The sequence below is a fragment of the Canis lupus genome, chromosome 7 (assembly GCF_003254725.2).
Source record: "Canis lupus dingo isolate Sandy chromosome 7, ASM325472v2, whole genome shotgun sequence".
Taxonomy (NCBI): Eukaryota; Metazoa; Chordata; class Mammalia; order Carnivora; family Canidae; genus Canis; species Canis lupus.
In genome coordinates, this window is record NC_064249.1 from 50,925,558 (window position 1) to 51,483,488 (window position 557,931).

Genomic DNA, 557,931 nt, shown 5'->3' on the forward strand with positions numbered 1-557,931 from the left:
AAAATGGCTACCAGAACCCTCCACACTTCTGTCTGTCTCCCACCCCTGACAAGACAGGTTCACTTAGGTGTCCAGGCTCTCAATTGTTCTTCAATGTGCAGGAATTTTGTTGGGCTGCCCTACCCAGCTTTTTCTCCCAGTATACCAATCCTAGCTCTGTATTTCCTGTATCTTTTTCTACCTTACCAAACTTAACTATCCTTTCTACTACCTCTGCTTACTTGACCTACTAATATAACTAACACATTTAGAATAGCCTATTAGTAGTAGATACTATCTCAATTGCTTTGTGAATTATTACAGGTATAGATAAATGGATATGCAGATGGATGAAAAAAAAAGACTCCAAGACATTGTTTTATTTGCCATCATTTCCAGAGAATATATGCCTTTCAAGTTTTGGCTACCTGGAGGCACAATAACTTTGCTGTAATTAATGAATCACCAGGGGCTCCTCGGTGGCACAGTCAGCTAAGTGTCCGACTCTTGGTGTCAGTTTAGGTCATCATCTCAGGGTCCTGAGATCAAACCCCTGGACTCTGTGCTCAGTGAAGAGTCTACTTGGGATTCTCTCTCCATCTGCCTCCACCTCTCCTGCTCGTGCTCTCTCTTTCAAATAAATAAATAAATATTAAAAAAATAAAATACATGAATCATCAATAGTCTCTTTCATAGCTGGTAGCAAGTAGATGTGGGGTATTATTTGTGCAGGTAATCAAATGTGTTCTTAAAGAGCTGGCCTGGCTACAGCCATGTTGATAATGTGGCAATCTGTTTACTAAGGCAATGGAAGCCACATCTGTAATTTCTGCATATTGGGCAATCTTTTTTTTTTTTTTTTGTATTGATAATCAAAATGTTTTCTGAACTCCCATAGTGCATATATCCTATACCATACAATTGAATTCCTAATTAACAACTGAGATTTATTTTGCTTTAGTAGTTTGTATATATAAATATTTCATATGTTCTTTTAAAAAGCATCTTTTGAATTCCTCACAAGTGTCCAGCACAGGGCTGAGCATGGGACAAGCCATTAATAAATACTCATTATAAATACTCTTGGTTAAAGTCCGTTGTATTGTGTAGACCACTGCCGACAAGCCTAACATGGCTCTGTAATTGCACATTTGCGTCATCCCAGGGAATCCATTTAAGTGAACTCTTCTGCATCTTAAAATAAAACTGTGCCAGCTTCTTTATTGATGAAGCTAAATCATAACTCACAAACTTCAACAAAATGGAATCTTTTCAAGGTCAGAAAAATCTGGGAATGCTTCATCCCCCACCTCCTGAACTCCCTCCCTGGACCTGGAATGGCCATCTGTTGCTCTGGCAGATTTACAGTTCATTCACACTGTGAGTGATAGGAGGAGGAAGTGAGCAGAGCTAATCAGAGCTAAGTAGTTAACGAGCAGAGGGCTAACGAGCTGGTGAGTTAACGAGCTAAGCAGAGAGCTAATGAGCTGCTGTTTTCCACTACATGCAAGCAAATATATCTTTCAGGTGATTGTTTACCTTTAGCATTCTTAGCAGATGTCCATAATAACATAGCTAAGATTTTGCGGTTCCCCAAACATCTCAATTTGACACAAATTCAGCCATACCTTCAGTCTTAGGTATATATACTTTCCTTGTCACCACTGTGACCTTGAAATGGAGTCATCTTATTTTTTTGACTCAGGCCAGTAGCTATTCCATCAGATTATTTTGCATAAATATTATAGTCACTTATATAAAATTAATAAAGACTATATACTAGGCACCTATTTTGTACTAATTAATGGGTATACTACTAATGATGTAGGAGAATCATAAAATTTTAAAATTAGTGTCAAGAATAGGGCATCTAATTGGGAGGAGACCAGCAGAACAATTGAAGAAATGGAGAAAATAAAGTATTAGGTATTGGTAACAATTGTTATTAGGGATTCAGAGAGCAGGGATTCCACTGTATGGTGGAATTGAGAATGGATCTCTGTGTGTGCTTTATCCATCTCAAGTCTTGGCCTTGCAACTGAGGTCATAAATCAAGGGATATAGTCTAGAGATAATACTCTAAAAGAAGTAGAATAAAAACATGGCCTGACTCAAATGGTTAATATGCTACAATTACCCCAAATCCAATTTTGTCTCAAGTGGATGTGAAATGCTCCTTGCTGCCACTTGTGTTTAAGTCTAACTGGCAGAGTAAGTTGCAGATGTGGGGCTCAAAGGAGTTTATGGGATAGCCGACCAACTTAGATGGGGTCCTTAGGTGAGTCACCTTGCCATGAGTATGAAAAGACATATATTTCGAGGAGCAAGATGGCGGAAGAGTAGGGTCCCCAAATCACCAGTCTCCACCAAACTACCTAGAAAACCTTCAAATTATCCTGAAAATCTATGAATTCGGCCTGAGATTTAAAGAGAGACCAGCTGGAATGCAACAGTGAGAAGAGTTCGCGCTTCTATCAAGGTAGGAAGACGGGGAAAAAGAAATAAAGAAACAAAGGCCTCCAAGGGGGAGGGGCCCCGCGAGGAGCCGGGCTGAGGCCGGGGCGAGTGTCCCCAGGACAGGAGAGCCCCGTCCCGGAGAAGCAGGAGCTGCACCGACCTTCCCGGGCGGAAAGGGGCTCGCAGGGAGCTGGAGCAGGACCCAGGAGGGCGGGGATGCCCTCGGGCTCCCGGGGACAGTAACAGCAACTGCGCACCCAGGAGAGTGCGCCGAGCTCCCTAAGGGCTGCAGCGCGCACGGCGGGACCCGGCGGGACCCGGAGCAGCTGAAGGGGCTCGGGCGGCGGCTCCGCGGAGGGGGCTGCGGGGCGGGAGCAGCTCGGAGGGGCTCGGGCAGAGGAAGAGGCTCCGTGCGGAGGGGGCTGCGCGGTTCCAGGAGCAGCTCGGAGGGGCTCGGGCGGCGGCTCCGCGGAGGGGGCTGCGCGGCCCCGGGAGCAGCTCGGAGGGGCTCGGGCAGAGGAAGAGGCTCCGTGCGGAGGGGGCTGCGCGGTTCCAGGAGCAGCTCGGAGGGGCTCGGGCGGCGGCTCCGCGGAGGGGGCTGCGGCCCGGGAGCGCGAATCCAACAGCGCAGGCTCCGGAGCACAGGGCGCCGGGACAGCCCAGGATCCCGCCTGCCCCGGGACAGGCAGAGGCCGGGAGGGCCCAGGACAGCGAGGACGCTCCTGCCCCAGCTGAGCACATCAGCGGCCCCGCCCCGGAGCCTCCAGGCCCTGCAGACGGAGTTCCTGCCGGAGCTGACTCCAGGTTTCCAGAGCTGCCCCGCCACTGGGGCTGTTCCTCCTGCGGCCTCACGGGGTAAACAACCCCCACCGAGCCCTGCACCAGGCAGGGGCACAGCAGCTCCCCCAACTGCTAACACCTGAAAATCAGCACAACAGGCCCCTCCCCCAGAAGACCAGCTAGACGGACAACTTCCAGGAGAAGCCAAGGGACTTAAAGTACACAGAATCAGAAGATACTCCCCGGTGGTTCTTTTTTTGTTTGTTTGTTTTTGTTTTTGTTTTTGTTTTGTTTTGCTTTTTGATTTGTTTCCTTCCCCCACCCCCTTTTTTTCTCCTTTCTTTTTCTTTCTCTTTTTCTTCTTCTTTTTTTTTTTTTTTTTTCGTTTTTGTTTTTTTCTTTTTCTTCCCTTTTTTTTTCTCTTTCTCTTTTCTTTCCTTCTTTCTCTCCTCTCTTTTTCTCTTTTTCCCAATACAACTTGCTTTTGGCCACTCTGCACTGAGCAAAATGACTAGAAGGAAAACCTCACCTCAAAAGAAAGAATCAGAAACAGTCCTCTCTCCCACAGAGTTACAAAATCTGGATTACAATTCAATGTCAGAAAGCCAATTCAGAAGCACTATTATACAGCTACTGGTGGCTCTAGAAAAAAGTATAAAGGACTCAAGAGACTTCATGACTGCAGAATTTAGAGCTAATCAGGCAGAAATTAAAAATCAATTGAATGAGATGCAATCCAAACTAGAAGTCCTGACGACGAGGGTTAACGAGGTGGAAGAACGAGTGAGTGACCTAGAAGACAAGTTGATAGCAAAGAGGGAAACTGAGGAAAAAAGAGACAAACAATTAAAAGACCATGAAGATAGATTAAGGGAAATAAACGACAGCCTGAGGAAGAAAAACCTACGTTTAATTGGGGTTCCCGAGGGCGCCGAAAGGGACAGAGGGCCAGAATATGTATTTGAACAAATTCTAGCTGAAAACTTTCCTAATCTGGGAAGGGAAACAGGCATTCAGATCCAGGAAATAGAGAGATCCCCCCCTAAAATCAATAAAAACCGTTCAACACCTCGACATTTAATTGTGAAGCTTGCAAATTCCAAAGATAAAGAGAAGATCCTTAAAGCAGCAAGAGACAAGAAATCCCTGACTTTTATGGGGAGGAGTATTAGGGTAACAGCAGACCTCTCCACAGAGACCTGGCAGGCCAGAAAGGGCTGGCAGGATATATTCAGGGTCCTAAATGAGAAGAACATGCAACCAAGAATACTTTATCCAGCAAGGCTCTCATTCAAAATGGAAGGAGAGATAAAGAGCTTCCAAGACAGGCAGCAACTAAAAGAATATGTGACCTCCAAACCAGCTCTGCAAGAAATTTTAAGGGGGCCTCTTAAAATTCCCCTTTAAGAAGAAGTTCAGTGGAACAGTCCACAAAAACAAAGACTGAATAGATATCATGATGACACTAAACTCATATCTCTCAATAGTAACTCTGAATGTGAACGGGCTTAATGACCCCATCAAAAGGCGCAGGGTTTCAGACTGGATAAAAAAGCAGGACCCATCTATTTGCTGTCTACAAGAGACTCATTTTAGACAGAAGGACACCTACAGCCTGAAAATAAAAGGTTGGAGAACCATTTACCATTCGAATGGTCCTCAAAAGAAAGCAGGGGTAGCCATCCTTATATCAGATAAACTAAAATTTACCCCAAAGACTGTAGTGAGAGATGAAGAGGGACACTATATCATACTTAAAGGATCTATTCAACAAGAAGACCTAACAATCCTCAATATATATGCTCCGAATGTGGGAGCTGCCAAATATATAAATCAATTATTAACCAAAGTGAAGAAATACTTAGATAATAATACACTTATACTTGGTGACTTCAATCTAGCTCTTTCTATACTCGATAGGTCTTCTAAGCAAAACATCTCCAAAGAAACGAGAGCTTTAAATGATACACTGGACCAGATGGATTTCACAGATATCTACAGAACTTTACATCCAAACTCAACTGAATACACATTCTTCTCAAGCGCACATGGAACTTTCTCCAGAATAGACCACATATTGGGTCACAAATCGGGTCTGAACCGATACCAAAAGATTGGGATTGTCCCCTGCATATTCTCGGACCATAATGCCTTGAAATTAGAACTAAATCACAACAAGAAGTTTGGAAGGACCTCAAACACATGGAGGTTAAGGACCATCCTGCTAAAAGATAAAAGGGTCAACCAGGAAATTAAGGAAGAATTAAAAAGATTCATGGAAACTAATGAGAATGAAGATACAACCGTTCAAAATCTTTGGGATGCAGCAAAAGCAGTCCTAAGGGGGAAATACATTGCAATACAAGCATCCATTCAAAAACTGGAAAGAACTCAAATACAAAAGCTAACCTTACACATAAAGGAGCTAGAGAAAAAACAGCAAATAGATCCTACACCCAAGAGAAGAAGGGAGTTAATAAAGATTCGAGCAGAACTCAACGAAATCGAGACCAGAAGAACTGTGGAACAGATCAACAGAACCAGGAGTTGGTTCTTTGAAAGAATTAATAAGATAGATAAACCATTAGCCAGCCTTATTAAAAAGAAGAGAGAGAAGACTCAAATTAATAAAATCATGAATGAGAAAGGAGAGATCACTACCAACACCAAGGAAATACAAACGATTTTAAAAACATATTATGAACAGCTATACGCCAATAAATTAGGCAATCTAGAAGAAATGGACGCATTCCTGGAAAGCCACAAACTACCAAAACTGGAACAGGAAGAAATAGAAAACCTGAACAGGCCAATAACCAGGGAGGAAATTGAAGCAGTCATCAAAAACCTCCCAAGACACAAGAGTCCAGGGCCAGATGGCTTCCCAGGAGAATTTTATCAAACGTTTAAAGAAGAAATCATACCTATTCTCCTAAAGCTGTTTGGAAAGATAGAAAGAGATGGAGTACTTCCAAATTCGTTCTATGAAGCCAGCATCACCTTAATTCCAAAGCCAGACAAAGACCCCGCCAAAAAGGAGAATTACAGACCAATATCCCTGATGAACATGGATGCAAAAATTCTCAACAAGATACTGGCCAATAGGATCCAACAATACATTAAGAAAATTATTCACCATGACCAAGTAGGATTTATCCCTGGGACACAAGGCTGGTTCAACACCCGTAAAACAATCAATGTGATTCATCATATCAGCAAGAGAAAAACCAAGAACCATATGATCCTCTCATTGGATGCAGAGAAAGCATTTGACAAAATACAGCATCCATTCCTGATCAAAACTCTTCAGAGTGTAGGGATAGAGGGAACATTCCTCGACATCTTAAAAGCCATCTATGAAAAGCCTACAGCAAATATCATTCTCAATGGGGAAGCACTGGGAGCCTTTCCCCTAAGATCAGGAACAAGACAGGGATGTCCACTCTCACCACTGCTATTCAACATAGTACTGGAAGTCCTAGCCTCAGCAATCAGACAACAAAAAGACATTAAAGGCATTCAAATTGGCAAAGAAGAAGTCAAACTCTCCCTCTTCGCCGATGACATGATACTCTACATAGAAAACCCAAAAGTCTCCACCCCAAGATTGCTAGAACTCATACAGCAATTCGGTAGCGTGGCAGGATACAAAATCAATGCCCAGAAGTCAGTGGCATTTCTATACACAAACAATGAGACTGAAGAAAGAGAAATTAAGGAGTCAATCCCATTTACAATTGCACCCAAAAGCATAAGATACCTAGGAATAAACCTCACCAAAGATGTAAAGGATCTATACCCTCAAAACTATAGAACACTTCTGAAAGAAATTGAGGAAGACACAAAGAGATGGAAAAATATTCCATGCTCATGGATTGGCAGAATTAATATTGTGAAAATGTCAATGTTACCCAGGGCAATATACACGTTTAATGCAATCCCTATCAAAATACCATGGACTTTCTTCAGAGAGTTAGAACAAATTATTTTAAGATTTGTGTGGAATCAGAAAAGACCCCGAATAGCCAGGGGAATTTTAAAAAAGAAAACCATATCTGGGGGCATCACAATGCCAGATTTCAGGTTGTACTACAAAGCTGTGGTCATCAAGACAGTGTGGTACTGGCACAAAAACAGACACATAGATCAGTGGAACAGAATAGAGAATCCAGAAGTGGACCCTGAACTTTATGGGCAACTAATATTCGATAAAGGAGGAAAGACTATCCATTGGAAGAAAGACAGTCTCTTCAATAAATGGTGCTGGGAAAATTGGACATCCACATGCAGAAGAATGAAACTAGACCACTCTCTTTCACCATACACAAAGCTAAACTCAAAATGGATGAAAGATCTAAATGTGAGACAAGATTCCATCAAAATCCTAGAGAAGAACACAGGCAACACCCTTTTTGAACTCGGCCATAGTAACTTCTTGCAAGATACATCCACAAAGGCAAAAGAAACAAAAGCAAAAATGAACTATTGGGACTTCATCAAGATAAGAAGCTTTTGCACAGCAAAGGATACAGTCAACAAAACTCAAAGACAACCTACAGAATGGGAGAAGATATTTGCAAATGACATATCAGATAAAGGGCTAGTTTCCAAGATCTATAAAGAACTTCTTAAACTCAACACCAAAGAAACAAACAATCCAATCATGAAATGGGCAAAAGACATGAACAGAAATCTCACAGAGGAAGACATAGACATGGCCAACATGCATATGAGAAAATGCTCTGCATCACTTGCCATCAGGGAAATACAAATCAAAACTACAATGAGATACCACCTCACACCAGTGAGAATGGGGAAAATTAACAAGGCAGGAAACAACAAATGTTGGAGAGGATGCGGAGAAAAGGGAACCCTCTTACACTGTTGGTGGGAATGTGAACTGGTGCAGCCACTCTGGAAAACTGTGTGGAGGTTCCTCAAACAGTTAAAAATATACCTGCCCTACGACCCAGCAATTGCACTGTTGGGGATTTACCCCAAAGATACAAATGCAATGAAACGCCGGGACACCTGCACCCCGATGTTTCTAGCAGCAATGGCCACTATAGCCAAACTGTGGAAGGAGCCTCGGTGTCCAACGAAAGATGAATGGATAAAGAAGATGTGGTTTATGTATACAATGGAATATTACTCAGCTATTAGAAATGACAAATACCCACCATTTGCTTCAACGTGGATGGAACTGGAGGGTATTATGCTGAGTGAAGTAAGTCAGTCGGAGAAGGACAAACATTATATGTTCTCATTCATTTGGGGAATATAAATAATAGTGAAAGGGAAAATAAGGGAAGGGAGAAGAAATGTGTGGGAAATATCAGAAAGGGAGACAGAACGTAAAGACTGCTAACTCTGGGAAATGAACTAGGGGTGGTAGAAGGGGAGGAGGGCGGGGGGTGGGAGTGAATGGGTGACGGGCACTGGGTGTTATTCTGTATGTTAGTAAATTGAACACCAATAAAAATAAATAAAAAAAAAAAAAAAAAAAAAAAAAAGAAAAGACATATATTTCACTAAAAATAAGCTGACCAAAAAAAAAAAAAAAAAAAAATTAAGCTGACCTAGGCTAATGGGCTACACGTAGCTGAGCTCTACAAGTCTTTCATCCTCTCCTTAGATCAATGGGCTATCCTGAGCAAGCATTTCTCATGGCACTGGTAGGGATGAAAGGGAGCAAGCTGAAACAATGAGGCCTCCTGAGGTCTGGCCTGGGCCCTGAAACACCATCACTTCTGTCTCATCTCATTTACCAAAGTAAGTCATATTTATTTCCAGTGATATGAAGTTAGTAAATATTGCAAATTCTTCCTCAACCATGTGCTTGGCAACAAGGAGCCATGTGCCATTGCTGCTTATTGTCAAACAGAACACTATGCACCCATAACCAATGTCAGAAGAGAACTTCAACTACATGGAGGATAACAAAAATCATCACAATACCAGCTATTAGAGATTGTTTTGCCCATAGCACTTTGGTATTGGAGTCACTGGTAAAAATACACTACCATCTAACACCAGAAGGAAAATGCTTTTAGTAATAAAGAGGAGAGAGAGCAAGATCAGTTTCAATGGTGTGCACTGGCCCCTTATGACAAGCAGATTATCCCCAACAGTTGATGTAGGTCCCTTGTCCTATGTGCACCACTCTGGTGCTGTGGCAGAAGGACTCACTTCTTTCCCATAGAGTCTGAAATACTGAAAGTTGAGGGTGTGCCTGAGGGTCATTGGATGGCACAATTGATCAGAACAAAGAAACACTCAGAGTCTGAAATAGGGAAAGACATTCCCACACAAAATGAAATAGCCTGACCAAGGTGAAAAGCCTGGCACAGGCTGTGTGGACTCTATCTCTTATTAAAGGAAGGGTTCAGGTTCAAGGGCCATTCTTACATGACCTAGCAGAGTTCTAAATAGCACATTCATAAGACTGCCTTTCTCAACAGTTATTACAAAAGTCAGTGGTTTTCAACTAGAAATGATTTTTGCCTGCTAGGATTGCATTCAAAAATACCTAGAAGCATCTTTGATTGCTACAAATGAGGGAGAAGGCTATTAGCCCTACCCACAACTAAGAATGATCTGGTCCCTAGCATCAATAGTACTAAAGCTAGAAGATTCTGTTCTTTGCCAAATAACTTTCTATTTCTCACATAATTCAATTCTAGCAACTGTTTCTTTGTCCCTTTAGATGTTTCTGCTCCTCTTTTGTATGCTACTTCCTCCACATCCTCCAAATTTGTCTTTGTATCCAATTTTTAATCACTGATTTATTCAATAAATATTTCTTGTGCCCAGAGGAGTATAAGCCTCATATTTAAAGTTATCAAGAAGAAAAAGATATTGGGCGTGCTTGTCCTAGAGCTGAAGATATTTGATCTGCACACATACAGATCAAAATAACAAGTTAAAAAAAAAGAACAAGTTAATTACTAATGATAATACAGAAAAAGTCACAAAATGCTATTTATATAATTAATTAATAAAAAGCTATTATTTTTAGATGTAACAGTTAAAAGAGTATTAACAAGAGTCTCCTAAATAATCTGTTCTATAATCTCATTCATTTACTCATTCATTCAGCCAGTCAGCAAGTCAGTCATGTAAAAAGAAGAGTGTTAATTGAACCCTATTCGGTGGCAGTGACTGTTCTTGGCATATACCAAAAATAAAGTGGTAAACCATGAAAGTTGCTCCTCTCATGGAGGTAGAAGGAATAAAGAGTATTATTTCTTTTAATAAATGCTAGATCAAAAGTCAGAGCAAGATCAAAAAACAGAATGAGAGGAAAGAAAGTAATAATGGGGTAGAGGACAGGTTTCTTTAGCAAGAGTGGTCAGGGAAGGCCTCACTGAGGAGGTGACATTTAAGTAAAGACTTGAGAGAGGCTAAAAAGGAAGGCTTAAAAAAAATCTGAGAGAAAATGATTCTAGGTAAGGAAACCTCAAGGATAAAGCTTTAGACAGGATAAAAAAGCAGGATTAAGCTGCTTACCAATACCAGGAAGGCCAGTGTGAGTGAGTCGTTGTGACTGAGGGATAAGGGGAAAGAGTGAACAGAAGTCACCATGGAGGACCTTGTAGGTCAAAGAAAGGAGTTAATATTCTATGCAAAATGTAATAGCCAGTTATTGAAGGATTTTAGACAGAGAAGTACCATTAAATGATTTACACTTTAGAACATTTACTCCAGGTGATCTATGTTTAAAATGTGCGAAAATCACACATACAATCATTGATTGAGATGAAGGAGAATGAGGGGAAGTGCAGATCTCTTGGATGGTGAAGTAAGGGATGGGTTCTCAGAAGGATTTTTTTCTAGACAAAAAATTTGTCTAAAGATTTGTGGGGCAGCCCGGGTGGCTCATCAATTTAGCGCCACCTTCCGCCCAGGGCATGATCTTGAAGACGTGGGATCGAGTCCCACATCGGGCTCCCTGCATGGAGCCTGCTTCTCCTCTCTCTACCTATGCCTCTGCCTCTCTCTCAATCTGTGTCTCTCATGAATAAATAAATAAAATCTTTAAAAATAAATACATAAAAAATAAAGATTTGTGAAAAAGAGAAGGAACTGTTGGAGCAAATGGTAGCATATCATATGAGCTGTTGAAGTGAGGATGTAGAGTGAAAAGGTAGCTAAGAGAAGGTAAAGGTCAGAAAGTGCTGTGCTCGAAATCAGTTTCTAGGGTAGCTGTAGTTGATAATGGCAAAATCCAGACTATAACCATGGGAGTGCAAGGCTAACATGGAGTAGAAGAAGTCAAGGAGTTGACAGGAAAGTATCCAATATAGATATTGAATTGCCAAGAATGATGGCTAGAGAAATAATGGAGAAGCCAGGAAAACATAGTGATTAATGGTGTAGGAGGGAGTGGTGATCTATAAGGTCTGTAGAAGACAGTAATGAGAAAGAGTTGTGAGTAATAAAGTATGGTGGCTCATACTTCAAAGGATTGGGGATTTAGAGAATGTACAAAACAAAAATAATATGGAACTGGCAAGAGGATTAAAAAAAGACACCTGAGATATGCAGTGTGTGTGAGAAGAAAAACAAAACAAAATAAAACAAAGCCAAACAAAACACCATTTGAGATTCCAACAGTGTAAGTAATATTCTCAGAAGATAGTAAAATTTTACTAAGGTCAAAAAAGTTCAAATTTTATAATATGGGAATTTTGGGGGAAGATACTAATAATAGTAAGTACCACTCATTGGGCATTCACTCAATCGCAGGGGGATGTTATTATAATTTTATGTTGTTGCTATTATTGTTCCAAATGTGTTATGTGTACAATTTGAATACTTACAGCAGACATGTTATCTTGTATGTTGATTTTTTTTCATAGATGAAGAAACTGAGGCACAGAGATGTTAAGTAACATGCTTAAGATCACACAACATTTAAGTGGTGCAGCCAGGTAAGATCCAATACCAGGCAGCATGCACTCTCCAAAGAACGTATTAGAATGATCTAGAGGGTCAGAAAGAGATGGGAGATGGAGAAAAGAGTTACATTGTATAGTAAAATATATTAGGCAAACCATATGTGAGCCTGAGTGATGATGGAGGACCTGGGAGGCTCATACTTCAGCTGGTATTGAAGAAAGAGATGTGAGACCTGTCACACTCAATGGTACTGTCTTTCAATACCTGAAACCTCAAGGGAATGTTTCTTCTTTATGATCTCCCTCAGAATTAAATCCTTATGCAGGTTTCAGGAATGACATAGACTATGGGTGTCTTAGCTGTAAGGGTAATCTTGTTAGGAGAGTTGGCGAGCCTTAGATACTCTTTATAACCTGAAGCTAGATTACTGTTTATTCCATTCTGTTCTCATTTTTCACTCAAAGCACCGCTCCTTTTATATCATCCCATTTATTTTAAAGTAGGTGTTTCCTCACTGCTTCCTCATGTCTCCAGAACAAAATTCAAGTTCTTTAGAATGGCATTAATGTTCCTCCATTAACTACTTCTAGTTAACCTGTCTAACCTTTTGACTGACACTTTCTCAGAATTCTTTAAAGGACTAGTCAAATCAAATGAATTGCAGTCCCTCAAATTCTGCTTTGATTTTTTTCATAAAGTCTGTTCCATCTGATATGACCTTCAGATATCTGCGTAATCAAGAACATTTTCTTTCTTCACAACTCTACTCAAAGATGGTTTCTAATGTCAAGAATTAAGCAACTCCCCTTCCTTTGAATTCCCTACAGTTCTGAATCTGTGTGGTTCCTCTCACTTTTTTACACTTGCCCTAGGGCTCTAAGCTTCTTGAAAATTAAGATTGTGCCTGCTTTACCACTGCTACTTGTGAGAGTTTATCTTGGTACATTGGAAGTACCTATTTAATAGGGAAAAAAAAAAAAGGCAAATGAAATTTCCTAATCAGGAAAATTACTGTAGAGGAAGGAGGTATTGGAGTGACATTAAGAGATAAGGCAGGATTTGGATGAGTACGGGCAAAAGGGAAACACAATTACTGTGGAAAATAAGAAGAAACTCAGATTATTGAAATTGGAGAGTGCTTGCAGAATGGTCAGGGAAGACACTGTTAGAAGATAGTTCTAGATTAAACTGAATAGGATACTGAGTACTATTCTAAAGAGCACTGCATTTTTATTCTTTTAATTTTCTACCTTCTTGTACTTCAAAATAGACTACCATAAAACATCACCTTGAAGCCAAATGGAAGCTGAAACTGAAGATCTTCAAGAAGACAAACAGTTGTCATTCAGGATGGTATCAAAGAGCATGGATTCCAAACTCCTATGTGCAAGGAGATTCTACAGGGCTTAAAGTGATCTACAGCTAGTGAGGATGACATTGTTAGATGAAAACCCGGAATGTACTCTGCTATGAAAAGGCAGGTTGAATCATGACTTGAATATATGAGTTGGCATAGAGGCATATGTTAGCTAGGATTATGTGGATAAGAGAGAGAGTTTAGACTGAATATGCAACTGACTACCATGTACTGGATGTTTATTTCCCTAAAATTCAAATGAAAATGAAAACACAATCCAAAACCTCTGGGATGCAGCTAAAGCAGTCCTAAGGGGGAAGTATATGCAACTTGAGGCCTAACTCAAGAAGCAAGAAAAATCTCAAATAAACAACCTAAACTTGCACTTAATGGAGCTAGAAAAAGAAAAAAACAAAGCCTAAAGCCAACAGAAGACAGGAAATAATAAAGATTAGAGCAGAAATAAATGACATAGAAACTTAAAAAAAAAATGGATCAATGAAACCAGGAGCTGAATTTTTGAAAAAATTAATAATTGATAAAAGCCTAGCCAGACTTACATAAATTTTAATGTCCAATGTGATGGTACATGGAATTGGTGCCTTTGAGAGATGACTAGGTCAAAGAGATAGATCTTTCATGAATGGGATTAATGTCCTTATAAAAGAGACTTCAGAGAGCTCCCTTGCCCCTTCTGCCATGTGACTTTTCAGTGAGAAAATGGTTGTATGGACTAGGAAGTAGACCTTCACCAGATACTGAGTCTGCTGGAACGTGATCCTGGAGTTTCCAGCCTCCAGAACTGTAAGAAAGAAATACCTGTTAAGTCACCCAGTCTATGGTATTTTTATTAAAGCAGCCCAAATGGGCTAAGACACTGACCCAAAGAGGATGAAAGTCAACTATTTAAATTATAATATTCTGGGAAGACAGTAAATATCCATTTAATCTATGATACATAAATTAGCTCATTTAAAAAATATATATTAAGTATTTTCCATGTGTCAGGCACTGTTATGAACATTGAGGATATAGAAATTGAGAGAGAGAGAGAGAGAGAGAGAGGTTAATACAGAAGTCTTTGGTGTCCATGGCACTTATTTTCTGCACAAATGGATGTAATCTCATAAAATAATTTCTATCAACAGACAACAAGACTCCAAATTTTTCTTACTAGGGGTCAGTAGGAATAGAGTCCAGTCTCTAGGAAAAGAAGCCTGGGTTCAACCTTCATTGGGGAACTGGAATATTCTCAAAGAATGCAATCAGAGTAACATTTAAATCTACGGGGTATGTACCCAAATGAGGAGGGGAGAATGGTTATTGAGGCCCCAAATTGGATCTACAACAGTCATTTTAATTATACATCCCATCTTCTTCTGGAAATGAATATTCCATTCTGATAAACATTTTTATAGGGAGGAAAATGAGCTGACATGAAGGTTGATGGGACCCTGGTTTTCGTTAATAGTAACATGTGGAATGGTAGCACAGAATAACAGTCTCATACATGGATTTTGGCAGTAGCTAGACCTCACTTTAATTACTTACTATTTGTTAGATGTGGAGAAATTTACTTAAAACTCTCTAAACTTCAATTCCCTTTTTTGCACATTATACCTGCTTCATAGGTATATTGTATAGGTACGTTCATACACATGTGTGTGACAGTGTATGTACGTGTCAGAGAATGACATGAGAGGATGCATTTCAAACTTACAGTATGATATATAACACAGGCACTAGAATCCTAGAATTTGGCAGCTATTAATTCATTTTAATAGTGACAATTGATAATAACAATAGAAACACAACCAGAATATAACAGAGTTGGTTTGAAGGAGAGGGTGATAGGAAAGATGGAAAGATGTGTGGAGAGAAGAAGGATGGTAGCTTCCAGACACACACAATCTCATTTTTCCTGATGGGATGTGAAGGTGTTTAATTCTTGTGCCATGACATAGAATTTCATTCACAGAAATTCATAAAAATAGAGTCTCCCAGGAGTTGTAACCTGGATATTGATTTGCACATAATCAATTAAACCAACTGAGTTTCAATTTTCTTATCTGTAAAATAAAGATAATATTAAAGTTTTTCCCACAAGATTGGCTTATGCATCAATAAAATCATGAGTGTTAAAGTACCTGCCCCAGCACTTAATGCATGATAAGTGCTCAAAAAAATGTTTATTCACCTGAATCTGTTTGGAGTTGGAAAAAAAAAAAAAAAAAGAAAAAAAAAAGAAAAAAAAAAAAACACAATTAAGAGGAGTGGCAGTTCCTGTGGTGAAGTGACCATAGTGGTTAATCTTATGTGTTGATTTACCTGGGCCACAGTGCTCAGGTAATTGGCCAAACATTCTTCTGGATGGTTTCAGTGGAAGTGTTTCTTAGATGAAATTAGCATTTAAATGAGTGGACTTTGAGTAAAACAGATTACCCTCCCTAGTGTGAATGGGCCTCATTCAATCAGTTGAAGGCCTTAGTAGAACAAAAACTGACCTCCCCAGAGCAAAAAGTAATTTTGCTAGTAGACTGTCTTTGGATTTGAACTGTAACTCTTCCCTGAGTCACATACAAATATATATATATATATATATATATATATATATATATATATATATATATATAAATATATATTTATCTTCCCAGCAGCCTTTCTTAGTGGAATACAGAAGTATCATGTGAAGTATAGTCCTGGGAGGCAGTAAGGTGGCAAAAGAATGACAAAAGCAAAAATAGACACCAACCAGTACTGGGATAATGATGTCTATTTGCCATAGGGATTCCCTGAAGAGGTGCTGGAAAACAGCACCTGGCAAGATCTCACTGTAAGAACAAAGCTACATATTATTTCAAATATGCTGAATACTTTTTGTTACTAATAGTGAAATATTTGTTCATTTCATACTTAAGTTTAGCTCTTCCTGCTTAAAGCTCACCTTAAGAAAATTATTTCAAATATATTTTTAAAATGGAAATGTCCTAATTGGCTAGATTTCAGCAGCACTTTAAAACTATTTCTATTTTGGGGGCGCCTGGGTGGTTCAGTTGGTGAAGCATCTGCCTTGGGCTAAGGTCATGATCTCCAGGTCTTGGGATCAAGCCCCATGTAGGGCACTCTCTCAGTGGGGAGTGTGCTTCTCCCTCTGCCTCTTCCCCAACCAGTATACATTCTCTCTCTCTCTGTCTCTCTGTCTCTCTCTCTTTCTGCCATGTGAGAACACGGTGAAAATGTGGTCCTTATGAAAGCCAGGAAAGGGCTCTTATCAGAACCCACCCATGCTGGCACCCTGTTCTTGGACTTCCAGCCTCTAGAATTTATGTTGTTTAAGCCCCTCAGTCTGGTATTTTGTTATGGCAGCCCAAAGTGACTAAGATAAATATATTGTCATTAAAAACGACATATTAAACTAGAGTAACAAAAAATTCTAATACAATCACTTTCTTCATACTTTCGTATTATAGTACAGTATTTGTTTATACCCATGGATATTTTTAACATAGATGCTCATCATAAAGGTGCCCACACTTAAAGGCATTTTCCTTGTACTAGCACTGGGTAAATCAAGTAAGTGCATGCCTTACAATTGCAACAAGCTCTTTTTAAGTATAATTTTATGAACATGTAGAACCCAAAGATATATGGTAACCTATAAATTTAATTTATCTTAACCCAGTAAAATTTTATGATCACAGAAAATAATATGATGAATAAAAAAATCCATATATGCCCTGGATGGTATCATATGCTAACATTTGCATAAATGGTATATGTCAGCTCCATTTACATAAATGGTTTAGATAAATTGTGACTATTACTACCATTAAGTGTATTAATAGTTTGTCTTGTGGCAATTTTAATGAAGTGTGTTTGCAGTTGGTGCCTTCAAATCATGGCTCTTATTACTATTCTTTCAAAGCATGTTTAAGTATCTCTCTACCCTTAAAACAGAACCCAATTGACACAGTAAGTTTCAAAACCCTTTTAAAAGTATGTATTAGTAGAAGTTCCCCTTTGATGGCAGAGACATAGAATTGGAAATTCTAGCAACTTGTTTCCCACAGGTTTTAGGCAAATAAGGAATAACAGTTTCTGAAAGTCTTTGTGTACCAACTGAGCTGGGAGCCCTTCCTGACAAGTTACTGCTATCATGCCCAGCCAAGTTTATGCTGCAGAGAGGTACGTGGCAATTAGGTGTGGGCTGGTCTCTCATTAAGCTTGGCTAAGGTTACAGTTCTTGGCCACACTGCTTGTTCTACCCTTAGCTTTGACCTAAGGTCACCAACTCCCTGTTATTCCACATTTGCATAATGAGTGACATACCCATCAGTAATAGACTTGAGACTGTGAAACAGACAGATTGCACAGGGAACATCCATTCTTGTAAATATTACATCTTAGTGTTAAAAGGGCTACAGACTGGTGTTTGTGAGAAGATACAGGAAGAAAGGGGTTTGATTCAGAAATTAGTCTTCAAATTAAAGAGTTGAAACAGTGTGTGTGTCTGTGTGTGAAAGAGAGGGTAACAGAAAGGGTTTTTTATTTATTCTAATTTTCTGTTTCTGGATAGGAGGGGAAGATAGCAGCAAATCATGAATAGTGAATAGGTATTTACCTCATCTCTTAGGTCTTCCAAGAAAGATATCACAGTCTTTCTATACGACACATACATTATATTAATCTCCAACTGACCCCATGCATTTTGACAACTGCTAACAACCCATAAAACTCTTGACTAAAAATTGTCATGTTTTGCAACTTTATTACGAAGCTACACAATATTGGAACATAGCTAGAAACTCACAACTAGGTATTCTTTTGAGAGCATCTTCTACTTCACCCTGCTATATCCGGACAAGTGGGGAACTTTTTCTACCATATTTCTGTATATTTTCTATATATTTTTATCTAATCTTCTCAATATGCTACTTTTTAAAAAGATTTTATTTATTTTTTCATGAAAGACACAGAGAGAGAGAGAGGCAGAGACATAGGCAGAGGGAGAAGCAGGCTCCATGCAGAAAGCCCAACGTTGAGACTCGATCCCCAGACTCCAAGATCATGCCCTGAGCCAAAGGCAGACACTCAACTGTTGAGCCAACCAGGCATCCCAATATTCTTCTTAGTTTCTAGTTTAAAATGGAGAGCACTTTCTGAACACTAGGCAAAAAAGGAAATATATATATGTATAATATACATATAATATGTAATAATTAGGGAACAAAACACAGTACAATTCACCCTTGCCTTATGCAGCAGAGAACCTTACAGAATTATGCTGGAAGACGTCGATAATTGTATACTATAGACTATACATGTAAGAGGGAGTAGGGGAGTAAATGCAGTATAGAGGTGCTACAGGTTCAATGTGGTTTCATTTATTTCAAAACGGATTGCAGTAATAATAATAGTGTTTTAGAGCTTTTAAAAGCTTTCTTGCACATCATTCCACTTGATTATTTTAACCAAAGTGTAATTTAGGTGCAACGGGTTCTTTTTTTGTCTTGCTTTGGTTTGTTTTTTACAGATGAAGACATTGATTCTCAGGACAGTTTGGTGATCTCTATGAGACACATAAATAACTAGGAGATCTAACTGGAATAAGAGTCCTCTTAGTAAGTCATGTCCTGTTTGTTCCTACTACTGCTCTATGGAATTCGATGGGAAGTGACCAAACATTTCTGACTGGTTCACATTATTCTATCTATAGGAAGAGGTTACCTTTGGTGGTTTATTATCAAATATGGGGTTTGCTTTAGGAGATAAATTGCTTACTGGATTAAATAATTCTACAGTTTTAGAGATACTTTCAAGAATTTAAAATGATATTTAATTATTCTATGCTTCAGGTCCATTAGTAAAAACCTAAAGAATGGGAGAAACTTCAAAAAACAAAGGGAGTAAAATGGTAGTAATAAATCATAATTACATAGAGAACATGAATACATACACAGATAGTCTACTAGTTTATGTAAGTTGGGATTTTTTCTCTCTCCTTCTGTATGCTGTTCTTTCTCCCAGATCCTGGTCGAATGCCTTATTTTTAAAGGTTTCAGAATAATTACAGAGGCTTTCTCGTGACTTGAAGAATACAGTTGGCAGCACTTGCTGGAACACCTGTTCAGAGCACATCCAGGTTCTCAGAGCCACTCTCCTGGGAACTGATTTCAGTCTTTGCTTGTTGGGGGAGGCTTCCTGCTGTGAACTCTGAGAAAATCTCTGACATTCAATTGCAGGGCACTTGTTCCTTGATGATATTGTTGTTATTGTTTTCTGTTTTAGTAACATCTTCCTCCATTAGTGTTTCATAAAGTCAAAACCGGAATCATATTCAGATGCCCGTGTCTTCAGCTCAATCCAACTGAAGCAGCTTCAAGTCATTCCCAAGACTCTGAAACTGCTTAGGAAGAAAAGACAAAGGAATATATGGGCATTTTATTTCTAATTCACCTTCTTAAAAGAAACATTTCTTTCTTTCCTTCCTTTCTTCCCTTCTTCTCTTCTTTCCTTCCTTCCTTACATCTTTCCTTTTCTCTCTCTCTCTCTCTCTCTCTCTCTCTCTCTCTCTCTCTCTTTCTTTCTTTCTTCCAAAAGAATAGTACTTTAACTAAATAATACTTATAAGGTACTACTTTGGACTTCATATGTTTTTCTGAAGACGGTCACCTCCTCCTATTCCCACAGATGAGCCTATAACTCATCTCTAGTTTGCTGAGTACTCACAGAGTCTGTCCTGTATGAGGTCTGTGGTTTGTGTCGCTCTTCCTGTCTTTTCATTTGGAAGCTATTATTGTGAATCCCTCTCAGTCTCCATTTGACACAAAAGTTTTTCTCCTTCATTTCAAAGCCCCTTATGAAAATATGGTGAGAAAGAATGTTTCTTTCCCCTCTGGTTGATGCGGGTGCTGATGAGGTTGCTACTGCTGATACTTCTAAACTTTCAGTGGCATGTGACAGGCACTGTATCAACATCATATTTAATTTAAGATAATCCTGTGAAATAGAGGTCATTGTGACCACACTGTAGGTGAAGAAACTGATAGGGAACCAATTTTCCATGGTCACCCAGGCAATAAGTGGCAGAAACAGGTATTAAAAACCAAAATTCTCTGGAACCAAAACTGTGTTCTTTATATTTACATTATTTCAACTAGGAAACCCTGCTCCATCAAGGCAAGTTTCTGAATGCTCACCAGATGAGTCAGAACCAGCTAAGCTCTACTATCACGTCACTCAAAGACTTAAGTTGACAGAGGCTCCTTCACAGCACATAACTTTTCCATGACTAAGGCAGGGAAAAGAGGTGGCAAGGTATATATTACCTCTGAGAGCTTCCACCTAGATCTGCTTTATGTTACTATATTTAATGGGGAGAAGCAAGTCCCATGGCCACTCTTGTCTTCCTTCAGGGGTATGGAGAATTGTAAATTGACATATACCTAGAGGGAAAGCAGAGCTAGAATATTTGTTTAAAAAAATTCTTTATGATACCCATCAGGCTTTGTTTAAGTGTTTTGTCAAAAAGCAACTTGTTTCTGAAACTCTTACAATACTTGCCAGAAAAGTTCTTTTATTTCATTTAGTAAGTTCCTAATGTTTACTATATTTGGGAAATCTTTTCAGACTAATCGGGTAAGTGGAGGCTGGTTTATGGATTTCTACATTAGTCATGTTGGGTCCTACCTGTAATATGCACAACTCTGACAATTTCCTTATTTGAATAATGAAAACCTTAGGACTTAACTTGTAGCTAGAAGGTAAGAATAATCTGAAAAACATAAAAGTGGCTAATGTGGGGCCAGGCACACAGTAGGCAAATGGTGAATATCAGAATAGATCCCTAATTCGATTCTTCTTTTCTTTCTTTCTTTTTCTATGTTTTATCTTGCAAAAGGTTAAAGATCATGAGAATTTTTCTTGAATTCCAGTTTGATGACTTTTATTACATGAACAGCTGATCTTCTCTGAATGTCACTTTCTAAAGTCCCCTCTAGGCTCCAACATTTTTTGTGAATTTAAGAAAATTTACATCACTGAAGAAAAATAACCAAATTGTGATCTTTATTGAAGTCCTTTCAACTGCAATAAATCTCTACAGAAATGAAAACAGGGCATTATAATGCATAGAATCTAATGTGGGTCTTCTATTTACTGAGTGGTCACCTCTTCTTGGACAAGCCATTGAGCCCCACTAACAGCACAGTTTTCCCATCCCATGAGGCATGAAGTAGAAAAAAGTTTCAATACCAGTTGTAAAAAGTCAATTAAATGTCTTCAATTTCTGGGAAATAAAGTGTGAAATTAATGCTTCAGCATGAGGTTGAGCAGTCAAATGCTACTGGATTTTACTTATATACATACAGAGGAAGAGACATTCTCTCATATACTCCTTCATCCAAGATCTTCATATTTCACTTTGTTCAAAAGTTTCCATGTCATCCACACCCACATCAGAAAACAGGGTGGAATATATATGAGCATGATACAAATTGTGCTACCTATAGGTATGGAAGGATGTTTCCATATATCTATTATTTACACACCTATTTAGTAAAATGTCAGAATCATTCTAATTACATTTAGTAACTTTGCAGGTGGTCATTACTAGAAAGCTGTTCTTTTACAATGAGGATTCAGGACTCTTTGTGGTGGGACTCTTCACTAAGTCTAAAGCTCTACAAATTGAATATTCTGCATTTGGTAAACAATCAGCGAATTAGCCAATGGTTTGATAGTTGCTTCCAGTATACCTACTAAGGGCAAAATACTGAGTTACTATCTATAGAAAATGGTCTAATTGAGAATATAAAGGGGATACATGGAGGAAAAGAAAAATCTAATAATTATTTTTCACATGATACAAAATTTTAAATAACTTATTTTCAAGGGACAGGAAAATGAATGATTCCAACAAAATAAGCTGTTAATATCCAGAGTAACAGAGGAGCATTTGATGGTTTGGAACACCAAAAGGAGTTAGTGACCTCTGAACCAGGTTTTTGAGAATGTGGATGGTGGTGTAAATGGTGAGAGATTAACCAATGAATGATGGCAGCAACCATAACAGCTTCTATCAGTTCTCCCTAACATAACACTGAGTAACATTCCTTTTGTTTTTAGTTCAGCTAAGACACGTATTTTAGAAGTTATTTTTACTAAGTAATTTAAAAGAGAGAGTAAAATAAAACTAAGAAGTGTAGAAACTGGTTCTCAATGGCAAATCTGGCTTTAGGTTCCACTAGTACCTAATTGAAGTCCCTGTAAGCTCTGCCACTCAGCAATCAGATTTTCTCCAGCTCCATTTGTGCAAAGATAATGAGTTGCTACATGTGAGTTGGTTCCAATGCTAGGATGACAGAGTCCTTAGTCCTTCCTAGAAGTTGTTTCTGGCTGTGGTTGAGGATGTCGGTCATTCTTTCTGCTTTTGGTGTCCTCAGGTTCTCTTTGATATATATTGGTTCACATGTGGTCTCAGGACACAATTTGTTGACTGGGCAATTTGTTGACTGGGCTCTCAATTGAAATGTCTCGCATATACTTTTCAGAGTTTTTGTTTTGTTTTGTTTGATGTGTTCCCATCAGCATTTTGTTAAGGGTAGTTCCACACTTCAGCAGAGCTAGAATTCGAAGTTTCCATTAGCCTTTGTTCTTTCATTTTTGCAAAACAGGTGGTTGTTATCTTACCTCATGCAGATCTGCATTCCTTCAGGGCATTTATAACACTTGATGCAAAGTTTGTGCTTAATCAATGTTTGTTGAATAATTGATAAGAAAAAAATTGACTGATATGTCTTGACTCTAGGAATCATCTAGTCTTCTGTCCTATAAGTAACCAGTCCTACTCCTTGCCCAGATTTTGTTTTGAGGAGTTATTTTTTTCAGATTCTTCTCATGGGATCTTTTTTGTTTAGAATATTATCACTACCACCTCCAGTTTATAAAAAATACTTGTAAAATATAGGAAATATAGAAAGCAATTTCTGCAAGGAAGAGAAGATAAATGGCATAGTAAATAAAGCCTTGCCAATCTTCAAAACTGAACCGCAATGGTAGATGTAGATCCGTCAGAGGACAGGATCCCTTTCTGCAGCCCTACTGGAGGACATAACAATTTCCCCAACTGTAGCATAGAAGTCAATCAATTCAGACCCACTAGTTGCAAACTTATAGGGGCAGGGAATATATCACCTTCTTCTGTCATTCTTAGCAGTGTATCACAAAGGATAATAAACACAATATGAGAGATCAGAAAAAAATGTGCAGGATAGGCAGGATTATTATTATTATACAGTATATCATTATACATAATTTCTAAAATTCATCTTCAATAGGCAAGTTAGGGGACAAGGCAGAGGAAGGTGCTTTCAGTACAACCCCCTTTAACACCCCCCCCACCCTCAACAGCCTCCTCTTTATCTTTCTCTCCTTTTGTTCAATCACCAAGAAAACAGGCCAATCAATGCTGGGTAAATCAGTGGCTATGTTATTGATTTTCTTCCCGTTTGCCATAAACTACTGGTGCCACATGACATAGCATTGTGATAGAAAATGTATATAAATACATAGTGGGAAAAAGAATCAGCTATAAATACTAAAATGTATACATGGTTATTTAATATAGTCTGATCTATTTAATGGCATTTTCTTTAGTGTTTTTTTTGTGTGTGTGGCGGGGGAGGGGGTAGAAAATAACAAATAGTTTCAGAAACTTGAACACTCAAATGTCAAAATTTTCCAAATGGCTGTTCACTCATATCTGGGTACACGAAGATACTATAGTATAAAAAAAAATACAACTCTCTTGTACTTATTAGAAAATGAAAAAAGGAATTATGTGATATCCAGGATATGAGAGATTCCCAGAGAGATGTCCCTGCTCTTAATGAGAAATCACAGAGAAGGCTGCCATCGCTTGCCTGGACGCCTGGGCTTATCAGCAGGTCTCAGAGTTTAGGCCTCTGCGATATTGAGTGAAGATTATAAGCCAGATGGGCCACAAATTCTGTCAAGCCTTCTTGGCAGCTGCTCTCATTACAAAAGCCAGCCAGCCTTTTCCAAAAATAAGAATGTGAAGCAAATTGGGCTTATAGACCCTTATAATGCAATTGCACGCAGAGATAGGGGCCTGAGCGGGCAGGCAGAAATATTATTGATGGCTGGTGAAAACAGGGAATAAGATGTTATTAAGGCAACTCAGAGATAGATATCGATAGCTAATATAAAGCCTTTATTGGTTTACAGGCTCTAGGAAAAAGGGTTCACAGCTTCGACCCTTTACTTTGCTTTTAATTTCACTGGAGGTACAAAGTTTATGAATAAAACATATCTTCACTCATGATTCTGATATTAGTCACTACTTTCTTTGTCCCTTGTTCACCAGAAGCAAGCAACATACACTAACGACATGAACCTTAAAGGCTTTTACTGAGGAAGAGAATTTTGGGTGTGTGTGTTGGAATGAGAAGAGACCATTTTCTAGACACCCTGAAGTTCAAAGAAAATAATGAATTGCATTTAAAAGAAAATTCCTAGAACAAAAATGTTATAACATCCAAAACAGCCTGTGTGATAAAAGATAAAGGAACCTGCATGACAGTAACTCAAGTGAGGAGGGTCATGTTCTCTATGTGTCCGACTTAATAATTGGGGAAATACGGTTCTAAAATGATACTGACTTGAAAATCAGGGATCAGATGAAAGAATTATTACTTTCTTCAGATTTTGCATATTACAAGTGGGACTGATCCTTGGTACCCAACTGCAAAGCATCACCATGATGGTGACAGTTTTGCTCAGTTTCTTCCATTCTAATAGAAAATAATAGCTAAACTGCATATAAAACTGACTGAACTAATCAACCACCCATTTGATGGGCTATTATGCAATCACTACACTTTATTTCAAAGTATTTATAAAATCAAGGGTGATACAACCCAGTTTGTATTACAATTAGTTAGCAATAGAACTCGATTTGCACAATTCCTCTGCCTTTAGCCTCCTCCACTCCCATGAATGCAGAAAGCACAGGATGGCATGTTTTGCTTATGTCTCTAACCCACTTAATGTACTGAATTAGAATCTATATAATCTGAAAGGGTGTTTTTTTCCCTGGAGCATGCATCTTGTGAGGTCATGAATACATTTTTCAATCAAAAAGCTACTTGCTCATTTCACAGACCAACCAGCACTACAGTGGTGTCACTGAGGACCTATTCTTCACACACTTTTAAGTTTAAATCCAGACCATTTGTGGGCTTATGAGCGGCTGCCTGATATATCACATATCAACTCTAAGAATATCTAATAGCATGTTATATTATGTGAAGAACACACAAGAACTTTAAGAAATTATTTAGGTAATAACAAGCACTGGGTTGGCTAGACTGACAGAGCTAAAATCTATTTCTAGAACAGGTCATTTTTTAAAACTTTTCAAACAAGTCATTAGACTCATGTAAGCAGAGATTTGTGATATCTAAATGACTGTTCTTTAAAGAATATTTCAATTATCTTGGGTTACTGTGGTTATCAAATGGACCCTTCAGAAATCTTGGGTTCTCTGATTATATAATAATGGTTATTAAAACTGTAAAAAAATAGAGGCAAATGCAATGCATCTGTCAAGCTTATATCAATAACCATTTCATTTTTATTCTGTATGCTTGAGAATCAAATAATTCTGAGTAGCTACCCAATATTGTTTGTAATAATTTTGCATACTTAATCTAGACTCTACTGATAGTTTGAAAACTCTTTGAAGAAGAGAGTTATAACTTCAAATTTTTTTAATTTTTAAAATTTTTGTCTTTTTAGCATGACTTGATGCTATTGCATATATTTAACAGGTAGAGAACAGGTGTCCTAGTGTTTGTTCATTGTCACATACATTTCTTTAATGGAAGTCTCCACATGGAAGATATTTTAAGATATTGACCATAAGCCCATTTAGCATCATCTGGTGTTAGAATGATTTGTATTTCTTTTTCTCCCATCTACTGATTCTGCTCACCCAGCCTCAGTCTTTAGTAAAATAAACCCACAAAAATAATTATAACACCATATGCATCTTCTAAAAGGGTGCAAGGCTGTAGTGGAAGAAAAGGAGGGTATCAGATAAAAAAAAAAAAAAAGATCACATATACTAGGAGAAGGTAGTTCAACATTTTTTTCTTTGCAATACAGACTTAGGAATGGCAAAAAATTACAATCAAAATTGCCATGGCATCACATACAAGCCAATAGAGAAAGACCTTTTGTTCTGACAGTTGCTCTATTTCAACTCCTACAGGCCCCAGGGACACTGAAATGATGCCTTCTTGCTCTATGGCCTCATTTCTACGTCTTATAGTGTCTATGTCCACAGGGCCACTCAAGGGCATAAGATTATTTTGGTGCCTTTCTGCTCTCTGCTGTCAGGTCTTCTTAGCATCAACCCTAACATTGCCTGTGAATTGGCAATTGGCATACAAGAGTGAGAGCTCAGAGGTTCACAGCAAACAGATTACTGAAGTACTGAGTAAGAAGAAACAAGGAATATTCTTCTGTGCTCCCTGTTCTTACTAGTGTTGCCTAATTCTTTAATCATGTTGAAATTTGATCATATATCCTAGGACAGAATCACCCAATTCTGGCATTCTTCTTCTTCTTCTTTTTTTTTTTTTCCCCACCAAAGACAAAGGTTAAGCTTCACCAAATAGGGAAAGGAATTAGCTTGTCTTGATCAAATACTATTAAATTAGACACTATTCTAGTTACTTTTCATATGTAATTGCTTAGCAAATATAACCTAAATTTCTTAAACCACACATCTAATCCTTTATTTTCAAAGTGAGTATCCAAATTTTCTAACAAATGTTTCTTGAAGTCTCCATTGCTCATATTCAGAAGACATCACTGCATCCAAATCCAGTATAATAGTTCTGAGGTTTTCTTAACTTATTACTGTTATTTTAAACTAAAAAAAAGTGCTTGAAGTGCTTTTCACATTTGACTAAAATGGAACCTACCTTTCTCAATGTACAAAATAAGGTTGTTTCTTCATTTCTTTAGAAAGATATCAATGATGAAAATAAGAATCTTAGACAAGAACAAAAGGGTATGAAAGAAATAGACATTCTAAGTTACTTTAGATACATAGTAATATTTTAAAAGGAAAAAGAAAAGAACTTCCAAAACACTATAATATTTTCTCATTAGCTGTTGCAAAATGAATGAGAAGATCGAGTGATTACCTCTATGTACTCTTGAAAAAAATTAATGAAGGAGAAGATAGGTTTCTCTATGAATTTTGATCCAGAGCAGAGTCTTTTGGTTATTCCCCAAAAATATTCCATCGAGAATTCTGGCTTTATTTTGGGACAGTAAGAATATGTCTGCTCCCTCTCCTTCTACACCCTCAAAACAAATGAAAACCACAGGAAAAATGAGCATCTTTGTAATGAATTTAAGAGTTATCTGTAATTCCAAATCAGTGTAGGAGAAAGGGCTACCACAAGCCTTGCACTGCCTGGATTGGTGGGGCAAGATGCTATGAGAGGCTACCTATAACTGTGTATCCCCAAAAGAGCTGACGAAAAGAACATTCTTTTCAGAAAACAGTAAAATGCAGTGACTGGAAGAACATCTCTGTCTTGGAAATAAGGGATTTAGGGGTACACAGGCTGATTGCTGAAAATTCTTGGGGCCTCACTTGGCACTATAGAAGAGCTGAGGAAGAAAGACACAACATAACAATATGATATTCTTGAATACCTTGCCGTTTTTACAGGGGGGTTTTGTGAGGACCCTTCCAGCTGCCACACTTGGTTATTGAAGAGAAGTTGTAAACCTATTCTCTCTTTCTGCCTCTGTCTCTGCCAGTCTCCAATCTTCTCATACATGCAGTCAGACACATGCATAGACAGACCTGGCTCAGAGGCTCACTGTTCCCTCACCAGACATCAGGCCCAGGAAGAATGACCTTTATGCCAAGAGTTGTGAATACTTACAGGACCTCTACAAAGGACAGGAATTCAATCCATTGAAAACAAATGAGAACAAGAATTGAAACATTTCCACAGAGCAGATAAATTTGTGAAGACATATTTTGAAAAAAACTGGAAGATTTTTAACAAAACAAATACCCTCTGTGAAACAAACTCTTGAAGAAGATACAAATGATTTTAAGAACAAAATACTAAGACAGTATAAATAGATTTAATAACTAGAAAGGTATGGGAAAAAATAAAATTAAGAATATATTAGAAGCTACAATATAGGAGAATGACTACTATTAAAAAACACAGCCAAGGGCATGAAAGTAAGCTGGAAAAGGGGATTAAAAGTAAATCAAATTTTTAAAAAAGGTTGAAAGAATTTGTGATATAAAGCTAGATATGAATACAGGAAAAATAAAGGATTATATATATAATTGATGTCCTGGTAGAAGGGCAACCAATGAATGAGAAAAAAAAAAGATATAATTCAAGAAAATTTTAAGAAGAAAAGTAAAGACTAAAAATATGCCAGTTGAAAAGGAAAATTATATCCCAGGGAAACCTGGTACGTATCACCCTGGAAATATATATATATATATATTATATATATATATATATATATATATTTTATATATATATTAGTAATATAACTGGACTTTAATGGTAAAGAAAGAAACCTAAGGGCATATAAGACAAAACAATTTAAAAAATCAATTTAATCTGTAAAGACAGAAACAGTTGCCTGGCTGCAACTGGCTGCAAACCTCTCCTTACATTCAAAGGTAGAGCTAGGGATCCCTGGGTGGCGCAGCGGTTTGGCGCCTGCCTTTGGCCCAGGGCGCGATCCTGGAGACTCGGGATCGAATCCCACGTCGGGCTCCCGGTGCATGGAGCCTGCTTCTCCCTCTGCCTATGTCTCTGACTCTCTCTCTCTCTCTCTGTGACCATCATAAATAAATAAAAATTAAAAAACAAAACAAAACAAAACAAAACAAAAAAAACAAAAAAAAAAACAAAGGTAGAGCTATTATTATCTATATTATCTATATTTTCTTTTCAGAAATCACATTGTTTGTGCTTTCTTTTCAGCCAGAACTATCACATAGGTTCAGTCAACTGATAGATATTTTCAAACTTTAGTCATTAAATCTTATTAAAGAACAACTAAAAAATAAATGTTTATCCAACCAAGAAGTAAACAGCAAAACACGTAAAAGGACAGATGGTGAACAGAGAATTCATTTAAAAGTAACAAGAAAGTGGGAACAACTGCCTGCTCCTGATTCAGGACCTCTTACTTGTTCATGAATTTTCCAAGGCCAAGTACATGTATTTTGGGGTCAGAGCTTTCTAGTCTTGTATTCACATGTGGTCATGGATTTTAAATTTTGCAATCAAACGACATTTTGGCTACAATAGACAGGACACTTTGGTCTCTACTTCAGTTTCCCTTTCTATTATATTTCCCCTTCCATTGGAAAAGCCATGGACATTATTTGGACCAGCTAAAGGAAAACTGATCTTCGAATATTTTTAGTTGGAGTTTAATGTGATATATTCATGTGATTCATTGTCATTTCCACAGACTATGGTAGAACTGTCTTACTCCCACCACTCAGTGTCAAGTTAAAATGTTGTAAAGCTAAAGGTCTTTTGTCAAGGTAAGTGCTTAAGCACCCAGAAGTGTGTGAGTAGCAAAAGAGGACAAGTTTTGAAAAAGATGGGGGCTGGGCCTAGTTCCTGAAAAATCTTTTCAATCATCAAACATTTTTTCACCATCACCTAGTCAAAAAACTGCATGTTTTCTCATAAAGCATACACAACTATAAATGCACTATGTTCATTTTTAACATTTTTTATGGGAATTATGTGAAAGAGAAACCCTGTTCATATAGAGCATTATCTATATCAATGCTAAATTGGTAAACCTGTTTGTGTGGGAACTCAGATGCTGGACTGTGTCCTAGTGTACACAGTGACATATATTGCCCTTATCACTAAGGGCTCCAGATGAAATTGTGTGGAAAATGGCCACTGGTGCAGCACATAAAACACAAACAAAACATGGATTAATAAGAGACTTTATTATTTCAGAGTGCTTAATCACAGCGCAAGAAAATGTAAATGCTCTAAAATCGTACAGCTTATTATGAAAGATAACCTGATAAAGATCATCCTAAATTTTATAAGTATATAATATAAATTTGCATACCATTACCAAAAACAAATTATGAAGCTGCCAAAAACTTTTTTAGCTATAAAAATATCATTTGATCATTCTAGAAAAGAGATGAATTATATTTTGGTTGATATTATAGAAAATACTATAAAATCAATGTCACATGAAAAGGTGGTCAAAATACGTAGCCAAAAAATAAAAGAACAAATGTATTATGAAGATTTGTCTGACTGTTAATAAAAATATACAATGTCCCTAGATTTTGGGAAGCTAAGTTGTTCAAGCTCTGGGACCTATGAAACTGAGATCTGTCCCTGGCTTAGAGAAAAATATATCTTACATAATATAAATGAAAGCAATGTAGAAATAAAAATATAACTAATGAAGAAAGAGGTGTGAAATGGTCAGATTCTGTGTAAGTAGGCTGACTCCTTTGTAATTTTTGATAACTGACAGTCAATAGACATATAGACAAAACCACAATGAGATACCACCTCACACCAGTGAGAATGGGGAAAATTAACAAGGCAGGAAACAACAAATGTTGGAGAGGATGTGGAGAAAAGGGAACCCTCATACACTGTTGGTGGGAATGTGAACTGGTGCAGCCACTCTGGAAAACTGTGTGGAGGTTCCTCAAAGAGTTAAAAATAGACCTGCCCTACGACCCAGCAATTGCACTGTTGGGGATTTACCCCAAAGATACAAATGCAATGAAACGCTGGGACACCTGCACCCCGATGTTTCTAGCAGCAATGGCCACGATAGCCAAACTGTGGAAGGAGCCTCGGTGTCCAACGAAAGATGAATGGATAAAGAAGATGTGGTTTATGTATACAATGGAATATTACTCAGCTATTAGACATTTTAAAAAATTTATAACTAAGTAATATGGGTATATTATTGAAAGTTACAGGTAAAAAGACTCAAATATTTACAAAACCATATATATGTATATAACTATAACTACATAACTATATATATGCATATACATATAACTAAAGTTTTAGATGAAGGAAGAAAAAAAGAGTTGTAAGAATGAAAAGAATGGTTTGTTTTCCTCTGTTCTATGGTACAGGGGTCTCAATAATTATTTATAAAGTTAAAAATACCAAGACAGAGGCATAAGAATATTTTCTAATGGCATACTATAAAATTCTTAACATTACTTTCATATAAATTCATTAAGCTTCATGTAATCCATCACAATACTAATTTTGGAGGGTGGACAAAAGAATGTGAAAGTAATTGGAAATTGTAATTACTTGTCATTCATATTTGGGTGCTAAAAACATTCCTTCATAAAAAGAAATATTAAAGTTAAAAATGAAAAGAAACAGATTGAAAACTCACAAATATAAAATAAAACACATATGATATAGTGACATTAATATGTTAAGAAACACTGAAAACTGAAAGTGTAATAAAAATTAAATTTTATCAGAAAATTCCTTTAGAAAATAAGAATTTAATTTATTAGACCCTCTTAATCTAATTATAAAAATCCAGGTTTTCACAAACAATGAAACAATGTTTGTTCACAAACAATGTTTGAGATCTTTCCAAATTTATGTGACAGACCTGACATAATAATCCCAGCGCCATCTTTTGCAAACCTTTTTATAAACTTAAAGTATAGCAATCCCTCAAAATGAGTATCCTGTTGCATATTTTGTATATGCCTCTAGAAAGATGCTACTCTTAACTGGCCTTCTCAGGGCAAAAAAAAAAATCAGATTCTGTTTATAGTTAGAGAATAAATAAGTAATTGCAACTCTTTGCAAGTCTATCTATTGAGTAAAACAGAAGAAGGCTCACCACTCTTGGGATGTTGGTTTCAGGGCTGACTGAACAGCCAGCCATCTTGGAACCAGTGTTAGCCTCTGACAACAACTGAGCAGAAGTGTGATGAGATTTGCGTGTAGAGAGAAATGGAAGGATGAACAGATGACCCTCCCCACCACCAGCAATCTGAGTCTCAAGAAACACTCATTTTTGCACCCATGACATACCTTCACAATGACTGTCCTATCACACCCACTTTGAAAAATCCACATCAAAGTCAATGCAAACAGACAGAAACATTCACCTTCAAAACTCTTGAACTAAATCACAATCTGCAGGGCGATGTGTGGGGGCAGTCGTCTATTTATTTCCAATTACCTGAGAATAGCAAGAAAAATTTGCTTCCAATATTCTTGCACCCCAGCTGCTCGTCAGCTTTCTGAGACGTGACATGGAGGGTCATTAATGCCAGAAGCACTTCTTTTCCAGGAGAACTGACTAAATGTTTCGCTGTGCTGGCTGCTGTTGGCTCAGCTGCTACTTGCTTTGGTTGTACTTCAATTTCTCTTTTCATTTTAGATTTTGGTCTCCCTTTTTTCCATTATACTGAGTAATATATGACTCTGAATGATGTGTGTAATAGGAAACTGATGTTATATGTGTACTTTATTGACACAGCTGCTGAAAAAAACGGCTTAGCCTATATCTCTAAGTAGTGCAATTTATTGTTCACTATCCCCCACTCACCTACATATAATGGTAAATGAGAGAAGAGAGTGAAGAATTGTAATTTCGACTTTTTCCCCAAACACTTAAAAAGAACTGAACTTCCAATCATTAAACTTGAAGCAGGCTGTTTCTTCCCCAGGACATTGGGTCTTGAAATAAATATTTCACTGCAACACAATTGTCCATTGGCCCTAGAATCCCTGGCTCACTCAGAAAGAGGACAACTCTGAGCTGTTATCATCACCACATCACTCAAAAGCTAGAGGCTGCCCTCTGAGAATATCCCTATCCTCTTTACTAAGAGAGTAGAGTGATCCATCCTTCCTTCCACTTAATATAGAAACTTTTTAAACGTTCCAAATTGGCCTATGGTAATGTTGAAACTCTAGGAGAGGAAATTCTTCAGATTAATGTTAGAGAAAATTGCCATTTTGCACTTTTCGTTTGCAGTTATGAATTATGGTTGATGTGCATCAATCGGCTAATACCCATCAGTATCCCCCTGGCATAGGGAATATGAACCTCTATTTTCAAATTAATTATATTTTATATAAATAGTGGTTTGTTTATGTACTTAAATATTTGTGTGAGAATAGTCAACTGACTTATTTAATTAAAATACATATATTCATACATTGCCATTATAAAAAATGTTTGATAAAAAATGTAAGGGCAAGAATTGTTTAACATTTTTCCAGAGATTAAAAAAAATGTATTTTTGTGTGTATCAGAGAACTGGGAAGAAAGGGTCCAAGAACTTTTAATGAGGACAAGAACTACCAATAAAAGGAAATATTCATGTAGACTAAAACACCAACCTAGCATTCTACTGGCTACTGATAGATGGTATATAACATATGTATTTGTGAATGTGTATATTTGTGTATGTATTTTGTTTGCATGCAAATGTATTTATGCAAGAATGTGTATTTTGAAGTGCCAGAATGAGAATACAGTATTCTTTGAGAAAGAAATTTAATCGGAAACATATCCTGCTTAGTAATGAGATGATGGAAATAAAAATGCTATGTGAACTGTAACATATCACACATAAGCTAATTATTGTTATTTGAATTGTACTTGTTATTGTAATTATTAAAGCATAGTAAAATGATCACTTTCACTGGAATGGTGAGGCACTTCTTTAAGTAGTTTGCTCAAGATATCAATTGTTCTACTTTCAAGTGTTACATTTTAGAATATGAGTGCATGGCTCCAATGCAGTACAAGTCTTTAATTGTGAAAATTAAATTTTTCTGGTACAGTGTGATCTTTGCTAAACTACCTTGGCTATTGCCCAGTAGCTTTTGTTTTAGGTAAATACAGATAAATTATTTTTTTATTTGTTTGTTTGCCTTCCCAGTTATGTGGCATGCTTGTAATCACCAATGCACAATCAAGATAGAGCTTGGTTGGCTTCTGTAAGTCACAATTATCTAAATGGAGAATCTAGCTTTTCCAATCTGTAATAAAATCACTGATTCCTCTATGCTAATGCATTTATTTAATGAATATTTATTATGTGTTAATACTCTGTGCCAGGCACTCTTCTAACACTGCTAATATAGCTGTGAACAATAGAAACAGTCTGTCTCCCTGACACACTGGTTCCAGTGGAGAAACAGTTAAATAACCAAATAAATATTTAAACTCTTATCATTATAAGTACTGCTAGGAAAGACTAAAAGGTTGGGTGAGACAAGGAAAACTGAATGTCTGGTAAAATTTGAGTGAAAGAGAGAGAGAGAGAGAGAGAGAGAGAGAGAGAGAGAGAGAAGGGAGAGGATTGGTGAGAAAAGGCCCCTCTGAGAAAGGGAAATTTACCAAAAGGAGGGATCAGTCACATGGGAGTGGTAAAACAGCAGGTGTGAAAGGTTTGAGCAGACAGGGTCTTGGAATGCTCAAGGTTAGCCCTGGAAGGTAAGGAGAGGCTGCTTTAATGAAATCATACCAAGAGCTTTGGATTTTGCCTTTGGTGAAATAAAAATCTATAGGGATTAAGAAGAAGAAAATTGTATTAAATAAACTTATGTAGTCTGGAGATAGAAGGTGGTAGTGGGGAGGGGAAAAGTTGTCTTATCTGGCAAGGAATATTTTATAGAAGTTTAGGTAAGAGCTAATGAAGGCATTTTCATCAATAAAATGACAGAATATTTATGTAGACTAAAATGCCAGTCTACTTTCTGAGTCTGCTGGAAGAGATGGAGAAGTGTCAAATCAGACCAGATATATTTGAGCACAAGAAAACATAGTATTGACTATAGATTGACTATGAAGAGTGACAGACATATTTCAATATGATCTTCTAGTAGCAAAATATATGGAAATAAGGAGACACCAGAGGAATAAAACTGTGGAGCCAGCTCAACAGTTCATTTTTATACCTCTATTTAGTTTGAGATGCCTCTATTTAGTTTGAGTTATCTTTTTGGTGCTGGAAATGCACATCTGAGAGGTTCTGGCATAGAGATGGAAAGTAGATATAAATAGCACTTGTTGAAAATATTATAAAACCTGTATTATTACCCTTATTTTATAGATGACAGATTGAGTTTTGGAAATGTTGAAAAATTTGACCAAGAGCAAAGGGTAAGTGATAAGCAATTGTTCTGAGTCCAAAGCCAATCTCCTCATCCCATTAGAACTTCCACAGCTCCTAGTGCAATGTTTTGTACCTAGAAGTTTTTGATAAATATCTATCAATAATTGATGTCATCACTCAACTTTTTACCTTTGCTTCAATCCTGTCACTCCAACAAGTACATTTCATGAAGAAAGGGACCACTTAATAACAACAAATGATGTTCTGCATAGAAGAGTGAAAAATAATAGGTACTCACTAAATACATATTGACTGACATCCTGAAATTAAGTTTATTTTACATTTTTCTCATCAATGGAATTGCACAAGAAACAGTCAGGATGTACTCTATTCCATGAAAGATTTCATAGTTTTTGATATTTCACCAATATCACGCAATGTTAAGATCATCTTCTATGATTCTTTATGATAAGATTACTTTAATTCTAGAGTTCTAAATCACTGTTTTATTTTGAGTTGAGTTTGTTAGTGTTCCATGTCAGATAACAGGTATATATATATATATCCAAAGTCAATTTCTTTAGGTCAGATTATTCTTCAGACCTTCAGATCAAAATTAATTCATTCAACATTTACTCAATATCTACTATGTCTGGGGATACTGCAAGATGTGATCGAGACAAAAATAAAAACTAGTCATGAGAAACTCAGAATTCAATAGGAAGAATAGATAAATACATAAATACACAATAGAAGCATAGAATGGGGGAGCAGATACTGTTAGTTTCATTAAAGGTCAAATGTATATATCATTTAACTAAGGCAATGGGATGCCCTGATATTTGGTCAAATGTTAATCTGGGTGTGTCTGTGAGAGTGTCTCTAGATGAGATCAACATTGGAATCAGGAGACTCTGTAAGGCAGATTTCCCTTACTAATGTGGGTAGGCCTCTCCAGATTCATTGAAGACCTGAAGAGAATAAAAAAGGCTGAAAAGAAGGAACTTCTTCTGCCTGACTGCCCTGAACTGGGACATCAGTCTTTTCCTGCCTTTGGACTCACCACTGGCTCTTCTTAGGTTTCAAATCTGCCAGGCCTACAGACTGGAACTTTCACCATTGGCTCTCCTGGTTCTCAAGCCTTTGGGTTAAGACTGGAACTACACCATTAATCTTTGGGTTTTGCCTTTTGGAAGCTACAGATCTTGGTACTTCTCAGCCTCTATAATCACACAAACCAATTCCTTGCAATAAATCTCTTCATATATTCTTTATATATGTATCCTATTATATAAACTGCATATATGTGTTATATTGTATATATAATATGTACATGTACATATGTATATGTATGTGTGTATGTATCCTCTTGTATATATATGTATATTTGTTTCTGTCTATCTATCCATCTATACATATATTGTTTATTTTGTTTCTCTGGAGAACCCTGACTAAATGCAGTACATAACCCCAAATCCAACTAAATTTGGCTAATCCCTCATGCTCTAATCTGCCATGTGTTTCATTGAGCCATTCACAGTAATCTCATCCTCCTTTCTAACGATTTTTTTAAAAGGATATGATTTATAACTCTGGATAATGCAGGTGAGTCTACTTGGTATTTTCTTTTTTTTTTTTTTTTTTTTTTTTTTTTAAATTTTATTTATTTATGATAGGCACACAGTGAGAGAGAGAGAGGCAGAGACACAGGCAGAGGGAGAAGCAGGCTCCATGCACCGGAAGCCCGACGTGGGATTCGATCCCGGATCTCCAGGATCGCGCCCTGGGCCAAAGGCAGGCGCTAAACTGCTGCGCCACCCAGGGATGAAAACATTCTCTTTGTTCTAAAAAGGGAAAACATGTTCTCTTCTTCTAGATTTTACATGTTTGGATTTGATGCCTGAACCCATGTCAATCATCTGGTGACACAACGAAGATGGGAGAAAAATAAGATTGAAATGACCAGTGTTCTTGATACCATTACTGACCTGCTGAATTAACTAACTGTGGAGCTCCCAACCTTTAGTTACTTGTTCTGAGGGATAATACATTTCCTTTTGTTTAAGCCATGCTGACTTGCATTTTCTTCTTATGTGTGCCATAAACTGTAAATCTGGTAAATGTTATAATAAAATGCTACTGTAAATCTGGTAAATGCTGCAATAAAAATCACATGGTATAATGAGGGTACAAAAAGGAAGGTAATTCTTTCCAGAATTGTGGCAAGAACTTGAGATTTCAATATCAGTCTTAGAAGTTCTAAGTTTGAAGTTGCTACAGATATCCAGGTATAAATGTTCTACAAGTCATTTGTTATTTAAGTCTAGAGTTAAGAAAAAAGCACTGGACCAGAAACACAAAGATTTGTAAGTTTGAGATATGTATTTTGTAGTAAAAGTCTTGATGTAGATGTCATTCTTCAGGTAAAATTGCAGGGAATAAAAAGTTAAATGACACCTTATAGAAAAAAGAGAAGTGCCAACCAATATACAATACATGGTCAGAAGAAGAGGAACCTAGAATAGAGACTAAGAAAGTCGTCACAGGAAGATGGAAGGAAAGATCTAGGAAAGAGTTGTAACACAAAAATCAGATGTATAAATGGATTCAAGTGGGATAAAACATAATTAGCAGCAACAAATACCTTAATGCTTCAGAAATATAAAAGCAAACATTGGCTAGGACACTTGGTTATTGGGATTGTGTATCAGTTATAGATTATGCTTCGATGCATATGACAGAAACCTGTTGTTCATGTAACAAAGTCTAGAAATAGAAAGTTCCAGGACTCCTGCAGGGGCTTCGCAACCTCATCAATGTCTCAGGTGTCTTCATTTTTTTCTTTTCAACCCAGAGTTTTTCATCTTTAGGTCATATTATGATCACAGCATGGCTGGTCTATCTCTAGCCTCACATCTACATTACAAATAGAAAGGAAGAAGGAACAACAACAAGAGGAAAAGTGTAATACTTTTTTTTAAAAAAATATAAATCAGCAAAACACATCTTTCCCAGAAATCTTCTGTAGACTGCCTATTATAGCTTCAAAGCTGACAAGTAATGTGGGTAATGTAGTTTTTTTAAATTAAGCTGGCTCAATATTGTAAAGATTCTCTCTCTCTTAGTAAAAAAGAAAATGGAAATGGGTATTAGAAAGACAACTATCGGAATCTGCCACAGATATCATTTACAATCTGAGTGAGAATAGTTTGAGAGGTGGTGTTAAGACAAAAGCCGAAATTAAGCCAAAAGAGGGCCAACTGGAAGAAGAAGATATGGTAAAAGCAGACATGGGCAGGAAGTATACTTGAGAAGGAAAGGAAAGATGGGGCCATACAAATGAACGCTGTATAAATTTCTATTAATGTTTACATCTATGGGAACAGACCCCTGGATCTTTCCACTTTGTACTCCTTTTTGCACCTATAACTTGAGTGAGCATTCAACAAATGCCTGTAGAATTAATGAGCAATATGGAGATTGTTGATTTTGGGGTCAGTCACTAGTCTCTCTTTACCTATAAGCACAAAGTACGTGAAAGAGAATGGTTGAAATGTGACTGAAATGTGGGGAGGTACCAGACCATGTAAGCCCTATTAAGGCTTCTGTATTGCAACACAGGAATCTTGAAAATCACTGAATGACCTAAACTTACAAAGGCACAATCAAATTTACAGTTTAAAAAGGATCTGCTTTGGGCCAGAGGTAGGGCTGAAGGTGGGGAGTCAAACTAGAAGTCAAGAGCAGAAGTCTAGGCAACAGATGTGATTGCTTGGACTGGACTGGTGGGGGTGGTAATTGTCATACTCCATGTTCTTTATTATTATCTAATAGAAATATTAATAAATAACCCATTTTATTACTGCCCCTGTGCCAAACATAATTCTAAGTGCTTTGCCTTATCTGTATTGTGCATTTATATCCTCCCTCCAACCCTCTGAATTATAAGGCACACAGCGCTTCACTGAGCCACCACCAAGGACTCAGTGGCCTCTTTCTTGTGCCCCCTCACTTCCTGGCCCTCTGTTCCCTCTGTGCCACTCACTGACCCCTTCCTACCTTCTCCAGCTCCTGCTTTCTTCAGGCCACTTCTACCAAGGAAAAGGAATCGTATAGTATATCTTGCTATCCAGAAATCTCCACTCTTTCAAGTCCTTGGCTGATGCAAGTCAGGGTGATGATCTGCTTCTTGTTGACACTGAGGATCATATTCATATAAGAATTCACCAGGGAAACAGCAGGAAGACCCTTATTACTGTCCAAGGGATCACTGATGATTACAATAAAAAGAAACTAGTGAAGGTATTTAAGAAGAAATTTGCCTGCAATGGTACTGTAATTGAGCATCCAGAATATCGAGAAGTAATTTAGCTACAGGGTGACCAGCACAAGAACATATGCCAAAAAAAAAAAAAAGAAGAAGAACATATGCCAGTTCCTCGTAGAGACTGGAGTGGCTAAGGATGACCAAACCCAGTTCATGGGTTTTAAGTGCTTTTGGCTCACTGAAGCTTAAGTGAGGATTTCCTTGCAATGAGTAGAATTTCCCTTCTGTCCTTGGTCACAAGTTTAAAAACCTCACAGCTTGTATAATGTAACCATTTGGGGTCTGCTTTTAACTTGGATTAGTTTAACTCCTTCATGCAATAAACTGAAAAGATCCATGCTGTCTAGTCTTAAAGACCTCATTTAAACACAGGTCAAGCAGTAGGCACTTGGCCGTGTCCCACCTCAAACCAAGCAGTAATGTGATGTTTTTTTTGGTCAAGCCCCAAGATCATAGATGGCCATGTCTGGCTAGCAGTTCCTCAGCACTCCCTCTTCAGAGTTTCCTGGCCTAAGAGAATGTCACCACCTGAACAACCCACAGTGAAAGTGAGAGGACAGGATGGGCTGAGACAGCAACAGCAGCTTTGCTGCTTGCTACAGGGAGTCAAAAAAGATCCCTGGTGTCTCCAAACTAACCAGGCAGGTAGAGTTTAGAGAAACTACCTTCCCTCTAGTGAGGTGTGACAGGACATCTGGCTAGCACCAAGGTCTTTTTGACCAGACATATCCTAGCTAATCAATGTCCAAACACCAGAATGTGAGAACAAACTTCTATCCAAGTTAAACTTTGACAAGGGAACAGACTTCAGACTGATGTATCACTCATGTAGCTAGCTGTAGAGCTTGCAACTTATTCACTACAGCTGTCCAATGCCATGTGAAGTAACTGGTTTTTGGTTTATTTTTTCCATCAGTTTTAACTTTACATTATGTACTTAAACCCTTATTCAAATAAAACTTGTTTTCAGGAAAAAGAAATGGCATATACATAATGGAGCAGTGCAGGTACTTGCCCAAGGTCATAGAGCCGTTGTGTGGCTGAGCCAGGATTTTAAACACATGCCTGTCTGGCTTCAGAGCCCAGCTCAGCACATACTCTATTAGGCAGCAATGCCAAGACTGTGGCTGAGAGGCTGGTCTTTTCGTAGCTTAGTGCACAAGTGAAAGTCTGCATATCTGAGCTGGACTATCTGTGTTCAAGTCAAGCCTCCATGCTTCCCTCACTGTGTGAACTTTGGGAATTACTTAACATTTATTGCTTTGGTTTCCTATTTTGTAAAATGGGGATAGTAATGATAATACCAAAATCATTTGGTTGGTATAAAGATCAAATGAGTTAACATTTATCAATCCTCGTCTCAAAATAAGAATGCTTCATACATAGAATGATCTACACGTTTCTTAATAAAAATGTTGAGGTATACTAGATACTGAAACCTCTGTGCACATGTTACTTTGATGTGCTCATCCATTCAGATATTTTATTTTCAAATAGACATGAAAAATTAATTGCTCATTTGACTGTGTCCTCTCACTGGTTTTCTATATCAATTTTGACTCCAGTTACTTAAATCACTAAGTAGTCCCCCCAAAATGTAAAATATTCAGTGCTCATCTACAAAATTGTTATTATTGCTAAAGTAAGGTAAATACACATGCTTTTATTTTAATTGCTCATACATTTGAGGAAAACAGTTTTTCTATCTTGGATAATTCTGGTGTGTAACTAATATATGTGTAACTCACTTCATCTTAATCCCTTTGTTGGCAGACATGATGTCACTTAAATCAGATTATGATCTTGTGAAAAGATTCAGAGAGGAAATAAGTGTAAGAAAAACAAACCTGCTTCTTTGCTTGGCTTTTACTTCTAACAAACAGCAAAAGAAGTCATCCCTTTCCAGGCTGAAGTTGTTATAGTTGTGCTCTGAAAATTGCACTTTAATGTCAGCTTATTGCCACTATTGAAAAGTTCATCATTGTTTTTTTCATGTGCCAAGAACAATGTACTTGCTAAACCAATCATGAGTCTGACTGCAAGCAAATGGTAAAGGTACATAGGACTACATGAGAGGCAGCCGGAAAGCACTGGTATGGATGGAAAGGCAGCAATCTGGCTAGGACTGCATTTCAACACATGTAGCTTCACTGTGATGACTTGCGATTTTATCAGTTACTTGGAACTACTATTGTGCAGGCTGTTGGGCAGTTATCATCTCCGATGCTACAAGTGCCCAAGAAAACAAAGTTTCCCCAAAGACTCAAAAGGATTCTTACTCCCAATCGTGCTGCCTATCTGCAGAGTGATGCCTCCATGGGTCTGGGGGAATGGTGGAAGGTATGGCTGAGATGCTTTTTGGATGCTTTTTGGAGATAATTTTGTGTAGTCAAGGTCTTGAATCACTCTATATCTCGGTCTGTATATACTGGTATCTTGGATTACTGTCACCATGGTGATAGCCATGCAAATAACAACACTGAAGAGAAATTTAAGCTTTGCTAACTTGACAAGAAGGGAAGATGGAGAAAGAAAGTAGATGTAATGATTTGGGCATTTCCTGGTGATAAAGCATTGAAGACTAGTGCCCAAAGCTCAGAAGAAAAGATTGTCAAGTGGACCAAGGACTTAAAGAAACTATAAAGCACAAAATGGAAATACTTGAATGCTTGCTTTTAAAATAAGAATTTTTTTCCTTGCATGCAGACTAGATGAGATTATAACTGGGAGACAGAGAAGTGATACGGTAGAAAAATAGCAAGTTTAAATGACCCCAAGATCATGACCTTAACTGAAACCAAGAGTCAGATGCTTAACCAACTGTGCCATCCAGGTACCCAGAGATGGCTGCTCTTAAAGAAGAATGATATGTTCAAAGTGGAAAAGATTCACCTGGTTTACCTTTTCCTCTCAGATACCAGTGAGACTTCAAAAGCACCCATCCTATAAAATAGGGTTTACTTTGTTTACTTTAAGAATGTATCCCTAGGCAACAGACTTGAGAGCTGCCCCTGTGTCTAAAAGAACAGAGGAGACAATTGGAAAGAAATGGCAGAGCCAGGAGAGAAAGTAGTCTCTTCACCATGCAATAATGGGAAGTTTCACCACGCAAGTATATACTTGAAAAGGTATCCAGGATTGAGTCATACAAACACCTCAGCAACAGAACAGGCTGAGGGCTATCAGAGCCATACCATACATTTGCCTCCTCTACTCTTTGAGTCTAGATCCTCAGCTCAAGATCATACTGGAGGGAGGGAAAGAAATGGGATGTAAATTGACTTTAAGATTAAAGTTTTGATGAAGTGGGATTTATTCCTGGGCCGCAAGGGTGTTTCAATATTTACAAGTCAATCAATGTGTTACATCACATTAATAAAAGAAAGGATAAGAACCATATGATCATTTCAATAGATGTAGAAAAGGCACTTGACAAAGTACAACATTCACTCACAATAAAAACCCTCAACAAAGTAGGCTTAGAGGGAACATACATAGGCCATGTATGAAAAATGCACAACTAATATTATCCTAAATGGGGAAACACTGAGAGTTTTTCCTCTATGGTCAGGAACAAAACAGGGATGTCTACTCTTATCACTTTTATTCAGCATAGTACTGGAAGTTCTAGCCACAGCAATCAGATAACAAAAAGAAATAAAAGGTATTCAAGTTGGCAAGGAAGAAATAAAATTTTCACATGATAGTATATATAGAAAACCTGAAGGCTCCACCAAAAAACTGCTAGAACTGCTAGGATTCAGTAGTCACAGGATAAAAAATCAACATACAGAACCTGTGGCATTTCTATACAGCAATAATGAGGCAGAAGAAAGAGAAACTACGGAATCAGTTCCATTTACAATTGCACTGAAACAATGAGACCTAGGAATAAACCTAAACAAAGAGCTGAAAGACCTGTACTCTGAAAACTGTGAAACACTGATGAAGGAAATGGAAGATAACACAAAGAAATGGAAAGACATTCTATGCTCATAGATTGTAAGAATAAATTGTCAAAATGTTTATACTACCCAAAGTAATCTACACATTTAATGCAATCCTTATCAAAATACTACCAGCATTTTTCACATAGCTAGAACAATCCTAAAATTTATGTGGAACCACAAAAGACCCCAAATAGCCACAACAGCCTTGAAAAAGAAAAACAGAGTTGGAGACATCACAATTACAGACTTCAAAGCTACAGTGACCAAGACAGTATGGTACTGGTATACCGTAAATAGACACAGAGATCAACAGAATAGAATAGAAAATCCAGAAATGAACCCACAATTATATGGTGAATTATCTTCAATAAAGCAGTAAAGAATATCCAATGGGAAAAACGTCTCTTCAACAAACGGTGTTGGGAAAACTGAACAGCAACACACAACAGAATGAAACTGAACCACTTTTTTACACCATACACAAAAATAAATTCAAAATGGATGAAATACCTAAATGTGAGACATGAAACCATTAAAATCCTAGAAGAGGGGCACCTGGGTGGCACAGTTGGTTAAGTTCTGGATTCTTGGTTTCAGCAAGGGTCCTGAGATAGAGCCCCATGTCAGGCTCTGCACCTAGCACAGTCTTTTTGGGATTCTCTCTCCCTCTGTTCTCCCATTTGTGTTTTCCCTCTTTCAAATAAATAAATAAATCATTAAAAAAATTCCTAGAAGAGAACACAGGCAGTTATCCGCTTTGACATCAGCTGTAGCAACATTTTTCCAGACATGTCTCCTGAGGCAAGGTAAATAAAATAAAAAATAAACTATTGAGACTACATTAAAAAAAAAAAAAGGAAGAAAAAAAAAAAAAAAACCTTCTGCACAGGCCAGGAAACAATCAACAAAACTGAGAGGCAACCTATAGAATTAGAGAAGATATTTACAAATGACATATCCGATAAAGGGTTAGTATCCAAAATACATAAAGAATTTATAAAACTACCAAACAACCCAAAAACAAATAATTCAATTAATAATGGGCAGAAGACATGAATAGACATTTCTCTAAAAGAAGACCTACAGATGGCCAGCAGACACAAGAAAGCTGCTCATCACTCATCATCAAGGAAATGAAAATCAAAACTACAATAAGATATAACTCTATGTATGTCAGAAAGGCTAAAATCAGCAACACAAGAAACAACAAATGTTGGCAAGGATGTGGAGAAAGGGGAACTCTCTTACACTGTTAGTGGAAATATAAATTGGTACAGCCATTCTGGAAACAGTTCCTCAAAAAGTTAAAAACAGAACTACCCTATGATCCAGCAATTATACTACTAGGAAAACAAAAATACAAATTCAGAGGTATATATGCACCCTGATGTTTATAGCAGAATTATTTACAATAGCCAAATTATGGAACCAGACCAAATATCTATCAACTGATGAATGGATAAAGAAGATGTGGGATATATCTTTATCTACCTCTATTTCTATATTGGAATACTACTCAGCCATAAAAAGAATGAAATCTTGCCATTTGTAATGACATGGATGGAGCTAGAGTGTATTATGCTAAGTAAAATAAGTCAGTCCGAGAAAGATAAATACCATATGATTTCAGTCATATGTGGAAATAAAACAAATAAGCAAAGGGGAAACAAAGACAGAAAGAGAGGAAAGAGAGAGGGGAAACAACTATGGAGGACAAACTGCAGGTTACCAGAGGGGAAATGGGTGGGGGGATGGGTGAAATAAGTGATGGGTATTAAGGAGGGCACTTGTTATGAGCACAGGCTGAATCACTATATTGTATACCTAAAATTAATATTATACTGTATGTTAACTGAAATTTAAATAAAAACTTAAAAAACAGATTAATGTTTTTAAATGGCTTGAGTTTTTATAGCTAGATCAACCAGAAAGTTGTGGTTTCTGCCCGATGTCGTTAGAGAGCAGGAAAGGGAGTTTTAGCAGAGCAGCATTGAAACCAGTAGTTGGGGAACAGATTCCTATTGAAATGTTACTGCATAATTTAGAATCATCAATAAACTGATAATATCAATAAACTGGTAATATATTAATGATATATAGTTTACATGTTATAAACTGGTAATATAAAACATGTATTATATATTTAACAAAAATTAGTGATAATCATCTTATTTGGGTGTTTACTTGTTTATTCTCTCTCCCTCCACTAGATTACAAACTCCATTAAAATTCCAGCACAAGGGCAGCCCCGGTGGCCCAGCGGTTTAGTGAGTGCTGCCTTCAACCCAAGGTGTGATTCTGGAGACCTGGGATCGAGTCCCAAGTCAGGCTCCCTGCATGGAGTCTGCTTCTCCCTCTGCCTGTCTCTCTCTCTCTCTGTGTGTGTGTGTGTGTGTGTGTGATGAATAAATAAATAAAATCTTAAAAAAAAATCCAGCACAAATAAGTGAATTTATGCTGCAATAAATCAGGCTAGCAATTATAAAATACAAAAAGCAAATTTTCTCAATACATCAATGTTTATTATTAGACATCTAAATTTTCAAGAATCTCTGAGTCCTCTGCTCTCCTGAGACTCAGTAATTCCCCCGTGTATCTGTGCTCAATATATTCAACTTTATACCCATTCCAGAATGGTGGCTGGTGTAGGGACTGCAAACATACGTTAGAAACAGCTCTTCCAGAGAACATAAAATTAGAGCTGGGGAGGCAAGATAGAATTCAATAAATTAGTTGAGAAGAAGGTGTAAATGAGAGCACAAAGTTGTATTTACAGATGGTGGTAGCTTTACAGAAGACCAGGGGTTGATCGGGTGTGTTGTCATCAGGAAAGTGGTCACAGAAGTGTTGAATGTGAGGAGGCTATAGGGAGTTGACTGATTTGATTGGAGGAAGGGAATATGTAGAAGAAGTAAATAGGGCCGATAATGAAATCTGAGGGTATCTGAATGAAAATCATTAGGTATTTTTGTAGGGTCTGATGGAGAACCTAGAATGCAATGCTGAGGAGTTTGACTTAACCTGAGAGGAAACTGTGTACCACCTTCTAAATAAAGACATAAAATGTAAGATTGGGATAGAGAGAATAGGCAGAGACTGCTAGTGGTCTACTGGACCACTAGCAGCCAGCTTAGATTTTTGTTGTTGTTGTTGTTGCTTTAATTGAAGTACAGTTGACATATGTATACTAGTTTCAGGTGGAAAATAAAGTGATTCGACAATTATATACATTACAGAATGCTCACCATGATAAATGTGGTCACCATCTGTCACCATACAATGTTATTATAATATTACGGACTATATTCTCTATGCTTTACTTTTCATCCCCATGACTTAAATTACTTTATTAACTGGAAGTCTGTACCTCTTTAACCCCATCATCTATTTTGTTTATCCCCCAACCCCTTCCCTTTGGCAACCACCAGTTTTTTTTTTTCTCTATTTATGATCTCACTTCTATGCGGAATCTTAAAAAGCAAATGAACAAATACACAAAAACAATCTAGGTATCTTTAAGATTGAGGTTGGGGCTAAAGATTAGGGTGAGTTGCAGGATTCGGGTGGAGTCAAGGTGCAGAGAGTGGTAGTAAATAGAGGCAGAGTAACAGGGGGTTTTGTTCTTCCTTCTCCCAATCACTATTATAAGTCTGAATTTATAATCCTAGATGTAATATTTGCAGTGTGATTAACGTTTAGAATTGTATTGGGGCTAATAAATGGAGAGCTGTGATTCTAACCCAAAATTCCTTAGCTAACTGGTTTGAACTAAGAAATTTAGAGAACTATGGAGAGCAGTTTTTCTCCCCCTGGTATAATCCAGAAAACTTATTAATATAAGATTATTACATTTGATGTAAACAGTAGAGGCCGGAATTTGTGAAGCTAGCTACTTGTATGGTCTTGTGGCTCAGCCTTTGGAACCTCCACTATGTGAACAAACTAAGTTTAAGTTATCTTTAGGTTGTTTTCATCCTTAAGAAAAGCCCTATAACTGCTGATCAATATGCTGTGCAAAGCTCCTCCTTGAAACTGCTGGATAATTTTTACTGCAGTTATAATTATAACATTTACTCATTTTTTGGTGTAATTACTGATGCTCACAGTAGCTCAACTTGAATATTTCAAAATCATTTGAATATTAATTTAAAATACATTTCTTCTGTTTATTCTTCTTTTATTTTTAGCTGCTACAGTTGCTGGCTTTCTAAGAGGAGTCAAAAGGAATGCCACTTCCCCAAAGACTGCCCTGACCTTTGCCACTAAATAATGAAGATGGAGCCCATGTATTCTGTATTCTTCATTTGTCATTAATTATGGAGTGACATGTGCAAATATCTTACACTCTCTTTAACTCTTTCATTAGCTTTTAACTCTGTGTATGCTTGTGAATTCAGCTAAGTTTTAAATTCCTTGAGAGAAAAGGTGGTAGATCATAAATTGCTATAGTCATAAAGCAAGGTTGTTATTTCTTTTTAATAACTATTATGTCTGAATGAAATGAAATATGATCACATTCCCTTGAATCATTTTCATTTGCCTTTTAGAACCAGAAATGGGCTGGTACTTTTCTTTTTATAAATTCCAATGCCCTCGTACAGTCTGAGTTGTCAGTGACCTCTCTTTCCTTCTCTCACAATATTTCATTCACCTATTGGTATCTTCCTGATTCCTTTCTCAGATCCTTTCACTTTCTTGCACCTTCTACTCTGCCTGAAAACAGAGAAACGAATTTTGGCAATACATGAAATAAGTTGCCGTCCTTTCTAGGAAATAGAGTGACTTAGCCACTCAATCAGAGAATTTATGGTAGGAATTTTAGACAGATGTTGTTTTAATTGGGACACTTTTTGTTACAACAGAAATCCAATTGCATAGGAAGCTATCTACCCAATAGCTTGGGCAGCCTAAACTTTTGGTGATCCTAGGATCCTTTAGAGTGTTAATTCACAGCTCTTTGGACTGGTTTTCAGTTCTTTTGGAGATAATTTCATTTTATTTACACTGATCCACCTTCTGACGAATAGAGAAGAGCACACAATTGCAAAGAGATCCACAGTAAGGAAATCTCGGGAGTTCCGTCTTGAAGAAGCAAGTATGGATTGCAGCTTATATTAAAATATGTTTGGTTCAAAGTAGATCCATGTAGCATAAAATGACAGTCTCTAAGTATTATGATAGAGGAAAATGACCTCATACAATTTAAAAGAAAGCCATTTTCTTTCTTACAGCTCTAACGATCTTATTTATTATGAAAGCACAGGGCAGCCATTTACACTATACCTGTTCTTTCTGTGATATATTCTGTTGGAATGGGAAACAGGTTTATATGGAGGCTCACCGTATGTTGCACTAAGCAGTGCTTGGAATTAGTAAAAACTCTATCTCCTTATCTCTCTTAAAGAACATTTTCCATTCCGTAACAATTTGGTGTTTATTTTTCAAACAGAGATCTGAATTGGATGCTCCAGGAAGAATTGTTGGAATTTCAAAATGCAGCACCCTATGATATTAAAATAGCTTTCTAATTTAAAACAATTTATAGTTAAATCTAAAAGATTTCTGAAAATTTCTTCAAACTTTTCTGTGACATCCAAGGTTTTTTTTTTCAACCTTACACCAAATCCAGATGGACCTAAAATAACTTGGTATTTTGATAATCAATTAATACCTGTGTTGCAGCCAAAATAGTTTGCCTACAGTTTTAAAAGCAAACTTATGCTCATTACACATAATTTGTTGAAATATTTAATAAGACAATTTAAAGAACAGTCTCAGGTTCACAGAAAAATTGAAGAAGACAGGTATTTCCCATATATCTCCAGTTTCACACATGTAAAACATCCTCATTATCAAGATCCCCCACCAGAGTCATATATTTATTTCAACCAATGAACTTGCATTGACACATCATAATACCCAAAGTCCATAGTTTACATTATGGTCTACTCTAGGTGTTGTACATTCTATGGGTATGGACAAATGTAGAATGACAAGCACCAGCATTATAGTTTTATACAGAGTATTTTCAAGCTCTAAAAATCCTCCACGCTCAAAAAACATAAAAAAATAAATAAAATAAAATCCTCCATGCTCCACCTATTCATCACTACCAACCATTGGTAATGACTAATCTTTTTACTATCTCCGAAGTTTGCATTTTCCAGAATATCAGGTAGTTGAATAATACAGCATGTAACAGTTTCAGATTAGCTTCTTTCACATAGTAATATTCATTCAAGTTTCCTCATGTCTTTTTTGTGGCTCAACAGCTCATTTCTTTTTAGTGCTGAGTAATATTTCTTTGTCTAGATGTACTAGAGTTTATCTATTAGTCTATTGAAGAACATATTGGTTGCTTCCAAGTTTTGGCATTCGTGAATAAAGCTGTGAAAAACATCCATGTGCAGGTTTTTATGTAGATATCAATTTTCAGCTCCCTTGGGTAAATACCAAGGAGTGCAATTGCTAAATTGTACAATAAGTATGCGCTTAGTTTTATAACAAAATGTTACTTACACTTTCAAAGTGGCTGTACCTTTCTGCATTCTAACCAGTAATGAGTAAGAGTTTTTATTGTTCCACAAACAGGCCTGCATTTGGTGTTGCCAGCGTTCCAGATTTCAGGCATTTTAATGGATGAGCAGTGTTATCGCACTGTTTAATATGCATTTCCCTGATGACATATGATCTGGGGCATCTTTCACACATATTTCTGTCATTTGTAGATATTCTTTGGTCAGGTGTTTGTTATTTGGCCAACTTTTTTTAACTGGGTTGTATGTGTTCTTATTGTTGTATGTTTTTAATCTCCCTGTATTGGGGAATTTTCCACTTATCTTTCTGTTACTGAATTTTAGCTTAATTCTATTGAGATCTTAGAATAGGTATGGTATGATTTCTATTCTTTTAAAATCGGTTAAGGTGTGTTTTATTTTTTGATCCGTTTGAACAACCTTTGCCTTTTTACTAGTGCATTTAGACCATTGATGTTCAAATTAATTATTGATGTAGTTGGGTTAATATCTACCATATTTATACAAAATAAGATTCTTATGAACAAAGAATTCAATTGTATTTTAAAGGAATAATAATAGTATACTGGGAAATATTTAACAGGTCTTCAAAATGGAAAGAGAACCTCTTATTTCTGCGGTATAAATACCACTGCTGTGACGGATTTCAAGCTACTAACAAGACATCATTCACTGAACACAAGGTTGGGAAGATAAGAGCCAGCTCCAGCATACACCATAGCCAAATCTGGATTATCTTGACTGACTGGAAAAGATTCTCATTTTATCACAAAGTATTTTTCTAGTACAGTTGTAAACCAATTAATTACCTAATAATTTATTTTCTTAAAAAAAGAGGAGGGGGGATGCCTGGGTGGCTCAGCAATTGAGCGCCTGCCTCTGGCCAGGGCATGATCTCAAAAGTCCCGGGATTGAGTCCCACATCGGGCTTCCTGCATGGAGCCTGCTTCTCCCTCTGCCTATGTCTACCTCTCTCTCTCTCTCTCTCTCTCTCTCTCTCTCTGTCTCATGAAAAAATAAATAAATAAGATCTTTTAAAACAACAACAACAACAAAAAAAACTGTTACTGGGCAGCCCCGGTGGCGCAGCGGTTTGGTGCCGCCTGCAGCCCAGGGCGTGATTCTGGAGATCCGGGATCGAGTCCCACATCGGGCTCCCTGCATGGAGCCTGCTTCTCCCTCTGCCTGTGTCTCTGCCTCTCTCTCTCTAGCTGTGTCTCTATGAATAAATAAGTAAAATATTTAAAAAAAACTGTTACTGTTTTCTGTTTGTTATCCTGGTTACTTGGTTTTATTTTTTTCTTTCTCTCTTTTTCTGCCTTCTGTGGATTTAATTGAACATTTTTTTTATGATTTCTTTTTCTATCCTTTCTTAGCATATCATTTACCCTTCTTTTTCAACATTTTTCAGTGGTTTCTCTAGAGTTTGTCATAGACATTTACAGCTAATCCAAGTTCACTTTCAAAGAAACCTATATTACTTCACAGGTAGTATGAATACTTTATCAAAACAAAATTACCCTAATTCCTCCCTCTTATCCCTTATATCATTGTTGTTACGCATTTCACTTATATAAGCATAAGATCTAATATACTGTTGGCATTATTATTTTGAATAAACTATTATGAGATAGATCAATTAAGAATAAGAAAAATAAAAGGTTTTTTTGAACTTTCATTTCTTCTTCCTATGCTCTTCCTTATTTTATATAGATCTTTGTTTTTGAGCTTTATAATTTTCCTTCCTTCTAAAGATCTTTTAATATTTCTTGTGAGGAAGGTATACTGGCAACAAATTCCCTCAATTTTTGTTTGTCTAAGAAAGTCTATTTCTCTTTTATTTTTGAAAGAATATTTTGCAAAGTTCAGGATTCTAGATTGGTGTTTACTCCTTCTCAACACTTCAAATATTCCACTCCAATCTCTTCTTGCTCACATGGTTTCTGAAAAGTCAGATATAATTTTTATCTTTGCTCTGCCATAGGTAAGGTATTTTTCCCTCTGGTTTCTTTCAGGATTTTTTTCCTTTTCCTCAAATGTCTGTAGCTTGGAAGTGATGTGCCAGTTATGGGATTTTGTTTATTTGCTTTTAGTTTTTGCTTTCATCTACCTTAGTGTTCTCTTAGTTTCCTGGATCTAGCTTGGTGTCTGACATTAATTTAGGGAAATTATCAGTCATTCTTGTTTCAAATATTTTTTTTTTGTTCCTTTTTCTCTTTCTTCTCCTCTGGCTTCCCTGTTTACACATATGTCACAACTTTTGCAGTTGTCCCATAGTCCTTGGATATTATCCTGTATTTTTCAGTCTTTGTTCTCTTTGTTTTTCAGTTTTCAAGAATTCTACTGATATATCTTCTATCTCAGAGATTACTTCTTCAGCTGTATTCTTGCTAATAAGTTCATTAAAATCATACTTCATTTCTGTTACTGTGTTGTTGTTGTTGTTGTTTTATCTCTAGCATTTCTTTTTTGTTTTCTTTTCTTAGGATTTCCAGCTATCTGCTTACACTGCCCATCTGTTCTTGCATGCTGTCTACTTTATCCATTAGAGCCCTTAGCATACCTGGCTGATAATTCTAATATCCCTGAATGTCTGGTTCTGATGTTTGTTCTGTCTTTTCTAATTGTGTTTTTTGCCTTTTGGCATGACTTGTAATTTTTCTTGATAGCTAGACATAGTGTCCCTGTTAAACATAACTGTTGTAAATAGTCCTTTAGTAATGTGGTGGTTACAGTTGGTCTCAATATTTTAATGAGCCTATCCCTCTGGACTGCAATGTTCACAACGGAGGTTTTTTGTTTTTTTTTTTAAGATTTATTTATTTATTTATTCATGAGATACAGAGAGAGGCAGAAACACAGGCAGAAGGAGAAGCAAGCTCCTTGTGGGGAGCCCGACGTGGGACTCAATCCCAGGACCCCTGGATCGTGACCTGAGCCGAAGGCAGATGCTCAACCACTGAGCCATCCAGGTGTCCCTCACAATTGCTTATCAGGTTATTTTTTTCCTCCCCCCCTTAGGTGTAACAGAATTACTGGAATAGGCTCAAATTCAGTATTTCCCTCCTTCCATGTGGGAGGCTAGAGCTGGTTAGAGTTGGGTATTTCCCTTCCCCCATATCAGTTAGGTTCTGATAACACCCAGGCAAGTTAGGCTCTGGTTAACTAGTTTCCTCTGAAGGCAGGCCTTGTTAAGAAGAACACAATGTTCTGGAGAATTTCAAAATGGTTCTCTTCTTCCTCCCTCTGCCAGAAGAATCAAGAGACTTTTCTCCAATATTTACCAGGGAAACTGGTTGAGATTCTGGAAACAAATCTCACAAGATTGTGGGGACCTCCCTATGACTGGGTTTTCCTGGTGTTTTTAAATCTTAGTTGTGTCCACACTGACCCTCCAGCAATTCATCAATTATATTTTAGGTTTTCCCATGCTGGCGCTGGTCCCTATGGCAGTTTCCACTGTGAGTCTCTGCTCTGGGACGCTATGATGACCTGTATTTGCCCGTCTGTCTCCCCAAGCTCTGGAGTAGCAGTTGGCTCTATGTCCTCTTCTCTCTTACAGATCCAAGAAAAGTGGTTGATTTTCCCATCTGTTCAGCTTTTTATTTGTTGTTAGAACAGAACGGTGACATTCAAGGTCCTTACATGCAGAACCAAAAACTGGAAGTATTTCAAAATTGTTGTTTTTATTCCTTCAACCATAGACATATAAAAGATAAAAACACAATGTTGAGGGTATATGAGAGTTCAGTATACCTTATTATACAAAAGTTGACCACTAATGACTATATCAGCATTAAATGGTTCATGTAATTTACTTGTGTAAAATTGCCAAGTCTTATTATTTCAGACATTAAAATAAGCAAAACAGATTGAGCACTAAGCAGTTGGTGACTAATTCAATCTGTAAATGTTTAACGTGGTGCTGTTGTCTTTACTGGTACAACTAGTGAAGAATGTGGGCAGGAAGAAAGGTGGTAATAAATGTTATTGATGATCCCTAATTTATTTACAATAATCTCAGAAATATATGAATTTGCTATTATTATCCTGATGATACATATGAGGGAACATGCTGCTTAGACAATTCTGTAATTAGCTGCACACTATTCAAAGATAAACCACTAAATCCCCTATTTGTTAATAAATGTGATACTTATTGACAGATCTTAAATGTCTCCAACTTTGTTAGCCATTTATACATATATCACCTTATTTACTTCTCCAAGCAGACTTGAAGTTTGGTGTCTTATTTTCATGTTATATTTGATATAACAGGATCTTAGAAAAATTCTGAAAATTAATCAGAAATTTGATCAGAATAGTAAATGGTGGGTTGAACTTGAAGTCAAATCTATCAGAATTCATTGTGACACTATGTCACACAATATGCTACACCAAACGAATGAGAAGGAAAGGCTATTTCCTAAGTTTTTGAGAACTGTAGTGGGACAGATGTTTTAGATTCATAATGTTAGGTGCAGCTCCCATACCAAACCAAGGAAAAGAACATGATCTTCGAAATAAAAAAATGTGATCTTTGGATTTCCAAAAGAGGTTGTGCAAGAGTACAGAAATACTTATATAGTATTTTAGGCTTTACAGATCTTTTGCAGATAAGGTATCTTGTATTGTTTGTCCTATGTTATCACATTTGATGAATAAATATTTATTAACTTTCATAAGTCCCCAGTGGAGCAATAGGGATATGTAGTTAATTCAAGAGTGCTTCTGCTCAGTTTTATAGTTCTTCTGGATCCAGGGCTTTTATTTCTACCAAGAACATATCAAAGCAATTAATGACTTGATATAAAACATGACTCTTCTCCATTGACTTTCATGCCAAAGAGAGAAGTCTGTATCACTAGCAACTCAAATACAGAGTTAGACATATTTGTGTACACCTCTATATTTTAAGCTTTCTTTACAATTTACATTTTTTTCTCCTTTTTCAAGAGATGGGAACAATAAGTTTTTTTTTTTTTTTTGAACAATAAGTTTCAAGAGATGGGAACTAACTTGGTAAAATGGCACTTCCATTTATTTACACTGAAAGTTCCTCAATCAAACTTCAAGTCTTCACAGGATAGAAATAGCCTTCTTTCCCTTCAGTTATATGTATTCCCTGCAATTCTGTTGCCTATTTTGAAATATAGTCCTATTTTTGCGTACTAAGTTCTATTATCCTCTATTTTTCCCTGCCTCCTTCACAAATAGGGTGCCACTGTGCTTTCTCTGAAACTTCCTTACATTTGTCATTTCATTGATGTAAACGTACTATTAGTCAATTCAACATTCAAGGTGAGTTCATAACGCTGACTTACAGAAGAGCATTATAGTATTTTCTATATCATTCTCAATCATATCCTCATTTTTTCCAACATTGTACATTGAAATACTCACAATGATGCATAGATCCTTTTCCTGAGAGGTTACAATGCAGAGTGAAATAAGAATACTTTCTGGTAATATATTACTTGTCACACAGTGATTTCAAAGCACTTTGTTAACAAAGAAAGATTATTACCATCAATTTAATGGGAACTGAAACACATAAGTTAAATTACTTTTTCAAAGTTGAACAGAAAGTAAGTTACTACCTTATGAACATAATTCATGTTCCTGTCATTACAGTGTTTAATTCTATCTAGTGGAACACACTTCCTTTCAGGCTGTCTTCTACATAACAATTTACTGCCCACTTGGCAGAGCGGAGGCTCAAATTCATGGATATGAGAATCCACTGTATCTAGGCAGAATTTGGTTTTATCTAATCATATAGCATCATGACTGGCTAGGTGGAGCCAAAGTGGAACTGCTTCACAACGTGTGGAACAGCTCACACTCTCTAATGTCCATAGTTTTCAGAAAACAGACTGAATACAGGGCCATTTGAGAAATTTGGGGTAAAGAGAATAGTCAAAAACTACATAAGAAACTAAACAAAGTCAAAAACTAAATTAGAATGAGTGCTTGCTAAAGCACTCATTCCATTGCCTGCAAATCAACACTAAACTAATTTTGATATTACTTTCTTCTGTTATGTGTATAAATATATGCATGTGGATTTTAAACATTAGGATTATAGCTGATTTACAATATATATCTTTTACATTTTTATTTAGTATTATTTTTTGAACATTTAAAAAATATTGAGCCAAACAAAACAAAACAAAAATAAATAAATAAAATAAAAAATATTGAGCCTTTTTCACAATGTACAAAGGGCTCTTAATTTTCCTATGTATGTGTATATGTGCATATGTATACATGCAAATATATACATAATTTACTTAAGCATTCTGCTATTATTGGCCATTTTTGTCAATTTTTTTTTTACCATTTATAAAAAAAACTTTAAAAATCCTCATATATATGTCAAATTATCTCTTCTTTTGGATTGTTCCATTTTTAAAATATTGCTTAAAATGCAAGCTATTTTGAGATAATGGAGACATTTTCCTAAATTTTTTTTTCTAAAAAAAGAGAGTAAGAGAAAGAAAGAAGGAGAGAGAAAAGTTTATACTTTTAAAATTTATTTTACTTGGATTTTATTTTTATTGATGTACAGTTACATGAATCCAAATCTCTAGAATTGGAAACCAGGTGTTAACATTTCTTACATATTTTCTTTTCAGGTATTAACATTTTTCAAAACATTCTGAGTTGATTCTAGTATGCAAGCAGCATTGAGCACAAATACTTTATATAAAACCATAAAATAAAGTTACATATACACAAAAAAGTAGCTGTGTAATTTATTTTCATTTTTAAAACATTATTGATATTAGTATATAAATTTTCTTCTGTTGTATACTTTTTTGGGCCAGTATCATTGTGTATAAATAGGTTTTCTTTTTCAGTTTTTATTTCCCCATTGGCATAAGTCTTGTTTAAGAGAAGGCTCCTTTCTCACTGGTAGTTTTTGTAATTGATTTCTGATTGTGTAATCGATTATCTGTACCTCCACTCTGGTAACCATTAGTCTTTTTTATAGTTCATAGTCTGTTTCTTGGTTTGTCTCTCACAATTTTTTTTTAACTTTTTCCCATATGGGTGAAATTATATGGTATTTATCTTTCTCTCACTGACTTATTTCACTGAGCATTATACTCTCTAGCTCTATCCATGTCATTGCAAATAGGAAGATTTCATTTCTTTTTATGGCTAAATAATATTCCATTCTGTATATACACCACATCTTCTTTATCCATTAATCTATCAATGGACACTTGGGTTGCTTCTATAATTTGGCTATCACAAGCAATGCTGGTATAAACATAGGGGTACATGTATCCATGTGAATTAGTGTTTTTGTATTTTTTGATAAATACTTAGTGTGGTTACTGGATCATAGGGTAGTATTGTTAAATTGTCTATATTACCCAAAGAAATCTACACATTTAATGCAATCTCTGTCAAAATACCAACAGCATTTTTCACAGAATTAGAACAAAAAAATCTTAAAATTTATATAAAACCTCAAAAACCTCAAATAGTCAAAGCATTCTGAAAAGAAAAGCAAAGGTATTTTTAGAGGTATTATTATACCAGACTTCAAGTTATACAATTTTAGAGGTATTATTATACCAGACTTCAAGTTATACAGTCAAAATAGTATGATACTGGTACAAAAATAGACATATAGACCAATGGAACAAAATAGAAAGCCCAGAATAAACCCACAATTAAATAGTGAATTAATCTTTGATAAAGCAGGGAAAAATATCCAATGGGAAAAACAATGTCTCTTCAACAAAGTGTTGGGAAAACTGGATAGCAACATGCAAAAGAATGAAACTAGATCGCTTTCTTATACCATACGCAAAAATAAATTCAAAATAGGTTAAAGACCTAAATATGTGAGTTTTTAAACCATAAAAATCCTAGAAGAAAGCATAGGCAGTAATATCTATGACATCAGCTGTAGCAACATTTTTTCTAGTTATGTCTCCTGAGGCAAGGAAATTAAAGGCAAAAATATACTACTAGGACTACATCAAAATAAGGACAGGAGAGGAAACAAACAACAGAACGAAAAGGTAGAAGATATTCACAATGACATATCTAAGATATTCACAAATGACATATCTAATAAAGGGTTAGTATCCACAATATATAAAGAATTTATAAAATTCAACACCTAAGAACCAAATAATCCAATTAAAAACAGGCAAAAGAAATGAACAGACATTTCTCCAGAGAAGACATCCATACGGCCAAAAAACACATGAAAAGATGTTCAACATCACTCATCATCAGGGAAATGCAAATCAAAACTACAATGAGATATCATCTCACACTTGTTGTAATGGCTAAAGTCAACAAAACAGGAAACAATAGGTGTTGGTGAGGATGTGGGGGAAAAGGAACCCTCTTGCATTGATGTTGGGAATTCTAGCTGGTGCAGCCACTGTGGAAAATAGTATGGAGTTTCCTCAAAAAGTTAAAAACAGAACTATGCTTTCATATTCTTAATTATTATTTTTATTTTCTTTATAATTTTACTTTAAGAATGACTCTTATTCTACAATGCCAACTGGCATTTTGCTTAGTGATTCAATAAAAAAAATCTTTAAAAGAGATACGGTATAAGAACAAAAATATATATATCTATTTTCATGTATTGATAAGACAAAAGTTCTTTCCTCTTACATTTATTATTAAAGATATTTAATATCTTTATTATTAAATACATTAAATTAAAGATATTTAATTCTATCATTGTGAGTCTGTAATTTATTTTGAAATTTAGAGAGATCTGTCTAGCGGTGACTATAATATAATGCCCTTAGCTTTCTCTTTCTTTAGACACTACCCTTTGGTTCCTTAGAATAAATAATGCAAAATGTGCTTTATTCTCTTCACACTCTAATTCTCTCCTTTTCAACTCAATCTTAGTAAATAAAATATTTTTCTTAGTCTTTAACTCTGTATTTTTAAATAGGCTTAAAAGTCTACTACTTATCAGCTTCTACTGGTATTTTTGACTTTCAGCTATTATAAATGAGGCAATGGAAAATCTTAATTCTACTTTCCATTTTTCCTACTCTTTCCCTCATTTTATTACCTGTGTAATTTCTACTGGCTGTTTCTGACATGACCCCAATCAAAAACTTCTTCCTTTCTTCCCTTGTCTCCATATAGATGTAACTTTCTGCCTAAATCCACCTATCTTTTTTTTTTTAAGATTTTATTTATTTATTCATGAGAGGCACAGAGAGAGAGAAAGAGAGGCAGAGACACAGGCAGAGGGAGAAGCAGGCTCCATGCAGGGAGCCCGACGTGGGACTTGATCCCCAGTCTCCAGGATCAGGCCCTGGGCTGAAGGTGGCACTAACCGGCTGAGCCACCCGGGCTGCCCTAAATCCAGCTATCTAGAGTTATTTTTGACCCTAAATATACACAATTAGTAGAACATGCTTAGTTTCTTTGTTTTTACTTTCTGTCATCTAGATTTAAACCTAGGTTAAAAGTCAAATTGGCACATTTAGCATATTGTTGTGTATTAGCACAAATTATTTTTTTAACTAACTCAAATGTACTGGCAACAAATACAGAATGAAAGTAATATGCTGAAATTTCTCACACAATGAGTGTCTTTGTTGTTGTTTTGTTTTCTTAAGTGGGATAAGATCTATTTGGCAATAAAATATTACCAACTCCTCAATATACGGGAGGTAGTAGAATTTTACAAAATCTTTCTGTATTTTGAAACAAAAGAGAATCATTCTAAAGAGAAATTAATTATCTTCTTTTGAAGTTTATTTAGGACCTTAAATTTATCATTAAAATTAAGCAAATAAAATTAAAATATAACAATAAAATGTATTTATAACATCACTAAAATTGATTGTTACATCACACATGAAGGAGAGACTCATTTCTGAAGTAACTCTAATGTACTGACATTAAAATGTTTGTTACATAGGCTACTTTGATAATATTATTAATAGGATAGTCTGACAATACAATTCAGCACAGAATCAAGTATGTACATGCAACTATTTGTGAACTAGCAAAAGGCAGGGATTATGGGAGATCTCTACATCCTGCTCGGAGAGACTAACGCTAAGAATGTTTACATTTTGCTTTACTTTTATTTGGTATGCACATGTGGGAAAATCAAGGAAAACCCATAGTTAAGAAAGAATCTGACACATACGCCAGGAAAAAAAAATGTTACGCATTTAGATTTGTTTTCATGTTATCATGAAATACATCAACAAAGATAAGTTTATATTGACACTTAAAGCTGAAAGCTATGACAGAAACACACACACGTACACACACACTCATACAGAAATGATGGCTCCTGCAGAAGCTTTTGCCAGTCTCACATTCCTGATAACAGGAAAAAATCATGAGTTGCTGGCTTCCTCTAAAATCAACCTTGAGGGGCAGCCTGGGTGGCTCAGCGGTTTAGTGCCACCTTCAGCCCAGGGTGTGATCCTGTTGACCAGGGATGGAGTCCCATGTCAGGCTCCCTGCATGGAGCCTGCTTCTCCCTCTGCCTGTGTCTGTGTCTCTCTCTCTTTCCCTCTCTCTCTCTGTGTCTCTCTTGAATAAATAAATAAAATCTTAAAAAAAATAAATAAAATCAACCTTGAAATTGCACAGAAGAAAGTTGATTTTGAGATATGAGAAGGGAAATATGAAATTTGTGTGTAGGGTAAGGTGGTTGCTTGCCACTGAGAGATGGAAGGAAAGGAGGTGACAAATGTGAAGTCCATCAATGAAAACTTTGGTCAAAGAATAAGAAAAGGAAGAGCTTTATAGCTGTGCTTATGTCTTCCCCCCAGGCTGCTGTTAGTGTGTCACCACTTGCCTCAATAGCCTAGAAAGAGGAGCATCAACTTGGATCAGGTCAGGGATGTCCTCAGAGCCTGGTTGGATTAGGGTACAGATTTCCATAGATTCAGAAATGCATTCTAGTTCTTGAGAGTTATCTTGTCCCCAGATAACAATTCTTGCAAGGCAGGAATTTTTGCTTATTTTTACTTTTATTTTTTGGAAAAATGAGTACTCTTAACTTCCTAAAGGCCAGCATTATGTGGTATGTTAGGAGAAGGAGACTAGAGTGTGTTGCTAAATGTGTAATGGTAAACCTCACACTCTAGAACCCAAGAGATGTATTTCCAGCCACTGGAGTTGATATATTCAGGGAACATGTTAAGATAGCTGAAAGATGCAATTGCTGGGTAAGAATAACATCAAATTGAATAACTATGCCATTTAAAGTACAATTAATGGGATGAATAAATAAAAATTTGAATAGTCGTTATCTATAAGAAGATAGAGAAGGCTACACAAATATGAATTAAGCCAAGAAGCAAGGTAGAAAGAAAAATCTACTGGAGATACTGGATACTCATAAAATTAAAAGAAACAAACAACTGAAGCAAACTCACAGAAGCTTTGAACATTGAATAGTTACTCTCAAGAAATGAATTTGGTTTGTTCAGTGAAAAAAAAAATAGAAGAAAGAAGCATATTTAATATTTATCATAAATAAGAAGGTAGAAATAAGTCCTAGTATAACAATAATGCCATTAAATAAAAATAATGTCTGGGTCCCAAATAAAAGCTAGAGAACTATATTTGCATTAATAGGAAAAATCTGAAAGTTTGAGAATTACTGAGAAATATTTGAAATAAAAAATACTATAGAAAACCAAAAATTATATATTGGAATAAAATACAAAAAGCAAACAACAAAGTACACTAATTTGTATTAAAAATGAAAAAGATTTGATTAAAAATATAACCATGAAAGGGTACTATATAGAGTAATATGAAAAATATAATCAGAATGACATCATCATTATGAACATATAAACATCTAACAAAATAACTTAAAAATGTAAAAAAAAATCTGACAGAGTTATAGAGGAAACAGACAAATCAGCAATTCTAGTTTGTTATTTTGTCATAAAATTTTTAGAACCTGATAGATTAAAGAGAAAACATTAAGTACACATTATTGGAATAATATGTTAAGAAGCACATACATTCTGCATATGTGTTGGGAACAAAGTAATATAATTTTACCGAACTGTATTTATGTAGGTATGTTTTATACATATATAATTTTTACCTAAGAGATTGCTCATTATGCCCAAGAATACATTGATCATTTATGAACATCAATCATGTCTTCAGTCATAAATGATACAGCAAATATACCAAAAATTAAAGTATGTTCTCTAACCAGCATGCAATGGCATTATTAGTTAGTAAGCATAATCTACCATTTAATATGTAAATGAACTTAAACTGAAATGTCACTACTAAATAATATGTGAGTGAAAGAAGAATTTAAAACTAAATTGTGAGGAACGCTTGCTTGGATGGCTCAGTCAACTGAGCATCAGACTCTTGATTTTAGCTTAGGTCATGATCCCTGGATCTTGGGATTCATGCATCCCCACCCCTCCACCCCTGCAACCCTTCGGGCTCCAGGCTCAGAGGGAGTCTGATTGAGGATTCTCTCCCTTTTCCTCTGCTTGCATATGCTCATACTCTGTCTCTCAAATAAATAAAGGAATCTTTTAAAAAAATAAAAAGTAAATTATGAAAATCTTAGAGTCAATGACAAAATTGGTAATGGTTAAAATCTATGAAAACATAGCTAAACCAGTAGTACTTATAGGGACACCTCAAATTTAGTTACAGATAAACAAAAAAGATTTAAAAATAAGCTAAAATTAAAAAAAAAAAACTAAAATACTTAGGAAGAGAGAATGTAAATAAAACCGAATAGGAAGAAAGGAGATCATAAAGATAAAGGCAGAAATCAACAAAGAAGAAAACAAAAGGCTGATAATTTCCAAAGCCAAACTAGTCATTAAAAATAATTTAGAAAATCTAAAGGCAATGCTGCCAAGTATAAAGAGGAAAAAAAAAAAGAAATGATGCAAATGAAACTAATTCAAAATAAAATGCGAAATAACTTCTTCATATGCCATCAATAACAGATAATTGAAATACTATAATGACAATACATTTTCATACTGAGAAAAATTAGATAAATTTGTCAGAAAGTATAAAATGTTAACTTTAAAGAAGGAGGAACAATAAAACTTAGATATATCAAAAATTAAAGAAACTAAAATTTTAATCTATTACATTTCTTCAGTAAAAGCCATGCCCCAGGATTGAAGTCTACCAATTTAAGGAATAATAATTTTTTCCTCAGACAAGTTGTTCCCAAAGAAGCAAAGGGTTGTTCATCCTTTTGGTGAGGCTAATATAACTTTGTTTACAAAATTAGATAACAATAATTCAGAGAAAGAAGATTAAAAACTTGTTTTACTCCTGTATGTCAAAAATTCCTAAATAATATATTCCCTAAAATAATGCAATTTTGTACTAAAAATAATATACCAAGATGAAATGCATTATAGTCTAAAAACATGTATATAATAAAATAATAAAAAATCAATATTTATTTAGCTTTATAAAGATGTATATTTATTTATCTCTATGTACATGTGTATATACATGCATGAATCTATATTTCTATCTATATAAATCCATGTATATACTTATATCTCTTTCTCTTAATAGATAAATATTGATTCAGATATAGCTATCTACAGATCTATCTCTCTCTATATAAGTATTTATCTATCTATATGCATATATATTACACATACAGAAACATATATAGGATGGATAGAATGGATAAATTTACGATCTTTTTAAAATAGTGAGGTGTATTTATATACATTTTTGGTGTATATACATACACTGTTTATATATTTATATATATATCCATTAATGATTGTAAAAGAAAAAAATACATTATTTTTAAATGATATCATCATTTACTTATAAGATATGGTGAAATAAAAAACCTATTAGAACTAAGAAAAACCTATATTAAGGTAGTTGATTTCAAGATCAATTTGCAAAAGGGTATAGAATGTATCTACACAAGGAATAGCTAACTAGATAGATAATATAATAGAAAATAAAGTTGCTGAAAATAGTTAACAAATAATGCATAGACTTTTTATGGGGAACATATTAAAATACATTAAAGGATGTAAAAGACATGAATAAATAAGACTTAGAAATGATAACTTAAGATCATAAAGATATTAATGTATAAATTTAATACTTCTCAAAAGAAATTACAACTGACTTTTGAAGAATTTGAGAAACTTATACTAACTTTATGTGAAAGAAAAAGGTCCGTGAATAGCTAAGCCAATTTTAAAATAGATGAGAATGAAAGTAGACTTTATTCTATCCTATCAATATTAAGATAATATACAAAGCTACTGTAAAAAAGCAGACAGTGCAAAAATGATTCATCAGTTATAGAATCAAAGAGAAAATGTGGTATGTGTGTATGTATGTGTATATGTACGCACTGGGATGTTTAATGGGTGTCGTTGGAATTACTGTCATGATGTATGTGTAAAAATCAATATGGATTTCTCCTTTTTTATTAAGCTCAAATTCAGTTTAATTAAGTCCTATATGTAAAAGATAAAATTCAAAATATAATTAAAAAATGGTATAGTATCTCTAATTCGGGGGTAGATAAAGACATAAATCAGATCATAAACCATGAGTGAAAAATTCAATGGATTTAACTATATTAGACATATTGGATTTAGTGGATAAAATATTCAGAATCAACATACAATTGGTAGACTGAAAGAAGGTATTTCCAATGCATAAACTCAACAAAGCATCCATATGTGAAAAATAAAATGAACAGCTGCAAATGAATCAGAAAAAAGAAGGGAAAACAAACAAAATCAAAAAACTATTTGACATCCTTCAGATTGTTCTACATTGGGTCCCCAGATGATATCAATTTGGCCTTCTTCTAGAGCGAAAGGGAATCTCATGTGCTGCTGGTAGGAGAATAACATGCTTCCATTTAAGTTAGTCAACCAGCCATGCTTAGTGAAATATAGATTGCGGGTACTCAGCATTCTGCTTTTCATTTCCTGGAAGTATGCCCTAGAAAATCCCCTGCAGGGAGGCTATATATGAATTTATTACAACACAACTTGTGGTTACATGGAGTTGGTTACAATTGGAGTGACTATTATTATTAGAGCAGAAGAGGAGATATGAGTACCATTAGATAGGTGTTTGTGTATATATATATACGTAGAATCCATACATATAATGAAATATCACATGTTTCTATTTCCTAGAGCTGCCACAACAAAACATCACACACTGAGTGGCTTAAACAGAACTTTACTGTCTCACAATTCTGGAACCTAGAAGTTCAAAGTGCCAGCAGGGTTGGTTTCTCCAAGGTCTCTCTCCTTGGATTGCAAACAGCCACCCTCTTGCTGCTTCTTCATGTAGCTCTGTGTCTACATGCCCCTGGTATTTCTTCCTCTTCTTATAAGATCACTAGTCATACTGGATAAGGACTCCATCCTAACGGTCTCATTTTAACTTACTAATCACTTTAGAGACTTTTAATGACCATAATTAATAATTCTGTATTGTATAATTGAAAGTTACTAAGGGAATAGATCTTAAAAGTTCTTATCACAAGAAGAAAAAGAAATTGTAACCATGTATGGTGATGTTTGTTACTTAGACTTATTGTGGTGATCATCTCACAATACGTACATATATTGATTCATTACACTGTACAACTGAAACTAATATACATGCCAATTATATCACAATTAAAAATACCCTCTCCAAATATGGTTACATTCTGAGATACTAGGGGTGGAGACTTCAAAAGATACATGTTTATTTGGGGACACAATTCAGTCCATAATACATTAGAACAGTTAACATTAAATCCCTAAAAATATATTTGGCAACCTGGACAGAATTTGAATAGTGTTGAATAGTAAAAAAGTAAGAAACATAGGAAACATAATTCTATCAATAGTTAAATAAAAATTTTTATGAATTAAATATATACATAAAGAATTAGTATATATTTGGAAGGTATATTATATATATTAGTATATAGTTGGAAGGCATATATATATATACATGCATACATATATACATATATGCATACACACATATAAAACAGTGAGAGAGAATAGAATGAAAATGAAGATTAGGTAAAAAGACAATGGAAGTAAAACGTAGACCAATAGTGACTGCGTATCATAAAAAAGGAAGTTGATAAAATCAGCTCTCAAACTGGAGATGAAAAGTTGAAAGCTAACGATCAAAGGTGTACAGACATTTCTATTATGTTGTAGAGACATGCATTCGATTTAAAGGCTTGCACTTTTTAAAACTGAGTTGACATTGTCATAAACATTGTTAATTTTATTACTACAGGATCATTAGGCTGAACACAAAATTATTGGCATTATGTGAGGGGACAAAAACAGGAAGAACATAAGTTTTTTAAAAAGAATACTGAACTGAAGGAATGAAATACAGCCCACAGTAAATGCTAGAGTACTAGATTAAAAAGGTGGCTCTAGAAAAGCTAAGTTGACGTTAAATTCTATCAATTCAGGGATAAAAATTCTTGCAAGAAGCATAGGAACAGAACTTGGAGCTGGACATGTTTTCATCTGAGGGCTGGGACTGGGCGGTAAGGCAGAGTGTTACTTACAGGTAATATCAAGAACAGTGATATTCTCACCTGAATTGTTTTCTGATATCCTGGCCAAACTAAACGCATTAAATGGACCCAGGGGATGATCCTGAGCAATGTTAGACATGGTTTCATATCTGTTCTCTCCTGATGGATACTTACAGGTTGTAAATAAGGATAAATCCACACAAGCCTTTACCTTAAAGTGACCTTATTTTTAAGACAGATTTCTTTTCTATCCCTTTTCTTTCTACAATTAGACACAGAAAATATACCCATTGAGAGTCTCACCTAAACATCTGATTCTTTATGACCATGTGGAACAGTAAAACATATATAATAATATTTACTATTTACTCATTTATGAAATAAATATTTACTGATTACCCACTACATCCTTGGCAGTATACTAAGAACAAAGTTTAAAGACAAATAAAACTAGAATCCTGCCTTTGGTTTGGCTCATACTCTTTTAGAAATCTAAACAAACATAACGTTACACAAGTGTGAGAAACAAATAATGATGATTACCTAAATTATGGAATCACAAAAGAAGGAAACCTAACTCACAGTCGACAGAAGGGATGAACAGGGAAATCTGATGACATGGATGCAGGATTGTGTTTTGAAAGTCAAGTAAACATTTGTCCACAAAACAGAAAGAAAATGCCTGTGTATTCATAGAAGGGCAGCACATGGGAGTCACATCATAAACACATTTAATGTATATGCAATCAAAATACATGTGCAGCAAAAGTCAACAAAAGATTTGTTTCAACTATTGAGGGAAATCTGGCTGCACTGGATTTGTGGAGATAAATACAGTGTACATAAAATATGAATGTTGTACTTCATGGCAATTTTCAGAGGAGATTTTGGCAATGCATCAATTGTTGCTAAGTGTGCTGCATTTTGAGTGTCATATTTTGCGTAACGCCTATCTACACTGTATTTCAAAATGCCGAGAGCATGATGGGCAAGTGTATTGATGGAATTTAAGGAACAAAATTCAAGAGAGGCATATTCAGGGGTTTCATGGGCCCTGCTAATTGCTTAAGTTTCTTTGCTAATATTCAATGACAATTTTAATCGGTGTAGTGACAGAATCATAGGCATTGAAGAGAAACAAGCATGGATCTGTAAGTGGACAACAGATCACACAAAGGAAGGCATAAAGAAGGCATGAGGAGCAGTTAGATTTCAGTAACTCAGGAGGAAATCAGGAGGAGTTGAAACTAGGAAGGAGCCAAGGGGTTGGGCAAAGGAGACAGATTCAATAGGGGAATTTGAAAACACAATGACCAAGCATAAGGGGAGGGCAAGGCAGGCCAGGGAGGGTGAGTTTTTGGTGGCTGGCTTAGGAAATTCTGAATGTAGTATCATTCACAGCACTGAGGAGGATGCATTTTATTTGGGATATTGGTGGGAATCTAACTGGAGAAGTATCAGGATCTTAAAGTTTAGCCAAAATATAAATTTTAAGCTGTTTCATCTATACAGTGGTTGAAGCCACAAAAGCAAATGATATTGCCTAGAGAGAGTTTGCAGAATACTACATTTACATTAATTCTTATTTGATTTGAGAATAACTTGGTTATAGATAATCAATTTTATAATGTATTGTTCATGAAACAATCTTATCTCTCCATGACTCAAACATCTATGAAGTGTACTTTTTGTTTGTACTTTCTTATTATTCTAATTAGAAGCAGTATTGTGCAATAGAAATAGCTGTCTTTCCAGACATGTAGACGGGGGTTGAAATCTAGTCTGACACTTGATCTTTGGATGGGTAAAATGAGGTTAACATTATAAAACACACAGTACACAGTCTGATTAAAGTGAACACTCTATTAAATAGCAGCACACTTTGTTCTGGGTATTTTTGCCAATGCTATGGCCATGGGCCAATAACTGATACAGAATCAATAGTTATAGATTATTGAAGGATGCTGACTGCCTTAACAGGATGCAAGGACTTTAATGAATTCCAATATAAAGGAAAGACCAAGGGGTAAAAAAGGCAAATAAGGAAGAGAGTTGCAAATTTCCACTTACATGAAGCATTATTGTTTCTTCTTTTTCTTTGAACTTTGGGTTATTACTCAGAAGCAAAGTCAAAAAGCCTCTGATTAAAGCTTTCAGTGCCTCTGGAGTCTAGTAGGAAAAAATTATGCCAGGTTCAGTGGAAAGAAAATGGGTTTAGGAATCAAATCCTACTTCAGATTCTAAACTCATGTTAATACACTATAAACTAAGTGTCATAATTTCATTTTGGGGAGCCTCAGTTTCACTATCTGTGAAAGGGGTAATATACACTTCCTCTGCATATATAATTGGGTCCTGATGAGAATAAAAAATAAATTAATGCAAAAATGTTGAAAATTATAATATTATAAGTATATTTATATTTAAAGGACATATTAGCATGTGATGCTTAGTATCTTAAGGCAAAGTAAGAATGTCAACCTCTCATTTTATTTCATGCTATTAAATGTATTGAATCGTACTGTACTTGCCAAGAAATGAGACTGGCTGTACTTACATGTTATGTGCTCATTTCAATTTTTTTTTTTTTTGGCTTCTTATCCTATGGTTTCTAAATAGGAATACTTTTTCATTCAGTTTTTATACACTTCTTTCATGAGAAACTGCACATTGAAATACCAGAATTCGTAAGAAATATATCTTTTTAAAGATTTTATTAGTAATTTATTTAGAGGGCATGCTCCTGTATGGACAAGTAGGGGTAGGGGCCAAGGAAAAGGGAGGGAGAGTCTTAAGCAGACTCTGTGCTGAGCTCTGAGCCCAACTTGGGGCTCAGTCCACGACCCTGAGATCATGACCTGAGCCAAAACCAACAGTCAGACACTTAATCAATTAAGCCACTCATGTGACCCTAATAAATACATATTCTTTTCAATGATTCAAAGATACTACTAATTGCAAGGTGCATTATTATTTCACGCTATACCAAGAAGAGGGGTGGGAAGCACTGCTACTTAAACTCCAATACATCTTAATCTTAACTTCAGAGTTCCTGCAATGTTAAGAAATATATACATAGGGTCTGTGATAAATAATAATAGTGTCTTGAACTTGTTCAATCATTATTATTTAAAAATTACTATTTTACATGCATTATCTCATTTCATCATCACAAGATATTGGTATTTCCCTTAATACCGAGGAGTGGAACTATAGTTTACCAAAAAAATGATTTTTTTTTGCATACTGTCACAGGGTATAGGATATTTTGAGAACAGAAACCCAAGCTTCTCCTAAGGAACTTTGTTTTTCTCTTGTACCATGCCATATAAAGGAAAAGAGAAAAAAATAAAATTTGAGAAATTATATAAACTTGGAGGTCGCAGAAATAGAATTTCTAATCCAACCTCTCCAATAATACAGAGGTCCATTCTACTTAATAGTTTATTTGCTGGCTTAGATTCAGCACTTCTACCAAAATCTATTTGACTTGGAAAATTGATATGACTCAGTGAATAGAGAGATTTAGGATCCCATAAGCCATGATGAGATCAGAATGCTAATAGAAACACACACACACACATGCACATATATCAATGTCTTTGTTCAGATGCATTTAATCATACTTTCTACACCTAACCATTAAAAGAAAAAGAAGTTGAAATGATGACAACATGTGACTCAAGAAATTAAGACCTAAAGGCATCATACAAATAAGACAAACTCAAATTATTTATATTTTGCTCACAGAAGAATTTTAGTCCTACCTCATAGTTTCTTTCGATACCTAGCTTGACCCTTCCTTCATTTAATAGAATATTAAAATTCCCATTGTTTCAATTTCAGAGGAAGAATGAAGTTAATAGATACCATGTTTCTAATTTAGTTTGTAGTAGTGGTAGATCTTCCCTGGGTAGTCAATGATGAGCTGGAACATCAAAGAGAACTGTCCCCTTGTAAAGTCTCTGTGAATACAAAATACATCAGGAGACCATGGTCTCTATTCTGCAGTATAACTCACGGTGTATCATGGTGGGTCTGACTCAAGTAAACCTCCAGGAATGCCTGGAGAGACTCATATCATACTTGTAAGTTTTTCTTACAAATAGCACTAATGTAGTATTTATGGTTTTATACTCACTGCATGGATAATCAATATAGATCACAATGTAGAACTTCCAAAAACAAGTAGGAGGTCCAATAAGATCAGTGCTTTTCAAAATTTAATGTGGATGATAGGGTTATTGCACTAATGGGTCTCATTCTTGTACCTCTCAGTATGCACATCCTTTGGTAGTACCCTCCTACTCTGATTCTGTGATTTGGTGTAGGGATTTTTTTGGTCAAAGCATCAGTACAAAAACTGATGCAAAAAAGACACTTGAACGTTTCTTCTCTCCCTGTTTTCTTCAACATTTACCATTAGATAAGCATCCTTGTCTTTTAGAGAATGAGATACCATGTTAAGCAAGGAAGTTTTATAGATTTTTGGTTTGTGAGACTGGGTGGCACAAATAGGCATCATGTAAGTAATAAGGAAACTGAGGGAAGAAAAATTGTAGATAACAAAGTGTGGTTGAATCATGTAAGGTTGAGATACTTATAGTATATCAAAGTACAGTCCTATAAAAAGTTGGTGACACAGATTTCCAGTTTCAGTTAGAAATGTAAAGAGCTGGAAAAAGCAGTACTTCTATTTTGTAAGCAAAAATAAAGACTGGACAACTTGCACATTCATAAGTTTTTTTTTAGCCTATCAAGAACTGAGATTACAGGATAACTAAGTAAACTGAAATTTGGAGTAAGAGGGACTCTTACCAGGTGAAAAAGACCTGTTCATTCACTGGGTTGGGAAAAAACATTAGATGATATAAAAATAGGTAACAAGTTATAGTTAATAGTAAAAAAAAATTGCTAAAGGCTGAATGTGAGCTAGTATGAAAGTATAAAGTAATGGGCACCAAAGATATAGGTAGAAGGTAAGTTGCACTATTTTGCACACTTTTTTTTTTCCCATAAATCCAACGAGGTCTCACAGAGAATATAGGGAAAATGCTAAGTAGAAGCTCCTGCAGGGCAGGCACAGTTAGGAGGACAGTAACCACTGTCAACTAAACTCATCCACTCTGCCTCTCCTAAAGAACAAATATCTTAATAAACACAGTAGAGCAACAAAATCTCCTGTCTTAGGGTATATTTCTCATTGTAGTAGTTACAGAAAGTTACAGTTTTCTGTAGTTACAGAAAAAGAAAAGAAAAACAAACAAGCAAACAAAACAAGCACAATCTCTAGAGGAGGTTCAAGGGTAATTGTGAAGTCTTTAGTATCTCTATGATCCAGGGCAGAGTGACTTAGTAAGACCAAAACATAATCAGGACATCAGAAAAGGTCTTCTTTCTAGCTTTCTAGCTTTCCTAGGCAAGCTAACATGCATAACAACAGTTGAATATAGTTCAAGAAAACTACAAGAGACAGATTCTTTCTGGAGCATAGCTAAGACAAAAACCAAAGGAAAAGAGGGCAGATACTGAGGAAATAATGTTGGGAAAACAAACCCACAGCCTAAACACAAGTTCTTATCAGTGCAAGGTTTCTCACCCTCAGCACTACTGGTATTTTGAGCTGAATAATTCTTTGCTGTGTGTATGTGGGAGGGGGGATGTCTTGTGGATTACAGGATGTTGAACAGCATTCCTGGCCTCCTCTTACTAGATGTTAATAGCACCCGCAAACCCAGAGTAAAATCAAAAGTGTCTCCACACATTGCCAATGTACCCTGGGCATGTGTGTGGGGTTGGGGTTGGAGGGGGGGTGGACAGAATTCTTCCCCAGTTGAGATTCACTGCACTAGAGGACTTGGAAATATGTAATAGACTGAAGACAATCACAGCAACATTAAATATAAAATCCAACCAAGTTTCTAACTTGATTAACACAAAGATTTACATTGAACGGCTAGCAGAAGGAAAAGTGTGTTCTCCTCCAAATACCTATGATCCTAATAAGATGTCCAGCTTTCAACAAACCAGGAAGCACAGAAATAAGGTCATAACAAATTCACTCAAAACATGAAACAATTAGAAGAAGACGACTCATCTTGGAACTAAAGCATGAGTTCATCTTGTTCATCTTGTTAAAACAACAGGAGAAGACATTTAAACCTAACATTGATATTATAACACTGAAAAAATTTCTTCAATGTGATTATCACTAGATTCATCCGTTAAGGAAAGAATTAGTGAACTTGAAGGTAGGTCAATAAAAATAACCCAAATTATATCACAATGAGATAGAAGACTTAAGATACTATAATAACATAGCCCCCAAGAGGTATGGGACAATGCCAGATGTTAAAACAGATGTATAGTAACAGCCAGAAAGTGGGGCAAGAAAGAGAATGAGGAAAATTAATTGCTGAAAAATAACATCCAAAGATTTACCAAAATTAATTATAATCAGTAAACCAGAAATTGAACTAGCTTAGAGAATATCAAGAAGATAAAAACCAAAATGAAACAAAGGTGAGCAAACTATCACACTGAAAAAAAAATATTAGCTGTATCAAATTCAAACTGCTGGAAGTCACAAACAGAAAATCTTGAGAACTGATAGAGTAAAAATACTTATTGCAAAAGGAACAAAGATAAGAATTATAACAAATTCTCATGAAAACCCATGCAAGCTGGGGATGATGGAGGTACATCTTTAATGTGTTAAAGGAAAAATAAACAAAGAAACCAAACCAAAACAAAACAAAACAGAACAACAAATAACTTGTTAATCCAGAATTCTATAATCAAAAAACTATCCTTAAAATAATGATAAATACTTGCTTTTTTATTGATCTACTCTTATGTCAAGGTTAAAGGATACTTATTATGACACTGATCAGAAATTTAGTCCATAATTTAAAACAATGAGCATTGAGAAAAGAATAAGTTAATGTAAAATGAGTATAAAATTCATTCTTCTATTTTTAATTGATTTAATAGAGAAATGGGCTTTTCTGCATACTGTAAGCAATACTCTAAGAAGGTATTGTGTGAATTTTATAACATAGATGAAAGTTAAAAAAAATAACAACTGCACCAAGGTAGACAGAATTATGAATATACAGTGTAAAGTCCTTACATTACCTGTGAAGTGGTATAATGTTAGTTTAAAGTGGATATGTTAATTAAAATGTATGCTATAATCCCTAAGTGAACAATGAAAGAGTTTATTTTAAATAGATGTATAATAAATAAGGAAAGAAAGGAGATGAATTGTAATAAAAAAAAGTATTCAAATAACCCAGGATGAAGTAGAAAGAAAAAACAACAAATTCTTTTTGAACCTAAGATTTAATTCAAACATATTAATAATGACTTTGAATGTGAACTGTCTAAACATACAAGTTAAGAGATAGCTATTGTCATCTTAAAAAAATAAACCAAGCCCCAATATACACAGTCTGTGGAAACATGCATTATATATAAAATACCTATTTCATTTCATATCCATTTCATATATACTTTAACACTCCTCTCAAAATATAAAAGAAGTAGTTACAATCACTAAGCATATGGTGGTAAGAATAATTCTAAAATGGCCATGAATATCTCAATCTTTAAGTGTACAAATTCTGCATAGTCCCCAAGAATATGAATATGATAGATTTTGATTCCAAGGTTCAGTTATTTTATAAGGAACAGTAGACTTTAAGAAATGTAAATAGGCAGCCCTACTTAATAAAAGAAGTCCTTTAAATTTGAGAGTACCAGTCAGAAACAGAAAAGGTTAGACATGAGAATCATAAGCATGATTTGATGCAAGAGATGTTCTCCATTGCTGGCTTTAAAAATAGCAGGGAGATGGAAAAACATTCCATGCTCATGGATTTGAAGAATAAATACTGTGGAAATGTCTATGCTACCCAGAGCAATCTACATATTCAATGCAATCCCTATCAAAATACTATGGACATTTTTCACAGAGTTGGAACAAATAATCCTAAGATTTGTATGGAACCAGAAGAAACTCTGAATAGCCAGAGGAATGTTGAAAAAGAAAACCAAAGCTGAGTGCATCGCAATGCTTTTCAAGCTATATTACAAAGCTATGATCCACAAGACAGCATGGTACTGGCACAAAAACAGGCATAGATAAGTGGAACATAATAGAGAACCCTGAAATGGATTCTCAACTCTGTGGTCAACTAATCTTTGACAAAACAGGAAAGAGTATCCAATGGAAAAAAGATAGTCTTTTCAATAAAGGTCTTGGGAAAACTGGACAGCAAAGTGCAGAAGAATGAAACTAGACCATTCTCTTATACCATACACAAAAATTAACTCAAAATGGATGAAAGACCTAAATGTAAGATAAGAATCCATCAAAATCCTAGGCACAGGCAGCAACCTTTTTGACCTCTGCCATAGCAACTTTTTGTAAGACATTTCATCTCTAAAGGAAAGGGAAACAAAAGCAAAAATGATCTATTGGAATTTTGTTAAGATAAAAAGAAAGCTTCTGCACAACAAAACAAAAACAAAAAACAAACAAACCAAACAGTCATAAAAACTAAAAGGCAACCTACAGAATGGGAGAAGACATTTGCAAATTACATATCAGATAAAGGGCTAGTATCCAAGATCAATAAATAACTTATCAAACCGAACACCCAGAAAAACAAACAACTCAAGAAATGGGCAGAAGACATGAAAGACATTTCTCCCAAAGAAGACCTACACATGGCCAATAGGCATGTGAAAAAATGTTTCACATCACTTGTCATTAGGGAAATACAAATCCAAACCACAATGAGACACGCTTTACACTGGTGAGAATGGCTAAAATTAACAAGATGGGAAACAACAAATGTTGGCGAGGATGTGAAGAAAGGGTAACCCTCTTACAGTGTTGGTGGGAATGTAAGCTGATGCAACCACTCTGAAAAATGGTATGGAGGTTCTTCAAGAAGTTGAAAAAATAGAGTTACCCTATGACCCAATAATTGCACTCCTGGGTATTTACCTCAAAGATACAGATGTAATGGAAACAATGGGTCACAGTACCCCAATGTTCATAGCAGCAATGTCCATAATAGCCAAACTGTGGAAGGAGCTGAGATGTCCTTTGAACAGATGAATGGATAAAGAACAGATGAATGGATAATACCTCTTCTTTATATATTTGTATATATATATATATATATATATATATATATATATATATATATATACACACACACACAATGGAATATTACTCAGCCATCAGAAAGGATGAATACCTACCATTTACATCAATGTAATGGAACTGGAGGGTATTATGTTAAATGAAATCAGTCAGTTGGAAAAGACAATTTTCATATGGTTTCATTCATATGTGGAATATAAGAAATAGTGTTAAGAGATCATAAGAGAAGGAGAAAGACAAACCATGAGAGACTCTTAACTCTGGGAAAGAAACCAAGGATTGCTGAAGGGGAGATGGTAGGGGGATGGGGTAATGGGGTGACAGGCCTTAAGAAGAGCACATGATGGGAGAAGAATGGGTGTATATGTTGGCAAATTGAATTTAAGCTTAAAAAATGGTAGGGAGTATATGGCAAGGTATGTGGGTGGCCCTGTGATCTGAAAGTGGTCCTTAGCTGGCAGCCAACAATGAAATAGGGACTTCAGTTCAACAAGTACAAGTACCTAAATTCTGCTAACAACCTGAAAGAACATGTAAGTAGGTTTTTCCCCAGAGAGAGATAGAAAAATTACTCCAAGGAATAGTAACCAAAACTTCTATAATTTGATGAAAAACATTAGTCTAATACAAAAGAAGTTTAATGGATTCCAAGTAGGGTAAACACAAAGATACTCACACATAGATACATCATAATTAAAGCATTGAAAGACAAAGACAAAGAGAAAATATTGCAACCAGCCACAGCAAAATGGCTTATATACAAGGAAGAACCATAATAATATTAACATCTGATTTCTCATCAAAACTAGTGATCAATGCAAAGGTAAAGACCAAGTATTGAAAGAAAGGAAAAATAAAGTTAATCGACAATTCTATTACAGAAAAAAAACTATATTTCAAAAATGAAGGCAAAGGCAACCTAGGTGGCTTAGTCTGTTAAGCATCTGACTCTTGACTTCAGCTCAGGTCATAATCTCGGCTGTGAGACTGAGCTCTGTGTCTGGCTCTGAGCTGGGCATGGAGCCTGTTTAAGATTCTCTAACTCTCCCTCTGCCCTTTCCCAATCTTCCCTCTCTAAAGAACAAAACAAGACAGAAGGCAAAATAACATTTCCATATAAAAAAGATTTAGAGAATTTGTTACTAGAAGCCAAATACTAGATGTAGTTCTCTAAGGAAAAGTTATATAGTAATTAATACTAGATAATAACTTAAATCTGTAAAGAATATAAAACATTAGGAAAAGTGACTATTTAGACAATTATAAAGGATACATCCATATAGTTTTTTCTGTTTTCTTATTTTATTTAAATAACTTTGTATAAAACAACATATTTTTTTTAATTTTTACTGCAGGATTTATATAAAGATTTAATGAACATACATGTCTTAACTTGGATTAGTTTCAAATTAAGGCAAAGTAAAAAGATTACATACTGTAGGATCCATCTATATAACATTCTTATAGAGATAGATAATAAGTACTAGAGGACCATCATTCATTCCCAGGGTCCAGGGTAAGAGAGACAGTGACTATAAGGTGATCCTATGATGGAGTTTTTTTGGGCAGTTGAACTCTTTTGCATCTTAATTGTGATGGTAATGTGTGAATCTATACATGTGTAAATATTCTTAGAAGCATCCTAAGAGTAAATTTTATGGTATAATATAGAATATAAATTTTAAATTAACAAAAATATCTTCCAATAAGCATTATGCAGAGATGAATGTTATGGGTGCATATCTGAAAGGCCATCATCTGACACAAGTGAACAAAAGAATAGCAGTTTACTTCTAACGGGTAAACAAAGTCATCCAATTGAATCGTCAAGGATGGGGAGGGAAAGGAAAGATAGTCTTGACTTAAATAGCTTCATGCATGTGAAAGGCATGAAATAAAGATCTTAGGATATCCATGGAACTGTGAGTAGCTGGAAGGAGATGACAATGAATAAATAGGAGAGCAGCAAACAAGTGACAGCAAGCAAAGGTCAACTCAGAACATGAAAGGTCATTCAAAAGATCTCGTTTTATCATGAAAGCAATGTAGAAGTACTGAAAGGTTTGAAAGTCAGGGAGGAGCCTGAGGAAATCAATGTTACAAAATGACCAATTTGGTAAGAAACGAGAGTAATGAGGCATCAAATGGAGGGGGAAGATGTCAAGACAGAACTTTTTGTGATGATGTGAATGTTCTGTATCTTGAGGAGGGTGGAGATCACATGAGAGCATACATATGTCGAAACTCAAACTGTATGTTTAAAAATAGGTGCATTTCATTGTAAACTATACAATTTTTTTAAATTTTTATTTATTTATTTATTTATGATAGTCACAGAGAGAGAGAGAGAGAGGCAGAGACATAGGCAGAGGGAGAAGCAGGCTCCATGCACCGGGAGCCCTACGTGGGATTCGATCCCGGGTCTCCAGGATCGCGCCCTGGGCCAAAGGCAGGCGCCAAACCACTGCGCCACCCAGGGATCCCTCATTGTGAACTATATCTCAATAAAATTGATTAAAGAATACTATAGGGAAACTAAAAAGAACTAGCTACTCAAACGCATCACAGCATGAATGGATTATATAAATATAATACTGAGAAAAAAAAGAAATGTACAGCATATTCAAAAACACACAAAGCTCTCTTGCTATCTTTGTCACTATCTCTCTCAAATAAATAAATCAAAAATATTTTATTTATTTTTAAAGACTATTTATTCATGAGAGACACAAAGAGAGAGGCAAAGACATAGGCAGAGGGAGAAGGAGGTTCCTTGTGGGGAGCCTGATGTGGGACTCAATCCCAGGACCCTGGGATCACAACCAAGGCAGGTGCTCAACCACTGAGCCACACAGGTATCCCTCAAAATTTTTTTTAAAAGGGGTGGGCATAATCAGTCAAGCACCTGCCTCAGGTCATGATCTCAAGGTTTTAGGATTGAAGACTGCATTTGGTTCCCTGCTTAGCAGAGAGTCTGCTTCTCCCTCTCCTCCACATTTATGCTCTCTCTTGCTGTCTGTGTCACTATATCTGCCTCTCTCTCTCTCAAATAAATACGAAATCTTCACATACACACACACACACACACACATACATACACACACACAAAGCTAACCCATGGTTACAGAAGTGGAAAAAAAAAATTACTTTTGTTAAGTAGTGACTGGAAGAGTCCTACAGGGGACTGTGTGTGTGTGCCAGTGATATTTTATATCTCGAACTGACTGAAATTATATCTATGTATACAGTGTAAAAAAGTCATTGAGATGTACTCATAATTTATACATTTTATATAAATCTGCTATACATAAATCTTTTAAAAAATAGAAAGGCTAAAACAACAAGGATGGTAGGAGAACTCAAGAGGAAATATACAGATTGTGAAGAAGGAATCTAACTATATTACAGCTTTATAACATATGCACACCAAAAAAGATGGGAAAGGAATAATCTAACCTAAAAAATTTGTAAAACAGTGTTTTGACTAAATACTGTTATGCTAAAAAGAAAAAAAAAAGAAAACTGTACACAAGCAATTTACTCTGATTGGTACATTTTTTTTCCACAGAAGTCCAAGTCAGCAATTCTGACTACTTTATATGTATAAAAGTTTGGACAAGCAAATATGTTATAGATAATGAGAGCCAGGTTTCTCCTTGTAAAGAAAAAAGTTAAATATAAGTGAAGTAGAAAAGGCTAGAATCCATACTGAAGTGGTATGTCAGAGTGAGAGATATCAGAATGAACTCATATTTATCTTGATTGATAGACTAGATAGATGATAGATAACGTAAATACAGATTTATGTATGTACATGGTTAGTATGAATAAGTTTCCTAGCATGTCTAAAATCAGTATAACTTCAGTAGCAATGAGTATATCTCTTATACTCTAAATACCATTTACCAAGAAGAATCTAGGGCTCCTTGAAGAAATATTTAAATCTTGAATTTGAGCAGGCTCTAGAGAATCTTATGTGGCTAGAAAGTAGAGAAAAAGAAAGGATGGATACATGTTGAAAAGACACCAGGAAACAACAATGGAAGAACCCCCAATGGCCAAAGCTGAAACAATTTGAGCAATAGAATGATCACAGCATTAAATTATTACCTAAACTATATATCTACAAAACTACCTCAATATACACAACTGAAAATTGAATGAATAAATGAGTGAATAAATAACTAAAATATGATAATTCTTCCTCACAGAATTACAGTTAGTTAATAAAAAAAAGGTGGGAAGTAATTATTATTTAAAAAATAATCATTACAACACTACAGTAATAATTGTTGCAGGCAAGATCCACTGTGAAAGCTAAAATTAGTGGGTAAAACTTAAAAGACAAAACAGAATATCTTCATAGCTTCAGAGTATCTTCCCCCAAGTATTTTTAATTACTGTGGTGCTTTTAACATACATTCAGGGATGCCTGGGCAGCTCAGTGGGTGAGTGTCTGCCTTGGGCTCAGGGCATGATCTTGGGGTCCCAGGATTGATTCTCACATTGGGCTCCTTGTGTGGAGCCTACTTATCCCTCTGCCTGTGTCTCTGCCTCTCTCTCTCTCTCTCCTTCTCTCTCTCACGAATAAATAAGTAAAATCTTAAAAAAAAAAAGAAACATATATTCAAAACTTCTTTCAGAGTTCTCCCTTCAGGAATTGAAGCTTAATTCCTCTCCCCTTAAGTGGTCTGAGGAACTCACTTCTGAAAAACAATACATGGAAAGAGAAAAATAGTAACTTCATAGTGGAGAAAGCTGAAAGACACTCCCTTCATCAAGTGATCAAGGTGAACTTCATGAATAATAAGACATAAAATGAGACAAGAAAGGCACTTCATTTCCATGCTATTTTTTCCAAATGTCCATAAGCCCCTTTCAACCATGAGAAAATACCAGGCAAAAAAAAAAAACAAAAACAAAAACAAAACAAAACAAAAAACCCAAAAAAACAAAAAACAGGCATTCTATACAATAATGATCAAAAGTATGGAGGTTATGATAAGCAAATAGAGGTTGAGTAACTGGTCTAGAGTGTTGTGTCCTCAATTAGATTCTTATAGAGAAAGGACACTAGTGAGAACCTGCTGAAATACAAATAAAATCAGTGTTGAATTACCAATGCTTATTTCTCAATTGTGGTCATTTAACTACAGATCCATACAATGCCAACATCAAGGAAAACTGGGTAAGTGGTACCTGGGGCCTCTTTGTGCTATCTTTAAAACTCTTCTGTAAGTTTAATTTCAAAATAAAAAAAAAAGTTTAAAAAACCCAAAAGATAAAAATAAAATTGGCAACATAATTCTGGAAGGCAGAAGAAAGATCAGAGCTAGAAATATAAATTTGGGAGTTGCAATTGAAAGACAGAAGTTGAAGCTTGAAGGAGAAAGTAGACCACCTGGGGAAAGGATGCATGGTTTTGAGAAAGAAGAATTAGAAGTCTACTCTCCTGGAACTGTCAGGTCCTTTTAAGATTTTAGCACACTGGTGTTACACTATATGTTGGCAAATTGAACCTCAATAAAAAAATATATATTAAAAGTAAAAAAAAAAAAGAAATAAAAGTGCTAAAAAAAAGAAAAATAAATTCCAAAAAACTATATGTTTGAGAACATCACAGTCATGGTGCAGCTTTAAAGACTGCAGATACATTAACTAAATTTGACCTCAATTTCAGATCCAGAGAGTAACTTAAACTGTCATACTTAATTTATTTATATTTAAAATAAAGTGATTATTTTCCTATTTTAAGGGACTTTTGCCAAGGATATTGTAAATAAAGTGCTTAGCAGAGTGCCTAGACCTAATAGTCACAGAATAAATAATAGCCATTTTTAATATTCATTTTAAAAGACAGAAGTGTAGAGAAAGTAAAAGATATTTGACTTTGATTCCTTTGATAACTACTCTTGATTAATTTTGATGATAAAAATTGAGTAGGTTAATTTGAAGAATTCCAGGGGAACCAGAATCAGCATTCAAGGGTCATTAAAATAGATGTCTGTTGAGATGCCTCCTATCTCCTTAGCCATTTCTACTTGAGTTCTGTAGACTCTGTTCTTAGAGATACAAATCCTATGATGTGGTTATGAGGAAGCAAAGCAATGAGGCCCTAAATATGAGTCAATGTCTCTCAAGGAATTTTGTTCTATTTGGACCCATTGCCTGATCGCTCCACTTATCTCACCTCTGAAATTACTACTTTGAGCAAGCACAGTTTAATGTTGGAGTGTCTCCAAATCACCAAAGCTTCAAGCCTCAAATAACATATTTGCCCTTCTTTAATTATAGATTTTTAAATTAAAGGTTTATAATAGCAATAGGGCCTCTGTGTAGTTGTCTTGAACCTGACAGATGTAGTATATATAATGACAAGATTTATTGCCTAAATAAACAGTCAAGAAAGCCTATAATGAACTGCAGCAATCTAGCCAAGATATAATGGGGACATGAATTAGTGCCTCATTCTCCCCCTGAAGGCAGCATTGGTTTTGTGCTCCACAGAAGAAGGTGGTGAGAATTATTATTGTTATTTAAAATGGAGTAGTAATGACTATTGATAGAACTAGAATTTGACACTGAAATTTTTAATGAAAATTCTTTTTAAGTATTTATTTCAAGTTTAGTGAGTAGCTGAAAATACATTCATCTGTGTACTAAAGTTACTTAGAAGATGGGTAAAAGGAAAAAAAAATCTTCCCTACTTTCAATGTCATGTTCTAATAATTTAACTGTAAGACATTCAGACACTCAAGACTGAGTGTCAATTGACTGGAAAGAGCTTCCTTTTGGTCAGGGAAAATAATTCATACATCAATGTTATCTTAAGTGATTCCTTTGAGTGATGATATGTAACCACCTGGGAACAAAGATGTGAACCCTATCCGACTATGCTGCACATTTATAACTATTAGGAGAGCTGAGCCATGATTGCATATTGTGTGCCCTGCATAAAATAAGTCCCCAAACTTTTCTGAAAGTGGCCTAATTCAGTAACATAAAGTTCCACATACCTTAAAAGTCCTCAAGAATCACAATGGCAGAAAATAATACTTTTTGATTATAATTCATTCTATTATAAATTTGTAAGTTTCTACCAGGTACAAGTATGAAGACCAAACAGACTGCAGTTCTCCTATTCCCCTGAGTTCTCTACCACAGTATCTCCTATATCAGAACTGTGCAGAAATTTACTCACAGATTGACTGGATAGAAGCTAGGGCAGCAAACACTAGAATTTTTAAGTTCTAAAGTTTCATATTCCATTCATAGGCAAACTATGTTATTGTGGAATCTTTGAATACAATCAGAAGAAAATTATTCTCTCTTCTTGCCACCATGGACTTCTTCCATTTCACTTTAGTTTCCACTAGCCTATCTCTGTTTTAAGGTCAATTTCCATTTTTCATTCAGTCTCTCTTTTCCTGGTTTCCACATTCTCACAAAGAAGGCATGATGGAGGCAAAGCTGGCACAGTTAAAACTAATCAAAATGCTCCTGAATTTCATTTACCTATATAAATATTCTTGCCCCTTGAGTATAGGTTGTTTAGAGTTTTGCCATTAAAAAAAACCTCCTAAACAGAACCTTTATTGCATAATACAAAGTATGGTTTCTGTTGGCAGACTGTAATTGAATACTGGCTCCTCCCTTCACTAATTGTGTGACTTGGAGCAATTGCATCTGGAATCTTTCATCTTTAATCTGAGAATACACATAGTATCTATCTCAGCTATACTGTATAAGAGGATCACATTTATAAAGATATAAAAGTCTTATGCGAATGTCTAAAAATACACAGGAACACTCAAAAGATTAGCTTTTCAAAAAAACTATATTTTGTTTCTGTATTTGTGTTACGTTGTTTGCAAATGACAGAATAGCATTAAAATTGACTTAGAGGAAGGAAGGATATTTATAGGGTCATATAACTGAAGAGTTATATAGGATAGGGAGTCACAGCTTGACATAGGGTTTTAAATAATCTCATCAAAATCTGCTTTTGTCTCCTGTATGCCAGGTCTGCATCCTCTGTGAAGACTTTATTCTCAGTGTATTGTATATAGTCACAAGATGGCTGCTGGCGGTTCTCAGGGCTCAATCCAGGACTCGATCCTTCCCAGTAGAGATCAAGTGAAAAAAAAAGAGTAGGAGACTGTGTTCCAATACTTCCAGCTAAACCTGTCCCTAAGGCCAACCTCTGAATCAATATTGGAAGCCAAATAAATGCACGCTTATACATACACTTCATGTAATCTGCCCCGAAGGTAGAGTTTAGGCCTTTGGAAACATATGGGGAAGAAAAGCATGGTCCTAGACAGAAATTAGGGAGGGATTACCCAGAGGAGGATGAAAGCTGCTAGGGTGCAGAAAGAGTTGATGTCCATGACAGCCTGGAAGTAAGAACATAACCACCTAGATATAAGATCATAGTCTCAGTATATGTGTGTAGTTCATTAGCACAAGATAACAGAAATTTAAAACACTATAAAAATGATGACCAAAATAATAACACAATAAATGCTGACTATATTTTGCTTTTACATTCAAAAGTGCTTCACTTTTCTAAGAATTCCACACATGTGACCTCATCTTTTCTGTGTAATATCCTGTAAAATACCTGTGGGTTCATCTTCAGCTTTGTACTTTGCAAGAAACTGAGGCTCAGTTTCATTAAGCAATTTTCCCTAAGGCTATGCAAACAGCTTGAAGCAAAACTATGATTAGAATCAGCGTCTACCAGCTTTTAATCTTGTATCACTTTAATGACATCACATGACTGTATCCCAGAGATCTAACCAGTGGTTCATGTCCTGGGCAAACATCAGGAGGAAGGGGTACCATGTTAGGGGTCAGTATCTTTACAAGATATATGAAGAGGGTAGCAACTGGTAAGCACTGCCCATCTGATGCTTTCAAATTCTGCATGATCCTGCTATAAAAATTGTACCACTCTCTCTAGAGTGGGCAAAAAACTTAGTTAATGGAAAAAATGATTAGAGGTAGAAGCTGCTCAGCAGCTCTAATGGTCTCAATTTTGTTCACAAAATAACTTCTAAACCATTCATAGTATTCTACCGGTACCTCCTTCTCTTGATTTATAATCTCTTTTTTATGGGTTCAGAATGGAATCAATGGTCTGGAAGAGCACAGGAGGGTAATGTTTCCCAGAAGAGATGATATTAGGGAAAAAAATGTGCTGCCTTTGCAGCTTTTGATGCACTTTCTCATTGGTCTACAGGTTGTTTTCTTTCTCAACTGTGATCTGGAAATGTACAACTAGAGGATCTCAATAAATGCTTCAATGTGTGACCGGCTAATTTTATTAACATCAGTTCTCTCTGAAATGATGCTGCATTTACTTGGTAACAGAAAGAAGTGGCGTGAGTGAAGAAGCTGTGGGTACAACCTGGTGAGTGAGAGAAAAGAGCTGCTGCCCATAAGAACTGGGCATCTAGGCTCCATATTTCTCTCTAAGTGGCAGTTTCAATAGGACTAAATATTAATTCATCTATCTTCCCCTAAAGGTACCACCTTCATGAAGAAAACACCCTCAATATTTGTGATTTGTCTTGTGTTTGTCAGGGACCATCATTTCCTCTGCCTTGCTAATGAGAAAATAATTTTCTGTCATTCATGGCCTCTGTTCTAGTCTTCCTTTGAAGTAGTAAAATGTATTTTAAAAAAAATTTGGAATTAAAAGTGCCCTTGTAGTCCTTGACAAAGAAAAACTAACCTTTACCTCATGAACATTTAATAGATTAGTATCCAGCTATCCCAAAGAGCCACTCACCCATCCATTGAGCCCATAATTTTCAAGCCTTAAGAAACATAATTACTTAGAATTTGAAAGATCATGTCCCCACTGCTCCTACCAAAGTCTAGCACCTCAGATTTCACTTGGCAGGTTACTGTCTCCCTTACTTGAGAGAGCTATTTGTCATGAAAAAGAAGTGCATCCCCACTCTATTCCAGAGAGTCCAACTGTTTGTCAAAATCCATCATATATTTGTCACTCCTTCTATGGGACACGGCAATGTAAAACAATCATAAGTGTTGTTTCAAATATGTGATTTCTATCAGCTTTTGCCTAAGGGTAATTTAAATAATTTATGGTAAAACAGCTAATTTTCTCCTTGACTTTTGTCTGGTGGCTATAAAAAAAGTTTAAAAAAAAAAGTTTAAAAATATGAATTAATTATCAGGTAGTAAGCTATTTTATGGTGCTATGATTGTGTTCTAAGGATTAAGAATTTACACCATTTAGTGAATTCTAAACGCAAAGATAAAGCTTAATGCTTATGATGACATTTGAGGTAATGATATATAAGATGGTCAGAATTTTTGGTTATGGTGCTGAATCATAGTTAATTAAGGGATTAAGGGATGGTAAAAAGAAGACCTCCGAAAAACTTTACTTTTAGACAGCAATGCCCTAACTGCCATAGAAGTCTATGATGGCCAAGGGGAAACATACTCTCTACGGATTGAAACTAATCCCTGCCATGCTTCAGGAATGACCATCAAATGAAGTCAGAGGTATCTATTGTATTATTGTAGGAAGAAGAACAAAAATTCATGCTTGACTAAGCAAAGGCACAACAAAATCTATAAATCAATGTGAGTTGGGTCTCTGTTCTTCCAGAATATGAACACGGGTTGCTGGAAACTCTTATGGTTTTTGGAAGCTATCCTTTTGCTCTACCCATTAGTGTAGGAAAACAGATTTTCATTAACTGCATGGGGACGTGAACATCTCTTTTTCTGCCTGTACCCCTGCAGTCCTCTCCATGGCATCTGAAGTAATAGACATTAAGGCTGGCTGCCTTCCAGTCCAAAAGTTCTGATCTATCTGAGGCTGCATGCAAAATGATTGTGAATTTGTGCTTATGCATTTTTTCCTGTAGGAAGGATCCATTTTTCACTGCATTCTCACAATCCTCACCAAAAAAGACTGGTCAAATCCAAGACTATTGTATTGCAAAGAGAAGGAGAGAGAAAAAGAGAGAGGGGGGTGGAAATAGGTCTCAACAGATACTTTAGGTGTCCACTGATGATTACAGGCAGAGGCAGAACTATAGCCCAACTAACTGCTCCTCCTACAAGAGGACTGGTCTTTCCTGAATACTGTGCAAGTAGCACCTGGCACCCACCCGACCCCCCAAAAAAGAAGAAAAGGAAAGAGAAAGAGAAAGAGAAAGAGAAAGAGAAAGAGAAAGAAAGGGAAAGGAGAGAGAAAGGGCTGGAAAGAAATACAAGAGACTCAATGCTTCCAATTCTTCAAAAGTCTGCATCCTTTATTATTAATAAAATTGTTTATCATTTGCAAATTTTGTGTTTAGAATTATTATTTAAGTTAAATCCCTCCTTTCTTTACAGAGGCAAATATTACAAATTAGCTTTTTTGAAGTTAGTTCTAAAGCAAATCCAATATTAAGTTATATAATAAAAACCTAGTTCTATTGAAAATCTATAGATAAAAATGTATCTATTTATATTGGCTGACTAGAGAGAAATATGATGATCTTTTTTAAATTCACCTTCTAATTTTTAGAACCCATCACTGTGAAATGCGAGATGATTTGCAAAGAATTAACATAATCCTATTTAATAAGAGCTTAAGTAACAAAAATTGCTAAAATTCGGACTGCCTACTCATTCCTTTTTATTACAAAGACATAAAGGTTTACACAATTTGGTAGAAAAGGCAAAAACTGTTACTTTCCCTCATTCACTTAGCATTTGTAAGCATGTTTCACATTGTTTACTTCTTCCTCAATTAAAATATAGTTGCTTGGGAAAATTTATAAGGTCATCCCACTGGTGCTAAACACATGAAACATATCATCTGTTTAAAACCACTTTAATGGGTGGGCAGTCTCTGTAAAAGTCTGTAAAATTATAACCCTAGTCATGAATATATAGCACAAAGTAGTGTAAGTCAACTGGTTCAATTATCAACCACATAAGGACCTAGTATTTGATTATTTCACGACTAGGGTCATGAGCAAGCACTACAGTTTAGAATCATGGATAATTTGTTTTGTGTGCATATGTGTAAATGCATACATGTGCATTTTGTATAAGCATCTACTTGTCAAGTCCCAACGTCAGTTTTCAGTCTTATTTTATTTGACTTCTCAGTGTCATTTTACATATTTAACTATACTTTTATGCCTGAAATATTTTTTCCAGGAGCTGTGAGAGCATACTCATCTAGTGCTCCTCCTAATTTATTGGTGATTTTGACTTAGTCAACTTAACTTGCTGCATTTTCTCATTCTCATCTCTACATGCCCTTTATTTACATACATTTCCTAGGTGAGCTCACCCAATCTCATATTATTTAGCCTCCAAAATATGTTCTGAATACAAATTTCTATTGCTGATGTTTAGCTCTCCCCTGAACTCTAATCATTTCTAGTCAGCTATATAAGAACCTCAAATTTCACATGTAAGTAAATAATAAACAAAAAGATATTTTCTTCAAATACACTTTCTCTTCTTCAGACTTCCGTTTCAAGTAGTCGCTCAGGCCAAAAACCTAAGTGCTATCCTTAATTCTTCTCTTTCCTCACACTTCCCTCATTATCTTAGCCATCAGGAAAATCTGGTTAATACTGGCTTCAGAATTGTCATTATATTCACAAAACTTTTCCATTTTCACCACTATCACTTCTGAATAATACACTAGCACTGCTCAGGGACTATGTGATAGCCTTCTCTTTAATTTATAGAGTCTATATTTGCACCTGAGTGGTCTATTTTACACCCAACAGCCAGACTGATTTCTTTTTACTTAAGGTCATGCTATTTTCATGCTCAAAATTCGTCTATGGCTTCCATTCATGCTTAGAATAAATCTAAACTTCTTGCCATGGCCTTAGTGGCTATATAGGATTTTATCCTTGCCCACTTCTCCAACATAATTTCCTAAGGCTATGTTCCTTATTGGCAATGTTCTAGTTCAGAGACATCTGTACTGACTCTTACTTTGTACATGTGTAACATTATCATTTACATATCCTGGGCTCTCTGTCTGGAATCCTCCTCCCTAGATCTCCGCCCCCATCATTAGAGTTTAATACAAATTGCACCTGTATTGGCTGTAGGGGCAAATCATTCATTATCACCCCATATCACTTACTATTTTATTCTACTCTATTATTTTCTGACTTCATTGCTCTCTAAACCCACAGCATTTATTTTTGATCAACCTCCACAACCCAACTTTAACAGTGCCCACCATGAGAACAGAGACTTTTCTTTTGTTCAACATTGAATCGCCATCACCCAGATTAGTGCCTGTATACAACAGGTGCTCAATAAATAATTACTGAATATATATATGGTTTTGCATATTGAGATATCATATTTACATATTAATAATTCAGTAACTTACTGAATAAGGAATTTCCTTGGTGAACCAGTTATAACAAAACCTGACTTAATTAAAACTCTGAATTAAGTAAAAACATAGATGAATTAAGAAAATAATTTAATTCTATGTGTTTGGTTTAGTTGATTTATCTATATATTCTCCATCTCTTCCTGTTAAAATCTAGAAATGTCCACAATGATGACCCTGATCCTTTGTGAAATTCAAAATGAGGAAACACTTTTGCTTTGATCTTTTGGTCTCTCTGATATAAAGAAATGTATTTAGGAACTTAGAAATGGTTTTGATGGTCAAAAGTAAAACAAATATACTTACAATAATTTTATGATTTTACTGTAGTAAGCTTACCAATTATTAATTGTTCTCTAAATGATTTTAATAATTGTTTAAAGTAACTATAACTAACATGTAAGGTCATTTTTTTACCTTCTAAACTGAAAAAATAAATCCAGGAACCCCAGCAGCAATAAAAATGGACTTGAAGGAGGTGTCTCTGGCAAATTTACCCCACACTTATTTGGAATCAATATCAGGTTTATCAATATTAGGTTTATCGGACAGGTAGGTGGTCAGAGACTTAGAAAAATCAGAATTCAGCCAGCTATAGGATAGCTATAATGGACTGGAACCACTTCAAGATCCAATTCTTGACCAATATGTAAAGTACCTTTATTTTTATGGGGGGGAAGTAACTCAAATAAATAAAAATTGCTTTTTCCACTTACTTTGCTAACCTTACTCAAAGATGATTTTCAAAATAGCGAAAGAATATGTCTTTGTCTTCTAAACAAACATTTCCAAAAATTTGGTATAAGAAGTTAAGGTTACAGGGTCATTCAAGGTCTCATTCTGAGAGGATATAAAAGTATGGGGGGAGGAGAACTTTGTAAATCATGTTGATTATAGAAGTGAAAAGAAAATCCTTTGAAGAATAGGTCATTGGTTTTGATATTAGGGAATAAGGTATGAGATGCACTTTGAGGAACTGTAACCTAACCAAGCAGCTCACACATAGTGGTTTTCATTAAAAAAGTTGCCATTTATCTTATCATGGCAAGTTTATCTTACCATGAGCTGTCATTGAAAGGATAGGGAAATACTGTGACTTACTGCAGCACAGCAGATATCAAAAAAAGACAGATGGCAACTTTTTAATGACAGACACTGTTCTCCAGGACTTATGCATGTCTTCAGATTTAGGAGCAGCCACCATCAATACCAACCTCTGGGGCTGAGCTGAAAGAAGACATTAATAGAGTAAATTCTACATTAGTATTAAAATGCTGATATAAAAAAAATAAAAAAATAAAAAAAAAAATAAAATAAAATGCTGATATATTTGGGAAAATTTTATTTCTTATGGAATCTCCTGTTCATACTGGAAAAAGAGTACATGATGATAAGAGACAAATTTTTACTTTAATATTTTAATCTTAGCTTTTTAAGCAATGTATATTATTTATAATATTTGCAAATTTTCTGAATCGAATCTAATAGTTAAAAACCTGTGGTTTTGAGTCACACATTCTTGGAATCTATCTGCTTTTCTCTCTTTCTCTCATCCATAGTGTGTGTTTAGGAAAAACTGTTCCCAACTCACAAGGCTGTATTACATAGTCAAGAAGATAAAGAACAGAATAATAGTGTTATGCTTACTGTTCTTACTATTAACTAATGATGTCCACTGTATTTGATGTTCTATTCAATAAATCAAAATCAAACTCTTTAAATAAGGAAAGCAGCTCTAGTGATTGCTCGCCAAAAGACAATTTAAAAAATATTCTACATTTAAAACAATTAGTTAAACATACCCATAAATCCCAATTCTGTAACCAATGGCAGACATCCTTGTGTCCTTTTGTATCATCAAGTGCTGACTGGCCATGAAGAGAAAACTGTCCTTCCTACTGAATCATCTCAGTTGGGCTACGCCCAAGCCACCTCTCTTTCTCTCTCTCTCTCTCTCTCTCTCTCTCTGGGCTATTGAGAACACTTATCACCCACACCACATGTTTTGGTACTTCTTCATATAATGCATACTATCATTTTGTTTATGTACCATTCTCTCCCAACTAAATACAAATTCCTTCAGTGAGAACATATGCTGCACATTTTTTCATAGGCTTCTAAAGCAACCTAGTCCAGTGTGAAGCAAGAAATTAAAACTCGTTTATGATATTTTACTTTAAAACAATATAAATTAATTTACATAGGCTAAATTTACAATATCATCATTCTATTTGTCTTACCTACACCCTTAAATTTAACAGTGTGATGGAATGGAAATATACTAAGCTCAAAAAAATCTTCAAACTTGCAATTTAGAATGAACTTCTAGAAAAAACATTTATTCTCTCTGGACCTTAGTTTCATCACCTGTTAAATAATAAAATTTAACAGGTGATTTTAAAATCCATTCCAAACTGAGTGTTATTGATTATTATTTTATTAAATTTGACAATGTTTGTAACGTATTCACTAATTTCAATATACATTTCAAAATACTGGCCTAGCATATGTTCTAACCACATATAATGACACTGGTCATAGTCTTCACAATTTTAAACAAAGAAACGAAAACAGCAAATGAAATCTGATCACTAGGTATTTGGTATTTTACATTCAAACACAGAATTATGCTAAAATATATAAAACCCGGAAGTCATTTCTTTTTAGACTGCTTTTAATTCCCTTCAGTGCTTCACTTGAAGTATTTTGCTTTATTTTGTCATTTATCAGATGCTTAAAAACTCTGAAGAATGAAGTTAACTAATTGTCCATTAGATGCCATGGATCTTTCATCTATTTAAGAATGTCTCCTTGATGCAGTTCCTCTCATTAGACAAAGCTATGAGCTTTGCTGTGCACTCACAGATGGTATCCTGGCTTCTGCAGCAATGGGCACTTAAGCTCCAGGAAGCCCTGTTTAGACGGGGATGCTTTAATAGAGCAGTCCACATCCAACCTCTCACTCTTGTCTAAGTACCTGCTGGTGATGATCACTTTGCTTCCTGCTGCTCTAAGTGGAGTCATTAAAAGAAATGCAACTTTCAGCACTATTGGGAAAGGGTGGAAACTTCATCTGAAGGTCAGCTCCACCAAACATTTTCCCTGTCTACTTCCATCAATTTAATCATTATGAAGAAATCCAGTAATTCTTATCGTTAAAGAGTCCTAAGAGACCATTAAATATTATTTTTTCCTCCCAACACTTGGGGAAGGGGAAATAATAAACTAAATTTTAGAAAATTAACAGCTGTTCCTACCTTTTTTTAGATATACTAAGAGTATATAGTATTTCCCAGAATGTACTTTGGTACTTACTATAATTAAATATTGGGGACCAGTTTCTCCAGTACCTCCTTAACCTTCTGTTTTGTGGTAACAGAGGAGATAGTGATAAATTATCAGTTTGAGATTATCTTTATTAGAACAAAAATACAAGAAATAAAACTTGGGCAAAATGTGGCAAAGAGGTTGAAGTGAGGATAGAAGACTGACCATTATCTATGCTAATGACCAGGTTACTGAAGAATAAGAAACATGAATTTAATGGTGAATGAATAACTTAAGTTTTTAAAAAATATATTATGTTTATTCACTGGTTTGCTGTTAATCCCATAGGTGTTTATCAAAGTTACAGGAATTGGGTTATATCACTTCCTGGGGAATGTATCAAAGATGCATCTGATATGACATCTCAGGAAATCTGTTCTGAAATCTATTTGGATAAAAGGAGACAATACATATAAAGAATAAAATATATACTGGATTGTGAAACAGAGGAACTATAAGCCAGCATAAAGGCAGGTACTACCTTTAATATAGTGAAGTACAAAAATAAAGTATAAAGTTTGTATTTGCAATATATAGTCAAGATATTCAAGAGGTTACTACTACTATTCATATTAATGCCCCATATGTAATTTTAGATTTGAAATGATTGTTGAAGAAGCAGGAGAAAGAAATTTTAGATGAAAAAGTACAATGAACAAAAGGTAAACCTACTTCTTTAACTCAGGGAGTCCTAGGTAAAAACATTTATCTGGGAAGAACCCTACCTCTTTATCTAGCTCCTGAAGAACTTTATCACTTTATTACCCACTTGGTCTCCATGCCCATCTGTTTTATTTTTCCTTATTTCAATTGTATATTTATAAAATTGCACCCTCCACTTTCAATAGCCTCAGGGTACAAGTACCAATAAAATTCCCATTGATTAAAGTATTAAAATACATGAAAAGGAACAATAGCCAGCAGCAATAATGATTAAACACGTAAGTATCAAACAAAACAAAATTGTATTAAAAACAACAGCCTCCTCAAATCTATCCCTTAAAATGTAGCAGGCCAGCTCAGAATGTAGGAAAAAATTGGGTGAGTTGTAAGCATACACAACAATCTTGCCTATGAAATAGAGTAAAACTTTCATATTACTGTTTGGCTCAGCTTCTTCATAGTCTCAGTATAATTTTCTTTCCCTTCTGTGTGCCTCTGTTTCTCTAGCTGTCAAATAGGAAGGATATGCTCATCATAGAAAAAAGAGTGCTGGCTCCTAGGAATATTGTGATAAAGAATGAAATAAAATTCAAATTACCTAAATATGTATAAATACTAATTGTTCTTAACATTATTTAGCATTCTAACATTTTAAAAATATTTAATACCTGACTATGTCCTTACTCTAATAATAGAATCTGCATTTTTAGAGGTAAAGTCTGTGGTTGGAGATGCTAAATATCAAATACTGAAATAACACATAAATATTGTACTTATTGCTTTATTAGTTTGTTAATACAGCTGATGACAGTGTAAGAGGTAAAATGACCCTGTCTTCTATGGTACATTTTAGACATTACTAGGCACACTTCTAAAGACCTTATTGAAATAAAAGAGACTAAAGGAGGGCACCTGGGTGGCTCAGTGGTTGAGTGTCTGCCTTTGGCTCAGGTCATGATCCCAGGGTTCTGGGATCAAATCCCACATCAGCTTCCCCACAGGGAGCCTGCTTCTCCCTCTGCATGTGTCTCTGCCCCTCTCTGTGTGTCTCTCATGAATAAATAAATACGAATCTTTAAAAGAAGAGAGAGAGAGACAGAGACTAAAGGATACCAATTTTGTGTTAAGACTTCAGAAGCCACAAGTGTGTCTGCACGGCTACTTTTCTACCTACACCAGTAAATACAACATTACAAGATAAATTTATCCCCCAAGAAGAACAGTCTTATTTTCTTTTAAGCCTTCATTTACAAGTTAAACTCTAGAAAACTATCTTTACCATAATATTCACAAAGTCTATTCCAAACATATTTAGCAGACACTCTGTGCACACATATACACATAGCATCTGCCATTCTGACTGCTCTGGATGCCATGTTATCCTTATTCTCATTTTCTTGAAAAGAGCAGACACCATTGGTCCTTATCCTCATTTCAAAAATATAGGGATCCCTGGGTGGCGCAGTGGTTTGGCGCCTGCCTTTGGCCCAGGGCGCGATCCTGGAGACCCGGGATCGAATCCCACATCAGGCTCCCGGTGCATGGAGCCTGCTTCTCCCTCTGCCTATGTCTCTGCCTCTCTCTCTCTCTCTGTATGACTATCATAAATAAATTAATTAATTAATTAATTAATTAATTAATTAATTAATTAAAAAAATATGTTGGGTAATAATTTAATAAAAATCAAACCACCTATGCACACTACCCAAAACAACAATAATGATAACAAGAACAATTGATAGGCATGCATTGTTCCCATGCTTCATTGTGTTCTTTGGAAATTACTTAATACCTAACTTTAGGTAAGATCTTTACTTGCCTGCCTTGTTAGGCCATTCATGTCAGAAATGGAAAGAAAAATCACAGTATCTCTTTCTTTCCTAAATTTGAACAAATAGTTGACCTCCCTATTTTCTCCCACATTGCAAACTATCAAAAAGAAACTCAGTGAAATTCTTTAAGAAGCGAAAATATACACAGTGGTGTTTTTACACAAAGTTTCCAGTTCTACAGATACAATAATGCTAAACAAGACAAAGAAAGTTTAGTGACCGAGCACAAAGATTAATGATACATAACTCATTCACCATAAGAGCAATGGTTTGAGTTCTCTTTCTTATCTGGGCACTGGTGAGATGGTACTGACAACCACAGAACAATATGAGAATATGATGCCATAAGAATGGCTTATATACTGAAAGTACTATAAACTCACACATATCTCTACTAATGCTTATGACTTACCTTCTGGTTGAAACAAATATATAATTGGATATGCATGACTCTTTTAGCAGCTACTCTCTATATGGTAAATTTTCCTTAGACATTTCACAGATCTTTCTCAAACTGTGAGTTCTTCTGGAAGGAACATAAGTATGCATTGCTACTAAAGGAAAGAGGTCAAACATCTATGGATCTAAGGCAACCCTGCATGTTGCCGGAGCAAGCACTTTGCTAAAGAATGTTTGTAGGCTCCAATGGGCATAAAACTAGATTTTCTTCCACAGTAATAAAACTAAAATTTTAATTTTTGTACTACAGTGACCCTTTTGGATTATCATTACTTTTTGTTATACTATGAATGTATCATTATATATTTTATCTACTAGATATATTTGTTAAATGTTTATTAATGAAATTCATTATTATAGACAAAGATGTAGGGCAATAATAAACAAAAATCAAGTTTGGGAGACTAAATGTAGAAACACAGGTAATATAATACATCATCATCTGAATGATGGAAAATAAAGGAAGGAAAATAAAGCATGACAAGTGAATGGAGTGTAGCGAATATAGGAAAAACTTAGATATAAGTTGGGACAACTTTGTGCAGAGACCTAGAGAAAGCAAGTAGATATCTGCGAAGAGTATTTTGTATTTTGTAAAAAAAAAAGGAAAAAAATAAAATAACAAAAAATGAACAAACAACACTCCTCAGGACTCTAACAGTATTCTTGGGACTTGTGTAAAATAGGAAGATGGTGAGCAAAATTTATTATTTCAGGCAAATTCTTATAACTCATTACATATTATGAAGAATTTTCATCTCATTTGATTTGTTTATTATAATCTAGTGTCATACATATCATAGATACTGTCCTCCATTTTCAGATGTAAAAACCTGGATTCAGATATTTAGTTCTGTTGTCCAAGCTATTGGTGGGGAATTGGTAAAGCTCAAAGTGAAGTTTACTTAGTACTTTTCCCCATACTCTACGTACTCTGTTCAGAAGGTCATTTTAGCATTATTACTTGATAGATTCCTCCCAACTTTTGAAGACCATATCTTTAAGAATTTATTTTCAAACAATATACATAAAATACACATATATGTTCGTGAAAATAGTCACACATTAACACATAAATGCAGAAAAAAATCTTAGATATTTAAAAGAGCCCTCAAAAGCAGGGCTTTCATAGAATAATATATGGAAAAAATAAAAATAAATAAAAAAAAAGAATAATATATGGATTGGAAAGAACTCAAAGAAAAGAAAAGTCCTAATGAAAACAAATAAGTTTTAAGGAAAAGATGACTTCAGTTTATTTATTTATCACTTCAAATGGTACAAAACAAAGAGTCCTACAAAAGAAGCTTGATGGGGTAGAGAGCCAAGGACCAATGGATACTTTGGAAGGACTGCATTACAAAATGTCTAGGACTTCTGGTGAAAACATTTACTCCAGAGAGACCATTTGTAGCAATATAACAGCTCTTACATAGTGAGAGGATTCACATTCAGAAGATGTCCTGAAACAGAGGAAAGGACAATGCAATAAAAAGTACAATTAGTTACTACATTCTGTGTTGTTAGGAATTAGTTACTACATTCTGTATTCTTGAGAAGGTGGCAGCCCAATCAATCACTCCACTAGCACATCACTGGTGACAGTAAATACTATCTGCACTCCTCATCATGGTCTGCCATGCCCACTCCTTGGTAAACTGAGCCAATTCACAGCAAAATGTAAAACTCGTCATATTTGTCTGTATCAACTTCAGCTTTATATATGACTTTTTTAACATATATGTGGGCACACACACACTTGCACACACATTTATCTCTGTAATGCATTTTAGATTATATATTCTTTGTTATCTGTTCACTTGTCTTTCTCAATGTAATTTCAGAATAAAAGTAATAATGGCTAATGGGTTAAAAACATACACTTTTACATATAAATATGTCTTTCAAATGTGAAGTTGCTTTGTTCCCAAGTAACTTAAATTGGGATCTAGCAGTGAGGAGATGATGGGTCTGTGTATTTGTATGTGTCTGAGTGTTTTTTTATGACCCTTAATAATAAATATATTGTTTATAAAGCAACGACTTGTTGCTTTTTTGGAAAGATGTAGGTTTGTTCTTTTAGGCAATCCTCTAAAAGGCGGGGCGAGGGGAACTTTTTTTCCTGATGAAATATGCTGCACTAAACAAATCCAAGAAACTTCAGAGAAGATTATATACTCCTGACAGCCCAAATGTGATAAGTATATCAAGATTTAGTGTCCCTTTATTAGTTTCTCTTACAAGAGACCACAGCTGCCAAATCTGAATCATTACCCTCATTTTTCCTGATATAATCAGTATGAAAATGGTGACTACCTGGATATTGCCTCAACGTGAGCTTTTCTAACTAAATAAGGTGAGATCAACCTTATTGTATCCCTCACTGATTAGAGTTCTGATTAATGCTTCTTCTTTTATTTCCATTCCCCAGGTGGAGATAATGCATATGCTCTTGAGTTACTGGGCCTGGCACCTGTTTCTGAATCAGATCCGTTCTAATATGTTTGCTGAGAGTTTGAGGAACCCACAGGCTTCTGGGAAAGTTTAATTACTGCCAGAGTCTGCCCTTTCCTCTCTCTTTTATTTTCCATAACTTCAGACTAAAAACTATGCCCCAAAGCTGTATAGTGTGTTTATTTCAGTATATTGAACAACATCCTGGTCCAAAACAGCACTGGACCAGCAACTCTAACTACAGATACTTTACATTTCCTGCTAAAACACTTTTGAAGTTAGAAGACAGAAAAGCATTAAAAACTCACCACCCCCAAAAATTCAACTGACAGAAAATCTTTTGCTATTATCTGAAGAGATTTGACATTAAGTATAAAGACAATGGAGCTGGGTTGAGAAAATAATAGGTGGCTCTCCTGCTGTTCACTTCCTTGAGGAGAGCAGCCTATTCCCCTGGCAACAAAATGGGGAGACAGTATCTTTTCCCAAACACCAGGAAATGTAACAGTAAGAGAACAAAGCAGCTTCTGTCCACTGCCAGGGCACTGCTTTTTTTAATGGACATATTTAAATGTCCCCTTCCCAGACCATAATATCACTTTCATCTTCTGCCCATTTTAATACTGCTACATGTATTTGAAAAAGAGTAGGAAGTAGGGCAGAAAAGGCAGAGTGAGTGCCTGGGAAGGATACATCACGGGACGTACACTTTCCACAAAGACACTGAAAGTTTTTCTCTAAGTCAAACATCTTATGGAGGCAAATGGAATATGTCCAATCCTCACTAAAGAAAAAGACAATTTATTATTTTATAGCAAGGATCAGCAAACTACGGCCTACAGTCACTATTTTTATAAATGAAGTTTTACTGGCACAAAGTCACAATCATTCCTTTATGTATTGACTGTTAGTGTTTTTACACTATAATAGCTGAACTCAGGATTTGAGAAGGCACTATCTGGCTCTCAATACCTAAAATATTTACTATCTGGTCATTTATAGAAATGCCACCCCGACCCCCTCCACCTGACAGAATTAATTTATCCAGAGACGATTCTAACTTCCAGGATGTTTATTGTTTAGGGTCTCTCTCTCTTTCTGGCCCACTTCTCTCTCTCAGAATTACAGTCCAGTATGTTCATTTCATTCCCATGCAGGCTTTCTCTAAATGCAGGCTTTCTCTAAAGAATGTCACTGGTAGTTTCAAGGTCATATTATCATGTTGACAACATCTGAGAAAGCATAATATTTTTCAAGTAGGTGGAGCACAAGCCTGTGGAGGCTTCTGTCCTGAATGGTTAGTGTTCTCATCCTTGAAACTATTCAGCTAGATTGGGCAGGACTGTGTTTCTCTGGTAGGGACAGGAGCATGGTGAGGCTAACTCAAATCCATGTAGAAGACATGGCTGCTACTGATTTATGGAAGATGGGCAGATTAATGAGTAGGCAGACATAAAACATGGCCACTTCAATGGCAATGAAGAGGGAAGGAAGAGTGCTCATAGCCCAGCATAATTAGATCTGTAGTTTTTGCTTACTATACAAAGGGTTAAAGCATGAGGCCATGTATTTAAGTCCCTCAAACCATCAGATACTCCAGTTGAATGGACGTTTGATACTATCAATTTGACCTACTATGACTCTAAGAGAAAGTTTAAGCAGAAACAAAATGGACAACGTGACATTAAAAAAAAAAAAAAAGGCGTTCACACATTCTATATATTGACAGACATAAGATGTGTATTTTTTCTAATTTTGTATATTTATCCAAAAAAATACTGAGTCCTAAATATGTCCTAATTATGTTTCTAGCTATTGTTTTTAGATATTGGGTATAAGGTGAGAAGACACTAAGAAACAAATTACTAGACTATAAATAAATTCTTAGAGAACTTATCATGACTTATACCTCTTTAAAGTTCCCTACAAATAGCTCTCTGTTAAGGAGAAAAATATCCATTCTGAAACCTCAAAATAAAAGCATATTTATATTTTTTTAAATTATCAAAGAAAATTTTTGAGGTTTGTTTCCGTAACAGCACATATTATATAAAGATATTAATTAGAGAATAAAATCTCATGGACAGAATGGATTAAGGTACAGAAACCTATATGGAAAGAAAATGAAATGAATGCAAAGATGATCAATAAAAATGAGACAGGAGACCACTGACAAGAAAGTTTAATATACTGCTTAAGAGAATGGGCTTTGGGATTTAATAAACCTCATATCATTTCCAGGTTTTTGTGTTATTTAAATCCATAAAGCTTTAGTAAATTAATATGTTAGTAGTATCTACTTTATCATTTTTAATGGCTAAGAATTAATTTAAAAAATACATAAATATATATAGAGAATGTAAAAGCTGACCAAATATCGCAAAAGAGTAATAGATTATAAATAAACAGAATATTTAGGAATATAATCACAAAAAAAGATCAAATAGACTAATTATCAAAATAAATGTAAATTAATTAAAATCTACTTATAAAAATACCAAGTATGAAATTGGAGGAAAAATTAACACTAAGAAGAAACATTTTTAAAGAGATGACAGAATGAATAAAAATAAATTAAATGAATAATATTCATTGGGCAGTACTGAAGAAGATTATAAGGATAAAGTGGGAACGTTATTTTTTAGACAAAGTAAAATTAAGGCAAGTTCCTTCAAAGAGTAATAAAGTTTATTCACAGTATATATACCTTTCATACAGAATAATCACACAATTTTCCATACCAATTTATTTATCAACTATATATATTTAACTGTCTAAAGTGGAAGAAGACTGAGAAACTCACAATGTTTATGAAGCCTCCAAAATACATCTATCGACATTGGACATATAAAGTAAGTGCAATCAATATTCAGTGTAGAAATAATTTAATATGTAATTAAAAAAGAATGAAAAGATTTATAGACATGACAGTCAGAAGTACTAGCCTTGACTACTCAAATATAAACAACTGGAGAAATGGACAAAATGTATGAAATTATTTTAAGTACTGGACAGTATACAACATAGCACTGAGATCATGGATGGAGGAAAAAAAATGTGGTGAGCTCAGTAGTCACCTCGGCTTTCTCTGTGGAGGAAATTTTCAAACCATGGAGGAACTCCCATTTCCAAAAGGAAGAAGGACTCACAATGAACCTTGTGACTGCTGAGTTGAGGAGATGGATTCGGAGTTCAAGGAGGCTAAGGCAGTTGCAAGTTGTGGAGAAGAAATACAGAAAGGATGGACTACTCAAAGAAAGACCTCCAAAAATCACTACGTGGTACCCTTGAGTCTTTGCTAAGTACAAGGACATGAATAAATAAAGTGAAACTCCACAAAGTTGGTTAAATAATATCCAAGGGTAATATACTTGGTAAAAGAATGAATATTTTCCATTTAAAACTGAAGGAAGCAATTTCTACACAACACTGTATTTGAATCCTATTAAGGGAAATAGGGCAAAAATTTTTAAAAAAATTATATATATATATATATATATATAAATCATTTGAGCAATGCAGCTAAAGCAGTTATAAGAAATTTCTATTTTAAAATGCTTTTATTAGGAAGTTCTACAATTAATGATCTAAGCTTCCAACTTGAAAAACTAGAAAATTAAAAAAAAAAAGAAAAACTAGAAAATTTTGCACAATAAACCTAAAGTAGAAAATGATAAATAATAAAAATAAGAGAAAAAATCCATGTAACCAAAAATGGAAAGACAATAGGAAAAGCAACAAAAGCCAAGTAATTTTCATATATATTAAGAAAGTTGATAAAACCAGGAAGGATGATAAAGAATAGAAGAGAGAAAATAAAGACTTTCAAAATTAGAAATGAAAGTGGAAGTATTAGCAAAAATCTGTTAAGTATAAGAAAATTATATTTAACACCAATAAGCTTCATGAATACAATTAATCTCAACAAACATTTGCAAACTAATCCATGTCTTTATTTGACTAAGCTTTGTTAATTTTTTAACAAAGGTATCAAGGCAAGTACCTGGAGAGAAAAACAAAGTTTTAACACAGGATGCTGGAAAAACGGAGTATCTGATTGAAAGGAAAAAAGCAAAAACAAAAACAAAAAACAAATCCCCTCAACATTCTGGCTGACATACACAAATAAAAGCTAAAGTATAAGAAATAGGGGCACCTGGTGACTTAATGGTTGAGCATCTGCCTTTGGCTCAAGTCACAATCCTGGGGTCCTCGGATCAAGTCCTGCATCAGGCTCCCTTTGGGGAGCCTGCTTCTCCCTCTGACTATGTCTCTGTCTCTCTCTGTGTGTCTCTCATGAATGAATAAATAAAATCTTTAAGAAATGAAATGAAACAAATTAAAATTAAAAATTAAAAAAAATTAAAATTTTAAAAAAGAAATAAAGTAGAGGAAAATATTAAGTAACTCTGGATTAAATGGATTTTTTAAATAAGACAAAAAATGACAAGAAAAAACAATAGACTAAACTATATTATAACTAAATACAACTGGTCTTCCGAATAAATCATTAAAGAAAAAAAAATCTATAAGCCAGATTGAGGAAAAAATACCTCCCTAAATATATCCGATGAACTTTATCAAAATATATTGATAACCTCTACAAATTAATAAAAAGGTAACAATCCAAACACACAAAACACTTATGACTTCACAAACTAAAACAAAATAATAACCAACAAGGCAATCTAAAAGTGATTGCCGTCATTAGATATTGGAAAATAGCAAATTCAAAATATGAAATACCACTTCACAACCACTAATATGAATACTGAAATTTCATTACCAAATACTGTTGAAGAACAACAACTGAAATCTCATAATTTTTCGGTGCAAGTTACAAGTACAGCAATCACTTTGGAAATCAGGTATTTTTATAAAGTTAAAAACAGACCTGTAATGTAGCAATTTTGCTCTTAGATAGTTACCCCCCAAAAATAAAAACTTATGTCCTAAAACAGAATGCTTTTAGCTGAAGTTCAGAAGTTAAAAATAAAGAACTGCAGCTAAATGCAACCAAATGTAGGAATGTCAGTTTTTAAGTTCGGCTAAGGAAGCCAGGCATATAAAAAATACTCAGTTATGTGAAGTCTTAGAACAGATAAAATTCTATGCTGATAAAAATCAGCACAGTGTTTGAGGGGTGTGAATTGCCAGAAAAGTGTCCAAGTGTTCCATCTGGGTTGACAGAAACTTCTGTATTTCCATCATGGTTGGTTGGGTCTGTGGTTACACTTATTTATGCATTTGTCGGAACTCATCAAACAGCATGCTTAAAATGCATTCATTTTAAATTCTGTTTAATTTGCAATAAACAAACAAATAACTAATGGACAAACAAATAAACAAAGTAACAATTACTTCTGGGTGACTGGTCTTTTTCTAAAAGAGAGAATTCTGGGTAAGTACATGTAAACTGCTTAGTTTAAAATTCCAGGAATATCACTTGGCAGAGTTATGCAACTTTTCTTCATCTAAATTCTCTTATCATCTCTAAAATGGGATTATTGACTGATTAAAATACATTGAGCACACACAACAAAACCTAGAACATAATCCAAATAAAATGCATAATAAATATTACTAATTTTTAAATGTTAAACAAAACTGAAGATAAACATAGATCAAAATGTATAGGGTTTTGCCAAAGTACATTTATAGCTTCACATGTTTTCATTATTAAAAACAGAAAAAGTACTGAAATATATCTTTACACCAGGCAGCTTGGAAAATAATAGCCACATAAGGAAAACCATTCACAGGAAAAATAAAATAGCGAATGATTATGTAAAGTTAAAACAAAGACTATGTAAATTAAATTTTAAAAACCTCTTATTTAAAATAAAAATATACAAAATTATACTTTAATGTGAGACAAAAGAAAAATATCTAAGACACGGAGTTTAAAAGGGTTCTCCAAAACTTTATAATGCACTTACTGAAAATTTGATGTTTTTTTAAATACATAAATTTTCCGGAAAATATAAAAATAAATTACCACATGAACAAGAAAGGTGAATAGCAAATAATTTCCAGAAGCTATAATTTGTTTAAGAAGGTAAGAAAATCTTAAACTTTCCAAATAATTTTTGAAAATTATATTAAAATGATCATTTTTGTTTTCATTTTTTCTGTAATATACTAAAAATCTTAAATAAAATATTTATTTAGTAATTTTAAGAATATATCAGTTGAATAATTCTAAAGAAAGAATCTTTATCTCAGAATTGTGATTTAATATTAGAAAATGTATACTTTAATTATGAGAAATTTTGTAAGCATATTGCACAAAAAGGGTCAATAAGAGAAATATGATACAATAGATTTCAAAGACATATTAGTATTCTAAATAGTATTTAAATACTTGTAAATAAAAATGGAAGCATGCTTCACAATGCAATAAAATACATATAAATCATTCCAGACTTAAAAGTAACTTTACAATATTAGAACTCTCAGTAAATTTGTGATAGCTATTTATTGTAAATTCTCTTTCAAGAAATTTTGATAAATTCAATAAGACATAAAAATATTTATTAAAGGTAGTAATTAGTGAAAGGAGACAGATCATAATTGCAAATATTTCTAAATTATATTTATAGAAAATAAAATATAATATACAGAAACAAGTATAAAATTAATAATATAGTGTCTTAATGGGCTGGTCTATGTACCATAAACAGCTAAAATATTTAACAATGCTGTGAAACAAATGTTTTGCAAAACCCTTAGTATAATTTATACTGTAATTAAGTCCGTCTCTCAAAATAAATGTATAGATCATCACGAAAATTATAGGATTAATATGTTTTAGAGTCAGTTATCTCAGGCAACAGAACAAGAATGGCAGTGGTAAATGTTGGATTTATTTTGATGAATTGATTTTATAATTTTCTAAAAACTAAATACAAAAATATTTTTAAGCACTAATAATGTGAGTATTTAGGACACCAAATGGGTCATAATTATTGCAATAAAATAAAATAAAATAAAAATTAGACCTGAAAATTCCCTAAGCAGACAAAACCAGTTAAGTCCCATAAAGCAAAACTTATTCTAGTTTATTTCATGAATATAAGCAAAACATAACTTAGTTATGTCTTGCAAATGGTTCTGATAATCATAATTGAAATTTAAGTCATCTTCCTAAAATGGCATAAGAATATCACTTATTCCCTGCCATCTGGAAGACCTCATGCAACAAGTAATGATTATAAAGGTTAAACACTTCCTCATTTTCACTTTATACGCCATCCTGTGACATCATGCCTTTTAGCTTCTTACCTGTTTCAAGTGTAAAGTATCCCTATTTGTGCACAGTTTCTTTCCTGTTCAATAAAATATCTGCATCAAGTAAAGCCCTCTGAATTTTCTTTTGACATAATAAATGAAATGTCAATAATAAAAAAATTAATGTAGAATAAAAGTGTTTTTTCCTAAAACATACATGTGTGTATTTATGTGTGTGTAGCATAATATACAATAAAGGTAACATTCCCTATGATTGAGAAACAGAATTTAAAAGTCAAGAAAAGTGTTCAGTTAAAAAGTCAAGTTAGAGTCTTAGCTTATATTATATTAGAAAATAAATCTGCAGTAGATTAATGAGTAAAAAACATCACAAAATCATATGGAAAATAAACACTTGAATTACAGGTAAAAACTGATTTTAAGATTGACAAATGTTAAGAACAAAAAGATAATTAAAGAAAATATTAATGTTTTACCACCTCATATTTTGTACTTTAAATTTGACAAAATAATTGAAGCATAAGTGAAACAATCTGGAAATATTTTAATATAATTGAGAAAAGGTTAATATCTTTCATAAGAGATTTTAAGAATTAGTGAGAAATTCTTAAGTTTAAGAAAGAAAAAAAATAGTAAATAGTGTAGATGTTTCAGGAACAAATGGAAATGCTTAATACAATATGAAAAATGTCTGCCAATGCTATTTAATCCCCTTCCAATGGAAGAGTAAATTAATACACTATTTCAAGATATCTATTTGTCAGGATGAATCAAGAAACTTAGAGATGATGATATCCTTTAAATTAGTTATTCCTTATCAGTATTATCTAAAAATAACAGAAACACATATAGGCAAAGATTAATGTACAGAAATAGCAAATTTGGTATTTATTAAAAATCGAAAAAGGAAACAAATGATGAACAATATTGAAGTGTTGATTAAATTGATATTTAAATCAGGGATTGCTGAACAGCCAATTAAAATCACACATGAGAACCATTTACAAACAAAAAACATGTTCAAAATATATTATGGGAAATCAATATATGAAAATTTAAATAGATTAAAGCCATTTGAAATTGTCAATATCTGTCTAGTTTTGATCTAAAAATGGTAATATAAAATTCAATTTAATAATAGCATGAAAAAAAAATAATAGCATGATTTACAGATCCATGAAGAAATTCCAAATTATTTAGAGCTATTTAAAATATAATTATTAGGATATTTCTATATTTCAAATTGTTCAAAAATACATTTATTATATTTACACTAGAAAAATAATTTAAAATATATACCCTGTTTCAAAAATGAACTCATTAACATTTCGACATCTGCCCTCTCTCTCTCCCTCCCTCACACATACACAACTCTCCCACACACACACATACACTATGCAAAAAACTCAGAATTCACTGAACAACTCCTATGTGTTCTAAGTTAGGTTAGATTTTTTAGGAAATTCAAAGAGGAACCCTAAAACAGAAGTTACAATTGTAATAATTTACTAGAAAAAAATGAAGCATATTAAATTAATAATTTAAACTTTACATAGTTTCACATCAAAATGAGACATAAAGGTATCATCATAGAAAGGTTTTACTGAACTTTAGACTTAAGTTTGTCTCTGAAAAATAGGATTTGGATAAGTAGAGATTCTAAAGACTTTCTAAAACAAGTACTTGGTTAGTTCCCTTAAGAAACTAAGAAAGAGGGGATCCCTAGGTGGCTCAGCGGTTTAGAGCCTGCCTTTGGCCCAGGGCGCGATCCTGGAGTCCCGGGATCGAGTCCTGTGTCGGGCTCCTGGCATGGAGCCTGCTTCTCCCTCTGCCTGTGTCTCTGCCTCTCTCTCTCTCTCTCTCTCTCTGTTTCTCTCATGAATAAATAAATAAAATCTTAAAAAAAAAAAAAAGAAACTAAGCAAGATAATTTGGACACCGACATAAAACCCATTCTCTAGTCCATATGCGTTGCCAATGGAGGGTCAACAGAATCATGGTTTGCTGTGAAAGATGGCATAGTAATTGTGGGCCCTTCAATAAGTAACATAAAATGCAATCATGAAGCAGCCTCCAGAACCACTCAGCCAGGAAATGTTGAGATGCATTCTGCACCAGAAAATAGCAGCTGTCTTAAAAACAGTTTCTTATTGATTAGAGAGTAAGGCAGGCCATTTTTAAGACTCACTCCCTGGAAACTTTACCATGTTGTTTGTCACCATGAAAATATGTGTAGTTTGTTCCAGAAAAATACATGTAACAATGGAAGAAAAGTTAAGACTAAGAATCCAGACACTTGCTTTTGTTCTAGCCTCATATCAACAATAAACTTATTGCATAACACCCATCAGGTCTCTGTAAGATAAATTCTCTCCTATGGCTGAAAACCATATCTATATGGTGAAGACTCCGAAATCTGTATGTACATGCTCAGTGACCTCCTGAATCAGGAAGCAGCATCTATTCGATTTATCTTTAATGACCTCTAATATACCTATCATACATACTCAAAAGACAGCTCTAGGTTTATATACTATAAGCTTGTACCCCACATATATCTTCCCCCATCTCAGTAAATAGACATCATGTCATTGCCCAAGACAAAAATCTAAACATTATCCTTCTTTCCACAACCAATCCATCAGGAGATTGTGTCAATTTTACCTCTTAAACATTACAAATGAATTCACTTCTCTCAACCTTTACTATTCCTTTTGAAAACAACCCATCTCCTAAAAGATTTCAATTGCCTCCTGCTGGCTTCCTCCTTTTTTTTTTTTTTTCTTACCTAATACTCATTTTCCATATCCCATACATACTGATCCTTTAAAGATGAAAATCAGATCATGTGACCATTGTAAAGCATGCAATAGCATCCAATTGCACCTTGAATAAAATCCAAACAACTTACTGTTGGCTTAGAAAATCCTTTAAAAACCCGGACCTCTATTTCTAACCTCATCTCACAAGACTTTCTCCTTATTTCTACATTCTGGCACTGTACACTTTACTGTGTTCTGCACATTTTGCAAGCTGTTTCCTACCTGGGAGCGATAGAATAGTCTCCCCCTATCTGAAGGGGATACATTCCAAGATTCCCAGTGGAAGCCTGAAACTAGATAGTATGGAAACCTATGTATACTATATTTTTTCTACACATGTTATACCTACGATTAAGTTTAATTTATAAGTTAGGCACAGTAAGAGACTAACAACATAATAATAAAATGGAATGATTAAAACAGCATACTGTAATAAAAGTTACATGAGTATGGTCTCTCCCTCTTTCTCAAAATATTTTATTACACTGTATGGACCCTTCTTCTTGTGATGATAAAATGCCTAAGTGATGAGATGAAGAGAGGTGAATGATGTAAGCACTCAGTGCACCATTAGGCTACTATAGACCTTCTGACAACTCTTCAGAAGGAGGATCATCTACTACCAGACAGAATGATCACAGGTAACTGAAACCACAGAAGGCAAGGCTATAGATAAGAGGGGACTACTATATTAGCAGTTCTCTGACTCTAATCATGGGAAGTTTCACATCTATGGCCCTTCTTTCAATTGAGCAGGATGTTTGATAAGATCTGGTCAATACAGTGTAAGCATGAGAGGCATGTCACTTGCAGGCTAAGTTAGTGAAAAGCCTATATACAATCCTCTAGTCTTTCTTTCCTTGTCTTACCAACCATAAAAGTCTGGTTGTGTTGTGCATGGCTTAGCCAAAATATGGTGGGATCTCACTCAGGTGAAGCTTAAGCTTGAGATCCTAATAGGCCTGATGAAGCAGAAAAGTTGCCAACCCCTGCTGAATAAGGACCTTGAGAAGTAATTTTCTATATGTTAAATAATGGTAAAATTAGCCTTTCCTAACTAATGAATCACTTTAGGGTCTTTGAATGTACTATTATATTTGTCTACCAAAAAAAAAAAACAAAAAACAAAAAACAAAAAACAAAAAAACTCTTCTTTTATCATTCTATACTTCACTTCTGGTGATTTAGTTTTTATTTTAAATAACGTATCATCAGAAATATATACAATGATAAGACAATTGAAATTAGACCCAGCATTCTACATAATGTCACTCTTTCAAAAATTCTCTATATATCTTTGTCTGATATTTTTCAGGTTAGTTTAATTATCTGCTTACTCTGTCTCCCATGAGTTCTACTAAAATGATCTCAAGGTTTTTTTTTTTTTTTAAGATTTTATTTACTTATTCATGAGAGACACAAAGAGAGAGAGGCAGAGATATATGCAGAAGGAGAAGCAGGCTCCCTGCAGGGAGCCTGATGAGGAACTTGATCCCAGGACCCAGGGTCATGACCTGAGCAGATGCTTAATCACTGAGCCACCCAGGTGCCCCTGATCTCAAGTTTTGTTGGCTGCTTTATCCCTCAGATTTTTATTACAGCTTGGGTCATAGCAACTGATCAAAAATATTTCCTAGAATATCTGTCAAATTAGCAATTGTTGCTTTTCTTATATTGTAGTAAAGATTTTAAATTTAGGACTTTATTTTTATGGTACCAAAGTAACAAAGTCAAAAGGTCAACAATTACCTGCAGAGTCAGGTCAGCTAGTTCCTAAAAATCTTACACAACTGTATCAAGGCTTTTGGAAGAGTTACTGCAGTATCTTTCATGTGGAAGACTTAAACTTTATTTTTCATAGAAGAAACATGTATTCTCCCAGAGGTGCTTACATAAGTAACACAGTATAATCATTTTGATATTTGAATAATAATATGAAAAACAGCTTCCTACAAGCCCTAGCAAGTGTCCCCATAAATAAAGCCATATTATGCATGTAGCTTATGTGCATGATGCCTGAAGGTACCTTAAAGGGGTACTACAAAAAGCATGAAATTGTTGAAAGCTTTCTATTCCTGAAAGCATCCAAGGCAAACATCAGAGATAAAGATCACTTGAGCTATGTTTGTCTGCCTTATGGTGTTAATTAAACGCCAATATTTTTTTCTCTTGAGAAGCTCAGAATTAGATTCATATTCTCCTCTGAGAAAGACAAGATCATAAAGTATGCTTGTCACATGGTATAAGGCCTCCCATCCTTTTGTGAAATCCCCAGGAGGTATTTTTCATTTACATATTTCTGAAATATTATTTAAGGTTGTAATTTTTTTAAAGTATTGTATATATTTTATCAGAGTGACAAATCTTGCAATTTCATAGAATTTAAAATTGAAGCAAGAAGAATCACCCTTATGTCATTTGGTCTAATGATAAATCTTAATCTTTATTTTTCATTGACAATAAATAAACTGTTTATTTACAGAGCATATACTATGTACATATAAAATGAGCTAGGTGCTATGAATGATAGAAAAGTATAACATATAATGTCAATATTAAAGAAACATTAAGACCATAAAATCAAATTTAATTATATAAAGTCATAGGGTTCCCATATAAGCCAGCATATACCTAAGGATCTGGGAATAGTTCCATGGATGCCTTTAACAATTATCAGGTATTAAGGATTATATATCTCCAAGTGACAAAAGCATCCTAAGTACATAAAAAACAAAAGCCATGTTCCTAAAAGGTGGCTTTAATATGTCCCAAAATAAGTTAAACATTGTACTGATGATCCAAAAGTATTATGTCAGTTAGAAACTATTAAAATAGTCCAGTTATCTGCGTTTCTGCTTCTGGCCAACATGGAGAAACAATAATTAAATTACCTTGCCACCAGAGCTTTTCTTTCTCTCCCCCTACCAAAACAAAACAAAACAGAAAACAAACATTTAGGGAGAAAAAAACAGTTTTTAAGACACTAGACATCAAGAAATAGAAGACAGAGATTCCTGAGAGACAAGAAGAAAAACAAAGTGATACCTGTGATTATCCCAGATTACTGCCTTGAGAGAATGCGTAGGCTGTAGCACAGCAAGGTGGAATCCAGACAAATCCAGGCAAATTGTCAGTGAAAATCCAGGAAAATGAAAGCAACTATATTTTGCAAGACAGAGTACCTGAGAACTGAGGGTGCCCAGTGAGAGAATTTCAACAATATCTGCAGATGGTCAAGAACAATATATACATTCCAGGAAAGACAAAAAGAACTAGAAGACCAGTAACATTAACACAAAGCTTGATATAGTGCCTATTCTCACCAGCCTGACTACAAAACTTCGTAATTCATGTGACCCTGGAATAATTCATGTTATGTAGGGTAAACAGGATGGTCTGACCTCAGTGGCAGGAAGTAATTAACTATGAATTAAACACAACTCTGGTCCCACTTAACATTCTAAAAGTACGACCAGAAATAACTAAAACTAAACAGTGTACAACTAACTTAACTGTGTGCTAAAAGAAAGCTCCAAAATAGAGGAATTCAAAAATATCCACCATCCAGAAAAGTAAAATTAATAGTAACTAGCATCTAATAAAAAAGTACCAGGCATATAAGGAAACATGACTCATGGTGAGAAGAAATATCAATCAAAATTCACCTGAATTAAAATTAGCAGAAACGCTGAAACAGCCAACATAATTGTATTGTATATGTTTAAAAATTAAGCAGAAATAGGTAAGATATCTTTTTGAAAAAGATTCAAATTAGGCTCCTAGAGATAAAAACTATAATGTCTGAGATAATATATGTATGTGTATATAATGTATGTGTGTATATATATGTATATATAGATATATATGAAGAGATTAATGGAAGGTAAATACTGTAGATAAAAGGCTAAGTGAACTTGAAGACATTACAATAGAAACTATAAAAAATGGAAAATAGGGGGAAAATGAATAAAGATAAACAAAGTATCAGTGAGCTGGGAAAGAACTTCCAATGTACTACTATATGCATAATTGGAGTCCACAAATGAGAGGAGAGGAGGAAGAGAGAGAAAATTACCTGTATATGGTCAAATTTATCCAGACATAATGAAAACTATACACCTGCATATTTAATAAACTCAATGAAACCAAGCACAAAATTACACGTCACACACACACACACACACACACACACACAAAACTATGCTGAAAGTCAAATTCCTCAAAATCAGTAACAAAGAGAAAATCTTAAAAGAATTAAGAAGAAAAAAGAAGTATTACATACATAGAAACAAAGTATAGGATGTTTGAACAATACCAAATAACAAGCTTGACCTAACTGACATATATAGATATTACATCCAACAAGGATAAAATAAGCTTGTGCTTCAAGTGTGTCTAGAGTTTTCAGAAAAATTTACCACATATTGTTTTCTAAAGCAAAGCTCAATATATATATTTTTTAATTGCATATATTCATCATTTGATATACTACAATGGATTTAGGCTAGAAATCAATTTAAAAAAAGGTAACTGCCATTGATCTATTGCTTAGAAAGTAAGCAACACACTTATAGAATACCTATGATTCAAAGAAAAAAAGAAAAATATTTTATATTATTTATATATAAATTTATAATAAATATATACTATATATGTTATAAATAGTACAATATACTTATTTATAAATATATGAATAGTATGAATATATTTTTATTTTTTTACTTATTTTAATTTTAGAAAAAATCAAAACAAATTGTTTCCCAAAGTTTATTAGATCAGCTCCTTTCTTATGTACTTCAGTACATTTATTTTACTAATTTGTAGTACTATCAGAGTTGTCACAATCTGCATTCCATCTTGAATTCTTCCAAAATCTTGATCTTTTCTTTTGACTTTAATACTGTAAAATTTATCATTTGTTGGGGTGTATCGGTGGCACAGCTGGTTAAGCATCTAACTCTTGATTTCAGATCTAGTCATGATCTTAGGGTCGTGAGATAGAGCCTTGAATTGGTTGTTCAGGACAAAATATGCTTAAGTTTCTCTCTCCCCCTCCCCCTCCTACTCTCTCTCTCTCCCTAAAATAAAGAAGTAATCTTTAAAAATATATAAAATTTATCATTTGTGGTGTACAGTTCTATAGATTTATGCAAATACATATAGTCATTCATATACTATCACAGTACTACAGAAATTGATTCCTTTATCCCCAAAATGTCCTCATGGTGTCCCTTGTAGACAATAAATTCTCCTGCCCCAAATCACTGGCAACAGATGATACAGTTCTTATAGTTTCATCCTTTACAGAATGCTACTTAAGCTAGAAACAAAAACACATGATACGTAGCTTATTTTTTCATCTGACTTCTTTCAATTAGCAAAATGCAAAATGTGCTTAAGATTCATGCATGCTACGTGAGTCTTAGTACATTTCTTTTTATCACTGAGTGGTACTCCACTGCAAAGATGTACACAAAATGTTTATGCATTTACCTGTTGAAGGACGTTCAGATTGTTTCCAGTTTTTCTGTGATGATAAATAGAGTTTCTATAAACTTCAAAGTACATACTTTTTCAATTCAGTTAGATAAATATCTAAAAATGGATTGCTGAGTTATGTGATAAATGCATGTTTAACTTTAAATGGATTTCTAATGTGTCTGTAAAATTTTGTTCCAACAGGAGTATATGAGAGTTAGACTCTACATCCTCATCACCACTTGATATTGACAATCATCTTTAAGCCGTTATTTTTTAGACTGGTTGATAGGTTCACAGCAAAATTGAGAGGAAGGTAGAGATTTCCCATATCAACCATGCTCCCAAACATGAACAGCCTCCCTCACTACAACATCCCCCAGCACAGTGGTACATTTACTACAGCTAATGAATCTACACTTGTACCTAATGAATCTACACTGGTACATCGTAACTACCCAAAGTCCATAGTTTACTTTACAGTTCACTCTTGGTGTTACACATTCTGTGGGTTTGCACAAATGTATGATGACATGTATCCACCATTACAGTATCTACAAGGTAGAGTATTCTAAGAGATAGATATTTTTATTCAAATTTTACAGATGAGTAAACTGAGAAATGAAATAGGAAAGACAGGCAAAGCATATATTCATTAAAGTGGTGTGTGTGTGTATAGTGTCATTAACTGTTGTATGTAATATAATGCTAGGGATAGTCCTGAAGACATCCAGACCTATAGATGTCTTTCACTCACAATGTAAGCCCTGAAATTTCACTTTCAGAGTGTGATATATTTCCACTTAGAACCTGATCATAAGGAAAATTAAAATCTTCCTGATACAAGTGATGTTCCAGCTCCCTAAGAAGAATATGTATAAAATACTTTTTATAACACAACTGAAAACAACAACAACAAACAACAAGATATCAGAATTAGTTGTGTAGGGGTGAAGTAATGAACACAACAAACTTCTAGACTTCATTTTTGCCTGTGGCCAAAAATAATTATAATGATATTATGAATTTTTCTGTATGCAATGAATAAATCTAATTTATTCCAGTAGTCAAGGATTTAAATTAATTGTTGATGTAGTTTATATAATTACTGGGTAAACACAAATATAGAAAACATAAGTCTCATTTTATGTGAACATGAGCTACAAATAAAAGGCTTTGGTTCAATATTCTTCATATTTTAAATTATTCATCAAAGACATTAAAAACAGTAGAAACCTTATCAAATAGATTGAGAAATAGATTTTAATTATACACAAAATAAAATAGAATGTAAATTTCATGAGGGAAGGGGATTATGACTGACTTGCTTACATCTGTTTATTCCAGTATTTCTTGTGTTTAGAACAGTATCAAGTATATGTAACCATGAGATGAACTATGCATTAATATGGCCCTAGATACCGTGGTTATACTCCGACATGCAAGTTATGTGGTCTTTGTTGAGTCTGATGGTAATACTGATCTCACTGGAATGTGACAAAAACTAAGGGATGTATACTAAATAATCACTATAGGATCTGACACAGTATAAGCACAGTTTCTCTTAATTTAAGAAGTTTTTAAAAATTAAAATTTGTGTCATTAAGAAGCATGTATTTAATCTTCAAATGCTTTGATTTTTTGCATTACTGCTTCAGATTGTTGAGAAGAATTCTCAACATTAATCTGCTTTTACATAGAAGAATAAGTAAATATTTATTAATCTCTATGTGCAAGGAACTATCCTTAGCCAATATGATCTTGATAAACTCTTTCTCAGTCAAAATCAAGTATACAAATTCTAAATCAAACTAGGTTAAAAAAATTTAATATAGGGGACTGAAGACTCTCCCCTAGCCCATTAGAATTTTATCACTGCTAGCCTAATTCAATGAAATAGTATGTACAGAAAAACTTGAGAAAAAAATAACCCAACTTGTTATGAAATATTATAACCATTAATAACAATCTTAAGAAATCAGACAAAATAATTCAGTGGTTACAGATCTCAAAATGTCTGATGCTGTGCTAGGAGTTAGAAATTTTCCATATTCCTTGCTGCATTTGACATCACGTAGCCCAAACCTTCTGGCCTTTTCCTTATGGTCCTATAAGGAAGTAAGGTTTTATACTATGCCCTGATGAAGTTTCATTTCAAATCCAGGCAGCAGGCAGGATGGAGTTGCTACATGACTCTCTTCTCCTTAAAAACATATTATCCCCTAATGGGTATATCCTCACCTTCCAACCCTTCCCTAGGAGAGAACAGTCCATGGCATTTTAGAAATATGTGCTGCAAATTGGCAGGCACAAGCACCCTAAAAGACTATAAAATAAACATGAATCCCCTTTGAAAAAAACTTTATATTTTCATCACATCCCCTGTAAGCTAACACACTGCACTGTTTACAGTCTTCCACTACAATATATTTTGAAACGATTACCTTCTTCTGAGTCATTTGTGTCATAATGCTCTCCATAGGTACCCATAAAATGAAAATGTAAGCCGTTTTTATTGGCCACACTACATCTTAATTGAAAATATTAAAGGGGATTGCTCTCCTACTGATTTTTTTCCTCCATTTAATTGGCTAATCATATGATATTTTTAATGGAATAATCGTGAAGGAAAATATGAATCTAATTTAAATTCAAACTGGATTTGGGATATTTAAGAGATTATCCCAGAGTAGCAGAGGGTGCATGAGGCAATAAACATCTGTTCATTCCTGACCACTAGCCTTGGTGTTTATGAGCTTGGGGGATATTTATTTTCAGGAGACATGATTCTCTCTACATTTGAGCTTCAGCTGTTTTACTGCTGTGTTTTTAGTGAAAAATTTTAAATTTATCAGCAGATTTTTGTCCATTTTTTTTACCTCCCTTTTTGTACTTTTATCAAAATGCAATTCTGACAAATGAGAAATTGTCCCAGGGAATCTCTACACCCTACTGAGAGGAAGAATTCAACCATTTATTTATTATTGGCTACAATATACTGTAAATAGATGAACCAAACCATGTAACAACAACTGGGCATGTCCTTCTATAAGACTATCATAGCCTTAGTGATGGAAAATTAAACATTTCATTCATGCATTCATTCAAGTACTTTTGAGTATCTACCACTGCTAAAATACAGTAGAAACTACTCTAAGCTAAATAAAAAAGTCCCAGCAATCTCAGTGTGTGCAGTCTAGAGAGGTAGATAGAGCCCATTCCTGTGAAAACTAAAAGACTATCTCTGCAGTTTTAGGCATTCAGGATAATATGGAAATAACACAAGTGAATTCATAATTGTGTTTACAAATGTCAACTATACTTCAACTAAAAAAATAATCAATTTTTAAAAATCATCACTAAACAAATGGTACAGGTGAAAATTAAAATGCAAACTCGGTAATATCAGAATCAGATCATAGCAGACTCATGTAGCCAAGAAAGCATTCACTTTAGAATACTGGCTTTGACTTTCAGGGATATAAAATCTGGAATTTTCATAAAAAGTAATTCAAACAGATTCCCACAGGATGTGTAAATACCCATGGCTGGCTAGGTAATAGTAAAAGACAAAGCTTACAAGTATGTCACCTGAAGTTTTCTGGTCCTATCAACCTATAAGCATAATAGAGCTCTCATCAATAGCAATAATGCCTAAATAATAGGTTTCTTTCTTCTAATTCAAGTTGAAGTCTCCTCCAAATTTTCCTAGAGCACATCTAAGAATCTATAGATGTCATTTCACCAATATTTATAATCAACACTGTATCAGGCATTATAGAACATCCTTTTAGCACAATTGTTGCTTCTCTAAGTCTTGCTACTCTCTCTCTCCAGGCTCCAAAGTCTCATTTTTGGCATTCTCTTTGCAATACTGGGCAATGTGGCCTCAGTCACACCTCTGCTGGATACCATCATATCCTGGAATGTTTCAATGTATACAGCTGGTAAAACTCTAAACTCATAGAAGCTGAAGATGTTCAACCTACACATATCTCCAAGGTAAAGTGGGGCCCACCTCTCTCAACTTTGCATTCATTTAAGGCAATCTCAAGAATTTAACACTTACACTCCAAAACTCCTAAAAGTTTTTGGTGTAATCACTCTTCCTTGTTTTTTGGGCTTCTGCCATAAGGCTCCTGAGGTCTCAGACTTTAAGCCTTTGGGTCCTAGTCCATCAGTTTAGTTGAAGCCAAAGTTTTGTTCTTGGGTAAGCTAATCACGTTGGACTTCTTCCCTTCAGATGATCTCCAATAAGGTGGATTTTTTCAATTCTATAAAAAACACGTTTCTGTGGAATCTCCCAACAGGCCACCAATCCTATGTAGTCAAGCCCTAGACCTTGCAACAATAATTAGTACCTGGACTTGAGGTCATGTACAAAATTTAGTATCTCTCAGAGGACAGAAGACATTAACACATACCAGTTATTAATTATCATTCTGCTGAACTTATATTTTGCTAACTAAAATATTCTCACAAAGTGTCTTTAATATAGGAATTCAGTTAAAACCTAAGGAATCCACGTGGGGCCCCTTTGGGCATTTCCAAGTAAATTGTGAGATTACAAAACAGCTTCAAAGACTGGCCTACAGATTAACATTTGGTTTGAGAATAGTTACAAAGAAATGCATGGGATTTTAAATGGTTTTAGAGAGCTTGCAAGGAATAACAGAAATTGCATTTTTTGAAGTTGTACATTGTTAAATAACATACACTCCATCTTTGAGTTAGATCTTTCACTGCAAAAAAGAAATACATGGGACAGGAATTTAAGCAACCAAACTGTTATTGATTATCAGTGGTATAAGTGGTGATCTTAATTCATTGCAGTTCAGAGTAAAATTTCTTCCCAAGGTGAATGCCTCATCAAATGACCATTCGTCTTAATTTGGAGCCAAAATTTCAATGGTATCTTTGCTCAGAAAACAGAAAGAACCTTTAGAAATAAATAATATACTGGGTGAGGGATCAAAGTTAAGTGAATCATGAGGCATAAATGAGTAAGCGAATATGGTCTATGACCTCATAATATTGCTCCTGTTGTTGTATATCTAAGTTCCATAATTTAATGTCCTCTGTACAACCAAAGTCCTGAGAACAGTAAATAGTATAAATCTCCTAAAATAGGTTTATACATATATGCACATTTTTAAAGGTTTTATTTATTCATGAGAGACACAGAGAGAGGTAGACATAGGTAGAAGGAGAAGCAGGCTCCCTTCTGGGAGCCCAATGCAGGATTCAATCCCAAGACCTGAGCCAAAGGCTGATGCTCAACCACTGAGACACCCAGATGCTCAACCACTGAGTCACCCAGTGCACATTTAATATTAGCACTTTGGGTTCTATCACCATAAATTTCACATGACAGATAATTAGGGCTAGAAATTAGATGGTGTGGTTTTGTTCCAACTGTGACTCTAACATTTTACGTTTATCAAGGCACATGTTTTTCCTTGTCAGGGACTCAGGTTCACTCTGTATAAAATGAAGATTGTTGACTCTGGTGTTCTTGGAGGTCTTCTATTCTAGTATTTCATGGTGCTTTGATTCTCTTTGTCTATTCCCATGTGTTGGCTAGGAACAAGTTCTGTCTAGTAAGGTTGGTTTCTGCCCCATAAGAACTATGTAAAAGACTAGGGGATGAACTTTCTTGAACAAAGACCCTCGATCCTATTCCTTTATGTTGCGTATCTATATTCTTCTTGGCCTGCAATTACTTATATAAGTGTTTGGGTTGACCTTGTAATTAAACCACCCCAAGAAAGTGTCTTCCTGATTTCTTTTAGTTTTCCTTTCTATTTTCTGATTCTCTTGGAAATCTAGACCTCTCCTGACTTCCTGGTATACATGTTGGTCCTTCAGATATTTATGCACTCCATTCCTGATATGTGATACATATTGAAGGCTAGATAATCTTTGGTACTCAAGTCTCAGTGATGATTACATCTTCCTTCTTTGAATGTAGCTTATCTAAATATTGCCTAAATGTAAAGATCCATATTTCAAAATCCTGTGGTATAAAAATCATAACCACAGGGGATAGACTATTTATTTATTCTTATGAATTTTAAGATTTTATCTTCAGATAATTGGGAAGATAATATGAAAAGTTATTTATAAAGCTTCCTGGTGACTCTTAAACCTCAAAAATTTGAGATCCTGAGGCTGTCATTTCATGCTTGCCCATGTAATTAAAGTAGTCCACCATTTTCACTATGGCATACATTTATACATTGAGGAAAATGAGTGTCCTTCTTTCTTTAAAGCACAGTGAACTTGGAAACAGAAGACATAAACAGCCTTCTAGATCACAGCCAGGGTAAAAATTCAGAAAAATAAGTTCTTATACCAACAAGTAGGCATTCTACAGCAGAAACTGAAAGTATGCATTTCCAAATAGTTCATGTTCTGCTAATTCATAACTTCACAAATTACTGGGCATGGTGCAGGATATAAAAGAGTAGAATTATTTGTTTATTTTTATTAAGTTTTATTTTGTTGCTACTTTATTAAACACAAGTGCAGAAGTAGTCATGACCTTATATTAAACACGGCTGTTACCTTATTAAATACTAGAGTAGAGGAAATTTTGCTCAAATATAACATGGGGCTGGGACAAAATATGACATGTCCTCCGTATTCTAGTAACACATTTTATTCTCTGGCTCTCCAATATACTTTTTAAAAATCCTGGGTCCCTGCTCAGAGGGGAGTCTGCTTCTCACTCTCTCTCTGCCTCTCCATCCTGCTGGTGCTCTCTCTTTCTCTTTCTCTCTCTCTCTCTCTCTCTCTCTCAGATAAATAAATAAAATCTTTTTTTAAAAAAATCTTCTGTTTGTAGTGATAGTTCAAGTTGTATAAATACATGAGGTAACTAAAGAAACAATAAAGAGGCAGAGAAGGTCAAGATCATAACCCAGGGGGTTCCTTATACTGAGGTATTATATTAATGAGGAACAAAGAACAAGAGTAATGTCAGCGTTATAAATGGAGGACAAGAATACTTTAATAAAGTTAAAGACTGACAAGAAGAAAAATTTAAGAAGGAGAAGAGACAAATAGTCAATAGTCTGAAATGTTACAGATGGTAAATAGGATATAAAGGCAGGAAAAGGACAGTAAATCCAAGAACATGGCAGAAATTGTTTCTGTATGTATTGTAGGAAGATATGGTATAGGGCAGCCCTAGTGGCGCAGCGGTCTGGTGCCGCCTGCAGCCTGAGGTGTGATCCTGGAGACCCGGGATTGAGTCCCACGTCCCTCTCTCTCTCTCTGTGTCTATGAATAAATAAATAAAATCTTAAAAAAAAATAAAAATAAAAAAATAAAATATTTTTTAAAAAAAGGAAGATATGGTATATATCCCTTACTTATCCCCACCCCCAACTCCACCTACCCAAAGTATTATAGGGCAATATCTTATAGAATTCATAACCACCTGCTTAAAGGAAAATTTGATTAGTCAATGATATATCTAGTTAACACATTCTCTCCTCAATGGAGACATGGTGCAAATAAATATTAAGTTAATTCTCAGAATTTAGCTCTGAGATGTAAATCTATAAATACTAAAACTTAGTATACACCATATGTCTTTCTCAGCCAATATCTTTGCATAACCTCTTTTTAATGGTGGACACTGCCTTTAAGCTTCTCAAACTCTCACATGCAAATGACTCATCTACTATTGAAGCTCATTACTTTATTGAAACTTTATAGGACATGAAGTGACATGGAAAATTTAGAGTCCACCGCTGTCATTATGATCACATTAATTAAGCAATAAGACCCAGCAGTGCAGGAACTACATTGTACTAATTCATATCTTGGGATGAATGTTCAAAGTGATACTTGGGAATAAAGCCACAGGACTCCCATTAATGTCATGAGGCTATGTGGATTAATGCTGGACACCTGCTCCCCAATTCTGCCATTGCTGTTAAGTCTTGACTTAATCTTTGTGGAAATGTGATTATGCCTCCCTTCTCTTCTTCATATCTCTTTTTAAAACCATTTTATTTGCCAATATTTTTCCTTACATTAAGTGTATGACTCAAAAATTTTAGGTAAATTCAGATGTATAATTAGAAAATCAGGGATGTTTGGAAGGACACTTTACTGATTTCAAGACAATTTAATAACATCATGTTAACATGTAACTGGAAACAAAGGACTAATGGAGTAAAACCCCACCTAAGGATACATTTGGAAGATACTACTTTCACCGCTCAAACTAGGAGGTATAGCAGGTAGCCTCAATATACACAATCAAGTTTCAGAACTTGAATCTAGTAAAGTTTCAGACTTCTCAAAACCCATGACGGAATCTCATATTTGGGGTTTTCTCTGCAGTGTTTTTTACTCCCTGTTTAGTGTTGGTGATTTTGGATCAATTCTTATTAGTAACAGTTCAAAAAAGTTTTACTCTGATTCAAGGATTCTCAAATTGTGACTTCTGACCTACATTATCAATATCACCTGGAATTTGTTAGAAATGCAAATTATCAGGCCTCCCCATAGATACTCTGGAGGTGGGGCCAGAAACCTGTGCTTTAACAAGCTCTCTGGGTAATTCTGAAAAATGTTGATCAAAGATTGAAAAACAAAGCTATAATTGAAGTACTAATAGAAATGCTGTCATTATTTCTGTCTAGCCTGTCTTTTGCTATCTGTCAGATAGAATCTTGGTTATGGGCCTGCTAGAAAACTCTTCTAGGTATTTACATTAAATTTTAATATGGCTTTAATTTCAATAGGATTCAATAAGTCAGTGTGGTTCTCGCTACAAAATATATCCATCTGGTTTTACTTATTTTTCCTCAAAAGTCTACAGTGATAGAGACATACCGAATATAATTTCAGCCCCACCAAAAACTTGGCTTTATAATGCAAATAGTTCAATTGGATCAGCATCAAGTCAACAGTGGTTCTAAATCATCTTTGACCTTGCATCTCTTTCTAGCACACAAGATGTCTGTCTGGATCCTGAGATACAAGAGGCAACTTCTTTCACTTTTGTGGTTACTAGATCCCTGCCTTATACTTTCAACCTCTGACCCTGTCTTGATATATAGTTCCTCTAGGACCAGAAATATACCTTCTCCTAATAAGTTCCTCTGAGAGAAAGAGTCATAGATCAGCCATAGAACTGAACTTCAAATACTATCTTATTGGATTTTTGCATATGGTTCTATTTCTGAAACATGTTCATGCCAGCTAAGATACTCCCCTTTCTCCTTGTTGGATCTGCCTGATAGTGGCTATTTGGACACAATGTCTGAAACTCTTCTTTCAATCTTCCTTCCTAGCTGTCTCCTATTGTAAAGCCTGTCTCCACCACTAGGCCTCCACAGTGTTTATGTCTGGATCTAGCCTTTCCCAGCTCACACTGCTCTGTTTTGGTTAGATCTTTCGTCATTAACCCTCCAATGTGAAAACGCTATGCTAACTTCCCTATAGGACTCTCTCCGTTGCCTAGTTAAGAAAAGCAGGTTTATTACTACAGAAATAGCAAAATAAATCTCCATTGCCAAAGGCTAGATTCAGGTCAAGACCACGACATTTTTTTTTTAAGATTTTATTTATTAATTCATGAGAGACACAGAGAGAGAGAGGCAGAGACACAGGCAAAGAGAGAAGCAGGCTCCATGCAGGGAGCCCGATGTGGGACTCGATGCCAGGTCTCCAGGATCAGACCCTGGGCCGAAGGCGGCACTACACTGCTGAGCCACCAGGGCTGCCCTCGACATTTATAATACAAAGATTAAGAGATGGGTTTTGGAATTAGACAATCTTGTTTCAAAACCTAGCTCAAGTTCTCAGTAGCTATGCGACTTCAGCAAGTTGCTGAACCTGCCTACACACCAGAGCTTATTGTTGCTGTTTTTGTTTTTCCTACAAACTAGTAATAATACTACTACCTTTGACATACAATTATTGAGAATAAAAGAGCCAGAGTACCTGACACCTATCAGTCCTCAATATCCACGAATTATTATTACCCTATTCATTTCCCGAGGATACACAGATGAATTGCACTGTAGTCCCTGTTCTCAAGAAGTTGACAATGAAGCAGAGGAAATTAAATACATGTTTAGATAGTGATAAATATTAACAGAGAGGTACAAATACAGTTATGCATTAAATTTAGGAATCAAAACTTTCAAATAGGGGAATCATGAAAAGGATTTTGGAGGTGTTAGCATTTAACTGTATCTTGGCATCTGGGAGTGATTATTTTTTTTAGCAAAGCTAGCAATAATGGGTGACATGAGGGAGGCAGATTATAATGAATTCCAGATGCTGAACTAAGTATTATAAAGATATTATGTAATTTAATCCTATGGCAAAAGAATGAGATAGGTTTGATTCTATACATTTTACAGATGAGGAAACTGAAAGTCTAAAAGTCAGTGGGAGTAGTAAGAGGCTAGGACTGTATGGCTGAGAACAGGACTCTTGAAGTGTCTAAACCCTGGTCTAAATCACAATATCTCTTCCAGCAGCCTGGAAAGAACAAGCAGGTCACTCCCATCTCTCTTTGAATGTCTTCACCAACAGGGCACTCATGAGGTGATTTATTCTATAACTGAAGAGTTCTGGTTTTTTTAAAATGATAGTTTTAGAAATAATATTTCTCCAATTTAGGTTCTTTCTCTGATTTTTTCCATATTATGTTACAAAAAAAACCCTGACAGTTCAGGGGTGAATTCTTGTGACTGGACTGGTAGAGGCTATCATGTGATTCATATAGTGCAGGACACATTGAAGGTTTTTAAAGTGAAATAAATTTATTTGGATAATGTGGGTAGCATTTATTTTTGAATGAATACAGATACTGAGTGTGGCATTACGGATGGAATAAATGCAGCTGGGCAGCCCCGGTGGCCCAGCAGTTTAGCGCCACCTTCAGCCTGGGGCCTGATCCTGGAGACCCGGGATCGAGTCCCATGTCGGGTTCCGTGCATGGAGCCTGCTTCTCCCTCTGCCTGTGTCTCTGCCTCTCCCTCTCTCTCTGTCTGTCATGAATAAATAAATAAAATCTGAAAAAAAAAGGAATAAATGCAGGCAAAATACTTATTTTCAAAAAGAATGAACATAATAACTGCCTATATGAAGTAAGAGAGAGAAAAGCAGAATGGCAACTTTTGGATTTATAGAAATATGCTTAGACATTTTATGTATTAGACTATCAGATGAATTGTATGTGCTAAGAAAGATGTTCAGATACAGGAGATAAAAGAGCTAGAATGTAGTTAAACTGTGTTTTTTATCTCCTGACTGAATCTTATAATAGCATTCATAAACACTATGACCACTTCCATTATCCAATTTAAATGTGTTTTACCTAGCCAGGGATATTTTCCTGCCTTCTTACCTCTTCCAGGTATTCCTCAAGATTCATTTCATGCCCAATCTCTCCTTTGTTAAATATTCCACACCCTATCTGACTCTCCTCTTTCTGACACTTTTTGTCTCTTCCACAAAATTTAGCAGTGGATTAAACAAAGTTGAATTTTTCTCTACTACTTGTGTTTGATTTTCTTCCTTAGATGATTATAAAATCATCTCAAGTAAAAGTTACATCTTACGCTTTTTCACTTGTTTCGGTAAATATTTGATTGAATGATTGAATTGATGGATTGAAATTGTGTATATGTGTGTGTTTAATCTCTCAGTATATAAACTAAAAAAATACAGGGCAAAGAAGAAGTCTTCTAAAATCTATTACAGTAGAGAGATAGGGTTGTGATAGTATACACTATGTAAAAATGTGGATATTGCTAGGTTTTATTTTTAAAATGATTTTATCTTTAAGATTTAAGTAGTTAAAAATCTCCCTTATCATATTGTTCTATTAATATTTCTGGATTTTGTTTAATTTTTTCTGATAGGAATGACATTAGCATGTATTTCAACCCATGTGCACATGACAATAATTAGAATTATGGTAGTCCTTTATGGTAGTAAATGGGCAGGAGTCTGGTTCCCAATAGAGGGAGTGGTGAAAAAATGGAACTCCAGCTCTGTGTAATATAATTTTTCCAACTACAGAGGAATACTGTAAGTTGGTTAATTTTATGTATCAACTTAACTAGGCCATGAGTGTCCCCAAAGGAGGATAGTGGGAGAAATCCTCCCATTAGGCAGAACTTTGAGCAGTGCACCTGGTTGTTTACTTTACGTGAAAGAAAAGATCAGCCATGTAACTGTATACTGATTTATGAGCTGTGACAAATGTATGGTCAGGGCTTTGGAAGGAACAGGATTGGAAAATCAGTGACAAGGAAATTTGGGGAAGAGGTATATGGAGAGACATATCTAGGAAATTTGGGGAAGAGGTATGTGGAGAGACATCTCTGAAAGGGCACAACATATGAATATACTTGTGTCCCATGTTGATGATCACCAAAGAAGAGATTTGAATAATCAAGTGGATAGGACGACCCATTCTGTGGATATCAGCCAGCCTCTCGCTAGCCACCTCTGCCATTGTCCAATGGGCTCATAAAAAAAGAGGCCAAGGTGACAGGGATGGGTATTATATGTGGACTCAACAACACAGACTTCCATTCACCAAAATCAACCTGGGTACAACCACTTCTGAGTGCCCAATTTGCCTGCACCAGAAACCAACACCGTGTCTCTAATGCGACATCACTACTTGAGGTGATCAACCAACTACCTGGAGGCAAATGGATTACACTGGACTCTTCCATTACAGAACAGATGGACAGCAGTTTGTTATTGCTATGAGGAGGTTGCTTGATGAAATTAACACTTAAATCAGTAGATTGAATAAAACAGATTGCCCTCTCCCCCCCCCCCCCAAGTCAGGCCTCATTCAATCTGTGGAAGGCCTGAATAGAATAAAAGGCTGAGTAAGAAAGAATTATCTCTGTGTGACTGTCTTTTAGCTGAGATTCTGGTCTTCTCCTGCCTTTAAATTTGGACTGGAACTTACATTATTGGCTCTCCTGGTTCTCAGGCATTTGGATTTGGACTGAAATTATACCATTAGCTCTCCTGGGTCTACACCATGCCAACTGCAGATCTTGGAATTTCCTAACCTCCACAATTGTATAGGCCAATTTCTTAAAATAAAACTCCATCTCTCCATCTCTCTCTTTCTCCCTTTCTCTCTCACTAGACATAAATACAAATGCAGATATCTCTCTATATTTTTCATTTGTTCTGTTTCTTGGAGAATCCAGACTAATACCTAATGCATACTGATTCCAACTAAATCTGAGTAAGTCCAAGCTAACTTCCCTGGAGCCAGAGGCAAACTACCCCAGGGATTGGTACTTACCAGAGAATATGTCTGTGGATCAAGAGAGAAAGCCTTGTGCTCTTCTGCCTTCTTAGTAGTACTTCAATCAGAAAAAGTCATTTTCTAGCCCCAAATTCTGAATAAATTTCCTTTTTTTCTTTCTTGGTGTCTTAACTTTTCACTGGTCTTTAATTTCCATTGTTTCCTTAGCTGATGATTTTCTCAATAAAATTTATTATCTTACATTTTTAAATTAGGATAAAATATTAGAGAGATATCTTGCTTCAAGTAGCTTAAAAGTATAGAAAGTTTTCATGTGGGAATGAGAGAGAGAGAGAGAGAGAGAGAGAAAGTGTGTGTGTGTGTGTGTGTGTGTGTGTGTTGTGTTAGACCATAAAAGTAGGTCCAGTTGATGATGGGCATCCAAAAACATGATGTACACATATGTATTAATATATTATCCCATACATAAACAGACTTAGATTAAAATATTGTTGAGTTTCACCTTTTAATTTTTTAAATTTTCACCTTTTTAATTTGTTAAGTTTCACCTTTTTAAATTTTTTTAAATTTGTTTTTAAAGGAAGTCTTATAAATGCTTTTAAACATACTTTTTATTTATATAATAGATTAGGTAGACCCAGAGAAATAAAGGTCTTTTCCAAGAGTGCACTGTTAGATCTGGGCTCGAACTAAAAGTTTTTGAAATCTAATCTGTTTTCTTTCTAAAGTACATTGTCTCAAGCAAGAAATAACTGAACACCTGGTAAGTATTAGATGTTATTCTATGCAAAGACAAAAGTGTGACCGTTGCTTTCAGGGTCTTAGAATCTGGTTGAGTAGATAACGTAACTAATATTTTGTCATCCTTATTACATGTCCACTAACACACATGTATTTTAAAACGTAATCATTCAATTAAACTACAAAGTAGATCCCATATAAATGGGAAGATTCTCAAGTTCAGTCACTCAAGTAAATGATGGATTCCAGGTGAAGCATTCAAGACTGAACCCAGGTCCTTTTCCTCTCACTTCACCAAGGTCTCTCAACTGAATAAGAGTGAATTCCACATGAGGGAGCTATCTTCAGTGTTCAGAGAAAATAATCACCAAGCTTTGTTCTTGAGTTGAGATTTTTGAAATCAGTAGAAAGAACAAATGCAGACATCCTCATATAAAGGAAAGAGCCCTGTTGTCTGTCTCTCTAAATCAAAGCCACACAAATTCTCAAAGCTAGACTATGTCCCAAGCACCTTGCAAAAAGTACATTATTGTTTAGCATCATGTACCTCCCAATGGCCAAGTAATGCATGCTAATATAACTCACAGACCCTTGAAGGGATAGTGACATTGTTGTTAATTCAGAACAAACCATACAGTCTCAGCATTGGGTAATGTCAATTGACCTATTACAAAGTAGAAACACTTGATTGCAAACATGCTGTTTCCCATATATAAATGCATACAATACTTTTCATTTAGGCAAATGTAATGAAACTAAGTCTTCCAGGAATTTTCTCAAGCCAAAAATCATCCTGGGGTTGGAGATAATCAATTTATAATTTGAAGAGCAATTATTTGGGCCTCTAGACTTCCAAAAGAGTGAAGTGGAACAAACATTCACAGCAAGAAAAATGAAGCATTTCACCTCTCTTCGCATCTAAGCTTGAACCTCAGCTCTGGGGCATAACTCAAGATTTGATATTAAAGTGTTTCATTTGCAGCCAATTAGACCTAGGATTAGATTTCGCAGCCTCCTTGCATATGAGGACAATAGTGCGATTTCCAGCAACCTTATATCCACTCCCTTACTCCCTCACACATCCCTTCAGAACCATCACCGCCTTCATCAAAACAATTTCATTTGTACTTATGAAAGCGTTACAGCCGGTAAGCGGAAGGTACAGAACAAGCTTAACCACTGTAGCTTTTTTCCCATCTGAATATCACGAATCTTGTATCTCACTGTGGTGTAAGGTCTCTGATTACATCAACCTCTCCAAATTATGCTGAAATGAAGGCCATTCAATTTGCTACAATCAGTAACTTTCGAAAGAGCCCACATAATTGATTTCACAGTAATATAGGCATAGGTGACTGAGAGCCTCAGCTTCATTTAGACAATGTTTTCTTTCATTCCAAAGTGCAGTATTCAATAGAAATCAAATTTTTTTTCCCAACAGTTGGCAGCTAAGCTTTGGCACATACAAAGTTTTTTTTCATCCTTTTTTTTATGGTGCAGAAACATGAAAATTGAAATTAATGCCCAGGGTGATCTAATAGAAGTCGACAGGCGTTAGGTGAAATAACTTCTTTTTGGAGCTTGCCCTGATGAGGATTTCAGCCAGCAGGCAATGAGCCATTCTGAATGCCATTCAGACCTCCAGCGACATTTGTTACTGAGGTAGTTTCTCAGCACCCAGCTGACGGAGAGCTGTGATGTGAATGTGGCTATTATTTCAAATGTTGCTCTCCCATTGTTTGCTTATTTATAGTGCGATCTGATTTTGACTCCATTTTTGACCTATAACTGCTGATGATCTCCACTATTTCCAGATGCACACATGACTTTGAATCAGCTGAGCTTCCTCCTTTGACCTTCAGTTGGATAACAATGCACGTGGAATGCTTACTTTTACTGCCCAAATTGGGAACTATCTGAATGTTGTGAAGAAGAAGCAGGTTCTGAACCTAGAAAGTGTATAGTCAAATACTCCTGAAATTTTCATTGGGGAGTTAGGCAGATAATGAACTATTAAATTCATGACTTTATCAGGCAGACATTTAGTTGGGGGTGGGAGAAAGCATGACTTAACTCAAGAGCCTGAAAGCCTTGGATTCAATTCTCAGCTTTAACTTTGGCATCTACATGGCCTGAAGAAAGTCACTTATCTTCACTGAATTTAGTTTACTCATTAATGTGACACTTATTTTATAAAATTATTGTGAAAATTATGTCCTTAATAATGGATATACATTATGACTATGGAGTACATACTGGGTACTAGCTGGATGATCCTGGGTAACTTACACGATATTATGAACCTCAGTTTCCTTAGCTGTAAAATTAGAATAATAATGCCCCTTACAGTTTTTAAAAGAATCAAATTAAGTAATGTCTGTTAAGTGTTAATTGGAGTATCTGGCATTAATTATGAAAGACTTAATGATTATTATTATAAAATTGTATTTTATCACTCCAAATCCCCTTCCTTGATACCTATTAGTGAACACAAGTTAAGCACTAAGTACAGTTTCATGTTTAAATTATACATTTCTAAATCATAGCATATATTGTGTTTTTAAGGCAACCATAGCAGAAAACAAAGCACATTCATTTAACTTACTAGAGTATTAGTGTACAATTTCCAAAGGTAATTTCCTGTGGAAAATAAGGTACTGAACAAACAGTTCTGATATTGGGGCACTTGTAAAGGTCATGGTTGACTCTGATCCATTGGGACTGGGAGGGTGATCGCATCAGAATGAGCAAGGTGGTAAAACTGCGATAAGATTTAGAATACAAGCAATGCTGTGATCTGTCTATAGTGTCTTCCATGAAGAGGGACATATGTGACAGCTTAGATGCCATGCCTCTTCTATCTCTGTTTTGACCTTGTTTTGTCTGTATCATCAGACTTTCACCACACAAACTACCTAAAAACAAATCATGGTTTCTCATTTTATTTGTTCTTTATCTTTAGCTCCTCTCTAGTGGCCCTTGATATATATACTACATTAGGAAGACATTGGTTTCTATAAGTGACAAAGATAATTTTCATCATTAAAAACCTTTATATGATTATGTGGTATCAACAAAATCAGAGCTACATGCTAAAAGAGAGAGATTTAGTGAATATATTAGATAAACAGTATTAGGAAACAAATGCAGAAGGAGTGATTTTTAAAAAGACAAAATTTAATATGACCTACAAAAATGGTTTCTGCTAGTACATGATTAGTATCAACTTGCTAGACTGAAAAAAGAATATCAATTTTCTCTGCAATAAATGACCATGGCAAATATTTAATGAGTTATTTATAAATGATAAAATAGTAATTCTAAATAAAAATCAGCTATGCTACATCGTTAGAAAATACTCTTTCTGCCCAATAGCTTTAATGTAAAACTTAGCATGAGCCTCAAGGCACATTTTTTTAGGGAAAAACAAGACTGATCTCCTTAGATGTTGCCAGTGGAGACTACTGTGGTGAACCCAAAACAGCAAAACCCAGTCAAGGATGTCACCGATGGTCGAGAATTTTCCTAGCGAATTCCACTATTCATTCTCTCATTCATATATTCATATAACAAAACTGTTCAAATGGATTATTAGTGAGGCAACTCATAAATAAAAAAAACTGGTCAAAATATATTTGACTAAACTAAATGATTCATATGGTTCAAAATGCATTTAACTTCAAAGTGAAATCAAAGAGATATTTCACAGTAAAGATTCATACCATATTTTCAACATCATTATTTTTAAATTTAATGACAATTTTTTTTCATTTAGAAATATATAATTTCCTAGAGTGAAAAATTTGTTAATCTTTCTAAAGTTGTCTCATGGTCTCAGCTACTCACTGAATTGTTTTGGCTATTTCTTGTTTCTCTGTACATCCTTCTTACTTTACCCTTTTCCATCATGCTTTATGCCCCAAGAGATCAATCTCCAGAAACTCAAAGGGCACCCTTTTTTGACTTCCTATTGGGTTTGGCCAATGGAAGGTACCTGTAGAAGACTAAAGGACAGGAATGTTGAATTGGGGTATTTGGTCTTCTTGCTTTTGTCTAGCCAAGATGCCACACATTTGTTGTGTGCCTCTAACAAAGGCCACAATTTCTGTTTGATAGATCTCCCCTACAACTCCCCTTTCCACTTACTCCTCTTGACCTTTCAGGGGTGGTGATATCCCTTCAATGTCATTAGCCTTAGATTAAAGCATCATTTTTTATTGGTTTCTCTTAATCCTGCCTGTGTTTTTCTGAACAGTCTCCTTTATAATCTTTCCTCAATTACTCCATTTGAGTGTACCACCTATTTCTTGATGAGACTCAAACAATACCTTGAAAGAGAAGGTGCTGGTTTTCCCTTGGTATAGCCTCCCCACTCAGGTTGTTCTATTGACTAGCCTACATTAACAGTCTCAGATACACAATGAGGGACAGACTAGAAGAAACTTCCAATGGCAAAGTGAATTAATCTATTCTCTAGAAGGTCCCAGGCTAGGAAGGATGGCCAAGAGGAAAAGCAGTGACAGATTGTCTTTCCATATGCTTATACCAGGCATCATTAGAATAACAATTTTATAACTTGCTTTTTAATTTAATGTATGATTTAATCATTTTGTCATATTCTTAAGGCTTCATTGTAAAATCACTTTGGCTACATATTATGCCAAATTAAAGGCTGGGTTTCTAGTAGTCATAAATTACGGAAGTATAAGAAACATCTTTCAAGTATTTGCTATCCTCCTTCTCCCAATCCTACCATGCAGGGTCCAGTTGCAAATTTTATAGATCCCCAAAGGAACTCAATGGCTGAATGAATATAGAAACTAAGGTTTTCTCCAAAGATGCCTTATTATAGTTCCTCTACCTACGATGCAAGTAAGTATCTTCTTCATTTAGTTTAATACAGTTGAGTCAATAGCTTCGTGAAGGATACAATCTAGATTAAGTCATATATTTTAAAAGAGACTCCTGTGACTTACACCGTAAGGAGTTACACACATATGGCAGCTAGAAGTGAATAGACACTTCGGGAGCTTTCATAGCATACTGGAAGGTTGTCAGATCCAATGAAAAATGGTTTCTGGGTAAAATGTGACTGATTTCATTTAACTTGCACCTAGCACACAGTGGAACTCTATAGTCCACTGCATCAGACGCTGGTGAGAGACAAGGGATGCAGGCAATACAACATTTACACCAAACCGTTAAAAAAAGATAAGTGCAATAAACAGTAAAAAATTCTAAGGGATATTTTAGTTTTGTTAGTAGAAAACCTAGAACTCCCCTACTCCCTTCAAAAAAAATTTTTAAAAAGGATGTAAAGAATAGAAAATAGTACTCCACATTCTTTTAAGGGACCAAATCTATCTTTGAATATCCATAATGGCTTGTGTAGAACTGAGCAAAGTGTAGCTCCCCTTTACTTTGTCCTCTCTTCATAGGCCTGGGCCAGGCATACAAGGGTGTGAAATCCTGGTAAAACTGGTCTTTGGGTGCCTGGATCTGAAATGCAGAGATATCACCACTTTGTCATTCTGCCACACAGCCATTCTCCCAACAGGGGATCTTTCTGAGTATGCAAAGCTACTTAGACCAATCAACCTTTTCTCACATCAACCCCACTTCCAGATACATTTGAGAGCTGTTTAAATAAAGAGGTCACTTTCTATTCTGGAGGTTTTGACTTTAGAAGAGTCAATTTAAAAAATGTATCTTTCTGTGGAAAGTACTGCCTCATCCCACTTGGGTACAGAAAATCTGGCCTTTACTGTAAATTAGTCTATATATACATATATTTTTTAAATTGAGTTATTTGTTGTGATTTTGTGTGTGTATGCACATTGTGCATATTTGTTTGTTTGTTTGAATATGGGAGTTCAATTATAAACTACCCATGAAATATATTTCTACACAGCAAATTTGAGCAGCATTAAAGTTTATGCTGCTTAAATCACTTCAAATTGTGGGATATTCAGATCTCTGAATTTTATGATAATGTCAAGAGAGCTTCTGGTGAGTTCCATTAATTTTTTTGGTATTGTTTAATTTTACATGAGTAAATATAATTACTCCTTTTGTCATGAAGAGCAAGTTCTAATACCAATTTATAATTCATGGAGCTAATTATGTTAACGAGAAGGCAATCTTTCCTCAGCTATCTCCCCTGTAATTTTAAAGGATTTTGATTTTTCCCCTTTCCTCTACAATTTCTCTTCCAGCTATGAAAAGGAAGTGTACACAATTCATCTGTGATATAATTATTTACCATGGCAACAGTTTGTGAATGGGATTGGGAAGTTGCACAGAAGGAGAAAGCAGCTTAAGGGAAACAGCCGAAAAAATCCTTTCAAGACAAGTGAAGAGGCCTTTCAGGTGGGGATGGTTTTTGTTTTCCTGACATTTTAAGGAGGGGCTCAGGTTTGCCTAACATTGTAAAAACTGTTGTTGATCCTAAAATAAAAGAGTCTATTTTCTACAGTTGCATTTCAGAAAATCACTTTGATTAAGAGAGTGGCACAAAAGGCAAACCCACATTTCCCTCTGCATTTGAATTAACAGCCCTCAGGAAGGTAAAGGAAAAGTATTTGCTGCTAAATTATCAGATGGCATTGCCAGGGAACATTTGGAGGAAAAAAAGAGACTTGATTCCTCATATTCTTAAAATGAATAATAAGCTCCAACCATGCTCAGCAACAAAAATCTTCCTTCTTGGGTGACAGAGTCTGAGAAAAGTAAAGAAAATCTATCCGAATCCACTGGTCCAATCTCTGGGCCTCACCTGAGGCTTCACAAATTCTCTCTTCATCTCCCCTGTTCAATGGGATATTGATGATATTATTCCCAATTGTGCAATGCCAATGAATGTAATCAATATTCTTCAAAAGAACACTAGCATGCATGTTAAAATAATAATAATATATCAAAATATAAGCCACCTTTTCCTGAGTGTTTGCAGGCTTATGTTCTTTTTACCTGTGAGCAATGCTACTTCTCATATTCTTCCTTTCTTCCAGTGTTCAGCAATAACTAACATCTAGCTTTAGCTGAAGTATTCTTGATTGCATGATAAAATTACTTCTGTTCAATATTCCAGGATGCTAATTGCATCAAGAGCTGTGGGAGAAGCTCACAACTGGGAGCTGTAGGAGTAGAAAACTCCAGAGAGCTTGATTTTCTCAGAAACATACATAAACAGGATAAGGCTGGAAAGAGTCCGGCCATACACCACTTTAAAATTAAACATTAAATACACACACACAACTTGATTCTACAAAACACTGAGTTCCTATGTTCTAGTTGCAGAATCAGCAGAGTTGGTTCATGAGATGTTTTACTGATCTGAGCTCTTGCTGATGTTGCTGCATTTGGGCTGCCATTTGTATGTGCCCATGGTGTGCCTAGAGTCTAGTACCAAGCATTGCTTTTCTGGTGTTCTGCTTAAACTAGATTGAACATACCGTTGTGCAAACTAAACAAAGATAATATATATTTCCCTTCAGGGAGAAGGACAAGGGAAGCACAACATAGTTTCACAGGATAATAGAACTGGAACTGACCTTTGAGATCCATATTCCTATTTCTTCATCTTAATAGATAAAAAAATTGAGTTTCTAGAAGGCTATATGACTAACTTTAGGTCTCTCAAACTTCTTACGTCCAGGCTATAATTGCTCATTCAAGCAAGATGTACAAATAGGAAACAGAAAAAACTTCAAAATCAAGCACAGGTAGTACACTTCTACAAGGACTCCACAGAAATTTAGAAAAGAAAAGATTAACTGTGCTGGTTAGTCAAGGCAGACTTCATGGAAGAGGGAGCCTTCACATGAACCACACATGATACGTGAGATTTCATTTAGGAGAGAAAAGGAGGTCCTTCCCAACCTTCAGAACATAAAGCCTGCCCTCAAGTTTGCCAGGAGCAATACTGTTGATGCAACCCCTAACAGTTGCAGCTTTAACTCTTTGCCCTGCAGCCTAGACAAGGAATAATGGAGGTTATTTTCCTGAAGTAGAGGCAACTGATATCCCTAGGAATAGGGAAACTACCCTTAATTCAGTCTCTACAATTAGGATTAGTTCAATTGTGATATTACCAATAAGTTGACTCCTTTAACCACAACCCATCTAACTAACCCAGATAGATACTGCCTCTTCACTACTGATAAGATTATCATTTCAGCAACCACAGCCTTCAAGTGACTCCTCACTCTATCTCCACTATGAGGCTCTATGCGTAATTTAGCCCTCTTGCCAGACCTGGTTTTTTTTCTTTCTTTCTTTTCCTTTTCTTTTTTTCCCCTTCAGTTGCTCATGTCCTTCCCCCAGGTATTCTTACTCTGTTACATTATTGCCAAGTTTCTGAAAACTCACTTACTTCCCTAGACTTTTCCCGGTTTAGAAATTCCCGCTTTCAGGGCAGCCCAGGTGGCGCAGCAGTTTAGCGCCGCCTTCAGCCCAGGGCCTGATCCTGGAGACTGGGGATCGAGTCCCGTGTCGTCGAGTCCCGTGTCGAGCTCCCTGCATGGAGCCTGCTTCTCCCTCTGCCTGTGTCTCTGCCTCTCTCTCTCTCTGTTTCTCTCATGAATAAATTAATAAAATCTTAAAAAAAAAAAAAAAGAAATTCTCGCTTTGGACAAAAACGCCCTCTTGTTAAGGTCCCCTGTTCTAGGAGTGTATTTTCTAATGGGATGAGAGCAAATAATAAATTTATTCACATGAAGTTGTTTATGTCTGAAAGTGACTTAAAAAGCCAGAAAATATGAGACTGCCTTCAGAAAACTGAGCTCTGTGAGCCACATGATCTCTCTGGTATGAAGTGGAAGGTGGGCGGAGAGGATAGTGTTAGTGTTTACTATTGAAGACTGAACAAAGGCAAAGAGAAGAAGCAATGGTTGGCAGTGCCCATCCCAGCACTATTCAAGAGAAAAGGAGCTTTACTCTAAGGATGCTGACGATCTCAGCTTCTTAAGGCAGTCCTGGATTTGGTGAAGACAGCCTTGTCTATACCTACTCTACCATATCAGTTAGAGACTGAAGAGTTGAATTCATCTGCTTTTTCAGGGCCCAGCTAACCCCTATGACACAGGCAATACTTACTTATTCTGTCTATAAAGATATCCCCGGTGATCATCTCACCCTTCTATGTACATGTGGCTTGTGGCTCCTCAAAATGTTACATTAAACGTGTTAAGCCAGACATTGGGGATCCTTCTGCACTTAATGAGGTAAATATACAGTCTGTGCTTCTGCAACAACTAGATGCTTCTGTGCCTTGGGGTAGGAGTGAGGGGAAAGAATATTCTGATTGGAATCACAGCATGCCTGTATGCAAATCAACAGTTAAAGGCGACTCTATAATTATGCTAAAATGACCCACTGTTAAACATTTCTCTTGTACTTTTCCTGACCCCCAGGTAAAGAAGAAGTGGTTGTTAAATGGCATTGACCATCTATGTCCTCATCTATGAGGCAGCTCAGGCTATAGCTGTTGCAAAATGGTATGTCCCAGCCCTGTCCACGTCCAGATGGCTGGTTTAAAGCATCATGAAGTGAAATAAAAAAAAAAAAAAAAAAAAAAGAGGAAAACATTAGCAGATAGAATTGTAGCTTGTTCATGGAAAATTAGAAGACACACTCTTTGATTCTTTTGTGGCTCCCCACCCCCACCCCCAAGTGGTTTAGAATTAAAATAGGGACAAAAAACATCTCTAGATTTATTTGGCTCTGCCATATTAACCATAAAAAAGATCTAGCCTGTTCCAATCTTACCCAGCAGTAAACTATAAATCCAACTTCCCCTCTCTGCTGGGGAAATAAAATCCAAATACAGTAACATCCAAATAATTATCAAGAGTTGAGCTCTGCTGGCAGAGTGCAATGTACAAGATTCAATTTTAACTAGTGATTACAGACCGGCAACCTTCGAGCCCTGAATGTCAAACGGCCATGTCACTTTCTCCTGTCACAGTAGAAGTATGTCAGGACTCACCGCAGCCTGGTGACTTTTCATCAGAGGTAATGAATCTTGTACTCCTGAGATGGGAAATGTCACTGTGCCTCCCCGCCCCTCCCTCTCCCCCCACCTCACCCCTCATTCCCTTCCTGCCACCTGTCCAGGTCCCAATAATTAGGAAAAGAATGTTGCATGTGACACTGCTTCTCACATCCCCACCAGGGCCCTGCTACTGTCGATTTAAATTGTGTGGTCAGTACTCAATCCACAACCATACATGATGAAATGGCTACCTCAGTAGACAGTTTACGGGGCTGGAGTCTCATGTATCAAGTTCTCTTGTCCTTGAGCAATAAAATGGAAAAACAGTTAAGCTCTGACCTTATAGCCTGTATGGTTTGGGGCTCCAGTCCAACTCCTGATAACTTGCCTTTAAATCTTTCAAACTTGGGAGTTTTTTGTTTCTGACCTTTCTGCTGCTCAATGCCATTTGGGACATTAATGAGGGTGGAGCCTAGTATGTCTGTGTGGGTGGTGACAGAGAAGGAGAGTACATGGTTTGTGATGTCATCTGTTAACTCCAGAGTTCAGTGTCCAACATGGACAAGCATTTTACATTTTTTTTGACATAGTGAAAACATAGATGACATACACACACGTAGTCACTGGTTTCTGAAAATCTATTTCTTAAATTTCTTAAATTCTTAATATAAATCCATGAATCTTAGAGGTGTAGAGGTAGTACATATGAATTGAATTAGAAAGAAATATTTCCATTAGTGATAAGAAAATTCCCTTTATTTTTTATGTATTTCATCATTTTTAAAAATATCAAACTCCTAATATGGTCAATACAACATTGCTACTTATTAAGAAATATAATAAAGCAATATATGGCATGATCCCTGCCTCAGTTAATATGAACAATAAGACACTTGCAGGATAGGTATAAAATAAGGAAATAGGTAGTAAAGACGGTCTTCTCAGTACAAATAACAATGCCCATAAGATATAAGTGAGTTAAAGTTATCTCAGATGAGAGAAAAGACATAAAACCAAATATGGTCTGTAGTCAACCAAGGGAAAGGTATTAAGGTAACAGTGCACACAAATACAGGATTACACTGTTTGTTAGTGCTAGGAACACCTCTATATCTGGTTGTAGTGATTAGGTATCCCACGGAACACAGCAGTAAATTATAGTTGGAGGTCAGTTAATCCACTGTCATCCAATATAAGTCAGACAGATGGGAAGGCAAAATCAAGGCTAATCATAGTGTCAAAAATGGTTCCAAAGGAACTGTGGGCCAGCTAGTTTCCCTCGCTAAGTAGGCATTTTGTTTTTCTTGAAAAGCTCAGGGCATTTTTTATGAATCAAGATTCTAGGAGAAACACTTAAACCTTAGTGTACCAGGACTTGTTAGAGAAAGTTTATTTCTAGATACAAGACTTGCCTACCTTCCTTCTTTTTTTTTTCCCCTTCCTCTTCTCCCACCTTCCGCCCTTCCCTCTGTTTCTCCCTCCCTCTCATACTATGTTCCAGATATTGAGCCAGGCATAAGCAATGAAACACTAAGCAAGGCTAACAGACTTCTTGTCATAATGTAGCCTAAAGCCTGGTGGAGAAAATGGGCAAGTATCCAGGCAATTACAATCCAATATGAGAGGAAAATGAGAGAGGCTGCAATATGCTAATGGGGCCCTAATAGGGGCACTTGGTCCAGACATAGGAAGGTAACAGGAAGGGCTTTCCAGAGGGGCCCCAAAGGTAAACAGGAAGTCTTTACCATTGATCTTCTAGGAAGCCATGAACCTCGGGTAGATTTCAAGTTCTTTGAGAGGAGTCTGAAATGTCTTCTATTAGCCACTAGAATGGGTCTCCTCACTGGGGTGATGGAAAATTATCCTTATTGTCATCAGTGTCTTTATCCTGCTATTTAACAGGACATTTAGAGGAGATCTTTAAGGACAGAAAAGGGCTGAATTTGAGGCCCACATAGTATGATTAGGGATTTGTGTCATAATATTGCAAAGCATAAGCATACCTTCTCCTTTTCATGTTCTCTGTGCCATTACAAATTCATTACAAGTAAATACTGGGTAGTAAAGTCAGAAATTGTTTCAAACCATCTCCTTGAAGCATGACAGAAAGTTGGTTTTCTAGTATCTATTCTCCTTATATCTATTTTTTAAGTTTATTTTTATTTTCGTTTTAAATTCATTCAAAAATTGAGAGTACCATGTAGCTGGCCAAGTTCAAATTATTGAGGGACCCAAGAATAAATAAAAGCAATAGTTTTTTTCCATTATGTAACTTGTGGTCTAGAAGGGGAGACAGACGTAGTAGACAAATAATCACAAAGCAATGTAGTACCTGTGATGATATGTGAAGACTTACCCTGTATACTAAGTGGGGAATTGTGGTTCGGCTAAAGTTCATGGACATTTAAAAAAAAAAAGGCATAAGCCAGTATATCTGTTTTTGTTAAATAAGCAGCAACTGCCTTTCCAAAATATAGAGGCAATTCTCTACTGAAAATTAGTAGAGGGGAATCCCTGGGTGGCTTAGTGGTTTGGTGTCTGCCTTCGGCCCAGGGCATGATTCTGGAGACCCGGGATTGAGTCCCACATCAGGCTCCCTGCATGGAGCCTGCTTCTCCCTCTGCATGTGTCTCTGCCTTTCTCTCTCTTTCTCTCTGTGTGTGTCTCATGAATAAATAAATAAAATCAGAAAGAAAAAAGAAAGAAAGAAAGAAAGAAAGAAAGAAAGAAAGAAAGAAGAAAGAAAGAAAGAAAGAAAGAAGAAAGAAAGAAAGAAAGAAAGAAAGAAAGAAAGAAAGAAAGAGGGAGGAAGGAAATTAGTAGAGCCACCTGTAGCTTCACAGATAGGGTAGGTGCTATTCTGGATCCTGTGATGATCCTGAACAGTGCAGAAGTGAGGGAGGTGATAAGTGTGGCAAACAAAAAGAATGTGCCAGAATGCTCCCTAATTGCACAAGATGCATGACAGACATACATTTCAGGAAGCTTCTTATAAGTCAAACAATTAAATTGCAAATGTCCTCCTTTCATCACCAACACTTAGGTCCTGGTCATTCTTATCTTCAAGTCAGAATAAATGAAATATATTTCTTTGGGGACAAAGAGACTCCCTGCTCATTGGAGCTAAGAAAACTGATGTCTTAGTGTTTGTACAAGCAGTCACCAAAGGGACACAACCTCCTTGAAATGCAGGTGTGTCTGGGACAAAGGTAAATGATCACAGGGAAGTCAAATTCATTAACTGGCACACAAGAACATATAACAAGAGAAAACTATTTTGTGTGATACTGTAATGGTGGATACACATCATTATACATTTGTCAAAACACACAGGATATACAGTGTAAAGAGTGAAACCTAATGGAAACCGTGGACTTTAGTTAATAATGATCTATCAATATTGGCTCATCAATTCTAACAAATGTTCCACACTAGTGCAAGATGTTAATAATTGAGGAAATGGAGTGAGTGTTAAGGAAGTATATGAGAACCCTCTATACTTTTCCCTCAATTTTTTCATTAACATAAAACTGCTCAAAAGTATATTTTTAAAAAATAGTTGTTATACTGTATAGTGGTTATTCATATAATCTTGGTCTTCTAGTTAGTCTATAAGCTATGAGATGCTTATATTTTTAAAATTCTTCTATTTGGTAACTTAATAAAAATTATTGCATGATATAAAAAAATCTAGGGTTTAGGAAATACTTCTCCATTATAAAATATAAAACTGAGATGCTTAGGAATTAGCTGGCAAAAGAAGAATGGCAGCAGTCTGAGTGGCAGTTCCAGGCAGAGATGACACATTGTACAAAGGTCTGGGTGCAAAAGCAGGTTCATTTAACAATCTCAAAGTACCTCTTCTCATGAAAGGCCTTTGGGGAAACTAAATCATGACCTTGGTCCACTGCTGTGGGAATATGCAAATCAAGATCCTCATGACTCCATATTCAATGTCCTGAGATAGTCTTTCCTGGAATGTCTATTTAGCTACATTCATCCTACTGTCTTTGATTCTGGAAAAAAAAATTAAATTCTGATAATCGGGGGAAAAATGCTCTTTTACTTGAAGCCAAAAAACAGCATCATGAATATCCTATTTAAATGCAAACTTCAGAAATTATATTTCTAAGAGGACTAATTAATAATTGTAAAGTGCTTTGAAGATGGAAAGTGCTAAATTAACGTCAATATTTATTTATTAATAATCAGAGGAAGTGATGCTGCCATCTTGAAGTTGCCTCTTTCACAATCAAGTACTGACTGCTACCATGATTTCACCCTCTTAATTGCCTTCTCCAGCCACTATTGCCATGTGGGAATTCCAGACTTTATGCTTGTGTTTAGTATCTTATTATTTAAAAATATCACTAGTTCTATACACACGATTGGAAAGAATTTCTACACATTGTGTGCAGTGAAGCTATGCATTACAATGAAAATTCAGGCATCAGATAAAAAGAAGCTATACTTAATAGTTAATACCAAGCACAGGATCCATAGAGTAGGAGCTAAGTAACAAAATTTTGAATGAATAAATGAATGAAAAACAAATTAACCCAGTTTCTTTTTATATAAAGTATAAATAAATGTTTCCTTTAGCCTTCACCTTATATCTATTTGTATCACTTGGGAACCTACTTCATATATTAACTACTCAAAAATATGCTTTTTTATTTCTTGAATGCTAGGTTGCAATCTTCACTGTCATATATATTGTTTAGCATTCCACATGCATATTCTGTTACTTCCAATTATGTCTGAAGATATGCCAATGGAAAGGGAAGTTTTTTAAAAAAATTCAACAAATAATTACAATATTTAAAATGAGGGAAGGGAGAAAAAATGGGTAGAAAATATCAGAAAGGGAGATAGAACATGAAGACTCCTAACTCTGAGAAATGAACTAGGGGTGGTAGAAGGGGAGGAGGGCGGGGGGTGGGGGTGAATGGGTGACAGGCACTGAGGGGGGCACTTGACAGGATGAGCACTGGGTGTTATTCTGTATGTTGGCAAATTGAACACCGATAAAAAATAAATTTATTATAAAATAATAAAAAGATAAAATATTTAAAATGCCCAAATAGCTGGCATAACTGAGATCAAATCTCAAGAGGGCTTCTTAGCTTTCTAATTTTAGAGTTAGGTATTTTGCACTATCCACAATGAATACTGTTGCAAGAAAGGTTGACACAGCCTGGAGTCCATGGCTCAGTTTCTACCTTAAAATCCCCTACTAGCTATAGTCAGGACCTGGTGTGAGACATACCCATCTAAAGCAGTGTTGGTTACTAGTCAGAAATCACAACCCTTTCTTAGGAACAGCACATATCTTTAGTCAACTAGACATAGGGACCAGAAGAACGGACTGTCAAAAGAACAGTAGATAGTAAAAATTCACTTATAATTTCAAACTGTGGTCTTCAAAACCAAGATTCAGATGAATAAATAAGGGGAAGATTACAAGTGAACATGCGGACCAAGAGAGAAACACCAGTGTGAATCTGGCATATCAGGTCCTCTCTGATTTGGAAGGCTGAGAGAAGGCCCATTTTTTGACTAAATAAATGCATTTTATTTTATTTTATTTTATTTTAATTTTATTTTTTATTTTTTTAAGATTTTATTTATTTATTCATGAGAGACAAACAGAGAGAGAGAGAGAGAGAGAGAGAGGCAGAGACACAGGCAGAGGGAGAGAAGCAGGCTCCATGCAAGGAGCCCGATGTGGGACTTGATCCCTGGTCCCCAGGATCACACCCTGGGCCGCAGGCGGCGCTAAACCACATGCGCCACTGGGGCTGCCCTTTATTTTTTTAATATTTATTTATTTATTTATTTATTTATTTATTTATTTATTTGAGAGGAAGTGGGGGCAGAGGGAGATAATCTGAAGCAGAGTCCCTGCTGAGTATGGAGCCCAATATGGGGCTCGATCTCATGACCTTGAGATCATGAGTTGGAAAATCAAGAGTTGGCTGCTCAACAGACTGATCCACCCAGGCGCCCCCTAAATAAATGTATTTTAAACACCATGCACCCAAAACCTTAAATTAGACTATAATTTAAGATACTTATATAGAACTTTGAAGATTCAAAATTCTGATTGTTCTTAAGGAACCTCTACAAATAGTACTTAGGCTAAAACACTCAGCAAATGAGTAAAAACTCAACCACTTGTCCAGCCTTGCCATCTCCATGGGACTTTGCTCAATTCTTTACCATATACTCAATTACTTCCAGACAATTATACATAGCATTATACATCATATATATGTATATATATATATATATTACATACAATATAATGTTATATTATATATTTAGTTAAAAAGCTTTCACACATAGGGACACCTGGGTGGCTTAGCAGTTAAGCGTCTGCCTTTTGGCTCAGGGCGTGATCCTGGAGTCCCAGGATCAAGTGACACATCAGGCTTCCTGCAGGGAGCCGGCTTCCTCCTCTGCCTATGTCTCTGCCTCTGTGTGTGTGTGTGTGTCTCTCATGAATAAAAAAATAAAATCTTAAAAAAAAAAAAAGCTTTCACACATAAAAGAAAAAAAGTAGCTGAAAATTTTAAAGATAGTTATATAGAAAGTACATGCCTCTTGATAAAAAACTGATTCTGAAGGAAGCAAGAAACCTGTACAGATATTTCCATATAGGCAATTTAGAGAGTTTGCCAAGAGCTAAGCATACCACCTTTGTGACCAACAATATTTTGTGGTCTAAGACACCATTCATTTATTACCATGTGACAGACAATGCAAATACACAAATGTATTGTGTTGGGAATACAACTACAATGAGATAATCATGTTTTTTTCATATTTGTAAATTTAATCTCATCTACGAGATAACTAGTTGCTTAAAGAAGGGGTCAGTTCTTGCTTAAGACTTCTGTATATTGCCAGATATACACTCAGAATGGACTATAGTTGACTGATCAATATAAAGCAGACAGAAAACAATAAAAGGCACTCTATAGCAAAATTCTAACATTAGTGCAACAGATGCATAGGAACCCAGAAGGAGAATTCCTAGCTTTACTATTTTGAACTATCTGAAAGCCCCAATATTTAGAATTATGGAATGAAGTTTATTTAAATAAAACAAGTTAAGTCCTAAGGCCAACTCAAATAACTGTACATGATGAAAACAATACCATTCAGCTTATTTTCCTGTCTTTACCTATCTTGTTATAATGTTCAGTACAACTGCCCATGCTAGCTGGGTGGTTTCAATGGCTACCTTCCCACTCCTCCAAACATTCATTGCAAATATCATTTAGGAAAGGCTTGGCATCTCTTCACTGTCTCCCACTTCAATTTCCCTGCTTTTCTTTGGTTTCCCACATATTTACCTGTTTATTAAAAAGTGAATTTCTCTAAAATAAGCCTTCATTTTTTTAAAGATTTTATTTACTCATTTGAGACAGAGAGAGCACAGCCAGAGGGAGGAGCAGACTCCCCACTGAGCAGGGAACCTGATGCAGGGCTTGATCTCAGGACCCTGGGATCATGACCCAAGCCTAAGGCAGATGCTTAACTGAGTAAGCCCCAGTTGCCCTGATAATAAGCATTTAAATAAATATTCATTTCTTTTTGGTTTGGTGTCTCCCTATAAGGGCTTTTCAGATACCCTCTTCCTCCACATATTCACAAGCTATACACCATGGTCACCCAGCAAGGCCCAGCATCATAGTACAGCCACTTTGGGGAACCCATTTGTGGGGTAACGAGGGACAGTTGAAGAGGATGGGGGAAGCTACCTCAAAATGCCATCCAAGAAATTACCTGTAAAAGATAAAATTATATCTCTACTACTGAGAAATTATTTTGAAATAAAGTTATTAAGAGATTCTCTGGAATTTTATTTTTGAGCTAAACACTGTTCCAGTCTGAGGCAAATTTTAGACTACTTTAATAGCTACCTTCTTTTGCTCTACATTTTTCCTCCTCTTCCTCAACTCATTATCACAACACTTGTGCTTCATACTAAATAAGATCTTCCACCTATATTCTGACACCCATTTCACAATTTTGTGGTGAGGATGCTTCCACCCAGAGGGAAATCAACAATACTGAACTGCTGGATATTTCATTTCCCACATCTTTTATGTAGTGTCCTAAATTATATCCTCTTTTTTTCAATTCTTAAAGCACTTCTGGTCATTGTCACATTGTTATTTGAAAGATGTGTGTCCTAGTAAATACTTTGGATTTTCCAAGAAGGTAAATGACAATTTTGGAAAATTTTCTTGAGGACAGGAACTATGTTGTATGCTTTCAAATTTTCTGTCATTACTGGCACAGAACTAGGTATATTAGAGATGATAAGATTTTACTTGATATTTGATTGACAGATTTATTGATTGGCTGAATCTTTATGGTAGAGACTGTAGCAGAGACCATTGTTCTTTCAATTTGTTGTGCGCTGTGCTTTGTAGATAGCTGGTCTAAACACAGAATTTGTTGAATTCTATTACAACAGAATTCTGAATAGAGGGAGAGACTTCTAAGGAATAATATTGGAATGTTATATGATATGATTTATAATTATAATTAAAATAGATTCTATCATATTTTACAACTTCATATAGGTTAATATAAATTTGTGTTTTTCTTTTACTTTTACAATAAAACAATAAAAAAATTCTTTCATTGCAAAGACACAGGAAAATTGTACAGTCTCCTATACACATACATTTGGACACACACATATACACATACACACACACACACACACACACACACACACAAACTCCTCTATATATCAAATAAATACCACATGAAACACCAAGCATCTTCGTTGGGTCTTTGACAGCTAAATTAGATTAATTTAAGTTAAGTTAAATCAAATACCTTGCTTTGTATATTTAAGTTGCCATTCAAATAGTACAGATTTTTCTGCCTGTCATTTAGAATGAATTCAGTACCACAAGTTTTCCATTGAATGAACAGAGCTAACTGAGGGCATCCAAGAAGAAACCTTCATAGATAATTGGCTCGCTCGGGGAGCTAGTGTAGCGGAACATGATTCCAGATTGAATCAAATTCTGGAGCTCTCCTGAAAAGAAGACTAAAGAATGGGGGGAAAGCAAGGTTATATGCCAATTAAAGAATGATTTGTACTTTTGTTTTTATTAAAATGTATTTCTTCTCCTCTAATACAAATTTCTTTATGAAAATATATAAGAAAACTTGATCTCTATATTTTTTTTACATATTATGAAGTGGAATAAGAGAAAATATCTGTTAACTGGAAGAATAATGAGCACACAAATTAATGAGGATTCTATTTTCTCTTTTTTTTAATTTTGGAAAAAAAGTTAGTTTAAAGGAAACGTTGGTAGAATTGTCACCATCATTAGGCACATGGAAGTTCTATAAGGAAATTTATCTCCTATGAAATTTAATACATCACTGACAACATCAGAGGTTAAAATGGGCTTTGGGTCCAAACAAATATAATTATCCTTGATATTAAAAGTTGAAATAAAATTACATTTAGTCAATCAATTTTGCTTCATATTTGTGAATACAACCCTAAGATTAAAATTGGTCCTTTATAATTTACCCCAGCTAATTCTCTATTATCTATCTACCTATCTATCCAATGTCCATCTAACCATCATTTATTTTTCATCATAATATATTCACATTTCTAATAACCTACTGTTTTATCATTCATATTTACATATTTTAAATATATATTTTGGTGTCTATTATCTATCTAAAGCCACACAATATCATCTCTAAAGACACAAAGACTTATCCATGCAAAGATACCTAAATATTTTGTGAGAAACAAAGATATTTGTCATAAATTATGTTGCTGGTCTGTATCCTATGTGGTCTACATAGTAATCATAAAAACTGTTTCTGTTTTATAATCCTGAGACTAGATGCCTCTGTGAGTTGAGACTAGTTACCTCTTTTTTCATCACTCCATCAATTGTGTATTTTTCTTACTCATCTGCAAGATCCTTGGTTCCTCTAAGGGCACTGCTTTATTCATCACTGAATTTTCTATAACATTAGCAGAATTAATTGTATATAACATGTGTCTATTGTATCTTCAATAAATTAATGAATCATCCATTTCTGGTTTCAATGGATGGGAGGAGACTGAAATTTCAATTTGAAACATTCTTTTCTATTTTTCCTATAGGCATACTAAGGTTACTAATATGGTATAGCCTGAATATCTGATACTACTCTCTGTTTTAAGTAATAATGGGATGTTACCTTTCTCTAAACAAACTGAGCATTTAGTTTTACTGTTTTAGACCAAAGAATGGATGGTGTAAGGCTTCCACCTGATTGCAAAGTCCTGTTCACTGCCATCTTTCAAGTGCCACCCCTAAAAGTTGTGCAGTGCTCAGACTGACAGCCCTGGCTGTAGTATCTTCCCTTTCCTCACAATTCGAAGACCAAGCAGGTTCCAGTTGACCTAATCTGTGTTATGAGCATTGTAACTTATGTTGCATACTATTGTTATAGGAAGATATTTCCTTCTCTCACTCTGTGCACTTGGAAGCTAGAAACACAGGGATTTAACAGATTCTTAGAATACTGAAGGTGATGATAATTGATAATGAAAACAAAAACAAAAACACAGCTCTGCTGAGTATAATAACTAAGCCATATATAGCAATGGTTTGGGGTACTCTCTAGTAACATTAGTGACTTTAGCCACAGAATGACCTCTCCTTTGGCAAAATGGCTAAATGGGAGACTTTATTATAAATGCAATATAGTGTAGGTGTATAAACAAACACATTAGTGAACAAAATGCTTTAAAAGGTATAGTTATCTAAAGAAACATCCAGCAATGAACTGAAGGATCAGTGGTGATTCATATTTTTTGTTACTTTTGAAAGAGGATTGGAAGAGTAGAAAAATACCCTCAAGTTCTCCTGTGAGAAAATCAATGGAAAGATTTGAAACTGTAATTAGGCAAGATGACTTGCCAGATGGCATAATTTAAAATATTTTTATTAAGAAAGTATTTGCATTTTATAGGCAAAAAAAAAGTGATTAACAGGAACTTTTGGCCACCTCCAGCATACTTTCAATAAATGGATACTATGCCCTGCCATAGGCCATGACAGAACTGGCTGGCAAGCTGTCATTATTTCCCATCCTAACATGTGCTCTCCAGTGAGGGTAAGTGTTGCCTTGATTTTGTGGGTCCAAGGGATAAGATGAAAAAAAAATTAACTGCAGCCATAAATACCCTGTATCTTTTTAGTTCTAAACAATTTATACTGGCACTTACAAAATATTGTCATTCCTTTCCTCCTTCCCATCACTGCATGTACTTATTTCTCTCCTGCCATATAACAGGTCTCTTTGAGGGTAATGCCTTAGCCACTATCAAATTTTCCATAATTTTTACTAGTTTTGCATAGTTTTACTAGTTTTGCATAGTTTTGCATAGTTTATATCTATTAGATCTTTGATAAGCACATAAATCATTCATGTTTGGTTATCAATGGATAGCATGTAGGACGAGACTCAGTTTTTAATTTCATATATTCTATGTTATAAAGTATATTGTGCACAAAAGCAGAGCTGGGAACTTTAGCCTTTAACTCTAATAATCACATAGGCCACTTTCCGTTGACTTATCCCCATCTATTCCTCCCTGCTCCAGTATTCTCCAGTACTTCATGCACCTTGCCCTACAAGTACTTTAGCTTTGACCAACAGCTTTTCTTTCTCCTTAGATGCAATCTAGTATTTGACTCTAGCCTGATACACAGCATAGAGCTCAAATTGGAGAAACCTTTTGTTCCTTCTTCTCTTCATCTACACTGGACGGTACCCAACAGTCCACTCTTCAAAAAAAAGAAAAAAAGAAAAAGAAAAAGAAGAAAGAAAGAAAGAAAGAAAGAAAAGAAAGAAAGAAGAAAGAAAGAAAGAAAGAAAGAAAGAAAGAAAGAAAGAAAGAAGAAAGGAAAGAAAGAAAGAAAGAAAGAAAGAAAGAAAGAAAGAAAGAAAAAAGAAAGAAGAAAGAAAGAAAGAAAGAAAGAAAGAAAGAAAGAAAGAAAGAAAGAAAGAAAGAAGGAACATTAAGAAATATGGGGTCAAAAGAGGCTTGGGTATGCGATTGTGAGTAAGACAGATTGGTATAAATGACAAGAAGATTCAAATGAGTTATCAGAGAGGGAGGATGCAGAGGCATATAACAGACACGAGACTACATCATAAAAAGTCTGGAAGTTTAGGGAGGGCAAAAGCAGGGTGAGTTAATAAAAGCAGGTGGACAGAAGGGAGGTTTGGATGGATTATGAAAACCATGCTGCTGTCGGCACCGGACATTTGGAGTAGGCACGATTTTATATACCCAGCAAAGGATAGATGTAAGCACCGATAAATCACCCAACAGCACTTGTGAAAATATTTTTCAGAAGTACCAGATGTATTCTTACAAGAACTGAGGAAAACGACTTTGGGGATAATTATAGATGCAGGAAACTACAAGAATAAAACCTGAATTCAAGATTCTTTGAGATACAACATCTTCTAAAATGCAAACAGAAAACCTACTAAAATATTTTAGCTTTTCTGATAATTACTACTTTTATTGTTTTTTAGTTTCTTTTAAATTAGGCCATTGTAACAAGGTACACTCAAAACCACAACTTCTGGGGATCCCTGGGTGGCTCAGCGATTTAGCACCTGCTTTCAGCCCAGGGCATGATCCTGGAGTCCCAGGATGGAGTTCCACGTCAGGCTCCCTGCATAGAGCCTGCTCCTCCTTCTGCCTGTGTCTCTGCCCCTCTGTGTGTGTGTGTGTGTGTGTGTGTCTCATGAATAAATAAATAAATAAAATCTTTAAAAAAAAAACAGAACTTCTAGTTTAATAATGGAATTTTGCATTGGTGATATCCACCTTTTTCCAAGACCCTGTTTTTTTTTTTTTTAAAAGAGATATGGCAAGAGAAAGGGCCATTGATTCAAATCCTGACTTTCATTTGCCTTCTAATTTCCTATAACATTATTTTCAAACAGCTTAAAACCATGAAAAGATGTCAATGTGCCTTGTGTCCAGGAAACAATAAAAATATCTACCTGTGTTCACATTATCCAAACTCAGCACATATGGCCCTCAATGAGAACATACTGGATGGCACCACAGAAGTGCAAAGTGCAATGCAGTTCTTGGTTTTCTGCAAGTGCACAGGGTGATTTCTAGTTTAACATGGTGATCAAGTGCCTGCATTTGCCTCTCTTCTCATTAAAATAAGTGAGAATAAAAACAGAACTAAACCCCTAAAGCCTAATAGGAAAGGGACTGGAAGATGGGCCATCATTCAACATTAGATGTCACAGCATTTCTGGAAGATGAAAAATGGATGAGAATCATACAATTGAACAACGAAGACTGAGGAATCCGCAGCCCGAAATTAACACAGGAAAGGATGGTAGAGAAAGAAATAGCTAATTTTCTAGGCAGAACCCCTAAAACTTCTGGAATAAAATTAGAAAGAATGGAGGGTAGGATTAGGAAAACAAGCCAAAGCTGGTAGAAAGAAATAGAAAGTCTGACTGAAATTCTGTTTCTAGAACACGAAGCCAATCACTTCCCTACTCCTCTCCTCTCTCTCCCACATTTCTATCTGGATATAACAACAGTACAGGAAACCTCACACTGCTTCAAGGCAAAAGAAAACAAAGCAAAATGATAATCACCATAACAAAAACAATGACCCATACGTTAAGAAATGTACTGCATTGAGTGGGGAGAATTAGGACTACTAGCTGGGTGATAGCCCCACAGAATAAACTTCTCCCCATTTTAGTAATCCCTTATCAAAAACCTGGCTCCTCAATGATTTAAGTACAGACCTGGCCAGGTTAGCCTCCTCACTGAAGGAAAAACCTTGTAAGGAAAACAAGCATGCAAATACAGTGCAGAGAAGATCCAATCCACTCCCTGGAAAAGCCAACTGAGTATTTCCTGTCTTAAAAATGCACAAATAACTTATAATCACTCACGCATATAAAGAAAATTAGCAGCATTAAAATGGCAAATAAACAAAACAATCCCAGTGGAAACAGAAATAACTCACTGAAGAGAAGAAACTTGAAAAAACCTAATTAGTATTCTCAGAGAGATTTGAAAGATTATACCGAAAAACAGAAACAAAAACAAACACAGTAACACAATAAGATAAAGTCAAAGAACTCTACATAAGTATAGAGCAAAAAGGACAGAGACAGAAAATATGTGATAAAATATAAAAGGACTAAGAGGATAATCATTAATACCAGACATCCCACAAATATGATCTCTAAAAGAAGAAAACAGAAAAGAGAAGGGAAGAAATACACAAAATAAAACACAGGAAAAATTTTGTAGGACGTGAATCTATTTAAAGGGTACCCTGCTTACATACAAGAATGGATGAAAACATATACCTATTCTAAACATAACATCAGGGGATCCCTGAGTGGTGCAGCGGTTTGGCGCCTGCCTTTGGCCCAGGGCGCGATCCTGGAGACCCGGGATCGAGTCCCACGTCGGGCTCCCGGTGCATGGAGCCTGCTTCTCCCTCTGCCTGTGTCTCTGCCTCTCTCTCTCTGTGACTATCATAAATAAATAAAAATTAAAAAAAAAATAAACATAACATCAGAAAATCTGAGAACTTAGGAGAAAAAAAAAGTCATCTCAAATTTTGCCAGTTGCTGTATCAGAGGACTGACAGCTATACAGTTAGATGCCTAGATCTGAGAACAACTTGCTTCCCTGCTGCTCAATTAATTGGCCAAAGCTAGTCCCTTGGCTTCACGGCCACAAGTGGTACAAAGTTCAATAATTCCATGTGCATAGAAGGCAGAGAGGAGGAAAAGTTATTTGTGAACAGCACTAATAGAACAACAATTGCTTCTACATACCTTTATGAATAGCTTGTATATGATATTACTCCAGTACAATGAGGGTGAAAACTGAGATGTGAAGAAACATATTAATTTTATATGGAAGTCAAGAGATATGAAAAGTTGAATAGGAGATAGTTTATATTTTTTTATTGTGATAAAATATGCATACTAAAATTTACCATTTTAGGGGATCCCTGGGTGGCTCAGCAGTTTTGTGCCTGCCTTTGGCCCAGGGCACGATCCTGGAGTCCCGGGATTGAGTCCCACGTCAGGCTCCCAGGATGGAGCCTGCTTCTCCCTCCTCCTGTGTCTCTGCCTCTCTCTCTCTCTCTCTCTCTCTCTCTCTATGTCTATCATAAATAAACAAATATTTTTTAAAAATAATAATAAAATAAAATTTACCATTTTAAGAATTTTTAAGAATATACGGTTTAGTGATATTAAGTATATCCACATTGTTGCACAGACATCATCACCATTCATCTCCAGAACTTTTTCATCACTCCAAACTAAATCTCCATATCCATTAAACAACAAGTCCTATTTTCCCCACTTCCCAGCCCCTGACAACCACCATTCTGCTTTCTGTCTCAATGATTTGATTACTTTAGGTATCTCACAAGAGTAGAATCATAAAATATTTGTCCTTTTGTTTCTTGCTTATTTCACTTAGCCTCATGTTTCCATGAGTCTTCCCTTAAAGTACAATCTTTTTTAAGGCTGAACAATATTCCATAAAAATATGCAATGCATCATTAATTTACATGTCATCCTTGAGCAGGGGTTATGATCATATCTGCTATCATTCCAATTTTAACATATGTGCTGCTGAAGCAAGTACTGAAGACTTAACCTACTGGAAAACTAAAATATTAGCTAAGAGTTAAGTAGAAGACAGGAAATTGAGGTCATGGAAGTTAGCTAAGTCTTCATCTTTAATAGCAGTAAATGATAATGCCTATGTTTCATAAATCAAGAAAAAGTTACACCAACACCTTGCTTACAGCTATGGATATAACCTCCACAAGAACAAGAATTTTTAAAACTAACAAGAATAAGGGCAAGGTAATTGGAGAGGTAGAGTGAGGGAGAGGTGTTATTTTAAGCATTATTTCATTATTGTTATTGTTGTTGTTCTTAAATCTTTACATATAATAATCTAATAATAAAAAATACCTCCAACAACAGTACTACTTGACCAGAACTGTAAACCAAAACTCCTGATATTTAATAATGTTTACTTTTCATTGCAACAGGCTACCTTTCTCAAGACACTTTCTTGAAGACTTATTGCCAGAGACATCATTAAGTCACATGGAAAAGGACACGGAAAGGCATAGCAATGGCCTAATTCCAAAGGCCTTCTTTTCTCCTTATTTCCATGTTTTACTTCCTTTATTACTGATATTATTATATTTTACATAATATTTTATTACTATAACTATCACTTTTACTACTACTTTTCTTCTTTTAATAAGGTCTATCTGCTTCTTTTGGCACTGGTTTTTGCTACTTGCCTGGAATGTGTAAAAGTTCCTTGAAAGCACACTATCTTACTTCTACACACCCCAGAAATTTTCTCAAAGACCCCTTCTTTTCAGCACAATTTCTACATCAGCATCCAAACTTTGAGGGTTCCAGGCCAAGGCATCACCAGTCAGTATCTTCTGTAGTAGCCCCAACTTCCACTATCCCTATGGGAATAATGCTTCTTCTCTTTGATTCTCCTTAACTAACCAAAGCCAGTCTAACCAACTTAACACTTCTTTTCCTGACTAATCTGAAAGCCTGAGCTCTGTTAGCAACATTAGCATAACCATAAGATTACAGTGAGGCTCTTAAATTTGCAAGAATGATGCACCCCCTGTGTGGTTGCACCCAAGGTGGCTGAGAATAAAGGATATTCACCCCAAATTTCAGCTGATGGGGGACGATCTGGTTCCATGTCCTCAAAATTAAGGAAGAAATCATTTAAACTAAGTTGTTGTTGTTTTAAGATTCTATTACTTATTTGAGAGAGAGTGCAAGTGCAGGGGTTAGGGGAGCAGAGAGAGGAACAAAAAGACTCCCTGCTGAGCAGGGAGCCCAACCTGGGGCTCCATCCCAGGATCCTGAGATCATGATCTGAGCCAAAGTGAGATGCTTAACCAACTGAGCCACTCAGGCTCCCCTAAACTAAGTTGTGTACTACTCACTTTTATAGAGAAAACGGTGATGTTTCAAATAAATACAAAGAATCCTTCTGATCTGAAAATAGGGTCTTCTCAATTGTCAATATTTTCTATCTTCTTTAAGTTCTGTATTTTGGTGTGTTTATGATGTAAGCTATCACCTTTATTTTAATAACTTTTGCAGATGCAGAAATTTGATTTGAAAAAGTGATGAAGAAGGGTGGCCATCGAATCTTCTATATGCTGCATTTGTCAAACATTTCCGTATTATTTCCAGTTCAAAGTTCCATACATTAAGAAAGCTAGAAACCTTTAAAATAAAATCAGTTATGATCATGTGGTGACTAAAAGTCATATCAATTAAGGAATTCTTTTTTTTTTTTTTAAAGATTTTATTTATTCATGATAGAGAGAGAGAGAGAGAGAGAGAGAAGCAGAGACACAGGCAGAGGGAGAAGCAGGCTCCATGCACCGGGAGCCCGATGTGGGATTCGATCCCGGGTCTCCAGGATCGTGCCCTGGGCCAAAGACAGGCACTAAACCACTGCGCCACCTAGGATCCCTCAATTAAGGAATTCTTAAGGAAGCAGAGATGTGCAAACCAGAAAAAAAATGAATAAGGAGATAACGTGTAAAATGAGAAGGTAGAAGCTGTTTGTGTGTCCAGGATGCAAAGTGCCTAAGAGCTTGAGCTCTGTGATTTAACAGACTTGGCCACAAGATCTAACTCCTTATTAATTGGTAGTGTGACTCTGAGCAAGGTCACTCTAGTACTCTAGGTCTTGATTCCTTCTTCTGTAAAAGGGGAGCAAATATTAATGCCTATAACATAAAATGTTTGTGATAACAAATGAGCATAATCACATGCAATTTTATTACATGCCTACTATATAGGAAAAAATTTTCTGAGCCATCATTATCATAATTATCATTATTTCTCTTTTTATCACACATTATTTTTATTATTCCAAACAGGAAAGTAAATACTAATGGTAAAATGTCCTAGATCAATAAAAGGGTGACTTTCTTAACAAATGAACAACTAACCATGGGATGGAAAGTTCAATGAAATAATGAGCTTCCAATGGCCATCTCACAGGAATTCTGTAATTAACAGGAGTTCCTGCATTAAAAAGGAGGTTATACCTGATTATCATTAAGGTCCCTCTTACTTTTTAGATATAATGTAATGATTAAGTTTATGCAGCTCATTAGTGCCAGCAAGTTTGGGGTGTCATGTGGTCCCAAACTGTCCTTACTTTTAGTTAATAAGGAGAGAGGCTGACTGGGGAGTTTCCAGTTACTATTTCCACACGGTGCTGCCAAGTAAAGTTGTTTCTTATACCCCACAAGCTGGCAGGCCTCACTCTCCTCTTCTGTTTTCATCATGAAAGCCTTAGGAAGCAGAGACCGCCTGTTTTTCCCATCCACTCCCCCAAGAAAATGACAAAATGACATTCTTTCCCACTCTCTGTGAAATGATTTCTGTTAACAGCTCTGGAAAGAGGCTGCAAAGATGTGAGAGAAATGGTGGCAGGATTTGTTGACAAGAAGGTAAAATGAGGGAATTCAGAAAAAAATCACCCACATTAGAGACTGAGGGGCCTGTGGGTTCCATCTGCTCCTCTCTCCCCTGGCCTGGGGTAGTCTCAGAATCATCTCAGGGGATCGTCAATCTTCTTTTAAATGACTCAATCAATGGGGCTTCTAATAAAGTCTAATGGATCTCACTATCAGCAGATTTTTTTCTTAATATTCAGTCTAAAATTTTCCTTTGATTAGTTTAACCTATTCCTCTTCATTAGATGATGGCAGTAATTTTGAAACAAAGGAAAGCATGCAAATCTGAAAAAAGTCATTGTGGAAATTTCTGCTTAAAATATCCTAATTTTACAGAAAAACAGGGCATAATTACTGTTCAAACAACCTCTAAAGAAGTGAAATTTCTGAAACAGGAAGTATACTTGGAGCCACCTTGCCCTAATGTACATATTTCTATTCTTGAGACTATGATTAGAGAAATACAAGGAGAGGTTACCTGCTGACCCAAATCAGGCCAATGTGCCTGATATTATATGCAGAAATTCACTCTACATCTTTCTAGACTCTTTTTTTTTTTTTTTAAACTAGAATATCTTTGAAAGTCGTTATGTAAACTAGTAAGAGGATGAATGAAAAAAAAAAAAAAATACCACTCTGAAGGCAACGATCACTGTCCTGGGAGATAAACACAGGCTCTGGGGACAGTGACTTATGGGTCCTGGCTATGCCACTAGCATTGTCTTAGACAATGTATTCATCTTTTGAAGCCTCAATTTTTGTCCTATAAGATGGTCATAATAACCCATACTTCACAGAACAGTCACAAGGCAATTTTGGAGAAGACCTTAGCATAATATAAAGGCAGAAGTCTAACGCTCAATAAAGATTATAAATAATAATTCCCTTTTTGGTGTAAGATTATTTTAAGTATGAAGTTTGGGAAAGATTTATCAAAAATATTTCAAGATGACTGGAAGCAGATGATAACAGACAAATGTAATTAATTGTGAATTTGCATGAAACTAAGTGAAGGGAGCTCATTTAGGAGCAAAATGATTGGGGGGGGGGAGTGTTTCCAGAAAATCTCAATCTTGGTATTCAATGGTGGGAGAATAACGGAGGTGGCGTTTCAGGCAAGGGAACACACGGTATGTTAAGCTGAGCACAGAGTATTCAAGGAGCAATGAACAAACAACCTGCTTTAAACAAAGATGAATCCTGGAGCATGAATGGACAGAGAGATGTAAGGAATAGGTGGGGAAAGGCCAGAATAGGAAGAATATGAGAAGCCAGGCAGCTGTCATTGTGAGCTGAGTTCCTCTTTGGAAAGTGCTCCTATCCTCTGTAAAGACTTTGGTGTGCATCAAATATCAAAAATTACCCTGTGTCACAGGCATAAATGGCAGTATGTGTAACATAAAAGCTCTATACCTGAATCAGGAAATCCGAGTTATGATCTTTGCTCAGCCAGAAAATCCTGGGCAAGTTACTTAACTTAAACAAATCACCTGATCTCTGTCCCAATGTATTCATATGTGAAATGAATGATTTCATTGCTGTGCACTAGCAATGATCAGGTGAGATTGTTTTGCACATGCAAAGCGTTTTTGTACAGCTCTGGGTACAAAGGAAGCACTCAATAAGTGTTCATTTAAAAATAATTCAAACAAACCAAAACCCTCATTCAGTGGATTGGGCCATTTAAATGGGATCACCTTTCACAGAACTCCAGCCCATAAAACATGGCTTGTGAAATCCTCTAACACAGTGATTGTGTTGCTTGTAGTAGGAATGGGACAAATGATAGGGGGATCAACTTCACAGCACTGCCCTGTGAAACTGGAATACCCAATCTCAGTACACAATGAAGAACAAAGTACCAGAAACACAGCATTCTGTAGATGCTGTATGGTACTACTATGGTCATTGAGAGTTTTTATTAAATGCTATTTGAACAAAAAGAATTGTAACTGCCTTTTCCCCACCACCCTTCTGGTTCTTGTACTTTCTGATAATAATCTAGCCACCTTCTTGCAGACCTAGACAGAACACACCTTTCCCATCACATTTTTCTTCCTCCTCATTCACCAAACATTTCTTAATCCATGAAGATGATTGGTTGGGTTTGTTAATTCACCACACAAGTGTTTTGCTGAAGATAAGATCCCAAGATCTGTTGTAAAACAGAGGGGACCCCTATGTTTTATGTAATAAAACCACTGATCACCAGTAGAGAGTAAACCATGTTTATCTGAAGACCCCCACTCCTAAGGATTTATTCATAGCAATAATACTTACCTATAGGAAACTAGCCGCTTCTCTGCTTTGCCAACTCTGGCCAGTAATGTCCCGTGCAAATGAATTTAGAGATTTTCTCAGCTTGTGTTCATATGCTACAAAAGGGAAATGGTCCAAATTGCACCTACTTGGGCCTGAATTATCGACTTCAGCTTTGAAGTGCAAATGAGCTGAATGAAAACATACTTAGGCTGCAACACAAAAACTATTCCTACTAGCTGATTGATGGTGCATTAACTCTCTTGTAAGGAAAGCCTTGTATTGCTATGGATTTGTAGTCCCCTGGTCCAATTATCCCACAGATGAAGGCAAATGCCACCCACCATATGAACCAGTCAATAGTGGTCATTTCTTAAAATTCTTTACTTTCTCTTTTTTTCTCATAATTTGAATTACTGGATCACCCATAAAATAGTTCTTTTGTGGTTTATCGGCCCTGCTGCTTCTAAAGCTAGACTTATGGACTCGGGCTAAGAAAACAAACTGCTATAAACAACTTCTCAGTAGGCTAAAATCATCAGTATTTATTGTGAATGCAAACTCCTTTGGAAACTTCTAATCACCATAATCCATCTGTATAAAAATAATCCTTGACTAAATGAATATGTCTGGAAGGAAAAATGAACACAGTATTTATATGACCACACAAATGCCATGTGCAAATTATTAAAGGGTTTTCAATATTTTGCAGCTTCAAAAAAACCCCAAATGAACCTTCCATAGAGCCTGACCATATTGCCCTGCGAATGAATGAATAAATATTGACTTCAGAAAATAATGTTAGGTCTTTTGGTAAGTCCTAGATTTAATCATAGATATTTAAATGAACAAATATAGTCTTTGTTCATTACTTCCCACTGGTACCAATTTAAATCATGTATCAGGTATAACTGAGAGACTGTGCACCAAGATGTCTCCAGGCAATCTTTTGGTTAGGTTGGCATATTAGAATTGGCTTCTAAGAGGGTCCCCTTCTTTGTTGAAAATAGTAGCAAATAGGTAATATTTAACATCTTATGTTAAGGTATCATAAATATCTCTTTCATAAGATGATGATTTTTAACAACTCATTCATTCACCTTTACTAGTTGCCCAAGAGAACTTTCTGTATCATAGAATAATACTTAGACCTTTTAAGAAGGTGAGAAAGAAACCAGGTTGAAAAGGGAACAAACAAGGCTAAATACATTTTCCTTTTTACAGACTCATGTGTTAGGAAAAGTATTTTAAGAGTCACATGAATATTTTAACACTGAAGTGTATCCACCTTTTTTTACATAGAGATTCTTTCTCCAGAAATGACAATGGCCCCAGGGAGTGTTTGGGTATAGGTTCTAACGTTGTGTTCCCCACTAATAAGACAAGGAGGAGGTCTGGAAGTAATAAAATGTGGAGACAATCTTCCAAGTTCATTGTACTTTACCTTGCAATACCTTTAACCAGTTCTCTCACAGCATTTTCAAGCATACATGTGAGAGAAGAGCAGAATTCATTGAATTGAAATTCCTATTGCTCATAAAAAAAAAAAAAGGACAGAACAAAGGGGTCTTGCTAGCCAACAAATGAACTAATCAGACTCCAAATAATTAGCAGGTATCAGTTCAGTGGTGCTGAAGTTTGAATTCCTTAATAAAGGGGTAAAATTATCATGCAATGGGAACCAAATGAGAAAGAAGCAAAGAAGATGAACCCATTTGACTATAAAATTGTACCTGAGCCATTTCCCCAGATTAGATAGACCTAAAGTCCCACTTTTTGCAGCTTCAAAATGGTTTCAGAAAAGTTTTTATTATTATCATTGTTCAATTTCATGCGTCTCTGCACTTGAACTTCCAGCCAGGAGCAGGAGTCGAACTGCCAGAAACGCTGTGAGGAAACCGTGTTTTTCATGGCTTTTCCAGCCAACATTTTCAGGCCCAGGAGATTTGAAGACACATCCAAACTTTTGAGTGCTAATATGATTTGAACCTCTGAATCTTCTGAGATTTTTTTTTTTTCTTTCTCAATCAGAACCCAATTATGAACTAAGGAAGCAGAAGAACGGAATACAATTTCAGGAGTTATTGTCTGTACTGGATGCAATATCTGCAGGCCTCCAGATTTCTAGTATGTTCCTTCTCTACTCTAAACATTAAGTGCAGTATCTATAAAACTAATTATGATGCATATTATCAAGAGTGACCAATGTTTCTTGTGAATAGCCTCTTTATGAAATTCCAATCTCTATTTGAATGAGTATTCAGTTTAACAAGAAAATGTATATGCTGAGCGATCACCATAGAACATCTGTGTTCTATACAGAATATATTAAATTATCATTTAATTTATCTGGCATTATAAAGGGATGGGTATTTTCCAGATAACCAGACCTTAGTTTTGCAAGTCAAAACGAAGCTTATTTTAACATAGTATGATGGAGATCTTTCTAAGTAGTCTGATCACAGAAAACACTTAACATCATTTAAACATTTCTTGATAAATCACCATTGTGATTACTTCTATGCTATCTGAAAATATACACTTTATCCTTCGTATGACTTTTTTAAATAACACTTTATTGTTCTTAACTATAATTTCTTAGAAATGCTAATCTGCCTGATTCAAACAAAACCTCTGTCTCTTCCCTAATTTGAAACTGAAAATATGCTTTGCTATGAATAAGCAGATAATCAAGTGCAGTATGTTAAATTGAAGTTGTTAGGTATTGAAAGAAGAGCAAAAGTACTTGCCTTTTACAGTGTGGTTTTTATGACAATTTGTGTTGTCAGAGAATTTTTTTCTGTTTATTTCTAGAAATGAGTTTATATTCACATGAGACAGGATTACTACAAGAGTAATCTCTGCACACAATTCATCAGTTTTGGTCATCTTAGTTGGTGATACAAAAGACATATGCCTACACTTTAAAAAAAGGAATTCAACTCATGTTCACAAAGACAAAAAGACAACTCTGCAGAATGTAAATAGAGGTATATTGGCATGATGATAACTGCTCCTGAATATCCTGCATATCTTTTGGTCATAAGACTATTTTCAAAATAACCTCAGTTTATTATGTATAACATTAGGCCTTTTTCATATACAGTAAAACATTGTCTTCAAATTAAAATTATCATAAAAAGACTACAGTTTCTAAAGACAGCCTGAGTTCAAGGGCTGACTCAAACACTTCCTAGTTTTTTATCACATGCAAGCAATTTAATGCCTATCATTAGGATTGTTTGTGATTAAAATACTTAATTTGTACGCCAATATCAGTAAGCCCAATATGCACTGTGCACTTACATCAAGCATTGCTATAAGTCCCTTATACTTTGAGAAATTGATCCCTATAATGTCCCTATAAAGTACTACTGGCACTTACATTTTACAGCTAGGGGAACTGAGGCAGAGAAGTTAACTAATCTGTCTAATGCCATATGGCTAGGAAGTGGAGATTTGAACTCGAATCTCAAGATTTGGTCTAGATTTGAACTCAAGTAGTGTGATTCCAGAATCTATACTTAACCAGCTGTCTATACTATAATTAGGAGAATGCTGAGTAATTTTTTAAAAATTGATTAATGTTATATTACTTGGGGAGGAAAAGGTATGTTCTATCATGCTACCTTCACCTCTCCTGTGACTTGCTAGAAGTTTTTGTCATGCTGGTCAGCTGTTTCCTTGAAGAGTCTAAGACTCTAGTCAAAGGGGATTGGACACCATCTAATAAAGATTCCAGGCCTGCCCTTGGATAACATGTTGTGAGGAACAGGAGACAGACAAGTTGAAAGTGGAAAAAAAAAAAAAAAAAAAGAAAAGAAAAGAAAAGAAAGCTAAAAGAAAAAGAAATAGGTTTATAATCTGAAGACAGGGAGGCAGGGACACTCTGGAGCGGTCCTCAGACAGAAAGGTGAGCTAAACAGATTAAATGGGCATGGGGGGAAGGTGAGAAAGTGAAGGATTTCCCAGGATTTAAGGTTCTCCATTAGTCACCATTCTCTGTCTTACTATTATCCTGAGTCATTGTAAATTGACCTTTACAACCCTTCACTCTTCCCCACCTACGTCATATTACAAAAAATGATCAATAAACTTTATGCTTCATGGACACCTAATTCTTCCTTCTAGTGATATCCCTTAGTATAAATGATGTCTGGTTTGGGTTTTGAAAAAAAGGGGGGACTGGGGAATCCCTGGGTAGCTCAGTGGTTTAGTGCCTGCCTTTGGCCCAGGGTGTGATCGTGGAGTCCTGGGATCAAGTCTCACATCAGGCTCCCTCCATGGAGCCTGCTTCTCCCTCTGACTGTGTCTCTGCCTCTCTCTCTCTCTCTCTCTCTCTCTGTCTCTCATGAATAAATAAAAAATCTTTAAAAAAAAAAGGGGGAGGATTAATTTAATTAATTAATGACTGCACTCTATATTTACAATGAATTTAAATTTTGTTTTTGAGGAAAAAGGGCATAATGAAGAACTTCAACTATTACTTTAAGCTTATGTCTTATTTTAAGCAATTGTAAAGCATCTTACTTTAAGCAATTATTATAAGTTGAAGTAAAATAATTTAAAAGAATATGTTTTTCAAAATATAAATAATACTGCACAATTGGTATTACCACAGCAGGACTCTCATGGTCCGGACGATACACTCTATGTGGAGAGTGAATCCATGTGAGCTTTTAAGAAAGCATATCACTATCTGAAACTAACATCCAGAACTTCACCTAACTCCATGGACATAAATCATGCTGTCGTCACTCTAGGGAATAAAAATTGCATTTTGTAAATGCAGTGAAACATGCTCCTTCCTTCTTCATCATCATCTTGATCAAATAACTGTGAAGAACATGACAGTATAATCATGGTCACATGATTGAGCGATCAGAAAAAAGATATATTTTCAGTTCTTCGCCTTACTTTTGTCTTCAAATCTTATTTATTTGATAATAGTTTTTCAATGTACAGTGGGACTTCAAGTAGCTAAAAATGGGCAAACACAAAAATTAGAGGCCCACAACAGAAGAATCCATATGTCTAATTTCTGGAATAGTTTGTATCTGAAAGAAATGCAAACGGTGCCTCTCATTTGAAACACATTTTTAAGTATTCTTTAAATATCAGATTCACAGGAAAAGGGTCAGGGAAGTAGTTCTTAAAAAGGAATTAGTCATATGAGAGCTTAAATTTTATTTACGGGAAAGCTCTCTTCAATTTTTGACATGTGACATAGATCTTCCTTTGTCTGATACATGTTAAATGATTTATTGTATGTAGGGCATCCATTTTGATTTTGTGGCCCTCAAAACAAATGTAAAAAGTGAAAAATATAGCAGTTCGATTGGAGTACACTGGGCAAAATGTAGAGGCTACTAGGTTCTAGACTTCAGTTCACTCATATGATACTGATAAGCATGTTCTCTGTGACAGCCATTGTGAGCATGGGCTAAATATTCATGGATCCATTTTGTAATCCACTAGGCATGACAAAAGTAGTAATCTCTAATTGCTGTTGTCCTTAATTCCTAGAAACCAGCACAGTTACTGGCGTACAGAAACTGCCAATAAGTCTGTGTTTAACTGAATAGAATGAAACTATATAAACAAAAATTCAAATTATTTAGAAAGCAGCACATTCATTTAAACCATTTAGATGAAATAACAGTTTAAATTGTGAAGTGTAATAATGAGGAAGTTTTAAAAGAAATACAGACTTTCTGACACATTCAATAATAGATTTAACATAGTATTATCAAGTGTTGATTCTAGAGAAACCATCTTAAGAATAAATAACATTTCTAAATAAATAAATCAAGCCAATATAATGAAAATTGGTGTATCTAAAACATTTCTAAAGGATTCTCTGAACTTTTTCAGACATTCTTCTCAGAACTTAGACCATGAATATACTGAGCAAGTCTTTTTTATCACATGCTTTAGGTGAATCTCCGATTCAGAATATCACTACATCAATTCCAAAATATTGAAGGTATCAGTGAAGGAGATATTTAGCAGACTTCATAGAGTTCTGCTTGTTTGATATTTTCATCAGAATTGTGGTGCCTTACAGCAAGGTGAAGATACTAGAGATCAGTGGATGATGTAGTGGTGAAGTGACTTTGTGGATGATGAGGAAAACTGTTCCTGACTCCTCTTTTTTTTCCCTATATTCTCACAAAAGATTCCTCCATCCTATGCAGGAACATTCTGTGTCTCATTTGAGTCTCTAGAGACTCAAATCTACAATCCACCTGTGGACCAAACCAGGTCAGCAGACAGCTGTGAAATGGCTATTTACCACATTGACCCCATGCAGAATGGCTTAAATGAAATAAACAGTGGGACTAATAGTTGAGTCTGATGTCCACAACAGCCATAGAAATATGAGTTGGTCAATGAAAACTAAGGGTTAATATAAAATTGCCTCCTGATGATGTATTAGTGCACTCGGTAGAAGAGTTTTATGTGTTAAAGTGTTTAGACTTTTTTTTTAATGTATTTTATTATACTTAGTTTGATCTGGCAGCCTGAGCAATCTCAGGGTTGGTGTATATTGGCTCCAACTGAACATGTACTTGTGAACAGAGTCTGTGAAGCAAGTGAAAGAGAGCTCCAAAGCTGTACTTCTGGCATAGAAGTGTGTAAATAGCTGTGGGGTAAAATACTACAGGAAATACAGGCAATGGGGTTGCCTTTGGTTATTCCAAGGGCTCTCAAACCAAGAGAAGTACATTGCAATAAGCATGTTACAGAAGGCCAAAGCCTTCTGTCAAAACTAAACTACTCATTCCAGAAGGACTGATTTTTTGAAGAACCTAAGATCATAAGTAGGCTCATTTCTTAATATCAGAAATATTATTTACTTGGTCAAAAACAGACAACATAATTGAATGTCTTTCTGACCTTGAAATCTGATAATCCTTATATCCCTCTGAAATAGAGGTTGGTAAAAAGAATTGCAAACCACTGCTTGGAAAACTAAAAGGCTAACAATATTGAAACTATTCTGCTCCTAAATAAGCTTGCCTAATGTTATATTTATGGCTGAATTCATAACTGAACCTTATACAATGCAATTGCCTAACTTCAAAGTTCAGATGTTACTTTGTAATGGCAGAATTAATTTCCTTGATTGCTAATCCATCACGCCTAAGTGTGATGCATGCGGTATCAAACATGGGTATTTCTGCTATCATTAATTGTGGCATATTGTCACAACCGATAAGGAAATGCAGTAAGAGAAAAAGAAGAGAGGCCTTGGTATTGGCAGTTTAGTCTTGTTTTCCCATAAACCACGGCAGGTATAGCCAGACCCCTCAAAATAAAGGGAGGGGGACCTTGTGATTCTCACAAGAAGAAAAGACAGGCATCCAGAAGCATCAATCACTGGGTGAGCCTTGCTCTCCATTTGCAAAGCTGTTGTTTATTGTGAGATAATGATTGATAGGGTCTAAACAAATGCTGGGAGAAATCACCAAAGGTGCAGGCGCTTAGGTGTGACATTTTGCCACAGGAAATCTGCAGGGAACAGGCCAGCTGGCAATGAGGACATTCTGAGGAAATTAACACAGATGCATTTAAAAGAAGAGCAAATAATGAACTGTGGGTTAAATGACAGCAAGGTAAAATGGCAATTATGGATACCAGGTAGACTATGTGCCAGAGAGGAAAGAAAATGGGAAGACAGAGGGCAATAAAAAATTAGTTGGGTGGATTTCATTGCGAAAAGGGCATTTTTTAAAGCAGTCACTCTTAACAAAAACAGAACATTCAGTGAGGAGGGCAGAAGATTCAAGAGATAAAGCACAGATAAAAGAAGTGGTCTTGGAAAATTTTGTTATGAACATAGGCACAATTGGGCCAGAAAAAGAGTGTGAATTATTGATATACATGTTTTTCTCCATTAAAATTCAATGACGGGAGGCTGAAGAGACACAGCAAGCTTGTTTGCCAGCATCAGAACCACAGGCTCTTCTTAATGCAATCCTAGCACTTAAGTACCGAGAAATGTCTATATCCTGAGGAAGCATAAACAAGCATCCATATAGTTGACTTCATTTTCCCCTTTACCATGGGAGAGGAACACTGTGCAGACCAAACCTAAGGTCATGACTTTAACACAAGGTCTGCCTTAACACTGATTAAAGAAGATCTTTCCCCATTGCAAGCCCTGTTTTGTTATTATTGTTGTTTCCAAATACCAACTTTTCATTTAGCCATCAATGACTTTCACCAATACCTACAATTAGCTCAGTTCTTCCCGCCAGTCTCATTTCATTTCTTCCTTAAACGTGCCATCTTTCTTAAGGATCTATTCTCCCCGCTATCTTTGTCACTTATTCCTGGTCTCCTCCTTTACTGGGCCTTGGTCCATGCCTCTCTCAAAAGGTGATACCAGGATTATTTAACCTCTCCTATTCTTGGCTTTATCTTTTTTTTTTTATTTTTATTTTATTATTTATGATAGTCACACACACAGAGAGAGAGAGAGAGAGGCAGAGACACAGGCAGAGGGAGAAGCAGGCTCCATGCCCCGGGAGCCCGACGTGGGATTCGATCCCGGGTCTCCAGGATCGCGCCCTGGGCCAAAGGCAGGCGCCAAACCGCTGCTCCACCCAGGGATCCCCTTGGCTTTATCTTTTCTAAATGAGAAAGTACAAAACCTTCACAAAGACTTATGATTCAACTCACATTGAATGAGTTAAGCTGTATATTGCTTGATACATGGTTTCTGGCTCAAAAAATACACTTGTTTTTGTTATATATTTCTTAAGATGTTGTGGTAAGGCATAGTAACGAGGCTATCAGACAGTCCATTATACTGACATACAATTAATGTTTTCTTTTTTTATGTAATAAGAGAGATAGAGGTCAATTCTATTTCATTTCAAATCTCTTTTCTAGCACTATTATTACTATGCTTAATTTGTTGTTGGCCTCAATATATCTATAATAGCACATGGATCTCATGTCTACACTTACTTATCTGTTCCTTCAGTGTGTAAGGTCTCTATCTGTGTTGTGTTGGTGGGTAGTTGATGGGCTATCTTGAGAACTATCTTTCTCCCTTTTTTATTAATTTGTTAATTTTTTCTAACTTTATGAGAGAGGAAGCTTTCCTTAGTAAGAGCCATGGGATAGAAGCCATCTTCTTTTCTGAATTTGACAATGAAGCTCACTCATCAAATGGTGGTGAGAACAATCAAATGGGCTTTAGGAGGCAAAGTGCCTCGTCAAGCCTAATAGAAATCTCCTGAGGGGATCCCTGGGTGGCTCGGTGGTTTGGTGCCTGCCTTTGGCCCGGGGCGCGATCCTGGAGTCCCGGGATCAAGTCCCATGTCGGGCTCCCTGCATGGAGCCTGTTTCTCCCTCTGCCTGTGTCTCTGCCTCTCTCTCTCTCTCTCTGTGTGTGTGTCTATCATGAATAAATAAATAAACCTTTAAAAAAAAAAAAAAGAAATCTCCTGAAAGTAACAGGGTTAGTATTCCTGCTTAATAAATTGCACTTCTGATACTGGTCTCTCTTGTTTTTTTTTTCCTCTGGTCTTAATTTAGAGGGGAAAATGCCTACAAACTCATACCCTACTAGAAAAGAGTTGAAGGGAAGTCATAATCAGGTAGGCAAGATTCAGATTTTTTTTTTGCATGAATTTCAACTTTCTTCCTGTGTTAAACTGGGGAAAAATTACTTAAGCATTTTGAGTGCTCTTCCAAATCCAGCTAAACAACTAAAACAAGCAAAGAAAAGCAAATAGGAAGAGGATATGATAACAACTGCTGAACGTTTCAACAGATCCCTTTTTCCCAATTTTCCTGTATGTTGTCCTAGATTCTACCATCCAGCCTTCCAGTTAGATATGGCTGTGTTCTTGTATTCTAGCTTACGGAATGAGGGTAAAAGAGATGTGTATTGATTCCAGGCTGAGAGTTGAAAAATCCTCCCTAAGAATGATGAAGTTACCAAAGAACTGATAACTACCTCTTACAATGACAAAACACTGAATGTGCTCACAGTGCATTCATGACTCCATCATTAACAATTCTTAGAGAATAAAGTACATAGTGAGGAGAAATCTGGCCTAGTGCTATGACCATGTTGAGTGGTGGAAGAAAGAGAAAGTACAAGCATGAAGCATGGAAGAGTGCTGAATCCTCCACCTCCAGTCACAGAGGGCCAATCATCACAGCAAGAAATGTCATCAAAATTCAGCAGTATAAGCAGATGATTTAGAAGTACGTGAGTTAAGGAAAGTATCGCTAAAAGGGAGGAATCTGCTGCTGTTGGATGTGAGAAGTGCAAACAAAGCAATCTTAACATTTCACATTATGAATCTTGTCCTATGATTTGACTTTAAAAAGCTATCTAAATACATTAGTTGTTTAAAAATATTCTGTTAAAGAAAGGCAAAATAAGACATAGAAAAATATTACAGCATAAAATTCTAAGGCATTACAGTTGAGGAGAGGGTAGTGATGACCACTTTGGGGTTGCAGGATATATGCTAGCCTTGCCAAAATTAGCAAGGTAGAAAATGTAAATATTCATACAATTGTCTCATTAATGCCAAACTTCACCTTTCAGATCCTGAGTATTAACTCTGGCTCTGTGATGGGCTTGAATATAACCCACGTTTCATTTCTTTCTTGGATCCGTATAAAAATAATAATAAAAATTAAAATAATAATAATAATACAGGCGGAGTGATGATGAGCTATGAATTTTGAAAACTGAAAAATGGTTTGGTCCATCCAAACTCAATGACAGCATTCCTACTGATTGCCCATATCCAATGGCAAAATACTTGCAGAATTTACTCCCAAGAAGGCTTGCCAGGGAGTTTTATTTTATAGTGACTAAGGAGCCTCATGAATTCCAGAAAACTCTTAACCACATGCAATCTTCTCAGGCCCCCTTTCATTCAGTTCATGGATGTTGGCACCAATTGAACAATATTCTGACCTTTTTTAAAGGGCAAATATAATACTACATCAGCTTGGTTAGCTGAACTTTAGACTCCTCTGAATTGGAGAGTATTTGGGAGCTCCTGGGTAGATTTCATATATAATGTCATAGCAGAATTAATGATTCATTTCTTGTAGGAATTACAAAGCTTTCCTTTAAAAACAAGTTAAAATATATATCATTCAAACTTGAGTATTTAAACCTATTGTTGAATCAGCAGCCCTCAGGATAAGTAGAAGTATACTGAAAAGAAAACAATGATTGGATCAAGAAAAATATGTAAGATTAAAAGGCATATTGCTCACAATTTTAGAGAAAGAACAAGAGTGGCTCTAGGCAGAAATGAAATGTGGTTAGCACTTACCAGCAATCTGAAATACATTTTGGGACCCTTCACTGGTTTTGCTCTTCCTCTCTGGCCAATATCTGTGTCTGATCCCTAGTACCCCTGACTTCTTCCTGAAGTTTATTTCCCCCCATTGAAAATTATTCTTTTAAGTATCTTATCCCATAGGTCTTTCAGCATTCCAAAGTGAAATCCAGCTATTCTGATAAACTGACTCATCATTACAACCCATATCTCAATCACGTTTTACTGTTCACAGGATATTATGTCATTCAGTCCTCCCAATAAACCAGTGAAACCACAATAAATCTGTTCATCTTAAAGTTGATGTTGGTAATGTAGATACTATTCTAATTATATTATCTGACATACTTTAAGTACTTAATATATAGTAGCTAATTCAATTTAATTTTCTCATCTTCCATAATACAGCAGGGAGAAAGGAACTGGGTATTTAAGACAAAAAAAATTGGTCCCTCTTTGTATGCAAAGAAAATAATATGTAGCCTAAGATATGTCAAAAGAAGTACTGCGTGTTCAAATCAGATGCAAAATAGTTGCAATGATCATTAGCTAAGACTTATTTATTAACACTCTTGTATAAGGTACCTTAAGATGAATAGAATAAATAAGTAATAGTATCTCTAGCTCCAGTAAGCTTATAGTCTAGTCAGGAAGTCAACACAATGTAAAAAACAGAAGATAAAAAACATATCCCTTAGTTACTACTTGCTTGATAAATGAGTAGAAGAGGAAATAACAGTGAGTTTAAGAGAAGCTAGGATAAACTCAAGTGGCGGCAGGAGAGGTGTGTATAAAGACAGAGAGGCTTAGCAGGAACTTACAGCAGCTCTATGCTCCACAAGCTCTCAGGAGTTGGAGTGTTGTTTCAACTGGAATGGGGCAAGGAACTTACCTATGTTGGTTCCACCTCTGCTGCTGGGGAGTCCCTCCTTTGAACTGTGTCACCAAAGCCAACTTCCTTTATCCTTGCTCTCCAGCATTTGAATGACACGGTGAGCAATAGCTTTGTTCCAGAAGCTGAGATGTTTCTGGCCATATTGCCAACTGCGGCATGGCTGGGCAAAGAAGTTGTGGAAGTGATGGAGGCTGCTGACCTGTATTTGTGAAAATCCGACTTACTTGTCTTATAGTTGGTGGAGCGAAAGCAATCCTCAAAGCATCTGCTATAACACTACAAAGGTAGTTTCACACTAAGGCTCATCTCCAAAGGAGAAGAGTTGGCCTCTTTTCTCTACAGAGAGCTTCCATGTTAGGCTAATAGCACTAAGACCCAAGGGAAAGATTAAAAAATATTGCTACAAAGTAGGGATAAAATCAGACCTTGTTCTGTCACCAAGTAGGGTTTGACATTGAATAAGACCCTTCTCCTCTGTTTACTCATTTCTAAAGTGAGGGGCTGAGTTAGGTTGTCCTGAGCATCTTTAATTATCTTAAAGTATTTTAATAAACCAAATTGTGAGACAGAATAGAACAAGGAATATTTGGCAACAAGAGTTAAAGAACATAGAAATATAAACATTGTAACTAGAATATTTAAGTCCCTAGGGCTTTCTGCTATAAAAAGTGTTCAGTCTCATTTCTCTTGAAGGTAACTAGTGAATGGGATACAGAGAGCTGGAAAGCCGTGATTATATTTATTAACTGCCTTGGGAATTAATTTCCATAATTCTGGCTATTGCCTAAATTCATCCCGATTGACTAGTATAAACTGCAACCACACTCACCCTCTAGGAGATCTTTGCATCTTGTACCCTATTCATATGTGTGTACAAGAGAGTCTCAGAGGCTGGATCCCTGAGCTGCAAGGAGCAGTGACATGCTGGAGGTCACTGAGACTAACTTCCAAGTCTTATCAGTTGGTCCACAGTTTACCTAGCTTCCCAAACTCAAACCTTAAATTCCATTAATGTCTAAAATTACTGACTGAAAGAAATCACAACCCAGGAAAACTTCATAGAAGGGACGGGGAAGGAAAGGAATTGCCATTTGTTGGACGGAGCAACCAACCACCACTTTCTCCTAGTTATGAAACTGAAGCGAATGACAAGGTAATGAAATATGGACTATAGGCTTCAAGAAAAACAAGAGCAAAACTATATTTTATTGACTAGGTATAACTTACACTAACCCACCTGCTCTCCCAGGATTTTATTTTGCTCCTTCATCTCTGATGACTTAGTATGCAGTCAGTGCTTCTCTGATGTTCCTCTCTCCCACTTTCATCCTGGCCTCAACCTGAAGCCTCCAGTAGCCTTGGTGGCTGGACCAAGTGCAACATAAAGTGGAAGGAGCAAGCCACCATGGCGGGAGCAAGCCCACATACCAGGTGGTTCTGAGTTATTCACCTTGGCACAGTCCTGCCTGATGATGTCCTTTTAAGACTCATGGTACAGGGGATGCAGGAGAGAAAGAATCAATGCATCTGAGAATCTACAAAGTGCCAAGTACTATCCAGGTACTTTCGAAATTTTATTTGATTTTTATCTTTATAATTACCCTGGTTTTCTAAATTATTGCTGGGTTTTCCTCCTCCTAAAAAAAGATGCTCAGAAAAGTTCAGTAATACTGACAGAATGCAAATACTACCACACAGGTGTATTATGTTATATCTATGTTACAGCTTGCTGCCTTTATGATCACCAGATGTTTCTATAATAGGGACATGCTGACCTACTACCCTGGCTTAGGGTATCAGTTCCCAAACCCTGGTATTATTGTACGGATTTCCCTTTCTTCTACCTACCTTTTCACGTGTGTTCAGGGTTATGCTTTCTTTGGCCTGTATTAATAGAGAAGTCTGCCAGAAAATTAGCAAAGTCTGAGTCTACATAGGGGAAAAAAAATGGATGGGCACCAACTAAGATCTTGGGGCAGAGATGGCACTAATGGTGGCCAAATGGCACAATCCTGGACATCCTTGAAAGGAATTCCAAAAGAGAAACCGTGGGAAGGAATTCACTGGTAATCTCTTGTGGATAAAGCTAGAGCCACCCCACTTGGCTTCTGAGTACTTCAGTAATGTGCCTCATCTATACAACTTTGTGTCTAGCCCTTTCCTTAAAACTCCTCCATCTCTCTTTTATCTACATTTCTTTCCACAGAACCATCTCTTTAAAATCTATTCAATCTATAAGTAAATATGTACTCTGTGCCAAAACCCATTGTAGGTGAGCCAAGAAAAGCCAAAGAAATTCATTTTCAAGATATTTCGGTTATCATTGGGTTAATAAAGGCATAATACCATGAAGTTAGAAGAGGCTAAAGAAGATATTGTGAATCAAGAACAGGTCATAAATGATATGCTCAAGATTCTAAGTAACCTAATCTACTGATTTGCTAATGCTATCCTGGGTTGCACCCTGTGGAAGGCAGGGTCCCAGAGCTCAAAGTTTGTTAGTAATATTTGTATTTATATTTGTTGTATATTTTTATGAAATCTGAACAACCAGTGGATATAAACTTATTATATATATATATGTGTATATATACACATATATATACACACACATATATACACACATATACACACACATATACATATATAATATCTTGCTATTAGCAGAGATATAGTAGTGATCTGAATTATTAATGCTTTTATTTCCCCATGGGATTGTACCAACAGATGATCATTTATCCATTTATAAAAATAATATCTAGAACAGATAACCAGGAAGGTCAGATAAAGGAAAGATTTAGGATTAGGCTGTCTTGCCAATATATAAAAGATTCTTTCCCATGTGTTTCTGGCCTTGACTTTTCTAAGGGTAGTCCTTACTAAGAACCTTTCTAAACTGTTGATATGAGTGTACACAGCACAGAGAACAGAAATTGGCACAGAGTGTCCAATATATCCAAGTTTATGGAATGACTGAATAAATATCAGTCATGAAAACTGTTTCCCTATAATCAGGTCATTCCATTACATCACCACAAATATATTCATATATTCTTATATTCTTATCTCTGTATTGAGTACCTTTATTTATTTATTTTTAAAATATTTTATTTATTTATTCATGAGAGACAGAGAGAGAGAGAGGGGCAGAGACACAGACAGAGGGAGAAGCAGGCTCCATGCAGGGAGCCTGACATGGGACTTGATCCTGGGTCTCCAGGATCACACCCTGGGCTGAAGGTGGCGCTAAACCACTGAGCCACCGGGGCTGCCCAGTATTGAGTACCTTTAGATACTTCTAGACATTGACCAGATACTTCTAGACATTGACCAATCTTCCTTTACCTTCTTTCAAATGGACTCATTATTCATGATACTTTTCATGCATTTATGTATTGATTGGTTCATTCATTTATGTTTATACTGCCATTTAGTGTATGTTAACCTGTGATGCAAAAGGTCTATATTTTCACTGCATATTTAAGCTGCAGAGTTGGGTCATACCTCCTGCACCAAACTTAATCATACACTTATTCCCTTAGTGTTTATTTCAGTCCCTCATGCTTCCTTCTTTCAGTCTCTCAACATATTATTTTTCTTCATTACCTCCATTGTCCTAGACCCTAAAATAAAATGTGCTGCTTCCTTGTTCAATTCAGTTTATTTCAACAGATATTTTGGTCATCTAATATTGCTTTGTAGTGTGGTAGGCACCGGGGATATAAAAGTTCCTATGACACTGAACATAAGCATTTCAGTTTGGTAGAGAAATATAAACAAGTAAACAGATTATTTCAATACAGCCACTCTGGATAATAGAATAGATGTTCCTCAAAAGGTTAAAAATAGAACTACCCTATGACATAGCAATTGCAGCACTAGGTATTTATCCAAAGGATACAAAAATAGTGAGTTGAAAGGGCACGTGCACCCTAATGTTTATAGCAGCAATGTCCACAATAACCAAACTATAGAAAGAGCTGTGATGCCTACTGACAGATGAACGAATTAAGAAGATATGGTATATATATGCAATGGAATATTACTCAGCCATAAAAGAATGAAATATTGTCATTTGCAATGACGTGGATGGAACTAGAGGGTATTAGGCTAAGCGAAACAAGTCAGTCAGAGAGAGACAAATACCATATGATTTCAGTCATATGTGGAATTTAAGAAACAAGAGAGATGAACATAGGAGAAGGGAAAGAAAATAAGATAAAAACAGAGAGGTAGACAAAGCATAAGAGTTGCCAAATTGTAGGAAACAAACTGAGGGTTGCTGGAGGGGAGGTGGGGGGGATGGGGTAACTGGGGGATGAGCATTAAGGAGGGCACTTGATGGAATGAGCACCAGTTGTTATATGCAACTGATGAATCGCTAAATTCTACCCCCAAATTAATAATACACTATATGTTAACTTGAATTTAAATAAAACCAATAAATAGGTACATGGAATGATCCATAAATATGATTAAAATGAGCATAGGAGTAAGAGAGCTACATAAATCAAATAGAGGCTACTAGAAGGGTTGCACTCAAACTATGTTTTGAAGAATGAGGAAGAGTTAACTAGGTAAAGAGGCAAGACAGGAGGGGAAACAGCTATTCTAGATAAAGGGGATAAGGAAAACAGCATGTTGTTGTAAAGCCACATGTGGAGAGAGAAGCATGTTGGGACAGAAGTAGGAAGAAATTAAGTTGGTTCTATCTATATACCTTCTCAACAAAGAGGTTCACTATTCACTATTTCTCCTCCCATTGCTCTAAGCAACTAGAGGGTAATAATAGCAGACTAACACTCTATAGCACTAAATAAATGTCAGATATTATTTTATATGCTTTACATATATGTTGTCTATATTAACCCATATAAACTTCTTCACAACAACCCTAAGAAATTAGGTAGCATTATTACTTCAACTTTACAGATGAGAAAGCTGAGGAATAGACACTTTATATAACTTGCTGTAACTGTGATTTGAAACAGCAACCTAGTCAGGAATTCATGCTTTAAACCTGTACACCATACACACACCATTCTCACTCAAAACAATTTTACGCAATGTGAAATTAATCAGCAGAAGTATGTGGAAACCTAGTCTGGTCAGTTTCTTCAGTAGTTGTGTGACTGAGGGAAGAAACACTTTTGTAACATTTTCTCCATTTATAAAATAAGGAATTTGGTATAGAAGATACCGCAGTCCTTGGGGCACCCGGGTGGCTCAGTTGGTTAAACTTCTGCCTTTGGCTCAGGTCATGATCCCAGGGTCCCTGGGATGGAGCCCAACATTAGTCTCCCTATTCAGCAGGGAGCCTGTTTCTCCCTCTGCCCCTCTCCACCACTCAAACTCTCTCTTTCTCTCTCCCTGGCAAATAAATAATACCTGAAAAAAAAAAAAAAAAGACACCAAAGTCCTTCCAAACAAAACATTCCATATTAGCTCCATGCAGCTTTCATAGTCAGGTTCCTATACACAATTTTCATACTTTGATAATTGACAATATCCTTAGGAAATTCAATAAAACAAAAATAATCTAAATCAGTAAAGAAGATCAGATCACAAAGTTAAACATATTTCATTCTTGAGATAAAATTCAATCTAGGTATGTCACAAACACTTATTCAAGTATATGTAAATAAATTTACATATTTATTTTAAGAATATAAGTATTATTATGTTTATATTCTCAAAATCTAGGGATCATAGTAAGAGAAAATTGGTAACCATAAGTAATCTTAAGTCAAGGACTCTTTACATTCTATCTCAGTATCATAGTGACTATATCTCATCTGCCCATAGCTCTTCCAGAATAATACCTGCAATAGTAAAGATGGGGCACTTTCTATCCAAAGAGATGCAAACTAGAGATAAAGAGACCTAGACCAGTAATTTGGCCAATCTCAACAGCCCAATAGTGTCATGCTACTTGCAAGCTTCTTTCTCCTCTTTTGCATACAAGGCAGGCTACGAGGCAGAATGTGTGTACTTGAAGAGCTCTTCCCCACATGGTGTAACTGAAGAGGATTTCTCCTACAGTTGCTCCTCAACACAATCATAAATACTCTCATGTGGCAAAAACCACCTCTTAATAAACTTGCTGAACGTATTTTCTAGAAATATGAAAAAGATACTATGAAGAATGGCCCCTCTCTCCAAAGAATCAGAAAAAGACAGTAAAGCTTACATGGAACCATTAGATATAGTTTGATTTTCATTTAAATCTTTTGGTTAAAATATACTGTAGACATAATACAGTATTGTACCCTCTGATGTTTTTGCAAAAAAAAAAAAAAAATGCCCTTCACAGGGCCATGTTTGAAACATCCCAAATCTATCTTTCTAACCATGTCCAGAATGTGTCATGTCTGCCAACCTGGCATCTAACGGTGATTCATTGAAATGTGTTGGAAATGTGATTTGTGTGGGAGTCAAATAGAAATCAGATTGGTCCCATCCCTTATATCTATATCTCTCTATATACATTTGGCTTTGACATTCATCAAATTACTCTGTCCTAACAAAGCTTTCTTGCACAAAGTAATCTCAAGCGACAGTGCATAGCAATGTGTATAATATGAAAGGAGTTGAATGGCTAAGTAGTCAGCTTGACAGTATCGCTGAAATCTTTTATTGCATATATTAGAGAGTTAAACATTGCAATCTGCTTTTCCTGTGAGACCCAATAAGTAAGGAAAAAGCCAGGTTTACTCAGGATTAGACTGGTTTTCCTTTGTTTTCTTTCCAAAATAGAAAAAGTCTTGATTAGCTTATAGAAGGCAAAATTTGCATCTCTATGCTTAGTGGGGTGAGATTTTCCTGCTAGAAATCCATTTTCAGAAGGAGCCTCTTGAGCTAGATATTTCATCCCACTCTTCGGTCTCCTAAATTAAAAACAACTTTATTTTCATTTCTGACTTTGTAAATGGGAATTTTATCCACTTCACGAGAATGACTCATATATGAATCACACACTTCAGGGAACTGCTGAATCGAAAAGTCTTTTTGTTTGTTGTTTGTTTATCTCACTCCAAAAGGAGCTCTTGTGCTCAGCCCAGCTCTCTTGGACATGTCGGCCTCGACACACTCTGATAATCAGATGAATATAAATTATAACAATGCCAATAACAATGACAATGGAGAATGAAGAGCTGAAAAGAGCTGCCAGTTCACAAATGGCCACTGACAGTCTGTGACCAGAACATCAGTGCAATGGAAAAAAAAATGTGTATATATACACATATGCATACACATTCATACATACATACAAATGAAATCTTCATGATTATGCCATTTCCTCATATCTGGGTGGAGTCTGTTCTTTGGGGAAGCTATGTTAACTCTTCTTGTGTTTCTATAATTGTCTAGAAACTTTACTAATTTCCTAAAAGTAACAGTTTTAAGCAAATCCTGATTTAAGGTACTCTGACTTCTCCATTGTTGCTGTTTTTCTTTTCTAAGAGTAAAAATGAATGGCATTCTTACATTATCATATGAACCATTATAGCTAAATGAATCCATGTGTTTTAGTTAACAAACCTTGCTCAATACTTATATGAGATACCAGAACACCATGTGGTCTAAGTCTTTATCAACTATGACTCATTTGATCCTCATGAAGCCACTACAGGAGAAGTGATGACTATCTTCCTGCAAGGAAATTAAGCTAAGAGGGTTAAGAAGCTTGCTCATGTTCACATAGGTAGGAAGTCCCAGAGTCTCACTTGAACACAGATACTTGGTTCTAGAGTCAATTTTAATCACCTCTGCTATGCTTGGAAATTAGAAGCTATATTAAGAAATTAAATATAAAGGATAAACATAAATTAGCCAGAAATACAGTATCAGAGACTTATTAATGAGCCTCCTGAAGAGTATGTCCTCCACCCATCTTTCCTATTAATTGAAATTATATTGTTAAAGATTCATTGTGGCATTATAACATTTTAGAGTTGAAAGAAAGACAGGTAAGAATTTACCCGTTATATTGGCAGATAAATTGAGAACTATAGCAGTTGAGCAAGATGACATGGCAAATGAATTGTAGAACTGGAACCCTATTCCTGTGCTTTCCATTCCTAGGAGAAATGTCCCAAAGGAAGCAGGAGGAAATAAATTAAATCTTAATAATCATACATTTAAGTGGAACTAATAACTTTATGTGTGCTAAGATTCTTTCTACCTAAATCATTCATAAATACTGCATACTGCCAAAGCTAGTTAATCACATATTTCAAGTTAACAATAAAAATTTATTAAGACATATTTGATATGCTCTAGAATAAATGGTTCATAAGCAGAATAAAGAAATATTTCAAAAGACAATTCTACTTCTAGATAGGAGCACTGGGAATTTTTGGAAGATTTTCTAATTTTATTTCATTCATTTTGTGTTTTAGATTTTTGTAAGCATTTAACTCTTATAATTAAAACAAAGCACTGTAAATGACAAGTTAGTAGGAAAAATATTCTGAAGAGGTAGAAAAAGAAAAGGGAGAAGCTTATAAATCAAAAAAATATGACCCAGAGGTGCCAGAGGTGAAAATAATTAGTTTCTTTTCTTTTCATTTTCAAATGACTTTAGATTCATAGAAAAGTTGCAATAAAATAAAACAGCACTTGGATATACTCCATCCCGCTTTCTCTAATGTTAATACCCTGTGTAAATATAGAAGTATCAAAACCAGGAATTAACACTGGCACTATACTATTAGTAAAACTATACCCCTCATTCAAATTTCATAATTTTTTCAGGTTCATATTTGTGTTCTTTGCATTTAAAAGTTATTTCTTATTGGTCACCTCTAGTCTATAACATTTCTTCAGTATTTCCTTTTCTTTCATGTTATTGACATTGAAGAATATCTGTCACTTGTTGTGTAGGATATCCCTAAATTCAGGTCTAACATTTTCTCATGTTTAGACTGAAGTTAAGCATTTTTTGCAAGAAAACCACTGAAATGATACTGTGTTCTTCTCAGTTCATCAACCAAGGGGTTCATGATAGCATTTTGTCTTACTTTTGGTGACATTAACTTCAATCACTTGATTTCTCCTGAGTTTCTGCATTATAAAGATACAAACTTTTCCTTTCTAGTTAATAAATATTTAAGGGTAGATACTTTGAGAATATACAAGTGCTTTGAGAATATACAAGAAGTATATATATTTCTCCTCAAGCTCTCACGCACTAATATGAGCATCCATCAAGGGAGCTTGTCTGCAAACACCCATTGCTCTGCTATTTACTTAATGCTGATTTGTCTTCTACATTTACTAACAGAAAAATTTAATTAATGGGATTAACAGAATAACAGGAATTTTATAAGAAGGAATGATCTCTTTTCTCCTGCTTATTTAATTATCTGTATCAAAACAGATTCATTACTATTATTTTATTCTACAGGTTAAAAGTCAGTTCTTATTTGTTGTTCAAATTGTTCCAGCTTTGGCCATCAGCACCTCCTCCAGACTGGTTCCTATATTGTTTAAACAAGTGCCTATTCTTTCTTAAGAACTTCCTTACTTTCAGTACTACAAGATACTCCAGGCTCACCTTGTATTGCTCTACCCAAGAGCTAGAATCAATCACTTCTCCAAAGAGAACTCGTTGCTTTTTATTAGAGACTGGTGTTTCGCAAGCAAGATGTATGCTAGGTATGTTCATTGCTATAAGAGTATAATTGACTCTAAGCCTTGTCAGGAGACAAATGGTGTAAAAAAAAAAAAAAAAAGTGTATACTAAACTGCATGCATATGTACACATTGCTCTCTCTCTTTCTCTCTCTCTCTCTCTGTATACACACATGCATACATACACAAGGACACCCCACAGGCAGATATATCTGTATCTGTATACACAGATATATCTGTATTTATATGCATATCTATCTACATAAATATATCTATATTGATAGAAATAAATATACATGTATATCTATGTCTATATCTATACTGGTATCTGTCTCTGTATCTATCACTATGCATTCATGCTTATACCTTGGATTCTAATCCAGTGTCACAGGATTACCTTTAGCCTCTTTGTTCCTTCTTTATAACTTCTTTCTCTTTTTTTTTTTTTTCAAAGATTTTATTTATTTATTCATGATAGTCACAGAGAGAGAGAGAGAGGCAGAGACACAGGCAGAGGGAGAAGCGGGCTCCATGCAGGGAGCCCGATGTGGGATTCGATCCCGGGTCTCCAGGATCGCGCCCTGGGCCAAAGGCAGGCGCCAAACCGCTGTGCCACCCAGGGATCCCTATAACTTCTTTCTCTAAACTAATTCTTATTATCTTTGATATATTTATTTGTTCAATTCTACTGTACCCATTAGTGCCATGACTGTTAATCTGTATTCCCAAGAGAAACACAGTTAGTGACTAAATACCTACCTTTATGTACAGTACATCATGCCTTTATCCTTATAGTATCCAATTGTAGTTTATACTGCCTTTACCTGAAGCACTAACACCATATTCTGGTTAGATTTATTTATTTGGAGATATATAAAATAGAGGTAATTTCACTTCTAAGAGTAACTGCTATAAAAAAGACTTTTTAATCTGATTTTTTTACTTGCTGATGGTATCTCTTGTCATTCATAGTTTTGTTTTATAAATTCAAGTTTATCAACTTTTTATTATCTTTGATTTCCAGTTATAGAAAGCATTTCCCTGAACACAATTAAAAAGGAATGTACTCACATTTTATGATGCTACTTTAATGCTTTCCTTTGATACATTAGATTTCCAATCAACTTGGAACTTAACTTCACAGAAAGTATAAGATTGGCACCTAAATTTAACTTTTTCCAATTGGCTACTCAATTGTCCCAGCATTGTTATTAGAAAGTTCCCTTTATCTGAATGATTTGAAGTGACATTTTTGTCACACAATACATCTCCATATGCAGTTGGGTCTTCTATTAAACTTTTCATTTTATTTACTGGTCTGTATGTCTATTTATGTACCAGCATCATGTGATTTAATTAGAAGCTTAATAATATGTCTAACTGTCCAAAAAGGCTATTCAAACCTTGTAGTTAGCCGAATGGTGGCCCCCCAAAAAGATATGACCCCATCCTAACCCTCAGAACCTGTGAATACTACCTTACGTGTGAAAAGATGCAATTAAATTAAAGATATTGAGGGGAGGAGCTTACACTGGGTTATCTGAGTGGCCTAAATGATATTACAGTATTTTTATAAGAAAGCAACAGAGGGATTTGTAAGGCAGACACAGAGGAGAAGGCAATATGAAGAAAAACCAGAGGGAGATGCTACCAAAAGCCAAAGAATTTTGACAGCCAACAGATGATAGGAGTCAAGAATCTGATTTTCTCTTGAAACATCCTGATGAGTACAGTTCTGTTAGTTCACTGATTTTATTCTTCTGGCCTCCAGAACTGTGAAATAATAAATTTCTATTGTTCTAAGCCATCCAGTTTTAGGTAATTTTTTTAATAATAGTTATAAGAAACTAATATACCCCTCATAGTTTTCAGTGCTTTCCTAGCTATTCTTGTATATCTGTTTCTACAATAAAAACTAGTATCAGTTTTTCCATAAGATGGCTTATTGGTATTTTTAATTGAAATTGCATTGAATTTTGTAAATTAATTGGAAAGAACTGACATCTTTATAATGCTGAGTCATCCTATCCTAAAACAAGGCATGTTTTTCCATTTGTTCAAGTCTCCTTTTGTATTTTAGAACTTTATTCCTTGTATCAATTGTGCATTTTCACTAATTTCATTCTAAGTGTTTAATCTCCTTTGTTTCTATTGTAAAAATGGGTTTACATCTGACTTGTACATAACAAAAAAATTGCAAAGGCTTCATATATTAAATTTTTATTCAAGGAATTATAAAACAATTAAAATTATTATGTTCAAACATAAATTATAAGCTTGAAAATATTTTCAGTAAAGAAGAATACTCTAAGGAATGATAAAGCAAAAAAAAGCAAATATAATTTCTAAAAACATTATATGTGATAAGTAAAATGATATATTTAACAGACTGATTTAATAGCATATTAAATACAGATGAAGAAAGAATTAGTGTAAAGTCATGAAATGCAGTAAAGACTTGGAGAAGTTTTTCAGAATGTAGCACAGAGACATAAAAGAAAGCCTAAGTGATAATGAGCATGAATGTCTAAAATGTGTGTAACTCCTGGATTAAATAAGAAATAAAATCTCTAAGTATACAGATTTTAATAGGCTTAGTCTAAAGTAGATTTTATTTATCTACATAAATATTCATATACGCATATATGTCATAAATGCAGGTACATATACATTTGTGCATGTACACATATATATGTACATGTGTGTATGGATGTAAAATTATTTCTAGTTGTTGAGGTGAAGTGTCATTATACAACATTTATGTATATATGACATGTATATATTATTATATGACATATATATGACATTTTACCTTACAGCTAGAGAGTAATTAATTTTAACCTGCATATATGGAAATTTTACCAAAAAAAAATCAAGCACTCTAACAAAGGCAAATTTCAACATACTCTAAGCACAATGAAGCTAAGTTTAAACCACACACTAATAATAAAAAGAAAAAATCACATATGTATAATTATGAAATATATGTTCAGATTTTGAGCTTTTTTTTTAAGATTTTATTTATTCATGAGAGAGAGGGAGAGAGGCAGAGACAAAGGCAGAGGGAGAAGCAGGCTCCATGCTGGGAGCCCGACATGGGCCTCGATCCCAGGTCTCCAGGATCACACCCTGGGCCGAAGGCGGCACTAAACTGCTGAGCCACCGGGCTGCCCAGATTTTCAGTTTCTGATTCAACATTTAAAGCTCCTGGGAGCCATCATTTCTATTCTTAAAATGAGAAAAAGCTGGACAAACTGAGTATTAGAACTTTCTCAGACTCCTCAGAGAACTGAGGCTACAGGAAAAACTACCATCTTACAATCTAGAGAAATATAAAATCTGAGGATTTCCTCACCTAGAGTAAAAATGGCCAGATGTCATTAGCTGGAAGACACTTAAGGAGAAATTTGGGTGAATCATTGGAGCCTGAGTGTGAACTAGCATGACAGAAACTCCTGGGGACTATACCATCATAGTGGCCCCACACTTTTGCTGGCTTCTTCTCCTAAAAACCCATCAAACTGCTTAGGAAGGATCCAAAAACTGTGACCCTAACACAAGAAGAAAAAGAGAAGCTATTGCAAAACAATTTCTACCCCCAGACTCTTCTCCCTGACAAAGATTTCATCTCCAGAAGGAAAGACTTCACCAGAGGGCAATACTAAAATCTCACCAGGAGAAGGAAACACTGCTATGTTCCAGTCATGAACTACCTTCTTATCGTGGACATATCTCTTTAAATCTTATAAAAATTATTTGGTATAGGATAAAGGCTTCTCTCCTCAACTCATTTTATGATGCTAATATTTTTTACATATTGACCTCATATATAGCCATTTTACCAAATACATAGGATTTTTAATTTGCTATGCTGTTGTGTTTTCTATTTAAACAATTATATGATATAAAAAATGAGAGTATTATTTCCACCTTTTTAAAATCTATGGGTTTTTTGTTTCTTGTCTTATTGTGCTGGCTAGTATCCCCATAAAATATCAAAGTAATGATAGATGCTATTTTTATATTCTTCCTTATTCTAAAGTAAAGATTTACAAGGTTTCCTCATTTAAGATGATTGGAGTTTTTACAGGTAAACTTTTTTTTTTAAAAACAAACTTAAGGAAATTTCCATCTAAGAATACTTTTCTAAAAGTTTCTAATCATGAATTTATGCTGGACCTACTGAATGATTTTCTTCAGTATTTATTGTAACAATTTTATATCCCCCTAGTGGTTTAAAAGAAAAAAAAAAAAAAAAGGGTTTCGACTTTCTTGTAAGCAAACCGCCTTAAGAAACCATATTTTCTAGAAGACTCCTTAGAGTTTAGGAAGCCCCAAAATGTCTTCTTGAATCTGTTTGGCCAGTTTACCAGACATGCCTAGAAAAGTCGAATCCCTGCAGAGGACAGATAGAGCTTATGCTCAAACTGGGACTGAACCCGATACACTAGATTTAATGCAATTTTTAGGTGGGGGGCACTCTGTTTTCAAATAATAAGTACATTAGATTTCTTGGATTCTCTGTGGCTTAGCATATGTAGGAAATAGCATTATTTAGGATTGAGAAAACCTGGGTGTCAGTCTTGACTCCACTGCTGGCTTGATCCCATTTAACCTCATCGTATCCCAGTTTATTCTAACTCAATTAAAAGGAAGTAATCATAGTCGTCCTATTCATAGTATCACTCAACTGATTAACCCCAATAATGATTATGACAGTTCTAAATGTATAACATGCAGCAGTAATTTAAATAATTTGTTTGGACAATGGGGAGAGGAAACACTGGTGGACCTGAGAAAACAGGTGAGGTGGGGGATAACATGGGATTAGAGGAAGTGCAAACTGAAGGGCAGAAAATAACCACAAATCCAGGGCCAGCCGTGACTTAGTCTACCTAGGATACCTAATTTTTAAATTGCTCGTGGTGAAATTACTGTTTCAGAAGAATTTGAGTCATACTCCTTCCTTTATTCATGATCAATGTCTTCCCTCAATCATTCTGCAGATGTTCGATTAAGCCATAGGAAGAAGGGACTCCAGCCAAGGTGTTTCCCAGATATGAAATACAAAGGCAACCCCAGTCTTCTAAAAAATTAAATCACTGAGAACTCCTGAAAGTCAGGAGTTTCAATAAACTCACAGGCAGCTCAAGCAATTTCAGTGATGGAGGTACCGTTTTGGAGATTGACATGTAGCTTATAAGTATTAGGTGAAAGGAACAAGAAAAAAATCTTTATTAAAAAAAAAGGAATTAATGAAAAACTAATTAAAGTTTTATAGGAAACTTTCCTCTCAGCTGAAGCTGCCAGTATTCAGACCTAGAGACAAAATAGTATGAAGGGGCTTTCAGGAAGCAATAAAAAAAGTGATCAAGGGACAGATCAATAGGATACAGGATCAGGCCTCTGATTCCAGCTGCAGCCCCTGGTAACTGTGAGGAGCATATGTCCTTAGTTTGTGGGGACACAGGGAGGGCATGAACTGGATTAGTTTGCATGGTTTATTCAGTCTATCTCTGATCTCCCTTCCATGACAGTTTGTACCACCTCATCCACTAAAAAGGAAAAGTGTTCCCTCTGTTTAACATTTTCAGCTACCAGTTTTTTTACATGCCCATCATCTATTCCTCTTTGCTTGAAAGTCACATACAATACACCTATAGGTACTAGTGGAGAAACGGTGTTGGTTAATTTACTGACTCATGAATTAATTCATTCAATAAATATATTCAGAAGCATTAGGCTAGCTGCTAAACAATGCTAAACAAAGGCAGAGATGATGTCCACTACAAGGAAAGTCTGTTTCTGAAAATGAAGTCAGTTAACAAAGAACAACTTGAAAAAAGTGAAACCTTTTTGAAATAACTCTATGCTTAAGTAGACACTTTTCTTTGGTCAGCACCATTTCCAATCTCCGGGCCCTTCTCCCTTGCTCACCTCCCTCATTTTGGAATAAAAAGTCATATACCTCGTCTTCCAACCTCTTTGCACCTAAGAGAGATGTGAGACCCCACTCCTTGTAAGAATGTAAAAGAATAAATGTGGGAGGGTCTTTAATTTCTTGATAAGAAGAAAAGAAGCAAAAGGAAGCTCCTTGGTCCTACCTCTTTCACCCTTCCTCCACTTTAATATGAAGTTATACTGAAGGTGAGTCTACCACTATATGGCCTTGGGCCAACTAATATGAGTCAAAGTAATTGTAATCTGGATAGCAGAACAACAACAACAACAACAACTAAAAACAGACTTTGTTTTTATTGTCATAGAACAGGTAACCAAATGACAGATTTTCTGTTATGAAACAAAACCTATTTCCTGAAAGGATTATTTATTTGTTGTTAACAGCTGAAAATTGGGAATCTACTTTTTTTTTTTTTTTTAATGATAGTCACAGAGAGAGAGAGAGAGAGAGAGAGGCAGAGACATAGGCAGAGGGAGAAGCAGGCTCCATGCACCAGAAGCCCGACGTGGGATTCGATCCCGGGTCTCCAGGATCGCACCCTGGGCCAAAGGCAGGCGCTAAATCGCTGCGCCACCCAGGGATCCCGGGAATCTACTCTTAATTGAAAAACAGATTTTCATGTTGGCTACTTTGAAGAGGACTTGTGTTCTTTGAATGAATATATTCTACTATATTTGCTTAAAACAATCAATCTCATTATATTATAAACTTACCTCAAATATCAACATCCTTTTTACCAACACAGTGCCATGTTTGCAATCACTGACTCCATATGAGTGAACAAAAACTCTCTGCTCTCCAAAATAAATATTATTGTAAGTTGTATTAAAATCATAGCAAATAAGACAAGTCTTTATTTTTGTCTTTTCTTTTGGTGGTCCATGGAAATTTGAAATTGACTTTTTTTTCCATTTCTTAGAAATGCCCTAGAGGTACATTTCTCCATGGCACTGTTCCTAATGAGTCAAAAGGCTAAATTCTGTTTAGAACTGTAAGGCAGCTAATTGTGAATAAAACTAACCCCTCTCTTTGTGTATAGAAGAGAAAAAGAAGAGAGGGGAAAAAAAAAAAAAAAACAACAACTCCACCCAGTACTCAGCCTTGTACTTATTAGTATTAGTTCCAGACCCAGTGGTAAGTCAAGTATTTTGAGATGCTAGTCCATGAATAATAATGTCATCGAAGCACAATAATTAATAAAACAGGAGAATGCTCCCTGAAGAGGAGACACAGTATTGCAAGGGGAGAGAAGACCTCGCCTTTCAAATGCGTCTGATACGGACGCTTGAACTTTGATTTCTAAAGGTGGGGGCGAGGTAAAATGAATTATCCTTCATTAGCAATGTGGAAGGAGACACGGCCTCTAGCCTCTAGAGAAGCAGCCTTTAATTGTTTAACTCCCAGCATTCTCTGGTGGATGGCAAGCCCCATTCTCTGTCCTGATTTTGCTGAACACAGGTAGCATTTTTTCCATGATTGGTTATAATTTTCTTCTCCTGTCATCATTATTGATACTATTTATTAGATTATGCAGCACTGCTCATACATAGAACAAAGGGCTTTGTGGACAAGTTAGCAGCTTATAAGCATATGCCCATCTGTTCCCTGCTAGAACTCAGCTTCAATTCTGGTTAGGCAGCATCCTCCCCATCAGGTTACCTCATCGATGCCTCAATGCCTCAACTAAAAAATGGAGAGGCACAGTATCTTATTTGCTTATGCTTAGTGTACTGTGAGGAACTGCATTCTCTATGATCGTACTTATCACATTTCATTACCAAATAAATATTAGGTAGGCTATAAAATACATGATAAAATAAGTATTGCATTTAGGAACAATAAAATAAAAATAAACATCTAAAGAAGACAAGGTGAAAAGTAACAACAGGAAAAAAGATACAATGTATAAAATTGGAATTTTAAAATATGTATGGTAAGAATTTGCAAAATTTCTGGAAAAGCATGATAAATTTCTCTCTGCACTACTAGTAGAAAAGCAGGGAAAGCAAAGAGTAATATTCTACTGGATGGAGAATCTGAAAATCAAATAAGACAGTCTACTTCTTATGAACCTAGGTAGAATCTAGAGGAGCATCTGTGATTCCCTCATAAGATACTACTGTGCTAACTTCAATACATAAAAACAATAAAAATTAAAAATAAAAGTATGATACAGACCATAAAATAAAAGCAATAGTAAGTGATCACAAGAATTCTAGAATGAAAAAAAAAATTTCCAAGTAAACTGATTTGGACCTAGAATAATCTCAAGCATGTACCCAGAAAATCTGTATTTTTAAGGAAATAACTTCTTGGCGAATCCTTGGTAAATTTCATGCAAACTTTATCCCTCAGTAATTAAATGAATAAATTAGTCTGTGCTATGTAGATCTGAGACATAAGCCTAATACATTTTGGAGGAAATTTAACAGAAAGTTTGATTTGGGTGTTTCAGTATTTAATCTCAAGCTGTTCTTTCAGGACAGGAAACTGGTATTAGAAGGAATCATTCTTCCAGATGATTTTGAGTTGATGACAGTAATGCCACATCATCAGTTTTGACTGGAACAATTAACTCAATGCTTTCTACAGCTTGATAAAAAGAAGGAGGGAAAACAGAGGCTCAGGATGTATGCAGTAGATACATTACACATCAAGACAGTCACTTTAATGATGCCATTTTGATGCAGAAAACTTTGATATTTATAAAATGTCATTGCTCCAAAAATACAGCAACTGTTATTATCATTACTGAACAACAGTCATAATATAAACTTCAATCCAATTCTGACTCATTCTCCATCCCAGAGCCTCACCCCATTTTTGATCCCACCCCACACTGACCTACCACATAGCCTTTAAATTCTCTTTCACAGAGCTGCTAAATCCATTTATACCTATTCACTCTTATTTGAACATGTCAGGATCTCTCACACCTCCTTTTCACATGCTATTCATATGACTGTCATCAGTGCTTTTCTTGTCAAGTTGGCCACCTTTGCTAACCTTCTCAAGTGCATCTGTTACTTTCGCAGTGAAGTCTCTGGCATTTCCTTGTGCTCTCATAGCACTTTGTATAGCTTAGAAGGCTCTAGAATCTTATATTGTAATCATTTGTACACTGTATCCCCAGTATGGATCATTCTCTTTAATGTTAATGACACTAAGTAATTTATTTTTGAATTTGCAGAACCAGAGAGAAACCATAAAGTGTGAATTTTGCTCCAAGATTTTTATAAAAATAAAAGAATGAATCAATCAACAAAATCAGTAATATATTTCCAAGGCATGCCAAGAATCAATTCTCCCAGTAAGAAAGAGATGCAGGTGGGATTGAAGAGACTTGTTGGGTGAGATCCAGGAGAGGCCTGTTGGATCTCCTAAAAAATCCCATAGCTTACACACTGTACTTCTGCCTCTTTTAGGCCCTGACCAGGGGCACTGTCTCTTTCAATGAAGGATAGCACATTTCATGTATTTAAACCACTGGACACCTAATGAGTAATAAGGATTTTCATTTAAAAACCAACACTTCTCTTACTTCAGTATAAGAAACCTGAAGCATCACTGGCATTGGACAGGTATAACTACAGGGGAAATGATAGCCTTCTAATGAGAATGAGTGTATATGATTGAACATAATGAAATGTTTTTAGGTGCAGTCAGTAAAAAGACATTGTAGAAAATACAGTTCAATGACATGGTACAATAAAACATCCTGGTTCCAAACATTAACCAACTTCCCTCGAAGTGAAGACATCTCCACTGGATGACTGGCCTTGAATTAGGCCATCCGTATAATGCACAGTGACATAAATTGCCATTACAAGCAAATGAACATTTACAAAGTGGGACATGGGGGAATAGTCACAAAGCTGGAAGGCTAGGCCTGGGAACTTTATCTCATGGAGATGCTTTTCATAAAAAGACAGCAGGACTATCAGGGATCATCGACATTTCTAAAAATGGATGTTAATAGTAACAACGTATTTATGTGTGCTACTATTGATTTTAACATATTTATATCCTCAGAAGAAACCATGCTATTAAAAATAATTAAATCACAGTACTTGACATTTTGGGGGAATTTACATTATTCAAAATAACAGATATGTATTATCATCTTCATTATTAATAATTTAGATTTTCATTTTAATGTCCGAAAATCATTTCATGTTGATAACAAAATTTACTTAATCATTTGGGAGGATGCTTTTGGATGAGCTATCTTTTTGTGGGAAAGATATTCCAAAATAAATCCAGCCTACTCCATAAAATGGAGGTCTGTCACCACCACGTAAATCAAAGTGGAGGCGAGATGCAGAGGAATTTTTTCAAATCCCTTACATTTGTGAAATATTTATCATGTAATCATTATTATACTTCGTTAATTTATGTTAGCTTATGTAATCATGATAACCTGATGAGGTATCTTTTCAGATGAGGAAACCTGAACTCAGAGAGGTTAAAAAACCAGCCCAAGATCAGAGAGCTGCTGTGTAGCTAATCCAACCTCCACCCACTGGTTCTTCTGGCTTCAAATCTGATGTTCTTTCCATTATTACATTCTGTACCTACATGTTCCAGTGAGATTAAAACTGTTTTCCTGTGTGAAAACAACGGAACATGCATGTCATTCCTCACATCTATTCCCTCCACCACCAGACAAGTCTCAGAACATAAAACACAGGACAAAGAAGAGAACAAATATCAAGCCAGGTGTCTCCAATTCCTATAACAATGTCTGGAGGCAACACAGATTTTCTTCCCAGATTAATGTCTGTGTCAATCCTCTTCCTAGCACTTCCTGTAGGAGGCACTGCTTGAAAGCTCACCTGCAAAACTTGGGTAAAATCTCAAGTCCCTTTACTGTCATAATTCCAGGGAGGTAACAACAATTAGTCTCGTTGGTGAGGTACAGGCTGCCTACCTCTAAGGGTAGTCAAGTGTCCACTCTTTCCTTTTCTTTTTTTTTTTTTTTCTCCAGTTTCTTTTTTAATCACCAAGATATCAAGTGGGGACTATGGCCTCTGGTTAGTCATTCAAGGTCCTTTATTACCGTTTATGTCTTTGTATCTTATTTCTCTAAACAAACATTTTTGTCTAAGTATATCGATTTCATAATTGTCGTCACATAAATCTTACACTTTTCCACCCTTTTGCTTTTTTCAAGGATTTTATCTCTACCTAGCCAAATTCTATCCACCTTCTAACTCCAAGATAACATCCCACCCATCTTTGAGATTATAGACTGCTCAGGCCACATTCAGTTCTAATTTTTTATTCTGTCTTCCTGGTATATAGTACTTTCCTGGAAAATATTATAATTTTTTCTATATATTGATGGCATATTAATCTGTTCAAGTTGCCATAACAAAAAACTATAAACTGGGTGGCTTAAACAACAAAAATTAATTTTCTCACCATTTTGCAGGCTGGAGATTGGAGATAAGGGTGCTAGCATGGTCAGGTTCTGGTGAGAGCAATCTTCCTGGCTTATAGATAGATGGCTGCTTTCATGCTGTATCCTGGACAGAGAGAGTGAGAGCTTTGGTATCTCTTACTTTTAAGTCAACTAATTCTATCCTCTGACCTCACCTAACCTAAATCACCTCCTTAAAGGCCCTATCTCCAGGAGTCACATGAAGGGCTTAAGACTTCAACATATAAATGAGGACTTATGGCTTCAACATATAAATGGTGGTGGTGGGGAATCGAGTACACAATGCAGTTCATAGCAGACAGTTAATATTTCATGCATGCTTGTGTGGAAATTCTGTGGCAGAACTTCTTTGAATCCTCCTAAACAGTAAGCACACCAATCAACACTCTTTAATTGGTTATATAGGTATGCAAATTCAGGCTAATAATGTAGCTTCAAAATATCACATTGTACAAGTAAATTTTCATAATAGTGGGTATTGGTGCTAATCACAGCTCACATTCAATGAATGTCTTTCAGTGTTTGATATTGTTAATTTTTAAAGTAGACACATGGGTGCTTATTCATTTCCAGCTCTGCTCTGGCATTTTTACCATTTTGGGGCCCATTGACAGGAGGATAGGAAGCACAGGAGGAGAGAATCTGTGTTTGTGTGTTACACAATCACACATCCCTGCCTGAACAGTGTAACATAAATGCAAATAAACTGACTGACTGACAAAACGAGTCCTTGATTAAATACTACAGGGAAGTGAAACTATAATATAAACTCCTATTTTTTGAAACAACAGCTGATAATTCAAATAATGCTTTTCTAACCAAAATACATGAAATGAATCCAAATTGTAATTCTGATAACCTCTATAACTTCAATCTAACCAAGAAGATGGGGGCAGGGAGGGGAATAAATTCCATTAGGCTGCAAAGGAAATTATTCACTGAGAATAAGAGAAGAAAGCTGGCTTTCAAGAACAGCACCACAAAATATTATGAAGTCAAATAGACCAGGCAAATATAAGATAGGTAGCGTTCAACACCAGTTCTTATTCATATTTAAAGGGCAACTAAGTTGAAGCTAAGATCTCTGGCTCTAAGATAAAGGATTTCAATTTTCAGAAAGTGTTCTGCAAAGAAATTAAAAAGGAAGAAGATAATGTTATGAAAGATTCTGGTATCTTGGTTGGGCCCTAAAGACAAAGTCTCTAAATCTCCATCGTGTTTTGCACTAGGGGGGACTTTGATGCCATATGACCAGATCACCAGATCTGCTTCACCTGCTTCACCAAAAGCAACAGGATCAGATCCATGTGAGAAGAGGAGGGAACTAGTTTATTAAGGCAGAAAATAAAGGAAATCTGAGAGATTTCAGCTATCATAAAGGTGAAATGATTAACCCTCTATCTCAGACTCAATTTTATTTTCTTATTTTTCCACCAAAGAAAAAGTGCCCAGCAGGTGGGAGACATATTCCAGAAAAGATAACAATAAGTTATAAAAAAGCTGCTCAATCAAATGGATTCATGAATTTCACAACTGAATAGGCAAACAAATTTACTTTTATTTTAAAATAAAATGAACCCCTACTCTGGGTCCTTTAGTGACTTGAAGGCTTTGACAATATTTTTTAATTATAATTTTCTAAGGAAAATGTAAATGTATAATGGTCCCTAATAGCAAGAGGTAAACCGATCTAACCAGCATGGCCCTTCTGAGTACTAATTTATGGTTCCTCCTGGCCAAGTCTGCATGACAACACCAAGAACAGAAGAAGGAAGTAGCTGCTACCCTCAGGGTGCTTATTATACAACTATAGGTGAAGCTCTGAACTGGTCAAAGTATAGCTACTGTCACCTTGCAAAAGGAATGAGTATCTAGACCAACATACCCTTAGAAGACAATGATAAAAAGAAAATCATGACTTGTGAGCCATAAAGATATGAAGGAGAGTTTAATAATGTATAAAGAAGAGGTTTTGTTTGGACATTGGATCATGTCTTGATCCTGCCAGGAAGATAGGGATAACTCTTGGATATGGAGCACAATATAAGGTAACTTTGCTTGGAGTATAGGATTAGCCCACCCTGGAAGAGCAGATTATGTTATATAGGTGAAGAGCAAGATTTATAGTTGGCATCTTTTGCCAGTGTGAAGAACATTTTAAGGCTCTGAGTAAAAATTCAAAATTCAATGTTATAATTGAGAATTACTTGCTTTTGAGAGAAGGAGACTGTCATTATCAGTAAGTATTTACAAGAAGGATGGGTTAATTTTATCTCACAGTGGGGATGGTAAAGTGAAGGGATTAAGAACAGATTCTGGAGTTAGACATACCTTCATTTTAACCTCAATTCTACCTCTTCTCACAGTGAAATCCTTAAAGTTATTTAATCTTTGTAAACCTCAATTTCCTAATATGTAATCTGGGACTAATAGCCACAGTATTTTTTAGAGGGTAGGGTGAAAATGTATCTACAGAGACAGATCTGCTGTGAAGATCATAAAGCTAATGCTTCAGGATCCCTCATTTTCTCCATGACCCTGGGAGAAGCCCTAGAAATTTTATATCTGTAATGTTCCATCTACTTTCTCAAAGCAGGCTCCCCAATCTGTGTAAGCTTCAGGCCTTACAAAATGTGGATCTACCTCTATGTATATAAACTATCTAGCATATAAATTTATCCAGAAAGTAATAATTACATTTTAAAATTACAGTGTTCTTCTCTGTATCACTTTACTATTTCTATCCTCTCCCTAAGAAACCCAGAGTAATTCCTAGCAGTAGATAATACAGCTAAATTCTTCTGTTGTCCTGGAAAATCAAATAACCAATTCTTTGTGAGATATCACATTAAGTTACCTATTCTCTAGTATTTTCTTTTAAACAGACTGAGAATAAATTTAGGAAAAAAAGGGAATCATCAAAAGATTTGTGATTTAAAACACACACACACACACACACACGAATTTTAATCACTGTCTTCCTAGATGTAAGAAGACATTGTAATAGGATACTATTGCTTAATTCAGACAAGCAGAGGTCTAAGAGACTAGGAGAAAGGAGATTTCCTCACTTATAAGTTAAAATCAATAAGATATCTTGAGGACTGAATAAAAGAGGAAGGTACAATGTTAGGAAAAAAGTAAACAAGAATGGATCTTGGGATACTAGTTCAAATTGCCCAGCAATCTGGGGTTTAATAAAACTACTGGGTGATTTTCATGTACACTAAAGTTTGATATCATTAAACTAAAGGAATGGTGCCCAACCAGTTAGGTTGGCTGTAGAGAAAAAGAGAATTTGGAGATGTAGCCTCAAAGCTGAAGGAAAACAAACTGAAAAAAGGCAGAAGGCCACCATAAAATGGTGCCACACAGCCTAAGAGATCAAAGATCAAATAAGGAGGTTGTGTTTGAACAAGTGTCAAATGGACTAAAAGGTCAGAACTTACACACTGAAAAAATGTCCCTTTGTTTAGCACTTTGGGGAACACTGTTGATCTCAAGAGGAAACATTTAATGAAGTGTTTGGAATACAAGCTAGTAGGCTGAGAGCAATGACATAGAGACCATAAATATCTAGATCTTTAAACACATGGCTTAAAAAGAAATAGGAAGATGATAATGAAAGGGAAGTATCAAGTCAAAGAAGATGAGTTTTCTTCCCCTTTAAACTAGAAAAAAATTAAGTAAATTAATATACTGAGAGAAGAAACTGAAGAAAGAAAGAAGGGCTTTAGACTCCATGAAAGAAGACTATTGTAGTTTAAAAGAGGTAATGTAGGAGAGATTTTAGGAAGTTTGTCCAATACACTGGAGGTCGAATGACTAAGAAGGGACATATAAAACAATTATATACCTATATATGTATCACAAACATATGCACATACACACACATTTATGTATGTAGCTATAAAAGTTTTCTTAACTGATGGAGAAATACCAGCCTTTCCCATCAAGTGATATTCATGACTGCTTTGTCCTCTGGTCCTGGCTCACAGTTCCCACACAAACTCTACTGATTTTTCCATTTCTCAAAGAGTACACATGGAATGCATATGATATAGCGGATGCTGAGATGCGTGCTGGGATTAAAAGGTGAAAATACCATAGTCCAGTCCAGGTCATCAATAAGATCAAATCAATATATGTCTATGTTCATAGCTTCTATCTCTTCTAAATCCTGCAGCAAGTATCAAGATTAAGTTTAATCTACTAATTTGAATAATTACATAGCACTCTTTGAAGATTCTCTGAAATCATTTGTATGTCCCAACAAGATCATCTCCCCTACTCATCCAAATGCCAGGTAAAAGTCCTCTAAATTCAAATAATTTCTGAGATAACATACTAAGGAATAGAAACCACTTATCACTTTCATGAACAGTTTTCATTTCTGCTTCTCTCCCTGCCTCTCTTGTGCTCTCTCTCCCCTCACTCTCTCTCCCTACCTCTCTTTCTCTCTTCAGTGGCCCAAATCATTGGACTGGAATAGGATGGCGGGGATGAGGTGTAAATAACTAAGGCTTAGGTTTTATTTCTAGCTTAAGTTTATGAAGACATCACTTCAGAAGTACTGCCACATAGGCAAAAGGTGGGACTTTTTTCCAGCCACTTGTGACTCCATTCCTTTATTCAAGTCCTCTTTTCACAGCCCCATCGGCCCCAGGTGCCATCCATCTTCAGCTAGAAAGATTGCTTTATTACCACATTCATCAATTTGCACTCTGGGCTGGAGTTAAAAGTGACTTGGAAAGACAAAACTGTTACCTTAGTAATTAAATATGAAAGTCTTATTAGGATCCACTTTTGCTAATCTGATATGAAAGTCACTAATGCAATATGACTTTAACACTGTATAAGCAACAATAAATTCTGATATGATATGAATATTAATACAATGCAATGGGATACTGCTAATATGTTAATGTGGTGAGATATTGCTAACAAAATACAAGGATCTTGATTGAAAAAATTAATATTATTTCACCATAATTCTTTGGAACTGCAGTCACCATGTTCCAAGATAGCTCTTGTCTAGATTTTAGGAATAAATCATTTGCTTTTTGTGTAACAGACAAAGTAAAAGTTAAGATTATTTTCATGTTTCAAGTTAAGAAATTTTTGTAAATATGGTTAACAATTGCTGTTTGCACTGTTCTTATTCTAATTACTTACATCTATGACTGAGTTACATAAATTATATAAAATGCAAGTTAGACAACAGGTCAGACATTAATGTGCACTTAGCTATACTCTGGAAGGAAAAGAAAAGAAAAAGTGGGAAGACATGCATATCATCATAAATCAGGGTATATGAATGACCTTCATTTTGCTGTAAGTTTTGACAAGTTTTAGTGCTTTAATTCTGTTACTAACAACATGTCTCAGAACTCATAATGACAAATGTCAGGATATCAGGGCTGAAAGTGGCTGGTATAGATATTCAGAAAGTGGCCAAAATCTCTACTATTCAGCTCAATCTTTTGGGATTATGCAAAGTTAACCACAGATCTCACCTCTAAAGTCTAGTAAATCAAGATATACATTAGTATATCTTATTATAAATATATAAACAAGTAAAGGGCTTTTGTTTATGATGTCTAACACTCAAATTGTGTAAAACTTGCCAATCCAAGTCTCTATAAAATTTCACAATTTAGGATAGCGAGGACCAATCATTCCCACTTCTAAATTAGTTCATTCAACTTGTACACTTTTGTAACCAAACAAAACAAAAAGATAATCATAAATTCAGATAAATAACTCAATGGAGGGCTGAGAGTGAGGTGACTGGTACATAGTAAGTATATTTGGAAGTTACTGATGTTATTTAATAAATGATGAGTAACAGGTAAAGGAAGTCAGTTTTAAACCCAAAGGCAAAGTGGGCTGATAACGAAATCAGGTATTCTGGTTGGTTGTGACATTTATCGCACAAGGTAGAAATTAAATTGATTTCATATATAATTTTGTGAATTCTCTGGCAAATCAAAAATGCGAACAACACAAGTTTTCTCCATGTAGCTCTGTATAAAAAAATTTGGACCTCCAAAGTTAGGCTACAATAACAAATGATTTCCTTTCATGCATGCATCATCTGGATAGATATAGGTAATAACTACATGACGAAAACAAATATCTACATTTCATTAGCAATGGAAAAAATAGTAATAATGGGGGAAAATCTCTAACCATTTTAATTGGAAAAAGGATTGAGGGGTTTAGAGGACTAAGTTAACTGATTACTTGATCAATTACTACTATGGTGCTATCAATTTCAGAGTGTTTAGAACTGATTAGCAGTGATGGCAAATTCTACCATATCAACTCTTACCATATTATTTTTCTAAAACAGTTATCAAAAGTAAAATGTTAATACCATGTTCCATCTGGACTATAGAATACTTCTTCTTCAAAAGCTAACTGCTGGGATCCCTGGGTGGCGCAGTGGTTTAGCGCCTGCCTTTGGCCCGGGGCGCGATCCTGGAGACCCGGGATTGAATCCCACGTCGGGCTCCCGGTGCATGAAGCCTGCTTCTCCCTCTGCCTATGTCTCTCTCTCTCTCTCTCTCTCTGTGACTATCATAAATAAATAAAAAATTAAAAAAAAAAAACAAAAACAAACAAAAAAAACAAAAGCTAACTGTTTTTGTTAGTGAATATAAATATTAAAAATAGAAATCTTCTCCCTCAGAAAATAGGACCTATCTCTCGCTATTACCTTTAACATCAGTAACTAAATAGAACAAGAGATTCTGATGCGATGTGATGTTAAACCTCTGGAAGTTGTTCCCATTCTAGAGAAATACAGACAAACCAAAATCAAAACCAAATGTCCTGAAAATTTTCATGTATACATCTTAATCTGAACAGAAACAAACAGAGAAAGCACAAGTGTGTATATATATATATATATATATATATATATATATATATATTATTTTTAGTTTTAAACATTGTAGAGGGTACTTAATGATATCTTACTATGGTTTTCATTGCATTTCCTTTATTACTAATGAATTTGAGCATCATTTCATATGTTCATTACTATTACCATTCACATGTTCACTTACCATTTTAATATTCTCTTTTATAAAGTAGGTAATTCAAGTCTCTTGCCATTTTCTATTAGCAGTATATATATTTTCTTTATTTTCTTAATAGCTTTTGGAATTATGTCTATGTATATATATAATTTTTTCAGGTTTTGTGCTTCCAATATCTTTTCCCACAGTACAACTTGAATCCTACTTATTTAGTGTTTCATAAATAGATATTCTTAATGTCACTATAGGCCAAAAAGTTAATCTTTTCATTTATATTTCTGATCTTTGAATCCTTTTACTTTGTATTCTGCCCCAAGGTTACAAAGATATTCCTCTATATCTATATTGTGTTTTTTCTTCAATACTTGATATCTTACACCCTGACTGGTGCATATGGGATGAGATAGCTGTCAAGTTTACATTTTGTTTCTATATAAATATCCAACTAACTCTGTACCATTTATTGAAATGACTTTCCATTCCGCATTCCTCTATAGTGCCACTTCTATTATTAAATGAGTGTCTGTATTAAATGAATCACACATGAGTGCCTAGGTGGTTCAGGTGGTTAAGCATCTGACTTCGGCTCAGGTCATGATCTCAGGATCCTGGGATTGAGTCCTGTGTCAGACTCCCCACTAAGCAGGGAATCTTCTTGTCCCTTTTCCTCTACCCTTCCTCCCACTCATGCTCTCTCAAATAAATAAAATCTTTAAAAAATTAAATTAAAAAAAATGAATGGTACACTTTCATTGTACCATTCATGAAAGCTCTAAGCTCTCCTTTCTGTTTCATTAGAATATATGTTTATACTTATACTAAATCATACTCGCCTTAATTATTTCAGTATTATAGTTAGCTATATTTAAGCCCTCTCAAATCATCCTTCATTTTGAGGATTATTCTGGCACTTCTTGGCTATTTGAATTTATATATATATTATAATATATATATATATTAGAACCAAACTCTCAATTTCTCTTCAAAATCTATGAAAATTTATTGAGATTAATTTGGGGGGTAATTTGATATTTTCACAATATAAACAATTTCTGGTACATGAAAAATGGTGTTCTCTTTTTTTTTTTAAGGTATTATTTATTTATTCATGAAAGACACGGTGGGGGTTGAGGGCAGAGACACAGAGAGAGGGAGAAGCAGGCTCCATGCAGGGAGCCTGATGTGGGACTTGATCCCGGGACTCCAGGATCACACCTTGGGCTGAAGGCAGGTGCTAAACTGCTGAGACACCCAGGGATCCCCAAGGGTGTTCTCTGTATTCACTTATGGTCTCTAATTTTTCTTACTAGTGTCTTACAGTTCTCTGGGTAGAGCCTTGCATATTTTTGTTAGACTACTTTTCAGCCATTTATTATTTTTTAATGTTGTTAAAACTGGTATGCTATTAACTTTATTATCTGTGTTGCTCAGTATGTAGAAATACAATTATATTTTGTATATTAGCCTTGTATCCAGCAACCTTGTTAAACTCATTTCTAATTCCAGTAGATGAGCAGTAGATGAGCTATAGAATTTATCTTATTTTTTTAGCTTATATAATAATACTGTTCAACTTCACTAATCATCAGGGAAATGCAAATCCAAACCACAGTTAGATATCCCTTCTAGTAGGGAGGCTCCTCTAAAAGTTAAAAATAGAACTACTATATATGATCCAACAATCCCACTTCTGGATATATATCCAAAAGAAATTAATTAATGATGTTGAAGAGATCTCTGCATTCTTATGTTCACTGCAACATTTCTGTTGCATTAATGTTCATATAACATTACTCACATATGGAAAAAACCTAAATGTCCATCAACAGATAAAGTAAAGAAGATGTAGGATATATATATATCTATATATATATATATATAGATATATATATATCCATAATGAAATATTATTCAGCCATGAGAAAGAGGAAATACAATCTTTTGGAACAATATGGATGAACCTCAAGGGTACTACACTAAGTGAAATAAATCAGACAAAGATAGATCACTATCATTACATGTGGAATCTAATAAAGCCAAATTATAGTTACTAGAGGCAGAGAGGTGGGGGAAATGGGAAGGTGTTGATCAAAGGGTACAAACTTTCAGTTACAAGATGAGTATGTTTTTGGAAGCTAACACACAACATGATGATTATACCTAATACTTTATACTTAACAATATGTATTATATACTTTAAAGTTGCTAAGAAAGTAGATCTTAAATGTTCTTACCACGTAAAAGAAATGGTATGGGTGCCTGAGTGGTTCAATCAGTTAAATCTGCAACTCTTGATTTCAGCTCAGGTCATGATCTCAGGGTCCTGAGATCAAGCCCCACCTCAGGCTCCACTCTGCAGGACTCTGCTTATCTTCCTCTCCCTCTGTTCCTCCCTCTGCTCACACTTTCTCTTTCTCTCTAAATAGATCTTTAAGAAAAAAGAAATGGTAATTTATGTGATGTGATGAAGATGCTAGCTAACTCTATGGCAGTAATCATTTTGCAGTATATTAAGTATAGCAAATCAAAACACTGTACATCTTAAACTTACATAATGTTATACGTCAATTATATCTCAATAAAGCTGGGAAGGGGAAATCTTAAAAATATATGCATTTGATTCTATAAAACTTCTCTTGATCATTGATTTAACGGTATCCCACAAATTCCAATACATAATATTTTATTATCATTCAGCTTAAAATGCTTTCTGGTATTCATTCTTAGTTATCACTGACATTGTGGACACTTCAATGTATATGCCTTATTTTCTAAATACATCTAATGATCTTTGATGTTGATTTCCAGCTTAATTTTATTATGACAGAAAACATATTATGTATGATTTTAGCACCTTAGATTATGTTGATATTTGGTTTATGAATAATTTAATGTATTGGGATTTTACCTGGAATTCTACCCATGATGAACTTTACATGCCAACTGTTAATGTTTTGATCATATAGCCTCCCATGAATGTCAAAAACACTTCTCAAACTCTCTGCTACTTCTCCTAAAATTAGCAAGCATTTTCTCTAGTGGAAAATGGTGGTCCAAAAGCCTGAGTAATCTTCTTTCTCTAGTTCTTGGTCTAGAGATATTTTCCTACTTTGTTATTTAACTATATCACAAATATAAAATCTATATAATTATATATTTAAATAACAAGATAGTAAAGAATCTCCCTCTACATTATTATAATATATAATATGTATACCTATATATAAGATACACATGTAAAATTTCTAGATTTTTATTTTTTCTAAATGTAATAGCCCATATTACTAGCCTAATGATAATGGTTCCTTTATAGTTCTTGATGCTCTTATTTTTACACTTTAACTTTATGTGAAATTTTCTTGAAAAATTACTCAGCAAGATCTTCCATATTATTAATTTTCTTGTCTGCTGTGCCCATTTTTTATATCATGACATCTACTGACTACTTAATTTTTATTTTTTTATAAATTTTATTTTTTTGTACAAGCTCTCTAATTAGTTCTATTTTCTTGAACCTGACCTCCCCCCCATTTTTAGATGAAATATTATCCCTGATCCCTGCCAAAATGTAGTATCTAGTATCCATCTGACTTTTTCCTTGGCTATACTCTATTTCATTTATGGCAGTGTGTTGCATTCTTTCACGAATTATGGTAAGCCTTGATTTTGTCACCACTTTTGTAGCTGAGATACCTTGCACATCTATTTACTTACACCTTTGGATCAGGCTGCCTTCTTGGGAAGATGGTTCAGAGGTCCACCCTCCCCCTTTGCCTTGCATTCTATAATGTATTCAGAGAGAGACAGAAAGGGAAAGAACATATTAAACTCAATATTAATGGTGTGGGCGTTTGTTAATTTCCCACAAAACATCACCAGTGCCTGGAGATCTGCTTTGTCATCAAAGATCCTGGACTGTATACTGCCTCTAGCAGGCAATCAGTCCAGTTACTACTCATAACACTTGGAGCAGTAGAAGTGATCAGTGACCAACATGTCTGACTACTATCACTTTGGCACCTACACTAATCACACTTCTTGCTGCTTTGGTCCCTCTCTTGCTCCAAGCTCCACCACTCAGGAAATAGATCACTTCATGTCTCCTATTTATGTTTCCCCTGCTGGCCAAGGGCTGTGGCTTCCCCTTAGTCTTATCCTCTGCTTTTTTACATTCAAAAATCCTACCTACATAATTTCTACCCCTCTAAAATTACTATACCAATTCTAGTGTGTTTTAAATATATTTTTCTTTTTTATTAACCTTTTCTACTATTTTTATAAGTGTCGCATGAGGAAAAGACTCTTTGGGATAGATACAGCATGTTATATCTTGAAATGAAAACATTCTCCAGACAAGAATGATTTAAAGAGGTGACAACAGTACGGTACTTTAAAGTGGACCAGAATGCCCGTGAAGCATAACCCTAGACAGTCACAACAATGGGAGACACACAAGGTCAATGTATGGAATCAAAACACCAGGGGAATGGAGAGAAAATGCTGAGAGGAAGTGCAGAGTGAAGAAGGTAGCAAACTTATACTAGCAGGATTTTTTCTGACCAGAACAGACCTGACCTGACCAAACCTGTTTATCCCTGAATGTGAAAAATAGGTTAACATGACAACATGGTATAGTTCACTTAAGTCTTTTTTTTTCTTTTAACATAGTTTCACTTCACCTGTAGATGATAGCCCAGCTTGAGGATCCTGAGATTGATAACATTTGTTTATATATTAGCAGAAGGACTGGGTCAGGAAAAATGAGATGAGAGATGACTCACCAAAGCTTAAACAGCCTAGTCTAAAGACAGGCAGCAATTCTCAAAGCATTTACTGACCCTCATCTCTGTCTGCCATGACTACAGGTTCCCATGAACTCTCAAACATTAAAGCCTCATTGCCTTAGTTAGCAATTAATTAGCGAGTTGTGAATTTTTATCACATGGAAAGCAGTAAGTTAGGCATTTCTAACGATAAAAGTGAACAAATTGTAGTCTCTATATTCAAGAAGCTTGCAACAAATAAACTAAAAAACAAAAACAAAGGAAGCTTGCAATCTACTGGGAAAGATGAGTTATGTGATTACACTACAGAATAACAGCAGTAAATCTGATAAAAATGAGAAAGAATTTACAATACTATAGTTCAGAAGACATGGGGATTATGTCTAAGAAACCAGTTTAGAAGTGGAACATTATAAGGACAAATACCTTAAATAAAGGTATTTACGGCAAAATACAAGGAAAGCACTGGATGTCTTCTACTCCGATAATAGTTTGTTTAAACAATAGTTTGTTTACTTAAACACAATATTCTTTAAAGAGCACAGTGTGCTAGATTTTAATGTAGTTCAAGGTCATTGCATGGAGATTTTTAAATATCAGGATGAATACTCCTAGCCTATTCCTTGCTCAGTTTTAAGTTTAGATTTTGGGATCATTTTAGTGAGGACAGTGAATATGTGGAGCAAACACTGACTCCATACCAACACTTCTGCTCTACCCCTGCCCCTGCAAAGTGAGAAGCTAAGGTGAACATCAATCTATTAATGTCTTACTTCTGCTCACTAGATGTCGGAGTTTCTTACTTTTACTCTGCTGAGGAAAGCTGAGTGATATGAGGGATACAGAAGATGTCTTCTCAATACTTACAATAGGGAGAAAGTTTTTGTGTATGGATTGTTCCAATAATGAAATGATGGGAAGAAAACAGCTACCTCTTCAGCAATGAATTCTAGTGCTATAGGGCAGGCAAGAACTTTGATGGTGAGATCAGAATGAGGGAGTACGGTAGCTTGTGGAGGTAGCAGAGCAGGAGTTTTGTTGTTGTTGTTTTTAGATCATAGGTAAGAGTTAAGCAGGTACATAAATTAAGAAAAAAAATGACACAGTCAAAGAACTAAGCAAATAGAATCAAAAAGAGAGAATTTAATGAAGCAAGATCCCATGCCTGGCCAAAAGTACAAATCATTATGGTCACAGAAATAGATGGAGCTCTTGTACTCTTCTCTAGCAATCTCCACTAACCCTGGCACAACAGGCACTTTGCAAAACTTTTATGTACACCCAGGGATGCTCTCTTCCATGAGAACCATCGCCAAGCAGGAAATTCGTTCACTCCCACATATCAGCCTTCTTACGTCTTTCTGTGAAACTGATCCAAGGATATGGTCTTGGTACCCAAATTAAATCTACCAGAAACTACATAAAAATAAATAAATAAATAAATAAATAAATAAATAAATAAATAAATAAATTACCAGAAACTATGATTTTCAATGTAAAATAAATCTGAAGTGAAACACTTCTCAACTTTTGTCTTTGAAAGCATTTTTAAATTAAGCCTAATTAATCATGTAAGCCTTCTAAGGTTTTTTTTAATTACAACAAAATAATTTTATTTTTTAATCTGAATAAGATAAGAAACATAATCATAGTCATAGAGACTTACATTTAGAGCAGTAGAAACCTTAGGTATGTTCTACTAAGGATCTAATTCAACTCCTTCAAAAACAGATGAGAAAATCAAGGTCAGGAAAATATCAGGATTTTTGTCAGTGTGTCTATTTGCTCAATCCCAAGTTCTGTAAAATACCTGTTGCCCCTTGCACACAGGAAGAAGGCAAAAATACTGAGCCAGATGAGCATTTCAGCATTTCTGATTGTTATTTCCATGTAGTCTATAAATGTACCATAATTAGCATCACCTTCTAGAGAGGAAAGATCCATTTCAATAGTAGACAATTGTGTGAAAAACTTGATTACTGTTTAATAAGCAAATAAAATTAAATGTTATCAAATGTCAAACATTTATAGCTTTGAAAGAACCATGAGAAAGTACAGTAGAAAGAACCTTGTGGTTAACAGGCAAGCTCAAAGTGTAGCCTCTATTCAAAATAAATTATTATTTCAAACTAAATTAAGAGCTGTATACATTGTATCCTCTCCACAATCTATGAAGTAGATGCTATTAGTATCCCCTATTAACAAATGAGGAAACTAAGGTCCTAGATGAGGCAATGTGCAAAGTCATGAATGTAGCATATGGTAGAACTAGAATTTGGGGGCAGATTCTTAGATTCCAGAACCCATAGTTTAAACTCAGTACCTCAGTACACAGCCTCCAAAAGTTGGTTAAACACTCAGAGGGAAAATGTTTGCCAATGACCACTGGGTGCTGAGAACATAGGAATTCTGAAACTAGATAATAAGATAGAGGAAGGAATACTAGGGTCTGAAAGTAAAATGTCCTTAATAAAATCCCCAACATATCTCTGTCGCCTACCAACCACAGTTATGGAAAACTTATTTATAGAGCAGGATGCCATCAGTTCAATTGGGTCAAGTGCTTACTCTTCATATTTTCAGTCTGATAACAAGTGATTCATGCAAACTAGGGCAGTTCCTATTAAGAGTCAGGATGCTGCACAGTAAGTATGCTGTGCCCACTCCAGATTCATGTGTTGGAGCCCTAACTCCAATGTGATAGTACTGGGAGGGTCCTTTGGGAGGTAATTAAGGTTTCAAAAGGTTTTGAGTGTAGAGCCCCCATAATGAGGTTAATAACCTTATGAGAAGAGTGGCCATCTGCAAATCAGAATGAAGGCCCTCACCAAGAGCCAAATCTGCTGTCACCTTGATCTTGGACTGCCCAGCCTCTAAAACTATGAGAATTAAATGCATGTTGCTTAAGCCATCTACTTTATGGTATTTTGTTATAGCAGTCAAGCTTACTAAGACAGTGGTCTAATTTCCAAGGAGTCAAATGAAATAATTGTATTTGGGGATTTATTGGTAAGCCATGAGCAAGTTGCTTAAGTTACAAAATATGAATAGTTATTATCTACTATGATAGATTTTATAAAGATTAAATGAGATAAAATTTTTGAAAGCACACAATACAGAGTCTGTCTAAGGCTGTATCCAAAGCACTTGTTTAAATTTTTATTCTGACAGTGTTTTTATTTGTTTGTTTGGTTTTATGTGAAATTCATATTCCACTTCTTAGATACATGGAAAGGGCAAAGGGACTCACAACCATTGAAATCTGAGGAGAATACAGGAAAGAGTGTGAGCATGAGTTGGGTTGGCATCTTCTAGGCACAGCCTTGCAAAGTCATTTGGCAGGAGAAACTGCAAGTTTTATACTTAGAGAAGCCAAGAAGAAAATAGACATGGAAGTGAAGGAGTCATTGTTACATGTGACCATATGAGAGGAAGATGAAAGCGAGATCACAGGAAATGTAGCAGGCAGTAGTTTGTTAAATATGAAAAGTAACTAATTTTAGTTAGAAACTTTCTTTGGCTGCAATTACATTCATCTGAAACTGGTTGTTGATTCAAAGTCAAACGTCTGTAGTGTTAAAATTATTCATGATCTGAAAAAAAATCATCCGAGTCTCCTGCCTATATAAATATGTATGGAGGGATGTAGGCTGTTTGTATGCACAATAGGATGGCAATGGCTAAAGCTTTTCTCCTAGAGATCTCCCATAACCACCCACTGCTAAGTCATTTTGTAATAACATGATAGATGAAAAAGTATCAGAGCCAAAATACCAACTTTCTCTGCTAGAGATGTTGTTTTAGATAGTAAAATTAAGGAAAGGAATAAGTTATAAAGGTTAGTGCCATATACCCTCTGCACAGCACTTCTTCCCTTCTTCTAGAAAGAGATCATAACGAAGGGCAGTAGGTAATACGGGATCTGAACACAGTAGTATAAGTCTGTTGAAAAGTAGGTTCAAAAAAACACTAAAGGCCATAGCTTCATACATTGGAAAAGAGGTCACATGTAATATTTAACCTTGTTTTTCCCCAGAAAGTATGATGAGAACTCCAAAACAAAGAAGACAGATAATCTGTTAGAAAAATACATTTCTAACAATGTATTCAAGACTGAGCAGATGCTATGTGAATGGTGGGTCCCCTGTTAGTGAAGTTTTCTAATGGCTCCCTGATATGATCTCTTGACATAGAGGCTCTGGAATGATCTTTACTTCAGGTAGAGAAGACCATGGTCCAGCATTTTGCAGTGTAACTCTCTGAAGAACCCCAATGGTATCCAAGCTACTGGTCATTCTGAGGATCATTCTTCAGGATGAGGAAAACAAAAATAAACTCAGTCATTATTGAATTCTTCATTGTAGGACATGCAAAAAAATTTCAGGGTCCAATCTCAAATTTCCCTTCTTAATTTTAATAGGAAAAACAAAGCAAGTGCAGCTACCGATCCCTTTCATTTATGCTTCTCTGTTCTCCGAAGTTAATCACTATTCTGAAGTTAATATCTGTCTCTCTACATATTTCATCATGCATGGGTTTTCTTTTTGTTTTTTTGTTTTTAAAGATTTTATTTATTTATTCATGACAGACACAGAGAGAGAGAGAGGGAGAGGTACAGACACAGGCGTAAGGAGAAGCAGGCTCCATGCAGGGAGCCCGACATGGGACTCAATCCCAGGTCTCCAGGATCACAACCTGGGCTGAAGGCAGTGCTAAACTGCTGGGCCACCCGAGGCTGCCCATCATGCATGTTTTTATAGTTTTCCTTCATATATATATATTTCCATAAACAATATATAGTATTAATTTATTCGGTTTAAAACTAGATGAAAATTTTCAGCTTATTTTACTAAATATTTTGTTTTTCAGGTTTATTTATTTTGATACAAGTTGATCTAGATCACTCATATATTGCTTCATTATAATACTACTAGAAGAAAAAAAATAATACTAGATATTTTTCCCTTACCAGATTAATAAACAAAGTACTACCTCATTTTTGTTCATTATTACATACTGTTACAGTAAACCTTTTGTGTGAATCTCCTTGTGTACTATCTCAATAAATATTTTCTTAGGTAAGAAACCAGGCAGTGGGATGTATATATCATAAAGTATAGGCAGTTTTGACTTTTCTGCATTTTATTCAGTTACTTTCTAAAACGGTGGTACCAAATTATACTTGCATTTGCAATGTATAATAATTTATATTCCTACTATTTTCACCCAAATATGGCTATCATATTTATCTAATTTTGCTCATCTGGTAGGTAAGAAATTTTAAATTTCATTTGATTTGAATCTCCTTTATTATTAGTGAAGCTGAGTGAGTTTTTTTCCCTATTCTTTTCAGATACTTGTTTTTATGAATTGCCTATTTAAATTCCTTATTCACTTATAAAACACCCTTCTTAGGGATTTTGGAATACTTTTAGGTATTCTGGGTACTAATATCACATCAATTAATTGGACAGTCGTGGGAAGATTGTGTTATTGCAACATAGACAAAAACATCAATCTGTACTTTTGCAACATAAGATTTTTAAGATTTTATTTAAAATATTACCAAACATGGATATCATTTAAAAAAAAAAAAATGTCCTCCTAGGTTTTCTCTTTAAAAAGGGCTTTTTTTTTTTTTTTTTTTTTTGTATTTTAATCCATCAGGATGGGATTAAATTTTTCAATTAGGAAAGTCAATTTTTACAATACAATTACTGAATTAATCTATCATTTCCCTACTGATTGACATTTCCCTGCTGACTTGTAATGCCTCCTTTGTCACATAACGAGTTTCCATTCTATATGCAGTTATGCTTTGGCACTCTTTATTATGTTCTATCTAATTGTCTACCAAACACTTTTAATAACTTTTGCTTTGTAATAAGTCTTTGTGGAGTAAGCCCCAACCTTATTTTTATTTTTTTCAAGATAATCTTGGCTGTATTTTGTCCTTTCCCTTTTCAAGTAAATTCTATGATCAGCTTGTCAGATTACATTGAAAGAATGTTTTGGACTTTTGATAAAAAATATCTGTGCTACTAATGATTACTTTATGGGAGAATCTCCATCTTTACAATATTAAAAATTTCCATGTATGAACAAGGCATATCTCTCTGGTGATTTTAGTACTCTTTGATCTTCTTCAATAACTTTTCAAAATTGTTGTTATAAATTTCTTAAATATATATCTTACTAGAGTTATTTCTAGGTACTTCATAGAATCAATTACAGATTGTTACCTTCATAGAAAAAAAAGTACTAATCGTCACTGGTACACACAGAAGCATCACCAATTTTTTCTTATATTAATGTTTTTAGTTTCAATAATTATGCTGAAATCTCCTATTAGTTATTACAGATTGCTAATATTTTCTTATCTGTTGAACATTCTATGCTAATAATTATAGTATCTTTGATTAATAAATATATTGTCACCTTCAAACTATTTACATAACTTTTAGTTTACAAGTAACTCTTTTTGCAATACCCAGTTCTTCCAGTTAAAATTAACAGAAGCACTGCATACTTCAGTTACTTATATCAACTCAAAACTGCTTGATATAAATCATCTATATATTTACTTTATTTTCAATCTGATGACCTATTAATTTTTTTCTTAGATTTTATTTATTTATATATGAGAGACACACAACACAGAGAGAGGCAGAGACACAGGCAGAGGGAGAAGCAGGCTCCATGCAGGAAGCCCGATGCAGGACTCGATCCAGGAACTCCTGGGTCACGCACTGGGCCGAAGGCAGGTGCTAAACTGCTGAACCACCCAGGGATCCCCAATAACCTATAAATTTTTAAAAGAATTATGTTTAAAATCTCCAACTTTAATTTTGGATTTGTCTGCTTTTCCTTATATTTCTATCAATTTTTGAATAATAGATTTTGAGGCTATGTTGTTCAGGACTGTAATTGTTATGACATGAATATTTTGGAAGTCTATATAATGAATTTCTTTAACCTACTAATGCTTTTAATGCTTTTAAATTTTTTTTCTTACAAAGTGTTTTGGCTGATATTAAGGAAGTTATACCAGATTACTTTTGGCTTGTATTTACCAATAAATATATTTTGGATTATTTTACTTTGAAATTTTATCTTGCTTATTTATGTTTTACATCTTATTCATATAAATAACATGAAAAATTTTCTTCCTTGGGTTGTAGCAGGCAGGTCCTAGTTTTGTATTAGGAAATTTCAATTCTTATTCCCCAAAGCCCATGACATTGTCTCCTCTTTCTGTTGATAGATTAAAATCCAAGACTTGAGCTGTTACTAGCCCTGTTATTATCACTGCTTTTCCTTTGTTTTGGGAAAGTAGTTCTCTTTCTTTCTTAAAACTCAGCCACATATTAAGTGTGTCGGTCATGTTTCACTTTACTCCATTGGACAATCTTGTAATGGTAGGATATCAACACTATTTTAGTCCACTATTTTTCTAGAAACTGACTGCTCCAGATCTAGTTCCATTTTGAAATTACCCACAGTCTCCTAAATCATACTGACCATCTATAGTTAGATGTACTGGCTGAAAATTAGTCACTGGATTAACAATGAACAATTAAAAGCCTGAGATTATTTTATCTTATGGCACTTTTATGTTTTAAGGCTCTTTTTTTGAACATACTCTACTTGATGCAGGGAAGCAAAGTAGCTATCATTTGCCTTTTTTTTTAAGATTTAATTTTTCATTTATTTGAGAAAGAGATAAAGCAAGAGGATGGGGAAAGGGAGAAGCAGACTGTGCAAAGAGGGGAGCCCAACATGGCACTCAATCCCAGCACCCTGGGATCATGACCTGAGCTGAAGGCAGACATTTAACCAATTGAGCCATCCAGGCACCCCTATCTGTCTTATGAAAGAAAAAAAAAAGAAATAGATAGATAGATAGATAGATAGATAGATAGATAGATAGATAGATAGCATCTTAGAGAAGTAGAGCAATAAAATTCAGAAGAGAAGCTCCAGCTTCCTCATTTCTTAGCCACAGATCTTATCACTACAGAGTACTGCTAGCATACTACACATTTCATTGCACATAAGATAGAGCCAAACATCTGTCCATACTCTCTGTACCAACTCTGGAGGCCATGATGCAATGGCAGGCTGGCCTGGAGGTTGAAAACAACATCTCAATCCAGTGAGATACCCCCCAATTTAGGAGAAATGTCTTGAAATTTTACATTTACAGTGTACTTAGTTAAGGCTTAATATTTATTGAACTTAACTGAACTGATTTTATTTTATTGTCAGCTATTTTGAAGATTCTCAATTAAAATGTAGGGAATATACAAATGAAATGAAATTTAACTTTTTTTTAACCTATTCACACCTAATAGTGTACCTCATTCTAGTCATTAACCAGTCTTAGAAACTTGTAGTATGAAAAATAAAATTAATATTTATCATTGGTACATGCTTTTAATTTCTTTCAAGACTTTAGTTTGAATTATTTCATGGTATCATACCAATACCCTTATCTAACAAGGATGGCAACCAGTCATAAAAGTCATTCCACCATAGTCTGTTCAGGTTTACTGGGCTAAATATCAAGGCTAAATATCATCATAAAGCATGATTTCTGCCTTCCAGACTCATAAGATCCATCAACATAAGTTATATTATATATATAATATATGTAAACATATTATCACTTAAGTTTCTAGTTAAAAATCTACTTTAGGACAAAGACAAAATATCATAAATGTCTAATGAAAAGAAAAAGTAATGCTATCCAGGTGGAAATGAGAAGTTTTAGATGAGAGGCTATAATTGAACCACTGTTCTCTTTCCTTAAATGATGAGTAAGTTGGTAATACCCTGATATTAAATGGGTTACCCAAGGATACAGAATACATTAATGATGGCTGAGACAAAATATAAGGTCTTCTGACTCCTAGAATAATACATCTACTAACATTCTTGTTAACACACTAGAAAAGAATAAAATATATAAATATTTAAAGAATTTCTTTGGAAACATGTACATTTCATTTAAGATAATATGGCTTAGCCATTGTATTTCTGAGTTCTCAACCCAGGCATGAGAATCACCTTAAAATGCCTTTGACTACAAAACATGAATATAGTCCCCACATATAAATCATTGAAATCACACTTAAATGGGCTTAACAACCAGTATCCATCTTAATTGTAATGTGAAGATGCTGAGGTATGTGTTCTCAATGGCAGAAATGTGACTGAGACTTTTCATTGTGTGCAGGAACCACATGCACCAGCTCTTGAGACTGGGCTTAATTCATTTCTTTCCAATTCCATATTCAATTATGTCATATTGAAATTAGCCAAGGTTGGAGTATTTACACCATGGAAATCAGTAAAAGATACGAATTCAAGATATTTTTTTTTTTTATTTTTTATAGAACTGCTTGCTAAGCATTTATCAGCATATGACTAGGCTTTCTATCCCTTCAATTAAAAAAAAAAAAAAGATCAAATCAAGTTACTCTTTAAGAGAAGATTATAGTTTGAAGATATATTTTCTCTGCCTTGTGCTACCACAGATAGACCAAATCACCGACATAATCAAAAGCAGCAAACAAACACCATGAGAGGTTTTCCCATACCCAGCCAGGGCGAAAATGTAATTAGTAAAAAATGCTAGGCGAGAGCATTGTGTGACCAGAACTATTCAATCAGAAAGTGCTGATTGAACATATATAAGCACAATCAAAGCCTTTATTTAAATAGGGGTTACAGTCCTAATAAAACACAAAGGGAAGTAGGGGCATAGGCCTCCTCGACAGGTAATGAAAGAAAAAATTAAACTCATCCAATTACATCTGGGGAAAAATCCATTACCTATAACAGAGAGAGGACTGCCCCAGGAAAATTCAGATGCAAAACTAATAATGAAGGCACACTGTCCTTTCAACAGATTCTAAATGAGCTCTAATTTTCTTATATCCACCATTCCCAAACTATATAAATTTCAACTAAGCAGAAAAAAGTGACATGCTAGCACAATTGTTATTCCAAACAGGCCCAGCTGCTTGCTCACCTTAATTAGACCTAATCCCAAAAGGGAGCCAATCTTTCCTTATTTTCTTCTATGAGCTCACCTGATTTCCCTCAACTTTTCTTTTCTAATAGATTTTGCTGTAACCTTTCAGCAACTGTCGTTTTAGATACTCTCCCAGGGATCACAATCGTGTGGGTTCCTTTGCCAAACAAAACTTAAGCCCATGAGACACAGAGAAGGAAAAAACTGGGGTGCTGAAAGACAGGGTGTCAGTAAGGAAAAGTGGAACTCAGTCACCTTTCATTGAATCCAATCTGTTTGTGTATATGAATGTGTATGTATGTTGCTATCTAGAATTCTAGAATGATAGTGCCTAGAAAAGTACCGACATCGTCTTGTCATGCCCTCTACTGAATGGCTTTTGAAATGGCTTTTAAAAAAAATAACAACAACAACAACAAAAAATCTTAAAGCCTCAATCTTCTCAAAGAGCTGAAGTGGTCTTACAAGTTGGAAAAGCAGGTAACCCTTCTAAAAGTATATATACTCTGTGGCAGTTCTGCTGCTGTCAGCACTGCCCACTTCTATTTGGCAATTAAACTCCATGAGAACTTGTCTTCACCCCTAATGTGATCATTCCAAATAAGGAAATGTCCCTCAAATATTTGTAAAAATGACTTGGCTTCAAGTCACAGAAACAAAGCCACATTGGATATTAGATCTGGAAGAGATCTGAGATATGTCAAAGAGAGGAATTTGTTCAAGGTCTCTAGGCTATAAATCAACTCAGTAAATACTTACTGAAAAACAGCATATATCAGATGATGTGTTTGGTGCTATGAGCTCTATATGAAGCACAAAATGAAGCCCTTTACTCAAAACAACAGAAATGTTGAGAGAAAAGGTGAGACTAAATTTAGACACACAAAACAAAGGAAGAATTAGATAATATGTTGTCCACTGGTTAGTATGTGGTAGCATGTGCTAATGTAGAGGAGTTCAGAAAAAGAGGAGATGCTGGTGAGATGCAAAGACTACAGATTTCCTCATTGAGAAGATAAAGTTTAATCAAAACTTTGAGGGCTGAGTAGTATTTGGGAACCATTTGTAAGATAAACAGGCAAGGCATTATACAGTAACTAACCTGATAAAACCGGAAAGTGTGTGTCAGCATTGTGTGTTCCAGAACAGTAAAGAACTTAACAAAGCTTTTTCAGATCATCCAGTCTGCACTGATCCCCCAACTAAGAGCTGATAGTACTTACTGCTCATCTGATTTATATTCCTATATTGCCATTCAAATCTTGAATCTATATTCAACATTTCATGCATATATATCATGTCTTCCCAAATAGCAGCAAACTCCTGAGGGCAAGATGCGGCATATAATATTCTTTACGTTCCCCACAAATGCATTATGCATTCCCCATATCCCCCAATGCCTTAAATAAGTAGAAATATAAATATAAGCTGCATTGATTAAAGGGTAAACACAAGAAGATAAAGGAAAAAAGGGAGATAAATGAAGAGAAGAGATGGAAAGGAAGAAAAGAATGCAGTCATCCAGTGAATGACAGGAAATTGGAATATACAGTCCAGAAAAATGAGAGCCTGCTTTCTTCTCCATCCACAAATGCCCTCACCTCCTCTCCTCAAATAGTGCGGCAATAACTTTAGCTATCACCCAATACAGCGTTGAGTTCAGTTGCACATCTATTTTGAAAAAAAAAAAAAGGTGACAAAATAGATACAAATAATCATACAATAAGTGAAAAAGATAAAATTTAAGAATAAATTTGGCAGTAGAAACTACCTCCCTCTCCCAGCTCCCCCACACCAAAATCTTTAGCAAAGACCCCTATATTTGCTTTTTTTTTTTTTCTGTATTTGAGAACAGTCTTTATTAAGGAAAACAATGAAATTCAGTCAATTTCAGATGCCTTCCAGATAGCTAGTTTTTACAAAAGCAGAGTCACACTTAGGCAAACACCTCTATTCTAGTCCCATTAACAAAGATTCTCAAAAACACAACCACATGTACTTCAGTTTCATGTCTTTTTTTCTTTTTTCCTTCTCCTAGTATCTCTGTTCTAAGTGTGCAGTAATAGCATGCCGTCAGTGTCACCTCTACAAAGGCAGAACTTCAGTTTGGGCAAGTGTAACTATTCCAAGAGTAAGTTGCCAGACAGGCATTCGCTCAAATTAGCTTTAAAAAAAAAAAAAAAAAGAAAGAAAAGAAAAAAAAAGTTGTCACATCTGTGTATGTGGGATGTCTTTGGAGTATAGAAAGAAAAGAAGCAGAGACATGTATTCTTTCAAAAATCTGCCACTGCAAATTCCTGCCTCCCGTTCTCATATTTTTGCTTTTTTAAAAAAAGAGAAGAGAGGCAGTCTGTGCTTATACAAGGGTGGGGAGAGGAGTTGAAAAAAAAGGGGGAAAGGCAGACAGACAGAAAGAAAAAGACTGCTATTTTCCTAAGATTCATTAGAAAAATATATCCTACCTGAAAATGCAAAACAACACAGCACTCCCTCCCTCTCCCTATCTACTCCACAAAAGGCTTTAGAAGGCAGATGTAGTACTCTCAGAAGGAGTCATCCACCAGGCAGGAAGGGAGGAAGGAGCAACAGTTGGACCACTCATACATATTCATGACATTTGCAACTGAGAGCTTCCTGATTTTAAACTAGCAAATGAACATCCAGGACACATACAGCTCCATCATTTTCAGGATTGTTACAAAGACATAGCAACCTACTGATAATTCATTTCTTATCTTATGTGATCAAGAAAAAGAAAGTAGTGTAAAAACCGAGAAACAAGACTCAACTATCATATATAGGTCACCTCCTTGGCATCCCCACACCTACACATTAAAATATGTGTAAATAGTTGGTCCTGTGTTGAATGCAATGATGGTAGATCTGATCCCTGAACTTGAAAGACAGGTAGTCTAGTTGGAGAGACCAAATACATATGGAGCAATCATAGATGTATATAACAAAATAACCTACAGCACATAATAAATTATCAAACCTAGATGAATGAAATAATAATCATCTTCCAAAGAGGATTTAACACATTCCACCATCTCTACTACCAACGTTTAAAACAATACGAATGACATGAATTCCTATTCTCATGTTTCTTAGAACTCTAACATTCTTGTTTTGTATGATTTAGAAGACAGGCTTATCCAAAGTCTGTAGGAAGACTCATTCACTCAACAGCCATTAACTGAGCATCTTTTATATTCAAGGCTCTGAAACAAATATGTGCAGGAGAATATGATGTGCAGAATACAGTTCTACCATCAAGGAGCAGAAAGCCTGATGAATTATGAAATATACAACAATCTTTCTCCCTCTTCTCTTCTGAGCTGAGTGGAAGCATCTGGGAGAAGATCTGGGAAAGCAGTTTGCAAGGACTTTCCCCCTACTGCCACCATCCCCCACCTCCCACTACCTACAATAAAGTAACAATGCCTCTTGCAAGGCTAGCAGAGAATAACACAACTGCTTTTGAAAGGACCTCCCATGAAGAGCTGAGTTCTACTGCTCTGCTTTATTACAACTTCCTTAAGAAGCTATCTCTAACCCTCATACTTTATCGTACCCCTCTATTATTCATTTTCATAACTCTACATTTTCTATTTATTATCCCAACTATAATTAACTAATCAATAAAGTAATTATTTGTTAAAAGGCCATGAGCCCTATCATTATGCAAACTAACTGAGGACAGACTGCTTTCTGTCACTACCACTAAGTAGGGTGCTTTGAGCAGTCTACTTTCTCAACAATTATTTACTAATTGAATAGAAAAGCTAAAAAGGACAGGTACATGTACATGGTAAAAATTATTTACCAATTTTTGATAAAGCAGTAATTCAAAAATGCCCCTTAAAATGTTTACCATTCAATTAACTTGGATTCTTAGTTATACTAACATTAGAGAAAAAATAAACTCAATATCTCCTTGAGGTATTCTTAAATAGCACAACTTAGAAATGAAGGGTTCCCAATTTCTATAATACAGATTTGTCCAAATAGGCTGTGATCACATGCACTGGTGCCAGATTCTACTTCTACAGCTGCATTTATTCTATTGAATAATTTGGACACTATTTTTAGAAGGAAATTTAGTTTCTTTTCTAAATCCTACATTTACAAATAGGAAAATGAAGATTCCAAGATTATGAAACTATTTCCTGAAGAGACAAATAATGGATGATTACCTACATTTGTCAGGCTGGTTAATGAACAAGTTGAAACCAAAACATAAGTTTAGGAGAAACTTACTGGTCTGAGTTCTCAGGTGCATGGTGTTGCCCAGTAACTTATTTTAAGAGCAAAAGAGATCAGAAAATGAAGAAAATCTTTGAGATATCTTCCCTAAGAGCTAGCTTTTCACTGCCTCAGGTTATTTGTTTTCCTTCTAGTCCAAGTTAATCTGAAAATTTATAGGTCACCCTCCCTAAAATTTTAATGATCCAGGAAAGAAAGGCTGTTATAATACATCAGAAAAATGGGGTGATCACCTTCAAATAAGCTCTTCCTAACCACACAGAAATATTAGCTCTTTGAAATTTCCTTGATAGATCAATTCAATCAAAATATTCCATCCATTTGAGAATTAGGACACAATCAGTAAAAAAAAAATCTATTTGAAACTTATATTGGTTATAATGTTTAATTTTTAAATTGCTTATTTTACTTTCTAAAAACATTTTTTAAATGTATTTTAAGAAGATAGATTTTTAGGTACCTAACTAAATACTTGGATTTCTGAGTCTTTGATTTTAGCTACTTGTCTCATTTGTTAATGCAACAAATGGCCTTTATAGATGCAGTACTGTAACTCAGTATTCCATTCAGAACTTAATGAGGACATACCCAGGAATGCACCATCTTTGACACGTTCAAACACCATGCAAAACTACTTGATCCAATGCGCTTACTTTTGTTATAACATTGCAAATATTTCAACCAAAATTCATGAATCAGCAATTCCATCAAGTCAACAAACAATAGGTCTCCATCATATATACTGTGCCTATGTCTCTTTGCTTGAACTGCAAGGAAGCTTACAGCCGAATCTGACCGTCTTCTCTACAAATGTTAGAAGGTCATGTTTTACTTCATTTTCCTTTCACTCTAAGTACCTTTTTTCTTTTTACTCACTAATGCTTCTTAGTTTTTTTAGCTGCCTCAAAATCCTTAGTGGAATTAGGTGAATATTCACTTTTGGATACATAAAATTAGTGACTAACCAACTCAAATTTACTTTGGCCAATCCCAGTTTAAAATATTCTGTCACATTTTCTCCTACAATGTATCAAAATACCTATGGAAGATCACTATGTTATAAATATGAATTCATTTAATATGAATCATGACACTAAGCATTATAATTAAAATTTATACTTGTTTCTAAAGTATAGCACAAAAAGCAGAAGCATATTTACCTAATGCTGGATCCAAGATCCCTTCAGGTATATTTTGGGATGCTCCTGCCATCAGAGCCTAAACATGGCTTCCCCATCCACAAAACTGAAGAAACACTTACCTTACAGGAGTGCATTTTTATTTCTTCCAATATATGTAACTGATTAAAAGTCTAACTCTCAATGTTTATATGCCTGAGGGAATTTTAATGTCAACAGATTCACAAATATGAAAAATAAATCCATAGGTAGACCACATGATTTGGTTTGTGGTCCCTAAAACATGGTCATTTTCTTTGTTCATAAAATTCCAAAGATACACCCACTTTTGCACTGCATGTTCTAAGGAAAATATATAAAGTTTTCTAGAAAACAGAAAGTATAACAACAAGAGAGAGAAATATAGAGACAGGGACAGAAATGGAGAGATACATATACATTTACCTCTTTCTCTACACCAACTGCCAAGGGGAAAATAGGGTTATTTTCTTGTTTTCTACTTAAAAGAAAATATGACAGCAATATCCAGTGAGCAAGATATTCAAGTGATCCAAGAAAACTTGAATAAAGTTCTACATTGCTCTTCTACTTCATTTATGTTGTGCTTGTAGAGTTTTATTCTTTTTTGTCTTCATTTTAGTGGCTATAGGTTTTGGTGTTGTTTGCTTTGTTTTTTGTATTTTTGTTTTCCAGATATGACATTCCACAGAACTTACATCTGAAGTTTCACTATAAAACAAGCCAATTTTATAAAGTTTACAACTACAGAGAGACCAGTTTAATCAAAATGCCAAAAAATTAAGAAAATAAATCACTTGATAAACTATGAAATAAAGACTAAGAGGATATTAAATCAATTCTTTAACCAAATGCTGTCCTTTTCTTTCTGAAATGCGCAATTTTTAATAAACTGCCAAGCTAAGTATAGGAGGAAAAAAATTGGAAAACACACACACACACACACACACACACACACCAGCATTTGTGCCTGCCTGCCTTTTGAAAAAGGAAGTCTGCAGTTTTTCATTTATATAAATTTCCAAACCTCAGTACTAGATGCAGCAGAAGCCAAGGCAGCAATATGTCCAATGTACCCAAGATGAAATGCATTAGAAATCCATAAAACCAGCACAGTGTCAATTTTGTTTAAATTATTGCCCTTCAGCATCCAAAGTATCAGCTGTACTTAGTAGCGCAAAATAGGGTAAGATTTTTATTTCCTTGTGACTCAATGCAACTTTTATTTTGTGCTATGTTCTCTCATATAAGTAAATTGTGTTAGCCATAGGGGGAAATTCTGAGAATCAAAGAGAAATGTATGTTTCATAATCATTACTGGAGAATGGAAGGAAGTATTATGAAGTTGAAGAGCTCTGCTTTGTCTGAGACTTCATAAAATCAAGGTTTTAATTCTAGTTCTCTAATAAACTAGGTGCTAGGCTGGCCTTGAGCAAACTCTTCACTCCTTGGAGGCATCAGGATCCTTATTTAAAAAAAAAAAAAAAAAACGTTGGGGGTAAATTAGTTACCACATGGGAACTTTCAATTCTAATCATCTGTGATGTAAATGCCTATTAACTAGGGGAAGGGGAGAACTCATCTGGGAAATGTTTTTTTTTCCTTTTTCCCACTTTCCTGATCCAAAAATGCTTTCTAACAAACCAACATTTTAGATTATTGTTTACATTATTTATGATATTTGGCTCTGATTCTCCTCCACAGTGTGAAATATACATGTTTTGAGAACTGCCATTTAACCTTATTTCATCATTTATAGTTTGATGCATTAACAATCACAGCACTTACTGATGCAACTAATTAAATAAAAGTAAACTTGTATAAAGTTTCACTATTAGTATAATTGATTTGTAACAGAAAAATAGTCATATCTATTATTTTGTTGACAAATTAAGTTAAAATGTTTCTTAATTTTATTGCATTCTTTACAGATAATTTCTCACTTCTAGGAAAAATCATCCCGCATTTCTTTTGGCTTTTTGCATGGAGAAGGATTTTAAATTAATGCACTTAGGTTCTTCTTTGTTTCTGTTGTGGTTAAATATTTAATTGAAAAAGAATAATTTATAGTGCCTAATTGCCTTTTCCAAGATCAATTATATCAAATTAATATTGGAAACCAACTACAGAGTCCTTCCACAGTGGGTCACTGGATTCAAAGAGTGCCTAGAAGAACATTTGAGTTTGGGGAAGGCTATGTTAATAGGCAGGTCAGGGGAGTTAGGACAAAAATGATAGCTTTTCTGTCAGTCACAGGGATGAGCACTGCCTGAAGCACATTAGCTAATGAAATCAGGTAAGCATCTCTATTCAGTAAGCATACATAGTGGGAAAGAAAGGAAGATGGGACAACTACCCTTGCCTTCATGGTCACAGACTCAGCCATCTCTCACCGGCCATAATGAACATTCAAATCCCAAGACATCAGGAAATCTGGGAAACTTGTGATGGGGGGCGGGGAGGAGGATGGTGGTAGGGGCGGTGGTCCCTAGAGGCAATGTGCATAAAAACATTAATTACAAAATCTGAAATTCACATTCTATTCTTGATATTGCCTCCTTGTACGATTTTGGGAAATAGCATGATTTAGAGCTAAATAGAAACTTACATTTAGAATATATCTTACTTATTTTTCAAATTAGAAAATGAATCATCAGATGCTCAATACATGTTTATGTTTGATGAATTAATTAATGAAGTCCAAGTTGTTGATTCTTGCTCAATGTATTACGAAAAAAAAAAGTAATCTCTTTTTTGTTTTTCTTCACTGTACTATGGCAGGTAAATCTAGGAGTCAGTTGCAATCCATGGGAACAGGGCTAGAAGACAAAGCTCAAAAAGGGAGACCTTGATATTCTTCAAATTCAGTCCCCAAATAGTAGTCTATTATACTTGATTCAAACTAAACGTGTTTTGTAGAAATAACCAGACTTGAGTAAATCTTAAGATGAATCCTTTTGTATAAGGAGAAGGCCTTCCTATAAATGGTCATTGCTGGTTCAAATCATCTTAGGGAATGAAGAATAATCATTTTCACTTTCCAATTCTGTTTGTCCAGGCTTATATAAAAAAGGTTTGCTTATATATAGGCAAAGTAAATTTGCACTTATATAGGTTTTAGTGTTAATATAATTTTGAAGGCACTATTTGTTATCCTTCAAAAAAAAGTTAATAGTTCTACCATTCAATATTTACTGAGAAAACAAATTATATATAAGTTTACTATGCAATCAATCTGTGTTTAGTGGAGGCTTATTTAAAAACTATATGAAATGAAAAAGACATGGTCTCCTCCTTTAGAAGTCAAATCTTACAATAAAATGTGAAATGCAAGGCTTAGAACACACACAAAGATTAAGGAAATGGTAAGCAACAGGAACGTCAGTTTGATTATGTCATAAGATAGTATATAATTAATTAATTAATTAGTTTCAACAAGACTGTGTGGGTCATAGGAACATGAGATCACTAAGGACAGATTCTAAGGAAGAGATAATTTAACCAGGTCTTGGAGGATATGTAGAACTTCAGTAAGTAGGTGGGTTACAGAAAGTCATCTCTGGCAGAGGCAACATATAAACATGAAGGTATAGAAAGTGTACTCAAGGAACAGTAAAGAAATGAATTGAGTGTTAATTTATGAATGTGTAATTCTACAGGCAAATAAGAGAACTTTGGAGAAAAAAAAGTAAAAATTATTACTACAATCATCTGATTTTCCACAGCCCAGAATTTAGGCTCTATACCAGTGGAGTAGACCCATAGACTCAGCATCCATGACCTCATCTCCTATATCAACCTAATGCCCAATAATGTTTGATCACCCACATAGCCCATCAGTTCAGGGGAGACTGACCACAATACCATCCCTCAATAATGGGTTCAGGCATTCAGGCTTGAGCTAATTAGTGCATGGTGTCCTCCCCATGCATGATACAGAAAGAAGAATGCTGACCAAAATTATACTAATTAGACTAAGGGAGAGATTCTAATCCAAAATTTAGGGGCAGCATTTTTTTCTTCTTTTCAATTTCATATAAGAAACATTGCCCTAGTCCTTATTTAATGCCATTTAAAAAAATAAACATGATGAAAGCAAGTTTCAGCCCAGAACATATACACAAATGCAGCAGAACTGAAAGCATGAAAGAAAAACAAATATGGACCCTACCTGATTCTAGTTTCTCAGCCATATAAAATTATATACTACCTTAATTTTAATGCTGTGTTGAATTGAGCTTTTTGTTACTTGCGGACTAAATTATACCGTCTACAAATACCCCAGTCTCTCCAAGAATTTCAATGGAACTACCACTGTCAACAGTAAATAAGGCTGAAATGTAAAGCTTCTTATCACTGTGGTTGAATCAAAGTGGCAGGGGAGTGGGTAATGCTTTTCTAAAGCAACTTTGCTAAGAAGCTATGTATACAACAGATTATACCAATCAAGAAATCAACTGAGAAATAAGAAAAATTGACAAATTTTCATAGCATACTGCATAGTCTCCTCACCCAATAATAATCAAACCCTAACTACAAACTTCCTGGATGACAGGATTAACACAGGTCCTATTCCTTTTCTTGCTTTCTGTGTGAAAACCTACTCTGCATTCTAATCCCAGGGAAGTAAACTGGTTCTTGATGTTGGGTTATAATCTTTGCTCACTCAGGTAAGAAAGACCCTCTCTTGAATTTGCTGCAAGTAGATGTCTATTGAACTGCTTAATCAGTTTCATAAAATATATCACAGATTGATACAACTTTGATTAAGCTAATAAGCATTCAACTGGTAATACAATTCACTTGCCGATTCAATTGATGACTGAAGTATATTCATCAGCTCTGTAAAATACTTTCAACAGCAAAGATCTATACCCTGCTCAAGTTACATACCAGTACAGCAGTTCTCTTGCTTCAGGCTGCTTGGGATCTTGTTTGACTCTGAGGGCTTCCTTCCAGAATCAACAGAGTTAGTGAAACCCCACAGTGTCTTTCAGAGCTTCTGCTCAGCCATGATTCATGTCATGTCTGTCCACATTCTATTGGTCAAAGCTAGATTTATGGCAAGTCCCAGCATTAAAAATGCAGTGAAAGAACTGCAAGCAGAAATGCATAATCTTCTTCCTTGAGGGCCACAGGAAGAGTTGGAAACAATAATACAGTTATTCTTTTCATTATCGTTGAAAAACACTGATGCTTCAGTCAATGTGTTGGAGTTAGAGGTAAAACTATGCAAAAGATTTGCCTCCTTTCCTCAAGGCGCTCTAAATTTAGTATTAAGATTATGTAAATACTTATAGAAAAAATGAAAAAAGAGTTATTTTAATGAATCACTGAACTTTAGCCATCAATGTTCCAAGTGTACAATATCTGATTATCACTCAAAAGTATATAAACTATCATTATGGAAAATTGAAGTTAGACACCTTGATTGCTATAATTAAGAAATAAAGGAAAAAAGACAACAATAAAACAAAATAAAAAGCCCTCTGGTTTCTCCCCCAGTCAAGTTCCCCTTGTTTTTAATTACTGATGACTAATAGCTCAACAAGTGATTGACTAGTATGGCAAACCTCAACAAGGTATAGCTTTTTCAAAAATATATATGGTTTTTTAAACATAGTAGTTAATCTTAAGTATCCTTGGGAATATACAATTTACTCCAAGATTAATAATAAATGGAAATATAAATAACTGTAAATGGTTCCAACCATTGAGTTCTTCTAGCATTGAAGGTATTTTAGTTAGTGCTCTGAAGTTGAGTTAAACTGAATCAGTGATATCAGTGACATATATAGACATCATCTGAGACTTATGAGATGGTTCAACAGTACTGGTTGATAACTTAATCTAGCCCCACAAAGGTCAGTGCATTCAAGTCAATCAATTGGAGTTGCATACAACCAGTAAACAAAAAAGCAGACCAACCTCTGGGAGATACTTTTAATCTACTGTATTAACTCTGCATGGAGATAGAGAAAAGACTTTTTTCCTCAGTGTTTGCTCCCAACTGTTCCTGCTTTCCTTGCCAAGTCTGTCTATTGAAAGCCTACCATCTACTGACTGAGCTTTGCTCAATCCGCAAACTAATTAGAAGAACTCAGTCTGGCTATATTTGATAAATGTTTCTTCCCTGTTAGTGGGGATGGTATTCTGCTATTTCCACTCCTGGGTTCTGTAAAGTATCAGGTAAACTCCCTCCCATGGATCCCAAATGACCATTTGGCTAAACATTGTTATCTTCTCAGGAGCTTCTACTCTGACCATCAAAACCATACTAGCAACTTGCTACCATCAGAGCTTATCTCTCTGAAGCTAACACATCTTGACCTTAAAATAACCTGTGTTATTTCTCTTAATTTCTTTTCTTTGGGAATGGACCTTGACTTTGGTGCATTTCCCTGAAACAGGGCTAAGAAGCCTTTTTGATAATGAGAACTACCCAAACTGGGCCTGTGCTTTCCACTACTGCCAAACAATGTTGCCCTTGGCTTTTGACACTGGACTGGAATGACTACTATTTCCTACCTTCCCACATCTAAGCTAGATCCACTTGATTATTTAGATTAAATGGGGTCTCTGTCCAAATCAGTTCTCTTCTTCCTTTCCCCATATTACCCAATGACCTATATTATTACTTCTTTAAAATCAGAGCTCTAAGAATGTCTCAGTCTAGGACTGTGCAGACACTGACACACATCCCTGAAAGACATACACCATAAATTCTAACTTCTCTTTGAATACCTAGAAATATACCTAGAAATGGGTAAGGATACCTAAAAGTACAAATATATAAAAATAAAACATACCTAGAAATGGGATACAAGGAGGCATGCATTTAGCTTTGGTAGATATTACCAATCTTCCAAAGTGTGTGTTTAATTGATACACTAGCAATGTCAACAATTTTCATTTGCTTCATATCTTTGTCAACCCTTGATGTTGTCACTCTTTAATTTTAGTCCTTTCATAAATACGGCTTTAAAATGGACTTCCCTATTGATTTATTTCATATACTTATTGGATTTTTTATTACTATATTTATTTAGTCAAATGCTTCTTCATGTCTTTGCATAATTTTAATTGGGTTGTTTGATAAACTGAAGATCTCTCTCTGTGTGTATATAGATAGATAGATAGATAGATAGATAGATAGATAGATAGATATAGATACACATACAATGTATTATAATATTTTATATATACATACATATATATATTCTGAATAGGAGTCCTTTTTTAGATATTTATATTATGAGGATCCCCATCCAGTTTGCTGCTTGCAGAATTTACTCTTTTGCAATGGGACTAAAGCTAAAAAAAAGAAAAAAAAAAAAAAAAAGAAGAGGAAGACAATGACCACACATCCTTCTGAATAATACAAGGGAAACATTATACTAAATCTGGCAATGCAAAGTATTTCATATTTGTTAAGATCATGAGGCTTGACAAAGACAGTTTTGGTGCCTCATGTACCTTTATGGCTTTACAGAAAGAAAAACTTTCTGTAAATAAATGCTTGACAATTAGGGCTAAAGTCCATGGAAGAAAAGAGAGATAGCACAGGAGTTTGAAAAATCCCCTGTGTCCTCTGCATAAGTAATGAACTGAGAACAACTCCACAATAAAAACAGGTGTCATAAGGGGTTCTGGCTGCATGACCAGTGGGCAACTGAAAGATTTAGGATTTCATTCTGTGAATTATTAAATATATACCCCCTACAGACAGTGAAGAAAATTCTAAAGCTTGATTATCTGCTTCTCAGGAGCTACAACTTGGGGAGTATATGCATGTTTCTTAAGCCTACGAAGCTTTCTGATAGAGACACCCAGTGCTCATTATATTCTCTAGTGGGGTGTTCTTCGCATGCCATCCTCTAGTTCTTCTTGAAAACAGAACACAAAGAAGAGGAAGATTTAAGGCAGGCATAACAAATACCCTTTGGGTTTGTGATTTTAGGAAGGCAAGTTCTCTGGCTGAAGACCACACAAAGAACAGCAATATGACCAGATGAAAAGGCTTTGTTGAAGCACATTAAATGACACGATTGTCACTAAACTCTCACAAAGAAAACAAATAGGGCAGGCATGCTACTGACTTGGATTTACTTTCAACATCAGACTAGCAAGTATGTTTCAAGTTGAAAAGATTCCAACTTGGCCATAAAAGCTTTCTTTCTATCACGTGAGCCATCCATGTTGCTAACTTAAGGTCCAGCACTTTTACATCCGAGCATGCTCACACGAAGTTCAAGTGGATGAGGCGGGAAAGGAAAGCAAACAACAAAACTTGTTTATCGGATTCAAGTTGAACCATCTGTTGTTAATGATTAGATCTTCAGCTTCCAATTTTCGTTTGAATGTTATTGCTCATTTCTAGCGGGGCACTGAGCCGCTGCTTTCCCCTGTGTGTGGATGCTAAGTAAAATACAGCCTAGATTGAAAGACTGTTAGAAGAAGAAATCATGCTTCATGAGTCTGGCAGACTCTCCATTTACCCTGAAGGAAAAGTCAAGGGCCTAGGTCAAGAAGGAGGTCAATTCTTGGCTCAACATGGCATTACAATAATGGGTGTACTCTGTGGGGCCCAGTTGGCCCAGCTGAAAACTGTCATTATAATTTTGACTTCCCAGGAGCTAAAGTTAAATAAGGATTAACTACTGTTTTCCTTTCACTTTATATAGGAGACTCAATTTTGATGCAAAGTTTATGAAACTCAATTCAGGTTTCCTCTGTGGTAATAAACAGGTTGTTGGGATAAATGTTTCTTTCCTGAAGGGTTTTATGTCTCTGTAATTGTGGTTTGTGGGAGTATCTTAAATCACCATTTTTCATAGATTGTATTCACCATTTGGAATTGGTTGTATTGATTGCAGGTAATTATAATTGTATTTGCTGTGCTGCATCATCTATATATGGGGGACATGTGAAATTGCATAATCTAAGAATTTCAACATAGTGAGAGAATGTGTGTATGTCTGTGTAAGATATTGTGTGCATATTTGACTTAAAGTCCCCTAAGTAATGCATCTCTTTCTCTACATATCTATATGTGTATATACACATATATGCTCATATATATACACATACCTATATATATTTAATATGAAAATAATGCTCTAAATTTGCCCCATCCTTGTATGTGTGCATGTTTGTATGTGTGTCTAATAGGACTCAGTCCTAATTATTTATATATACATATCTAAATACACATACACATATATGCTCATTATGTGTTAAATTCAGAAAGCTCAGAATTCAGAGAACTATTAATTACTATTACTAGTTTGAGTATTTTGAGAATAACATATTTTCAAAATAACTAGCCAACAATGACATTATCCTGGTCCATTTTGGAGGTGACGTGTTACAGAGGATGACCTTAACTTTTGACACCAAATTCTAAGATTACATACATCATTGTAATACTTCTATAATTCATATATTTTTGCTTCTGTGTTGGGGGTATCTGTGAAATTTGCAATGATAGTAATAAAATACTGAGACATCGACTTTTAAGTATTTGCTGTCTCATTGAGCAGACAATAACAAGTAACTCTCAAACAAAACACCAAATGATAGCAGAAAACAATAATGGAAATGTTATGACATGGCTAGAATTCCCAGCCTAATGGCAGAAATGTGCAATAACAACTGCAGATATTTGAGATTGTAATCAGACCAAACTGGGAAAATTAGGGACTATTTCTTAGAGGAAGTGAGAAGGAAGCTAAGTTTTGAATATCAAATGGAATGGGCCACAGGAGGAGACATGCTTTGTACTATCTCTTAGTTTTGAAAACCCACTCTAGTGCAATTTTGAGAGATGGACTATGTCACCTACACATCACTGGGTTGCAAACTCAGGATGGTATCCATACACCTCTCTGCTCCCACTTTCCTTAATTGCCATTGATAATTTCTTTAAGTCCTTCAATCTTTTATCCTCTTTCTCCTGTTCTTATTCTAAATGAATTACATTGTCTCCAATTCTTTCATGTTTCTTTGTTCCTATAGTTCAATTCAGACTTTATGTCAAAATATTCTTTCTTAGGGTGAAATGTTAGGAATAAGACATTATTTATTTGGACATAGTCTTATCATCTATTACTATGCAGTAAAAATTCCAACAGTGGAATCATGAGAAAGTCCTAAGGAATTTTGAAGAAAATTCATGAACATCACAGAGTTCCCCTATCACAAATAACCAATTAAAAAAATTAAAATTAAAATTAAAAAGAAACCAACAGATACCTTGTCCACAGGTTTCTATACATCAGTTAACAATTCTTGTATATTCTAATTTATGAGTTAAGTATGTCCTGGGATGATATATTATTAACTATGTTCATTGAAAAATAACGAGATTAAGGTTGATTAAGCAAAAAGTAGAGTTCCTTTTTAAATGCACAGAAGGCACCATGGGACACAAGGGCAGGCACAGAGTTGGGTCCCAAAAATGTACTAGGCCGAGGGCCTGAGACTTTATCACTACTCTCTGGCCCTCTCTCATATCTGCTCTGCTATAATTTGCCTTCCTTACCTTTCTTACCCTAGACTGTCTGGTTTGTATCCCAGTCCACCTAACAGAAAATGGCTGATAATAGCTCTATGGTTTTATCTTCTCTGCTCAAAATAGAGTCACATGGACACAGAAGTGTCACAGGCTAATTTTAGATCCTCTCAGAACAAAAAGATTATTCAACTCTAGCTTTAACCAGATGTTCACTCCTGGACCAATCAAGTATGTTCATGGGTATGATGTCCTTTGTTACAAAAAGAGCCACCAGGAGACCTTCTGCTATAACCTTGTGGATTAGGGTTGATGGATGAAGTCCTAAGGGAAAAATAAGCCTACAGAAACAAATCTATTCTGAACATAACTTACAGAGGGCTAACAAAACACAAACCCTATCCCACTACTTGAGCCGTTTGCCTACTTCACCTCTGATGTGCCTTAGCAAAATGAGACAATGATTGGGAGCATCACCAAACCAGAGTGTGAAGAGTAAATTAAAATCTCCAGACTCTGCCTAGCAATGAGGCACAGGCATATCCCTAATGTCTGCCTATAACTAAAAGCTGCAGCTAACTGCATTCTAGAAAAGCGATTCTCAACAGGAATCCCTGGACAGGCAGGATCAGGATCTCTTGCATCATCTGAAATGCAAATTCTTAGACCCTAACCTCAAATTACAGAATGAGAATCTCTGGTGCTGGACCCAGCGACCTGTGCTTTATTTATATAGCAAGCTTTTTAGGAGACTCTGATACACGCAGAACTTTGATCACCACTCCTCTAGAGTCTAGAATCTAGAGTATTGTTTATTTGTTTCTTTGCTTTTTCAACTTGGTCCTGAAATGCAAGTTAACTAAAGAAATGTGAATAGTACCAAGAAAAGAGCAGGGTTTAAATGGATGTCCTGAACTTGGGGGAAGAGGGCAACTTTGGTCACAGGGCATTTGCAAATGTATGTATTCTTTACTGATTTCATGGAATTCCTGAAATAATTCTGAACTTCATCATTTCTCTCTGCAGACATTTGTCTCTACTGTGTACCAGGAATTCAGAGAGGCTGGAGCTAAAAGGATAAAATATTGGAGGCCTAGCCTCAAAGAGCTCCTAAGTTTGGTGTTGTGAGACAAATGATAAAGAGACGGAACAAGAGACCTAGATAATAACAACTAAATTACAGCATAATTCTGGCAATATTAGAAATGCTTATAACAAAGAAGTAGTTCAGAAAGTCTTCCCATAAGAGTTGGCATCTGAGCAGTAGAGAGCAGTGAGCAGAGGTCAAAATGATGTCAGGGAGAGAGCTGCATGTTGGAAAACCGAACAGAGTGAACAGAGGAATACAAGTTTTAAAATGGCATTTGAGAGCTAGGGCAAATAATGTTTCAAGAGAGGAAACTGCTGACATTCTTGGGCTCAAATGACAAAGGGCTTGCCCCCATCACCCTTAGATGATTATGCTAAGCATGCTTTTGCTTTTCTCTTGGACAGGATGCCCTGCACTGCCATACCAGTCATACTTCTTAAAGTATTTACTCGGCACCATTCTTAACAGAGATTAGTAGTGCAACTGCAGGAGAAGGGACTGTTCTTGGCCCTGAGGGTATTTAGAACTCAATGGAACAATGAGTAAATGTGTGCTTCCACTTAGCATAAACTCAGTAACTTCTATTCCCTTGGGTGAATTATGATTTAAGAGAGAGGAGGCAAGTACTGAACTCTTATATTTCTGGAAAAGCTTTCTGCAGGCATCCCCTGCAGGCAGTATTGCAGATGGAGTCTGAATGTGGAGGTGGACTCAGGCTTACCGATGTCTTTATAGAGAGAAATGGGTGAAGAACAAATCAGCACAGAGGTGACTACCTAGAAAAGCACCATGGGCGAATAGAACATATGAGATTTTTTCAAGTAGTTAGGTTTCAAATTTTATCTTTGGCATGATATGAGATCACAACCTTGAGAAAAGGTAACAGTGTATTTTACAAATAAGACTCCCTCCAACTACCAAGGCAGACAAGGAAGAAATGGAATATAAAAGACACAATGTATCAGGAAGAATTGATGGAAAAATAAATGAGGGAAGAAAAGAACAGTATTCTCTCTTACACACACATACACACACATACACACACGTACACATGCACACATATCCCTAATACATACTTGAAACAATATAGTTGAAAATAAATATAGGTTAACCTAGAGAGAAAAGTGAACTTGCTACCTAAAAATTAATTGGCTTGGCTCATATTTCTCTATTAAAATATTCATTAATGACAATTGCAATCAATTGATTTATTGCTTTGCATACACAATCATCTGATTACCCATAGAAATTAATTGTAATTGTGAATTTCACAATCCTCCCCCCTTCTTAAGATACTATGGACACCCTTGTTTATCAGCGTGTATATATTCATAGTGCATTTCTCCCCTTGTTTCTACTTCCAAGCTACACAGACTGGGAAAAAGAAGAGGGAACTGAGACAAAAGAGTAGAAACCATCCTGCCCTTTCCTTGGCTTTGGAGAGAAAAATCTGGACTTTCAGCAAACCTAGGGTTACATCTCCCTCCCTCCTAGTGCCCCTACATCCACCCCAGAAGGGCAATTCAGTTTACTTATTTTCTGAGATTTAACATCAGGCTGGTGAGATTCAAAATGTTTATGCTCCAAGCAAGAGAACCTTTTTCATTGTTTGCCAATCTGTGTCAGATTTAATCTAGATCTGTAAACACCAGTACATTTTCGATTCTGATGCAATTTCCTTAAATTTACCCTACAAAAGAGGCTTTTTTGTTGTTGTTTCCTTCTTTCCTTTTCTTTCTTTTCTTTTTTTTTTTTCTTTTTGGTAATCTAAGAGTAAAAAAAAATCTCTGAACCAATTGGTCAATCGATTAACAAATTAACTGCTAAATAATAGATTGGACCCTGTCGACATGGTGACAGGGTGCCCAGAATAAAATATGTCTCTACAATACTCCTTTGAACACATGCCTAACAAAGCAACACTTGCTTTTCCTAACTAGTTTACACAAATGCCTAGAAACCAAATAGAAAAACATGGGCTGATAATATTTTATCATTCATACAAGCTGAACAGAAATGGGCATTACATTGAGAAATGAACAAAACTCGTTTTCTTTCGAATTAAATTTTAATGTAGCAGAACTTTACATGATCCTTTGAACATAAATAAATGCAGGAAGACAACAAAATATTTTCCACCACTAATTATACCATTTATACTGAACATGGTGTAAAAGTACACAAAAAATAATGTTACTAAGTAGACAAAAAAGAAAAAAAAAAGAGAGTAAAAGGGATTGGAGGAGGGAGGGGAGGATGACAGAACCACATAATGAAGTTGGTGTTATGTAAGAATTATCCTCTACAATGTTTCAAGTCTTGGTTATTTACTTAAAGGCTTTTAGTCTGGAATAATGATGATATGAATAATCATCAGAAGCCAAAGCTGTAGCTTAGAAACCTAGTCAGAAAGGATGTAATATGGGGGTAAAAAAGGAACTGTTTATTAAAAGGAGGACATTTAGGACTGCTCTTAACTGATAATATTCACACAACTTTTGCAAAGAATGTTACAGAGCAGAATGGGGCTCTCTCCCAATCTGCATTTTCCATTCATTCGGGGTTGTTCAGACTGATGTTTGGGGGGGATGCTGTGGATTTAGGCTAGACGCAATTTTCAAATGTCCAATGTAAAGGATTTCCTCAGACTCTGGATTTGAAGCAGTGTTCACACAGTAAAAATCAGTTGACTATTGGAGGCCCAGGCTATGAAACAGTTGAATGGCTTCCTAAACTAGAAAAAAAAATCTTTAAAATATTTCCTTCTTTATTAAGTTTGATCCATTTTTATTCAGTAAGGGCTACTGACTACTATGTGCAGCTCTGCATCAGTGTCTGTTGGTTTGAGCTCAAGGGTTTGGGAGTGGTCCTACAAAATAAGACTGACATCACCCACAGGATTACAAGGAACACATTGGGAGATAAAATAATAACATAAATAATAAAATAAAATAAATATTGATTTTTTCTTGGCATTGGTTGAGTGTGTGGGGTAGAGGATAGAAAGTGAACAAGTTTTGGAATAAACAAATTTAGAATTAAATATTTGCTCTCAATAGTTGTTCTGGGAAGCACAAGAATAACTATATTACTTCAACTGTGTGTGTGTGTGTGTTTGAAAGTAGTGGGATGTGAATAAGAAATTGCAGAATTACCAGACAGAATAAGGAGTGTGCTAGTCCTGGCATTTAGATACCTTCTTCCAGTAAAGCCATTTTCCAGTTCTGGAAGGAATGACAAAAAGGTTGAGAAGTAAAGCTAAACTTCTGACAACTTCTCAGGAGAGCAAAAAGCAGGACTATCTATATGCGTGTGTGTAAAGGACAAAACTAACCTAAAAATATCTTGAGAATTTGATCAAGGAAAAAAAAGAGGGAAAAAATCAATAATCAATATCAGAAATAAAAGAGACCACTAATATAGATTCCAAAAATATTAAAATATTACAAATACATTTATGACAATATATTTTAAAATTTAGACGAAATAGAAAAAAAATCAGAAAAATACAACTGATCCAATGGATACAAGAAGTACTTTAAGAAAACTCAAAATTCAGGGCAGCCCGGTGGCTCAGCAGTTTAGCACTGCTTTGGCCCAGGGCCTGATTCTGGAGACCTGGGATCAAGTCCCACATCAGACCCCCTGCATGGAACCTGCTTCTCCCTCTGCCTGTTTCTCTGCCTCTCTCTTTGCCTGGTCTCTCATGAATAAATAAATAAAATATTTTAAAAAAAAGAAAGAAAACTCAAAATTCAGATTGCCTCATAATTTAATTCTACCAAACACTTAATAAAGAAATAATGTCTGACTTCTTAACAGGATTCAAAAAGCTCTACCCTAAAGGAAACTATCGATAAATTTGATTAAAAGACATTATTAAAAGTTTAAAAGGCAAGTTGCTGCATGGAAGATGTTAACTGAAGATCTTGACTTTTAGAATATATTAAAAAATCCAAAATATATTCTACAGATCAGTAAGAAAAATACTAATATATTCAAAAATCCAAAATATATTCTACAAATCAGTAAGAAAAATACTAACAACCTAAAAGAAAGGTTACTAGGGATTTAAATTGATATTTCAGAAAAGAGAATATAGAATTTTTTTTAAAAAGGGCTGAACTCATTAATGTCAGGAAAATAAGCATTAAAATCAAAATGAAATACTACCATGCTCTTACATAATATCTAAAATGAAAAAGAGATCTAATGCACATAGAATTCTCCTATAGCACTAGTGGGAGAGTGTAAATTAGTACAAATCCTTTGTCAAATTTTCTGGCATCATTTAGTAAAACTGAAAATGCACATTCCCTGCAACTTGGCAATTCCACTACTAGCTATTAGCCCAGCAGAAATCAGTTCATGCTTGCAACAAAATACATGTATAAAACATGTTTGGAGGAGCATTTTCACAATAGTTGAAAACAGGAAAGAACCCAAACATTCTTTAATGGTTAATGGACAATTATCTGGTGATAAAGTCACACAATGGAATAATAGGCAGCACAGAAGATAAACGGACCATAGCTACATCCAACAACATGAGTGAACCTAACAAATATAATGCTGAAGCACAGACACCAGACACAAAAGAGTTCATATTGTAAGATATGATCCATGGAAATATTAAAACATAAACATACAGAACTTAGCTTTAGTGTTTACTGGTCTAAGCTCGTGTGATTAAAATGATAAAGATAAAATGACTATGTGATATCAGACTAACGGTAACCTCAGAAGAGGAAAGGCAAGGTGACTGGGAGGGATATAGGGGCTCTGGGGTACAAGTACTGTTTTATTTCTTGACTTGATCTGTGCGGTAGTCCCATGGATGTTTACATCATGATAAATCTATCATTGTGATAAAACTATTCATGTTTTGAGTGACTTTCTGTGTATCTATTATAATTTACACAAACACAAGAAGAAGAAAAAATCTAAAACCTCTATATGGTAGAAGGCTCTGTAAACCTTGGATTTCTCCTACATAATACGGTGGTAATAAGGACTACTACTATGGTTTTTAGGAGATGCGAATGAGATAAATTACCTGACACATGGCAAATACTCCATGCTTTTGAGTATTTCATATTTGTGAAAATAAAAGGGGAAAAGAGGTGAGTTAAGGTACCAGCTAAAAGATGGGTAAAATCTAGACTTCCTTCATTAATTATTAAACCTGCTGTTGTAGTCAAAGACATGCTTGGATGAACATCTATCAGGAGTGTGTGAATGAGGATTCCTGTGTTGGGTAGAAATGTATTCAAAAGATCATCAAGATATTTCATAAGGAAAACAATGCTCACATAGAACATGAAAAGTTACCTATATGCCGATTCTAAAACAACAGCCTAACAGGAGGAAGTTTTGATCTATTATTGTTTATTTAGCAGTTGAGGCAGGAAAAATAAAGGCAAAAATTTGAGAGTTATCCAATTACTCTTGTCTTCTCTTTTTATCTCATATCTTCAATCTAATCTATCAGAAAATCTTTTGGCATTATCCTTAAAATATGTCCAAAACCCATCCATGCTCCCTACCTCCACTCTTCTCCAATACCAGTATTTTATTTTAATGCTTTCTCTAATTGCCCTGTGCATGTTTTTCTTTGACCCCTAAAACTGTCCTTCGCACAACAGCAAAGTGGCCTTCCAAAAACAAAACTCAGAATTGGTCCATTTTCCTCTCAAAACTGCCTAAAGGGACAATGCCAAGGTACTTACAGTAGTCTATCAGGGCCTAGGAGATTCCCTCCCAATCTTTTCACCCTCCCACCCCCAACACACATGCACACACATACTTTTCTCTACCCTAAGCTGGGCCTTCTTGCTTTTCCTCAAGAAAAGAGTATAATACATTCTTCCTCCAGGGCTACTCCCTTACAGCTTTTTCTCCAGGAATTTTCTTCCTCAGATAAGTGCATCACTTATTATCTCACTTTCTTAGGTCTCTCTCAGAATTCCCTGATCAGGTATCCACCTTGACCACCCTGTCTAAAGTACCCAAGTCACCTTTGTCTCATTCTATCCCCCTTTATTCAACACATGGTCATGCCTTGGTACTCTATGCACTTACTGTCTCACCTCTTTAACGTCTGCCTCTAAGACAACAGAGATTGTTTTCTTTTGTTTTCTGCATTATTGTACCAATATCTAAAATAGTACTTGGAATATGGTGTGTGATCCCCAAAATGTGTTGAACAGAGTGAATGTGGGGTAGATTTTAAACTCTCCACAAGGATGCCATTAACAATTTATCTAAAAACCTACCTTACCCTCAAATCAAACCCTCCTACATTCTTACATAAGCTGGATGATTCCAGATTTACTTATTTCAGCTCGTCACCACATTTATACACTTCACACACACACGCACACGCACACAACCTGTCTTTCATTAACCATGATGCAGATTTCTACTCAAAAGCAATAAATACCTAGGTAAGGTCTCAAAATGTTAATAGTTGTTCAAGCAGATATTGCTGTCTCAAGAAGTGACCACTTAATGAATCACTACTACCAAAGGGGTCAATGAGGCCAGTCCCATATGTGTCATATTATTTCAACACACCCACAAATGAGCACATTAATATTAACTAGTGGATTTCATATCTTTATGTAAAATTGGTTTGGGGAAACTACACAAGTGAGAGGTGTTAGAAAAGTTTCCATGGTTTGCCATCTTACAATTCAGGCTGCTTTGCACTCATTACTTACATAATAGCAGAAAATCTGATTTTTGACTTTTATCTCCCTAATTTTTTTTTAATGAATAAAGCAATACTGATGTGGTACTTCAAAAAATTTAGTTGATAAGCAGCTGCCAGGCTTAATTCATAATCATTTCAGTAAATGGAAGGTACATTTCTAGCTAACAACTGCTCAGTCATACCAACCTATGTATTTCTTAAGCTTTGCCTTATCTGGAATTAGTAGCTATCGCAATTGATTGGAATGCTTACTCTAGAGAAATCTGAGCATGCCTGTTCAATAAACATTATGAAAAACTGTGTTGGTAATTTCATAACTTAGAACATGAAAGATCCTCTGACCCCATATTCTGCAGTTCTCATCCATGAAGCTCCTTTCATTTTCCCAAAAATGACTTGTCCCTTTCCTTCCAAACAGATGTGTTTCCAAATTCACTGGAGCACCAGGCTTAGAGGAATTTCTCTTCAAATGAGTTTACCTATCTATTTCTTCTTCCTCTTCTATCTTCCTCTCCTCTTTCCTTCTCCCTCTCCTTTTTGAATGCATCTTTCACTTCATGCATTGCCCTTACGCCTTTTCTTCTTCCTTTTCTCCCCCACGTTTGTCACTAAGGCAACAAAGAAATATATAGTAAAATGTAAATGTGAAATAATAATATCCTAATAACAAATCAGTCTCAAAGATGAAAGACAAAATATGAAGCCAAACTTTTCTATATAGTTGCCATGGCTGAGGTCAAATTTGACTTTGAGATACTAACGTACATATGAAAAAAAATTACATCACTCATAATACCAATGAAACGCAGTTTTAAAATACTGGTGTCTGTTTTTTAACTATATAATGTCTAACTCTGTATAGTAGATAGGGTAATAGTTAAAGTTACAGTGAATGCTTGGTAACATAGTCTTGAATTTTAAAAGAATCTTCACTGTGCCTTTACAGAGCAAAGTGATAAAATATCGATGATGACAAATGTTTGGAGAACTGATCACACTAATCCTCTCTTGCTTTAGGATGTGATTCTCATCTGAGGAGCACTTAAGAACTGCATGGAGAGGGGCACCTCAGTGGCTTAGTTGGTTAAGTGTTCAACTCTCAATCTCAGTTCAGGTCTTGATCTCAGGGTCCTGAGTTCAAGCCCCATGTTGTGCTCCTTGCTGAGTGTGGAGTCTATACTTAAAAAAATAAAATAAAAAGAGAAAACTTGAATGGGGAGATCTTTGTAAATTCAGGGCTCTAGTCTAGACCCCACTGAATCACAACTTTTAGTAAGGGTCATGCTTCTGCAACTTCATGAATCTTTCTAGGCATTTCTGAAGACCCGCTTTCCAATAAAGTAGTTATAAAAGTACATATTTCTCTCCAGCTGCCATTGAGTGTGAACATATAAACTTTGTATGTGTGTTACGGTATGATGCTCTATTTGCTTATCAAAGACCTTGGTTTCCAAATATAGATATTTTTTTGTGGACACTCCTATCAGTAAGACAACTTCACATGCATGACCACATTATATGTATTGTTAAAACCTCAGTGGCAACTCTGGTATGCATGGTGAGTGAGGCATACATAATCCTTGACCCAATCTGTGTCATGAACCAGGCTTGCTCTGAGACATCCTACTCTCACTCAAATACCTCATTTCACAACTGAAAAAACCTGAGTCCTACTATATATACCATAACATACTCGAAAGTCAAAAGAGTCATAGATAATCAGGCCAGGACAAAACCCCAGGAGATCAGATTCTCAGCACTTTGTCCTTGTCACTGCTCCACATGGTCCCCATGAGCACCTGAGCACCCTTCCTATGCCTGCTCCCTTCTCTTACATTTCAACAGGAGCCCTGCTGTCTCTGGAGGTGCCATATTAGCCGCCTTCTATGGCCATCTCCCTTTGTTTCTTTTATTCTCCTTGCTCTTTGAACACACTGAGAGAAAATATGTATTTGTTCTCTTCATTTTGCATTTGTTTCTCTACTTCCTTCAACTCTACCAGTGTGATTCCTGCTGCTATCTGTAAGGGGCTTTCTTCTTCCCAACATTTAAAATATCTTTGTATAACTCAGAGAGCCATGCAAAATTTCTCTATTGAAATTCAAAACCCAACCAGGCTGACCTCATTTCAAAATAAGACCAAATCTCAAGCCATCTAGTTTTTATGCAAACCATTCTTTTACATATTTTTATTTATTTATATGAAAATATTTTTCCTGTGGATATTTTGTAGCCGCATGAGGGATTTTAGAGTGTTAATGAGAAAGGGGCATGATAATGCCCTGTATTTGCATACTCCTTCACAGCTTCAAAATCCTTCTACAAGTTTCATTTCTCCTATAAGAGTCCAGTGAGGGTACTAGATAAATCCTGTGACCTTTCCCTCCCCATTTGGCCACTGAGTCTTTCAAAAGGGATAAAGTGAGCTTCCCAAGGTCTCCCGGTTGTTAAATAAGTACATGCACTTATGCATACACAAATTCACACACACTCCCAAAAAGTACTATTTACTATGAATCTAGTTATGAATCTATTTACTAGAATATTAGCTAAATATTAGGAAGCTTGGGCTATCTCTTATTGGGCCAGCTTTCCATAGCTGTCAGTCCACTTGAGGAATTCAAGTAGTATTTTGTGTTAAGTCCTAGGAAGAGGGCAGCCTGGGTGGCTCATCAATTTAGCGCTGCCTTCAGCCCAGGGGGTGATCCTGGAGACCGGGGATTGAGGCCCACGTCGTGCTCCCTGCATGGAGCCTGCTTCTGCCTCTGCCTGTGTCTCTGCCTCTCTCCGTCTCTCTCTGTGTCTCTCATGAATAAGTAAATAAAATCTTAAAAAAAAAAAAAAAGTCCTAGAAAGAGAAAAGCTGATAGTAAAATAACATAGTGAAGATGCACTAGATTTACTTTAACCTGTGTATTCTTTTTTTTTTTTTTTTAAAGATTTTATTTATTTATTCATGATAGTCACACAGAGAGAGAGAGAGGCAGAGACACAGGCAGAGGGAGAAGCAGGCTCCATGCAGGGAGCCCGATGTGGGATTCGATCCCGGGTCTCCAGGATCGTGCCCTGGGCCAAAGGCAGACGCCAAACCGCTGCGCCACCCAGGGATCCCTAACCTGTGTATTCTAACAGCATTCCACTACTATTTATATCCATCCCTTCCTAAAGTAACAAGGGGAATGGAACCTCTTTGTCAGCCCAAGAACATACACACTGACTTGTTATTTGGCAACTTAACTGATATTTTCATATCAGTGGTCAGGGGGAAAATGTGCTTCTGACCCACCTCTGGTCAATGACACATGAGAGGAAATCCAATGACCCCCGGACAAGAAATTGGCAAAGTTGTCCTTGCTCCTAAAATAGAGTTATATAAAAAAACATAATCTCTCTCCTTATTGGTTCTAGCTTTAAAGGCTGGATAAGCCATTTTGCTATGTGCCTAAGGGCATAGCTAATTTGCCACTAGTCTTTTTGTTATTTGCAGTCTAAGCATCCTAGTTGACTCCTGTTAATTCTCCTCCCATCATTCTCTGGGAGAATTCCTGCTCAGAGCTCCCCAGCCATCATCAGTGGTCATATATATATGGCACCATCCTCAGTGATGGTGAACAGAATTTTAAAAAATGTGTTCTTCCAACCAAATTCCTCTAGGAACTTAGAATTGGGAAAATCAGGATGTTGGGCTATGAGTTTCAGCTGAAATGTCATGCAAATTTGGGGTTAAGAGAGTGAAATGGCCTTCATTCACACTAAAGTTACATGAAATTATAGACTGAAAAATCAATGGTGGCTAGCCAATAGAGGGAGAGAGAGTAAAATAGAGGGAACACACAGGGAGAGAAACATATGACATAGAAAAAGTGCCTGGCACATTGTAGGTACTCAACAGATGTGTTGATTTTTAATGTCGAATGTCACTGGTTTACCCCTTTTTTCACAGTCCATGATATGTATATTACAAAAGTGAACTCTGGAATCTTAAGACAGCTGTTTCAATGATTTGATTCCTATTTTGCCTTACCAAGTATTTTTAAAAGTAGTCCCCAGATTAGCAGTAGTCTTCTTGATCCTCCTTAGGTAATCATGACCAGTTCAATCTGAGTGTAGGAGTTACAGGGCTACATTTCTGTCCACTCAGGTTCTACATTAGAAACACAAACAATCCTTGAAGGACAATGGTCAGAAATTATTTTTTGAAAATAGACTGCAATAACATGGTAAAAAATTTAGACCTCACAATACCAAAAAAAAAAAAAATAATAATAATAGATAACATTAGAGATGAAGTGTACAGTGAATGGGTATCAAGCATCCATAAAATGACTAAGAATAAATTATAAAGTAGCATCAAATGTAGACAAAAATGAGGTGTTTTATGATGAGACTTATTAATGAAACAGTATCACACTCACTATAAAATGGGTTAAAATATTGACATTTAAAGTGTAAAAATTACATCTGATAGTCTGAATTGATGTGTATTTTGGTTTAAATTATTCCTCTGTCTGGGTAAAACCATTACCTCTGTCCCTACATATGCAGCAATAATTATATCTTTATATTGCTCTTAAAGGATATCCGAAGCAAAGACAAATAGAAAAAAAGCTATAAAAACGGCATGACAATGTCCTTTTAAATTATGTAAACCTCATTTTATGTAATAGTGTCACTGAACAAATAATCAGTTGGTTGAGGAAGATAAGTGGCTGTAATTATTTATTCATTTTAATGTTTGTTATTAAGCCTTCCTTTTGCTATTTGTGGCCATTATATGATGAAAGATCAATACAAAGAAGATGAGAAAGTGCAGAGATGATGGTTAATTATCAGAAAGGAGAAAGGTAGGCAGATGCCTGGCTTCCTGCTGATAATCCCACTCTTCATCTCACAAATGTTTCTCTAGTTAACATTTTCCTTGGCTTGAAACAATACAGAAAGATAAGCAGCTGTCCAATTCCCTTTTCTGTAGGTCAGGCATCTTTCTTACCACTAGAGTGGGTTTCATGAGGCAGTCCGTCTGTCTTGTATCATGCTGTACCCCAAAGCACAGAGTGGCACGTAGCGTGTAATGGGCATTCCACATGTCTGCTGAATGAATAATAACAGAACAAGAAGCACATTGAAAAGCATCATATCCTTTGTAGAAGACTTGAAATTCACATTAGCATTTTAAATGCCCTGAGAAGGCCTGCAGTAAAGGAGCCTACTTAGTTTGCCTAAACTTGGTATGACCAAATGAATTTTTTCTGATTGTACTTCAGGGAAGCACACTGGAAAAAATCTTAAGAGTATTTTTTCAGTTGTGGTATGATATTATTTTGGTTTCCTGAAAAAATTGCTTCTATTCACTTGGAATATTTATATATAGATTTACATATATAATTTTTTTCCAATAAGAAAAGTTATAGTCCAAATTGGCATGTTTAGGATATCATGAGTTATCTAGTTGGTGATTCCTCAGAACTAGGCCCTTTGCAAATGCTTTAGATATTGCCTTCACTATTCATATGGCTTTCTCCCTCTATTGACACTAGAAGCAGTACTTTAATAAAGCCCTGTTCCTAGGAAAGGGTACACCTACGGACAGATTTTCATAGTCTGAAATATCTTTGGACACATAATACACAAACACACACATACTAAAGAAGAAATTTACTTATCTTATGATCATTTGAAACACAATGCTTATATCAATCACAAAGTTGAAAGTGTCGATTATAGTTGTTTGCCCATGTGGCTTTCTATTAGCCCCATGATCCATTTACTACCGAATGTCTCTCCTTAAAGGAAGAGACACTTGCTCTCTATAGCTCCAATAATGGTCATCTCCATACAAGGCTTATAAAAGTAGTTTTTATTGTTTTACATGTTTTTGTTTTATTCTCCACAATTAATATACACTTTTTTAAAATCATTAAACACCAAGTGAGTATCTTCTACCTTTATGTATATAATAAATTAAGGCTGTGGATTTAGAGTTATCCATACACATTATATGGCATACAAAAGAGTAGAATGACTCCAATCCTAGAAGGATGGTGCTACATAGCTTTTTCCCGTGCCTTGTATCCATCTCTCTTGAATAACCCTGCTCACAATCCCTAACATTGATACAAAGAGATATCAGCACATAGCAAATGATTACCCCTTTGGCAAACCAACTGGTCAGATCTTTTCAAGTTCTGCAGGGCAGAAAATTTTTAAAAAACGTTAAACGCTACATATCAGTTTTAAAAAAAGATAGTATTTTTCTAAGGATTATAAAGTTATTCAGAAAAAAAAAGAAATAGGACTTTCTGGCAGCATTGAAAGCCTGGATGAGGTTCCATGAGCACAAATTTATAATGGTATCAATCTACCTTGATGTGTTATTTTGATTTTTTTTTTAAGATTTTATTTATTCATGAGAGACAAGAGAGAGGCAGAGACATAGGCAAACAGAGGAGTAGGCTCCCTGCAGGGAGCCTGATGCAGGACTCAATCCCAGGACCCCAGGGTCATGACCTGAACCAAAGGCAGATGCTCAACCACTGAGCCATCCAGGCATCCCTGTTATTTTTGTCTTAATTGGTAGCATCAGTTGCCTCAAAATTAAGGAAACAAGATAAGCCACATATTGTGAGCAAGTTCCACAGGCATACATCTTAGGAAAAAGCAAAATGATATCTCCATTTTAATGATCTGCTCTTAAACAATGGAATTCAAAAAGATCTATTCAATTAGACAACAAAACAAGTAAATCTATCATTCTAACCGTGATCTTAAGGAGTCACTTAAATTTTCAGGGCTTCAGTTTCTTTCAGTATGACATGGGAACAATAGTACTAATCTCATATGATTTCTGTGAGCATTAAATAACATAAACTCTGTAAACGTCTGACTGTGGTACCTCTTATATATTAAGCATGTATCATTACCACTTTTCAGAAGAAATTTTTTTATTTACACACAGACCACTGGCTGTTTTATTTCTCAGAGATACAATGAAGATTATCAAACTGGTTAAACACTAAAAGATGAGAGTGCCAGTTTAAATAACTGGGTCAGAAGCATGTTCAAAATATCCATTGCAAAATATTCATTGTACTAGGAATATATAGCTGATTTACTGAGTTTTGACATTTCTTTGCTAAACTCAGTTAAGTCAGTCTTTTAAGTTTCCGGGTCATATTTCACTCTGACTTCTTATCATTTTGACCATCCCTTACTTTACCTAAGTCCAACTGATAACTATATCCTAGCTATCACAGCATATATACATGTTTGTTTCTTGTGTCCTGTAATGTATATTCTGATTTGAAAAATGGGATCAACTTTTTATTTGGAGTTTTCTCCTTCTATCTCTGGGGGATCCCATTTGAACTCCTCACTGTAGAGATCTCTGCTATAAATGAGCCAGGGTGATGTAATATCACCAGACCTCCTCTGTCTTTTTTTAAAGATTTTATTTATTTACTTAAGAGAGAAAGAGACAGAGAGACAGAGCATGAGAGGAAAAGGAGGCAGAGGGAGGAGAAGGGAGCCCAAAGCAGGGCTGGATCCCAGGACCCTGAGATCATGACCTGAGCCTAAGGCAGCCACTTAACTGACTGAGCCACCCAGGTGCCCCTCACCAGACCTCTCTTGTATAAGCCATGTAAGTCTACCGCACAGCCTCTTGCTGCTAGAACCCCCCTGCCCAGTGGTCAGCTCTTTTACTGGCAGAATAGCTGAAATATAAGTAGCTTTCATTCCTCCAGTTTTGCCAAGGTAAACTTCTATACCTTTGTCAAGTCAAACAGTAGGACGAGAGATAGAGACTGTTCACTGAGGCCCTTTTCTCCTTTCTGTCCTCTCCAATTCTATTTTTCCTTGTTAAAATAGTCATAGAAGACCCAGCTCACACATATGTCCAACAAGTTAAAAAGAAAGGGCAGTCTTTTCCCATTGTGTGCCACTGGAAGCAATTCCCTTTGAGCTACTGAGCTTCATACTAAAATTCCATTGGGGCAGATGCATGTCCTCCCCATTTCCCTTGATTTCAGGTAAAAACAGAAGAATGACGGCACTCTCTTCCTTATGTCTGAGATAATCCCCATGTCTTCCTCTCATAGGCTAAGGGAGGAGAGGGGAGGCAGCATGATGGGGGTAGCTGAACTTGTTCTGCTTCTAAACAGATCTAAAAAATTTTCCAGCCACATAATTGTTACATGGTGACTGTGTCAGTCCTCTTTAAACTGCCTGCCAATTCTAAAATCATAGAAAGTCTTACTCAACATTCTGATGCTCACTAAATAAACAAGTAAACATTACATCATATATATATATATATATATATATATATATATACACACCTATACTTAGGCATATACATTTTTTTTGCAAGTTCTCTTTTGAGCTGTTCAAACTATTGAGCTGTCCTTATAACTTTCAAATGTGAAGAGCTAATGAAATAAAAAAGCCATGGTTAGCATTTAGAATTGATAGAACACTTGTATTTGCAAAATGCTTTAGAAAAATTCAACCCCTAATCTCCATAACAGCCCTAGTAGGAGGACCCAGTTATCATCCCCTTCATGAAAGAGGAAGCAGAAACCTGGAAAGGTTGCATGGCATCGTATGCAACTGATTGGTGGCAGCCACTGCTTAGAGCACAGAGGTCGTGACTTGCAGGAATGTTGTTCATCCTTTGGGCCCTAAAGAATGAGATTTCTTAATAAGCCCATGAGTCATGGAGAAGAGGCACAGACTGACTATGATTTTACTAGGCTGTTTCCACTGCATCTCATTGATGGCTTAAATCATCTTAGTGCTGCTGAACCCTTTTCAGCAATAAAATAAAAAGTGTATTAAGTGCTAAATTCTGCCCATAACTGGTATTTCTCATTGACTGCAAGTTTATGGAAGTTGTCAACTTCAGAGACCAACTTATATGAAGGCAATCCAGCCTCTGTAGGTAGATGAATTGATGTAGTCAGAAATGATGGGGATAAAATTAACAAATTTACCAATCTTTTGGAGCTGAGGCTACATTTGCCAGTTTTTATACTTCAGCACCATCTCCCTACAAAACTCCAGAGTTGAAGCATTCATCATTCTCACCTTCAGACACTGTTACCTAGATACCTCAGTTTTAGTTACAAGCTTGAGATCACCATAGCAACCAATTAGTATTTATGTTGCTAAGACAGGATGCAGAGAAAGGGGAAAGTAGGATGTGCTTACTCATTTTTATGTGATCTCAATGGAGAAAGGATAAAATGCTGATTCCAGTTTCCAAATTCCCATTGACTTCTCCTATCCTAATTTATATTCACATTTGTCTTTTCCACAAGTAATCCACTTAATGGCCAAGCACTTATGGTATGTACGATAAATTCTACAATTGCTAATCATGCCCAAAAAAGTGAGAAGAGACAAAAAATTACATTTTCTGGTATTCTTGCCTATTGTAGGATCTGGTTTAAAAATCTAAGCCTTCATCACACACTTAAACACCTCTGTATCAAATTATATACCCTTCTCTTGCTTTTTAACAGACTAAGTCATGACATGATTTATTGTTATTTGTATTTTGATTGCATTTAACCTCCTCACTTTAATTCTAAGTAATCTGAGAAATATAGAAAGAGTACGGATCAGTTAGGTCCAAACTTCAAATCTAATACTAAGATGCTAAGATGCTAGTTAGTTCTTGGCTGAGTCTAAAACAAGCATGGAAATTTATCTCCAGAGCCAGAGTTAGTATCTTAGAATCACCATAAGGTAAATGCTCATTAAAACTTACATCTGGGGCACCTGGGTGCCTTGGTAGGTTAAGCATTTGCCTTTGGCTCAGGTTATGACCCCAGGGTGCTAGAATCAAGTCCGGAATTGGGCTCCCTGCTCAGCAGGGAATCTGCTTCTCCCTCTCCCTCTGCCCCTTCCCCCTCCTCATGCTCTCTCACTCTCTCTCTCAAAAAAATAAATGATACCTTTAAAGAAGAAAAAAAAAAAACTTGTATCTGGGGGCACTTGGGTGTCTCATTTGGTTAAGTGTCTGACTCTTGGTTTCAGCTCAGGTCATGATCTCAGGGTTGTGAAATCAAGCCCCATCTCAGGCTCTGCACTGGGCATGGAGCCTGCTTAAGAATTCTCTCTCTCCTGCTCCCTCTGGCCCAATGTAACCCCACCCCACCCCTAACCCCCACACCCAAGTATGTTCTCTCTAAAAATATATATGTATTTTTTTAATTTTTTTGAGATTTTTTTTAAGATTTTATTTATTCATGAAAGACACACAGAGAGAGGCAGAGACATAGGCAGAAGGAGAAGCAGGTTCCCTGTAGGGAGCCTGATGTGGGATTCAATCCTAGGACCCCAGGATCACAACCTAAGCCAAAGAGAGACATTCAACCACTGAGCCACCCAGGTTCCCCTATTTTTTAAGATTTTTAAAATATATTAGAGAGAAAGAGAGCAACACAGAGTGCATAAGCAGGATGGAGGGGCAGAGGTAGAGCAGAAGCTGAGCAGAGATCCTAACATGGGGCTTGATCCCAGGACTCAGGATCACAAACTAAGCTAAAGGCAGACACTTAACACACTGAGCCACCCAAGTGTCTCAAAAAGTGTAATTTTAAATAAATCATCTTTTGCATATTTGCGTACATGGATGCATTCTCTACGATTGAATATGTTGTTCCCATTCAAAACACTAATTCTTGGAAAACTTTCCTTACTAACAGAGTGGGAAATATCTAAACCCTTTGTAGTATGATTATGTATAGCAAAGACACTAGAACCCTTGCCACAAAGCACTTTCACTAGCATGGACCTGTGGTATCTCTGATATCATCAATCACCATTGAGTTTGGTCCCTCTTGTGTATTCTGTTTACAGAACAACAGAAAATCCCCATAAGCAGCACAATTTCTCCCCAGGTTTATCCTGAAACAGTTCAGCACCCTTTGGAATTAATGAAATAGACTAAGAAACTATTACTCTGAAAAGCTAAGTGTCTATATAGTTTGGATAAATTAGGTAAAGAATTAAAATTTCCTTTCTATCCAATTTGTTGTAGGCTGTGTTAATGGCAAATAAATGGCAAAAGCTCTGCCCATGGACTATATAGGAAATGGAGCAATCTTTTGGTCTGGTTTGTTTGATTTCAGTCTCTTTTGACAAATCAAGTAAAGAAATTAGTCAAACAAGCTGACAAATTATTTAGTGAAGCTCAGTTTATGTTTTAGCTGTTCTAAGTAGATATTCCAATAAACCACTGCTTGCTTAATCCACACCAGCACTATTTCCTCATCAATCATAAGCATACATGGCTCTATCCCAAAAGTCACCTTTCCGATATGCCTGTAAACTCAAGAGTCAGTTCAGGGTTCCATGTCTCCTATAGCTACTCTCTGCCACTCTCCACTTCACTGTCTTTGATAGAGTTATTATAGATATTAATGATGAAAAATATTTGTTAAATGATTGCTAACGCCAAAATAATACTAGTTATAAAAACAATAAAATAAAACTAAGTTTATCTGGGCTTAACTGATAGAGATGAGCAGTCTGCACTATTATCTTGCTGGCTAATTTCTTTTTCATTGTTTCTTCCTTATAGAGACAGAGCCTCAAGACTTTTCCATTCAATATATAAACATACTGATATGCTTTTTCTCCCAGAACAGCCAATTTCAAAGGTTTAATGGTGAACAAAGCATAAAACATTTACTTCTACCACTGATTTTATATAAGAAGTTTTAAGTCTTCAAAATTAGGGACACCTGGGTGGCTCAGTCAGCTAAGCACCTGCCTCTTGATTTCAGCTCAGGCCATGATCTCATGGGTCATGAGATGGAGGAAAGCATCAGGCTCTGCACTCAGCAGAGAGTCTGAAGATTCTCTCTCTGTCCCTCCACTGCATGCACGCACTCACTCTCTAATAAATAAATCTTAAAAAAAAAAAAAATGCTTAAAAACGGTTTCTCTTAATAGTATCTTACGCTATTTTAGAGAAAAAGTAAAGATTTTTAAATGTTAGATTTTTCTAAGTTTTTTTTTCTTTTTCTTTTAGTAGTAAGTAATCACCTATGTTAAGTTGCACATTTCTATTTTAAAGGGCAGCTCATCCATTCTAGAACAATTCGCTCCCTCTAAATCTCCATTGGGAAAATTATGATGGAATTGTATAATTATATTCATAAAAGAATGAAGGCATTATCTGCCTATGAAAATCCTCCTAGATCTATTATAAAATCAAATTCAGGCAAATTAATTAAATAGAAAAAAGTAACAAATATATTTTTAGTACCTACAATGTGCAGTGCCATGTAATAAACATTGTAAAATATACAAAATATGAATTTACAGTCCTTTTCATTGGGAATGAATAAATCACTTGGGAGACTGGACCTAAATTGGTTAACAGTTAAATAGTATCAAAAGATTACCTATAAAAGATAAGTTACAAAGCACAATATGACTCTAAGGCGTAGAGAACAAGACACTATGGGCACTAAACAGATGCAAGTGTAGAGGTTTGAAAAATCATTTCAGATGGAGAATGTTCAATCCATTCACCCTTTGCAAGTATTTCTTAAAATTATTCCATGTACTCCCTGGGGGAAAACTTTATGGAAGAGAGAGGATTAGAGCTCAGATCCCTAGAACATGTACTGTACAAACCACCAGCTTGCAATTTATCATAGAATGCCTTGTGCTATTGCTTATATTTTTAGAAGTGTAAATAATACAACAGCAACAATAATAGCTAATAATAGCTATAGTTTATAAAAGCCGGACATTATGCAAAAGGTTCTTTATATATCATCTCATTTAATCTTGCATCAATATTTTGAGGTTTGTTTTTCTCAAACCTTAAAAGAAATTTGGCTTAGTAAGACTGAGTGGCTCAGTCACTTAAAAGCCCCAACTCTTGGTTTCAGCTCAGGTCATGAACTCAGGGTTGTGGGATTGAGCTCTGTGCTCAGTGAGGAGTCTGCTTGAGATTCTCTGTCCCTCCCTCCCCCTTAAAATAAATAAATAAATCTTAAAAAGCCAAAACAAAAAAACCTGGCTTAATAAGTAAAAGGAATGGGCTCAACAAGCTTAAAGGTAATATATCCATGAGTTCAAAAGTATGTGTTCGGAACTACTGAGCTCTGGAGCCTCCACAGCTAGATTGTGAATCCTTTGATGTTAGAGTCAATGCCTCTTATATGTTGGTACTCCTCAGAGTGACTGAGTTTGAATTTGACAACTGAATCTTATAATGAATAACTCTATCATTAGTCCACCCAGAAGTAACTGGGACTTTAAGAAACCATACTTCAAACACATCTGAGCTAGGTTAGTGGCTTCTTAAACTAGAGATGTTCTTTTAGTGAATCAGAGAGTACTCTCTGGCTCTAAACGCTGACAATCTGAGTCCAACTCTGACTCTATCCCATTGCAATTATAAGACTTTGGGTAAGGGATTTACATGTTCCATGCCTCAGATTTTCATCTATAAAATGGATAAAATAATAATGCCTATTATTTTTGTTATGAGGATTAAATGGGAAGATTTATGTGAAGCACCTAGAACCGTGACTGACAGATAAGTGATCAAAAATATTAACTATTATCATCATTCTCTGGCCTTTGGAGACATTCCCATTCTTTATGCAATGGAGAAATTTAATAGGCCATCATCTATCCCTCAATAACTTTTCTATAAGGAAGAAATGTCATAAAGTGGCATGGCAGTGTTTGCTGGAGGATCTGAGAGTGAAAGACCCAGGCATAGAAAACAAAAATTTAAAAACTACTGAACAACACCTCAGAGTCTATATCTGTGTTCAACTCCCACCCCTAGTGAATCTGACAAAAAGACTGGAGATGAAAATGGATTCCCTTTTTGCTGAACTTCCAAAGAGCATTTGAGATTGGAGTTCTATATAAAGTTTTCTCTTACGCATTTCAGAAAGGATATGCGCATACGCATGTGTATGGTGTATGCACGTGTGTCAGCATTTCTTTTGCTTCCTAGAATCTTAAAACATGGCTTAGTGTTTTCTCCTTGTTTTATTTGTTTTGAATTGTTTTCTTAATCATTCTGTATTACTTAAGGTGTAGCAGGAGGAAGTTTGAGTTGGCTTCTGTTCCAAATGCCTTATCATTTAATCTACACAAACACCTTTGACATGAAAATCTCCAAATGAAGAATCAAGATCTATTCAGCTTTCTATATCTTACCAAGACTGTTTTTAACTCACCCCCAAAAAAGTGAGACTTCCAGAAAAGACTAAAAAAAATTTATCAAACTACTTTGACACAAAATAACCAACCAAAATTCCAGACTAAGAAAATTCATCACTTTTTTTAAGCCATAGAAGCATAGATTCATTTCTGTCTCTAAATCAACCAATGAATCATAAATCAAAACAATCTATTGACTGTCTATTGAAATTTTAGCCTTGAACTTTGTTTCTTGAGGTAAGGAGTGGGAAGAGAGGAAAGAGGCTAACAGTTATTAAACACTTACACCAGAAAGTTTACTTTTGGTTAACTGTCCTATGGGCCATTCTAGAAGAGGGTTAAGATAAGGCCATGATAACACACATCAATTTTCTCTGGCCCTACCTCAGTACATAAGCAGAAGAACTCAAATCTCTTCCCTTAAATTGTACTCCCAGGTAGTTTTGAGAATTTCTCATAGTGACTTGTCTCCTGGGCAATCACCTTTCACTTTGCCTATCACCCCACTTTGGCCCCACAAACCAGAAGGTCACAGCCTTCTGTCTTCTCAGTTTCTTTTCTACTTTTAAATGCCTCTTCACAATAAGACTTCTGATTATTTTAAGCTCTTTATCTACAATCACTCTCTTGACATTACTTCCCTCTTTATCTGGTTTATACTCTTAGTCCATCATTCCACGTCTTATCTTCTCAATAACCTTATCTAAGAGGTCAATTCCATCTTCAGTATCTTCTTTGACTCCTAGCTTCCCTTCATACTCTGCATCCAATGGATCAACCAATCTTACTATGACTTTAAAATATATACATAACTATCTCCTCAAAACCTCACTACCACAACTGTGCCCCACATCACCATTTTCTATGTTCTGAATCACAGCTAAGGCTTCCTAAATGGGCATCTCTCAATTTGATGACTAGAGCAGTTCCTAATATATAGTTTTCCAATCTATTTTAGCCACATGATATTAGTACTAATTTTTAAAAAACATAAATCTGATTATGCCTTGCTTTCCCTTAAAGCTTTTTAGTGATGCCCTGGTTTTTCTCAGAATAGAGTTCAAAAATTTGCCCTTGACTATTCTAGCCTTATCTTTCATCATACCACCATTTGCTAAGCATACTATGCTTCCTTAAGTTATCTACAGATGCTATATTCTATTTTTTTTTTTTTTGCATCAGTATACATTTCTTTCCTCCATCAGAATAGCCTTCCCTATGGACTGTCTCCAACCATCCTAAGGTTCACCTTCAATGAGGTTATTTCACCTCACTGAAGATGCTCTACCCTTATAGCCCACTCCCAAGCCTATAAGATGGGCCTCCATGGCACCTGGTACATCCATTACCAGTACCTGCACTGCACCATCAGCAACTGCTTACTTGGCTCTGTGTACCTCACATAAAATAATGAGGCAGAAGTCATCATTAATATCTTGAGAGTGCCTGGCCTATAAAGGATACTCAGTTGATTTCAGAAGAATGAATGAGCGATATAAAGTAGTGGTATCTGTGACCAAGGCTGCCAGTGCCTCTACCAATGGAAATGATGTTTCTATAGAGGGCAATAATGCCACAACATTAGTTCCTAATGGCACTAGGAACACTGATACCCAAAGTTGAATGTGCATCACTTGCAAGAGCAGCTGATGTCCTCACCACCACTGTGGTGAACACTGAGCTGGGAATCTGCTCACATTGCCTAGCACACCCCAGACCTGCCTCAGAAGAACTTTAAACAGAACTTTTAAATTTTATTTCTTTTTCCCCTTCTCCTTATCATTCAGAAATGGGTCAATGGAAGGTGGAATAGAGAACAGCAGAGTGACAGATATAAAATAATTAATTTGCAGATCATTTCTCTTCTTGGTAATACTTGTATCTCTCTTGAAGGCCTCATCTTTTTCTTCCAAAAATGAGTTTTTACTTTGAAGATACCAGATTTATTACCAAGTGGAAATAAATTCTCACTCCTATCAGGAGTGCCTAGGTGGCTCAGTTGGTTAAGCATCTGACTCTCCCTCTCAGTTTAGGTCTTGATCTCACAGTCCTGAGTTCAAGCTCTGTGTTGGGCTCCATACTGGGTGTGGAGCCTACTTTAAAAAGAAAAAAAAAAAAATTCTCACTCCTTTTAAAGCAACTGTGTCCCTTTCCAAACCTCTAGAAAAGTCTTAAGGGCAAATATGTATTAGGCTCAAAATAAGCTCACGACACAATCATAACAAATCTCAGGAGTCATATACTATAGTCTTCATCTTACAAATAGGGATAATTAAGTCTCTGAATATATCTCCACAGCTTAAGATCATTCTTATACTGTATACTGCCTTTCTTCTAAAGTAAAACAGAAAAGTTGCAGGTTATCAACTGATATTTTACAGTAGAAAGTACCCACTACAGAAGCTTTCAGGATATCTATATATTAGTTTCTGGTCTGCCTTTAATTAGCTGTGTGGCATTCAGCAAATTAGCAAATGAGCCCATTTTCCTCATTTGTAAAACAATCCAGTTCTATTAGACAACTGCTAAATTCCTCTTTTTTAGTAAAATTCCATGAATTAGTGATCTCTCTCCTCAAAGATGCAATGAACTATTAAGAGATGGATGGCTTAGCAAAGATAGCAAAGAAATAACAATAACAATTTACTATATAAAAAAGGGCTAATAAGAGCTTTTGAAACTAAAAAAAAAAAAAAAAAAAAGAGCTTTTGAAACTAAAATCACAGAGAGATCTAGGATAAGTGAAGTGATTTGAAAAATAAAAATGAAGGGTGCCTGTGTGGCTCAGTGGGTTGGGCGTCTGATTCTTGATTCCGGCTCAGGTCATGATCTCAGGGCCATGCAATGGAGCCCTGAGTCAGACTTTGCGCTCACTGGGGCATCTGCTTGAGATTCTCTCTCACCCTCTCCCTCTGCAACCCACCCCCCCAATCATGCTCTCACTCTCTTTAAATAAGTAGAATCTTTTTTAAAATGCCATAAAAAAAAGAAGAAAAATAAAAATGAGAACAGAAGAGTCTTGAGTTAGCATTGAATGAAAGATAAAACAAAAAGGCACAGAATCTACAGCAATATAGTGAGCGTCTAAAACAGACCTACATATTAGGGGTCTACTTTGGGGTCTAATTTGGCCAGGGCCCGAAGAAAAGTGATTAGTATAAGTAACCAGAAAGTACCGTGTAATCTATTAAAAACAAAGGATCAGTTTAAAGATTTAACATAAAGTCTCAGTCCTTAAATTGATGAACATTCATCTATCAGGAAACTCAGCTATACAGAATGACACATGTCTGTGGACTTTGAATAGTGACAGCTTTACTGAAATAATAATAACCACAGTGCTGGCAAAGGAAAAGACAGATGGACCCAACTTCTAGGCCTTACCATCACTCCTCCTGATTACTCTTGCTTATTTTGAACATCGACAAAACGGTGGGGCTGTTATCATAGATCTTTGCATAGCATTGATTCAAGTGTGTGTTGAAACAAGGCTGCTACTGTGTAATTCATTTATATCACTGGCTCATACCTGCCTCTTCTTCCCTTCCTTCGATCTTACATATCTCCAAGATGAGCATTTATCTTACTTTGCTCTCCTGTTCCTCTTCTGTTGTCAGTCTAGCAGGTGTTCTTTTCAGATTGCTTTCATTCTTCATTATTCATTTTGGGTCCCTTTCTACTTTTGTGTCCATTTTTATCCTTCCCTTCCCTTCCTGTGTACCTCAGGCGCCAGAGCCATCCATTTGTCAGAAATGCTTGGTGCTATTTGTTTGTGGTTATTTCCCCCCTTAAACTAGGGCTTAGAAAATCCACCTGGTGAGCTGTTTCTTGTTTCTAAAGGGAGAAATTCAGCTCTCTAAGCTTAGGAGTTAGAAATCAGAACTGTCATTTTTTCTTCACACCTGCTCCAGGCCTGCTCCAACCATTCTTCTTCAGTGGCCTTGTTTGGTTCTGAATGACATCACCACTTATTTTTTCCAGCAATAAATTTAGTTGAAGTGCTTCTGAAACTGTGTGATCCCTGATTTTCCTGTTCCCAAAGGTCAGAGGTTCCAGTCACTATAGGCTAATTTAGCATCTGGCAAGTAGTTAGTGTTGAGACTCAAACAAAAGTATTTAAATATGTATACAAATTCATTTGTTAATGTGTTTTAAGTTTCTGCTCTTGGAAAGACTGTCATAGAGAGTCACCCCTACCCTTTCAAAGTGATTCAAAGCCCACCATCTGCCTCTGGCTCACTAGATGATCTCACAAAACATGCAGTTCCAGCATCATTAGAGCAGGAAGACAGGACCCATCAGCATCAGAGAATGACTAGTGACACTAACACTATCCAGGCATGGAGGGACCACAGCCTCACAATCAGTAAAAAGCTCTCAATTCAACTTTAATCAATATAGCAAAAAAGATACACAAGTAAAATTAAAACAAACAGAGAAATCAAAACTTTATAAAAAGAAACATAGAGTAGGTCAAAATAAATGACCTCTTACTGGGAGCTACACAGGGAGCCTTAAAACAGTGGCTGCTTGGACCCAATCCTATTAACAGTCTGCATGCTGCAGCATTTCTGAAATCTTTCCTGACATCCAATTCTAACTGAGCACTTTATTTTTCAGTTTAGTCAAATACTGTAATAGTGCCCCTAGCTCGTAGACTTTTTTTGCTTTCTGATCTGAATATATGCAGCAGCATGAACTGACTGACAACAAAATTCTTTCTATTTTAAAGTAAAGATTTCCAATTTATTTTCTTCTGTAGTTGTAAGTAAACATTCTGAGGGGGGAGAAAGAGTTTATATATTGTCTGAACCAGAACTTGGCTTTTCATTATTGGGGATTTCTGTAGGGTATGTATAATGTTATCTAAAACTCTGGACATTTTTCATTTCTTTTGTTAACAATCAATTCTGTAGATTTTTTAAAAATAAATTTTCAAAAGACATCACTCCATCCTATCCAGTATTTCTATAGTTTCAACTTCACTATCCTTAGTTTCTGTCTGCTTCTTTAAAGTAGCAGCTTCAATACTAGATGCCTTGCTTTTTAACTTTCCTGCAACTCCTTGAAAAGGTGTCTAATGGAATATCACAAAGAAGTACTTGTAAACTCTTTTTTCGTAAAAGCACACAGACATTTATTATTATCTATGAGAGTTCTTTCATGCTTCTTTGCCTGAGTTAGTCAGCAAAACAAATGTTTTATCACTATCACTATTCAATAAAACACCAGATATTTTGATGAAAATATATCAGATGTTGGAGCAGAATTTCATTACAACATTACAGAATTTTCACTCTCTCCTGAGTCAATTTTTCTGTTAAAACCTCAGGGGACATTTATCCCAGGTTATAATTTTTTTTCACTGGACATCTGTTCATCCATCCTTAAAGAGTATAGGATGCAGTACTGTACTGTGTTTCTCGTGCAGATTCCTTAACCTATTCATATTTTGTATCTAAAAGAGCATGACGTACAGTGTGTCTGCTAGAAAATGGTAAGAATGCTCATAGAGTTATAGAAACTTGTTTAGTTTATAACTCAGTTATTTATTGGGATATTCCAAAACCTACAGTACTCCAAGAGCTGTATGAGTTTTTTATTTTCATCTTCAGGTATCATATTTTCTCTATACGAAAATAATGAGAGATCTACCAAGAGCATATTGGATGATATCTGAGCATTGGAGAGTGTTGACTGAGTAGATATTTGTGCTGCTAAAATAAAAGCAGTTTTAGAAAGAGATATCTGGATTTAAGAACAATGGAGTTAGTAATTTGGATTTTTTTTCACAGTAGTTTACATATCCCTGAGAAAAGAGAAGTTTAATAGTGTTTTTTTTAAATTACAAATGTAGTAGGGACTCAAGAAAACATTCAAACGATAAAGAAAAAGTAATCTCCCATCACCCTGCAGAAATTCCCATTTACAACCCTGATTATTTGAAAAGACAGATACACTTATTCACTCATAGTTTTCCAAAAGAAAGAGCTCATATAATGCATACTATTGAGAAAAATGTCTTTTTAACCTTCAGAATTGGCAGAATATAATGAAAATCTTTCACTATGGCACATGGAACTGTCCTCCTTTTGTTAGGTGGCTCTAGACCATCTAGCACATCTAGAGATGTGCTCTAATGCAGCTTTCCTTTCCCATACTGATGGACAAATAGGTTGTCTCTAATTGTGCATTATTTCAAAGAATGTGAAGTTGAAAAATCTTACCCATTTCTACAGATAATTTATATAAGACAGGCATCTGAAAGTACTATTATATGGCCAATTTTTACATGTATTTAAGACTTTTACAGACACTACAAATGGCTTTCAAAAAAAGTTTGACAACTTACTGTCCTGCCGATAATGGAAAAGAGGTTTATTTGGTGAGATTAAATATTATTGTTCTTTTAATTTTTGCCAATATAAGATTTAAAATCCTATCTTATTATTTTTGTTTTGTGATTATCTTAGCCATGCACTTAATGCACGTTGGTACTTCTATCTCTTCATATTACTTTTATTCCTTAAGTTTTTTCCTTTTTTATAATTCATTTGTGTAAGCTTGTGCATATTAGAGATATTCATCATTTAAAACTATTGAAAACTGTTGCATGCATTTTTTCCAAATCTGTCATTTGTTGTTGAACTTTGCTTTTACTGTTGCCATTCTAAAGTTTCTATTTGTATTTGTCAATCTTTTCCTTTATGGCTTCTGTAGACAACTTAGAAATAGAGGTCATCCTAGCAATAGTTAAAAATATACATTTCAATAGGCAGGATTTTGAGAATTGCTTTTTTTTTTTTCTTTTCCACGATAACTTGAAGTCTACAAGAATGTATTTCTATACACTAAAAACTGAAAATAACTTGTAACTGAAATACTGCTTGACCCAGCAACAATTCCACTATTTTGCTGATAGGAGGAGAGAAAAGGGAAACCTGGTTCAGTGGCTGGCTGGAATATAAACATTAGGCTATGAGATGAACACATTTAGTGTTGGCTACTCTTCAGGGTTAACTGTCCACCACACTGCATCCCAGCAGGCAACTGATTTTGTCACAAAACCTTATATTAGTAAGAATTCAATTATAGTTTACAAAGGCTATGTGAAAAAAAAAATGTGAATGTTTGTGTTTTACATCCTCAATTCAGATAAATGTAAATGTAGCTGGGGGTCCGGGCTTATAGACACAATGGCCTATGGTCAACTAGTGTGTATTTTGACATCTGTTTCTGATCACAGGGCCATGAGGTAGCACCCAATTCATCTTTAAATGCTCAATTCTTTAAACTCATTCTTATCCTTTTTTAGTCCTCCTTTAGGCCTATTAAATAAATAGGCCAATCCTCCCCTTGTTTTTAATCTCTGTAGGAATAAGCCACTTCTGCCAGAGCCTTTCCAATTCCAACTCCTAAAAGTTTAGTCAGAAGGACAAGACTAGATCGAAAGTCAAGAACATGAAGTTCACTACAAAGAATATACTGAAACCCTTGTTCTCATTTTTGTACAAAAAAAAAAAAAAATTAGATAGCTAGGTAGCTACCTAGCTAGACAGATAGATATAGACAGTGCTCCCCTAAGGCCAAAATTTATTTGATTTTGTGTTTAAAAACTGCATGCAACTAAAATACTCTTAGCAAGCATTTCTGGGAAGCTACTACTTTTGTGGTGCCAGATCTATGGAATTTAAATAATTTAATAAATTGGTCTTTTAAGATAATGGCACTTAAAATCATTTTCAGAAAGCATGAAGCAATAAATTTGTAATATTTCATGTGTCATAAAATTTAAGGAAGTGAAAAACAAAACAAAAAAGTACAAGAAATCAGAAAAGATCTTATTTAGTTACTTTTTAGGGGTTGGGAGGAGGCGGGTCATGTTTTTAGAAGCAATTTTTAAAAGTACATAGATTTCCCCCATCCCAATATAAGCATTTCTAATACAATATAAACATTTGTAAACTCTAGTACAAATGTTTCCTGACTAATGTACATCATACTTCTATTTTAACTCCCATATTTTACCTATTTTACCATACATTTCTTTCTTTCTTGGTAAGGCCTCAATTTTTCTTTGAATAAAATGTGAACACCAAGAAAAGTACCCATAAGCTTTTCCTTTTAACTTTTTAGGTGTTGGAGGCAGATGAACTGCAGACCTATATATTAGTTGGAACTCAGGCCAGCCGGCTTTACTTTAAGAGGAAAGAAATCAACTTAGAACCTTCTAGATGGAAACTTTGCCCTTTTGCTGCTGCCTTTCCTCTTAGAAAACAAGTTAAAAGGTACCATTGGCCAGGTTAATTGACTTACAAGTGTGTCTTTTTAATAAGTGTCATAAAGTATGTCAGGCTGCTGAAACTTGCTTTCAGTGCGTTTTTTAAAAAACTGTTGTCAACCAGATTAAAGTTTATTGTTCGCATGTGCATTCGGTTTTCAGGTGGTAATGAAAGACACTGAATTGATTTGCCATGCGTAAAGAAAAAGGGGTTGTGTCCTTTGCTCTCTCTCAATGTGCCTTTCCTTCTGGTGTCTCTTCTGAAAGGTGTTGCCAGTAGACCTTGTCCAGCTCTGGACTTCTGCACTTGCAGAACAGCTCTCACTGGCTCTGTTGTGTCCACACTAAGACTTTCTAGAGGACGAAGAGAGTGACTGAGAAGTGTTATCTCACAGTGTCTATTAATTTTGAAATTGAGTATTTTGAATGAAATGACTTTAAATGAATCTCCTTTTCCCCTAAGGACTTAGATCATTTTAGAAAGAAATATTTTCTTTTGGTTTTAGTTGGCAGATGTTCAGTGTTCATGTAGAGCCAGCGCGGCCTCCTTGTCCTTCAAGTCTCAAACTGACCTTTACAGTTCCATGTTCTCCTGCATGACTGCCTCATAAAAGGACCTAGAACAAGAATTTGGTAAGCAGACTCAAAATATTTGACTTGCCAAACACCCTATTATTTTCTAAATTTCAGAAACATGGGAAGGACGTAAAGGGAACCCTCTAAGCAGTCACTGACTAGACAACTTTACCCTGTACCTGACCAGTTCTACATACAGTCATTCTAGAATTCATAATCTCAAAGCACCTTTTTACTGCGATTTGACATACACATTTTATGCTGAAGCTTTAGCTTTCTCTCAGGGCTCAATTTGACATAAAACACATCTATAAACGAGTAACCAGCAGAACTGGGTAAGGAGCAAGAAGATGATGGTGTAATTTATGTTCTCAATCTCAGAAAAGTTCCTTGCCCAATAATCCCTTCACTTTCTCACTCAACCTTGCCCATGCGAAGAATGCTATAACCAAACAAAAAGGATTTCTACCCAAGCTAGAAATATTTGATTTCTGCCCTGATGTCACAAATACCATCATTTGAGAACTGATATATTTGTCATTTTACTGTCTGTCTTCTCATACTAGAATCTAAACACCAGGAAAATGTGAGCTTTGCAACATTTCCGTGTCCCTATTGCCTGGCATAATTTAGACTTCAGTGAGTACTGGAGGGAAAAAAATTTAGGTTCTTTTTTCATATGTTAATTATTCCTGAACAACACTCATTTGTACCAAATATTCTAATGTGAAAAGGTGTGTTCCATATCTTTCATTTCTGCAGGTAAAACCAGGGCTGTTGCCACAGGATAAAGTTGGATGCTGGGAAAAGGGCTATGGGTCACAAGCAAGTGACAGATTGCAGAGATAGAGTGACCAGCTTCTCAGTGTTACTAAGGAAGGCAGTAGCTTTTGAGTAGTATTTGGGTCACATAAAGGGTTAGGGGTTAAAAAGCAGGTAGCCCAATTGAAATGTTATACATAGGAAGTAACAGAGCAAGTATAACCAAGAACTAAGTGGGGAAAGAGTGAGAGGAGACAAAATGGAAACAGGAGGAAGAAACACAGGGCTTGGCAGTATTGGAAGAAACTACAGTCTCTCTAAAGCAGTTGTTCTATAGAGTAGCTGAAAATAAAGCTGGAAATTTTTAGAACTAGCACCTAGTAAGCACTGAAAATGTCATTTTTAAACTGACCTTGTGTTCTCCAAAGCCCTGTCTCCAGGTTTCCTTTCACTCTATGGAGCTATCTCTATTCAGTGTGTGTATGTGCATGTGCATGTGCTTGTGGAGAGTTAGGGAGACCACACTCAGGGAAAATGGCTCTCTCTGTACTGTGATCTTCATGGAACTGCACTGATGGAGGGCCTGGCTTTGCCCCATGGTCATTCTGCAGCCCATACATTATAGAACTACCCCACTTATACGGCTTTGCTCCCATCTAAAACCAACCCTCCTCCTAGCTTGGTAGAATATCTGAGGAGCCCTAAATTATCAGGATGCTCAACTCAGCACCAAACCAGCCTTACCTGCTTTATGTTAGTCCTGATAAGAAGATTTCTCCTAGTCCCCCAGCCAAGGGCTCTTCCAATTTACTCTACCTAGATCCTTGTTTTTTTGTTCTTACTCAAACCCTATACTCAGAAGCTTCTCTGAAGAGTCACCTGTAGCTTCCCAACAGTCTTGAAACTCATCACTGCATCTCCTGTTAACTGCCAGTCTCTCAGCAAAACCAATCTCCCATGCTAGCCCCCACCTCTGCTCTTTCCCTCACAGCCTTCCCCTTGTCTAGAATATCTTCACAGCCCTTCATTCTTCCAAAGCCAGCAGAACTATTAGGGTCTTTGATGACACAATCTAACTTCTAGATCTCCCTGTTATTTATTTTCTATTTCTCATAGCAAAGGGTCATAATTGTATAAAATGTACATAATGGTTTGTAGTTCCTATAGTCCTTTCTCAATGTAATCTCATTTGCCCCTAATAACAATGTTGGGAAGCAGACTGGGTAGTCCTGATTCATGGATTATAGCCTCATAGTGGGGAAGAGACTTAGTCAACTTTAACACATGGGTTTTCTGATCCTGCTCTACTCTATCTCTTCTGATTCAAGAAGGGTCACAGCATGAGATGAGGTTACTTAGGGAAGGAACATGGGAGAGGTGACTTTCAAGCAGGTCCTTGAAGGAATCAATAGAACAGCAGGATTGCAGCACAGAAAGAAAAGGGAGTAATTAGCATGATACAGGGTCTAAGAATAACATGTATGAGGGCAGGGCAACCTTTTAGGAGTTTGGGATTGTAAGAGAAGTGAGAAGAGATGAAGATGGATAAATTTAACCTCTAAGTGCATTTGTGCATGTGTGTGTGCACATGTATAGGAAGTGGGGGAGAATTTAGTGAGGAATGACATTGGGAAGTGTCCCAAAACAGCATTCTTTCCACAAACTCTTCAATTGGCAGCAAAGAGGACAGAGCTATCATGGAAATAGCACTAGCATTGGAACCAAAGATCTAGTTGCTTTTCAGAGTAGCCTCTTAGAAGCTATGCAGCATTTGGCCATACCACTGTCTTGACAGACTGTATGATCTATGATATAAATATTGAAAAAATAGTTATTTCGGCAGTGCATATAATTTAAGGGGGTTCAATATGAAAATGAGATAGTATGTTTTGAAAGCATACTATAAGTTAGAAAGAACACTATAAAAACAAGATTTTATTCTCATATTCAGAACCATCAACAGAAAACCACAGAGGAAAAACTAGCACACATGCATATACATGAGTATACACATGTGGACACATCTCCAGAAGGGACACTGTTGAAGTTCATTGTCCCTTTCCCATAGGCTGAGAAGTTGATCCAAAAATCCCCTTGACCACCATGAGGTCTCTTCCTCATCTCACCCCAGGAGGCCCTTCCAGTGAAGCCCTTCAGGATACCCATACTCTTCTTGCATCCCCCTATAACCCTCCCCACCAGCCTTCATGGAAAACAAAGAGTCCTGCTTGTTGGTCCTTTCAGAACACAATCAACATAGCCAATTGGAAGCCACATGAATAATTTAACCTCCCGGCAGGGACTGGACAGGATCAGAAGATACAGCAGCTTCCCAAAATTAATAAAGGCTTTTATAGAGCCATAAAAAGCCATAATTCAATCATTTTAAAAAGCGCACCAAACACAATGCTTATTAAAGGCTGGGTGTTGCAGAGGTATACACAGAAAAGTCAAGAATGCTCACTCAGCAACAATGGCCCCAATGCACGCCCACCCCTTCCACTTGACATGCAGACAATCTGACCCAAGCATTTAATAAGCAATATTTAGTTATGATTCTTCCCTGAGTCAGTTAGGGAAGAGTACTAATAAAGAGGATGACAGAAACAAGGGAGGAATGTTTTTTTCTAATAACATTAAATGATTGTGGTTAGAGTGGGAAAGCCACCTTATTCCTGGACACACTTTTTTTTTCTTTAGCTAAGCACTTTCGAGGTGAATTTGTTTTGTTCAGGCTACCCTATTCCTCTTTGAATAACTTAAATGGGGCAATTGCTTTCTCTAAGACTGTTTCCCCCCAAGACTGTTGCCTCAAACAGCAGGGATGGCACCAAATGTCTGCTTCCAGATGAAATATTCCAGTTTCAAGACACTATGTTTCCATAGTCACTGTCTACAGTGGATCAGCATGCCCTGCCATTCATTCAGATGGGGAACTCTAAGTTCCCCAGGATAAGATTGGACCAGGCACACTGTGCTCAGAACTCAGAACTCAAGACCACGGTTGCACAGTCTATGCAATGCACAAAGCTGCTCCACAAAATAGTGCAAATGGGGCAGACCAATGAGTTGCTTCAGTCTAGAGAAAGGAGTATCTTTTTACAGATCTTCCAGATGGAGGAAGAAGGATTTCCTTTTTATAATTCATACAATGGCACTGTAGGTGCTAGCAGTGGCTCTGATATCTGGTCAGTCAGAGACCTCTATGCTACTCCTCCTGTTCCATAGTCCTCAGAGGTCTCATGTGTTAAGTGATTTCTCTCACCAGCCCATGGTGGCAAGGTTGCTTTTCTGAGGGGCAGAGAACAGGAGCAGGAAAAGGGCAGGTTAGAACATGCTTTTTTTTATTGAAGAGAATAAAAGTCTCAGACCTCAAGGAAATCATCAGGATTGGTCCAAGCATGCCTCTTTCTGCCCCAATTCTAACTTTGCTATTTACTGGGACAAGTGTCCCAGGACTACCAGAGCAGATGCATTTTCAGCCAACAAAACATAAATAAATAACTAGCTTCACAGCCAGGATGGGCTCTCAGTGACTTCTCTGACCCACATAGCTTCAGTGTGCTTTGCTCTCCTAGCTGCTTTCCCAAAGCATGAGGGCATATGTCTTTGGGTACCACTGGTAGTAAGTGATCTTCCCGTTTGCCTAACCTCAAGTGACAAAGTGCTGGTCCTCATATATCACAGTCTTTCCCAGCAAGGATTAGGTCACACTGGGCCGAGGTTTTACTAATGAGATCATGCATAATCAATAAGGGTCGGCTGACATCTTGTCAACTCTATCACTGTCACCAGGGGGGCTGAGGTAAGGCAATCAGGAAGGGAGACCTGTCAGCCACCTGGAATCTGAACAGATGGGCAGCACTGGATGGAGCTGCTATCCCTCTAAACAGGCCCAAGTCTTACTAGCAGAGGAGATAGGTCATACATTCATTCATTTATTCACCGCTTCCTTTGTCTCTTCCACAGATAGCCAAGTGTCAGGTCCTAACCATACAACAGAGGATGAGACAGAAAAGGAATCCATGCATTAGGAGCTTCCCTTGCGGGATCCCTGGGTGGCGCAGCGGTTTGGCGCCTGCCTTTGGCCCAGGGCGCGATCCTGGAGACCCGGGATCGAATCCCGCGTCGGGCTCCCGGTGCATGGAGCCTGCTTCTCCCTTTGCCTGTGTCTCTGCCTCTCTCTCTCTCTCTCTGTGTGTGACTATCATAAATAAATAAAAATTAAAAAAAAAAAATAAATAAATAGGAGCTTCCCTTGCAACACCCCCATTCTACTGGGTTTGATAAGAAATGCTGAGGAAAGAGAAAAAAAAAAGAGCAAATAAGAAAAAAATGAAACAGGAAAAGAAAAGAAAGGGAAGGGAAAGGAAGGAAAGATGCACAAATAATCTTAGATAATGTTACATAGTTAGAGAATTAACACAGGGCAATGTGAAGTAGAAAGACCCAAAATTTCAGTTTGAGGGGTCAGGAAAGAACATACACATCTCTCTCTTTAACTAGCTAGGGCTCTTATCAGTCCTAGTCTAAATTTTCATGATTCTGAACATCAGGATAAAGCCCAACTGGCTCACATTAATGACCTCATTAATTTGTCACTGGATCCATGAAGCTTGTAATGGGCCATACCATTTCTTAATTCAAAGTTTAAATCAGACTCTCATCAACTACATAGAATTCTCAGAATGTTTTATTGGGTCATGGAGGTATTATATTAATGAATATAATTTAATAATCTATATGTGTTTCCATTCAATAATCTGGAATACAAAATAAAGTCAGAATTCTTAGTAAGTCTTAAGTAATAACATCAAATCCAATTTTATTTATCAGGAAAAATCCCTATTTTTTTTTCTCCATGAATCAGCTTCACTTACACTCTCATATTCAGGTGACTCATTTTATCTAAATACAAAGATCTTATGCAAAAAATTCCAATGTGGGAGAGAAAGGATCAGTGATGTTTGTTTTCCCAGCATTAGTACCTGACTCTCATAGGCCTGAGCTCCTACTATTATCACTCATTCTGGTTGTTGGCAAGATTAAGTTACTTATAGCTAGAGGACTGAGAATCCCAATTTCTTGCTGACTAGTGGCTAGGACTCACTCTTAGCTCTTTGATACCATTCTCAGTTCCTAGGTACTAGCAACAGTATGGCAGCTACAGCTACTTCTTCAAAGTCTGCTGAAGAATCTTTCTCCAATCAGATACAACAAAGTCTTATATAAGGAAACACAATCATGAGATTAACTATCCCATCATCTTTGTCAGGTATCTTAACCTAGCTTAACCCAAACAAGTGAATGACTATCTTTTCATAATCACAGGTCCCACGAAACTCAAGGGGAGAAAGTTATACAGGGTGTGTGCAACAAGGGTCTGGAATCTTGGGAAACATCTTAGAATTCTTCCTGTGACAAATACACACAGTACTGTGCATATATCATAAGGGCACAAATCAATAAATTTTACAAACTAAACACACATGTACTGACATCCACTTCAAAAAAGGAGCAGCACCCCCAGAAACTTGTCTCTTGTTTCCTTTTGTTCTCTAGCAGCACTACCCTCCTTCCAAGGTAAGTAACTGCCATCCTGACCTCTAATAAAAGAAACTGGCTTTGCCTTTTCCCTCTCTCTTGCTTTTTTTTTTTTTTTTAGATTTATACATATAAATACATATATAATTTGAATCATTCAATATGGGCTCTGTTTCTAGCTTCTTCTCTTCAAAATAAGCTCATCACTGTTATAGTATTCTATTGTATGAATATTTTCACTCTACTGTTGATAAGCACTTGAATATCCAGTTTGGAGTTACTACAAATATCATCATTATGAGCATTCTAGAATATGTATGTTGGCAAACATGTAAGTACAATTTCTAAGTTAGACTTTCCTGGCTTCAATCTCAATTCACCCCCTTGTGATCTGAGGCCAGTTATTTATATTCTAGGTCGCCTTTCTTAATCTGTGAAAAGCAGGTTATACCACCTTCTTACAATGTTGTATGTGTGTATGAGCAGGGAGATGGGTTTAACTAACTCAATGAATATGTACTCATCTAGGCAGTGGAGATACATAGTCAGCACAGTAGACAAAAATGCATGTCATTATGGAGGTGCATTCTAGTGGCACAAAGGGGAAAGGGTGGGTGAGAGAAGATAAGAAAAGAGAATAAGCAAAAAATAAACTACAACTATATATAAGAAACATATATGGAATATTAGGTAAGAGCTAAGGAGAGAGATGAGGCAACAAAGCCAGAGTTAGAGTGTTGGGAGAAAGAATACATTAAATTATTTTGTCAGGAATGCTATCACTGAGAAGGTGACATTTGAACAAAGACCTAAAAAAAAGAGAAGAAAATTTGTAAATATCTGGGAAAAGAGTGCTACTGGCAGAAGCTGAGACAAGTACATGTCTAGGACATTTGACAAATACAAAGGCCAGAGTAGGAAACAGAGAAGATCAGAAAGGATAAGGGGACACAGAATGATAAGTGTGAAGATTGAATAGGGTGTTGTGAGTCACTGGAAGAGTTTTCCTCTGAGTGAAATGAGAAACCACTGGAGGGGTTATGTGGAAAAAATTATGTTTTAACGATGTCAGCAGAAGTTCTCATGAGAATGCATTATTACATGAGGCATGAAAAATGAACAGTAAGTGAATGATGGGGATGAGAAACACATAAGGAGTATACTTATTAGTATGTGTGGATGCATTGTATTGTATACACACATATGTCTATGAACATAAACCACAAGAGTTATATTAGGAAGGCTTTTCAAAGGAAGTAAAGTTTTGGATGTGTATTTGAATTATAATTTGAATAGAGGGATAAGACAAGGCAAGATAACAGACTCATTGTTAAACATAAATCCTTAATGTCATTCTCTTTCTTTCCCATTTAATATGAAACACATCATAGTCAAGAAATTTAGTCACTCCATGTTTCCGTGATGTGATTCCTCTGGAAGAGACCAAACTTCTACCAAAGGAGAATATATTTAGGTAATAAACCATAATCTATCTGCATTACCATTGAAACCATAGAGAATATACATCATGTTCATTATCAACTTCATCATATGATTTTCAATTGTGTAAAGACATCAAGAAGTGTGGTAATGGGAGAATTATTTTTTAAGTAATTTCATTCCATTTATTTCTGCAAGCATTAGATACTTTTCTTGTATTTCCAGCCCACCCACATCCTTTGAACTTTTCAAGTACTTGAGAGTACCCCTTCTTCGCACTCTGCCATCTCCTGTCTTTGTGTGATTTTGAATTCTGTAATTTTAATAGGATGATTTTAGTTAGCATGCATTTCTCACAGCTGCAATATTTTCTAGTTTTTCATGGTAGTAGGTTTTCATGACTGTTGCTATTGTTCTACTTGCTTCAACTTATGGCATATTTTGCATTCTTAAAACTAAACTTTTTAAGAAGTGCACTAACTTTTTGAGATGCCGTTTATCCACATATACCTTAAATGACATTTCTTATCTGAATATATTATGATCAACCCATCTTTGACATTTGCCAGTTTCTTTCGCACACGTTAAGACTTAGATCCATCCCCAACAAGGTCTGGAATAATTTCTGCCTTCTGTGATTATTAAGAATTAGATGTAGGGATGCCTCGGGGGCTCAATGGTTGAGCAATTTGCTTCTGGCTCAAGGTGTGATCCTGGGGCCCGGGATCAAGGCCATATTGGGATCCCCATGGGGAGCGTACTTCTCTCTCTGCCTATGTCTCTGCCTCTCTCTGTCTCAGTGTCTCTCATGAATTAAAAAAATAAAATCTTAAAAAAAAAAAAAAAGAGCCAGATATAAAAGCAGGTATTCTTTCACATGTGTGTACTGTGCCCCAGTGATTCCATATGTGGTGCGCTGTCCTTATGAAGGCAATTTACATTTCTTTTTTAATTAATGTTCTCTGCTTTGATTAATTCATCTTGGCTGGGGAAAAAACTAAAAAGGTTTTCATCTCATCTAAATCTCAGGTACACAGCCTCATGTCAATGGTCTATGATCACTTATCATTTCCATACCTATCATTTACTTTAATCAAGGCCATCTTTGGGGGAGGGGTAGAACTGCATTTTTGCTTTACAGACATCATGCCCTTTCTCATCCATTTGATTCTAATCAATCAGCACACATTTGTGTACCGTATGTATCTTCCTTTTAGTAACATGACCTGTCAGTCACCTGTCAAAAGGTTTGGTTGCTGAGTGGACCCTCTAACAGTGTCTAGGTTTCCCTAAGGGCCTTTTTTGTGCCCAAGATTGCGAATCCGAGAAACCACCGAGGAGTCGACACCGATGCAAACACACAAGGGTTTATTTACAAGCTCGAGCTTGGGTCCAAGTATACCTGACACAGCAGAGCAGGGACTTGGACCCCGAAGTGGGTTACAGCTGGGTTTTTTATAGGCTGGTCTAGGGGATTTCCAGAAGGGATGGAAGAATTAGGCTGGTCTAGGGGATTTTCTACCATGGGCGTGGGCTCTGTTGTCTTCCTGATATGGGATTCTCTGCCGAGGACAATTCTGAGCTTTGTTGTCTTTCTGATATGGGATTACCTGCCGAGGACATTGAGGACATTCTGCAGTTTTTCCCTTTAAAGTTCAGCTCTTATTCACAGGGACTTAAGATGGCTGTACTTGTGCTAATGCTAAACTTTAGGTGGGATGGCCTTAATTTTTCTCAGCCTCCACACCTTTACTCCACAGAATCTTCAAATATTTACACTAACCCCACCAAGCCTGTCCTGGATCCTCATGCAGATACTGCTTTGTTGAAGTATGTTAGTGATAAATACAGCACATTGCAATGAGGAGTAAAAGACTGATATATGTGAATAGGTATCTATATATAAGGCCTTCCTCCTCACAGAGTCAGAGGTAAAACCTTTACAGCAAACAGGCTCTAGTCAGCATTTGGAGGCAATTAAACAATTTCTAAAAAATTACAATAATAATCATGTAGAATTAATAAACAATGGATTCAAAAATTAGTTAACAATTTCAATTTTTAATCCAGGTGATGATTACTCTGGCATACAACTGATTTTTTTTTTTTTTTTAAGATTTTATTTACTTGGGATCCCTGGGTGGCGCAGCAGTTTGGCGCCTGCCTTTGGCCCAGGTCGTGATCCTGGAGACCCGGGATCGAATCCCACGTCGGGCTCCCGGTGCATGGAGCCTGCTTCTCCCTATGCCTGTGTCTCTGCCTCTCTCTCCCTCTCTCTCTCTCTCTCTCTGTGACTATCATAAAAAAAAAAAAAAGATTTTATTTATTTATTCATGAGACACAGAGAGAGAGAGAGAGAGAGAGAGGCAGAGACACAGGCAGAGGGAGAAGCAGGCTTCATGCAGGGAGCCCAAGGCGGGACTCAATACCGGGGACTCCAGGACCATGCCCTGGGCCGAAGGCAGGCACTAAACTGCTGAGCCACCAAGGGATCCCCACAACTGATTTTTTTAAGTCACTTTGCCAAACTCTGATCAGTTCTAAAATGGTTATGTCATACCTGCTGTGTTCAGTTTGAAGAGCCACTCTTTGAGGGGGCATGAGAAATGTGGAGTGAATCTTCAGACAAGAATGCCTGAAAACCAACTCATATGAAGAATAAGGGAGAAGAGAGAAGTGCTTAGACAGTGATAAGTCTATGATGCCTTCTTTAGAATCCATAAATTGTCATTTGGAAGAGAGTAGAAATTTATTTTAATTTATTCCAAAGAAAGAACCCATTCATTCATTCATTTGAAATTCGTGATCACCTAATATGCACCAAGCAAAATCTAGGCACTTGGATTATAGTAGGAAAAAAAATAAAATAAAAATTCCTTCCTTGTGGGTATTTACCTTTTAGCATGAGGAAACACTTAATGATGAGAAAGAAAAGCTGGAAATGGGGTCAATGATATAAGGCCTTCTAAGCCAATGATTGGGCTTTGAACCTAAGGGACTTGAGGAGACACTGAAGGATTTTGAGCAGAGAGGTATCTGACATATTTTTCTGACATATTTCATTTGATCATTCCTAATGAATGATGCTGAGTTGAGACTAGACTATACAGAGACAATAGGAGACCAGTTTGGAAGCTCTGGGAGGATGGTGGTAATAAATTGTACCAGACGGTGATAGAGGCCATGATGGACTGACCGAGTATGGTAAGACCAAGAAAGGTAAAGATGGCTACAGATGGTTAAGGGTAAAATGTAGGGCAAAAGTTTCAGAATAAGTTCGGAAGAAAACTCAGAGCTCTCTTACACCATTACAAAAACAACTCTTGGGAAAAATCCAAAATGTTATACTATATTCTAAATACATGAGTAACAGTAAAACATAAATAGTTTCCTTAAGGAGATCATATCTATTAGGGGAGAATAAAAATGCAATGACAGTAGAATGAAAAAAAGATGCCACATAGCCCCAAATGAGCAAATACTATTTATCCACTCTAGGTAGGAGGAGCCTAGACATTTTAATAAACTTCTGAGTCTCAGTTTTCTCATTTGTAAAATGTAAAAAATAACATTTAAAAAAAAAATCTTACATGCTTATAACACCCATCACTCATCCTCTCACTTCTGCCTATTCTCAGAAATGCATTTTTTCCTCACCCCTCCATACCCTTTCCATCTCCCACACCTATCTGGAGCAGTACCCCCAATCTCTATGCTTTGCTTACCCACTTCTAAGTTCTGCATGCAGACTCTCTCTCTGCTTCCCTGCTACATGTGAAACCAGGCCTGCCTCTGATACTGCCACTTCTCTAGAGCCATTCTGTAATCCACATCACTCTTTTGCAGTCCCCCAAACAAAAGGGATTCAGTCTATCACTTATTCTGAAGTAATCATCATTTCTTAAGAATTTACTTCAGGGGACGCCTGGGTGGCTCAAGGGTTGAGCATCTGCCTTTGACTCAGGTCATGACCCCGGGGTCCTGGGATGGAGTCCCGCATCGGGCTCCCTGCATGGAACCTGCTTCTCCTTCTGTGTCTCTGCCTCTCTGCCTCTCTCTCTCTCTGTGTCTCTCATGAATAAATAAATAAAATCTTAAAAAAAAAAAAAAAAAAAAAAAAAAGAATTTACTTCAGGACACCTCACATTCCCAACATTCTTTGCTGCTGGCCAGCAACCCCCAGAAGCCACTACCACTTTCATTAATGCCTTCATTCAGCACATTAAATCTTTATCCCTAAGTAGAGTGACTCTAGATGTTATCAATTGCCCCCCTTCATTTTTCCTCACAGGCTTTGCACTAGCAGGCGGTCACTACACATTTGCTGAATAAATGGATCTTAATATTATTTAAAGTCTTTGAGTTCATTTTGGGTGGTATCAGAATTTATATTAGGGACTCCTCTTTACTCCTTAGCTATATTATTTGATTTCACTGGCTTTTAAAGGCCATCACTTCCAGTCTATTTCTACCTCACATATCTCAAAGGGCACTGGTCCAACTAAACATCCTGAATTTTAAAATGCTCTGAAGGTATGTAACATTTGTCCTCAAATTTAAGGGAAAACAAAGTAAAATTAAAATAACATGAGCATTTCTCATCACCTCATGTACTTCAATTCTGAGACTACTTTTTAGCATGTTAGACTCGACTGGACAGCAGTCCCACTCTAGAACCCCAACAAAAGCAATCTGTAAGGGGAGAGCTGTCTAGGACACAGCACCAAAAGGGGCCTGTTTTCCATCTGACAGGTTAGGAATGAGTTGCTTCTGACTGTGAATAAAATCATCTCCACAGACTGTCAGAACACACAAAACCAACAAAATGAGAATAAACAATGATGATTTTTAATGTTGAGACTAAAATTTTCTGATGTTAAATATCACCCTTCACAATGAAGCTTTCTTTCTCTATTCTCTAAACTCCAGCATCCCATTCTGCTCTAAGACTCACTGTTTTTGATCTGTTCTACTCATGCCTATACCTGTCTATGTTATTGGAGTCACCTGTTTGAGGAAGGCACAGGGTCTGTGAGGGCAGGCAGTACCTTCACTGCGTAGGCACCTCCCCTTGTCCTGACAGCACATTAGTTTTCTTTTTTTTTTTTTAATTTTTATTTATTATTTATGATAGTCACACAGAGAGAGAGAGAGGCAGAGACACAGGCAGAGGGAGAGGCAGGCTCCATGTACCAGGAGCCCGACGTGGGATTCGATCCCGGGTCTCCAGGATCGCGCCCTGGGCCAAAGGCAGGCGCCAAACCGCTGCGCCATCCAGGGATCCCGCACATTAGTTTTCTTAAGGAATCACCATTTTGCTTTCATGTGAACACTCAGCACATGTGTCCATCCAAAGGCTACCTTTCAGCTATAAAAGCTGATATTCCTACTGCACCCTTCCACCAGATCCCACCCTGCTCATTGTCCAGGTTTAGTCAAGGAGTAAAGACATTGAAGCTTTTAGTTGGTCTCTTTTATTCATGATCTTAGATCTTAAAAAGAATACCACAAAAATGGAGGCAGGCCATGGTTGTGACATGTTTGTTCATTCCAATAGGATCTGGATGCAAATGGAGAGCAACTACTAGACTTGACTTCCAGATTCTCATCTGTTTTACACACATTCTGTATCCTCTCTAAAATCTAGAGTTTCCTTATAGTCTTTAAGCAAATTCTAGAACTTTCGTGTAGCCTAACAGCAAGTTCTCTTCTTGTGTAAGTTAGCTGGGTTGTGTTCCTTATTTTTGTTTGCTCACAACAAAGAGACTCTAACTGATACAAAGCGAGAAGTATGCCTTTTTAATTATGACCTCTACAGGCCTTGGGCCTACGGAGCATTGTATAAATGTTTATTTAATGAGTGAATGAATAAAAGTGATTTTAGTAGAAGAGGACAGATAAGATAACATAAATGAGCATTCAGATTGAGCTGAAAATGGACCCTGCTTTGTCCTTGTTTCCTTTGAAAACACTTCTCTCCTTCCTGTCAGTTTTTTCCTGCCCTGGTTTCTGGTTTTCAGCTGTAATTTGCTCTAAAGATAATACTGCCATGTTTCTTTGAACTGAAACTATCTGGCAATTTATGGCCAAATTTAAGTTTGGCATAACAGGCTTAATGTTCAGCTTTCCATCTGTATTCTGTGCTTGGCAAAAACCCAGGGAAACTTGGGATTTTATGCTCCTGAATTTTATAAACCAGTAAACACAAAGGTATTGGAATTGTATATCTTAGCATGAAACATTTTATCTTGTGCATAAGAAATATCAAATTGGACTGTGGCATAGGCAGCTAAGGGATTTGTGCTGTTTCCTCCCTTTAGAAATGTTCTTATTTAAGAACCAATGTCTGTGGAAAGTGATGATAAAACAAAAACAGTGATTTACTTTGTTTAGTGTCCCGATTGTCCAGCCAACTAGCTATGGATTCTATCATGGATTCTATCATGTTATCTTTCCAGTGGTCCACAGTGGTCAAGGTTTGTGTTAGATATCATATTATAGAGAGGTACAAAAGAGTTCCCACAGAACTGAAGCGATTCCAAAGGTCATGCAGCTGGTTAATAGGAAGCCATAACCAGAATTTAGGTTTCGTTCATGCTGATCACCAGATGTAAAGTTATTTCATTACTTGATTCTTTCATACACTTATGCAACAGTTTTGTTTGTGGTATACTTTCTCATCTGTACGTGCCAGATATGTTATAGGTTGTGGGAATAGCGCTATGAACGAAATAAACGAATTCCTGCCCTCATCTCAATATGGAGACAGCTTAGCATGGGACTGAGTAATTCCAAATATCTGAGAACTTGTTCCATCTTTTAGAATCCTCAACCAGGCCTGTCCAAAATATGGATAAAACTGGCCTTGATTACGATGCTGATATTGACTGTAATAATGAAAATCATGGTGGAGGCCAATTTCCAATTCTGTATATTTCTTCATTGAACATTAAATATCATTATCCTCTAAAAGAATGCTCTCTAACTGCCGCGTCCCTAAAAACATGTTGACTCCTGAAGCTGTTTCAGTGATACTGTCAATAATATCACTCTTCTCCATCAACACTCCTACCAAATCCAAGTCTATACCATGGAATGCCATCCTGCTATGGTCCAAGAGGTGACCTTACCCTTTCTTAACCTCTGATACCTGATTATGACAGTCCAGTGCAAGGCTAAGGACACAAACTCAATTGGAGAAATATTAAATCAGAAGCAAAATATAGTAAATATGCAAAACTCTCCTTTCAGAAGCCTTATTCCAGGCCATCTAATAATGTCCCTATATTTTTTCATGTTATTATTCTCCCTGCTGCAGTGGGAGGAGGCTGCTTTTGCAGCAGTGTTTTTTTGCCTTCCCACCTGTTTACATTTACTATATGGCTGCCTAGGGAACCCTGCAGAAAATAATGCTTGTGTGAGCCATTTAGTTGACTACATGTCAAAAAGTAATTTGAATCAAAGAGTCACTAACTTAATTGATGGTGATGGCTCCATCCAAAAACAACCAAAGAAATTGATGTTGTGCAAATTGCACATATATTGCTCTTGAATTTGTGAGCATATTCTTGTTTGCCTTGACAGGATTCAAATTATCTTTCGGACAGCTCGACACATTACTTAAGATGTGCCTGTATGTGAATTTTAGCTGCTAAAGGGGGCAATAACAACCTTCCTATAAAATTAATTCCCATGACTTCAACTTCATCTTGTTCTTTCTTTTACTCATTCCCTGTATATACCCCTCTATCCCTTTACAATTTGCGTTTTAACTTCCATTCTAGTCACCAAGACAAACAGACCTATTGTCTTTGCAGACTCCATAGAGACCTAAGGTCTTAAGGAGCAGAAGATGATGCATTAGAGTCAATGAAAGAATTTTAAATTATCTGGACACATTCCTTTCAATGTCATTGGGCTCTATTTTTGAACTGTCACTGGTTCCTTTTTTGAGGGGTAGAGATACTCAGCAGTTCAGAGTAAGTTGATTTCCAATAAGCCTATATCCCTGGGAGAACCAGAATTTAGATCCTGGGCGAAGGGGGTCAGCCAAGCAGTCACACACTTAGAATGGTGGTGGTATGGGTCAGAGGACTGGGTCAGAATAAGGAACATAGTCAGCTTGCAACATGTGGAGTTATCTATATGAAGATGTAAGACTCTCAAGAATAGCTCTGAAAAATGGTGGTGTCCTAGGCATTTCCAACAGGAGCCAAGTCTAGCAAAGAGTAAAGTAAGGAGAGCACTGGCTAAAGGGGAGAGAAACACAGCTATTGGGTACACTTCTGACACTTAAGAACTATCAGCCATGGGTGAACACACTATCTTCAAACAAGCTAGTACTTATGGAAGATTAGAAGTTTTCCAGTATTAGGAAGTAGAGTTATTATAAGATTTGAGGAAGAAGATTGGGCAGCATCCCAATTGTTTGGCCTACCTCTTTGCTTACGGTGATCATCCCATGGAGCTCTAAATGTCCATGAACATAGCTTGAAAATCAAAAGATTACAGAGTGTTCAAGAGGTCTGTGATGGCTAATTTTATGTGTCAACTTTACTGGGTTAAGGGATGCCCCACTATCTGAGAAAACATTATTTCTGAGTATGTCTGTGAGGGTATTTCTGGAAGAGATTAGCATTTGATTCAGTAGACTGACTAAAGAGATCTGCTCTCACCAATGTGGGTAGGCATCCTTCAGTGTATCTAGGGCCCAAATGGGAAAAAAAAGAAAAATACAGAGAAAGGGCAAATTCTCTTTTCTCTTGAGTTAGAATGTCCCTTTTTTCCTGGTCTGACATAGTGGAGCTCTTGGTTTATAGGACTTTGCACTTAGACTGAATTTTACTACCAGATTTCCTGGTTCTCCAGATTGTAGATGGCAGATTGTGGGATTTTTTGTCCTCCATAAGCACATGAGCCAATTTCTATAATAAAATCTTCTCATGTATTATATCAGTTCTGTTTTTCTGGAGAACCTCACTAATATAGAATTGTAATAACTTTTATATCCCCAAAATACACTTGTAGCAGGCTCAATACATATACATATATATATAGTAATAAAAGTCATTGGTATAAAAATTAAAATTTATTTATTTCTCTACAATCAACACTAATTTTGCTCTTGAGCCTCATCCATGAAAATGGTGGAAATTTTCATTTTCCAGCTCAATTTTGCTTATTCCTTCACTTCCCTTTTTCTTAGATTGGAGGGTAGGTGTTTTACGGGGAGGGCCATGTACCTCTGATCACTGCTATACTGGTTGGTACTGCTAAGAGTCCTATGCATATGCACTGGTTTTTCAGCATGTGTCATACCTGGGAATTTCTTAAGAGTGAAGCTTGGGGCAGCTGATTTATCCATATAGTTTGTCTCTTGCTGCTCATCTTCTGAGGCCTGGCTTCTTCCTTCAGTCCATTCTAAGAAGCCCTCTCCCCATATATCATGGCAGAGACTCAGGTCTCAGCTTCCTTAAACTCTCATGATAGGTTCACTGATACTTCCGTACATATTCTCCATGCTCTCAAGTGCCAAAGATGACTCAGCTTTGATAACCAAATCTGTATCTCCCTCTCTCTCTTTGTCTCTCTCTCACCTTCCTCCTCTTTCCTCTTTCCTTCTCTCTCTCCCAAGACAGCCCACATGCCCTTCCAATCTGTTTGCCTGTTTCATTTTTAATGTAAGGCTCTTCCCTGATGCTTTCTCCTTGATAGTCTCAGAAAGAAGGGTTAATCCCTCAGTATTAATCCCATGGTTCTCTAAACTCTCCCTCTTATTTTCCACTTCATTCTAAGCCTCACCAACTTTTACAGCCCATCCCAGGAAGAGTTCTTAACTCCCTACTATTCTTCTGTTTCCCGCAACCTTGTCATTCTGGGTTTTTTGGTATAAACAGTGAGACCTAGAAAGGCTTTACTGTGTAAATTTCTACCATAATAAATTCTACCTCAAAACTCTAGTTCTGGAATAAGCAATTTGGTCTCCAAATAAATTTTCTACCACAGACTTTGCAGCATGAACTTTAGATTCAGCTTTGAATCACAAAGCTGGACAATATTATTTGTTGACCTGAATCACAAATGTTACTTATTCTTATCCCACAGACATAGAACACAGCATCCATAGATGGGAATTAGACAACTGTCTGATGATCTTGGATCTATCTATTTGGCCACATTCTGGAACCAGTCTTTTACCAGTAAAGACCCCACCATGTGTCTGGATTTCAAAGATGAGCATAGCAACCTAGACTAAATTTATCCACCCTAAACTTCATGTTAATTCTAGGATCCCCCTGAATAATCAACTGTACAACTACCACCTACTGCATTCCTGAACCCCTCCATTTTAGCCTGTGATTTGCTTAGTACTACTGACCACCAATCTAAAATTCTTTTTTTTTTTTAATATAGTCATTGTTTATCATGATACTATGAACAGCTTTTCAGACAATCCCTTCCCCATGTCATCACTACCCCAACTCCCAGTGGCACTGTCTATCCTTAACACTTTATCCAGGGTGGATCTATACATAGCTCTCTAACCTCAGGGACATAATGCAGCTAGAATAGAGTCATAATAAAATTCTCTTATTAAAAAAGACCAAATAACTTTATCACCTCAGCATTTCTTTGATTCACTTGGCCATTTAGACAAATGCTTCTTAAGCTTTAATGTGCATATGCATGAGTTGGGATCTTGTTAAAATGCAGATTCCTATTCACTGAGTCTGAAGTGAAGCCAAAGATTCTAAGAAGTTCCCAAATTATGTCAATGCTGCTAGTCCATGAACTACAAGTTATATAAACTATCCATTATTTATTTCAATTTCCCTTGGCTGCATCTCCCTTATTATTTTATTCTCACTTTATAACAAGTCCCTCTAATTATGCAGACATTATGATTGCGAGGTAATCCAAAATAAATGGTATTTTTCTTGCATATAAAAATTGCTTAGATGTGTGTATTTTTTATTAAGTTTTGTTTGTTCATATCCAATTATGCCTGCAGAGTTATCATAAACAATTGTCCACCTCATTGCATAATACAATACACTTCATACAACATACTAAAGAAAATATTTTAAAACTCTTTCTTTAGCAAAGCCATTTTCATATGCATTTACAGATGTTTAAATGTATGAAAACTGAAAGGATCAGAATAGGTGACCTCAAAATATACCACCTTAGCATGTGCATTATTTTGAGCTTAAGGTAAACAAAACCCAGTAGACAAAAAAAAAAAAAAAAAAAAAATTACCTCTCCCTAAATTACCTAAAAGAATTTAGGTAGGTGGCCAGGGCTAGAAAAAGAACTATTACTAGAATGACCTATTTGTATGGCAGGACAAACATCTAATTACCAACATCTACTCTTCTTATTGTCCTATAAATTAACACCACCACCACCACCCAAACTTTGAATCCCCCAGTTAAGCTATTCCTTAATTCAAAATGGCATATAACCCTCAAATGCCTGACTTGCCCCTGGGTCTCATATTTTCAAACATATGAAATTAAATTTTTCTCCTATTAATCTGTCTTATGTCAATTTAATTATTAGATCAGCCAAAGAACCTATAAGGGTAGACAAAAAATTTTTCCTCCCCTGCTAAGCAATCTAATGAAAAAAAGCACCTGTGTTCTAGATGAAAAGCCACATGATTGTGAGCAACTGAATCACCTCTGCATTATTTAATTTTGTCCATTACACTGGCTCAAGCTTATCTGTATGAGTCATTCAGCCCTACCTGTACTCTAATATAAAGCAGATAAATCAGAGTACGGGTACCTGCATGACTCCATCAGTTAAGCATCTGACCCTTGGTTTCAGCTCAGGTAATGATCTCAGGGTCTTGAGATTGAGCCCCACATTGGGCTCCATGCTCAGTGTGGAGTCTGCCTGAGGTTCTCTCCCTCTGACCCTCACCCTCCCCCATCCCATGAGCACTCTCTCTCTCTCTAAAATAAAATAAAAGCTTTAAAGCAGATAAATCAGAACTCCCATCAGTTTCATTTCCACAAGGGTGTTGAGATCCTGCTGCTTGCTGGCACCCTTCTTCCTGTTCTGACCTTATGTGTATGTGACCTCCTCAGTTACTGCCTCAGTACTCAGATCCTCCCTCCTTTCTGTCCTATTCCCCAAAACTGCATTATTCATCCTGCCCTGCTAGCTCTCTTTCTTCATCCCCTCTTGATTATACACCTGTGCAGAATGGAATGGGGTAGGTTAGGGTTGGAGAGAGATGACTGACAAGCAAAGGAGCTTAAAAAGAAATGACCAAATGTCCAATAAGTACGAAGCCATATGCTCAGTGTGACTTCACACTAAGCAGTCTCACCGTTACCCAAAACAAACTGGATCTGTCTCTAAAAACTCGGCTTTCATTTCCAAGGGAATTTTGATAGGAAAAGTTAAACCTATTGTGCCTTTTCTCTTTCAAGTGACATCTCCCAAGCATGATCTGCTGTTTTGCTGGCAATGAAAAATGCCACGCACAGATCTAGTCTGTGCAATTTTGAGGCATAAGACCTTTTGCTGGGCTGGAACAACACCACCACAAAGCAAAACCCATCTTTTGTACCACTGTCAGCAGGCAAGGACTGCAAAAACAGGAAAGGTTTACATAAGAAAGCACTCAAATGTTAATCCATTTTTATAACTATGCTTGACCCCAAACTTTTTATAAGCTTCTGAAATACTGAGATAACTCTTTGCTTATTTGTTCCACCTTCCTTTACAAAACAAAGGTAGCCGAGAAGCAGAGAATTAGCTGAAGTCACAATGAAAAGTGATACTCTTCCTTCACCAGGCCACTTTCTCCAGGGCAGAAAAGTAGTGTACAGAATGGAAGCCCAGGAGTCTGGAAAAAGGAGACCTCGTTAGAGTGATATGTGACCTTGGTGGGGTGGGCGGTGGGGACGTGCTTTGGGGTCTCAGGCTCATTATCACTTGTGAAATTCAGTTAAATTTTAAGGCTCCTTCTAGTCTAACTATCCTTTTCTTCTAGGAATGAAGTCTGAAATTTTGTCTTTTAGTTGAGGACAGAACAAAAGCAAATAGTACAGAAATAGAAGTTTTTCAGAAATTCCTAATGATGATCATACACTTGAGTCCATGTTTACCATTCCTTACATGGAAATGAGAAAATGTTTATTTCTCAGTCTCTTGAAAGTCTTTCTAAACTTCTACATTAATGGAAAGGGTCCACTCATAACAAAGACTCTAATTTATAAATTGATCTTAAAAATCGTTAAGGATTGTAAATTACAAAATCAAAAATAGTTATTTTTAAAGATTTTGTTTATTTATTCATGAGAGACACACAGAGAGCAGCAGAGACATAGGCAAAGGGAGAAGCAGGATCCCTGTGGGGAGCCCAATGCAGGACAATTCCAGAACCTTGGGGGCACCACCTGAGCTAAAGGCAGATGCTCAACAACTTAGCTACCCCAGCTACCCCTAAAATCACTTTTTATTTCATCTTAGCAATATATAGAAAGAATATAAGCTCCTGCAGGATGAAAATATCAAAAGATACAGTTTTTTGAATACTTCCTAATACCTTAGTATTTTGTGGTTTTTAAGAGCAAAAATTCTTAGCTGAGAGCAGTGGCTCGCCGAGAGGACGATAAACATGTACACATGGAAATATTAGAACCTGTGGTGTTAGGGGTTTGGGAAAAAGAACTTTCCCCTCTGAAACTCTGAAACATGAGAAAGACAAGAAATACTCCCTAGGAGAAGACATTAAGCACGCATGAGGAGTGGGGCTGAAAAAAAAAAGTGTGGAAGAGGGGAAGGTCTCAGAGTACACTTATTAAAAAACAAGACAATAGATTCATCTGACTCACTCACAAGTCTTAGAGATTGCAAATAACCACAAGGACAAAGAGAAAGCTGTCAAAGATTTTTATTTCTCAAATTATCTTTGTCAAGATTCCATAGAGCATGCTTTTTAATATCACAGATTATATTTGGTCATAGGTGAAGAAGTTGTCAAGGCTTAAAGTGAGTCCAACTCCAATTTCACTTAACAAACCCTCCATGCTCGTGAGCCAGAAAGCAGTAAACAAGTCCCCTACTTCTGGCAGCCTGAGGGAGTCTGAGACCCAGGGAACTTCCTTAATCCAGAAGTGGGCAGGTGAATATATGTTGGATTAAAACTGTGTGTCTGCTCCTATAATGTTATGTGCAGTGCCCTTTAGATGGAATGAAATAGAGACAGAGAGGGGCTAAAAAAAAACAAAAAAACAAAAAAAACAAAAAACGAAAGAGACAGTGAGAAACAGAAAGAAAGGGTGGGAAGCAAAATTGGAAAAAGGAGTAGAATCTAAAATTAAAATCTAAAATATCAGAAAAGGGGCAGAAGATTAAGCACAGGCTTGTTCAACAAATCTCTAATACTAGGTCTCAGAGGAACCTGTTGAAATGTGAAAGAAGTAGTTTTTTTTGTTTTGTTTTTTTTGTTTTTTTGTCAAATCAAATGAAGATCTACGTTAAAAACTCAAGGGGCACTAAACTCCAACACTGGGGAAAGGCAGGCAAAGGAAAATACACTTAGTTCCTAGAAAGATTCATACAAAATCAGTCATGATGGCCACTCTCCGGGTTGATAATGGAAGATGTACCTTTGGAGGTTTGGGCCTTAATCATTTTATGTTGATATCTAAGAGGACAAAGTTGTAAAAGCTGATCACATCAATTTATAAACAAATTCCGGACTAGAATGAAGATGAGAATGCTCTGGAAGTCTTTGTCTTTTTTTTTTTTTTGGAAGTCTTTGTCTTATATGAAATTTTCTACCCAAGTTGACAAGCCCCTTTGCTGCTGCTGAAACAATCTATAAAAAAACATGTAGGGGTGCAAAAGTTCTTTCTTCTTTCCTTGGAGGGTTCTATGGCTGATCTAATACTTAAATTAATAGAAGACAGATTAACAGAAGAAAACCAAACAAAAGTCTAATAATATGTATATATACTGTATACAAGAAAGAATCCCGGGAAAACTGAGTCACTTTCCAAAATGGCTAAGTCATTGCCTTAAATACCACTTTCAGCTAAAGACAAAATATGTTGGGGGTAGAAGGTTAGTTGAGGGAGGTTACTAAGAAAAGACAGTAAACATGGATAAGGTTGTTATGCAGATTTAAGCTATTATCTTTTCCTTTGATAAGAATTTCTGGAGATTCAGAGTCACCCTCTTCCCTCTTCCTGGTATAGCTAAGGAACCACCCTTACAAAGATTGCCCTTATACTTGTAAATGTCTCTTACAAAAGAATAATTTCTTGTTTTTTGAGTTTATTCTATGCTTGCAGTTTCTTAGAAATAATCAGTCTAACATAATCTTATGCCAAAAAGATATATTTTGGGGTGGCAAATTTTGCTCCCCTATACATGCAAAACAAACCAGCTAGGAAACATACTTCACTAAAAAATAAAAAACCATTTTCAAATCTTCTAACCACTGTCACTCTGGACCTTGACCATCATACCAGGAACGAGAGGTCCTTTCCAAGTAGAAGTGAATTTTTGTAGAGTTGTTTATTAATGATTCTGGGGCAGGGAACAAAAGGAGAGGCTTCTTAGAAGGGAGGTAAGTAAGCACAGTACCAACCTTTTCCTTTTAGACCCAATCAAGCCAGAACAGGGCTAGCTAAGGGACAAAGCACAAGCTGATAAACCACAAAGGACCCCTGCCCAGGGTGGGATATGTGTGACATTCCTCAGGAAGTTTCCAATTGTCTTAATGTTGGGTGCATTGCAGAGGGAGAAACAATCTTTAACTTGACAATGGCAAGGCCTCCAATATCTTGTAGGTCCTCCTTACCATATGAAAATCCTTTTGAAATCTCCCTTTTCCTTATCTCCCCCAACTCTGCAGGTATATACTCAGCCACCCCTCATAAGCCTGGGGCAGCAGCTCTTTCTGCCTGCAGTTCCTGTCCCCCTGTGCTTTAATAAAACCACCATTTTGCACCAAAGAATTCTTTCTTGGTTGTTGGCTCTGACCTCACCTATATTCTAAAACTTCAATAGTGTGGTTCAGTCCTGGACATACTGTTTTGAAAGATAACTGAAGGACTGAAGGTTCCTCAAACTTGAATGGTAATGTGACTAGCTAGACCTCAAGAGCTGACTTGCACTGCTCACCTGCTTGTACCCAATGACCTCAGTCCCACATTTTTCTCTAAGTTCCTTAACTCAGGCAAAAGACCCTGTGAGCATAACATCCCATAATGGAAATCAAAACTACCCCTAAAGCAATAATGACTGCCCAAAGGAAGAGCTCCTGCAGCCCAGACAACCCAGTTTAAGCTCAACCCTCAACTTGCACTTGTACAGATGTACCATAGAGTAACCTCTGGAATAATCTTACTGAGATTAAAAAAAAAAAAAAAAAAAAGGTAAATAATTACCTTTACCTCATTATCATCTAAAATGTCTACCCAAGGAGGAGCACAAGCCTTATTTACATAATATGCAATATATGCATAAACATGTTTCCTTAAGACCATGAGCAATCTTATCCCATCCCCCCTGTTTGATGACTAGGCTTCTCTATCTAAACATTCCCCTTAATCCTAAATAAAAGGAACCCGTTCACCCTTGCTTGGTGAGCTATTCTCCATGACCTCCTTATTTGTTGCAAATAATGTTTACTTTGTGTGATTCAACTTGGTTTAGCTTCTATCTGTGACTCAACAAGGGGCAAACTCACATTAGTTTGGTTACAGTAGGAATCATAAAAAGACATGGAACTATATTAACCCAAGGATGGGGAGAAGTTTCTGCAAAACTGTTAAACCACTTACAAGCTGAATTTTACTATGAATCATCTCTGTAAACTTCTCGGCCATATTGCTAAGCCTTCTTTAGGTCATTCTTCCAATCTCCTATATTATACTGTAGCATCTAAGGGCAGGCTGCTCCGAGATGGGCCATTTTGGCATGTGGATTATTTTGAACTGAAGGCAACTGAGACCCTGCTGGCTCAACAGAAACTTTTGTCCCTCCCTTAACTACACGAAAGGATCTAAATTGGAGGGTCTTTCCAAAATAAGGCTTATGACAAGAGATAAAATTGATCTGAGTAAGCCATCTATATGGCAGAGCAAACATTTGTTTACCAACATTACTTTTTTAATCTTCCTGTGAATTGCAATCCTTCCTTTTGAAGTCCCAGATCCCTATTACCTTTTCCTTAGTTCAGAATGACATATATACCTCGGTTTGCCTGATTGTCTGGAATTTCCACATCTGTATGGGTTCCCTGTATGAACACTATTAAATTTGACTTTTGCCTATTAATCAGTGCCATGTCAATCTTATTTTTAGCCCAGTTAGAAGGACCTTGAAGGAGACAGGGATTCTTGCTCTGCAAAAAAGGGACAGGATATTCTGGCTCCCTGACAATGTTATAGATCAACCTATCAGAACCATAGTCACTAACTACAGAAAGGAACAGGTCAGGCAGTGTGCTACCACAGCCAACTGCTCCGTCCCAGGGAATCCCCAGGGGGATGGGCAAATTGAAAGCATACCTCATAGCTGGGTTTGCTCAAGCTGTTGCTGAACAACCTGGGACAAACTCATCACAAGAGAAGCCAGTAACTCAGTAAGATGAGGGTTTGGAAAAGAGAAAGAGAAATTTATTTAAGGTGACAGCAGATGGGGAAGGTGGCAGGCTCAAGCCTTAACAACCAACCTGTCCACACACAAGATGGACACCTAAGAGTTTTATAAGGAGAGGTTCAGAGGGGGAAGCAAGAGAGCACATGATCTAGAGTAGGAGTTGCTGGTATGTGCTCAGCCCAAGATCTTGGGCAAGGAAGGCGATATGTGGGGTATGGTCTTCTAGGAATTCTGTTATCAGGACTCTTCTGTTCTGCTGGTTGGAATGTTCCAGTCATTCTAAACAGTCTTTAACACCTCAAGAAAGTGTGATAAATAAGCATAATAGGTTTTAGAGCAAGAATTAAGTGGTCTTGCCTTTCTGGTTTACTGTTGGGGTCTATAGTTGAGTAAGAAGACTTGCTGACAATAATACACATTATGGAACAACCTGGAATTTCAAGCTCTGACCTAGCTGCTCCCTTTAGAAACTTGCTGTATTAAGATTAGGAAGAAACAAACATGCAATTTAACTTCATTTACAAAATACAAGGCAAAGAGCATCTATAAAATGAATAACTGGGCCTTGGTAGTCTCTAAGGTTTCATCTAATGGGAAAAGCTAGGAGTCTAAAATATTGAGTTTTCGAAGCAAAGCAATATTGATAAGAATTAGAAAAGGCAAAGTACAATTTGTGACATATACTTAAATTTATCTAGATGGGAATAAACAATAAAACAATTCATAAACTCTTCTGCCAATATCATAATATATCAGTTTGGGCACTGTGATGTCTGTTATGATATGGGTTTCCATAATTCCCCATCTGTGCTAAAATATACCAGAAAGATACCAGAGCATGACCCATTTCAAGAATAAAGGCAATTGTAAGACTCCAATGCCTATTCTACATATCCAAAGTCCCTACTAGATTTCTGGGCAAAACGACTCTCAAGCTGTTTCCTTCCAGATGTCTCAGCATATAGATACATTTGTTTATATGATTTAAAGATGTCTCCTCCTTTGGCAAGAACCACAAGAAGCATATAATTTTTCAATGAAACCAGGCAATCTTTTGTTCAAAAGAAAAATTTTAAGTATATAATCATAATGTGTTATATATATATAAATGGGTAATCCCTTTATAATCTACCTATAGATTGATGTTGAAGTTTTATAATCCTAAATGAAAACTTGAAAACCAAATCAATGAACTTTGATTTAGTGATCAGTTTGCTCTCCAGGTGTACAACACATACTAGGAAATACAGTTTAGGTTTTATGTTTGTTCTGATGATACTACTTGGAACCTAGAAATGCCTGTATTCAGTTTCAATCACCATTAACCCAATCAAGTTTCCTGAACAATGATGGGTAGAAGAATGGGAATCACAACACTACTCTGAGCACTGGTCTCTATGGGCAATGGTTACTTTGGACCTCAAGGTTTACATTTAAGAACTAAGATGGACCTTTTCCACCTCACTCCATTTCTCACACCCCCAAAAACTGAGGAAAAATTAATTTGAGACTGGCACACTCAAGCATACCAGCCAAGAAAACTCCTGTTGCCTTACCTGCTAATTGCTCATTATTTTCCCAACTTTATCCTCCACTTCTCTTGTGTTCAAGTCACAGCCACCCAAAAAGAGTGAGAGTATGGAAGGGTAGGAGGGACGCATTACAAAGGGGAAAGAAGAAATTTTGGGGAGATGGATAAATTCATTATCTTGACTGTGGTATAAGTTTCACAGGTGTGTGTGTGTGTGTGTGTGTATGTGTGTGTGTGTATAAAAACTCAGCAGATTGTGCATTCTGATTAACAATACCACCCTGAGCACTGATCAGTTAATGCTACATTCCCAGTATTTTGTACACATTCTTTATTTTGTTCTATTAACTCAAAATTGAACACACAGTTGCCAGGGAAAAGTCCAACAAGTGACTGATCAAGCCTAAATTGATATTTTAAAATGCTTAATGATTTCCATTTCTGTTTGGATTTATTAAGTTTTGGATTTACTATTTGAATGTAAAAATATGATAACATATAATTTCTCCCAAAATCCTAAAATATCAGGTACTAATACAAAGTTCCAGATCAAAACACAAACTTTTAGAAATGTAGACCAGAGCCAGTTAAAAGGCTCATCAACTTTTCACACCTATCAAGGTTTTAAATGTGTCTGGGTTTGGAGACTGAAGGCAATTTGCTTTAAAAAAAATTTTTTTTAGGGCAGCCCGCTTGGCTCAGCGGTTTAGCACCACCTTCAGCCCAGGGCCTGATCCTGGAAACCCAGGATCGAGTCCCACGTCAGGATCCCTGCGTGGAGCCTGCTTCTCCACTCTGCCTCTCTCTCTCTCTCTGTGTCTCTCATGAATAAATAAATAAAATATTTAAAAAAAAATTTTTTTAAGATAATTTCAAACTAACTGAAATTTGCAAGTAGAGTACAAAGAACTTTCTTCCCGAACCATTTCAAAATGGGTTGCCAAACAGACGATACATCAGCCCCAAATATGTCGGTATTTATTTCCTCCAACAAGGAAATTCTCCTACATAACCAAAACACAGCAATTAAAATCAGAGAATTAACATTGATACAATGCTATTTCATATTGACCTCATTCAACTTTCATGAATCGCCCTAATGTCCTTCATAGCTAAAAGATCTAGTCCAGAATCACACTGCATTAGTTTTCATGTCTCTTTAACTACTTGTGTCTGAAATAGTTCCTTACTTTAGCCCAGACATTTGTGAACTTCACAATTTTAAGACTATAGGAGCAGGTATTTTATAGTATATTCCTCAGAGTAGATGTGAGGCTTCCTCATGTCATGATTAGATGAGGTTATGTATCATTGACTGGACTAAAAGAAAGTGATGCAGTGTTCTCTTAGCAACCTATCAGGTAGCATACTTTGTACCAATAATGATGATATTCATGTTGACCCCTTAATTAGACTAGGCCAAGCTTTTCCACTATGAAGATAATATTCTCCCATTGTAAATAAGTATTTTGAAGGGAGATTATTTGAAACTATACTAGTATCGCATCCTACACTAATCTTTTTATTAATTAATTTATACCACTACAGACTCATGGTCATCGGTTTTACTTAAGAGATTATAATCTCTTACTATCACTTATTTTGATACTTAACTTGCCCCAGATTGCCCAGTGGATGCTCACTGGAGTTGGCTTCTCTACCTTTTTCACCTGTCATCATTCTTTGAGGACATCTTCTCCTTGTGCAAGAAGATTGTTCAGCCTCCTTCTGTACTTCCCTTGCCCCAGTCCTAGAATCAGGCATTTCTACAAAGATTCCTGATTCTTTTGGTTGGAGAATAGTAGTTAGAAGCCAAGATACTGGCTCTCCATGATACTGGCATTATTGCTTTTCCCAGGTCATTTCACTGGATACAGCCAGGAAATTCACATACATCTCCCCTACACACACTTGTGTGCACACATCTCCACTCCCCCTAACTGTATCTCTCTCTCATCTCCTTTATATTGCACTGTTACCTCCAAGTCTAGTAACTAGAATTCATATGTCTTCTCTATTTCAATAATTAGAACTTCTCCAATATCAAGATACTTGGCCCTGAACTGTCTCATTTGATCAAATTTTCCAGCATTATCACCCCAATGAATAATATGTCTCATGTCTCATGTATCACCCATGTCTCATGTATCAGTTTATTTACTCATTAATCTAGTGAAGGATATTTTGGTTACTTGGCTTATTTTGACTAGTATGCTTCCTTAATATTTTCAAAAAGGAATATTCCTTAAAATGATGATTTTTGGCATTATAAATTACAAATTTGTATAATTTGAGGTTTTTGGTGTTGATAATCATGAATGTGCTATGCTTCCTCTGTCCTAGAGAAATTACATGGCATGGGAATGGATAATATGAATATGTGGAGTTAGGTTGACTTGCATTTGAATACTTCTCTGCCACCTACCAGCTCTAGGACCTTGAAAACTCACTTAACTTTGTCAGCTGTGCCCTTTAGACTCATCCTGATCTGAGAATAATACATTTACTGAGCCTTGCCACAGTATTTTGAAAGTCACTGTAACACCACTTTTGGGGACTACTGGGCTTAACCTTGAATTCCAATTCTGATTTTGCCTTTATGCCCAGCTTTATTTTCCAGTCCTCTTCAGTTAGTTTCCTCTGTCCATCCTCCCACCCCCTCATCCACCCATCTACTCATGTATCTCATTCTTTAAAAGTTAAGTGGCACTGTGTGCTAGACACTGTGTTAGGTCCTGGGATGCAGAGGGGGGAGATATAGTCAAGTGAAAAAGACAAAATAAAGTGGTACATTTACAAGATGTTATGAGGCCACAGAAAAGAGGCCTTGAGTCAGCCTGGCAGATGCTCTGAGAAACTTCTTGGACAATGATTTGGGCAGGGCGGAAGTAGAAGGTCAACAACAGTGTGGCAGATAGTAGAGAAAATAGCACAAGAAAAGGCACAGAATGAGACTTTAATCTGAAAGGCAAAAAGTTCACTCTAACTTATCCCCTGGCCTGGGTCCAGATGACCTGCCTGGCACCTTGGCTCTTCCAGCTTTTGGGCCTGCCTTGCCTGGTGGAGTTTCCTAATGATAGACATTGATTCTACCCACTGTACCAAACTGCTATTCCATTTGACTCTCAAAATGTTGAGAAAAATCTGCCAGAATGTCCAATATGGTTCTCTACTAACTTATTTGGGTATGCCCATGCCTTCTAACAGACCATTCAGATGTTGAGTATAGAATATCTTTTTTGGCAGAACCTCTCTAACCTCAGGGGCACATTTATTTCAGATCTTGATCTTTTCCAATCTACTCCATAGCGCTAAAGTTCACTCTGGTATGATCCAAAGTCTGGCAGTAATATTTGTGAGTATATTTTATAAAACTCAAAATTACGTTTTAGATTCCAGGTTCTGGTAAAGGCTTTTTTATAATAATCATTTACTGATCAGAAAAATTCACGTTGCCTGAATAGTCTTTGAGATCTATGGATTTAAAAAAAAAAAAGGAAACTGAGAAAAATACAACTGGAATTCAAGTAAATTATTAAATTGAATTATGTATTATATATTGTTATATAGAATATGCATTAAATATAATTATATATTAATTAAACTAAATCTAAATTAAATTGGAAATATTTGGTATTTAAATATAAGCAGGATGAAATGAGAAGTTCAAATGTGCACATCCTCAAATTTTCACCCCTCTGGTCAAACTTAGACTAACTATCTCATTTAGTGTAATGATTTCCTTCTCTCTGTAAACTCCTTGAGGCCAAATGATGCTTGGTTCATCAGCATGTTTGTTAGCACCCAGCAATAAACTGAAACCATATAAAGTTATTTGTTGATTGTTTTCTGATACCTAAGAATCATCACCATAACCTTCGTTAAATTAAATGTACCATTTCAGGACAATTCTGTGATGGGAATTACAGCTTAAAATGTCTTTCTTCCTCTTCTTTACGGACATAGTAAACATTTGTATTTTCAGAAATTCTTCCTAAATATTGTTGCTTCAAAGAGCTTTTCATTTCTAAAGCTTCCCAGCTTGGACAACCCCTAGTTTAGACCCTTAGTACTTAGCAAAACAGCAGCAAATATAAGATCTTACTTTCACATTACTTGTAATAGTTCAAAAACTATTCTTGCATCAAATTCTGTCAACCCTATGTGTTTGTAAAGGAGGTTAATAACATTTCTGTTTCAGAACTAAGGAAACTGAGCTCAGGAAAGGTCATTGGTTCTTCTAAGGCCTCCCAGTAAGTTCAAGGCAGAACATAATTTAGACTCTTGATTCTAGAGCATAGAACTGTGGGCTCCCATTTCAGTTCTCTATAAAATCTGTCTCATACTTCTCTATATGTATTGACAAGTGTTTTTTGTTTGTTTTAAATGTAGAAGATATTTCTTCCCTCCAGATCTTCCCCCATCCCTATTGTCTAGCATACAGCCCTACATATACACTATCTGGGACATATATTGGTCTACTGAATATCTCAGCACATAAAAAAATTATGTAATTCATGTAAAAGTCTAAAACGATAGTAACGAAAAGAAAAAAAAAATCTGAGATTTTAGCCACGACTTTCCCACACCCTTTTCTTATTTTCTGTTACAGAATACAGACAACAGCATACTTTCCTATCAGTATGGAGACCACCGAGACGCTCCTACATTATTCAATCTAGCGGCAGTGGCTTCCAAGGGGAAAATAAATACCTTGACTGAGGCTTCACTGGTCTGCATCGCATGCACAAGCATGAAGGATTTCTTTGCTGTCAAGCTTTCAGTTGGGAACAAAATCCCCCTGCTGAGCCCTGTTGCTCACTGCAACACTTAAGATATGATTCGGCACATGGAGTCTTAGGCATCTCTGAGCTGGTACCTCTTCTTCCATGTCCCTAAAGCGCAGGCAGGCACAAGAAATGGGATTCCTGACTATCAGTTGGTAACAGATGTGGCAGGTCCAGAGAGCTGACCACCTGTCAGCACATCCAAAGATAAAATCATTTTCTTGTCACCAGTGGGCCATGCATTTTCAATGATGTTTCTGGGAATGTGTCTTACTGAATCATGAGCTATAAAAAGGGGGAGGGGGTAAGAAAAGGGGACCCTATTAAATGAGTAAAATTATGCTGAGCTAAAAAAAGTTATGAAGCAGAATCCCCAAGGCAGGTGCTTATAAATTAGTTGAGGCACCATAATTCAGAATTTTAAAGATACATGGCAGTGGAAGATAAGGTGTAAAATATGCCACATCAGCAGTGCAACTGTAAACACTACAGAAGTTCTAAAGGAAAGTGATCACAAAGTACTGAGAACTGGAAGTGGAAAAGATCTAATGGAGAAGAGAGATGAGTGAGAGATGAAATTTATAGAAAGTTTAGGATTTTAAACAGGGATGGGAAAGGTAAATTTGCTTTAGAAGCAATGTGTGAACAATTGTATAGTTAGTAGTGTAGTTTGAGTCCGATGTTTACAGGGCATATAAAGATTATCCTAAAGACCATTTCCTGTAGGCAAATAGGAGTCATTGATGTTTATGCAAAATTCTATGAGAAGTAAAAAGTTGGGCTTTGTGAAAGTCAAAAAAGTTATGAAGCAGAGTCCCCAAGGCAGTTGTGAAAGTCATTGATGTTTATGCAAAATTGTATGAGAAGTAAAAAAGTTGGGCTTTGTGAAAGTCAACTCCAGAATGAATAGCTCAAAACGGGGAAAAAAATGGAAAAATGGAATGAGGGGCATTTCTAGGAAATTATCAAGTCATGCAGATAAAAAATAATATGGTATTGGACATAAGGGAATTCAGGTATCAATAATGCAGATGCTAATAATGTAATGTTACAGATGCTGCAAAACATTGTTTTTAGTCAGAAGTGTTTACAATTTCATGTAAGCTTGGTGGCAGCAAAATCACAGAGTGAGGGAAGTGTATCTTCAGAGTTATACTTTTTTCTGACTTACTCACTCAGCAAACATTGAGGATCTATACCATGTGCCAATGCCAGTATCAGACATCACCCTCATTATTTTTGGCAATGCACTGGCTCTTCTGACCAAGCCTCAAAATGTACTCAGTTTTCTTTCAAGTTTTTTTTTTTTTTTTAAGATTTTATTTATTTATTCATGAGAGACAGAGAGAGAGAGAGAGGCAGAGACATAAGCAGAGGGAGAAGCAGGCTCCCCGCAGGGAGATCGATATGGGACTTGATACCAGGGCTCAGGATCACACCCTGAGCAGAAGGCAGATGCTCAACCGCTGAGCCACCCGGGTGTCCCTCAATTTCTTTACCATCAATGCCTTCTACCCGCTAGATAATAAATTAATGCAGAAGTTTTAGTTTAATAAAAAAATTGCTACTTCCAGGTAAAGGCTTTTCTACTCAGTTAAAAATATACTCCATAAGGTCAATACCACAGAGGTAATGAGGATAGAAGATTTGCTCCTTGTGGCCAGCTAGCAAAGTGAAGAGAGAAACATGTTTCTATTCACTTTCTGTTTCTTTGCAGGCACATACTATAGGATCTGGTCATCCTGCTATAAATTTTTCATAATAGCCACGGTACAGAACAGCACAAAGTGTTCACAACTCTCACCGGTCCCCTGCTTCACAAGTTCTATGAGGCTCCTTTGTACACCTCTGTAACAATGTGCACTATGTTATCGCCCACTCTTCATTATTTGTGTGACTCAAATATGAGAAGGTACAATGCACTGTCATTCTATTCTTTGCAGACGGTTCATTTTGATTCAAGTTTATTATGAAAATTTTACGCAAGCAATAGCTCAAAGAAAAGAAAGTTGCTTTTACAAAAGAAAGGCCCAGCTGAATAGATAGGAGAGATACCCAATGCACAGAGTACTCAGAAGACTCGGTAGTGTCAAAGATATCTGATAAACCAAGGTCTCATTCTGATGATGTCTACATGACATTTTGTGCCTTGCACTTCTGGGAGGGCAGGAATACTCCAACCACCTCCAACATGAACAGCAGCTGAAGATGCCTCTGCATTCATTCCCACATGTGCCTTAGCACTCTCTGGTAAGACGTACTTGCTCCATTTCTCAAAGTAAAAGCCATTGCTGTAGGGCCTTCAAGGGGCTGGCTGCCCTCAACTATACCGTTTCTAGAATTCCCAGACTGCAAGGATAGGTTTGTGATCAGGAGACCTCTGTGCAAACAGCTAGAAAATGAGTTTAGATGACTCATCTTCCAGAATGCTAGGGTCAAGCTAAAGTTCTGAAAGAGATTTACAAACAATTGGGGAAAGAGAAAACTCTTGGAATATTAAAGCAGGAATATATAATTCATAAGGCACAAGCTGGAATAAAACAGAAATTATTATTTTTTTAACCCAGCTTTTACTTCAATTCTACATTCTGCTGGCATATACAGTAGTGCTTTAGAGAATTATTAGGAAGAAACAAAATAAAAAATGACCAAGAAGTCTGTGCACGAAATAATTTAATAATTTAATATTAAAAATTAAATTATACATACTACGATATAAAAGTATGGAACATATAAATCTATAAAATATATACATTATAATATAAATATATAATAATTTTAAAAGAAATGCTTTCGCACAAACCTACACGGGTATCGCACTTTTCTGTGAAGAAATGTCACAAAAAGAGTATTTATTAGGTATGTGCTCTAACTCACATACTCCAGTCTCAAAACAGATATTGCGTTTAGGTGAAACTAAACAACTCAGCTAAACACACCCTATTTGTCTGTTGTACCCTGGACATGTCCACGTTTTCACTTCTTAACATACCATGGTCTCCATGCCACTGAAACACTGAACAGATTTCTTCTGCCCCAAGGATGCCAGAGAAAATATAGAGTTCCCAGTTAAATTTAAATTTCAGATAAACAATATACTTTTATTAAAAGTATGTTCCATACAATTTTCATTTTCAATTGGACACCCTATATTTTTAATCAGACATTTCTTTAGATATAAGAAAGAGTAAAAAATGATACAGCAAGAGCTCTTGTGCTCTTTACTCAGTTTCCTTTAATGATAACATCCTGCAAAATTATTATAATATCACAACCAGGATATTAACCACACAATCAAGAAACAGAACATTTCCATCACAGTGAGTGTCTATTATGTTGCCTTCTTATAGTCACACTCACTTTCTCCCACCCCACCCCCTTCCTTGATTCCTAAAAACCTATCACCAGTTCTTTTATAATTATGTCATTTCATGAAAGTTCAATAAATGAATGTTCACACAGCATGTTATTTTATGCAACTTTTTTTTTTTTTTTTTTTTCAAACAGCAAAATTCTCTGGAGATTCATTCAGGTTGCTTTGTGTATGAGTAGCTCATTCCTTTTCATTGCTGAATAGTATTCTGTAATATGTAACTGTTCTTTCCTTGAAAGACACTTGGGTTCGCTTCAGTTTTAAGACATTACAAATAAACATGTTAAAAACATTTCCACATAAGTTTTTATACGGAAATACTCATTTCTCTTAGATAAATGTCGATGAACGCAATTACAATTGCTTAGTCTTAAGGTAGTCAGGTTTTTTTTTTAGAAAGTATCAAACTGTTTTTCAGAGCAGCTATACCATTTTACATTCTCATCAGGTAATGTTTGAATGATCCAGTGTCTCTGCATATTTCCCAACATTCCTTGTTGTGATTTTTTTTTTCATTCTGACAGGTGTGTAGTGATATCTTTGTGTGTGTGTGTGTGTGTGTGTGTGTGTGTGTGTGTAGTGATATCTCATGGGGGTTTTCAGTTGCATTTCTCTAATGCTGAAATTATTTTGATGTGCTTATTTGCCATCTTCATGTCCTCTTTATGAAATATCTGTTTCTTTGTCCATTTTCTGATGGATTCTTTATTCACTGTTGAAATTTGAGGGTTCTTTATATATTCCAGATAGTAGGTAGCTCTTTATCAGATTATTTGGTTTACAAATATTTTCTCCAATCTACAACCTGTCTTTTTCATCCTTTTAATAGGATCTTACATAGAACAAAGGATTTCAATTTTGATGAAGTAAAATTAATAAATGTTTCTTTTTACAATTTATGCTTTTAGTGTCAAGTCTAAGAACTCTTTGCCTAGCTCTAAATCATGCAGATGCATTCTTTTTTGAAAAATTTTTTTAGTTCTACAACTTATATTTAAGTCTGTGATCCATTTTTAGTTAATTTTTGTATGAAGTATGAGACCTCAATTGAGATTTACTATTTTTTTGCCTATGGATGTCCAGTTTCTCCAGTACCATTTTTTTCTTCACTTGACTGTTTTGCTATGTTTATCTCTCTAATAATACCATGTAATATTGATTATTGTAGCTATGGAAGACTTGTACTTGAGTAAATTGATTCCTCCTACTTTGTACTTCATTATCAAAAATTTTTAACTATTTCAACTTCTTGGCCATTCCATAGAAATCTTAGAATAATCTTGTGTGTATCTACAAAAAAAAAAAAATCTTGCTGGAATTTTGAAAGCAATTTTGCTAAACCTGTATATATATTTGAGAAGAAGTGAAATCTTTAGTATGCTGAGTCCTTCTTTCAATTCATGAACACAGCATGTCTCCCTATTTGGATCTTTCTGTTCATCAACACTGTATAGTTTTCAACATACAAATTCTGTACACATTTTGTTAGATTTACACTTAGGGAATTCATTTTTTAAAGATTTAATTATTTATTTGAGAGAGAGAATCCCAGGCAGACTCTCCTCTGAGAACAGAGCCCAACGTGGGCTGAGATCACCATTTGAGCCAAAATAAAGAGTTGGACACTCAATCAACTGAGCCGCCCAGACACCCCAAAAAATTCATTTTTGAGTAATTTGAAATGGTATCAAATTCTAAATTTTGTTTCCACAGGTTTATTGCTAGGATATAGAAATATAGTTGATTTTCATGTTTCTTATATCCTGTTACCTTACTGAACTCACTTTAATAATTCTAAGATCTTTTTTTTTCTTTTGCTTTCTTTAATTTTTAAAAAATCTTTTAATGATTTAATTCTTTGAGAGTGAGAGAGTGAGAGAGAGAGAGCAGGAAGAGGAGAGAGACAAGTAGATGCCATTCTGAGTGCAGAGCCCAACACAGGGCTTGATCCCATGACCCTGGGATCATGACCTGAGCAGAAATCAAGAGCCAGATGCTCCACTGACTGAGCCACCCAGGCTCCCCCTCTTTTGCTGTTTGTTTTTTTTTTTTTTCTTTTTTTTAAAGCTTTGACATTTTCTATATAATCATGTTGTATGCAAAAATGGACAGTTTTTTTTTTTTGTCTTTTAAAAAATATGTTTGCTTTAATTGACTGCCTAAAACTTATAGCATTATGTTAAGAATGGGAAAAGGAGATATCCTTGCCTTGTTCTTGATCTTAGGACGTTTCCAATCTTTTTCCAATAATTGTAAGTTAACTACAGATATCCTGTAAATGTTATTTATTAAGCTGCGGAAATTCATTTCCATTCCTACTCTTCTGTGAGGTTTTTATCATAAATGGGTGTTGAATGCTGTCAAATGCTTTTCATGCACAAATTGATATGAACATGAATATTTCTTCTTCAGACTGTCAAAAATGGTGGGTTACATTTATTTATTTTTGAACACTGAACCAGCCTTGTATCCATGGTATGAACTGCACTTGCTCATAGTGGATAATTATTTTTACACACTGCTGGGTTTAATTTGCTAATGTTTTTGAGGATTTTTGCATCAATGTTCATGAGAGATACTGGTCTATAGTTTTCTCTACTATCATTACCTGTTTTTTTGTGTCAGAGTAATGTGGGCCTTATACACTGACTTAGGAAGTGTTGATACTACAAAGTTCTTATCATTTCATCCTTAAACATCTGGCAGAATTCTCCAGTGGAAACCATATGAACCAGGGGAGTTCTTTTTGGAAAGTTGTAAAATTCTGAAGTCAATTTCAATAGTAGGTATAGGGTCATTCAAATGATCTATTACATATTGGGTGAGTTGTGGTACTTTGTGTTTTTCAAAGTAAATGTCTATTTAAGTTGCCTAACATAAATGTGTAGAGTTGTTTTTAGTTTTCCCATTTATCTTTTGATGTCTGCATAGTCAGTAATGATGTATCAGTCCATTCTCAACACTGGTAATTTGTGTCTTCTCTTTGTCCTTTGTCAGTTTTATCAGGGGTTTAACAATTTTATTGATTTCTTTTTTTTCAACCATTTCATTGGTTTTTCTGTATTATTTTTCTGTTTTCATTTACCGTAACTCTTAAATTTATTATTTATTTGCCTTGCCTTGCTTATTTTGTTCTTCTTTTTCTAAGTTTCTGAACTAGGTGCTTAAGTTACTGATTTGCTACTTTCCCTCTTTCCCAATGTGTGCATTTAGTTCTATAAATTTTCCTCATAGGAGTGCTTTAGTTGTATTCTACAAGTTTAGATATGTAATTTCATTTTCATTCAATTCATTTTTTTTTCATTTACCTTGAGATTTCCTGGAACTTCAGGCTATCTAATTAAAAATATTTGGAGATTTTTCCAGTTATCTTCCTCTTATTAATTTCCACTTTGATTCCATTGTAATCAGAGAATCACATATTTTTTACTTTTGTTGAGGTTTGTTTTATGACTCAAGAAATAGTCTGTGTTGATATATATTCCACGGACACTTGAATAAGTTTTCTGCTATTGTTCCATGTTCTATAAATGTCAAATAGACCCTGTGGTTAATGCAATTGTTGAATTCTTCTATATCCTTACTCATTTTCTATCTAGTTGTTTTATCAATTGTTCAGAAAATATTGTTGAGATCTCGAAGTATAATTATCAGTTGGTCTATTTTTTCAATTCTATCAGTTTCTGTTTCACATATTTGGCATCTCTGTTGTTTGGTGCATACACAGAGTTGCTATACTTTCTTGACAGACTGACCTTTTATCATTATATGATGTTTCTCTCTCTCAATTTATGTTGCTCTGAATTCTATTTTATCTGATAGGAAAATAGCCACTCCTGTTTTTTTAAATTAAATTCTTCATTTTATATCTTTGTCTACTCTTCTAATTTTAACCTCCCTCTATCCTTATATTTGAAGGATTTTTGTGTAGACAGCATACAGTTGCATCATATTTTGAATTGACTGTTAATCTCTACCTTTTAATGTATTATTTAATTCATTTACATTTAATATAATTGTATGCAGTCTGACATTATATTTTTGTGTTTTATTTGTCCTCTGTTTCTTGTTCTCTGATTTCTTTTGTCCTGCTTTTTGTGTAGGTTGCTCAAACATTTAGATTTCACTTTGTAGTGTTTTTGAGTATATCTTGAGTCAGGTTTAAGTTTGCTCCAGTTATTAAGTTATACACATGAAACTTATTATATAGTCTTTTGGTGTTATTTTCCCAGTTTGATGGAGAAGGGAAATATTACCCCGTTTATACCCCTTACCCTTCACTATTTATGTAGCCTTAAACATTTCCTCCATATATATTCAGAACATCATACAGCATTTTTTTTGTGGTTGTTTGCTTCAACAATCAAACATAATTTACAAAACTCAAGAAGAGAAAGAAAGCTTAATGCATTCACCCATATTTTTCCTTATCATGATCCATCTTCATCCCAGATGTTCAAGTGCTATGTCTTTTATTGTTTCCTTCCTCTATAGAGAACTTCCTTTATACATTTTCTTAGGGTATGTCTGTTGCAGTTTTCTTGGTTTTCCTTCATCTACCTTGAATTTACCCTGAATTACCCTTCCATTCCTGGAAGATATTTTGCTAGGTAGTTTATCCTGGGTAGATAGTTCCTTCCTGGTTTCTTGGTTTCCTGGTAGGAGAAATAAATACAATCATTCCAATTGTTTTTATCCTATAGTAAAGTCATTTTTACCTGGGTAATTTCAAGTTTTTAACTTTTTTCCCTTAGTTTTCAGTTTAATAATCACATGTCTTTCCATGGGTTTCTTTGTTGTTTCATTTTTATTATTTATCTTCCAGGTCATTATTTTTTTCCACTCTGTCTCCTGGATTCTGCTATTAAGCCCATTCACTGAGGATTATCTATCAGTTATTGTATCAATTCTAAAATTTCCATTTGATTTTTTTATTTTCTTTTTTTTGATGAGTCATTTTTTTACTGAGATATTCTATTTTTCCATTTGTTTTGTGTTCATGATTACTCATTAAAGCCTTTTTATCACAGCTGTTTTAAAAATCTTTATTAGGTAACCCTAACTCCATCTTCTTAAGAGCTTGCATCTATTGATTGTCTTTTTCACTCACTTTGAAATCTTCCTGGTTCTTAGTATGACAAATAATTTTCAAATGAAACTTGGACTTTTTTTTTTTATGAGACTCAGGATTATATTTAAACTTTTTTTTTTTTTTTTTTTTTTTGTTATTTTTTAACTGACTTCTGTGACACTGTACCAGCACGGGAAGAAGAACTGTTACTTTATTACCTCCCAATACAGACAGAAGTCCACTCTCTCTTCACTGCTATCAAAGATACATGGCTGAGCAAAGGAGTGCTTCCTTATTACTGTGGTAATTTTTACTTCTTTTCTTCTTTTTTTAAGATTATTTATTTATTCATGAGAGACACAGAGAGAGAGGCAGAGACATAGGCAAAGGGAGAAGCAGACTCCCTGTGGGGAACCTGATGTGGGACTCAATCCCGGGACCCAGGGATCATGACCTGAGCCAAAGGCAGGTGCCCCTCAACCACTGATCCAAGGTGCCCCTAATTTTTAATTCTTATGTGGCCTCCACTGACACCATAGTGAGAAGTGGCCTTGATACTGCTGGGTGATGTGATGAAATCTCTAACTCTCTAATAGGCCTCACCTGACACTACCCCAGTAGGAGGTGTACTTTGTTACTGGTGGGTTAAGGTAAAGGTCCAGGCTTTCCACATCATCTCTATTGATACTACGGAATGATGGGGAGTGACCTATCATTAATAAGGAGTGACCTTATTACCAGTCATCAGGGGTGGAAATCCCAGATCCATATTTGGCCATCCCTGACACCACCTTGGCAAAGATGTTAAACTATCTCATTAGAGCCTCTTGCAATTAAAAATCGAGTAGAAGTCTAGGCTCCTTACTCAGCTTTCTCTTGTTAGAATGAATGGGAATGGAACCACAAATTTTTTTGCAGTATTCAGCTATCGTAGAACAATTATTTCCTAGGAGTTTTCCCCTTCCTGGTCAGTGTCTTCCCTGATCTTTTGGCTAGTAAGAATAGGCTTTCCTTGAGTTTTCATTGTTTGTGCCATTGTCATTTCCCAGGTTTCTCATTCTTCAGCTCCAAATATAGAATGTATGAGGGAAAAAAACAACTCCAGAGAACTAACCACCATGCTGTTTTTTGGGTCCTAAGGTCCCTATCCAGTCTGCCTTCTACTTTTCAGAGTCTCCTTATATTTGTTTTATATGTAATTATCAAGGTTTTTAGCTGTGTTTGGCAGAAAGAATAGGGAAAAGTATGTCTATTTCATCTTTACAGAGCAAAATTACACTCTATATTTTTATTTGATAAATTTGGCTATACTATTCAACAAAGGGATTCAGAATGGTAATATGGGTGACTGGGAAATATGAAAAGTGATTGCCAGTGGGGAGGAAAATTATTTCCATCGATGTGATAGAACAAAGAAAGGTCTTACGTGGGCCTTGCTCAGCAACATGGCATAACAACTCTTGTCAGAGGATGAGATTATATGGTCATTCCATTCTTAATATCTCAATATTTATTCCTTATTCACACCAGTAAACAACACCTGGACTAGTAAATTGTTATGAGTTCAGTGACTGGGAAATTCTATGGTTGAATTGGTTATCATTTTAGTTTCCCTGTTAGCAAAGAAAAGAGACTCACTAGCCAAGGCATTGCTTGGCTGCAGCAATCTGTGAACTCAGCACAGCTATACCTCTTAAAGCAAGGTCAGATAAATTAACCAAAGTTAATTTCTTGAAATTACTTTGTCATCAAACTTATATGTCTCTTCTCCTGTCATGAGTAAACCTTCAAAGTGATTTTGCCTCTTTCTCCATATGTAGGCTGAAGGGGGGGAAGATGGACAAAATTTTCATTTTCATTTCTGTAAATGACACCTTCACTGGTTTTCAAATCTCTGAGAGGAAATGGTAGAGGTAGGAAGATAATACCATAGCATAAGCCAACACTTTAAAATGATAGAATTTGCTTTTAATTGTTGGAATCATCATTACTGATCACTTCTTAAACAAAATAATACAAATTTGCTTTTATTTTCTCCAGAAAATTTTGCATTCTTACTAGTATTTCCTTTTAATTCCTTCATTAGATTTTTTTTTAATTTTTAAAATTTATTTATGATAGTCACAGAGAGAGAGAGAGAGGCAGAGACATAGGCAGAGGGAGAAGCAGGCTCCATGCACCAGGAGCCCGATGTGGGATTCGATCTCGGGTCTCCAGGATCGCGCCCTGGGCCAAAGGCAGGCGCCAAACCACTGTGCCACCCAGGGATCCCCTTCATTAGATTTAGATAATATAAATGTATTATTACCCATATTAGAATAGAGACACATTGAGTGCCACATTACAGAGAAGAGAGCCTAAAATGCAATGATTAGAGGTGGAAACTGGTTGGAGGTTGCCCATTTTCTAAAGATGTACCATAAGGGGAATAAAACAGCCACAGTTAAGGGCAAGTTGATAAAGTATTAGTAATAGTTTTATTTTTGGGAGAGTACACCAATCACTTTCCCTTTTCAATCACTCATGCATTTTCTTCCTAGGGTGAACCTGAAGTTGTAAATAGTTGAGAAACTTGAACTCTCCCCTCCCTAGCACTCAACCAATCTCCTTCTCCAGTCCTGCCCCCATCATATTCCCTACAACTTCAGTAGGATCAGGAGTTGCCAAGAATGAGAAATGGTGGAGGGTATGACCTATCAAGTTCAACTATTCAGGAACATGTGAATTTGAAGTTTCTTTTTTTTTTTTTTTGAATTTGAAGTTTCAAAGCAAAACTAAGCCTTTCCAGTTTGGAGTTTGGTTAATAATATGGAAGATTTAAGTGGGATTTTTCTTGGAGGTAGATCAAAGAATTTCATTTCTTAGTCTGTCTTTTTCTTAAATGAGCGAAACAGGGAAGAAGTTGCAGAAATTGTCAGCTTATTTCACAAGGCAGAAAATTTGTTGTGATTTTCCTAAATGGCAATGGGATAGAGGAGTGATGTGAACAGCACTTCACCCACAGACTACTGTGGTTTGAGACCCATGTCAAGATGATTCCAATTACCAAAAACTGGGATAGAGAGGTCATAAATCTGAATGAAGTCTTATTATTAACACATTAACGATATCCTTCTCATGTGTAAACCACAGTTAAGGAAGAGACAGAAAAGATTAGGGCTCAGTTACCCCTCTAAAGGCCCAGGCAACCTATTTGTTGAGCAGAATATAATTCAAAGTTTTGAGCAGAATAAATTCAGGAATTCAGAGCAGAGATTTATAGTTGTCAGATAAAATACTCAGAGGAAGCTTTGTATAAGAGGAAGGGTTGAGCTCATCTTCAAAACAGAAACATAATTTATGTAATGTGAAAAACTGGAAATTGCATTTGAATGTGTTTGTTCTTCAGGTTTAGGTAATCTGGGTGAGCTGCAAGAATTTCAAATTCAAATCACAAGGAATCTTCCTTTGAATAGAACTAAAACAATTATTGTGAAAACAGGTTGCCCTTAGCTCTTTCACCCAACCTCATTTGGGTGAATCTGCAGGGTATTACTTTATGATTTCACTGGTTGAGTTACCACAGTATTTTAGAAACAAGATACAACCCAGGTTATGTTCTGTTATCCAGAACATGGGAGCATTAAATCAGCTTGAAAAAAACACACTACACAGAGAGCAGGAGAAGTACTAAGGACAGAAAAGAAGTTGAAGATAATGAGGACTTATAGGCAGATTGGCTCACAGACCAGAAAAAGGAAATAGCTCACAGGACAGACTTATACTCCCCTTTCCAAATTTTTTGCTTTAAAATGAGATAGTTATGCTGACCTGCTTAGTATTTATGGTTCTCCAACACCTAACCCAAATTTACACATTCCAATAAATCTCTCTGAATATACTTTTATTGTATTGCTTGATGGCCCCTCCCTACTTTCTAAATTGATCCATTTTCTAGATATCCTGTAATATGTAGTTCAAGTCCATTACTTATTTTCCATTAACAACTAAAGCATGTATATTTTATCATCCAACCTAGCATGTTTTATAGGTAAATATATTCACAGACATCATTCACATATCTGGTATCTGCCAGCAAGACTTCTCCTCAGATAAATCCTCCTGCTTGAAATTTCTAGTCCCAATTCATTGAAATGCTTTACTTTCTAGAAAGATACTTCTAAAGCAGCTTATACTTCAAATAGTCTTCCCAAGCTCATAGCTAATCTTTGATACTTTCCCTCAAACTGAAGTTCTTCCCTTCTTCATCACTGAATTAAATTCCCTTACCTTTTTGCTTGCACATAATTTAAACACATAAGTAATGTAAGGTCTCTAATGCGTTCCCTGAAGATATATTTCTGCATCATAATGTTCTACTTAGATCATAAACTACTCAAGGTCAGTGCGAGTGCCTATTTAACTCTCTTCATGTTCTTCTTACAGCAGCATGTTACTAAGAGATCCTGAATAATTGTCCTCATGAAAAAGTAGTTGAAGGTGTTTTTCTCCTTAGCATTGGAAAGAAAATCAAGGTTAAGTTGAAAAGTTATTAGAAACATTGAAGTTCAATGAAAAAAAAAACTATATTGTACCTAGGTATTTGTATTTCTTTATATCTTGACTCAAGATGAGCTTTCTTTAAAAAAAAAAGTTAGTAAAGGCTAATAACCACTAAGTAGATTTGTGCCATATATTAAGAAAGAAGTACATTTTAATAAAAAATTAGGATTCAAGGTATGGATGGGATCATTGCCTTGGAATTTTTCAAAAATCAGAAAAATGAGGATACTGAGTTCACAGGTGGGGTTACTGAGGGCTGAGCACTGCAAGGTTGACACCTCACCTTGGCAACCAGATGTACGGAAGCATAAGGTCCTTTTCTGAGTAAGAGCACATTAGCCTTGACATACCAAAGTCAGGCAGTCCTCATGTATTTTCCCACTAGCTTGCAATATATATCCCAAAAGCTGAGAGTTCAACTGAATCTTGACACTCAGACTGATTGACCAGTTGGCTGTACAGTGCCTACCACCCAAGTCAAGTCATTCCAGACTGGATCATTTGAAGCCTTCCTAAAGAACTCATCTAGTAACTCTGCTAGTTCCTTATTCCTCAAGTAGAAATGACACACAAAATATGATATTATGTTTGTCCATGTTGCTCTCTTTTAGGATATTCAAAAGCATGCTTATACTTATCAATAACATATTCATGATTTCAAAGAAAAGGTCTGAGACCAAATCAAACTTAAATACACATTCACTTAAGACGCTTCCAGTCAAAGACTGCATGGATTAGCCCAGGTTCACAAAGTGAGCTTATTCTAGATCATCTATTTGTGTCTTCTGGGTCTCATTCACAAAAGTACCTTTCTGGGACTTGAGTACTGAAACAGAGAAGAGAGAACACACACACATAAAAAAATCTTGACATCAGCCTTGCCAACTTTCTCTGAGGATTATCATTTTTTTTAGAGTAAATTTGATCAAGCATGTTGTGTTCAATATTGCCTACACTGGAGCACCTGGGTGCACAGTGCTTGGCTGCCTGCCTTTGGCTCAGGTTGTGATCCCAGGGTCTTAGGATTGAGTCCTGCACCAGGCTACCTTTGGGGAGCCTGCTTCTCCCTCTGCCTGAGTCTGCTTCTCTGTGTCTCTCACGAATAAATACAATCTTTTAAAAAAATTGCCTACACAAATTAGAATACATAGAATATGTCCTTCAAGATCACAATTCTTTCTTTATCCTAAATTACTGTCACCCTCATCTTTGTTCCAGAAACGCTAGAAACAGGGTCTCTCTTTTACTTCTGGAAAATGCCACATTCATTTCCAGCCCAGAGGATTTTCCCCTGATGATCTTCACCTAAAACATACCCTGTCTCTCTCTATCTGCATCCTACTTAGCTCATGAAGATCACTTTCTCACCTATGCTTTTGCTTTTGTTTACCATCCTAATCCTGTATGAACAACATTTCTCTTATTACTTTCTCCCAAAGCACATTTTTCACCTTTATGATATTCATCAAAATTGTTTCTTGAATTTTATGTTTCAGTGTGCTGACTGGCTTCTAGTAACTTTTCACACTGTGTTGGAAATTCCTAGAACTTGCAATAGGTAAGCCCTCAATAAATATTCACACATAATGATCATGTAGTCTGTTGATGAACCTGTCACACTAGAACGTCCTGCCTCAGACATCTAACTATGTGAAGTGATACAGGGAGGGAGGGTACACTGTAGAAGACCACTTCCTTCTGGTAAAAGAATAATCTGAGATCCAGGCTATTGCTAGATTTAAGAACAGAGGAAAACATTTTGTCTATACTCCTGGTCTAATCCTTAGGACTACATCTCAATTCTTACAAAGAGGTAAGTTACAGGCAGATAAAAACTGAAATAACTGTATTGATAATGGGGTTTTTGATACTCAAGACCAGAGACATAAAGGCAAGGTGGGTTCTCTCCTCACACCCTTGAGGAGCTGTGGGGTGCAGTAGTAACCTTGGCACTAACTGTGGCCCAGTGGTTGACCTAGCTATGCTTAATGGAGCAGACAGAAAGGAGGATACAGCCAGTTCTGGGAGGAGAAGAATATGAGTAACTGAGTTTCTGATCATAAGATAAACATAGAAGTTCCCAGAAATAATTGAGACAATTCTAAGACAGATTTGGTATCTCCTAAGTCATACATACCAAAATTCCCCCAGTTAATAGGTATAGACTAGGAGGATATGGGAACACTTAGGTTAATATTAATAATGTGAACATTTCCTTGATCTACCATTTTTTTCAATCTGTGACACCTACTTCTGCTTTATTTTTTACATCATAATTTATTTTTATTTTATTTTTATTTTTATTTTTTATGATAGTCACACAGAGAGAGAGAGAGAGGCAGAGACACAGGCAAAGGGAGAAGCAGGCTCCATGCACTGGAAGCCGGACGTGGGACTCGATCCCGGGTCTCCAGGACCACGCCCTGGGCCAAAGGCAGGCGCTAAACCGCTGCGCCACCCAGGGATCCCCCATAATTTCTTTTTAAATCACAATGCTTCTTATAATCTGTATCAAAACACTCTTGCCAGCTGCTGGAGGGGGAGCAATTTAAGATAAATTCATCATTGCCTGGGATTTTACCAACTTAGCCTAGCTTTATGGTATCCACCCATCTATTGCAAGGTTAGCCAAGTCACTGACATTGGTAACTACTTATAATTGCCTAAATGTCAGTCTGTTTTCAAAAGACATATAGTGGATGTAGCTCTGAAACAGTAATTTATTATGTAAGTATGTAATAGAACAGAGCATAATCTCTCATACACCAAACAAAACAATTCAGGGTGTAGAAACTACAAAATCTCAGGAATATATCATCATGTTTCCATTAAACCAAAGGCAATGGGTATGCCTGAACAATACTTCATGAAGGACCACTACTTAGGTACCAAACAACATGTTTCATGAGGTTTGGGATAAGATATTAAGGTTTCCCCACCCCCACTACTGATAAGTATTCTAATTACTTGGGGGGGGTGGAGTTGACAATGAGTTTAATCAAAAAGGAAATGCAAATAAAGCACTAGTTTCTATGTTCCTCAAAATTATGTCCATCATAAACCTGCCAAACACAAATCTTGTGAGTTATGAGAAGCTGTATGTCCCTGTGATACTGTACATAAATGTCAACCTCCCAAGTCACTTTAGTCTTTTGATGTCAAGAGGCTTCTACTAAAATTGAGATTGTTACATGGAACTCATATGCTATTTTATAGATAAATCTTTGCTAAAGCTTCTTTACAGGGTGGAAAGAGTATATTTAATAAACAAAATTATATTTTTCATGCAGCCCCTAAAAATAATATTGAAGAAATACAATGTATGTGTGTAGAACTTCCTGCTATGTTAAATGCAGTTGTCAAAGATTGTGGGGTTCAACCATACAGCCAGGGTCTTAGAAAAGCAAGGTAACAAGGCAGGCTTGATACACAAACAAGGTAAGAATGTAGTTTTTGGAGAGGGGGCTCAATCTGGATAATTTCAAACAGGACTCACAACAAAGCAGCAAAAAGCCTTGGAGTTAAATCTCAGCATAAGAGCTGTCAGGATGACAAAATGTTCTAAGATGAAGAGTTTGCAAAAGGTGGATGGGAATAGGTGCTGACAATGTGTGGAAAAAACTTCCAGGCATTAGGTCAGAATAGAACCTGGGATCCAGGCAAATATTTGGGCTGGGCTAACAGACACCTAATGAATTCTTTCCACTGAAATAGCACAGAATTACTCTCAACATTATCTGCTACCTTTAAGGATCTGGGGGTCCTAATTGAAACACTCCTTTTTCTTTCAACCACAAGACGTCTCTTCGGAGCATGTCAGTACAGTAATCCATTAACTGCTTAATTCATCCATTTATTTGGCAAGCATATATTATATGGCTATTTAGAATGACCATGTTAACAAAAGAAAGTCCATGGCTTCAAGAAACTTAGGAGTTTAGTGACAAAGACCAGTGTGAAAATAATATAAATGGAGTATTCCACTTCCATATCCAGAGGTCAACCAAGTAAAAGTGGTTTTTGACTGCTTAATTATATGCTTGTTCTGTTTTGTTTTTTTCCAAAATTTTCAGGATTTTCTTCACTAGATTATTCCTCCAGAGCTAACTGTAAAAACATGTTTGTGTATGTGTGTGCATCATATAAACAGTATACGTATATACATGTTTGATTATATTCTATTTGTTTGATTTAACTGGAACTTGGCAAAACGACATTGAAGATGCATGGAATAAGGGAGGAGCAAAGACTGACAGAGGCAGAAGAGATCTGGTCCTCTCAATAACACTGAAGCCTGTCATACTACAAATATGCAAGGAAGCCTGATGAGAAATGTCTTCACAGATGTAGAAGCCAAGCTCCCAGGTATAGAAGAGAATGCTTTCCTACCATCTGTCACCTGGGCTAAGAGATAATTGCCGACTGCTGTGTGAGAAGCTGCTTCTAACTGCAGCTGGATGGCCACTTCTCTTAAATTACCAGGCCCAGATGAGCATGACTTTCTGTTGTTTCCAGGGAACCCCTAAGGTCCTGCCTTAGATTAAGATTCCTGTTCGGTGAATGTGCACTGAAAATGCCATTATCTTTCTTGACAGACAGATGTCCTAGAAAGTCTAATTGCATTCCCAAAAGGCAGAAATCCTTTAAAAAGTTAAATCAAATTAAAGATTAAAAGGCAGCATTTCATCCAGGGATCAAACTTAGGAGCTAAGACCAAAGGATGTATGGCATCCTATAAGTCTTGTAGAATATAGGGAGTGGTTAAAAATAAATTCATATTTTCCCTCACTCCATCTCACCTTCCACTTCAACTGCCTCTGTCATTCCAAAAGAAAATCAAAAAGTTAGAACTTCTAATCATTTGGATTACTGTCTTTTATGGTCCATGTGGATTATTCCTCCTCCATGAAATCTTCATTTACATTTTAAGTGCACACTAATGTCCATGGGGAATAAAGAAAAAACTTATAGGCTAGTTCTAAAGACAATTTAGCCTTTCCTCAGTTTATGAAAAAATGGTATGTGTTCAACTTAATTGAAGATATATAAGGACATAAGATCTTTCAAAGTTAAGCAATCAGAAATAACTTGAGTCAAAGAATTCCTTGCTATAGGAGTCTTAGGAAAAGTGTTGAAAGCCAGAAGAATTCAGTCAAGAGAGGAGGAAAGAGCAGATTTCAGAGTAGTAACCGGAGCTTGAGCAATGATCCAAATATGGAAATATTCCAAGCACCCTTAAGAGACCACAAACAGACAGGCCTAGTAGTGCATGGTAATGTTTTAGAAAGCACAATCTGCAATTCATTGAATATCCATTCCTCATCTGATCCCTGCAACATTATGTTGTTTTACTGGAGCAAAAGGTAGAAGCTCAAGGAAAAATGATTCCAAATATAGAAGGATAGCATTACAATAAACATGAAGCTTCTCCTTCTTTGTAATAATTTTAAGTTAAACAGAATGTCACATGGCAAAGTTTAAATAAATTCATGGCCACAGGAAGTGAAGGTAATGCTCAGACTCTGTTAAGACTTTTCTGTTATTTGTGACAGAATCAAACACAAACCCATCAAGCAAGAAGCAGAATTAGCTGGCCCATTCACCAAACCACAAATGCACTCACACACACACACACACAATGGAAGGAGAGCCAGCAGTAAGGTCAACCAAATAAGGTTTACCAATTGTTCTATATATGTATGTCTGTGTATATGAGCACCTGCAAGACAGAGGGAGAAGGAAAATGATATAGATTATATATACTCATCTTTCCATATTCTGCATGTGTGTCAGCCTCAGTCATTCTGGGCTACACATGACAAGGAACATAGTCACCAACCGCTCCCAGGTCATAGCTTTACAGCTTGTTATTCAAGGGAAAAATAATTTCTTTCTTCCAGGGACTGTATAAAAGATTCCCAGGAGATGTCTGATTAACCTGGCATATATCCTTTGCCATCCCTGAGCCACTAAATGGCCACAGACATGGTCTATTCTGACTTGTCTGGTTCTTGCATTCATTCTTTTGGCCAAAGAATCATGTCACTGTGATCAGAAGCCCCAGCAGTCTCATCTGGGACAAGAGGTCTCTTTCAAAGACAGTAAATATATAGTTCATCACTAGAGAAAGACAGAAAGGGAACTGGGCAGACAGAAGCAAATTTCCTCCATTCTCCTATATAAGACTGAGTTGCCACCTGCAAAGAAGAGTCTGGTTCCACAAAATGTACTTCTAAGTAATAGTTTCAGGCCAATATAAATGGCCCTGATATGTCCAGTCTTTATGTTTCTTTCTGACTATGTGGATTCCCTTTAACTTTTATTCTCAACTTGATTTTCTCCTAATTCCTTTCTTCCTAGTCTCATTTTGTGACTCCTGCTGTTACTTATCCTCCATGATTTTAAGTCATAATTTTTCCCTGAATCAGCCCAGTGTCTTTGAAAAACAGACATAGATATTTATATATTCATCATTGCTGGCCAATTACTTTATTTTCCAACAAGAGCAGTTAGTGGCATTTTCTTTTTCACTAACTGACCTCCTTGAATTTCAATATATAAGTTATAAAATAGTCTGCCAGACTCACTAAATTCCGCAAGCTGTAGTTGAACAGACACTGGGTTACATAACATTTATTTTGAATAGTGTTCTGTGTCAATAGCATGTGGCTTTAATTATCAAGACTAAAGGGTTCCTCTGCTACCAAGGTCAAGTTTTAAATTTACAAATGAAATCCATGCTTTATTTATTTTAACCTCTCTAACAAAATAGACATAGTGTTATGTGATTATTTTAACATTTCGTTATGGGAAAACACATGACCATATTTATATACATACACATACAAATATAAATTAGCTTGTTTAGAAAATATTAAAAAGTTTCTGATGCAATATTGTATAAAATAGAGATGCAGAGATGATCCCTAGCAGGCCATTATAAAATAGCCTTCCCTTCAGAAGAAGGTTTATCAAAGTTTCAAGTTCAATTGTAGAGAAACTATCCATGGAACATATTCTGGTCTGCCCAGTTTGGTTTATAGGTGTAGGCTGTTTTTACATTGAGCTGATTAGCTGTTTTTAGTCACCTTAAATTAGTGACCCATTAGTCTGGGTGAGTCCCCAAGAATTGATATTTTTCTTAAACTTGGTGGTTTAGAAACCACCAAGTAATCAATGGCAGTTAGACTTTCCATTTTTAATTAAACTATCATTTCTGAATAGTTAAAATGACTGTGGGCTGTGATAGCTGCTATAGTATAAACATAGTAAGCAAAAGTGGTGAAAATTTCCATTGGGGCCTGCTCACATGGACTTCTCTGGCCACTGCAACCACCACCAAAATAATTTTTATCTTTTGTGATCCAGTTCAAATGGAACTTCCTCTGTAAAGACTTCATCTCTCATAGGTTGGGTTGCCAGACTGAACAAATAAAATTTAGGATACCCAGCTAAATTTGAATTTAATATAAAGTTTTTTGTTTTCTTTTGTCTGTAGTATAAGAATGTCCCAAATACTGCATGGGACATAATATTTCAGACAAACAAAAAACACTAAAATTCAAATTTAATTAGACATCCTATATTTTATCTTGTAATACTATCTTAGGTATTGTATTTACTTGCTAAGGCTGCCATTAAAAAAATAATGCAGGCTGGGTGGATTACACAACAGAAATTTATTTTTCCACAGTTCTGGAGGCTTGAAGTCTAAGGTGTCAGCAGGTTTGGTTTCTCAGGAGACCTCTTCTCCTTTGCTTACAGATGACCACTTTATGTGACCTCATATGGTCTTTCCTGTGTGTGCACACATGGTTGTAACCTAATCTCCTCTTCTTATAAGGACACTAGTCATGCTGCTATAGGGCTTCACTCTTATGATCTCATTTACCTTTTAGGATTTTTTTTAGAGAGAGACAGCAGGCACTCACATGGACACAAGTAGGGGGAAGAAGCACTGAGTGGGGGAGAAGGAGGGAGAGGGAGAGAATGGAAGAGAAAGAGAGAGAAAGGGAAAGAGAGGGAGAGAGAGAAAGAGAGAGAAAGAACCCTGAAGGAGATTCCCCACATGGTCTATGTATGAACCAATTAAATATTAACTTCAATTATTTGTCTTTAGAAACAGGTGTCATGGGTACTAAGTCTCCAAATTTATTGGACATGACTCTTCATTTTCTGTGTACACTCAACTAGGTTCCTTTGTAAATGAAGCTGCAATTGCAAAGTCATTTCAAAAATAAACTCTGCAAAAAATAAAAAAATAAATAAATAAATAAACTCTGCTCTCTGCTTAGTGTCACTGTAAAATACTGTCCATTTGTTCTTTTAACATCTGAGAACCCAGGTTCCTCCAGGAAGGAAGAGAAATGCATAGAGAGTGTTGCTGGGGGAGAAAGTCATTCAATCTTATGTTTTCAAATATTTCTTTATGAGTTTGTTTTTTCTGAAAGATAGCATAATTTAGACTCAACGAAATCAGGCTTAAGGGGAAAAATGTAAATTTAATTGGGGCGGGGACAAAGACTTGATTCCAGGAAGTGAAAATAAAATTCTACAAAACAACGCTGCAAAGCATTGCCACAAACATGGTATTAAGAGGCTGCCCATTAATGGGCGGGAGGTCAGGGGCTTGAATGAAAGAGGATCCTCTACATTTCAGCTTTGTGTTTGGAGAGGTCCTCTTCACGTTTACAGTCAGTGAGCAGCTATTAAACTTACTAGAGATTTGGTTGCTGCTATTATTTTCTTTTCTTTTAGCAGCCTTCAGTCACCAGGAACTGCAAGTGAGCTCAAAATAGGAGATATTTCTCTTAAATGCTTCCCATTTTCTGGTTCCTCAGCTCCTAGGCAAATGTCTCATTGTATTCAACTAACATTTACAATATTTTGCAATACAGGTATTTTATATTACTTTAAAGTTACATTCTCCTGCCTTGCTTTGAAAACTCCTTAAAAATACAGATAATCTAGATTTATGCAAATAAGACCTGTCTTAGGTTCGAAGACTCATAAAGAGGAGACTTGGGGTATTTTCCTCTTCTACCAAAGTTCTCCAGATCTCATAAGGTTGAGATAAATCTGTGACCTCCCTACCACATGAAGGCCGCCCATATTTAGAAGACAAGATATTTTCTCATACACCTAAAGCAACATGATATAGTGAACCTTTTCAGCAGGAAGAGGATGGGGCAGCAACATTAAATTTGTGAACTATATACAAAATTATTATAATATATCCTCCCACTGGGTGTTTCCACAAAAATCTCACTGTTGTAAATATGAGTGTAATTAAGGTTATAGACTACAGTTTCAGCAATGAAACCATTGAGTACAAAATTAAATGCATACAGAAAAGTGTTCTGAAGAAAGGCTTGTGGTTGGGAAGGCTAGGAGCTGAAGAATAGCAAGCTGAAAAAAAGCCAGGCAATTTCATTATTTGCTAACATGGCTTCTAGTCAGTGGTTCAGTTTCTCAGGGAGATTTGGGCTAATTTAGACAGATAACAATAATAGTCTGTGTCAAAAGAAACCCACAATCACAATATGTTGGACAACCTTGAAATAAATTTGTAGATAAGCAGAGAGTCTAGTACTTAAAGACAAGAGCAAAGAGGCATTAAGAAGTATTCCTAAGGGTACCAGTGGAGTTTCTCCTTGTACGTAGGCCATTTGCTATTATGTAGACTTAAGCTTGAAAAAAATAGTGAACTCCCCCCCTCATATCTCATGCTCAACATAATCATATGCTATCACAGGTGGATAATCTTATATGTCCTCCTACTTGGGGCTTGAGGAACAAGAGATATCTCTGTATCATATCTAATTAACAACAAACAGTTAAGGACAAGTTCTTTAGGGCCTATAAGACCCTACAGAAACAAAGGTGTTAATGGACAGTAACAGTATGAAAGATTATTGATGTAATACATTAGCAAGATACATTTGCTACCATTAATCACCCAATACTGATATATTATTTGAAGTCCATACATGTTTTCTGAGTTTCTTATTTTTTACCTAATATCTTTTCCTTTCCAGGCAACATTTATCCATGCTTCTTGGCTGTGAATAGTTTCTTAGACTTTCTATGTTTTCATGACTTTGATATTTTTGAAGAGTAATAGCTAGTTATTTTGTAGAAGGCCCCTCGTTTGACATTTTTCTGGTATTCTTATTAGATTGAGATTATGTGCTTTTGTAAGACATAGAAGTGCCATTTTCATCACATCAGATATACATACATACCATCAATGCTAGTTATTGCTGTCAATACTGATCTTGATCACAAGGTTGATGTAGTGATTACCAGATTTCTCCACTGTAAACCTTTTTCTCTACCTTTACATTCTTTACTCTTTGGAAAAAAGTCATTATGCACACCCCACACTTAAGGACTGAGGATTTATGCTCCCTTCATTTAAGGTGTAGTAGTTACATAAATTATTTGGGATTCTTAGGCAAGAGAGATTTATATCATCTCCCCCATTAATAATTTACGCATTTATTCAATCATTTATTTATATAATTATGAACTGCAGATATTTATTTTATACTTTGAATATACATACATTATACTTTGAGTTATAATAAAATAATACCTAATTTTCTCAAATTTTTTCAGGTATGGCAACTAGGAGGTCTTTCAATTTGGTCCTGAACTCCTTGGAGATAATGTCATTTTTCCCCCACTTTCTTTCTGGTACTACAAGATGCTCCAGGCTCTGTCCCATTCCTAGAATCAACCATTCTCTTGAGTCCTGGTTCCTTTTAACAGATAGAAACCAAGATCTGGACATTAGCTGTGCTTGTTGCTACCAGGGTATTGCTGCTTCTAGGCCCTTTCATCTGAAATAGCAAAAAATATATACATATAAACATTTCTATAAAGGTATCTATATGTATCCACCTATATAAACATGAGTTCATACTGATGTCTCAGAGTCTAATCTATTACCACAGGCTCTTCTTGTATTAATTGGTATGTACACCTGAATTTTCTGCTTTAGCCTATTGGTTTGGATTAATTCAAATGGTGTCCACAGAATAAATCCAACTATAGATACTATAGATACATATATAGATATATCTCACACAGTAAATATATATATATAAGTATATGTAGATATATCTCACACAACAAATATATATTACATATATATTTTTTAATACATTAATGAATTTAATTTGCAATACTTTTGAGAACTTTTGCATTTTAATTTTTAAGAAATAATGGTCTGCAGTTTCCCTTGTAATGTCATTGTATAGCTTTGCTGTTGGGTAATGCTGACCACATAGAATGAGTTAGGAAGCATTCCCTTTGCCTCTGTTTTCTGAAAGAGACTGTTAATAAGGTATTATTTCTTCCTTAAGCATGTGTTAGAATCCACCACTGAAACTATCTAGGCATGGTGCTTTCTGATTTGGAAGGTTCCTAATTATTGATGCAATATCTTTAATAGATGTGTGACTACTCAGATTATTTCTCAAGTTTTGGTAGCTTGTGCCTTACAAAAAATGGGTCCATTTCATATAAGCCATCAGATTTGTGGGCATAAGGTTGTTTCTAATATTACTTTATCATCCTTTATTATTTAGGACATCAGTATTGACTATGTCTCTTTCTTTTATTACTAATTTGCAACTTCTCTCTTTTTAAAATTTTGTTAGTCTGACTAGAGATTTACTCAATGTTTTATCTTTAAAATGAATCCGGCTTTGGTTTCACTGATTTCCTGTACCGTTTTCCTGATTTTAATTTTGTTGCTTTCTGTCCATGCCACATTATTTGTTTTCTTCTGCTGGCTATATGCTTACATTTTTCTGCTTTCTCTAGATTCCTAAGGTAGAAGAATCTTAATGAATTTGAGTCTTCCTTATGTTCTAATATGTGCATTTAATGTTATCAATTTCCCTCTAAACACTGCTTCCTCTGAATTCCACAAATTTTGATAAGTTGTATTCTCATTTAGTTCAAAAAACTATGTGATTTCTGCAGAGACTCCTTTATCCACATGGATTGTTTAGAATTGTGTTGTTCAATCTTCAATTATTTCGGAACTTCCCAGACATCTTTCTGTTATTGATTTCTAGTTTACTACCATTGGGGTCTGAGAACATGATCTATTCTTTTTAAAGTTAAGGTGTGTTTTTTGACACAGGATATGCTCTCTATCGGTGAATGTTCCATGTGAGTTTGAGAAGAATGTTCTGCTGTTGTTGTATGGAGTATTCTTAAATGTCGATCAGATAAATTGATTAACACTGCTGTTTAGATAAATTATATCCTTACTGATGTTTTTGCTTGGTTTATCGATTACTAAACAAGAAATATAGATGTCTCCAGCTAAAGTAGTGAGTTTATTCCTCCTTATAGTAATAACATTTTTTGCCTCATGTATTTTAAAGTTATGTTATTACATGCATACATATTAAGGATTACTTAATATTCTTAGATACCTGACTCTTATCTATTTGTAATGCCCATTGCTAACTCTGACACTTTCCCTTGTTCTGGAGAGTGCTTTGTCTGACTTCTGTACTTTTTGCTTAGACAGTAAATATGTGTCTTTACATTCAAAGTGAGTTTCTTATAGACTTAGAGTTAAGGCTTGTTTCCTCAGTCCACTCTAACAATCTCCAATTTTTTTAGTTGATGGATTTAGACTATTCACAATGAAAGTGTTTGTTGATGTATTTGAATTTAAATCTACCAAGTATGTAACTCTTTCTCTTCACTGCACTTGTTTTGGTGGGTTTTTTCCTCTTCTTGTTTCCCTTTTCTGGTTTTGAGAAATATATTTTCTCTTCTCCCTTGGCATACCAGTTGTGTTTATTTTATATACTTTTTTTTTTTTTTTTTTAGTGGCTGCCCTGTATTTTGAAATATACATTTGCAACCAATCTAAGTCTACCTACAAATAATACTATACTTCTTATGGGTAGTGCTGGTATTTTAGAATGAAGAATTCCTATCCTTTATAAAATACTAGTCATTTATTTCATTTATCCTTATATTTGAAAGCACTATTAGGTAAAGTACTATTATTACTTTAAACAAGCATTTTTAAGGGAGTAAACTTAAATGTTCTCACAAATAAAAATATATGTAAGATGATGGATGTGTTAATTAACTAAGATATGTTAATTAACTAAGATGATAGAATGATGGAATTAACTAAGATGATAGATCAATTATTAGTAAAAATAAAGATTTTATTCCTTCTCTAATGATTTTTCTTTCCTTTTATTTCTTTTTTAAAATGTAGATTCAAGTGTCTCATTTCTATAATTTTCTTTATCTCTGGAGATCTTATTATTTCTTTTAAGGCACATCTGATAGGAATTAATCCTTTCAGTTTTTGAGAAAATATTTATTTTCCTTCACTTCTGAAGGATATTTTTCTGGATACAGAAATCTAGATTTGTTTGAGTGCTTTTTAAAACTTTAAATATTTTATTCCACTCTCTTCTTGTATGCATGATTTGGGAAAAAAAACAAAACTGTAAATTTTATCCTTTTTCCTCTATACATAAGGTAGTTTTTCCCTCTGGCCTCTTTCAATATCTTCTCTTTGTCTTTGATCTTCTACAGTTTGAGTATTACATGCCCAGTTGTACATTTTTTGGTATTTATCTTGATGGTCTATGAACATGCTGATTGGTAACCTGGTTTCTGTCAGTTTTAGAAAGTTCTCAGCAATTATTGCTTTAAATATTTCTATCACTTTGTTTCTTCTTCTTGTATACCAGTTATACTGATGTCATGTTTTTGAAATCTTGTCAGTTATACAATCTTTTCTTTTTATTTATTTTAATTCATTTCAGTTTGGGAAGTTTCTATTGACATACCTTTAAGTTCTTTAATTCTTTACCTAAGAACTACTTACATGACTATTGATATGCCCACCAAAGGTATTCTTTATTTCTGTTGTAGTGTTTTTGATTTTCAGCATTTCCTTTTCTTTCTGTTTCAGTCTCTCTGCATATATTACCCATTTGTTGTCTGTGTTGTCTCCCTTTCTAATTAGTGTCCTTAACTATCATTTAGAGATATTTTAAATTCCCTGTCTGCTAATTCCAGCATCTCTGTCAAAGCTGAAATTGTTTCTGATCTTTTCTGGTCTTTTCAGATAGTATACCTTTACCGTCTATAACATCCCTGGTACATTTTTGTTGAAAGATATATATAATATACAATATTTTGGATAACAGGAATTGAAATAAATAGGTATTAAAGTATAAGCTTTTATGTCATCTGGCTAGAAACTGAACTATCTTTAATTTTAACTACAGTTGTACATGTCAAAGTCCTCAAATTCATTTAGTATTCTCACTTTTGGTTCCCTTGTTTCCTTTATATATTCATGAGTCATGAGACTCATCTTAGTTGAGTCTGAGTTTTGCAGTCACATCAGCTCTAGTTCACTGTTTTATACTGAAGTCCTGTTAATATGGTAAAAAGGAATGAGGGAGGGAGGCTTTCTATATTATGATTAAATCTTTTAGTGTACCTATGTCCCTTGTCATAAGTTTTTCTTTTTCTTACCCTTAGGTGTAACAGGAAAACTATATGGAGCTGGAGTTGGATAACTGGACTCTCCACTTATTTTAAATAGGCTCCGATCGAGTATTTTTCACTAGAAAGTATGTATAGTTATAAAAAACATAATGAGTATATTTCAAAGCGATTACTTTTCCTCTTCCCTTGCAAAAAACATGAGATGATTTTTCTTGACTTTTCACCATGATAACATAGTGAGCTACCTGGGAGGTAAAACCCACAAAAGTGTAAGTCCTTCCTATGTCTGTAGCCCCCAGAAGTTTCACTCTTAAGCTATTTACACATTCAGCCTCCAGTAGTTCCTCAAAATTACCTTTTAAGTGTTTCTTCTACAGTTTATGTCTCCAGTGGTTTCTGCACTGAGGTAAGCTGATCTCAACTATTTCTCTGTATTTGCTTGTCTCTTCAGGTTTTGGTGTAGCAGTTTGCCTTGCAACCTCAATTCTCTTTAGGTTGAATGCATCCAAGAAAAGTCATTGATTTCAGTTTTTTTCAGCTTTTTTCTTGTTGTAAGGATGACTTCTAAGCTCTTTATATGCCAGAGATTAAATAATACTAGACTTTTAATCTTGCCCCTTGGCAGAATATGATTATAGGCCAAAAGTGTTGCTCCACAAATAATGTGGACTAAGCAAATGTTCTAAATAAACCATGATTCCTTAAAAAGAAAAAAAAATAGACACTCAAATAGTTGGTTTAATCTCATTAGAAATTTTTATCATATTATAATTTAGTATGGGTGGCAATTTTGTGTGAATATTTTTGTATAAGCCTGAACCAAAATAAGGTTAAGAATAATCTTTAAATTAAAGATACTTGAATTTTTAATAAAAAAAAAACTCTCCTGAAGCTAAATATATCCTAAATCTGGTATAAAACTTTAGGGAAAGAGAAAATTTCATTTGCATACACTGGACAAAATACAAAAAAGGAACATGATTATAATTTAATGATATCCACATATGCACTGATTATTTTCTAGTTAACAAATTGGCTGTAGTGGAAAGGTGCAATAGGAAGTTCTAGAAATGTCTTGAATGAGCTTAAATTATTGTAATAAGTATTCAATTCCCACAGAAACTGAAAGCGCTTATCTGAATGTAGAGGTCTCTTTCATTCATACCTTTAAAGTATCCTCTGTCCATGGGATGCAAAACAACATCACTTGAGAAGTTAAATAGCTTAATTCATCCTTTATCAGTTTACATTTAGTGTCAAGTAGTTATTTTAATTATTAATTTTACTTAATTTGTTTTTTTTCCTCCAGGCATCATCAGCACTTTTATAAAAATTGATTATTTGGGTGCCATTTTTCTTTTTCTTTTATACCTGAAATAAGCCTTAACAATTCCTTGCTGTTATCAGTAATCTCAATTATTCAACTAATACATTGATGCAAATATGCTATCCCTACCTCAACAAACTCTGTTATTTTGTCATTCTTCAAGATCTGAAGTTATAGCCATTGATCATATCCTCTCCCTTTACAAGGAAAATGTGTGTCACCTTCCCAAAGCTATACAAAGTCCAATCTGCAACACATATCTTCAGATGTATTTTATAGAGCATAATATTTATCTTTTTTGAAAACCAAGTTGGCATACTGAAATTAGAATAAAATGAGTGACATTTTTCCAAAATATTCTCTCAGGAACATTAAATTGTTCCAAACTGGCTATGAGAAACTCAAAACCATCAAACACGAAAGTAGAGTAGAATTGCCAAGAGAGATCACATCACCCAATTTCCTTTTTCTACCACGTGGAGAATTCAATACTTTGCTAATATTTTCGAGTAGCAAAGCTCGATTTTATTAAGAAATTGAATATATCTCTAGAGTCGTTGACAGAGGAGAACATTGAACTAAGAATCTAAAATTATGTAAATATGATGAAATTACAAGCAATAAAGTCAAAACCCAGGACACAAATATCATCCTCTAGGACATGTACCTTTTCTACTTAGCATGGACTATCTCTATAAATCCTGTAAATATCTAAATAAAATGTTTTCCTTGTTTGAACATGCTAGGTAGGCTGCTATTCTATCTAGCTCCATGTTGTTGCAAATGGCAAGATTTCATTCTTTTTTATGGCTGAATAACATTCCTCTGTGTGTGTGTGTGTGTGTGTGTGTGTGTGTATGTGTGTATCACACCTTTATCCATTCATCTGTCAACAGACACTTGGGCTGCTTCCACAATTTGGCTATGGTAAATAATGCTGCTATAAACACAGAGGTGCATGTATCCCTTTGAGTTAGTGCTTGGTATGTTTTGGGTAAATACCTGTAGTGTGATTACTGGATCATAGGATAGTTCAATGTCTTACTTTATGAGGAATCGCTATATTGTTTTCCATAGTAGCTGCACTAGTTTGCATTTCCACCAACAGTGCACAAGGGTTTCTTTTTCTCTACATCCTCACCAACATTTCTTCTTTGTGTTTTTTATTTTAGTCATTCTGACAGTTGTGAGGTGATATCTCATTGAAGTTTGATTTGTATTTCCCTGATAGTGATATTGAGAATCTTTGCAAGTGTTGATTGGCCATCTGTATGGAGAAATGTCTGTTCATATCTTCTGCCCATTTTTTAAAAAAAGATTTATTTATTTATTTATTTATTTATTTATTATTTATTTTAGAGAGAGAGAGAGAGAGAGAGAGAAAGGCAGAGACACAGGAGGAGGGAGAAACAGGCTCTATGCCGGGAGCCCGACGTGGGACTCGATCCCGGGTCTCCAGGATCGCGCCCTGGGCCAAAGGCAGGCGCTAAACCGCTGAGCCATCCAGGGATCCCCCCCCATTTTTAAATTGGATTGTTTTTTTGCTATTGAGATGCCTGTATTTCTTTCATCATCAGTATTTTCTTTGTTGCTTCAACAGAGTAACACATGTAAACAGCTGCAAATGTCACATGTACAAGATGTTTACATGGATATAAAAAGTTGTGTAAAACACACATATTGCAGTTTTCCCAAAACAAAATAGGTTTGGCCTGGAACAATCACCCAATGAAGATGGAGTTATTTGGGCACCCAAAGCTTACATAAAAGGATGGCAAGTAAAGGATAAAGGCAGACAAGTCTAAGTGCAATCAACGATTCAGTGTCTGAAAGATCACCTAAGAATTCTAAAAATTCTAAAAGCACACAGTAATGAAAGTGCACAAAGAGGCAGTAGAACAGAGCCTCACAGACTAAAGAGACTTTAAAGTGCTCCTCACACTTTACCACCTTCCACCTTCATAACTACCCAAAGACTTTGCTGCTACCAAAATTATTCTTGTTTAAAAGATGATAAACAGGGGTGCCTGGGTGGCTCAGCTGGTTAAGTATCTGCCTTCAGCTCAGGTCATGATCCCAGTGTCCTGGGATCAAGCCCACACCAAACTCCCTATTCAGTGGGGAGTGGGAGTCTGCTTCTCCCCCTCTCTCTCCTCCTCACTCATGTGTACTCGCTTGCTCTCTTTCAAATACAAATACATACATACACACATACATACATAAAAGATGAGAAATGTCAGACAGATAAAAAACAATTCCTTAGTTTGCTACAAGGTTTGGCCTCAAGGTCTCCTTACTTCTAGCTCAATGTTCCTATAAGAGACCGGAACAGGAATCTATTTGATGGAATCTAATAGTTGACTCTGGATATTTGTTATGGTCACTGTTGACTGCCCACCAGTATGCTTTCCCTCCTTTATGTTTCTTATCAGAAACCTGATGGCATTCAAGAATCTTTCCTTTTCCCTACTACTCAAGTTGATTGAGAGGTTGCGGATTTCATCCTAGCTCCAGGGATAGGCTATTTGTCGAAGTACAGCATACTAATACTGTACTCTATGCTATTTTTTGGTGTAGAAATGGGCATGCGAACCACTTGCTCTCTAAAAAAATAAGGTTTCTGGGTACTTCTAAGAATATATTTCCTTTAATTCAAGAGATAACTGGGAAGTAAGGTTCTCTCTTACACTAGGAGCTTTTGGCTTCATCTTTGAAAGCATGAAAGAAGACTAAGTGAAGGCACAGAATGGGGCATTTCTGAAACAGAGAAACAGAGTTGGAGTCCTGACTGTATGAGATCTGAAAACTCTCCACTTCCTAAATTTGTTAGGTAAGAATGTACTATTCCTTATACCTTAAGTCCTTTTTAAACAGATTTCTGTAACTTGTATTTAAAAACTTTCTCTAAGTTCAGAGGGTTTGTGGTGGTGGAAAATAGGTATTATATCAGAAAGACTTTTTAATATAAGTTACAGAAACCTGACATAATAATATAGTATTTTGTTTCTAAGAGCATATGTCCAACTTTACAAAGTATAAGGCAATGTCTGATTAAATACACACACATTTTATCAACCAGCATAATTCCTCTGAACTTTCAGTCTTTAATCCAGCCTTTGAATTCACCATTCTCTTCCCATCAAATTATACCCCTTCCCCTTGGTACTTCAAAATCTTCATCAAAATCTTCATCTGTGCAAAAGTTTTACACACCAACATATTCATCCCACTTTAGACATACTCATATCCCAAAGGATTATACCATTACAGTTCCATAAAGCTGTCACCAGTTACACATTAATTATCAGAGTATTTTTTATCTGTGGTGTTTCCTCTTCTACTACATTGTCAACTTCCATGAAAAGCTAGGCTTAAGCCTTTCTTTTCATTTCACGGGGCACCTAACACTAGACTTTAATGCAAGGAGCTTTTAAACAATTTCTCCTGATAATGAATGATAGAAAACATTCTTATCGTTACCTGGGTTAAGCAGTTATGAAGTCCTTGGTTTTCTGCTTCATAGATTAATTTATTCATTATCATAAAATCTGAAAGGAGTAAACCCAAAAGAAACTTAGGCCCAACAGTCCCAAAATATGAATGGAATGGAAATCAAAGGCTAACAGGTGTGGCTATTTGTCATAAATCTATGCCTAACTTTAATTTTACATCATTTTTATTTTTTTTCCTAGTATTACTCTTACTACTGCCCAGGCTGGTCCAGCCTCATTTTTGTGTCCTTGGGCCTGATGTCTCTCCTGAAAGACAGTTCACCTTTGCTATCCAATTTGAGACCATCATCTTCTGACATAGTGCTGTCCTATGAAGACTCACCTTGCTCCCTGTGGAACCACATCCTGTTAATCATCACCAACCTAATAACAGTGATGTTAATGCTGCAGCCATAATACTCTCATCTCCCTCCCCAGGCCTTCTGGGCTGTTCAGACGGCTAATGTCTTGTTAAAACTTTTTTACTTATTAATTTTATCTGTGACAGAGGCTGATTAGCTTCTGAATTACTCCATGCCTATTTTTAGTCTGCCATGCTTCTATCCTTCACAGACAGTTTAATCCCAAAGTATTAATTCGTCTCTATATAATGCTGACTTGTCTTTCTGCAGGTATCCTAAATCTTCCTGTTTTCACTCAAGGTCCATCCACCTTGCTTTAAACTTCCGTTCCTTGCGCATTGCTTTCAATGATTCACTTCTCTCAGGAGGGAGAGAACTCCTTGTTTGGAAGCCATAAGAAAGCTTGAAGCCCATCACTAACCTATTATCAACCCAGATGTGAAAGAATATGAGATTGCAAATATCTATAATTAACTGGGACTCTGTAAATATCTAGCCCTACTGTTATGTGAGACACTGTTGAGATGTTTCTTCTGTACTTGAGGTGCTCATAAATCCTGTTGTAGAAGGAAACTAATATGCATGAATTCAACTGAAACCAATGCCAAGATAGTTTGTAATAAACAGCCTTTGGAATAAAATGAAAAACAAAAATACAAAATGTATGGCCCAAATACTCAGTGCTAGGAATAAACAGAAAGAAGATGGAGGGAGATGACAGTTAGAAGGTTTGTAGAAGGCATTGACAAAGGGTTCAGACCAGTGTTATGCTTTAAATAAAAACTAGGACAGCAAAAAGAAATAAACAGTAAGAAAAGTAACCAGGATAGGGAGAACATTATGAGAGAGCAATTTGAGAATGAATTGAAATATCATGGAACTTAGATTAGTAAATATAGTGGAAGGAGACCAACCAGTTGAATGGAAGCATAGAGTAATAATTTCTATATGTGTTCTGGGTTACACTGAATTTTAAGTTGAAAGTCTGGATACATTCTAATAGAATGGGGCAAATTGTAGGTTGAAGTCAAAATCAATTAACCATAAATGTGGGGCATCCAGACCATTTAGATGCTTCTATGAAGCCTCATGGAATCTTCTCTACCCAAGGCTTGACCCAGAAGTATATGGAAGACTATATATATAAAAAAAATGCATTATATTTCTTGACCAGTATTTGTGGACTTAATTTCATAAGTTTTTCAATCAATTCCATTCTATACATCTTTTTTTATTCTATTATTTTCATTCTTCTATTTTTTTCCATTAACTGATCAATCTCCCACATACTACTTCATCCTGATTCCAGCTCTAACCTTGGTTCTACTCCTGGCCTCATTTCTGTCACTTGGTGACAACTGCATTCATGACAACTGCATTCCCGCAAGGTATCATCCTCACTCTTCAGGATCTCTGGGATCTCCAGCCCTTCATCCTATGAACTGCTTCTGAGGATGACCTTCCATCTGTTCTAAACTGCATACACAGGCAAGATTTGACAGGCAATGGACAATATTTGGTGAATGTAAAAAATCATTTCTATTCTAGAATCAGAACCAGAGAGCAAGTGTCTTAAGAAGTGGGGTAGCCACTATTCATCTCTGCATACTTTCAATCTCTGCAGTGACTTGCATGAGGTACGTACTCAGCATATTCATTTCTGAATTTGGTTTTATATAAGAGAATAAATGTTATCAGCACTTAAGACTAAACCATATTTTTCATTAAATAAATATTTCTTTGATGAATGTGGTGATGATCTTGATTGTAGTGATGGTTTCACGGAAGTATACATCAGAACCCACTGAAGTATACACTTTAAATATGCACAGTTTATTATATACTCATTATTCCTAATAAAGCAATTAAATGTATGTACTGATCACCTGCTATGTGGCATCAGCTTTACAATAAACTGCTCATTGTACAAGCATATTTGATATGCTGAAGGCATGAATATGATGAAAATGCTTATTTCCTGTGCTGAAGAAACATAGAGTTGAGGAATAGTACTAATGGCAGGAGGATAAAATAGTACTAATGGCAGGCTCAGATGAGTCTGAGGAGAATTCACAGAAGCACATAAGACAAGAGATAAACAGAAATTTTCCAAGTAGACAGACAGGAAGCCTTCCAAACCAGGAAGTGGGTTATGTGCAGAGTTACTGAGAAATAAAAATGCTACATGTTTTCAACATGGGTAGAGTATTAAAAAAAATGAAAGATAACCAATTTAATATTTATCACATGATATTATAAATGATAGGATATTGACCTGGGGAGTCCAGATACACATAAAAAGTCAAACTGAAGCAATGAAAGATTTAGATTTTAGATTTTTTTTAAAAAGGGTGGAATATGAGAACTATTTTGAAGGAGGAACAGAAATTTGATAATGAAAAAGGGCAAGGCATTCCAAAGACAAAAAAGTTGTATGAATGAGCATTCTTCTCTACCTTATGAGTGCTGTCTTTCATTCTTACTTGAAGATCTACTATCAGCAAATTGTATGGGAGAGTTATCTCTCCTTTTTTTTTTTTTTTTTTTTGGTATATATATATATATATATATATATATATATATATATATATATATTTTTTTTTTTACTGGAGTTCGATTTGCCAACATATAGCATAACACCCAGTGCTCATCCCATCAAGTGCCCCCCTCAGTGTTCATCTGAAATGTAGTAGATATACAGAGTCACTCTTATACCTTCTAAATTAAGTAGATAGTGTAGGTTTATACCTAGAAACAAGGCTCAAGCTTGAATGAATTGGTCACTACACGCAAATCAAGATCAAGTTTTCTCTATGTCTTTTTTGTTGTGCTATTGTGCATAATTAGTGTAATTTAATCCTTAAACATTTCCACATAAATTCCAAATGACTTTTATAGTTATCTAAAGTTATCTATATCCATTATTTTATAACTGGAAGATATGTTTTGACATGGGTTATTTCTAGTTCAAAGATAATGAAACAGGTGCAGATAAAATGACCAGTGACCAAAAATAAATAAATAAAATATAAAAATAATAAAAGAAAATAAAATCAAAGTCAAGACTGAAACCCTACCCTAATGACAGTTTTTCCTGTGCCATTTCAGTGTTTATGCTGAAAAAATCTTGAAGCATTCACAGAATCCTACGTCTCTCAATTTTGGCTATATCAAGATTCAGGATAAGGTGTTTATGCTTTCTAAAGTCTCCAGCTATCACAAAATAGAGAGAAAGAAAGGAGTATTTAAGTAAAAATGTTTGCTACATTACATGTTTACTGGAAAGTATGATAAGCTCTATAATTAGCATGGATGCACAACACACTTAAGGAGCCTCTAAATGGTTTCAACAGACTACCTCTTGAAACATTCTTGTCATACATGGAGAAAATAGGAATATAAAAATGTGATGGTTTTCTATTTAATGCTTTTTGTATTACTCCTGAAAACTTAAAACTTATCCTGTAAATTGCATGTGACTAAAGAAATGACTGAAGACTTATGTGCAGTGGTCTAAGGAAGTACCCACTTGGAGAAGTAAGTCTAGGGGAGTTTAATTCAGCCTTAGCCAAATACAGTCTTAATCAAAGTGGTTCTGAATTAATCTTCCCCTTCCTTCCTCTTTTCCAAATCAGTAAGAGTAATTTTGTATAACCATCAGCCACTTTACATTTATTTTTGTCAATTGTTTTGTACTGTAATTTTTAAAAGCCTTGACTGACCTTGGCCCTTAATCTAAGAACTTCCAAGGAAAGGGAAGGTTCTTGAGTCTTACTGCAAGGGCAGTTATAGGAAGGGAAACTGCAGGCCCATCATTCCTCTGGCCAGTGGACTGAAAAAGGTGATTCCAGTATGCACAAAGTATTTGGATGATTGGAGAGAACACAGATGTCAGTAATGTAATTCCTTAAGTGCTTTGATGACTTAGGCTCACTTTTGAGTGGTACACGTTTGTCTTTAAACACACACAAGGGGCAGCCCCAGAGGCTTAGCAGTTTAGCGCTTCCTTCAGCCCAGGACGTGATCCTGGAGACCGGGGATCGAGTCCCATGTCAGGCTTCCTGCATGGAACCTGCTTCTCCCTCTGCCTGTCTCTCTCTCTCTCTCCTCTCTCTCTCTCTCTCTCTCTCTCTCTGTGTCTCTCATAAATAAATAAGTAAATATAAATACACACACACACACACACAAGAACACTATGATTAAGCTACTAATTAGTGGGGGAAAAAAGTTTTTTTGATGCTATAGACCAATATCTTCCATGAGTATACATATACAAATTCTAAAAAAACTTAGTAAATTATACCCAGTAATATACAAAATATTAATACACCCCAATTGGGTTTTATCATATGAGTCTGAATTAACATTAAAAAAATCAGTAGGTAAAATCCACCACAATAAAAGACTAAAGAAGAAAAACAAGATGTATATTAACTGAAGCAATTTATAAAATTCAACATCAAATCATGATAAAAACTTCCAACTAGGGGATCCCTGGGTGGCTCAGCAGTTTAGCGCCTGCCTTTGGCCCAGGGCGCAATCCTGGAGTCCCAGGATTGAGTCCCACGTCAGGCTCCTGGCATGGAGCCTGCTTCTCCCTCTGCCTGTGTCTCTGCCTCTCTCTCTATGTCTATTATGAATAAATAAATAAAATCTTAAAAAAAAAAAAAACCTCCCAACTAGGATGGAAGAGAACTTCCTGACAAATGATCATCTACAAAAATCTATAGCTAACATATTATACTTAGAGGTAAAAGACTGAATATTTTCCCCTAAGACTGGGGTCAAAGCAAAGATGTCAACTCTCATCAATCCTATTCAGATTCCTATGGGAACCTATCCAGTGTAATAAGACAAGAAAAAGAAATTTAAAAATGACAGATTAGATAGGGACATGATGACATGATCATTGTAGAAAAACTCATGGAATCCACTCACACACACACATATACATTCATATACACATACAAGAATGCCTAGACTTTGAAAGGATCTCAAAGGTACTATATTGAATGAAGGAAACAGGTATCAATTAGTTGCATGTTATATGATTTCACTGAATCACACTCTGGGGGAAAAATGATGAGAACAAATCAGGGCTCTAGGGATTGGGGTTATGGAGAGTATTTCCTATAAAGGGGCAGCATAAAAGAGTTTTGTAGCATCACCTCATCCAGTACCTAGATACTGATTGTGGTGGCTACTAAAGGAATCTATATATATGTCCCAGCTCATGCTATTGTGCAGTAAAATCAAATTTTTAAATGAAAATGTGACAAAAAGTACTCAAGTGAAAAGTGTCAAATACTGAGAAAGATGACTGAGCATACATATACAGTTGATCCTTGAATTACAAGGATTCGAATTATGTGGGTCCACTTATAAGCAGATCTTTTTCGATTCAATACAATGTTGTAATTTTACTTCTCTCATGATTTCCTTGATAACATTTTCTTTTCTTTAACTTAATCCATACTCAGAATCAAACATATAATATGTATTATATACAAAATACGTGTTAAACAACTTTATGTTATTCAGTAAGGCTTCAGTCAACAGTAGGAGGTAGTAAAGTTTTTGAGAGGAGTCAACAGTTACTGGATTTTCAACTGCATAGAGGGCCCCAACCCCACACTGTTCAAAGCTCAATTGTATTAGGAAACATTAGTTGTAAAAACATTATAAAGGAAACAAAACAAATACCAATCTCTCTGTGTGCACAGATGTATATATATTTGAAATCCCATATTGAAAGAGTATACCATGTATCTGAGTACATCAACCTAACATCAAAACATATTCTAGTAAAAGTACTAGATTTCAAGTTAAATAAATGAATAAATGGGGGCTTCTAGAAAAAAATAACAAATAATTTATAAGGAGAATAGAAATAGATTATTATTAGCATTTTTTGCAATTATTTATTCCATAGTAAAAGAAAATAACATATTTAAGTCATGAGAAAAGAAAGCATGAGCCAAAGATTTTATACCTAGAAAAAAATGACTCAAAAATAAAAGGCACTGTTATCAGCATGAAAAAAAGAGGTATTACCCCCATGAGCACAATCTACAGAAGAATGAGTATTAGGCAACCAAAATAACTAGAGAGACAGTGACACAGGTTTATGGTGAGCAAAAATATATGGTTATTTGTAGAACTAATAATAATTATTGTCTAAGAGAAAGAGAGCATAGGTCTAATAACTATATATTCTGATATATAAAGTCCAGCTATCAGAAAAAAATGAGAATGAAGAGAGCTTATTCAAGAATAATTTTAATGGCTCTTATAATAATATAGGTGGTATTAGTATTGTTATTCTCAGATTGTTGTGTCTGGAATATGTCACACACAAAAAAACAGTAATTCTGATATAGATTAATTTTAATTCCTCTGTCATTGAGAAGCAGAATTCTTTGTGAGGAAGAATCCTTTCTTCCTTGAACGGAAAAAAAGGAGACAAATATAGTGAGTTCTGTAATCTGAAGTTTTAATTGCAAATATCAGTATGAACCCAAACTGAAGTATATTTTATATTCTGTGTGTGTGCATGTGTATCAATCTATTAGAAGTGAACACCCATAGTGTTCATATTGAAGTCTTAAAATATCATTTCTCACTAAAAGGAATTATCAGAGATTATTGGAGACATAGCAGTTCCCCAGTCTGGGGTAGCAAACGTACCAGATGAGTTTTATATACTCTGTAATACTAAATGTTAAGTAAACTACCAAACACTACAAAGGTCATGTCAAAAGGATCCAGATATCACTTGAAGAGGCTCGACTGGCCAAGTAGGGTACAATGTATATTCCAATAATTACAATAAAATCCATCATATACTTTTAAGTCCACGATTTCATAATTGTATTTTTAAAATTGGTCACCTTCATATGATAAGAAAGCAATTCATTATCATCGAAACTGGCAAACAACATGAAATAATCAACCTGCTATTCTGTATTCCCTATATCATCTTGCAACGTTGGGTAACAGATTAATAACAGACTTAGCTCTTTCTAAAAGCATAACAACTTATAAACAAAAACATGTATGATAAAATTAGAATATTACCATTTTTGCAACTCTCATTTAATAAATAGATATAAGCATTAGTCAATGGTTGCTAAGATTACAAAAACAGACAACCAAACATCATGTACTTCATAAGCCATTGTCAAATACTGCCTATAGTTTTGCTAAAGGGATTGAATTGTTGTCTGACCTAATATCTGAATCCAGCTGCCAATTTGCTGCAACTACAGAGAACTCACTGAACTTGTTGAACGGCACCATTTGCGTGCAATTGGCAATATTTAAACTGGGGAAACTCTACAGCGCCATGGTCCAGGTTATTCAGCAAATGAAAGGGATAGTGGGGAAATCTACACAAAACAAGAAACATGATATACAGAACATCTTGATCTACAAAAGACAGAATAACCCAAGTTAAATGTTGGCCCATCTACTGGTGAACCAGAGCAGCGCTGGTCAAGGACTGATGAACAAAGTATTTACATTTCGAAAACTTCTTCTGAGGTTCTAAAATCTCCTGGTTGCCATTGATCATGCAAATCAGGAAGTATTACAAATTTGCCCACACTGATATTTGATCGCAAGGCCTTCCACTAGAACACGCATAGTTAGAGGTGAGTGTGGAGGACAAAATACTTAGATATTTTCAAGATAAATTCCTTCGAAACGTAAATCCAACATACTGCATTTTCCCATCTGCCACAAGAACAAATCGGCAATGAGGACTATTTAGAAGAGACGCTGAAATCTCAAAGGCTGGCAACGTTTTCCTCTGCAAAATAAATCTCCCATTTTCCCATACAATTAACAATGCTACAATTCCATGATAACACAGGAATTGTGGATAGAATTGTGGATAGAATCGGGTTGAAAAACTTACCAGGAGCTTTAGCTGGGGTCAGGAGATGAAAAGGCGAGCTCGTCTGTCAGCTCAGTTGACATCTCTAGGATGGACCCGTAAAATCTGGCCACTGTTGTGTCCAACAAGTGCAAACTGCACAACTCCTTAGGCCTTACCTTGGTTTCTGCTCCATGTCTTAAGGCCGGGCTCTGGCATCCGGTGGCTCCGTGTTCCGGACTGAAGCGGGAGCTTCGCATGAAAGTCTGGAATGGCACCGTAGGAGTACCCCTGGTACTGCATGCAGATTCGGCAAGGCGCACGTGGTAAAATCCGCCCAGAAACTCCGCGACGCCGAGGACCCAGGCCAGAAAAGCCCAGCGAGGCGGCCTGCGTCGCTGCTACAGCCGCCAGCAGGGAGGAGCCTACGAAAATGAGAAAGGCCCATTCCAAAACTGCACAATGGAGGCGCAAGGGCCTTCCTTACTGGTATAGAAGGCGCAGAAACAGATCTGCACAACTATTCTTGGAGCGGGGGCTTACAGGACCGACCGCTCAAGGTTAGCGGAAGAGAGGCCCGAGGGCCCACCGCAAGCCTCACCTAGCGCCTTCCCGCCCGACTGGCTCGACGAGGGACGTGGCGCGCCGGAAATGACACACCGGAAGTAGTATGCGGCAGGCGGCGCAGCCCAAGTGGCGTCACCGAGAGTTTTGGTTTTGGGGTTTTGTTGTTGTTGTTGTTGTTGTTGTTTCTTTTAATGATTTCAAAGTATTTATCTTTAGAGGGAAAAATGAAAGTTTCTCATGTGCAATGAAAAAAAAATCAGTATCCATTTTAAACTGGGCATCTTAAATCTAGAGACGTTTTATAAATACGGCTATTTGTGAGCACTTATTATGTCCCAGGCACTGTGCTATGTTCTTTTCATGCCTTGTGTTTATTTCATATTCTCAGCACTGTTAGACTTTGCATTTTACACGTACAGATACAGAATTTGGGTGTAGGGAGGCCCAATGACTTAACCCTGATTGCAAGAGTTCATTGACAGAGCCAAGACTTATCCCGTTTGTTTAATTGCAAACCCTATGTTGTGATACACTTCGCATCACAAACCTTTCTTTGGGATTACAGAAAGCCTATACTTATATAGGGGATAGATATAGGTTAAGAATACCAGAAGTGTTCATTCAACACACTTGAGTAGACACATCATGCATAAAACACTGTTGCCTCATTTACATCTCTCCACAGCTCCAGTCGACCAGCTTTAAGGAACCCTAAAAACTCAATGATACAAACAAAATCAATTTCAAGTCATGAGGCACAAGTAATATTTGTGGATTATTTTGCTTAGAGAATTAATGATTTTTTTCAAGTCCCTGTTTCAGGAAAGTGTTATATTTGTGTTTGGTTTGACATAACTGTAGATTTTTCACCTGCTCTATCATGAAGTCTGGACAGGAGGAAAAAAACCCAAACATTTTATCAAAGTGACAAGACAATGATCCACCATGTATCTTGGCCGCAAAAAATATGTTATTAGATTCAATTTATCATGAAAAATTGCTAGATTGTGAGAAGGCTGAAATGGCAGCATGGCAAAAGTGCAGCTCTTTGGTACTAATTATCTTAAGAGTTGACCTTCCAGGTCACCCCAAACCCTGTATTAATTCAGGAGGAGAGCTTAGATGGCCAACTCAGAGACATCAGAAAATTCCAACAGAAAAGTGTTCAGCTTAACTCTTGCAAGGCTGCATGAGCAGACACACATTACAATATCTAAAGTCCCAGCATTCTTATCCCATGCTATCTTTCCAATCTTTCCAACCTTGCTTGTCACTCTCCTCTGCACAGCTTCCCTTGTGTGTTAAAAACATACTCACTATTCTTGGAAGAAGTCATTCTTTCTTTCTGTCCCTTGCCTTTACTGATGCTGTTCTAGACTTCTCTACAGCCCTCTTCCTCTTAGCCACTTGTTGAGTTAATAATCATTTTTCCAGGTCAACCTCGTTCTAGAATTTTTCTCTATAAGATATTCCTAACAAATTATCTGTAAATTCAGCTGGACAAAATAATTTCCTCCACCAAAATGCTATAGTACTTAATGTCCGTGTCACATATTGGACACTTAATATAATCTTGAATGTGCTAGATAAACTTATCCATCTTCACCATCTAATAAACTAATTTATAGTTTGATTTACCTTGCTGCCTAGGTTAACAATTTTCATATAGAAGGAAGTATGGGTGAAACTGTTGCTGATTCTTTCATTGATTGTTACCCAAATACCTTGGTATTTTCCCTTCTTTGCTGCCTATTAGCCACAGCTCTTCGAACATAAATCATAGGGTGCGCTATATAGACAAAAGAGAACATAGCTAAAATTGGGTGTTATGAGCTGAACTGTGTTCTCCCAGAATTTACAAGTTGAAGTCCTAATCCCAGTATCTCAGAATATGACTGTAACTAGAAATATGGCCTTTGAAGAGGTGACCAAATTAAAATGATACTGTTATGGGTGAGCTCTGATTTAATGTAACTGGTGTCTTTATAAGACAAGGAAATGTGGACATGAAGACAGACATCAGGGCATAGAGGAAAGACCATGTGAGGACACAGAGAGAAGGCAGCCATCTACAAACTGAGGAGAGAGGCTTCAGAAAGAAAAAAGAAAAAAAAAAGAATCTTGGGACCCATTAATCTTGGACTTCTAAACTTTAGAACTGTGAGAAAATTAAAATCTGTTTTTTTTTTTTTTTTTTTTAATGCTAACCTGTCTGTGGTATTTTGTTATGGTGGCCCTACCAAACTAAGATATTGAGGAATCTTTTTTTTATAAGTTAAAGTTATAATATTTGCTTTGATACTAAGGTGGCACATAAGATATCCAGGGACAACACTTTTTCATCTTTTTGGTTTGTTTTGTTTTAATTGACATGAATCAAGAGGCAGATGAAAGAAAGTTTGGAGGGAGAGAGAAAGAGAAATAAAGCAGGCATTTAGAGAGAAGCAGAAATGGGTAATGATGAGGCGGGGGAAAGAAGCCCCTTGGTTCCAAACATTAATAAATTCTGGTTGAACTTCCTTATTCTGGATTCAATGACAGACTGGTTGACTCAGGAAGGCTCCTTTCCTTGGGAGCTAATTTAAGTATTTATGCCTTATGGCCCAGAACTAGGTCACATAGCTGCTGCCATCTTCAAGAGAGTCTGCAAAAGCATTCTAACATCTACAGTGGGAGGAGGAAAAAAAAGGAGACTAATATTAGGAATAAAGTTTAGGTAGTCAATCAAAGGAATTTTCTTAATATAAATTCTAGTACACTGTGGACATCTATATGCCATGTAAATATTTAAACATGTGTGTGCATATGTGTGTGTTTCCAACTTTTGCAAAACTTTCACTTACCCCAAATTTTTGACATTTTATAAGATCACAAAGAATGAAATCACTGGCATGAATCATTATGTTGTCCCTCCCTTTCCCCACCCTATGGTCCCTACTATCCTCTGGAATCACCATTTATCTGGAGGAGATTTTTTTCTGGATTTCCAGTTTGAGTCCTTCCCTCAGGAGCACTATTGATCCTCTCAGTCAGACTTAGAATACTAGTAACTGTACCATGTAACTACATTATATGTGATTCTCAAACCCCTCCTTTCACTAGAGTTGAAAGCAGCAAAATCAGCATATCTAAAATCTCTACCCTCACCAGACATAAATAGAAGATAGTCTCCATTTCAGATTATGTTTAAATGAGTCATGTAGTTGAAGTGACCATGCCCTTCTTTGCACAAAAATCAATGTAGGAATCAATCTTATATTGTGTATTTTGTATATCACAGGTGTAATTTTTAAAAATTATCATCATCCTTAAACTCCAAGTACTTGTGGGGGAGTAACTTTCACATACCAAGTATCACTAAACCTTCTTGGTGCTAGTGAGTATCACATAGTAAGCACTATGTTGTTTGTTGCTGCCCATGGGTTCCATACTCTATTTACCTTTCTTTCTTTGTACATACTTTTCTCTATCAGAGGAACATTCCTCCTGCCGTCTTTGTGTGGGCTGTTCAGTAGTTATCTGAATGCTTCAAAGACTTGTTTCATCCCCAATGGTGTGATGAAATCAACCCATACTGGCTCATGATAGGAAATTGTTACATCTTTAGAAATTTGTGAGCCTCTCAAGCCATTGTTAAGCACAACCATTATTAAAATTTAACTTAAAGTTAAACAGACTATATTTTAAATCATGGTAGTAAATATGTAAACTCATAATTTTATAAATAATTTACTACATTTCACCACTATCTATGCTTTTGAGATTATTGACATTATATATGTTTTTTAATGAATTTTTATTTTATTTTATTTTTATTTTTAAAAATTTATTCATAAGAGACACACAGACAGAGAGAGGCAAGACACAAGCAGGGAGAAGCAGGCTCCATGCAGGGAGCCCAATGTGGGACTCGATCTCTGGTCTCCAGGATCAGGCCCTGGGCTGAAGGCAGCACTAAACCGCTGAGCCACCTGGGCTGCCCATTATATATGTTTTTGTAAATACATCATAACAATGTGCTAAGCTGCATCTCTTCCCAATTCTGTATCCAGTGATGTCATTTTGGAAGCTGAAAATCAGTCAAAGTTGAAAGACATTGCCAAATACTAAAAATCACAACTTTATATGGTGATTGTATGCAGTAAGAAATGAATTGAGAAACTGTTAATAGTGCAGAATAAACTTCAAAGTGTGCCAAGTCTATGAATAGCACACAAAACAAAACAAAACAAAAAAAACTTTCAATATTATTTGATTATCCAATTTGGCTTCTTTGTCAAAGAAGTTACTGACACCACTGATGAATAAGTGAAATTTGGACATGTAGCTCTTTTTGTTTCACTTTTATCATACTCATTAACATAAATGAAAATGCTAACAACATCCATGCCCCAACTACACTAGTTTATCAATTGCTTCTCTCTCTCTCTCTATATATATATATATAAAGCATACAATATGCAACAAAAATCAATAGCAAGATTCTCTGAAAATTGTAGAGGAAGAAAAAAATTTTCCCTCTATATTTCTAGGTTCTTGGCTAAAGACCTCCCCATCCCCCCATAATATAAAAGACCAATTACCAGGAGAAAAATAAACTGAAGTTCAATAATACATATACCCCTCTTTGCATGGAAGATACCCAAGAAGGTTAAGGTGGTTATTCAGAGCTGTCATTGCCTTCCCCAATAAGAGTTTCTAGAGATTTACTCATCCTCCCCTTTCTGGTACAGAAAGGCAAATACCCTTACAAATGGACATATTCATTATAAATATAAAGAATCCACAGAAAAGGGTAACTTCTACTCAGTTGTTTTCAAATCTTTTCTTATGTTTGCTGTTTCTTAATAGCCAGCTCAAGATAACCAGCTCAAGAGGTATATTTTGGGGTGGTAAATTCTGCTACCCTTAAGAATCAATGAGCTGTATGGAATTTTTGTTATATATTGTGTATTTTATTATTTTTTTAAATTGTTCAAATTGATTGACTACTGACGCTATCTTCAGAAAGTCCACAACTATCAGTCTTGTGATGAAGATGTGTGTTCTCCTGTTACTTCTCAAGTATTTGATCAAAATAATTACCATTATATCCAGCCAAAGATTTTGGCCCTGTTCAAACAAAGAAAAGTAAGGCATCTTCTCTACAGTGACCACTCCAGCTATATATATATATTTTTTAATTTTTTTACCAGCTATATTTTTAAATGGCTTCAGTCATGTTAATTTTTCACATTTCCCTATAGCATGATGGAGAATGAGTACCATTTGGTAACCCTGAAGACACAGGAACTGTAACTTGACCTTATGGCTACTTCTTGAAACAGAGTCTGAAGCAGAGGGAAGGGACGATCTTATGAGGCTCAGGTTTATTTTATTTATTTATTTATTTACTTTTAGCATTATTTTTTACTTCTTTGTCTCCTCATTCTCCCATAGCTCTTCCTTAAAAGAGTAATCAGGGGCACCTAGGTGGCTCAGTTGGTTAAGTATCCATCTGACTCTTGGTTTCAGCTCAGGTCATGATCTCATGGGTCACGGGATTGAGCCCCGCTCTGGCTCAGAGCTCAATGGGGAGTTTGCTTGAGATTCTCTCCCTCTGACCCTCCCCACCCCCACTCTCTCTCTCTCTCTCTCTCACTCTAAAAATAAATATATAAATCATAGGAAGAATAAAAAAAAAAAAAGAGTAATCAGCAGCCCATTCAGCCACTAGGACACATTTAGATTCAAGGGAGAAACTTGAGGTAAAACAACGGTGGATGAATGGCACATTTTCTTTCCTTGAAAATCAAATCATTATTTTTGTACTTTGTACCTTTTTGTTTTTAAGATTTAATTTATTTGAGACAGAAAGAGCAAGCCTGAGCTGGCGGGGCAGGGGCCGGGGGGTGGGGGGTGGGGGCAGGGAATGCTCAATCTCAGGACCCTGAGATGATGATCTGAGCTGAAGGCAGATGCTTAACAGGCTAAGCCACTCATGTGCTCACCCCCCCCCCCTTTTGTACTCTTAAGAACTATCTGCTTACAGTGGAATTCTCAACATATAGTTTATTTTTCTTTTCTTATCTGGTCTTTCCCTTCACTCCACTAACTCCCATTTCCTGTCCTACTTGAAATCCCCTTATAATTCAAATGGCAGAAGCCTATTTTCAAAGGCTGATGATATTGACAACTCAGAAGGAAGAGAGTTTTGATTTTCTAAAAAACGTCTTTTCACCCCTTACTACCACCACCTCCCTCCTGCCCCCAATTTCGGTCTGGATCTCAAGTAGGCACTTTCTTTCTGGATCTTAATTCTAAAGGAGTTGGTTTATTTCATGTGCATCACCCGATCAGCTGAACTCTCTGTTGCCCTCCTCTAATTAATTACTGTTTGTAAAGAGCTTGGAAAATGAATAGTGCTATATAAGTGCTAAGTATCATGATTTCATTGTCCTATTTCAGTTCTTATTGGAATGAAGTATCATTATAATAATCAGCTTGTTACATTTATAACTCAGGAAGGGGAGAGCCAAAGTAGCAATACCTTTAGTAGTTCCATTTCTAAATCTCTGGAACATCCACCAAACACTGCAGTGACCTCCTGGGATCGTTATCAGGCTTCATGCAGTGACTGTCTCATAGAAAACAAACCACTTGAAAATAAATCAGGTACAATAGGAGGGGATTCAATGGTAGATTAAAACAAGTATGGAATTTTTATTCAAGTGGCTTAGGTTTCAGCTTTAATTCAAAGGTAATATGAATTGGGATGATCATTTAACTCTACTAAGCCAGCATTTTCACCTATAAAATGGGAATAAAGGTAATATCGAGTTCACAGGGTCATGGTGAAGATCAGATTAGGTAATGTACTTGAAAGCATTTGTTGCCCCCAAAAAACTGATTAAATGTTTTTATTTTACTTCAGCATGTTAAAGGACTAGATTAAATATTTAGAAGAACATGTAGAGGGAACCCTAAGAAATATAAAATACGCTACCTGGGGTTTATTTTTCCAGAAATGAGATGATAAATGTGATTCTGGTATGTAATTGTTGACTTGAAGAATAGAGGTCATCTCTGAAGTTAAGGAGAAAAAATTGCTAATAAGTCCTGAGATAAATAAAGAAGATGGTGAAAAAGAGGAAGAAGTAAACAAACATTCAAAATCCAAAACTAAGGGAGACAGGGAAGGAAAATAGCACAGGTAGAAATAGTGAAGGTGGGAGAATGTCAATTTTATTTTTAAAAAAATGATAAATGCAGTTTTAACTTCTTAGACCATCAGTCAGCTTGATATTTGGTTGACTCTGGCTGAAATAAAAGCATAATAGTAATGTGGTTGAACTCAGACTTTGAACTCAGACTTCCTCTGTTGAAATCTTTGCATTTGTCAGATGTGAAAGTTATGTTCTCTCAGTACCTCACTCTCCTGTTTTCTGACTTGTATTGGTGGTACTAGAAGTCATTTGCCACTTTTGTTCCTGTGAAGGTATAGGTACCAAGGGTGGGCTACCCCAAGGTGAACCATTTTGGCAAAAAGATTACTTAGATCCAAAGACAATAGAGACCCCGTGGGATCAAGAGAAATTATTGAAGATTCTAAATTGGGGGTCTTTCCCAGAATAAGCGTTATTGGCAGAGATAAATTATCTGAGTGGCCCATCCACGTGGCAGGGCAAACATCTAATTACCAAATAGCTGTTCTTCTTATTGCTTGTGAATTGCATTTCTTCCCTTGGAAGTTCCCACCCAGACCCCCATCTCTTTAGTTTAGAATGACATGCATACCTCATTTTGGCTGACTGCCTTTGGAATTTTCGTGTCTGTGTGGATTCCCCTTTTGATCTGCCTGATTTCAATTTGATTCTTGGTCCAGCTAGAAGGACTTGGTAGGGAACAGTAATTCTCACTCATTTACAAAGGCAATCATTCTCTCTCTCTGCCTCAAATCTTCTCCTCTGTCTTTGTGCTGTGTGGTTTTCTAAGACAGTGCCTAGCAGGGGATTTCTCATTATATATTGTGCTTGACATTCTTTGGGTTTCTTAAATTTGTGGCTTGTTATCTCTCAACACTCCAAAGAATACCTTGCTTGCTTGTCAGATCATAAATGCATTAAAGATATAGATAGGTAGGTAGCTAAATGGGTGGAGGGATAGGTAGATAGATAAAGAGGTAGTTTTATTCCAAAAGTTTACATTGTTTTTGACTAGAAGCCTTATTACTATAAACTTTGATGTACAAACTTTCTATGTCCACACTGAATATTATCACTACTGTCATTCCATGTCATAACCAGGAATTCCTAGTACACAGAGAAACCCAGATAGCTATGATGATCGTATCTTTGTAACTATTTGTTTTCATCTTTTGCTCATATCTCTGTGACAGGCACCAATTCAGAAGACTTTGGAGAAACAAAAATTTTTTTTTTTCTTCAGGAGAAAAATTAAACTCATTCAACTGTTCAAGAAATGAGGGTAAGCTTGACTACCTGGAGAAAGAGCTCCTTTAACCAGGTTGAGAAGATCACCACCAAAATTTTGCTTGATTCTTCATAAAAAAATTTCTCCTCCCTGGATTTAAATTTCCAATCTATAAGATAGAGAGGACTAAATATTGTTAAAGCTTCCCATATACTTCAATTATGTAAATTCTAATTATTAAGATAAACTCTTACAGAAATATCACACACAAACTCACTTAGGAGATACTCTGTGGTTGAAAAGGCAATATAAATAAACTCAAGTGTAGTCGGAACCTTCAGAGGAGCCAACATGAAAGGGGAATATTGATGTTCTTCCACTAGTTACTTTTCTAATTTTGGGATCCCGGGACAAGTTTTTCAGGCTCTGCCTATAGGTCAATGTTGCACCCAGTATTTCCAAATCCAGTAGAAACAAGTTATGGTATAGAATGCACTGAAGCATGGTATGCCAAATGTCCAGGTGAAAGGCTTTGCCCCAGGTATTACCACAATAGATTCTAGAATTTCAGACTCAACATTTTATTTGAGACTATGTATTCTGCAGCCAGATTTTTCCTATCTCAGCAATATACACTTAAAAAAAAGTCAGTATGCAACAATTTCAAATGATTTATAATATAATGCTTAGTTCATCTTGGAAATGGTTATGAAGGGCTGATATAGTGATAGCTAGTATCAAGTAGAGGTGAGATCCCATATAGATCATAAATAAGTTCTCAAACCCAGACACTCACCTCTTCTAATAATGAAAATGTAAACCATACAGAAACTTTCATGCTGATTTCCAGATCTATCTTCCTTTCTGCAACCTTTTGTTCATATCATCTTGTTTTTCTGGACTGCTTTGACAATTGAACATGTCAAATTTTATTATTTTACTCTGGCCTTTCCCGTGTGTTGCCATTTGGAATTTTGTTGTTTCCATTTGTGAAGAAGCACATAAAGTCCATGAAGTATCATCTGACAAATATTGTCCCAGCAACCCCAGAACAAGTGAGTGAGAAGCAGGCAAGATATCACTGCAGTCTCTTCCAAGAAAACAGACACTATTCTGTAATTTGGTACCATTGTGTAATTATGGTACCATTCAGACCCCATCAGTTCAAGGCTCACCTGGGGAGCTGACTGGAATTTCTTTGCTTTTCAGAAGTCCAAGAAAACACAAACTAAAAGTTTGCATATCTGCCTTTCAGACTCCTAATAGGTAGAGGGAGGCATGAGATGGGCATGAAATGGGACATCTCATGGACTCCATGTGATCATATATATTTTTCTTCCATTTGTCCCATGTTCAGTATCCTTTCTACAGGCATGTATCATGCCAGGATTAGGTTGAACACTGGGAATATACCCTAACCAGATAAATGGTTCCCTGATCTTGTGAAGCCCACCAGTGAATGGGGACTAACAATATATAAAAGACAATCATGATAATGGGTAACAGATGGTAATATGGGATAAATACCAAACAATGTAGGGGTAGACTGGAGGGGATTCTGAGTTGAAACTGGGGATTTAGAGAAAGATTTTATGAAGGAGCGATATCTAAACTGAGATTTAAAGTGTGAATGTTAGCAACAAGAAAAGAAAGAAAAGAAAACACGAGTGCTTTGAAAATCATGGCTAAGCAAAGAGCACAGCCAGTCGAGGGTTCTTGACTGCAACTCCCTCATCCACACACACCAAGTCTGCTATGGGAAGGACAGCTTTCCCAATAAGGTTTGCCAGGAAAGCCTTTACAATTATGAACAGGCTAGAAAAATCACATGTAAGTTTTTTGGTCAGGAGTTGGACTCTTAAAGCAGTAGACCTAAATTATGGTAGCACTGGTGAGGATAGAGAGAAGTGATAGAGCTGGGAGACAAATGGCAGATGAATGCAATAAGACTCCATAATTGACTAGATATGAAGGTAATAGTAAAAAAGTATTAAGGATAAGACTAATGGTATGAGTAGGGCACATAGAAGGATGCCATTCCATACACAAAGATAAGGAATATGATTTTAAGGGAAAATTATCAGTGTGTTTTACATATGTTGAGTTGCCCAGAGAATATTCAAGTTATTCTTGTAGTCTGTAACCTATATGGGTCTGAATCTTGGGAGAGAGATCTAAACTAGAAATAGACAGTATATCTACTCTATATATAGATTGTAATGAAGACATGGTGGTCAGTGAAACCAAGTAACTTGATAGAATAGGAAGAGAAGAGATTCTAGGACAGAACCATAAGGTGAAGTAGTGCAGTCTCCAAAGGACATGGAAGACAACAGACAGCCAGAGAGGTGGAAAAGATGAGCTAAGGGAGCTCAGTGATATGAAGCCAAGTGAAAAGAGGGTTGCAAAGAAAAAGAAGCAAATACTAACTAAAATAGAAGTTGAAGAATGATCCTACGATTTAGGAACAAGTTCATCACTGGTTATTCTGGGAAAAGCAAGGGTTTTTTAAAATTATTTTTTGAGTATAGTTCACATACAATATTATATTAGTTTTGTGTGCAACAGTGATTCAACATCTCTCTACACATTATGCTGTTCTCACCACAAGTGTAGCTACCATATGTCACCATACAACGCTATTATAATATCATTGACTCTATTATGGGTGAAGGGGAGTGGAAAGGAAAGGAAGTTTTAATCCATTTTGGGAAAAATAATTGAAGCAACTCAGAATTACATAGGAAAGCCAACTCTTGAGATGAATTCACAGCCATGGGCTGTAGGGTATAATGGAACATGAGACCAAGGAGTCAAACCCATAATGGGAATCATAAAACCTACTTCTAGACCAGCCTATGCCATTAATTCATGATATAGCCTTTAGCAAGACACTAACACTCACTGGGCCATTGAATGCTCAGTAGTCATTGTGGGAAAAGCTTTGTCTGGACTCCAAGTAGGTACATGGCCAATAATGAATGTACTATATTTATGTGAATGAACAATGCATTCTGGGAAAGATGTTGGAGCATGGGAAGAGTGTAGGGGTAAAGCTGATGATGATGGAACAGAAAAGAACTTATATGAGAGGGTGTCATATGAGCATATGCCAAAAAGAAATAATGGAGAAAGAAACACACACAATAAAACTATAAAATCAGCCTCAGCAGGAGCAAAATGCTGGAGAGTGAAGACATATTACACATATTACACATGACTTGTGTTTGTTTCTCTACTTGGCTATATTGCAGGAATAATAGCAATGCCAAGTATTGGCTAAGGTTTAGGACAAGCATCAAGAGTCAGATGATATAAATAAGTTCTGAAAATAATTACAATCTCTCTTCTGCAATTTACTATCTATGTGACTTTATTCTATTCAACCTTCTTAATCTCACCAAATCTCAGTCTTCTCATTTTAAAAAAAGCATAAAATAACATATCTCATTGGGCAGTTATGAGATACATACATATGAGATACATACAAGCCTGAAGTGAGATCTATATGTTCACACCGATTACATAGCATGTTCGTTAGCTATCATTAATATCAATTATCATCATATGTGATCTGGAGCTACTCACTTCAAAACAAAGTCTGTTTTCTCATTTAAAAAATTCATTTAGCTATTATGAATATTAAAATATACAGACACATGCATGCACACAAACACACAAGACATGTCAGGTAGAAAACTGGACTTATAGATGTTTAACCAACAGCAATAATAACATGAATAATTATCATTGCATAGCAGAGCTATTGATAATAGTGAGAGGAAAACAAGCAGAAGGAAACAAATAACTGGGATAAGAGAGAAAAGTGGGGAGGGAACAGGAAAAAAAAGGATGTCAGTGTGGAGAAAGAGAAAACAGGTTTTGCAGGCTTTGTGAACATTCCTATAAAAGAGGAAGAGGAAGAAGGGATCAACATACATGTACATCTCCAGAAGTGAGGGGAATCATTACATGGGAAGATTTGTGGATAACAGTGACCCCAGAGATGAGAGCAGAGGCCTGGCAAGAGCTCACATCATGGGGACCCTGATTATTAATTCTACTAGATATACCAAGGGACATATTTGCTGTAATTCAAAATCCAGGACGCAAGAAATTTGATATGAGCATTAGATGAGAAGATAAATTGAATTTATTATAGAGACGGTGTCAGACGTAAAAAGGACCAATACCGTTTCGAGAACTTTGTGATGATTCCACTGAATAGGCCAAGGCTAAACACCCTGTTCACTCACTTGAGGATGAAGCAGTGCCTATGGGCACTTTTCGTTTAAGAACTGTGATGAGTTATAGCTGCACAGAGGACATCTAAAGATCAGCTACTGATGAAGCTCAGGAAATCATTTAAGTAAAAGGTACAATCAGGTAGAAGGTTTTAGGTGCAGAGAATAAGTACCATTTGTAAAGGGGACTCTGGATAGCTTCTAGGGACAAAAAGGACACATCTATCCAAACTGCACAAGAAAATTGAATAATTAAAAGGGACCAAGGACAACAGACAGACTCCAGGACTCTTGCCGGGAGAAAAAAAAGAGCCATGGAGTTGGTAGCATCTGCTCAAATTAATGCAGGAAAATTTCTCGAAGTCTCGTTAACATATTCACTTACGTGTTCCTTTCTTTAATGGGCATTTTCAAGCTCCTAGCAGGTGTTGGGTTCTGAGATAGCCTCTAGGGATGCAAACTCTTTCCCCTAAATAACAAAAAAGTAAGTAAATAAGATAGTCCCTGCATTTAAGGACCTCACAGTTCAGTAATAACACGCTACTAAGAACAGCTGATTAGAGTTTCAGAAAATAGGAGGGAGGGTAATGAGGATGAAGTCGAGAAGTAAAATGAAGAGAGAAAAGGCAGAGTAACTAGAGACAGATATAAGAGCCTAGAGAGTTGGCGATGGAGAGAGAGTGCCCTCCTTTCCTCTCAGAGGAGTGGTTGATCTGAACTTTAAGGATGAAGAAATAAGGGGAAATATTCATAGAAATGAAGATGTAGCAGGGACAAAGTGAATAAAAACAGCTGTACTATAGTAGGTGAAACCAGGAACCAGAAAGAGGAAGAGGAGAGAAGTGAGTGAATAGCAGCCAGTAGACATGACAGGAAGAGGTAGGACTACAGGATTTAAGATGGCTCACTTTTTATTTGTTTGTTTGTTTTGTTTTGTTTTGTTTTTGTTTTTGTTTTTGTTTTTGTTTTGTTTTGTTTTGATGGCTCACTTTTACAATCTACATTAGGAGGATATGATTACGAACAACTAAATGAATTAATGAAGGTGAGTGGGCCAGGACAATTGATATCTACAACAGACGGAAGAATGACTGTGTATAAGGAGTTTTCACATAGAAGTAGGAGGATGTTAGGCGACAGTGTCTTACACATCTCAGACACAATGACCTCACGCACTATGAAGTCTGGGGCAGGTGACCCCTGGGCTGATGAGAAAGTATAACTTAATAGTAAGAATATGGAGCCAGCCTGTCAGAACTCCAATTCTAGCTGTGTCCCTGACTAGTTGTGTGACCATGGGCAAGACACTTAACTCCTTTGTTCTTTGCTTTCTTCAGATGTAAAAGGGGAAATAGCTCTCAAAAACACTTAGGGTTATGTTGACAATGTGATGATACATGTAAAGAGTATAAAATGCTCGGCATTCAGTAAACCCTCCAAAAATGTCTGACATTACTCTTAGCATCATAGCTCTCATCCTACATTACTCGTTCTGAGGCACAATGATGCCGCTCAGATCAAAGTTTTTCACACCAATTTATCCTGCTGGTCCCAAGTACCGACACAATCTCACTGTGGCCAAGGAAGCACTAGTCCCAAACTTCATTTATACCCAAGATGATGTCCAGAATCAGAAGAGTGACAATGAGAAGGATTTCCTCACAATCTCCCTCTTGTTAGAGAAGATGATCTTTCCCAGAAACTTCTCAGATAACTCCTTCATATCTCTCTTGGGCTAGAAAAGACTTATGAAGCAGTCTGAGCTGCGAGGGAGATTGAAACAGCAAGCATTTGGCATTTTCAGAACCATTCTAGAGACAGACGCTGCCATTAAGGAGGAAAAGGATGGGACTGATTTTTGAATTGACAAGCAATGACGTCTGTATTTTGTAACAGAAAATGAATCTTGGTATTTTATAATAGCTATTGTTAATTTTTAAGAATTTGAAAAGATGTATAAATAAGTTTGTGTTGATTTTGAAAGAAACTTGCAAAGGTGAGGGATTGAAACTGAGGTTTTACTGAATAAAGTAAATATTCCAAGCTTTGGAACTGTTACACAGAGAACATAGATAAAACCTAGGTGGGGGGGGTGGGGAGGGACAGGAAAAAAAATGAGGAAACTTGTGGAGATAGGGCCACATTTTTTTTTTTTTTAAAGAAAGGAAGGAAAGAAAGACAAGGCAAAGCCACTATCTGTGAGTAGCTTAGAGAATGCAACCATGATGAAGGATTTTTGGATTTGAGATAAGAAATTGCCAGGTTAAAATATTGCTGAAATTATTTATTTATAGTAGGAAGAAAGACTATATGAAAAAGGATAAATTTATGGACTCATATTGAAAACCTATCTGAGAAATTTAAAAATCATCCTTGAAAATCAAACATTATGTTGTTGATGAAGGGAAAGTGTTGCTGATTTAATGGCATTGTAAAATCTTTGAAAGAACACAGAGAAAGATTTTGAAGACTCTTTGCAGCTGCATGTGGAAAAAAAATGGAATAACCAGGACATCAAAATAAATAGATTAACAATAATATTTTATAGTGAAGAGAATGTTAGAGATTGGAGACAACAAATACTGATAAATTTCTGGAAATGCTGAGAAGGCCCAGTGGTAAGTCAGAAAGAGGTGGAAAATTTTAATCGGTTTCAAGATAAACCATGGAAGACAATAAAAGATGGAGGTGATATGAGTATTTATTTGGAAAAGACAAACTTTTATTTGGATAGATAATTTCCTCATTAAAACCTTCTAAATAGGGGGGATCCCTGGGTGGCTCAGTGGTTTTGCACCTGCCTTTGGCCCAGGGCACAATCCTGGGGTCCCGGGATCGAGTCCCACGTCTGGCTCCCAGCATGGAGCCTGCTTCTCCCTCTGCCTGTGTCTCTGACTCTCTCTCTCTCTTTCTCTCTCTCTGTGTCTATCATAAATAAATAAAAATAAATCTTTTTTAAAAAAAAAACCTTCTAAATATATGGTGTGTAATGTGTAAAATGTTTCATACCATAATCAGTAGTTGGTTAGGAAAGAGATTAAGTCATAAGAGGAATGAGCCAGAGGTGACCATGGTATGCTACTTAAAAATATATTTATTCAGAATTATTGTTGTAAAGTCCTGTGCTGGGCACAGAGCTAGAGGATCAAAAGATAAATGAGATCTCAAAGCACTGAGATCAAAGCATTCTTACTGTCAGAGAAACAGACAGGTTTATCCCCAAATAATACCAGCATATGAGCTCTCACAATTCAGGAGGCAAGGGGAGGTCATCAGGGCTAAGCATGAATTTTCTAAACTTCATTTTACTTGGCAAATTTATTTTATGGTGTGGTAGGTCCTCTTTTATATTCCATACAGACGAGTGGCCTGATCCCCGTTAGAAAACAGTACCTGGATAGGTTCACAGGAGAGCAGACACGATATGTAAAAATAAAATCTTTATGCCAATCTGAACATTTCATGGGACCTTTTACTTTATGTGTGGTCTGTAGTCGACTCTCTCATCACAGAAATACTACATTTGAGAAAAATTACACTGAGATGTTTAAGAACAGTGTGGTATTAGAACCAGCTGCAGTTCGTGTGTAAGGCATTAGAACAGCAGTGGGAGTAAAGTTGCATTTCTCAATCTTGGCACTGTTGACATTTGAACCAGGTAATTCTCTGTTGTGGGGCTCTTTGGTCTTTATGCATGAGATTCCAACAGCACCCCATACTTCTAGCTATGACACCTACAAATGTCTTGATATGTCAAATGCCATCTGGGGGCAAAACTGATCCCAGTTGAGACTTACTGGGGTAGAGGAAAGGGCACTACCAGGTAACAATGATGGAGTGACGAAGAAAATAAAAACCAGTGGTGAATGGGGAGAATTCCATACAGGAAAATTAATAGAAAAGAGGGGACCAGAGAAAGGAGAAAGAAAAGCAAAAAGAAAGGAGAAAAGTGAGGTGAGGATAGAATACAAGGAGCCTTTTAGAAGAAATGTGGGACTTCAGGTAAAATTCGAGAACGTCTGGGATATATTTTCAAATATAAAGTTGTACAGAAAAATTGAGAAATGAAATTTAAAGAATAAAGCATAAAAAGAAAACTGTATAAGGATACTATATAATATCACTGTGTGTGGTAAGAATGGAATTTATCTTTTTAAAAAATGCATATTATGATTTTCACTATTAGGTTTAGTGCAGGTCATAAAGGGAACATTTCATATGTATGGAACACTAGGATAAATTTAGACAACATTGTATGAATCATCTACAGGAGAAAAAGGACAAAGCATATGATTCAGTTATTCAATAGTTAATATTTCAGGTCCTAATCTGAAGATGGAAAAGGATTATATCTAGGATTTCCTCTATCCCTGATAGAATGGACACGCCTCCACCCTCCCCACCGGGAGAAAAGATATTGAAAAATATAAAGTTCTTTAAGGGTTGAAGAAAGCAGAAGAAATTGAACAAAGCAGAGCTATCCTATCTAGCCAAGGGAAGTTCTGTGCCAGAAAAATTCGGGCCTGTCCACTGGAAGATAAATCCATACTCAGTCTCTAAGTGATCTTTTTTTTTTTTTTTTAAGCTTAAAATCAACTAGTAAAAATTAAAAAAAAAAATTAAAGTGGTCAGGTTACTAGTAGAAAGAAAGCTTTATATTTCTCACTAAAAGAGAAGAGGAGGAAGTACCATCTTTGGGACAGATTATCTGAGAATCACTGATGCAGATACATAAGAGTCAGAGGAAGGAACCAGAACAGTGAACTATTATTGCAAAATAAGAGGGGAGATAGGTGAGGGGAAGCAATGATTTTGACAGTATTGGGTTATAAGAAATTGGTATGCAATGCCTGTGGAAGTTTTGTTGGTTTCATTTGATGAGAGAAGAACTGTAAATATGAATAATATGTAAATATACTTTATGACAAAAATAAACTTATGAGGATCAAATGAGAGAAAGAATGTGGAAGTGTGCTGCATAAGTTTAATGCATGATTCATAAAGGGGATGCACTGTGATCTGAAACCCTAAACTCTCTTGTGAACTACTGAAACACTCTTTTTCACACCTGTGAGACATACACAACACAGACACGTGTCCCAAGAGAGCCAAAAGAACAAGGCCTAGAGAAGACAGTGACCTTCTCTCCACAAGGCCACACTAATAGGAACTAAAGAAGTGAAATATGTGAAAACGTCCCCTCATCCATAAATCTCTACACACATAAAAGCAGCATTGTTACTATTAATGATGAAACTAATAAGTAGTATTAATCTCATGATCCTCCACAAAGCAGGGAGAGTGCCTTCTGAAGATCACGTTGCTTTTTTTTTTTTTTTTTTTTAAGATTTTATTCATTTATATGAAAGAGAAAGAGAGAGTGCAGGAGTGGGCGGAGGGGCAGAGGGAGACAGAAAAATAGACTTCCCACCACTGAGCAGGGAATCTGATGGGCAGATGATTAACCAACTGAGCCCCGTAGGAGCCCCCCACTAGTTGGTTTCTTGATACTGCTGGCCTGACTTGTGTGTCTGAGGACAGTTCTCCAAGAAAACACTAATAGAGACAAAGGTTTCCAGGGTACTTACACTGTAAGCTAGTAAATAGAAAGCCAGTAAATAGAAAACATAAAATTTATTTCAGCATCACTATTGCAGCCTTCCACTACACTAAACATTTAGCGATATTGAATGAAAAAAGAGTGAACTGAAATTAATGAAATTAAACAGAAACAAATACAGAAAATGAAAGTTGCTATTGTGTGTTGAGCCACAAGAATTATAAATTTGCAGTGGTGATGTGTTAAAAATAATTAAGCATAAACTCTCATTACTCTCAGCAATGTAGGAGATGGTAAATGGAGAATAAGTACAGGGAAATATCCCTACTAACCTCCTTCACCTGTCATTCAAAGCTCCTTACGGTGAGGTTCCAAATTTTCCTCTCAAAATGATCTATTTCACAACTGCAGTAGACCTCTTAACCAAAGTTCACTCTCTCCTCAAACATTTTTGCTTAATTTTTTTCTCATGAAAACTCACTCTTATAATGGCTTCCTGAGTACCTGTATTCAGATCTCTTTGCTTTCTAGGGCAGTCACTAACACCATTATGATTACCTAGGTCGTTTTTCTTTTTGTTTGTTTTTAACCTCCTCTGGTTCTCAGAAGTTTATAGCATATGTAGACACATATTCTTCAAGTATTGTGTTATCAAAAACATGAGGTGTTTGGATGGCTCCGTTGGCCAAGCATTCTACTCTTGATTTCAGCTCATGTCATGATCTCAGGGCTGTGAGATCAAGCCCCACATGAAATCGGCTTAAGGTTCTCTCTCTCTGCCCCTCCCCCCTGCTCTCTACCCCTCTTTCTCTAAAACAAAGAAACAAAAAACATATATTGTGTTATCCCTTAGATTTTGATGTTTCAGTGTGTCCTCACTGCTCATTTGTAAGGTCTTTGAGGATAAGATACTTTTACTATAGCACAAGTATCCTAACTGTTTAATCAAAACCCACTGGTCAATTGATGACTAGGTCCAGAGGATAACTTTTAGAAGTACAATCACAGCACCTTATTTTTCAAATTAAATCTAGCTTCAGTTACTCAGGTAATTTAATCTTGGGATGTGTATTTGTGGAAATTTTAACTCCTATATTTAGGTGTTGAATATTTTGGAAAGATTCTAGGTCCTTAACATAAGAACAGAAAATAGAAAAAAGGATAGACAAACTGTGTTTTTGGTCATCCTGCATTTCCTCACTTGGAAACAGTTGATTGGCAATACTCAGAAACTTAGACTCTCAGTATGACATGAATCTAATCTAAAGCCCATACAAAGGGCTCTTATGTTAAAATAGAGAGTAAATATTTTAAAAATAATAATAAATAAATTATAAAAACATGTTTCCATGATCTTCTATGAGCTTTTAGTGTAGCTTGCTATGGAGTTCATTAGATATTGTCAATAGTCAGTACTAGAATGTACCAGGGAGCTTGAAACAGGGAGCAGAAACCCAGGAGCCTAGTAGGATTGGATTTGAAATCACTAGCCTTGGTGAATAGAGCTTAGGCATCCTCATAGTTGATACAAAACTAATTTCATCTGTCTATCTATCTATCATCTATCTATCTATCTATCTATCTATCTATCATCTATCATCTATCTATCATCTATCTATCTAATTTATCTGATTTTGGAGGTAGTATATTAAAATAATGGAGTGTAGAAAACTCAAATTTAAGCATCAAAATGTAATTTCAGTCCTGCCAAGAACATGGTATTGAGTGGACTCAACTATACTACTGTATTAATAGGAAAAGTCAAAGAAGGCAGTTTTAGTTTATTCCTGTTTTCCTGTCTTCTGTCCCATTTTACTAGCTCATAACTAGTTTTATTTACATTACTGCTGAATCTATTGTAAAGCCCAATGCTAGCTTTAGTATTTTTTCTGTTCTACTACCCTAGGCAAAGGAGAAATTTGCTTCTGGATCAGGTATTGTACCTTGTCACATTGTTACTTTGTCCTTACCCCAGATTCTGCATATTGTGGTCCCAAACTACATAGAAAAAAACTTTCCAACTCACTGCTCTTTGCTTGCAGGGGATGGTGCATACTGTTCATGACCGAATTGAAGTTTTATTTGTTGCATTATTGGTAGTTTTGAAGTATGCTTTGGACAGAGCAAAGCATCCCTGGCTGTCTTCAACACACCAGGTAATCACACCATTGCTCAGTAGGCTAAATTATTTTAAACCTTTCAAAAAATAGCTTCTCTCCTTTCTGCAGGTTTTCCTAGGAACAATCTCCATGAAAACGACTCCTAATTTAAAGAAAACTAAGGCATTCCTCATCACTGACAAGGAAAATGGCTCTTTTTGGCCAAATCATAGAAATGAGCTTCCTTAAGTACATTGCACCTTTAAAAGCTGACATTATTGCCGCAAAGCCTGAATGGTACCTTGTCAGCATGGAATAACCAGACTGGGCCAAGTTGTCATTTCTGACAGGTCAGTGTAATGAGCAAAAGAACGCTGAGTTTGTCTAAAAGTTTTCACTCGAATCAGCAGGGTAGAGCTGTTTGGGGCGATAACAGCTCTACGTATGTGACTCATTTAATGTGTCACATTATCAAACATTGTGGCCCACACTATCGCAGCCACCACATTTATGCTTTGTTTCCTCCCCCAAGTACCCCCCAAAATCTTTATATTTCTAATTTGAAAAGAGCACAGATTGCAGAGCTTTGAGGCACTGGATGTTAGCTGCATGTGATTAGATGAATGCCAAATGTCTCTTTGCTCCTTTCAAAACACTACACAGAGATAAATACTAATCTAACTCTATGTGAACTTCTCCCTGGGCATTGCCTTCCCCAACTCTTAGGATTTTTCTAGTAACATCTTTGCCATCAGGAAAACAGAGATATAGAATAAATAAGGGAAACACAGAAGAATTAGGTAAAACTGACATCAGATGGCCCTTCTGAATTACTAGATGACAGTCAATTTCCAGAATCTTCCCTTACATGTGTTGAGGAACCTGCCCACAGTATTGCCATTTGGATACAAAACACAAACGTGGTGATGGATCCAGATTTCTTAGTCCATAGATAGCAAAGCTTAAAGGTCCTGCCCCTTCCAGCTTTCCAGCCAGCTGTGGTGCCCTCTCTTTAATCAGATGCACCAAACAACAGAAAACATTTTTTCCTTGCTTCAGAAAAATTCACTTAATGTTCGTGACTAATTAAATTCTCACTCTAGTCATGATTAATGTAACAAATAATTACAGCTTAGATCTAATATAGATACAACTAATTGTTCTGCCCACAGTGCATCATGACTAACAATTAAACACTGCTTTTAAAGCAAAAGTAAGATCTGAGGAGTGACCTTCACCTGGCTTTGCTCTTGCCATAGTAGGAAATGCCTATAGCTTTTGTTCTCCTCTTCACTTCTTGGGATGGCGATGAAAGGTTTTCTTTGTTTGTTTGTTTACGTTTCTCCATCACTATGTGTTAGGTGAGCTGACACACTTCTAGTCCTTCCAATTTGCAGGATGTTGGAGGTCATGGGCAAAGCACTAGGAGAGAGAACCAGAGGGAGGATATGCCAACTGAATTTTCTTCAAGGCTCAAGTGAAAACTGCCCTCTACATTGTCAAAGTGAAAGATGGGGGGGGGACCGGCAACTCTTCTGATCTGATGCAAGGGAACAGGCCTGGCGCCTGTGTCTGTCTGCTCTGGTACCTCTAAACCCCAGGCCAGCAGAAGACATTCTTTTCTCCTGTGGTCCTCAAGCAGGATGGACTGCTGCTGAATTGAGAGGCATACTGGAGCGGTCTTTAGAAATACATTCCCAACCAGTGCAAACATTCACAGCACCTCTTATGAATTCTCATAGCTATGAAAGAAAAATGTTCCTAGCTTTAAAAAAAATACCTGATGAAATAGAGAACTGATAACTTACCCAAATGCCTCATCTGCCTTGACAAACAGGAGACACGTTGAACTCTCTACTGCAGAATTTGCTTATACAATTAGGACATCAAGTCATACTTCTATCAACTACTTTGCCTTCTCTCAGTAACTGACTAAAGTAAACTTTAGTTACTAAAGTTTAACTAAACTAAACTCAGTAAACTAACTAAAGTAAACTTCTCTCAGTAACTAACTAAAAAGGGAACTAATATTCCCTATTTATCAGGGCATAGTTAAGTGTAAGTTACCTATATAAACTGAAATGCAAATAATTAGAATGTCCAAGAAATGGGACTTCTGGTTAATTACATTCAAATATAACTATGCCTCAAAACCGAAAATTTATCTTCGCTCTTTCAAATATTTCTGAAGAATTCAAAGCCATTTTCCTGACTTACTAGAATTTGATGGACAATGTTATTTTATTGTTTATTTACTTTGACTGGATTTGAGGGCCAGAACTGGAAAATCTTGTTCATACAGCTTCCATAATGAATCTGATACAATTCTTCTAAATACATTCACAACTACGTGATGATGACGCATATTTTTTTAACATCCACCGTGCAACCAGGTTTGGGCTAGTGATAATGAGTCGACTTTTCCCACCGTTTTCTATCTTTACTGGCTAAATAACATGCAATTTTAGAGAACACTTAGTTAAACTAAATTCCAATTCAAGCCATGCAGGGTAAAGTTACCCGATCACAGCACAAAGCTAACACTGCAAATGTCTCTCCTCTATTACCCGGTATCCTACTATATCAAACTTTGCAATGACCTGTTTTTTGGTTAGCCAATGGTGTTAGTACTCACTCCACCCCAGATTCTAGATAAATGCTGTCCCCAACAAGAAACAGCTTTAGAGCAACAAACCAAAAGTCAAAATCTAAGCAGTGTCAGAGATATTGCTAGTTAGATACAGATATGATATGTGAGTTCTAGGATGTGGAAATTCTTGGTTCATTCTTTCTGGTGAATCCCATCTTGTTGACCCTCCTGTAGGAGGTTGTACTCCAATTGGTTTCCTAGTTCCCCCATTTCCTTCAAGACTCAAATCCTGTTTTGCTCTAGTTAATCTTACCATCCTTAAGCTCTAGTAATTGATGCCAATAAGACTTGAAGCACGTTATGTGTAAACTAAATGAACAATATCAGGCTTCCAGCAGGTTGTGAACCCAAGTAAATTCAACGTGTCTTGCAATCTTTGTACTCACTGGGAGCATTCATTAGGAATGAATGGATGGGCGGACGAGTGAGTACTGAAGAAAGGAGTTCTGTGGCATACATTTCCTGTGATTCTCATTGTGTCCATGGGTATCTTCAATGGTAAATTTCCTATGATTCCATTATCCTGTGACTAGCACATAATTTTTCAGCAGCATTCATTATTAGAAAATTTAGGAGATAGGTTCTCAGATTTGAAAGGATCACTGAGTTGTCATTAAGCCATCTCCCCATTTCCAAAAAGGATCAAATTTTAAAAATAGAGTCAATATTTATTTTTTGTAAATTTAACCATTTACATATGGGATCCCTGGGTGGCGCAGCGGTTTGGAGCCTGCCCTTGGCCCAGGGCGCGATCCTGGAGACCCGGGATCGAATCCCACGTCGGGCTCCCAGTGCATGGAGCCTGCTTCTCCCTCTGCCTATGTCTTTGCCTCTCTCTCTCTCTCTGTGTGACTATCATAAATTAAAAAAAAAAAATAAAAAATAATAAAAAAATAAATAAATTAACCATTTACATATAAAATTTTTCAAAGAAATCTACATTGATTTATATCATTATCCACACATTTTAAATAGCAAGGACACCTACCTCTCCTTATTTTATTTCCATATGACCCCTTATATCTGAGATGTCATCAACAACTAACAAGATCTTCTGTCTAGCTTAAAAATACACATTGTAATTGCAATTTATCATTTTGTTGTTCAGACAATTGCCCTTAGATATATGGATTTATTTCTGAACTCTCAAATGCATTTACTTAGACAATGAAATGATAAAATCTCAGCCTAAAATAAAAGTAACTAAAATATGCTAATTCTGTGTAGCTCCATCATGAGTATGATACCTGTTAAACTTTTTGAAAGTAGGATCCTCCCCATGTCCCTTATGACAGAAATATCTAAAAGGCTCCAGAGGCTCTCACTTAGAGAATCAATAAGCACTTAACAAAATAAGAGTGAATTTTGTTTAAATTCTATTACTATTTTTTTTAAAGTAGGCTCCATACCCAGTACAGAGCCCAACATGGGAGTCAAACTCAGAAGTATGAGGTCAAGAGTCAGATGTTCAACTGACTGAGACACCCAGACATCCCAAATCATATCTTCTTCTATTTTAATTCTGTGGGAGCTACTTAGATTACTGAAATCCATGACACACAAAAAAATTGAATTAATCTAATTTTAGAAATTACTGAAAAATATTCTGTAATATTCACTTAATTTGAAGGCAAAAAAGGGTTTATGTCTTGACAATTTATCAGTTATATGCTCCTTTCAAGCTGGTTTTCTGGGGAGTTTAATTTATAGCTTCTGTTTTTTTGTTTTTCTTTTCAGATCTCAAAATGAGTGTCATGCCTATGAAAAGCGCTAGATGGGAAACTAAAGCCCTGTGTTTATCTCAAGTTCCTAAATCACCACGGGACTGGAGGAAAGTCATCTACAGGCTCCTGGCTCTGTCAAAAACATCGGAAGAAAATGGAAATCAGAGGTTCCAATGGCAGAAGTGTTGTTCCACAGACATTTCATAGCACAGGCCTTTGAAGACAGTTGTATTATGACTGTATTCTCAAAGTGCTGTTTAAAATATACCTCCCCTATTTCCCATTTAAAACCTGTGTTTCTTCCCTATGCTATTGCTGTCCTTTGGTCAGACCCACTGACTTCATCCTTCAAATTAATCTTGTATATTGCCAGATCTGTTCCTTTGTTCAGATTCTCTCTTCTTTCATTTTTTTTCTTTATAAATTTATTTTTTATTGGTGTTCAATTTGCCAACATATAGAATAACACCCAGTGCTCACCCCGTCAAGTGCCCACCTCAGTGCCCGTCACCCAGTCACTCCCACCCTCCTCCTACTTCCCCTTCCACCACCCCTAGTTCGTTTCTTAGAGTTAAGAGTCTCTCATGTTTCTCTCTTCTTTCCTGTGCTCTGTGTGACTTCCCAGACTTTGAAGGTTAGCTCATTGTTCCTGGGCTTTGGTACACCTTCCTCACCATGTCCATTCACACTCCTGAGAGTGTCCTGGACTTTACCAGGAGTCTCTACCTAAGACACATGAGAATCAGCTGACAAATGTGTAAAAAATAAACCAAGCTTAGGCCCAAATGCATTTGCCTGGAATATCTGTTTCAATATGTTTTAAACGTGCCACAATTGAGCATAAAGGCTGAGGTTGAAACCCATTGGTCCATACTAAGTTTTTGTACCCATCTATAAGTTGGGATGATTTTAATAATGTTTGTGTATATATTTAAGATGCATACACATACATACATTCATACTCACAGATATATTTAAACTTTCTTTTTCTCCTTGACAAGGAACTCATTTTTTCCAATTTTGAAAGCCTGTGATTTAATTACATACCTGTACTGTGATTACCATACACTAAAAGCTTACCAATCAATAAAAAAGATAAAGCACTGCCTGAGAGCTGCACTGACCCTTCTTTCCAAGAAGGCCAGGTGATCTGGTACATTTCAGTGCCTTTGTAATTATCACTCTGTGTATGTGTGTATACACACACACACATTGGATTATTATTTATGTATGTATAATATTTATATTTATATTAAATATAAAAATATATTTAAATAAAATATCATATATATGCATAAATAAATAAATGTCACAATCTATTTACCCATTCATCCATTCACAGATATTTGAGTTGTTTCCACCTTTTAGCTATTGTGAAAATGCTATTATAAACATCTATATAAATAAATTTGTTTGAATATCTGTTTTTAATTCTTTCACGCGCATGCCTAGCAGTAGAATTATGGGCTCATATGGTAATTCTATATTTAACTTTTTGAGGAACTGCCAAATTGTTTTCCACAGTAGCTGAACCATTTTATATTCCCAGCAGCAAAGTAAAATAGTTCTCATTTCTCCACATACTCTCCAATATTTCTGATTTATTAAAAAAATATGATAGCCATTTTTATAGGTGTGAAGGGGTACTTCACTGTGGTTTTGTTTTGCATTACCCAAATGACTAATGATGATGGCATTTTTTCATGTGCTTCTTGGCCCTTTGTATACCTTTCTTGGATAAAGAAGGCTTTGCTTCTTCAAGTTCTTTGCCTGTTTTTGGTTAGATTGTTTACCATTTTGTTGTTGAGGTGTTGGGGCAATTGGCCATAGATATGTGGGTTTATCTTTGAACTCTCATTTCCATTTTATTGGTCTGGTCTACATATCTATCCTACTGCCAGTACCACACTGTTCTGATTACTATGGCTTGTGGTAAGTTTTGAAACAGGGAAGTGTGATTTGGTTCTTCTTTTTCAATAATGTTTTGGCAATCCAGGGCCACTTGCAATTCTATATGAATTTGAGGACTGGGTTTTCCAATTCTGAAAAAACAACAACACCCAGTCATTGGAATTTGGATAAATTGTTTCAAATCTACAGATCACTTTATGTAGTTTTGACATCTTACTATTAAGTCTTCTAATCCATGAATACAGGATCTCTTGCCACTTGCCAGTGAACTTGCCACTGATTGAGGTCTTCTTTACTTTCTGTCAGCAGTTTTCATTGCACAAGTCTTTAACCCTCCTGGTTAAATTTATTCTTAGGTATTTTATTCTTTTGAATGCTATTATAAATGAAATTATTTCCTTTAGTTCCATTCAGATTGTTAATGTGTAGAAACATTATTGGTTTGAGTGTGTTGATCTTGTATCCTGAAACAGCTGAATATGTAGCTTTCTGTATATGTATTCTTTGGGATTTTCTATATATAGAATCATGGCATCTGGGAATAAAGATAGTTTTACCTCTTCCTTTCCAATTTGGATACCTTCTATTTCTTTACATTGCCTAATTGTTCTGGCTAGAACTTTCAGTACAATGTTAAATAGCAGTGGTGAAATGAGCATCACTGTCTTGCTCCTGATCTTAGTGGAAAATCTTTCCCTCCTTCACCATTGAGAATGGTGTTATTAGCTATGAGGTTTTCATAAATGGACTTTATCATGTTGAGAAAGTGCCCTTGCTTTTTATATTTTAAAATGTCTGAAAAAATCAAAAGGAAAATAATGTTTTATGACATATGAACATTATATGAAATTAAATTCAATGTTCATAACTACCTTTTTATTGGAACCCAACCATGCTCATTCCTTCCCACGTTGTATAAGGCTGCTTTTATACTACAAGGGCAGAGTTGAGTACTTGTGGCAGAAACCATATGGTCAACAAATCCAAAAATATTTATCTGGCCTTTTATAGAAAATGTTTGCCAATTCCTGGTCTAGTCCTGACCATAAGCTTGATGATGGCTGGATATTTTTCTTTTTTCATCACTGAATCTCTAGCCCGTCCCACTACTAACTGTCTAGTAAATGGTACATACTGATTAAAAATTTCCTGAAGTGATTAAATAATTCTAAAATCAACCAATCTAGGAAATCTTTAATTCTTTATCTACTAACTCAAATGGTTACCTAAGAAAACAACAAGCAAGTAAACACATCTAATTATCTGTTCATGGTGAATCAGTACAAAATTGTAAGGTGTGATGAGGACTAATTTTACACATATTATTTTAAAAAATATTTTATTTTTTTATTCATGAAAGACACAGAGAGAGAGAAGCAGAGACATAGGCAGAGGGAGAAGCAGGCTCCATGCAGGGAGCCCTATGTGGGACTCAATCCCAAGACTCCAAGATCATGCCCTGAGCTGAAGGCTGAGCCACCCAGGAATCCCTAATTTTACATATATTAAATGAAGCAGCATGTGCACGCCTGTCTTTGTGCATAAAGAGATATACTCACACATATAGTGCTTTCTATACAATAAGGGTTTGACTTCATTAGTTCTTTTTCCTTCTAGGAGTTAGAAGAATTGTGTGCAAATCCTAACAAATGCTACATCATATCAAGTAGTTTTATCTTTTTTGTTTTCCCCATCTGTAAAATGGCCATAACCCTATCTCTCATATCTGGGACTTTTGTGGTGATTATTTCAATATTAATTCACAACACCTAGAAAAAGGCCTGGACAAAGTAGCGGTGGTGGTTTGTAAGACTATCACAGTGAAAGAATACAACAACAAACTCAACTTTAGAACAGAAGTATAGGCCTATCTATAAATTACCATAAGAGTGTGAGATGATCTAGGATATAGACAGTATAAATTCACAAACAATCACAAAAACTATCACCAGAAAATATCTTGGGGCTGGCCTTGTATATTTTTAAGTAATATGTTTTAGGCTCACAGGAGATAAGAACTAAAATTTACCACATCTACGGTAGTCAGACTGAGTGGTGGACCCTTCTACCAGGGTCAAATTTGTAAGAACTATTGCCCAACTAGTGTATAAAGAACCTCTAGATCTGTTGTGTGTGTGTGTGTGTGTATGCAAGTGCATACCTATGAGGGAGGGACTGAGGCAGAGAGACAGAGCTACTTGGCTCTTAAATAAAAGGAGACAGTGGAATAGTGCGCTTGGCACGACATGTCCAATGCAAAAATAATACACATTTTGTCTCCATTTGGACTGTACTTCCAGGTAGAGGTTGTGCTCAATGAGAATCAAGTTGAAAATGTTTCTCTGGTCCCATTTAAAAGGTTATACATAATGAGATTTCTGCCGTGGTGGGAAAGTTAAGAATTCTGGGTGACTTGCCAAATCTTTTGATCGCAAAGAGTGCTTTTAATACACATTGCAAAGCATTTGTCTTTGCAAGGTGTAAAATGCCAGAGCTCAGCTTCCTTTTTCAGGGTCTGTTACTCTCCATAGCATAATTTATCTTAAATTCCCCAGCAGTGTTAACTCTTTACATTCTGTAGCATGGGAACTGTGTATCAAAGCATATGATTGTGTAGTCCCTGAGAGCCTACCTGTGCATTTTCATCCATCCTTGGGATTCTAGGATTCTGACAAACACTGAAATAATGTATCTTTTCAATTAATCAATACATAATACATATTTGTTGAGCACCATATATGTGTTCAGGCTGTTTTTAAGGACTATGACATATGATTGATGTTCTTAAGAGAGGTTGTAAAGCTTATGATATTCATAGGATTTCTCTGGAATGAAACATAAGAAACTGGTGATAGTAGATACCTCTGAGGAGGTAAAGGGGAAAAAGGAAAGGATTACTTTTCACTATTTATCTTTTGATACCATTTGAACTTGTACATGTGATTGATTTACCTATTTTGTTTGTTTTTTGTTTTTTTATTTATTTCATTTATTTATTTCAGAAAGTGAGAGCATGAGTGAGGGGGTTGTTGAAGAGCAGAGGGGAAGGGAAAAGGAGGAGAAAAGAATCTCAAGTAGACTCTGCACTGAGCGCAGAGCGCCACACGGAGCTCAATCTCACAATCCTAAAATCATGACCTGCGTTGAAACCAAGACTGCATGCTTAGCCAACTTAGCCACCCAGGAGCCCGATTTACCTAATTTAAAACAAAACTAAAAACGACAACTTAAAAAAATGACTTAAGGGTAAAGTTTTATTTGTGGGGAAACAACTGGGAAGCATCTCAGAGTGTGTCAAATGTCACTAGTCATATAGATCCAGGCATTAATCAAGAGAAGGAAGAGTGAAGACTGAAATAATTGGAAATAATTTATCTAGTACTCTTGCACTGTCAGTGGATTATGAATTAGATCATAGATACATGGCCTACCAAAGTGGAAATGTTCCTCAGCCATGTTGGGAGGTCCTCAGGGATGATTTAAATATAGTCACAAGCTTCTCTCTCAAATTTCTGCCTTTGATTCTTATGTATACATCTTCTTGCCCCCCTCGCTGGAGACGGAGCCTCAGCAGGGCTGCCTTTGTCTACCTTTTTCCTGCCTGGGGTGCATCTTTGCCCCCCAACAGTGTGGCAGTTCACTCACTACTAATTCTGTAGTCATCATGCCACAGACCCAGGGGGCAGCAGAGCCTTCTGGAACAGAAACTTTATGCTACACTTTGTCACCTGGAGTCCCTCTGGTATCACACAACTCATAAAAACAATTATTTTACCTGCTACTTATAGTTAATTATAGCTGGCCTGTTTTCTGAGAAAGGCTGGCCATGGACTAGATACTAGGCCACCCTCACCACCGTTCAAACATTCCTGGCTCTCCTCTCAGAGCCCACAGATAACTTAGTGCCATGTATATGGTCTCATGTAAATAGATGACTGGATAGAAAATGCTATCGTATATGCATAATACATTTAATCCATATATAGCCAGCCTATACATATATGATAGTTAAAGGAGCTATGCATATATTTTCATTCCCCAAATGTATATTGCCACATTCAGTGTCAGATGCTTATTAAATTCCCACTGGTTACATTTGATTTTAAAATTTTATAGTAGGTACAGCTCTGGAGGATCAGACTCTGGAGAAAAGGCATATCATATGAAGTTTATCAAATGGGTTTAATTCTCTCCAGTTTATAGGCACAATAAAATTAATCTCAAGGAGGATGGATAACAAGTGTTAGTACATATACTCCAATTACTAGCATATCCTTTGCTTTGAACCTTCTGATTGAAAAGAATCCTTGAGTCTGGCATCTCATACTTGTTTAATGGAAGAAACATTTATTTTCTAGCTTTGCAGAAATTCCTAGGCGGATCCGAGTCCTAAACAGCTTTGTAAATTATATAGTTAATGTTCTTTGCTAAAGTCCATGCAAGGACTGAATCAGGAAGTATTGGGTATGAATGGGCAGAAGTTGCCATGAGAGATGTAAGCTGAAGATTTACAGAGAGAATGAAAATTTACATCCTTAGCGGGTGTTTTGTTGATGGCTTGTAATAGTCTCCTAGGAGGTTTACCTTGCATGTCTGGTATCTACAGAACAAATAGCCTCAGCTTGCACTGACCTTGGTATCATTATGAATTATTTTAACAGGGAGAAACTTGGGAAAACATCTCTAATGTATTAGATACCACCCTGCTAAATGCAGCATCTGGAATAAAGGTCTTCTCTATCTGTCTGTTTACTGTGTGCTGGAGACATGCCAGGCTATCAAAGTCAGCATGAATATGTAGATGATTTTGCCTTCGAAAAAGTTGGTACCCAAGTTTGGAATTCTTTTCCATTAATATTTGCAATAACCTGTAAATTTTAGAAGGATAAGAAGCAGAGAGTTATTCAAATACTTGAGGTAATGTTGTATATGGAATCATTAAAGGCAACTGCTTAAGGAAAACATAATTCAAAAGAAAATGACATCCAGTAATTTATAGGACCCAGTACTGTATCCACTAGTTTTCATCCCGATTTGGTTATTTGATTAGTAGGTGACCTTAACATTACCACCTAATATGTCTGTTCTCCTGGTTTGTGAAAGAAAGATGTTGAACCAAATGGTCTATAGGTTCCTTTCGGCTTTAAAATTCCATGAGTTAATGAATACAAATGAAAGTAAGACCCATGAAACACTAAAAGGACAACAATCAGAAATCAGGATTCATTTTAAAAAAATAGTAAATCGGGATTGTATGGGGAGCATTTTGTGCTAGAGGATTGTGGAGTGGGCACCTGTGGTTCCAAGAGAGAACAGGGCAGTGTTTAATTAACAGGGTAAAATAAATTTATAACTTTATAAATAACTCTTTTAAAGACTTGCCAAGGGACACCTGGGTGGCTTAGCGGTTGAGCATCTGCCTTCAGCGCAGGGCATGATCCCGGGTCCAGGATTGAGTCCCACATGGGGCTCCCTGCATGGAGCCTGCTTCTCCCTCTGTCTGTGTCTCTGCCTGTCTTTCTGAGTCTCTCATGAATAAATAAATAAAATCTAAAAAGTAAAAAAATAAAGACTTGCCAAAAAATAATAAACTTGATTTTCCTCTCTACACATAAAGACTTGTGCACATGTCATTGCATGAAGTTAACAGCTTCTCTGCTGGTTCACCTAGATTGTGTTTGATCTGGAGTTTCTCTTCTATCACATTCATAACGGGACGGATTCATGGACTGCTGGATAAGGTGGGAACCAAAGGGCAGAGAATTCACTCCTTATCCAAAATGATTCAGTCTGAATTCTATCCTTATGTGAATGCACTGAAGACCTTCCACGATGCATTCCATGTGTTATTGCATTAACAAATCAGTATCGTTTGCAAGAATATATTCATCATATCAGATAGCTAGGGTTGCAAAAGGGCTGGGACACAGGGTAGGGACATAATGATTCATGAGAAGGGGATAAAAATCTGTAACAAACACAAATCACAATCAGTAAACCAAAACAGACCAAGATACTTAGCAGAAGATTCCCATTTAGATTAGTAAACAACAGGGTCACCAGAGGTGCTGAGAGTGTTAGGTACAGTAGGAACACTCAGAATGGTAGGGATTGGGCTGATGTGGTACAAAAAGTATCAAAAAAAAAAAAAAAAGGTGAGGGGAAGCAATTACCAGATATTACAAATGTCATCATCTCAGTGCACTACTACCCTTAGGGGAGAAGCCCATCTCCCCGCCTCAAGCTTCAGAATCCTCTTAGATTGCTTCTTACTTTGCTCATTTAAAAAGTTTGATAGGGATCCCTGGGTGGCGCAGCGGTTTGGCGCCTGCCTTTGGCCCAGGGCGCGATCCTGGAGACCCGGGATCGAATCCCACATCGGGCTCCCGGTGCATGGAGCCTGCTTCTCCCTCTGCCTATGTCTCTGCCTCTCTCTCTCTCTGTGACTATCATAAATAAATAAAAATTAAAAAAAAAAAAAAAAAAAAAAAAAAAAAAAAAAAAAAAAAAAAAAGTTTGATTATCTTGTTTCCACGCAGACTGTGTATGTGAAAGGATAATGCTAGAGAAAGGTACAGTTACACCTGTAGGAAATGGCAAACAGTAGGTTCATGGAAAGAGAAAACAAATACAACACAACTACTAAAACCAGATGTGAACACTTGGAAAATCACTGGTATGGGCCATTTGTGGGGCTAAAGTAAGATAAGCCTCCTAAAGGATGTGCCAAGCACTTTTTTCCCACGCAGATAGTGTCCTGTGAATCAGGACTATGAACCTTTATGTCTCTACTTTCACTACCCATCTGAGGCTGCTGCAGAAGGCCCAAAGCTTTCCCTCTGTCCACTATTCCTTGGGATTAGAGGACAGTGAGGCCATCTGAAAGAAAGACTGTCTGATGAAGAGGAATCTAATTAGAGCTAGCTCTAAGCTTATAATTCCCACTTACCTGTGAGGATCCAGAAGTCTTATGAGAACATAATGAACAATAACCAATTAAAAAAACTTTGGCATGACCAAATCTTTACAGCACCCCAAAAAATCACATTAGTAGAAAAGATCTATGACATTGTGTAATTGTTTTTTACTTAACTGATGGAAATTCATCTGTCATTTTGGTTCTAGGTAGACAAGCAAGAAATTATTTATTGAGTACCTATTGCATTCACATAAAAGTGCTTGGGAATGTAAGAAATTCTAACATATTCTATGCCAAAGTTCCTATGAAAAGAGCATAGCCTGGCTAGATAAGCAGTACACTTAAATGTCATGTGAGGAATGAACAAACAAGTATGATTGGATTTTTAGGGAGGGAGCAGTTATTTCCAGGTAAGGCAAATAGGAAATGCTTCCTGGATATGCTGACATTTGAACTTGGCCTTGAAAGATTGGTAGTTAGAGGGATGAGGATATATACCATATTTTTCATTTTCTGTGTTGGGTTTTCAACATTTAACGTTATCTAGATCACATGTGCATGGCTAATAAGAGTGTACATTTAACTCAGGAAATATATTTCTATCTCCTATTAGCTTCAAAAAGCTATATTTAAACTTATTCAGCATTTAAACAACAATGTTTTAAAGTTGAGGAAAACTGGTATATTCATAAGCTGGTAGGGCAGAAACATTCTGGGGTCAAGACAGGAGTAGTAAAAATGTAAAAGGGTAAAGAGAGATTTGTTGGAAAGATGGATGACACATGATTTTTTTTTTTTCTGTGTGACTTGGGCTCAGTCATCAAACCTCTCTGTGCTTTGGGTTAATTACCCATGAGGCAATGCTGGAAAGTAGAAAAAAGCATGATTGTAAATACTTTGGTTGATATAAAATCCTATATAAATGAGTAACAAGTGTAAGGAGATATGTTTAATTAGATATTGATTAAGTTATAGAGCCTTTATCTGACCTTATAGAAGTTGTGTATTTCTATTTGCAGTTAACTCTAATTTGCCTTGTGAGCATGCACATAGTTGCACCCATAAATGAAAGTAAGAGGTCTTACCATGAAGGTGAAGAATGGATTAGTTGGAACGCCAAGGTAAAAGGCATCAAGACTCAGCCAAATGACAAAGTAAAGAATAACAGCTTCAACTTGCCTTGAAATGAAGATAGTTACACAATGAATATGATGGCTATTTCATCCTAGAGCCAGGCAGGAATTGGCAGGGCCATATTGTGATAAAATATCTGTGGCTACCACTTGATAATGAGTCTATCCTGGACCTTTGAAGTAGGAGAAAGAAAAGAACTGGGTGAGATGAATGGGCAGGCAGTTGCCTCTAACTATGGAGAGCCATGAAGGCACGTGTGAGTCAAAGAAAGGAAATGGCACTACGGTGTCAGGAAACGTGTGAACCGAGATGGGTCATAGTCTGAAACCCCTTCTTGTACATAAGAGAGATCCCTTAACTATTACATTTACCATGATTTTTTACTCTACCTCCCACCAACCTAGAGTTACATATCTATTTCTTCTATCAACCAAATCCATCCATGCATTTAGGTAAATGATACAGAATCTATCTTGGCTTGTCTCACATTGCACTCTTCTCTTTATTACCCTTACCTAATAGTATATACGTTCTACATACTTAGTGTGTCCTGTATTATCTTCTGGCATTTTAATGTTGTTTTCTTGTATTGTTATTTAAATCATTAACACACAGGAGTTTATAGTCTTCGGGGAGGTAAGAGAGCCCTAGAGCAAACAGCATGTATTGTAAAAAAAAAAGTTATTTCATAAGTATTTCTTCAAAGACTGAAAGACTAAATGAGGAAATGAAAATATTTCATTCTTCACTGTGGAGCAGGATGATAACTTCTATCTATGTGCGCTCAACTCCCAAGGTAACCTACATGGAAACAGCGAGGGGGGACGGCTCTACTTCTCAACTGCACCAGAGCCCATGTTTTGGACACTGAGAACTTAATGTTGCAACTATTTTAGTTATACCTTCACAAAGAAGTTAGAAATATTGAAGCAATGTCTATATTAACTCCTTTGAATTCGACCTGTGAGAATGGTGATTGGATATTACAACGCTCAAAATGTGCCCCCAAACAAAGGAGTCTGCTTTGGTTTAATGACTGATTATTTGTTTGATTTATTCTCATATTGGCTGTTTTAAAGTACCTCATATCCTGTACCTTTGTTCTAGTATAAAATTTTATATATATAAAAATACATATACAAATGTAAATTATACACATCTACCCCCACCACACACATGCACAGACACACATACATAGAAAATGTTGGATTTTTCTTGAGCTCGGTGATCCAGGAAAACAGGAAAGGTCAAGAAATACCCTCATCCTTTTGTACTTCAGAAAAATGGCTTACTACAATGGGCCACCCTTCCTTATATGACTTGATCAGACTCATGGATGGCCCCACTTGCTTACCTATCAGTAGGACAGATATAGATCTTCCAAATTCCCATTCTTTGCCTCATAAAAGATTTAGCTGAACTGCTTGTACCCACTGATCATTCTGAACACACTGCTTGTTAAGCAAACTTTGGTTAAGATTTTCTCCTTCCTCCCAGTCTCTTGAACTTTAACACCCCCTCACCCTGTGAGCAGCACGTACAATATGTTCTGAAGTAAGCTGTTCTCAAGGTAAAACATTCTCTGATCCACTGCCCAATCCAGCCACTTGCTCACAGCCAGTTCTTTCTACCCTGTTTGTGCCTCTTTAAAAAAGAAAACCTATTTTGGCCTAACCCTTGAGATACTTTCAGATCTCAGCATCAGAGCTCTCTGCATTGCAATAGTCTCCATTCCTTTGGTCTCCCTCCACCCACCAATAATCATTTTGAATAAAGTCTCTACTTACTAAGTATAGTTTTTGTTTTCTGGGTTTTTAATTGTAGTTGACATACACTGTTATATTAGTTTCAGGTGTACAACATAGTGATTTGACAAGTCTGTACATTACTCCATGCTGATCATGATAAGCATAGTCACCATCTGTCACCATACAATGTTACTATGATATTATTGACTATATTCCTAGGCAAATCTGTTTTTTATTTGACAATACTCAAACACGTATCATGCAGACATATACATATAAATATGTATGTACTATAAATGTCAAATAATACAAAAATGAGAAATTAATAGAAATAACAGCAACTGTCTTAAAAGTAATCACCTAATATGTACAGTGATGGAGGGAGGAAGGCAGGCAGGCAGTGAGGGAAGGAGAAGGCAAGAGAAACAGAGAGAGAGAGAGAGAGAATAGATGAGACAGTACTGGCTTCATTAATCTGGGTCCTCATAAATACCTACAATTAAAAAAAATTAAGATGTTATTTCTTTATATGAGAAAGAGAGAGAGAGAGAGTACCAGTGAGGGGAGGGGTAGAAAGAAAGGGAGAAGTAGACTCCCTGCTGAGCAGACAGCTGGATGCAGGACTTGGTCCCAGGACCCTGAGATCATGACCTGAGCTGAGGGCAGACACTGAACCTACTGAGCCACGCAGGCATCCCTAATACCTACAATTCTTTAAATTAAAAGGATTAAATCTCACTTTTTCAAGAATTTAGCAGAAGTGAAGCTATACTTGCAGTTCAAGTGAACTTACTTGAACTGCAAGTATAGCTGGATTTAAAAAAAAAATCTTTAATGAAAAGATACTATTTTTCTAAAAGGTGCTATTAAGGTTAAAAAAAAAAACAGAGATTTTTGAATTCCATGTTTCATTTTATGGTAGTATTGGTTTGCTCCATGCCAACAAAGAAAAGGGCACTAACATTCTCATTTATCACACTTCCCTTCACCTGCTTGTACCCGTGCATGTACTATTTTAATTTTGTTTTTTTAAATTTTGATTATTTTATATTTATTAAGATTTAGAATAATTACTTTGTTTTTGAAAAAAATAATTCAAAAAAGCTTCTAGTATTATTTCTATAGTTAACTAGCTTTAGTCAAACCAACATACTTTTAAAAAAATCACAGCCACTATAAATACTGAAATATTTGTCTTGATATGTCTCTTGTTGGAATTAATATTGAGGGAATTTCATTGTTGTTTCTGTCCTTCTTTTCGTTTTCAAGAAGGGCTCCTGAGCATTAAGCTCCCTGAATTCCTTCATTTTCTAAAAGCTGCCTGTTGCTTTCCTACTGAAACCAGATCTTGGCATCTAATATTGCTTTCTTTCCTTCACAACTTGGAAGTGCTGTTTCACGGACTTCTCATCTCAAATGTGTGACTGTGGAGCTGTGTCAGACCAGCCCCACACTGCCTTCCTAGCCTGCAATTTGCTTCTCTTCTCTGAATAGCTCAAATATTTCTACCTTTATCCTTAAATTTCAAAAATTATTAACTCAAAGTATTTTTCAGTGTTGAATACTCTATTTCAATTCTTCCTACAACTCAATGCATATTTCGATTTAAGGATTTCTTTATTTCTTATGCTGAGGAAGTAGTTTGCTGTCATCTCAGAGTGTCCTTTGTCACTTTTGTTGAGTCCCCTACCTTAAGGATACACAATATCCTCATCTTTCTCACCTGTATATCAAGTACTCCCTCTTGCTCTGCTTTAATCTCCTTATGTTTTGTTTTACCTACTTGCTATCACTGGGAGTTTCTCAATCTTTCTTTCCATGTCTGTAATATGAACTTCTGAAATGCATATCCATCTCCTTACTGATTTTGTATTATTTCTTAATTCCCCAGCTCCCTTTTCCTTCTGCTTCTGTTCTTTTATAAACTCTTACTTGGGCAGCATGTCTAGACTTTCTGTTTTTCTCTCATATGGTGTGTGTATGTGCCTGTGTTTGTGAGAAGGAGAGAGAGGGAGGGACTTCTTATGCCTTCCCATAAGATCTAAAATCTAGTTGCTTTCCTTTCTGAGCTATAATTTGAATTGGGGGTATTTATTTTCTTACCTATCTTTTGTATACCTTGAGGATATATCTAGGGTTGGGTGTGAGTTCTGATAAAATGGTGTTCAGTTTGTTCTTCAGGGCACTAATACCTGGTTCCTGTAGCTGGGAAAAATGTAAATATTAGCAGGAGTAAACTTGCTAAAAATCTTTACTGGGATTTTATTCTAGCCCTGGCCCCATTCCAGGCACCCAACTTCAGTAGGTTTACCAGCATTCCTGATTCAACTCCTCCTCTGCCTTTGATGCTAATGTTTTTGACTGGCTTTATCTGTCCTATAGGAAGATTCATTTCACCTACTTAGTAGGAGCTCACAATTTCTACAGACTGAGTTGTTTCTCCCACTGAATGTTTGGAGCCAAAGCATTCATTTCCTTTAGAGACACAGCCTTATCATTCATGCTCCCTAATTTTTCTAGTAGCTGTTGCTACAACATGTCAGTTAAAAGAGAGAAAAGATTAACATATAGTCAGTGTGCTCCATAATTAAGGACATTCATGAGAATTCTCAAAGTTACTACTTCTACTTTATTCCAGAATCTTCCATTTCTTTCCAGGCCTCAGTTTAGGAGTTAAATGCTATTTGGCTGTGCTCCTTCTTTGGGGTTGCCATGAGGGGATTTCTTTGCTGATCTTGACAATGTTTTTGGCCAATGTCTTTTAGCACCATTACCTTCAAGTCTCTCCAGTTGTCCCTGGATTGCCAGGTGTATCGCACATGGCCACATGGAAAGTTCTTTCATGATTTCATTCCAAATGGTATATATTTCTTGATGGCCTCATGGGGGTAATGCCTTAGTGCTGCCATTACTACCAGTCCTCTGCTGTAACATGGCCCCTGTTTTCTGGGGGCCGCCTTTCTCCTGGATCTCTCAACATTTCTAAAACTTCAAGCTGTGCAAAAGCACCAGTGTGTTACATGCAGTTCTCAGAGTCACTCTAAATGTTTACTGGATTTTGTCTCTAGGGACCCAAAACAGTGTCATGTAAAGTCAGGGTCTCACAAACTCCTTCAAATCAATGTCTTGACATTTCTTTATAGACTACTTTCTCTCAGCTCTTCAACCTGGCCCATGGGGCCACATTCTCCAACTCCTATTTCTCTATGTCCTCAAAACCCTGTGAAGACTATGATCAGGAACAGATGTTATTTCACCAATTCCCTGAGAAAAGACTTAAATCTTGGGTTAAACCTCTCTGAACCACTCTGATAAATATGTGTGAATGGGTTATGTCTTAGGGTGTGTTTGTGTATATGTTAAAATAAATATATATGATTAAATATTTGCATAAACCCATAATTATTTATATAGAATGAATTTCTTGAAATTGTTAATAGGAATGCAATATTCTAAGATTTCTCCTAAAAATTTTTAAAGCATCATACTGATAGAAAAAGTGCCTGTATCATCACAGGCTTGCTACAGTGATGTGTCTTTTTTAATGTGTTACTATTAACCAGAGCACCAGGGTGGCTCAGCTGGTTAAGCATATGACTCTTGGAGGGAGGAGCAAGATGGCGGAAGAGTAGGGTCTCCAAATCACCTGTCTCCACCAAACTACCTAGAAAACCTTCAAATTATCCTGAAAATCTATGAATTCGGCCTGAGATTTAAAGAGAGACCAGCTGGAATGCGACAGTGAGAAGAGTTCGCGCATCTATCAAGGTAGGAAGACGGGGAAAAAGAAGTAAAGAAACAAAGGCCTCCAAGGGGGAGGGGCCCGCGAGGAGCCGGGCTGAGGCCGGGGCGAGTGTCCCCAGGACAGGAGAGCCCCGTCCCGGAGGAGCAGGAGCTGCACCGACCTTCCCGGGCGGAAAGGGGCTCGCGGGGAGGTGGAGCAGGACCCAGGAGGGCGGGGATGCCCTCGGGCTCCCCGGGACAGTAACAGACACCTGCGCCCCGGGAGAGCCCCACACCCCGCGGCCGAGCTCCCTAAGGGCTGCAGCGCGCACGGCGGGACCCGGAGCAGCTCGGGGGGCTCGGGCAGAGGAAGAGGCTCTGTGCGGAGGGGCCTGCGCGGTTCCAGGAGCAGCTCGGAGGGGCTCGGGCGGCAGCTCCGCGGAGGGGGCTGCGGGGCGGGAGCGCGAATCCACCAGCGCAGACTCCGGAGCACAGGGCGCCGGGACACAGCCCAGGATCCCGCCTCCCCCGGGACAGGCAGAGGCCGGGAGGGCCCAGGACAGCGAGGACGCTCCTGCCCCGAGCTGAGCAGATCAGCGGCCCCGCCCCGGAGCCTCCAGGCCCTGCAGACGGAGTTCCTGCCGGAGCTGAATCCAGGTTTCCAGAGCTGCCCCGCCACTGGGGCTGTTCCTCCTGCGGCCTCACGGGGTAAACAACCCCCACCGAGCCCTGCACCAGGCAGGGGCACAGCAGCTCCCCCAACTGCTAACACCTGAAAATCAGCACAACAGGCCCCTCCCCCAGAAGACCAGCTAGACCGACAACTTCCAGGAGAAGCCAAGGGACTTAAAGAACACAGAATCAGAAGATACTCCCCGGTGGTTCTTTTTTTGTTTGTTTGTTTTTGTTTTGTTTTGCTTTTTGATTTGTTTCCTTCCCCCACCCCCCTTTTTTTTCTCCTTTCTTTTTCTTTCTCTTCTTCTTCTTTTTTTTTTTTTTCTTTTTCTTCCCTTTTTTTTTTCTCTTTCTCTTTTCTTTCCTTCTTTCTCTCCTCTCTTTTTCTCTTTTTCCCAATACAACTTGCTTTTGGCCACTCTGCACTGAGCAAAATGACTAGAAGGAAAACCTCACCTCAAAAGAAAGAATCAGAAACAGTCCTCTCTCCCACAGAGTTACAAAATCTGGATTACAATTCAATGTCAGAAAGCCAATTCAGAAGCACTATTATACAGCTACTGGTGGCTCTAGAAAAAAGTATAAAGGACTCAAGAGACTTCATGACTGCAGAATTTAGAGCTAATCAGGCAGAAATTAAAAATCAATTGAATGAGATGCAATCCAAACTAGAAGTCCTAACGACGAGGGTTAACGAGGTGGAAGAACGAGTGAGTGACCTAGAAGACAAGTTGATAGCAAAGAGGGAAACTGAGGAAAAAAGAGACAAACAATTAAAAGACCATGAAGATAGATTAAGGGAAATAAACGACAGCCTGAGGAAGAAAAACCTACGTTTAATTGGGGTTCCCGAGGGCGCCGAAAGGGACAGAGGGCCAGAATATGTATTTGAACAAATTCTAGCTGAAAACTTTCCTAATCTGGGAAGGGAAACAGGCATTCAGATCCAGGAAATAGAGAGATCCCCCCCTAAAATCAATAAAAACCGTTCAACACCTCGACATTTAATTGTGAAGCTTGCAAATTCCAAAGATAAGGAGAAGATCCTTAAAGCAGCAAGAGACAAGAAATCCCTGACTTTTATGGGGAGGAGTATTAGGGTAACAGCAGACCTCTCCACAGAGACCTGGCAGGCCAGAAAGGGCTGGCAGGATATATTCAGGGTCCTAAAGGAGAAGAACATGCAACCAAGAATACTTTATCCAGCAAGGCTCTCATTCAAAATGGAAGGAGAGATAAAGAGCTTCCAAGACAGGCAGCAACTAAAAGAATATGTGACCTCCAAACCAGCTCTGCAAGAAATTTTAAGGGGGCCTCTTAAAATTCCCCTTTAAGAAGAAGTTCAGTGGAACAGTCCACAAAAACAAAGACTGAATAGATATCATGATGACACTAAACTCATATCTCTCAATAGTAACTCTGAATGTGAACGGGCTTAATGACCCCATCAAAAGGCGCAGGGTTTCAGACTGGATAAAAAAGCAGGACCCATCTATTTGCTGTCTACAAGAGACTCATTTTAGACAGAAGGACACCTACAGCCTGAAAATAAAAGGTTGGAGAACCATTTACCATTCGAATGGTCCTCAAAAGAAAGCAGGGGTAGCCATCCTTATATCAGATAAACTAAAATTTACCCCAAAGACTGTAGTGAGAGATGAAGAGGGACACTATATCATACTTAAAGGATCTATTCAACAAGAGGACTTAACAATCCTCAATATATATGCTCCGAATGTGGGAGCTGCCAAATATATAAATCAATTATTAACCAAAGTGAAGAAATACTTAGATAATAATACACTTATACTTGGTGACTTCAATCTAGCTCTTTCTATACTTGATAGGTCTTCTAAGCAAAACATCTCCAAAGAAACGAGAGCTTTAAATGATACACTGGACCAGATGGATTTCACAGATATCTACAGAACTTTACATCCAAACTCAACTGAATACACATTCTTCTCAAGCGCACATGGAACTTTCTCCAGAATAGACCACATATTGGGTCACAAATCGGGTCTGAACCGATACCAAAAGATTGGGATTGTCCCCTGCATATTCTCGGACCATAATGCCTTGAAATTAGAACTAAATCACAACAAGAAGTTTGGAAGGACCTCAAACACATGGAGGTTAAGGACCATCCTGCTAAAAGATAAAAGGGTCAACCAGGAAATTAAGGAAGAATTAAAAAGATTCATGGAAACTAATGAGAATGAAGATACAACCGTTCAAAATCTTTGGGATGCAGCAAAAGCAGTCCTAAGGGGGAAATACATCGCAATACAAGCATCCATTCAAAAACTGGAAAGAACTCAAATACAAAAGCTAACCTTACACATAAAGGAGCTAGAGAAAAAACAGCAAATAGATCCTACACCCAAGAGAAGAAGGGAGATAATAAAGATTCGAGCAGAACTCAACGAAATCGAGACCAGAAGAACTGTGGAACAGATCAACAGAACCAGGAGTTGGTTCTTTGAAAGAATTAATAAGATAGATAAACCATTAGCCAGCCTTATTAAAAAGAAGAGAGAGAAGACTCAAATTAATAAAATCATGAATGAGAAAGGAGAGAACACTACCAACACCAAGGAAATACAAACGATTTTAAAAACATATTATGAACAGCTCTACGCCAATAAATTAGGCAATCTAGAAGAAATGGACGCATTCCTGGAAAGCCACAAACTACCAAAACTGGAACAGGAAGAAATAGAAAACCTGAACAGGCCAATAACCAGGGAGGAAATTGAAGCAGTCATCAAAAACCTCCCAAGACACAAGAGTCCAGGGCCAGATGGCTTCCCAGGAGAATTTTATCAAACGTTTAAAGAAGAAATCATACCTATTCTCCTAAAGCTGTTTGGAAAGATAGAAAGAGATGGAGTACTTCCAAATTCGTTCTATGAAGCCAGCATCACCTTAATTCCAAAGCCAGACAAAGACCCCGCCAAAAAGGAGAATTACAGACCAATATCCCTGATGAACATGGATGCAAAAATTCTCAACAAGATACTGGCCAATAGGATCCAACAGTACATTAAGAAAATTATTCACCATGACCAAGTAGGATTTATCCCTGGGACACAAGGCTGGTTCAACACCCGTAAAACAATCAATGTGATTCATCATATCAGCAAGAGAAAAACCAAGAACCATATGATCCTCTCATTGGATGCAGAGAAAGCATTTGACAAAATACAGCATCCATTCCTGATCAAAACTCTTCAAAGTGTAGGGATAGAGGGAACATTCCTCGACATCTTAAAAGCCATCTATGAAAAGCCCACAGCAAATATCATTCTCAATGGGGAAGCACTGGGAGCCTTTCCCCTAAGATCAGGAACAAGACAGGGATGTCCACTCTCACCACTGCTATTCAACATAGTACTGGAAGTCCTAGCCTCAGCAATCAGACAACAAAAAGACATTAAAGGCATTCAAATTGGCAAAGAAGAAGTCAAACTCTCTCTCTTCGCCGATGACATGATACTCTACATAGAAAACCCAAAAGTCTCCACCCCAAGATTGCTAGAACTCATACAGCAATTCGGTAGCGTGGCAGGATACAAAATCAATGCCCAGAAGTCAGTGGCATTTCTATACACTAACAATGAGACAGAAGAAAGAGAAATTAAGGAGTCAATCCCATTTACAATTGCACCCAAAAGCATAAGATACCTAGGAATAAACCTCACCAAAGATGTAAAGGATCTATACCCTCAAAACTATAGAACACTTCTGAAAGAAATTGAGGAAGACACAAAGAGATGGAAAAATATTCCATGCTCATGGATTGGCAGAATTAATATTGTGAAAATGTCAATGTTACCCAGGGCAATATACACGTTTAATGCAATCCCTATCAAAATACCATGGACTTTCTTCAGAGAGTTAGAACAAATTATTTTAAGATTTGTGTGGAATCAGAAAAGACCCCGAATAGCCAGGGGAATTTTAAAAAAGAAAACCATATCTGGGGGCATCACAATGCCAGATTTCAGGTTGTACTACAAAGCTGTGGTCATCAAGACAGTGTGGTACTGGCACAAAAACAGACACATAGATCAGTGGAACAGAATAGAGAATCCAGAAGTGGACCCTGAACTTTATGGGCAACTAATATTCGATAAAGGAGGAAAGACTATCCATTGGAAGAAAGACAGTCTCTTCAATAAATGGTGCTGGGAAAATTGGACATCCACATGCAGAAGAATGAAACTAGACCACTCCCTTTCACCATACACAAAGATAAACTCAAAATGGATGAAAGATCTAAATGTGAGACAAGATTCCATCAAAATCCTAGAGAAGAACACAGGCAACACCCTTTTTGAACTCGGCCATAGTAACTTCTTGCAAGATACATCCACAAAGGCAAAAGAAACAAAAGCAAAAATGAACTATTGGGACTTCATCAAGATAAGAAGCTTTTGCACAGCAAAGGATACAGTCAACAAAACTCAAAGACAACCTACAGAATGGGAGAAGATATTTGCAAATGACATATCAGATAAAGGGCTAGTTTCCAAGATCTATAAAGAACTTATTAAACTCAACACCAAAGAAACAAACAATCCAATCATGAAATGGGCAAAAGACATGAACAGAAATCTCACAGAGGAAGACATAGACATGGCCAACATGCATATGAGAAAATGCTCTGCATCACTTGCCATCAGGGAAATACAAATCAAAACTACAATGAGATACCACCTCACACCAGTGAGAATGGGGAAAATTAACAAGGCAGGAAACAACAAATGTTGGAGAGGATGCGGAGAAAAGGGAACCCTCCTACACTGTTGGTGGGAATGTGAACTGGTGCAGCCACTCTGGAAAACTGTGTGGAGGTTCCTCAAACAGTTAAAAATATACCTGCCCTACGACCCAGCAATTGCACTGTTGGGGATTTACCCCAAAGATACAAATGCAATGAAACGCCGGGACACCTGCACCCCGATGTTTCTAGCAGCAATGGCCACGATAGCCAAACTGTGGAAGGAGCCTCGGTGTCCAACGAAAGATGAATGGATAAAGAAGATGTGGTTTATGTATACAATGGAATATTACTCAGCTATTAGAAATGACAAATACCCACCATTTGCTTCAACGTGGATGGAACTGGAGGGTATTATGCTGAGTGAAGTAAGTCAGTCGGAGAAGGACAAACATTATATGTTCTCATTCATTTGGGGAATATAAATAATAGTGAAAGGGAAAACAAGGGAAGGGAGAAGAAATGTGTGGGAAATATCAGAAAGGGAGACAGAACGTAAAGACTGCTAACTCTGGGAAACGAACTAGGGGTGGTAGAAGGGGAGGAGGGCGGGGGGTGGGAGTGAATGGGTGACGGGCACTGGGTGTTATTCTGTATGTTAGTAAATTGAACACCAATAAAAAAAAAAAAAATAAAAAAAAAAAAAAAAAAAAAAAAAAAAAAAAAAAAAAAAAAAAGCATATGACTCTTGATCTCTGCTCAGGTCTTGATCTCATAGTCATGAGTTTGAGTCCCACATTGGGCTCCATGCTAGGCTTGGAGCCTACTTTAAAAAAAATATATTAACCAATTTGATGGATTAAAATTTAGTATAGTTTATTTAGTATTTCTTTGTTTACTAATGAGGTTGAGTATTGTTACATATGTTTATTGGATGGTTGGATGCCTAAAACTGCCCCCTGCTGATTTATTTTATTTGTATATTTTTCTTAGTGATTTATATTTTAAAAATTCTATCTATCTGTCAGCTATCATATGTCATCATCTATCTACTTGTATCTACCAATCTTTTGCTCATGATATTCTTCAGGAAAAATAAAAGTGCACATTTGGGTAACTTTTAAAATGTAGTCTAGTCTTCATATTCCACTTTTGCATCATGCCTATCCCAATGCCTCAGCCTTCTGTTTTTTTTTGTCTTGATCTCTACTCTTTAATCTGTGGCTCATCACTTTGAAATGTTGCATTGCCTCTTGCCTGATACATTACTGATACATCTGCTCCTTTTTCAGTGTTCTGGTCAGAAGTCTTAATATTTATTTTAATATATCTATTTCTAAATGACAGGTTTTGTTTTTCTCTTGTTTTTTTTTTTTTTTTTTTCTCTAGGAAGGTAACCTCTCTATTCTGTATCTTCTTCTACCTATGTAATTTCATCCAATATTAAACCCCATCCCACAGCACATTTCCTCTTTTCATTCTCTTATTTTCTAGACAGAATTGACATATAACATTTATGTAAGCAAGTGAATTGGTTTAACATATTGTATTCCTTTCCTATATGTGTGAAGATTACAGAAACAATGAGATTGTATTCTTTAAGCAATTTCAGGAGTTACAGAACTATGGATGTTTGTGAGACAATGCTTGTAGACCTACATCATGGCAATTTTTAAGAAGTGAATTACAAGTTTTCTATGATAAATTGATATTTTCCCTGGCATGGTCACTTCTGACCATTTTAGTATGTTATGAAGCCAAGAGTCACCACTTAAAAAATACTAGTCCTAAGAGACAAATTGTCTTCCATTGCATGTAATTACAATGAATTATTTTATATAATAACATTGGAAAATGATAAAAATGTTGTATGGCCCCTGTCCCTGGTGCACTACCCTATCCACATTCATACTGCCTCATAATAAAATGGCAAATGGCTTATTTGCTTTTTGGTTTGTGTAGGTGCTGGCTGAGTTGACACACTCTTGAATTTCATCTATTTTCAATCAAATGCTCTACATAAACTTGGCTTCTTTCAGCTGCCTGAGCCCATTACTAAGTTATATATTCCCCTTTCATTGCTCCATCACAGTGCTGTAGATTTGAATGACACAAGTCATCTGTGGTTTCGCTTATGAAAGGCTCTATAGCAACTTAAGATATTGTTTTCAGATTGGACTGCATTGTGCAACTCATATCCTAGTTCTGCCTTGACTCCCAACAGGACTCCTTAGGTAGATAATAATATATTTGAATAGGAAACATCCAATCCAAAATATTTGCACACACAGTAATTGAATGACTGCAAGTAGAAGATAATTTTCTTATTATTAATCCTGAACAGTTTAGTTCTACAGAATACCTGTACATTTCCAATATGCGTTCAGTTTCATTGAATTTTTTTTTCTCCCTGACATCTGGTTATTTAATCTTCTGCCAACATTGTGTCTGTGAAGCATATTTTTTCCAGCTATGCCCACTCAGCTTTTAGACTATTGAAGTTTTCATAGAGAACGGTGCATGTGTGTCAAATTATAGCTATTGATCTATGTTTGTTTGTTAATACATACAGTTGTTTAGATAGTGTTATGGCTTGTCTGATTGTGGATATATAAATAAAAGGAGGAAAAGAGAAAAAAATGCCTTTTTTAATATGAATTTCATTGTTGAGTGAAGACTGTTTATTTGAATTGAAAATGCACTGGAATCAATGTTTCCTTAGATATGAGTTATCTTTTTCCATTTTTCAGTATCAAATGGAAGTAATAGGATGTACAGCTATAATATAGAGAGAATTCTATTTTTTAACAAAAATAAATCTTTTTAAACTATATAGTGTCAAATTTCCTTTGTCTTTAAAAAATGTCTTTTCTATATTCTCCAACATATTTCTCCCTCTTAAATGAATACTGTCAAAACAAGACTTAATTTTTTTTCAGTTCCCACCTATTAGGGATTCTTTGTTAAAAGTTTTCAAATAAAACATCTTGCCTCACTAATTTTGTTTCTTGCCATTTTCTAATATTGATTGTCTCCACTTATACTGTGTAATGTTTAGGATAGATATGTAATTTAAATGACTTTAATAATATTAATATCAGTCTTTATTTTCACCCAAACTGTCAAGAAGTAATATACATGAACATAATATTACCTTCATGCAATTTCAGTGTGTGGTAGGCAAGGAAGCAGATGAAATAAAGTATGAATCATTTGGAAGAATGTAAACATGAAGTTCCACATTTAGGAAAATCCATCTCCAAACATACAGCAGGTTGCAATTAAAACCTATCACCTCATATCTGTGTGCTTTGGGTGCTTCACAAACCTTCTGTACCCATTACCTCAAGTAGCATGCCACTGACAAGATATGGGTGCCTGTGCTGGAAAAATGTGGCTGTCAGATCTGAGAAGGAGACTTCTAAAAAAGGAAATAGTAATTTGCTGAAGATCATATAGCTGGCTGATCAGATCAGAACGAGGCCTGAAGTATCCCACCCCTAGACCACTTTGATAAAGGCTCAATACTCAAGGATCCCAGCACGGTGTAGGAAACACTTTAGGTTCCCAAAGGTCTGTGTTTGAATAAGGCCCTTCAATTTACAAAAGGTATGATCTGTGAGTCACTTATTCTCTCTGAACCTCATGTTCTTCTTGTGTTTTAAAAAATCCTCCTTTCTTATGATAGTTTTGAAGATTAAATAAGAAACTATTAGTAGCATAAGTGTTTTGCTAAGAACTGAGAATATACCAATGAATAAGATATGATTTCTGTCTTCTAGGAGATCATATTTTTTTGGAAAGAGGAAGGAAAGTACACAGATATCAAATGAGCTCGTTCATCTATGAAAGAAAGAAACTTGTCTGTTATGAGAACGTAAAAAGGAGCACCTGCCATCATCAGGGATGGTGAGGATGAGGGAGAGAGAAGACTTTCTGGGGAGACAATGCTTGCTTTGGTCCTGACAAGTACACAGATGCCATGTAGGAAGGGAACAGGTAGGTTCTAGGCCAAGAAACCAGCAAGTGTAAGGCAAGAAGGCAGAGAAACAGTGGTGATTTTCAGCCACTGCAAGTGATCCCACAGAAAAGAATGCCTTCTCCTTCAGTTCTGGGACATTTCACTGTAACGTTGATAACCATTTCTTCCTGTCACTTCATTTTTCTCTCTTCTCTTTCTGTATTCCCATTGAATACTGGGCCTTCTGGTTTGAATCCTAATTATCTTATTTTTTCTTCCCTGTTTTCTCTCTCTTTATAACTTCCTTCAAGTGTCTAAGAGATTTTCTTAGCTTCAATTCCAACTATCCTATTCACTTTTAATTTTATTATGCATTTCAAAATGGATTTTTAAAATTGCTTGATTATTCTCTGAATTCTCCTGTTTATATAATATTCTCTTCTTGTTTTCATGGGTAAAATATTTTCTCTCATCCATCAAATATAAGGTCCAAAAAAACAAAGGGTGATTCATCCACATATCCCAAGTACCTGGAACTGGGACTAGCATAGACGCTTTATGCTTCTGCTTCATGAATATTGAATGAATGAATGAATGATGCTCCCTGCAGCACTCAATTATAGTTTTATTTAAGTTTTCTTCTGATTCCAACTTTGTCTCCATATATTTAGTTTGTCATGTGGTTTGATTATTTTCTCTCTGTGTCCTTGTCTTTTGGTAAAAACTTAACAACAAAATAAAACAAGGAAGTGGTGAATCTTGGATATTATCTATACTTAAGAGTGAGGTCCAAATAAACTGACCAGAACCTCTCTGTGGCATGAGTAGGAATTGCTGAATGGTGCACTTTGTAACAATATGGTATGGTAGGGATCTGGCTATCTCCTTCTCTTTGTCTCGTCATCATCTATAGCTCTTGTTTCAGGCTGGGAAGTTTCCTTTGTAGAATAATATCCCAGTCTTTTGTATAGGGGCTATAATCTTGGCTTTCACAATTTGGGAAGCTTGTTAGGGAAAAACAGCTATATAAGTGGGAAACTCCAGTCTATAGTTGGATTTTTAAAAAACTGCACCCATTTTCAGGATGGCATGTTACCCCATCCTTCAACTTTACTGCTAACTCTGAGTCAAGTATATTATTGTACATCTTCTCTCAAGAAGCTGGAGGAGGGGAATTTTCTTGACAGCATGGACTTTGAAATAGAAACTTGGTTTCTAACTGTTCGTTTTATGAATTCCAAAAAAATCCACTCAATTTTCAAACCCAGCCTGAAACCCTCAGCCTCAAAAGTATCTGGTACCCCTAATTTCTAACTGGGCTCTGAAGAGTGAATCTTATTTCCTTCTATGTTTCCTTTCTATACAAGTAAGTGGTTTTGTCATTTTTCAACCTATTGAATCAGATATTACCCATCTATCTGTTTATTCAGAAATTTTGTTAACAGCTCTAGTCTGATGTTTTCTACTGTTTAATTTTCTTCATCTTTTGTGGACTTATTTTTTTTCATTCCTGAGTTGTCATTTCAAAGGAGCTTTGAGAAAGAGAAGAGATAAATGTCTGCTAGCTACTAAATTTACACAGAAACTCTTATGAACAGGAAGGGGGGGTTTGAAATGCCACAATTTCTTAGAACACTGTTATTGCAAACAATGAGCACACCTGTGAATAACTTTTCAGTAGAAGAGTCAGTTACTATCACAGCATATTTCAGGTTACTTCTTCAGTACTACAAATGGGACCCTAGTGAATTGGAAGAGTGATTGCAGCATGCAAAAGAACTTGTCTCCTCTTTGTGAACCTATGCATGTGCTATGTCCACCTGAACATTTCTGCTGCTTCATTTCTTGTTTTAACTTGAGAGACTGTCTTATATACCTTAAATATAATAAAGACATCATTGTATTACACAAATGGACCATTGATGAAATTGTTTTAGGTAGCATAGAATGCCTAAATTTAACTTCTGCAAATGTCTTTCCAAATCACCAAAGGCATTCTGTCCATTCCAATTCACTTTTCCAAACCTTAACCCACAAATTCCCCCACTCATGTTTTTGTGCATTTTAGGAATTGTTTAACTCTGCTTTATACATGTATCAAATTTATTTATGAAGGTTGAGTGATGGAAAGAGACTGAAATCAGATAGATTAAGGTTTGAATTTAGCCTTACCTACCAGCCATATGATTTTGAACCAGTAACCTGATCTCCCTGAACTTCAATTCTATAATGGGAATAAAATAGCACCTATTTTATTAGACAACCATGCACCATATTTGATAAATGAATGCAGTACTTGATTTTCTATGCATTAATGTGCAAGCATGGATGGATGGATAGACAGACAGACAGACAGTGTCCAAAGATAGAACAGAAATCTTTTGATGAACTTTTAGGATTCAATGATATTTTTTCAAATGCATATAATGAATACAGCTGACTTTGAAATCCCTAGGAAGAAAGACAAGACAATTATCAGAGAAATAGAATGACAAGGGTCTGAACATGTTAGGTCTGGTTATCTGGTTAGGGAAGAGTCATTTAACAAGTATCCCCTACTGACTCCTGTCTTTGTTTTATTTTATTTTTTCTTGGTATAAACTACAAATATCTCCAGATCTGAATCTGACTGCTTTTCCCAATCATGCCCAGCCCCTTGAGAAATGCACCAAAATATATCAACAACGATTTTGTCAATCTCCATTGAGCACCTTAATATGGTATATACCTCTTAGGAGCGCAGAAGGAAAACATAAATGCAAGTATTAAGGAATAACATCATGCTGGCTCTAGAGCTTGACCACTTAGATATAACTCATTGTTCTAGGGTTCAAAGGAAGAAGGGAAATGGAGAAAGGCAAAGATGGTGAGCTTGTATGTAGTCGGTAGCCTGAGTCAGGCCTAGAAACAAACCCAGGTTTTGATAGACTGAGGCAGATGTGAGAAACATTAGAGAAGGAGAGTAGCTTAAGTTAAGACCCAGAGAGGGGCATAAGCATGGGAATGGAAGAGACTGATTGGTTGTTGCGTGTTGGAGAAAACCACCAGCAATGGTGAACTACTGGAGGAGCATAAGAATGTCCAAAGGATTTGAGGATATAAAAGAAATTTGGGAAAGTGAAGTGACTTGTTCAAGGCCACAGAGTCAATTAGTAGCAAAGTCATAAATACATCTTTTAGTCCAGACCTATTTGCAATTCTTTATGCTACTAACATCTCCAAGTTCCCTATAGGGTTTGGGTCAGCATTCCAAGTATCAGTGCAAACACACAGAAACAATTAAGCTTAATCAATAGGAATAGGAAATTTAGAAACCCGTGCATCATGGTCAATATAGGTAATTATTTCCTTTCCTTGATATAACAGCCAGGATAATTTCTGCAGCCTGAATAAACCCCTTCAGATCTGGGGTTTTCTATTTATATAACTTAGACATCCCACCTCCAACAGGCACCCATGCAATATGCAGAGGAGTAGTACATGAAATATTGCATACTGCTGATGATCTTTTTGCTCAGGCCCGGCTCCTCACAGCATTATACTGGGCACCTTTTAGGCACACAGAAAATCTCATGGAGGTTTTTCTCTCTGTTCTGATCTATTCCTTGTCCCTTTTTGCTCTTAATAGGGTGAAGTACCCAAGCACATTTTCTCATGTAATCATTCCTATTTCTGGATTCCATGTCTTGCTTATAATCCCCATTAAGATAAAGACTAGAAGAGGGAACATCCCCAAAGAGTGGGGAAAGGCTTGATATCAGGGTCAGTATTCCACACCCCAAATTAGGCACAAATTACTGACTACCTTCTCCTTTCATTTTTTTCTAAAATTAGTAATCAGTAATCATTTTCCCACCTCCCACATAAGCTCCCTGTATGCAGGGACTGTGGTTGGTGCCTTATCTGCACCCCAGGTAAACATAGATTGCCCAGACTAGAATTTGGGGCATGCAGGGTCTGATAACTTTGATTGGATGGATGGATCAATTGCAAGCAAAATGGATATAACGGGCCAAGTAATTTCACTGATGGATGAAGGGAAAGATAATAAAACTCATTAGATACAAGTATTATCATAGACTTCTCTGTAGCCGTTTCTTCATTTTGTGCACCCCCATGTCCTGTGGTCTGTCTTGCTTGGTTAGCCAAGGGGAACTGCTCTACACCCTTCTCACCCTTCAGTAAACTCTCAGCCCTCTTCTTTCCACCGATGCCTCCTATGTCTTCTTAGGGTTTGAATTCTTAAAAGAGAGCATGTAAGCATTCTCCTGCATCTTGCTGCCCGCCAGAGCCAAAGGCGTTGTCAGCGATGAGCCGGCAGCGGCAGTGCAGTGCTGGGCTGTGTTTTTGCAAGTACAAGACAGAAAATCCATGTAATTACCTCTGAAGCCCGAGAAGCTGTGCCGCCTGACAGAACAGCATGTGTAGGAAGCACTTTGTCAGGCCTCCGCTGACTAATTCCCCACTCCACCTGGGGTTGTGTGTGCAAGTGTGTGTGTAGGTGTGAGTGTGTATGAGCACTCCTGTGTCTCTCAGTCCTGCCAGCAGGTTTACCAATATTTAAAGACAAGCCTCCGACCCCACCCTGATTTACTGGCAATCTTAGTTCTGCTTCACCCCAATTCAGAGGAAAGCTGGGCTTTGGAAGGCACTCAGGCTAGCTTTACAACGTGGTAGGACAGACTCTTTCTTTTCCCTGGCATGGTAGTCATTCAGTCAGACAATGCTGCTGCTCAGAAGTAAAGGAAAATACAGTCCCTGCAACAAATGGACCGTAAAGAAGCTCAAGTCTGGGGCATCTTTGGGAGGTGGAGAAACCATATCCTCCCAAAGCAGAGTCCCTGCATTATTCCAAGGAACTGTAGGACTTGGAACATCTCAGCACATGCTTTTTGATCCTTATGGCCCCCTTCATTTGAGTGTTGCAAGTTAGCCTGAATATCCAGGACATCTTCCAGAGGGAGCTCAAACTGAAAGAGTTAGAGATAGCAGATGCATACAGTACTGCCTTAGTATAATTATGAATTTTGAGCATTTCTAATAGATAAACTACTTTATTCATCAGTGATTGATAACTATATATAATGAGGGGATGTGGGTGACAGAACTGGGTTCAAAGCAAAGCCACAAACTATAATTGGTGGCTTTCCCCATGATATGTAAACTCCTTAAGATAGAAGATTCTCTCTCTTTTTCTCTCACTCCTTCTCCTTCTCATTTTCCACCAGTGTATCCATAGCATGCATAGCGGTGCCTATGTAGTAAGAGAACAATACATATTTGTCGAGTGAATGAATGAATCGATCAATCAAGATAAGCTTTCTTGAGCCTGTTTCTTCTGATGAGTTTCAGAATATGCTACCCCAGAATATGGCACCTTGGCATATCAAAGCTAAAGGAATTTGAGAAAACAGCAGAAGCAGAAAGGTCACTATCACTTCTCCACTGTCCCTCATCCCTGACCCTGGTTGCCTTTCTTCCCTGAAACAGAACCTTCATGTGGGAGGTGTCTTCCTCGTACTCAGAGGAAAGGAGAATCCTTAGCTCTGAAAACAATGGGACACGAAGAAGACTCAGAACAAACAGCTTTACTAACTTTCTCCTAGGTCATTACACTTACTTCATGCTCTTTAACCTACCATATTCCTCCCCAACTGCCCACTTTTCCTCCAACCCAGCACAAAATGCTAAGGTCTAACTCTTCCTTTGGGTCTTCATTTCCTTATGAAGGTTCTCATGTCTTGTAACAAGTTATCTCCTATTAATCTGTTTTTTCTCCTTAGTGTTCAGATTCTGCCAGGGACCCAAAGAAGGTCAGGACAGCTGTTTCCTCTCTTATACCTCAGGCATAAAAAGAGTTCAAAAATATGTCATTTACAAGTTTTTTTTTTTTTTTTTTTTTTTTTTGTAGTTGAATGAGATAAAACAGACATGAAGCTCTAGGAGTAGGCACTACCTTCCTTCCTTGTCTTAAAAAAAAAAAAAAGTCTGAGAAACACTTTTTTTTTTTTTTCCGAATTAATAGTACCCTGAAAATGGTTCTTAGAGTTTTGGCATGTACTGATCGTAGAGAAAGAGATAGCCATAAAGTTAGGCTTATGCTATTGTGTAGAAACCTGTTTCTCTCTGTAGCCTGACAGGATCTGTTTCAAAATCTTTAAGAATCCCAATGGGACTCCAGGAGACAGACACATAGAGCAGTAAGCAGCCAGCATCAGACTTGCTGTCAGGCCAGCAATCCTGGATCCCTTCGTTGCCAACTTCTCTCCCCCAAGCAGAGAGGCTGTGCTTTGAATCCATTCCCTTTCCAGTTGCCTTGAGAGGATAATCTGATGAGCAGACCTATCATAAGGGGCCAGCGGCTGGGATATAACCTTTTACATAGATATTTGCATTAGTAGGAGGTTAGCCTAAAATTCAAAAAACAAATCAGTATCAGGATATTTAGGATATCATTAGAAGAGATGATTTTAAACCATATATCTCTGATTGCTTCTGAGGTCATAAAAATAGTCTACTATACTATATACTGGTCTACTATAGTATATATTATATACTATAGTATAGTATATATGCAGGCCACCTGCATCACTGTGCCCACTGCACTGTAAGCTATGGATAAACAGTGGGAATGACTGACGCTCATGAGGCTGGCCCTGCTCAGATACCACATTCTTTGAGTGAGGACACTCATTGGCTCCAAGCTATTGCTTTGATACACTATACTTTTTTGGAAACTTTGTGTTTGAAAATTGCAAACAAAGTATGTGTACACAAAAATCACTGGAAGTAGAATTGGAAGCAACTATAATCAGCCAAAGTAGACCCCAGCAATTCCCCATGGTATGCCTGCTAATGTTTTGTCAGCTGAGTTTTATATGACTTAAGCAAAAAGACAGAGCCACATGAGCAGCGTGGCTGGAATTACGAGAGCTAATAATGATAATGATGAATAATTCATAAATGATAAATCCGTGTTGTTTCCTTCACCGAGCTTTCTCTAAAGGACTTGAGCTAAGAGACTTAAGCATGGAAGCATAGTTCCTAAGTGTGCAAGGGTTAATGAAGGAGTAGGAAGATTGACAGGAACTTTTCCCTCTGCTGGTTTGGGATTTAATGCCAAGAAGAAGGGGCTTTGCTGGTCTCTCTTGACTCTGACCCCAAGTTGATCATCTTGATTAGTAAACCTAATCATTTTTGCTTATTTGTGCTACTGTTCATGCTACCAACTACTCATTTTGAAAACATAACCTGAACAAAAACTTCCATTTCCCTACAGTAAATATTTTGGAGTAAATTCCCAGATCCTTAATAAAAATAAAAGTTCTTTAGTAGGCAAACAAACAAACAAAAACCTGTGTGGCCAATAATTTCAAAGATTTTTTTTTCTTTTTTTCTCTTACATTAACTTCTACAAACAATTTCTATTTTATTCGTTATACTTAGAATTGGCCAAGATATAAACTCCCTTTTTATTCCTTCCTAATAGGTATCAGTTTAGCCTTATTCCAGGAAATTATTTTGTTTCTCTCTAGTATTTGAGTTTTTTTTTTTTTAATTTCTTATTTTTTAAAGAGAGAGAGAGACAAATCAAGAAACAGTCTTTTTACTATAAAGAACATACTTTTGTTTACCGGAGGAGAGGGGGCGGGGGATGGGTAAAATAGGTGAAGGGGTTTAAACAGTACCCTTATCAGGATGAGCACTGAGTCATGTATAGAATTGTTGAATCACTATATTGTACACTGAAACTAAAATAACACCATATATTAACTATACAGGAATTAGTAAAGAAATTTAATATTTTTAATTTTTTTAAAAATGAAATGTGAGATAAAAATTAAACTCATAACTGAAAATATTAATTATTTTGTATGAAGAGTAATAAAGAACCAGCTTGGGAATTCATGGGAAGAGAATGAAGGAAGGGAAGACAAGGGAAACTTGACTATAGAACATATTCATGAAATATCTGGATAGATACTAGACAAATCAACGTCCACATCAACAAAAATTATTTGTCCATCTATTAAAGTAAAAAAATAATAATGCATTGGGGTCTACTGAAATATTTTACAATAGCATATCCACTGTGCCTCTCTTCAAGGAATATAAAACTGAATTGATGTAGGACATCAAAAAACAAAACAAAAGGAGTTGCATAACCAGATAAGAGGCAATATGGAAAATGTTGGGGGAAACAGACAATGAATTGTTATATGAGAAGTAGTGGTGGGACACCTGGGTGGCTCAGTGGTTGAGTGTCTGCCTTTGGCTCAGGTCGTGATCCTGGGGTCCAGGGATGGAGTCTCACATCGGACTCCCTGCAGGGAGCCTGCTTCTCCCTCTGCCTGTGTCTCTGCCTCTCTCTGTGTGTCTCTCACAAATAAATAAATTCTTAAAAAAATAAATGAGAAACAATGGTAAGTGCTTTCAGTTTAAAGACCTAGGAAGGCCTCAGAAAACTCAAATCAGATATCATTTCTGTTAATAATACTTGACCTCATGCAAATACAGTGAAAATGTGCAGCAGTAATAAAGACAAAACCTGTGAAAGTTAGGTAGCAGATGTCATTTAGAGTCCATTTTATGTGGCTAGCCCATCTCTCCAAACTGTACAGGAACCTGAATGTGAGAAATCAGTAACACCAGCTCACTGAATTGGTTTTTCTGAGTGCGTTTCAATTCTAAACAGGACTAGAAATTTATGGAAATACACTGGAGATGAGGATGTGAGCATTTCTCTCTATCCCTTGCAAGCTGTGATAGCACTTAGAATAACCAAAGGTTCATGGAATAATTAGGTGAGACAATATATATAGAAGTACTTTTCAATAATTAAGTACAGCATAACATTAAAGGATTCTGTTTATTAAATTGACAGAAAATAAATTTTGCATATTTAAAGAGCACAATTTGATAAATTTTGACATATACACCCCTGAAGCCATCAACCCAATCTAGGTAGCGAACATATTTATCATTTCCAAAGATTTCCTTGAGCTCCTTTTTAATTCTTCCTTCCTGTCTTTTTCTTCACACATCTTCACAGGTAACCACTGATCTGCTGTCAGTATAGATTAGTTGGCATTTTCTAGAGTTATCTATAAATGGCATTACATAATTACATAGCATCTACTCTCTCTCTTTTTTTTTTTTTTTGATCTGGCTTATTTTGCTCAGCATAACTATTTCAAGATTTTTCCATGTTGTTGTGTGCTCATTCATTTTTAGTTCATTCATTTTTACTGCTGAGTAGTATTCTATGTACTCCACGATCATTTACCCAGTTATCTGTTGAAGAATATTTGGACTGTTTCTGGATTTTCACTATTTTGAATGAAATTGCTACAAATATTTTTATACAAATGTGGCATACAAGCTAGTGTAGAAGCTTTTGTTTTTCTTATGTAAATAATTATGATTAGAATGGTGGTGTCATATAATCTACATGTGTTTAGCTTTTAAGACTCTGCCAAACAATTTTCTAATATGGTTGTACCATTTTACATTCCCACTATTAGTGTTAGAGAATTTTGCTGCCTTCAAATCTTTACCATGGTCAGTTTTTTTTTAATTCTAGTCATTCCATAAATGTGTAGTGTTACTATATTGTAGCTTCAGTTTGTATTTCTCTCATGATGAATGATTTTGAGCATCTCTTCATGTGCTTATCTACCATCACCCTGCTGAACTCTCTGTTCAAACCTTCTAATTGAGTTTTTAAATTATTATTATTGAATTTTGAGATTTCTGAATACAACTATTTTCTCAGAAATAGGATTTGCAAATATTTATTCCTCATCTGTGGCTTGTCTTTTTATTCCTTTAACAGTGTCTTTTGAAGAATAGGTTCTAATTTTAATCAAGCACAATTTGTCACTTGGTTCTTTTATGGATCATGCACATCTAAGAAATTTGCCTAGCCCTAAGTCACAAAGATTTCCTCTTTTTTTTAAACTAGAAGTTTAATAATTCTAGGCTTTATATTTAAATCTATATTTTGAATTAATTTTTGCATATGGTGTGAGATGTGAATTTAACTTCATTGTTTCACAAATGGATTTCCAATTGTCCTAGCAACATTTGTTGAAAAGATTATACTTTCTCCACTGAAGTGCCTTTGCACCTTTGTAAAAAGATATATACATATAATGTTGTCATATATCTCCAATAGACTCACACACACATACACACACACATATCTATTTCTGAACTCTATACTTTTCATTTATTGATTTATTTACATGACAATACCACACACACACACTGTTTTGATTACAATAGCTTTATAATAAATCTTCAAATCACATACTTTTAGTCAACTGACTTTTTCTTTTCAAAGTTATTTTGACTATTCAATACTCTACATTTCCATATGTATTTTAAAATCAGCTTGTAAAAAATAAAGAAATAAAAAAAATAAAATCAGCTTGTAATTTGGAACTAATTGATATCCTAACAATAGTGAATAGTGAATCTTCTGGTTTGATAACAAGATAGATCTCTTGCTCAATTAGTTCTTTAATTTCTCTCAGCAATCTCTTTTCAGTTTTAAGTATGGAGGTCTATCACATCTCCTTTCAGATTTACCTCTGAAGATTTCACATTTTTAATGCCCTTGTAAATGATTTTTTTTTCAATTTCTGATTCTCCATTGATTGTATACACAAATGCAATAGATTTCTGTATGATTCTGTGTTCTACATCTTTGCTAACCTCACTTATTAGTATTAGTAACATTTCTGAAGATTCCATCAGATTTTCTGCATACATAATTATGCCTACATCTTCCTTTTCAATATGAATGCTTTATTCTTGCTGAATTACACAGGTCAGAGCCTCTAATTTAATGTAGAATAGAAGTGACATGTCTTATTCCTGATATCGGAGGTAAAATTCAGGTTTACTAAAGTGTATAATGTTAGCTACACACTTTTTGATAGATGGTCTTTATGAAGTTGAGGAAATTCCCTTCTATTCTTAGCTTACTGTGTATTTTTTTATTATCTTATTTTTTCCTCTCTTTGAGGTTATTTAGCAATAACTTTTCATATTATCATTTTAGTTTTTACTTAAGGGTGTATAGTATATACCTTTAACTTATCACTGCCTAACTTCAAGGGATAATGTATCACCTTAGGGATAGTATAAAAACCTTAAACATTATACTTCCATTCCTCCCCTTCCAACCTTTGTGCTATTGTTGTCACACATTTCACTTTTCTATATGTTATAGACAATATACTACATAGTTATATTTTTTAACTAGTAAGTTATTTTTAAAGGAGATTTAAATAAAAAATGCATTATTATTTTTTATAAATTTATTTTTTATTGGTGTTCAATTTGCCAACATATAGAATAACACCCAGTGCTCATCCCATCAAGTGCCCCCCTCAGTGCCGGTCACCCAGTCACCCCCACCCCCCTGCCCACCTCCCCTTCCACCACCCCTAGTTCGTTTCCCAGAGTTAGGAGTCTCTCATGTTCTGTCTCCCTCCCTGATATTTTCCACTCATTTTTTCTCCTTTCCCCTTTATTCCCTTTCACTATTTTTTATATTCCCCAAATGAATGAGACAATATAATGCTTGTCCTTCTCCGATTGACTTATTTCACTCAGCATAATACCCTCCAGTTCCATCCACGTTGAAGCAAATGGTGGGTATTTGTTGTTTCTAATGGCTGAGTAATATTCCATTGTATACATAGACCACATCTTCTTTATCCATTCATCTTTCGTTGGACACCGAGGCTCCTTCCACAGTTTGGCTATTGTGGCCATTGCTGCTAGAAACATCAGGGTGGAGGTGTCTCGGCGTTTCACTGCATCTGAATCTTTGGGGTAAATCCCCAACAGTGCAATTGCTGGGTCGTAGGAACAAAAAATGCATTAATATGCAGTTGTTGTTTCTGGTGGTGTCTTTTGTATAGATCTGTATTTCCATGTAGTGTTTTCTATTTTCTTGAGGAACTTCCTTTAACATGCTTTGTAATATGGTTCTCCTGCTGCTGAATTTTTTAAGCATTTGTATTTCTTTAAAAAAATATTTCACCTTCAATTTTTGAGAGGTATTTTTTACTTATTATAGCATTCAAAGTAGATATTTTAAAAATGTTTTAATGATTGAATGATTTTTTTCTAACATCTCTCCCACTACATTTTTTTTCTTGATGAGCTATCTGCTATCATCTTATCTTTTTATTTTATTCATAACGTGTCTTCTTTCTCTTGGTAAAGATTTCATCTTCATCTCTGATTTTGAGCAATACGATTATGTTGTGTTTTGGTGTTGTTTTCTTCATGTTCCATTTGTTTGGTATTTGTTAAGTTTCTCGGACCTGTGGGCTTATTACTTCTGTCACCTCTGGAAAAATTTCATTAGTTTTATAAAATCGTTTCCCCCCCTTTCCTTCTACTTCTCTTCTTCTTTCAGGGCTTCTATTAGACCTATAATAATCTGTCTGTATTTTTAAAACTATTTTTTATGATTCATCTTGGATAGTTTCTCTTGCTATGTCCTCAAGTTTAGTAATTGTTTCTTCTGTAATATATAGGACCCATCAATCCATTTTTCATTTTTCATTCTAGATAAAGAAGTTTAATTTGGGACATTTTATAATATCATTCATGTCTTTAATTAATCTTTGAATATAACTCTCTTAATGCCCTTGTTTGACAATTATTACATTTGTCAGTTGGGTTAGGTTTCAGTTGATTGATCATTCTCATCATGTAATCTATATTATTGCTTCTTTGCAAGCCTGGTATTTTTGTTTGGCTATCTGACATTGTGAATTTTACCTGGTTAAATTCTGGACTATGTGTATTCCTATATACTTAAATTTTGATCTGGGATGCAACTATGCTACTCAAAAATAGTTTGATTCTTTCAGGTCTTGCTTCTCTAGTTTATTAGGTGGGTCTAGAATAGTGCTCAATATAGAATTAATTATTTCCATACTGAGACATGATCTTTATGAGTATTTTCCTTAATGCCCCATGAATTATAAATTTTTCCAGTCTAGCTGGTGGAAACAGACTATTCCTGCCCTGTGTGAGTGTTAGGTTCACTGATTCTTTTAGATGATTTTTTCCCCACATTGCATTTGCTGGTCAGTACTCAGATGAATACTTGAGGGTGATTCTTTGCAGATTTCTAGGATTCTCTCTCCATCCATCTGTGTCCTTTCAGTACTCTGTTTTATGAAGTTTAGCTATCTTGGCTTCCTCAGATTCTCAACTCTGCACAATTCTGTAATCTGCCTCATTTCCCTTTCCCTGGTATTACGATCTGAAAACTCTCTCCAAGCAGTAAGGTAGGTCAATTACAGGGCTCACCTCTTTGTTTCCAATCTATCAGGGATCACCATTCTTCATTGCCGAATGTCCAAGGACTTTAACATCATTGTTGCATGTATTTTGGTTTTGCATTTGTTTCATGCATTAAGCTAAATCCAGAGTGTTGCTTCATCCACATAAAAGGGCATGTTCCCAAGGCTAAATATTATTAATAGAAAATTATTAGTGTTTAAAAATAAGATCTTTAAAAAACATGATAGTAGAGATAGATGGATATACGGAAATATAGATATTTATATGAATGTAAATGTATCATTTCTAAAATATTCTAATGCATCTAAAATAACCATCAGACAGAGAAAATGAGGATGAGTAGAAAAGGGTCTTATGTTTTTAGTACTCCAACCTAAGCCCTGTTATGTTTCCTATTATCTTTTGTATTCACTAAAACTCATAAAATAATTGTTTTGACAAAAAAATAGAAAGTTCTACTACCTGAAATAGTTTGAAAATAATTGGCTTTTTGTGTGTGTGATATTAACTGGCTTCAATTATCTGTCTCTACTTGATTTTGTAAATTTGAGCATATCACAGAGTTCAGCCATCCTGACCACTTGCAGTCTTCACAATACATTTGTGTTTCAGGCTTCTTTGCTTCTGCCTATGATACACTTTTATGTGAGATGTATTTTATAGTCCTTTTCTCCTATCTACTTCCTTTATGTTGAAATTCTACCCATTTGACCATCCTAAAGTTTCTATGACCAATATTGTCATCTACCTCCTGTAAACCATAATAATCTCTATTACTGCTTTCTTTATGCTTGCTTTGTACCCCCCATCTACTACTTTCATAGATCTTAAACAACACATTATAGTCATAGCCTCTTTGCTACACAGTGACTCTTCCAGATTTATTTTTATACTCCAAGTATCTCTGGCACATTATCTGATGCATAGTAAATATCAATAAAATTCTCTTGAATGAATGATAGCACATATTCATGAGTAAATAGTAGCAAGTATATGAGAGTTTGTATGCACTACAATCTGACAGATGCAAAACCATACTCTGTCTTCTTTCCAACAGGAGTCCTACTTTCACCTATGGCTATGAACAAAGCTTAAAAATAATAGTGATAATTTGATGGTCTACTCCATGGTTTCTGGGTATTTTTTTTTTTTTGTCAGTTTATTGTTTGTTTTCCATGATATGTTGGTTCACACTCTAGGACACAGGGTTTCAATGGTACTCTAACTTATCTCCTGCTCTTTGAGTTTTTATTTTCTCTTTTTCTGTTAGCACACAATTCAATAAAGCATTAATTTATTTTGATAAGTGGTAGAATTGGGTGGGTGAGTCAAGGAGAAAGACTATGCCCTCAGACAAGGAATGGAAGCAATGCCACCTTCCAATATCCCTGCATATTTTTGCCTGAGGGTTTTTTAAATCTCAGGCTGCCAGGCAGTTGTGAGTGGTCTCAATTAATCGAGATTTCTGAAGCTAAAAATCAATTTCTTTTTTTTTTAAATTCACATTAAGGATCAAGATTATTTTATTATTACACAGAATGAATTCAGCAAATAGAACCCTGTTCACTCACCCAGCACAAGGAGGACTTGAAGTAAGAACAAGGAAAAACGAATGGAGATATGATTTAACTATGGCAGTGCCATCAGTAAGTAGGTGGTACAGATTTACTTATGCTTTTCTGCCAGCTTCTCTTGCCTTTTCTTACCTCCTTGTGTAACTAAATTCCACCCGTATTTCCTAAACTGTCTCCTCCAGGAAGACTTCCATTTTTGTTCCATTGTGCCCACCTAAACTACCTTAGCACTTTAAATCTGAAACACCCATCCTAGTTCTAAATTACAATATCTTACATTGTTTTGTAACATCCTGTCATATACTGTGATATCTCCTCTTAGGAAAAGACTTTGTTTTTTTCTTCAGTGTTACACAGTGATTGGGAAAGAGTGGCACAAACAGGTGTGTCACTGAAGACTCATTAATAACTGATGTCATTAGTAACTGATTGGCACAAACAGGTGTGTCACTGAAGACTCATTAATAACTGATGTCATTAGTAACTGATTGGACATAGACATCTTTTCCTCTACCCATGCTTTACATGGGCATGCATATAGATGCTAGAGAAGGAGACTTTGAAAACATTTCCCCCCTAATTTTAAGGAACAGACCATTAATCACCCAGGAAGAGTACAAAATGTGTAGCTTCACTCTCTTCCCACTGATAGATTCCATATTGAGCCCCTGAGCATGCCTTCAGCTAGTCTCTCAAAACAGCAAGTAATCAAGCTTACTGTTTGTTAAGCTAGTACAAGAGCTTTTATCTTAATGTAAACCACTAGGCAATCAAATATAGTTTGAGAAAATATCACACTTAATCACCTCTGGTGCCCTTTTTATGTTCCTGAATTTTATTGAGCAATTTATAAGAGAAAGGAAAAAAAGTCTATCAGAACTGCTGAAGAACAGTTCTGTCCACAAGCAAGCTATTTATCCAGAATATTGAAGTAACAACAAAAATATGTAGGAAGCAATAGGTCAACTAATTGGGGGGAAGAAGTGAGTAAGCAATTCATACCAGGAAATAATTACAGTCAAGCATTGTGTTGTAAACGAAAATCATTGTCATTAATAACAGTAATCTAGTTCCAAGGGAAGCTGCTCATGGATGATGGAAAAGTTGGTAGCTAACATCCCATCTCTCTTAGTCATTCTTAGAGGATTTGGGCATGGGCAACACTCCATATGAGAATCAGAAAAAATTTATATGAAACATTTTTGATGGAGAAACTTGTTTGCCTTATAGATGTGTTTTGTCTCTAGGAAATTAAGTAAATTTTTTCTAAAGATGTATCTGTGCTAACCCTTTATGCAAAAGGACCACACAAGCAAAATTTTGTTCTGATAACTGGTTGACACTTCAGGTCAGACTTTTCTGCCAGATCAAAGACCTCTATTCTAACAGTGAGTTCCATAGTGTTGGCTTTCTCAGCACTGATGGTCATATGCTTATCTCTGCACTATTGCTACCATTGTCCAAATTATCACAAATGATAACACACCACCATGGGAAACCTAGTAAATGTCCAGAGAGGAATGTGAGGGGTTGGCACCATTATAGGATCACACATATACCTTTAGATATAGAGACTCATGGTACCATGCTTTTTATAGTCAAAGATGATGAAGTAGACATTCAACAATCACGTGAGTTTTTACAGGTTCCATGTTTTGAAGCATGTGTACATTTCTACCCACATTTCTATGTTCCCTTGTTTTTGTCAGGTAATTGTCAGGGGTTTCCCACCAAGAACTAGAATTAGGAAATGGGGTATAAACCTCAGGTTGACACATGTTATGAAGTGCTACTGGAGAATCCCTTCAAGCTGGGGAAAATAATACCTATGTTCTCATTCTATTAACTGAAAGGCTGTCTTTGAGTCACATTTGGAACCTTACCCCATTAGGGTAGTTGCTGCCCCACTTGGCTTCATAAAGTACACAGTGAGGTCTGATGTCGACTCTTAGCTCTAGGAGAGAAGACAGGTTATGAAATAACCTCTGATAGATATGCCAATAAACTGGCTGAAGTTTGATAAGGAGTGGTTAAGGGAAATGTTCTGTGTTCCTTATGCACAGTGCTGTTGGATTCAGAAGCCTGTAGCTGGGGGAACTGAATGTCTATTCATGTCTTAGTGAGTTGGATCTGGGGAATGAGCCTCTCACCTCTAACTCATCAGAAGCTGCTTCAGTCCAGCCCCCTTGGGGTAGGCAACCAGACTGGAGAAAAATTAATGTGGAGACTTCCTCCATAACCAGGTGTTAGAAAAAAGTTTAAGGACAGCATTGCCAATCTTAAATTCCAATTCTATTTTCCTTTTATTCACTAACCATCTTGCTCATTTTTTTCGTTAAATTATATTTGGTTTCCTACTGTGTCCTCTCATTTTCTAACTTCTAGTCTGTGTTACATGAAGGCAGAAGATTTACCCACCCATATGATGTGATTTCATAGTACCATACAACCCCTCTTCCAAATACCATGTCCTAAAAACTTGTCTCCAATCCCTAAACCTATTTTCTCCATCAGAAATTCATTGGAAATTTATTTCATTCAGAATGAAGACATCACACAGCATAGACATGGATTTATAGTTCTAGTTTTAAAAGATCCATAAAAAGTTAAGGAGGCAAATTTTGGTTAAATAAATGCAAGATCTGTCTATTTGTACAGCTGAACCCAAATGGAATAGTGAGTGGTCTAATATAGTCCATTTATTTATTTATTTATTTATTTATTTATTTATTTATTATAGTCCTTTTAACACAGATTTTAATCAAGTCCTGAGATACTTCCTAGGCTACTGGATATGGGAATGTTGGGTGACCTAGTGAGGTTCCTAACTCATTTTTCTACCTAATCTGAAGCAATCACACATTTGTCTGCTTTAAAAATTTGGTTTTCATTTACATTTTCTCCTGATGAAATTATTCCATTGCTAAATAATACTTAGAAAAAACTTTCTTTCTTCCTTAATGCTTTTGATTGTGCTCTGTCCTTACAATGGGTAATGCTTAAGTGGTTATTAGTATACTGGTAGTTACTAAGGCAAAGTCAATGTGGTGGGGTTTTTCTTTTCTTTTCTTTTCTTTTCTTTTCTTTTCTTTTCTTTTTTTCTTCTTTCTCTTCTTTTCTTTTCTTTTCTTTTTCTTTTTTTTTAAGGTTTTATTTATTTATTTGAGAGACAGAGAGAAAGAGCCCAATCAAGGTAGGGGAGGCAGAGGGAGAGGGAGAAGCAGACTCTCCACTGAGCAGGGAGCTCAACATGGGGCTTGAGCCGAGGAACCTGAGATCATGACCTGAGACAAAGGCAGATGCTTAACCAACTGAGCCACCCAGGTGCCCCTATGGTGGGGTTTCTATTTGTTGCTTCCATTTTGTTATTAAGGACAAATAAGACTGCATTTTTTCGTGGCAGAGCTTCTCTATGAACTCAGTTATTTCACTCCCCGACCAACTCTTTGCTTGTTCAAGCATCTTGGCAAGAAGAGTGAGGTAGAATTTCATTGTTTTAAAGATGTATGCTTTAATGTTTGTGCATGCTCAATCCTAACAATATTATTTGACTGAGAGTAATAAAAGATCTAGGAGAAAGCAAAAATACTTGAATGGTTTTTACAAGAGCACATTATCAAAGAAATTTTACCCATGGATTCCACCAGTTTGGGTTTCTAAATGTTCTAGTCACCCTGGAGAACCCAATACTGGGCATGCTACCAGACTTTCACTGTATACATGTTGGTTGAATGGGTGATTTTTGCTGCCAAGTCACTGATTTCCGGTCCTGATGAGGTACTCGGGATGCATAGAGGGTCAGCAATGTGACTTTTCTCATCTGGACCTCTGTTCCCATTAGTGACCTCTTTGTGAAAGATGGTTTAGAAACACCTTTCCCTAAATAAAAGATACAGCATAAGGAATATAGTCAATGATATTGTAATAGTGTTGCATGGTGACAGATGGTAGCTACACTTGTGGTGAGCATAACATAATGTATAAACTTGTCGAATCACTATGTTGTACACCTGAAATTAATGTAACATTGTGTATCAACTGCACTCAAATAAAAAAAAATTAAAAATCAGCTCTAAATAATAGTATGGTGTTAAAGTACATCAGTACTGGCCACATGGATATTCATTACACTATCTTTTTTACATATACAAATACATTTAGGTAAATATTTTTGTAACAATGACATAGTTCATAACACAAACGAACATACACAGAGATTCTATACTTCCTAAAATAGAAATGAGTTTGCATATAGTAATCAGCCTAAGCCAGTTTGTGTTAAATGGAGTCAAGGATTCTGGCTCTAATTCCATGACCAAGAGTATCCTTATATCATAGTTGGCATTTCTTTTTTTTTGGACTTATGTGGCAGTCATTGATGTGAGATGATTACAAAAGCAATGGGGCCCCTGACTTGAATACTCTACTACAAGTGTTTTCTGCTCCCCTATTTTGATTACCTATTAGAAGTACCTGTTCAAATACTGATATTTATCCTAAGTATAGTTCTTCAATCCCATTTTCTGCTCTTATGCCTCCTATCACTTTGCTCTAGCAATAGGAACTACTTCTCCTACAAGATCATAACATTTTCCCTCTTGCTTTTCTGCCCATGGCATTTCTTCCTTTGGGGATCCTTTTGTCAACTTGTTCACATGGCAAAACCCTGTTATTAGTCCTACTACCACTGTAGCTGTTATCATCTGGTGCTGTCATACAGTCTGATGGCATGTACCACTTCTACCTCTCCACTGGACTGCCATTTCCTCAGAGGTGAAGATCAGGATCTTCTAATTTTGCTGCCACAGTGACTGGTCCCACATAGCACCTTGCTCTAAGATGGTCAATGTATGTTTACAGAAGAGAGGAAAAAAAGAAAGATAAAGGAAGGAAATTCATTCCAAATCCATATTGTAAGGAAGAAAAATAGGAAGGATAGAGATGGGGGCAGTGAAGGATGAATAAAAGAAAGGGGGGTAGAAAGAAATCTTCTGCAGAAAAATCCATTTAGTTGCTATCATTGTGCTATGAATGAGTCATATCAATGCACATTTCTGAATATGCCAGAAAGTGGTAGGTCTTTTTCTGTTGTATAGGAAGGGAAAGAGAAAGATCTAAAATATAACATGTTGTCTGAAAGCACGACTCTGAATAATTAGAGAAAGCCTGATGCGGAGTAGTGGTATAACAGGTTTATAAATATAAAAAATGGTGGGGAGGGGAAAGGGCATTAGAAGCTAAGGCTGTAGTATAGTGGATAATGCTCCCCCCTCCACAGTGTTTCTCAGGGCTTCCCAAAGTTGTGGATGGGATTCTCTTCCTATTCCCCTTCAGCTCTCTTTGATTTCCACATCAAATCTGAAGTACGATGAGAATTATATAACTTCAGCAGTAGCATGAGGAATGGTAGAGTGAACAGAAGTGTCTCCAATTGGTGAACATCTCATTATTTGGATGGACACAGCTACAAACATCAAGAGTTTTAAAAACAATGTGATTACTAGTTGACTTTTTCCTTTTTTTTTTTTTTTTTTGTATTTGGGATAACCATAGGAAACTAAAACTGTTAGTGCAACTACACTCACATCAGAGACATCCTATGAGCATGTAAGCATGGAGTATTATCAGGGGCCCCCCAAAAAAAGAACCTCACCCCACAGCAAAAAAAGACACCCTCATACAAGTGCCCCTACCAGCTTTCTTAGACCTAGAGTTCCTATAAAATGACATCTATATTTTTCTTTCTTATTATACAGAGAGGGTAAAAAGGCAGAGAAACCAGTGAGAAAGAACATGATGTTCCAGATTCATCTCAGGTAGAATGACTAAATGCCACATACATCCCTTAACCCAGGTTGGGGACATCAAAGTTGAGCACCACCAACTCAGCAATGATACTGACCATTTATTATCATACCAATCTGCAGAATTGGGGTGAGATCACAATTATGGCAGAGTAAAAGCTGTAAAGAGTCCTGAACCCAAAGCCCTCTTCAAACAGGGAATTTGAAACTATAAAAACAAACATGGAATGGTATGCCCTAGTCATATCTGATTGGTGACCCCTAAAACTAGGTTTCTTAGCTTACAACTCCTAGTCCATTGTTCTTTGCTTTAATCATGATTGCTTCCTTAAAGTATCTGTGATTTAGAATTGAACCTTGGGCGATGAAAATAAAAGTTCTGACAATTTTAACTTTTATTATTGCTTTCTTCATTTAAAAAATTATGGGGAAGAAACAAAATATATCTCATGAGGTTATATATGCAATATCAATAATGAATTATAGTTTTTATTACAAGCAACTTTTAACTCATGTTCCATAGAAAAGAGGAAAAAATGTAGGAGAAAAATCCCACAAGATTAACTAAGAACTAAAGAGAAGTTTCTACTTGTCTTTTTTGGTGTTTTATTGTTTCTGGGTCAGGTTGCCTGATGTGGGAATCTCCCTGCTTTGTTAGCATGGAACATTTATGCTGATGTAAGCTGATCATTTAAAAGCCTTATATTCTTTTTCTTAGGAGGATGAATGAATAGAGGTGGGAAGAGGGGGTCTAAAAGCAGTTCTTAAAACTGTTCTTAAAAGACCTGTAAGGAATATCGGATCATCTCCATTCAACAAACTATACAGGTCTGAAAGACATACATTTGCACATGATAAATCCAACTGAAAAACCTAATCAGAAATCAATTCGACAAACAGGAGAAGATGTTTATTTTTGTCTGGCTCAATTACTTGTGATGGAAGAGACAAAGTATGGGAGTAGGATGGGGATAATATATATATGAAAAACAATAGGCTGATACCTGTGTCCCATTCCCAAATGATTTCCCTACTCTTGAGCCCACAGATATAAAAACAGTAAGGCCTAGAATTGAAAAAGCTCTTATAAACAATGTAACAAACAATTCAGAAGCCTAGTCAAGTGAACTATAACCAATTGGTAAAAAAAAAAAAATCATATATCCAGTTGGTACATAGAGATAGTTGTCTAAATGACCAAATCTGGACTCAAAGTCCTGAAAAAAAAAAAAAAGGCAATGTAAGGCTACTCTATGGCTCTGCTATAGAGCAAATGAAGTTTTCTCTCCATGTTATAGTTACTGGTTCTAATCTGAACACAAAGAAAATCTATTGGTAAATGTCTCCAGCTATGTTGAAAGTTGATATCTATGACTTAGCCACAAAATTCAGTTCCTAGCTTTTTATATTAGTCATTTCTACTAACCTTCATTATTTTGGTAAGGATTATCTTGATTCAGCAGTAGGCACTGCATTTTAAAATGTTTCCTAGATCACAGGGGCCCAGGAGTTAGAGGCAGTACCTTCAAATAGAACCATGATGTGTTATATCTAAAGAGGACTCTAAGTATCTTTGCTGGCACTAGTCAATGGGAGGGAAATGCTGGCAGTAAAAAAATGCTGGGTGAGATGAGGAAATGTTGGCCATAAAGAAAAGAACAGTCATTGGCTGAAACTAACTGATGCTTTCTAGGTTCCAGATGGAATGGTAAATGGAGTATATTTGAAACATTAGGAGTTCTTCCAATAACAATGATGCTCCTGTGCCCTTACTTTGGTTTCTTATTGACTGCTGTGCAATGGAACACAGGAGAGAAGATCTTTTTTGATTTTTGCCAAACTAAATCACATGAAAAAGAATTAAAGAAGTATTTTGCAAATGCTACATTTTAATCAAATCATTATTACTTCATGTTCTATAAGAAAGTAAATCAGTATACCCAATAGAGATTTAGATTTAGTGTTAAGGAAATCTTGAGGTGCTGAATTTCACATCTTCCAGCCACCATGGCCTGTGGAAGACCACCTGAGATTACATATCTTCACTGGGAGATTCCTCAAAACTGAGGACTGTTGTTGAATGTCTAACACTATCAGTTGTATAAAAATTACTACAGTATTTGCTGTATATTATTTATTAGTTTGTAGAATATAAGTATATAATTTGTTAATATAAATCACAATATAGAAATGTATTTTTTATTCACACACACCCATTAATCACCTCTCCCTGAAAACTGAAAATATCTGCCTCTGATCATTTAATGAGAGGACGGCACTCATGAGCTATAGCATCATTTAATAAGCCCTGTGGAAACAAGCAACCAAACCACATATCAAAAGATCACTATGATCTCAGCACAGTGAAAGTTGACATGGGAGAGGAAAACAAGAAAAAAATCTCAGTCTGCTCCAAGGAGCTTACAGTCTATGCCATAATGCAGATTATGATAAAATGAAATAACACAATACCATCTCTAACACAGTTCACAGGAAGAAGAGACCACTAGGAGTTGATATGATGAGAAGTGCATCTGGAGATAAGATACATAAAATAGTATATAAATTGGTCCTTGAAGTATGAACTTGCAGTTCCTTTTTTTTTTTTTTTTTAATGAACTTGCAGTTCTTATGAGCTAGAGGAAGAGTCATAGAAGGATATTTGAAAGACAGAGAATATAGTGAACAATGCAAGAAAGCCGAGAAGAGGGGAGCTGAAAGTATTTGTAGAAGAATGAGTTAAGAAGTTTGCTAGAGGAGAAAGTAGATATAATGAAGTCAATCCATCAAAGACGTTGAGTGCTATATGATTTAGCACATCCCATGTCTCTCAGGCTTTCCAGGAAATAGACTGAGAGGAAACTTATCTGCAGACAGTGCATAGACTCCTCTTGAGAACACCTATGAGAGAATGAAGGAAGCTGGACAGGTGAGAACTGGAGGGTGTCTTCTTTGTTAACTAATCAAACTTCAAGAGTGCTTATTGGCACATTGGGTTCTTATTTGTTTTCGATAACCTCCTCAAAGGAATCCATGTTGTATCACACAAACAAAACGAAAACTAAATAAAAACAAATTAGCTACAAAGTTTTATCAGGAGAAATAATTTCTGTATCCTTGATAAGTTGGGAAAAAATATTTTGTCCTTGTTAAAAATATCTCAAATTCTAGCTTTCTTTAAATGTTCATGCAGGGATTAAAAAAATAATGCATTTTCAAATAGCCTAACTTAAAAAAATTTAAAAACATCCTTCACTGCACCAAGTCATAACGAGGCATACCCAGCAAATGCTGCACAGTTAATGTTGCTCATGGACCCCCGTGGAGCGGAAGGATTTTACTAGAACTGTATGAAGTGCCTTGAAATTAATTTTCCTATAATAGAAACTACTTAAAAGAATTATCTTGCTGTGCAGCAAATCAGTTCATGTGGCAGATTTATGCTTTCATCTGGAATTTTCTTAAAGGGGGCAAAGGCAACAAAGAGATGGTTTGGATGAACTTAAAATCAGAGTCTGTCCAAGCCTTGAGCTTTGTTCTTGGGTTAAAAAGACTTCAGAAAATGTTAAAACCTGTATAAATGCAAGGTTGCTTTTGGATAAGCATCAGGCAATATTCCAAAGAAATTTCAAGCTGAAGGAACGTCTAACCCAACCGTTATCTTACAGATGAAGATATTAAAACTGTGGGAAGTTGTGAAAGAGTTGGTCAGTGGCATGTAAGCACCCACAAACACATGCATAAACACACATTTCTTTATCTATACATAAACACATCTCACGTTTGGGAAGTACGTCCCAGTTCCCAACCATACAGTTTAAGATCCATATTAGTGAGGTGGGGCTAGGCTTTTCTGTGGTAAGAAGCCAACACAAACTTAACACAATCAAAGCTTATTTCTCATTTACTTCACAGGTAGATGTAAGTTTGGAGGCCTTTCCACAACTGGGTGGTTTCTCCCCCCAAATAATTGACTCTAGGAAGCATCATGAGATTCTATTATCTCAGAGTCCCATGCTTCCAGTATACTAACAGAGGAGAGAGACTCTACTAAACTGTCCTTTTAAAAAATATATATATTTTCAGAATATCACTTGACTTGGTGAATGCAGAAGGAATTAGACTATCAACACCAAATTCTAAGAAACCTTTTATACTAGTATTCTTGGGCCCTCTGAATGGCAGGCACCACTGTCTCCTTCTTTAGAGCCAAGATGAGTTCTAGGATGATAAGCTTTGTGAACACGTATTTGTTAGGTACCTGCAATGAGTCACACTCTTCATTCCCCACTGGATTAAGGTCATAATACTCTTAGAGAATTTGGGGAGAGTCTTTAAAAAGTCATGGGAACTAAGCCCATGAACAGATTGCATCCATCCATAGAATATGGGAATTTAGAAAAGAGAGGACAAGTGGAAAGATAAGTTGAAATAGTGAATAAATAATATTGTAGAGAAATATAAAAAAAAAGACACAGATTTAGGAAGAACTATCTTTGAGGTAAAAAAGTAAAAATGATGGAAAACCAAGTCTCAATATTTCAGACTATAGTTTAGAGAATATATAAATAATAATACTGAAGGTTTGCAAGCAAACAGCTCTGAAACTTATGGAATGTCAAGGAGAGTCGTGGATTAATAGAGATTGTTCTTGTTCCAACACATCCCTGATTGTAATCATGAAGGAAGTTAAGTGATTACATATCAGTTATGGGGTGTGATTTTCAGATCCCGAGAAAGCATCATATCTGAGAAGAAAGTGGACTAACAGTTTGTTTCTTGTATTTTTTGATTCTTTTATTTTTCTTTTTGAGAATTTTAAAATCAAAATCTTAGACAAGTATCCTTGGTCAAAGTGCAAAGTTGAGCTGAGATTTCATAACAGGTGATATCTATTGCACTTCTGCTAACAGCCTCAAGGGAACAAACAAGTAACAACAAAGACACCAGAAGAGAAACATTTCTCAGAATTAAGCTCAATCGTTTCCATAACCCCTGTTTATCATCCAGCATCATCCTCTCAACTCTTCCTTGTTTGAGACAGAAATCTTGCTCTCTAGGTTATTCCTTCCTCTATAATGAACTAGTTCCAGGAAAGATTTGAGAAAAATATTCAGAAAAATATTCAGTGTAATTGAAATACACAATGACATTTCTTCTTTCTTTGTTTCAATTATAGTCCTTACAAGGTGAGAATTTTCAGTATCAGGTTGTCATATATTAAGACTGTGACCATTAATGCTAAGTTTTGTCTGCAATACATTTTACCATTGCTGGGAGAGGTAGCCCTCATTCTTAATTCAGTTTTATTTCAGGCAGACCCTCTCTCTCTGTGGTGTATGTAAGTAGGATATTTTAGCTCATTCTGGAACCTAACCCTGGAAAATTCATCTCACTCTCCTGATCAAGAGTAAAATATATCTTGCTAGTTCTGGTAGCCAATTTCTTCTTGACTCTGTAGAAAGATATGCTCTAAGGGGCTGAGTAACAAGCCTTTAACTCCTCTGTGCCTGGATTCCTAGTCAGAACCCCTTTGCAGTGACTTGGTTCTTTAAATCATGCTCACACAGTCTTCTACTTCTAAATTCCCCCTATTCCAGGTGTACATTTCCTACTTGCAATTAATATTATTTTTTGGTCAAAAACGTTTCAGTAAGCATCCTTCATGACCATCATAAAGGGATGATATGTTAGGAATAATTAGCTTTCATTTGTTAAGATTAGGAAAAATTGGAGATGATGTTTTCATGAGGCTTTCCCCCTTCCAAAATAAGTAGATGGTATGCTTATTTTACAGTCAGGCACCCTATGCCGGTCCTTATAAATTCTCATGAAGAACAATGATAAACTCTATTACTTAGTTTCTGTGCAAACCTCTATTCTCTAAGCTTATTGTATTTCTAGTCAACTAAAACCTTCTGCCTGATTTAAGGAGTTAGCATGTGAAAATATTTGCTGAACCTGATTCCCTGATGGGAAATACAATCCACTAGAATCAAATATATTTGTGAAACACAAACACATTTTCATTATCTGTAGCTTATAATCAAAGCAAAGTTTCTTGCTTTGACAAACATCCTATTCACTTTGGAAATAGAAGTGAAGCACAAATTTTGCATTTATTAATTGTGCATCCCTGCTGTAAACATTAGCTAACCATTTTGCTGTTGAATCTTAAGTAAATCTCTAGCCCTAAAAGGCACCACTCAGCTTCCAAAATCTTAGGTTCCACATTTTGAGTAGGTTATAATCTTGGCAAGATGCATTTTCCCCATCAACATCCATAATATCTCCCTGGGGAGGAATTTGTCAAAGGAGAATTTGTAAAGCCACCATCTTCACAGAGGCCCTGAAGAATGAATTTAGTCGATGTGTGTAAAGACCTCCAGAGGTGAAAAATGGGGCAGGATAGTCATTGGTGCCAGAGGGACTTTTTTGGCAGTGTTGGGGAATCTTCTGTGAATTAAATAGGAGCATTTCTTACATGATCAAGACAGGAGGTTTTATAAGAGAATTACATGGCATCCCATGTGATGTTCAAGCAGTTGTTCAGATTAGATACCTCTATGATGGCCCATATTTACTCATTGGAAATTTCAAAATATTTTAAACCAAGAAGAAGATCAGAAAACTAAAATAATCAAAAGGCCTAATGGAAGATATTGCAAGCTTTTGAACAGATGTGTATACTGACCCTCAATTCTGGAGAGAGAAAAGGAATGTTAGAAGCCCTGAAAGTAGATGATCTCATCTACAGAAAGCTTTGTCAGTCCTAGAAACCTTATTCTATTACATGGTTGGAAAAGAAAAATTCTCACCCACATAGATCTGATGTTTTGATCTTTCTTTGGATACAAACTTCTTCTACAGACCAGACAATGGGTAAACAGAGAATCCTTCCCTTCTGTGAAAAAAAAAATATATGTATATATATGTAGGAGAGAAAGAAATTAGGAATTATTAGTGTCTAAGCTTAGTCACTAGTCAATGGGAAAACTGAGATTTGGTGGGGAAATATTTATATTTTGGCCTCATATAGTGGCACCATGATATTTTCTAATGGGAAAATGTCAATAAACCATCATTAATAAAGAAACAAAGAAAAAATTTCCTTATTATTTTACATTTAGTATCAATTTGGGACATTTGATGCCTTGACCTAACAAAACTCCTTGAGTCTCCAAGCCCAGTGGGTTCTTCCTTCCATGTCACACAGCAATTCTTTTCTCTTGTTACTGCCACAAATTCACTTTAGGCTTTCACTGTCCCATTTAGCGCTACAGCAACAGTCCCCCATCTCCTTTCCTTCAGTCTCTTCCTTATCAAATTAATTAAATCTGCAGCAAGCTAAGTCTTTTGAATATAGCACTTTAATTCTGGTTGCAAAACTCTCGGTTTCTTTTCATTTCCTAGAGGATAAACTCTCAAATTCTTAGCATGCTATTCAGACCTTCTACAATCCAACCAATCCATCTTCCCTTTTACTCCTCTACGCCCTTTGCTGCTAGCAAGTCAATCTAGATTTGGTGCTCCAACAATTTCTGCATTATCTTACTTCCCTTCCTTTCTTCATACTTACCTCTCTTACCTAAATGCATTTGCTCTCATTTCAAACAATCCTTCAAGGCCCAGATAAAGAGCTCCCTTCTCTAACCAGCTGCCTCAGTTCACTCATGATAAATGTAATCTCTCCTTCCTATGAAACTGTATGAGCCATTGTTCTTACCAATAGAACACACCTTGCCTTGTGCCTTTGTATATGGAATCTTCAATTATTATTTAATTAACCTTTGTTTATAGCTTGCTTGTCCAATATGATTGTGATTAACAACTAAGAATTATTACTTCTTTTCTTCCTGTCCCTCCTGTTTCTTCATTCACAACTACAAACAAAAGACTTTGTACATAATCAACACTCAGGAAATATCTGACAATTAATTAAGAAGTGTTATGGGTTCAAGTTCCCATCATGGTTTCATTTGGGTCCTTTCCATATGAATCTCCTTAGATATGAATCTCTAAATTAATAAAGAGAGAGAGTGTGCAAATGCAAGGAGGAAAAGAGGGGGAAGGAGAAGGAGCGGAAAGAATCTCAAACAGATTCCTTGCTGAGCATAGAGCTCCACATTGGGCTTGATCTCAGAACCCTGAAATCACAACCTGAGTTGAAACCAAAAGTTGAATGTTTATCCAACTGAGCCACCCAGGTGCCTGAGACTCACAGAGTTTTTGAGTGATCCCAATTTAATAATTTATTTGTTGCTGTGGCTCTCTTTATCTGTTTTTGCTTATGAATTCTATTTTTTTGAGATATATTTATTTATTTGAAAGAGAGAGAGAGCTCGTGGCAGGAAGGGATAGAGGGAGAGAGTTTTAAGCAGACTCTACACTGTGAACCCACAGTGGAGTTCAATCCCACAACCCTGAGATCAAGACCTGAGCAAAAACCAAGAGCCAAGCATTTAACCAACTGTGCCACCCAGGCACCCCTTGCTTGTGAGTTTTAAATTCAACCTTTGAAAATTATTGTTGATTAGAATGTGATTTTGAAATAAAGTAAATTCTCTCTGGTTGTTTGAACTTTCAAAGAGAAAGCATAATGTAAATGCAAAATATTATATGTATATATATAGTACAAAGAAGTATAAAGAACTCAACTATTAGGGTTGTAAACTTACTTCTTTCTAGAACAGAATAATGATCTTACAACATATGACCATAATTTAACAGATCTCACCAGATGACATCTCCTGATGTTCTAGTCATATTTTATTTGGCTTAATTTTATTTGATTAAGCTTCTCCATGCTCTTTTCCTTTTTGATGCCTTGCTCCTTCAACTGCCAATAGTAAAAGTTTGCAGAATCATGGTTCTACAGAAACTCATATCAAATTTCTGCTTGTCCCATGTCAACTTTACAATGAATCCATGGAACATTTTTTTATTCTCAATGGGGGAACCCAAGTAGTTATATTTACTTAGGTTTTCAGCTTATTTAGTGCAACACCAGTGAAATAACCCTGAGGGAGACAAGTTTTTGCTCCAGCTGAGTTCCTCCCAACTTTAATTTTATGGGTTGAAGACACATAACTACTAGATGTGTAACACCTCACTACATTGACTACATTGACTTAATAGTAAACAAGTGTAATATACCACATAAATGTTTGATATTCAATCCTAAATGAAAAAATATGTATTCTATAATGAATACTTAATTAGGACTGCAATCTGAATATAAGGGATTGAGCCCCTACTGCTTCTGAGACAAAGCAGAGTAAAATGAATTACCATCATGCAGGGAATGATATTAATAGTGTCCAGCTTTATAAATGAATCCAATTTTAAGCCACTTTAGTTGCTATCATACTGAGAAAGAGTACAACATGTCTAACATATCATTTCCTTTCTGGAAAATGACAAGACTTAAGCAGAAAACAATTTTAACTTGCTGATGTTTGCCGGCATTAAATATTTCTAATTATTGGGCACTCACAGTCAAATATCATTCAGAAAACAAACGTCAATGCTCTTTTTAGCATAAGCCTTTGAGAGGAGCCATGTTGTTTATTTGTTTGTCTTTTTATTTACAAAAGAATAAAAAAAGTTTGAAGGATTGTTTGGATGGCTTTATAGCATCAGTAATTATTGGTTCACTCCCTTGAGTCTATCCTGTAGAAAACAGTTGGTGTTTTACTATATGTGGTAGCTTAGGTTTTATGTGTTTTATTTGTTATTCAGAATGTTTGCAGGTGAATGAAGTCACCAGGAAGTGATGTAGCAATCAAAATGCACTAGAAAAAAAATGACAAAGAAAGAAAATCACAAAATACCATTTTCGCATGCAAGGAGGAAAGGCTGTTGCGGTGATTATGGTAATAACAATGATAATTAGACCATATAAATTGGACTTAAGATAAAGAATCAGTAGACTCTTCTGATTTTCTGAACTTCCAACTTCAACATTCAATCTATTCACCCACCACTGAATAAATCTCAGCCTGTGCTAGTCAATGGATTAAACAAAAAACTAGAAAGTACTGGTATTCCAACTTTGGGATTTACAGTCTTGCTAAGCAGAGATCAACATACATTAAGAGTACTGGTCGATTCAGAGTGGTATAAAAATCCTAAGTATGGTGACTTAAGACATGTAAGGAAAGGAAGTCCAAGGTCAGTTAGGAAATGTCTATCACACTGCTGAGACAGAGAGAGAGCTCATCCTTAGAAAGTCTCCCATTGAATCAAATCAGAGAGAAGAGGTGGCTGAAGGGCTTTGTTCACTTTGGAAAGCACTGCCCCTCTCCCATAGTATTATATGGTTGTTTCTAGGGAACAGCCACATTGTCAAAGGCTTTGTTTGAGAAGGGGACAGTAAAGAGGAGACAGGACCAAACTCTTAGAGATCTGTGCAGGAAACTGAGCTTAGAGTAGTGCTCAAGGTCCCCATTCTGCATCATGTACAACTACAGAAAAGATGCTCTTTGGCCTTTAACCAGCTGGCCTTTAATGACATGATTACATTCTTCCAGGGTGAAACCAAGACCTATACATGATACATTATGTAATATATTATACACATGTATATAATATAGTAAAGCTCTGATGAAACACAAATTCAGGCCAGATGCCCACTCAAGCAACAGGCATCTGAGTGAAGAATCTCTGCCTTTGGGTACAAGCCAACCTCACATGTTCCCTTAAGCCTTGACAATAAGGAAGAAGCAGATCTATCATTAGGCCAAGGAAATAAGTTCTCAAGCACATTCAATTAGACTACCAAACTCCAAGAAAGTAAGACATTTGGTGAATGAATAGATAGATGGATAAATGGATGGATGGATAGATGGGAGAGGAAGAAAGACTAAATGGATCAATTTACTTTTGGGTTGTCTCTTTCTTGCTTTACTTTCTGTCTTCCAGCTAATAAGGAAAGGTGAGTCCTGAGGTACCTTTTGCTTGTGAAGCTCTTTAATTATTAAAAGAACAATTCTTTAACTTTATAACTTTACCTAGGATATCTTAGACCACATCTTAGGAAAGAAAAGATAACAACAATTCCATGGTATTGAAGATAACGCAATCACTGGGTTCTAGACCAAGGATTTTACTTGTACTTATCCATTCGTTCTTCACAATAATTCCATGAAATAAGCAGTATTTTCATATAGTCCTTATCTTGGCAGTAAGGAAACTAAAGCAAAGAAATTTTGGTAACTTGCCTGAGTCATCCAGCCAGGGAATGGTTAATCAAAGGATGACTTTTGAGAACTTGCTCTTACATATTTTTCTGCATACAGGACTTAGGCCCTTTAAGGTATTAACAAAAAGCTGAAAACAATGTAGTTAGGAGAACCTTATATTTTCTCAATTCTATATCTCTTTCACTGTTTCTCAAAGAATGCCCCCCAAAACTTCAAAAATGCTGACTGACTCTCCCCTTCACTGCAGATGAGCTCTGGAGGAAGCAAGCCAGCCTGGATAAGATTATAATCGCACAGATATGTCTTGTTTGGGGAAAAGGCACAGTGTCAGGAGAGGAGAATGGATGCTCTCCGTCCATGGGCGACACCCCTTCCACTCCATGATATACGGACACCAAAGACACCGTACATCATGGTGACATGCACTTAAACTTAAAGCTGGTCCAAGCGCTTCTCTGTTCCCCAGGGGAGCTGCCATAAGCTGTGATCTATGGAGAGGGCCCAGGGCTGCTCTCTGCTTGGGTTTGTTCTGTTTAGAGTAATCCTCCAAATACAATTATTGCTCTCACTGCAACCAGGCATTTCTTTGAAAAAAGTAAGTGGTATGCATCAGATGAGCCAGGGATAGGAAAAAAAAAAAAAAAAAAGAATCTGGTCTTTATAGAAGTTGACTAAACTAAAGCAACATATTGCAGTACAAAGGAGTTGGATTGGGAATCAAAATATATGGCTTTTAGCACTGGCTTTTGTCAAAATAGCCTCTGTAACCCTGAATAAGTCATTTTATACTCTAGATCTCTGTTCTTTCTCATGTAAAAGAAGGTGGCAAAATTAGAAATGTTCTTTAAGATTCCTTAAAGTTGTTGTTGTTGTTGTTGTTGTTGTTGAAGATTTTATTTATTCATCTGACAGAGAGAGAGAGAACACAAGTAGGAGGAGCAGCAGGCAAAAGGAGGGGGCAGTCTCCCCACTGAGCAGGGAGCCTGATGTGGGGCTGGATCATGGGATCCTAGGATCATGACCTGAACCAAAGGCATACACTTAATCAACTAATCACCCAGGTACTCCTTAAAGTTGTTTTAAAATAGAAATTCACTGTTTTTAAAACTGAAAGTTTATTGCTTATTGGTTTTCATGTCCTTTCTACCTCATATAAGCCAGGCAGAAAGGTGCTTAGGAAATTTTTGTTGAACTAGGAGACGAGGAGGTTTGCTTATATAGTTGCACAGAAAACAGGACCCATAGAACCCTGACTTTCAGTCTGAAATATACATTTGATGAATCTACCTCAATTTTTCATTAGACTTACTGGAGTAATTCCTATAAAAAGCTGAGAAACAAACAAAATCCCCTATATTGTGTTTAAACATAGTTATAAAAATGAGGTTCTTGCCATTCCCCAGTGATGGCCTGGAGCTATTGTTATATTCATCAGGGATTGATCATTATTGCTCTGCCCACTATATTCCTGCAAAAAGCAAAAACATCATTTTTCACTAGTCAGACCAATAAAAATGCTGGAGCTATAGCTTTTAAAACATATATATTTTTAAGTCCTGGATTTCACTGGAGCAGAATGCAATTAAAATAGCTATTCATCTTACTAGTTCTATTTTATAAAGTAAAAATAATGATGCAATTTAAAGTATAATTTTAAGTTCTATTATAAAAAAGGAGTAGTTCAATTCTCCAAGGCAGGCACACTTACTTTTTTTTAATATAAAATTTAAAATTTCACCCAATATGTAAAAAGGTCCCATATCATGCCATATCTCATGACATAGTGGCTTTTTGAAATGGCTCTTTTGGTAATTTTACATAGTTTCTCTTCATGACTAAACCATCTTTATTCTCTATTCCCCCCAGATCTGTCTGCAATGTTCTTAAAGCAGCCAGTGATTTGAGGCTGCATCTCTGACCTTTATATCTCACTTGTAAGAAGACTTACTTATTAAGGGCATTTATACAATCAAAGCTTTGTCATATTTGGGATGTTTTAGATGAGTTCTGCTCAATAGAAGTATAATGCCAGCCATATATATAACTAAATTTTCTCATGGTCACATTTAAAAAGTAAAAAAAAAAAAAAAGAGAGAGAGAGAGAGAGAGAGAAACCTTGAAAAAATAATTTGAATATATTTTAGCCAAATATATCTAAAAAAATTTTTTTATGATTTTATTTATTTATTCATGAGAGACACACACAGAGAGAGGCAGAGACACAGGCAGAGGGAGAAGCAGGCTCCCTCCAGGAAGCCTGATGAGGGACTCCATCCCAGGACCCCGGGATCACGTCCTGAGCCAAAGGCAGATGCTCAACCAATGAGCCACCCAGGCCACATGCTCCTAAAATATTATAATTTTAACTTGTAATTAATATATCAGTGAAATACATTACATTCATTTTTCATGCAGTCTTCAAAATCCAGTGTCCTTTTTATACTTACACTTAACAACAATCTCATTGTGTACCTGCCTCATTCTGTGTGGTCTGCAACCTCTTGGGGCTTACTGCTACTGTACTGGACAGCACAGTTTCAGATGACAGCTTCTAATGGAAGAAATGCCACAGTCTGATTTGTTTGCTTATTTGTTGTGATTGTGTGTGTGTGTGTGTGTGTGTGTGTGTGTGTGTTGAACCTACTTGTTCTACATACTGGACCAATTCTGAGATTTCATGAGTACTCATAGGTTTCAGTTATTTTCCCTTTAGTATGAAAAACTCTGTGACTTTTCCTTTTACATTCTCTTCCATCTCCACTTTAACCCAGTGCTCCCAACAATAGCAGAAACGAAATGTTTCTGAATTAGAAGAAAAGCAAAGGAGAAAGAGGCTTCTATTATAATTAACAATAAACCTCTCTGTCTCTGTGTGTGTGTGTCTCTGTCTCTGTCTCTGTCTCTCTCTCTCTCACACACACACACCCCTCATTGCTACTGTCCAATTTTCTCATGAATGGTGGAGAGGCTTAAAAGTATTATAAGATCCATAGACTCCTCTCAGTTCAAGATACCATAAGGCATCAACAAATGTTTTTGAATGTCTACTACATGCATGGCCTTGTGCAGATAGCAAGCGATAGCAAGAAGAGGAGTTACTAAGATGCTTTTAGATGGTCCATTGGGAGACGGGAGTTTTTGCTCGATCTGGTAAGAAAATAGATAGTAACGTTCAGTGCTTATGGATCTAAAAACAGGAGCTGTATATTCATTGGGAATTGGGGAATTCCAGGCAGCTAAGAAGGCTGATCTAATATTTTGTAACCATACTACTTTCAGCTTTGTGTGGCACTACCAATCAGATGAACTGCTGGATCCTGCTAACATTCATTTTTATATAAGCATGGGACCTATTATACCTATTGACAAATGAGGGAACTAGAGTTCAAAGAACTTTAGTGACTTACTCAAGGGAGGGAGTATGTGGGACTAAAATCCTGGGGACCTGGTTTCTGCCTTTTGTTTTGTTTTATGCTGCATTTTTGTGAACCATATTTGAAATATCTGTGAGTGGAAAAGGATCTAGAAATTTAATGAAATTTAATTAGCCAATAAATGTAAGAAAACAGAATTTGTTTCATCTTCCATTTCTCCAGTATCCACTCTTAAGTGAATCTTGAGTTGTCACTCATCTCCTATTGAAAGTGTCCTCTCCTTTGTCAGGCCTTTCCATTAATCCCCTTCCCCATTAGATAGGCATCAGTAACATTTGTTCTAGGCATGCATGCATGCATACTCTCTAAGTGTCAGGTAACAGTGGCCCTCCCACTGGTTTGAGGGCAGGTGCTGAGAACAAACCTCTTTTTTCCACTGCCATACTCACAGTGCTCCTTACACAACAAAGTTCAATCCCATAGTGGTTTGACTGACACTGATTAGGAGTCTGGGGAAATGAGACTTCCACTCTCCAGTGACCTTCCAGTGGACTCAGCATGAACTCCCCTGTTCACTGCCAGTCGATTTACAGCCCCAATATACTTGTATTTAGTTCCTGGAAGGGTGTCTCATGGAACTTGCTGCTTCTCCTGTTCTCAGAGCAGCAGCAACATGTATTATCACGCTTGAATTCAGCTTCGGATCCACCCACAATCTCTCCAACTTTCCTGTCATTTTGTCTTTGCCATGAGAATCCATTTTCAGCCCTAAATACTGTCCTATGATAGGGTTTTTGACATAGATACTTGACAGGTGTATCAGAAGGGGGATGCCCTAAACACACAGTGCCTGGATTTCAACTCTGTATTTGGCTATACTTAGATTATTTTATATAAATATGAACTGGTTTGCAGCTAGCTAGATGACCATACACAAGGGCAGCTAATCAACAGATCGGCATTAACCCGAAGATAGATCTCTAGTGGCCTGACAATGAGTTCTGCCCTTGGCCTTGACCTGTTCAGCATCCTTATCACTTGATCATTGGCAGATTGAATTGTCCTTTGAAGTGTGTTTCAAAAGGTCATAGCCCTGGAGTGCCAGCATTGCTTGGAGTTGTATAGCAGCAGTTAGGAGCAGAAATGGCACCAGAAGCACATTTTCTGAATCAGGAAATGGAAATTTCAGTGATTACTTACTGAATGAGACTACTCCCTGCTGAGTATATCAGTTCAGACATGAGAAAGTCAACAGACTGGCCAACAGGCAGATGTGCCTGGATATTCTTCAGATGGACAATACCAAACCCTTTCATGTACATGCCCTAAGCTGGCTTCTTCCCCACTTTCCATGTTTTGGTCAATGGTATTATGTTTTATATAGCACCCAAATTGACACCCAAACACTACCCTGATTTCCTTCTCTCTCCCTTTTCCCTACACTTAATTAACCACCTGTCCTGATGATCTGAACTTTCAATATCTTACTAACTTATTTTCTACTACTTCTTATTTTCTTGGGACAAGAAGTGAAGTTTGAAAGGGCTCTGCATATCCTTGTAGTAACTCACCCAAACCCCTCAAATGGGTTCAGAAATGCTGCATTATAGAACATTGTCTCTACAGGGACTGCTGGGAGAGTCAGCCTTTGCAAACACATTAGGGTTCTGTAATAATACAAGTAAAAACAGAGACTTGAGGAACAACTAAAAAATCTAACATGTATTTCTATTGCCTCTGAGATTTGTAAAAATGTTTGTAAACAGGAAATTATATAAGGGATTTTGAACCCTCAACCCAATTAAAGGTTAGTGTGAGTTCCCTGCATCAGAGGTGATGGAGTTTGGGAGTTCCTATCACAGTAAGAAACACCAAATGGAGCTTTTTCTTTCTGGTTATTATTCACTTGTTGAGTTCCAATGTAACACTTGGGTCTGAGGAAAATGCACAACAATGCAGATATCCCTGGAGACCAAGAATAGTTGAACTGTGTAGACTTTCCAACAAATCAGACACCCGAAGAATAGGCAAAAAGAATAAATAGGTGTTAGATGAGCTTTGGAGCCCGCAGACAGTAGAAAAGGCTTTGGGCCCTCCCCCAAACCAAGGTTTCTGAGGCCCTCACTTATGTGAGTCACCCATGTCTTTGGATAGGCACCAGCCATGCTTCATGCCCTACAGTGGGCAATGTGGGCTAAGCGACAGCTCGCAGAACTGGTAGAGGCTTTGATTCTGTGTTTGCAGGTAGTCACCTGAGGCTTAGGTCAGACCTTATATCTATTGTTCTTACTCTTTTCCTCCATATAGGCAGGTAGTTAGTTACACAATGAGAACAGGGTCCATAGTCCACTGAAGAGTCTGCTTCCAGAAGGAAATAGAGATCCTAGTCTCTTGAGGTCAGAGAAATCAAGCAATGACAAAACTTTACTTTCGGGAAGTGCCCTAAAGAATTAGAATTAAACCGTTTCCCTAAAGAATCAGAATTAAACCGTTTCCCTAAAGAATCAGAATTAAAGCTGATTTTGAGAAGCACCCATAAAGAATTGGAATTAAAACACAGCTCAAAAGAAATAAATTAATTAATTAATTAAAAAAATTAAAAAAAAAAAAAAACAAAAAACACAGCTCACAGTCCTGCCCACCAGGAAATTTCCAACACTGGGATTCCCCACTTCCACTGGGATCAGAAACCAGGGACCCCAACAGCCTGTACTCTTTCATGAAGCAGCTTCCATGGAAGAGCTTGTGGAGCAGGCCCCAAAGTAGGAAGGCTCCGCTGGAGTTTCAACATTCACCTCAATGACAGTCTTTGACCTCTTCTCAATACTTCAAAATATCTGAAGTGAAATGCTTAGAATTGGCAAGAAAATCTATTATTTTTTTAATTTTAGTTTTATCCATGAATACTTTGGGAGCTTCAAAGTACTAAGAAGGTTCATGGAAATAAAAGAATTATAATGGTAGAGATCTCCAGCCTAGTAGGTGAAAAATATGTACATGGCTGGAAGTATGTCTTAGGGTACATCTACACCTGAGGCACCCATAGATGACCCTGTCAGATGTGGGTAAGGGAAAGAATCCATTCAGCTACCTCTGCTTTCTGTTTGAAGGTTGCCAAGACTTTGTGTGGGAAGACAGTGTATTTTGTATTTGGCCAGCCGAGTCCTTTTATGGATAGAATCCTGATTGTAAGAACTTGAGCTGATCACTGGAGGACAACTTGGCTAACTGGTGGGAGGGCAGAGGAGGCGGGGACAACCAGGTCTTACTCCTACTCCTAATGTAAGTCCCATCACATCTCTGCCACACACACACACACACACACACACACACACACACAAAGGAGGAGAGTTTTGGGAGCTTTGGGAAAACAAGGCTTCATGGCTGATTCTGAGTATCAAGTTAACTGTTTAGAACAAGTCATGAATCAGAAGGTCCAGTTCCCCCCCAACCCTGTTTATCCCTGTGTGGATGGATGCTGATGATGGATGAACCCCCATGTAGGAGCCAGTGACCAAGAGTATCACTCATCTTTAGTTTTGTACATTGGACTATATAAAATTGTTGGTATTATCTATTACTTTGTTTGTACTGAACCTGGTTCCTTAGTTTTCCTTTCTTGGAAACTGTGATCTTCTAATTGCTTATTAAAACCAGAAATTCATTTTCAAAAAAAAAACGCTGCAGACCCTCTGTTATTGTTTGTTTGTTTGTTTTAAATTTTATATATTGCCTAATGTGGTATTAAAGTCACTCAAAGCAAATAGGAATCATAAAGACTTTCCTTTACCTTTGGAGAAGTAATTTCATTTCCCTAAAATAAAAGTCCGTTCCTTTACTGTAAAGCCCAACACACACATTTTCCTGAATTCACGCTTTGTTATGTGTTGGAATACTCTAAGGGAACAGTCATCTTCAAAGCCATAAACAAACTCACTGCAGGAACACAGAGGATAAACTTTTTGTTATTCTTTTTTTCCTGTGGGTTTGGCTATTGAATTGCAATGACCACTGTTTTTTTGTTTTTTTGTTTTTAATGCACGTTATGCTATTTCCCACCACTGCTTATTTTTATCATCTCTTTTCATTGATAGGAGCTTGCAGTGTCACTGCTTTGGCCCTTTCCTGGATTCTCTCTCCCACAGTGAAGCGTGGTGATTTCTCACAGTACCTGGTTAGAGACTTGGAATAAGGAGCTATTATAGCTTCAATTGGAAACTGTGGAAAAATCAGAAGAAGTCATTCTCAGATAGTTAACGGCATTTGGTCTGAGATTAAACTGCATGAAATGGAACATTTGGGTCATTGGATAGATGTGGCAAATAGCAAAATATAATAAACAGACTCAGGTCTTCCCATCCAAGACTTTTCAAAACAAAAGAAATGTTTTCCATGGCTGCTGCAAACACTCAGATAGGCTTTTTATTTCAAAATATCCTGATTAATCTTTCAATCGCCCAGAGCTTGGGAATGCCCCAAAACATCACTGCCCAGTGAACTTCTGTAAACTTGCATCTTTGTTAGAGGCGATATAATCTATACATTGCAGATTCATTTACCCTTAAACCATCAAATTGTTGTTTAGTGGAAGCTGTTCAGGGACCCTGAAGCTCTGCGCTATTTTAATGAGCCATTTAAAGCTTCTGTTTCTCTGTGCAAACAGAAGAATGCATTTGACTATAGGATACTCTTAAATGCTGGCTAATCTGGGTCTTGTTACAGATGCAATGACTGCACAGGTCAAGTTATGGGCTTATTCTTTTCTTATTTTTCTATATTACTCCAGATCTGAAAAGAAGCAATGAGACACCACTTCCACATGCTCTACTAAGTAGTAATAAGTGACATGAACTTTGCTTTCAGGACCCTGTCCAGATCAGATCTTTGGACCCTCAATGAGGGAGTATGAGTACACAGGACTCTGATCCTCAGTTTCCACACTCCACCCCACTCCTGTCAGGTCAGAGGCTTCCTTTGATACAATGCCTGCTCCCAATCAACAGTCAGTTATAAAAGACTCCTTTTGCTCCATCAAGAAATTTCTTAGGGAGATGCCTGAGTGACTCAGTGGTTGAGCATTTGCCTTTGGCTCAGGGTGTGATCCCGGGGTCCTGGGATGGAGTCCCACATGGGCTTCCCACAGGGAGCCTCCTTCTCCCTCTGCCTGTCTCTGTGTGTCTCTCATGAATAAATAAAATCTTAAAAAAAAAAAAAGAAAAGAAATTTCTTAGGATGACCTCCCTCTCCTACAAATACTTTTTATTGTAAACTGGTCAAGCCCATAGAAAACTTAAGAATTCCTGCTCCACCAGCCCCAACAAAAATAAATGGCATTTTATGTGTGACTCTTAAGGACAAGTCCAGACTTGTGTGACCATAAGCTATGCACTCTCAGGAGAGACCAGTTGTACAGTTGCATGGTTGCCCTGGGACCAAGGACAGGTACATGGGTCTTGCACAGGTCGGGCTGAAGAAAAGACACTGGTCTTATCTCTGCAAACTGCCCCCCCCCCCTTGCACCCCATTCTGCAGCAAAAAAGATAAGTCTTGGGATTTTCTTTATTTTTAGAGAGGACAAGAAAGAAAGAGACAAGGGGAAAATGCTGTGAAAATGACCTTCATTAACTATTTTTTCCCCAAAGTTTTTGTTTTGTTTCATTTGTTCAGCTAGTTTTCTAAAATTTTTGAGGACAAAATAGCTATACCCACTTGGCTGCATTCCAGTCATCTCCTAGTGGTTCTCCAGGTCTGAAGTCACTTATATTTTGATAAATAATAAATGCCATCTTTTTGCCTGAGAAGAGTTGCTTGTGTGCCCTAGAACACTTCCCAGGCAAGAAAGGCTCTACGATGGTCACCGTGACCCAAATTACAGAAGGAAAACAGAGAAGGAAGAGTATAGTTTCCCACTGAAGAGTATCCATGTCTCTCTGCAGCAGAGTGAAGAGCTCCAGAGGGAATCCTGAGTATTTAAGGAGATGGAGGATAATATGTGCAGGACACTGATGTAGCTGAGCTGCACCTTCTGGAAATTCTGATGGGCCCAGTAAGGTTGTGTTGGAGTAAACCTGTGCAGACTATAAAACCCACATTTGGTATTACCCTCTCCTTCTTTTCTGGACCTAGAATTACCCAGAGTCTTCTATCTGAGCTCCACCTTCTGGCTGTGCCCTCTCTTAGGCCCAGCTCACATAGTTGGCTCATGTTCACTGGCAACAGCAAGACACAAGTGCCTACTACATTGTGTCTACCAGTGATTTATTGGAAATACCAAAGTAGGCATTTAAGTGAGTAATATGTCAGGACAGAGTTCTTGCTGCATCACATATCAGCTGTGATGTCAGGCAGTTCTTTAACCACAAGGAGGAAATTCTCTTTTTCTTATCTGTAAAGTAGGATGATAGTAATACCTACCTCACCAGGCTATTGTAAGGATTAAAGGAGATATTACTACTGCTTACAAGAGTTTCTTGGCACATTTTAAAGTCTAAATGACTGTTAGCCAGCATCATTATTTTTATTAAATGATTATGGTGTAATACATGACATCTCTCAAGAGAACTTAGATGGATTTCAATTTTTGAACCCCAAAGTACTGGATTTTAATGGTGGAATTCCAAACACCTTAAAAGGCCTATAGGGCTGGGAGACTGATGACCTTTTTTTATGGTTAACCAATTATAACCCATTCTATTAGTGTTTAATTTTACTAATGGATCTGGTGTCTAAGATAAATTTATTTTTTAATCCATCTCTAAAGACAGTTTCTAGGGGGGCAGCCCGGGTGGCTCAGCGGTTTCAGTCCGGGTCCTGATCCTGGAGACCAGGGATCGAGTCCCACGTTGGGCTCCCTGCATGGGCCTGCTTCTCCCTCTGCCTGTGTCTCTGCCTCTCTCTCTCTCTGTGTCTCTCATGAATAAATAAAATCTTTTTTTTTTTTTTAAAGACAGTTTCTAGCTTTGAATGTGACTTGAGATTGTGGGGACTTGGGAAGCATAGCCTCATCCCAGCTTAGAGCAGCATCAGACTATAAACAAATGCACTGAGGCATGTTACAGAAGGCAGGCTCCAAGTTGCAGGAAGGGGCACTAGTTCATTCTTATGCAAGGAAGTTCTTTTACCATTATTAATGAATATTTTTAATCCTGAAAATATCGCTCAGACTTTGTCACACATGATTGCATCCATTTTGTTTCAAAATTTCAAGAAATAATTTTGACTGAGGTTAATCCTTTTTTTAAATTTTTTTTTTTGGGATCCCTGGGTGGCGCAGCGGTTTGGCGCCTGCCTTTGGCCCAGGGCGCGATCCTGGAGACCCGGGATCGAATCCCACATCGGGCTCCCAGTGCATGGAGCCTGCTTCTCCCTCTGCCTGTGTCTCTGCCTCTCTCTCTCTCTCTATGTGACTATCATAAATAAATAAAATTAAAAAAAAAATAAATAAATTTTTTATTTATTTATTTATGATAGTCACACAGAGAGAAAGAGAGAAAGAGGCAGAGACATAGGCAGAGGGAGAAGCAGCCTCCATGCACCGGGAGCCCGACGTGAGACTCGATCCCGGGTCTCCAGGATCGCACCCTGGGCCAAAGGCAGGCGCTAAACCGCTGCGCCTCCCAGGGATCCCAATCCTTTTTTTTTTCTGAAACAAGGAAAGCATAGTGTTTTTCATAGAGAAAACTATCAAATTCTGCACCAAATATCTTAAAAATGGTTACAGATACATACCAGTGTCCTAGTTTTTTGGTTTACACATCTGTATTAATCCCCCCCAAATGCTTTCATTTATGCATTCATTCACTTCTTTATTAATTCATTAATTCTCAATATGTTTTTGGCCTAGTAAGGGCTACTGAAAGAGGTAAATATTACCAATTAGAAAAGGAAAACCTCACAGAAATACTTAAAAATTTAAATAATTCCAAATTTTAATAGAAAGAGGGTCAATATAAAGGTAATAACCAGATGGATTAAAACCATTTTGACAGAGAGCCAAGAAACCAGAAGGAAAAAGAAAAACATATGGGACTATATAACAATTAAAACTTTTTGGTGTTCAAAGGTACCATAAATGACAGCATAACAAAAATAAAAGACTAGGAAAAATGAAGATGACCAACAGGTTAACATTTTAAATGTTCATGGAATTCCTATAAACTATAAGGGAAAAAATCTATCTATTCAAAGGACTGCTTTTGTGCTATTTTCAAAATATTTGCATCTATGTGAGGTGATGATTCTGTTATTTCCAGCCATTGGCCAGGTCTGAGTGCTTACGAAGACAAGTTAACATAGGGAATATGGTGGGGGAAAGAAAGCATCATCAGTCTAGGTGCTCAAGAGCTGTATGTGTTGATTTGTTTTCAAAATGACTGATTTATGCACTTTGAAGAAAATATTTCTTATTTAACCTCCACCAAATCAGAAATTTCATCCACTGGGACCATTTATAATTTTTTACATAGACATTGTAACATTGTCCAGTCCAGCACCAAGTCAGGCTTTCAAGGAGGGGAATAAATGCCTGCCTTCATGATACCAAATAAACCCCCTCATTAGAAAATTTCCCTCTTCCTAAAAGTATGTATTTTACTCCTTCTGCCTGCCTGAAATATGAATTAGAAATGTATTTGTTTTACTAGCATTACTTTTTATTTATTTTTTAAAAGATTTATTTATTTATTTTAAAGGGTGGGGTAAAGAGTGTTCTAGCAGGAGGAGGGGTAGAGGGAGAGGGAGAGACTGTCAAGCAGACTCCATGCTGTGTGAGGAGCCTCATGCACAGGGCTTGATCCTATGACCCTGATATTATGACCTGAGTTGATATCAAGAGTCAGATGCTTAACTGACTGAGCCACCCAGGTGCCTTACAAGGCCTACTTTTTAAATCATCAACCCTGTATGCTGATGCAGGGCACCCATAAGTCACTCTAAACTTATTGGGAATTCACCTGAACATCTGCTTAATCAATACTAGGGAAGAAAGAAGTACACTGCTGTTGACTGGGAAAGTGACTTCACTTTGAAGCCTGTGGTACTTTTGGATGTTACCCAGGCATGCCAGGGTGAAGCGTCATGGAAGGAATCATCCTGCAGGCCAAGAGAATTTAGCATCAGTGAACTGAAAGGGGGAGAAATGTTGGCATATAAGAGGAATATTAAAAATAAGATATAGGAGAGGCAGAGGCAAATTGCACAACTTTGTTCTATGCTACGAGACTTGCCCTTCTCCAAATCTGACTTCTTTTACCCCTATCACAGAGTTCTAACAGCTCTCTGAGGAATGGTGACTTATGGCCAAGGAGAAAGTAACTGTCAATGCCGTCTGGGTTTTGGAAAACATAAAAATTCTCCTTGTATTTGTGTAGTCATCATTTTCCAATTTCCTCTGATCCAAGTTATTTATGAGCTTTTTAGTGTGGCCGGCACGGGGCTGAGTACAGCCCCTAGAAAAATGTGGTTATAGACCTTGATGCCTGCTGGTTAAAAATACACAGGACTCTTATAAATACACAGACACTGCCTCTGGTCACTCATAGGACTGTTATACAGACGTGTCCCTGCCTTACCTTGAGGATGTTGTTCTCAGATTACAGACTTGACTGTCCTTTCTCTGACCGAGTAGGAAATACAAGAAAAAAAAAACACAAAGAAAATAAAAAGTAGGAGATCAATCATTAGCCTCACACAGTTCATGATAGGCAAAGAAAAAATAGTGTGTGTGAAGAGTGAAAGGTGGCGCCAGGAAGGCGAAGGTAGGGGAGGAGTCAAGGCAGAGATGGAGAGAATGAAGCAGAATGGGCAGCTCTGGTGATACAATGGATGACAATAAAAGCACATCTGGAAGGAGGGAGAGTGAGCCAATGATGGCAGATGTGACTGTGTGTGAAACAGTCATTTCCCATCCTACTCTCTGGAACGTATTTGAATTTTTCCCCCATTTTAGACTCATCATCATTTTGAAGAGAGGCAATCTTAAGATGAATATATGAAACACTGGTTTTCATTAAGATTGTGGAGACTAACGTTTCTCCCTATCCAAGTTCAGAACCAATTAAAATGTGTACAGTGTATGGGTCAGCAATCTTGCAGGATGGATGTGGCACTCTTAAATGGGTATTCAAAGTTAGCTTAACAAAAAGGCTACTAACAAGAGTGTGGAATGGATTATAGACAACCAACAAGGTGTTGACCACACAGGACCAGCAACCGCAAGGAGCCACACCACCTTGGGTCTGCAGGGTCTGGGGCAAAGGTGGGGTTGTTAGAAGTTGGCAAAAGAGAGGGCTGCTGGATGCTGGATAGGAGCTGTGGGCTTCACTACAGAGATGTCACTATTATCAACTGGTAGTTCAGCAGGAAGCAGGGAGCAGGGGAATAAATACCCATCTTCTCCTTTCTCCTCCCTTCTGATCTTAATGCTGGTATTTCTTACTGGCCTAACCCAACTGGAAACGCTTAAGGGAGGGAGAGCCAGACAGAAAGCAAAGATGCAAGTTAGAGGATAGGCAAGAGAACTATTGGAAGCTATCCAGTACAGACACAGACCAAAGCATGTAGCATGCAAAATACCACTGCTGATACTTCTAACACTGATATTAAAGAATGTGTAACTGGAGGGATGTGGATTTTGATGGAGAGGAGAAAAGAGAATCTAGGATTACTGGGAAGAAGGGAGTTATTGCTCAAAGGGAGCTAGGAGACAAGTACAGAAAGAATAGAAACAGAAACCAAAAGCAAACGTCATTTTCTCTTGCTCACAATGTTTTCTAGAGCTGGCTGGCTGAGGTGAGGGGAAGGTGGATAGAGACCATGACACTATAAGCTGTGTTATTTCCAGCTGCCTCTGAAGCTTTGGGTTTTATCTCTGATCGGCAGCGTGCTGTCATGTTCTGCGATTGTAATAATAGCAACAGAGATAAGCACTTTTGAAAGAGATCGCTGTGGAGATGAATAGATCAGCTGGTTTCATAGCACATTTCCCAGTTAAGACTTTCATGTGAACTGCTTTTCCTAATGCAAAATGTCCTTTATTTAAAACATTGAGATATCCAAAATAGGAAAAAAAAATTGGTCTCACTTGGACTTTGATTAAAGTAATGAGTAGGTTTTAATCTATTTCCACTGGTTAAAACAATTAAATTTAAAAAAGGAACTTAGTTACCTCAAATTAAATGACTCTCTCTAATTGAAGCATATGGGCGCAGTTCAACTTAGCCCCTTAGCAATGACCTCAAACAGAACTCTTAATCCTTTTTCCTATTGCCTTACATAAAAATGTTGTCATCTAAGTAGTAACATAAATGGACCTACCTAGGAAGCACATGTGTTTTAGTGAATGAAGACTGATTCATATAACCCGGGCAGGTCCCAGACTTTCCCTTTGCCAGATGGAATATTAACTCAATCCTAGACATTTATCAACTACTTATTGTGTATCTGGAGAAGAAACTTAAGGAGTTTAATCCTAAGTGACTCGATTAATAGCAACCAGAGACAAGAACTTGGAGTCTTTATGTCTTAGACTCACATTCTTCTAGTTGTACAAGAGCACTTCAGATTTCATAATTCACTTCCATTCCTGAATAGGTTCATGGAGTACAGGCATTTGCCCACAAGGGCCAGCTGGGTGCTATAAATGTGTCTCTCAAAGGATATAAAAAGTAGGGAATGGGTGAGGCCTGTGGCAAACTTGTTAGTATGCACATTCAATTAAGAATAAAAAAGAAATTAGAAAACCACTTTGTTGGTCAAAGCGTATTTGTGGGCTGGATTCAGTCTGGAATCTACCAATTTGCATACTTTGGAATGCAAGAAGTAGTTCCGGCATGGGCATGATTCTAAGTGAAAGCTTTGTCTATTTCCTTCCCGTCTTCTTCTATTCTTTCTCTCATTTATTTAAATGTTTCTCACTACTAAAATTCTTTGTTGATGTTAGTAGCTTTTAAGGGTAATTCATTTTCAAAATGTGTGCCCACATACTGACAGAAAAAGAAAAGAATTGATTATAGGTATTTACATGGGCTTCCAGTGTTCTTGAAGTTTACAGTAAATTTGAATATATAGAAGGGTGGAGCCCAGAGGAAAATGTGTTACTTAGTATCCTTCCTGGAGCATAAAATTCAGCGAAAATTCAATACTGTGGTCAAGTGCCAAATACGCAGGTCGATGTGTTAAACAGTAAGTATTAGCAACCTCAGGAAAAAAAAAAACAACAACAACAAGCCAAACCTTATAAACATGCTGAGACATAAATTCTAATGATTTCACACTTCTGTTCTTAACCTGTCTGCATGAAACTACTATGCTTGGAAAAAAACAGCTAAAGTATGTTATGAGTAAATTAAAGTTTTTTTAAATAACTAAATCTGTACATAATACTAACTATAGCCTACTTTTTTCAAAAGTTGAGGCCATTGCATATGTCTAATGGACTAAAACATGGAAAGAATCTAGTGTTCCTTAAATATGTCCTATCACAACAATAAACTGAAGAAATGAGTACTTAGGCATACAGCTGGTGTCTAAGGGACTGGTCTTCAAGTCATACATAAACACACACACATGCACATGTATAAATGTTCCTCAATTCCTCTGGGAATATTTAATTAATTTGCAACAACTATAAATTGAAGCAGGGAACACAAAAACTAAAAATGCATGGAATTCCACCCTTGAACATTTTTAGGCAAAGCTTTCATGCAAATGTCTGAAATGTCTCAAACCAACATCCATATTCTCATATTTCAATGAATTCAAACTATTTATCGAGCACTATACATACTGTCTGCTACAAAGATGAAAGCAATGGTTTTCCCTCAGTTTTGTCTTCAAAATATTCATAATTTAGGAAGGGAAAAAAAGAGAGAGAGATAAATTAAGAAATAGACTCTTAAGTGTAGAGAAGAAACCAGTGGTCACCAGAGGAGAGGTAGTGGGGGATGGGTGAAACAGGTGATGGGGATTAAGGTGTACACTTGCTGTGATGAGCACCAGGTGATGTATGGTATTATTAAATCACTGTATTATATACTTGGAACTAACATAATAACACTCTATGTTAACAATGGAATTAAAATAGAAACTTAAAAAGCCAAGAAAAGGTTCATAATTTAAAGAAGATTTGAACATAATAAATGACTAAATTTATGGGTTTAATTGTTAAGTGAACAGTATATAAAAATAATTATAGGCATTCCAAGATACCAAGAGTCTTATGGGCTAGGTTCTTCTTCATTTATTTGAGGAGAAGGTGTCAGATTCCCATGTTCCAGGCCATGTGTTCAAAACTATAGTGGCAGTAGTAAGAAGAGATGAGTTAAAATCTTCAAGAATGAGGAGGGTGCAAAGTGGGTTGGTATCAGTTTACTGGAAAGAGAATGAAGAAGGCATTCCAAGTGAACAGAACCATGGAAGCAGATTACATATGTGGAAATGAATGAATACGATGAACTTGGAAAGTTGCTGGGATGGAGAATTCATTGTTGAGATGGGCAAGTTATGTTTATAAGAAGTCAGAGTCATATTGCAGAAGATCTGAGATTTGATATCTCTCACTGAAATTTCACCACCATTTACCCTATCAGAATCTTTTTTTGAAATCCAAAGCTTATTCACTGTGATATAAACTGAAATATTATTAGTAATTATTATTGATAACAATATATATAAGCACCTTTATCTTAAAGAGTTTTCAGGGCACTATCTCATCATGTCACCTAAATGAACTTTGGGAAGGTGGATAACCTGTCTGAATTACAGAAAAAAAAAAAGAGAGAGAGAGAGAGAGAAAAGGAATCACCTTTGTTTACACAGACATGGGACCAAGTATAGATGGGCAAACTCTAAATATAATATTCAAGAAAGGAAAACAAACACCACATGATAAGAAATGTATGTCAAAAGAAGCCTATGCATTTATTACCATCGCCAATTCAAAAAACATATTTCAGAGTTCAAACCAAAAACTTTTATTTTGTATATTTTTCATATTCTCTACTTCATATGTAATTGCTTTACACTGGAAAGTCAGTGTATTTTTTTGATCCTAGCAGCAGTCCAGCAGCAGACACAAGTGCATTGTTCACTCTGGTAACTTCCATCCCAAACCCACTGCTCCACATCATTGGTTAGTTACTATGTCTCCTTGTGTGTATGGGAGAGAGAAGGTTACCAACCAAAAAATTCCTTGAACCCTATCCTAGTTCTACCTGGCCTATAGTGTAAGTCTAAGACAGCACTTCCAAAAACAATCCAACTAAGATGGTGAGAAGTGGAGATGGGAGGGAGTGTCCATATAATGATGTAACTAGATCTATCTAAACTCTGTTACATGGTTAAGGTAGAGATTTATTGAGATGTGTGTGTGTGTGTGTGTGTGTGTGTGTGTATGAAATCACATTAAAAATTTCAATTTAGAAAGAACAGTTGTGTGAACAGGGAACCCATACTCCTAGCTCTCTCCAAGGAAATGAGAAGATTTTCATTTTTAAACAATATAATATAATCAAAATTGACATCACCACTCATAGAGGGAAAATAAGTCTAGTTTTAAAGACACACAGAGTCGAATTCTCCATATAATGGAGTTTTCTTATCTTTATTATTTTATTGAAAGGGACAACATAAAAATCATACTAACAGGTGACTATATTTTAATCAAATATGATGTATTCTGAGAAAAATCAATGTTTGTATCTCTAGATAATTAACATTAGCCATTGTTGTTTCTGATATAGAGACAGAACTGAAATTATAACACCTCTCCCATGCTTATATATAGCAATATCAAGGATAAAGAGCTTGACTTCACAAGGATAGAGAACCTAACCTTCCAAATCTCTCCGTTAGCATTTGCCAAAAAACCGAGACGAAATTTTTGAGAATCAAGAAGCTATCTATGGACCAGCTTCCTCCTCTCCTGTGAGAAGGTGTGGAATTTTCTTAGGAGGAGACTATGTAGATTTAAAGAAAGGTCTATGTGCAAAAGAAAAAAGAGAGAGAGAGAGAAACTGGAATAAAAAACAGGAGGAGACAGATGTAGTCCAAAAAAGAATAAACCCACATGGATTTCTCCAGATAATTGCTTAGTAGCTTAGTAAGGCTTCGTAAGGCTGGATGTTCTGATTCCACCAGCACTATTCCCCAAGCTACCAAGCTACCAACAAGTTCTTTCTGAGACAGAAGGGGAGGGCTCTACCACAATGATGTCATGTACCCAACGGTAAGTTATTGTTTCTATTTTTATTAACAGCACTAAAGATGAAGTTATAATTTGAGAGCAGTAATGAGAGAACTGATAGGAAACTGACTCATGTGTTCTTCCATGAATGATTTCGTAGGTCGTTGTCCTGTTGATATTCTTGCCCCATTCTCAAAAGATTCAAAATGTGGACATATCTGGAGAATATCAAGCCTTCAGGAACAGACTATTGTCAACTATTTTTATAGAAGAACAAAATGAAAGACTGAATTCTGAATTATATACTTTCAATAAAAGATATGGATTTAATGGAAATAATAAATGAACTAATACATCTATTAGTTCTCTTCTAATGAAAATACATATCACTGACATGCTGAAATCCAAAAGACTCATGTTAAATAAAGTCAGAATAAAGAGATTCATGTACACTGAGGCACTACAAGATCAGACCTACCAAGGGTAATAGGAATAGTATAACTACCCCTGAGGGTGCTAGGCACTGGTCTAAGGTCTTTCTATGCATAACTCTTTTATCTTTGACAAACAGTCTGTTTGGGGATTCAATTTGTTATCCTCATTTTACACATGAGTAAATGAGGTAAAAAGAGATTAGCTTACGTGTAGAATAAGAAACATATAATAAGCAAATGAGTCTGAGTTTAATGTAAATGGTCTACCTAAAAATTCTATATGCACACCGATCTTTCTACGAACTGCAAAACTGAGTCTCCACCTGAGAAAATGAAACCTGAAACTCCACATCTTAACATATTCCCCAGGTGTTTCTTGCAGAGCCAACACAATGATGTTGTGTATTAATGTCCACTGAACCTGTGTCCATCGACCACTGCTGTCCAATAGAACAGGAAATCTGGTTTTTGTGTTTTGTATTTGTTTGCCCATCACCTAACACAGGTAGGCCTTCAGTAAATATTTACAATTTATGGAGTTAGTGAATCAGTAATGCCACTGATTGGATCAGATCGTTAAGCAACTGGAGTTTATCTGAAGCTATTCCCTGAAGCCTCAGGGGTTGGGAAACAGGTTTGGAAACTCCTTAATCACCCATATAATTTCCTGTGGAACACCATAAAAAAAGATAACTTTCCACTTTTTTTTTCTTTTTCTTTTCCCTAATTTTACTCTAAATGTTCTGAAATAATCTTATTGTCACCTAATCACTCAGCACGAGAAAGCCTCAGAGCACTCATGACTGTTTTGTTTTGTTTTTCTTTAGACTGTAATATGCTTATTGACTTGTAGACTAGCTAGATTTCCATAGGTAATCTTTTGCAAGAGTTGCATTTGCATGTCATCCACATAGGGATCCATTTAGAATCATCATGAATCGATTTGCTAAGAGTTTACGTTTTTCAGACTTTGGAATTATATCCTAGGAAAATAGAAAACACATTCTCTCCTGCTGTATGAAATATGCAAGAGACTACTTTGGGTTACAATGCTCTTTTGCATTAGCACAGATGCTGAAAAGCAAATTCTCAGCTGGTTGGTCTCACTCAGAAGGTGTGCTACACTAATAACTGTGTATGGGGGAGCACTACCGACTCACAATATAACAAGTTAAACTGCATGTTGTATTAGCATTATTCTTAATGCTAATGTAATGTCTATCCACGAAGGCAGCATTGTTAGATTGTTAGTACTGTAGATTGTAATGACAAAAGGAATTAGATGGGTTTTCTATGTTAAATCAATCATTAAGCAGTGCTATAATTATTTGCTGTTGGGAACGCTCTTTTTTCTATTGTAAAATTGACACAGTCTATGAACGTAATTGCTGTGTTTTCATCCTAGGGCCCTTTAAGATTAGAGTCTGGGAGGAAGATGTGGCACTTCTAATCCTTCTGACATTTCAGAGGGACTATCCTGGCAGGAATAATATCACATCACCGTGTAATTAATCAGTGCATTTTCCTGTGGTCTGTGAAGCCTGTGTTTCCCTCTGCATTTGAGAGACAGAGAGGTGGCATGAACGAACCTTCTGCGGCTTTAATTACAATGTGATGTTAGGTCCAATTATATTCTTGGGCAATCTGACCTTTTCGGGTTGCATATTCAGACCATTTCACTGATTCCAAGGTGGAAAATTTTAGGCATCAATGTATGTGGGTTTGAGATCATTGGATATGTTTCCCCCATTTCCCTGTAAGAAAGTCTTACAGAGTAGAAACTGGTAATGATGACACCAAATTAAAAAAGAAAAACCTTTATTAGCTGAAATGGCCTCCCTTCATTTTGCAGATGATAGGGCCAGTACAACAGAAATCTGTGTTAAGGTATAATCCCGCCCCCTCTCTCTCCTCTCTATAGATAGATACATACATAGATATGTAGATAAGATACAGGGATATATAAATATATATTTGTCTTTCTCTGTCTCTTTTTGAAATCAATGTAAAGCACCTATGTACCTATGTTTGGAAGTAAGAGAAAACAATGTCTCCTCTATGGATAATTTAGCTGAATAGCTCTTCCAGCAATATCATAGGATTAATTAAGCACTTGAGAGGTACACAGAACTATGTGTGGTTTTGGCCTTGCATGGAATTGTCATTAATATCAATATCAATAAAAATGAGAAAGGAACTTTTACTTACAGGGCAAAAGTAGGTGCTGTGGGAGATAACTCAATAGGAAGGCATAATTTCTGCCCCTACCCCCTACTTAGCTCTCCAAGGAAAATACATAGGAACACACAAAGCTAGAATAGAGAAGAAAATATTACAAACATGAATTCAGAGTGGAACAAAACAGCATATGTGTGGGGTATTCAGAGATGGCTTCATGGAAGGAGTGAGGTTTTTATCTGAACGTTATTCTGTAGAAAATAGGAACTGAATAAATTTTAAGGCAGAGATACTATGTTAGAAGAGGTGATTTAGTGAGATTAACTTGGAGATGTTGAGTGTGAGTACCAGGGAGTTGTCGGAGAATAAATGGAGATTTGTGGAAGGCTGCCTTCTTAGTAGAATGGGGCTATGTGGTGTCCTTTGGATTATGGGACCAGCTGAGGCTGAAATCATGAAAATTATTATTGATTGAGAACCGAGAGTGAGTACTCCAAGCAGATGCAGGAAGTGCTCTGTGTGCCTCTCATTAGAGAACTCTCCAAAACCTTAAACTACATGTGGCTTAAGTGTGGAAACTATACATGAATGACATATGAAAACATAGTGTGTATGCGTTTGGGTATCGGTTTACTGGAGAACTCTTATGTGTTTTATTTTATTCCTATAAGGCTATAAAGTGGTTAATATTAACCCCATTTTATTGATGAGGTTAAGGTGATCCAGTTGCTCAAGTTAAAGAAACCAGACTGAACCAGGTGGCAGCAATGACATTCAAACCTAGGCCTTCTGATTCCACGAATCATATTCTTCTCACTCATAATTTCCAATTTCCAAGTCAGGAAAGGTAAATTTATTAGGTCTCCACATGCAAATGTGAAATTTTCGTTGTTAGTTAGCTAATGAGATAGATTGAGAAGCAAAAACGTAGGCTTAATTGCAGTTCACAGGGTGAAAATGCACCAGGACTGCGAAGGGTGCTTGCCTGGGACAGGTGCTACTTAACGATTCATCATCTATTAAGGCAAGGCCGTGGAAAAATACAATAAGGCTGTGATTTTCAAGAATCATAATTCAATTTTTCAAGGAAACAGAATAGATAGCGTGGAGACTATGAGGAATTCAGAAAATATTTATGACTCTTTATTTAGTTGACTTTTATTTATTTGGTTGTTTTTCACTTTGCTGTCTGTCCCCTCCCTTAACCTTCTCACAGTCGGGATTTTCAGTGTAAATATATCCATATGCCCATCAGAGGAAGCCTGACTTGCCTTCCTGAGACAGCCAGGTTTCCATGCCCTTGCACTGTGTCCATCTTTGGCTCTCTTTTCTTTCAGGGCCCTATTTTCCACAGCTTGTATCAGCCTGGCAGTCTTCCTAACTGTGATCTCAGTGCGTACCCTCTCCCCATCCTCCCCTCCCACCACCCCAGCAAGTCAGATGCCTCAGGCCCCACTGTTAGGTGATCTTCAAGATAGAGCCATCATCACTGCAAGATCAACCTGAAAATTAGTAGACAGAACCCTAACCCCCATATTATTCCTCAGGTCTAGTGAAGCCTTACCCTGCAGTGTCCTGGAATTGAGAATAGAATTCTTGACCCTACGTGCCCAAGTCTGATATCCTGTCTGGTCATGACTCCTGGACTGACCTTCTGCTTCAGCTTATGCCTAGGGATCTTATTCCAATAAAAGGGCTGTGCTCTTCAGTTTTTCCAAACTTTTTTTGTGGCGACTGCAAAACTTCTCATAAGATTCCTCATTGGCACAATGGACAAAATATGCCTGTGTGAATTCCCATCAAAGGGCTGCAAAAGGAAGGAATGCTGACCTTGAAACTCCTAGTTTTACCAAAAGGGCCACCAAGTGGAAAAAAAAAAAAAAACAAGAAATGAATATGTAAATACTCCTATAATACCTTATACATGATTTTAAATGTCATGAAATAAAACCAGTTCACAATTTTACAAGAACAATTACAAACAAAACAAAACCCATTAGCTTCAATGGAATTGTTGCCTCTTGAGGGGCAGAAAGAGGGGTGAGCATGGGTAGTAGGGGCAGAAGCCAGTCTATCAGTCAAGAGACACTTCTTGTGGCTCAGTGATCATAATGTGCCCTTTTGGGAGTGGTGTGACTGAGTGAAGCCTCTGACATAAGCAACAGCAAAAGGGGGAAAATGGATAGTGGTGGTTTATTATTGTATTTTCTTCTAAATTTCAATTTACCTTTCCATTCTAATTCACCATTTAAAGCAGGTAAATTCATTCTGCAAATATAATCAAGGGATGTTCATATTGCATTAATAGATTGCTTTAGTTTTGTACTTCTCACAACTTAATTATTTAGAGTCCAATTCCCTTATTCAACATTAGCATATTAAGGCAAAATCTAATTTGCAGTAAGCAGCTTGAGGCCACAGAACCACTGAAAAGAGTAAATGGAGGCAAGTGAGTATGTTGAATTTTTTTTATCTCATCAATGCATTCAGTAGCTGATGGATATATTCTTCACTTGCATCTTCTAGTATTTTAGTTCGGTAAAATAATGTCTGTATTTTGGCAGGCTTGCTTGCATTTTAAGAATCTTTATTAGTTTCTTTTCTGAATAGAAGGCAATGTCTGTCACTGGGCTAAAAATAAATAAGAAAAGAAAGGAAAAAAAAGAAGAAAGAACATCAGACAGATAAAAGTAATGAGCAGATTTTGGTCTTATAGAAGATGACTGATAAATGTTTAATCATTTACTCTTTTGGGTCATTGATTATCTAGCAGCACTGAATATGACCAACCTACCCATCACATCCTTACTGACCAAACTGCTACATGGTCTACCACAGAATGTATTTTAAGATCATCATGGGGAATGTTGAATCAAATAAAAAGTAAATTAACACGCATTTGAAGATATTTCCTCGGAACACTTACTATGGGCCCAGCCATTTGCCAGGCACTATTGTTGGTAATAATTAGAAGAGAAATGTCAACTTGTCCTTTCCCTCAGCATTCTTAGGGTTTAGATAAACACAATCTTCCACACATTAAAGAGTCATACAGCAATGTGGCAGTATAGAGTCAAGAATTGGCTTGTGTCTTTAAACAAATTATGGACTTGCTCGAGAACTTAGAGACAGAAGAGGTCAGGAAGGGAAAGTTTGTTTTCAACTGCTGCTAAGTACAAAGCATGGATAAGGCCATGGCATAGCTAGGGAGTAACATGGATAGTCCTTGCAATTTGGATTTGGAGGGAGGGCTATAGAGGAGAGATCAGCTTGAAACTCTCTCAAACACTATGAAGCCATATGAGTTTGGCCATTAAAAAGATAGCAGACATATATAATGATTGTCTCCTCTTAAAATGAGCTCTGAGCTCTAGTTTGAAGCTCCAGTGATGGGTAATTCAGTGGAAGCTGCCTTCGGCAATTTGCAAAGAACTGTCTGAAGATGCAGTGTTGCTATTCCTTAATGATTATATTTGTCTTTAAGGAGAAGAAATGAGTCATGGTCAAATTTCACAAGTTCATGCATTAGATTGACTGAATCATCCACTATGTCCAGTTTCTAGCCTCCTCTAACTCAGTTTAATTGACAAAGAAATCCAGATTTTGAGTGACCCTAAAACAGATCATTAAGAGAAGGCTGGGAGAAGGACTTGAAAGCAGCCTTTATATTCCTATTACAAGAAAGTTTGCAATCAGCAAGTACTATGTTTAGATAAGCCTATTACATTTTTTAGAAAGTGGCTATGGTGGCTCTAGCAAAGAGTTCACTGGACTTACGAAACACATCTCTATCTCAGCTTCGAAAGCATATGCTCTTTCATAGTCTTCACTGTGGAACCCTGGAGACAGTAATAGCCTTGGAGACAGACAGCCGTTGCTTTAAATCTCTACTCTCCTCTTTGTCATTTATTATCTGTATAACCTTGGACATATCTATTCTATCCTTTGAGTTTCTGTATGCTTATCTGTTACAGGGTTGCCATGTTTATTAAATGCTGTAGTATACTGAACTGAACTGCTCAGCACAGTGCCTCGAATAGAGTAACCATTGAACAGATGTTAGTTACTATTCTCAGTATTATTGTTATTAGTATTATCACTCCTGTCAGACACTTGCCATTACACTTTTCTTCTCTAAAGGATTCTATGTCCAATCCTCCTCACTGTACTCAGAAGAATCCTGATAATTTAAGGAGCTTGTAGTAGTTCCACTGACTTTGCCAGAGACTAATTTAGCATCTGCCTCTGGCCAATGAAGAAGTGAGGGGAGGTCTGGAGGGGGACTTCTTTGAAAGTTACATGAAACTTTCATGTAAAAGGGACATGAAAGATAGTTTCTCTTTTCTTACGTGTTGTATTCCTGTGTATGACACCTGGGACTGAGATAACCATGTGGGACAATGAAGGACACTGGGCAAAGAAAAAAAAACAACATACAGAAAGAAACATGTAAAAAAAGAAACATGTAAAAGACAGAAGCAACCTGAACCATATGCCAACATGGAGCCACTGAATTAACCTATTAATGGAGCCGAATACTTAACTGTTATTGAGAAACTTAATTTTCTTTATTTTTAAATGATAATTTAAAGCATATTTTCTGCTTCCTGCATCCTCAAGCATCCTAGATGATACATTATTAAATAAATTAATGTTTTTCTCTTGGTCCTATTTCTTCCGCATATAAATACATCCACACAGATATATATATATATATATATATATATATGTGACATAAACACACACAGACACACATACACACACACATACACACAAACAAGGCTGACATACAGGAAGGCCAGCCCCATGTCTGACTCTATGGAATGGTCAGCCTAGTAAATAAAAACTCATTTTATTTTATTTGGCTGTGATTGACTAAGAGACTGCTATGGTAAATAATCACGGGTTGTACAAAGATGAATAAAACAGTCTTTTCTCTCAACTGATTTATAATCAAACACAGAGAATAAATACATAAACAACTATCATCCAAGGAGGGATGAAGTATCTATCTTAGAAGAAGTATAAGGTTGAAAAAGAAGAGAGCACAAGAGATAGGTCATGCATGATCTTTGACAGTGGAAGGATCCATTTCTATTACAAATAATATGTATTTGTGTTCCATGTATTTGGCATTATAATTAGTAGTTTTAGTCTGATAGAAATGTTGCCCCTTCTTGGGGACAATCACCAACATTTAATTCTTATTTGCCCTCTGATGCTCATCTTTTTACCTCAGTCCATTTATTATTTATAAAGTCTAGAACAAACACACTGGCTCTTACCTCCAGTCATTCTTCCTACATCTAATGTTTATGGTGTAGACTGAGTCTTAAGATCCAAAAACCTCTTATTTCCACTTTGAATTCTGAAAATCTTCCTTTTAAACTAAAAAGCTGAAGATTGACCTTTTGTCCTCCACTATTCTGCTGTGACTTCCCATCCCTGAGGCTGAAAACATACATGATCTTGGACACTACAAGAACTGTAAGAAGGATGGGGAAAGTATGAGGAGAAAAAGAATTTCATGGAATAAAAAACTCATAGGAGTATACAAAATACCATATCTTTGCACAAAGGGAAAAGGCACAGGGGAATATGAACTAGTGACAGAGGGAAGTGCAGAAAAGAAGACAAGAGTATATTCATGGCAGAATGACACAGAGATAGGGTAAATTTCCTATGATCACGTGGGAAGAGTGGGTAGTGTACAGGCTCATTTTGGGCAACTTCTTTGAAAATAGCTGCTGAGTAATATATAAACTTGCTATGCCTTAATTTCATGCAACAATACATCCAGGTAAAAATACTGAACCATCAATGTGGCAGTGACTGGCCTAGATTCTTCTGCATATGCAAAGATTCAGTGAGATATGTCATCCCAAAGTCCTAAGCAGAATGTCCTAATTGAATCAAGTTGAGTGATAGGGAATGACTGATAGGATTGAAATGGTATAGAGAACATCTAAGAAAGTAGATTTAAAGCTGAGATACTTTGATTTTAACCAGTAACTGATCTGCCCACTAATCCATCTACATGTATGAATCATCTTTGTCAGATATGTCTTGTCTGTTGTTTAAGCCAACTTTTTCATGATTTTTGCATGCAGTTGTTTTTTCCCTCAGCTTTCTTCACTTCAAGATAGAGACTCCCTAAGAACATGTTCCAGTTCTCTCTCCCAGGCTGCCACAGCTCTTTAAGCAGACATTTGAAGAACTGTCAGAATCAAGGGACAGAGAGCGGAAAGAGCAGACAAGGGAAGCAGAAGGCAGTGCAAAAAAATGAGAAGTGCTGTGGTAGCTGGCCATTGTGCCAATTTCATGCTTTCACACCTTTGAATGAGTGTTCAAAGTGTTTCATTTTGGAAGCCTCAGACAGTGGAGCACTGATTGCAATGGCTTCAGGCATTTCAGGGCACAGCTGGCCACTCGGCCACCCCTGTGTCCATGGCAGTTTTCTAAAAATAAGGGAAATAAAATATAGGTTATTTTCAGCTCTGATGGGTGAACCTCACTGTGAACAACTGCAGGATCAGTGTTGTTTTTTTTTTTGTTTTGTTTTGTTTTGTTTTTTTCCCCTTTCTTTCAATTTCTTTTTTCAACACAGCCCAAGCCACATCAGCTTTGAGCAATATGATTCTTCTTTCACATAGTATGGAAGAAACAGCAAGAAAGAAAGATGCCATTTTAGATAAATAATAACAAATTCTGAGCTTGGGTTATTGCAATGGTCTAGCTAGTCTCAAATTCTGTCTTAAAGAAAGAAAAAAAAATCTGGGGTTCGGGAAGACAAACATTAAAAACTAGCTATTGATATGTTATACTTATTTAAAAACAAAAATAAACCAAAAACCCCTTTTAAATGAGTGTTTTTATATGGAACTATTAAGTGTAACTAGTCTTAATTGAATCTATTTAAATATTTAGTCATACAATATTTTAGAATAATGAATGTAGTAAACAATGTCTCCAAGCTCTCTGTTTTGATATTCCCCACTTGAGAGCTAGATGTCTGAAGACCTGAGTTTTAGATCTAGATCCACTGCTCGTTGTTGCCTCGTAGGTACACTTGATAAGTCACTTAATTTCTACAGGACCTCAATTCTACATTAAATTGAGAATTAAAATATTTTTTCTTTAGAATTAGTTAAAACTTGAAGAATTTAAAAAGTCATTTAATTAAATTTTTTAAAGGATTGTATTTATTTATTTCATAGAAAACATGAGAGAGAGAGAGAGAGAGAGAAAATGAGCAGGGCGGGGAGGGGAGAAGGAGAGGGAAAAGTAGACTCTCCCCTGGGCAGGGAGCTCAGTGTAGGAAGGACTCAGTCCCAAAACCCAGGGATCATGACCTTAGCCAAACAAAGGCAGACACTTAACTAACTGAGCCACCCAGGTGTCCAAGAGGTCTAACTAATTTTATTTACAGATAAGAAAGCTACCTGGTCACACAGTTAGTTAATTTTTAAATTAATTTATTTATTTAAGAGAGAGAGAGAGAGAGTGAGACAGAGAAAGAGAAAGTGAGTTTAAGTGGGGGAGAGGCAGAGGGTGAGAACCTTCCTACCACTCTCCACTGAGTGTGGGCTGGACGCAAGGCTGGATCTCAGAGCCCTGAGATCATGACCTGAGCGGAACCAGAGTCTGACATTTAACCGACTAAGCCACCTAGGTGCCCCAGTTAGTAGAATATTTTTAATAAGCACTCAGCTGTCCTGATTACTGACATGTATTTTTACATTATTGCTATCATCATTTTTGCTTCATATAAGTCTTCCATCCTATAAATCTAGTCAACTCATCCCTACCACCAATATCACAATGCTTCTAACATATTTTGATACAATTTACTTCCTTTTTGGAACTCCCTCATATATCTCAATAACATTTACCTAGTTTCATGAACAAACTAAGGACATCTCCATCCCTGCAGCCTTCCCTGACTGCCCTTGCAAATATAATCTCTTGTTCTTTGGAACTGAGTAACACCTAACAGCTCTATCACTTAAGTCATCCATCTACAAAGTCAATGAATAATACATGCAGCCTAGGCATGACAGAGGAGCCTGACTCACACCTACTTCTTTGTGTCCTCAGCAACTAGAAATGTGTCTTTAGTCATAATTTCCTTATATGCAAAAGGGGAATAATATTACCTCCTATTTCATAGAACATTTATGAAGATTAAATTTTATATATATTCATATCAACCTAAAGCATTGTTTGACATATAGTAAGCTCTCTATTAATCTTGATAATTATTATTCTATTTGTTGTTGATAATGATAATGATGATCCTTGGGGGTAAGTGAAAAATTTTCTTCTGGAGGATTGTTGACCAAATCCCCAAACTCCATTCCTAATGGGACCATGCTAGAAAGTAAAGAAATAATTAAGCTAAGGACTTCTTCATCCTTCTATAAAGAGAATGCCATTTCCTAATTCCCTGAATACTTGAGATTGCCTGAATTTCTTAGAGGCAAATTGAAAATACAATAGGATGTATATTCTAGAGTAGTTAAGCTTTCACTGCTTTGCTTTAGGGTTTTGATTTCTTATCCCTTTGGTTCATAGATAATAAGATTTGAAGATCAGTGACATTTTTGGACTTTTAAAAAAGTACTTGATCCTTATAAATTTTAAAGATTTCTACATGCATAGATATGATGAGTTGGGTTGGGGGTGAATACAGACTTCCTTTTCCAACAGACATTGGTACCAGAAATATATTTTCTTACCTCTAGAGCTGCTGAAAACTTTAGATACTAAGTTAGAAGCAATAAGTCATGTATCTTGTTATGATGAGGGCACTCACTCATATGAGCAGCATAAAAGATATTCTTAACTAAGAGCTAATGGTATCTGGTGTTCTGTTATAGTTCTACCGCTGAATATGTGACAGAAATTATTTCTTCTTTCTGAGCCAGTTTCCTCATCAGTAATCATTTTGGGTCTAGCCTGACTTAGTTTCTTTTAAGTTTAAAATTCTGGAAAATGATATCTTTGGATAAAATTTAATAGACTAATTTCAGACCAAATTTGGGCAATTTTTGAGCTGTTTAATACCATAGATGTTTCCAATAATGGACCAATGTTTTTTAGCATCAACCTCATGGTTAGAATTTTAAGTTCCATGATATCGGATTTTACAGAAAACAAGGAGAAAGGATATATCATTTTGCTGCCCTCATTCTAATTACTAGAGCATGACAAAGCAATCTTTTGTGCCTAGCACCAGTTAAACAACCAATTCATCAATATAATCTGACTTACAATGTGCAGGGATCCTAAAAATTATTGATCATTCATAAGGGTGAGAGAAAAAGAAAGTCTTTTCATATAGGGTATCTTATTTGACAGACAAGCATTAAATGTATAAAAGACTTAATTAAATCCCATCTCTCTTTATATTGGAGGTGGATCTTATAGACATACATTGCCAGTTTAGGGCATTTGTATAGAATAGTCTAATGTTTTTTGTATCAAATGACACCCCACCCCAATTTATAGTGGAGCCATTTGAAGAATTATTCTATTGGTTAATGATTAACATATTTTTGCATTCTTTGGAAACAGCCATTGATCTCTTTATAAATATTTATATCTATAGCCCTGTATCTATAATTATCTTGAGACAAATAAAATCACTTTGTAGTTATGAGTTTATACATACTACCTTTACAATATACTATGTGAAATTCAGGGGTAAGAAATATTTCCTTTATATGTGTGTTATCCAAGATCTACTACAATATCTGATACATAAGGTGACCATCTGTCCCAATTAGCCTAAGATAATTCTGTTTTATTCTGTTTTATGACCATGGTCCTAGAATAATTATAACTAGCACCTCTATCACACATAAAAGGGTTCTTATTAGTTGATAAATTATTTGGTCAACCTACCTATACATACATATAGGTTCCCCCTAAATATTTATAAATGATGAATCCCCCAAATAAGATCTCATCCCTTGATTAAGTTTTGTGTCTATATTCATTTTTGTCATTGAACTCCAGAGAGTAGAGGGCATGTTATATGGACAACCAAGAGAATTAATTTTAAAAATTATAAAGATGTATACCTTGATATGAATTTAGAAGCCATTTAATCTTCTATTCAAAGCAGTGATTCTTCTTCAGAATCCCCCCAAATGGCTATATATCCTTAGTTTCTTTGTGAATTTATTATATCTATGTGTGTCTAGCAGGCTTTTTCCTAAGTGCTAAAATGCAGCAGTGACTAGAACAGATGTGTTACTTGCATTCATGATGCACAGCGCTTAATGGAGAAGAGAAACAATACACAAAAACATCAAACACATAAGCATATGATAGAATTATGATACTAGGGAAGTTTCAATGAGATCAAATAGCAAAGTTCTAATGTAGACAGAAACCAGAAGGGGTCAATATAGGCCTCTCAGGGAAGTAGCATTAATGCTAAACTTGGATGATCAATAGGACAAAGTCTGCAAAGATTGTGGAGGAAGAGTGTTCCTGGACAAAGAAATAGCATATAGCAAAGTTCTGAAGTGGAAAAGAGCTTTGAGACTTTAAGAAACTGAAGGACGACTAACAAAACATGATGGAAGCTAAGATGAAGGTTGGTACAAAGTGATATCAGAGTGGGAGCTCAAGGCCAAATCTTGTATATTTAGGACCACAGCTGATTATTGTAGCAGCCCATTCTTTTAATTTTGCCTCAATCCTGGTCAAATTAATAGGCCTAGGAACTACTGCCAGAGGAACAATACCCATATTTATAGTCTACGGTCTTTCTCCTCCTTTAATGTTTCCTTAACATTAAATACTCATTCACTCAAGGGGAGAGGAATGCAGGCATGGACATGGTAGAAGAGAAGAGTGAAAAGGAAGGCCAGACTCATTATTTCAAAGAAAACCATTCTGATCACTGGGACTATCTACTCATCCCTTGTTTCCCTTACTTTTTTTTTTTTTTTAATTAAAAAGGGCATTTACATGCTAATTGGATCTTTATTCCTTGAGAGTCCCTCTGCTCTTGTAAAGTCTTCCTCTTTTGAAGCATTTAATCCCCAGCTTGAAACATCACTGTTGATTGCAATGGAAAGACTGTGATGTCACAAATGGGGGATTATGACTTCACAGGAGAAATAAGAGAGCAAGACAGTTAGTTTCAAGAGACCAAGATCTTTTATTTATAAGAATGTCTCTATTAATCAAAAGGGGACAGAAATACCAAACATATAGAAAATGACAGCAGAATTGTAGCTAAATAAAATGTTCTTCAAAATTATCCTGGCAATGTCACTTTCTCTTTAGACAATTCCTGAGAAATGCTATTGCAGAAGATAGGTTTGAGATTCCAAATCTCCCTATACTCAGCACTTGAGAAATACTTAGCCCTGGGGTAATTGAAAGTATAATCAGGCCACAGAGCAAGCGCTGCCACATTTTGTCTATAATGTACAGCATAATGCTACCCATGGCCCCTTCATGATGTTCTTTTAGTTGGGTCCCTGGAAGAGAACTCACCTCCATTGCATTTCATCAGTTAAATCTTTTGGTTCTAAGGTGTATTTTGGGGGAGGTGGGGGCAAGGGGTTAAGTACAAACTCAATTTCTTTAAAAGATAGAGGCATTTAAGTAATATTTTTTCTTTTTGAGTGAGTTTGGATAGTTGTAACTTTTAATGAAGTTGTCTATTCCATCTAGATTATTAAATTTATGACTATAGAATTGTTCATAGTATTCTCTTCCTATTCGTTAATGTCTGTAGGATCAGAACTGATGCTTCTGTTTTCATTCCTAATATTGGTAATATGTGTCTTCTCTATTTTTTTTTCTTGATCATACTGGCTAAAGATTAATCATTTTTACTATTCTTTTCAAATGAAAGGCTTTTGTCTTTTTCAGTTATCCCTATTGTGTTTCCATTTACAATTTCAGTTATTTCTATGTTTATCTAGTATATCATTCTTTCTGCTTGCTTTAGGTTTAATTTACTATTCTTTCTTTAGTGTCTTAATGTAGTAGCTTAGGTTACTGATTTTAGAACTTTCTTCTTTTCTAACATATGCACTTAAGGCCATACGTTTCCTATTAAATGAATTTTGATGTCTTGTATTTTAGTTTTTATTTAATTCAAAAGATTAATTTTTCCTCTTGGTATTTCCTCTTCATGTCACAGTCATTTAATACTGTGTTATTTAATTTACAAATATTTGGAGATTTTTATAGATGTATTTCTGTTTCTGATTTCTAATTTAAGTGTGCTATGTATGATCTGAGAAGATACTTTGCATTATTTGCTTTTAAAAATTTCTTAAGTTTATCTCAGATGCTCCATGTTCCAATATATATTGAAAAGAATGTATATTCAGTTGTTGTTGCTTGAGAGTTCTATAAGTACCTACAAGATTAAGTTGGCTAATAGTATTTTTGGGTAATATATATCTTTTCTAATTTTCTGCTTAATTGTTCTATCAATTATGGAGAAAGTTATAGTAAGGCTTTATCTAAAACTTGAATTTGGTTTATTTCTTTTTTCATATCTACCTGGTTTTGCCTCATGAACTTTTTTTTTAATTGAGGTATAGTTGAAATGCAATATTATATTAGTTGACGTTGAATATCATATTAATTACACCATAGTTATTCAACATTGATATACATTACAAAATGCTCACCATGATAAGTGTAGTTACCTTTTGTCACCATACAAAATTATTGATATATTATTGACTATATTTTCCATGCTATATTTTTTGCTCTATGAGTTATTTATTTTATAATTGGAAATTTGTACCTCTTACTTCCCTTTTCCTATTTCATCCATTTCCCCACTCTCCTCCTCTCTGGCATGTTTTGCCTTTTAGATTCCACATAAAAGTGAAATCATATGTTATTTGCCTTTTTCTGTCTGACTTACGTTACTTAGCATAATATCCTCAAGGTCTTTCCATGTAATTGTAAATGGCAAGATTTCACCCGTTTTCATGGCTGAATAATATTCTATTGTATATATAATATATATGTATATTATATAAGTATAACGCATATATATGTATATGCATATATATGCATATATGTTATATATATAATCCATTTGTCTATTAATGGGCACTTAGGCTATATTACTTCTATATCTGGGTTATTATAAATAATGTTGCAATAAACATAAGGGTACATATTTATATTTTTTTTCAAATCAGTGTTTTCATTTTCTTCAGGTAATACTCAGAAGTGAAATTACTGGATTATATGATATTTCTATTTTTGAAACAGGCTGCTATATACATTGAATGTTATATATGAGCCTCATAATAACCACAACCTAAAATCTATAATACATACACAAAAAATTAGAAGAAGTGAGTCCAAGCATAATACTAAAGAAAGACATTGAAATACAAGAAAGCAAAAGAAGAAAAAAGAACAGAAAAGGACCATACATACACCATAAACCAATTAACAATATGGCAATAAATACATACTTATCAATAATTACTTTAAATGTTCCAATCAAAAGACACAGGGTGACTAGATACATAAAAAATAAAACAAAAACAAAAAAATAAGACCCATCTGTATGTTGCCTGCTAGAGACTCTCTTCAGACCCAAAGAAAGTGAAGGGATGGAAAGACGATATTTCATGCAAACTCCAGCAAAAAAACAAAACAAAACAAACAAAACAAAACAAAACAAAACAAAAAACCAAACTTGGGTTGCTATTCTTACAGCAGACAAAAAATTATTTGAAACAAAGATTATAATAAGAGACAAAACTGCATTACAGAATGATAAAATGATCAATCCAACAAGAGTAAATACAATTATAAATACCTATGCACTCAACATAGACACCTAAATATATAAAATAAATATTATCAGACATAAATGGAGAAATTGACAGTAATTCAATATTAGTAGGAGACTTTAACATCCCATTTATATCAATGAATAGATCATTCATACAGAAAATCAATAAGGCAACAATGGCTTTGCCATACATACTTTTGGATTCTGTTGTTTGATTCATAGACATTTAGATTTGCTACATACCTTCTTGAAGAATATATACCATTGTAATTATAATTATGTAAGTCCTTCTCTATCTCTACTCATATTCATCTTATTCTGAAGTCTACTTTGTCAAAATAAATACTCCCACACTCTTGTTTTTGTTTTGGGAATAAGAAAAATAAATGCTTTAAAAATTTTTTACCTCCATTATTCTTTCTTTGATGCTCTTCCTTCCTTTCTGTAGGTCTGAATTTCTGACCTATATTATTTTTCTTCTTTCTAAGGAACATCTTTACACATTTCTTGTAATACAGGTTTACTGGTAAAAAAAAAAAAAAAAGGCCTCAATATTGGCTGTCTGAGAGTCTTTTACTCCTTTCTTTTTGAAGGGTAATTTTACATGAATTCTAGGTTGATGGACTTTTTCTCTCAACACTTTAAATACTTCACTCCATCCTCTTTTTGCTTGCATGTTTTCAAGGAAGCTGGATGTAATTCTTATTTTTGTTCCTCAATAAGTCAAGGTATTGCTTCCTTCTAGCTTCTTTCAGAATTTTTTTTCTTTATCTCTGATGTTCTTCATCTCTGTAGCTTGACAGTGATATTCCTAGGTATAGATTTTGGTTTTTGTTTTGTTTTGTTTTGTTTTTGGCATTCATCCTGCTTGGTGTTCTATGAAGTTCTTAGATCTGTGGTTTGGTGACCGACTTTAATTTGGGGAAACTTTCAGTCATTGTCATTTCAAATATTCCTTCTTTTTCTTTTTCTCTTTCTTTTCCTTCTGGTATTCCCATTACATATATATTATACCTTCTGTACTTATCCCACAGTTGTTGGATATTCTCTTCTGCTTTTTTCAGTCTTTGCCCTCTTTGTTTTTCAGTTTTTGAGAACTCTATGTATCTTCTAGCTCAGAGATTCTTTACTCAACTGTGTCTAATTTGTTAATAAGCCAATTAAAGTCATTCTTCATTTCTGTTAGTGTTTTTATTCCAAGCATTTCTTTTGTATTCTTTCTTTGGATTTCCATCTCTCTGCTTGCCCATTAGGTCTTGTATGTTGTTAACTTTATCCATTAGAACTCTAAGCATACTAATCATAATTGTTCTAAATTCCCAGTTTGATAATTCCAACATCTCTGCCATGTTTGGTCCTAATTCTTGTTCTGTCCCCTCAAATTGTGGTGTTTTCATTTGCTTTTGTTTTGTTTTGTTTTGTTTTTGCCTTTTGGTATGTCTCATAATTTTTTTTCTTGACAGCTGAACATGATGTACCAGGTTTAAAAACAAAAGGAAGAAGCTACTGTAAATAGGCCTTTAGTAATGTATTGATGAAGTGTGGGAGGAAGGGAAGCATTCTGTAATTCTATAATTAGGTCTCAAGCTTTCAGTGAGCCTAGGCCTCTGGACTATGAACTTTACAAATGTTCTCAGTTTTCTCTCCCTTTAGGTGAGACAAAAAGGCTAGAGTGGACTGGAGTTGGGTATTTCCATTTTCCTATATGGCAAGCTATTGCTAGCCAGATATAGCTATTTCCCTTCCCCCAGGACAGTTAGGACCTGATAATGTCTTAGGAGCTTAGTTTCTGGCTAACTACTTTTCCCTGAGTGTGGATGTTATTAAGGAACAGAGTGTTCTAGCATATTTCAGAATGATTCCTTTTCCCCTTCCCCTGCTGGAGTAATGAGGACATTTTCCCCCAATGTTTACTATAGGAATGTGGTCAAGCTCCTGGAGGTAAATCTCACAAGATTGTGGGGGCGCTCCTATAACTGAATCCCCCTGGAGTTTTTAAATCTTAGACTTGTCCATGCTAAGCCTCCAGCAATTATTCAATTATAGTTAAGATTTCCCTACCTGAACTGGTTCCTGTGGTCATTTCCACTTCTGAATCTGCTCTAGTAAGCTATGATTCCTGTATTCAATTTTAAGTCTCTTCATCTTGAAGCAAGGTTTTCCCTGTGTCCTTCCTCTTAAAGATTCAAGAAAAGTTGTCAATTTTTCAGTATGTTCAGCTTTTTCTTTGTTTTTAGGATAGTGGTTTCCACACTCTTTACATGGAACTGGAAACCACACTTGTCCTATTATCTTTCAATTATTGTTTCCACGATATATCTTTCTTCCTCCTTTTTCTTTTAAATTATCTCCTTCTTTGTATTTAAAGTGACTTTTTGTAGAAAGTAAATAGATTGTTCCAGCTTTGGCTATGGGGAGACTTTTCAACTGCCCTTTTGATATATCCTTACTTTTTTGTTTGTTTGTTTGTTTGTTTTTGGCACTATAAGATGCTCCTGGCTCATCTTGCATATTTCCTACCCAACTCCTCCAATTAGCCATTTCCTCAAGGAGTTTCAGTTCCTTTCACTGAAGAATGGTACTGGAAACCAAGGTCTGGATGCTAGGTATACACACTGTTACTGGAGTGTTTTGATCCGAGGCCCTCTTAGCTGACATAGTAAGGAAATATATATGCAAATATACATACATCTATAAATATTTGTATATGTATCCATCTGTCGCTCTAGTAAGTGAAACAGTTCACACTGATGTCTGTAACTCTAATCCATTACTAGATGAGTCATTTTAGCATCAAATCCTTGCTTATCTATAACTTTCCATTCTAAAAATAAGAAAACTCAATTCTGTCTTCTGTCATCCATTTATTTAATTATTCCATTCCAGTATAGATGTAATTTTAGAATTGCTAACTTATACCTCTGAAAGAAAAAAATAACTAGAATATTATGGTTATGAATAGTTAGTTTCTTTTGCCTTTACTCTTATAGAATCTACTCTTTACTAAATTTGCTTAGGCCAGCAACTTTAAGTAGCATAGTTATTTATATTACTGTGAATTTTGTTTTCTAAGATTTATATTTGATGTTTTCTTGGGTTTTATCTCCCTGTTGAAATTACCTATTTGATCTCACATGTTACCTACCTTTTCCTTGAGAATCTATAACTTAATAATAATTAACTTATTGTTTTAAGTTCCCTGGATGGTAGTACCAGCATCTTGTCATATCTGAGTCTTATTCGGATATTTAGTCTGTCTTTTCAGGTATGGGTTGTTTTTTTGTTTTTGCTTTGTTTTTGTCTTTTTATATACTTCATAAATTTCTGTTCAAAGTTGGGCACATTGTATAGGATAATAAATACTAAAGTAATAGTTTTATTCTTGCAGTAGAGCATATCTTTCCATCTGTGGGGGGTTATGTTAAACTAGTTAGGATTTAGGCTGCATTTGAAAATTTTTTTAAGGTTTTATTTATTCATGAGAGACACAGAGAGAAAGAGGCAGAGACACAGGTAGAGGGAGGAGCAGGGTCCACGCAGGGAGCCTGATGCGGGACTCAATTCCGGGACTCCAGAATCATGCCCTAGGCAGAAGGCAGGCACTAAACCACTGAGCCACCCAGGGATCCCCCCCCCTTTTTTTTTTTGCATTTGAAATTTTTGTTGCTATGGGTACTCTCAGTGTACCAAAGTCTTCAAATTTCTCCAGTGATACTTTGTTTTTGTTTCCCTCCCTTTGCAGTGCTGGTGGGAGTCTGCATTTTCCATTTTTCCAGCTATATTACACTATTTTTTTTTTTTTTAAGATTTTATTTATTCATTCATGAGAGACACAGAGAAAGGCAAAGACACAGGCAGAAGGAGAAGCAGGCTCCCTGTAGGGAGCCCGACGTGGGACTCGATCCCAGGTCTCCAGGATTACAGCCTGGGCTGAAGGCAGCGCTAGACCGCTGAGCCACCTGGGCTGCTTGTTATTTTTAAACTAATGCTTGGGATCCCTGGGTGGCGCAGCGGTTTGGCGCCTGCCTTTGGCCCAGGGCGCGATCCTGGAGACCCGGGATCGAATCCCACATCAGGCTCCCGGTGCATGGAGCCTGCTTCTCCCTCTGCCTGTGTCTCTGCCTCTCTCTCTCTCTCTCTCTCTCTCTCTGTGACTATCATAAATAAAAAATAAAAAAATAAAAAAAAAATAAACTAATGCTTATTAGCAGGATTATAGAGGATTTAGGAGGGAGCATAATTTTTCATCTTGGACACATATTGTAAACCTGTTCTTAGGGATGCAGCTTTTACAAATGTTCCTGCCCCTGTTCCAGATACAATGATGAACATAGCAATCATTCTGCCCTTCATTCCCATCACTTCACTTCCATTGGGTCCCAACTAACGCTTTCAGAGTACACATTTTGATACTTTCCCCATGCGGATTAGGGTTTTTGTTCCTTAAGGAGGATAGAGGAAATAGTGTAAAAAGATTTTCATGTTTAGCCTACATTCCTCTTCCTCAAACTGCTATAAACTTCCACCAGTGTGCTCTGGTAGGAAACTTTGATGCCATTCCCTTTCCAGATGAATATTTTTACTCCTTAAGGGAGAGAGGTAGGATGGGTCTTGACAGAGTTTTGGCAGTAGCTGCTCTTCCTTTTTACTACTGGCATCATGAGGGAGCTTTTTCAAGATTCTCTCAAGTCTTTTCTATGGGTACCTGGCAGTGTTTTCAGAGAAAAACCCGGCTAGAGTGTGTGGATCCCTCTATATCTGTGGCCTTCAGTACTTCAATCCTCTCACAATAGGTTCCACTGAACTTTTAGCTATTCTTTCAAAATTTCTATTTAAATTAATTTATAGGCCTATTGTTAAATGATATCTGACCCAGGTAAACATGTACTCAAGTGTTCCTGTTTCTTTAGTGCCTGCTTTTCTCTCAATTTTATGTTTAGCTGCTTGCCCTACAACTTCAGTTCTATGAAGATTTCACTAAAAGTCACTAATTTGCTGTTTGTCTAGCTTTTTCTTTGTTGCAAAGGTGGGAATGGTGTTATTCACAGCTTTTTCTGGCTGAGAGCTGAAATCAGAGCCCTTGAGAATGTGCTTTGACTTTTACTAATTGAAATTAGTTAAAACTGAAATTGAAATTCCTACAACTCAACAACCAAAAAAAAAAAAAAAAGTTACTTAAGGTTTATGTATATATGACTATATGCTGAACGTTGATTTTTAAAAGAACAGGTTTGAATGTTTTATCATTCTCTCCAGGTCAGTTTTCTTGGGCTTGCTTTTTCAAATTCATTGCAGCAGTCTGAGCTCTTGGCTTTGATGAACTTTGACAGATGGACAATGCAGTGGGGCAAAGAAAATAAAAGCCTAAAATAGTCCTCATGTTATGAGAACTCATGGACACTTGAAAAATTAGTTCCAATAGGGGTATTCATCACCCCTATATCTCTGCCCCCACACCCAAAAAAGGCCTTGCAACACAAGAACCACTTCAAAGGAGGTAATAGAAAGATATGCAAAATGTGGGCCAATTTTAAAATCAGAAAACAATTTAGGATTGGATCAATCTAAATATTGATCAATTACAAACCTAGAATAATGAGATTTTAAGTGACATTAATTTGACAACAATAGAAAAGCAGCAGCAACTGTAACTACAACAACGACAAAAATGTTATTTGGCCTCCAGCCTAAACTTACTGGTTTATTCCAAATCAAATGTAAACTCTTTCATTAAGCCTTCCCTAATTTTAACCAAAAAAGAAATCATTGCTTTCATATCTAAAACACATGTTATCTCTCAGGTCACCATCTCAGGGTTATGGAGATTGAGCCCCACATTAGGATGTGTCCTGGGGTGGAGCCTGCTTAGTATTTTCTCTCTCCCTTCTCTTTCTGCCCCTCTCCTTTCCAGCTCACGTTTGTACTCTCTCTCAAATAAATAAATCTAAAAAAAAAAAATTTTAAATAAAAAAGATGTTATCTTTCTTATTGAGCCTAAACTAATCTGAATCTAACTACATTGTGAATCAGTGTGGACACAAACAAATGACAGCAAGCAAAATCTACTTACTTAGAGGGATAGGCAGGGAGTGAGTCACCACCACTTGTGTTTGGCAAAGACTCGAAAAGGCAGGTAAATGGGAAAACTTTATAGTAGAACAAAGCAATGGCTTCAGGTAGTGCCCTGATGGGAGGCTATTGGCATGCAGAAGCTGCAGGTGGGCTAACTAGAAGTGGGGCATCCTTTATGATTGGTTGGAGGTGTATATTTGCTTGCTCTGACTGGTCCTCAATTGGAAGTGGGGACAAAAATTAGAAAAGCTTTCAGTTATTAATCAAGTCCTGTGATCCCTGGGTGGCGCAGTGGTTTAGCGCCTGCCTTTGGCCCAGGGTGCGATCCTGGAGACCCGGGATCGAATCCCACGTCGGGCTCCCGGTGCATGGAGCCTGCTTCTCCCTCTGCCTATGTCTCTGCCTCTCTCTCTCTCTCTCTGTGTGACTATCATAAATAAATAAAAATTAAAAAAAAAAAATCAAGTCCTGGCCACTCTGGGCCAACTATGATAGGAGTTCTTTTTTTTTTTTTTTTTTTAATTTCCTGGATTGTTACTGTAGTTACAGGTCTGACTTCCCACAAGTTCAACTTATAAATAGGTAGCAGTCTGGTTTCTGAGCCTGGTTGCTGTAGCCAATAGGTTAGTTTCCTGGGCGACTAGTTGCTGCAGGTTATGGGTAAGAATTTAATTTTTACATATGGTCTGATGATTGTTTATATACTCAGTCTTTCAGTGGCAAAGAAATAAGTGCCCCCAAAGTCTAGACCTAACCTGTTCAAAATTACCTATCCCTGGATTTCCAAACAAGGCACAGCCCCGGGTCTCAAAATTAAACTTGAAGCAGAGTCGTCCTTATTAAGCCCCTTCATCTTTGCTGAAGGAATGGTATGTAAGGAAAGAAAGATTCAAGAGGCCCTAGAAGCTAAGTGAGAGGACTGCATACCCAAGATAATAATAGTGTTATGTTAGGAAAGCCCTTCACAACTTTGGTTACAGAATATATTACTTAAATTGCATATTTTCCTAATTCTTTTAATTCTGAATTTTTAAATTTGTAAGTGAATTTAGGGAAGACCAGTGGTTTTGCATTCAGACTCTGTAAAGATCTTTGGGAACCAATGAGCTATTTTCAGCATTTCATAGGTAAACAGAAATAAATAAATACTGCAATGAGACTGCACAAGCTAATAAAAATACTATATACCATCATTGTTCTTAATGTATTAATATTATTTATACATAATGAAATCATTCTTTGAATATTAGTAAGTTACATAGATACTTCTTTATAATAAATATGGAATATGTGAACTATTTCAAATAAAGGGTCTCTAGAGTATAAAGGACATGTTTGTCACTTTGTAGTAAAATAGCAAAAACTTCTTGACAAATGAACTTTAGGGTTTCTTCTGGTTTCAACAATTTTATGCTTATAGCAGATTCATAGTTTTGATATTTTAAAACATTTTTGACATAAAAAGAACCATCTTTAGTGAGATTTATTTAACACGATTAGAAGACGAAGCTATAACTCTAAGGAAGTATGATCAAACCAAATGTATAAATTCCAGTTTGAATTTATAAAATTTGAATTTGTAATAAATATAAATTCAAAATATATTTCTTAAAGGAAAAGAAACTAGGAGTAGCAAAATAGCTTAAGTATTTTTTTTCAAATAACTTTCATTTATGAAACTAAGGAAAATTTAAGATTTGTTTTTTGAGTAATAAAATGGTTGCTTTGGAGAGCTTATAAATTGTCAGTGTCTTGACATTTAAACATACCTCTTAGATTGGATTTTTATTACTAATTTGCTCATTAAACCTTTTGCCACTGGAACCTTAAAAGTGTATCTTTCTAAATCATTGTGATTTCTCAATAGTGGAGTCTAGAGTAATGATGCTCGAAATGTATTTATTTGTTAGCATAGTACATACATTTCCCATGTATTGTGATATATTAATAGGGGTAAAATGTTAAGGAATAATGTGTGTGCCTCCTTCCATTCCATTCAGTGTTTGGAAATAGCATCCCCCTTTCAGGAGGACCATTTCTGTGTGGCCATGGTTAAGAAGATTTGCTCTGCTCCCCTAGAGTACAAAAGAAAAAGAAGTCTAGAGAAACCCTTAACAGGAAGATTTTCAAGCTTTATTCCATTGTTTCCTATGACAGCCCCAAATTAGGTGACAAAAATGTACTGAACACTAGCTTTTGCAAATTGGGAAATGAAGAATACAACTTGCAAATTCCCACTTCCCACAATTTTAATAAAAAAGTTACAAGCAACTCTTAAAATCACAATAAGGAAGAAATCAAGGCCTGAGAGAATTGCTTTGCAAAGATGAGCTCCTTTTTCCTTTGTAAGATCCAATAAAATGCCTTTACAGAACAAAACGACACATTTCCAGACAACAACTGCAATATCAAATTGTGCACTTTTATCTCCACACTGACGTTATCAATATATTAACAAAAATTAAAAACCTTAAGAAATAAAATTCCCAAATACAATGGATTAAGGTACTACACAAACAGTGATTACTTTGATTCTGTTAGCTCGGAAGATGTTCCTAATGAAACCCATAATTTACTGCATGAAGTAAAGTTCTAGGTATTTTGTACATATGTTTTCAAAATATGGTAATTCAAGGTGATCTTGCCATTGATTTGTTATAGGAAACAAGGAGTTATTAAGTGATATAACTTGTTGGTGTGTATTTTACTCTGTTCATATAAACCAGTGAAGCAAGATCAATTTGTTTCTCGGTTGAATTAGTTTTCTTGTGGGCACCTCAAGCATACATTCAAGAACAGCTTCCAAGAAACAAATTTATTTTCCCGAAATGATGGTCTTTATTGGCAACATCTAGTTCTTTTAATTTTACAGTTGGTTTCCCAGTTATGATCTCTGTTTTCATGAAGCATGAGAAAAATCCTAGAACAGTTAAATGTGCTTACCATATAGTTTATGAATTAGTTGCTTCTTCAAATTGGCAAAAGTCATAGAATAAAACTGCACTCTCAGTAACTCAGTCCTTCTTTTCCTGACTCTCCCTGAACAGTAAAATTATTTATCCTACATGCATCCCAGCTTGGTCATGGCAGGAATTAAATTGTCATCAGGATATACATACATATACATATGCATACACACACACACACATATACATGGAGGGGAAAAGAGGGAGAGGGAGAAGGAGAGAAAGAGAAAGAAGTAAATGTAGGTAGGGTTGGAGAACTCCAGTCCTCATCCTACTTTGGCGGGCATTCATTTATTGTGTATCTTACAGATATCATGTGAATCCCCTGAGCCTTGGGTGCCCAACCTGTAACAATAAAAAAAAATATCAAGCAAACAACCTTTTTTGGACTTATCAACATCTAAAAGTGTTGCGAGGTTTGGGGAACTCGGAGAGATGGAAATATATTTTTAAAAGGTAGAGTATGCATTGAACACATTTTGAGGGAATATTATTTTTCTCTCTGATATTATACCATCAGACAGCTCTGATGAAACTAAGACACCTGTGAGTTGTATTTGGTCTTTCAAATAAAGAAAAAAATATCTCTTTTGATGCCTTTTGGCTGCATTTGAAGGAAGGAACGCAGGTGCATTTTAAATGATTCTTCTAGCCTCTGTCCAGAGGGCTTGCTCAGCCCGGGAGGGACTGCCATTAGTTGAGTAAGTGAAAAGTGACATGTTCTGTCTCTCAAAGGGTTTCTTCATGTCCACTTTGGTAGCTCTCATTACATTGCCGGAATCCATTAAGACAGAAACAAGGTTACCCCATGAAATGTTTTTGTGACTAAAGAGGACATGCAGCTCTTTAATCAGTGACAGAACATCTCCTCTGACAAGACTGAGTGATACAGGGCACTCTAGTCCCACCTTTTGCTAAGAGGGAATATCCCCTACAAGGACAGAAAACTCTCTGTAAATTGCCATTGGTTGATCTATCAATGCTCCAGTGAAAATAATTATTCTGAATATGTTTAATGTAAACATCCATGTTAGGTGAAACCTCAACTTATATTGTACAGATAATCAGAACCATGGTAACTTAGCCAATGCCTTGAGGTTATGAGATAACCATCAGCTGGTTTCAGAGTTTCCAGGAGTCAGGGTGACATTAGAATATTAGCAGGGGGGTTAAGATCCTATCTATTCTCAAAGTAAAGGCTAAAGTGGTTGGGAGAAGAGTGTGATGCCTGCCACCTCCTTCCTTGGTAGTGGTTGCAAATGGAATCCAAAGTGATTTTGTAACTTAAGGCCCTAGAGGAAAAGTGGCCAGCAATGTGTGACTGGCTTCAGTATACTTTCAAGGATTATATGTGTGGGTGAATATGTGTCAGTTTGATATATGACATGGGTAAAGAGTTATAGAAGACACTAATCAGTAGGAAAATGGCCTGTTAGCTGGTGGTGTTAGATTTTACACATACGCACCAAGCTGAGAGAGAATAAAACCTGGGTGAATGTAATAATGAAGTGGAGCTTAAAATTTCTCCATCCCAACTGGCTTGTTGGTAGATAAGAAACATGATGTCCAAAGAACTGAAATGACTATCCCAGAGTTGCACCAACAGTTTTACTATCTGTGTCCAAAATCCAGATCTCTGCCTCTTGTTTACGATTTATAGGAATTTTACAACCCATACCATAACTATTGACAATTTATTTAGAAAATACACCATTAGTGTGGCTATGGTTCATTGTACAAAATGGCTGACCATTAATTGACAAATGCTTCTGCTCTGATGAACCCACATCTGCATAACTATAGAACATCAACAAGTCTCTCTTTCCTTGGTCTGAGGTATTTCTCAAGATCTCATAGGAATCCTAACCACATTCCAGAACCTGTTCCTCTCTCTCTCTGGGGGTGCCAGGTCCCTGAAATAAGCCATGGTTACCAGATATTGTTGCTTTCCTATTCGTGTTTTCCTGGCCTATTGCTATTATTGCTGCTTCTCTCAGCCTAGGACATTCCCAGTGCATCTCAAACCTGAGAAACCCTCAAGGATCTTTATCGCCTTCTACCACCATTTGTGTCCATATTAGGTCACCATCTAAAAGCCTTTTATACAGCAAAGAAAATAATCAACAAAGTGAATAGGCAACCTGTGGAAAGAGGAAAAAACAATAGCAAAAAGATAATAAGAAAAAAAAGAAAAGATAAAAAACAAACAAGCAAACAACAAAGTAACCCCTAATAACCAAATTTAAAAATGGGTTAAGGACTTGAATACGTAGTTCTATAAAGAAGACATATAAATGACCAAAAGGTTTATGGAAAAAAGGTTTAATGTCACCAATCATCAGGAAACTACAAAACAAAATCACAATGAGTTACCACTTCATACTTCACACACACACACACACACACACACACACACACACGCATGCACACACACAAGGCACAGAATGTTGGTAAGGATGTGGAGAAATTGAAATCTTTGCACGTTATTGGTGAGAATGAAAGACGGTACAGTCTTGGGGTGCCTGGGTGGCTCTGTTGGTTAAGTGTCTGCCTTCAGCTCAGGTCTTGATCCCAGGGTCCTGGGATCCAGCCCCACATCCTGGGATGGAGCCCTGCATCTGACTCTCTGCTCAACAGGCTCCCTCTCTCTCTGCTGCTCCCCCGTTCTGCTCTTTCTTTGTGTCAAATAAACAATTTTTTTTAAAGGGGAAAAAAAGAAAGATGGTACAGCCTCTGCGGAAAACAGTATGAAGACTCCTCAGATTTTTTAAAAAAGAACTACCATATGATCTAGCAATCTCATGTCTAAGTATATATCAAAAGAAATTGAAATGACAATCTGGAAGCAATATTTGTTCGGCTATGCTCATCACAGCACTAGTTACAAGGCCAAGATATGACAACAACCTAAATGTCTATCATTGGATGAATGGATAAAAAATAATATGGTATATACATACCATGGCATACTACTCAGCCTTAAAAAATAAGGGAATTCTGCAATATGTGACAACATGGAGGAATTTTGAGGATTTATTATAAGTGAAATAAAGCAGACTACAGAAGGACAAATACTGCAAGGTTCCACTTAAGTGAGGTACCTAAAATAGGCAAACTCATAGACTCAAAGAGAGGAAATGGCATGGGCTGGAGGGACGGGGAAATGAGGAGTTACTAATCAACAGGCATACATTTTGAGTCACACAACATATATAAACTCTAGAGATCAGCTGTACAACACTGCACATCTATTCAAAAATAATGTACATTTGAAATTTGTTGGAATGGTAGATCTCATGTTGTATTCTTTAGACAATTAGGTAAGATTTTTAAAAAATAAAATACATGCATATAAAAAAATGTTGGATTTTGAGTTTCTGTGTGCTCTCAACAGATGTTAATTAAACTCTTTTTCTCTGATAGAAACAATTTCTTTGTGTTCTGAAGGCAGATTGAAAGGTAGCATTGCCTGCCCAATATGTTTTTATGTGCCAAGGACTTATCTCTGTGTCAAACATTCTTAATCAGTCCTAGGCCCTCTGAGTCCTGGTGGATGGACGAGAAAATGCTGGGATTCCCCAATTTGCTAATCAACTTTCATTCCCCATGTATAGATCCTGTGTTGTTGTGGGTTTTTTTCTCTCAGTAGTGGTCATACTAGTATTTCTGATTAGGCACAGTGATATTTGGCTTTGGCAAAAGAAGACTTGCTTGATGTAGGAGAGAGAAAGTTCCAAGGATAACATATACTTCTGTACAGGTTCACTCATGTTACTACCTTGACTCCTTTTCTGATTCCAGGTCATGAACTTTCTATTGGAAAGAAATATACTTGAAATTAACTATATACCACACTATTACTATTTAAATGTCTTCAATACACACTGAAGTTTTTTTTTTTGTTTTTTTGTTTTTTTTTTTTTTACTGTGTATGGGTTCTTCAAAAATGACACCCATAAAATATAGTGCTGCTTCCTCAAAATTGTGGTATCTCTGAATGCAGGAGGTTATAAATAAGCTTCTTGGTTAAACTTCTTTTTCAAACTTTCGCCTCTTTATCTCTGTCACTGCAAAAGGCCTATCGGACTGTCTTTTCCTGTGTCTATGATAAAATGCTTATGTGGTAGTAATCAGTCTTGTATCCTCCCCTCCTTCCCATCCATTTATTTTTAATTTTCCAGTTGCAGACAACAACTACTTTGGGAGTTGTGATATGCTTACCTTTAGTGTATTTCTATGGCCTCTGGGAATCAGTTGAGGAAGCACAGTGCTGAGGTGATTACTTCCTAGGCCTGCCTCATGCTTGCCCCACTTTGGTCAAACCCATAATCCCACACATTTCTGATATATCACTGAGAGGGTGAAATGCTCCTCACCCCTTTATCTTGACACCTTGTGCTAAACGCAGTGAATGTCCCAATTACTTTAATCTCTGTCATTCCCATGCCTCCTTGATTTTGCTTATTTCTTCTCCTTGATCAACATGATTTTTGAACACCCATCTCCTGCAAACTCCTATGGCTGTGAAGTCCCTATCACTTTCTGTATTTATTTTCAACATTCCCTTTGTTTTGTTTTAACTCATTTAGTCAGTGTCTAATATTGCAAGAACAAACAAGAAATAGATGTAATATTTTAATCTTTACTTTAGTACTATCACTTTCTGTATTTATTTTCAACATTCCCTTTGTTTTGTTTTAACTCATTTAGTCAGTGTCTAATATTGCAAGAACAAACAAGAAATAGATGTAATATTTTAATCTTTACTTTAGTACTATCACTTTCTGTATTTATTTTCAACATTCCCTTTGTTTTGTTTTAACTCGTTTAGTCAGTGTCTAATATTGTAAGAACAAATAAGAAATAGATGTAATATTTTAATCTTTACTTTACTACTTACTAATTAAAGTATTCATATTTTAAAACAAACCATATAAGGGGCACCTGAGTGGCTCAGTCAGTTAAGCATCTGCCTTCAGCTCAGGTTATGATCCCTGGGTCCAGGGGTCAAATCCCACAACAGGGTCCCTGCTCAGTGAGAAGTCTGCTTCTCTCTCTCCTTCTACTCCTCCTCCCTGCTCATGCATGTGTTCTTACTCTGTGTCTCTCAAATAAATAAAATCTTAAAAATTAAAAACTGAAGCATGTAAGAATTGTTTCTGTATAAGCAGTCAGGTCATTATTTTTCAATCTTGCACTTTTTCAATAAAAGAAACAGAGAAATACACCTAGAGACAGATAATTTACATTTTCTAAGCTACAGAACAGCCAAGGATTCTTGGAATATTATAAGAACTATAGCCAATTCTAATTTTTTAAAGGAAAATGTCCTTCAATAATAAAGCATTTTCTAAGTACCTCATTGTTCTATAGCACATCATAACAATTATCTAAACATAAAAGTAGGCAAGATTTTATAACTCAAAAAACAGATGCAGTAACAGGTATCAAATAACTATTGGCACTATGAAAAAACAAGCTAGGCCATTTCCTTTTCATATGAAAATCTTGCATGTTCTATAAAGAAGACAGTAGGAGAAAAATAAATATATTTTATTTAATTTCCTGAATATAGTATAGTATATACTATACTATAGTATTCACTATAGTGAACAGTATATATAACACAAGTAGATAGGGGATTTGACTGATTGATTTGTTTTATGCAGTTCTCATAGAAAGTATAAGGTTTATAGCCCTATTTTTTTTAATTCTACTATCTCTCTTTCCTTCCTCCTCCAAATTTTTTATAACTGTGAAATATATTTAAAATATGTGCCCAATTGAGATAAGAGAAGATTTTATTTATGGGCATTATCCATGAGTTTCCAAGAAACAGAACATGGCATATTGACTTGGAGATTTTTCAAATCAATTAGGATAAGTGTTTTCTTCATGATAATCGTTAAAGAGCACCATTTACCAGGTAGTTTACATTGTTGTTGTTGGTTTTTTTTCCTCTCCAGTTGCTTCAAGTTACAAAAATAATTCTCTCAACAAAAAGTAGCCTCTCAAAAGTCATAACTATATTTTCTCCTTCTCTTAATTTCCTCAAATTGCTGGGACACCTTTTAAAAAAAATCCAGTTGAAATCTTAAAGTCTTTCAAAATTTCCTATGATAAAGAGCAACTGGGGACACCTGGGTGGCTCAGAGGTTGAGCATCTGCCTTTGGTTCAGGGTGTGATCCTGGAGTACCGGGATCGAGTCCCATGTCGGGCTTCCTGCATGGAGCCTGCTTCTCCCTCTGCCTGTGCCTGTGTCTCTGCCTCTCTCTCTCTCTCTCTCTCTATCTCTCATGAATAAATAAATAAAATCTTAAAAAAAATAAAAAGAGCAACTGGAACCTTTATTCTTGATGGTAGAAGGGGATAACATACAATTATTTTGGTATACTGTTTGATTGTTTCTTATCATAATATACAGTTGATCCTTGAACAACATAGAAGTTGGGATACGAATGCCAACTTGCAGTCAAAAATCTGTGTATAATGATTGATTCTCCAAAAACTTAACTGCGAATAGCCTATTGTTGATTGTAAGCTTTACCAATAACATAAACACTGAATTAACACACATTTAGTAAGATATTATATAATGTATTATTACAATAAAGTAAGCTAGAGGCAAGAAAATTTTAAGAAAACTATAAGGGAAAATACATTTGCAGTATTCTACTGTATTTATCGAAAAAAAAAATCTTTGTATAAGTGGACCTGCAGTTCAAACTTGTGTTGTTCCAGGGTCAACTGTACTTATATCTACTGTATGACTCATAAATTCTACTCCTAGTTACATATACCAAAGATAAATAAAAAAAACTATGTCCACATGAATAATTATGTCAACATGTTCACAGTAGCTTTATTCATAATGTCACCAAACTGCAAGCAAACCAGTTGTCCATCAAGAGAAAGTTTATAAAAAAAAAAAAAAACATAAAGTAGTATTTAATGGAATACTACTTGGGTACAAAAAGAATGAACTACTGATTCACACAACTATGTAGATGAATCTCAAAAGCACGAGAGCCAAAATATGCCAAACATAAAGAAGTACATACTATATGTTTTCATTTATAAGCAGTTATAGTACTAACTGATGTGGATAGATATTACATCAGTACTTGCTTAAGAGTGGAGTTGTGAGTACTGACTGAGAAGGGGCAAGAAGGAATTATGTGGAGTGATAAAAATGTTCATTATCTTCATAGTGGTGTGGGTTACACAGATCTATTTATTTGTCAAATGTCATCTAACCATATGCTGAAATCCTCTGTACTTCACTGTATGATATATGTAAATTTAAAAAGGAGTGGTCTGCTTATCATATAAAGGATATAGAATCTGTAGGAAAACAATTCTGAAAAGAACAAAAAAAAGTATTATTCATCAGGGCAATTTAGCTGTTCTTATTTATGTAGTTAAACAGAATATTACAGAATGTAAACATGCTAAAACTAACTGATAAAGGCAAAATTCAGGTATTTTAATTCTCCTTCAAATTAATAAAAATAATAGTGTAGCATAGGTTTTAGGTGAATTTGTTCTATGATGACTTGCTCACATGGCTATTGTGAACTCTCTCCGTGGTGCTGCTTGGATGTCCTCATGGCAAGGCAGTTGGCTTCCCGCTGTGGGCAAGTGATCTAAGAGAGCAAGGAGGAAGCTGCATGCCTTCTATGGCTTGGCTCAGAAACAACACACAATTATTTCTGCTTCATCCTAATCATTAGAAGTAGTCACTAAGGACAGCCCACACTGAAGGAGAGAGAGGGTACATTCCACCTTTAGAAGAAAAAAGTGTCAAAGAATTATTGGTCATATTTTAAAACCAGTAGGCACAATGAGTGACGTCACCTTTCCAAGTGTTTCTGACCCTTGTAGAGAGAAAAAGGGGCTTACCCTACTGAATTTCATTAGTATAGCATTGATCTCAACAATGAAGCATTGGCATTTGGCATAATTAACCCCAGTCCATATAGGGAAAGAGAAATCATTCCTGGGACTGGCAAATGACCAGGATAAGGCAAATGAGGTAAAGGAGGGTAATGAGGCACTTGGCTCAGGTGCAGATTAAGGGGGTACAAAATTAATGCAGAATGGTTGTTTTGTATTAATTTTACCTTTAAAAAATATTGCATTATAATATTGTCTTGATTATTGAAATTTTTAACTCCCCTTAAAGTTTTCATCTGAAGTAAATGTCTCACTCATCTTGTTTTCTTTACCCTTTTCTTGGTCCCATTCTCTCATACTTTCCCCCTCTAACTACTTATATATTAGTAGCTTAAGACCAGTTACTTCTAGCAGGCTGCAATCAATGGATCCATACTCTGCTGGTAACAGACTACAGGTAGCACAGAACAATGGGAAACCACTAGGCTTGATACTGGGTGGCTTGGGTACCAGTACCAATCAAGTCCTGATCTAATCAGCCACAGGACCTTAAGAAAGTCATTTCACCTCTCAGTGTGTCAGTTTCTTTGTGACAAACTGAGAAGGATTGAATTAGGTATTTGCAAAGGACCAAAATTTTGATAGCAGAAAGTCTTAGAGTCTTGAATGATGTTTTTCCTTTCCTTGAATCCATTGACTGTAGCTAGAGACCTGAAATCCATTACTCTTCAGGGTAAAGCTAATGCCTTTCATATGTGATTGTTGTTCTTAATTTTAATTTGGAATCATTCTTTTTGCAGTCATTTGGCAGGTTTGCCCAATCTTGCTCTGGGGTAGTAATCAGGGCATGATGCAGTATTGGTATCATTTTCTATTTTCATTAAGGTGCCCTGAGGATTTCCAGCATTTGATGCCAACAAATTTAAATTATTAATTTTATTACAACAAGAATTCTATAATGGCAGAGTTACTGAAATGCTTTTCAAATTGGTTTTTAACTAGAAAAATAAAGAGATAGAATTTGGACACTTGGGAAATAATGAAAAAGTGAGACAGCACTGCTATTGATTTAAAGTCAAGTAAGGGGATTTTTTTAAAGTTCGATATTCACAAATCATTGGCCTTAGATGAGATACTAATGAGAGTGCTCAACAACCTTTTAGGTATGTAATAATGAAGAAACCAACTAATAATAAATGAAAATGGTGGCACTGACATGCAAGAAAGAAAAAAAACCTGATCTCACTAATTAATATTCTTTTAATTGATTCTACTGCTTAATTAAAAAACGATATTTTCAACATGCCTAGTTAAAAAGCTACTGTAAACAAGAGATATATAATCAGAGGCAAGGGATGGACTCACAGCTCCATTTCTCAATGATCGTGGGTAAATCACAAAAACCAATTTGAAACTGTCTTCACCTGAAAAATGGGGACATTAAAACCCTCACACAGGGATTTTTGCGTGGCTCAAATAAGGTATTGTGTATGAAAGCAATTTGTAAACTGTAAAATACTCTGCACGTATAGAAAATTCATAAATTTGTAGATATTTCTCATTTCTAATTAATATTATCGGGAGTCCTATGAAGGTGGCAAGGATGAAAGAATAGTGGAATTCTAATGTGACTGTATCCATCAGATGACTCAAACCTGACCCTGAAAAATATAAGTGCATAGATTTTGCTTTCATTTAGAGTGATGTGATGAGCTCTTTAATAAATTATAGTATTACAGAACTTTTGAAAAATTCTTGCCATTATTTGTGTTTATTAGGTGCTTAAACAGAAGAACCTCAGCTGGCAGACACAACAACAAATCAGTCGGCAAAATTCATCAGGGTTATCCTGTTCCTGACTTGCCGATTTCAGCCATCCTTATATTCCCCACTCAGTTCTATCAAATCCCACAACCCCAATCATGGAGCCCTTGGAGGCTGTGAAGAAACTCAGCTGTAGTGCAGATCTAGAGTGGAACTACAACCAATCCCTTGGTGGTAAGTCTAAGAACCTAGGTTAGTGCTGTAGGTAAAGAAGTAAACCTCATCCAGGAGGAATCCAGAAACTTGTCTGAAAAGTGTGGCTGGTGTAGGAGGTGGTAGAGGCATAATCTGAAACTGAAGCCATGGTACAATTTTGGTGGAGACATTTGTAGTTGACTGATTAGGTGTAAAGGCCATCAAGATTCCAAGACTAGAAGATGGGATGGGATTTTTTTTTATTTTAATTCATATGTTTTAATTCATTATGTAATAATAATATCACAGTCTATTTTACAAGGTGAATGTATGAAATAGAAATTGCAGGAAAAAACTAAACAGAAGTCAGGAATATGATTTTTTCCAAAACTAGGGGCCAAAGGAAGATGTGTTGCCTGTAGGGCCCAAGGAGGAGGCATGGAGGTTGGCAGGAACAGCATTGGCTCTCGTGGTAAGCGTTTGTCCCTGTGTCACATCTCATCATGTGAGCAGCTCAGAAATGGCAAAGTAGGAAATGCAAACCCAGGAATGGCCACGCCTCACATTCTCTTTCATCACAAGGGTATCTTGAAAAAAAATAGAGGTTAATGAGAGCCAGAACCATACCTTGGAAACAGGGAAAGGCCACTGAATGCTGAAGTGCTGTGCTGATGGTTGCGTTTGGATTTTTTGCTTAGTTGTGTTTTGATGTTGTTCATTCAGTCTCCAGCTGGAGCAAAAGGACACAAAGATATCTTATATATTGTTCTTATCAAACAAGGCCACGTACTGCTAATGGGAAAATTCATTTCTCTAATAAGACACTGCATATACAGAATTACTAAGAGGAAAAGCAATGCTGGAGTATCAGGGCTGCTAACAGTTCATCCTGCAAGAAAACAGAAGTCTGCACATCTGTGAACTAAAACCTGAAGAGCCATTTTCATATTTACCTTCTCTTTTCTCCTAGAATCTAGCCGGGCAGCAGTGAATGTCAGGGAACTATGCGAGATAATATAAGAGCCACATTTTACTGAAGACTAATCACTTTCTGCTTATCAGCTCATTTTGCCTCACTTCCTCCCCATATAGTAAATAGCATTATCTCAGCTATTTGGAAACTGGGGCCTCCAGCCAGCAAACAGTAGATTAAGGCTTGAACACGGTTTCACTGCAAAGCCTGCTTCGTGGCACCTCATTCTACTATTACACTCTGGGGTATTTGAAGGGAACTGAATGAATATATGTGCTCCTGTCTGGAGTGGGTGAAGCTTTCCTGATGGTGAGACTCAGAGGGAGGGTGGGGTGTCTTATGGCAGAGGTGCAGGATGGTGGGTGGTTCTTACGAGTTGACCTACAAATTAAGGGAAGGATAATGTGATTAGGACTAAAGGGAACATATAAAACCCAACCACTTTCTGAAAGGCTAAACCTTAAAATAACTTCCTTGAGGAGGACTAAGGGAAAGCCAACTGGGTTTTCAACCTCTGTTCTCATACTGTAATTCTCTTCTGAGAGCACCTTGAGCCTTCAGTAAAGACATGCCTTATAGTCTGATGGGCTGGACTGATAGACTCTAAGGAGACAGTATAGACAAAGGACTACTGGGGCTGTCTGATCCCATTTCCTGGAAAGAAGGCAATGCTGAGCTCCTAGTGGACTTCAGGAGAGAACCTCAGGAGGTCTTCCATATCCACAGAAAAGCCCAAAAGTTGGGAACATAAGAGATAGCCCACAGAAAGAGAAATGAAACCAAACTTCCAGGTTAGTTGAGAACCCACTTTGATAGGGTTCAGAATATTGAAATTGCATTCCAACAGCCCAAGGGATTACTTTGAGAAGTTTGTTGCTGGTTTTCTTCTGACTTTTGAATATCTATCTTCTGTCTTGAAGGAGAAAGGGGCAATGGCAGCTGACTACTTAATTTATTTCCTTTTAAAGCTTTAGCCTCGGATTCATTTTTTCTGATGACCGCTGAAAGATCTTTCCATGCTTCCTACTCATGGGAATGCCCATCTGCCTGCACTCCATCACTTCCAGCTGGATTTGACACAAATTTGTCACTAATAGCAAGTTCCTTTCCTTACTTCCCCCAATCCTAGACTGAACATCTGCCTTGTATATTGGCAAGATTAATACATCCCACTTGAGCAAATGCAATATGGTCTCTTGGTGTCACTCTCAGAAACTGAATTTGTCTTGCCAGTTGTGATAATTGTGCCATATTATACCATTAAAACGCATAGAGTCCATACTGATATAGGTAATATGCAATCCTTCCTATATGAGGCTCATGCCACTTACTGCCATCAGTGAGATACTCTGGGAGCAACATAGGTATCTTTTTCCTATGTTTAAAAAGAAAACCATTCATATCTGTCTTCCTGTAGCATGGATTTTCTCCATCCTTATTCCCCTGGCATCAATCTACCTGTGGTTATTTTTATACAGTAGACTCCTAATTCATGATTTTGCTTTCCATGGTTTCAGTCACCTACAACCAACTGCAGTACAGAATCAGATGATCCTCCTTTTGATCTAGCCTCATAAGGTAGATAATAGCTTAATGCTACACCACAATGCCTACATAAATCACCTCACTTCATCTCATCATGTAGGCATTTTATCATTTCACATCATCACAAGAAGGATGAGTGCAGTACAATAAAATATTTTGAGAGACAACATTCACATAACTTTTATTACAGTGTATATATATATATATACATATATATATATATATTTAAGATGTTATTTGTTTATTCATAAGAGACACAGAGAGAGGCAGAGACATAGGCAGAGGGAGAAGTAGGCTCCCAGGGAGCCTGATGCAGGACTCAATCCCAGGACCCTGGGATCACTACCTGAGCCAAAGGTAGACATTCAACCACTGATCCACCCACGTGCCCCCGGTATATTATTATAATTGCTGTATTATATTATTAGTTATTGTAGTTAATCTTTTACCATGCCTAATTTATAAATTATACCTTGTAATAAGTATATATGTAAGGGAAAAACAGTATATGTAAGGTTTTGTACTATCTGTGGTTTTAGGGATCCACTGGAGATGGTGAAAAGTATCCCCTATGGATAATAAGGAGACTATTACAATATTTGAATCCTGTAGGCAGAATTCTATCTTGTATGAATTGTGGGCCCAATGATTAAGACAGTACCAGTGATATTGTAGGCCCTCAGTGGATATTGGGTGAATTCATAACTGACCTCTCTCAGAGACTTCTTAAATTTTAAACAGTTATAGTTACTGACACTCTCACACACCTCATTTACAAACATATTTTTCTTCTGAAAGAACTTGGACTATCATTTTATTTATCATTAGCAAAATCCTATTATTAGGTACAAAAATATAAATCTAAACTGCAAACTTCTCAACATTGTCAAAGTCCCTAAAAATGCAAATTTTCCCCTAAAGTGAGGGTCATAAAATTAATATTATGATATCATTTAACCAATATTGTGAGATCCAAAAAGGGGTTTTCCAACACAGGTAGGTTGATTTGTTTTCCCACCTTTGAATGCCTCACACCTTCCATCATATGGAATAAAGAATTTCTAACCTAGAATTGATGGGTAAACATTATATGTTCAAAGCCTCTGCCTCAGATGATTCCACAATGACAAGTCTTCTCCTCTCTATGGAATTATTAAGGTTTCCTAACCTCAACATTCTAAAATTATGAAAAGCTAAATTGAATTTTGAAATCCAGGCTATAGAAACAGAAACAATCTTTGAGATACTAATCTAAAATATGACCATTTCCCAAAGCTCCTGATTTCATCTATTTTAGACAGAGAGCACTCCTGGGAGAAACACAGGTTACATGCTATTGCTCTTCACACATAAACTCCCTCCACTCCCAACATGCCCTGAATCTAAATGCCTGGCCAACCCCATCACTAGTAATCAACCACCATCCCAAGAAGTGAACATAATCAAAAGCTAAATCAAATAAATATGTCTTACTCTCTGTTCTGACGTCGGCCAAGTTCCATTTCTGGTGGGAGGCCAAGGGGAGCTGGTGCCAAAGGCATATGGCTGTGGGCACCATTGTGCCAGAAAGATGTCAACATATTGGAAAGGATTCAGGGAAGAGTAGCGGGGGTGATTAAGGGGCTGAGGAATTTACTTATGAGGGAGATTAAGAAAGCTAAGTGTGTATACATTGGCTAGGCAATATATGGGAGGCAGCAGGGATGGATATAATTTGAAGTGTCGACAAGTCTGCACTAGGAATTAGTGGCGTGGGAGCCAGAGGAAATACTAAGGTTTGGGAAGGAGTAGTAAATAAGGGCAAAACCAGGGTCTGGTTGTTACCGACATTTCTTAGAAGTATGTTGATTTAAAATGAGAGCATTTTACAGTACAGTTGTGAGACAAGTCATAGATCCAAAGCAGAGCATGAAAATAAACTGCACTGGCCTTGGACAAAAGGTCTAAGAATCAAGTATGTTTTCCCCATTCCCTCCCTTCTTGGGATCATGACTAAGAACATGTCTACTGCCCACTGTTAACTGTCCATAGTTCCTTAACCTCATTACAGAGGGGGTCGTCCAGGGCTGAATCTTTCTCTTGCCCTTTTTTCCATCAATATTGTCCTCCCTACTTCTTTTCCCAGTAGGGTGTCTACTAGATACTGACCCCTTGATACAGGATAGTTATGTGTTTTATATATATATATATATATATATATATATATATATATATATATATATATATAATATGCATATGTATTTTATATATATATACAGCTTTATTGAAATATAATTCACATATATAATTCACTCATTTACAGTGTATAATTCAATGGCTTTTATTACAAAGTTGTATATCCATCACCATGATCAATTTTGTAATATTTCTATTACCCCCCCAAAAAACCTTATACCCCTTATCTCTCAACCCCAAATCCTCAAAAAAATATAAGTCTAACTCCAGAAATGTATAGATATTATCAAAGCCAAATAAAAAAATGGCAAATACTCCACTAAAGTGATGGCCATAAAATCACTACTTTGATTGCGATCCAAGATATGGCTTATAAATTTAGATGAGTTAATTTCTCACCATCTTTGAATGCCTCACAATGGCTATGGCACGGAGTGAAAAGTTTATAACCTCACATCTTTCCTTTTTCCAGCCCTAGCCAAACACTAACTTCTATCTCTGCAGATTTGCCTACTCAGGACATTTCATATAAATGGAATCATATAATATGTGGTCTTTTGTGACCAGCTTCTTTAAACTAGCATAATGTTTTCAAGGTTTATCCACATTATGGCATGAATCAGTACTTTGTTTCTTTTTGTGGCTGAATAATATTCTATTATATGGACATGCTACATCTTGTTTATACATTCACCAGTTGATGCATACGTCATTAATAGAGATTATCACATAATTTTTGTCTCCTTAAAAAAGTCCTGGTCACCTCCTTCAATCACATGATTCAGCCTGAGGCATTATGAGCTGATTCTATCATCTCTCCCATAAGAAATACACTGTCTACAATCAAACAAATTAATAATATTGGAATTTGATAACCCTTGCCAGGTTTTTCTGGAGATACATTTGGCCAGTTAGTCCAATGTCCAATGGGTTGGATGTATTATACCGGTGAGTCACTTAGTTTCACACAAACATTTGGACACAGTCTTGTTTAAGGGACTTTACCCTTAGGGATAAACCATATACTGCAGCAGAGGCTGCTGAAGCCTTCTTACTTCTCCAGTGACAATGCAGTGAGCTGCTGTGTGTCTTTCCTGGGTGCAGTTTTCCTCCTCAAAAAGTGGTGGAATATGATGTTATGGTATGTTCTACCAATGGGATCACACCGTACTCCAACCCATAATAGTGGTGTGACTTTGAGAAAGTTATTTCAAGTCCCTAAGACCCAGTTAATGCACAAAAACAAATAATCTCAGTGGACTGCATGAGGCAAAATAAATAATACACAAAAGTACATGGCACATAATTGAGGATCAAAAGTATTAGATTTTAACAAGATGTGATCCTACAAGAAGCAGAGGAGCAGGAGCATATGAAAGCAGGGAAAGGCTTAAGGTGTACTATGTGAAAATGCCTCCTATATAGAAGAAGAACAAAACAATAAGAACTATCATATAACAGTTCTTCTAATGCCTGCATGATTCCCCAGATATTTTCATATAGTAACCTTTTCAATACTTTTGTGAACTAGGCATAATTATTATTACCTTCATTTATTAACAGAAGGGTTTTGTCAATGGTCACTCTGCTTATCAGAGACAGGATTTGCATGCACGTAGCTGGTTTGGAAACTGTACCCTGCTCCTAGGTTCCTTGTTCCTCTGTAAGTAGGTTAATCAGACATATTGTACACTGACTGGTATAATCAGAACTTGGATATAAGAAAGACCTTGTTCATCAATAATCAGTTTCCTGAAGATCAGCATTGTAGCTTTCTTTTTTTTTTTTTTTTAAGATTTTATTCATTTATTCATGAGAGAAACAGAGAGAGAGAAGCAGAGACACAGGCAGAGGGAGAAGCAGGCTCCATGCAGGGAGCCTGATGCAGGACTCGATCCCTGGTCTCCAGGATCAGGCCCTGGGCTGAAGGCGGCACTAAACCGCTGAGCCACCCGGGCTGCCCAGCATTGTAGCTTTCATTGTTAATTGCAAACACATTGTTTTAAGTCACTACTCCTTTCTCCCTGTAATAACTTCAACTTTTACAACTCTCTCTTTCACTATGTTAAAGCCCAGGAAAAGATCTTGGTAAAAACTGAGCTGTTCATCTTGTTCAGAGCTGTCTTTTGTATGCCATCTTTCATTGCTATAAACTCGCAAAGAGAAGCAGGTGGTGAGGATAAAAATATGTTAGTATTCATATTTCTAGCCAAAAGTCACCTACATTTCACTTGAGACAAATAGGAAACAAGCAAAAATATCTCCCTTCTATTCCTACCCCATCTATGCCCAACAGCCTAGTCAGACCCTGATTCTCCAATTCTGGGCAATTGCCACATATCCTGCCTTCCCACATTCTGTTCCTTTAAGCCCTTCCCATACACTGCTGCCAGAAGATTCTACCCGCCCTGCCTTCAAGAATCTTCAACGCACCCCCTTTGCTAAATAGATCTATCTCAAATCCTGTATTTCCTTTTGCCCTCCCAACATGCTTCTCTTTCTCTGCCTCAGTCAAATTTCATCACTGTCCTCTGAACATGGTCACTCACATCTGTTTTGATACTATTAGGTATGCTTCCTCACCCCCCGCACACACACACACTAGAACGAATGATAAGCACCCAGTAAATAAATATAAGAGTTTTTCGCCTCTTCTTCCCCTCTGCTCTATCAATAATACATCTTTCCTAACTTCCTCAGCCTAGAATATTCTCTTTCTCTGCCTAACCTTCTGCAACAGGTGGTGCCACATTGACTCGATCTGATAATTCTTTAATTATAAATCACCTCGATGATTAATTCTTTGAGGGACTGGGTTAAGCAGTGTTTTCAAAATGGGGCTTGGCATTGAAAAGGTATTAAATACTGAGGCACCTGTGTGGCTCAGTTGGTTAAGGGTCTGCCTTCAGCTCAGGACTCTGGGATCCAACCCCATATCAGGCTCTCTGATCAGCAGGGAGCCTGCTTCTCCCTGTCCCTCTGCCTGCCACTCTGTCTACTTGGGGTCTGTCTGTCAAATAGATAAATAAAATATTTTTAAAAATTTAAAAAATAATAAAAGGTAGTAACTATCTTCTATTTCATTGATTCAGTGGCTGAGATGAAATATAATCTCTTTCCTGTAGTCTTCATATACATGAATCCAACTTTTATTACCCTCAGGAAAAAGTAATTTCTCCTTCTGTACCCTCATAATGATGTGAACTATACATCAGTGTACCATTGTAGATAGCACCCTATACTCTGGTTATTGTAGTAAAGCTATTTCCCCCAAAGAGACTATGAACTTCTTGAAGGCAGGAGCCTTCGCAATCACTTTCTAGCCCCAGGGTCTCTGTACCTGGTACTTAATATGCTGCTAAACAAATCATCTGAATTTAACTTAATTAAAAGAGTAGAACTCCGAAGGAAGAGGATTAAATGTGTTGAAATGGGTGCAGGGGTGAAGAAGTTGGAGTTGCTCAGATGCACAAGGTGCTTATTCTTTTCATACATTGCATTAGATTTGCTCTTTTTCCAGGACCCACTGTGCCAAATCAGGCTTGTGATTAAGATCAAGTCTACCGGGAAATCAGCAGACAGTTGGAGAGTGTTTGAAAAGGGCCTTGCTGTCCAAAGTTTGCAACTCTGGCAAACAGTTGTTATGGTTCTATTGTTTTATTTTTGCTTCTTTTAAAGGGCAAGGTTTGAAAAACCAGGGAATTTATACGAAGAATTTCAGTACAAAGAGAACACTCCAGGAATCACTTTCTCTTGAGTTGCCAACTGCATAGAGTATTGTGTAGTGGTAGCTGTGTCAGCTTCAAGGGCCACCTAGTCCAAATTCACCTCCTTCAAGACGCAAAAGACCTATTCTGCCCTCAGGCAGGACTGGGAATATATGGACTCTATTTCCGAGAACCGCTTTCAGATCCATTTGGAGTCTCTCAGGGAACATGGCTCCCATTCTGTGGGGGAATCTAAAGTATTTCCTCATCAAATAGGAGAATATTATGGCTGGAAGGGACCTTAGAGGTCACCTAGTTTAAATTTCTTTTATTTTCTCTTTTTCTTCTTCTTTTTTTCTTTTTCTCTTAGAGAGGAAATGAAGGAAAGAAGAAAGCACACAGCCAGTTATCACAGAGGGAAGAAGGCTGTGATGTCAAGTTAAGTTCATTCCCTGCCACACCTCAAAGCCTCTGCTGGTGTTTATTTCTGCATAAGTTCACACCGACATGCTAAAGGGGTCTATCCAGGCAGTTAATTGAACGAGTTACTTTCACAAAGGCAAAATGCTACCTAATTGTATGTCTACGCGCTCACTTTTTCTATATTAGTGTTACGTAAACAGAGTTTCTGCACTTCTTTTTTACCTTTGTGTATCTGGAAGATGAAATGGAAATTTGGAGGTTACACTTAAAAGTCTGTTTGTGCATCCAGGGCAATGAGTGTGTGTGTGTGTCTGTGCGCACACGTGCACACGCGTGTGTATTTGCATATATTTGTTTATTTGGGACTGGTGAGGTTCAAGGTAATGGACTGATGGGGAAGAGTGCTGGGATGGGCATTTGACTAAGAAGGCAGTGATTGCAGACACCTTGGCAGAAGAGAAAGAAGACAAATGGGGATTCTCACATTGAGCATTGAGGGAGGAGCACAGAAGCATCCTTGGGAAAGTAATGTCCCTGGACTGTGGCTTCCCAGGAGCAAGAGGCAATTCCACAGCGATGACACAGGATTCACACGGTGCAGAAGTCAAATTACTAATTCAACTGCCTGCTTGAATTCTACTTACCTTCTTTTATGATTCTTTGTCCATGCATGTCTGTACATTCAATGAAACCAGTAATATCACAATGCTCTTGCAACAACTAATGTAAGAAAGGAAAAACCCTTTGGAAAGTACAAAAGGATAGTTAAATAGAAGGTATCTGTCATTCCGACTGCAAGGATAACGTCTTCACAAGCATGTAAGTATTTGCCCATGTAGAGATTTGGCAAGAACTTTTATAGGTTGGTCTGAAAATAGACCACTTACAGACATGAGAAACTCTGCAATGGGAAAAAGGGAATAGATAAGGACATGCACATCTCATTTAAAATGTAAAATAGAAGTAGTGTTCAGACACATATTCCAGCCACTGCTTACCTTGCCCGATTTGACTTTGGAGTGACCCTCTTTCTAACCGGACACAGGCATTAAAAAATATGGGTAAAGGTTCAAGCTTGTAGGTAAAAGTGTTTCATCTTTTAGTCAAAAACCTATTTTATTTTTGGACTTCAAGAAGTTTAAATTTCTGCAAGAAATTTGGCAATTTAGTCATAAAATTAAGTATAGCTTAATAATATTGCCAAAGAAATTAATAAAAGAAGAAGACATTTGAGGATTCTAGTTGTGAGCACCTCAGGTGTCTGTGGTGCTCTAAGCTTCCTTGGTTTAAACCAATCACATGGTGTCTTCAGCTCAGCCCACTTTATAACTTTAATTAAACAAAATTAAAATTAATTATTAATGGAAACAGATGAATTAGCGAGGGTGACCTGATAATGTTTTTTTGTTGCTGTTCTTTGTAAGGTGCCACTAGTATACTCAGCACGAAAGAGTTTAGCTTGAACAGCGCTGAATAACAACAAAGTTCTTGCCCCAAGGAGCTTTCCTTCTATAAACAAGTCAGTAAAAGACAGATCATAACTCAAGGTGTAGCTGACAGAACCTGCTACTTCCAAAATAAAAGAGTATCAATGGCAAATTCTCATCAAGGGAAGAGTTGAAACGTGATTCTCTAGAGAGTCTAAATAAGGGATCAATTCAGTCATTGACTCAGGTTTTATGAATATTTAGAGGCACAAAATGAGGTTCTTCCCTCAAGGCAGCTCCTTCCAAACGCTGTGGCTAACACAGTTCTATAAAAAAACCTCAGTCTATACTATTAATTAACCCTATTTTAGTCACTGGATGGTCACAAGCTGATTCTTTATGTTTTGTTTAGTTTTTCCTCTTGCACACCTGAGGAATTTCTTTCATATCTTTGGCAAATATTTCTTGAAAATTTGTTATGGACCAAGCAGTCACTATATGATTCATGTATAGTGGCAAGTAGAACAGGTGTGAAGGAATAGATTTTTGGAGAGAATTTCATAATGCCCCATGAGGAAGTGAGATAGTGGTTTCTGCATGAACTATGAGGCTGAGCTTTCTAAGCTGTACAACTTGATGTTTGTAGGCAAAACTCAATGAGGCAGAGCAAGTGGAAGAAGATAAGACTGAAAGGAGGACTCATGGATTAGGTTTAAACCATCCTCCCTCTGTGGTATTGAAGAGACATCTAAAAGTGGGGTCAAGAAAGCAGTTCCATGTGTGGGTTGGAACATGTGGCTAAGTCTGAAAAAAGATCTCTTTTTGTTGTCATGATAATAATAATAACCTTTACAATCTATTAGGATTTTTTGACTGGAACCTCATGTCCTCTGAATGTTTATCTATAAGAATCCCTGAAGTTGACCACATATATGCTATCACAGAAGATTTACTTTTGCTTTTGCTAGTTGACCTAAACCAACTTGTCACCTTTATAATAGAAGTCTAATTTGAGTTATTTTAGATCACACAGGCACATGAAATTTGGACCACAATTCACAAACTCACAGGAAGGTTAACTTGGCATTACAAATTCTCAGGAGAGATTTTTTTCAGCATCAAATTGGAACTGAGAACTTCTCCTTGCTGCGGAATGGGTCTATGTATAAGCCTTCAAGGTTCTAGTTTATGCAGAAGGCATAGATCACCCTTGTTACATGGGCTCTAGGCAATATCTCCTTTCCCCTGCTCTCTTCACAAGATCCAAATGGAAGCTCAAGACACCAAGGTCTGTCAAAAACCCATTTGTGAGCAAACTTACTTTGGTGGAGCCTAGCTTTTATTTTGGCTTTGGGGTTCTGAACTTGTCTGAATTTTTTGCCAGCTTAGTATGCATTTTAAGGTGCATTAAAAGAATTATACTTATGTTTTATTCAGAATTTTTAGTCGTTTTATGTGGCATAGATGTTTAGGGTATCTAATTGTCAATGGGCACAGAAAATAAAGTTGTGACATTTTGTTATTATTTCCCAAACATTTGTTATGTGATTTACATTCATTAAATTATCTAATCCTTACAGTATCCACATGCAATTGGTATTTTTGTCATAGTTTCTAGGAAAGGGGATTGAAGTTAGAAGAGATAAATAAATTGCTCAAGGCACGAGAACTATTAGTATTTTAGGATTTGAACTCCCAGCCTCTTGGTTCCCAAGCTTATGTCTATAATACTTGTAGATGCTGAAACATTGCAAGAACACTGAACTCATTTTACTACCTGTTCTTTTGTCTATTTTTTCCCCTCCAAAGCGTTTTGACTCCTTTACCTTCTCAAATCTTTTACTTTATGAGTATTTTCTATCTCAATAAACCATGCCATCATCCCTCTAACTGCCTGGGCTGAAGGAACCTATAAGTCATTCTGGATTTCTTTTTTTTCCTTTCTCAGCATCTGCAGACATTGCTCTAGTCTAGGCTACAAACACAGATTGCCTAGAATCCTGCAAGAACACTATTACTTGTATGTATCCTTCTGCCATTGAACATTTGTAGTTCATTTGCACTCAGCAACCAGACTGATCTTTCTAGAAATATGTTTACACATCTGGAACACATATACAAACTGACTCCAAAGAAATAAAGGAGATCCCCTTTCCCTGCATTATCTGCCTCTTCTTTTCCTGACCTTAGTTTCCTTGTTGAGGAAACTAAGATCCAGAGAACCTGAGGATTTTCTTAGGGTACACAGTGGTGAAACCATGACTGAAGCCTAAGCTACCCTTTGGCTCCTAGGTAGAGCTGTCTTGGGAGGACACAATGAGAAGGTGACCATCTGCAAGACTGGAAGAGAGTTCTTACTAGGAACTGAACTGGCTAGAACCTTCATCTTAGATTTCTCTGCTTCTAGAATTGTGAGAAAAATAAACTGCTATTATTTAAACCACCCAGTCAGTGCCATTTTGTAATGGTGGCCCAGGCAGACCAATATGCAAGATATGCCTCTTTCTTCTAGAATATAAAAAAAAAAATTAGAAATTTATTTGCAAGGGCATTTGTAGAGTTTTATTATCTGATATCAGCTTTCATGCAGAAAGGGCTTATAGTTGATTTTATGAAAAAAGATTATTTGAGGTGGTACCAATTTGTAAAGTAAGTAAACATTAAAACATACTGGAGGGCATTAACAGACCTTAATACTATGTTGTGCTGATTTTTCTTTCCTGTTTTTTTTAATGTGCTATTGCGCTTTTTTTAAAAAAATATTTTATTTATTTATTCATGAGAGACACATGGAAACAGAGGCAGAGACACACGCAGAGGGAAAAGCAGGATCCAGGCAAGGATCCAGATGTGGGACTCCATCCCGGGACTCCAAGATCACGCCCTGGGCCAAAGGCAGGCGCTAAACTGTTGAGCCACCCAGGGATCCCCTGTTGTTATTTTTAAAGTACTCTTGGCCTTTGTCCAAAATCAGAATCTTTTATTAGAGTAAACTGTAGTGATTCTGCATAAAACAAAGGAGCTCTACACAGTGAGTAACCATCTCCTACTCATCCATGGAAGTCCCATTTAAGAAGATAATTTGTTTTACCAGCACTTTTTATATCCTATATAGGAAGTAGAATACTTACACCCGTGGAGGAATTAATCTGAGTGAGGAAAAGTGGAATAAAAATGTTTCTGTTTCTCAAGTACATTACTTTAATAGACATTTGCATATCAACTAATATTACCTATGCACATATATTATTCCTTGCAAAATTGTGTGTGTGTGTGTGTGTGTGTGTGTGTATGAACATGAACTCTCACAATTAAAAGATACATTTGCTTTAATTTAATTACGGAGTGGCCACCACAAGAAGCCAATTTTGTGCTGGAGGATTCAAGGTATCAGCCACTGAATGGGTGGGCTGATGAGTAAGCTAATGCACACAAAGTGTTTAAATAAAATATGAGGCCAGAATTATTGGTGCAGAGGACAAGTTCCCGAATAGTGTGGAACTTTCACAGTAAAGCTTTTCTGGGCAACAGAGTGCCCTTAGAGGACTGACTGGGTTCAGTTGGGCAGTAACTCATAATCTGCATATTGAAAGGGAATGGAATACTCCTGAGAGACCTTTGTAATGAAAAATCTGATATCCTCCCCTGTGTTATCCCAACACATGTGACAAATGTCTAAGATAACATGATCTGTATCTTCTACCCACAAATACCTCACTGTCAGATCCCTTTACTGGTTGAGTCGTACTTTGTGCACTACCAAATTAGCCCCACTTCATTTGTGCACAGAAGTGCCTTCTGAGAGACTGTGGCCAGAAGGCACATGAAGTCACACATACACCCATATCTCCATCTCAGGGCCCTTACCCTGTCGGTCTCCGAAATTCAAGTAAATAGGTTCAGCATCTGACAGTGGACACAGAACAGTTATCAGTGGCAGGCAGGCCCAGATGCCAGGTGGGACATACTACAGACCAGCAGTGGGTTTGTTTTGTTTTGTTTTGTTTTGTTTTACCAAAAGCAGAATCTTTCTTTATTATTAAACAACAGTACAGGAAAACCTAATGCTCTGTCAGACACAACTGAAATTTGAGAGGCCAGGGGGAGGGTAGCAGACGCTAAGGAGAAACTCCAAAGAAGAAACCTCGGATGGGAAGCACCCTGCGCACCCATGTGCCCCATCCCCCATCCCTCTGCTCGGGAACACAGGGGACTCCAAGGACTATACCTTAGGCAGTCACTGCCCTCAGGGGCAAGGCAAGGAGTGCGGTGTGAGTCATAAATGGAATTTTAATTTTTTTAGCAGCCACATTTAAAAGAGTAAAAAGAAAGAGGTGAAACTGATTTTAAGAATATATATGAATCAATTCAATATATCCCAAATAATATCATTTCAGTTTGTAATCAATATAAAAAATTATTGAGATTTTTTTCATTTTTTCCATAAAAAGTCTTCAAAATTCAGAATGTATTTATATAGAGTACATTTCAATCAGGACCAACCATATTTCAAATCTCAGTAGCCCAGGATCATAGCCAAACTTAAGCAATGCATGGCTTTCTTCTAAAAGGAAAATAATCTATATGGAGCTTCACAATATAAAACTAGGTACAAATTTCTTACACTTTTAAGTTGTACTATAATGAAATCAAAACAAATTGTTTAAATAAACATGAAGCAACTAAAATGTGAATGATGTGATCCCTGGTGACTCAGTGGTTTAGCGCCTGCCTTCAGCCCAGGGCATGATCCTGGAGACCCGGAATTAAGTCCCACCTCGGGCTCCCTGTATGGAGCCTGTGCTTCTCCCTCTGCCTGTTGTCTCTACCTCTCTATTTCTCTCTCTGTGTGTCTCTCATGAATAAATAAATAAAATCTTAAAAAAAATAAAATAAAATGTGAATGATATGAATATGAAAGTTGATATTTTACTGAAGCTAAATATCTCTGTGTAAAATAAAATGGCAATTTTAGGTTTGACCCACCAAAAATCTTCCTTCCCACAGGGAGATGCTGGGATTTCATTTGGCCTTCTCTCAAAACAATTCTCCATTTAAAGTCTCAATTCTCTTCTCATCAACAAAAAATCAAAATACTAATACTTAGCACCGATATTATTTAGTTGCAGAGCCAATGTGATAAAAAAATATAAATGCCAAGGTGGGCACTGAAACCATTCATATCTCTACTAATTATATGTAATTACTATTGAATATCTTCACATAATTCCTTACTCTTTCCCCTTCCAACCTCTCCTCCAATTGGCTTTCTTTAAAACAAGCATATTTACTTTCTTAAATTTAATATTATAAACATATTTTCCATGTTGCTTCATAGTTTTCAAGACATTACTCTTAATAGTTATATAATATTCAATCAAGAATTTGTCAGCAATATCAGTCCACTGCTGGACTCATGCTTGACTTCTCCTCTATTAGATGTTAATGAAAACACTGCCCATCAGCTTCATCCTTCTTGAAGATCTCTTTCTTAAGCACTTTAGTGTACTATGTCTTACCTATTTCCAGATTGCTAAGTGCCTCCCTCAGTTCTTGGGTCTCTAAATGGAGGCATTCACAGCAGTCCACCTCTTTGTTCCTCCCACTCTCCTCCAGGAACTCACCCTCATCCAGGGTTTCAGCTAACTCCTCTATGCTGATAAAGCTATTCCCTCTCTCTTGGAGGCTCTGCTTTGACTTTTCCTATTCCCTAAAAACATGTCCACCAAATCGTCTCTGCAGCAAGATAGATTCTAAACTGTGTTCATTTTCTTTGCTCCAGTACCTTCCATCACAGAATCATCAGTGCGTTTCTTTGTTAATGATAACCCCATTCTACTAGTAAACATGGGCTGAAAACTTTGAATTCATACACGCCTCTTATGTTTCCTTTTGTCTGCCATAACAAAGCACTTGGCAAGCCTCCCTGTGAATGGCATTCCTGTGCATGATATTTTCCCTGTTACCCTCTCATTGTTTGTCACCTAAGGCATAGCAATGGTGCCTCACACATCACACACATCACAAGTGCAAGCCCTCATCTCTGTTCCTCAGGCCAGTACTTGCAAGATTAATTTCCTTAAAGCAGTCTCCTGATCCTGAGAGTCTGTTCTCAGGAAACATAAATGTTGGCACTCACTGACCAAATCAAATGTGATTGAGCTCACCCTTTGGAGACCTTTTCTTTCTGACCACAGAATATTCTTCTACTCTCACCCAATGAATGAGGGCAAGTTTTGATCATGTAGACATTTTTATATCTTCTCTATACCATCAGACTTTAGATTTTTAGGTTCAAGGATCATGTCTTATTTATACTGATCAACAATATCCATAAGGTGAATATTCAACAACTAAGTAAATAAATGAAATAAAGTTTAAAAAAATAACTTTCAGCAAATAACATTTTTTAGAGCCAACGATTTCATCAATCAGTTGACAAAAAGACCAGGGTGCTAAGAATCGGCAGCAACTGACAAGGAAGGTATGTCAGGGGTGTGAAAAAGCACCCAGCGCAGACTGGCCTAAGATACAAAATAGAGGACCGTGGCTATCAAGATGGGAGTCTGTGGGCACTAGAATCACAGAATCCAGGAGTCTGAAGGACCAGTTAATTCATAAACTGCAGAGTCTCATTGTACAGAGGAGAAATTGATCATAAATTTAAGAAATAGCCTCCTTTTACTATTCCATTACGCTGTGTCTCCTTACTGACATAACTCCAAATTGTACTTACTACAAAATCATCTGTTTTGAGACATTAAGTTTGTAGGTTTTTTAATCTTTAATTGATCAAATTGAATCTATAACCAAGTCAGAAGTGCTTTAGGGCCTCCCAGAAAGGAAAATTTGGCAATGACCACAGATAAACTTTAGAAAAAGTAATTAACATCTGTTTAGTACTTTGCTGTTTCTCATTTGAAAGGCCTGGCAATCTTTTGAGAAGGTCAGGCAATTATTATTATCTTATTTTACCAATGATAAAACTGAGGCCTAGATAGCTTTTTTGGCCAAATGTCATATTTCTGATGTGGCAGGGCCAGCAGTAAATTCAGTTCTTCAGACGCTTGGGCCAGGGCTCATTCTAGTATTTATGTCTCACTCATTTACTATTTTCCCAGTGATTAGTCCTGCTTGCAAATAACTGTAATATGTGACATTATAAGCATCAGATACCTATCTCTTCTACTGCAATATATTCTCAGTTAAGCTGCTGGCCTATGTTTTTCTTCAGGAAGTTTCCCTTTGGATGCTCATAGAAAAATACTCCTATCTCTTAAGTTCACCTGGAAATAATGATCTTTTAAATAAAATATTTGTTCAATATGAATTAATAAAATTGTAATTTTTCATTATTTAATTTTCTTCTGACTTTTCCAGTTTCCACTGTGGATTCCTAGGCAGTTTATGCGCAACTCAAAGTGTATATTATAAGGACTTATGTTTTAGGCCTCTAAGAGCATTTCCTCTGGGTTTGGTTATAACTTCAATCTGATCAATTAAAAGTAAGAAACCTACACTTATGAGACTTGCTGCCTAAAGGCAGATGATTTTGGAATAAATAAAACTTTGAAATTCTTATCTCAATGAGGAGACTCACAGATTTTGTTCCTGTTATTGTTGCAGATTTTCAGCTTTCTATTTTATAACATAAGGAGCAGCTGAAGTAAAACATGTTTTTATTTTCATTTTCAACTTGCATATATTAACAAATTAAAGGCAGATCAAGCTGCAACAGTAGTTCAAGTTCTCTCTCCCCTCCCCCAACTGTGTTTTAGGAACTTACAGTAGGGCTACCAGATTTTTGTTCCCTAGCAAATCTAGGGACACATATTTGCATATCGGTTTGCATGTATTTGAATTTTAATTTGCATAAATTTGCATACTAAATGTAAAAGCTTCAACTACAAGTATACAAAGTAAAATAAAATTGATTAATTAGTGCAACCTACTATAGTTGTACCCAATCCCATTAATCTGGCTGTGCTTGAAGACTTGTAGTCAATAGTGGCCTGAAGGCAAGGGAGTCAGCTTCCCAGCTGTTCCTTAAACTGGGGCCAGCTCCATAAACAATGAAATGCAAGAAATTGGAGCATCATAGTTAAAACTGTTCCTGGAAGGAAACATACACGCACATGCATGCACATACACATGCACATACTGAAAAGTTTTATCTTTAGCTAAGGATCAAGTCAGAGTATGTATGATGTATGGACAATTTTGTCTTCTTGTGTGTCAGTTATACGGAGCAGAATGAAGTCTCTTTCAAGCCTGCAGAAGTCACTTACCCCAGAGCCAGTCCACTCACAGATGCAGAACAGCTCACCAGGGACAAGGAAAGAGTACCCACCAGTAGCATCAAAGCCTATAACCCATTCATCTCAGCTTTATCAGTCCAGTCTCACATCCCCTTCAACATGGAGTAGCCACTCCTAACCTCATCACCTTTTACTTAGCTTTCTTCCCAAGGTCTTTTCTGACTTGTTCTTTTTCTCAACCTATCTGTCCTGCAATTCCTCCCTTCCTCACTCATCCAATTTAGGCTTAAGCTTAAGTCTATCCACATCCTTAAAAATCAATAAGAACAACAATAAAAATAACTATGACAAAAACCATTCTTCCCTATTTCAGGCCATCAGTCTCCTTTTCCTGAACCTCGATGACATCTATTTTCAATATGACTCACCTGAGTCCTTACCATGCTTTATGATAACATTTGTCTCGTACGTATATGGTTTATCTCCATGCAAAGTGGTAAGGTTTTGTGGAGTAAATATTCTGCATCTAAACTCTTCCAAGTATCTATAATTCTATGAGCATACCAGGGGATCACGGTAATTGTGTTGATCGAATACTCATTATTTTAAAGAGTATCACACAACATAGTTGGCAGAATGAGGTGGAGAGAACAAAGTATGATACAGAATCAATAAATGTTAAGTTTCTTCATATAGGTGGGTCCTAATTTAAGTTTGTGCCTTGACTTGAATGACCTTAGCAGTTGGTAGAAGAGGCTAAAATGCACCAAGCACTTACTATGTCCTGTCTATTGAAGTAAGTGGATTACATGCAGAATTTTATTTAATCCCAACAACCTGATGGCAGAGTGACAATTTTAATCAACATTTTGTGGATAAGAAAACAGAAACATTAGGTAATTTGTCATAGTTCACTCCTCTGGGTTGCAGCACAAACAGGACTAATACATGATAGGTCTGACACCAAATACTTGGTTTCAAAACACCAGACTACACTACTTCTCATTTAAATGCTTCTTGCTTTAGGTTCCTCATCTGAAAATGCATATAACAACTTGCACCTCATATACTCTATGACTTGAATGAAATTTTATAAAGAAATTTGTGAGCTATAAAGAGATACTAGTTATGTTTACAGTTACTACAGACAAAAAAAATTTCTCCCTAGTACAATACCTCACTCTCAATTTGGATTTAATATTTAAAAAAAAAATCTTGAAAATTGTGACTTAACACATTTATTTTGATTCAAAAGAGCCTCCCAAACTGGCCACTTGTCAGACTGATACGAATGTGTTTTGATACCAGCAGGACACATAGCCGGGGTCACTTCCCTCGGTTTCTCCAATTACATAGCTTGCTGCAAGGAGTTGAATCAACCATGAATGTCATCCCATTCTACATTGGCGAGCAGGGTGCTATCTCTTCAGCCCTTGGCATTTAACCATGTTGAATTATGAATGTGTTTCCAATCACACTGTTTGCCTTGGAGCTGGTTAGGATGAATGCAGTACCTTTTGGGGAATTAGATTTTTTAAGTAGACTATGCAATTTTTTAAAGCAAAGTTTATTCAGAAAGCTGTGGTTATCTCAAGATTTGCCAAATTATGGAAAACGGCATTGACTCCTGGATGAGTTCATGGAGCAGTTTTCTGAAAAGCCTGTGGCTTTATTTAATATTAAACAAAACTAGCTGTCCAGGCCAGGGTAGATCCTGTGAAATCAAATAGCTGATATGTTGGTCTCTCTCTCTCTTCATACAAAGTGCTCCAGGGAAACTTGTGCCTTGGTTTTGTGTGAGAGGAGACCTATCTTTAGATGAATATGAACCTTATCTTCTAATTGAGAAAGAAAATGTTCTAATCTGCCCAAAAGGCAAAAGTTAACAACGTGATAGATTCAGAAATGGGTATTTTAGGTTGTTCTCACTTTACTGTATATGTCAGTTTATGAACATTTCATGGAGACAGAATGGCAGTAAGTGGAATTCCAGGCATCAGGTCTTTTTATGAACCTTGGTTCTCTCCATTCTCCAAAAGACAGAAAATTCTATGAAATGAAAATAGAGTCCATGCACACTCTGACAGGAACTTACAGGTTTTTATGAAAGGACTGGCCATAGTTTCTTCGCTACCTTTAAGATGAAGGATGTTAGGCATAATTTTAGGTTAAAAAAAAGAACCTGTGTCTCTACTCCAATGGACTCACAACTATTTCCACCTGTTTAGATAGATTAAAAAGCTGAGGTTACATCACTTCCCGAAGAATAAGGACTCTCTTAGCTCAGGTCATATGTTCTGCATTATAAAAAATAATTAATTATAGTGAGTGAAGAGCATTTTAGAGAACCCTCTGTTCGCATTACCAAAGAAGATATATGAATGGCAAATAAGAACATGAAAAGATGCTTAACATTATTAGTCATTAGGGAAATACAAATTAAAACCACAATGAGATACCATTTTGTACTTAGTAGAATAGCTATAATCAAAAAGACAATAAAAAGTATTGGTGAGGATATGGAGAAACAAGGACCCGCATACATTATCACCCCATTACTCCCAAACTGAGAGTGGTTTGTTTGGGATCCTTCTCCTCAGGGGGGACAAATGTGCCACATAGGACTTACAAAATGCATCATATAATGAAAACGTGGTCACTTCAAATCTCTTCTTGAAGTGAAAATAATTAAATTGTGAAGTTAAGACCTCTCTTCTACCTCTGGTCCTAATTCTTCCTATGATGCAAAGAGAACAGATCCTCAAACATGAAATGAAAAATAAAATGAGTTCTAGTTTAATGACTTTGGATAACTTTATACCTTAATTTCTAGAACAGGGAGCTAAATTATACGTGAGGCTGTTGCTAGAGAACTTTCAAAATAGATACCATTGGAACACTGAAAAAAATATAAAATGATTTACAAACATAAATTAACATCATATGGCTAGAAAATCATATTGCATATTCTTAACTTAATAACATAAATATAGAACACAGTACAAGGGCTTATATGTAGCATAAATTGGTTTAATTTTCTTCTTGCTATACTGGAAGGAAAAAATCCTGATTGCTTTAAAATTCTATAAGCTCTTGGTAGGATGTCATTAAAAGTTACCCTTAAGTTAAGTGGTTATAGAAAATGATATAAAAACCACTCTAACCTAATCAAGACACTTCAACATTTAGAGTAGTTTTTCAAAAATGAAAACATTTTTGACATTTTTGATGAGTGTTTGGCCATTCAACATTTTTTAATGTTGAGAAAGAAAATGATTAATTTAAGACTCTGAAGCCAATTGAAATGTTAGTACCCCCACAAACTGGGAATAAAATACAGGTGGTACTCCTATTTAGGAAAAGCTAGCATATGGAAATGCAGGTTTACAGAGCAGACACGTTACAATATGATAATTTTCATTACAAAAAGATTCTCTACATAACAAAAGGATTTTCCTCAGGGTTCCCCTTAAACATCAGGCTCTGTTAGTTCATTTAAATATGACTCAATTTGCACACCAATTTTCAGGAGCATATTCATTATGGAAAGTTGGGTGTACCCGCACAACGGCATGTACCCAGCCAGATATTAATTCTCAGCACCTAGTACAGTGCTCGGGGCATACAGCAAACAATATGTAAATGTTTGATAGATAAATGGGTGGATGAATAAATGAATGAATATTACACAAGCAGACAAATATCCATTGAAAGTCTTCCGAGTGCCCAATAAAATCCTCAAAGAGCATGGGACAGTGGATGTCAGGTAGACTAGGAGAATAACATCCTTCAGAATTTTCAAGTAAGTTTTATTTTATAGTAGGTTCTCATTATTGAGTGAATAAATTAATGAACTTAGTTAACAGGTAGGTACATTTTCACCATCAGTTCTTGATTGAAAATAAATCGTGATGTGATATATATGCGGGAAAAAAGTCAACAAAGGCCACTTTTCTTTAAGCAGCAAACCAATTTGGGGGGCTCCCAGTAGCTTTGTTTGATGCTGAACCTGAAGTATCCAGACCATTACTTGGGGCACTTTTGTTCATTCTCTTATCCTAAGCTTTTCACTGTTTGGCTATTACTACCACTGTAACAAAAGCCAGCATTACAGCCTTTTCTCTTCCTTTACCACCCCTCACACACAATCAAACAGAACATCCCAAACGTCCCCTTTTTCTCTGCAATATTTGGCTCAATTCTGCAGCCCACTGACCTGAAGCCACAGATGTCTAAATTCCTGGGTGAGGAAATCCTTTGCTAACTCACACAGAAGTGGGTAAGTATAGCACATAAACAAGGTTCTTCAAGATGTAGCCTCAGCAACCACATTAACCCCACTTATTCCTCCTGCTGAGGAGGTTTTGCTGCTTAAACATCCTCATGTTTTCCCAGACTTCCCTATTTCTTTGCATCCTCCTTTTTACCCTTTACTGACACCCTTCCTTTCCCTATTTTTCCAGTCAACATTCTTCCCTAACATCTGAAACTACAGTCAAAAACTGACTTTTAAATATGTTTTTTTAAGATTTTCTTTTTATTTATTTATTTATTTATTTATTTATTTATTTATTTATTTATTTACAAGAGACACACAGAGAGAGGTAGAGACATAGGCAGAAGAAGCAGGCTCCCTGTGGGGAACCTGATGCATCACTTGATCCTAGGACCCCGGGATCACACCCTGAGCCAAAGGCAGACACTCAGCCACTGAGCCACCCAGGCATCCCCAAAACTTGACTTCTAATTTGTAGTTCAGTGAGAGTGAGGTCAGAAAAGGGATTCCAATTGAAGAGAACATGGTTCATGCAATGTAGTTAGTGAGCTGAGACCCTGCTTGGGGAAAGCTGGGGCAGAGAATGGAGCAGGGACCTGAGCTATTGCTCTACCCTCACATCAGGCCTCGGGTGCTCCTTACTGAAGATGTTGGCTCCAGAGGGCAAGCCTTGTACTCCAAGAGAGTGATAGGTAGAGACAGACACACTGCAGGAGTCTAGAAATCATGAGGCTCTGCAGCTCCCCAGAAGAAGCCAGATATTCCAGGGTGATTGCCACGTGGCATGTTCTCCAACTGTTCCCTCAACCCTCAGCCAGCTCTTACCAGACTTCCACTAGTGCCTTCTGGAGGTGTGGTATTCTGTTTCCTAGAGTTGGCCTTTGATGTTTCTAGACTTTACATTCTCCATGGAAGGTGGTCCCCATATAAAAGATGGGATTATAGGCCCAGACCCCCAGGAGCTTCCATCCTGGGGCTACCACTCTGTGTGTGTGTGTATGTATGTGTGTGTGTGTGTGTGAGAGAGAGAGAGAGGGAGAGAGAGAAGTGTTAAAGAATTGGCTCAGGGATCCCTGGGTGGCTCAGAGGTTTAACGCCTGCCTTTGGCCCAGGGCGTGATCCTAGAGTCCCGGGATCAAGTCCCACATTGGGCTCCCTGTATGGAGCCTGCCTCTCTCTCTGCCTGTGTCTCTGCCTCTCTCTCTCTCTCTCTCTCTCTGTGTGTGTGTGTGTGTGTGTTTCTCTCATGAATAAATAAAAAAATCTTTAAAAAAATTGGTTCATTTATTGGGAGACTGGCAAGTTCAGGGCAGGCTGGGAAAGTAGAAATTCCAGCAAGAGTTGTCTCTGTGTCCAAAGGTGGTCTGGAGACAAAATAACTTCTTCCTCTGAAGACCTCCATTTTTGCTTTAGGGCTTTCAGCTTTTTGGATGAGGCCCACCGAAATTATGGAACATAATGTTCTTTAATCAAAGTCCACTGATTTAAATATTACTCACATTTAAAAAATATTTCACAGCAATATCTAAACTGGTGTTTGACCAAACAACTGGGCACCACCGCCTAGCCCAGCTGATACATAAAATTAACCACCATGAATATGATAAAGGTCAAAGTAGAGGCAAGGAGCTATGCTGAATTGATGAAACACTACCTACACAGACCATTCTGCTTTCTCAAGCCACTTTCTGAGACAAGTGTGTGATTCTGTTTCTGTTTCTCCTTCCATCTACTTTCAATTGTCTGCCAACACTGATACTTGGCTCAATTTGGTTTTGGACCTGGATATGCTCTGAGGAAGCTATTCAGAGCATGATTAAAACAAACAAACAAACAAATAAAAATATTCATTAAGAAGGGCCTCTAGACTCTTTATTCTTCATTCTCATCCCTTACTCTCTCTACTTTACAAAGTCCTGCTAACTTAGCCTCTGTCTACTCCTTAGTTGCAGCCAAGCTTCTAAAGCTCAGCTCAAGTCTACTTTTTTTTAAAGAGTTTATTTATTTATGAGAGAGAGAGAGAGAGAGAGGGAGAGAAAGTGAGAGAGAAAGAGGCAGAGACACAGGCAGAGGGAGAAGCAGGCTCCATGCAGAAAACCTGACATGGGACTCGATCCCGTGTCTTCAGGATCAGGCCCTGGGCTGAAGGCGGTGCTAAACAGCTGAGCCACCTGGGCTGCTCTACTTTTTTTTTTTTTTTTAAACACCCTCCTTGACCTTATCCTTTCCTTTTTTTCATACTGCTCATATTCATGCTCATTTGGATTTCTCGCCAAATGTAGTATTTACCCACAATATGATTAAGTATTTTACCAACACCATTTCTGTGGTCCCTTACAGATCTAAAAGTATCTCTCTTCTTGGCACCAAGTAATTCTTGAGAGTTGACTGTTTCTAAGACCACAAATAAATAAACAGACAAATAAATAGGAAGTCTTTGGAATACATGAGCCTACCAAATTAAAGACTGATTAAAAGAGAAAATATTCACATAGGTATAGAAGTTCTCTTGTATTCCTTAAAAACAAATAAACAAACACAACAAAATCAACTACCCTCCCCTAAAAAAATCCTATTATTATATGGACCAAAATTTCCATGCCATACAGTTGAACAAAAAGGTCTGGATGCACAGGTGTTTTAGTGCTTGTTCAATAAATGAATAAAAGAGAGAGATGCTATTTTGAAATGATATTTTTTGCCAATCTCTCAATAAAGAACATTTTCTAATGCCAAGCAATTTTTTCTTCCCCTCTTTTCATTTTTTCTTCTTCTTTTTTTTTTTAAATGAGCTTTAGGCCTTATGAGTAAAATATAGTAGATTCAAATCATTATTGACTGTTCAGAATGAGCTTCACTTTAGCCAGGATATAAGAGAAACAACTCCTTGGGGAGGTTTTATTTATTTTATTTTATTTTTTTTGGGAGGTTTTATCTGATCTGAAAAAGTTGTATTATTATTACTATTATAGGAAAAATTGGAATGCGATTTAATTGGGGACATAACCAACCAGATGTAGAGGAACAGAATAAGAAACCAAAGTGAAAGGCTGTACTTATTGATAAAATACTCTGCAACCATAAAATATGATACAATTTTGAATTTTAAAAGACTGGAAATGAGAAAATCAGAGAAGAGTTTAAATCCGTAATGAAGAGTTTATAATATTTTGTCAGTAATACCAATAACTTAGAACACTTTCTAATTTTAATCTACCTTCAACTAGTTTTCTTTCAGCATTTTGCTTAAGCTCTTATACACAGGCACACACTAAGCTATTAACTAGTTATTTCAAGATGCATAACCATGTAAATGAATCCAAGTACAAAAAATCCTACTGGCCTTCAAATATTAGAAGTATGGACTACAAAATCAGAAAGTTGCCTTCATTTTCTGCCTTACTTTATTATTCAGAAAGAGATTTGGTTTACTCTTGAGAAGCCCAGAACTACTTCATTTACTCATTAGTCCTTTTCCTTGATGCAGAAACCATTTATGAGAGCTCAGCATGAGAAGATTAAGTGTGGAGCACAGACAAGAATCCGCAGAGAAGACACTGTTTCCTTTTACTTTGTTCATCTCAAGGAAAAGGCAATCCAGCATTCATTGACACTTAATATTTGGGCAAAATGTTAGGCATGTCCATACAATACTACCTTATTTAAGACTCGAAAACACACTGGAAAGTGCCCAGATGACATTTTCATTTTGCAGATTAGGAAACCAGAGCTTAGAAAATATGCAACTGGCTGAACTCACACAACTCTTTAGGAAACATTCAACTTTAAACCCAAGTCCTTCTGACTCCATGACACAGCAAGGGTATCATTCATAGAATGGAAATAATAATCAATCCTGTTGATTTTGAGAATTCGTGTATTTATGCAAATTTAAGTAATACCTATTTTACAAACTATTTTTTCACATAGAAGTCCTACTCTATGTTTTTGTATTATTAGACTGAGAGGTACATCAGGATGAAATCTGAGCTTTTCAGTGATTCCCAAATAGGGCTCTGTTCCTTCCCCAGTGAGGAAATGGGCCAGGCACCTGGCAACAGGTAGCTCCAGTGTCCCCAGCTCTGGCCCTCAAAGTAACAGGGGATGTCTGCAGACAAGGTCAGTCTGGCCCATCCCAAATGTCTAGCAAGAGATGGAAATACAACAATATTCTAATTTCCTACTATATCCTCTTTTAAAGAAGTCCTTTTAAAAAAAAAAATAAAATAAAATAAAGAAGTCCTTTTATTTTCCTTCACTGCAGAAAACTTTTACCCCATTTAAACTATGCTATATTCTACTCCCTTGTCTAGGATGTCTGAGGCTAGCATATCACCTACTCTCACACTATCATTATACTGGGTTTGTAATGTTCTAGAATGTTCTCACCACTTTTGAGGGCTACTTATATACTCTGTCTTCTATAGAATTAAACTTATTTAAGAAAATATTTTATGTAGAAGATTAGGGGCAGGATCCCTTGTGAAAGTAAACACCTGTATGACACTATAATTTGTAAAGACTTGGGAATTACTTTTCTTTGTAAGAAATGAAATGCATCTGGAACAATTCTGTTAGACCTACCTTCTCAGAAGAATCATATATGTGTTCTCATCATGGCTAAAATCATACTGTGTTTGGTGTGTTTCTACAGATTTACACGTGTTTTTTAATTCAAAAAATACAGAGGTCAACACCTTTCATCAGGCATTACATAAAACAGACAAAATTTATTCGGTAGACTGGTAGAGGGTTAATGCAGAGATAAAACAGAAAGATAATAACATCATGTTTTCTGGTCACTTATGCCTCTTGCTCCAGGCTGCCTAGGCCTCCTCGGTTCACCCTGAAATCCTCCTTAATGGATATATTTTTGGTTTGGTTCCAACCCTTATGGTTTGGTCTCAGAGAAACTCATGTGTCATTCAAATTTCAATATTCAGTTTCTAGGACAATGTATAGCCCAGTCCTTACTTTGTAAAGACAACCACTGAAATAAGATTGATGGACTCAACAAAAGGAATAAAGGAAAGACTGAGAAACAGAGAAAGAGTCTTTGTTTCCTAGCATGAGGAAAATCCCAGAAATCCTACACAAAAAGTGAGATGCCCGGTACCCCACACCGGCCATAATTTAAGCATCCAAGAAGGAGAAGCACCTTTCCCCCTTAGAAAACACATATACGCATCAGTGGCAGAAACATCCCTGACCAGCAACAAGGTCATAGCTCAAGAGGCTGGAATCAAGAATAGATTCCTCCAACTGCTGGTGAGTGCCTCTGTGGCCCTTCCTCCCTAAGGAGCACATCAAGGAGGCCCATCCATCCTGAGCCTCATCTACCTCTCTTAGGTCTGGCTAAAAAGCACGTGTCCACTGGGATGCTGGCAGAAATGGGGCACAGGGGCACAGGGGCTGCGGGGAGTGTGGTGGGGAACAAAGAAATAGTATGTATGGGAGTGGAGGAGGAAGAGTACCTGGGAAACCAGACAGAAGGGTAAAGGACAATCATAATTGGCTTCCCTGACCATGCTGGACCCTCACTTGATCACAGTAAGCCAGAGTCTTCTAGAGGTATTACAGACCTGCCCAGGACAAAAGAAGTAGAATCCAAAGTAGTTCTGAAACAAACCAAAAAAACCATTACTTCAAACAAAAGTCCTGCCCCTCCTCACTCACTTTTGAGCACTTATTAGATTTGCCTAGATTCAGATCTCTTCCAGTTACAGCCAGCCCATTTAAGCTTCCTTTCAATGAAACTTGGGCAAACAATGTACTTCATAACTTACTTTGTAAAAAAGGCTAAACAACAACAACAACAACAACAACAACAACAACAAAAACCCAATGTGTTTGTTTGAATACACTTGAATTATAATTTTTCTCTCCATTCTTGACTCTCTGCCTATCTTCTTTTCCTTTCTACTCTCCTACCTTCCTTAATCTCCTTTTTCTTCTTTCTTTTCTTTCCTTCCTGTTTTCCTCTTCTTTCTCTCCTTCCTTCCTTCATCTCTTCCTTTCTTTTGGTCATAAGATGTCGGTCAATATGAATTTCATGTTTCATTTTTTGAATGTAGAGAACCTGGATTAGGCAATAGATGAATTAGTGCCATAAAGTAGTGCCTTGCAGGGCTCCCTTTACCTCTCCATTTTCCTCTACAGACTCTGTGCCCAGAAGCACACACATTTAAAGAATTTTAAAGAGGCATTCACCAGGCTATGCAATACAGATAAAAAGTGTTTTTCTGTAGAGAATGTCCTCATCAAACTAACTGTGACTTTGCTGTAATTCAACTGTTTTATATTGCTTTGCCAATCACTGTGTGTGTGTGTGTGTGTGTGTGTGTGTGTGTGTACTCGCAAGCCTGCACCATGCAGAGATGCACATGTGATGTCACTGTTCTGACATAACTAGAATGATCTCATTCCAAGTCATTCTTCATGCTGCCTCTGAGAGTGGTTAATCTAAAATAGACACACAGAAAAATAAATAAATGAAATAAAACAGACACACAGAAAATTCTTGATAATCAATGTATTCTTCTTATTAATGCTTTTCCATTCTCCCCTTAGATTACTATATTAGAAGGCTCTCCACTGCTCTCATCAGAGCTGAACAGTACCATTCAAGTCTTTTCTAGGGGAAACAAACCCTAGGTTTTGTCATAACTGATTGGCTGTTAGGAGGAAAGGAAGTCAATGCATTCTCTCCTTTAAATGGGTTAAATGCTACCAGTTCTTCAGAAGTTTTGGAAATAAAATGAGATGATATGTAGGCACTTGCTTTAAAAGAAATGTATAAGTTATTTTCTCATTCTCAATCCCTTGCATCTATTAGGAATTTAAGGGACATTTGAGGAGTTAATGGATTATTTCTCCATTCAGATCAGTGACTCAATCATTTATTCATCTTGGATCCCTGTAAGATGTTCATAAAATGAAAATATAATAAAGAACTAAAATTTATTTAGAGGTTGCTATTTGCTACCCACTGTTCTCATTACTTTCCATATATTAATATGATCTACAAATCAACTCTATGAGGTACTTGTTCTTATTATTCCTATTTCAGAGTTGAGAAAACTGAAAATGGCACCTATGAAGTCACCTGCCCTAGATCAATTAGCTAGTAAGGGATGGAGCAGTGATTTGAACCATACAGTCACCTCCAGAATCTGTCTCTCAACCACCAAGTATCATCACTGCTACAGATATAAGCTACAGGCTTCATTACCAGACAAACAAAAGATGTTGACTTAATAGAGTCACAGAACACTTGAAGCCCAACCTTGGATCCTAGGTTAGTAATTCATGATTAGATCGAACTGGTTTCAACCAATGCTTGAGTGAGTTTGCTTTTGTGGTGACAACAGAAAATGTAGCACTAATGCATTTTCAGGTTCTAGAAAGATGAGAGAGGAAGACTAAATAAAAAACAAAAGAGGTGGAAGGCCATGTAGGCCAAACTTTGCACATATTATAATATTTATGAGATTGGGGTTGGCAATATTCTGGCTTAAAGATCCAGGGCTGCTTCATCTAAAAGCAAATCCTATCTAAGTAGAATATATATTTATATATTTCATGATTCAAGGTAGAATTGTGAAAACTATAGCTCCAGAAAATACAGTTTACTTTCCTCCTAACACAAAGTATGGTTTGAAAAGCAGGTGTTCCATGGTGGATGACAGAGTGAAGAAGACTAAAACAATAGTGCGGTTGTTTGGATCAGCTCTTCCCTGGGACGGAAGCCACAGACACCCTTTACAAGTAGCTGATCTTGTCCTCTCTCTGGAAATATATCTATTGGTGTGGGGGACTCCAGAAATGAATGAGTTGAACTCTCCTTTCTCTTTTCCTTTCTGTGTAGTAGTCTTTAGCCCTACCTTCAAATGTTATGCTACTTCTTAATTTAATTACACTTGTCCTCAAAGTCAGACATTTCAAAAGAATGAAACCTGGATGCATTTTCTGTCTGCCCAGAGCTTCCTGGCATTTCTCTCCTCTATGCTAGACTTGGTGATAATTGTCCCATAGGTCACTGAGACTGTGCTAACTGTATTATTCTTAAATGTTGGTTTTGCTCTATTTTCTTGCATTCAACACACTGTCAAGTCTATCACGAATTTTTTATTTTAGGCACTATACTTTTCATTTCTAGGATTTTAATATGGTTTGTTTCTATATTTTTATTTCTCTATTGATATTCTCCTCTTTATTCCTAATCTTCCTTTCTCCTTAAAATTTGAAAGGAAATATATTTTTCCTTTAAGATTTTAACATAGTTATAATAAGCGGCTTTAAAAATCTTTGTCTGCTATAGTTGTCATCTTTATCATCTTATTGTTGGCTTCTATTGATTATTTTTTCTCTTTACTATGTGTATCATTTCTGGTATGTTTTCTAGTAGATATTATGACTGATAAATTGATGACATTTATTTTATCTTTTCTGAAGGGAATTTATTTTAGTTCTTACAACAGTTATTTTTATTTGGTTAATGTTTCAAAGTCTATCTCTTAGTAATGGACATTAGATTAATTTTGCACTATTTTTCTTTTTCAGCCTTCTTGATGTTTTTTTCTAGCAAGCCACCTAAAATATACTCTGCCCATATGTAGTATAGGATACTTGTCAGGTAAGATATTGGGTGGTATTTATACATAATTTTTTTAGGTGCTCCCCTCTGTGGCCTCTTCCTCTCTGGAATTTCTTCTTTATTCTCTACCAATCTGGAAATTCAAAACACCACTTTGTAGCAGCGATTTGCTGTGGATTTCCTTTTGTCTTTTTTTTCCTGTCCCAAATAGCTCTCTTATTTGATTTTGAGTTGCAATATCCCTAGTAAAACTACCTATTTGTTGTAGAAGTTTGAGTAATATCAACTAAAATTCTCGAGTCTTTCACATCTCACTAGTTCTTACACATCAGTATTCAAATAAGTAAGACAGATTATTTGAACAGCTATGTCCTGTATCTAGAAACAGGAATCTGGTCCTACTTTCCTCTGGCTTTCCTACCATTTCATTATGTTTCACATTGTTTGTCACTAGTTCCCTAATAATTTTCTCTCTCCTAACCTCCTTCTCTGCTATCCTACTTTCCTCTTTCCTTAATCTCTTAATCTCTCCTTATTCTTATAATTTATTGTAGTTCACTTCTTTTTTGTTTCTTAATTTAAAAAATATAATTATTATGTTTTTTGTTCATTAATGAGGTTATACCTTCCTTTACTTTACTGGAAAGAAATTTGTCATTGGTTTCCTTTAGTCAAGATATCTGGCAGCTTTCCACAATAGCTGAAGTTTTTTACACAATTCTGAGTAAAAGAGCTATTGGCAGCCTTTTCACCCTAAGGATTCTGAATTCATGGTAGAATGCTTTTTCTGTTGTCTGTAATATGCTTCCTGTTACATTACCAACAATGAACTAGTCATTCTGCCGCACACACACACACACACACACACAATTAGAGACAATAGAACATATGCTATCTCAAAAGAATTAGGAGTATACTGGGAAAGAAAATTAGATACCCCTTAAACAAGAACCAAAATTTTCTACACATCTGCATGACTGTAATTCAGTTACGCCTCTACTCAAGTGAAATGATTTCAGAAATGCCTTCCTTGACCATCTTATCTAAAATAGCAGACCTAGGGAACTATACTCCCTTTACTATTTTCCTTCTTACCATCACTAGAACAATTATCTATTTATTACTTGTTTATAATGTTTGTTTCCATCCACTTGAAACTTCATTGGTATAAAGGCATTTTTTTTTAAACTACTCATCATTGTGCCTGGAATCTGCTATTTAACAGACAACTGTTGAATGAAAATGGAATGGATGATTTGCTTCTAAGTGGTCTTACCATTTGGCCTAATCCATTTCACTTACTGTCCATGGTTGCTCAAATTAGTCCTCTATTCAAAAATGTGAGTGATCATTTTACATTTCAAATTTAAAAAATTATAAATCCCAGTATCTGGGACATTTTAGTATATTTCAGACAAATTTTTAAAATTTTAAACTCTATTTTTTAAAATTTATAATCCCTGTACTAGAGTCACATTTGACCGTCTGACTTTTTGCCTTAACCTGAACATGGTTTTTGTTTTTCCTTTTTGGTTTTTGGCTCCCCCCCCCCCCCCATTTATCTTTGGCTATTTCTTACCAGTCTTTTGAATTCAATATGAATTCTTGCTTAATTAAATACCTATGGAAGTTTCTTTGATATTCCCCCATGGCGTATACCACTTTTTGACTACTTTTTTTTTTCGTGTATTTTGCTGGTCACCATTATACTACAGTGGCCATATCTTGCTCATCTTTATCTCTCTATAGCATCTCAAAGAAATCATTTCTCATAGTGGAGACTTTATAAACTTCATTCACTATTACTCCAAAGCAGATTGAACTTCTTTTAATTATGGCTGGCTGTAATCAGCATCACAGATGGTGCAGATCTTAAGCCGGCTTGGACTGATGGAGGGATAAAATGAGGGTTCTCCTACAAACAGGAACTCTGTAACTCAAGATACAGAAAGAGCATGACATTTTTAAGGAAGGTAAAGAAGGTACACTGATGTAAGAAAAGTACAGAGGTTATGTCTTCTTGCTACGGTTTCCTGGGAACACAGATTTTTTTAAAAAGAAGGAAAAAAGTCTATCTCTTCATAGAATTCTATCCCTACATTCTTAGGTTTTGGACCTATTCATTTTTACACTGTGAGACCCCTTTGATTGCAAGCATCAGACTATGCTGGGAAGGTGATAAAAGCTTTGGCATGCAGTTCTACCAAATAAGACCTTGCAGAAGATGAACAGAGGAAAAGTGCCTGGCAGTTATATAATTGAAAGGGAGGGAGGTGAATCAGACATTGTATGTCCTAAGGAATCACATATAGTGTAAGCAGTTCACTGATCTGTATCAACACATTAATGATTTATGTAGCTTTTAATTTACAACACAGACATATCTAAAATAATCAGGTAGAAGTAGGCATTAAAAATTCACTGCATGGGTCATAAAATGATTAGTTATTCAAGTGACTTCAGATTTGTATTTCATTAAGGAATAATTTTAATTTACTTTTAAACAGTTTATATACAGAGATTTAAGAACTCTTGCAAGACGATTATGCATACTCCAGCTTTTATGTATCCAATATATTTGAGACACTTGCATCTCCTTTTTTTTTCCTCCTTGCAAGTAGTATTAATTTGTTTGAGAGCACACATCCAAAAAATATGGCCCAATAATTTAGTAAAAACAACTTTAATTTACAGAAAATGCTTGGCATTTCTTCACTATTATTTCTATTATGTGCAGTTTATGTGGATTTGGGACTGGAAGGGGTCTCTTTCTGCTCTAAGTGTCAAATGAAATTATCCAAACATCCCTACAACCCCTGGTCACTCAAGGTAAATAAATACACAACCTTTTATATTATCGTCATCATCACAGTATCATATAACGTTATTTTTAAAGGAAACCTCAGAAATTATTTGCTCTAATTTGTTCATTTATAGATTAAAAGTTGGCCTTGAAAGGTGAAGTGGCTTGTTGAAGTGCTCACCGGTGGATGAAACTCAGGTATCCTGCTTCCTAGCCTAATGTATGTTCCATCGTATCTTGAGGTTCATTAGCTCCATCTTAGCTGTTGAAGTTATTTCTAGTGTTTAAAAAGCCAACTTGCTGGTTCACTGGGAGTGTTTATTTTCTGCCTCTTTCCTGATCAAATACTGCGGCAATCTGTAAAAACATAACCAGGCTAGGGGCAGTTTAACTTGAAATTAATCTTATCTAGGCTATTAAGCACCTAGTTTTTCTGGTTTCTGCAATTCTATCACAATAAACATTTTGAGATGCTGCTCTCAACTCCAAAAACTAACACAATTATATAAAAAGCTCAGCTATTATCAAACTTATCTGGAAGGCAATGTAGCTCAACATGTCAGCAGCGTTTCTGTCCTCAGATTTTTTTTTTTTTTTTTTAACTAGTTCTTTATTCACTCCCATGCTCTACCCTGGATCTCCTTAGCTCTTGCCTTCAATGGACGGCTGTCATGTGGAACTTTATTGAGGGCCTTCTGAAGCTCATGATAAATCATGCTGTATGCATTGACACTGTCAACCTTGTCTGTAACCTTCTCAAAGTCAAAGAAGTTTGGCAGATTTCTGCTCTTGCCTAGATGAGATTTTCTCTATCTCTCCATAGAAGATGATAAGTCTCATACCTTGCACACTGAACAAAGTTTCTATTTTTGACACAAGTTATAAATGCCAAGTTAAATGATCCAGTGAACATTTACTTAAAATATGTAACTTGTGATACATAAGTTATCCATGCCAGGCTAATGTTCTCTTTCTTTGTCTGTCAACTCCACATATTCCTTCTAAAATCTCCTGCTTCAGATCCTCATTTTGTCCTTAAAAATTAAGGATAGCAAATGACAATTTAAACATTGAGTTATACATTAGCACATTCAGTGATGTGCCAAATATCCTAAAACCAGACTTGAAAGTCTCACAGCAGTTATTGCTATCTCTCCACTTTTGCCATCTGGAGCTCATCATGCCGACTTCAGGGATCATTCTGTGAAGAGTTCTAGGACTCTATTCTAGTGAAAAAGATGCTAAAGCTAACTTTTGCACAACCTTTTAGAAATGATTTTTTTTTTTTTTACAAATTCCAAGTTCTGCAGTGTGCTTTTGTTCACTTAAAATTTATTGTGAGAAGTTTTTAATCATTATTTTTCATTCATTTAATTTTACCATGATATTTTTTTTTCATTTTTTATAGTTGTCTTTTTTTTTATAGATCTGTAGCATTCCATTTTAAGACTGCACCATAAATTATTAAACCAGTCTACCATTGATGGACATTGTTTTCAAAGGGATTTCTTTTTTTTAATCTCAAGTTTGGCCCCGTTTCTAGAGGTTTTCCTTTACAACTACAACTCAGCCTCATTTCTAGGACCATCTACAATCCATACACTGGCTTCCCTTTGTATTATCATCTCTTACGTCATAACAAACTAGATCCCCTGAAGTCATCTATACAGTCACTTCATCCATCCAAGCCTTACAGTTTCTTATTTTAACTCCTTTGACTAAGCTGTTCTTTGCCTGGAAGTCTTTTGGCATAACTGTCTTTTCATGCAATTCCACCCCCACCCCCCCCATTCTCAAGACCCAACTAAAGTTTTTTGCCATTCACTCCTCTGTCCTAGACACTCCAGCCTGTGGTTATTCTGTAACCAATGCCCTCTTATTATCCTATCATGTGCTGAGTTCCATGATAAGAGGGACTGTGTCTCACCATTCAGGTTTCTCTACACCACTATCCTAACTGCCATGTACTTAGTAGGGGCTCAGAAAGTATTTTTATGTTAGAATGTCACTGAACTGACTGCTTTTACATTCATTTAGATGATACATATATTTCTTCATGTCTTTCACTGCATAGTGTATATGTGTGTGTACTCACACACATGTGGTTTGTGCACATGTGTTTAGATCCATTATTCACTTCTAATTGGTAATCTCATCAAGGATAGCTGCTAGGCCTTAAATCAGTTTATATTTACTTCTGAGACTAGCTCAGTATTCTACACACTGTGATGTTTAATAGATACCTGTTGATTGGTATTTATAGGAGTGATACTCAAAATACTTAATAATCATAAGGGATATTCAACCAGTCAAAATGGATGTTGATCATAAGCATTCCATAAAGCCATACCTGTGTATATGGCTCAATGTCAGTTCTGGTTGTTTCTATAAAGAAAAAGAAAGCTTGTATGTAAATTAATTAGAGGCCCCAAATATCTAGATTATTAAAATAAATTTAGATAAGAGAATACTTTCCATGTGATGAAAAATGAGATTTCACAAGTTTTAAACAGTATTAAATAGTATTTTATCTTTTTAGTCTAGGAATAGGCTAAACTTTTCCCATTCCTATAATGTGAACTTTCTTTCTCTTTATAAATAAAGTGATTGAATGTGGAAAGAAAAGGTAAATCTTTGGCAATGTCAGAGAGATATTTTGATAATTTCTGAGTGTCTGGAATTATCCAAGTAGTTTCTCTGAAGCTTCTGATCCTGGAATTCATAAGAATATGCTATTATTACAAATTTTAAGGGTGCCAGTTAAGAAAAAGTGCTCAGTTTTCCAGAATTTCTAAGTGTTAGAATCTCCTTATAATGTTAAACCAAGAAGGCCCTGTTGGCTTTAGTTTCAAATTGTAATAGAGACATACTCTAACCAATGCAGTTCCTTGTAGATGAGCTAAATACATGTGGAAAAATAAAAATCCAAGGCTAAGAGGCTGAATATCAATACAAATGTCGAAGGGCAAAATCAGATTTTTTTTTTACAAAGGTAGAAATGAGAAAAAGATAGGTTAAAGATTAAGAACTGGAAAGAAAGACCAGTGCATACCTGTGCCATACGCCCAGAGTAGTTCTTATTTCCATCTCTAATTATATTTGGATATGAAGTTTCCAGGGATAATGTGTATTAAGGGAAGACAGGAGGCTTCAGTTACCTGAATTCCAAAACAAAAAATGCATTCATTCCTTCTTTTGTTATTTAATTTAATAAATACTCTTCAGTTCTCACAATGAGTCAGGCCAGGTGCTAAGCAATGGGGACATGAAGACATTGGGAAAGCATGTTTAAAGGAAGGTGAAACAAGGGGTGCCTGGGTGGCTCAGTAAGTTATGTGACCTACTCTTGATTTTGGCTCAGGTCAGATCACAGAGTCATGAGATAGAGGCCCATGTAGGGCTCTATGCTGGGTAGGGAGTCTGCTTGAGATTCTCTCCTTCTGCCCATCCACCCCCCTGCTCTCATGCTTTCTCCCTCTCTCCTTTCCTCCCCCACTTCTCTCAAATAAATACATAAATCTTAAAAAAAATACTGATGCCTGGGAACCATTCAAAACCATTTAAATAAGAATCTGGGTGATGCAATAGTGTGAATCCAGGGGTAACAACCACTAGTTTAGAGGAGCTAGGTTATCAAGTAGCCAATTAAGAAGTACTCAATAAGTTTTTACCTATGTCATATGGTATGGTAGATATTTTTAGAGACGTATAATATGCAATCATTCTCATAGGAAAACTCATGTTCTAGTTCCTAAGATGGAAGCTACCAAAAAAAATTTTTTTTATTATAGTAGAAGGTAAGACTGATACCTAACAATTATACTTGTACTTACATATAAACCAAAGGAAATCTCAACAAAATTGCTGTGGAAATTCATGTGCAATTTCCAAAAATGCTGTTCTTATGTAGAACATTTAAATAACCTTACTCCAGGAAAATTGTGTCACATTTGCTAGAGTACCACCCTCTATGCTAATAAATCTTCATCTAGTAGGTGGATTTATTTTTTGAGAAACACTTAGGAGTCATTTTACAAATAAATCTAAAGAACTTGGATAAATATATTTATTTATTTGTTTATTTACTTACTTCTGAAGGGAGAGTAACAGGATAGTTCTTTCTTCTGTACCATAACCCAATTCTGAATCCATTTCCATAGAGGTATGAAACATATTTTGAGGATTGTGGCATCTTAAGAATTAAGCATATGTCCTCTCATTGCTATAATTTTGAAGTACAACACCCATCTGAATACAGCAAGAATGATCTATTTTTTAAAAAATCAATGATAATGCTGTATATTGATGCCTCATAATGGTATTAAATTCCATCATGGGGGATGCCCAGGTGGCTCAGCTGTTGAGCTTCTGCCTTTGGCTCAGAGCGTGATCCCAGGTTCTGGATGGAGTCTCACATTGGGCTCCCTGCAGGGAGCCTGCTTCCCCTTCTGCCTATGTCTCTGTCTCTCTTGGTATGTCTCATGAATAAATAAATAAAATCTTAAAAAAAAAATTTCATCATGGGTTCAGTACATACTTCCAATTTTAGTGCAACAACAGATGAGAAGAAAAGTTGATGCTAAAAGTATTGTTCTTCTTGTAGTTTCCATAATAATCAGATGGACAGATAGGGGTTCAGCTTCTGTTTGGGAAGGGTCTGAAATGGCCCACCTGGAGTATTTCTGTATCTTTTAAAAAATATATATCTGTCTTATACTATGAAGCATTAAGCATTGATCTCGGGGTGATTCTTTGGAAAATCATCCAAAAGGTGATTATTTTGCCCCTCTTTATCACTTGGCAAACATATAACACTTAAACATTAAGAGCATATAAAGCTGTATTTTTTTTTTATTTTAGAATTACAAATTCCTCCCTCTCTGAAAGGTTCAAATTGAAGTCTCTTATCCAGAAAGGCCTTTGAATGTCTAAAAGATGATGGTTTTGGTGAATATAGTGCTAGTGTTAAGACTGTCAAGATAGTGCTTGCTTTTGCTTTAGTAAGTCTAATAAATTTACATTTGCTTCATCAGTAGATTTTTCTAGTGGTCTTTTCAGTAAGTTGACAATCAACATAAAATGTCTACAACAGATAAAATGCATAACCTGGTTAATAATAATGAATCATTGCCATTCAGGTCAACTCCCTCCTGATGGCTGGAGGCTGAATCCAGGTGACTTCTGAGCAACCTCTTCTAGCTCTGAGAATCTGTGAATAATTCTTTTCTAGTCTGCCCAAAAACATCCCAGTTTGGCCTATCTCATTTCCTTAGATTTAAGTGCATGATATTTTTGATGCTTGGATATTTCTGGTGATATTTTTGATGCTTGGATATTTCTCTGGATATTGACATTTTATTCAATCAATGGCAATTTTGATTAGTGTTTGCTTGCTTGCCACTTTCTCAGTTTCTTTGGCCTTTAATATCACTTTTTTTCTTTTTTTGGTTAAGTATGTGCATCATAGTTAGCATTACTAACGATAACTGATGCTATGTAACTTGTGGTTTATACTATGCTTCATATCTATGATTATTGAGTTTGCTATTTACCGAATGTGTCTAGGAAAATGTATGTGCTTCCAGGTGTAGAAAGATGAAAAAAGAGGGACATAAAGATGTGGTGCTTTGATTTATGGATGCCTATGTTTATGTGCATATACGTATTTCAAAATCTTCTATGACTTAAGTCCTTCCATTATCACTATTTTATAAAAAAGGAAACTGAAATCCAGAGAGGTTAGGTAACTTTCTAAGAGTCACTCAGCTATTTGGTAGCAGACACAGAATTCAAACAAAGTTTAATTTAAAAACATATATTATTGTGTCTATTATTACCACAGGAATTGTGTTAATTAACACTTTCAGACCTTTAGGAAGCACTTATACACTATAATTTGTCAATATAAGTTAAATTGATACAAAAGAGACTGTTAACGAGAACAAGGATAGAGGGTTTTTATAGTAAGATGTGAAGCTCAGAGAGACAAGTATGAACCTGTAGTTGAGGGTACTCAGGGGATCCAAGTGTTGTGAAGTAAAGAATAAGAAGAGGGATAAAACCATCTCTATTGAAATACAATATATGCACATTTGATACATTATGGACTAAAGAGTTTTAGAACTCTAAATTTGGCAGGTACTTTCCCTGACATTAAAACGGTACAAATGGTAAAATAAAGAGGCATATTGGGTTCATAAGTATTGTATCCGCAGGTCTCCATGGCTCTACTGGTAGACACGTTTGAATGTCTCAAGACTGATATATAGTGAATAGATGTGTGAACTTACCATTTTAGCCCTAGAAAGGAACTTTAGAGCCGTGTTAAGTCCACTGTGTTCATTTTCCAGATGAATCAACAGACCCAGGGACTTTGTTTGACCATTTGTCCCTTGGATAAGAAACTGGTGGTCCCGGCTGCCCATCCAGTTGGGATGCCTGGCCCAGTACTCTCTTTGATTACCTTACCATTCTCCTGTTTCATGTCAGTGGAATTTCACCCCAAGAGGCACTCCTGCTCCTGCCTTTGGCATCACAGCCACTGCCTGCTCTGACACGATTTCCTTCTCGAGCTCGGCACAGAGCAGAGTGTGACGGCACACCTTCCTAGTGAACGGAGGAAGACAGATGCCATCTGAGGAGGCGTCGGTGAGTCCTTCCACTCACTGGCATCCAGGCACCTCCAGTGTGCATGCATGTGCAAGTGGAGTCTCACTTTGCTTTTACAAACTCAGAGCTCTGTTCTAATAATAGCATGTGGTGAGACCTTTCTTTCCCCAGAGGCTGTGATTCTTCCATGTGGTAGTCACTTCGAAAACCCGCCTCCTGTTCTGCTTTTCTTCAAAGGAAAGCTCTTGGGAAAATCCTGCTTCCAGGGACATTCAAGAACAGCAAGTAGCAATGGCTTCTTCCTCTCAGAATGGAACTAATGTGAGTACAAGCTAAACAAAGGAGTGTGAGGATCAAGAAATGGTACCAGGCTCATCTCTGGTTAGCAGCACCATGGGCTTCCCGCATATAAGAATTAAAACCATGCTGCTTTGGACAGACACACGGGATTACATTTCCTAACATTTCTTAACTATTTTGAGAAGGAAAGTGACTGCAAAAAGTTGATAGGGACATAGATTTTGTGAATTTTCTACTTAAACCCATAGAAATAAAACAGGCTTCAGGGATTAGCATGTGGTGGTGTCAAAGTGTTGGACTAAAAATCCAAACAAACTGGTCTTTGTCATCCTTTGCCCCCTTTCATTTTATGCTTATACTGTTATTTAGCACTGATATTCTATCTGGCAATTATTTCTCTGGCCACATGTCATCCTGTTTGTGAAAACAGGGATTGTAACTAATAGGAATTGCTCTCTTTGATTATGAGCATTCTCTGTGACTTCTTTGAAATATCTCATTTAAAAACAACAATAGGACAGATATTATCCATGTTCTGCAAATGAGAAACTAAACCTAAGAGAGACGAGATGACTTGTTTAACCTCATGAAAGTAGCTCACTGCAGCAATGGATTAAAGAGAGCCCAGGCCTTCTAGTGCCTGGCCCAGTGCACTCTTAAATGTACCATCATCACAATTCACACAGAGCCCTATCACTGAACAGTTGCATTGTACCACAGCTGGGGCCCTACTTCACAGGCTGCCAAAAACATTGAGTGAGCGAGTGGGCATGAAGTTGTCCAATGAAGGGATTAATGGTACCCATGTCGAAATTAGCTTTAAAATCCTGATTAGAAGTCACTCTCCCTTGCAATGAATTTGGCTCAGGAAATCGAGAGAAGAGAAGCTATTTGGGGAAGTGGTTGATGCCTCAGGTTTTGCAGTAAAACTGCCTGTGTTTGAATCCTGGATCTGGCATTCAGTACTTATGTGACCTTGAGCAAGTCATTTATTATTTATAGTTCTGCATTCCTCCAGTGGGTTCAACAATAATATCTACCTCCTGAGGTAATGATATCTTTAAAAGGCAGTGCATTCAACAGGCTTAGCACATAATGAATGCTCAATGCACATTTTCCATCTCTCTATTTTCCTCTCCCTTTTCTTCCCCACCACCACTCCCAGGAAACTGAAACACTTTCAGAGGCCCTGCTGACCAAGTCATCACAACACAGAATACCTGCATGATTAGGTTAGATTCAAAGATGCGCACATAACTGACTTTTTCAAAACATTGGTTGAGATTCCAGAATTAAAAGCATTCAAATGCCAGCAGATGCTGAGCTCTGTAACGTGAGGTGATTCTGAAAGTGGACTCTTCAAGTCTAATATTATAGGCTCAGTCTAGATCGGTCCAGATCTTACAATTCCTGTTTTATTCTGATAGAGGATGTCTGGTCTAGCTACCTTTGTCAAAAGATATGCACTCAAATTTATATATATCAACAGATATATATGTATTTATGTGTACATACATGTGTGTATATATGTGTGTATATGTGTGTACACATGCTTGCGTATGTGTATCATATAGTTTCATTGATATTGATCTTCCTGAATCTCAGCTGTTAAGTAGAGATTTGCCACTTTCTTAAATACAGACCTTAAAGCTCAGAGACATTAAGCTCACACTGAGACACAAGCCTCTTTTCATTTTAACATCCTGACACGTCAACTAGGGTGTTTCTGGGCAAACTTCTAGTGTTGGGAAGCAGGCTCATGGGGAACATATCTGTACATCCTGTCAAAGAGGAGTTCTTGATGGCTAATCCCTTTGAGTGGTCTGTAAGAAACAGAGTCTACTTGGCCCCATTCTGCCTTCCTTTTCTTGGTCCCTTGCTCTTTTTAGGCAACTAACATATAATTCCAAAGATGATTACAACCTCTTTTTTTTTCCCCACATGAGAAAACTGCTACCAAGTACTACTAATTCTATAAATCATGATACCTGATGTACCACATAGTACACCGAGAAACTCACATTATATTTACCTCTAATTCCAGGTAAAATATCATGACAAAAATCACAGAATCTTTGGCAAATAAAACTTGGAAGACACCTGCTCAAAAATTGTCATTTTTACAAATGAGAAGGAAAAACAGAGAGGTTAAAATAAATTTGTGCAAAACCAGAGTTTTACTCATTGGTTTTAATTGTTTCTGGAATTTCATTTCTGTATGCATTCCCCTGCAAGGAAGAAAACAAGGAATCATTTTCCTTTCATAAAGAGAGAGAGAGAAAAAAAATAAGACAGAAGCAAAGCAACAGAATTTATCTTTATGAAAGCAAATTCTGTAGATATTTTGCCAAAAAGGACACATAGTGAAAATGGATTAGTTCATTTGAGTGGTTTGTGGAAAATATATATTTCCCGAAGCAGGTGGTGCTATCAAAGTGAATAGGGAGAAAAATGTCGTGTATGAAAAATATTTTTTTTAAAATGCTATTTTTCAAGTCGAAAGGGAAATGACACAAAATCCTACCACTGACTCTGACAGCATATTCTAATGGGTTCTGGCTGTATTTTAGAGAAACACACACCCACATACAAACAGAAACAAACATTTTCAAAAAGGATATGTATAGAAAACCCTGGAGGTTTTACATTTGTTAGATGGAAGAAAAAAAGAAAGACAAACGGCCTGCCAGATAATGAGATGAGTGAGCAAGTAAGTCATTGGAAACTCACAAAATGCACTTTTTTTGAGACATTTCTAGTACTGTTGATGTAAGTAGAGAGACATGGATGGAATAAGAAGCAAACTGTTGTCCCATGGACATCATAGCAAAATTCCAGAATTCAGCCCTTTAAAAAAGTAGCTCCCTGGGTTAATGTGTAAATTAATTTGTTTTTAGTATAGTTCTATCTTGTCATCTTTCTTATTTTTCTAGGTTTTTTTTTTTTTCTTTACTAGTGAAATTCAATTCAATAGGCATTTACTGAACTCCAGCCACAGAGTACGATTTGAACCATGCCGGACATTATAGGGCATTGAAGAGGTTAGAAATGGTGAGGGAACATGCTAGTTCGTTAGGAGAATTAGCCTATTCCATTAAGTGCTAAACTATATGGTGATCTGTAAGTTCTGGTCCCTGCCTTCCTGAAAGACCATGTAATTTATCATCCTCACCGGGATACTTTTTTTTTTTCATCTTTCTACTGGAATATAATCTACATACCAAAAAGTACATATATCATAATTATACAACCTCATGCCTTTCTTCTCTGTTCACTGACTTACCAATCTCTCTGTTGAAAAAACCCAACCTAGCTTTTCCTCTAACTGGCATGGGTGCTCTATGAAACAACCATAGTAACAGTACCATTGTCCCAGTTCCATTAAAAGAACTGCTATTCATAACCAAAGCCTCTGCAAAGCACCCAGAGTAATGGCCAGATTCCATGCCCAGGTGTACCATATTCTAATATCTTAATTTCTCTTGGGATGCCTGGGTGGCTCAGCAGTTAAGCGTCTGCCTTCAGCTCAGGGCATGATCCTGGAGTCCTGGGATCCAGTCCCATGTTGGGCTCCCTGCATGGAATCTGGTTCTCCCTCTGCCTGTGTCTCTGCCTCTCTCTCTCTCTCTCTCTCTGTGTGTGTGTCTATGTCTATCATGAATAAATAAATAAAATCTTTAAAAAATATTCTGATCTCTCTTCTGCTTCCCAGTGCCTTTGCTTATGAGTCCCATCTTTAACTAGGAGGCCACTCGTCACTTCTAAGAGAACTAACTTGTAACTCGGCTCGAGTGAAGCTCCTCCTGACTGTAACACCTCTCCAATGAATTTCTCCAATTCTTTTCATTTTTACCATTTTCTGTACACTGTTGCTTTAAAAGCAATTACACAGTCTCTAGCAAATAATAACTCCTCAGTACTCAAATTCTGTACTTGAGCTTGACTCCAGAGTTAACAATGCAATCTTGCTGGGAAAGAGGGTTTGAGTAGCGTTCCCAACAAGTTTGCATGTCCCCCTAATTCCTCACGTAAGTACGACATTGATGTCTATGTAGTGTCTCAAGGTAGAGCACTCAGGAACATCACAAATAATTTCCTAAACCTCAAGCCCAGTAGATACTCAAGCATAACTTTCTTAGTTATATATCTTAAATCTAGATCAAATATGTTTTTTCACCATCATCCTCAAAGTCCTTTCCTGGTTCAGTTCACTGTTTTATTCTGGACCATTAGAGAACTTACTTATGCTTATGCCAGACACTCCGATACACTCCAATCCATTCTTCTCACCACATTGTAGCCAGAGATGCCTTGTTAAAATGACACTGAAATTGTTCTATGGCCCTGCTAGACACTCCTCATGGTTCCTCTTTGGTGCTAATTCCATGGTAGGAAATTCAAGGTCTTTCATGATATCTTACCCAGAATAGGCATTTACATGCTCAAATGCTTAGCAGATCGTGATCAGAAAAGAGAGCTAGCTAAACTTGCTAGTTAACATCTTCTTGGAAGAGGCAGAAGGTCAGATTAAAGGGCTTTCTTTCCCAGTTTTTACTTTGCAAGCAGAAACACTCAGTTTATGGCAATAAAGGCATTAATTAAGCAGAGCATGGGAAAATGTCAATGAGAATTGACAGCTGTGACTTCTCAGTTAAAATATTAAGTAAAAGTTGCCTGCATTCCTTTCTCCTCCACCCTCTCCTTCTTCTTGGTCCTCCACTATTTGATTAAATACACTAGAACGAAAACATCAATTCACTCTCGTTAGAGGGCAAGACATTGTGAATTAATGAAGTCAGATCTGTGGGCAGTTTGATTCAATTCTATTACTTTCAAGTACTTATGATAACTGGACCTTAATCTTTCCAACATAGAGATCATTAGTATTATTTAGTACATATGGATGGATCACATAAAAGTCATTACTTGTAAGTAAATATACATAAAACACACACTTATATACACATGTATATACATATATACATATGCATGTGTGTTGTGTTTATGGTAAATCTATATTCATAATTATTGCTAAAAGTAATTTTTCATTATATATGTGTTTGCAACTTGTTTTGGATTTTCAGAGCTTATTAACTATTAACATTTCTTAAAATACTTTGTTCCTTCTTGTTTTTATGGAGGTTTTTTATAACTATGTCACACTCCTTCATTACTCTATAAAAAAAAAAAAAGGAATTTTTTTTTTAATTCAAATTTCAGTTCCACCTCCTCTCAATTTGGTGGGACCTAAATTAAAAGATTTTACTACAAGGAGTATCAAGTTAAAATAATGATGATATTTATTGCAAGAGACCTATAATGTGAGTCAAATTGCTTTTGGAGCTCAAAGATAAGAGTTTTGAAGCTGCATATTACTGGATGAAAATCTTGAGAGCAACACTGATACAAGCTTCATTACCTGGTGTCATGCTTATAACAGTGAGGCTTTCAGTTTTAAATGGTATTTATTGAAAGCTAACCAGATTGTGAGCATTTAATTGAATATATCAATTTTCAGGAGACCAGAATTGTTGTGTTTGCTTAGAAGCTTGTTCCAGAGTGCCCCCCCAACACTAGAAATATGTAATAATTCTGTGTCTGAAAAAAGCTTCAGGTAAAACGGTAATTTGCTTCTGCAATCATATCAGTTACTCTGGCAAAATGCAACCCCAAATCTCACATGACAGTTTACAAATTAAAACCTGTAGAAATAATTAAAAAAGGAGATATGTACAGGAGTGTTACGTGAAAATGTAAAGCTTCAGCAGCCAGCTCAGCTGAGTGATAACTAGACGTGAGGTACAAACTAATTGTACTTACTTATTTCTCATAGCAAAAACTGCATGCATGGAGGTTCTGCAGTGGGCAGAAAGTGTGCACAATATTTTTACTATCTTAAAGTTTCATGTAATCAAAGAGAACTAGTACCAGGAAAAATCAGACAGCATGGGAGGGAATGTCAACAGTTTGGTATTAAATAAATTGTTGTGGATTTTTATTACCTTTTCAATAGTTTTATTTTCCTGTGTTTCTTTTGTATCTTACTGATTTATTCAACAAAGGCTTTTACAGCAACTACCTGGTTTGAGATGCTGCACCATCATCTGTAACTTGTTCCTCCAACTAGACATCTAATTCACTATAGCCAGACTCTGTATCTTCTTCTTCTTCTTTTTTCTTTCTTTCTTTTTTTTTTTTTTTTTTTTTCTTGTATCCACACTACAGCAGCTAGCACATGCCTGGGCACATGTTATACATCTAATATTTATTTTAAAACAAATTAAAAGATAAACAGAGATATAACTTTTCTAATGGTAAAGATTCTCTAAGATACCATTGCTTAGCAGCCTTTTAAAAAATTTAAATTCAATTTTTAAGCCACTTTTTACTGCAAGTCTAGATACATCCCTTAGTTATCCCAGTGAGATTTTTTTTCATCCCAGGGGCCTGGACCCAAACTGGAATAACTGTCAGAAGCAACATTAATTGCCCCCCTTCTTGGCAGCCGGGGTGTGAAAATTGGTGTGGAGAGAGACTGAAATTTCTGTTCATCCCAAGAGGTAGCCACCGGGGACTCGATGCAGCCCATTAGGGGGACAGATGTGTGCAGGCAAGTTTCATATCTGTCTGAACAGCTCCTACAGCCTGGGTAAATAAATACCTTAAATCCCTAGAGCCAACAAACTTCTTCAGGATTTTCTCCTAATCTTATGGAGCCCGATGGTGTCCAGGCCTAAGGCATTTTCTAATTGTGAGTAATTTACCTCGGAAAGGTCAGGAGCCTGCATCTCTGTGAGTGTGACCACTCAACCAACAATTTCTGAATAGAAATGCTCATTCCCACCTTCATTCCTTTACACAGACTCCTTTCTTTTCCTGGGAACTCTCACCTTCCCTTCAGGAGCAGATAAACAATACCCATTCTAAAGCACAAAGCCTTTCTCAACCACCTACTTCCAAAGATTACTTCCTCCTCTGAGCTCTTTCAGCTTGACCACCCATGGAATGCTTCTCATGTATTGCTTGGTACCTTTTGCTACATTTGTAACATGTCCTTTCTCTGCCTCTCCACCTGTGTTGTAATCATACAGGTTCAGAATTCATGTTTCTGTACAGTGTCTAGTACAATATAAGAAACTATACTGGTCCATAGCACGATTGATTAGTTCTAGTCAGTTTGCTTACAGCAAGAACTAGATGTAGGAATTCTGATCGTTATGCCTTGCACCCTCCTCCATTAGCTGTTGGCACATATTTGTACATTTACTAGCTTTTCCCTGTTTTGTGATTGTTCTGTAAGCCTTTTCTTACTAGAGTAAACTTCCTGGGGGCAGAAGCCTTTGTGTATGTCTGATAACATAAGAGAAGACTCAAAGGGAAAGACCTCCTTAAAAAGCATTCAAGCTGAGGAAGAACTTGCTCAAATATGTAAGCATACGAAAGTGACCTGTCAGATACTAATAAATGTTTCGGTATAAATTTCTAACAACAGAGTGGGCCACCCAGAGAAAGTATAATTTGAGATGCACATGCAGAATCTGGATGACAATTGAGGAGGTGAAGGAAGGAATAAGTGTCCTGAATGGAGGTTTAGACCCCATGACGTTCAAGTCCCTGGTCTGCTAGAGTCCTTGAATTCAAGGTCAGTGTGATGGTTAATTTCATGGGTCAGTTTGATTGGGCCATGGACAGCCCAAACATTTGGCCAATATCATTCCGGGTATGTACATGAGTGTGTTTTTTAGATTAGATTAACATTTGAATCAGTAAGCAAAGCAATGCAAATTGCTCTCCATAACGTGGGTGGGCTTTATCCAGCCAAGTGAAGATCTGAATAGAGCAAAAAGTCTAAATAAGAAGGAACTTTTTCCGCTTGACTGAGCTGGGATCTTGGTCTTTTCTGGCCTTTGAACTCAGATAGAAACATTAGCTCTTTCTGGATCTCAAGCCTACTAGTTTTTAGACTGGAACCTCCATCATTGGTTTTCCTGGTCCTCAGGCTTTCAGACTCAAATTAGAACTGTACCATCAGCTCTCCTGGATCTTCAATTTCCTGACTGCAGATCTTAAGGACCTCTCAGCTTCTATAATCATGGGATCCTATTCCTTATTAATGAAACTTTCCCTCTCTCAATCTTTCTCTCTCCATATAAATGTACACATACATATATACATTCATCATACACATATATGTATTATGTATTATAATGTATAAATGTGTGTGTGTGTGTGTGTGTCTGTGTGTGTGTGTGTGTGATCCCATTGGTTCTGTTTCTCTGGAGAACCCTGATTAATACAGTCAGTATTGCCTGTTTTAGAAAGTGCTGCTTTCTGACTGGAGGGAATGAAGGCATGGGGAAGCTGGCTCTAGCCCCAGCCCAGTCCATCAAACAATGCCTCTAGCTTTCCAGTTGGACTCTTTTTGCTTTACATGTTCTAAGAAGGAAAATAAGTTTTGTCTTTTTCCCCCTCTGTTCTTACCAATCTATCCTTTGATATTTGGCAAGAGCTGATAGCTTTTCTCGTGGTCTGACTGGCTCTGGAAATAACATGGTTATTTTTGTTTAAACATAATAGCAAAGGAGAACTTGAGCTTATATGCAATTTAGCCTTATCAAGCCCAGACATATTTGTTGGTGTACAATCAGCACGCCTGAGTGATGTCAGAGAGCTCTGAAAACAATATATTCTGAAGCCAGAGCTGTTAGTGGGTGGAACCCTCCCAAATAATAAGCATGGTACACATGGCTGGAACTAGAATGAGTTATTAAGTCCAATACAACCTGCTTTCGTCCATACAGCATGTCATATGACTCAGAAACAAAACAGGAAAGGGGGAATAAATGAAAGAGAAGAGGCTAAACATGAAGGAAATTGTATATCTGTGGGCTCTCTCTAAAGACACTCAGTTAATAGTTGTTGAAGAAATTGTAACTTTTGAAACAAATAAAAAAATCACATTTACACATGTATGTGTGTGTGTGTATATATATACAGATATAAAGAAAGATGACATAGGAGAGATTTGCAAATGCATTCACGTAGAGTGTTGTTGATGAATTACCCTATGCTGAGATACTCAAGATGCACAAAGACCCCTGTTACAGTCTCGATCTTTCTCTGTCCTGCTGTTGTTTTCCCTTTGCATTGTAGTGGGCTATCCTGAACTCTTGTCATTCTACAAGTATTCTATCCCATGCACCCCGATCTACTTCCAGTCGAAAAAAGCACACTTTTCAAGCATCCACAATGGTGGCAAAGATTTTGCTCTGAAATTGTTCTGAAAGAGAAAAGTATCCATGTCTCAGGAACTCTATTTCTAGTAACACTGCTACTTTTGTACCAAATTGCCTTTGCACACATGCATACTGAGAGAAAACAGAGAACAGTGTCCATTAAAAGTGAGTACATGCTCTGAAAATGAAATGATCTTTGCCTGTCAATGGTGCTGGCAAAATACGATATTCTGCTACCCATGGCTTTCTGCCCCAACATCTCACCTTTAAACATACCCCAGGGGTTGACAGCTACAGTTAAATGTATTGATGGATGTTTTATGGAGGTTTTATACCTATTTTATATCCACTCCATGAAAGTGACACTGCAAGTGATGAAGGAGATAGAATATTAGGAAACTAAAAATTCAGAGTTTGTTCTAAGTGATAGAGTTGCAAAGGAAAGTGTTCTTTCATTCTTTGAACTCATTAAGGTAATAAAATATAACCACCTAGACAGTTTGCCTCAATTGTTCAGTTTTCTGTATCAGTAAACTTTGAAATATATTTTGATTCTTGGGCTTGCACCAAGAGATCTGATTCACCAAGTTACAGTGGGGCCTTGATCATCTGAATTTTAAACAAAATAATCTAGAATATTCTGGTAAAATAGATATGTAAAACCACACTTTGAGAAGGATTACAGCCTTGTTTTACTCCCCACACACCTTTCATTTAGAATTGATTCAATTAATTTCTCCCAGGATGAAGTATGGAGAAACATATCTTAAAATTCACAACCAAAAGAACTTTGAACTTATTTTTGGAGACTCTAGTATCTAGTCCTAGCTCTTCACTTGCTGACTTACACTATGAGATAGTCCCTTAGCCAATCATGGTCTCAGTGTCTTTAATTATAAAAAAAAAAAAAGTGACAGTATTTAGGTCCCATGGTTCCCACATTATTCAGAAAAATAATATTTGTAAAAGCGTTTTGGAAATTGTAATTTGATGTATCTAAGCAAGGAAGCATTCAGAATATACCTGTGGTTTACTCTCTGGTCAGCTGGTGCAGTGGAGGTGAATGGATGGTAAAGATGAGATGAAAGCCTTCCCTGCAGAGCTCATTGTCTGGGAGCAAGATGCATTAAAGCACCCTGAGATAATACAATCAATGAATGGCCAAGTGTATCATTCCTAAGGATTTCTAAGAAGGGAGAGAATAATGAATTATGGTAAACAGTGGATTTTATGGGAGGGCATGGTAAAGGAACTGGGCTGAAGTGGGCCTTCAAAAAAGTGCATTTGTTGTTAACTAGCGTGTTGTGGAGACATTCCAGGCAGAAGAGAAAGGTTGGAAAGGCCCAGACATAGGAAACAACATCTCAGGGAGCAGAGGAAGGGAAAGAAAATAGCAATAGAGATGGTCTGAATCAAAGGAACCAGAAAGCTTATCCCATTTAATTCCTTACTTTGAATAGATTCAAGCTGTACCCAAGTCTACCATACTTCCTTACCTGTTTGATCAACATGCTAAAAGTCCAATCAATATTTATAAGCTCTTCAGTACCAACTATTATAGCAATATAATACACCATCCTCCCATCAAGATGGAGTTAAATATGACCCCATTAACATCCTGGTTTTATTGACCCATTGATATGTTTAAAAGGTCTCCATTGTAAAATTAGTGAATATGTAAATAGTACTAACCTGAATGAAAGGACAAACAGATTTTAGAAAAACACTACATGGACTCACATGCTTCTTTTCCAACCTGTCCCCTGTTCTTTTTTCTGGTAAGTTCTCTTCAGTATCTCTAAACTTTTTTGGATATAATTTTCTACCAGAAATGGAAAAAGAAAATCCAGTCAGACATCTTAAACACGTTTTGTACTTTTCTATACTTTACACAAGAGCACAGGGGGATATTTTTTTCTACTTTGAGCATTATGATTTAATAGACTTTTTAAATAGAATGTCAAAAACAAAAGAATAATTTTAGTACAATGGCATGAGAACTAAATGTATGGATTGATCCTCTGATAGGCTATTTACTCTCCATCTCCTTCTCATGTACTTTTTAAGTGATTCATGTAAGTGGCCAGAGTGTTAGAGACCCAAGTTCCCAACTTATCAAACCGAATGGGCAAGAAGCTAGCTCTCAGCCTGCCTGCCTCAACAATCCAAATGGTGACATGTATGAAAGCACATTGATGACTATTTCAGAATCATGTTTTTTTTTTTTTTAATTTCTCAAAAGAGAAGGCAAGTTTTTACTGACTGTTAGTAGGATGGAAGGCACTAGATTAGTGAGCATGGGGGGCCTGCAAAAGAGGCAGAAGGCTTTAAGGACTTGACATCTGCTCACAAAATGCAAGGTGGACTGTTTCTTCTTGAACCTTATCACATTAATTCACACTGAACAAAAGACTTCTGAAAGGATGTTTACCTGAGAGGAAAGAGCTGTAGGCTGGTGTGAGGAGATTGGGGCTCAAGTTTGGAATCCTTGAACCAGTCACTTTATATTTCTCTGCTTTGTAAGGTGAAGTGCCCATGTTAGAAGATATCCAAGGAAGTGTTATATGAAATTTCAGAGTAAATTTAATGCTGTGACTATGCTGCTTATTCAGCTATTGTCTCTCAGTACTAAACACATCTTCTTATTCTCCCAAGTGATACCTAGAAGGTAACATGAAGGCTGGAGGAGGGAGAGGCTCTTGCATGTATTTTTGTTCATAGATCTTCTTACTCTGGCCACTCTTCTTGGTTCCAAACAGCGATTGAATTCAACTTGAGAAATTTCATCTCCATTTCCCATACAAGCCCCAGTGTGCCTCCTCAAAGGACTATGTCCTAGCTGGAGAGGGGCCCACATTCCAACTTCTGAGGCAGCAGCGGAGTGGTATTCTCTCCTCAGAAGCCTTCCAGCGCTGTCTTCCTCCAGTTCTCTACTGACTCCAAACTCTTCTCCTGGGGCCTAGGAGTAGAAGCTGCTTCCTGCAGTACCTACTTCTGTGTAACCTCAGTGATCCCTTTTTATCTTTGCAGTCTCTCTCCAACATTTCTTTAACTAACTTGTGACACAGGAATCTATTGTTGAAATCATTGGTGTGCATTTGGTTTTCTTAACTGGGGCCTGATAAATTCAGTGGCTAAAAACAATTTGGGACATTTATAATATTAAAAATATTTTCAAATTAGTTACAGTTCTTCTCCAGGATTCTGAGACTCCATCCCCTTCCCTATGAGCATTCTTTCTATAAGATGTTATTTTAGCAGCAACCTTTTCTCTTGTACCATCAAGATCCCACATGGATCTCTGTTAGTGAGGTCTGTCCACTGGTCGAGTACTCATAATACAAGAAGCTTTTTCTTTCTATACCATGGAAGCAGGTCAAATGGTCCTAACATGAAGACTTCCAGTAGGTTAAATCATAATTACTCTCAAATCAAGTCCAACATGAGCCTTAATCTCTTTTTTGCTTAACAGTGATAGAGTTGTAGATTAGAGTTGTTTGCTGTGGGTTGATATTTGCAGACACAACTAACCAGGTGGCCATTATATCTAGAACGAGGAAATAATGTGCAGCAGTCAGCGAACCCTCCTTACTGCAAAACAAAAGCTTTCTGAAATAATTGGCTTCTTGCTGCAGCCCTGCCACAACAGGTAGATAGGCAGACATATGGGAATTGGTAAGCTTGGGCACATAGATACTCCCTTCCTCATGTGGCATTATTCATGTGCCCTGAACCTTCCATTCTGAATGTTGGGTGATAGTTCCAGAAGATAATGGCCTCTGCCCAGGATCTGAATTCCTAGAGGACAAGAGGAGGTAGCACTGGGACTTCATTATAAGTTGGTCTTCTTGTAAGTTGTTGCAGCATGGAATTGGGAAAACCTTCCACAAAACTGACAGGGAATTTGTTCATAGCTTGTATCCACATTAAAAACACACCCCAACTTGATTTATTTCTGCAGTCAGTCTGTAACTAAATACAAAGTGAGAGGTATATATCCTGAATTAACTCAATGTGAATGTTATTTTCTATTAACTTCATAAGTAGTTATCATGGCTATAAATCTAATTACGATGATTTACTTTTAGTAATCTGCCTTAGGAACTGGAGGGGCAAATATTGTTTGTTAGGTGACATATCCAAATATTAAATTCAAAGAACTTGGCTGATTGACTTGACCATTTAAGTTTTCCTGAATATAAAAGTCTAGTCAAGGAGACAATACTACAACACTGAAAGTTAAATCACAATTCGAATATGACTAAATATCTGGCATGGGCCAGACTTTACCAAAAGGGCTCACATTTAGCACATTGAGTTTTTGAAAGAATTCCTTGAAAAAAGAGTTTTGCTGCATTTGAAAGAAAATTTTCTGAAACACCATACCCCTTGCTGCTTTGCAAGACAGTTCATTTCTCCTATGTCTTAAATACTCTAGTAGATTATAAATTCACTGATAGAAGTGGCACTAGAATTAAAGTAAAAGAACCAAATGGCCATCTGTTTCAGCCTCACCTTTATGAGTATTTGGCTCTCTATTTTCCCTTCAATTAAAGTTCTTTTAGGCTCGGTTTGAACACTGCTGTACTAGGGAATTCACTAACCAATAAAGAAAACCATCCAGCTTAATTTTGCTTTCAAAATGAGAGCATCTAATCTCTTTTGTATCAGAATTTCACTTTAATGCAGTCATGAAATATCCCTGAAACCCTTTCTTCAAAGCTGAATATCCAGTCTCTTTGGGGTTCTTTGATATGCTGTGCTTGAAGATTCTTTGGCATCCTGACCTTTTTTCTTCTGGCTAACTTCCAGTTTGCTAGTGTCGATATTCATTTGTCACACCCTAAATTTAATATAAGTCAATGTTACTACAAACAACACTGTGATTTATTAAAAACTGGCTATGTGTTGGCTACTAGTCTCGCAAGTTTACCACATCAACATTTCCCAAAGTACCATGAACTAAGTTGTCTGGGGCCTTATTTTTAGAGATGAGAGACATGCAGTTAAGCACATGGTCCAAGCCTAGTTATTGGACAAAGTAATGTTGGACCCAGGACCATGTGACTTTGAAGCCCACACAGGTCCTGGAGCCAGGCATGCTCTCTCTCTCAGTGTAGCCTAACCTCTATGTGTACATTACTCATTTTCATACCCTCACAGCACCTGGCTCAATGCTTTGAATAATATTTCATCTTTGTGGAACTAATGAATGAATTTGTGAATGAGTTAAGTGATAGCAAAAACTGCTTCTTCAAGGCCACAGGCATTCAGAAGAAATTTCAAAGGGACTTAAACACACAAACAAAAGACTATCTATATTACTGTCTTTTCTCCCAAATTCCACACACAGCTGCCTAGCTTACATCTCTATCTAAACATGTATAAACTAAGCTCATAATTTTCCCCAAACCTCTTTTGCCTGTCCCCTCATTCTCTGTCCCCTCCCCTTTGGTTTATTTGCAAATATCTAATCTTACCAGTCAGTCCTGTCTCCACTTCTACCACATTTGGGCTGGATGTGCCATCTCCCTTGGATGACAACCATAGCTCTATGTGGCCCCTCTCTGCTTCCTTGTTCTGTCCTGGGTTCTCAGAAAAGTGTTTATTTTTTATTGTAAATCTGATCTTGTCATATCCTTTAATGGCTGCAATGACATTGTATTTAGTGTGACTCCAAACCTCTTAGCCCTTCCTTCAACCTTGCCTGACATACTCACTCTCTCCCTGCTGCTCTTTTTTTTTTATTTTTATTTTTATTATTATTTTTTTTCCTGCTGCTCTTTAAATGTATTGCTCTTTCCATTCCTCCCTCTGTCAAGCTCACTTAAAAAAAACAAAACAAAACAAAAAAACCAAAAAAAACCTCACTTCAAGTCAGGAACTCAGAAGCTCTCTATGTTTACCCTTCTTTGGTTTTTAACTTGTCAACTCCTCAATGAATCTTTTCTGAATAGTCCTATGTAAAATACTTTTTCTATTATTTTTTATTTCCTCTTTTTTTTTTTTCACCCTGAATCTACAGTCCTTTTTCACTATTGCACATGGAGGAAGGGTTATCTACGTGTATTTGTCTGTCTTATCTATCAGAACGTGAGCTTTAACCAGAAAGGAATTGTATCCAATTCTCCATGTATGTTAATACATACTAGACCCCTTTTAAAGTTATATTTTGTATGGAGAGATCCACCTTGATACGATTGCTGAAGTCTAGCCTCTTTCTATTCTAGGTTCCATTTGTTTTTCAACAGAATACTGAGTGTAGAATGTTCAATACTTTCCCCCCCAATATTCTTTAAGTTCTACATTCACATTATTGTGAATGCCTCATCTCCATAAGCTTTGCATGATAATGCTATTGCCTCTGGTCACTTGGTATCTCCTTTGCTGTAGTTGGTGCCTCTGTAGTGCTTACCCTTAGAAAAGGCAGGTCCCTCAGAGTAGTATTGTCCCAACGCCCACAGTTATGGAACCTACACTGAGGTCACTTCTAAGACCCCTGGGAAGCTGAGTCACCTTCACTCCCCTGGAAAAAGCAAGATGCTTCCCCTAAGATGCTCCCCCTTTATCTCCCTACCTCCTACCATTTCTATTCACCTCAACATTTCCCCTGTATTCTGGCTGGTATATTCTGGGTCTCTCAATATGTCCAGTGTGGGGTAGACAGACTTAACTTCCTTCCTTTTATAGATCATCCTAGATAAATATCTGTATTTTAAATGTATCCATGCTAATTGGCTCATGCATGTTGAAGGCAATTACAAGTTAATTGTTGAGTAATGAGATTATATTTTAATAGGATTGGTCTTTTCCAGATAGTGTCATAACCCAAAGTTTAATGACATGCACTTTGGATATCGGTGGGTAAAGAAATTTTGTCAATGAGACCTTTGATAAGCCAGAAATACCATCTCATTGTCTCCACCTAATTTACTTATGCCCAGGACCACATATGGAACATCATTCTTTGCCTATTTTTGTATAGAAAATGGAACTATGTGCTTAATATGCTTAATTTTAATACTAGAAGATCATATACATAAGAGGAAAAGTTCATCCACAGAATAAATGATCAAATTATTTAAGGCTTTAGGAAATTAGTGTTTCCTGGAACCAGTGTTGAGAAAAGGACACTTTTGGAAACACCACAGCAGATAGTTTTTTAGTTCTTTTCATTCCAAAGAAGAGGTGTATGATAATAGAATTGAGCTAGAGTACAGTGCTGCATGCCCTGCTCTCTTCTGAAACCATATCTCACCATCTAGATGAGAGATCGCCAACTTGTATGTTGATATGTCAAAGGCCGACAGTCAGTCTTGATTCAAGATCAAGTGAGGTCCACTTTCAGCTCCACCAAGTAAACTCTCTATGACCTGGAAAACTACAAAATATATTCCGTATAGAAGCCAAATAAAGATTGAGTTGTTTCATTCAAATGCAGAAAGTGCATATTATCACTAACAGCTTTAACTAAGCAATGGAAATACTATATATGGATTTATATAAACCTCAAGAAAGGCTCAAAGCTTATGAATGTGTATGTTTTCCTTCTATCGCCCTCTCTCTCTCACTCACTCACTCTCTCTCTCTTTTTCTCTCAACAGATGACCTGAGTTAAGCAGCAAGTTATCCTGACATTTCACTTATCTTTCCACTCATTTTCTTTGCCAGAAAGGGATTTGCCACACTTGCAGCAACAAAGACAAAACCATCTCATCCTCCTGCTTCTTGTGGCATCCCTGGGGGAAATGTGTGAACATGGTCAAATGTTTGAGCTTCTTGAGCTGATAGGGAAAAGAAAGAAAAGAATGTGTCTTTCAGAAGTCAGGGATTGTAGGAAACCCTTTAGCTATTGTGTTGCAGAGGATGGTGGGGAATGTGGAATGCATGCAAAAACACATAAACAGGGGAGAATTGACATGTGCCAATAAAACATCTAAAACCAACAGCACTTACACATTTTTTTAAAAGGTCTGAGAATAATTGTTTTTTTCAACCTTAGGATATTTTACCTTGCATAGCATTAGAGACTTAAACAATGTTATCTATGAAGTGAATGTTGCTAATATTCTTTAGTAAAGAAAAATAGGTAACAAATCTATCACACTTATACATACCTAAAAACTGGGGGAAAAAAAAGCCTCACTATGTAGAAGGAAGAGGTTATACCAGTATTAAATCTATTAGAAAATTCAAGTACCTAAAATTTATATAAGTTTTGGGGCACCTGGGTGGCTCAGTTAGTTCAGCATGTGCCTTCAGCTCAAGTCATGATTTCAGGGTCCTGGGATGGAGCCTACACCCTGCGCAGCAGGGAATTTGCTTCTCCTTCTCCCTCTGCCCCTTCCCTCCACTTGTACTCTCTCTCTCTCTCTCTCAAATAAATAAAATCTTTAAAAAAAATTTATACAAGTTTTCAATTTCACACAGGTATGAGACTCAATAAGAATATTGATACTCTAACATATAATCAGAATTTGGGTTTTTACTTAAATGCTGTTATATTGGACATTTTTGTTAGGTACCCTGACATGTCATAGTACAACCTGAAGCATAACAACTTACTGTGGTGAAAACCAAATATTACCTAGTTGACCTACAGCAACAATCAAATATTGTTGTTTGTCTCTCATTTAATTTATTTATGCTTTATTTCTATCAAATTTTTAAGTTCCCATTCTGTTTAAATCACTTATGGTGATAGTTTAATTCTCTATATGGCATCTTTTAGGCAATCTACAGTCTATACTAGTGGTTTATTGACTGGTCCTATGCCTTAGTACCAGACTTAGAAATACAAAGGTAAACAGAATTAGAATTCACCATGCATGAGGTTGCTAATTATTTGGGATTCCTAGAAATGGATATTAATAAATTTTAATTTATCTATGACATATCTATAATGTGCTAATTGTATGAAACATTAAAATGCAACTATTGATCAAAAGACATTAAATTCAAATTGACATACTTTTGCTGTTGGATTTATTCATTTTAACTTTGCAGAAGAGGAGTCTGAGTTTTCATTTTTCACACATCTCCCTCTCTCATCCTGGGCTTTGACCAAGATTGAGTAAAAGCTAGAGCACAGAGAATCGAACTCAAAAACTGTTTGTGATTCTATAGAAAAGATCCAGTGTCTAAAATTGCAAATCATATTTTAAAAAATGTTTTTGCAAAATGTCCAAGGCAGCTGCTAGACCAAACAGAGAAGAGATGATCAAGTTTGAATTTTTTTTTTTAAACATATGATGAAATTCAGTAACTTTAAATTCATGGTCTAAAGGATACTTTTATCTCCTTAGGATCCATCTTTATAAAGAGATGTAAAAGCACTGACATTACAATCAATATGGTAACAGCTACTTCCAGATAAACCATCAGGCACTGAGTGGTGGGCTCCTTACTTATTCTTCTGGACAACTAAGTGGTGATGCAGTATTACCGATATTCTAAAGTTCCCAAAGTGTCTAGCTAGCCATAAGCTTGAAATTCAGGAGATTTTGAGTTACTTTCTATACTTAGTGCATGAAAATTTTATGTCTATTCTAAAAAGAAATTATGATTTTAGGCTAACATGTAGCAATGAGATAAAGTGAATTATTTGTTTTATTAGAGGATTGCAGAGAGGTTAATCAATACAATATTTATATCATGGGTTTCATTTTCCAGAGTGATGGTTATAGTGAATAAATAAACTATAAAATTCACTTATCATCAACCAAATAACCATCAATTAATCAATATTTACTAAGCAGCACAAGACTCTATACTAAATACCATGAGGAATATGAATAAATAGTAAAGACCCGGGCAAGGACAGGAATTCATTGGCTTAAAGTGACATGCCCATTAGAGTCTGCTCTCCCATCTAGACCCTGCTCTAGATTTGGAGACCCTGTGATTTCCTTTCTAAATGGCCCTAAATCTACTTCTAGGCACTACACAGGCTTTTTCCCAGGGCTATTCTCAGGTCCTGGATAGAATCTTTGGTGTGCAAACCTCTAGACTTGAAAGGTAGCCAAGGGGGATTTAAGAGGAAGTTTCTAAGAGGGCAGGCATACAGATTGGGAGATCTTTTTCAGCGTGAGACTGAGGATGGGAAGAAAAGGCGGGTGGGATGAGAAACCCTCTTTCCCTGCATCTTCATGCTTAGACAGATCTCTGAGGAGTAAAAATTTTAAATCCTATTTAGCCTTCCAGGTTGTTATGAAGGTATACTTGTCAAGGTAAGTAATAACAATTTATTAAATATTTTGTTAATCTGATTTATAACTTAAATATTAGTACAAGTTTATGTGGTGCCCTTGGTCTTGATTAATATGTTTAGGATGAGCTAAAAGGATTGTCACTGTCTACAAGAAGTTTACATTTAAGGAGATGAAATAAAATACATGAAATATTTATTGTTTTTCTGAAAGATTGTAAAAATCAGAGTTCTTTAAATACAGATTATTATATATATACCCATTTATTCTTATTTTTTCAGCATAGCTAAAGCATTTTTAGCATGGTATGTAGCTTACTCAGGTCCTGAAGGAACACTTTGTTCAGGGGACTGGTTCCTCCTGTTTCTTTTTGACAATATTCCAGGATTAGTTCAACATCATGACTTTAGAGTATGCAGTGTTGAGTTTGTGTGGAGGTGTGTGTATGCATTAACAGAAAAATCTAAATTCTTTCAGGAGTTAAAAAATGATGGCTGGAAGAATAGATATCCAAAGTGAATATCTTGGCTGAGCACATTAAATATATAAAATTCATATTGGTTATTAGATTGTCTTAGTTTTATCAGTATATATATGGATATATATGAATATATATATCCATATATATATAAATAGTAATTAAACATACTAAAGTCAAAAAGTAGTGTCTATAGGTTTGGAATGACTTCACAATATAGTCTACTTTTGATATTAAAAGAAAAGAAAATAATGAAATATTATTGAAATCTTACACCTTGAATATGGTAACTGACCCCCAGCATGAGCAAATATGATTTTCTATATGAACTTCTTAGAACAGACTTTACTATGCCGAGCATGTGCTACAATTTATGTTTACACGTTAAAGGAAAATAGAACTAAAGGTAAGAGGTTTTGTCTTTTAAATTTTTTTCATTATAAAAAATGTATTTAAATCGAATGGGTCTAACATTCAACCATCTCCTAATGCCTTTACCTAGTAGACCAGCTGTTCAGACCTCCTAGGTAAATAACTAAATGTTTTTAAAAACCACGCAAATACATACTTAACCAATAGACTGGAACAAATAGAGCTTCGATGGGCTATTTGGAGCTTGGGACAATTGGAAGATTATTGTGCTGGTAGCCCACTGTGGCTCATGTTAACATTTTAGAGCAGGTTAGAAAATGCTAACCTGAGCTCACTTTAATGAAAAGTCCTTAATGTGCAAGATTAAAAAGTCATAACAGAACATTATTACAGAGGGGGCAACCTGGATTAAAAGTAGTTCAGGTAATGTTTGTTAAATATGTCTTATCACACATAAGGGAGAGAGAATTTAAGTTTGGTTTGAAAGCAAAATGGAGTCTTTTAAAACATTTGTGAACATGTAGTTCCAATATATGTATATTTATTTGTATACATTTATTTATTCATTTATATATTTATTATTTACAAGTATTTCTTCAAAATATATTTTGTAAAGGAGTTTTTAAAAATACTTCTGAAAAATTATAGAGATCTGATTTCCTATCATAGATGATTTGTTTTCATGTTTATGATCAATTGTTAGTCTCTGAAGGAACAAGATATACTTAGAGTAAGGCTCTTTGTTAAAGATATTAGAAATAAATCCATATTTTAAATAGTCATTGATAATTTTAAAGTTTGGACCCATTTTTAAAATCATATTTGATTAACTTCTTCTTCCTATTCCTTTATACATATCTGATGAAGATTATTCACTAGGCATGAAGATTTCAGTTAGTACATGCATCATTGATACTATTTTCAGTCTGCAGCTACTTTTCTGGAATTATTTTAATCTTTATCCATTTGGTGAAACTTAGTTTAATTAATAATCAAAAGTAACACTTCTAAATCCAAATAACCATATGATTATGTGAACTATAATCCATCACAGTATGATGAAAGGTAGTAAAGGTAAAGCACTGAGGAGGTCACCATCATCCCTGCTGAGTTGCAAAATTCCATTTTTCTCTAAGGACACATCACCTACTCTATATGACATGTGACCATCTGCTATACGGATGGAGTAAAGGAACAAGTGGCAATTTGTATAGTAAATATTTGCACAGCTTATTTTCCTTCTTTTTGTCAGGTGAAATGATTACAAAGATAAGTTCTATTTTCTGCATCCCTCCTGATATGTGTATCTGCTACCATGCACATGTCTTGTTACAGATACCACTGTTCTAGGGTCTTACATGTAGATGGAGCATCTTGAAAAAAAACAGGGAATCTTATATATTAATGAAGCTTCAAGAGAATCTAATGGATGTCTTTCATTAAGAAACCAGGAGGTTATTACTTTCCAGTAACTGCCTTGGTGTCCTTTACTTCCAGAAGTACAGGGATAGTATATTTTACAGTCAGTGGTAATTCCAGGAAGTACTGCTGACCTCATGGTCTTTGAGAATTGTGTCACCTGGAATTGTGTAGTAAGTAATCTGCATGGCTTACTACAATTGTGTAGTAAGTAATCTGCATGGCACTGACAAATGAGATAGGAGTTGAAGCCTCTTGTAGCAAATCAAAGCCATATAAGGCAATTTTTATCAAGTCACTTTTATTGAGCACGTAATGCTTGTAGAACTCAACTCAGAACTCCATATAAGTGAAGTTTCAGTCTCAGTTTCCTTATTTGAACAAGAGTATGGTGTCTTTGTCCATTAGGAGATTTATTTTGCCAAAAATCCACTGAATATTTACAGTTTTAAAAATAAGTATGCAAAGCATCATGTACTGTAAAGATGAATAAAATATGGGTTTTTAATGGAGTAGACAGAGGAGATGACAATGGCTGAGGACAGAACTAAATCAAAGCTACATGGAAAGCAATTATTACCACCTCTCAAGATAGCAGCCCCTGTGTGGTGCATATGCTACAGCAGCCTTCAGTGCTTCCACACCAGTAGAGTTCTAAGACCATGTCACATTCAAGAGTAATGGATATCTTCCATAAGGGCTGGTGGGACAGCAACAGATATCTCATAAATATCTCTGTTGTCAGAGTTACTGCAATATCTCTGTGGCCAGGGATACTTAGTCACTCCAACAACTTGACTTTCTCTTTAAAAAGTTCTCTAAAAAGTTCTCTCTATTGTAGGGATGAACAACTGTCCAGTTCCTGCCCTCAACTGTGTATCTCTCTCAACAAGAGTGTGATGGTTCTGTTTGTCAGGGAGACCTTCATATTCTCTATTCTGTAATATAGCTAGGCTGTCTCAATATGAGAAGTTTAATGTTGATCTGAGGAGTTCAGACAGGCTTCAACTAAGAGGTAGGTCTGCTCTAAAAAGTCTCTGAAAAAGTCTCCATAAACTAGTAGATAGGATTCACCTTATATTTCCCTCCATGAGAACAGAATCTATAGAAAAGACCTCTAGTATGATAGGTGTATACCAGAGAAGTGCAGAGGCAGTATCTACGGCCAAAAGGAGCTGGATACTTGAGTGATTATCAAGAAAATTTGATTAAGGAAGACATCCAAACTGGATCATTGAGACCCTAAGTGTACCCATCCTAAGGCCTCTTCTTTATTGGCAAGTTAAGTGAAAAACACAGAGAAGTAATTATTCAGATAATTTAGCTAAGTAATATTTTATATCTATTAAAACAAAGTGTTCTTTGGCTAACTTAGTTTAGTTGATTTTATTCTCCCATTTCCATCCATTCTGAAAATGTAGACCTGGCATCTTTAGTTACTTGTATGACTAAAGATGACTATCTCAGTTCTTCCTCAAAATTTTTTTTCTCAAAAAGTATGACTATCTCAGTTCTTTCTCAAAAATTTTTTTTCTTATTTTGCTGTGGAGATGAAATTGAAGTTCTGATTTAGAAACCTATAAAGGCTAATCCCAGAAAACAGAAGACTTTGTGTTTTTAAAGTTTATAGTTAAGATGTAATTCATACATCCCCCTTTTGAGAGGCCAAGGACAATCTTGATCATCATCCATCCAGCATTCAGAAGGCTTTGCCCTAGCTAGTGTCCCCATCAGTGGTGTTTACTCTGTTTTGCTCTTCACAGGACTTTGGTCTTCTCCGGATGTTCCCACTTTGGAAAGCACTGCCTAAAACCGTTTTGGCTGGGATGTTAATGTTTGATAATGGCTTAAAGCATTAACCTTCTTAAGAGTAGACATCTTTCAACAGAGGATCTCCCTACCCGGGAAATCTTTGAAAATTAGGTACTTTTTCTAAAGTTGTATTGCCAGTTGGCACATCTAACAGTAGAGATATATTCCTAGACATATTCAGTTTTTTTCAAATTCTATCACTAGTCTTCTATTATGAATATGAATGGTAATGATATGGCATATTAAAAATATTTAAAATGTGAAGAATTGGGATCCCTGGGTGGCGCAGCGGTTTGGCGCCTGCCTTTGGCCCAGGGCGTGGTCCTGGAGACCCGGGATCGAATCCCACGTCGGGCTCCCGGTGCATGGAGCCTGCTTCTCCCTCTGCCTGTGTCTCTGCCTCTCTCTCTCTCTCACTGTGTGCCTATCATAAATAAATAAAAGTTTAAAAAAATTTTTTTTTAAATAAAATGTGAAGAATTGTGGTTCAACCCAACAGTGTGGAGAGAAAATGTGCTTGTTTCAATCAACTGCTGGCCATAGTGGCAAAACGGTGGTAGCAAAGAACAAAGTGTGTGTCAAGGAACATAAATAAAAAAGAAAAGATGCTTTCAATTTCTGTGTCCATACACATTTTCTGTGCTAAAAAGGAGTTTTTGTAGCTTTGTATGGCAATGTCATCAATAATGAAGGATTAAATAATGAACAGAATTAAATAAGTTTAAATACTATGTCTAATATAACTATTCACTAGCATGAAATGTGCAATGGATGATGATAACCCAAGGCCCTCTGAAATCTGTCAAAAACTTCCGACATATTCCTCATAGGAGAATTTTGGCCACTTGGATTTCTTCAGTTAGGATCCACGGATTGAGAACTATAGTTACAGGGATCCCTTGGTGGCACAGTGGTTTGGCGCCTGCTTTTGGCCCATGGCGCGATCCTGGGGACCCGGGATCGAGTCCCGTCGGGCTCCCTGCATGGAGCATGCTTCTCCCTCTGCCTGTGTCTCTGCCTCTCTCTCTCTGTGTGATTATCATGAATAAATAAATAAAATCTTTTAAAAAAAAGAGAGAGAACTATAGTTACAGTAACACTCAATTAAATTGAATGTTTTAAAGCAAAGTGTTGCTTAATTATTTTGTCTTAACCTTTATGTACTAGCCATTTGCTGAAATTCTCTAAAATAGCATTGGAATAGATTAAGTTCATAGGATACACTGATTTATCTTTAGATTTATCTTTCTGCTCAAGAATATTTATTGTCTAATAGAAACTAAAACACACTCCAAAACAGCAACAACAATAACAAAACAAAAACAACAATAACAAAAACAATAGAACAAATCAATGAAACCAGAAAGTAGTTCTTTGAAAGCATCAACAAAATTGATAAGCTTCTAGCAAGATTTATAAAAAAGAGAGAGAGAGGGGACTCCCTGGGTGGCTCAGCAGTTTAGTGCTTGCCTTCGGCCCAGGGCGTGATCCTGGAGTCCCAGATTCGAGTCCTGTGTCAGGCTCCCTGCGTGGAGCCTGCTTCTTCTTCTTCTTCTTTTTTTTTTTTTTTTTTTTCCTGCTTCTTCTGCCTGTGTCTCTGCCTCTCTCTCTCTCTGTCTTTCATGAATAAATAAATAAATAAAATCTTAAAAAAAAGAGATAGGGAGGACACAAACAAAATCACTAATGAAAGAGGAAAAATAACAACCAACACCATGAAAATAAAAATAATTGTAAAAGAATATTGTTAAAACTTATATGTCACAAATTAGACAACTTAGAAGAAATGAATAAATTCCTATAAACATATAATGTACCAAAACTAAATCATGAAGAAATAGGAAAGTTGAACAGACCAATTATCAGCAATAAAATGGAATCAGTAATCAGAAAACTCCCCAAAACATAATTGCAGGAGCACATTGGCTCACAGAAGAAGTCTACCAAACATTTGAAGAAGAGTTAATTTCTATTCTTCTCAAACTATTCCAAAAAATACAAGAGGAAGGAAAACATACAAATTCATTCTATGAGACCAGTATCACCCTGATACCAAAAACAGATAAAGACGCCACAAAATAAGAGAACTACTGGCCAATATTTCTCAAGAATATAAATGTAAAAATATTCAACAAAATACTAGCAAACTGAATCCAACAATACCTTAAAAAGACCATTCACCACAATCATCCTGTATTCCCAGGATACAAGGGTGTTTCAATATTTACAAAACAACTGATGTGACACATTACATCAACAAGTGAAAGGATAAAAACCATAAAGATCATTTCAATAGATGTAGAAAAAGCATTTGACAAAGTACAATATCCATTCATGATAAAAACCCTCAACAAAGTAGGTCTAGAGGGAATATACCTCTAGAGGCCTTATATGAGAAACCCACAGACAACATCATATTCAATGGTGAAAATTGGAGATCTTTTCCCCTAAGGTCAGGAACAAGACAAGCAAATGTCCACTCTCACCACTTTTATTCAACATAGTACTGGAAGTCCTAGCCATAGCAATCAGACAACATAAAGAAATACAAGGCATCCACATTGGTAAGGAAGAAATAAAATTCTTTTTGCAGATGACATGATACTGTACACAGAAAACCCTAACAACTCTACCAAAAAACTACTAGAACTGATGAATGAATTCAGTAAAGTTGCAGGATACAAAATCAATGTACAGAAATCTGTTGCATTCCTCTACACTAATAATGAAACAGCAGAAAATGAAATTAAGAAAACAATCTTATTTACAATTGTACCAAAATCAACAAAATATCTAGGAATAAATTTGACCAAAGAGATGAAAGACTTATACCCTGAAAACTATAAAACACTCATGAAAGAAATTCAAAACAATGCAAAGAAATGGAAAGATACTACATGCTCATGGGTTGGAAAAACAAATTATTGTTAAAATGTCTATATTACCAAAAGCAATCCACAGATTTAATGCAATCCCTATCAAAATACCAACATCATTTTTCACAGAACTAGAACAAACAATCCTAAAATGTGTATGAAATAACAAAAGACCTTGAGCAGCCAAAGCAATTTTGAAAAAGAAAAACAAAACTGGAGTTATCACAATTCCAGATTTCAAATTATATTACCAAGTGGTAGTAATTAAAACAGTAGGGTACTAGCATAAAACAGACATATAAATCAATGGAGTAGAACAGAAAATCCAGAAATAAACCCACAATTATATGGTCAATGAATCTTTGACAAAGGAGGAATGAATATACAATGGGAAAAAGACAGTCTCTTCAACCAAAGGTGTTGGGAAAACTGGTCAGCCACATGCAAAATAATAAAACTGAACCACTTTCAGTTTCAGTATTTTTGTATACAAAATACAAAATAAACTCAAAATTCATTAAAGACCTACGTGAGACCTGAAACCATAAAAATCCTAGAAGAGAGCACAGGTAGAGAAGATTACTTCTCTGACAATGGCCATAGTAACATTTCTTTAGATATGTCTCCTGAGGCAAGGGAAATAAAAGCCAAAACAAACTACTGGGACTACATCAAAATAATGTTTCTTCGCAGTGAAGGAAACAATCAACAAAACTAAAAGGCAATCTACGCGATAGGAGAAGATATTTGCAAATGACATATCTGATAAAGGGTTGGTATCCAAAATATATAATAAACTGATAGAACTCAATCTAAAAAACCAAAAATCCAATTTAAAAAATGGGCAAAAGACATGAACAGATATTTCTCCAAAGAAGACATCCAGATGGCCAACAGACAACATGAAAAGATGTTCAATATCACTCATCATCAGGGAAATGCAAATCAAACCACAATGAGACATCACCTCACACCTGTCAGAATGGCTAAAATCAAAAACACAAGAAACCAGTGTTGGCAAGGATATGAGAAAAAGGAATCCTCTTGCACTGTTAGTAGGAATATAAACTGGTGTAGCCATTGTGGAAAATAGTATGGAAGTTCCTCAAAAAATTAAAAATATAACTACCATATAACCCAATAACCACACTACTAGGTATTTATTCAACGAGTACAAAAACAGTAATTCAAAGGGATACATGCATCCTTATGTTTAACTGCAGTATTATTTACAATGGCCAAACTATGGAGGCAGCCCAAGTGCCCATCAATATATGAATGTATAAAGGATATATGGAATATGTATTTGATAAAATATTATTCATCCATAAAAATGAATGAAATCTTGCCCTTGGCAATGACATGGATAGAGGTAAAGAATATAATGCTAAGTGAAATAAGTCAGTCAGAAAAAGACAGATATCATATGATCTCACTCTTCTGTGGAATTTAAGAAACAAAACAAATGAGCAAAAGGAAAAAAAGAGACAGAGACAAACCAGGAAACAGACTCTTAACTATAAAGAACAAACTGATGGTTACCAGAGAAGAGGTGGATTGAGGATGGGGGAAAGAGAGGATGAGGATTAAAGAATACATTTATCATAATGAAAAAAATATTAAAACATTTAACAAAAGAATATTTATTGCCTAGAGTTATTTCCTAAAGATAGCTTCATGGTACAAGATCTTATGGATGCCATGCATTAATTGATTTCTTCATTCAGTTTACATTAATTAGGGGGCTACCATATGCCAATCTTCTGAGGTAAAAAGATGCACTATAAAATTATATTAAAAATATGGACTCAGAGGCAAATATACCACTTTGCATTAATTGATTTATGTACAAAAATATTTTTTGAATCTGAAATTGAGTCTTTCATTGCATCATTACTACATCCATGCATTCAACTCCAGAATGTTACTATTTATTCAGCATGCAAAGAAAAGAGGGTCCCTGACTGTAGGTGACCACCTACCTCTCGGATACTGAGGACACAAACACTGGTAATATGAAAAGATGGCAAATAAAATGGTTGGGAGAGAGAGGTAATATGGTGGAGGAGTTGGGTCAGCCCAAGCTGCCTCCTCCCTCAAATACAGCTAGCTAAATATCAAAATCATCGTGAACACCCAAGAAATCAATCAGAGGTCTTAGAGAACAAAGTTGCACACCTACAAACTGAAAAAATGACCTGTGAAAAATAGGAACTTCAGATAATAGATTTGTGGGAGAAGAGTACTGAACATTGCCTAGGGGAGTAAGCCCTGATCACGGAGGGAATAGCAAGAGAGGAGTAGAGAGAAAACACAAAGAAAGAAAGAAAGAACGAAAGAAGAACGAAAGAAAGAAAGAAAGAAAGAAAGAAAGAAAGAAAGAAAGAAGAAGAAAGAAAGAAAGAAAGAAAGAAAGAAAGAAAGAAAGAAAGAAAGAAAAGAAAGAAAAAAGAAAGAAAGAAAAGAAAAAATATAAAAAAAGAATAGAAAAGAAAGAGTGAAAACACGTACAGGGGACTGCACTAGGAAACCATTCCCCAAAACCACTGATGGGAAAAAGGTGAGAGGTTACAATCTCACCAGTTTTCTATAAACAGTGGAGAATAGTCTTAAGTTTCAGAGGTCTGGGACATCGCCAGATTCTTGCCCTGGGAGCTGAGCAGTGCTCTGGTGGAAGCGGTGGGTGAAATCCCAGCCTGAGAATCCTCAGGATCACATGGTGGGGAGTGGTTCCCGTTTGGAGTTAATTTAGGAGAAGTGATAGGGCCTCTTCCCCCGCCAGCACCATCCAGCTGTTCTGCTCACCAGAATAGGAACAAATATGCCGGTTAAGGGCATCAAACCTTGGTGCTGGTTATGTGTTGCGATTTACCATAAACTCTGACAGGGGATTGCATTCTGGGACAAGCCAGCACCTGCCGTGTGCAGATGAACCTCCTCTGGAGGGTCACTGTGGGTCCACTCTGTGCAGGTCTCTGAAATGTGGGGTTTTTGAAATACAACCATGCCTGAGATAAAACACTGGAATGCTGCACCTTTGGGCGGGTAGACAGCTCTGACACAGGCAGGATAAAGTGGGAATCTGACAGAAACCAGGGACAGAAGAGGGGTCATTGCAGGTCTGAGAGGGGTGGTACACACTTCCCACTCTGGAGATGAGAAAGTGGAATATAGCCAGTTTCTCCCCATGCCCACCAGCTTGATCACCCCAGGGAACCACCAAAACATAGAGAATGGAGCTGCTACACCAAACCCCACTCCCCCTTGCCCTGCAGGCACACATATCCACTATGGCAAGTTCCACCTGAGAATCAGAGCAGCAGATCCCTCCCCCAGAAGATGAGCACAAACCCCTTGCCCATACCAAGTCTACTGATCACAGTGCTGTAAAGACTGATTTCTAAGGGAAACAGGATCTAGTGTCCTTTAGGGATATTTTGTTGTTGTTGTTGTTAATTCTTTTGCTTTTTTTAGTTTTGTCTTTGTGAGGTTTTTTTGTTTGTTTGTTTTATTTTGTTTTGGATACAAAAAAGAATAATAATTTTTTATTTTTTATTTTATGTATATTTTCTAATTTTTAATTTTTTTCTTTTCTGTTTCTTTTTGTTATTTTACCCTTGTTCTGTCAAGTTTTAGTAACAAGCAGACCCAAAACACATCTAGGATCTAGCTTCCTTCATGTACTTTTAATTTTATTTTGTTAATTTGTTAATTTTTAATTTGTTGTATCTTGCTTTCTCTACCTCCAAAATGATCAGAGGAATTTACCCCAAAAGAAAAAAAAAACAGGAAGAAATGACAGCCAGAGATTTAATCAATACAGATATAAATAAGATTTCTCAACTAGAATTTAAAACAACAATTATAAGGATACTAGCTGGGCTTGAAAAAAGTATAGAAGACACTAGAGAATCCCTTACTACAGAGATAAAAGAACTAAAATCTAGTCAGGCCAAAATTAAAAATGCTATAACTGAGATGCCAATTTGAATGGATGCCATAAAAATGAGGATGGACGAAGCAGAGGAACAAATCAGTGATATAGAAAATAAAATTATGGAAAATAATGAAGCTAAAAAGAAGAGGGAAACAAAGGTAATGGATCATGAAGGTAAACTTAGGGAACTCAGTGACTTATTTAAACAGAATAACATTCCTATATCATAGGAGTCCCAGAAGATGAAGAGAGAGAAAAGGAGCAGAAAATTATTTGAGCATATTATAGTTGAAAACTTCCCTAATCTGGGGAAAGATACAGGCATCAAAATCTAAGCACAGAAAACTCCCATCAAATTCAACAAAAGCCAACCATCACCAAAGCATATCATAGTCAAATTCACAAAATACAGAGACAGGAAAGAAGAACCCTGAAAGCAGCAAGAGGGGGAAAAGTCCTTAACCTATAAGGGAAGACGGATCAGATTCATAGCGGATCTGTCCACAGAAACTTAGCAAGCCAGAGAAGTGGTAGGTCCATCCAACATTCTGAATGGGAAAAAATATGAAGCCAAGAATACTTTATTCAACAAAGCTGTCATTCAAAATAAGAGAAATAGTTTCTCAGACAAACAAAAACTTTTTTTTGGACAAACAAAAACTTAAGGAGTTCATGACCCACAAACCAGCTCTGCAAAAAATATTAAGGGGGACTCTTGGAATGGAGGGAAAAAAAACCCAAAAGCAAAACCCTAGAAAGGACCAGAGAATACCACCAGAAACTTCAACTCTATAGGCAACACAATGGCCCTAAATTCATATCTTTCAATCATCACTTTGAATGTTAATGGACTAAACACTCCAATCAAAAGACATAGGCTATCAGAATGGATTAAAAAAAAAAAAAAACAAGAACCATCTATATGCTGTCTACAAGAGACTCATTTTAGACCTAAATACACTTGCAGATTGAAAGTAAAGATGGTAGAGAACCATCTATCATGCTAATGGATGTCAAAAGAAAGCCAGAGAAGCCATACTTATATCAGACAAACTAGATTTTAAAACAAAGTCTATAACAAGAGATGAAGAAGGGCACTATATCATAATTAAGGTTCTATCCACCAAGAAGATCTAGCAATTGTGCATATTTATACCTCAACTTGGGAGCATCCACATATATAAATCAATTAATAATAAACATAAAGAAACTCCTGGATAATTATACAATAATAATAGGGAACTTTAACACCCCAGTTACAGCAATGGACAGATCACCTGTGTAGAAAATCAATAAGGGAACAATGGCTTCCAATGAATGACACACTGGACCAGATGGACATAACAGACACATTCAGAACATTTTATCCTAAAGCAGCAGAATAACATTCTTTTTGAGTGCACATGGAACATTCTCGGAAGAGATCACACACTGGGTCACAAATCAGCTCTCAACAAGTACAAAAAGATTGAGAGCATACCATGCATATTTTCAGACCACAACACTATGAAACTTAAAGTCAACCACAAGAAAAAAAAATGGAAAGACCACAAATACATGGAGGTTAAAGAACATCCTACTAGGGCTGCCTGGATAGCTCAGTGGCTGACTTTGGCTCAGGTCATGATCTCAGGGTCCAGTGATTGAGATTTACCTTAGGCTCCCTGCTCAGCAGGGAGTCTGCTACTCCCTCAACCCTCTGCTCCCTGCCTCATGCTTGGTCTCTCTCTCCCTATTATAAAATAAAATCTTAAAACCAAAAAAAGAACATCCTACTAAAGAATGAATGGGTTAGCCAGGATATTAAAGATGCAGTAAAAAAAGTACATGGAAGCAAATGAAAATGAAAACACAACAGTACAAATGCTTTGTGATGTAGCAAAGGCAGCCCTATGAAGAAAGTATATTGGTGTACAGGCCTGCCTCAAGAAGCAAGAGAAGTCTGAAATATACAATCTAACCCTGCATCTAAAGGAGCTAGAAAAGGAATAGCAAATAAAGCCAAAGCTAGCAGAATAAGGGAAATAACAAAGATTAGAGCAGAAATAAACAATAGAGAAACAACAATAACAAAAACAAAAACAGTAGAACAGATCAACTAAACTAAGAGCTGGTTTTTCACAAGAATAAATAAAATTGAAAAATACCAGCCAAATTTATCAAGAAAAGAGAAAGGGCCCAAATAGATCAAATCATGAATGAAAGAGGAGAGATCATAACCAACACTACATAAATACAAACAATTATAAGAGAATACTATGAAAAATTATATGCCAACAAACTGGGCAATCTGGAAGAAATGGAAAAATTCCTGGAAATTTACAAACTACCAAAATTGAGAAAGGAAGAAATAGAAAATTTGAACTGACCCATAGATAACAAAGAAATTGAATCAGTAATCAAAAAATCCCCAAAAAAGTCTTGGATGAGATGGCTTCCCAGGGAAATTCTACCAGACATGTAAAGAACAGTTGATACCTATTCTTCTCAAACTGTTCCAAAAAATAGTGATGGAAGGAAAACTTCCAAACTTGTTCTTCAAAGCTAGCATTATTTTGATTCCAAAACCACATAGATCCAACTAAAAAGGAAAATTACAGGCCAACATCCCTGATGAATATGGATACAGAAATTCTCAATAAAGCACTAGCAAATCAAATTCAATAGTACATTAAAAGGATTATTCACCATGACCAAGTGGGATTTATTCCTGGGCAGCAGGGGTAGTTCAATATTCACAAACCAATCAACATGTGATATATCACATTAATAAAAGAAAGGATAAGAACAAAATGATCCTGTCAATAGATGCAGAAAAAGCATTTGACAAAATACAGCATCCATTCTTGATAAAAACTCTCAATAAAGTAGAGATAGATAGAACATACCTCAACATCATAAAGGCCATATATGAAAGACCCACAGCTAATATCATCCTCAATAGGGAAAAATTGAAAGCATTTTCCCTACAGTCAAGAAGAAGTCAAGGATGTTCACTTTTATTATTACCATTTAACATAGTACTGGAAGTCTTAGCCTCAGCAATCAGACACAAAAAAAAGTAAAAGGCATCATATCCGCAAGGAAGAAGTTAAACTTTCACTCTCTACAGACAACATGATACTCTATCTAGAAACCTGAAAGATTCCAACAAAAAAAAAATTGCTAGAACTAATACATGAACTTAGCAAAGTTTCAGGATATAAGATCAAAGTGCAGAAATCTGCTGCATTTCTATACACAATAAGGAAGTGCAGGAAAAGAAATCAAGGAATCAATCCCACTTGAAATTGCACCAAAAACAGTAAGATACCTAGGAATAAGCCTAACTAAAGAGGCAAAAGATCTGTACTCTGAAAACTGTAGGACACTTACGAAAGAAACTGAAGGGGGGGGGGATCCCTGGGTGGCTCAGCGGTTTAGCACCTGCCTTTGGCCCAGGGCGCGATCCTGGAGTCCCGGGATCGAGTTCCGCGTCGGGCTCCCGGCATGGAGCCTGCTTCTCCCTCTGCCTGTGTCTCTGCCTCTCTCTATGTCCATCATGAATGAATAAATAAAAAATCTTTAAAAAAATAAACTGAAGAGGGCACAAGAAATGGAAAAACATTCCATGCTCATGGATTGGAAGAACAAACATTGTTAAAATGTTTATACTACCCAAAGCAATCTCCACATTTAATGCAATCCCTATCAAAATACTACCAGCAGTTTTCACAGAAGTGGAACAAACAACCCTAAAATTTGTATGGAACCACAAAAGACCCCAAATAGCCAAAGCAATTCTGGAAAAGAAAAACAAATCCAATGGAGAAAAAGACAGTTTGTTTAACAAATGGGGTTGGGGAAACTGGACAGCAATATGCAGAAGAATGAAACTAGACCACTTTCTCACATTACACACAACAATCAATTCAAAATGATGTGAGAACTAAATATGGGGCAGGAAACCATCAAAATCTTAGAGAACACAGGCAGAAACCTCTTTGACCTTGGCCGTAGCAACTTCTCACTAGATACATCACAGGAAGCAAGGGAAGCAAATGCAAAAATGAACTATTGGGACTTCAAGATAAAAGCTTCTGCACAGCAAAGGAAACAATCTACAAAACTAAAAGGCAACCTTTGGAATGGGAGAAGATATTTGCAAATGACATATCTGATAAAGGGTTAGCATCCAAAATCTACAAAGAATTAATCCAGCTCAACATCCAAAAAACAAATAATCCACTAAAGAAATCGGCAAAAGACATCCAGATGGCTAACAGACACATAAAAAGATGCTCAACATCATTCATCAGGGAAATACAAATCAAAACCATAATGAGAAATTACCTCACACCTGTCAAAATGGCTAAAATTAACAACACAAGAAACAACAAGTGCTGGCGAGGATGTGGAGAAAGGGGAAGGAACTCTCTTGGTGGGAATGCAAAGTGGTACAGCCACTCTGGAGAACAGTATGGAGGGTCCTCAAAAAGTTAAAAATACAACTATAAAAATTTATCAATTGCACTAGTAGGTATTTACCCAAGGGATAGTATATATAAATACAGATTTGAAGGGACACATGCACCCCAATGTTTATTGCAGCATTATCAACAATAGCCAAATTATGGAGAGAACAGAGAACCAAAAAATCCCTTGACTGATGAATGGATAAAGAACAAGTGAGGTGTGTGTGTGTGTGTAAAGAACAAGTGAGGTGTGTGTGTGTGTGTGTACATACATACATATAATAGAATAATAGAATATTACTCAACCGTCAAAAAAGAATGTAATCTCACCATTTGAAATGACATGGATGGAGTTTGAATGTATTATGCTAAGTAAAATAAGTCAGAGAAAGACAAATATCCTATGATTTCACTGATATGTGGAATTTTTTAAAAAAACATTTATTTTTATTTATTTTTTTATTCATGAGAGACACAGAGAGAGGCAGAGACACAAGCAGATGGAGAAGCAGGCTCCATGCAGGGAGCCCGACATGGAACTTGATCCTGGGTCCCCAGGACCATGCCCTGGGCTGAAGGCGGTGCTAAACCACTGCGCCACCCGGGCTGCCCATATGTGGAATTTAATAAAGAAAACAAACACATAGGAAGAGGAAAAACAAAGGAGAGAGAGAAACTATAAGAGACTCTTAATGATAGAGAACAAACTGATGGAGGGAGGTAAGAAGGGAGGACAAGCTAGATGAGTGATGAGTATTAAAGTGGACACTTTTTGTGATGAGCACTGGGTTTTGTAGGTAATTGACAAATGACTGAATTCTACACCAGAAACCAATGTTGCACTGTATGTTAACTAAAACAAAATAAAATTTTTAAAAAATCTTAAAATTAAAAAAATAAAAGGTTATGTATGTGTCCTTTCCAATTGGACTATGTAATTAGTGTTTTGTAAATATTTGTGACATTTCATAGTAATTGTACTTAAAAATACTGTTTATGGGCAGCCCCGGTGGCGCAGCGGTTTGGCGCCGCCTGTAGCCTGGGGTATGATCCTGGAGACCCGGGATCGAGTCCCACATCAGGCTCCCTGTGTGGAGCCTGCTTCTCCCTCTGCCTGTGTCTCTGCCTCTCTCTCTCTCTCTGTGTCTATGAATAAAAAAAAAAAATACTGTTTATGAAAAGTACTTGTTGATACTAACATTAGGGAATCAATTTTGAATAAAGAGAAGGCAGAAAGAAAAAATAATAAAAGTAAATAAATAAAGTGGTTGTATGCACTGAATGCAGTGAGAAGCTAGATGAATTATCTAAGTTGGCTTGGGACAGTCAGAGAAACAGATAAATCCTAACAGCAACCATGCAGCAAGCCCTTATTAGGTGTCACATCCTATAATAAGCACTTATCACACATTTTCCCTTATTTAAAATGTCTATGAGGTAGGTATTCATATTGTACTAATTTTAAAGATGTAGAAAATTGAGGTGACAAGATATTAAATAGCTTGCTCAAGATGCCATAAGTGAGAAAATTCAAATTTATATCTAACACCAAAATTAAGCTTCCTGGAGGGATAAGGCAAGGGTACACTGATCACATTGCCTACTAGGATCCTGGGTACATCAGTTAACCTCTTCTGATCTCTATTTTCTCATATGATAAAAAGATGACACTAGCTAAAGAATTTCTGGATACCTTTTGCAGCTAAAACACAAAGAGGGTAGAGTGTATACAGAGCACCCCTCTTACAGGAGACATTTGCATCTTTGCTATCAAATTTCCAACATTACTGTAATATATTATAATTTTCCTATTGCTAATAAAATTTCTTGAGAATTTTAGTCCTCTTCAATAAAAATTTGAATTAAAATTGCAACAGATTCAGTGAATATGGTAAAAAATGTGCCTCCTTCACTTTGATAATAAGTATTTACATATTTAAAATGTATATATAAGTTACTTCTATCCCCTTCATTTACCAAGCTAAATAAGTTGTTCTTGCCTAGCATTTTTCTCTTTTAACTCCTGACAAGCCCTATTCATCTTCCCAACATAGAGAAAAGAGACCACAAATTATTCCAGTCATCCCTATGTTGGTAGAGATCTCTTGTTGGCTCCTTGGAATAAAGCAACAATCTGCAGGCCATTTCAAGAGTGAAATAAAGAACTGGCAAAAGGTCTTTCTTTAAAGCTATAAACTATTGGTTCCATATCTTTTCAGGGAAGCACCCATGTCAGAAAGAACAAAGCAATAACTGGAACTATGGATGACTAACGATGGGGTGACTTGCCCGCGTAGTGTATGGGTTGCATTATGCTTCATGATATTGATATTCTGACAAAGAACAAACAGATAAAAAATAGACACCAACTAATTCTATGGAATCCTTGGATTAAAACTCTCCCCCACTCACTTTTGATTGAAGAACTCAGGAGGGAAATAAATCTACTGAAAGCATATTCAGAAGACTGAAATGCAATCTATTTGGTGAGAAAAAGGATGGACTATGTGGCAAGTACCGAGTGTGAGGAAACATATCTGGAGTTTACATCTACCTACATCACTAATTCTGGTGAAATTTTGGGCAAATCTTTCAATCTCTAAGTCACAGTTCTCCTGAAGCAGAAGTTAAAAAATAAAACAGAAATGAATCTGCCCTAAGAGCAATGTTTATGATAGCACTTTGCAAAGACAATCGATCAGATCTTAAGTATTATTATTATTTGTTCTCTAAGCAATATTTTCTGAAAGATGAAAAGCTGCCATTATACCCAGATTGGGAATAAGGAAGGTGGATATTTTCCCAATATCACATAGCAAAATAAATGATGGAGCCCTGACAAAAGTTTCTGATTTCTGACACTAAGTCCAGTTTTCTCTGTTCCATTTTCTGTCTTCTCCACTCTATGTATCACCATTCTGAAAATGCTAGAAGAAACAAATGTTTGTTATTAATTGGTCTTTCTATAACCCACACTCTCCTTTTGGGATTAGATTTTATTGTTTTCTGGATTCAATAAACTTTTGAAGTTTTAGAACTTCCAGAAAAAACTGTTGCTGTGGAAGTACAAGGTTATTTCTCACCAAGCCCTTGAAACTTTCAAGGTCCCATCAACATGGCTGAAATAAACATATAACTTGTTAGACGATAAAGCTTTAAATTATCTCTTTTAGTCTAAGTGAAAGTTAATGGCTAAACTGATAGGGTAGCTGGACATGCCGTGCCTCATGTTTGGAGGCAATTTAACCATCAAACTGTCTGTAGAAAAGAATATTTTAACATGGGAGTGGAAAGAAATGCTTAGCCTAAGGATCAGTCCATGATTGACTTTTTTTTTTTTTTTTAATGATGGTGAATTAGCCAGATGCTATACTTAAAACACATAATATACTTCAAAGTGGTAGGTTATTGAGTATATTGTCTGGACACTAACCATCACTCACAGTAGATATTAAAGGTAAGTGGCCAAAGGAGGCAACTATATCTTCATGTCTATTTGACTTCAGGGTCCCTATTTTTATCTCCAAATTCTACCTAAACCATTTATTCATGCCATAAATCACATTAAATAGGGGCAAAACCTATTATATTATAATGAAAAAGGTGGTGGAAATAGAGGGGAAAAAAATAAACACGCACATAAGATTCAAACAGATGTAGGGTTGAACCCTGTCCCAGGTCCATGCTTGCTGATTGACTTTTAACAGTTATTAAGCTTCAGTCTGATGATTGACTTTTGATAGTTACTAAGCTTCAACATGGTTATCTACAAATAGCAGATGAAAGTTTATTAAGGGCATTAAATTAGTTCATACATGTGGAAGTATCTGGAATATAATAGACATTCAATACATCTTAGATTCCTTAATTTTGTACTATGTTGTTAAAACTTTGCTTGCCATTGTTCTAATTTTTTTTCTTTTTTAGGTGAAAATATTAAAGTTCAGGAAATAGAAAACATTTTCCAGGTTAAACAATTGTCAGTTAATTCAGAACCATTTCCTAATGTTTTCTAAATCCTATGAATAAAGTCCTGTTAGCCCCAAGATGCCATCTACAAAATAATAGGCATGATACGGTAATCAGTGACAGATAGTGATGGTAGAGAGAACATGAAAAGGAGATCTTTTGCTTTGCTTATTTTGTTGACTTTCTGCACAGAGGAAGTGACTTGAAATAAGTCTCCAAAATAAGAGGACTTTTTACTTATTTTATGTATTCATGCTTTAAAATAGACCAAGTATAAGCAGACATGCAACAACAACAACAGCAGAAGTATTATTAATTCCCTTTTGCTAAACAACATCCATATAAAGAAAAGAAGAAATGAAGAAAGAGAGGGAGGGAGGAAAAAGGAAAGATGCAATATTAGTCCAGAAAGATGTGAAATGGAAAAAAAGCATGATTCTCTCCAGCAACAGTCACAAATGAGATTGTGCAGCTCTTTAGAGTGAAAAGTTGATGCACAATATTCTATACATATATATTAAATATATGCACACACTAAAGAAGTCATACTGTTCCCATGCTTTCCATGTGTTGCTTTTTCCTAACACTGTATCTAGGTAACCTTCCCATAGCACTACATACAGATCTTGTTCCTTTTGTGGACCACAAGATGTTCCAACATATGTGTTATTATAACTGATTTAGTTTCATCTTGATGGATGCTATGATTTTGGTACCTTCCTTGAATATACCTATAGAATACATTTTTAGTGGTGTTGCTAATTCAAAGTTCATGTGCACTTTACATTTTGACAGCCCCTGTCAAATTACCCTAAAAAATCAGCAAACCAATGTGTCTTCCTACAAAGAGCATAAGAAAGTACCATTTTAGGCAAGAATCTAGGTAGGAAAATGGCTAAAGAAAAGTGTATCAGATGAGGTTATACATAAGATTTTATACCATTGGGTGAACTTTGATCAAACTAATGAGATGCTTAAATTGTCAACTGGATATTGTTTACTACTAGGAAATCAATGAGGTCAATCTGTCTAACTTAAAATTTCAATGCATTTAGGATTAATTTCCAAAAAATGATTTGATCTAATCTATTTTGTCATTTATCATTTAATATTTAAAATTATATTTATTTATATTATCTCTTATATTTCCAAAACTTTACTTTAAAATGGTCTTAGGGACCAAATTTGACTAAAACTCTGCAAAAACAAAACAAGGACACAAAACTAAAAAAAGTTTATCTAATTTATAGTCATGAAGAAAAGTGGATTATATAGGCACAGTCCTTTAGTCAAGATGGCTGCTGAAAAATACGTAACAAACAACACTAAAATCTTAGTGGCTTACAATAAAAAATATTTATTTTTCTTCCTGTTATACCTGACCTCAACTGGGCTTGGCTGGACTCAACCAGATTCATTTAGACTTGGCTCCAAGAAGCAGAGTAAATACAGAACTCCTGCATATATTCTATTCTATTCTATTCTCCTTGTTCTAAAAGTGACCTAGGACATATTCTCATAGTGGACCTCAGAAGCATGAGAGAAAACAGTAAATCATAAAAGCCCATTTAATGTCTCTGCTCTTGTCAAACCTGCTAACATTCCATATGTCAAAGTTAGTTACATTATCTAATCACCACCAACAGAAGGAAAACCACACTCTGCCTCTGTGATGGAAGGTACTCCAAAGTCACATGGCAAAGAATATGGATATTCAATTCTCTACAGAGGGATTGAAGAATTTGAAACAACGATCTACCATAGATAGTTCTAATTCATATCTTAAAATCAAACTACATAGTGTTATTCTGTTATTTGGATAGTTCATATGGTTATACATAGTTTTTTTTTTTTTTTTTCCATGGGTCAAGGGCCTGACTAGGACATTGCCATCCCGGCTAAAATCTAAAGGAATAAACAAGTAAGATAATTCCAAATGGCATTGTATATTTCAGAACCCTTAAGTATGTGCCTTCATAAAAACAAAATCCCAGAAAGAAAATGAAATTGATAAAATATTGGAAATCCCTTTAAAAAATAGGGTTTCAGGTCTAGCCTGACCTATAAACAAATTAGAGGGCTGCAGGACCTAAATTGGAGGTAGAACGATGTAATGCTTATAACTTCTTTCCATTACCCGTTACTTGTTCATGGATGCTTGCAATTATATTTTGCACATAACAAAGTTTTGATTTCATAAAAAGCCCAGATATCAAAGTAACTGGGAATAAATTAATTCCTTATAACTAAAGGCTTTTTTGGCAGTTAAATGTAACAATTAGTCTTTCAAACATTGTGTATCCAGAAAGCTGAACTAGAGAAATAGAAGCAGTGGGAATATATATTTGAGATCTTTATAAAGAATTGGGTTATTGATGATGAGGGCTGGCTAGGCAAGTATCACATCTGTAGAGCAGGATGACAAGAAGGGCAGGCTGAAATTCTTAAGCATGAGCTGAAGCTACAGACCACTGGTAACATTTCACATTTGCCTGACATTTCCTTTTCTTTCTCGGAGAGTTTCAGTTATGAAGTTAAGGCCTTACAACTAATAGAAAGAGATCCACCCGGATTATTAGAATAATCTCCCTTACTTAAAGTCAGTCGATGAACTTAATCATATCTTCAAAATATTTTCACAGGAACATCCTGATTAGTGCTTGATTGTTTAAGGAGTCCAGAGCCCAGCTAAGTTGATACATAAAACTGACCATCGCACACTATGACCCTGGGGATGGAGAAAATAGGCCCTAAGTAGGGAGAAGAGCCTGTGAAAACAAACTTTACTGACATCTTAGTTTTGCCCAAGGCCGGCCAGATCTGATTTCAGATTTGGATTGAAATATAGAAGTCATTTTCTTGTGGCTTTTGTCACCACTCTTAAAGGCACTTTGTCATAATCAAACTGACAACCTGCCTCTTTAGGAGCTTGTGGGTAGAGTTTCTCAGAGATGTGCTTAATTGAAATCACACTTGGAGATTCTATCTCCACTTTATAGTCTTAGGATTTGCTTTGTTTTTAAACTGAAACAGAAGAGAGGATGAATGGCTGGTATCTTTGATGATACATAATCACATTAATACTTTATTGCCACATTTGTCAATATATTAGTGCAATATGTTATCATATACATTATTAACTGTTGCTGTTAAATGTTTTATACTGATCTTTTACATTTTTTATTTCGATTGTGATAAATTTGGATCCAAGGGATCTTTTTTTCTTTCAGAACAAGAAGGAGTAAAAATATTGCATTAAAGGCACTTAGGAGCATTGAGCCCGGTCCTGCAAACAAAGAACACCAGCATTATTTTCCCCCTGCAGTCTTTCTACCTGCCCTTTCTTTGCTTAGCAGTCGCAGGTATTAGAACTTAAAAGTGGCAGATCGACTGGCACTGCACAGAAGAATCCTGATAATTCCGCATCTTTGGCAATATCTCTGCAGTTCATCGACAGAGGCTCCCACGTTGTGTGATGGTTGTGGGGTGGCCTTCGATAAACCTGGATTTATAGCTGAGACGGCCTCTTCCAGTGCAGTATTATTTCTAAATGTTATCTTGTGAAGTTGGGATTATGTTCTTAGTTGTAATTATTGAGTGGTGCCATTGTGTCTGAGCAGAGGCCAAAAATTAAGGCTGATTTGACACGTTCCACTATCTTGTTTAGTGTTTTTTTTCCATTTGGGAGGTTAGAGGAGAAAGGAAATATTACAGAATTGGGATTTCTTTAAGTATGGTGACTTTCGTACTTGAAAGATTAGCAAGAGAGCGACAATTTTGTATCAGAAGCTTCTTCTTGTTTGCCTCACAGAATATAAATTGATTCCTCCATTCCAGAGATTATCTAAATTTTACAGAATTGCTAAAAATTCTTATGTAACTAAATTCTCTGCATATTTGAGGTCTGTTTGCTATTTTTTTAAAAAAATGTGTCATGTGTTAATTTGTAAAACAAACAAAAATTACCCTTTAAGTGTGATACTGGAGACCCGGGATGGAGTCCTGCGTTGGGCTCCCTGCATGGGGCCTGCTTCTCCCTCTGCCTGTGTCTCTGCCTCTCTCTCTCTCTCTGTCTCTCATGAATTAAAAAAAAAAATGTACCCTTTAATATGTTTTTTGTAAATTATGATTTATACATATTTGTTTATGTTATTGTAAGAATCACTAAACTTCTGTGACATATGTGAAAATTGGTTCATAAAATGGAAAGGACATCTACAATTGGGATTTCTTTAAGTAAGTTGACTTTCATATTTGAAAAATACTAAGTACTAGATGTATATAAACTGAGGTTATCATATCTAAGTCACTCTCCATTGCAGATCATCATGACTTCAGTGTTGACTTATTGTGTTGTTTTGCCACTGAGGAAGAGCCCCTCAGTGTTCTCTCTAAGCCTCAGTTTATTCAGTTATAAAACAGGGTAGCAGACTAGGCAACTTCTAAAGTCCTTTCCAGTTTTGATTTCTTTGAATTATCTCCTCAAAGATACTTTCCAATCCCATTCTAGTAGCAATTCTATGTCTCAAACTCACATTCATCTCCATTTATAATGACTAAAGTGATTAAATGTATCATATATCTGTTGATTAACTTTATTCCCTTAACTCACTGGTTTGGAATCTTTTCATGAAAACTGTCTCTAGCAGATACACAAAGAGCTGTCCCGCTATTTCACAACATAGAGATCCTCCCAAACCAGGCTAATGTGCCAAGACCAGAATTGGATCTCCAGTGATGGTTTTTGCTACTCTTGGGTATGTAGATTAAACAAAGGTTAAAATATAATACACAGTCCATACATATTTTATTTTATATAAATATATGCTCCTCATTATATAATGTAACTCAAAATATTCATAGAGAATGTAGGAAAGAGGCAGATTATGCCTGATACATCTATTAAGTGGATTGGATTAAAAGAAAAAGATCCCTATTTAAAGGTCACATGGGTCTTCACTGGACCTGATGAGATTAATATACATCAGAGGGTCCAGTCTACACTTATCTCTATCACAGACCTTTTTTTTTTTCTTGAGAAAAAAGGGGATCTGGATATGGTTTAATAAATTTTATAAATGTGTTTAGTGACACACTACTAAAATCTAAATTTCTTTTTGTGACTTTTATTGACAATTGTTCCCAAAAATGTCTTTTATCAAGGAACATCATTAAAGTGTTATGATAAGACAAGACACATTGTTTTTCTTAAGAATCCATCCATTTGTAAAATGTGAAAAGCAATGTTGATCTATTCCCTGCCCTCTCATCCATCATTTTGAATACCACATCTCATCAGTTTATCTCTATCCTTGTTTAGTAAGTTATATCAACCCCAGGCTTCAAGGGTTATTGCCATACTTAAAATAAGTATGTAACTTATTTTAAGTAAGTAAATAAGTATCCCAATTTTATTTTATTTTAAAATAAAATTCAGTCCTATTGTAAGGATCAGCATGTGTCATATGATATATTTACTTTTATCCCCAATTTTACAGATGAAAAAAGTCTCTTTTCATGACAGTTAAATAACTTCTTAAGTTTGTTAACCAATGGGGCACTTGGGGTGGCTCAGTGGGTGAAACATCTGCCTTTTCCACTCAGGTCATCATTCCAGGGTCCCAGGATCCAGCCCAGCATCCAGCTCCCTGCTCAGCAGGAAGCCTGCTTCTCCCTCTCCTTCTGCTGCACTCCCCTCCCCCCGACCTTGCTTGCGCTCTCTCTGTCAAATAAATAAAATCTTAAAAAAAAAAGTTTGTTAACCAATGAGGTTAGAGCTAGATTTCAAAAGTCAAGTCCAAATATCTGAAAAAAACATCATATTCTGTGCTCTGGAACACCATAGCATCTTCCCTGGGAAAAGGGAGGCTTTTGAGGCCAGGGCCTGAGTAGGAGTCATCATTGTACCTTCCAACATTTGCTTTGGTGTCTGGCACACGGTATCATCCATTACATATTTCTGAATCACAAGTGAACTGCTAGGCATTCCTTTCGTGACTTTATGGCCTCCAAACATGCTGCCCTTCTCCATGTGTTTCTCTTTCCCATCCAAGCATTCCTTATATATCTCAGTCTTTCTCAAACAATAATTCCCTCAAACTCCTCTTAATGGTCTCCATGTCAATTTCTTGAAACCACTCTGGTTCTGCTACATTTATTTTAAGTGCTGTGACCAGAATTGCCTGTGAGATCCTAGGAAATTCAGGATAGCTTCTTCTTGGCTTTGGGGCATACTGTCTCTGACCTCACCGAGGGCAAAGGATACATCATCATTATCAGCAGTGTATAAACATACACCATCATTATCAGCAGACTTACAGAAAAAGAAATGTTAAAGAATGACTACTATATCATTGAGTTTTATTCTATGTCATCTTCCCAGAAAACTAATTATTCCCTTCTCCTACTTTATCAGTTATCATTTTAGTGACAGAAAAGTAACCTAGTTGGGGGTACCTGGGTGGCTTAGTTGGTTAAGTATCTGCCTTTGGCTCAGGTCATAATCTCAGGGTCCTGGGATTGGGCCCCATGTTGGGAGTGGGGTGGGTCCCTGCTCAGTGAAGAGTCTTCTTCTCCCTCTCCTTTTGCCCCTCTCTCTGCTTTTACTTGCTTTCACTCTTTCTCTCTTAAATAAATAAAATCTTAAAAAAATAAAGTAACCTAGGTTACATAAGAAAAAAAGGAATATGGTTCAAAGTGACTGTCAAGTGCAAAGGTAAATTTAACTTTAGGGATAACTTTTTTTTTTTTTTTTAATAGAGGAATAAAAAAAAAAGAGTGCAAGTGGGGAAGGTGGTGGGGAAGGACAGAGGAAATCTTAAGCAGGTTTCAAGGCTCAATCTCCTGACCTTGAGATCATGACCTGAGCCAAAATCAAGTCAGACACTTAAATGACTGAGTTACCCAGGCACCCCTAGGCATAACTTTCTACAGTAAAAACATTATGTCTGAATTTTTTTTAAAGATATTATTTATTTATTCATGAGACACACACACACACACACACACACACACACAGAGGCAGAGACACAGGCAGACACAGGGAGAAGCAGGCTCCATGCAGGGAGCCCGATGCGGGACTCGATCCCGGGTCTCCAGGATCAGGCCCTGGGCTGAAGGTGGCGCTAAACCACTGAGCTACCCAGGCTGCCCCATTATGTCTGAATTAATTGTCTTTCTCTCCTTTTTTTTGACTCAGTCTCTTTTGGTGTATTTGCCTCATTCTCTCCAGTAGCTTATGATGTCTTCCAAGGGGTTGACTGTAGCCATAAGTGAAAACTGCTCATCAAAAATCTATTTTCTTATCTTCTTGAACACACTCTCTGGTCCCTCCTGTAGTTGAGTGTGGTATGTGATTGCATTTAGCCTATGGAATATGAATAGAAGTGTTGGTGCCAATTCTGGGCCAATGGTTATAAGTGGGTATGGCCCCTTCATACTCTCTGCTTTCCTGCTCTCCCTCTGACTAAAGGAAGATAATACGGAGGCTCAATAGGGATGGTAATATAAGTTGTAAGGAACCTTGGTTACTGAATCATCACTGGAGGGAAATTTCACACTGACTAGCAATACCTGCTTAAACTATGAAGATAGCATAAAATAATCTTTATTGTGTTTGAATTATTATAAATTTTGGGGTCTGTTTGTTATAGCAGCTAGCCAGATCCCAGATCCAATGACTACTCTGTAACATATGGCAATAAGTAACTCCAGTCTGAATTACTTAAAAGGTCCATGATTCACAGAAAACGAACATCTCTGGGGATACCTGTAAGATAAACTTGACTTTTAAAAAGGCATCTCCAAGATACAAAACGAGAAGATGTTTTCAGAATGTGAGTTCATCAAATTGGAGCATTTGGTATTTAAACCAATGTGCTTCTCAAAATGCAGACTTTGAGGTCACACATGACAAATTCTGATTCACATAGTTTGAGATATAGCCTATTAATCTGCATTTTGAAATTCCCAGAGGATATTCTAATTCAAGTGTACCACTGACCAAAGTATGGAAAAAAAAACCCACTAATTATTTTGCCTCAAAAGGCCAATTCAGGGGCTAAGGCTGCTTTTTGAGTTTTATCATTTTTATTTTCTGTCAGAAGAAAGTATATTTATTAATCAACAAAACTTTTAAAAATCCCTATAACTAAACTTAAGGAGTAATTTATAATATGGGTCCTTATGTAGAAGACATCAATACATGCCTTGTCCATAACAGGAGCTCACTGAATTGTATTAACTAAAGATGGTTTAGTATAAAGGCAGTTCTCAACTTGGCTACACACTGGAGTCAGTGGAGAGCTTTATAAAACAGATACCTGAATTCTACCCCAGTTTCTAACTTAATTGGATGGAGGCAAGTTTAGTCATTAGAGTTTTTAAAGATTCCTGGATGATTCCAAAAGCTAGTGTTGAGAAACATCTTGAAATCTGGTGCTCAGACCAGCAACTTGACCATTACCTGGAATCTTATTAGAAATGTAAATTTGTAGACCCCCCAAAACTTCTGAATTGGAAATGTTTGGTGTGGGATCCAGCAGCAGATTGAATCTGAGGCATGCTCATGTTTAAGAACCACTGGCCTAGGCAGTGGTTTCCAAATCTGATCATCAGAATTATGAGGGGGAAATTTCTAGAAATAGAAATTGCTCAGCTTTATTGTTGCTTCCAGTTTTTAATCCAGAAAATCTGACGGAGGCTGTGAAAACTTTTTATTCATGTATTTTTTTAAAGAATTTTGAAGATATACCAGGTTTGGGAACCACCTTGAGAATATATTCTGTGAAGAGCACTGATTTAAGAAATCTGAATTCTAATCCCGCTGCTGTTTGCAACTTCCCATGTGACTGTGGCTGTGCACTTCCCTCAGTTCCCCAAATCAAAGCTTCCTCATCACAACTGTCTCCCACACTTGCTGGGAAGCTCTAAGGAACAGAAATGAGGTTTGAAGCTTCAAAGCTCTTGTAAATGTGAATTATTACCATCAAATAGTCTTAGAGTGGAAGAGGATGTTTCCTGTTCCACTTCTGCCTCCTGGGAGACTATTACCCACTAGCATGGCCTTTCATTTCTTCTTCTTTAATGGAAGACCTCCTGAAGGACACCTTGGGCTCTGCTATCTTCTTCATTTCCATAATTATCTAGAGCTAAACTTTGCCCTAGGAAAGGCATATTGTTACAATGCCTCTCTGCTTGGGCTTTTTTCCCTCTCTCTC

General features: G+C 36.3%; 6 long non-coding RNA genes, 1 other non-coding gene and 1 pseudogene across 8 annotated transcripts in view; 5 read left to right on the top strand and 3 right to left on the bottom strand.

Moving 5' to 3' along the window:
* LOC112647830 (uncharacterized) overlaps window positions 1-599 on the top strand; it is an 18,004-nt gene extending 17,405 nt beyond the window's left edge. The window contains exon 4 of the long non-coding RNA XR_007412071.1: window positions 304-599. This is a non-coding gene — a long non-coding RNA (uncharacterized LOC112647830). The remainder of the gene's footprint in view (window positions 1-303) is intronic.
* A 30,926-nt stretch (window positions 600-31,525) lies between these two features.
* LOC112648176 (eukaryotic translation initiation factor 1-like) lies at window positions 31,526-40,206 on the top strand (annotated as a pseudogene).
* Window positions 40,207-65,797: 25,591 nt separating this feature from the next.
* LOC112648475 (uncharacterized) lies at window positions 65,798-93,438 on the top strand. The gene is made up of 3 exons (XR_003129075.2): window positions 65,798-65,866; window positions 85,475-85,645; window positions 93,257-93,438. It is a non-coding gene; the product is annotated as an uncharacterized LOC112648475 (long non-coding RNA).
* Window positions 93,439-97,153: 3,715 nt separating this feature from the next.
* Window positions 97,154-333,626, bottom strand: LOC112648252 (uncharacterized). 2 transcript variants are annotated; one of them, XR_007412069.1, is made up of 10 exons: window positions 333,202-333,626; window positions 242,693-242,790; window positions 241,727-241,846; window positions 238,182-238,310; window positions 202,853-202,920; window positions 201,373-201,566; window positions 198,814-198,889; window positions 192,074-192,177; window positions 171,049-171,250; window positions 97,154-97,385 (listed from the first exon to the last, which is right to left on the bottom strand). It is a non-coding gene; the product is annotated as an uncharacterized LOC112648252 (long non-coding RNA). The 2 variants fall into 2 exon arrangements; XR_007412070.1 differs by lacking the exons at window positions 171,049-171,250; window positions 198,814-198,889.
* LOC125755456 (uncharacterized) lies at window positions 117,767-134,405 on the top strand. The gene is made up of 3 exons (XR_007412072.1): window positions 117,767-117,929; window positions 132,711-132,822; window positions 134,166-134,405. It is a non-coding gene; the product is annotated as an uncharacterized LOC125755456 (long non-coding RNA).
* On the bottom strand, window positions 153,573-153,677 carry LOC112649036 (U6 spliceosomal RNA). Its single transcript, XR_003129454.1, has one exon. It is a non-coding gene; the product is annotated as a U6 spliceosomal RNA (small nuclear RNA).
* On the top strand, window positions 246,866-292,680 carry LOC112647834 (uncharacterized). Its single transcript, XR_003128508.3, has 5 exons — window positions 246,866-247,047; window positions 260,044-260,195; window positions 260,695-260,821; window positions 268,462-268,544; window positions 292,289-292,680. It is a non-coding gene; the product is annotated as an uncharacterized LOC112647834 (long non-coding RNA).
* Window positions 333,627-438,442: 104,816 nt separating the features above from the next.
* LOC112648324 (uncharacterized) lies at window positions 438,443-447,250 on the bottom strand. The gene is made up of 3 exons (XR_003128914.2): window positions 447,146-447,250; window positions 446,248-446,444; window positions 438,443-438,793 (listed from the first exon to the last, which is right to left on the bottom strand). It is a non-coding gene; the product is annotated as an uncharacterized LOC112648324 (long non-coding RNA).
* Between the last annotated feature and the right edge of the window lie 110,681 nt (window positions 447,251-557,931).